Genomic DNA, 565,103 nt, shown 5'->3' on the forward strand with positions numbered 1-565,103 from the left:
GTATATAAAGTAATTAAAATGGGTTCCTGCTCTGCAACATTAAAGTGATGAACACATCAATGCATCAATAATTATGATACAATAATAAATTACATTTTAATTTTGAAATGGGCCATTCTACATACTTTTGGTATGCCTACTTTCAGTAAAGTTATTGCTAATACTTTTGTACTTTTACTCGCAACAGAGTATCCTAATTCTACCCTGTAATACTGCTACTGTTACTTGGGTAAAATATATGAGTACTTAGTCAACCACTGCACAAACGTGGTTAATTGAAAAGTCCGTTTTTCCGACCGCCCATGAAGGAAGCACAAACTCCTGATCCGCCTCGCAAGCTTTGGGGACTTTTCCTCTGAGTTTCCGCTGAAGCGACAGGGACAGATGTGTGTGTGTGTGTGTGTGTGATGGGATGAGGTGAACAACAGCGGAGAAACATGTGAAGACAGCGGGAGTTACGATCCACACAAATCCTCTTTCCTTAGTAAAGAATAAGGAAAACATGGCGAACACAACTTCTCAACAACATGAGACTCTTCACACTGTAAGTCCCGCTCCGGCTCACCACGCTCAGATCCTGGAAAATCCTCTCCAGGTGAGTTTGTTTTACTCTCACACTGTTTGGTCAGGTGGAGGAAAGTTCACTCACAGTAAGACTTTAATGGTAAAGTGAGACAGTTGTGTTCCTACAACAGATTCTAGCTGATTATTTAAGAAGATGTGGAACTTCATGCATAATATTGATAAAACCAAGAATGTGTTAATTTCTCTTAACTTTTAATTTGAAGAGACTTTTTTCCAGCCAGGTTAAGTCACTTCTTCTAAGGTGTAAATGAATATAATAAGAGATATGCATCTATTGGCCTAGGAGCTCAATTTTGCCATTTAAACAAAATTGTATCTTATTGTAATGCTTCCAAAAATATTCAAATGAAATGAATGCAGTCCATTATAGTTTTATCCGTCTTCATCTTCCAAAATGTCACTGGACAAGGCCAGTATTATTCCCCATATCTACTGTAGATCAGTTATTTCTTCTGCTCACTGTATCTGTGATGATGCACGATGATTCGCTAATAACACAATTATTCCAATAATTAAATTATTTCCAATATTGGCTATAATAACACCTGACTTGACAGACTGTGTCAAAGCATTAATTTGAATTTAGCAGAGGCTGATAAATACATATCAGTCGACCGATATTATCGGCCTGATATTGTTCTGTCACAGAAAATCAATCTATATTGTTAGCAGCCTATGTTGTGTGATATGTACCTATATAAAATCTTTTTTAACAGAACGTAAAGCTGATTGTTTTTATTCGTCAGCTTCATAGTCCATATCTTTGACCCTTATTCTTAATTCAGTTTAAGTACTGTTTATAGTTGTCCATGTATTTTGCCCTATTTGTGCTTTTTATTTATCATTATTTATAATCATTAAAAATATAGTTCAGATATTCACAGTTTCAGTGCCCTGATCTCATTTTGGGAAATAACTTTTATTGTTAAACTGTAAAACATCCTGCCTCCATTACACATCTTTGTCACGCTTTAAAGGAATCATTGAAAGAATATGTCTTAATGTTTATATTCTATATTCTGTATATTTTATTCTACTTAAAAACATTGGCTGTTATATCAATATCAGAATTATTTTTTACTCTCTGATATTGGTATCAGCTTTGGCTCCAAAAATCCAACATTAGTCAGGCCCAAAATATATATTTAAAAATATAAAATATACTTAAGCCTAAATGAACATTTGAAGAGTCTGAAGTGTTGTTTGTTTTTGTTTTCATAATGATGTCAGTTAGATTTGGTTCAATCAGAGCTGTGGAATATTAAATTATCCATCTTTCTTCAGGTGTCCAGAAATTAGAGGTTATATGAACTTCTTTTTAAAATAGAAAAATGTTAAATTATCGAGGATCTTCTCTGTATCGGCGAGAAGCCGGTAATTATTGATTATCGACTGAAAAAATATCATCCATCTTTGTGTGATATAAATCATGCTGAACCAGTTCCAGCTGTTCAGCCTCACTGCAACACTGCAGAGATAAGAGCTGTGAGGTTTTTTAACTTTCAGGTACTTCCTGTAACCTCTGTTTGGAGCAGGAAGTCACATGCTAATGTCCGAGAGCAGATTCAGTTAAAGTCTAAAAAAAAAAAAAAATCTTGGAAGTCAGAATTTAACCTCAGCCTCCAAAGCTCTTTGCATAATGAGCACTCAGTGTGGATGAGGGAGCCAGGCAGCAGAGATCTATCGGTGTTGGCACCTGTCAGGACTATTTTCTAAAGTGATCAGGACTAAATCATCGTGTTGAAAGGTCTTTTCTCTCTTTTGAACTTTTAACTTTGTGAGTGGGCTCTCCTGACTCTGCGCATTAAGCTGAGTATGTGTACGTCTGTGTGTATGGTAATATAAAGTCCCTCTCTTCCACTGTGTGTGTGTTTGCCCGTGTCCTGTTATGTGTGTGTCCGTCCTCTGCCCTCCTACTCTTCTGCAGACACACATTCTCCTCGTGCTCATCTTCCCCTGTCAGTGTGTTTCTCTCTTTCTGCCATGTTTCCTCTGTGTGACATTACCAACGGGGGGCAGAGACAGAGAGACAGAGAGGAACAGAGGAGGAGTGAGAGGCGTGAGTAATGAGTAATGGCTCATGGGTGGGTTGGTGAGAGAATAGATCTACTGTAAGAGTCCTGAACAGCTGGCTAATGGTCCCAGCTCCCCCTCTGTCCATTGCTGCCCACCATCTCAGAGAACATCCCGGCGTCCAGGGGACAATATCGGTCTGTCTCGCGCTTCGGCCGCCTCCCAGAGAGGAAAATGTTTGCAGTGGCGCGACTGAAAATGTTGATGTTTCAGGAGCGCGCTGAGGTTTTGAGAGATTGTCCCTCCTTGAAATGAGAACAGAAATCATCCACATTTCCCCAAGAGATGACTGGTACTGGTGTTGCACTCTGCTGGTTGAAACGTCTCTAAATGTGTCTGATTTTCTTTAGTTTTTTTTTTAGTTTCTTGCTGTTGTTGTTGCTGATGTGTTAAAGGGAAAGTTCAGGCTTTTTTAAGTGTGGTTATATGTATTAATTATCCATAGTCAGTGTATTAGCAACAGTAGATGCAGTTGGCACACCTCTGGTTTGGAGAAGCAGCAGGAGTACTGGTGTAGGAAGCTAATGTACAGCTGTGGACAGGGTCAGTAACAAAATGTATTTTAGCCTCCTAAAAAAGGCCCACCTATCAGTTTAATTGTACGCTATATTTAGAATATTTCAACTGCTTTACCTTGTTGCCTTTTCTGATAGAAATCTGCAACTTTACAAGACAAATATCACTTAAGGGATGAAACAAATACAACTCTTAGTATCACCATTTCAATTTGTAATTGTTGTTAAACTGTGTTTGATTACAGTGCTTTAAAAAAAAACTGTCCAGCATATACCCATCAATCCATTCAACATGGCATCTTTTATTTTAATGCACATTTGATCAGATTTCCACAGGTTTACATAAAGTATTGGGTATGTTACTATTTTAATGTTTATGCAAACATGGTAACTGTGATACCATGTTTGCATATTTGCTCAATATAGATGAATCCAGCGACCGCTTTGTGTGTTCTGACATCTTGCAGCGTCAGCATTTCTGCGGTGGCATGTCGTGTCCGTTACCCCCAGTGTCTGCTGTTTGTGTCTAGAAGGGAACCCCAAATCTGAGGGACTCTTGCAATATTTTTCATGTTTTCGGTTCACTCTCACACATCTCACAGGTCTGGGGTTCCTTTCTAGTGACCGTGTCTGCTGTTGCCTGCTGACGGTGACAGTGTGGATGTTAAACAGCGGCCCTGTTTTTTTTAACGCAGTAGTTAGATATTGGTTGTGACAAGATCCAGAAATGGATAATGTTAAAGTAATTTATATCAAAAATATGTATGAATTCACATTTTTCATCAGGCATTGAAGATTTTCAGGAACAAGTTTCCTTTCTGTTAATATTTTTCATCCACTATGAGACATGGTGGTCCTCTGTACACTCAGTGGATCTCTGTACAGTCTCTGGTATCAGACAGCGACACTCTTCATGAAGTAAGGCTTTGTGTATTTTGCATTCCGTTTTTTCCAAAGTTGAAATTTGACACGACTGTTGGAGCCGCCAAACTGCACAGGTTCTTCACGGCATCCTAGACATTGCTGTTAAAAGTACCATTACAAAAAAACAGTAGAAAATTGTAAACTTCTTATGTCAGCTCACATTCATTCCCGCTCATACTGTAGGGAGACCCCACTGCAGCAATGGCAGCTTGTTAACTGCTGGTAAGTCATCAGATTCGTCAAAAATGATATGAAATATTCCTCCTTCAGTGCCTTGATTGGTTAATTTGTTTGTTACTGTGTGACTGCTGCTTTTTAAAGGGTTAGTTCTGATTCACCGAAGTCACACAATAACACAAACAAAATAACTGATCAAGGCACCTGTAGACCAGCAACTCCTGTGTTCTGCGAGGTGAAATGACTGTTCTTGCCAAAGGAGTTTGGTTGCTTTGGAGAGAGAAATATTTTGCTTATTTTATGGCAGTTTCCCCTCAGAAAAGGCTGTCTGAAGGCGAGGTAAAGAGGAAACATAAATATTCCAAAAACATTCTGAATACATCGTACACTAATGTGAATTAAACTTTTGATTTCATGTCATATTACGTTGGCAATTGTAATTGTTTAACAAGGAAGACAACAATTCCCATGATCCCATGGTACTTCACAATGTAGGTCTTTTGTGATTGTTTTACTATTAGAGGGGCCCCTAGTGGCAGAATTTACATGTTGTGCATTTAAACTGATATTGATATTTTTTATGTGGCTTAAATGCATTTTGCTGCTGACCCTGTCCACAGCAGTATATTGCTTATTTTCCTACACTGGTGCTGCTGCTGCTTCCTCAAACTGATGGCGTGCTGACCGCCATCTACTGCAGTAAATACACTGACTAGAATAGATAGATAGATAACTACCTTGTGCAGAATTTGCATCAAGAGCCTGTGTACTAATAAAGACTACACTCCTGTTTCCACAGGAGGTGAAGAAGGTGAGTGATGGAGGACTCGACCACTAAAAATAACTGTTTAGCAGAAAAACCTCTGCGACAGACTTGGCCACATCACCGTGTTGAGTTCATATTTCGTCTTTGCCACTGGCTCCATGTAATCTCTGCTGACCCCGCTGATAGTACTCAGTATGCCATCATCAAGCCAAAATAAATATCTTGTACATTATATATATGAAAATTTAATGGGCATTTTTCCATATAATTTGCAAAGTGCTCCTAGGGCAATACATCACTTCATTTTAAAGACACCGTTGTTCCTCCTCTTAACCCCACTAAGTGTAGAGTTCTTAGAAAAGCAAAATTGTGAGTATAATGTTCATCCTGTCTAAGACCTTTGTATTATTGGATGTACATTAAGTCTTGCTTTTTCTGATAAAGGAAAAACGTATGACTAAAAAGAATTATAATAATAATAAAAAAAAAAAACTGTAGGGCTACAGAGATGCCCTGGTCTACAAATCTTCAGATGTAAGAAAAACGATCATTCTCAGTAATCATCAATCATATCACAAGGGCTGCAATTAATGATTATTTTCATCATCGATTAATTGGCTGATTATTTTCCCAATAATCAATTAGTTGTTTGGTCAATTAAAGGTCAGAAAATGGTGAAAATTTTTGATCACATTGACATTTTTTTTCTTAAAATATTACTCAAACCAATTAGATGAATTAGTTATCAAAATAATCAGGGATTAATTTGATAATCGATTCATCATAGCAAGAAGTGACAAAGGCAGTCTGTGGGGGAGTCACTGAGATTTTTGTCATCATGTTCTTATCACTTACATTTACATATTTTCATATCCTCAGCAGAAATATAAATACAGAACTTTTGTTTTTGCTCCCATTTTTCACATGAAGTAAAAAATCTTGTGTTCTCTGCACACAAAAGGTTTATTTCTCTCAAATTTTGTTCACAATCTTGTTTGTTAGTGAGCACAATTAAAAAGGACACTAGAACAATGACACTGAACTATGACTAGTTCACAGAGGCTACAGATACCATGGTTTTTCCCCAGGAGGGCAAAGTCATGGCCCACCCTACTCTTTCTCTGATTGGCTTACCCTGATACTCTTACCATAACCCTAACCAATCACTCCTCATGCCTAAACCTAACCAACCCAACCAATGAAGGCAATGGGTACCAGCCAATCAGAAGCAGAGTAGGGTCTTGACTTTGCCCTGCTATCTGTAGCTGTACGTGAAATAGCCATAATTCAGTGTCTAATATGTCTTTTTCAAGATCAAACTGCACTTTTTAGGGTGTCCTTTTTGTGTGACCAGTCCAAGGCTGTTTAATTATCATCTCTATATGCCACACCTGTCAGGGGGAGGGATTATTTTGGCAAAGAAGTGGTCACTAACATGGATTTGAACAAATTATTTAGGAGAAATAAATATTTTGTGTGAAAAGAAGAAGTCTTTTATTTCAACTCATGAAAAATGTGAGAAAAAACAAATGCGTACATTCATATTTTTGTTGAGATTATAATCTAACATAGAAACTGCCCAAAAAAAGTTAGGATATCAGCAGTATGTGATCTCTCTCCATCCTTCTCTCACTGCCGTTGTGTCTCTGAGCTTACACTTCTGTACCCACCACCTCTGAGCAGAAAGTGGAGGGCTTCATCCACAGATCAGCCCATCCCGGGGAGGGACAGATCCCCATTGTCAGTGGACACAAAGGGCTGTGCTGTCTATCTGTCTGTCTCTCCATGTGTCAGTGTCCTGGTGAGGAGGAGGAGGATCAGTGCTGTCAGTCCCTCCGTCAGCTTCAAGGCCCAGTCAGCTTCAGTATAGATTCAAGCAGGAGATTCAGACGTGCTGTTCGCAGCGAAACATGCAGATAGGTTTGAGTTTCAACCTTGCTTTGTGCAAGTACACACTTTTGAAAAATTGCTTGTCACAGGAGTGCATGTGTGTGGCATTACATATGCCTGTGTGAGGATGATGAATGTCCTGACAAGGTTGGATGGATTACAGTATGAATATAGATAAGGTTTAAGGTAAAACATAAAGCCCATAGATATACAGAAATAAAGTTATACACTGAACACTATTTTAAGGTGTGCGTAAAAGAAAAGGGAGTTTTTTTTTTCTAAACACATTATTCATGTTAGGAAATAGTTTCTGAAAATATGTAAAATGGACCATTAAGCTGTTGTGTGCGATTTCTGTGCTCAGGCTTTTTTGGACAGACCTGAAACATGGCTCTTCGTAATGCAGAGAAAGTAGTTCCTACATGAAACTGCTCACAGCAACAATCTGTGGATTATCTTGAGTAACCAGGTCATGATTTTTTGAAAGAGATACTGGGTTTGAATTTTTTAAATGTATTTTTGGGTGCTTTGAGCACTTGTGCCATTGATCTCCATTATTTTTGGAGAGAAGACAGACATCTGTACAGCTGATATCTCCAAAACAGTACTAGGCAAGCAACTAACGATTATTTTCATTATTGATCATTCTGTGGATTATTTTCTTGATTAATAGTTTATTAAGCGATTAGTAGTCTGGTCTGTAAAATGTCAGAAAATGGTGAAAATTTTTGATCACTGTTTGCCAAAGGTCAAGGTGACGTCTTCAAATTTCTTGTTATGTCCAAAACACAAAGATAGTTTACTGTCATAAAAAAGACTACAGAAGCCAGAAAATATTCACATTTGATAAACTGAAATTGAATTTGGACATTTTTCTTGGACAGAGTGTCCATGTTTCACGTTGTAGTGGTGTTTGACACTAAGACAGTGGAGCAGACACTCCACCAGTGTTTCAGAGCAGGGAGAACTGCCTGTATTTTCATGATTTTGAGGACTTTAATCATTCTAATTTAGCTGGATGATGACAAACTCAGAACACACACCTATTGTTGCCTTACACAAACTTAAAGTTTTGCATGCCTTATGTAAAGTTTGACCACACTTCCAGAGAGAAATTACTAGAAACTCAAACTGACTTTATCTCTGACATTTATATAATTGAATTTACACACTGACTGCAATTTCATTTAAAAGATACACACGTACAGTAATTCCACCACAAAACAGACAGAAAAACTGAGTCCCTGATTGTGTCCCGATGATGAATGTGCTCTTGCAGTTCTCAGAGTTTCTGCTGACTTTTGTGTTTATTAGTACTGATATTCAAACTTGCTCGACTGCTGCAGTTGGGCCGCATTTTGAGTTTGTGTCATCGTGACTTTTAAGTGCCGAGCAAAAGAACACGGGGATCTTTCTTTTCATGGTTTCCTTGATCAATACCAGTGTGTCAGGTTAAATAATCCAGTTACCTTATCTAATTCTCACAGTTCTTTTTAAGACTACGGAAGCAGCATTTACAACTAACCATGCTGTCTGAAGTCTGTATCATTTTGTTTGGAAAGTTCTCAGGTGATGTTTTGTGCAACTAAATCACACCTCTGGAACACATTAATTACATTTTGACAAAGCTAAAAGGAAGCTGCAGTACAATCAGTTCCCTCATGTGACTGATTGAATTCTCTTGCTGGTGTGCTTAAAGGGATAGTTCAGAGTATGTGAAGATAGTTGATAGTCTACCTAAAGTAGATGGCTGTTGGCACACCTCAGTTTGGAGAAGCAGAGGAGGCATGGAAGCTGAGGAATGAACTGCTGTGGACAGGGTCAGCAGCAAAAAGGTATTTTAACCACATAAAAAGGCTCACCTAAAGAAATCTCTCAGTTTGAGTGTATGCTATATTTAGAATATTTTCAGCTCTTTTCTTTGCTGTAGGACATCCTTTTCTGATGGGAAACTGTCATTAGAAAAGCCAAATATCACTCTTTTTGAACCAACCAAACTCCATAGGCGAAATCAGTAATCTTACCTTTTCAGAACACAGGAGTTGCTGGGTTAGCACTGCCTTAATCTGTTAGTGTGTTTGTTATTGAGTGACTTCTGTGTTTTAAAAGCTTAGTTCAGATTCACCAAAGTTGCAAAATAACTTAAACAAGTTAACTGATGGAGGCAAGGGTAAACCAGCAACTCCTGTGCAATATGCAATATGTTATGACCCCCAAGTTTGGGCTAGTGGATGAGGGGTGTAACAGTAAACAAATGTACCCGGGTGAAAAAGGAATAAGAGAAAAGTGAGACAAAAATGTAAACAAAGGTTCTTTTATTGCCAAATTAATTAGCCTGCCTCTGCAGGACTAGACTGCAGATTTGCAGATCCCGGTCTATTAGCTTTTAACACCCAGGCCCTGATTGCAGAGTGGCTGCACCTGCTGCCAATCACTGCAGCTCGCAAGGGGGAGGAGGGGCAGAACCTGGGCAGAGGAGAGCTCAGCAGCACATACTCACTGTGGCACGTAACACAATATTTCTTTGTTCATAAGAGCAATTTCCTGTCAGAAAAGGCTGTCTGACCTCTAAGTAAAAAGGTGAGAATATTCTTAATATAGTGTACATTTAAACTGATATTGATTTATATATTTTAGTGGACCTTTTTTAAGTGACTAACACACTTTTGTTGCTGATCCTGTCCACAGCACTTTAGCTTTCGTGCTGGTGCCCCTCTCTCCTGTGAAGTGGGGCATATTGACAAGGGCTGTTTCAATACCAATACTAGTACTGGCCTGAAACAACCCTACAATTATAGATTAAATTAAAGACACACACACACGCGCATGACACAACAATGTTAATGGAAAAGTCCACCCTAGAACAACTTAATATCTGTCCAAACATAGATGCAGTGGAAGAAGTAAGTACAAGTCCTGCATTCAAATTCATTGTGTAAAAGTATCAAAGGTAAAAGTGATTATAATGCTGAATGGCTCCAGTCCTTTCAGAAGGTTGAATTATTATGTTTTATTTCTTTTTTCATCATTTTTAATTTGATAGAGACCTTGACATGCAGAAGAAAAGCATCAGGATTAGAATTTGGTCATCATTTATCACAGACAGATATGCAGGCACAGTTTATCACACAGGGAGTTATCTAAGTGCTGGTGCCCCCTTGTACTGTGAACAAAAAGGAGACTGTTTTTTTTAAAAAGCACTAATCTGTCCTGAGAGTAACAAGAATGTTTCATCCAGTCTTTTTTCACTTGTAGATTTCTGTAGAGGAGGAAGGGTGTAAGTCATCTTTTCAGAGCATAGATAGTTGACAGTATCCATTCCAGTCATCAAGAATTATGGACTATGGACACCCACTTCAGCACCACCACCACCCACCCATCCTTAAGTCAGTTATTTCAAAACACGGAGAAAAAAGTTCTTTCAGACTAGACTGTGAGAGTTGTATTGCTCCTTTTACCAACAAAACGAGGAGAGGAAAAATGCTCTCCAATGAATAAGAGATTAGAGAAAAATAAATCAAAGATTGATTGCAAGGAATTAAATCATGCCATCAAATCATGAGTGAACAAATATGTTTACTCTCCATCCATCAAATTCAATCTTGAGGGCTACATTAATCAAAGTATTGGTCTAATTATATGCAGTTGGGGCAGTGAAGCAGAGTTTTTTAATCTAGTGAAGTGAATGTGCTCAGGTTACTAAAAAGTAAAGTTTTATTTACTGGTCTGCGTAACTTCTCACCTATGCCACGTTCAGGTTTGCCCACTTCAACATTGCCTCTCTGCTCCATTCGTCTTCTTCCCTCTGTACTTTGCATTTTTTTCCATTTCTGGTCAGGCATTTTGACTTAAAGGTAGAATTAAAATACATATTTTTCCTCTGGCTTGCTTGTGGTTTTGTGCTATTTATCCATCTAGATAGCTGTTGTGTAATTTGCCAAGTTTTGGAGATATCAGATATGTCGAGTTTTGGGAGAACTGGAGAGAAGGCAGACATCTCTACAGCCGATATCTCCAAAACTCTGCAACTCACACCTATATACAGTAGATGGATAAAGCATACAAGTAAGAGGAAAAATGTGAATTTTTGATTTGAGGGAGAGCTGGCAAGAGTTTTTGGACTGTGCCATTTTCGCTATAACAGCAGGAGGTGGGGCATCAGATGGGAAGTTGACATGTGTATTACTGATAATAATAAATGTATTTATCATGTAAATACATTTACATTGTATTGTCAGTGATTTCACACTCTGCAGTCAGTGCTGGTTATTCAGAGAGGAGACAGAATCAGTGGGCTGGTTTCTTTATTAAAGCAGAGCTAGAGGTGATTAAGCAGTTCCTCCTCCATGGAGAGGTTAGATGACTATGTCGCCCAATTATATCCACACTTCTCCTCCTCCTATAGACTTGTATCTAATTGGGCAGTATCTGGGACCCAGACTGATCCCGATGGCTGCGAGTAAAAACTGTTACCCAGTGCCTATGTCAGTGAACCCCCATGGACCTTTTCATATTAGATACTGTCAGGCCCGCCATTAGAGGGGGTAAAAGGGAACAGATGACCATGGCCCCATGGGGACAATACAAAGGCTGACTGACTTAAGTTAATAAGATCATCCATGAGAAGACTGGCCATTTTGTATGTAGTTATTCTTTATGTCTACCACTGGGTTGGATTCTTCTTGGGATCCTTGAAATGAGCCTGTGTTTACATTTTCCCAATGCAAAGTTACAGTGACAAGCATGTTAGCCAGTTAAAAAGAAGCAGGAGGAGATTTCTCTGTAGATAATTTTATTTTTGATTTGTGGTTATTAAGGTGGAAACTACATCTTTTGTCCAGTGGGGGCTCCAAAATCAACAAAATATAACCTTTAATATTCTGTAAGCTGATCATATGTTTTGCTTGAAAAAAACTGAAAAGCAACTGGGAACTAACACTATCAAATAGACAGATAGAAAATGGAAATCCTCATGTAAAGTACAAGTACCTCAAAATTGTACCACACTTGAGTAAATGTTACTTTCTACTGTTGCATAGATGAAACAGCCTTGAAATATTTCCCATGCAGCTGCTGTACGGTGACGTTTAACAGCAGAAAACTGTTCAGCTTTGTAAAACATCAATAGTAGTCTGAAGTGGTAAACACAGAGTAGAGTGCAGCGCAGGGAGCTCTGTGGTGTGAAGTCTCTTGCTTTCCTTGAGTAAAGTGTGTAATGTTTGCTAAGTAAGCTGACAAGCCAAAGGCACTCCCAGTGTACCGGCCTCGCCTGCCTCCACCACTTTGTTTGCTCTTCCTGTCACAGGAAAACTCTCTCTCTTTATCTCTCTCTCCAGCTTCCTCTCTCTCTCTCTCTCTCTCTCTCTCTCTCTCTCTCACATACACACACACACATACACACCCTGGTGTGGATTTGTCTCCCTCAGTGGGTAGAGTATTAGGCTCCTGCTGTCTGACTGAGGTGCATGATTCCTGTTGTGATTCACCGCCCAAACTGCAAATGCATGCGTCCTCTCCTCCACCAACACCGAGACAACAAACCAGCAAAACAAGAATAATTCACTGCAATCAGATTGAATTCTCTTACTGTCGTGTTCAGGTTATTTGAAGTGGGCTTGTATGTGGTATACTTATAGTCAGTGTCGTACTGACAGTAGATGGCTGGCGGCAGGTCTCCAGTTTGGAGAAGTGAGGGTACCAGTAGCACTGCAGTAGAACTGCTGTGGACAGTGTCAGCAGCATGTGCATGTTAGCCACCAGGGCTGCAACTAACGATTATTTTCATAGTCGATTAATCTGACGATTTTTTTCTTGATTTTCCGATTAGTTGTTTGGTCTATAAAATGTCAGGAGATGGTGAAAAATGTCAATCAGTGTTTCCCAAAACCCAAGATGACGTCCTCAAATGTCTTGTTTTGTCCATTACTCAAAGATATTTAGATCAGTGTCATAGAGGAGAGGTAAAGGGTAAAGGCAAATAATCAAACAGTCTGGTAAGTTCAGAATATCACATCATTTTACTGTAATGCAGCCTTTAAAACCAAGAAGAGAAAACACATATGCCACATCACGATATAACAATATCCAAAATAAGACAATATCTAGCCTCATGTCATAATATTGATATTATATCGATATATTGCCCAGCTGTAGTTTGAGTGCACTGTATATTTAGAATATTTTCTCCTCTTTACTTTGCTGTCAGATAGTCTTTTCTGATGAGAAATCATTAAGCCAAATATTGCTCCCTAACCAAACTCCATAGGTGAAATCAGTAATTTTACATCACAGAAAACAGGAGTTTGCTGGTCTACTGCTGCCTTGATTTGTTAGTTTGCTTGTGTTGTTGTGTGACCTCAGTGATTCACAAGGATACTTTGGAATTAAAGAGGCCATACAAGAACAGAAACAAACTAACTGATCAGGGCAGTGGTAGACCAGCAGCTAGCATGTTCTGCGAAGTAAAATGTCTAATTTTTCCTGTGGAGTTTGGTCGTTTTGGAGACAGCAATATTTGTTTTTTATAATGTTGGTTTGGCAAAGTAAAGCAGTGAAAATATTCTAAATAAAACATGCACTTAAACTGACAGATTTATTTTAGCTGGACCCTTTTTAAAAGGCTACAATACATTTTGCTGCTGACTCTGACCACAGCAGTTCATTGCTTAGCTTCTAAGATGGTCTCCCTCCCCACTTTTCTTGACTAGGAGTATGCCGACCCTCTATTTTAAGTAATAAGCTGACTATCAGTAAGTACCTCATACAACCCCACATCAAATAATCCGAAGTATCCCTTTAATCTAATGTAAAGGTGAGATGAATCCATCCTCACACTTCAAATTGCTACATCTCCCGTGTGAAGTCTGTGGAATAAACTTTCCTCAGGCTGTACATCCACCGGGTTGTACTCTTAACACACAGTCTCTCCCTCACACACACACACACACACTCACAGTCAAACACCTCGCTGTGCCCCCTGGCCCCTCTCAGTATCCACCCGCAGCCTCCTGATGGGCTCAGTGAGAGCGAAGCAGTGGGCCACTTACACTTTGTCCTGTGAAGCTTGACAAGGTTATTGATCTTGGTTTAGTGAACGGAGCACAGCTGGCCTGATGGATGACGCCGTCTGTCTGATCATGAATTACCGCCGAGCCGCAGTCATCTCTTATACAGTCAGCCCACCACACTGTCTGCCTCTCTGTCTGTCTGTCTGTCTGCTTCAACACTGGAGGATGGAGCCTATCACTGCACGCCCACACACACAAACACACAATTTTTACCTTGATGTGATATCAGTCCCCCAGGAATCTCATCATCGAGCCGCCCATCTGCTCCCCACCTCCTCCTCCTAAATCCTGTTTACCTCTCATACACTGCAATCATCGCACACATATATGGACAAACACATACACACACACACTGGAGTCTAAATCCTGTTTACCTCTGGTGTGGTATCATCCTTGCTGTAGGTGCGTTACAGGTCAGTGGACTCATCAGACTAAGTGTCAAGGTGAGTGTGGCGCAGAGGGTGGAGGAGATGGATGCAGGCTGTGAGACAGAGGAGTTAGGCTGGAGTGTGTGTGGTGGGTTTGAATTTAAAACCATCCAGAAATCCACTTGGCTTAAATTCTTTATCAGGCCGGTGAGGAGATGATGAGTTGTGTTATGCAATAAAGAGGGTACAACACAAGTGGTATTACTTTAAAGTGGGCTGCTGGGTGGAATTATGTTGTGTGATGATCAGATGAGTCCATAGTAATTGAAAAGGGGCTGTAGGTTTTAAGGAAAAGAACAGCTAAGTCTCATTTCTCTTCCTGACTATGTGCTTAGAAGTGAAGAGGAGACTTTTGGCTTTCTTTTCCTGAAGTGCACAGAATACAGATCCTGTGGCAGTTGATGTGAATGTATTACATGAATCATTGCATCATTAAACATTCATCTACAGGATACTGTGACAGTTCATTCCTGTCAAGATTGTTTGTGCACTCAAAGAGCCATACAAGTGTGCCACACAAGATTACTCTAACGTCAGAAAATACCTGATGGTTTGTAAAATAAATAGTACATTGGAGCACAGTTCTGCAGCTGGGATGTGACATCTTTGATGTTCACCCTCAGACCTGCACTTCACCCACACTGTTCCAAACTCAGATTTTACCACCGGAGGATGATACCCTGTTATATTGCTGGTGTCATTAAAAGAAAGGTTACTAAACTGTGCTCTGTGAAGTGTACCATCATCATTTTGTCTGGCATTCCTCTGTGTGCTTCACTTTATTCTCTGAAGCTGGCAGAAAGATCAGAGAGGTACGGCTCCTGACTGGGCTTTGGTCTTTGCTTAATGACTTTAAGAATAAGCTCTAACGACAGCTCCTTCCCCTCAGTGGCGCGTGCGGAAAGCTGTTTCATATTTTCACTGTGGATGTCTAATAATGTGCTCTGACAGAGCGATAGACGACCCCTGGATTGTGTGATGGTGATCAGCTGTTGTGTTTGGAGACCAGAGGAATTAATTTACACTTCATTCATCCTGGAAGCCTTTGCCTACAGTGCTGTTATCCCCTTTGTCAACAATATCAGGTGGATATTATTGACAATAGCTGACTGCCTGTCTTGTCCCACAGAATGGACCACTAAAGCTCTCCTTTTCTGTCTTTGTTTCTTCCTATACCGTCCTCCCTCCCGCTCATTCTCCAGCTCACTTGCATTGCCTCTTATTTCTTTGTTTTACCTTCCATTCCTGCACTGTATACCCCCTGCCTCTCTCCTCCCCACCCTCCATCTCACTCGTAATGCTCTTTCAAGGGATAAATACTTGGATGTGCTTGGCTGCTGTTACTTCTTTTACAGTGATTGAGTTTCTTTCTTTAGGTTTTCATCATTCGCATTCCACCCCCGCTGCTCGCTTTCATTTCTTTGTAAACTTTGTCCGCCCACAGCCACCGGTATGTTTATGACCTAAAATTAAATTTCCTTTTGGCAATAATTTTCCAAGCATATGGGGGGAAAGTAGCCTGGAGAATTCTTGAAACACTCAAAGCCGATGGATCCTGTTTCTTCTTCCATCACTTAAAACAGCAATTATGCATTCCTGCTGAGATTTGGCTACAAAAGGGTGCCAATTTTATCTTTTCCTGGTGTAAGCAGGAGCTCATAATATTGTTTAAGTTTGAAAACACATAAAAAAATCTGAAAAAGTCTCATCATGCAAGGCGTATATTGGGGGGGGGGGCTTCATTTCACAAGAGCTGTACATGCTTTTTCACTCTGCTAAGGGCATGGCTCCAGGGAAGGCAATGTTGTGAGTCAGGCTACCAGTTTGGTCCAGACTGAAATATCTTAACTGCTACTGGATGGATTGCCATGGAAACAAATGTCATTCATGGTCTCCAGAGGATGAAGCCCTACTGACTTTGGTGATCCAGTAACTTTCCAAAGAGAACTCTCGTCCAGTCAGAATCGTAATTTGATTGATGACAAATTACTGCAAAATTATTGACAGTCCCATCAGCCTCAGCTGTACTTTGTGTGTAGTCAAGTCTGAACCAACCCTTCATTTCGTGGGCTTAGTTTAAAGCCTTGAGCATTATCGAGTTACAAGGCCATCTTGCTTTTTTGCAGCTAGAACATGCACATTACTGACAAGAGTGTGGAGCTGGTGGGTGACATCCTGCAACTTGGGTAGTGCCTGGTTTTGGCTCATCCGTTCAGCAGGAAGCCTGCCAGGCCTCAAAGTTTCTTGTATTAAAGCTTAACAGTCATGAAAATATGTGTCTGCAAACATTTTAGGTGAGAAACAGGCAATGAAGTGACCAAATATTAATCCATATTTGCCCCCTGCTGGCCATTAGAAAGAATGCAGGTTGAAGGCACCTCAAAACATTGCTAGGATACATATTCCACTGTCTTACTGATTGGTAGGTAGTCATTTCTAATTTGCAGCAAAATTATGGAGGATCAAAGATCAAGAAAATACTTTTTCATCTCACAGTGAGGTAAGAAAATTACTAGAGCTGTCCAACCAGTGGAAGAAAATGCTTACTGCTGAACAGTCCAATTTAATAACAAATATGAAGCAGTCAACTTGGAGAGAAATAGGAAAAGACATAAATGGTTGTTCAGATAAATTGGATTTTACCATTGAACTAGTAAACACAGTATCCCCAGACTCCCTTAAAAAATTGTGCAATTGTGAGAGATGTTGATTGAGGAGAAACTTAATTAACTTTGTGAAACGCTGTCTAGGACATTTTCTTTTATTACTTGGGCCTTTTCCTAAATTCTGCAAATTTAATTTGTATGTGTGATGTTATGGCTGACTGAATTAAAAATTTCACACAGTTATATTCAATAACATGTTGCTTTGAGTGTTCATGGCACAAAATACAAAATACCATCCATATATCTGTATAAATCAGCTTAGATTTTGACTTTACGCCTGCTACTGACATAGCGTAAGATTAAGACCTGATTTTAGCAGAAGACTAGGCTTAAGTCTAGATTGTGCAACCACCATAAGTTATGGTGTCTTAAGAGTCTTAAGGCTGGCAGTAGCTCAGTCTGTAAGGACTTGTCTTGGCGACTGTAGGACTAAAATAAGAACAGAGTGGACTGTTCACTGGAAAGGTGCCAGTTTCACTTCCTGGGTACGAAGGCTGCACAGTTAATCGAAATTGCAATATGGCTTTCTGCAGTTTTTAAGTCGCTGGAGGTGCAATACATGTTAAAGGCAAAACGTGTGTCAAAAACTTATAAATTAATGAATGTCATGAGGCAAAGATTAGGGTTTAATCCCTGGAAACGGGATTCCCAGGAAATCTAATCAAGACCACTTCCTGTTTCCTTGCAAATACAATGATGGGAAACAGAAAAAAAGTTTTATTTATTTATCATTTTATTTAAACATGCAGCAGATCTGTGTGTGTTCATGCTGTGTGCCAGTAAAACACAACACAGCCTATTAATTAACACAAAGCACTGTGATTGAAAAGCACATGTATGCTCTGAGTCTGGCAGAGATGTCCTGTCCTACACATCAGATTCTACAGACTTAAAAAAAAGTCTTCATTTAGTGCAGATTCCTGCAAAAAAATCACTCCATAGTAATTTTAACATTTTTCAATCAAAATAAGAATAATGTAAAATCTCTAATAAAACAAAACATACCGTAATTGCAATATCAGTCAAAATATTTGCAATTAGATATTTCTACAAAATCGTTCAGCCCTACCACTACCACCTATCATTCTACCACCTCGCCCACAAAATTGCATGTGCGTTGCATTTGTGTGTGTGTAAAATAATTAACAGTAGAGGGAAAAACTGAATTCCCCACAGCAGGGACTAATAAAGGATATTCTTCTTAAGACCAGGTGTAAGTGTTTTTGTTGGTGAACTGGCATTATACCATCGTCACTGTGAGAACATTAGCATGCTAACCTTAGTGTTAAGCTGTGCCTAAGTAAAGCCTCACAGAGCCACTAACATGGCTGTAGACTCTTCCTTGTTTGCCTAATTTTCTGCTGTGACGCAGTCTTTTCCACATTACCAGCTTCTCCCAACAATAACCTTTTTCACAGCAGACGTTTTGACATTAAATAGCAGACTTAGCAGAGGTGTTACTAATGATACCAATTCAGGTTCCATTCCATTCAGGTTAAACAGATTCAGAGTGCTTCTATTGTGGATGTTGGCTCACTGAAAAGATCCTGCTACACTAAATGGAATGGTACCTTCATTAGCATCATTGGTAACATCTACTATTTCATATCAATACAGCTGCATGAAAAAGGTCTACCAATGCTACATTGTCCAAGTTCTATTCCTTAAACCTTTAATGCGTGTCATGACCAGGGTGTTTGTGTGTCTCAAGGTGTGTACCAACCTGCATTCAGCCCTCTGTGAGGTGTCATATATCGTGGGAGAGTTAGGAGGGTGAGGGAGCATTTGAGCTTTTGTGTGCGTTAAATATCTGTTTGTGTTTGTGTGTGTTTCTTTGTACTGCATGTGAGTGTGTGAGAGTCGAAAGTTTGATATTATGAAACCCTTGAAGCCTCTGTTGTACAGGAACACACACGCACATTGCCTTTGAACAGAGCACCAATGGAACAACGCTGTCTGTGGTCGTCATGGAAATGACAGATGTGACAGCTGGAGGGGAGACTTGCGGGGAGTATTATGGGCTGTTTGGATTTGTTGTGTGACAAGTAGAGCGTCACCTAATCTTGTACCTGTTTACTGTTTGTTCCCACAGACCTATCTCGTGGGAATCATAATCTCCATATGTGGGAATGTCCTCATCAGCATTTCACTCAACATACAGGTAGGACGCACTGGAATCCAGCTGTACAGCAGACGCAGCAGGCACTTAATGCCTGTAAAGACTCATTTTTACACTCTCTAAGTACTGTCAGACTGCTTTTTCCTGTCAGTTCTCTCTCTCTTTAGCAGACTCTCTACATGCTCATCAGGATTTTAGTGAATGAACACCTAGGCACTGACTGTGTGATCGGCTGACATTTTCACAGCAGGCTTTGTGCAGCAGACAGCAGAAGTGGATTTGTGTTTCATGCTGTTGAAGCCTGTTTGAATTAGAACTCACAGTATCGCTGGGCGAAATAGCTTAAAAATAAGTTCTCAGTGTTTTTTGGCTATTCCACAATATCCATTTTCTCTAAAATAACATACTTCTGCATAATTCTCAAATAGTGCAAACATATGATGATGTGTAAAATTTGATGCATTGCTGTACAACAAATTACCCAACAATATATCAATGAATGTGCACAACCTCATCTACAGCAGTAAAATGCAACATACACATTAATGCATCAGCACCAAAAACATTAGATATAATAGTAAAGGGACCAAGAACCATTTTAATACACAAGGAAAAATGCTGCGTTTACTTTTGACACATTTACTAAATTTTGCTATAATACTGACACACTTTTAAATGAACACACCAGGTGGTTTGTTTCACAGAAAGCTGTCCTTAGAGGCTGCTTGGAAAAGGGCAGGGAATTAAAAAAAAAACATGAAACATCTGTCTATCACGTCAAACCTATGTTAAGTTCAACCATTCAGATCAACTAAACATGTGATGTAGTAAGAGAGGGCTGAGGAGGAAACACAACAAGAAAATGTGTGTATAAAAAGCACTCTCAGGAATACCAAAGTCATATTTGATTCAAAAAAGGCAGCAAACAAGAAAAATGTTAAAGAATGACTAATAGATGTCTCACTGTCGTCACACCTAAAACCACACCTGTAGCTGCCTGTAGTCCCTCCTAGGATGCTGACCGGTTGCATCACTTTTGGTGCAGACAAAACAGATTGAACTTGAAGCCTGGTAAGATGTATTCTTGTGTGATCTTGGGAATCGAGCTGCCTCGCAAGGTAAACATACTTTTACCCTTGTAAAGATTAGAATGTAGAACTTTTACTAATGGTGGAGTATTTTAATATTGAGTTTTAGTATTGATCTGATCGACACACTTGGCTGGCTTGAACTTACTTGCAGCTGCAAGTAAGCCCTATATATTTACTATGTATTTACTATATATTCACAGAAATTAATGTTTAAACAAAATAAATGAACTGATTGATATTGTGAATAGCAATACATTTGTCCAGTTAAGCAATCAAACAGCAACATTTTGCACTTTGTGTTTGGATCTGATTATAACACTAATTATGTGAGTTTATAATACATCCCTGATGCCTTATCGCCACTATTTCAAGTGAAGTGTTAGCCATTGTTTTTCAGCTGCATGCTGTTAAATAATCAATCCAGAGAGGAAATGTAATTCATTAACTACAAGCACACACCATCTACAGCCTCTACCACACTGAGAGGCTTCAGAGGCTGAGGTATAAAAACATTGCCTGTCTAAAAATCTTTTTTTTTTCCAGTGTGTGATATAGAAAATTCTAAAATAATGTTTGTTGCTTAATTAAGCTCTGTTGAATGCAAAAACCCAGCAGAAACTGGGGTGTTTGTGGCAGCAGCAGGAAGTGTAAGACAGATTGAGAGGGTGTGACAGCTTCAACTAAATGTGAAAAGTGCTGCAGAGGGCTGATAACTGTTGTTTATTAGTCAGTGTAAGCTTGCATAGATAGAATTGTTAATGATTATGAAGTATACATTTGCGTTTGCCTTGTACAGCTTCCCACCTCATTGATTTGCTTAATTGGTGTCATGGCTCTTCTGAGATGAATTGCTAATCAGCAGAGTGTGTTATGCTTTAGTTTTGTGAGCATCTGTAATTCTGTATTATCTCTTAAAGGGACGGTTCACACCCAAAATCAAAGCTGCAGATTTTTCCTCTTACCTGTAATAGTGGTCGACTGATACCAATATCTACAGACAAGGAAAGCCAATAGCCAATATACAATCCCAATATCAAAACAAATAAAAGTCATCTATAATTCAGTTGTACATTGCAGTCTAATATACATGGTTATCTTTGACAGAAAGCTGTCATTTTAGACATGACTGGTATTTAATACTATCCAGTAAAGGTTTTAGATTAGATTTGTTGTATAATCGGCCAACTGATTAATTGGTCTATCGCTAACCTGCAATGCTATTTATCCATCTAGATAGTTTTCGTGTGAGCGGAGGAGGTTTGGAGATATCGGTCGTAGAGATATCTGCCTTCTTTCCAATGTAAAGGAACTAGATTACACTCAGGTTGTGGTGCTCAAAGTGGCAAAAATTACGTTACAAGAAAAAAGGAACAGCAATGTCTCTCCAGAAATCATGACCTGGTTACTCAAGATACTATGCAGTCTTTACTGTGAGCAGTTTCATGTAGGAACTAGGGCTGCCCCCAGCTAAAGATTTTTGTGAGGTCGGGCCATTAGCCAACTACTTGTCGCATGTTAAAGATTAAATGAATTATTTAAATATATATGTTTTGGAGCATCAGAAAATGCTTTGAGATCCAGGGCTGAAAGAGTGTGTTCTAAGTAACATTATAACGCTGTGCTACATTACAGAGTAATGCTAGCAACAATGCTAACAGTCTTGTTCAAAAACAGTTCATGAAAGAAAAAAAATCTATATCGGGTCTCAGACTCTTGGAGCCACTGATGGTGTTGTCATCTCATATGGAGGCTTCAACTTTCAGGTGCTGCAAAGAAAGTGCAATATTTCTGGAAATGCACTTTTTGTTTTCATTGCATATTTTCATCATTCATGCAAAAACAAAAAAAAAAACAAAAAATACAAACAGCAGTTTCTGTACATTTGTACAAACTCTGTTTTTCTGTTCCTTCAGATTGGTCACTAATATCCCTGATGAAAATGCCTTAGTGTTGTGGGTTTTGTCTGTACTATCATCAAACATCACAAAGTATGTGGTGAAAACTTTAACCGATCATTCTTTTCTGTATATAGAATATCACTAAGTTGCAACATGCAATTGTGTTTTCATTTAATTAGTATTCATCTGAAGGGGTAGTTTAAATTGCTTTGAAACAACAATAAAAAAATAATTAAAATATGTATACATATTATATTTTTGACATCATCCCAGGCTGCCAGTGTGAGGCCCTTGCTTTATATAGTGGACAGTGTATAATTACACATTAACTTTACAAACTCGGTTCTCTCCCCCTTCATGACTCTCCTGTCCCTGAACCCACCATGTCTTTGTCGTCCCTGAAGTCAGAGTCCTGGTTGGAACCACTGTAAATCACCTCTGTAGTGTATTCCCTGTCATCAAACTGGCCTCAGTTATTTTTAATGTTTGCATCTCGTGCTATAATGATGAGCACAAGCCTCTCTTACATGAGTAGAGGCACGCTTCCTTCTGCATTGTGATACGGTTGGCAGGTGTAGTTTGATAGACAGAAAATAGTTCCGGCATGAAACTGCTCACTGTAAAGGGCTGTCTAGTTCCAATTTAGTGGAGAGATATCTCCAAAACTCTGCAACTCGGAAAAAAAAAATCTAGATGGACACATAACACTATGGGTAAGAGCAAAACTAAGTTATATTGATTTTAGACTGAATTGTCCCTTAAAAGTGTACCTTATTTTCCAGGTGTTTTGTATTTGGCTGTGTATGGCTGTAAAGTTGGTGTGTTGTGTGGTGTATGTTTGAGTTTGTCTTGTGCAGCTCTCCAGTTATTGGACCTACTTAATCTGACTGAAGCCCCGGGCTCCTGTTCCCTCTCCTCCTCACAGAAATATGCCCACGTCCGTCAGGCTCAGCGTGGCTCTAAGCCCTACTACACCTCCGCCATGTGGTGGTGCGGTGTGGTTCTCATGGGTATCGGGGAGCTGGGGAACTTTGCCGCCTATGGCTTTGCCCCAGCATCGCTCATAGCCCCGCTGGGCTGTGTGTCTGTCATAGGTAAGTGTGACCTTTTTTCCCTTCATACATCATCCATGCATGAAGGCAGGCAGGAGAAAAGGTTGCTTCCTCTGGGAATAACAGGAATCATTGGCATGTGAAGGCTGTTGTTTGGCTTCTGATCTTGTCATAAACAGGCCTTTCATGCTCAACACTTGCATTACTGTGTGTGCTGAAAGTCTGACAGGTTTTACTTTTGTGTGACATCTGAAAAATGTATTTTCAGCACAGAATGGGAGCTATAGTACAGTATAGATAGAAATTTCCATACAAAGTGTTTTTATACAGTCACTCCAAGAAATAACACAGCATTGTTCCAGTTTCAAACTTTCAGTTTTACATCAAAAACAGATGGATGCATGTGGACAGTTTGTCAACAGTCCATCTCAGTGTTACTGAAAAGTTTTTCTGAATATAATGTTGTCACGATATTTTGAATCCAATCCGGACAAGTACCACACCAATATGGATCCATCTACCATTTACTGGAAAATTGGACAAGAAAGGAAGGATTTAGCCAAAGATGTCAAACTTGGCAGTGAAAAGAGCAGCTGACGAGATATCTCATCATTGGTGCGGGAACTTTAAAGTCTAGGGGGTTTTACTTACAAGCATCTGATACTAGCCCTAACCTGGAGTTTGTTGAGGAGAGAAAACTAGTTAGATGTATCCTTAATATTTTTGTTTTTGCCTATTTCTCAAGAGGCAAAACATTATTGCAAGCTCTTCCACTGTCGCCATGTTTGCCATTATCAGAAACTTTTGACTCTTCTTCTTCGGGGCAACTTTTGACTTTCTTTCAAGGTTGAATCTGTATTCCTTAACATCCGTGCCAATGTATGTAAAGTATGTGGGCAGTGACGGTCGTCACTTAAACATGACAGTCACTTAAATGATGTCATTTAAAAACTATGTATGTGTCTATTTTCATATGTAAAGGGAGCATAAATGAGCCTTGAGTACAGCAGTGGCCTCAGTTTGATACCAACCTGCATCCCTTTGCTCGGGTTGCCCCCCCCCCACTCTCTCTGTCTATTTCCTGTCAGATCTTCAGCTGTACTGTTGAATATATGCATATACATATATATATATATATATATATATATATATATATATATATATATATATATTCTTCCAACTACAAAAGCAGTTTATTAGCTACATGATTTTATTCAATTGCCAGTTGGCCACCACCAACTGCACATAATCTCCCTTTAGCTTATTAATGTGTAGCACCACAGCAAAGTGTAATTATTCCTTATTTATTCATTATTGTGTGGGCCATAAATATTTAAACCCAGCAAGAGTTTTCTAAGTAGGCTAATTTCACATTAAGACACACAGAATTGTGGGCTAGAGAATGTCATACAATGACTTCTATCACCAGGAGCTCACTTTTTACGTTGTTGGTTTGTTTTTTAAAAAAATATATACGGCAGTGAAATGTCAGGATGGTGTGAAGGTAATGCACAGGTATAGGAATACATAGGAAGGCAAGATATTATATATTCTTGCTGTATGTCTATGGGATCAGAATTATGTTATTTCATTCCACAAACACTCAGAAAATGAGTCAAGATAGCCTAATATTTCTCTTACATAACTTCAGACTTCATCAAACACATAAAAAGACATTTATTAGTTTCTGCCTCTGTGAAATTTGGAAATAGAAAGCAAAATTCCCCCAAAGTATATCTTTGAACTATCTCTTTGACCCAATTACACACATTTAGACTCTTGTATTTTATCTCATTTTGTAATATTTTTTCATATCTGTTCACCTCACCTCCCACTTTGAAAACCTCTACTCTAAAACCTTCTAGAACTGAGAGTTTTTGCTTGATGTTGAGAGTGCTGAGTGTTGACATCCAAAAGCGTGAAACTGTGACACTGCTCTGGTGTATCTCTACTCTCATATGTTTTAAATATCAGTGTGTATCCTGATATGTAGATGTGCACAAAACAAATGTTAACAGCACCTTGTTCAGCTAACAGGCCGTGAAAATGAACTGCATTAATGATGTTGTGTAACTGCAGTAGTAGTAGTTTTCCACCCTGTGTATCACGACTACACATCTACCTACACTGGCAAGGCTGATAGGTCCTCACCTCATTCAGTGGAGTCTCTCACGCTTACAAACATGTGCTTTAAAAAGAAACTCAACTGTTGCTTGATGGCGCTGCTTTGAGAATAAATTAAGTCCAGGACCTTATGATCACGGCGGGTCAGTGTGGAGGTGCACATCATATTTTTGTCAGTCCTTCCAAATCCTAGTATATACCCAGCTGGACCCAGGAGGTGAATATGTACATTTCCACCCTTCACATTTTATGGCTGATTCAGGAAGTCCAATTACCCCTGACATTATAAATCCAGCATCCCACTCCAGAAATGATCATTTTTACAGCCCGCGGTGTGAGCTGAAGCTGTCATGAGCCGAGCCGGATTCATTAGCCAATCAAAACAAAGCCAGCCCGGTTGCTACAGCTGGCAGCCTGCTCAGTGCAAACACTCTAAACACAGGTTAAATATTGAACAGGTTCACTTCTTCCCTCCCGCCACTCATCACTCACCACGCTGGAGGTGGTAGTGAGTCATGGATATTAATGACAGCTATTAGCCTGACGCTTCAAACGATTTTCCTATAGTCACGTCTAGCAAGTGGATGAATGGTTTAAATAAAGCAGTGAACCAAACCACAAATCTTGTTAAGAAGGCTGCACCTCTTGTTCATTGTAGTTTTGCATAGTGTTGTATTTGCTTCAGTGAGCAATTACTTTATAAAATGTTTTTACCAGAATAACAGCACTAAAGTACTGTACTACTACTGAGAGCTGTGACCTCAGAATGCTTTGTCAACTGTGTGTAAAAGCTGACATGATGATGACTCAGTTTGAAGCCACAGGTATTAAAGGGGTAGTTCACCTTATTTGAAGTGGGGTTGTATGAGGTAGTCAGCGTATTACCTGCAGCAGATGGAGGTCAGCACACCTTCGGTTTGGAGGAGCAGCAAGAGGACCAGCAGTGAAGCTAAGCAATGAACTGCTGTGGACACGGTCAGCAGGAAAAAAAAAAAAAAAAACACTTAAAGGGACAGTTCATAAACAGACCATGTTGTGAGCAGTTTCATGTTGGGACTGTTTTCTCTCCGGAAGAAAGTAGTTCCAGTAGATTCTACTGCAGGAAGCTGAGCAGCATTTCGTCCCATTATATTGGCGAGAAGGTAGACACCTCTATGGCCGATATCTCCAAAACTCCATCTAGATGGATAAATAACACTGGCCCCTTAAAAAAAAGGTCCATCTAAAGCAGCGTTTTCCAAACTTTTTTTCCTGAGGATCCACTTTTTAAAAGTCACATATCATCTCGACCTCAATCACAATAAGCCAGTAAATAAATAAATTTTGGGAAGAGTGCATTTGTGCATTTCTGACCATTTTTACTGCCATTTCCACATCCATGCTTTATTGAAAATGTTAACTTGTGTTAAAACTTAAGTGAGAAATAAAGGCATTTAGGCTGAGTTAACAGGATATCTCATCATTTTTATTTCCTCTAATCAGGAAAACAACATACGACATTTTAGCCTGCTTCATAAATTAGACAAAATGTGCATTTAGACAGAATTAACAAGCTCTTGTTTTTTCCTCTCATCAGTAAAATAATATACACATTTTAAATGCTTTATAAAAGTTTTTTTTTTTTGTTTATTCTGAGACCCAAATAAAATCTAGTCTAGTGACCCACCTCTGGAGCCTTGACTGAATAATATTAGTTTAAGTGTGCACTATATTTAGAAAATTTTCAGCTCTTTACCTTGCTGTAAGAGAGACTTTTCCAATGGGAAAAAGCTGTTATATTAGCCAAATTATCTGTCACTCGCTCAACCAGACTCCCATTGCGAAATCAGAGTTGTTGGTCTGCCACTGCTTCAATCGATGGATCACGGATTTGTGTTATTATGTGACTTTGGTGAATCCGAATTAACATTTTAAAGCACAGACGTTACTCAATAACACACACTAACTAACCAATTGAGCCAGCAGCTCTCACATTCTGCAAGGTAAAATGACTGATTTTGCCAATGGAGTCTGGTTGAGTGAGAGTGAGTGATATTCAGCTTATATAACAGCAGTTCCCCAGCAAAAAAAAACACTGTCTGATGACAAGGGAAAGTGTTGAGAATATTCTAATTATAACTTGCACTTAAGATTATATAGATTTTTTTAATGGTCCTTTTTCGAAGTGGGTAAAATCTGTTTTTTGGTGCTGGTACCCCTGTCTGCTTCTCCAAACTGAGGGCAGGTCGACCAACATCCACTGTAGCTAATACACCAATTATCCTCACTATACCTCAGACAAGCCCACTTCAAATCATCCAAACTATCCCTTCAACGATTTCTGTGCTCATTTCCATTTTACTATCATTATTATCCCTATAAAAAGCAGCAGTTGTTACCCACTGGTGTTGCATGGGAGTGTGCATGAATAATATGCAGCTGAAGTGTCTTGAAAGAGCGTCCTGAAGAATTAATGAAGCCACAGATGAAGAGGTGAAAGGGGTGGGGGGGTGGGGGGTGTCTGCAGCCGTGACACGCTCTGTCCTCCTCACGGCTAACAAGTGGAGCGGTGGGAAAATGTGCAGGTTGCTGTCTGCCATCGTGACTCCACCGCTCACCTCCTGCTGACTCACTGTACGCAAATGAGCACACACACACACAAATGCGTGCATAACTGTAGTGATGTGTAAGATCACCCTGGTCTAGAGGATTTTTTTGACCAGCTTCTTAGGCCAACACACATACACACACTCACCACTCCTGCTGCGCTGTTGTGCCTGTTTTCCAAGAGCTGTGTGAAGGCTCAGAGGGGGGGGCAGACAGCAGGGGGCCTTGGGTGAGTAAACAAGAGGGAGGCAAGTGGGTGGAGGAGAGGAGAGAAGGAGGGTGGGTGCTGAGAGGAGAAGATGGTGAGGTGGAAGGAAGAAGAGGAGAGAATAAGGATCTGAATGAAATAAGACAACAGGCACAGACTGAGTGGGAAGCAGAGGCAGAGGAGGAAAAGGGACGAGATGGGGAGAGCTGATGATGGTGCTGTCATCCGCCTGTCCCTGCATGTCACACTGCCACTCTGACGCTCCACGGAGAGCAATTACCACTGTCCCCATCCACAGAGCCCAGCAGTCTCTATTAGGAATGACAGCAGCATCCCAGATGCTGTTGTATGTAGCTGAGCATCGGCTCCTTCCGTCAGATACCATGTCATCACATGCAAAAGAGGAGGAAGGCTGGCGTGGTGGAAATAAACAGAAACCTGATTTGCGCACTGCATCAGCATCGCTCACAGCTGTCAGACCTGCAGCACTGAAGCATCGATGAAGATGTGTTGTTCAGCACTGAGTGAAGCAGTCTGATTTCATAACTCCAAAAGATCTTTGGATTTAATGAGAAAGAAAAGTTACTTTTTGCAAAGTTTAGGACTTTTCATAATTTAGAACTTTTCATAATTTCATGTTTGTTATTTTGATAATATTGACAACACTTAATAATATAATTATACTTATAAATAATTATAATAACTATCATTAATAAATGGTAAATTATTAGGTAATTAAACTTTAGAGGAATTATTTTATTGCTAAAATAAAGTCTAAAATTAAACAAAACAACAACAACAACAAAAAACACAGAATCTTGGGTATTGAGACATGGAAAGACTCCCACTCAGCCTGCAAGAAAACTGTTGTCTTTCTGCAAGAAAGCCTTTGTCTTGTGACTGCAGTCAAACAGTATCTTCAACTCAGACAAGATTGTGGATGGTTTAGTCCAATCTAATTGCAGCTCATTTGTAAACAGCAACAATGGTTGGTCCCGCCTAAATTAATTAACCCTTAACTGGTTTTATTTGAGACCTTTAAGTTGACAATTGACGAATGTTATTGGGTGAACAGGGTTTTGAGAGTACTCAGTGACTACACCACTATACAGTAGTCATGACTGCCTTACTACACAGTATGTATTAACTATTTGAAGTTTTATTAACATTAGTGACAACCTTACAGTAGGGGTTGCCAAACTTTTCCCCTGAACAGCATTAGCTTATGGCCCAGGCCCCCAATTTTGTAAGGTACCTTTAAAAACGCATTGATACTATTACAATGAATATGGGACAAAAAACTTCTGAAAATATGTCTTGACTTAATAGTAATAATTAATATAATAATACTAATAATAATATAATATTTATATTTTCTAATAATAACAAAATAATTATAAACAATAATAATAATAATATCTGATTTTGTTTTTAATGAATGAATGATTTTTTTTTCCCCTTTATCTTCCGCTCCAGTTTAAGGCCCCCCTGGTGCCTCCTGCCATCCCCCACTTTTGAAAATCAAAGCTTAACAATAAACATCCAGATAATGTTTATAGTCAACACATTCCTACTTCAAACTCATCAAATGTGGCAGCTAACTAACAATAAGAAATATACAACACCGGGGTAGATTTTCAAAATAAAGACACAAAACTACTTGGGTAATAAAACTCTCTTGGGTAGGTTTATGTTAATATTATAATTAGGGTACTTGTGTAAGTACCCATGTAAGTTCACGTTTGTAAGTTATGTGCACAAGTACGAATAGTTTTATAATCATCAGTTGCAACTTTAAAATAGCTGTTCAAATAATATTTTATGGATTGTTACCAAACTAATTATTAACCGTTAACAAAGTGTCACAAATATCTGGTCAAACTCTCTCTGTAATTCTTAAAGGTTTACAAATGATCTGATAATCATTTAAATACTGAATAAAGTATATAAAATATTATAATGTGTCCTACAATAAAGGGGATACTAATTTAAATAGAATGTGAGAGAGTGTTTATTATCAGCTGTGATACATGTATAATTTATAAACTAATTATTTTATATTACACAAACTAAGGAGAAAATAATAAAATATAGAATTACTGATAATTAGTAAACACAAATAATCTATAATTTCATTGTTTATTAAAGGCAAAATATGCAAGATTCTCCCCCCAAAAAACAATGCATAAACTCATACAAAAATAATCTCTTATCATCACCCATGAATCACAAGAAGTGTGTAGCAGTGCCTGCATCAATTTACTATTTGTTAATAATGGTTTTTATATTGCGTTACCCTAACACAACATTACAAAAGTTCTCTGCAGCATATACAGTCTATTATAACATTTGTCTTTTATTGAAGATTTTCTGAAAGCTCACATGACAGGAGAGCTTTTAAATGTCACTATTTTGTGTCATGTGTGACAGTGTCGACATACAATATGTACAATGTGGCAACAGTTCAGACATTTGAGCGTCTCTGTGAGGTGACAGCACAACTTTCACTGCTTTCATCCATTCATGTCACATCCGTGTGGTGAAAGAATGTTTGACACGGTGTGTATTCCCACAGGGAGGTACCCATCACTACACATCTGAGAGAGCGAAAGCACATGTAGAGAAGCAGGACTGATCTGATACACACACACACACACACACACACACACACACACACACACACACACACACACACACACACACACCTCCACAAACACATCGGAGCAGTGACAAAAGCACGTGTACCCCAGAGGTTCCTGTTGCCACATTTTTCATTTTATCAAGCCGTGTGAATCTCACTTTGTATGGAGTTGCTATGGTTACTTGTTAGATCCAGCTGGTCCCAGAGGCAATGAAGGAGTCCTAAATGTGTATGTGAACATGCTCGCAGTATGAAATATTTAACTACCGACTGTTTCATCAGAATACCAACGAGAGTCTTTATAAACTTCCAATTTGACAGTATTGTCCCCGAGGCATCGTACGCGTCCATGCCTTCTTTCACTGGACGTTTCCTCTGAAAGACGTTCGATCAGCTCCGGCTTGTTTACACTCACAGCCTCTGAGGGGAGTTCAGGGGGGATTTTGCTTTAATTCAACTTGAATTTTTAGGGTTTTTTTGTTTATATGAAAGCTTTTCATGGCTGGGGTTTATTAATTTTGCATAAAAACTGCTATTGTGCTCTGTAGTCAGTGTTTAAAGGGACAGTTCACTCCAAAATCAAAAATACATAAACACAAGCACAATTTCCCCTGGCCTGTACTATGCTAGATTTCTTTGGTGTGAGTTGCAGAGATTGGAGATATCAGCTGTAGAGATGTCTGCTTTCTCTCCCATATAAAGGGACTAAATAGCTCTGAAAACCAGTGTCTCTTTCTAGAAATCATGACCCAGTTGCTCAAGATAATCACCAGTCCTTGTTGTGAGTGAGTTGTGTTTCATATAGGAACTGCTTTCTTACTGGCCAAAAAGAAAGTGTATTCTTAAGTAGTTCCAGTAGATTGTACCGCACTTTGGGCTCTGGGAAATGAATCACCTCAATCGCTGATTAATCAATAATGAAGATAATCATTAGTTGCAGGTCCGGTATACATGTTCTCAAGAGAAACCACAATAAATAAATAATTATCAAATGATATCTTTGTTGTAATTGAGTGTGGTAGAGATCAGGTTTGTACACAGAATAATTTGGTGAATGAAGGCCAATGTTTTGACATTCCCAAGTATTTTAAAGTCTGTGTTAAAGTCTTTTCCTTCAGCATTTTCTCTAATTTGAAACTCAAGTCCACATGATTTACCTTTGAACTTTAGAATCAACCGGAACTACTTTGTGTCCTCTGGAACAAAAGTAGTTCCTACATGAAGCTGCTCTTATCCTGGTTTTACGCTGGTTTTGAATTTTTCAAATGTATTTTTTTTAGGGCTTTGGGCATCACAAGCTGAGTGCCATCTAGTCCCCTTATATCGGACAGAAGGTAGACATCTCCACAACTCTGCAAATAAAAGAATAAAAAAAAGGATGGATAAACAGCAATACAGGCCAGGGGGAATTTATGTATTTTTGATTTTGTGGTGAACTCTGTCCCTTTAACATCCATGTTTGGAACCTGTCCATCGTGCCACAGCACCGCAGTAATCCCATGCATGACATGCTGCGTGTCTCCAACATATTGAGCTGTTTATGCTCTGTGGCTAATCTCCTTATGATGGTGGCACAGCCTGCACACACACTGTCTGTCTGTCTGTGTTTCAGCATTTTACAGTAATTTCTCTGTTTAGTTCGTCTGTTTGTGTGTCTGTGTGTCTGTGTGCCATCACCTCCATGCCCGTCTGACTGCCTGGCGGTTGCTCGCTGCAAACATGTCCAAAATCTCCCAGCAAGCACAGCTGCCACAGCTGGCTCTGCTGGAACATTAGTGCAATACACTCTTAGAAATAAGGGTTCCAAAAGGGTTCTTCCTGAAGGGCTGAAGTTCTACCCAGAACTACTTGCTTCTGAAGTACCTTGATGAACTCTTTTGTCAAGGTTCTTTGTACCATAATATAACAGGGTTCTCGGTATAACCTCCTGGGCGGGTTCTTGATAAAACCCTTGGAATATAAAAGTGTTCTCTACCTCAGTTGGGTCTTGATGAAACCCAGGGAATATAAAGAGGTTCTCTGCAGAAACCCCTGATGAGTTCTTGTTAGCACCCCTAGAGGGTGAAAAGAGTTTGGATAGAACACCTAGAGAAGGTTTTGGAGGGAATCATAGAAGGGTTCTATGTAGAGCCTCTCATGGGAAACTCTGGATAAAACCTTTTACAAATGGTTCCAGATATAACCCTTAGTCTTGGATTCTAGTGAGAACTCTCTGAAAGGGTCCCAAGTGGAACCAAAAAGGGTTCTTTTGCAGGGAGAAGTCGAAGAACCCTTTATGCTTCTAGTTGGAACCTTTATTTCTCAGAATGTACAGTATATAACAACATAATGACAGAACAGGATGTAAAATGAGGCCCTCAGTGTTGGTGTGAAGTGTTGAGGACCTCCAGCAGTGTGTTATGTAAACTGAGCTGGTCATTGTGTCAGGCTGCTGTCACTTTCATGTCCATTTGTCTCCCTGTCAGTCTGTCCACTGCCTGTTTGTCTTTGTTTTTGTGTCTCGGGCAGTTAGTCGGCCTGTGTGGCCATCCATCTGTGTATCTGCTTGTTTATCTGCATGTCTGTGTGTTGGCATGCAAGTCTGCCTGCCTCGCTATCCGTCTCTATGATAGCCAAATGCTGCATGTTTATTCGTCTCCCTCAGTTCGCTGCACATCCCAGGGAAACATTAAGAAGACTAATCTGAGGCTGAGCTCATGTGAGACTGATTGCTTTTCACCATTGCAGTTTTTGACAATGATATTGATGAATGGCTCCATGAAGAATGTGGCGTGGAATAGCATCTTGCTGCAATTTGATGCCGGTGTTATGAAGTCCTAATGAGCTCCATTTATCTAAGCAAGCTGACAGATTTTATCAGGCTGATCAATATAAACATGTCAAGCACTGTGTGTGTATATCATATGTACATGTATCTATTTATGTGGCCTGATATAGAAGGGGAGACCGGGAAGTGTTGTAACCCTGGGCTAGTTGTAACATCACCAAAGAACATCTCACCAAAGAAGTGGCATGTCACTTTTTTTTTACAAATAGTTTTTGCCTAGTGCTCATTGTATTGTAGACACAATGGTTTGACCTAAAGTAGAATCTTCTCTGGTTTAATTTGATGCTTTGCATTCGTGCAACCTTCAAGATCACAGACTAAAACAGTTAGCTATGTAATAGCTGCGTGGGGTGGGGACAGTTGTAACAGTTTCATAATGTGATAAAAATTGTGTGCAGGGAAACTGGGCACAAAATGAAGTGTGGGTCAAATGCGTGCTTTGTCAGCTCTGGGCCCATAAACCCTACACACATTGGGCAACCGTTGGCATTTGCCACAACTGTAACAGTTCACACTGCGGTGACAAAGCAGTGTATTCCTGCAGAATGACAGTTTACTGCAACATAATTACATTATTGGACTTCATTGAAGCTTACTGTCATAAGCATAGCATAGCTCCATTAAGGAACAGGACAGTGCGTTAGTTTGTGTAGTGTACAAGTGAACGAGAGCGACTATCGATGCTGCTCATAGCGGAGCAGAAACTTAAACTTAGCAGAAAGTTGTTGATCTGGCAGTAAATGTACAGTTCAGGTTACAGTGTGTCAATTAATAAATGCTGCAGCTTCTCAACACCAAGAAAAGTCTTGTCTGTTGTTTCCCAGCTGCTGATGAGGTTAGCCCTGAAGTGAGCTGAGCGGAACAGGATAATGTTAAGTTCATGCTAACGCTAGCATTGTACCGTCACAACAAAGGAGACATCCTGTGTCATTGTATCCCTTTCAGAAACTTTGTAGTCCAGCCTTGAAATGGTCAAATAAATCCCTAATGATAAATCCAATCTACTTTACAATCTATGACTGTAAAGCACTTTGTTCTACATTTCTTTTTGTATGAAAAGTGCTATATAAATAGTTATTATTATTATTGTTGTTGTTGTTGTTGTTGTTGTTGTTATTATTATTATTATCATTAATAATAATAATAATAAATCAATAAAAACACCCAGTATCTTCTGTAGGTGTTTGTTAATATTTACGTCTTGAAAACAGTTGTTGTTGTTATTGTTAGCTACACTTCACTACATTTCATAAATCAGATAGTGTGAGTCTTAATTCAGCAAATTACTTCACCTTGTTACATCTATCCCTGTGGAGTGCAGGGGTAGGTTGCAATAGTGGAACTCTTTTTATTTGACATAAAATCACATAATCTGTGATTGTGTAGTAGACATCCAATTTATTTGTAGTCGACAAATATGGGTACTGCATATCAACATTTGAGAGACCTAGCACAAAAAAAAAATAAATCACTGATTGGCCTTTTCCACCAACATGGAACCAGCCACATTACAGTCCAAGCACCTAATTTTTAAACGTTCTGAGCATTTCTACCAAAAATAAACTGGTTCAGAACCTGAAAACATTATTTCCAGCTGGAACCAAAAAAATGACAGGGTTTCCTCGAGAACCAAAGTGGGCCCTTCATTGATGACATCCTCAGTGCTTTTCACACTACATATTCTTAGTCCAGGGCTTAGGATAGCCTTGGATTAATAGTTAAACCTGGTTTAACTGCTCTATTTCACAGATACATTGTCAGCCCAAAATTAAGCTAAACCCACGGCTGTACAATTCATATTGCACGTCGTCTACTATCCCTAGGTTAGTAGAATGTTTAGCCCCATTCCATACTGGCACCTCTTTGCCCTGGGTTAAGTGGATTTTCAGGGGATAACCCCACAAAGTCAGGGCAAATGCTGCTCCAGAGCAGGGCCAGCAAGGCCTACACTAAATGTGCCAGGATTGTGCCAGCATGAAAGGTTTTTTTTTTTTAGCCAACGGCTACCAGCGCCCTTAGCTTGGGGTGCAATGCAGTGTGAAAAGCCCTCTTGATTTGAATGGCTCAACTCAAAAGTGGTTCATTAGATAGCACCAAGGAACCAGTTGAAGAACCAGTGCTTATTTGGTGGAAAAGGGCCCTGAGTTATTGATGCTCAAATAAAAAGTGGTACTACCTTCCCGGATCTCCCCTACTGATCTCACTGTGTGTGCATGTGTGCAGTTTGTGTGTACATACAACATATACAGTATGAGAAATTACAGTGCTATTTCTGCATTGTGCTGCACAGTAAAGCTGATTACTCCTCATGTAATTACAATATGCATGTATACAGCCAGCAGTGTATTCTGTTTGCAATAATATTGATGTAATTGGTATTTTTATGAAGTCAATATTCAATCAAGTATATGACCTTGCTTGTGATTAAACTGACTTGTTGCATCATAAAATAAATCACTCCAGAATATGAGGTTACCAAAAATGGCTGAACACCAATTATGTTTTTTATTGTCAAGGGACGAGCATTGATTGTAATGTGTTTGTGATCAACAACAGAGAACAAGTTGTTTTCAATCTACAATTTAAATCATCTGGTGTCTGGGCTGTGTTAAATTGCTTTTTAAAAAACATACAGTGTTCGAGTTCAGGCAATATTCTACTTGACTGAATAGCAAGTGCATCATGTTTTATTAGCAGTTAAACTAACAGGGATATATTTTCTCTTCCTCAGCCAGCGCTGTCATATCTGTGGTTTTCCTCAAGGAGACGGTGCGTGCCTCTGACATTGTTGGTAAGCACAAATACTTGCAGATATAGATGTGTTTGACTTAAGAAGAAACATCTTGTCCAGATATATCAAAGCGATTTCACAGATTATCTCAGTTTGAAAAACATCCTGTATCAGAGGAAACATATTTTAGTTTGACTGAGATAGAAATCAGCCTAAGTGCTGCCAGCAGAGAGAAAAAGTACAATCTATTCATCAGACCTATCCTATTTTATTGTTTTATAAAAAGCTATTGTTTGTCATGGCAAATTGCAGCTCCTGCTGTTAACTGACATGATTGTGATGGTCGTCACAATGACGATCATTACAGCTGCTAGATTGGAAATTAATATCAGCGCTACACAGCCCTGCATATTGTTGCTTTACTGGATAAATCATGAGCAATTTTTTGCCAGCTTCACTATTGTCTTGTAATTGCTGAGTGACTTTATCAGCCACATGTTTGAAACATTTAATTGCATGAATGTTTTATTTACAGAGGGGGAAATCACTGAGAGCAAGCTGTTTTTCAGCACTGCACCATTTACAAAGGGTTGTAAAAACCAACAGCAGATCTAAGATGTAAAGGATGATACTTAAAGGTGCAATATAGGATATTAAGCCTCACAGGGCCGGGTATCAAACTTTCATATTTTTATGGCACATTGCTTTGATCCTATCAAATGTCTTGTCATTTGATACCAAATTTTGGTGCCTAAGATGAAAATCTCATCAGCATCAGTGAGCCATTATACACAGGATAAACTCTTCACAGATAATAAGTGAGCTTTGTGCTGCTTGTTAGCTTGTTGGTGTAGCTAACATTAGCTCATCAGTGAGTCTGTTCAGCATGTTGTCTCCGGTTTGTCACCTCCTCGCCACCACTGGGATGGACAGCCTTGAGCCGAGACAGAGAGCGTTTCTGATGGCTAAGAGGGTGTTGTTGTGCTCTGTAGCACTTAGAAAGCAAGCGGTCTCACTCACACTATTTCCAAGTACCACATGAACACAGTATTTCTCTTCTTTGGATCAGCGACCTTTAATTTCAAGAGCCATTTTTGTCCAAAAAAACCCAAAACAAATCTGTCAGCAGCCAAAATTATTAGATTCTCGATTTTCTTTATATAATTACTTTACGCCAACAACAAAAAATTAAAAAAAAATAAATAAATAACCGTTCATTTTCATGTAGTTTTGTTGTCAAAGCCAAAGGGAGCCACTGCAGAGGGACAAAAGAGCGACAGACTACTGCATGTTATTAATATTCCAACTGACAATTAGTAGTAATCCTGTACAGATATTTCATCAGTGTCTTCATTTTAGTCCATTATCCAGGTTGAGTCAAGTTGCTCCAACTGCTTCCAGGCCTTTGAACAGCTTCTTCCTTTGAAGTGAGCAACTGCACCGTAATAAGATAAGATAAGATAACATTATTCCTTTATTAGTCTCATAAGGAGGAAATTTACAGTGTTACAGAAGCAAAGTGGAAAGCAAAAGTATAAAGAAACATCAATAAAAATATATAAAAATAAAATGTAAAAATTTAAGCGGAAAGTAAGAGGAAATATAAAAAATATGAATAATTTAAACAGAGGAAATATAAAAAATAAAAACAGGAACACTATATACAGGGGAAATATGAGAAACTGCAACTGAGCTGTTCAGTTTACACCATTGCACACAGGGACTATTCATATTGCACATAAAATGATGATAATACACCTGATTATTGCACAATGAATTTAAAATTCACCTGAGTGAAATATTAATATTGCACGCTGAATGATAATACATGATAATACATTTAAACTAAAAATTAAAAATTCACCTGCCTGAAATGTTGCACAGTATGAAGTGATATTACACCTGAATAAGTACTAAAATTGTGTAAAGTAATTTTCTTTTTGTTAAAATGGATGTTACAAAATTGGTATAGAAAAAAGCATTGGTCAAGAACTGATAAGAGTAATGTCATCCCAAGCACAGTATCGCGTGCTGCATGCATGTTAGTGCATGTGAGCATACAGGTGAGTCCTAATCTTTCCTCCGTGCATCCTTTTCTAACATGACAGCCTGATCACAAACTTTCTCATATTACAGTTAAACAGTTCACTGTGATATGTTTCTGATTTTTAAAAGAGAAATAGGCCATTTATTGGGCAAGTAAAGCACACACCTGTTTTGGTCTGAGATGCTGGTGCTTTACTGCGACCTCTAGTTGTTGTAAATGTTGTATATTGCGGCTTTAAAAATAAGAAAAGAAGATGAAAACTAAAAATGACAGTTACATTCTGGTTGTGGTAACCTTACAATGGATAAGATAGATTGTGATTTTGCCAAGTGCAAAAGGACTGTGCAGGTGAGCTGGAGTCAATGGATCTGTCAAACCAGTATAAAAGACCTTTCCACTACAGTCTCACCACTCTCTGCTCTCTTTCTGTCACAGGTGGCACTCTGGCAATAACAGGGACGTATCTCTTGGTGACCTTCGCTCCCCACACGTCCACACACATCACAGCCCATCTGGTCCAGTACTATGCCATCAGCTGGCACTTCCTGCTTTACCTTGTATGTAAAACCCTTTAAAACTCTCCTGTCTGAGCCCAGTAATACATGTGTAAGCATGTTTTTGGTGAACTGGCCTACCAGCCTACTGTCTGTATGTCCAAACTGATTTGGGGTCCTCAATGTTTTTCAGGAAAAGGACCCTTTAGCTATTAGAGAGACAGTGCAGGGGACCCCTTGCTACATTGCACTTAATATTTTCATGTTTTCTCTCATTTACATTAGTGCTTACCCATAGCTGCTAAGCTCACTAGTAGTTGTTGCATGGCTAAGGTTAGGTGCATTAGCCTCACCCTCTGTATTTTTGTAGGTGGTTTCTGAGGCAGAAGGTATATCAGAAAGTACAAAACAATCCATTGTGGCTCACTTAAATCTATAATATGTAATATTTCCACCTCTATATATGCATTATCCCAAAAGTTTCCAACAATGTTCAAATGTAGAAAAATCCACAATTTATTCAATGTAATGGTGCTTTTCCTGCTACAACACATCACAAAACAACACAACACAACACAACGCAACACAATATTAACATAACATGATTTCTGCCTGAGTCACGGCAGATGTGTGTGGTTGTTTAAAAGTGCAAACAGCAACTCCCATGATGCCACACAACTTCACAATCAATCATCAAACTACATTTTATGTTATTCTTTAATGTGAGACCCCATAGCGATGCAATTTAAATATTGTGTGTTTATTGTGAGTGTCTGTACACTTGGGATAATGATACAGCTAACTGGTAAATATGTTTCACCAGTACGTAAGTTATGGATAGATGCTGTGTAGTGATTTAGAGTATAAACAAGTTTGTTTGTTTGTTTGTTTGTATGCATAGGGTGATGTTATTATGTATTTTCATGCACATTTTAACTGAAAAAAAAAAAAAATCAAAAGAAATTAGGAAACAGTAATGTAGCAGCCCTCCTGCAGTAATTCTGAGGATCCCAAAAAGGGTCACAGACCTCCTGTTGAAGACCCAGGCTTTATGTTGTGTGCTTTTAGCAGCAGACTACTGCAGTGTTCTTAAACATGTTACTATATAGCAGCTGGTATTATTTTCTCCCAACCTATAACCTCCTTGTTGAGAGGAGCATGAGGAGGACCAGGGGCTGATTAAAGTATTAATTTTTTATTAATCCTCTGTCACAGTCAAAGTACAGTTGATGAACAGTCTGACCTCTGGAGATGATGTAATTAATCCTTACAGAAAGAGCTCATATGGATGAGCTCAGTCCTCTGTACGGCTGTTCAGTCCTTTAAAACTAAGATTGTCTGTTTTTGCACTCAGTGCTAAAAAATAGTGCCCCCACCTCATGGTCTGCGAGTGCATTAACACTCACCCATGTCCTCTCCTATTCCAATTTCGCTTCAGGCAAGGATGGCATAAACATAGCTGTTACCATAGCGACTGGTACAGAGCTGAAATAAAGTGTTTTTCTCAAAACCTACTCATCACAAAAAATGTAAATGTTAGCTCAAAATGTTAACACGAGTCTCGGCTGAAAACACCTCAGATGTTTTTAAAGGAGGATTTGTGCAGGAGAAGGTCACATCCTGCTGCTTTTCCATTGATCCCAGCACTCCCATGATAGCAGCAGGCAGAGAGAGGGAGCTTCTGCGTTTTCCACCTTTCAGGTTAAACTTCTCTTGTAGAAACACGCTGCTTTGTGTAATTCAAGAGTGAGGAGTGAAGAGAAGCACTATTTTGTGCAAGTGAGGTGTGACACCTTTGATCTGTTGTTCAGGGAACTACTAGTGAACGTCTTTAACACATCTGAAGATCTGCAGCCTACTGCGTTTCTTATCTGTAGTTTTCATTTTACACTGTATTTACTTCTACTAACCATCATACAAAATCACCCCAAATAAAGTAATCTTATATTAAGTTATAATCTGCTTAAAGTATTGTACACTAATAAACATACATAATGCTTTATAACAATAATCATAACACATACACTACATTATAAGGCCAAGTGTCATAATACCTCATAACTCGGATCACAGTGTATTGTAATTCTCATGAGGCCTGTAAAGATGACGCAGTTTATCCTGTTGTTATTTAGGTTGGCTTAACAGCATGGTATGCATTATTAGCGCAAATCTTTTAGTTAATTTACGATTAATCATTAATTAATTAAGTAATTTGGTGCAGTAATGCAAAGTGTAACATTATCTGTGGATCTCAGATCACTGCCCAGCAGGCAATGTTATGGTCTGAGCACGCTAGCTGCTACGAGCTCATAATTACACAACGTTGAAAATGAAGTCGCGATTGTATCATTACCTGGCGACAAGGATCTGAACAAAATATGACAGCAACAAAGCTAATGCAGTGTGCTGCATTATAAATGTTCATAAAGCAACATGAAAAACCCAACATCGAACCAACTACTCTTTCTGTAGTTGCTTCAAATGAGCTTTAATGTTGAGACGGTTTCTCTTGACTGTCCCTCAATATTACAACTTTAGTACAACATCGCCCAGCTTGTGGTAGAGGCCACACCAGACACTTAACATGCAAACACCAAACTCAATAGGTTAACCTTTGAAATAAACAATAAAACATCACAAAACATGGTAACACTTACAACCTCAGAGTTTTAAGTTGGGTCACAAGCAGCCATTATCGACTCATCCTTGAACTGATACTGGAACTTTTTGAATTTTTGAAGCATTGATTCATTCATTTAACACACGTTGAAAGAAAAAAAGCTGTTTTGACATGTTTTGTGATGTTTTAGTGTTTATTTCATAGGTTAACCTTTTGCACTTGGCATGAACATAGCATTGTTTTTAAATATAATCTTTTTATGTTGCATTATAATCACTGTTTTAATTCATTATAATCATTTTAAGTAAGTTAGCTTTGGCTGTTATGAAAAGAAATTAATTTCCCTATTAATATAACTCTAACCTTAACTATGGTTAATGGTTATGGTTAACTATGGTGTTTCTCACTGAAGAAAAGGACACTGTTAATCAAATATGCCATACATTTCAGGGCTGTACCGCATAGTTTGAAACTTCATTGATAATTCATTCATTCATTTGAATTCTAAATCAACATGTGACATTCAACTTTTTTTGTATGTCAGTTCTTTCTGATATTTTCAGACAGGTAAAGATGGGCTACTTTATTATCATAACAGAGACAGATAAGAGACAAATCACAAGAAATAACCCTGCTGAGAGTTGTTTATGGTTGTACTAACTTCTCTGTCCTCTGTTCTTTGTCATCATGAGGGAACAGTTAAGAATTAGAAAATGTCAGCAACGTTAGCGCAAATTAACATCACACAAATAGCCAGGTGCTTATCGGAATTTCATTGCTGACAAATCAGGAACTGGTACCAGTTTAGTACTAGGGCTTCAACTAATGATTATTTTAACCAACGATAAATTTGTTGATTATTTTCTTGATTAATCGATTATTAACTGATTAGTGTTTTGGTCCATAAAATGTCAGAAAATGGAAAAAATGCTGATCACTGTTTTCTAAAGCCCAAGTTGACATCCTCTAATGTCTTGTTATGTCCAGAACACAAAGACATTAAGATTACTCTCATAAGAGGACAAAAGACACCAGAAAATATTTACATTTGAAAAGCTGAAATCAGAGATTTTTTACATTACGATTAACTGATTACCAAAATAGTTGTCAATTAATTCAATAATTGATAAAAAATCGAATTGTTGCAGCTTTATTTAGTACTGACTCTCAATATCTATCCCTCCTGATTATGTCAGTAAGTGAATAGCAATAATGACAAATTATAATGCTTGAGTCATTATAAAATGCTTTATAATGTGTTGTTGTTATATAGCATGTAAATATTGATGAGTCCCTATAATTGCAGTGCTACACACAGATTATAATGCTTTATAAGTATGCTTATATCCTTCCATGAAGTGTATAATCAACTGTGAACAGTCACAGAGGTGTTGATTCAACTTATTATTTTTGTCTCCATATTATCGCACCAAATCTCTCCCCAAAATCCTGAATATTCTCTTTACTGTGTGCAGAACAACTGATTATCTGCACATAATCCATTAAAGCAAGCAGAGATGAATCTACAAGGATAACAGCTAGCAGCTCATCAGGGGTGCTAGCCAGTGGTGTAAACAGTGACTGTGTGCCCGCCCCGGCTCGCAGTGCCATCATTATTCACTGCACAGCATCGCTCTCCACCATATTCCACATTCCTCTCTTGAGTCTAGTCTTCTGTGTGTGTGTGAACCAATGCAAACACACTCCGAGAAGACAAAAGCAGCCGCCGGATGGAAAACAAGAGATACTTGGAAATCACAGATGGATGGATGGATGGACAGATGTTTTCAAATTGAGATAGTCTTGCTGCCTCTGGCTGTGGTGATTGATGGTGTGGAAAAGGCTATGCTGTTGTCCATTTCTGGCAGTGTGTTGTGAATACTCATCAACCTCCAACAGTATGGGATTAACTGTAGGTGGTGATTAATCAGAGGAAAATGAAATATCTATCACTGTCTCCTCATTATTTCCAGAGGTCATATTATTATCAAATGATTTCATCTCAGAGGACTGTTCAGCACTCTCGGTGTCGTTCCCAGGGTGCGTAGCGTTAAATGGTATTTCTTGCAAATGACCCTGGTCTTTCCAAAAAGAATAATGAAATCTTGAGATAAGCCCTCTATTAAACATTTAGAGAGACACAGGGATGATTTTGAGAGACATTTAAAGGTCAGCTTGCCCTTTTTTTCCCCCGTCAGTTCTACTTTTGTACTCCTTTCTTCTCCATCCATTAGAGCTATGTGGTGTTATATCAGAGGTCCTTGAACACTTGAATGCTGTTGCACTTACCAGGACAGCCCTGGGCCCTTCTCATTAAAGTCCAGCAATTCATTTCATTTTTCTGCCATGGTCATTTGTTTCAATTAAAGCGCACTGCTCACTGCCTGCATGCAGCACTCTGTAATACAGATAAAATGGTCGGTAAAAGTACAATTTGAGCGCAAGTCCAGATTTTAATTTTCTGTGCAGCGTTTGAGGGAATGGAATATGCATTAACGATTTGTGTCTCTCATGCATGCTCTCTCTCTTTCGACAGTTCATAGAGATCATCGTCTTTTGCATCCTGCTCTATCTGTACAAGAGGAAGAATGTGAAGCACATTGTCATTGTGATGCTGCTGGTGGCCCTTCTCGGTATGAACAAATGGAAGCTGCCCGATCGAGGGCAGAGGTTGTGGATTAAGCAGTTTTAGGTAGTCAGCGGTTGCTTTGTTGCCTGGCTACCAAAAATGGACCCATGCTCTCTTATCGTTTCAGTTAAGAGCTGGGTTGCACTTTATTTTACAATACACTAATGAGATGTAACATGCTGTGCTTTGTATCAAATTAGATAAAGACTTTATTTGACAGTATTAGACCCTTTATTAGACCCTTATTAGACTTTCATAGAGGGTAAACTAAAGTGTATTGTTTCTCACTGTCAGCCACAGACAAAATATTTCTCTACCTCTAAAATTTTGGCATTTATGGTTCATGTATTGTTTTTAAATGGGGACGTAGCAGATTTGTGATTGCACTTTAGTTTGCAGTACAGTTCTGTTATGTGTCCCAAATTACTATCTAATATCATCTAATAAAGGTCTAATAGTGGGAAACAGTGCACTTAAGTTTACCGTGCACTTCTGTTCTGTATATTTTGTAATGTGTCCCAAATGACCCTCTAATAAAGTCTAATAAAGGTCTTACAGTGGGAAACAGTACACTTAAGTTTATAGTACAGTTCTCCTGTGTTGTGTTCCAAATTACTGCTTAAGTAAGTTTAATAAGGATCTAATAGTAGGAAACAATACACTTTGGTTTACAGTACAGTTTAATGTGTCCCAAATTACCCTCTAATGAAGTCTAATAAGGGTCTAATAGTGGGAAACAATACACTTTAGTTTACAGTACAGTTCTGTTGTAATGTGTCCCAAATGACCCTCTAATAAATTCTAATATGGTCTAATAAAGAATATATTATTTCTAGTTTTTGTCTAATTACATACACAGTATGGCTTGCTCTGTCTTATTAGCGGACTATAAAATAAAGTGCGATCAAGAGCTGAGTAGAGCATGACTGAAGAAAATAATTTACCAAAAACTCACTAGGAGGCAATTAACCACCTCCACAAATCAGCATGAGCCAATGAAGAAGTTCTTTATTGCTTCAAGTTGTACTAAACTAAATGAAGCTGAAGTGAGCTGTCTGTCTGCCCGTCTGTCTTTCTGTCTGTCTCTCTGTGTTGCTGCAGCCTCTCTGACAGTCATCTCAGTGAAAGCTGTGTCAGGGATGATCACAGAGTCAATAAAAGGCCAGCTGCAGTTCATCTACCCCATCTTCTACGTCATGCTTGTCGTCATGGTCGCCTCCTGCGGCTTCCAGATCAAGTTAGTCAAGGTTTTCTCTCCCTGCTTCTGTGTACTTTTGGTTTTTTTTTTTTCCTCTCTCTTTCTGCCTCTTTTTTTATTGCTTGAATCCCCAATGCTCGCCGCAGGCTAGATGCAATTTTGGCTTTCCAGTTCCTGAACAAACTGGGGAAAATAAGATATTGGACATGGTGACATTGTACCCACTGTACAGTATTATGATGGATGAATAGGCCGCTGCATGTTGTCTCTGTAACCAGGGTCATACTCACTGAACCTCTCGCATCTTCTTCTCTCTCCACAGATTTCTCAATCAGGCAATGAAAATGTTTGATGCCACAGAGGTGGTTCCCATCAACTTTGTGTTTTTCACAGCAAGTGCTATTGTTGCAGGTATGTCACTCTCTGTGGATTAAGTTTTACTCAGAGCTCTCTGTTTTCCTGTTGAAACGATAAGACAAGTTCTGTATTGTTTTTTTTATTGTTAAAGACCAAAACCAACAATGGATCGATCTGATACTTTTATTTCCAGTAGTCTGACATAACCTATTATGTGCTCTGTTGTCAAAAAATAGTTAAAAACACATAACTGAGCCATTCTGTTGTACTGGAAGGAATGTTCCTTTATTATAGCCACTGTAGATTTTGACTCATTTACTGAGCCTTTTTAATAAGAACAAGAGTCTTCAATCATGTGAGCAACCTTGTCTGGTAGGGATGTATTTGTGACACGAAAGTACCACACAGCAGCTACACAAGAGACCTCTTCAAATATTTAATAACACGACCTGAAAGTTATAAGGAAGCTGAACAAAACAAGTAGTATCATTTGATCATAGTATTTCTATAAAATAGGCTATTTTTTACACTTATTAGCACATATCTACATTGTAATTGTACTCATGTTTGCTTTTGTATTAAATGTATTATTGATCTGTCTATCTGTTTTCCCTATAAATTACCATTATTTTGAAAAATAGACATTTTAAAAAAAAACTGTATTTTATTTTTTTTTTTAAGTATCTGTAACAAGTTGGGTATCATTGATCCCAATTGTCTGGATTCAACTTTGAGCTAAATGCTATCTAGGGCTGCAACTAATGATTATTTTCATAGTCAATTAATCGGTCGATTATTTTCTTATTTCAGCAATTAATAATTGTTTGCATATAAAATGTCAGAAAATGGCAAAAACATGTTGATCACTGTTTCCCAAAGCCAAAGATGACGTCCTCCTGTTTTGCTCACAAACCAAAAATATTCAGTTTACTATTAGAGAGAAGTAAAGACACCAGAGACTATGTACATTTAAGAAGCTGAAATCAGAGAATTTAGGCTGAATCAATCAATTAATTTATCGATTAATCATTGGAGCTCTAATGCTATCATCAGCGTGCTAACATGCCTACTGTTACGGCTGGCTCAACACCAAACACAATAATGGACACAACAGCAGGAAAGAAGTTTATTGAATTAAAGTTTATTTAAATAAGTGGATAAACTGAAAAGAAAAACAGACACCTAGCACCACAAAGGTGCTGCTGCAGCTGGGTGGACAGAGAGAGAACTGAACAAAAGGGCCGTCCTAAATATCCTCAGCCCCCCTAGTCAGCACAGGTGTGTGTCAATCAGGTGATCAACCTAGAGGGCTCAACAACAGGATCAACAGGAAACACCAAAATACACAGGACGTAAACACTGACTGTAACACTCCCCCCATAAAGATGGCACTTAACTGTGACATTAATACACTTGTGACAGGGCATCAGCTACAACATTTTCTCAGCCCTTTTTATGTCAGTGTAAGACTTCAATATATTAACATGACAAACACGAGACTTACGCTTCCTGCCTGGAGTACAAATGACATAATCTGTGTCACTCAGCATCCTCTCAACCACATAAGGCCCAGCAAACCTGGCATGTAACACTGACCCAGGTATTGGCAAAAGAGCCAGTGTTGAGTGCCCAGGCTGAAAAGAGCGCTGCACTGCAATTTAATCAAAGTGTTGTTTCATTTTAGACAGTTTTCCATTGCCTGTTTAGCTATGTTGTATGCATGATGGAGACTCTCGAAAAGAACTCACATAGTCGGGCACATTGACATTAGGTGGGGAATCTGACATTAGCTGTCCCCGCAACAGTTTCAATGGCCCTCTCACCATGTGGCCAAACACCAACTCAGCTGGGCTAAACCCCAATGACTCTTGCACTGTCATGGACTGCAAAATAACAAAAACGGAATGCCCTCATCCCACCCTGGACCATGTTCAAGGCAGTGCATGCGTAACATAGACTGTCTGGTGGAAACTCTCAAGAGCTCCTTGGCTGTCAGGATGATAAGCACTAGAAACTTGATGCTTCACAGCCAGAACATCTAGCATCTGGCTGAAAACCTTGGACATGAAGTCGATCCCTTGATCCGTTTGAATAACTTTCAGCAAGCCAAAAGTAGTGCAAACTTTCACAAGCTCCCTGACTACTGCCTTAGCCTTAAGAGAGCGCAGAGGTATGGCCTCAGGGTAGCAAATGGTGGCACACATGATGGTCAAAAGGTATTGATGACCAGATTTTGACTTTGGTAGGGCCCTACACAATCTACAACAAGCCTTTCAAAGGGCTCTCTTATTATAGGAATGGGCTGTAGGGGCGCTGGAGGAATCACCTGGTTAGGTTTGCTAACTGACATACATGGCAAATGCAACAATACTCTGCGACAGCAGCCTTTAAACCAGGCCAAAAAAAGTGCTTAAATATTCGATTATAAGTTTTGGTAACCCCTAAATGAACAGACATAGCATTATCATGAGCTAAGTTCAGTATCTGCAAGCGGTAAACAGAGGGAACAGGTAAGTGGCACTTCACTCAGACCCAGGAGAAGCAGTCCACTTACGCATAAGCACATCACCTTCCATATAGAAACCGACAGGAACAGACAACAAAAACTTTCTTTGGCTTAACAGCTGCAAAACACTTACCCAAAGAAGGATCAGCCCTCTGCGACGTTGCTAGCTCTACCCTACCTAGCTGTAGCAGAAACACCGGGGTTACACAATGTCAAATCAACAACTTTGGAGGCAGTGGCTAAGTTATCCTTGCCACTTTCACTGTCAGGCTTGACTGCATCAACAGCAACCAGCTCTGGCTCAGATCTATCGGGAGGATCAGCCATAAATGTTTCAGAGAGGTTGACGAAGTCAGCTTTTTGAGATTGGGCACAAGTCGATACAGTACAAGCAGGGTAAATAGGAGTTTGCAGTGTTCTGTCACCAGGGTCAGGCTGTTCAGAAGGCACAGGATTTTCTGGAGGGAACACCTTTCTGCCTGCAAGGTTGTTGCCCAGAATGAGGCTAACCCCCTCAACTGGAAGGCAGGGACGCAAACCCACTGACATAAACCCTGTGACCAAACCATACTTTAAATACACAGTATGCAGGGGTGCCTGGAGATAAGACATTTCACACCCGCGTATCAATGCATCACCACCAAGGAAAGTCTCTTCAGACAAAGGTAACACTCCTTGTAGGAGTATGGCCTTGGATGCACCAGTATCGCACAAAATGCAAATTGGTACAGCAGGATCAGATTCAGACAGTGCTACGAAGCCAGCAATGATAAATGGTCCAAAGCCTGAGGGTTCCAAACCATCTGAACAGCATTGCGGTTGCTTAGAGTCAACAGCAGGGAGCGAATGAAGCACAGACCCAATTAACGCCACAGGTTTGGGTTTCTGCTTCTTACTTAAAGCAGGACAGTCAGCTACAATACGGCCTGGCTTCTTGCAATAGAAACAAATCCTATCTGTTCACTTAAATAAGTGGAAACCACCTCTGGAACACAAGTTTTTATCTCTTCCAGAATAATCAGTTGCCATAACTGCTCTTTTGTCTCCATTTTTTGAGAGGCGCACCAACGGTCAAATACAATTTCTTTTTGCCTGGCAAATTCCACATAGGTTTGCTTTTCACCTTTAGAGTAGCTATGAAAACGCTGTCTATAAGCCTCTGGTACCAGTTCATAGGCACATAATATAGCGGCTTTAACAGTATCATAGTCTGTACTTTTATCAAAAGTTAATGAAGAGTTCACTTCCTGAGTTTTACTAACAAGAGCAGCAATGTCCAGTTGTGCTCTGGCCACTCCAATGTGGTTGCCACTCGTACAAAATGTGTATTTTTCAACATCTTTCTCATTGAAAGGAGGGACCACATTTACATTTTAACCCACATCGAATTTGGAACTACGAGGGGCAACTGGATTATCAGTAGCTCTACTTCCTGATTGAGCTTTTAACTCCATCTCATGTGCAAGTTTTTCATGGTCCAGCTCAAGCTGCCTGAGCTGCTGCCTTTCCTTTGCCTCAATCTCTACTTCTACCTGTCTCAACTGCAGCTTTAACTCTAGCTCCTTCACGCTTAAAGTTTTCTCCTCTGTAGCTTCATGCTCACTCTGTTGCAACTCACCCTCTTCCTGGTCTCCCTCAGAGGATGCAAATGTCTGCTAATCCGGCAACTCAAGTTTTTCACACACAACACCCTGCTCAATCAGACCAGCAATAATTTTTGTACGCAATTCCTCTTTTCTTAAATTGCCTTGAACACCAATATCATAGTGTTCTGCTACCGAACAATCTTTTTTTGTGCAATGTAGGAGTTGCTGAGCATCAAGGTCTTTAACAAACCTATCCAGCTCAAATGCCATGATGGCACACAAAAATGGACACTACTACTGCTCAATGAGCAACCAGACAGTAGCACACACTGACACAAAACTCTGGCCCAATAACCGTAAAATGGCACCCACAAATGTCTCCACTGAGACTCTAACCTGACAAAGGGGCTCCCAAAAGCTGTACGAATAGTGACTACAAACCGCAAACTTTAAAAAAAACTGTCACACACTAAAGTACTCCCTGTACAAAATACCCCTCTAAAGCACCACACAATGTGTAGACTGCAAAAGCAGAGCTACACAATAAACAACTCAAAAGTGAGTACAATCCACAATGGCTGCTAAATTAGTAGTCACACACAAAAGGTACAAGGGTTAATCAACTGAAACGGCTTTATTTTGAATGCCCAACACTAAACCCCAAATATCTAACTACATGGTGTTCACACACAAAGCAGGCCTCAGAGGTCATCATGGGAAGACACATGCTACTCTGAAGGCAGGATTTTGACAGATCTAATCTCCTGGTCTAGAACTAACCCAGTTCCCTTTCTACTTGTGGAGGTTACTACCTTACTTTACCTCAGTATCTTGTAGTAGTGATGCACCCGGACACGCCAGGGGCCACCCCAGGGCTATCACACAAAATAATAAAGTGGTACTGGTCTCTCCAGCACCTGCCGGCTCACTCAACTGGGAGAGTTCAAAAACTACCTCATGTGGCTGCGCATAGATGACCTCACTACTGAAACTAAAGGACTAGGTTTGAAATCCTGGATGAGCCCCCATTATTATGTTACGGCTGGCTCAACACTGAACATAATAATGGACACGACACCAGGAAAGAAGTTTACTGCATTAAAGTTTATTGAAATAAGTAGATAAACTGAAAAGAAAAACAGACACCTAGCACCACAAAGGTCCTGCTGTACCTGGGTGGAGAGAGAGAGAACTGAACAAAAGGGCCGCCCTAAATAACTCCCTAAGCTCCCTAGTCAGCACAGGTGTGTGTCAATCAGGTGATCAACTTAGAGGCATCAACAACACGATCAACAGGAAACACCTAAATTCACAGGATGTAAACACTGAATGTAACACTACTATAATACTTTTATCATGCTGATGTTTAGCAGGTATAATGTTAACCATCTTTATTAGACATGCTAACATTTGCTAATTAACACAAACACAAACACATCTGATATTTGGTCAGTGTTATTGTTAACATGTAGTCTGGACTGACCAGTGGTCTGATATTGATATTCTAGAGCCAAGTATGATAAGTGTGATAAAAAATTAAAAAAAAAACTAGTTGCAAATTGGTCATTTCAGAATAAATTTGTAATCATTTCACAGAAGCTGTCTTAAGGGAATTGTTTAATTTAGTGCTAAAATGTTTAATAATTACATTTCAAATCAATTAATTCCACTAGAATAAGTAAGAGTCTTGTAGTTTGGTCACCGTAACATGCAAAAATGCAGGTAGACAGGCCGACAGATCAATGTACAGTACAGGCCAAAAGTTTGGACACACCTTCTCATTCAATGCGTTTTCTTTATTTTCATGGCTATTTACATTGTAGGTTCTCACTGAAGGCATCAAAACTATGAATAATCAGAGCAAAGGGTGGCTGTTTTGAAGAAACTAGAATATAAAACATGTCTTCAGTTATTTCACCTTTTTTTGTTAAGTACATAACTCCACATGTGTTCATTCATAGTTTTGATGACTTCAGTGAGAATCTGCAATGTAAATAGCCATGAAAATAAAGAAAACGCATTGAATGAGAAGGTGTGTCCAAATTTTGGCCTGTACTGTATGTAGAATAATGTAACCAATAATAAATGAATAAGGAATGAAAATATAATTAAAATAACCCTCTTTCTGGAACCCCTATAATTTGTGTCAAATTCCCAGGAAAAATTCTATGAGATTATAAGAAAATTATTCTTAAATTATGGAACCATAAGATTAGGATTATTGTCCTCGGTTTGAAGTAGGGCTGCACAATTAATTGCAATATTATCAAAATTGCAATGTGGTCAAGTGCAATATCCAAAGTGCAGAACTAGAACCAAATTGCAGTTTTTTGAAAAAGGAGAAAACAGCATTATAATGAGGTACTGCAGTGCTACAGAGATGCCCTGATCTAAAAATCTTGTTCTTCAGATGAAAGAAAACATGCTTTTTTAGGACAGACTCTAACACTAACAATTCATTCATCATTTATCATTCCCACTAATCATATCGGATATTGCAATTGCAATTTCAGTCGAATCTGACTTTTTTTACTATATGGTGCAGCCCTAGTTTGATCTAGTGGTTTGAGTGCCACAAACACCATGGGGAAATCAAAAATTACTTTGAGACTAATGTATTGTTGTTTTTGGCTTTTTGATTTCATTTGTCGTCAGTAAGAAAAATCAGCCTCATCCTCTAAAGGCTGTATGGAGGATGTTTATTCATCGCAACTATAATTCAGCTCTGTTCAGTAAGAAACACACTTTTGCTGATAAAGATGTGCTCCGAAGTTCACTGCAGTAGTTGGAGTCGATTCATGAACACATTGTAGCATAATACACAGTCAAGACGGTGATTCACTCCTGTATCTGTGAAGCACTTAGGAGTCCTTGTTCAGCAAAAGCCCTGCAGTATTTATAGCAAGTGTGTTCTGCCAGGTCAGGTCTTTATTATCCTGTCAGTAATAGTGTTCTTTGTTCAGTCTAAAAAATCAAGAAAGTCTTGGGGGAGAAAATACAGCCTAAAATGTTTTATGATTCAAACCAATTTTTGACAATGGACCTTAGATTACTAAATCCATTTTCTTGTTTGTTATTCTTCTTGTGGATAAATCGCTGCTGCTGGTGTCGTGACGTCATTTCAAGCTATTTCCAGTGCCGCTTCAGTGGAGTGTTAAGAGCAGAAAATGTTCCAGCAGTCCAAAACATCCACAGTATACATCAGCTTCTGGTGTCAGTCTGATAGAACAGGAGAACATCAGCCTCTTTCCACCATTTCACACTGATGTCCCACAATCGGACTGAGGAGACATCCGTCATAGAGAAGGCAGAGCCGCAAGGCGTGCGGTGATTTAAGTTACTCTCACCTTCTCTGAGAATCTCCTGCTTTCTTATTGCTCTTGGTATTACTATTGTTTTCTCCACCTACACATATAACCCACAATTGACTGCATAGAACAACAAATTGCTGATGTATTATATCTGGCAGTGAAAAACATCCGGGGGTGGACTTCTCCTTAAAGATTAGCTTTGTTCCACACTGAAGAAAATGATTGCTTTGGTCCTAAACTGGTGGTGGTCACATCAGAAGGACTAATACTGGATACTGGGCGATGCAGATAACAGTATGAGGGAGGGAAAAAAATTCAGGTATTGATATATATCGGCCGATATCGTAACAATCCTTCAAATGTGCCCATCACCTGTGACAAAGATATGTAATGGAGGCAGGATATTTTACAAACTTAGTTGTCCAAAATGACATCAGGGCGCTGAAACAAAAACTTTCTCAGGTATTTTTAGGCAAGATGTGTGTCAAAATTAGGGCCACACAATTAATCACAATCACAATAAAATCGCAATATGGCTAAGTACAATATTCAAATCGCAGAACCAGAACCAAATCTCATTTTTTTGAAAAAGGAAAAATGTATGAGGAACCAGCTTTATAATGAAGTACTGTAGTGCTGCAGAGATGACCTGGACTAAAAATCTTGTTCTCCACATGAAAGAAAACATGTTTGTTTGGTTCACACCTCAATAAATATCACTTCACCATGATTAAATTTTTTTTTTTCAGTGAACATGAAAATTGTAATGCAAAACTGATCATTACCACATTGTCTCACATATTGCAATCACAATTTCAGTCAAAACAATCGCAATATAACCATTTTAAAATACCATTCCATTTTAAATTAAGTATTATCACACTACAGAGATGCCCTGCCTTGCACATTATGTTCTACAGACTTAAGGAAACGTTATGATCCCCACAAAGATCATGTTTTTCAGAGAAAATGAGAATAATGATGTAAAGATGATCCTTCCTAATATTGCAATATCAAAAAAAGGTCTTATATTAAATTAGATTCTGATTAATATCGGATGGGCTCCCCAGTAAGGGCGACGAAGGCAAAGCAGCACAGCTTCACTGATTTTTTTAATTCAGTTTCCTCTGGAATATTTCCTCTGTTCTGTCAGATACAGTTTGTAGTTTTGCTGCAGTGACTTAGCTGCTGCATGGAAATGAAACAGAGCAGCTCCCCTCTCTCTGATCATTAAGTAAATTGTTAAAGGAAACACTCATACATCAATACAAGACACAAGAAAGAAATCACCTGGAAAGCTCGTGCTGCTCAGCATCATTTTTAAGATAATAGCCTACAGGGACGAGTAGAAATGCGGGTGCAGGTCCCTAAATTAGAGAAAATATTAAATTTGAGTGGGTGGCGGGTTTGGATGAACTCAGAGCCCATCTACACACACTAATATATGGCAATACCGATATAGACTGATATATCTGTCCGGCTCTACAGTGAAGTGTGCTGTTGTTTACCAATGTTTATCCACTTTTTGGATACTTGGTTACTCTGTCATCCTGAACATTTTCTGTGTTGCTTCTCATCATCAGTTAATAATATAAGCCTCTTCTGTCCTCGTCTCAGTGTAATGTGTGTTGAGGATTTGCACAGCTCTGTTTCACAAACACATCACTTGATATAATCTACAGTCTGTTATTCTGTGAGAAGCGAACTGCATTTTAATGGGCCCTTTCATTCTGCAGGGATTGTATTTTACCAGGAATTTGAAGGCTTGGCTTTACTCAACATTTTTATGTTTCTTTTCGGGTAAGTATTGAATAACACTTCAGTAATTGGCTTAAAATGTGATATTTACTGTAAGACGGCATCATTTCTCCCTGAAACTCTTTTCCAGCTGTCTGCTGTCATTCCTCGGAGTTTTCCTGATCGCCCGAAACAGACCAAAAATAAAGCAACAAGATCGCAATTTTATTGCAATGGACAGGATTCCTGGTGAGTTTTTAATCAGCTCTACTCACAGTACCGTGTGTTAATATGTGCTGACCCGTTTGAGTACGGTGTATTGATTAGCCAGCAGTGACCACATGAATCTGCTGGCAGTGACCCTGGATCTGTCCGGCTGCTTGTGTCTGCAGCCCTGGCAGCAGGGTCCATCTAATGAGCTGTGCTGTCCGTGTTCACAGGGAGGAGGCACACAGACAAAGTGCAGCCGGAGGCAAAGACTCCGACATACGGCTCGCTGGCAGCCAAGCTCATGTGCAACAGAGCTGGCCAAACAGACGATTCATAGGACCTGCTCCATCTGTTGGGACTGTGGTTTCGTGTGTGCGTGCTTCTTCCTGGGTACTTCTGTAATATCTCTATTTATAGACAGAAATGGTAGACTTCAATTCAAACCAGAGCCAGAACCTGAGCAGCAGAATTGGTGGCCATATTGGTCTTTTACACAAAAATGGCAAGTTTTGTTTTGAATGTCAAAAAAATCCTTTTGAGTTAACAAATTTCCAACAGGAATGATTGAAAAATTTACTCTAAATGTGATGAAAAACTTCAGGACTTAGCAACAAAGTTGAATTTTAAGGAGCAATTCACCCTAAAATCAAAAATCTGCATTTTTTTTCACTGGCCTGTAGTGATGTTTATCCATCTAGATAGTTTTGGTGTGACTTGCAGAGTTATGGAGATACAAATTCAAGCACTTTAATTTATATGTATATATGCTCAAAATGATTAGGCCCAATTTCACTATTTCATGTGTTATAAGCAAAAAAAATGATGGAAATGTTTGAAAATATGCTACCTGTCTGTACGAAATCTCGGCATCCATTTCGATATAAAACATTCACTAGACAAATAAATTTGATTTCAATAAAATTTCTAATTTTGATTTAAAGAAAAACTTTTTAAAGGCAAAAGAAATTAAGACTCTCTCTGCCTTATTTTATCTTTTATGTAACTATTTAGACTATTCAGTCAGAGAACTGTTTATTATGAAAATCAATTACAATTTCAGGCACTTTTTCCAAAATCCAGGAACTTTTCAAACTGTTAAAACATTTAAAAATCAATCAAGTGTTTTTAAGGATCCTAGCACCATGCTTGTGATGCTGAAAGACCCAATAAATACATTTGAAAAATTCTAAACTAGTGTCTCTTTCCAGAATCATGATCCATTTACTCAGGATAATTCACAGTCCTCGTTGTGAGCAGTTTGTTGTAGGAACTACTTTTCTTGTGGAGAATCTACTAGAACTACTTTCTTTCTACTAGAGAGAAAGTATCTCAAAGTCTGTGGATTATCTTTAGTAACCAGGTCATGATTTTTGGAAAGAGACACTGATATAGAATTTTTCAAATGTAATTTTTGGTGCTGTGAACGCTGCAAGACAAGTGACATTTAGTCCCATCATACTGGAGGGAAGGCAGACATCTCGAAGGTCCATATCTCCAAAACTCTGCCACTCATGCCAAAATAATCTAGATTGATAAACAGCACTAGAGGTTAGTGGGGGAAATATGTATTCTTGATTTTGAGGTGAACTGTCCCTTTAAATAAAGCTCCAGGAGGCCACTGTGACAAATGCCTTCAAATATAACATCTGTATTATGTTAATCAATTGAATAAATTGGTGTATGTGTGATCCGTTGTCAATAAACAAGGATAAAATCTCATGTTTGAGCAGTCGCTTTGAAGTCATACAGCAAAAAAAGTGCACTACTGCCCTCTAATGGTGGGGGAGGCTCACAGACGATCAGAGGACTGTCCGTGTGTCGAGTGAAGCTGGAGTGAAGTGAACGAAGTGCTTAATTTGAAATGACAGAGGAGTAGTTCAGTAGTAGTTATATAAACCTTCCCTCGTGGCTGATCAGTCGAAGCTGCTCATATTGTGTGACAGCTTTTAATTTGTGTGAAACAACTTGAGCGTGCATCACTCTGAAGACCGTTTCCATGGAGTTGTAATATCTAAAAAAGCACTAATGCACAGCCCGCCCGCCTATATTTACCTCAAATAAACTGCAGACTGCATGCTCAACTGCTACCAAACTTTAGTGTTGCCAGGCAACAAAACTCTTATCTGCCACCTACACATTATGGGATGTGTGGGAAACCAGTGTTCATGCCAGTGTAACTATAAAAAGAATGCATGTAAGTAAAATATCAGTTTATCAGTTGTTCAATGCATCTGCTTATAAGAGCCATAATGTGTATTTCAGTGTTGGAGGTTAAATTAGTACTTGTGTGATCTGACGCTGCAGAAGGTGACAGTAATTACCCACAGATGGCAGATTCTGTCAAGTGCAGTATGGGTATTTTATTAGCTTATGTTCAAACAAAACCTTTTCAATGCAGTGGCATATTTAAACAGAAACTGACACTTTTCTCAACTTCAAACCCATTAATTTGACTTTTTAAAAATCATAGAATGCCACCAGCATAAATACTCAGTGTCATTAACATGGAGCTAATTCCAAATGAATTCTTTTTAGAAACTCAGTGATAAAAGGCTGAACTAATCTCAAACTAAAACCAAGGCTTTCATCCAGTTACAGTATTTAAGTGTTCCCTTTGAGGAGCACAAAGGCACCAAAATGGAAACTAATGTGAACACAACCGACTGGAACAATGAGGCTGTCTCCTCCCAGAGTAAAATATACACAACTAAGGTTGTTTCTTTTCAACAGCAACACCAGGTAGCTTGTAGTCAAGCCCCATGCATGACATTAAAGGGATAGTTTGGATTATTTGAAGTGTGGTTGAATGAGGCACTTATCCATAGTCAGTGTATTACCTACAGTAGGTGCAGGTCGGCACATCCCTAGGAAACAGCTGAGCAATGTCTTGCTATGGACAGGCTCAGCAGCAACATTTAAGCCACCTAAAGCTGCTACAAGTAGTTTTTAAATGGTCTTATTTTAATACTGATGCCTCAATAAGACCTACATAAGCAAATGAGACCATCAGCAGCTATTTCTGTAAGGTTAGTTTTTATGGCTGCCATCAGGTCAGATTCTCCCTGAAATCAGATAAAACGCCTGTTTACAGTTTCCCCAGATGTCACAGTGAGTACCACGTTAGCCAGTTGTCATCAGGAGCCTCTAAAATCAACAAAATTTAAAAAGTTCTTTTGTAGTAGCTTAAAAGTTTCTCTTTAATAAAAAAAAAAATCAGTACCAGTTTAAGTGTATGCTGTTTTTGAATATTTTTAATGCTTTATAAAAGCCAAATATAGCTCTCTCCAAACCAACCAAACTTCATAGGCGAAATTAGTCATTTTAACTCGCATCACAGGACGAAGCAGTCTACTGCTGCTTCAGTCTGCTTGTTATTGTGTGACTTTGGTGAATCAGAACTGTTCTATTAAGTTGCAAAATAATACAAATAACCTACAAGACTGAGGCAGCAGTAGACCAGGAACTCCTGTGTTCTGCAAGGTAAAATTACTGATTTTGTAAGTGGAGTTTGGTAATTTAAGAGAGAAAGGTATTTGGCTTATGTAGCAGCAGTTTTAAGTTGGAAAAGACAAGCAGCAAGGTAAAGCTGTGAAAATATTCTAAATATAGCTTAAACCGATTTTTTTTTTATTTAAAGTTGCAAAAACACATTTTGCACTCCTCTCTGTTTCCGGAACTGAGGGCGTGCCGATCTCCATCTACTGTAGGTATCATCTACTGACTATAGCTATGTACTTGAAAACAACCCTTCATCAAATAATCCAAACTATCTCTTTAAGTCCTCAAACAACACTGTAGGGTAGATAATGGCACAGTCCTAGGAAGTAACTATCAAGGCACAGCGATCACTTGAGTGAATGAAGCATCATGCAGCTAGGTGACATATAGTTTCAGGCCTCTGCAAGTCATGCTGATTTTTCTCCATTTACCAAGAATTCAGTGTTTTTGGTAGCTTAGTTCTGCATAGATGAATGAATCAGACCTCTATGTTGATTTTTGTAAAGCGGTAGTGTAGGGAGGTGGGGTTGCGCAGCAGCAGCATTCCTCTGTGCTCCATCGGCTGGTTGACAAGAGTGTTAAGGAGGCCTGTGACGCTGACAAACCCCAGAGCCTCTCCACAGCCCACAGACAGGGAGAAGTCACCCTGAGTGACCCAGCCTAGAATCACCCGGGAGCAGTGGGAGGTGACGCTGGGCAGAGGGTCCGGCCACAACCCGAAGATGAGGTCCGAGGAAGATTTGGTCTCTTCAGGTGTGACGAGGTTTGGCTCAGAAGCAGAGGGAGGGTCTGACTCTTTGCCGTCAGTCGGGGTTACAGACGACGCAGCAGCTTTCTTCAAGTCCTTCTTTCTGCGTTTGATTCTGCTTTTAAAGTGGTCTCTGTGCGGGGGCTCTTGGGGGCCGCTGCTGCCGGGCCCTTTCTTCAGCAGCTGCAGGTCCTCTGTGGTCGGAACACACACCATGGTGTGGAGCTCTGGCTTGCCTTTGGACAGCAGCGACAGACGTACCCACACCAGACTCATCCCGTGTGCTGTGAGAAACGATGCTGCAGCTGAATGGTCGAGAGGCGGCACCTCACCGACACGACACCACCGCTGACCTTTAGATGTCGTCGGTTTGCACCAACCGGAGAGCAGCCTGAGAGACTTTCTGTTCCTGGGGAATAGAAAAACAACCAATATCCATTTATAACCCAAATTCCAAAAAAGATGGCATGTAAAATTGACATAAATAAAAATATAATGCAAAGATTTGCAAAAAAAAACCTTTTTGACATATATTCAATTGAATACAAAACAAATAAAGATATTTAATGTTTAAACTGATTTACTTTGTTTTATGTAAATATACACTCACTCTGAATGCAATGCCTGCAACATGTTCCAAAAAAGTTTGGACAGGAACATGTTTACAACTGTGATAGATCACCTTTTTTTCCCCCCAACAACACTCGGTAAGCATTTGGGAACTGAGAACAGTGCAACTCTTCCATTTTTGCTTGATAAAATCAGGTGCTCGGGGTCTCTGTTGTTGTATTTTGCACCACACATTTTAAATTGGAGACAGGTCTAGACTGCAGGTAGGTCAGTCTAGTACCTGAACTCTTTCACTATGAAGCCACACTGTTGAAACACATGCAGAATGTGTCTTGGCGTTGTCTTGCTGAAATAAGCAGGGACGTCTCTGAGAAAGACGTCATCTGGATGGCAGCATATGTTGCTCCCACACACCCATTACCATCAAAGATGCTGTGTTTTTGAAGTTAGCACTGGTAACAATATACACAGTCCTTTTCCTCTTTAGCTCAGAGGTCAAGATGTCCATGATTTCCAGAATCAACTGAAATGTGGACTCATCAGAACACAGCACACTTTTCCCCTTTGCGTCAGTCCATCTCAGATGAGCTCGAGCCCAGAGACGTCTACAGTGTTTCTGGATGTTGATGTCTTTCTCTTTGCATGGTAGAGTCTTAACCTGCATTTGTAGATGCAGTGACAAACTGTGTTTACTGACAACAGTTGTCCAAAGTGTTCCTGAGTCCATGTAGTGTCCTTTATAGAATTATGTAGGTATTTAATGCAGTGCTGCATGAGGGGTCAAAGGTCACAAACATTTATTGTTGGTTTTCCTCCTTGCCCCTTATATACAGAGATGTCTCTGGGTTCTTTGAATCTTTTAATATTATGGATTGTTGATGGTGAAATCTCTAAATTTCTGCAGTTTTGTGTTGAGAAACATTGTTTTTAAACTGTTGGTGAGTGGTGAAAAAGTGGTGAACCTCACTCCATCCATGCTTGTGAACAACTGAGCCTTTCAAGGATGCCCTTTTAATACCAATCATGATACTGTCACCTGTTACCAATTAACCTGTTAACCTTTTGCACGTTCCAAACAAGTGTTTTTGAGCATTCCATGACTTTCCCAGTCTTTTGTTGCCCCTGCTCCAACATGTTGCAGGCATCAGATTCAGAATCAGTGTATATTTACAAGTATGAACATGAAATGTCTTGTCTTCGTACTGTTTTCAATTGAATACAAGTTGAAAAGTATTATCAAATCATAGCATTCTGTTTTTATTTATGTTTTACACAGCATCCCAAGTTTTTTGGAATCTGGATTGTATAACAGACAGATCGGATTGATAATCAAAAGGGAAAGTTGCATTTTCATTGGCTCCATTAAGCACCCTGAGAGACATAGAATTTGGTCAAAGAGCATTTTTTAATTCCTAATGCTGAAAACAAAAAGGCAGCCAATGGACACTGAAAATCAATCCAATTTTTTTCTCATAAAGTCCGTCATTACTCAGAGCTCATGTGATGGTTTTATGAGGATAGATGCAACTCTTCCCCTCTACTAATCTCTGTGATGTATTGCAGCAATTTGAGGCTGGATGTACTTTGGGTATTCTCATCAGGGACATTATGATGAAAGGGAGGTAGACGGGAGAAGCACCATGCATCAAGGCTGTCAAAAGCAGCGCCACAGTCTCTTAATAAAAAATAGGAAAGTGATGATTTGAGCCTGAAGCTCCAAAAAAATAAAAAGCTGCGCACAGTTCTGCCCAAGGGACCTTTAAAAGTCAACTCCATTAATATTGTTAGAAGTGTGATTTAGCTGTGCAGGATCCTTGGACTAAATCTACAGTGGGTGTGTGTTTTGAGTCAATACTGAGTTTATTTTCACAATAAGACAAAGAAAGGATAAAAGTGAATAAATCACAAACATAAAGGAAGTAAAGAAACGTTTACCTCAGTACGGTGACGCAGCTCGGAGGCTTCGTTACACTGATATCTCTATGTGATGTCATCTCCTCCTCCATCACTGTGTCAGCCTCTGTTGCGGTTTGGGTCTGGCTGTCTCCTTTCCTCTCCTCTCCTCCTTCCCTCGTGATAAGCTCCCACTCCTCGGCCAGCTGTTGCCATGGGCAACGGAACGGTGCCAGACAGCCATGTTTAATGTAATTGGTCCTTTTGGCGGGCGGACGCCTACAGGAGAGGTCAGAGGGTCAAACCCTTGTCAAACTGTTGGGGCAACCCTGCCAATTTATGTAAAAAATCATGACTGCTGAGCGGCAGAGAGTAGGGGGAGAGCTGCATGCAGCCTCATTACCATCTCATCTGCATGGTGGGAAAAGATGTGCATAATGGAAATTAACTGGGGTCAGAGCTGCGGAGTGCTTTCCTCTATCAAAACCTCTAATCCACTGACATTCTCACCACTTACTTAGGCTGCAGGCAAGTGAATATTATCTTTTCCTCGCAGATGATTGTACAGTCATACAGTACTCAGTAAACAGACCACTACAAAGCATCCTCAGCTCTAACATAATATCATTATCACCTTACTTTGTTTAGATAACAGAATACACTTTCCCCTCACTGTTTACAGCAGAAATATGTAATATTTTTAAAGAATAAAATCATAAAATGACCTAAAATGATATGTCAGAGATTAAAGAGGCATGCTACATTGAAATACTGGCTTTTCTAAAAACAATGTTAGAATCAGCATGTTCCCCTTTTTCTATTCTGGTGCGGAACAGCCATTTTTGTTTTGGTCTGTGTGATTTCACACACTGCCGTTTCAGGTTTATTCACTTTAGTCGGAGCTAAAATTAATACAGAATGTTTGCAGAATGAGTTTGTGTCCGTTTATGAGTCATAAGGAATCATTAATCTTTTAGAGGGAGTAAATGTTTTTAACGGTTAAGTTGAGCAAAATGTTAATGGAGTGTGGAGTGTAGTAAGGCAGGCAGTCACTGAACTCAAACTCAGAGTCTGTCTTTCCAGGATAACCACCTTAGAGTTACATTGACAAACAACTGACACAGTTATTAAAAGCTGATCAGTTTGTGTAGGATTTGTCGTTACTCATCATTTTCATAGTATAAGCTTGTGTACATCTTGTGCTCGTGTAGGTACAGGACTCAATTATACTCCCAAATTGACACATACTCACATGCACAGGAGGTCAGTGTCCCTGCAACCTATAGGCAACCTGCCTGGGCTTCTAGTCTGGGGATGACAACTTGCTCTCAAGTTTCAGATTTGGACTGCAGTACCCATTTCTGAATGCCAGTGAGTTTCAGTTACACCTTTAAAATGGTCCAGTGTGTAAGATTTACAAGGATTCATTGAAAGAATATGGCAGAAAGGAAATATAATATTCATGAGTATGTTTTCATATTGTGTAATAATCACCTGAAAATAAGAATTACTGTTTTCATTAAATTAGAATGAGCTGTTTTTGCATGAGTTTTGTTGTCACATAATTTAATAATTTCAGATTGTTAGATTAGAACGTAATCTATTAACCAGTTTAAATTTAAGAATGAAATGATCATTCACTGATCACCCAGTCACCTGTAAAAATAGCTACACTACACTATTGTGATCATCTAAATCAGGATCTCATAGTTTTGGTGATCGAGAGCCAATTTAGGGGCCAGCAAATGATTGAGGGCCGCACAGGAAGATGTGTGAACTTGTCGTAGGATTTGTGATTAGTCTCATTAATGGTGACGTTACAGATAACTTGAGGATTGGATTCACCTGTGTGCACAATAAGACATATCACTGCATCTGTCCCCTGAGGTCTGACGAAGAAAGAGTTGATCCATTTTTCCTGACACCTCTTTTACTTGTCAAACACAGAGTGACTTTTTTCTGAATTGGCTTTTCCATCTCATTTTCATATTAAACTGCAAAGTTGCTCACTGAAATACAGCACTGGCCTTGATGACAGAGAGGAATCCCTGCGACACTTGTGAGGTGCTACAAGTTGCCAGGCAACCAGTAGTGACAGATGCTTATCAGGGGGGTCACAGTTTGACGTAGTAGCAGAGTACTGTATTGACTGTAGGCTATTGAAAGTGAATGCACTGAAATGGAATGATAAAAATATAATGCATGCCTTTCATGTCATGTCGGGGGCTGCACCACTGGCCCTCACGCCGTACTTTGGGAAACCCAGATGTAATGAATGGATCTGAAAACTTCCCACGGACCCCCTGGCTGAGTGCCACAGACTCTATTTGAGACCACAGCACTACAAAGTATCTTCAGTTCTGACACGGTATCTTTATCATTTGACTTTGTGCTTATTTAACTGACAACAGTTTCTCACACAGTTTAAAGGGTCATTTCAAGTTTGCCAGTGGTTGATTAAAATATATTGTTGAAACTTGTCCATCAGCACAATGGAGCTTCTATATTTGGGCCAAGTTTTTAAGATTCTGTTTTCTATCAGCAGGCTGACATACGAGTTAGAAGCCAAAATAATTTTACAAGACACACAAAAGCTTTGGCAGCAGAATATGTCCCCACTGAAAACAGTCCTCGCCATGTTACTGATAATAATAATAATAATAATCACACGCAGCATGAATGTTTCTTTCTTTCTTTCTTTTTTTTCAGCTGACCTTTTGAACTTGTTCAGGAGCTTGGCCTCCTGCTCCTCCTGAAAACGAACGCCCGCAGGGCAGTCTGGGTAATCGTGGGGGAAGTGTGGGGCTCCTTTATTCTGAGAGTGCTTCAGGCTCGTGTTCAGGCCTCCAATGCGGACTCCTCTGTACACCTGGCAGAAGGAGAAACAAGGTAGAAAAGAGTAAACACTGGATATATAAACCAGACCTGAGGGCTTCTAGCCTGCCTTTAAATTTCAAGGTACATTTAATATTTTCACACTTCTTGTCCAAACAAAATGGAACTGCCCCAAAACAAGGACGAGGCAGCCAAATAATGAAAACATCTTTCACAGAGCTTTCCAGACTGACATCTACTGTATTATACACTGTGTACATTCAGCTGCACAGCACTTTAAGTGGAAATCTACTAATTTTTAGTTTGAATAAAACCTAAGTAACAATAATAACAAAGTGCTTTACAAAGTTCAGACAGACAAAGCAAGATCAGAATACCCAGAAGGCAACGTAACAAAAGAAAGAAAAGAAAGGCAAACAGTGAGGCCAAATAAAAGCAAGACAAAATAAAGATAAAAATTAAAACACAAAGCAAAAGACAGAATGATTGAAGAGATAAGAATAAAAACAAGAAAAAAAACACATCAAGGCAATAAAACAAAAGATGACATACAATCATGATCACAATCAAATCAAGTCTATAAAAAGTGGTTTTAAAAAGTGATTTAAAAGATGTCATTGATGCTGCAGCTTTATCTCCTCAGTCAGGTTGTTCTGAAGTCGAGGGGCCCTGATGGCAAAAGCACGGTCACCATCAGATTTAAGCCTCAACTTTGGAACAGCCAGGAGGGCCCTGCCCGAGGATCTAAGGCTGCAAACTGGCTCATATGGGATCAACATTTCCACTATGTAACTTAGAGCCACACCCACACTGGCTTTAAAAATGATCAGTAAAATCTCAAAATCTATTCTGAGAAAACAGGGAGCCAATGGAGGGAAGCCAGGATTGGGGTGATGTTAAAACAGAAAGAACCTAGCTGCTGCTGCTGCTTTTTGAAGCAGTTGGAGGCAGGAGAGAGACTCTTGGTTTATGCTAAAAAGGAGGAGTTACAGTAGCTGACTCTGGAGAAGATGTGTGCCAGAGCATCGTTTTAATTCTGGAAATGGTTTGTAAATGGCGGAAGCAGGACTGGATAACTTTTTTTTTAACTTATATTTTATTGAAATTTTCCTTCTACAATTACATTGTCAGGGCCCAACATACATACATCATCAAGCAATTATCCTTATGTCAATGTCTTTTTTGTCCAGCGGTGGTGATGGTGTCCTCTTCTTGTGTTCTATAATCAGTCCATTTTTCATTAAATTGTGCCTCTTGTAATCTCAATTTATGTGTAAGTTTCTCCATTACAAGTATCTCTTCCACACTGCACATCCACTGCTCCTCTGTCAGTGGTTCCACTTTATACCATAATCTTGTAATTGCATTTTTACTTGCTGATAACAGTACTTTAACAAGGTACTCATCCTCTTTTGTATTGTGTCTTGTGTCAGATTTCCCAAGTAGAGTATCTTGCATGTTTTGGGTATCTTGTATCTTATCCCAGTATCCTTTTATCTTTTGGCAAGACCAATATGTGTGTATGATCTACATCCATGTGACCACATGATCTCCAACATGGTTGTTGGTTAAACATCAGTTCCTTCCTAATCTTTGGAGTTATAAAAAGTCTGATCATATTTTTCCAGTTGAATTCTCTCCAAATCCTAGAGCTAGTGGACGTGCACTGCATTTTACAAATATTAAACCATTCTTCCTCAATTATTTGTTCCTTCAGCTCCTTTTCCCATTTTTCTATATGACAGCAAACTTCTATATAGAGCTGAGACTACTCTGCAATTTTCCCCCTCATAAGCTTTCCGGAATACCTCAATAACTTCATTGTCTGTGTCAGTTTTTTTATCTCCTTCTCATAATAATCCCTCATTTGTAAATACCGATATCGTTCGTGTTCATCTAATCCAATTTTATCCCTTAACTTTTCAAAACTCTGCAGCTTACCCCGTTCGACCACTGTGCATATTGCTGTGATGCCTTTTTTCACCCAACCTTGAACCCTTTATCATTCATACAAGGTACAAACCCACAATCAAATGGATAACTTTTTTGATGTGTGTTTCGAAGCGGAGATCTGAATCAAGTATTACTGGCAGTGGATGTGACGTTAATGGACATTGGACCACAGCCAGTCTCACTGAGACCGATGGAGTTTGGGGGACTGAGCAATAGAATTTCTAATTTTTAGTTGTTGAGTTGAAGGAAATTTGCCATCTAACAGTTGATATAATTGAGACAGCCTGTCTGTCTGTGTAGCAATGAAGAGAAACTTACGCTGGACAATTTGGACAAGTGGGTGCATACTAATAAAAAAATACAGTTGGGGGGCGGCTGTTTAGCTCAGTTGGTAGAGCTTCCGCCTCATGTATGGAGGCTGTCAGTCCACTGCAGCGGCCATTGGTTCGACTCCCGCCTGTCGCCCCTTGCTGCGTGTCATCCCCGCTTGCTGCGTGTCATCCCCCCTCTCTTCACCCCCCTTTCCTGTCTACTCTTCAGCTATACTATCAAATAAAGGCAAGAAAAGGCCCAAAACATAACTTGAAAAATAAAGAAATAAAATACAGTTGGACTTTAAATTGAATCTTGTACTGCACCACAGGTAATGTGAGATGTAGATGATGTGCGTATGTGTGTATATTCTTTCTCAAAAGTTATCTAAATGCAGCATCCAGGTTTGACATGTTCAATTATAGTGGCATGGTCTACTCTACGGTGTCAAAAGCTGCACTTAAGTCTAACTGAATTAAAATTGCACTTTTTCCCCTGTCGGCTGCTAAAAGGTTGTTATTGGTTACCATTAGGAGGGAAACGTCTCTGCTAAGTAAAGCTCTGCACGTGACTGAAACTTCTCAAAGCTGTTATTACGACCCTTACAAGGCAAAAAGTGGGTTTAAACCACTTTTCTAAAACTTAATAAAAAAAAAAATAAAAGCTTAGAAATAGGCCTACAATTGTTAAGAGGAGAAGGATGAAGGTTTGATTTATTTAAAAGAGGCTGGACCACAGTAAGTTTACCTTTCGCTAATTAGTAATAACAAAAAAATACTGGGACCAATTCTGTTAGAAATTGAACTGGAATAATATTAAATCTGCACGTAGTTGATTTCATACGGAAAATTATTTCAGATAAAAAACGACAAGTTAAAAAATTCTGGAACAATGCTGTGAATGCCCCTAGTAGCAAGTAAAACACTGTGTGGGGTAGTTTGTTGCCTTTTTATAGGCTTTATCACTCTGTCTGTCTTTCTGTAGGCAATGTGTATTAATGTGTAAAACAGCCAGTATTAGAATATGTGAAATGCTGCTGTTTCAACACCACATTTAGTAGTTACTTACTAGTACCACTATCGAGAAAATAAAACTATTCCAAACCTGTCAGAAATGAAAAGATAATATAGTTAAATTGAATCACAGTCCAGGCGACCTACCAGTGGGACCCAGAAGGCCATGCCCCATCCTTTAGGTAACAGCAGGTCCCATCCAGCACCCCAGGAGCTCATCTCATGTCCCACCTGCTTGCCAGGCTGATGAACCAGCAGGATGGGGATGCGGCCCTGCAAGGGAGTGGGACTCAGCCTGGAACCCGGCACCAGCACCTCACTTCTCATACGGTTCAATTCCTGTAGGCAACACGCAGTTAATACATGCGGTAGGAGCAACATCTAATATTGTACTCAAATTTGTGAAACAGATGTTAATGATGTACATGAAAAGTGTTAAGATGGCAAATAAAGTGCATATACTGCCAGCAAAAGTAAATAAGGCTTACTGAAAATTAGGAGTAAGAAAGTGATGAGGTACCTGCTGTGATATCTTGTTATCAGTGACGTTGTCCCGGACAGACTTCTCCCACAGGTAACTCTGACAGCAGTGTTCAGGAACTCCTCGCAACATCAGCTCCTTCCTCTTCTCCTCGTCCACCTCTGAAACAAACACACGGCACGCTCTTGCATGACCGCCATCACTACTGTCAGGAGAGACCTATGAAGCTCTCTACGTCTGATTTATAACCCAAAACCTGAATGAATGGTTGATTGAGCGCTGATTAATAAAACGTGTTCAGCTGTGGAAGCAGGAACAGGCTGCAACAGTCGCTCATTTACATATGACACACCTTCATTTATGCAGGTGTGGAGAATCTGAGCCTGAGTGGATACTTTTGTGCAGCAAAATTTGCATGATGCAATACAGAACGGAACACGGCAAACCAGCTGTCAGTCACGTTTACTAGCTTTCACAACAGGAAGTCATGTTGTTAAATCTTTAACAATGTTTGCCATATATGACATTTCACATTTTAAATGGGGTTAAAAACGATGGTTTGTCACACAGTATTACATTTTCAACCAAGCAGTCGATCAAAAGAAAAAAGCAGCCAACTGTTTTGATCATCAGTGAATTGCTTCAGTCAAGCAACATCTGCTGCAGAATGTCTTTGGGTTTTGGACTCTGGGAAATTGTGATGAGCATTTTTCACATTTTCTTTTTAAATAATCAGCAGATTAATCAATAATGATGTTTTTATTTTAAAGTCTGTACTCAAGTATTTTTTGTCAACATCAAGTCCAACTGATATACAGTATCAAACTTTACAATCAGTTGAGTGATAACACAATGATGGACCTACAGATGTAAAAAAGATTTGAGAAAAAAAAAAGACTTCTCTTATTTATTAAGGCGTCAGTCTAAAGAGTGGGTTCACATTACTTAGCAAAAAATAATGAAAGCAGACTTATGTTAAGCCTACAAATCATCCTGCTGCCTGTTCCAGATTTACTCTAAAAAGTTTTAGTGCAGTGGTTCTCAAACTTTTTTCAGTAATGTATCCCCTTTGAAACATTTTTTCCCCTTGACGAGCACCACGCATTTTAGGTAGAAAAAAACATGATTATATAAATACAGCGCTGCACCATCAATGTCAGCTTATCGAGGTAAATCCCATTAAGGCACATTCTTGCTGATACTGAAGGGATTTTGTTGGCTCCGTTTTCACTTCTGTCACTGTGTTTTCAGCCTGTACTGCTGCTACGTTTCAACCACAAATTCTTTTTCTTGATATTCATCTGTGCTTCAAAACTGAAACTGTTTGTTTTCTTCTTCTGTGAGGTTTTTACAGCAGTTGGCCATTTTCAGCAGTTAACACTTTGTATTGAAAAATAGGAATATTTAATATTAATGTTGTTTAATTAAACTTACATTGACATTTTTATTTAACATATAGTATAGATAATTTAGGAATTATGCATGATTGAAATTTTAACATTTAAAGAAAAATTGCACATACCCCTTGCAATACTCCGAAGTACACAGAGGGCTCTTTTACCCCCATTTGAGAAGCACAGGTTTACTGTAAAACGACATGTTCCAGGGTTTCCTCTGCAACATTAACAAGTAAACTCAGTAAACTTGATTTCTGAAGGACTGTAACTGTAACAAATGTGGAGAATTTAAGAGGGGCAGTTCACCCAAAATCAAAAATTCATATTTTTGTAAAACTCTGCAATTCACCAAAATAATATCTAGCTGGATAAAAAGCACTGCAGGCCAGGGGGAAAACATGTATTTTTGATTTTGAGCTTAACTGTCCCTTTACATAAACCCAAGAGTCAAAATATCTGAGGTTAACGTGGCTGTAACACCATTCAGTCTGGGTAAAATCATACACTCAAGCCTCAATGAATGTCAGCAACTGTGCAGCTCTGTTAAAAAAATCTACTGTGAATAACTCTCATGAAAGGAGCGACACCTTCTGCTGGTTTTCCTCTAATTGTGAGAAACACTGTGAGGAGGAGACGTGTTGTGATTACATGTCACAGTCGTGAAGAATAATCCTGGTTCTTTGAAAGTCAGGCCTTATTATTCTGCCTGTCATGGCTGCTAATGCTGATAAAGCTGCTTTAAATACTAATGCAAAATATCTTATGGTTGTTTACAGCTGATTTTCAATTTATAAATGTAAGATTGTAGGTGCAGGCGGTTCATAGGCTTGCTGATTATATTACTTGTTCACCACCCAAACAGTCTAAGCGTGTCAGTACTTAGTTGGATAGCAGATGCTACAATAATAAAGTGAAAGTGAAAGTGACAGCTCTGCACAGTAGCAGCAGCAGAGTAAGAGCTCAGATTTCAAACATAACACCGTAGACTAATCACAGGCTGACAACTGGAAATCAGCTAGAGGAGCAATTATACAGACCCCAAGCATCACCAAACAGTGACACAGACATAAAACCAGACCTGGGCATTGTACGGCCCGTGGGCCGAATCCGACCCGCATGATGGTTCTATCCGGCCCGCGGTGTCGAAGACAAACCACACCATTTTACTTAGGAGACTAAAGAGACGAATGAAATGATCCAAATGCGCTTTTATTTTGAAATGCTTGTACGGTACGAGTGCGCTTCCATCTGTCACAATTGATTGAGGTGAGCATTTTGTTCATGGAACGCAGTTGGAGGAGGAAAACACTGGAGTCACCAAATGAGCACTAAAGAGCATGAGGTTGATGCTGAATGTCGAGTGTTTAATACGTCATGGACTGTTAAGTACTTTTTTTTTTGTTTGTTTGTTCTGTGTGTACAAAACAGTATTATTTTGTCATGTTATTTGAATTTGGCACTGAGAATCCACAGTGGATTATTCAAAAACACACTAATGTTCTCATCTGAAAACAGTAATTTGTGCTTTTTTTTGGTATATTTTATATCTGGCTGTTATGCAGCTAACACTTCTTGTCAAAGATCAAACAGGTATACAGGATGGGTTGTGTCCACAGCATCCCTGGTGTGCTGCTTTAGATTACCTGTACAGTATTTTCAAAGACTCCTGCATAATTTAATGTTCTTAATAAGATGCTGTTTGGAATGATTTTCAATATAATAAATGCTGAAGACTAAGAATAAGTGTACAGTATGTTTTGTATATTTAATCTTAGCAATAAAATTGAGGTACAGTGTGACAAACATTTGTGCGGCCCCTGGCAACAATCAGGGCTTCTCATGTGGCCCCTTAGGAAGAATAATTGCCCACCCTTGCATAAAACAGTACTCTGTTGTTCAGTATATTACCATGAAGCTGTTAGCTGGTGCCAATTTAACAAAGCTAAGGCTAGCGCGGCTAAATCAAGCTAGCCTTGACAAGGAAGAAATTACAACCAGCGTGTAATTAACATTAGCATCACTTTACAACTCGTCTGTGGATATCAGCTACATTCGTTGGAGTCAGTGTGGGGGATGTTTGATAAACCTGCCAACTTGAAATTTAATAATGAACTAAACTTTTTAGGATTGTTTTGCTCAAAGTAAGTGGAAGATCTAGAGAACATTACAGATCAAAGTGCTCTAATGTTATAGATACTGAATGTCAAACAATATCTTTTCTTGTAAGATATCTGGTGTAACAAGTGTTGTTACAAGTAGAGCTAAAACAATTTGTCAATCATTAAATTAATCATCTTAGGCTCTGGGAAACACTGACTTTTTCACCATTTTCTGACATTTTAAAATAATAATCAACCAATTAAATTGACCATGAAAATAATCTTTAATCGCAACCCTAATCCCTGGTGGTCAAATACGTTTAAATGCCCTCAATATCAGTGGAGCAAAGGACAAGCAAAGCAAACAGAGACATGTGTGAGCACTGACATGACATCAGCCAATTAGAATGATTAAATTATAACTCAAATGCCATTTTCTTTGTATTGTTTTGACTGGCTTTCCTTTGGAATCATGTTATTGTAAACAGAAATATGCACACTTATAAAAACTCTACAGTGAAGGATTGATAGCATGATAGTAAAAAACTAGAAACGTCAAGGTCCTGGTTGAAATCAACCCTTCATCCTATCAGTATGTCTACATACTGAGTGAATCAGCTGTTGTCAGTCGCTGAGGGTGCGTTTGGAGTACAGGGTCCTGCCAGGATTCGAACCTGGAACATCTGCATGGCCAGGCAGAGGCCCCCCGGAGCACAGAACCAGATGTGTACTCTCTATAACAACCTCAGGACTGGAAACAACAGACTGATTCTGTGCTCAGCTGTAGATGTGTCTTATTTATTTGCCAGGTTTATGCTAGTATTTGTGAAAAGGAATATTATGTGATATGATAGTTACTGGTTGATTCAGGCTTGGGGAAATAATCTCTGATTTACATGCCCTTTTAAACCTTTGTATCTGTAACAGCCAACACTCCTCCACTGTCTGTCTGGTAGGTCAGATTTTACCTTGTGCCTGCTTTACACAGGGTAAAGCTTTAACCTTCTTTGTTGGTAAAGTCAGCCTGGGGTCATCTACAGTCAGACCCAGCACTGTGCCTGAGGGCAGCTCTCCAGTCGAATAGATGCCTGGATGAATTACACAGTCAAAGTTAGACATGTACATTCAGCCTGCAACAGATGGCAAAAAAGAAAAACAATGATAATCTGATTCACACTGAGAATAAACTAACAATAGACCTTTCAGAATGTGATAGACATCAGCTTGTTGTTGATGCAGTTTCATCTTGCTCTCATCTTTGCAGTGTTCAGGCCACCAGAGAGAAAAGGGCTGGGATTTGTTTATTTCCTTAAAAGCAAAAAGAACTCAACTGAAACAGTTCTTCAATGTAAAAATTCAAATATATTTCAGAGGCAAATTGCTTTTTGTAATTCTTACATCACAGTCTGTAGCAGCTTCCAAAGTTTCTGCCAGAACAGAATGGGACTGTGGTCCAATCAGGCGATAGCGGACAATCTCCAGTGTGAGATCACTGCAAGAGATCCACAGTGAAATACAAGAAAATTAAAAATGAAATAATTCCCATCACCATCTGGAGTGAAAAATATTTATCCAAGCCAAATTTTACTCAGTCTGCATTTCAACGAAATACAAAACCACACTCACTTTATAACTATTCCAGTTGAGCTGGACTTCCAGGTAACCGGGGTGGTGGGAGATCTGGTTCCATCTCCCAGGATCTTCTTGGCTGAAGGTCCACTGGAATCCTTAGAGCTTCGCTTTCTCTTGGTTCCAGTTACCTGCTTGGGCTCAGGGGTCTTTTCAGGCTCAGGGGTCTTTTCAGGCTGAATGGTCTTTTCAGGCTCAATGGTCTTTTCAGGCTCAATGGTCTTTTCAGGCTCAGGGGTCTTTTCAGGCTCAGGGGTCTTTTCAGGCTCAGGGGTCTTTTCAGGCTCAGGCTCTGGTTCCAGGGTGGGAACAACCTCAGCAGGTGCCACCACTGGAACAGCTGGGGGAACCACAGCCTCACAACACTGGCACACAATTTGCAACTCAGGAAGAAGGTCCTGCAGGGAGCAAAGAGTTAACAGGCTGGCCAAGTTTACTACAAATAAATCTTTCAACACAAAATTAAAGGTCCAGTGTGTAAGATTTACAATGATTTATTAGCAGAAATGGAGTACAATATTCATAAGTATGTTTTAATTTGTGTATAATCACCTGAAAATAAGAATCGTGTTTTTGTTACCTTAGAGTGAGCAGTTAAGATCTACAGAGGGTGCATGTCCTCTTCCATGGAGGCCGCAATACTTCTTGAGTAGCCAAGAAAGGACAAACCAAATCGCCTAGAGCTAGGGGAGGACACCACTAGATGCCACTAAATCCTACACACTGGTCCTTTCATGTACTTTTTTGTCAGCAAACTAAATGTTAATATTTTCAATTTTCATAATACAAATGGGTTTAAACTCTCTGTACCTTTTTAATGGTGGGATGAGCCCAAATCCACAGCTGCCTGTGGGTTGAGCCCTGTGTACGGGGTCTCCAGAGGAAGGTGACTGGGCCCAGGGGCTGCGAAGGGTACTGTCCTGCTCTGTAGACCACCACACTTCCCTGTCTTTGCCCTGACAGACTCAGCGCTGCAGCAAATGTAGGACCTGGAAACATTCACCACATGCGTATTACTGACAATGTAGGAACAGAGAGTTGACCTGCTAATCTTATCAGATTGTGTGTCTCTTAAAAGTGATGATTCAGACTTTTTAGGTGGTATTGTGAGAGATACTAATCGATAGTCAGTGTATTACCTACAGTTGGTAGCCGTCGGCATGTCCCGTGTGTGGAGAAGTACAGAAGAGTACCGGTGTCGAAAGCTAAGCAATGTTCTGCTATGGACAGTGTCAGCAGCAAAACACATTCTCGCCATCTAAAAAATCTCTCTCAGTGGAAGTATGTACTACAGTTAGAATATTTCCACCTCTTTACCTTTGCTGTCAGACGCCATTACATGAGCCAAATATAACTCTCTCCAAAGACACCAGATTCCTTAAGCAAACACAGTCATTTTACTTGGCAGAAGATGGGAATGGCTTGTCCATTGCTGCCTAAATTGGTTCATTAGTTTATGTAATTTGTGAGTTTGGTGAATCCAGATTTTAGGTGGTTAACCATAATACACAGCAATACCTTCCTTATGTTCTTACACCGGTACTCCTGCTGCTTCTCCATACCATCTACTGTAGGCAGTACACTGACTATGAATAAGAACCTCATATAACCCCATTTTAAAACGTTTGAACTATCCCTTTAACAGTACGTATGTCAAGTAAGTATTTCTTGCACTTGCACAAGACTAAATGTATGTATTTGTGGGTGGGGCGTTTTCTCACCGGCCTCTTTGTTGGCGAGCTGTGACAGAGAAGCCAGCAGCTTGTCTTCGTCTCCCTGTAGCTCTATGCAGCAGTAGTAAGAAAGGTCCTGAGTTGATAAAAACCAAAGAGGTCATGCTTATTTTACTAGAAGTGAAATCTCCTTAATTACTAATTGTTTATCAAAAACACAACACACATTCCAGTGCTGTGATGTTTACCTGCAGCAGACAGTGGTTGCTCATTGCTCTGTAACAACCCCGGTAGCATTTATATGTGGGTCTGTCCCCGAGGCAGTAGCCCCACTTTTTAACCATGTGGAAACGCTTGGCATGCCAGATGTGCGTTTCCAGCCACATGTTTTTCCTCTGCCGGCGGTTAAACTCCAGCAGCAGGTTTCCGTGCCGCCGCCGGGCCTTGCGGCTCTTGCTCTTTGTCTGTTCCTTTTTCTTCTTTGCGCCAGCCTGGAGGCTCTTCTCCCGCTGGAGGAGGAAGGGAAAAGAAATGTCACTGAACATGTCAGAGGTACTCAGAGAAGGAGAGAGTTAAATCTGATACTTGATAGAGGCCTCCAGGTGTTGCGTGGGACATTAAGATGCTAAAAGGAAATATTCTGGACTTTACCATTCTGTTGGCCACATCTCTCAGTCTGCGAGGGAGCCTCTTGGTGTTGTGGCTCATGGCCCGTCTCCTCATGTGTTTGGGAAGAGCTCCAAACACGTGGCAGCTGCCTGTTGTCTTGGTGACGGCTTTCAGCATTGCCCTCACCTCTGCCGCCCGGGCCCTGGCAAAAGCACCAGCTGAAAAGGAATGGAGTGAGATGGGTTTAGGCACTGACTTAAACTGGACTAACATTTTCTTAAAAGGACAGCAGACATCACATGAAAGCAATGAATCCAAAAATATAATCTGTAATAAATTCTATGACCTACAGGGTAATAAATAAGAGAAGATGCATTTCAATATATATTAAGATTTCTCGCTGAACAATAACACGGCGTAGCGAGGTCATTATGCAATCCTTTTACACAAAAAATAATTCACAGTTGGGAGCTCAATGTGAAGAAACAGGACAATGTCTGTACCAGTGATGTACTTTGGCATCTCCCTGGTGTATCCGCCACCATCTTTCTGGTGTCCACGGACCCATCCACACCGTTGCTGAGGGTTCTTTGGCCTTTCTATGGACGGAGGGACGTCAGATGGAGCATCACAAGCACCTCCACCTTCAGGGAAAGATCATTATTTAGTTATTTCATTCAAGGTAAAAATGAGAATGTGTCCAAGGCAGGCCAAACAAGGTAACAGTCCTGGGGCCACCGAGCCTCAGGGGTTATTCTCTCTATCGCAATTTAAACTTTAAACTGATAAAAAAATTGTATGCTAACAAAACATAATAAAAAACAAAAATGGTAAAGGTTTGGGCAATATGATCATATATACTGAACAGCTGTAGAAATGTGTCCACCAATAGAGATTTGGCAATACCATTTCCACTGCAGGAGCTATTCTCACATAATCTTAAGCAATTATCAAGTGATCTCATCTAGCTGCCTCGCAAGGTAATGTGATTTGGGCAGCAGGACTGCTGCTTACCACGTTCTCATGTGATGTGACGTGAGAGTGACTATGGAGGTAATGCACCTCAAAGCTGTTTTGCCAACGGCCCCAGAAGACAAGAGTGATAAGAAAACAAGGAGGAGTGAGTGAAAATGTACATACAGAGAAGTTGGCATCCCTACCAGGCTGATGTTTATTCACACCTTAAAACTTTCAACACTTGAAATTATTGTTCTCAATTAGAACCTGAAAGCTTCCATTTCCAATGAATGTTACTTTAACCATTTTGAATCTTGTTTTAAAAAGATCCCAAAAAATAAGAAAATAATCAAATGTGATGAAGTATATGCAGCATGGTTATTTAACATTTTCCTAACTGAGTTTCGAGAGCAATTACTGTATCATGACATATACTGTTACCTTGTACCGTATTAGAAGATTTTAGCTTAGCTAAAAGCTGGTCCATGCTTAGTAAAGGATCTTAAAGGTGGAAATCATGTTAAGAGGTGCTATGTTTTAAAATCTAGATTTAAGAACCTCAATATTCCTGTTGATAATATGCTCACGCAGGCTTCACATTCCAAATGAATTGGTATTTCAGATTATTTCAAGGGAATTGATACAGATTCAAAAATAGGTCTGCACACCAGAAACTGCTCCTTTAGGACATTTAATGTATTGGGAACCAGCCCTTCATCAGACATAATGAAGACATGATCATCACATGGGGTGATACAATTGAATGTCTAAAGGAGCAGTTTCTGGTGTTCGGATGTATTTTTGAATTTTTGTATTTGTTCTTCTGCCCAGCACCCAGTACTCATCGTTTTCGGATGTGTGTGCTGTTTTTTTCAGCTGATACAGAGTCAACCTTGGGTGGAGTAGTTTTACAGTGTAGGAGCCCACAGCTCAGCATAACGAGTTCACTGGACCCTGAATGTGGCTCATGAGTCATGACATTATTAATCCCTTTAGATCAACACTTTCCTTGTGTTCCCCATCTCCGTACGACAGTTTTGGATAAACTGAAGACAGGAGAATTGTATGTATTTAGTGTTGTGTTTGTTCATGATAATTAAATCACAGAGTCATGCAGGCAGAGACAGAGAAATGATGCAGGCTGAAATGTGCTGACCCTCTGAGACGCTGACCACGCAGCAGCAAGAGGAGATGAAGCAAAGGATGTAAAGGAGATTGAAGAGCGAAATACAGCATCACAGGAACACATGCAGACTCATACTGAACCCTGACAGATGAAGTGAGAAGGAATAGTACCGGTGGTCTCCGGGGTATCTCCTCCATTCTGTGTGCTGCTGGATGGATACTGCACACTGACGGGCTGGTTCCTCATCTTCTTCCCCCTCATCTTCACCTTAGCTGCAGACATGTTCTACACAAAACAAAAAGAAGACACATTTAGGACTCAAGCTGTCAGTCTACCTGCCTGCTAAACAAACAGCTGGCACTCCAAACACCTACAGGACTTACTGCTAACGTTAGCCAGCTAGCTACGTCACTCCATGTAAAGTTGGGGTATTGGTTTAATTAACAAAAACACAATACACTGTATCTTTAAAATTAAGTTCTGAATGGTTACATGACATACATTCAGCTCTATATTCCCCAGTATGCTCGTATGTCTGACACTTTGTTCAAAATGTAACTACGCGTTGTCTATTCATCCAGTTAGCTTTAGTTACCATGTGAGTTTTCCTCGCGCTGGTTGACGTGATGTTTGCTTCCGGATATGTGGTGTTCATGGGATTTGTAGTGTATCTGCGCAACTAAACCTTATAATGCCAAACAACGAAATTTCTCATTATAGCTGTCGTCTTTTCTCACCACCGGTCGTGATTTGAATATGCAATATTTCTCTTTACCCGCACTCATACAAAAACAAAAAACAAAACGGAAAAATAAACCTTTTCGCGCCTCTACAACATCATTTACGGTAAGGCAGCTCTCGTTACGTCAGCCAGTGGTCTTTCAACCATTCGTGCTACTTGCTCACTGCTCTCTGTCACAGCACTTGTGTTATTCACTTGTTTTGACTATATACTGAGTAAAATGTCTGCATTGATCAGGAGGATTATCAGCACAACTAAAGCTCCTGCTGCTATCGGCCCGTACAGGTGAGAAGCTCTCAGAGCTTTTTCAGACCATCAGGTTGAAAGCTCACGTGGTGCCAAGCAAAATAACATTTATAGGTCACATAAGACTGTTGGTAAGGTGTTAAGAGAGTTAAGGTTATTGATGTTTCCTCAATATAATCATAGAGTTGTGTTTAATTGCACTGTCTTACAGTAGTTGTGCTCGGGGGTGGAGCAGTAGTCAGTGTGTGAGATGTGTTTGGGGGAAAAGTCCAAGTTTTTTGGAGCTGGATTGCACTTTAGTCTTAGTTTACAGTTTAAACTGTTAACAGCAAACTTTGCTCATAATTTTGTTCAGTGTCCTTCAATGCAGCTGTCTTCTTATCATGTTTACGATGACTTTTGGGGCTGCAACTAACAGTTATTGCCGTCGTTGAAAAATCAGTTGGATTATTTTCTTGATTTGTTTGGTGAAAAATATCAATCAGTGTTTTCCTCAGCCTAAGATGACGTTTTGTTTTACTCACACCCTAAAGACATTCAGATTACTGTCACAAAGATAAGAAACCAGAAAATATACACATTTAATTTAGACTGTTTTTCTTGAAAACATGACTCAAACATTCAATCAATTAACAATTGACTTTGCACTAGGGCTGCAACTACAGGATTATTTTCATAGTAATCAAAATCGGTTGATTATTTTCTCAGTCGATCGATTAATAGTTGTTTGCCTATAAAATGTCAACGATCAATGTTTCCCAAAGCCCCAGATGAAATCCTCAAATGTTGTGTTTTGCTCACAGCCCAAAAATATTCAGTTTACTGTCATAGAAGAGTAAAGAAACCAGGAAATACATTTAAGAAGCTGAAATCATTTTAAAAAAAATGTAATTTAATAATTGATTAATAATTGATTAATCATTACAGGTTAATGGACTTTAAGGGACAAAAAGGTAAGTTGTCTAAATCTACTAGGGTTGCATGAGAAGTATCAGGACCGATAAATGATCAGCCAATACTGACCTATCCAGTTGTATCAGTCTAAATCGGTACAGACGTATATTAATCCATAAATACAGGCTATACAAATATCTGATTTGACAGATGGTCAAAGGATTTCATTTAAATTGTTAGGAAATATGATCTAAAATAATATTTGTGAAGTTGATCAACTTTACTAGGGAAACTGACTGATTTGGTTAATAATTATAAAAAAAAGATATATATAGCTTTGGTTCAGTCAGAGCTGTGGAATATTAAATTACCCATCTTTTGCTTATACCATCTGAATCTTTCTCACCCTCAGGCGTGAATAAACTATAGGTTTTATGAACTTCTTTTCAAAATACAGAATTGTGAATTTATCAGTATCTATCAGCCATGAGAAGCAAGTAATTATCGGACAAGAAAAAATCTCTTTTTTCTATGCAACACAGGTATGTATGCCAGCCAAATAATTAATTATCTTTTAAATTCCTCCTCTTAACACCTTGTGTAAACAGGTGTGAAACCACATGAATTCTGGGAGTTAATAGGAGAGAAACAGGAGGTACAGTCATTTAAACTAGTGATCATATAAAGTACAAAGCTGCACACAAATACAAAGACTTCTACCCAGATTTCTGCGTTATTAGTGGAATTTATATCAAAATGTCTGTATTTACTGTCTGCTCTGCTGCACAGAACACAGGACAAGAGGATTTGATTTAATGTCATGTTTTTTGTGTCTTCCAGCCAAGCAGTGTTGGTAGATCGGACCATGTACATCTCAGGACAGCTGGGGATGGATCCTGCCAGTGGACAGTTGGTGGAAGGAGGCGTTCAGGCTCAAACCAGACAGGTGACTCAGCATAAAACACTCGCCATCATTTATCCATTCATAAACCAGCAGCGCTGCAACACTGGAAACTAACCAAGATATAATTCAAGTTGTTTGCTGTGAAAATGAGGATAATTCAGTTGTGCCACTTAATTATGTTAACTAAGGTAATCTGTCTCTTATATGCATATACAAATGCAGTATGTAATTTTATTTTTTAATTGAAAGTAAATTAATTTGAACCTTTATTTAGTAGCTTTCTCTTATGTCATTTCAATCTTATTTTCTATTACCTTGTCTCAGAATGGAGCAAATCAAAATAAAAGATAAGAGAACAGAGAACTTACATTTGGAACGTTTTTTTCTCCACAGGCTCTGATAAATATGGGTGAAATCCTTAAAGCTGCTGGATGTGGTTGTGAAAATGGTGAGGAAAACTACTGATTACAATTACTTAATTGATTACTGGATCCAATATTCAGCATTTTTAAAAATATCCCAATCTGTAAATGGATTTAAAAATGCATTACTTTGGCTCTGATTTCATCTACATTCTGTGGTCTCACTCGATGTAATAGCCATAAACCATACCATCTGATTGGATTGTACAGTATTACGATGGTAAACAGGGAAGCTGCATTTTTGGATTAAAAAAACACTATAACCATCTCTCAACCAATTTCACTGAGTCATGTTATATTCAGTCTATGCCTGGTCTAAAGTTGCAGCAGCGTTGACAATGGCAGCAATGGGCCAAAGCAGTCAATGTGATGTCTACATATAATATGTCTATGAGTCAGTCACCCACAGAGTGAAGCGTTCGGCACAGCAGCAGATATTTCTGAAGTCCTAAACATCACACTCCTCTATGCTGAAGTAGCAAATACTACTTCTTAGATTTTTCAGTCAAGTTTAATAAATTCTGCTGCACTTTTTGTATTAAAATAATCTTGAAAAGTTCATATATACTTAAAGGAATTTCAGCAAAGTTTTGTGTTGGAGTTTGTGTTTATTTTTATTTCAAATATACATTGGTTCCACATATCAGTTATCGATTTTCTTGATTAATAATCGGTATCTGTATCAGCCTTGAAGAAAAAAACATTGATTTTCTGAATTCTGTCATCACAAACCTAAAGACATTCTGTCATTGTTTCCTGCAGTCGTCAAAACCACAGTGCTCTTAGCAGACATGAACGACTTCAACAGCGTCAACGAGGTTTACAAGCAGTGTGAGTATCATTCATTCACTCGTCAGCAGGACTTTTTAAATGCAATTTGTTGCTCAACCCTTCCCCCTCAAAAGCATTAATGAATGTAGCGTAATAAGTTCCTATTACCTGTCATAACAAAGGTCCTTAACAGTGATGAGCTGATTCAATCCATTAGCCTAAACTATCATGTCAATGCTAAACTATTAGCTTAACCTTGAGCAACATGCTGTAGAGAGAGTAATATAGATGACATTTATTTGGATTTTAAATATTTGAATAGAACTAACCAATCATTAGTGCTGCTAAACATTCTGTGTGAAAAAGTTTTTTAAAAAGTTTGAACATGGTGTATTTTTTGATGGCTGGGTGAAGCAAAGTGTATCCATTAAAAGGTAGAAATACATTAAAGGTTATTATTAACATCTTAAGATGGGAAAGAAACAGTATTGGATTGCTATTGGTATGATCAGACACTCAAGGTTACATTATGAAAATCAGTATTAGACATGAAAAAGTTGTACTGAGCCATTTCTCATTCTTAAAGTCTTAAAAAAAAAAATTAGAATCTGATTTTTTTTTTGCTTTTAAATATCTTAAAATGTCTCAAATTTGGCAGATGTCAAAAATTGATTGAATTAAAAAGTTACAATACTTACTGCTGCTATGAAGTTACATTAACTTTACTTTAACTTGGGTAAATTTTTCTTGAACATGTTGTTACAGCTACAAAAGGAAACTAGCCACTATTGCAAACTGTGCTCGTACTTTTTTGTCTGTATAGACATGAAATAGATCTTAAATTGCACTTGTAGTGATCTTAAAAAATCTGAAATTTTGTTGGAACTTGTTGAAACCCTGTAACAGGTCTTCTTGTGGCTAATAAGGTTCATCACTTGCATCGTGCAATGCAGATGTTGCCACCAGGTGTCACTACAGTCCAGGAAACCTGCTTTAACCAGGTGTACAAACCAGCTGCTGCATCAGTGATGTTTCATCTGGTTGGATTGAAGCAGACTGATCATTGCTTTTGTGCAAACTGTCCTCAGAGTTCAAAGGATTAATTGGTTTCCTGTTTTGAGAGCTCATCATATTCATCCACTGTGAACACCCCTACATAGAATCAGTCAATCTCGCCACTACATTTGTCTGGCACGTCTTTAAGATAATTGTTATCCTGGAATTTGCATCTTCATGTTGTAAATATGCAAAGGAGGATCCAGAGTAAGTCGACTCAGAGGTATGAAACAAATGTTCAGAGACACAGCTGACGTTTCGCTGAGTCACTTTAAGCAGAGTGAAACCTGAGCTGCTGCTGCTGCTGCCAGTGGATTACACTTCAAACTTAAATGTCAGACAACATGCCACATCTGATGGTCCGCAAACAGCCAAGAAATCCTGCAACTCTTATGACAAAGCCTGCATTACCAACCCACAAATATTCATTATAGAGTATGACTTTGATCCACATGCACCATATTCATTTCAGTGTCATTTGATCTGCTCTACACTGTGATGCTCTTGGGTAAGAAGAAGGAAAGAAATAAACAGTTATTGGAACTCATAAGGGCTGCAACTAATAATAATTTTCATAGTGGATTAATTGGGCAATTATTTTCTTGATTAATGTCAATATATGTTTTCCAGAGCTTAAGAAGACATCCTCAAATGTCTCGTTTTACTCAAAACACAAAGATTTTCTTTTTGCTGTCAGAGAGGAGTAAAGAAACCAAAGAAATATCCACATTTAAGAAGCTGAAATCAGATTTTTTTTTTTTTTTTACTTTCTCTTAAAAAATGAATCAAACCAATAAATTGATTATCAAAGTATTCGGTGATTAATTTAATAATTGATGTTGCACCTCTGGAACTGTGACCTTCCTCAGAACAAGTATCACAGTTTTCATTTATTCAGGGTAATTAGACTTCTGCTCAGGTTGAGGGAGGGCGGAGCTATATTCTACTTATGTGATGTCACCAAACTTCTCAAACCAATAAGAATGAAAGAGATCCAACTTCTTCTGCCCCAACAGGTTCCACAACACTAAAAGGAGGATGTTAAGACATTTAAGTCTGCTCACAGTCTTGTAAGGAGCTGTAATCAAGCTGTGCAGGGCCTTTAAAGGAACAGTGCATAAGATTTTTGGGCAGAATATGGCAGGAATGGAATATAATCATAAGTACGGTTTCATGAGTAGAATCACCTCAAAATATGACTCATTGTGCTTTCATTACCTTATAATGAGCTGTGTGTATCTACAGAGGGAGTGGAATCCACCATGTTTCTTGTTTCTAGCCCAGAACAGACAAACTCTAGATTCAGCACTTTGCATTTTGCAAGTTTGCTGTTAGTCGCCACTAAATCCCACACACTGGTCCTTTAAGCACTTCTTGCTGTGTCTTTTTGCACTACATTTCCCAGAGATCTCTTGTCTATTGTGTGTCCAATAATGTGGTTGTGAGAGATTTTCTACTGTTTTCTACTCTACCCTAAAACAAGTACAAGTATACAGTATATAATAAGGGTGTGTATTGGTATCTGTCCAATACTAGTCACAAAGACTGTATTCCAATATAATCTATTAGCCTAAACTAGCATCTTAACTAAACTTTGAGCAGCCTGCTGTAGAGAGAGATGTGTCACAGTAGCACAGATGAGCAGCATGTGTCACATGGACAGAAGCCAGAACATGAGTGAGGCCTGTCAGCAGCCTGTCATCATGTCAGCTGTGTGCATGTATTTTAAGCTCAAGGAAGAAAAAACAAAACAGCTGAGTGTAATTCATGCAACTTATTTAAATGTCATTTTGTTCATCACAACCCAGTTCACAACAAGCCTGATTAATAAATCTTGGAAGAGTTAATTTGGGTATTATTGAACTGTTACCACCATTTCCACATCACCATATATTATCTTGATGCACATTTAATACTTTACACAAAAAAATGAATTAATTTAGGCTGAGTTAACAGTCCATCTCAATCTTTTATATCCTCATCAAGAAAACAAACCTTAAAAAAAAGTTGAGAGAATTCAAAACTTCAAGGAAACTTGCTTCAATGACTTTACTTAACTTTTGAAATACAAATTTTTGGGGGGTTCTAAAATTCAAAGGTTTCAACTTTCTAAAGAAGCAAAGTAAGTTATCTCAAAACATTAGCTGGTAAAACTTGTTTAAAACTTAAGAGTTTGAGTTGGTCTCAAAACTCAAAAATCTTTCGAAGTAAGCTGCCTTGAAATTGTGAATTTTCTCAGCTTTTTTGTTTTTACAGTATTGGAAAATCTAGTCTATTTCACAAATGAGAAAAAATAAGGACATATGGGTGAAATGAACAGGCTCTTGTTTTTTTCCTCTCATCAGTAAAACTAAAAACTTTTAAATGTTTAATAGAAGATGTACTGCAGTGATAAATCAGTCTAAAACAATCCCAAAGACTGTTTTAGATCATTCTGTTAAGCCAAGTGCATCCATACACATGTATTACTGGTTGTTCAAGAGAGACAAAAAGACCATATTGAATTGGTGTTGGTAGATGCTCCAGGTTATGGTATTGGACATGAAAAAGTTGTATGCTGTCCTCATCATGCTCATCAGTAAAACAGAAACTTTGAAATCTTTTGCCAATTAAAGTTAACAAAGAAAAAGCAAAATGCTTCCCAGATATTCAGTATTTTTGATGTTTGCATACTGTTGTTCACCCCGCTAAGAGGATTTTCCTTAATGAACACCTACCTGACTCTCAGCATTAGGAGCAAGAAATACAAAAGCTTGGGTTTAGTAACAAAAGATGCTATGACGTGTCTCAGCAGGGAAAGCTCAGCTGTAACTAATAACACTAACGAATGCTTGTGCAGGCTGACGGGACAAAGGAGCAGAGACACTAATTAGTGTTATTAGTTCCACCTGTGCTTTTCTTGCTGCGACAGTCAAAGTATCTGTAATAAACAAGTCTTAGTTTATATCAGTCAGTGGCATAAAGTAGCAAAATGAACATTTCATTATATCATCTTGCCTCGTGTTTTAATGATTAAAGTTACACAATTGTCTGTGTCAGGTTGTAGTTTTCACTCATGATTTTTACACGTACCAGTTGCCAAAGCTCAGACATGTGTCTGTGTTATTTAATATAATTAAATATGTGTGTTGGTGACATTGTCCTTTTGAATGTGTTGTTTTCTCTCCAGTCTTCAGCACCAACTACCCAGCCAGAGCTGCCTACCAGGTCGCTGCTCTTCCCAGAGTGAGTATTCAATGAAGACTTGTTTTCTTTTCTACTAAAGCGTATTACTGCCACACAAGACAAAGAAAAACATACCAGTATCATCTTTAACATGAAAAGAAACAGCATACAAACTTATCATGTCATAAGAACCTTTTCTTGTTAGAATGTTTTTATGTGAAATGTTTAATGTTATATTGTGTAAAGCCCAACCGATATAGTGGTTATTGGTCAACTAATATTATCAGATCTATATCAGTCTATATCAGTATCAGTATGTTGTCTGATATGCACCGTTTTTGTTTTGTTTTTTTAACACAACATAATGCAGATTGTTTTTATTTCTTTTATTCAGCTTTATAGGAAGCATCCTGTGTATATTTGATCCCTTTTCTTATTTAAGGTTGAATTAATACATATATTTTGCTCTATTTGTGTTTATTCATTTATAGTTATTTATAATTATTAAAAACACCAGTGAAAGTTAACTGTTGTGCCCTGATATCATTTTGTCAATTTATGTTCATGTATATATTCTATATTATGTATACTGTATAAAGAATATCAGCCAATATATCAATATTTAATGTTTTTTTACTCCCTAATATTAGTATCAGCCCCCAAGAATCCAGTATCAGTTGTGTCCTAATGACATATTAGCTTTATGTTATAACATAAAACATTTTATGCTGTTATGTATAAGTTGTAATATATACTGTAAGTTATCACATCATAACATGAAACTCCTCATGTTATAAAAAGACAGTATTGTTATATAAGAAAAGCATGTGATATATGACATAATATGTCATTAATTATGGAAACATATTTTGTTAAAATATGAAAAACACCTTGTTAGAATAATAAACTTTGTAAATGTTCTAACATTAAACTGATCTGTTTCTGTCTGTGGTGTGGCAGCAGCACACTGACATGTTTCCACTGATTCTGTCCTGGATTTAAACTGAAATCTGTATCACATGTTCTCTCTCTGTAGGGGGGACTGGTTGAGATTGAAGCAGTTGCTGTATTGGGCCCTCTGACCGACGCTCTCTAACAAGTACATCTGTCAATCAATAAAAACTGGAAACCCCACAATCACTGCAAAATAGACAGTACGTGCCTTTGTTACAGCCAGGAATATCTAAAAAACCTTCCTAAGTAGCACTAATCATTTCATTCACAGATGATTCATATTTTGTAGGGCATTAAGTGATTCAGTGCTGTCATGGATGTGTCATGGGTCAGCTGGCAGACTAACAGCACTTAGGCTCAGCACTGTAGACTTTCTCCTCTCATTAACATTGATGAGACGTGTTTGGCGACAGCACAGCATTTTCAATTCCGTCTGCTCACATTTCACTCACAATAGCTGTCAAGTATCTAAGCTTGTTTGCTCTTATTGAATTACTCTACCAGCCACATTGTCAGTAGCCTTACAAAGGCTGGTGTATCCTCTCTCAGTTTGTCAGATGATCAAATATAACTCAATAATAAATGTTTTTAATTTGCTTAAATGGTGATTTGTTTCCTTGATATCAACAAAACAATATGTAAATGATCTCTTTGGGATGTGTGCTTCTTCATCTTCTTTTTCAGTGATTGGTTCTATACTGGACATGTGCTGATGCCTGCAGGGTTGGACAGGATGGAAAAACATTTATACATGAGGACAGTATGGCTCATGTCCCAGATCATGGCTGAAAATAGATTATAGATCACAGCAGTCCTGCTCTAAACAATGTTCTAATGATTTTGGGTTTATACTACAAGCATATTGTTTCATTCATTTGACTTAAAATTAAACTCTAAAGAAAAATAGGCCTCTCTCTCACTGTAGACATCTTAAAAAAGATTCAGCTCTGGAGCCAAGTTTGTATAAGAAGGACAGGTCAGCACATGCTGTGGAAGGCTGGACATCCATTACCTGTCTAGTGTATTTGTTGTGTATGTTTTAAAGTTTCTAATCATTTTTGGGCCATCCTCCATGATAGCTGCCTCATGCATTGGCCTGTCCTTGTCTGCCAAGAAGAATACTTTTTTTTTTTTTAAGTCATTGCATTTTCTATGTATACATGGTATTTTTCTCAACATGAAACATATGGTGAGTGCCATATAACACAGTGCCATTTCATTAAAAACAAAAAAGCATGTATTAGTGAGTAAAACTTTATTCTGTACACTAGGTTAGCAGAATCATAGACAAAGTTCAGAAAAATGAATATATTACAGAGAAAGAAACAGATGAAAAAAGAAAAGACATCAAACATCAAAACAAATGTTTGTTCCCACAACATCCATCACATCTTACACAACTGAAACTAAAGATAATTTAAAAATCATGTCCACTATGTGACCTCTTATTGTGCTACACATGTATGTAATGCACTCAAACCAAAACCAATGTGCTTGTGACATCAGCGTTGCCAGGCCTTTAAATTTATGGGTGGAAACGCCTTTAATTTTCAGGAAGAGAACTTGCCAGCTGCAGTACAGCTGCACAAAATGGCTTCATGGAACAGCAAGATGACTTATCAGTACTCAGATCATCTGCATCCTCAACCTGGCAATGATTCATTGTGTCATTACTAAATTTTTTGCACATCATCAGCATGCATATTTTTTCTTCCTTACATAAAAAAAAAAAGAAGATTTTTCCATGGAAACCAATAAAACGTTTTTTTTAAGAAATATGGATTTGACTTACAGTAGTGTTTATCAGTATTACACTGTACACTCTGTTACTCAACACTTAGTACTGTCATTCCTATTAATTAAATGAACCTTATTAGAAAGGCTGCAATTAAATAATGTGTAAACACCAAACAAGAATGTGGATTTATGGCAGAATGTAAATGTGATCCTTTAAAATCAGTTTTATAGAGGTGATAAAATTTGGTGTTTCTGTCAACGGAGGCTCTTTGCATAATTTTATTCACAGTTGTGTTTGGCTTGTATTCCTCAGAAGCAGCTATTTTAAAGGGTAGTTCTGGTATTTTTAAACCTGGGTCCTACTTTGGGCTCTAAATGACAAAAACCACAAGGCAATTTAGAATTGGTCCACTAGATCGCCTCAATCAGCAGCTGCAAAAACGGGCTGCACAGTGCAATGGCTGCGACATAATCCTAAATGTGCTTGTTTTTGCCACTAACAGGCTCAGATTGTTATTCAAAGTGTCTGACAACGTTATGGAAAGGATCGCAATAGAGGCAGACCATTTTGTTAAAAAGCAAGATCCTTTTTGTTTAACCAAAAGTAGCCCTTAAATCTCTGGTTCAAAGCCACCAGACTCCATTGACAAAAACAGTAATTTTACCTTACAGAACAGTGAGTTGCTGGTCTACTGTTGCCTGCAACAGTTAGTTTGGTTGTGCTGTTGTGTGACTTTGGTGTTTTAAATGGTTAGTTTGAAGGTTTAGTTTAAAATACAAAAGTCACACAATCACTCAAACTTGCCGATAGAGGCAGCAGCAGACCACCAACTCCTGTCTTGTTTTTACCGTTTTTGTCAATGAAGTCTGGTGGCTTTGAACAGAGTGATTTAACAGCTCTCTGCTTAAACAAAAATGATCTTACTCTTCAACACATAACAATCTGAACCTGTCAGGGTAAAAAAAGAATGTGGACATCTTTGACAGGTGCATTTGCCCCAAAGGATTACATTGCAGCCTTTACAGCCCCCAAAATAGGCCCCAGGTTTAAAAATACCAGAATTACTCTTTAAGTAGTCAAGGATTTCCTTTGCAAGCATCCTTCCCTAGTCCATCGCACCGCCACGAGAGTTCACAGATTTCACAGAATATTGCACCCTCTTGTCTCATCCAACCCATCCTAATTGTTTTCTTTGCATAGGCCTGCATGTAGAGTTTGTGGCTCCAGGCACGAAAGGTCTCAGTAGAAAAACTTAGTTTATATTTACAAATGTAGGAAAAATCCTGATCTTTCCTTAATGACATGTTATTAAGGCACCATGCATATTAATGTATATGGTGTACAGTTTGGTGAGCGCTGATGAGACAATACTGAAAATGTGTTTGTTTGTTGTCCTCTTTTTTTGTCCAGTTGCCTTACACAAGGGTAGCTTTGGGTTTCTTGTTATTTTGGTGAATCTCTTCTGTCTGAAATAAGATGAAAAATAGAGTGAGACATCTGGCAAACAACGCCACTATTCATATACTGTGTTTTAAGAATATATACAGTCTGTAAAGTTAAACTTAAGGTAAGCGAGTACTCAGCTGAAAAGAACATCCAGTGCAGATAATGTACTTTTTATTAGTATTAGTAGAGTAAAATGTGTCTGTCTGTTCTTGGAAATGCTTAAACAGGAAGCAGGTAGTGTTGGCCAGAGGGTGTTGATTTAATCCTGTAATAGATTGATTGATTGATTGATTGATTGATTGATTGATCAGAGGTTGCTATAAAGTTTTGTTTTTTATAAAAGTTGGCATATTTATTGGTTATTAGAAATCACAAGAATAACAAGAAATCACACCTATTATAGAATAGGTTTTTATAAACTTGAATGAATAAACTTCAATGAAACAGTGAACACACCACATGCAGTAGTAGCTGTGAGGATCTCCCCTATTGACACATTTTACTATGATGGTACTTGCACTGTACATTATCCATACCAGATACTAGTTTCAGCCTAGTACTTGCTCTTACTCCTTGATTCCACTGGCAATGTCATGTACACAACAATCCAGCCTCCATACAGTGTTTCAGAAGCACTCAGATTTGCTCAGATTGAGTTCATTCTTAATTGATTTTTGCGCTTCTACCACGGGTAAGTAAGCTATCTAGTTAAATAGTTTATTTTCTGTATGTTTTTAGGATTTGGAGTCTGCACAGTCTTTTATTTTGAAAACGGACCAGATTCTCAATGCCATAACCACGTCAGTCTTCTTGCCTGCCATGTGTTTTCTGTTGAGAAGATCAGAGGGATGCTTCTGATACGTGCTGCAGTTCTTCTGGTGGAATCACAAGCATGGTCTAGAACGACAACTGAGTAACTAGAACACGACACAGCCTTGCCCAGTGGAATCAAGCAGTTATTCTTATGATTAAAAAATATTGATCTGAAGCTCAATTCTGTAAACAATAAAAAGTAAAAAATTAATATAGCAACTTCTGATCCACACATATCAATTGAGCTTAAATGAACAATTTTCAGTTGGTTCTGCCTGCTTCTGGTTTAAGCCCCACCCTCTTTCCTATTTAAGATGCACCCTGTCTAAGTACGGATATGGATACAGATAATTTAGTTGGTTGAACAGATACAGATGATGGTTTACTCATTCATCCCTACACTGGATACTGAGTAGTGTGTGCTGTTTGCATTAGGCTAAAGTGTGGTTTGTGGTTGTGCTCTTACCATCTCAATCCTCCTTTTTGGCTTTCTCACTCTCCGTATCCTGAGAGGCCTCAGCTGCAGACACCACTGCACACACACACACAATGAGAAGAAATCGATACATGACATTTTCATTCAATACAAGCCACACTGTAGTCTTTCTTTCATGCTGAGAGCCATTTGAGCTTGTTTCACGTACAGCTTTACCATCACCAAACTAAAGACACGACTGCTGTCAAAACGCACCACAGAGGAGAAGTGAAGCGTGAGCATTCCTTCTTAACCACATCTGGTTCTGCTGAACTGGTTTACTACTGTACTTCATTACCTGGCTTCTGAACACACACACAAAAAAACACACACACACGGTATACTGAGCCTCATAAAAGTTATGCAATATGTCTTCCACACCAGACCGGTATTTTACACGTGCTGCCTGGAGGGGCGTCTCTGCCTTAAAAGTACAGCGTGTTCTCTGAGAGTTAGGAGTGGGGTGCAGGGCAGGCTGGACTGAAAACCACCAGCTCTGCCCCTCACGCAAGGCAACTGACCACAGGAGGTGCTGTGCATTTAATGAGTTAATATACAGAATGCACTTGAGAGTTAGTTTTTTAGAGTTAGTTTTGAAGTAATTTCTTTCCCAATATAGTTAATAACAATTGTACACAGCGTATACTTTAGCTATCTCATGGTTATTAACCTGAAAAGCTGTGTACTTTGTAATGAAAAGGTGTAAAATTCTACATCTTGTGTCCAAACATGTAAAACAGTGTTGCTGTGTCTGTACATTCTTAAAATGCAGCCCATTATTTTGGGTGTTTTTTGAGGTTTTTCTAGCATCCTGTAGCTTAAGAGTAGTGTTGTTTACATATTAAAATCTGAACATAAAAAATTTGGTCAATGTTTTAGCATTAAAATGCTATTTACTGAACATTTACTTGACTCCAGACTTACTGCCACTATGTCAGAGTACCATTACAGATCACTACATAGAAGCACTGACTGGATAAAAAGTGGATTTTTGATGACAATCTATGTGCATTTTGCTCCGGACTGCTTTTTCAACAAGGGCCGGCTAGTAATGGTTCAAGCTCAAGGATGGATTGATAACATGGCTTTGTACATTATCCTGTTGAACATGGCGGCTAATTCCCACAGACTGGGGCAAAGTTGGACAAATGTTGTAATATTGAGGGACAGTAAAAAAAAAATGTGTGAATGTTAAGCGGAATTTGAAGCCAACTAAATAATGAGATAAGTAGGTTGGACGCAGGTAACTTTTTGGTTTTTGTGCTAGTTTACCACAGTGCTACGTTAGCTAAACTAATGTTAGCTGTGTTGTTATATGGTTCTACTCTGTGATCCTTTCCAGCATGTGTTTGTGGGTTTGTGTTGCTGATGTATAGACATGCCATGGAGGTAACAATGTAGCTATGTGTGAAAAAGATTTGAACAAACTGCAGGAATTCTTTTTTTTTTTTTTGTAGTGGCCCTTTAAAAACATTAGCTTCAGTACTGAATGAACAAATAGCCTACTACAACATACAAACATACAAATTAAATCGAATAGATGCAATAAAAGTGTAAAAGTGAATGAGGATCTGACTACAACAGAGTAATCACATTTACGCATGATGACTGGAATCCAGGCTTGTAGAGCTTTTACATTGTCTTATGTAATTCGAAGCAGCAGGGCATGATTATTCTGTAGTCACTGCACAATAGAGTACAATGAGTGAGAACTGCGTGACTGGAGCCGTTGTGCTGACAACATGCTCCCGCTATAATCGACACACTCGAGACAAGCCTTCATTTCTCACTGGGAGAGTGTGTGGCTGTTTTCTGTTTCTCACACTGTGTTATCTGTTCAGCCAACAATATCCTGTTCATCTTGTCAGCTCCAGCTAATCACACAGACAGGAACGTATGTGAAGAACTGTTTATTACGAGAACGGTTGAATAGTTTACTAAGAGTTTGGTGTTGCTAACCATGTGTGTTGGATACCCGCTCAGTTACAAACAGCACCTTCGAGGGGGTGATATTGTAAAAGTGTCTTTGAGGAAAACAGCCTTAGTTTGGCCATATGTGAAACACGAAGATGGATTGACTGGTGTGACTGGTGAAGGACCATTAATTGTTTACCCAGTCTTCTTATCTCAGAGTCTCCATCTCAGCTCTTTCTGCTTGTTTGCACATGCTTGGTGCCTAATGCATGTTTGCATAGATTCCCCAGCTATTTCAGCCAGTGGCAATGCAGCTGAACTGTTTGGAGGGCTGACAGTTTTTGGGTGGAGGTCAGTCTGTCAGAATTCATCGATCATGCCTTATCAAGCAGGTTAAACATGGTATGATGCCTTCAAGTCAAAATTAGCATGACAGGTTGGCCAGTAAACCAACGAGCCGTCAAACCTGTTGCACTCCTACAAGACAACCTCTCTTTCACATTGGCATCCATCATCCACTGGAATCCTATTGTCATCTTTTGGTCATTAATACTTATACCGGGAGGAAATGTGATTGTGCCACGTTGCAGTGTGTCAATGGTCACATGTAAATCTGCTTTAAATAGCTACATACTTACTGTTGTGGGAATCTATTCATCTTCGCTAAGGTCCTCCTCTGAACAGCAACTCACCAATCATTAACCTCCATAACTAGGCACTGCAGGCTTGTCAAACTTTGCATGTCTAAACATGTAGAAGTGGTGAGCAGAGGGCACTAAGAGGAGCGATACTCAGAGTCTCATAAGTTTGGAGGATGGCTTATTTTTTTATTGTCTTTCAAAAACGTAAAACACAAGAGCAAATGGAACAGATAAAACTTTGTCTTTATCTGCGCTAACGTAAGCTGTAAACGTTTGCATGTCCAGCTAGCTAGCTTACTCCCTGTGCTAACACAGCCACATTTGCGTTAGATACCACTGATTTGCCAACCTCATGGCTTATTTTCAGGGGTTAACATTGGGATTGTTAAGTCGGGTGGTGCGGAGGAGGGTACAAGCTGGTGCACTGGCCTAACCAAAGTGGGCCACCAATGACGCACCTCTTTCTAGCTTGCTGGGTTAGCTTAGCTCTTATTCCAGTTTTCTTCCTGAGATGATCACAGTCCAGCTGCTCTGGCTGCCATCTCAAGGTGGGTTGCACTTAATCTAACGTTTGCACTTCCTTTTGCAGCATTAACAATTTCTGTCATTTATCATATGCAAATACATGTTGTATCATCTGACCAGTGTTTGCTGAGGTGTAGCTGTAGCCTCATTCTTTTAGGGACGTTACATCATGTGCACAGCTGCTGAAAACTTAACATATTTAAGATCCTTTTACAGAGTTCTTGTTTTAAAATGTGTCAGATGGAAACATTAAAAAGTCTTAGTAGCATAGCAACAGTAACTATGATGGTCAGGGTTTAGCAAAGAGTTAATTACTAACAAAATAAGATCAAGACCAATATGGGGGTGTTAGTCGGAGAGTTTCATACCTGCAGGTGCTGAGGGTGCTGCAGAGTCTGCTGGGGTGGACTCAACCACAGGAACCTCTGCTGGGGCTGCTTCTGTAACCGCTGGTGTAGATGCTGGAACTGCTGCCTCTTGGACTGGCTCAGCAGCAGCCGGTGCAGCTTCTGGAGCTGGAGCAGGGGTGGCGGTTGTTGTTGGGGCAGTCTCAGCAGGGGCCGCAGGAGGTGCTGTTGCCTCCTCAACAGCTGGCTGAGGTTCAGCTTGAGCCTCAGCTGTGGCTGAAGATAATGGCAGCATTGCTGGGATAGTTGCTACAGCAATCTTTGTATCTATAATAGACTCTGCTGCCACTACAGGTGCTGAGGATTCAGCTGGTGCTGAAGCCACCTCTGGTACTACAACTGGGGCAGCTTCAGCTGCTGAGGCAGTAACTGGTGCAGCATTGTCACTTGGAGCTGGTGCCTCTGCAGCAACTTCCACAGGAGTCTCCACTGGAGCCTCCACATTGGCAGCCACAGGAGTCTCCACAGGGGCAGCCACAGGAGTCTCCACAGGGGCAGCCACAGGAGTCTCCACTGGAGTCTCCACTGGAGCCTCCACAGGGGCAGCCACAGGAGTCTCCACTGGAGCCTCCACAGGGGCAGCCACAGGAGTCTCCACAGGTGCCTCCACAGGGGCAGCCACAGGTGCAGCCACTTCAGCAGGGGCCTCAGCTGCGACAGCTGCTGCCTCTTCCACAACTGCTGGGGCCTCTGCTGGCTCAGATACGACAGGTTCAACAGCAGGGGCAGTGACTTCAGGAGAGGCCTCAGCTGGTACAGCTGTCACCTCCTCAACAACAGGAGCAGGGGCCTCTGCCTGCACAGCTACAACAGATTCAGCAGCAGGGGCCTCCTCTGTAACCTCAACAGGAGCAGCCTCTGCCACTACAGTTTCCACAGGTGTAGCTTCCTCCACAACGGTTGGTGCCTCCACTGCTGCTACAGCAGGCTCAGGTTCAGGAGCAGCTTCAGCTGGAGGAGCAGCAGCCTCTGGAGCAGCAGCCTCTGGAGGGGCAACAGGTTCTGGCTGCAGCTCAGGAACTGCCAGGAGGTCCTCCCCAGAGCCAAGGTCCTCCTGCGCCTCCAGGGCTACCAACACGGCCTCCGCTTCATCATCGACTCCTGGTTGAAGATCGTCTGGTAAGGCCGTCTGCACAGGCAGCTGCATCTGGTCTTCGATGGTTTGTGCATCTTCTGCAATGATGCCGTTTCTGACTGCTGACAATACAGGAGGACAAAAGAGAAGCTTGATTAGGATCTACAACTCACAGGCATGTGACACTTATCAGTCGTTTCAGCTTGCGGTGGCCTGTTAATCTGTAAGTGGTAAACCAGTGACTCCTGTGTTATGTAAAGTTAAATTGCTCTTTTTGGCGATGGAGCCTGGTTACCTCGGACAGAGCAATGTTTGACTCATACAAAGGTTTCCTGTTGGAAAAGGCTGTCTGATGGCAAGGCAAAGTGGTGAAAGTACTCTAAATATAGTGTACACTTAGTCTGATTTTGATGTCTTTAGGTGAGCCTTTTTTAGGTGGCTAAAATTCAGTTTACTGCTGACCTTATCCACAGCAGTACATTGCTTAGCCTCCTACACCAGGACTCCTGCTGCCTCTATAAACTGGTGGTGTGTCACCCTCCATATACTGTAGGTAACACACTGATTATGGGTAAGAACCTCATACAACCCCACTTCAAAAAACCCAAACTCCCTCTTTAACTCAAAAGGCAGGAGATAGGAAATAAGGCAATAAAGCACACAGGAAGTGTGCTGGAGAAAACATCCTTTCATTTCCGCAGTTGAAAATATGATTCATTGAGGCCTGTGTTTGGCTAAACCCCCGAGGACACGCAAGCCACTCTCAGGGGAAATAAAATACATGTGACAATGTCTTTGCTTGCCTTTGGGGAGACACCCTGCCTTTCTTCTCATTCCCTGACCCATGCTCTCATAACTGTGGATGTGAACAAACAAGCTATCAGCCCTTGGGTGTAATATACAATAGATCAGGAACAATAGAACTCTAATGTCAGGAACTGCAACGCATGTCTCAGTTACAGGAATCACAACAGACTAATAGAAGATGTCCAAATGTCTTTCATCAGTTTCCCCACAACAGTATTCAGAGGTGGTAAAAATACACACATTCAGTACCCAAGTACAAGTAGATACTTATGTAACAAGGCTGGTAAAAGCAGAAGTACTGTTTTAACTTCTTTACTCAAGTAAAAGTGAAAAGTACAGGCTCTGAAATGTACTCAGTATATAAAAGTGAGAAGTCTTTTTTACCATCTGTTTCTGTGCAAAGCCAACTGAACCTCACCTTTTCATCCGTCGTTTGTCTGTCTTATCTTGTTATGTAGTTTTGGTCTTATTATGTTTTTAAACTTAGTTTTCATTTTTGTTACATGTTTTTCATGTTTTTAGTTTTTTGTCTTGTAACGTTTTATGTCTTCTTTTCTTGTTATTTTTTGACGTTGTTTTGCGACTTTTTTGTCTTGTTACAACTTTCATGTTTTTTTCATCTTATTACATCGTCTTTGTCTCATTATGTCTTTTTTGTCTTGCTACATGTGTAACATGTTTTTCATCTTATGTTGTCTTGCTGTCTTTTTTTGTGTTACATGCTTTTTGTCTTGTTATCCTTTTGTGTTGTTGAGTATTTTCTGTTTTGTCTTTCATCTTTTTACATTGTTTTTTGTCTTGTAATATAAATTTTCATCTTGTTACGTCTTTTGTGTTATTTAATGTTTTTTTGTCTAGGTACATCTTTTACCTTTTTTTGGTCTTATCACATCTTTGTCATCTTGTTAAGTTGTTTCATCTGAATGTTTTTTTTCTTTTTTGTGTTTGTTGTGTTATGTTGTTTTTGTCTTGTGACATCTTTTATTTTGTTTTTTTTTTTTGTCTTGTTGCATCTTTTATGTTGTTTTTCATCTTTTATGTCTTGTTACGTCATTTTTCGCCTTGTTATGTCTGGTTATGTCTGTTGTGCATGATATGCACTGAAGGATACACCAAGGAATTGTCTTTTTTATGCATTGTCCCATCCATCTAGGTCAATAATTCCCCTCAAAATACACTGAAACTAAAGCATCAAGCTCGTTTTGAAAATGTAAAGAGTAGAAAGTACAGATATTTGTGTTCAAATGTATAGACTAAAAATAAAAATTTGCCGGAAAAATAAATACTCAAGTAAAGTACACATACCTGAAAAACAACAACAAGTATTTATTTAATTAAGTACTTAGTTACTTTCCACCTCTGACTGTATTTCACTTTGCAAAAGCACTTTGTTCACAAACCAGAAGCTGAATGGGTGGATAGTTTGGACGCTGCAGCTTCCTGATTTTACTTGTCTGTCAGAAGTGGTAAAAAGAGCTGAGAGTGATGGGTGGAAGGGAATGTGACGGCCTGGCAACTCGAATGAAAATGAGCCAGAGGAAGGACCCAGAACACGCAAAAGTGTTTATGCGAGTGACAGATTTCTAAAATGAGCGTCGAATTGTAAAACTTTTTTTTAGACGGGCATTTTCACAACCTTAACAACATATAATGGTTTTTAACTTTTTTGGCGCTTTCCTTTTATAGATTTCAATTATGTTTTCCATCAGGCTCCACTTCTTCTAGCAGAAATCCACCTCAAACACAAACTCTAACAGAATACAGAGCTGTTGTCTGCGCAGGCGGCCAGGACTGTTGAGAAATGTGAATGTGTGTTTGGGTCGAGGCAGAGACAGCCTCTCCAGGCATGGATGACTCGTGTGTCAACATGATTTAGCAGCCAGAGATGACAGAGATCCCAGTCAAAACAGTGCCACGGCTGGCCAAGAGCACAGAATGAGAGCGAGGGGGGGGTCACAGACAGGGGGCCCGGACAGGGGATGGGACCAGTGGTGGCTTGGATGGCATACAGCTGGTGCATTAGACAGACAGCACACTGTATGATTTAAACCTCCACCCATTCAGCCACATTTAGAGAAGGCTGCCTGGGCAAAGAGCACAATAACTGGTTTTCTTGTTAGGGTGATGTAAGAGCCTGGAAAGAGAGCAGAGCTTCTCCAGGTGACTGTAGCTGGTTGGCTGGAAGGACAATACCCCGACACAAACATCACAGTGACATAGTGGAAGATGGAAATGCTGTGCATGAATACAGAGGAACTGTGTCAGCTATAATTACTACAAAATACTTTGCTTTGGTCATTTGTCTGCTTTCTTAAAAAACTATTGGCCATATCTTTTTTTACATCAAAGTATTGACCCTTACCAAGTCCCGCCCCTTTTTGGTTTGAGCTTCAATAACAGTTAACCAGTTGAACCTCAGTCAACTTTCTCCTTTCCTGTTTCCTGTACTTAAATAGGCCTGTAATACATGTTCTGTTGAAAGGAAAACAACATTTTGAAGATAGTTAAAGATGTTGCTGGGTGACCTGTGTGTATAATAACATCTTAAGTTGGTTTATGTTTGCAAAATGTCTGATTAAAATGTAAAAACAAAACATCGGATATTATGTTAGCAAAACGCTAGCTAACGAGCTAGCTAGCTAATGACTGATGTAAGTTAACTAGCCAGTTAGCTTGCATTTCGCTAATATTACCTATCAGATGTAACCATAAACATATAATATGTAGACATGACATCTACTGCTTTGACCCATTGGTGCAATATGAGGCATTCTTGATGCATATGGATGCATATATGTACACATTGTTAAAAGCAAGTATATCTCCAGCCTAACCATTGATATAGATTAGCTAGCTAGTTAGCTAGAGTTTTGTTAACATTAGCTATCAGATCTTTTGTTTTTATTAGACATTTTGCTAACATTAGTTAACTCAGGGTCTGTGTAAAGCAATAATAAATATGGGTTCTGAGTTTGTCCTGCCACAGAAACATTTTGTTCATGAGTCGGTTTGCAGGCTTATAGAGTGTTTGAGGACTATGGCTCTGGTGAGTCATCAAGCCATATTTCAGGTCTGCCCAAAAAATCCTGAACAACAGTCTTACTCCAATTCACAATTCAATATTACATAGTTCTAAGTGTTCTCAGCTTGTCATGTGTAATGTGTATAGAAGTAAAACTTAATTTTTCTTTGCACAGACTTTAAGATGTAAGTATACACACACCCACACACACACACACACAGACACACACACACACAAACACACACACACACACACACACACACACACACACACACACACACACACACACACACACACATCTTTTAAATATCTTGAAAATTTGGTTCTCTTTTCAAGACAGACAAGTCTAGGAACAGGAAAGGAGAAAGTTCCTCTGGGCATCAGATGTGTTCAACTGTGATTGGAGCACAGAGCAAAAAGGGGTGGCAATTAATGAGGGTCAATTAACTTGACTTAAGCAATGGCATGCACAAAGGAACACTTTAACTAACAAGGGCAGTGACTGTCATGTCATGTGTAGGCCTATGTGGGGAGAGGCAGTGAGTACACACTGTACATGCTGCCGTGCCTGGCATGACATACCCATGTGTCAGTAGGCTGGAGCCATGAATGGACAATCATGATCTGTGTCAGGCATCTTGGTGGGCGTATGCACAGGCTCAAACACAGAGTCCATATGCAAAGCCAAACAAACCTTGGAGCATGACTACATGCCTAGATGCTACACTGGGCTTTGCTGTCCCATGCAGAGGAATTTCACGGTAGCCTGAAAACATGTGGGGCATCAATCTCCTTCAAGCCCCTCCTCTTGCTCCTTTGCAATCCTGTACCCATTGTGTGAGCTGTGAATTCCTGGAGTGAGTTTCAAACACTCCTTTATCATGTACACACAGATGGCAATCTAGGTGAATTACTTTGAAAGCATGAAGAAAATCATTTGCTCACATCACTTTGATCTTGGTGAAAAAAATGCTCTTTTGCATGTGTAAACAATACCTAAAGTCACAAATCAGATTACATGCACAGTAGGAGAAAACAGGTTGGGTTGCAACTCTCACCCCAGGCTGTGGATAGACTGGAAAACACTCCCAGCTGGCTTCCACACAGTGCCACTGTAGGAGTTGTATGTAATCTAGATTCATCTACATGTAAACACTCATGGAATGAGGTCCAAATCAAACAGGATCACACAAATCAGATTTCTTGTTTCATCAATAGGTCTTGCAGTCCAGTTTACAGTTTTTGTCAACACACTTTCAAATGGACATCAAGCTGGAGATGTCTGACTAAAAATAAATGCCAAGCACTTTGAGGGAAAGTGGATGAACATGAATAATTCTCTACATGAGGTCCTGCATGCTGTGCAGAAGAGGAGAGTGAGAAAGCACACGGTGTACCAGACCAGCAGACACACACCCCTCAGCAAAACACACTCAGTGGAAGGAACTGAGAGCAACTACATCCAATTGTAAATCTACAAATCATATTTCAAGTTTAAAAAACACACAAAAACACAGATAAAGGACACTTTAACAACTCTACATATTTGATAAATACTTACCCACTGTGTCTCCATTGCTCTCCTCTGGCTTTGTACCTGGTCTTTTCTCCTGATCAACAGTCTGTGCACTGGATGAGGAGCACCCCATGTTTGAGAAAAAGAGTTGAGATAATGACTAAAAAAAAAAAGACTTGGAACTTATTGCAGAAGCAAAGACAAGTCCACACTGCTCTCTGCTAGCAAAGACAGAGGCTGTCTGGCAGTGAAAGCATGGACAGCTACAGCTCTTCAGTTCCTAAGAGTAGCTGGGCACCATTATCTCTCCCCCAGTCTCTTTGTGTGTTTCTGCATGGCCTGCTGCCCTCTTGGCCCAATTCTGTTGTGAGAGTGCAGCTAAGCAGTGCAGCCACTACTGCCGAGAGTTCCCTGACTGCCTCCTGCTCACAGGCAACACTATTCATACAGCAGGAGGAAGAGGAGGAGGCAAACATGTGCTTCAAGTGAGTGTCCTCCCCCTTTAGAGGAGTGTCCCTGCTGGAAGAGAGCCACCACCTGCTGGTTATGTGTAGGGTAACACATGCATGTTCAATGGAGCCTATGTAGGTCAGTAATGGGCTTAAGTTTGAGGTACTAGAATTTTACGTGTGTCCTTTATTCTCAGGCATTTTCTACTTAAACTCCACTATCTGACAGTTTCAGTCACTTTAAAAATTAAGATTTTTTTTTTTTTTTTTGCACAAAAACATAATATAATATACTCAACAGTATATGTTAAGAATATAATTTGATATATTGTCGCTGTCCTGTAAAAACACTTTTAAAACATTTTTAGATAAAACTGAAGGAGGCAGTGCACCGTTATGAACTGAGATGCTTTTCCTATTTCTTAAGCCAAACAAACTATTTCCAAAGACACTGGATCATCTGGAAAATTCTTCATCACAAAGCTGAAAACATGGCTGTTTCTCTTGGAGATAAGTGGTTGAATTGGACACAGACGATATATAATATAATATACAAATGATTAACCAATTAGTTGATTGATAGAAAATTAAGTGTCAATTATTTTGATAATTGTTTAAGTCCTTTTTCATGTAAAAAAAATTTCCTGCTCCAGAGATGTGAAGATTTGAGTGGAGCCAGACAGATATATAAGTTAGCCAATATTATCAGCCCAATATTTGCCACATCTGTCTACACTGGTATCTGTATGTTGTCCAGTATGCTCTGATATGAAAATTTCTCTTTGTCTTTTTTTGTTTGTTTGTTATTTGTGTTTTTTATTTATAGTTGTTTATAATTATTAAAAATTCCAATGACATTTGATGTTATTCTGCAATTTATATATAAATATTCTTTATAGCTTTTAAAACAAAGATACAAAGTACTTCATAACAGCAAAATAAAAACAGAATCCAAGAAAATCACAATAAAATAAAATAACAATGAAATATAGAAAGTATGGAATATTGGCAGATATATCGGTATCAGATTTTTTTTTACTTCAGTCCCAAACTCCAGTACCAGTCAGGCTCTACTTTAGAGATTTGGACTGTTGGTTGAACAAAACAAGCATTGTGAAGGTGTCACTTTGGGGGGTCGCTGTAACAGTGTTTCTCACTATTTTCATAGTTTATACAAACCAAACAATCAATCCAGAAAAATAATCAGAAAATAATCAGCAGATTAATCTGAAATGATCCCATACAAAACTGTTCAAAATGAGCTTTTCGAAATGAGCTGCACCTCAACCACATACAACAGTAAAATCCTGCTTTTATGATAAGTCAGAATCATCTAATGATATATATAATCTGACAACCATTTTACTGCACTGAGAACTTTTACTTTTAACACTTAAATACTTAAGTACATTTTCCTTTTTATAATTTTCAATGCAGGACTTTTACTTGTAACATAGTATTTTTACAGTGTGGTATTAGGATTTACTTATGTGAAGGATCTGGATATTTCCTCCAGCACTGTGTATTTCTCTCATAGAAAGTATGGAGTTTGGATATTACTGACTGAACAGGTTGAATTAATTTTTGTGTCTGTTGTGACAAATAGATATGAACTTTAGATTATGTTTTATCATGAAGCCTGATAAAAAGAAATAAAACATGTAAAGTGTAAAATGTTTATTTGTAATTTTACTGTACAAAGGTATTCATTTGATTTAGCATTATATAAAGAACATTACAGACAAAAATACATTGTGTTGTATACAAAAGTGTATAAATATCTTCAGTAGAAAGCGTTGTATTTGCATATGTGTCAGTGTAGCTTGCAGAGCAGGATTAAGGTGATCCTGTGAATGCCACACTGCAGGTTAGAGGGGGTGTGGTGAGACAGTCTCCGGCTTTTATTTGAGCACAAGTTGATTCTCAAGTGTCTCCAGCTTCTTTGACATGGCTTCAAGTAGGCATGTTGAGGAAAGGTGCAAGCGCAAATGAGAACACAACCTATAAAGTTTGGACTTTTTTTTTGTTTGTTTTTTGCATAGACCAGAGTCTTAATTTACAGGAGAACTTACAGAACTTACTCACAAAACAAAAATGTTCTAACTATTTATTGTTCTTTGAATTCTGTTTTAAGTTCTTCAGAGTAAAGTAATAAAAATTGAGACATCTACAGTTAATGTTAATATAGTACCTTCACTTTAGTACTTACTCAACTGCTGTACTTAAGTACAATTATGAGGTACTTAACATATATATTATATCAGTCCACTGATATTATCAGGCCGATAATGGATTGGCAAAGCTATATCAGACTACATCGGCATCCATTTATATGTTGTCTTGTTGTCTGATATATTTAAATCCAGTATCGATTGGACTCTACTTTATACTGTATTTCTACTCCACTACATTTTGGAGGCAAATATACTTTTTATTCCACCACACTTATCTGACATTGTTTGGCTTTAGTTACTAGTTATATTGCAGATGATTTAGATCATTAATACAAAATATAAATGAATTAATAAATTATGACACTGGTTCCCAGCCTGGGGTTCAGGCTGCCCCCTAGGGTGGCACCAGAGATCACAGGAGGTCCCCAAAACTTTGTCTGCTCTGACATTGTCAAAATTAGATGTGTACACGTTAATTTAATCACAATTTATACAAAAAATATTTAAAAGATATGTATATAGAATGAGTACTTTTACTTTTGGTGCTTTAACTATATTTGATTTTGCTAATACTTTTGTTAATAGTTTTGTAGTTTTTGAATGAAAGCATTTACTTGTAACAGAGTATTTTCACACTGCAGTATTGTTTACTTTACTGAAGTAAATTATCTAAATATTTTATATTGATGGAAGCCATGATGAAATATTTCTTCCATCACTGTGAACAGTGTGTTCCCTTCTGCCCTCTATTGTGTTTGTTGTCTGGTCAGACAGGTATAGAAACCTCCCCCTTTGTCTCTCTGTCAGTCAGTCAGTCATCTCTGTGTGTTCACTGATAATTACTGTAAGTCAATGCAGGATTTGAACCTCTGTTCATAGGAAGCTATAGAGCTTTTGTCTTTTTAAATGTGTCGCTTGGTTCCTCACAACATTCAGAGCAGTCAGAATTAAGATTTTCTGATACAATTGTTTCTAATAATCACAATACAAAAGATGGTGGTGTTTACCAGCGTCAGACCTCTGATTATTATAACTTATATTGAAATGTTTCTCTAAGAAAATATGCTTTATGACATAGTAGGTAGCAATTTATATTACAGTTTAGTAATAATATAGTAATAGTGGCATAATGGTTTGATATTAAAAAGGTAATAATAATAATAATAATAATAATAATAATAATAATAATAATAATACAATGGGCATATCTGGGTAATATTAGACTGAAATATATGAAACAGGTTTGAATTAATCTAATATTACTATGAAGCTACATACAAGTAGGAGCAGGTAATTTGCCATTTTGTAGCGGAGAGGAGAGAGACTTAGAAAGTGAAATAAGAGATTGAATAGCATCAGCAAGAACAAGTGTCAGTGTGTGTGTATCACTCTCTGTAGCTCTCACAAACAGAGAGCAGGGGAAAGAGACAGATAATGCGACGTAACTGTTGGTCGCTACGTATTTATATAGTCCTGACCTCAAAACCTACACACTGAAGTTATTGGCTGGGGGACAGAAATATCCCAAACACAACAAAACATGAGAAAATACACGAAAGTACAAGCAGTGGGTAGTGTCTCTGCAGCTACTGACACCACCACACACTTCTGTGTATGTAAGTGATGATTGAGAGTGACACGTATATATAAGTCTATACATTGTTTTTAAGGAAAATGCTGAATATTATGCCTTTAATTATCACCTCTTTGTTATCAAACTATTACCACTATTACCATGGTATTACCAAACTGTAATGTAAAGTGCTGCTGACCTAGTAATTCTTAGTTGCATACTGGGTTATTTTCCAGTGTTGTTCAAGGTTGGTTCAAGGAATGTGCTGTCTGACACATCAATCATTTTTTGGCCACACTTTTTGCAGCACAGTCTGCCCTGGAAAACAGTTCTTGTTCAACCCCCTAGCCTGGAAACTGTACAGAGTCTGTACATATTATGTTTTTCCTATCCTGGTCATGAACAGGTAAACACAGAGGTTTTGTATGTAGCTGTCTAGTCATAGAATTGCAGAGGCACATCTGCTCAAGATTACAAAAATAATTAAAAGAAAACATTAAATGCTGTTCTAACTGTGGAGTCAGTCTGTCAGAGACAGTCTCAGAAAAAGGATATTATTCTGAGCCAGGTTCTTCAGCTTCTCAGTGACCTGGTTTTGAAACATTATCACGTTCTCACACTGGCACATGGTTTCATCAGATGGTTTGTCTGTGGGGAGAGAACACATGAGATGAGAAGATCTACCTGTCCTTAGATCTGTTTATTTTTTCTTACCTTCCCTATTCTATCCTTTTCCTCACCCTATCTGCTCTGATCTCTCCCTGCAGGTTTCCCTCTGCCTGTCTCTGTCTGTAGAGACTGTAGTCGATGTGTGTGGGATACAGTTAGGAGTGCACGTGATTGCAGAGCAAAAACAGCCGATATTGTGATACGTTTTTGCACCGAGTTGCTGACTAAAACAATGTATAAGAGTTGCTGGAATCTGTGATGATCATCGCAGCAGCAGGTGGCAGTGATGCACCATTTTAATAGAAGAGAGTGTTTGCAGGACTGAACTACAGATGAAACATCACTGAACAATGCTATTAGTAATCGGACATCCTTGTATATTTTAACTACAAACATCTTAAATGGAAAATTCACCACTTTTTATGTGGATGTCCAGTCAGTGTTGATGGTACATGTAGACAAATGAAGCAATACATTTATTGTGTGTGCTAGGCCTGGGTATCATTTTAAAAAAATACAATACCAGTATACCAGTACCCTTGAAGTGATACTGATACACACTGACACATCTTGGTAGGGATGTACCTAAATACGTTATTCGGGAAAGCACAAATAATGCAATGAAAGCAAGATAGACAGAAGACAGAGACAAGAAGTCCAAGCTGAAATAGCCTGTAGCTCACCAGCGACATCACTGTTACATCACTGGTGCAGGAAGAACAACAGATTTTGCAGCAGGAGAACTCAGCTTCTCTCTCAGTATGGCTCACACTGAGGGATTGATTGCTTCAGTTGACTACATTATCTTCAACACTGACAGAACATATGCATAAAAAGTGATACATTTTCCATTTCACAGATATTGATTGGTGGGTTTAAAGCTTCTTGTCAAGTTAAGTACCTTTACATATCATCCTGGACTTGAGCTTTTTTGTAATTTCTCCCATGTCCTCAAAACCTTTGGCGTAATAAAGGTGCTTCACATCAGGCTCTGAGGCTATTTCTCTCAGCTCCTGTTCAATGGCTTTGCCGACGCCCAGAGCATATATTGTGATCCCTGAAAATAACACATAACAACATAATGACAGGATTAGAAAGAGCTGAGTTTGATTAAAAACTGAAGTGCATCTTAGTGACAAGGCGAGACAATCTGTGTACCAGAGTCCTTCGCTTTATTAGCCCACTCTGACACATCATCCTGTGATCTTCCATCAGTGAACACGATGCTGACACGAGGGATGTTCGGCCTGGCTCCCTCTTTAGCTGAAAAGCTGGATTCAAACATGTGACGTAAGGCCGATCCCGTCATGGAGCCTCTGCCCATGTACTGCACGCGGGTCAGGGCCTGTTTGATGCCCTGCGCCGTGCTGTACTGGCCCAGGGTGAACTCTGAGCGTACCCTGGTGGAGTACTGAATGAGGCCGACGTGTGTGCCCGTCCTGGAAATGTCCAGCGAGTCCACGATGCCATTCACAAACTGCTTGACCAGCTCGAAGTTGGCAGGGCCCAGACTCTTAGAGCCGTCGATTACAAACACCAGATCCATGACTCCATCGCCACACTCCGGCTCTGTCAGAGACAAAGACAGCAAAGACATGTTCTGTGTGCTTTTACTTAAATTCTGAGGGAGAGGGTCTATATCAAAGGAAGCTGAGATCATACTTTTGCAGCTCTTCCCATCTTCAGCCAAAATAAATCCCTCAAAACACCTGCAGATGTAGGAGTCAGCAGTGGTGACACACTGGTGTTCACAGCCGTGCTCCACCGTCTGACACAGATCCACACCTGTGAGTTTCATCAGAGAGAAACCAGGATTAGTGTGATGTTACTGAGGTGTAAGAGAAATGTGAAAATAATTAAATATTCTGGTGAGTCTGATCTGAACTAGTCTCACTTGTGTTTATGACTTAAGAACAGATGGAAAAAAAAAAGGATTTTGCAGGATATTTAATTTTTTTTTTTTTTTTTTCGCTTGGCAGTAGGTTTTGTGGGTATCGTTTTTCTACATTACTCCTCTAAAGTTTTAGCAGGTTATTTTTTTGGTCAGGATTATGTCTTTGGTTTGGTAAAGTGTTTTAAATGGAGATGCCCCCAAACATTTTTTTCCCTTCCTGATACTGATTCCTATACTTCAACTTACAAGTAACGATCTGACTCTGAAATGTCAGAGTTCAGTCCACTCAGTAGAGTCTGCTTTGTTTTCCCCACAATCCCAAAATAGTTCAGTCCAATCCTGTTCACAATCACCAAAGAAAGATAATAAAAACTCAAAAACTCAGCTGTTTTACCATGGGTCCCCACAAACCAAATCAGGAAATAAAGACTGAAATAACAGTGTCTGTACTTAACATAACAGAATATATACACAAAGTACTCACTCCAGAGACTTTCTGCTACAGTAACACACTTTAAAGTGTGATCTGATACTGAGATAAAGCTGATGTTTCCTTCCTCCATGCAACATATAATTTGGCAAACGGGACACTGGGAAGTAGCAGGGTCCTGTTTTGGGGCTGATACATTACATCCTATCGTGCACAGACTTGTGTACTCACCAGTGCCTGATGTTACATTTTAGGCAGTAATGGAAGCATGTACCAATATTGCAATGTAAAAATAAAACAGTTGAGAAAACTCGAAATTTCAAGGCAATAGAGTGCAATAGATTTTTGAGTCTTGAGCCAAACTCTTAAGCTTCCCCTTAAGATTTGAAAAAGTTTTACCAACTGCTGATCTTTTGTTGAGATAATTTACTTTTCCTCTTTAGATAAACTTACAGCTTTGAATTTAGAAACTCAAAACACTGTATTTAAAAAATGTTGAGTAAATTCATTGAGGTGAAAGTAAATGTTCACTGTTCACTGTGACCAATTTTTAATTTTTTAAGCTTCTTAAACTGAAAGATTCAGGTTTATCCAAAGAAGTAAATTATTACAACTACAGTTTATAGGTCAGCAAAACTTTTTAAAGTTTATTTCAAAACTTAAGAGTTTGAGTTGGCTCAAAATTGCAGTGCATTGCCTTGAAGTCTACAATTTCTTTTAGAGTGTGGTATCAAAACAATCCTAATTTTATCCATCCATACATGCATTGTTCATAACCGATTATCTTGATGGGTTGCGGGGGGCTGGAGTCTATCCCAGCTAACACTGGGCGAGAGGCGGGGTTCACCCTGGACAAGTCGCCATGTTCATCGCAGGGCTGACACATAGATACGGATAACCACTCACACTCACATTCACACCCATGGACAATTTAGAGTCACCAATTAACCTATTATGCTACCCGCAGTACCCGGAGAGAACCATGAGGAGAACATGAGGAGAATATGCACAGGGAGGCCCTGTCCCAGCCACAAACTCCCCAGCCCCCCAGCCAGCTGAGGGATTTGTACTCAGAGCCTTCTTGCTGTGAGGTACCACCCTAATTTTAATCAGCTCCAAAAATCAGCAGCCAAAGGAAACACATGACAGTTATGTTACATGACTAACACACAATATACAGTATGATCCTTGTGTTTAAAAAACATGGAGAAATTAAAACTTTAGCCTCTTGTGGCTGAAATGAATATTACAACAACAAACACTGACATGATCGTGTTGCTGCTTCACAGATAAATAAAATAAAAATAAGATTATCCTTGCAAAAGCTTTTCTTTCTATTCTGAACTCATTATCGCTCATGTATTTTTAATGTCATTGTAACTGTAAACCCTCTGTCTTCATCATCATCATTATTATTAGACTAATAACTATCTGAGGACAAGAACGCTGCATGGTGACAAAATGAAACACAGCATGGCCTTAATCCTGGAGAAGGGAAAAACAGAGAACTTTGAGTGAGCGCTGGGATTAACACTGCTCTCACAACTGGTTCAAAATTCATTCAGAATTATGTAACATATAAATACCAGAACAGAGGACAGAAACGGTCAGAGAAACTCTGAAAACATGATGGATTATATCCTGAATTTGTTCACTTTGACTCACACAAATATCAGTTCTGTCTTTTCATAGTTTATGTTTTTAGTTTCCTTTTTCTATTTTCTTTTGTTTTTCATATTATCTGTATTTTATTTATCACTCACTTCTTTACAACCCGTACTTTTGATCCTTGAGCTGCTGTAACAAGTGAATTTCCCCGGAGTAGAATCAATAAACTTATCGTGTAATGTCTTGTCTTGTCTTGTCTTGTCTTGTTGTGTCGTGTCGTGTCGTGTCATGTCATGTCATGTCATGTCATGTTGTGTCGTGTCATGTCTTGTCTTGTCTTGTCTTGTCTTGTCTTGGCTTGGTTTAGCTTAGCTTATCTTAGCTTATTTTAGCTTAGCTTAGCTTAGCTTAGTTTAGCCTTAGGTTAGCTTTAAACTGTCAAATATGGGATTAAGACTATATTAAAGTCAAGTTTCTTCACCTATCTACAGTTTAATATGAATTGAAATTAAAATTTGAATAGAACAATATGAATAACAAGCCTGGAATCACATTCATTAAAAAGTAACTAGACTCACTGCTACAAAGCTTAAATAATTACTTTATGTTATTCATTCTAAGTCAATATCTCATGAAATGAATGTGTTTAAATGTCCACATCATCTTCTTTGGCTGCAGGTCACTAAACGCTGATGACGACGAATGAGCTTGGACTCACTTTGACATGTCTTTCCATCAGGTCTGAGTGTGAATCCTCCTCTGCATTTGCACACACATGAATGGTCCGTGTTCATAAACTCCTGCTCACAGCCGTGTTTCCCATCAGCACAGTGGTCTGTCTCTGCAGCAGATAGTCAGGGAAAATTACTGAGAAAATGAAACAACTCTTAACTGCTGTCCGGTCCGACCCATTGAGAGTATTTATCACCAGCTGTGATTACAGTAATACAGGATCAAGTTTCTTCTTGTGCTACAATTGGACTGTTGGATTGTTGGACTCCATCCCAAAGACAATTTGTCCAGACAGTTCTGTAGCTTTACTGAAAAACAGGCTCAAGTATATCCACAGTTATTAATGTATAGAACATTACACATGACGAAAATCAATAAAACATCATTCTGAGTGAAATGTTCATAAGAGGAAAAAAGCATTGTAAACTTACTCTTGCATGTTTTCCCATCAGGCCTGAGTGTGAAGCCTTTCCAACATTTACAAACACAGGCGTCCCCTGTGTTCATAGACTCCTGTTCACATCCGTGGGTGCCGTCAGCACAGTGATCGATCTCTGCAGGAAACAACAGGTTTATCAGGTTTGGCAGGATTAAGGAGTAAATTAATTAGAAAACTGTGGAGATTTTAGTTAGATCATATCAAATTTACTGACTACATTTACTGTATGATCCTGTGTTCTGCATACTGTTTTATTGTATCGGGGAGCACAAATCTAACTCCGGGCAGCTAAATAGTCTTTGGGCCTATATCTAAACATAACAACATCTGAAGTCTTTCAAGAGTCTTTCCGAGACTTATCAGGATCAGGTTTCTTCTTGCACACATGAACAGTGTAACATCATATTGTTGCTCCACTCCACAAGAAGATTTGTAAAGACAATTCTATCGAGATCTCTGTATTACACACATTGTAAATCAATGACACGTAGTTGTAGCTTAGTCTCTAAGGCTTGGGAACTGAAGGGTTGCCAGTTCAAGTCCCACATGGACCAAAGTACGGAGTGCTCACCTCCTGGGCACTGCTGAGGTGCCCTTGGGCAAGGCGCTGAACCCCTAACTGCTTGGGGCACCTGACTATATGTATGTGCAGCCCCCTTGCTCTCTCAGATGCATATCTATATGTCCTGTTTGTGCATGTGTGTGTATTTTGGGCCTGTGTATGTATGTACAAAAATTACAACAGAGTGAAAAGAATGTCATTTCCCCTCTGGGATTAATAAAGTATGCCTTCTTCTTAAAAGACCATTGTGTAGAATTTAGTGGCATCTAGCAGTGACTTTTGCAAAATTGCCATCACATCGTCTCACTCTCTCCTTCCTAGTTTGAAGAATGTCTATGGTGGCTGCGAAACTGCAACAAAATGCGAAAGGTGTTATCTAGTGCCTTTCGCTCTAGATAATGCCTGTAGAAACATGGACGAGAACCCTCTGAAAAATAAATGGCTCATTCTGAGGCAGTGGTTCTCAAACTTTTTTCAATGATATACCCACTTTGAAATATATTTTCCCCCTGACCAGTGCAAAACATTTTTGGTAGAAAGAAAAGGCCTGTACAATACAGCGTTAACTGTTTTCGGCAGTCAATGCTTGCACGGACAATATGAATCTCACATACCCCCTGCAGTAATCCAAAGTACCCCTAGGGGCACTGTTTTTCCCATCTGAGAAACATTGATTGAAGGTAAAAACAACACAACAGTGTTTATTTTCAGGTGATTAAACACGAATGATAAACATACTTATAAATATATTCCATTTCTGTCATATTCTGACAATAAACCCCTGTAAATCTTACGCACCGGGCCTTTAAAGTTTCCCCCCTGCTCTAAAAGTGAAAATATGAAATGATAACATGAAATAAAGCATCAGACACTTACTCTTGCATGTTTTCCCGTCAGGCCTGAGTGTGAAGCCTTTCCTGCATTTACACACACAGGAGTCTTCTGTGTTCATAGACTCCTGTTCACACCCGTGGGTGCCGTCAGCACAGTGATCAATCTCTGGGTGACATAAACAGTACAGAGCAGAGATTGAAGCATTGCTAACCAGAGCTGGTTAGTAATATATTACTGTAATTGTATTACTTTACCCAGAAGTATGTAGAATAAGGGATTACAATGTCCAAAACATATATATTCATAATAACTAGTAATGTAAGTAATTACGTTTGATACCAAGTAATAAGTTAAGTAATGTTATTACATTTTAAAGGAGTAATGCGGAAAAAGTAACATATTACACTTCCTGAGTAACTTGCCCAACACTGATCTGCAGATATAATGGGCTTGTTCTAAAGCAACAAAAACACAATGATTCATATTTTCAGGTGATTATAAACTAATAAAAACATACTTATAAATATTCTATTCCATTTCTGTGAAATCTTACACACTGGGCTTTCAAAGGTTTTTCCTGCTCTAAAAGTTTTTTAAAAAATCTAGAATTTCTTTTTTGAAAGTATAGCAAGGTAATAGGAAAAAAAGCTTACTTTTGCATGTTTTCCCATCAGGCCTGAGTGTGAAGCCTTTTCTGCACTTACACACACAGGCGCCATCTGTGTTCATGAAGTCCTGTTCACACCCGTGGGTGCCGTCAGCACAGTGATCGATCTCTGGGTGACACAAACAGTACAGAGCAGAGATTGAAGCATTGCTAACAGTATCAACGGATTACCATTTATAACTGTAAAGACACTAATCGGTGTCTGTTAAAGAAAGCCTAATGTAGCCTGAAATCATCTGGTCATGTTGTTATAAAGTGGCTGTGTGATTTTACCTGGTCACCACCTGATAAAAGTACTTACTGCTGCAGGTTTTGCCATCTGGATTGAGGACGTAGCCTTTCTTACACCTGCAGATGTAGGACTGTGGAACGCTGACACAGTCGTGCTCACAGCCATGATTCCCCAGGTCACAGTAGTCTATTTCTGAGGACCACGAAGCTCCTATTAATGCAGTAGTAGCCTTCTTCTTCTCACACTATAATAGAGATGCTACTGCTGTCTTTAACATTACATCTTCTTCTACTGTAGCTGTAATAACCAAGATATCTATTAATGGTTATCACTACATTTTCTCTGTCTGCCTTTCAGATCAACACATACTTACTACAAGAGTATAAGAACAAACACTCAGACATTTGACAAAAGACAAAAGCCATAATTCATTCATCAAAAATCAAACTTCACTCTCAGACAGACTCTGGTGAAGGTGCAGATGTGTGATCCCATTACAGGAAAGATCCATCAGTCATTCTTGTTTTGATTCGGTGGTACTGTGACGCTGTGGATACACCTCCACACTTCAGCAGCTGCTCTGGTGATTGAAAAAGCACACTTCCTCCAGGAAATCTCCCCCACTTTACTTTCTGTTAACGTCCGCCAGAGGAGCAGAGAGGATGTTCTCCCACAGTGGGTGGAAGGACATCACTGGCAGGAGGAAGGGTGCTGGCTCTCATTTGGAAGCGAGGTCCAGCAGAATTACAGTAGCCTGTAACATTTTCAGCCATCCTGCTTTCCCCAAGGTTTTCCTTTATCCATTAAGAATAAACAGCATAGAGCATTCTAAAAAGATGATGGTAATAATTTAAGTCACATGACTCACTGATGGCAAAAGGAAACAAAAGAACACACACTCAGACACCACCGAGACATGAAATCATTAAGTTGTGTAGAGAAAGACATTGAGTACTGGAGAACAGTTGTGTTTTGGGCTTCTATTAAAGGGACAGTTCACCCCTAAATCAAGAATATATTGTTTTCTTTGGCCTATAGTGGAATTTATCCGTCTAGATAGTTTTGGTGTGAGTTGCCAGGTTTTGGAGATAACAGCTGGAAATATGTCTGTCTTCCTGCATATTTTCTGCATATTTTTTTTAAACATTTTTTTAACATGGGTTACCAATAAGGCTACCAGCAGGGAACCTGTTGGGGGGTTACTTACTAGAAATCTGTAAGGAATGTTCCAGAAGTGTTAGTTGGGCAAGGTGTGCACTATCTTGTCCCATTATATTAGACAGGAGGCAGACATCTCAGCAGCAGGTATCTCTAAAACTCTGCAATGGATGGATGGATGGATGGATAAATAGCACTACAGACCAGGAGAAAAACATGTATTTTTGATTTTGGGGGTAAATTGTTCCTTTAAAGCTCACATTGGTCTGTGTGAAGTGAAAAAAAAGTTAAAAAGAAAAAATAAAAAAAAGAAAGAAAGAGGTTAATGTCACCAGTGAGAAAGAAAGAAAAGAAGAGCCCCTGCTAAAATAAGAAACATATTATTACTGTTGCATGTCTTCAGGTCTATGTTGAGCTGATATCCTGGACGGCAGCGGCACTCATAGCCATCAGGTATGTTGGTACAGATGTGCTGACAGCCGTGATCCACCACAGCACACATATCCTCAGCTACAGGGTGACAACAGGAAGAGAAATCCAGTCAGCTACAGAGGAGTCTGTGGAATTAAATCTAAAATATATGTGGGGGGGTTTTGGCCACTGACATATTATTCAGCACTTTTTAAGTGGCTAATTTGTTAGCAAATATTGCCTTGAGTTGTTTCTGAGTGGCCTTTGTGTTCACCTGATGAATATAAGTCCAATATTCATTTTGTTTCTAATTAATTTAAACTCCCAAGGGAACAATCTGACTCTTCAGCTGTTAAATGCTCAGCTATGTTCACCAGCTAGTCATTAACTACATATGTCTGCTGTTTGTTGCTGAGTAGGTAGTGTACTGGGGAATTTTAGAGCTTTTCCCAAAAACTTACCTGCCTGCTGAAGCAGAAAGTGATACTGAGAGCAATCAGAGTGACCCAAAACAGAAAGGCGTTCACCTTGTTGACTGCAACATTGTCGTGTTGTCTGTGAGAAAATGACGCTGCTTTGTGTGGTTGCACTTGGCAACAAAGAGGCATAAAAAGTGTGCAAATGTAAAAAAAAAAAAAAAAAAAAAGACTGTGACTGATCATCTTTTCTATTTTTAAAAAGAGTAGATGAGATGAGTAAAAAAAAGAGTGCCTTCACCTTTACACGTCTTGCCATCAGGGTTGAGGGTGAAGCCTTTCCTGCACTTGCACCTGTATGAGGCAGGGCTGCTCACACAGATGTGCTGGCACTGATGGTCCACCACCTCACACATCTCTGAACCTGACACATACACGCACACACACCGACACAGATGCTCAAACACAGGGTGCAAACACACATGCATAAATAAATGAGGTGGGACGTCGAAAGGAAAGTAGACAGGATTCATCACCTCCACACAGTTTGGTCTGGAACACTGAGATGAGAGTTTCTATCTGGCTGAAGTTGGCCACCAGGTGCACATGCTCAGAGTGAGGCTCGCTCCCGATGGTCTTCAGAGTGTCCATGTCCACCCTGCCCACGCCGATAGCAAAGATCTGGATGCCGTCCTGCCTCGCCTGAGCCGCCACCTCCTCCACCGTGTCCTGAGGCCGGCCGTCAGTCACTATCATGGCGATTCGTGGGATGTGCAGATTTGCTGGTCGTGCTCCTTCTTCCTCAGTGAACGATGTCTCCATGGTGTACTGGATGGCCAGACCGGTCATCGTCCCCGTGGCGAGGTGCTCCATGTTCCGCACCGCCTGCTCCACCTCAGCCTTAGTTTTGTAGGTGTTGAGGGAGAACTCAGGCTGAACCACGCTGCCATACTGGAGGAGACCGACCCGAGTGGCACTGGGGCCGATCTCCAGGAACTGAAGCAGGTTGATGATGAAGGTCTTGACCTTCTCATAGTCGTGGGGGCGGATGCTTCTGGAGCTGTCGATGACAAAGACGAAATCCAGTGGGACGGCTCTACAAGGGCTCTCTGAGACCAAAGACACAGAGGTGTGCGATCAGGAAAACATCAGTTTGGCTAAAATAAAAATAAATAAACTAGATTTCAAGAGCTCTTTGTAAGTTAGATAGAAAGAGACAAAAGTGCAGCTGGCAAAATGCACATTTTGGTCACCACTGGTCACTCACCCACTGCTTTGGTCTGGACAGTTGTCTCATTTCGCCCTCTGGCTGCGATGGGCCTGGGACGGCGTCTGTCCACTCGAACTGCATTACAGCACAACAGGCAGAAAAGGCCGAGGGCCAGAGACCTCATTCTGACAAGACCTGACAACTGCAGCGTTTACAGAGAGAGGAAGCACTCCCACAATGCACTGCAAGCAGAGTGCCAGCCTGCATGGAAGAGTGAAGACAGAGAGACAGAGAGAGGAAAAAAGGCAAGACATTTTTAAAAATTTTAGCCTGCACCTGGATCTAAATCTAAATTTAAATATACACAATGAGAGACGATCCTGTTTATTGGCTGTCAGACTAACCACCAGTGATTTACGGCAGTTGAATGTCTCATGTTGTTAGATCTACACCTCACTGTAAAATAATAATACATTTTGCAGGATTGCAATTTGTGATGTCTGCACTGGTAATCTAAATTAGGCTGAAATCAGAGATTAAAGCTTAAGGCAATTCATGCCAAGCAGCCTGCACCCACATGAGTTTGCCAGTCAAAAGATATGGCATGTCAAAAAAGGAAATGAATACCCTTTTTTGGAATTTGGGATCAAATTTGTGGGAGAAATGTTACTAAAAACTGCTTTGCAAATATTCAAACTCCTCTGGAGTTCTTCATTTCTGATGTGAACACCATCACAGAAGCGTGTCATTGGATGAGTAATTTCATTGGTTAAATTTTTTTTTCCTGTTTTGGTGACTGGTGAACTGGTTGTGTGTTCACAACCAAAATGTGGACTGGCAGGGGACAAAACCTGGACAGATGATGAAATGAGAAATGTTAAATTGTTTAATATCTGCTGTCTTACAAGACGTTCACACACATGGTCCTCTAAAGTCTTATGACATATGCTCCCCAAATCAGCATGAACATGAACAGAACCTGACGGTGCTCTATGACGAACCATAACTAAGTAGAAATTTGTTGACTTTTTACCCGTTGAATTTATGACTGATAATCAAACAAAATTTCCCGACATATAAGTTGCGTTTACAACTTAGTTCTCTTGAGTTTTTTTTTTAAAGTTGTATGAAAAACATCAGATAAATTATTATTTATCAAAAGTTTAATGCTTTTAAGTTGAAAAAAACAATAATTTGTCTACCCAAGCAATCCAGAAAAAATAATTTTCAAGGTTGATGAATAAAAATATGATGCGCTTTACTTTTGGCCACATGTCGACACTGTCAGCACCTTAAATTCTATTTCTTATTTCCATGGTCTAACCTCATGCCAAATGTCACTGAAATCCACTGAAATCAGAATCAAATACTTTATTAATTTATAAATATAATAAACAGTTAATGACTCACTTGCTGTATATTATCCTGTTTATTATATGGCTATTTAATAAAAAACAATAATCTGACACAAAATATAGATTTAAAAATGATTGTATTGATTTAAAAAACGGTTTTATTGCTTCTGCTGAGTCTCCTGGAGTCAATGATCACTGCTGTGTCCATAGCAATGGTCTGTTAGTCATAGCAGTCGTCTGCTATTCAGAAATAACAGACAGCAGAATACTGTAATTGACCAATCAGAATCGAGAATTCAAAAAAGCTGTGTAATAATAAAAAGAAAAATCTAAAATAGAAAAATAAGAAAAATGATTCTGCCAACTAAAAAAACAAAACTATGTAGGCTGACTCTGGGTCAGTAAGGTGACCAGTGAGATGCTGCATATAAGTTAATGATGAGGAGGATATAAATAGGGGGAACTTTCACCTCCTGCATATCTGACCTCCTCAGCTTCACATTTCACATTTTAGTGTGTAATGCACACAGCACTGCATAGTTTTTGTAGATAGAGGATAAAACACATTTCAAATGGCAAAATCTGACTGTAAATTTAACATATTTACTCATAAATTTATGACAGGATTCCTTTTTTTTGGATTTGCTATCTAACCATGTCGGCTACACAAGTGTCAAGTTTTCCCATCTGCCCTCATATGAGGTTGACAAAACTCCATTATATGAAGAAGCTTCTGGATGTTTTGCTGCACAGGTGGTTTAAAGTGATTTAAGAGAGGCTGAAAAGTACCACAGACTGTTTCTCTATCCAGTCCCCAGGAGAGCCATTATTAACCTGTCGTATTCAGACTGCAGCCTCCACTCCTGTCTGAACCCTGTCTGAGAAACAGCAGATACATCCATGTTCACAAACACAGTGATGTGGCATTGGGAACACAGAACATGCCTGAGCTCTCAGGCAGCATGTAAGCTTGTTAGAATTCAATGATTTCTTAATGGAGTTCTGAGCAGGGTGATGACACTGACTCAGGTCTCAGTCTGTTCACAGATGAACTGTCCCACACAGACATGTATACGGTAGCAGCTGACCTGAGACCTGCTGGGGTCACATATCCATGTTGCAGAGCTGTCGACCTCTGACCTCACATCTGTTTGATGTCTCTCTGCTGCAGGTCTGATAGTCTTTACTTCATCGACTATCAATCAGTAAAATAAATGTATAATCGATTTGAGTGCTGTAGATCTTTGTACTTTAGCACAGCACCAAGCTTAAAGGGACAGTTCACCCAAAAAATCAAAAATTTATATTTTTCCTCATACCTATAGAGATATTTTTCCACCTAGAGTGTTTTGGTGACAAGTCTACCTTCTCTGGAATATAATATAACTAGATGACACTTTGCTTGTGTTGCTCAAAGAGCCCTAAATAAACATTTGAAAAGGTCAACAGCAATGTTTCTTGCCAGAAATCATGATTTGCTTTCATGTAGGAACTATTTTCTTTCTACTGTAAAGAGAAAGTAGTTCCTCATCAACTAGCCAGGGGAAAAATAAGTATTTTTAAATTTTGGGTGAACTCTCCCTTTAAATATATCTCACTTTCCATAGCGCTGGTCTTCACTGTCATGTATGATTCATTTAATATGTACATCATTTAGAAAAAAACATTAAGTTAAATGAAATGATACATCAGTGTCAAAGAAAGCTTGAAAACACGTAATTATCCTTTACATTTTCTTTTAAATATGACTTGTTATAATGATTTCATAAATATTGTGTCACTGAAATGGTGGGATTCCCTCTCACATTTCCTCATGAATGAAAGCCAAGGCTGCGTGTTTACTATGAAACAAAAACAGCATGTACCTGGCTGTGTGTTATGGGACCTGATCTCTGTTTTGCGCATTTTCCGTCTTTGATGGTTTTTCATGATGCAGGTGATGGAAACTAAGATGATGTCTTCAGTAAATACAGAATACAGGTGGCAGCTGGTGAATCCTCTTTTAAAAAACCTCAAGAAAACATATTAAGTCCACTAAAATAAGATACACAAAGTAGAGCCTGCGGTGCACCATTAGGTAAACATGCTATCAAGACATTAAATCAAATTCTACTTACCCTGTTATCAAAAGCAACGATTCCTCAACTCCTGCAATCAAAGTTTCTCTATAAATCCCACCACTGACTGAACAAAGGAGTTCCAGCAGAGAGAAGTTGCTCCAGACTGTAAACATGCATATATCCCAGGCAGGCAGTCCTGTCCCAGTCTTTTTCTATCTGTCCAGCCACTTGAAGTGCTCTGCCCCTCACTCCATCCACTGTCTCTGTTTATTCCCACTCTGACTCCAACCACAGAGACGCCTCCTGTTCACCTCCTGTAAAACACTAACTCTGCTGGGACAGTTTTAGTGTGTAAACATCTCATATTATGATCTAGGCTGAGTGCTCAGGCTCCATAGTTTGTTCTACAATAAAAAATAAAAAAATAAAAGTTTAAGTTGATTCAAACAGCAGTTATGCTTTCAAATTAAGGGACACTGAAGTAATAAAATTCAGAGATTTGAGGAGTGTGTGTGTGTGTGTGTGTGTGTGTGTGTGTGTGTGTGTGTGTGTGTGTGTGTGTGTGTGTGTGTGTGTGATTGTTATAGCTTTGCATTATTCAGTAGCCTTTTTTTTTTTTCTTTTTTAATTTGCTTTAGTTTTTAGAGTGGGTTTGGTTGTTTCAGTTTAGGTTTTATCAGGGATTTAAAAATATATTGAATAACACGATATTGCAATAAGAAAATCTTTCTATACTGTATGGGACTATAACAATATCTACTGTGATATTATTTTTATTTTAGTTTATATAAGGACTGCTGCTGACTGCTGCATTGTCACTGCCAAAAAAAAAGATGCCATTTGTTCACACATGTTCACGTCATGGTTGGCTACCATTATTTTCCCATAAATGTGTTTTTTAAAGGGTTTAAATATGCTGTTCACTCTAGGAGCAGTTTATGTTTATGGTTTATGTGTCTGAATCATTCCAACATTTTAGTGACGTATGATGGAAAAGGTTCCAGCAATTTAACGTTGTATAGACTCTTGTTAAAAGGTTAGCCAAAGCAAATGCAGTAAAATGTCTGATTTATCTGTCAGTCCTTGCATTAAATTCAGTGAATAAGTTTATAAGTCAGTTAATTTGAATATTAAGAATCTCAAAGAACGATGAGTTGCAGACCTTTTAAATGTTTGTTCATTTTATCTGATAAACACCATAATTATTAGTATTTGTTCATTAATCGGCCCCCGTCCTCCAGTCATTTTGCTGAAGTGGCCCCCGGGCAAAGCAAGTTGAGTATCCTGGGTTAAAGTCTTTCCTCCAAGAGGAAACACTGTTGATTTATATTGTGTCCTGCAGTCTAACAGGTCACAGCCACAGTCAAAGAGCTGTATTGTAATTTTACAAGTGATGCTTGGATGAACTCCCCACATCCTCATTGAGCAGCAGTTTATGGAAAGACCTCGTAAGCAGAGTCACCATGATTCCACCCACTGTGGGGTTACCTGCCTGCCTGCCTGCCACACAATGAGCACTTTTATACACACTCACCTCTCACTCAGAGTTTCCAGGGGCACATCTGCCCGAGCAGAAACAATCAAAAAAATCAAAGTTAACTAAAACTAAACAATAAATTAAAATTAGGTGTGAAAAAAACATTTTAGTTAAATCAAATAAAACCTAGACTTGACTGAAACAATATTATGTACTTACAAAATTAAATAAATAAAATAAAACTACACAAGAAATGTCTTTGGTTTCAGTCTTCATCAGTTTGGTCAAATTTGCCAACAATATGCATGAGAAGGCACTGGTGCATTGCTTGTTAAGACTGTAAAAAAATAAACTGAAAAAGAATTGTTTCAACTTTAAAAAGTTGGTGTCTGGGCTGCCTTAAAATTTTAAGTTGAATGAATTTGTAAAGACCAGTTGAAGTAATTTTGTAACGATTCAAAACAAATAAAACTTTTCTAACCAAATGAACTTGATAATTAATAAAGTTGTATATGAGAAAATAAGCTGAACCAACAACTTTTCAGTCACACTGACAAACATTTATAGCATTTAACACTTATTATAATTAATTATCTTTTAATTAAGTAATCTTCATCATGGTTCAGTGTTTTCATTATTATAAGCAACCATGACTTATGTTGAGTGGTAGAAAGTGCGTTAGAGACACAAGCAGGTATTATGTTTTCTTTAAATGATAAAAAAAAGAGGGGTCTTAGGAAAACTCTGAAATGATGCATGCTGGGAAGTCTGCCAACATGTCAGTCATGTTTCATTAGAAACTTAATTTAATGAGTTGAATAAACTCTGTACTGTACATTCATTAAACTCAACAGAAGTCAAGACTTCAAGTTAGAATAACTCATCTATCAGTTCTGAAGTGTTCTGAAAATAAAAAAATATATATATAAGTTAATATATATAAAAATATTAAGTTTAATTAACTTGAGTAAATAAACTTTTATTTTTATGTTAAGTTAATGAGAGAAGATTAGTTGATTCCACAAACTTCCTATATATATTTTTTATAGTGACATGACTGAGTCAGTTACCTTCACAAAGTGTTGTGTCTGAACATCTTGCCCACTATTATAATAAAAACTAATCTAAAACTAAACATTTTTAAATAAAAAACTAATCAGACTAATCAGAAATGAGGAAACACACTGCAAAATAATAATAACTCAAGCCTGTACTTCAAAATAAAACACAAACATCTGTCGGTGAAATTAGATTTTAATAGACAAATAAATGTCACATCTTTATTTTTCATCCAGCAGCAGTCCTCGGGTTTGACTTTTGTGTCCTCACAGAACATTTTGGGTTGTCCAGGGAGCAGCTGGCCAATAACTGCATCTGGTGAAACAGACTTGTATGTTTACACAAACCACACTGTCAAAAAAAAAAAAAAAAAAAAAAAAGAAAGAAATGAAAAGTTGAGAAGACTCAAAAAAAAAAAAACACAGCCACCAGCTGCTAAGCCTTTTTGACTTGACTCAACTAAGGGCTAATTTGTTGGATCTTATGTTTGTCAAACTTTACATCACTATTCAGATCTACTCATGTCTCTAAGCTAAGAAAACATCATAAAATCATCAAACAGTCACATTTGATGAACTGGAAACTGTGTGTACTTACAGATTGAAAACATATGTCAACAGCACTGCATAAAAAATACTTACAAACTTTGTCTTTGACTTATACTGTATATGCAAATCAAATAAGAACACACAATTTACAGTTCACGAAATGTAATAATTCAAGTATTCTGAACTTAAGAAAATGAGTAGATCTGAATAATAATTTTGACAACCTTAAGACAGAACTCTGAGTGAACTTGTTAATCCAAATTTAACATAATAAATTAGCTGAATATGAAATCGGCTTTGCAGCTGATTGCTTTACAATTTAAATTTTTCTCAACTGTTTTCTTTTTTACAGTGTAGAAGCTCCCATTGGCGTAACTGAAAAAACACAACCAGGGTCTGTTTTTATCGAGCTCCTGGACATAGAGGGTCATTGCACCACATTCCCTCGACCAACTCGTTCACAAAGACTTCAAAGAGCAGACTGATTCCAGATCAGTGCTACTTTTGCGCTGTCAAAATAGATAAATAGCAGCCCGAGACATTTTCTCATCAATCAGTAGAAACACACAGTTACATTTAAAAGTCATAAAGCTCAACACTCCTGATGTTTAGAACATGAGACAGTTCTGTCTGCAGGTGAGTAAAACAGTAACAGAGGGTGATGACATGTTGGATATACACCAGGTTGCTCTTTGATCATGTCAGAATACAGGCAGACGCTTTTCTTTGGGACAACTTCCAGTCAAGGTGACGCTTCACACTTGGATCAATAAAGGGCACCCCATCAGAGAGAAAGTTATGAATAAAGGCAATCCAACCCTGATCACGAGCAGAGACGAGACAAACAGAACACACACGGTGATGACTCTTCACTCAGTACTGTGGGCAATAAGATCGTCACTTTTGCGTTTGTGCATAAGTTAAACATGTCTATCAAAGGCTGGACACATAAAATACTATTACAGCTACATTACACAGTAAGTAGAATCAATAAAAATATATAGAATCATCTATCAAACTCCCTAGTGCCTTAATACAGCCAGGTTCAAATGCATAAAAATGCACATCATATCTGGAAATACACAGAAACAGATACATGGAGTTACAGTATCAATAATATAAATAAATAAATAAGAGGATGGGATGAGAGGTCACGGTGGTGGTAGAGGTGTGTGCATATGTGTGTGTGAGATGATATGTGTCAGTGCATGCATGGCTGTACTGTAATGTGTGTTTGTGTGTGTGTGCGTGTGTGTGTGTAGCAACAATATATCCATGAATATACTGTACACTGGAGAGGCAGTGTGGTGCATAAATTTCGCTGGGGTCTTTAACAACAGCAGGGTCCAGTCAGCAGGGTGCTGGGTAATGCGTTTATGCTGTAGCGGTGGTGTAAGGGGGAGGAGCCTGCTTTGGAGGGATGCTGACGCTGTCGTCATACGGAGGCAGCAGCACCTGGAGATAGAGAGGAGAGGAGAAACAGGATCTGGTTGGTGCGAGTTGTTCTATCACCTGATGTAGCAACAGAGCAGGTGCAATCAAATGCTTCCTAGGTCCCGCCCCTTTTCACTCTGTGCTCCATTGACAGTTGAGAAACCTTGGCCAAGCTTCTCCGTTACTGTTTCCTGTACAAATTTATTTCCCCCCAGGAAAGTGAGGTCATGACCCGCCCTAATCTCACTCTGATTGGCTAGAACTCCAAAAGGGTTCTTCTTGAAGGGCTGAGGTTTTATCAAGAACCAGTTGCTTCTGAAGAACCTTTTTTGGACTTCATCAGTCCATCCTGGGCCTTCTTGTACTCAGAGGTGTGCAAAAACGTCATTCAGCAATTTATTCACTTACAGTGATGGTGAAGCAAAGCTTAGACTGTGGAGTCAGAAGTGACTCAACACTCTGGTTTTGCTGTTGACACCACGACTAACAGACTTGTAGAATCTCTCAATGGTTCAGCTGAGCTCATATACAACAACAGCATGTGTCTGACCTGTGTCCAACATGTTTTAAACAATGAGTCACTGAGGGGTTCAGTCCACACACACAGACTCAGTCTCTCCTTTGTGAAGGTGAACCATTCTGATCTTTAAAGGATGACATGGACATCAAGTAATCAATAACCCTTAACAGCCTCTATGTACTTATGACTAGATCCTCCTACATGGATCAATACCACTTCAACTCTAGTGGCTTGTAATTGACAGAAATGGCAAACACATTTTCAAATCAGGCTTTTGAAGGTAAAGACCCAACAGAATTTTCTGGTGGAGTGGATATACAGCTGTTCATAATATTGTAACTACTATAGCTTCTTTATCATTTACTTTTCTTAACTTCAGAGTGACTTTTTATTGGTCCTCCTTCAGTTCTAGTGCTCATGTTGGAAAGCTGAAAATGCAATTTGATATTTAGAAATATCAGCATAGAATTAACAGCATCTAAAGGGAGCATTATTTTAGACAGTTGTGAACACCCATGCTTTTTAAGGGTTTCTCATTGTTGCTCCTTTATTGCCATATAATGCACCTGACTATGACTGTGACTGTGTGGGTTTGAGAGACGTTTATGTGCGTCCAGGAATTCAGCTCATATGGAACACATTAGCTGACCTATGACCTAACCACTGTATAACTGATGTACAGACACGCAAGCTGCTAACCACCAGCCACAGACCTGTCTGTGGTCTGTGGGGAGCTTTAATTGAATGTGTCTGGTTCTAATTGAAAAAACATATCTACAGAGGTGAGGCTAATGTGAGGAAATAAAGGGGCAGGCTGCTGTTTTTCTGGCACTTTTCACTAATGATGTCAGTGAGTTGGTGAGTGGCCTCCTGTGTTTCTCTTTACAGCTCAGGTGTTTTAACCATCAGGACATCACACAGTGTGTAAAGCTGTCGAGTGTGTTGGACTGTTTCAGATTGTGTGGAATGTTTCAGTCGGAGGAGCAGCACAGGCTTCTCAAAATACCTGTGAAACCCAACATACGGCGAGGTCAGTAAAGGAGCGAGCTACTGACAGCTCATTTTCTCACAGCTTTACGGTTACGCATTTGGTGACAGTCAAAACAGCTCATTAGTGTTTCTGAAGCCTTATTTTTCTTCTCCCTGCTGTCAAAGCATAGCTAGTTATAACCAGAGGTGGGGAATATATACTCTTTTCTTTACTCAACTTGAGTAAAATAGACTGTGGTAAAAGTAGAAGCACTGACTGAACTTCTTTATACAAGTTAAAAAGTGAAAAATTAGAGACTTTAAAATGTACTCAAAGTTTGAAAGTAAAAAGTCACCCTCTGATGAACATTTTTACTGGCTGCAAAGTTAGCTATTAATTTACCCCTTCAGGAATTTTGGCATCCAATTCCATTGCTACGCAGATGACAACCAGCTCTACCTTTCCACCAAGCCTACTTCCACTCTCCCACCCACCTCCCTTTCTGACTGCTTACTGAAAATTAAATCTTGGTTCTCAGACAACTTTCTCAAACTCAACAACAATAAAACTGAGGTACTCCTTGTTGGCAATAAATCCATTCTGGCCAAACCTAACAGTTTCTCCCTTACCACTGACAATTCTGCAGTCCTTTCTTCCCCTCAGGTTAAGAATCTGGGTGTCATCCTTGACAGCACACTCTCCTGCGTAGCACACATGAACCATGTTACATGGTCTGCATACTTCCATCTATTCAATATCAACTGTCTTCGCCCATCGCTCTCACCTCACAGCACTGCCATTCTTGTTCACTCCCTGGTTACATCCTGTCTTGATTATTGTAGTTCCATCCTCTCTGGTCTTGTCCACACAAATGCCTCCATAAACTTCAATTTGTCCAGAATTCAGCTGCCTGAATTATTACCTGACCTCCCTCCACAGAGCACATCACTCCTGTCCTTCAGCAGCTTCACTGGCTCCCTGTCAAACACCACATCGTCTCCTTCATATTCACACTCCCTCCTGCACTCTCACATCCTCTTCGCTATCCAACTCCATCTGCCTGCTTGTCTACCATGGGAGCCAGAGCTTTCAGCTGCTCTGCCCGTCGCCTCTAGAACTCTCTCCCACAAGAAATTTGCAGTATTGACTCTCTTTCCACCTTCAAATCCCGTCTTAAAACGCACCTTTTTAAACTGGCATACTCTGATTCTGCCTCATTTGAGTTTTGTATAATGTGTATTTTGCTTGTTGTTTTTGTGAGCCCTGGACATTTATTGTCTTACTCGTTTTAATCTGTGATTGTTTGGTGTCCTTGAGTGCCTTGAAAGGAGCCTTTAAATAAAATGCATTATTATTTATTATTATTGTTATTATTTGTGTTCAAATGTAGGGTACAGTGTACAGTACAGATACCTTTAACTCTACTGAGGTACAATAATGCCAGTACTGTACAGTAGTCAGTCACTTCCCATCTCTGATTCTAATAAGTGTGTGGGCAGCGTGGCTGCAGTGGTCAGAAGGCCAGAGGCAACAGGACACTGACAGGAGCCCCAGAAACACCCAGACACAGCTACTTACTTACTGTACTACTGCTGAGCCTCAGCCACTGTCATAATGACTTTGCCAGCGTGGAGCCTCATCTCTCTGTTCAGGTCTGTTCATTCATCCGTGCTCGCCTGCTGTGTAAAAGTAGCTGCTACGACAGCCCAACTTTATACTTCCTTCCTCCCCCAACATGATGACTTTACAGCTGCCAGACTGGCCCGAGCAGAACAAACCTACGCAGACCATGAAAATGTGACATGTGGTCTGGATCGAGTGAGGAAATCATTTTTCCACGGGAGCTGATTTGTTGCCTTTGGATGTGGAAGAAGCAGAAAATCAAGATTAAATGTTTTTATGTTAAATCTCTAGATGATAATGTAGACATAAAGGATAGTTTAATGGACTATGAATATGGTAACATATAGCACACACTGATCTTTTTTTTTTCTCATGTATTCCACTTCGTTTTATTAACATCTGCTGAGTTGTAAATCACTTGGTTTGCTGGTCAAACATTTTAATCTGTTGTGGAAATATTTCTCTTACAGTTAACACTTACAAATGTTATTTGTTCAGCTGCACACTGCATGTGAGGCATGTCTGTATTATTAGGCTTGAAGTGAGAGTGTTCAGACGATTGTTCAGCTTTGCACAAAAATGTTTGTAACAACTCATTGGAAAATGTGATTAACATTCACACAGGTGGTCTGACAGACACAAAAATACTTTTTTTTTCTACTGGCTTTGTGTAACTGCAGGGCAACTTTTGAGAAAACTGAAGAGCCAACCGGAGCATAGACGCAGCTCTGTGTCAAAACTCCATTTTCTGTTTCACAGATAAGGAGATATTCATTTTGTTTGTTTTTGTTATTATCAACAAATGCAATAAAAACACCAAAACCTACAACATTTGACTCTACTACCAAGTCTGATGTAACTTCTTGTTCTGTGTCACAGAGCTCCATTGTTGTCCAAAATCTATTCTGAGTTCCCATTAAGTCAAAATGGATGTTTCATGTGTTTATATCACATATGTGTTGATCTATACGGCACAAATATTCAGTTAACTGCTAGAGAGGAGCAAAGAAACAAAAAATATTCACATATAAAAAGCTGAAATCACTCAAAACAATTAATCAATTATCAAAATACATGCAGATTAATTCAATAGTTGAATAATGTTTGATCGTTGCAGCTGTAAGTGTTCTATGTTCATTGTTAGATTTAACAGTTTGTCCAGCTGTTCGGTCCTTTGTTGTGCGCAATTTATTCATTGATTGATTGATTTAAAGACAAAAACACTGAAATTTCCACCCAGTGAAGCATTTTTTTTCCTACCAATAATCACCATTTTTACTAAATCTGTAATTACTGTAATCTGATTATGTCTTATTTATCTGTAACTGTAATGGAATACAGTTACCTTTTTTTATATCAAGATTACATTATCCCGTTACATGTTCAAGGGCTAGCTAGGAAACACACAGCCGTTTCACAGGAACTTTAAAATCATAAGTGAGCCACAGAGTTGCACTGGGTGACTTGTTTCTTCATTGCCATGAACACACACTCTAGTTTATTTGGATTCAATCCCACACACACTGTCCTGCTGCCCTTAACTCTCAGTAGGGAACTAAATGTGTCTTAATCCATAGCTAAAAATAGTCCCAGACAAAACACTCTTTACTCATGTTTCAGTTTGTCTGTGAAAAACTACAGCTCCCAGGAGTTTTAGAAAACTACTACACCTTCTCAAAAACAAATGTTACAGTTTTTAAAAATTTGATTCACATTGTTTCACCAAGAACCAAAGAGCGTGGTGTCAGCACCACAGAGAGGCAGAGTGATGAAGAGAGTACTGAGAGACAGACTAACACTCAAGTCTTATGTTGGAATATATGCATCATGACTGACTGTGTAATCAGGGATGACTTACTGTGGTGTCGTTGGTTGTGACATAGAGCAAGATTTCAGAAGAACCCCGGCCGCTCACGTATCTGTAGCAGTTCCACACACATGCAATCAGGTAGGCCTGAGATCAGACAGACAGAGAACAAAAACAGATCAGAGGTTTCAACTGCCTAATGTCAATATCATGTATTATTCAACAAAATCAGAGATACTACTTAGGGTTATGGGACATAATAAATGATTTGGTTAATGAGTCTGAGTAAACATATTTGTCTTCACATGACAACACACATGTTGGTGTGGTTGTTGGTTGTTAGAGACGATCGTGAGACGGCTCTGTGGATGTCAATGTTGGTCTGTCCATCACTTTGGTCAAGACTCAAAACATCTTAACAGCTGTTTAATGGATTGGCATGAAATTCTGTTTAGACCATTACTTAACACTTTTGTCATCAGTATTGTCAGACATTCTCATCAGCCCCAGCAGTATTTTGAGCTAACAGCATGCTAAAACGCTAAACTAAGTTTAGCGTAAACTGAGATTTAGCTGCCTCAATCGGTTGATTGATTTGTTTGTGTTATCGTGTATTTCCGCCAGTTTACCTTGCCATCAGTCAGCCTTTTACGACATGAACCTGCTGATATATAAGCCAAATATCGCTGTCTCCAGAGCAGCCAGACTCCTTAATCATAAACAGACATAAACAGACTCACAGAACACAGGAGTTGCTGGACTACTTTGTTGAATCCATTCCACAGTCACACAATAACACAAACAAACTAACAGATCAAGGCAGCAGTAAACCAGCAACTCCTGTGTTCTGGAGGCTAAAATGACTGTTTTTGTCAAAGGAGTCTGGTTGCTTTGGACAGAGTGGTATTTGGCTTGTAAGTGGCAGTTTCCCATTGAAAAATCCTGTCTGACAGCATGGTTAAAGCAGTAAAAATATTCTAAATATACAGTGGCAAGAAAAAGTATGTGAACCTTTTGGAATTTCATGGTTTTCTGTATTAATTTGTCATAAAATGTGATCTGATTGTCATCTAAGTCAACTCCAGGTATGCTAACACCTGACTCCAATTAGCTTTTTTGAGGTCATTAACTCAAGAATTCACATACTTTTTCCACTAGCACTATGAGATTTTTATGGTTGTTCTCAATAAAGACACGAAAGACCAGATTTTTTTTGTGTTATTATTTTAGGCACTTTATATTTGTCAATGCACTTGACTTAGATGATGATCAGAACATATTTTATGACAAATTAATGCAGAAAACCATGAAATTCCAAAAGGTTCACATACTATTTATTGCCACTGTAGCTTACACTTAAAATTATATATTTTTTTAGGTGGCTAAAATACATTTTGCTGATGAACCTGTCCACAGCAGTGCACTGCTTAGCTTCCTATACCAGTACTTCTACAAACTGGAGGTGTGCCAACAGCATTGATTGTAAGTAATACACTATGACTGACTGTGGATAAGTACCTCATACAACCCAAAACTATCCCTTTGAGGCACCAGTGTGCCAGGAACATCTCACAGAGTTAGCTGGCTGTAGACTCTTAGTCTTGTAGTTTCAAGAAAAATAGTTGTCCTTATAACTATGCGAGGTACGCGCCAAGGTGTTCCAAAATATAATTGGGTTATCTCATCTCCAGAGAAACTGCAGTGTAAGTGTAACATTTCTGTCATGTGTTTCCTGCACACAGACAGACACAGATGGCACAATAACATGCACATCAAGTCTCATAGTGCGCAAGAGACAGTAATAAAAGTGTGTCATCCAAATAAACTTTAACACGGAAGAAAGCGCACATAAACCACAGATAATAATCCATTCACTCACCTGTTGAATTCAGTCTGTTTACAGGTTCTATCTGAGGATTATATACATCACTTGAGAGCAGCAAAACAAGTTCCTGTTGTTCTCTGTCATCCAGGAATCATCTGGCTCTCAGCAGGCAGCCTGCTACTGGAACTCCTCAGCCAAACACAACACCATCTGCTACAGCCATCCGCTCGCACAAACCAGAGCCAGACTGAGCTCTCCAACTTCTATAGTAACCCAATTAAGAAGCTACCTTAATGCTCTGACAGCTAGGTTATTTCGACAGCCCCCGCAGGAATATGCAGAGATCCATTTGCAGCAGCAGAGATCACTCAATTTAGCTCCCAGGCCACTGCACATGATTCTGACAGCATGATAATGATGCTGATGGTGCAAAGCAAATTATTCCATCAGTCACACAGACAAACAGATTCTGAGTGTACTGCACTGGGTTTCCAACTCCAAAATTCCTTTATCTATGGCAGTCTAAACTATTGTTACAGCAGTTATCAACTGCTGCTGTCAAGTATAGCAGTTTGTTTTAAAATCTCAGATTTAACGTCAGTTATTACAGAATTAAAAATGTTTTTGGTTATTGGCAGAACTGAATCATAACCACAACCCATCTGACAGATTCACTGCATCTTCTGTAGCTTCGTAATACAAACAAACAAGACTGACTGGGCCACACCAACAAAGGTTAAATTAATCTAAAATTAGTTGTCATCAGAGTTTAGCAAGACTAGCTTGAAAATAAGTACATTTAAATATAACCAGAGCTCTGTTGCACAATTAAAATCTAATCTCTGCTCAGTAAATTCAAGTCTATTGATGTGAACCAAATTTGAATAGTGTTTAATCGATTTAGAGATGCTTACTTACCCAAATTAAATATATAAGTACACTTTTGAAAAGTGTTACTTTGTTAGCTAACTAGCTACAAAGTTAACAAAATTTTGTATTGTTTGCTAGTTGGCAAAGTTAGCAAAACGTTATTCTGTTCACTAGCTAGCTAAGAAGTTAAAAAATTGTTTGCTATCTAGCTAAAAAGTTAACACAATTACATTAAGTTATTTAGGCACTCATTTAGACTGATGACAGTATCAATTAAATCAAAGCACTGGACAAATCAAAACTTAGACCTGATCATCATCTGGGAGCCATGATGTTAAGATAAGTGAAAACTTTGACCTGCTGGTGGCACTAAACCAGAAGTCAGGGGATCACCAAAGTCATTCGCGTTCATCATCTGAGTACCATTAATATCTGTACATCATGACCATCATGGCATCCAATAGTTGTTGAGATATTTCAGTCTGGCCCGTGTGGTGGATTGACTGACATTGCCGTCCCCAGAGCCAAGCTGCATGGCTAAAAATACACAAGTGATTGACAAGTAATCTGTCACTGTGATATTAAACCTGTCCAGTAATGTGGGAAAGCCAACAGCAACAAACCAGACAAAGTGTTAGCAGATCCACATTTTATCAGCCTGTTTCACAGCAGACATGTTGACATGTCACAGTAGGAAAACCACACGAGTAAATAATCAAAGTACTGACGACTGAATTCCATTTAGCTGCTTTGGTTTCAGGGTATTGTGCACGCTGGTTCCTTTTCACACTGTCACCGTTTACTGGAACAGTTGAATCATTAATGTTAACTGACAGATGTCAAACATTTACTGGTTCCAACTTCTTAAATGTGAGGATTTGCTGCTTTTCTTTGTCATTTATGGCAGTTTGGACAGTTGGTTGGACAAAAGGAGACATTTTAAGATGTCACTTTGGGCTCTGGAAAATTGTGATGAGCATTTTTTTAACACATTTTTGACATTTTATTGACTAAATTAATCATGAAAATAATCTGTAGATTAATCAAAAGTGGAAAATAATCAAGGCTGCCCTATATTTAATGATTTTCTCAATATAATAAGTCAACAATGTCTGCTGTGAGATTCATGATCTTGCCAAAAACCTTCAAAGACATTCCATCCAGCTCCCATAAAAAATACACAAAACATAAAACATTTTTAACAACATAGCAATATTTTTTGATATATATTTTGGAGTCTACATTCCTCAGAGATGGTGAAAACTAAAAATCTATTTCCACTCCACTTAACATATCACACAGTCGCATCTGGGCAGAAAGTTATATAAAAAGCCCAAGACAGTGTAACCAGGTTGCATAATACATCTTTTCTGTCATGAGAAAATGTGTCGTGCTGCTAATATAAGCCTGGCATGCCTGCAAAGTGCTGCTACACATGTAAATTGGGGTGAGAAAATCTTTACCTTGAAGCCGAGGATACAGCCAATGAAGAGCAGAACGATGAGGACCAAGCACACGTTACTGAGAGCAGCGATCTCCTCTTTGTAGGGGAAGTTATCAGGCTGCATAGGAGTCAGAGGAACAGAAGCAGCAGTGAGTTCACTTGAGGTGAAAGGAGCAGCAGTCATTAGACAGTAGAGGCAGCTGTGGCTGTACATCGATGATACAGGAAGTAGTCAAATGCTTACAGAAACCCATGTGAACCATAAAGAGGTCAATATCCTGCTGTTAGACACCACTGACTTCACCTTTAAGAGGAAAACTCTGGAGGTTTCTTACCAGCTGCTGCAGGTAATCCTGTATTGTGTTTGGGTAAACCACGATGCTGACAGCGACCAGGGTGTTGAGAGCAAAGTCAAATATTTGGTAGCAGAAAAATGGGATGATCCAGGCAGCACGCAGCTGAAACACAGATATATATTTTAGGGATTTAGGATAGGCAGATGTATTTTAGCAGAGAATCAAGCTGAGCTCTTTACCCAACGCTGTGGACATAAATCAGAGCTGGAACTGGGTCGCAGGGAGATTACGGTGTGTTTAAGGTAATAATAATGTTTGAAAGAATTCAGAAATAGATGTGTAAATGTGTACAGCAGCAGACTGGTAACATAAATCACTTTTCAAACAGTTTGAAAATAAGACTGTCATAACATAGTTATAACCATGTCATGACACCTCTCATGACCATGAGGGGGTCTTTATGAATGCTTATGACTTAACTGTTGTTATTAAGTGTCATTCGGTCAGTTATGTCATCTTTAATGCAAAGTTGACATTGTTTGAGATATCTTTGTTGTGACAACTTGACATTAACCAAGCCAATAATGCCTTTGTTATAACAACTTGACATAACCAAACTAATGACGTCTTTGTTATTACAACATGTCATAATCAAGCCAATGATGTCTTTGTTATGACAGCTTGACGTAACAAGACAATAATGTTTGTGTTATGACAGCTTGACATTATCAGACTTTAAGAAACTGTTGTCCAGCATCAAAACCAGCCATGTGTGAGAGTATAATGTAATGTCAAAACATAAAGCTAAATGGTGTCTTAAAGTTAGATAATGTCAAGTTGTAATAACAAAGACATTATTGGCTTGATTAATGTCAAGTTGTCATAACAGACATCTCAACTAATGTCAACTTTGCATTAAAAACGATGTAATTGACCAAACGACACTTAATGACAACAGTTAAGTCATTAACAGGTGTCATGACATGACATGATTATGACAGTGTAATGACAGTCTTATGCACACCCCTGACTGAGTGAGTGTTAATTAATGTGTAAAAGCACAACACTTTTAGTTGTAATCAGCAGCACTGTGTGGGTTTAACAGAATAAAAATGTAATGAATCATCAGTTTACCTTGTATGCACCATATGTTGCCATTCCACATATGAGTATCATCAGCAGAGAGATGGCTGAGGCGATGCACATGTCTGCAGCAGACAGAGAGTGGGAGTTAAAAGTCAGTCATGGTCAGTAGAGGGTCAGTTTAGTTGAGGCACATTCAATTCCAAATCAAATTCTGAAAAATGTTCACAACATCATGTTCAGCTGATCTGGGGGATATAAATTCTGTGCAGAAGATAAATGACGAGCTGCATCTGTCAACCAGACGAGGAATTAACCTTTACTCTGTCATTCGCTCCATGTGAGCCTGACCTCGCATCAACTCAACGTAACATAACAAATCACTCTGTTACATAAGGACAGCACCGACTGAGCAAAACCAAAATACAGTGCATGTGGAACTAGTGGAGAATTCTGTGAATGCAACATCTCTGTCCTGTGACCCATTAAAATGCCATGTACATCTATTATCAACTGACAATGAATATTTTCTAGCTCTGAGTCACAGGCTGAATACCATTTGCTCATAAATGGACTTGTGAAAGCACACAGAGAGGCAGGATGCTGCTTCTTCCTCACAGTCTCATTTAGCTGAATATCAACAGAGCAGACAGAATCAGACCTTTGGAAAATCAAACACCAATTACTCAGACAATAGAGGAAACAGCACCGGGCCTGAAATGTCAAATAACAAGCTGAGATAGTTTTAACCCTGCAGTAACTGAGGGTTTGGGCACCTGGAGGCAGTGAACACAACACTGATATACAGCATAGATAGACCATTTTCACAGCAGCCATTTTGACATGAAATAGTAGGACAAACATGGGTGTTACCAATGATACTAATAAACCTTCCTAAGTCCTGCCCCTTTTCACTATGTGCTCCAATAACAGTTGGGTAAGTTTGGCACTTTCTCTTTCCAGTTTCCTGTACTTAGATATGCTATGTGCTCCTTTCATCTATGCTGAAAAGAAGGCCATATTTTAAGATGGTGACAGGATGTTGCGTGGGGACCTGTAAAAGTGACTGCTTTCCAATGGAACTCGTGAACTCGTGGTTACAACATCAGAAGTCGTGTTCATGACTCGTGAACTTGGGACATTCAGAATATGTACACTAACGAGGCTGTGATAGGATAATATCAGCATAACCAGTCCTCTCTCCACAGCACTCAACACTGGAGAAAGGTCTGGCTCCATGCATACACATTCTGCTACATGGGAAAAAACATCCTGCCTTGTTTGCATTTCTTTACACCAATCACAAACGTCTTGGGCGGTGCTAAGCACAGGATGCAGCAATGGTGCTGCTGCAAAATAGTGCAGAGGGGGAACTTGTTTTGGTGGGACATTTGCATATCAGGATGTGAATTCTGGCATTAAAATGACTACATGACTATAAGAGAAAAGATAATGGTTTGTTGTTTCCCAGGGACTTTGAAAACAAAGATAGCAGACACTGTGATGTCGCTTGAAGCAAGCAGCCAATGGTAGGACTTACACCAGCAGTGTGCAGCCAGCGAGTCAGACAGACAAAATGCTAGCCAACTAGCTAGCTAATCTACATAAATCTTTAACTAGCTAGAAAGAAAACAGGAAAGGAGAAAGTAGACCGACATTCTGATGGACAGCATGCACAACGAGCAAAACAGGTCAGGACACAGGAACAGAGTCAGAATGCTGCTGTTTTGCATGTTGGCTCACTGGAGAGGCTCTGCTAAATGAAATGGGATGGGACCTTGATTAGTATCACTGGTAACACCTGTCTTTATCTATTACCTCATATCAATATGGCTGCTGGTCAGCTTCCACCTGTTAAATTGGTATGGCGAATGTGTTAACAAAAAGTTGCCTATACTTGCATCCAGCAGATATGGAGCAAAGTTCACATTCATTTGGAGTCATGTGTCTGGCTATCTGGTCCACTCTTCATTCTCCTTTTAGCACTGTTTTTGGTTTCCACAAACTTCTCACAAAAATGTCTGTCTCTTTTGATGCTGAACAGTTCACCAGCTAGTCACTAACTTTGTCTGTCTGTCATTTGGTGCTGGAGGTGTAGCATACAGAGGGATTTTTAGAGCTGTTTCACTCTAAACAACAAAATGAGAGCGTTGAGAGATTACCCTAGCTTAGCTTAGTATACAGATTGGAAGCAGGGGGAAACAGCTGGCTTGGCTCTGTTTTAAGAAAACAAAATCTGTCTACCAACTCCTCTAAAGCTCACTAATGAACACATTAAATCTCATTTGTTTAATCTGGACACAAAACAAATGTAAATAAAACAATAATTTGGAGTTTTACGGGGAGTTGCAGCATGTGGAGTAACTATTTCCTGGCAAACAGGAACTTTTAATTTGTTAGCTTTAGAGGAGTTGGGTGGGGTATTTTGGAGTATTTTGGAGAGACACTAGCTGTAAGCCACTGCTTTTAGTCTTCATGTTAGCAAATAAACCAAATACAGGTGTTACCAATCATATTAATTTGGTCCCGTTCCATTTAGTGTAGTAGAGCCTTTCCAGTGAGCCAACACACACATGGCGTCACTGTGACTCTGTTTGACCTGGATGGAATGGAACCTAAATTAGTATCATTTGTAACACCTGTGTTTACCCGACTATTTCATGTCAAAATAGCTGCAAAGAAAAAGGTCTATTCCATCTAATCTTCTCATCTAACTCTGAGCAAGACAGCAAATAAACATATTCCCTAAAATATCATACTCAGTTTTGCAAATGCATCGACAATAAAACAGCAGAATAATATGATAAAATAGCAGAGCGCTGTTTATTGCCTGGTGGCTTATTTTTGTCTGTCTAACAGCTTAATGTCCTGCTATGAAGAGTTGATGCCCTAACTGGCTGCTGTACAAGCTTTGATGCTGTTTTTGAATTATATTTTTGAGCCAATGCACCAAAAATAATGACTAGTGTCTCTTTCAACAGAGCACAGTAGGCTATCGAACACATGCTGAGTTATTTGGCTGGAAAAATGTAGAATCACTTTTAGTTCATTATCAGATTCATTATTCAGTGGCATTAGCAGCATATTTCAAACCAATATGGAGCGGCAGAAGTTTAAAAATTCCAAAACCACACAAAAACTGTCTCTACAGCTTGTTGTTCAGGACTAAAATAAGTGAGCAACATTACAGCGTTCTTCTTCCTGCAAGCAGAAGTCATTTTTCAGGCTCCTGGTGCAGGGGTGGCAGGCAGTGGCTGGCCGAGCCTGCAGTCATGGATCATGGGACACCCTAATCCCCTGGAACTGGGACAATACAGTCATTCCCAATCAGAGGCTACCAGCAGCGTGCGTGCTGTGGTCCACCTCCAGACTGTTCCAGTGTGCACCTGCTCTGTTAAGAAGGCTTTTCAAACGCTCAGCACAGATGGACATTAGGCTCGCGTGTCTGTGGTTTCAGGCGTTTGATTTAAAACGGAGCGCTGCCCGTCGTCTACACAAATGTGTGAGGTCCCTGTAATAACACGATAAATCATTCTATTAGTCACCTGACAACCCTATTGAGCCTATCACCCCGCCAAGCACAGATTAAGTCATCTGTCACAGTCAATTGCAGGAGATTTAGTCTCAGGTGGAACCGAAACACTACAGAGGACAGAGGAGTTTCATACAGGATGCAAACGGGCTGTTACCCTGAACAAATCTAATTATATGAACAAAAACTGCCAAGATATTGGAATGAGGACCTGAACAATACTGGACTTTTGGGACCTTTGTCGATAACAATATTAGGGAATGGATATGTTAATGATTAATCATTATTATATTAATCAATGTTAAGAATTTAACCAATTAATGAATAATCCAGAAGTGGTGGTAATTGTGCCTCATTTGACAGAGGCATTGTTGAATAAGAAAACTTGAGAAAAAAAAATTAAAATGAGGGGGAAAAAGTGCATTTTGTATCATACAAATTTTTAATGTTGACTCTATTACAAACATTTTCAACTATTGGTTTAGGAAAATGCACAAAATTTACAATTTGAAAAAATTCAGCTATCAATATATCTGCTGATATTGCAATGATCCTAAAATGGGCTTGAAACACTAAACTTTTACTGGAATTTTTTACTAACTGTAAATAACTACACCGTAAAAATGAAAAAGTTAAGAAAACTCAAAATTTCAAGGTAACTTACTACAACAGATCTTGTAGCTCTTAGGTTTAGAAAAAAATCTACCAACTACTAATCTTTTGTTGACATAATTTTACCTTTCTTCTTTAGATGAACTCAAATATTTGAGTTTTAGAAACCCCCACAACTGTATTTCAGAAATTATTGAGTAAACTCATTGAAGTGAAAGTGAATAATTGTTAATATTTTAATATTGCACAAATAATGACAGATATGGTTCACAGCTCACTGTGACCACTTTTTGAAATACATTTTTTGAGTTTCTAAAAATTAAAGATTCAAGCTTATCTGAGGAAGAAAAGTAAGTGATCTCAACAAAAGATTACAGTTTAGCAGGTTTTTTTTTTAGTTTATTTCAAAACTTAAAGATTTTGACTCAAAATCCATTAATGTCTCACAGTAAGCGGCCTTCAAATTTTGAGTTGTCTCAACATTTTAATACATTGTTTGAAAAAACACATGCAGAAAAAAAGCAAAAAAAATTAAGAAGAAATATACATAAAATGCTGCCTGTAAAAGTAATTGAACCAAAACCAATCTGTATTATTTTCTGTCAAAAAAAGTTTTCTGTCTTATTGGCACATATCAGACAACATGTACAGCCATAGTTATATATATCTGTGCTCGGCCAACATCAGCCGATAACATCGTCCAACCGGTACATTTGTCTGGCTCTAATTGGAATACAAAAATCCAAAACAATTCATATGATAGTGGTGTTGTGAGACTGAACTGATGGAACATTTACAGTATGGCCAACTGGGCCAGCTGGGCTACTTACTGGCGTCATCCATGACATCCAGGTCATTAGCCAACTCGGCACTGGTCAGGTGGTACTGCTCAGGATCACTGAGCGCTGTGAGCAGGATGAGTAACACCACGGCATTGATGAGCTTAGGGAGAGAGGACATATGGGCAGATAAAGGCAACAATATGGACAGACAGACGGAGGGTAATTTGGGCAGGAGACAGTGGAACAGGTGGAACTTAAAAGGACAGATGCTGAAGGTATTCTAACAATCTGACTCCCAAAAGAAACCCCAAAATTAAAACCATATATCCTAGAAAAAGTGCAGCTGAGTCAAATCACATATGTTCAGTGACAGCTGTACGTGCAGACACATACATAAGCCTTTGTTTGGGTCTGGCCGGCGCAGCTCATTATGCAGATGACTCATACATCCCCATTGATCAGGTGAATGTAATGGAAAATTCTCTGCAGTCAATAGACAGCCTGACACAAAACCTGCTACCTGAAGAGGCCAAGTGCTAATTTATTCATAGGGAGCAGAGAGGATTTTTCCACATGTGGTGTTTGGTTTTGGTTAACCCCCTCCTGCACAGTCAGTTTTTAACAGAGTGATGCATTCAAGGGCAGATATTCCACAGGTAAAGAATTTAATAGCACAAAAAGAGGATAGGTTTTTCATGTTCTAATGTAATCAAAGCTTTTTTTAAAAGCCCAAATTATGAGTTATTTCATGTTCCTGAAATCTTACCAGTCATAACTATCAAATGTAGAGGTTAAACCAACCTAAAAGCCAGTGATTAATGCCCATTTTATCTACACAACCCTCCTTTATAGGCCTTTTCAAGTCACATATACCTCAGTATACATATTTATACTGTATAATAGTACAACAAATACATAATTTAAAGTTTGCTGCCATTAAGAATTAAGAATTTGTAACATAATGATAATATAATAATAAATAACATAACAATGGAATACAGTGTAACAACCCAGCATATTGATCAACCCTGCATACAGCATGAAGGCTCTCTGATGAGGTCATATTTTCCCACACATATGTTCTGGATGTGTACATGGGTGCAGTGAGTGACAGACGATAGGCGGTGCTCACCATGTACCAGACCCCCAGGATGATGGTTCCTGTGCGGACATGGCAGCACAGACAGCAGCTTGTGGAGTACCAGCGGTCCCACGGGGAGATCATCATCTTGTCTTCTTTTATCACAACCGCTCGAGCATTTAAGAGTCGGAGTCGGTGTTTGTGGAGGAAACGGAGCCCGCTGTCCTGTCAACGACCGCCGAGCAGAGCCGAGCCGAGCCGAGCCGAGGTGAGCGTCCGTTCCGTCCTCACTGAGGAATGACGAACACGATCCCGCTGCCTCTGACCTGTCCGTTACTTATCACCGTGAGCAGATTAACGGAACGGAGCGGCGAGAGTCAAGATAGCGTCAGGGTAGAACAGTATTTCCGGTTTCAAAATAAAACCCCGATAATGAATTTGCGTTGACTTTTTTTTTTTAGTATGATGTATAATAACATTTTAAGGAAAATGTTTTGGATTTTCGGCTCTCTTAATTATTATCTAAACTACATTTTTGCGCATTATCTCCAGTATAGATCTTTTTCACAACAACCACTCTGACATGAAATAGTGGGATAAACACAGGTGTTGCCAGTGACACTAATTGGCTGCTATTGTGTATGCTGGCTCACTGGAAAGGCTCTGCTACATTAGATGAAATAGGACCTCAAGCGCACAATATGTAGCCTGAATTCTGCTGCTAGGGGTCTCTCACATTAAAACAGTGAAAAAAAAGCATAGTTTGATGATGCCATGAATTAGCATTAGCATGGGTAACGTTAAAGTTTTATTTAGGTTGCCTTTAGTCACTTGCACCAACGTTCTTCCTCATTCTCTGACGTATCCCAATGTTTCCCAATGAAAATATCTATTTTTTTTTTTTTTATTTTATTTTATCTTCCTTGACATTTGTTACAGCAACTAGCTAGCAACACACTGTTACCTTGAAGAAATTAGTTAGCTACTTATATGTTTGAACATTGTTTGAAACATTTTGGATATGTAAGTAAATAACAAGATATACAACATACAGCCAACATTTTTAGATATTTTAATGCAGTTAAATATCTATCATGGCATAACACCTGTGTCCACCGAACTGTTTCATGTCAGTATGACTGCTGTGAAAAATAGTTTATTGCATCACTCTGCCACCATTTTTTCCATTGAAGTTCAAGTGTGTACGATTTATGAGGAATATAATATTCATAGGTATGTTTTAATTAATGAATAATCACATGAAAATAAGAAGCGTTGTGTTTTCATTACCTTACAATGAACCCTACAAAGGTAAAAAGGTCCTCTTCCATGGAGGCTGCCATGTTGCACTGCATAGTTTCTACAGTAGCCCAGAGTGGACAAACCAAACACTGGCACCCAATATTATGAACAGCTGTATATCCACTCCACCAGCCATTTCTATTGGATCTTCACCTTCAAAAGCCTGATTCTTTTCTATCATGGTTTGGAAATGCCTCTTTGTTGTTTCTGTCAATTACAAGCCACTAGAGTTGAAGTGGTATTGATCCATGTAGGAGGATCTAGTCATAAGTACATAGAGGCTGTTAAGGGTTATTGATTACTTGATGTCCATGTCATCCTTTAAAGATCAGAATGGTTCACCTTCACAAAGGAGAGACTGAGTCTGTGTGTGTGGACTGAACCCCTCAGTGACTCATTGTTTAAAACATGTTGGACACAGGTCAGACACATGCTGTTGTTGTATATGAGCTCAGCTGAACCATTGAGAGAATCTACAAGTCTGTTAGTTGTGGTGTCAACAGCAAAACCAGAGTGTTGAGTCACTTCTGACTCCACAGTCTGAGCTTTGCTTCACCATCACTGTAAGTGAATAAATTGCTGAATGATGTTTTTCATATTTCTGCCTTTGGGAGTGAACCATTTTAAAAACGTGCTGTCAGTTTATCATTTTCTTTGCTCACAGTGGGACTTTTAAGGTCCAGACAGTAAGGTTTACAGATATTTATTACCAGAATAACAAATAAATGGAATATCGCCTGAAATTAAAAATCATGTTTTTGTTACCTCAGAATGAGCTGTTTTATATCTACAGAGGGAACAGGTCCTCTTCCATGAAGTCCATCATGTTGCACCACCATGTTTCTACAGCAGCCCAGAATGGCTAAACCAAACTCTGGCTCTACAGGCAAGTTTTGTGGCCACCTTAGGGTCTTCAACATGCTTGGAAGGGGAAGGTGTAACGAAGTGTTGGCAGTCTGCAAGCTCACCACTAGATCCACATAATCAATATAATTATTTAGTCTAAAAAAATGCCCATCACAATTTACAAGAACGCAAGGTGACAACTTAAGTTTGCTTGTTTTGTTTAATCAGTGGTTCAAAAACTGTTTTGACTGTAAGAATTACTAAATTTGGTAATTAATTCCGAAAAAAGTTGCAGATTAATGTTCATCCAATCAGCTATTTGATCAATCAACTAATTGACTCAGCTGTATGTTACACATGTTGGATAAAAATTATTTTGACAGATGTACAAATAGCATTTACATGGAAAAGTGAGTGGTGTAACAGAAGTTTGGTTTGATGGGACTACTAAAACACAGATCAGTTTCAGATAATTACTGACAGTCATATTACCTAGTTTTATACAGTACTCATCAGGTTAAATGTAAAATGGCCAGCTTGGCCAGCCTCATCCTACATATATATTTAACATGCAAGGACTGCTGGGGTCAACAATTATAGTGAAAATATCACTATATTTCTTTCTTATAACATTAGTCAAGTAATTAATGTCATCTGAAGAGACCAGACCTTTATTATTGTAGTAAAATTAGTCAGTTTGCACATTGTGTAATGTCTGCTTGGTTGCAGTCACTTTGACTCCCCAGGACCCCAACACATTCCTAGTTTTAAAAAGCACAAATTAAAACAGAAAATTAATCAGCAACAATTTAGTTGAAGAAGTCATGAAAACTTGGGATAGAATTAAGCACCAGTGAGATCTGACAAAAAGTATATCTCTGGGGCCTGTGGGTGCCCTGATCAGTAGGATTAAGGTTAAAGTTTGAGGTCATCTGTGTTGGAAATGAAAGTTGCAAAAACAGTAAGAGTTAAGATTATAAACATGAGGAAATGCTTATTTCTTTATGTCAGAGTTGTTCTCAGGAATTTGAGACGTCTCAACTATCTGCCTGGAAAACAGTTTGACGCTAGGCCATTATTTTGAAAAAAAATCTCCCTGCTTCCTGTTTAACTCTGGTCAGCTTGATATAGGTGGATAAGGGCATTACCTAGTCCTGTTGATGATAAACACCAGAGTGTGTCAGACTAGATAGGATCAAATCCGATGATGTAACTTGTCATTTCCAGAAAGTTACACAGGAAGCTTAAAATAAGTGTTGTGAGTGTAGAAATTACAGGTCCTGTGTTTTATCAGTATTATGGTCCTGTTAAACTCTGAACTACTTCTTGGGCATTTCAGTCTCCCCCAGTATCCCCCATCATTTAGTACAAATGTCAAACACTCATACTGTGTATACAGTTCTGTTGTGTTGTAGGCTGTGTATTTATAATCTAAAGGTTAGCCTGCAGGCCTGAGGCTTCAACATGGCAGCTCATGAATGTAATTTGCCAATTATTCCTCTCTGAGTAACAGCACAGATGACCACACTCATCATCATCCATAAAGACGCCCCAAATATAGAAAAACTGGCCTTTATTTAGTCTTTTTACATATGGCTTTAGCTTTTCTTTTATTACAAACAGGTTTTACAAAAGGTTCTGAAGACTTTCGAATCAACCACAGGTGGAAAATCATGATGATGTCGATGGCGCTGCAAATGGTACATCTATGATGATCAGAGGCTCCCGCGCGGCTCTGGCCACAAAGCAGTCACAGATAGTAAAAACAGCAAGGAAACAGTTGTCTCGAAAAACACCGCAGCACAACATCAGACGAAGGACAAACCAGATGGACCGATTGAAATGTCAGAGTCACAGGTAAGAATGCGAAAATACAGAGCGGACATGATTCCCTTTTCTGCACCCTGGTGATGCTCATGTCTCAGTTAAGTCACATGTGTTTTACACCCTGTAGAGCCAAAAACCGTGAGATAAATGTTTGATTTCTCCGCTCTTTTCACCCAGCAGCGCTCGCTCACTGTACCATCACGGCTCACAAATGTAGTAGCAAAATAAAAGACTGCAAAAAGCAAAAGGCCAGTTCATCATTATGGCCCAGTGTTATGTGACCTGATGTGTGTTGACTGATTTCATCCTCTACACAGTTTAATCTCCAGTCGTTAGCCACCACAACATCAAATTTCTAAACATGATCAGTATTTTCTACATGTCTAATTACTACAATACAGCTCTTCCAATCAGTTATTTGATTCAGTGGAATTAGAAGACAGAATCAGGAGTATCAAATGCATACTTAAAAATCATTAACACCGCATTACATTAGATTGCACTGCATCTAGGTTCAGTTTTCAGTGATCCATCAGGCTGACACTCGATGAGTAGAAAAGTTGTTTCAATTTTCCAGACAGGTTTTTAAGGTTTAAGTCCATCATAAAGACCTTAGGTCAAAGTTCTTGTCACAAAAAGGTGTTGCATAAACAGGATATCAAGTCTTTTTGCATACAGAGGTCTGCAGACTGGATTCCGTCTCATGTCTCTCTCCTCGCCTTCTTCTTCTTCGCCGGCTTGGGAGCTTGACTCTCCTCAGGTTTTTCTGCGGAAATGCAAAAAAAAAGAAAAAAAAAGGGAGATTAGTCACAAATTCTAATGTGTGATTCACATGTTTTTTTTTTCTTTACTAAACAGACTGTTTCACGTCAGGAGGATCACGCGTTTGGTTCACTAGTGAGAACAGATTTCATCAACTTCTGTTCTCAGCATTGTTTTTCACAAGTGTCAATCTGATAGGATGGCTCACGGAGATGCTCAGAGAAGGATGACAGGGACGACGAGGACAACAAATGTGCATGAAATGAGCACAGATTCCTGATTTTACCAAAGTATAATAAAAATGCTTCTGGTTCAGTAAAAATCAAATCACAGCATCAACTCCGATTCCTCAGGTTTAAATTTAAAAAATGTGTTTTTTCTGTAAATTCACGACTGTGTGAATTACAGCTACAATTTAGTCATTATATCCACATTACTGCTGATTATCAAACACTTCATGGTGCTAATACTTTGTGAAAGCACCAACAGTCATCCCTATGGTACTGTCACAACATCAATAAATATCAATATTCAGGTGTTTGATTTTGTCCAAAATCACCACAATATTGCTACAATAAAATAATCATGTTTGCACTGTTTGAGAATTTATGATCAGCTATTTTATAGAAAATGGGTATATTGAGATATATGATTGTATATTGCAGAATAGCCCAAAAACAGAGACACTGTTTTAAGCCATAACGCCTCTCATCTGTCATTAGAAGTATTAACATTTTGTCTGCCACCATGCTGCACTGAGTTCAACTTATGTTCAAAGTTCAGCAGCAGAAATCCCTTTGCACTTTTGCGTTACTTTCCAGACATGACAAAAAGCTCCGCTGACATCAGGCAGAATAAATCTCCCCCTCAGTCCTTTGTCCTAAAAAATCAGAAGAGTTTCATGGCAGTTTTGTTATTTTTTTTACATACATAACCATGACTGTTGTTGGTGACTGGCTGTGAACAAAACTATACAAATAGAGAATTTTTTTTTCTAGATCTGGGTACAAAAATGATCGAATGCAGGAATCATTTCATTGGAGAAGTTTTGATACTACTTAGTACTGGCTTATTTCAGTCGATACCTTAAAGCTAACAAGTACCAATACCCAGCCCTACATATATATAGTATACACTGTATATAGAGAGATCCGAGGCTATGAAATATCTAGGGCATGTAGTGCTGTCTCTGGGTAATCTGACACAAACTATGGAGGACAGATTACTGACAGTCTTACTAGGAGCAAGACAGAAAGCTGTTCCAATCTGCCATAGTAATAAGTAGACCATCAACACACAAACAGTAGTTAGACAGTGTTAAAGATGGCTTATATGGAAAAACATTTGCAGAAGTCAAAAGTTCAATTAAAAAAAAGAGACAAGATTGTATAAATATATGTCAGATTATAGAGATTTTAAAAATTGCATCACACTGTTTTTCCTAAAATCTGTTATTGCATTCACCATATGAAAAGCTGAACAAATTTAAGTAGAAAAAAAGAACACTGGTTGGAAAGAGCTTTTAAAAATGACAGACCTGACATCTGGAAATAATCATTCTCAGGCCTCCGTCACTTCCTCCACCTCCATAAATCACTAACCCACACAGATATCTAGCAACATGGATGGCGTCACCATTGTAGCATCTTATTACATTTGCAGTAAATTATTCAAAATTTAAGTAATACATTTTCTTTGGCTGACAGGACTGGAAAAAACAAAACAAATAAACAAAATAAATAAGTTAACCCAACTATTTTTTATTAAAATTGCAATATTAGTCAAATAAGTCTGATTGAGACATTCCCTGTAGATCACTGGTTCCTAACCTGGGGGCACAGGGGGTCCCCCTGGCTTGGTCTGCTGTTAAGGTATGAAAATTAGATTTGTACATGTTAACCAAAATCAGATTTTAGAGAAAAGTCTGCATCCAAAACTATTTAAAAAGATTCATTGTTTGACCTCACTTGGAATACTTAGTAAGCCGCGCCTCTGTGACTTCTCACGCTCTGTGATTATGATTAATTATTTGTCTTTTGGTAAGGATGAGTATAAACATAAAGCTTATATATATAAAGCTTATATATATATAAATATATAAATATATAAAGCTTATACTAGAAAAGAGACATTTACCAAGGGTGAAGGCTCTAAAAATGGAAACAACTGTAAATGATGTCATTTTTTCCTAAACTTCAGAATGCCATGGCCCAGTTTGAAATGTGAAAATCTCCCGCAGCCCACCAAAATCACAACGGTGATCATCAGACAAGACTAATCTTACCAAAGACAAGATATAAGAAACGTTCCGAGGTTAATGTCACAGGTCACCAAACATGGTGTAGCACCTGTTAAGCTACGTCAGACATCTGAAGAATAAATCATATAAATCCCATAGCTTTGCTTCATTTATTTGGGTTTGGGAACACTGCTGTAGATGATTCTGCCCTACCCTCAGGATGTGTATTACCTTCAGAACAGCTAACAGCTAACATGCTTACTTTGTTGTGTTGGAGCAGAAAGGTTGTTCTGCTTGGCAGTGGGCTCACCATCAGTTGGCTTCTGTGGCACTTGTGTGACAGGGGGTTTCTGGGATATGTTGTCCTTCACTGGTTGCTCCACTCTGGCCTGTAAGAGAAGGGAAGTGTGATTAATCTTGATCATCTCAGCATTAATTGACATTATGACATGGATTATTCACACCCTGTGGACTTGCCACTGTTAACATGTAATGGTAACATTTGAGACGATGCGTTCTTGTTGCAGGTATTAGCACCACTGACCTCGACAGCAGCTGCTTTGACAGGCTGGACGGCAGTGGTATTCTCCTGAACAGGTGGCTGCTTCTTCGCCGAGGCTGCAGGTGCCGCCTCCTTCTCTGGCTCCTCGCCCTGCGCACGACACAAGCCAAGTTTACACCAAACCGTGCAGGGAATTCAAAGACAACTTTAGAAAAGCCTGAAATATGAATGAGTTGATCACACGGGCCAAGAAAACAAACAAGTTTCCTCAAAGTCAAACTGAGAAAAAACATCAACCAGAGAAAGTATTTCATAATAATACGTAGTATTTAGCAGTATTAGCAGACTGATTTATATATTCCAGATATTACAAGTTACCTGGCCAGCTGCCTCCTCAGCAGCCTTCTTCTTCTTCTTTTTCTTCTTTTTCGTTTTAGCTGCTCCGTCAGCAGCAGTCTCTCCCTTGTCCTTCTCATCCTCCTCATCATCCTGACAAACACAGATAAAACATGTTTCGGAAACAAGTGACCATGTTCAAAATAAAAATATAGGGCCAAATAATGCATTGAAAGTCTAAACATTTCAGATTTCATTATTTGTTAAGGATTATTAATAGTGGTGTTATTTGCAGCTATGAAAATGAAAAGAATATGTGGGCTGAGAAAAAAGTGAGCCCACCAAACCTCTGTGGTGCCCTTTGTTTTACTCCTTTTAAACTCTGTTTATACACATCTTTTTTATACCACCTTGTGTTTCTGTTATATCTTGTTTTCAAGCCTTTTACATCTTATGTACAGCACTTTGAATGGCCTTGCTGTTAAAAGGTGCTATAACAAATCCATTTACCCTGCCCTCTCCTCCTCTCTGCTTGAGGCTAGAGGCTACTTTAGCTGCCATTAACATACTTCACCCTAATCTCCAACTGAACGGTCAGCTGTAGAGTTGCATTTTGAGTAATGTAGGTCCCAATGTAGAAGGTATGGAATTAGAAAGTTCATCCGTTTTGCTGAGTCGATTATGATACTGTCCATCGTGAAGCTGACAGTGTAATGTTATGTCAGAGTATTGGAGCAACTAAGTGCAGGGTTCAAAGAGCTTACTCTGGTACCATCTGGTGGTGGTACCAAGAACAGCACCGACAGACAGCGACACATGTCACTATATTTACATGTAAATTAATTGTGATAACAATGTAATAATTGTGATAACAATTCAATTGTGTCATACGTGATATTAATCCCACCTGATTCTCATTCTATGACAAGCCAAAATGAGTGTTTAACATGGTGTTTACATATATCAGCAAATTAAATGTAAGACTTAAATGCCAATTTAAAGCCAATTCTGCAATAAACTAAACCTCAAATGTGAAAAATGTAGGTGTACTCTTGTGGGTAAATGCATGTATTGTCAGTTCAAAATTATGAACTGAACAAAATGACAATATTTGGTCAAATTAAAGACCATTTGTACTAACATGTTTATTAGTGTGAAACAAACATATTTATCCTAAATAATAATAACAATAATAATCACTACAAATGTCCTTCAGCCTGAGTCTGAAATGAAGTTATATGAAAGTAGAATTCCAAGATTCTATACTGAAAGGTTCGGTTTTATAGTTTATACATCATCATGTCTCGGTGTCTGTTCTCATAATGAATCAAATCAACTTCCTTTGTGCAGACTGAAGGGACAATCTTTTACGCCACATCTTTTCCCCAAATATTAGTGGTGTTGGAGAATTATTCACTTGGCAGTAATTCCTATGCATTTAGCCAATATTTTTCATTGTGTTTATAATCTTAATAGGAGATGTGTGAGGCAGAAGCACTTGAAGAAAGGGTTAAAATTAGGCAGAAAATAAACGTCCTTAACTCCTTCAGGCCATCCAGACATATGCTACAGTGGTCACCACAGGACAGCATTAGTGAAAACCAATATCAAAAACCCAGGAGGATATCAGCTGCATTTGATTTCAACTCTTGTTGATTTCTCCAAAGATTTCAGGTACAGACATTTTGTGCTTGAAGAGAATTTTACCATGCTTCAATAAATAAACACTAAACATGTTCCCAAAGAGAATTTAAGACCATTTAATACTTTTTAGGGTCCAGTAGCAACCCTGGTTTGAGTATAGTCTGAATCAAATCAGTCTGGAGAAGAGACAATAACAGAACACACCTGTGTGGGTGTCCCTATGGGTGTGCAGGGGATTGTAATATTCTTGAATAAAGAACAAAAGCACAACAGAGGCTGTAGATGTATTCATTGTGTTGAGTGACTATAAGGAGCGCAGGGCCACAGTCAGGAACCAGGACAGTCGCCCGGGGGCCTGCACCCAGAGGACTCCTCAGTTACTGGGTTGTTATTTTTATAACGCCCAGGTAACTCTCTTAATACTGAGTTTTGTCTGACGCCCGGTCATACTTACAGCTGCTCCGATCAGCAGATTGACCTTGGCGGGCTCAGGGAGGGGCTGCTCCTGAGCGGGAGGGGGCTCAGGTGTGGGCTCTTCATAATTGCCCCAGATTTCAGAGGGGGGGTTCCAGTCAGAGCTGGGGTCGACCGAGCCACCGTCTGAGAAATGCAGAGACGATCAGAAAATAGTTACAAGTGTAAAGGAGCATTACAACTATGAAGTTAACTAGAGCAGTATATGAAAGTATTATATCGTCCTTACTGAGTCCAGACCACTCGTCGTCCACAGGCTGGCTGAGCCAGTGCAGCTCCCTCACAGGCTGCGGCTCTGCAAACACACAAGAACAGGAAGTCAAGCTGCCATCCACGAGGGAGGCTGTGGAGAACTATGCCAACCTAGAGATGTGAGCCAGTCTGAACCTGCACCTGTCACCTCATCAGGTTATACTACAGTTTTCTTACCAGCAGTAGCAGCACTCAGTCCAGCCAAAGACACCAGATTTCTGTCCGCTGTGGCCATCTCCGGCTCAATCATAGTCCACGACTCTGAAACACACACACTATGATGTCATTCTGTTCCCTGACACTGTGCAGGCATGTTTTGATTTTTCATAAAGCAATTCTGTAGCTCCATATTTACAGAATAATTAAATCTTTTCCCCTCTCTGCTTAGCTGTAAGGTCTTGCTTTTGACATGATGTCAATAAGTTCTGACCAAATTAAACTGACTAACTTCAGAACATTACCAGCTAAGTTCATCTAAAAAAAAAAAAAACTTGGTTAAATATTCAACAGACTCAAATGAACATTTCGGCATTTGCAAGTTTTCCATGATATCATTCAAGAATCAGATGCTTTAGACACAAAGCACAATTTTCATACACAAAGCATTCAAATTTCCAGCTTCTTAAATGTGAATATTTTCTTCTCTGACTGTAAACTGGTTATCTTTGGGTTGTGGACAAAACAAGACATTTGAGGACATCATTTTGTGCTTTGGGAAACACTGATCAACCTTTTACCATTTTCTGATATTTTACAGGCAAACAACTATTAATCGATTAATTGACAATGAGAATAATCAGCCCTTGAAACCTGTATACCTCACTGTGTGGAGCTGATTGGGCTCATTCCTGATGTTCAAGGTAACATGAGGCTCCCATTACACCTCACTTCTGATCTTTTAAGTAGGTATTTGCTGGAAAAACAGTCCCACCACTTAGAGCCATTTTGTAGCTACTCTAAAGCTTTTGATTTACCCAGCTGTCTTTGAATTTTAGATCATTGGATATGAAGAGCCTTGAAGTGAGCTTGTTTCATCGGTCCTTTGAACCTGGGATAAGAAGACACTTGTTTTTGAATTGGCCTCTGACCTTTTATATGACAGTGACTATCAAACTGACTTTAATGTGGATGAGTCACATCTGCCAATATCTGATCTGTTTATTAAAGCTGATATTAGCATCAATACAAACCCAGCTTATCAATCAGAGAACCACTACCTCTGAAAGTACAGCTGATGCAGAGATTATCAGACATTAACTGAGGGCTGTACTACAAAGCGAGGTTAACGGATTAGTGAGGTATGTTGAGTCTCAAGTCAGAGTTTTTGGTGTCAGGTGGCTCTCTTTAAAACTGCCTAGATCACCATGGAGACTTGTGCTGAACTCTGAACATAACCTGCTCCCAACCAGGTTATGTTCAGTTTCAGATTAAATTGGCTGTCAAAGTGTCACTCTTTCACCGATTCCTTCCCTGATGATGATCTTTATGCATTTCTAAACTGAGAGAAGACGTTATACATGCAATGTTGCTGAACCATACATTCATAAATTCACCTGATAAAACCGTATTACGGCAGCACAAACCGTGTGCAATGCATTTTCACGGGGACCTCCGTTTGGTGATGCAGTCTTTTTTCCTGTTTGCTTCAGGTCATATTAAGACTTAAAATTTTACACAGCAGATCATCCACACACTAAAATAATAGCAAAGCAGCTACAGACACTTTGATTTTATGCTTGATCCTGATTTGGTGCCAAGTCCACTTTATACTGTCGATATTACAGCTCAGAACAACGCTTAGAAAACTGATTAGTCCATCCTATTTATCACAGAAAATATTCTATCATTAACTTTCATTTTACTTTGTTTAGGCCAAAAAAATTAAAAAAAAGATTTCTATGACTCCTTTATGACAGGACAGCGTGAGACCGACAGCATCATGTTTAAATCTACTCTTTAAACTTTAATTGCTTTATGTGTAGCTGTCACTTTAGAAATAAACAGCAGCATTAAGAGCTCATTAAGTTGTCATTTTCTGCCAGCATTCCTTTCATCTTATTTGCAGCAACAGTGTTGTTTTTTGCTGTAATAAGTTCTCCTTAGTTCTACTTTATAACAATCTCTTCATCTTTACTGAAGTGGGCCACTTGCATCCGGAAGAAGAGTCCCACCTTTTTATGTGAAGGCACACAGAGCCCGAAGAAGAAAGCCTTAGTTAACAAATATAGTTGATAACCACCGTTGTGATACCCGTTATCTCCGACTGGGGTTTTAGGTTTTGTCAAGCAGCTCATGCAAAGAAAGACTGGCTGTGTTGAGTTTACTTTGTAGTATAGACCTCTGCTTCATTAAATGCTATGAAGTAGTAGAGGGAAAACATTTTTACCATCAATGTCTCTCCACAGTGTTGCTGGTTCTCTGGTGGTCCAGGGGCCCGTCTTTGGAACGACGCTGTGAGCAGGAACCTTCACAGCCATGTCAGTGACAGCAGCTGCCACCACCGGAGCTGCCACCTCGCTGTTGTTCACTAACACCAAGAGAGAAACACTTGATACTCAGCCAGGATAAACACACATCAGTCCGACGACACGTCACGTGAACTTTTGCTCTATTAAAGATTCTGCACAGCTGAGATATCAGTGCTCGAGGTGTCTTTCTGAACTGGTGAAGCGTTTAGTGCTGATAATTACCTTGAGGCATGACAGCCTCGACCTTCTCTGCCTTCGCTTTCGTGGCTTCTCCTGAAAAGACAGAATTAAAAAGGTCAATAAATGTCAAGTGCACCATCCATGAGAGCCTATTAATGAAGGAGCCCACACAGATAAGCACTCCAGCTACAACACCGCAGGGAGAACTCTCTCAAGACTCAAATCAATTCCCCTAAAGCCTCTATTAATAGTCCGTCCTGTCAACAAGAGACCGACCAAAAGCAACAACAGCCTATACAGGGCAACAGACAGAACTAAAACCCTCTCTAGGTGCCATATTAGGCTGTTTATCCAAGGTCGCCTGGACGTTTTGTGCTTTGTTTCAGTGTAAACAAGTATATACATAGTTTTAAGAGATACCTTTTTTCTTCTTCTGGTGGGCAGTGGGCGCAGGGGCTGCAGCGGCCTTGGGCTGCTCCGGGGGAGTGCTCACGGGCGTGTCCCCTCCTCCAGGACTGGCTGAGCCATCGCTGGAACTCTTGTCCTTCTTGCGCTGCTCACGCTTCTCCTTGTTGCTGACCTTGGTCTCCCACGTGCCTGAAAAAAAGTGTCATTGAGTGCAGAATGGATTTAGTTGCAACATACTGTATGGTTTCATTATGGGATTAGTGTGGAAACATGGCATGGATTAGGCAGGATGAAGGAGTAGATGCAAAGATTGTTCAATTGTACGCCAAATATGTTGTGCTGAGAAGAAAAATGTATGGCAGGTCCCACTCTGACACAACAGCAAGTCAGGTTTAAAATCAAGTTGTTTTTCATTTTAAAAACAGAACAGAGGTTTGTCATTCCCCCTGTGGTGTAGTGGCCTGGTTACTGAAAATTGGGCCTTAATAAGAAACAAAAATAAATGAAAACAGACCTCCTCAAATACATGACACCAGGGTTTTCCCTGCCTGAATCAAAGGCAGGCAGTCTTTGTAAAAATTTCCACAAAAACAAAGGAACTATTTTACCTTTTAACATCAATTACTGTGATGCTTTTACACCAAAAGCATGGATGCTACACATGGCACTTCAGGGGAAGAGACACTAAAACCAATACCATCAGCCCAATACTGATATATCACAGCTTTATCAGTATGTTGTCTGATGTGAGTTTATACAACTTTTTACACAACATAATGCACATAGTTTTTATTTATTTTCTATCTTTTCTTGATTCAAGTTTGTTCTGCTCATGTTTTTTAACTTAACAGTTATTTAATAGCAAAAATACCAGCAACACTTTACTCTGTGATCTGATATGCTAGTGTGTCCATATTGGAACTGTTTTTTAACTCCTTAATATCGATATTGGCCCCAAAATCCATTATCAGTCTGGCCCTAATTGATGCCTTCACAATTTCTGAAAGGTAATCAGTGAATTAACTCACAGAGGTAGATGGGATGTTATGCTGGAGGTTAGGAAGGAGGCACTCAACACAGCTAGAAATATTATATAAATGCGCAATTTTTATGCTTTTTACTATGCCTTCTATGGTGATGAAATATCATTAATGTATAATGAGACCCATGGGGACAGGATAGGTAGCAATCAAAGGTGAAGTGTGCTTGGTGTAGCTGTACTGTGTCCTGAACTGTCTTAGTCATATTAGTAAGGCTGAATTGTGATTAAATGTTAAGTAATAAATTAATTATGAGGAAAATGTACTTTTTTATTATTTTCCAGTGTATTGTTTACCTCTTTATCAATGCCTTGATGTAGTAGTATGTTATGCGATAGAGTTTATTTGCTGATGTACACCTGCAAATCTTGTGGAAAATGTAATAAAAACTTGGTAAAAGTAGATGGGACGTTATACGGAAGCTCAGTACTTTACTTTTAGAGTCCTTATACTTGACAAGATCATTTTAGGAAGCAGAAAATGTATTTTCTCAAAAATTCATTCCAGATCCAGCAACATCTTCCTACTCAGTTTCACACTATGGTATTGAGAGAAGAGTTAGCTCCCCTCCCCTCCAGGCCCTCACTCTTAATCACAGGTGGTTCACTTAGGGACTGTCAATAATTTGCTCTTTAAATGACATAAAAACAATGTTGTATTCAATGCTATATTCAATAATGTTGAACTGACATGCCAATATTAGCAAAGAATAGGATTAAAAACTATTCTTGTTGCCATCTTGTAACACATTTTTTCACCAGCTTCTTCTATGTCATGTGACCCTGTGTCTCCAAATCAATACTGAATTGTATGACTACACTGAACAAACAGGACACGCCTCTCTTTATTGGATTTTAAGCCTTCTTTTTGGTGAAGAACTTTTTTGATAGCTTCCATCTCATGTGACCATCTGTTCACTGGTCACAGTGAAAAAGCTCTTTTCTTTCATCACTCTTGTCTTCACTTTTTTAAAAATCAGGCTCTGTGTCCTTTTGTCCCTTCCTGTCCGTTTCTTTGTCTGTCTTCAAGTTGGTAAGCAAAAAGTGAAATTGTGACATTTTTTTTCACTTAAGTGCACAGCACTCTAACATGTGTGCGTAAACTTTCTAGCCTTTACCACTTTTGACTCCAGGGAAAACCCTGGATTCCATATCCAGCTATCACTTTGATCAAAAGAAAAACCTTCATGATGATGTGATTCATAATAGTTCACCTTCTTCTGGTTCTTTGCCATCTGCAGTCACTGTCTTGGTCTCCTTCACAGCCTGTTTGGCCTTCTTCTTGGCCTTCTTTGCCTGCAAGAAGATAAATAAAAGGCATGAGGGAGAAAAATAAAGCCCCCAAAAAAAAGAAAGAAAAAAAAGTCAGTCTGTGTGGGGGTGTGATTTGGGGTGGGGTGGGGGGGACTAATGGAGCACATATGATTTCATGTCCAAGAAGAGCAACTGGGCAAGCAAGCTGAATGGACACTCAATCAAATGAGCATACTCAAGCCACGTCTATTTATAAGTGAAAGTACATCCACTGTCCAAGACTTCCTAAATCTGTGACATGTCCTTTTTGTACATGCTATTTCCATCATTTGGTCTATGAACAACTACATCTTCTGACTCCAGCACCTTTAGGACCACAGTTTGTGTCACTTTGTGGCATTCAGAGTGTGGAATCAGATGAAAGCCAGGAGGAGCCACCCTCAGGGATTTTGCTGCATCTGCAAGTTAAAAACTGAAACCTAACACTGGCAGCTGGTGTGGTTGCATCACTGCAGGGTGACAGCAAGAAAACGTGGTGATTTCTCAACTACTTTTCATTAGAGCTGCAACAATTAATCAAATAATCAGTTATTAATCATTCATTAAATTAATTGGAAACTACTTTAAGAATCCATTAATCAATTTTAGTTATTTTTTAAAGAAAAAAAGTCAAAATTCTCTGATTCCAGCTTCTTAATTGGGAATATTTTCTGCTTTCTTTGCTGCTCTATAACAATAGTTTGTATATCTTTGGTTTGTGGACAAAACACGACATCTGAGGAAAGCATCTTGCACTTCGAGAAAAAAACATGATCAACACCATTTTCTGACTATTTAATTCATCAATCAAAAAAAAAAAAAAGACCAATTAATCAGAAATGAAAATAATCATTAATTGCATTCCTACTTTTCACTGAAGAGGACCCCCAGAAATAATTATGACTGACAAGCACATCCATCATATTGGCCAAATCAAGATGTTCAGGTCACATCATGTTGTAGTGTGTTTGTGTGTGTTATAATATGTGTTATTACCTCGACAGCCTTCTCAGCCTTGACTTCTGGTGGGGGTGGCTGGTGATGTGGCACTATCTCTTCAGACACTATGGCTTCTTCCTGGGGTTCAGCAACAGCTCTCCCATTGGACTGAGCTTTCTAAAGGACACGTGTGAAGACAAAAATGTAAAGGGACATAACAGTTTTCAGCCATTTCCTCTCAATGTATTAATATGTCCCACCATTCAAGGCTAGCACAGTCGGGTTGGCATAGCCTGCAGCTAGCTGTGGTTTTAGCCCTGACATGAGACTGAACTGTCACTGAGGTGTTAGCTTGACAGTTAAGCTAGCTCTGATAAGGGTCCCGGCTATGAAGCTAGTGAGGGGTGTAGACTGGCTTCATTCATACCTTTTCTGACTTCTTCTTCTTTTTCTTCGGCTCCTCCGTCTTGACAGGTTTACTGACCCCTCGCTTTACTTCAATGCCGTCGTCCGCGGGGCTCAAGGCGGGTCGTTTCTTAAAGAGAGCCCGGCAGGCTGAGGCCCACAGAGCGACCATCAGCACCAGCCCGGTACATGCCGCTAAGAGGATCACCCATGGCGGAATAAGCTCAGGCTTCAGTCCCAAATCCACGCCGAGCTCGGAGCGCAGCAGCCCCAGGCCTCTGGACAAGAGTTCATTCAGACGGTTCGTAAGCAGCTTGACCTGCTGCGAGGCCGCGTCCTGCCACTGCTCCATCACTATTGTTTTTCACACAACAGACCGATTAGTCACGCTTTGCTTGCCGCTGTTAGCCGCGCTAGCCTGCAGTGCTAGCTAAAAATAACGGAACGACTTCGACATGATGGAAGACAATAAATGCATCCCCTCCTCCGCCAGCAACATCGGCCTAGCCAAACAGCCAGCTAGCTAGCTTACCTAAATCCGGTAAAAGCTGTGGTGACAAACTGCTAACTAGCCACCAAGCTAGCTGATATCATCGTAAGATAATATGCCTCCGTTAGCTGACCACCACAATGCATCCACTGTGACCGCGAGAAGCAGGTTCACCTCATATGGCTCCGTTTTGACTGGAGAGGCGTTGCCTTCAATGCCGCTCGTACACTGAAGTTATAACTTTGTACATCGCGAGAGTATATTTTAATGTCAGTGGTCTGTAATAAAAGTCCAATCAAGTACATTTAAACGAAATCAATGTTATTGTTATTTTGAAAACAACATATTTACTATGTGTTTTAAGTAATGGACCGAGGAGGATGCTTGTGCTCAAGACATAGCATTGCCTGAGCCTATAATGTTATTTAACATCGTTTGTTGTATTGTATTTGCCATCAGTTGTTAAGAAGGTGCCTTAGCCCCCGTAAACAGCGAATGGTGTCTCTGGTGCCATGTAATCACTTTTCCATTCCACTATACAGCATAACATTAAATTCCTTTTTTGACAACATCAATTGAAGGCAACACAAACGGGCCGTGACAGCTCCGATAAATTGGGCGGGGCTACGATTTCTCCCGTGTTGATTGGCCAAAACCGTCGGTTTAAAAAAATTAACAGTCCAAGTACAAAAACCTTTGATTGTCATTAGTGCCTTTTGTGAAATGTTTCATGTTTTTTTCTGATAGTGCATATTTTACTTTAAAATTTTGTTTATATAATCCAAATACGCAAAAACTGTGGAGGACCCCAAGTGTCACACAAGTAGCACTAAAACATTTCATTAATAATTAATTTACAATAAAAAAAAAAAAGGATTTAATACATTTGTTTACAATTTAATAACCTATAAATCGACTAAATAACGTTATTTAACATGTAGTGCAAAGCAGTGTGTGAAAAGACCAGTGTGTAGGATTTAGTAGCATTTAGCAGTGAGCTTGCAGATTGCAAACACCTCGTGTCACTCTTCCCTTTGAAGCATGAGAACCTACGCTGGCTGCAAAACTCATACAAAAAGCCATAACTAGAGCCAGTGCTTGGTTTGCCTGTTCTGGGTAACTTTGAACCACTGTGGTGCAACATGGTGGCGTCCGTGGAAAGGCTCATTCTGAGGTAATGAAAACAGGATTCTTATTTTTAGGTAATTATACACTAATGACAACACACTTATGAACAGTAAATAGTCTTTTCAGGTGTGTAACAGGTGAACACTTTGTCACACTACTGCAACACTGATTCTCCACTACTCTTAACATAAAGCACTGAAAAAACAAGGCTAGACAACTTATTTGCATCCAAGTTTATTTTGAAATTCCCTACTCCCCCTGTACAAGAAAAAGAGGACTTTCCACAAAGGCAGCAGTGAACTGTCAGTGATAGTACTTTTCTAGGGAAGGAAAAAACTTATAATCACAGTGTGTCTTCTTTTCTTCTTTTAAATACTTCTACTGCTGTCATCTTTGGCTGGGTTTCGGCAGACAGCCTTCTGTCAAACCACATTCCTGGGAAGCAAAGGTTGAAGCCAATAGAGCAGGGCTGTGGGCTTTACATTTTACAGTGCCAATGCAGGAATGTTCTGGACTGTATACCTCTTCTTCATCAACACAAAAGAAAAAACAATAAAAATTGAAATAAAAATAACAAGCTGTTTGTGTTCACAACACAAACAAATATTACCGCCTGGGGAGATAGCGACAGTATGTCGAATTTCATAAAATTGTATAGACAAAAAATAAATCTACAAAAATGGAGCTAGGTAAATATTACACAACAGTAAACATGTTTTTCTTTTTTTCCTTTTTTTAAACTCTTTTCTGTCGAACCTCTACACAAAACCAAAATTCTTGGTCTTAATGGCTAGCAGGAGTTTCTGTTTGAGTATCTGTTTTGAAGAATAGAGTGGCACGTAGAGACGTGAGATGCAGGTGTTGGCTGTGGGGAGGTGCTGGTCGTCTGGAGGCCGGATGGTGATGGAGGGCATCGGCTGGAAGCCCTCCTCGCTGGCTGGCAGAGAAGGGCTGGAGGTCCAGAAGTACACCTGAGGAGAAGGAAAATCATGACTCAGAATTTACATTTAGCTTTGACTTATTTCTTGATGTTCAAGTGTAGAGCTGCGACGATTAATCAATTATTAATCGACTACTAAAGTAATCAGCAACTATTTTGATAATTGATTTATCATTTGAGTCTTTTTTTTTTAAGATAAAATGTCCAAATTCTCTGACTCTAATTTCTTGAATGTGAATATTTTCTGGTCTGTTAAGTCCTCTATGACAGCAAAGAGAATATCTTAGGACCTGTCCTTGGGCTTTGGGACAAACTTTTTTACCCTTTTCTGATGTCTTATGGACCAAACAACTAATGAATAAATCATGAAAATAATCAACAGATTAATTGATTATGAAAACAATAATTAGTTGCAGCCTTACAGTCCAAGTGTTTGGGTATTGGGAATGAACAGGAAACAAAACTGACAACAAGAGAGGCTTTGAACAAATGCTATTCTTGAATACGTCCTTGCTTGCTGGTGTTCACTGTTACCGGTCACATAAAATCACTAAATGTCTTACAATTAAATTACAGACTAAAGGTTCGTCTCAACAGGATGTAACTCCGTCACTTAAGTTATCCTTCAATCAAACAGAAACATGTTATTCAAATGATGTAGCTCTGTACAAGCCCATGCTCCAGCTCCATCCCATGCATGTTACTGTATCTTACAAAGGATGTTTGTGGGTAGATTTTACTTGCATATACACAGAAATCAAGTTGTAGCTCACAGGAAGAGTTTTAATTAAGTTACATGCCTAATCTTTAGCATGCACAATAAATGTATGCCGTGATACAGAGGGTAAAGGAGAGAAAACACAAACAAGAATAAAGAATGAAAAGAGAGAAACAAAACTGAGAACTGAAACTTCACTGACCAACAACTAAACTCTCCTGTATTGCTCTTAGTTTTACCATTTTGACTGCAAAGCTACAACAGGTGCACCCACTGCAAACTGTCGTCAGGGTCTTGTGTGAGGTGGTTGTGCAATAACATGTTTTCAGTATAACAGAACAGGCTTAAAAGGGTAAAAGTCTTAACGAGACTTGGATTATCTTGACGTGGGGTTGTACAAGGCAGCAGAAGTACTGGTGTAGGAAGCTAAGCAATGTACTGCTGTGGACAGGGACAGCAAAGTCCATCTACAGATATCACCATCAGTTTAAGTGTACGCTACATTCAGAATATTTTCACCATTTCACCTTGTCATCTGAAAGTCTTTTCCAACTGTAAACGGCTGTTATATAAGCCAGATATTGCTCTCTCCAAAGCTACCTCACAGAACACAGGAGTTGCAATTGCTGGCTGCCTCAGTCTTTTAGTTTGTTGTCATTATGTTGGAAACAGAGCAATACTTGAATTATATAACTGATTGACTGAATTATATATGCACACTTACCAGATCTTGCCTCTCAGTCATGCTCATCTTCTCCACAATGGACCAAAACCAGCGTTTAAACTGCAGTAGTTTATCTGCATTTTCCCCTGTTGGACGAAACACAAGTCTTTGCTTAATATGTTACAGCAAAAAATGTCCAACTATAAATCTTTCATTTCTGAGTTAATGCAAGAATCAGAGAATCAGACACAGAAAGCAGAAAAGATCCAGACAGAGCAGCTTACCAGATTCATCATTGAAGGAGGTGAAGCTAATGAGCATCTGGACATTGACTTCTCCACAGCCGTTGACCAGCAGCCTAAAGTCCTCGGCCGTCAGATCCTCCAGGGCGTTTTTAGGGAGGACATCCAGCAAACCCTTCCTCATCGCCTACAAGAAACAGAGACACATCATAATTGAAGTGAATATACATTTTAGGGACTGACAAAACATCTGTTTGTGTTCTAAAAAAATGAGACACTTTGAGATGAAGTTTGGTGAATGTTGAATATCTGAGTAATCACAGCTAATTAAGAGGGAGTGACTTTTTTTAACTTACATGTAGAGGCTGCTCAGCCACCACCAGCATTCTGTGCTCAGCATACTTCCTCACATACTCATACACATTGAGAGGAGTTACTGGCATGTTGACCCCACCAGACAGAAGCTCCACCTGAACCAGAAGAGAGTAAGGCATCAACAAACACTTATGGCAAACATATTTCAGAGCACATATTTTTATACATCTTTAAACTATGTGGTATTTAAAGTATTAGGATTCTGCTTGTGATTCCAAAAATATACACAACTGAAAACAGGCACAGTCAAATGTCATTCTTTAAATTTTCTCTATGGCAGAAACTGGTATCAACACTCACAAGCTACTAATTTGGTATTGATTCCTTTAAAAAGAAATCAATAAAAAAAAAGATTTTTGATTAGATTTGTTTGGTATCGCCCATCCCCACACTGCTGCTGTATTTAAAAATTAAGTTATAAATTTCCAGCGAAATACAGTGTTACATGTACCAAGGAGCCTTGTGCTAGTCTGGTTTCTAAGCTGTGCTTTTAGCCACATGCTCAGGTCATTGCACCTCCTTTGCTTTTTTTTAAATGCAGTTCTGTTGTTAGTCTGAACGACACAACTAAGCTATGAAGTTTTAGCACTTAGTGTTTCAATCTGCATTCTGTGACAGTGACAGTGAAGTTCTTTTACCTGTCCGGCCCCTTCCTCTTTGCAGAGGTCGATGGCGAAGGCCAGGTCCATGGCAGCGAATACTGCGTCTGCTTCTCCGGCCTGAGAGTGGCGGATCAGCTGCCGCAGGCTCTCATACATGACCGGGTCAAAGAATGCAAAGTCATGCCAGTTTACCTGAAGGAGCAAGGATGATGCATAGATTTAGCTACTTTATTCTGAAAAGCATCAACAACATGTGGTAGGGTCTTACTGTGGGTGCAAAAATATATCACACACAACTTAATGCCTCTTACCTTCCTCCCAAGCAGCACTTTGATGACATGTCTGTTCAACGTGATTGGACAGAGTTCATTCTGAAGCAGACATAACCCCAGTATTCTGTAGAGAAAACACAACATTTAATTTACTATCTCCCGTGTTTGAATCAAGTTGTTATTTGACTGCACTAACTGAACAGAATTCTCATCATATGTGCCACTTTATTACCTGCCGATGTTACGGAAGCAGTTGAGTCTGGCTTCTGTGTTCTTGCCGGGCCGAGGGGAGTAGAAGCCTCGTTTGCCGGGCTGGTAGAAGAGCGGAGCGTTGTCGTCCCCGTCATCAGGGTCGTCCAGCTCCATGTCAACAACGCTGCGGGTTGAGCCGTGACGCTTACGGTTCTCCTGCTGCTACAACCACACAAAAAAGGAGAGGGAGTGTTATGTTTGGCAAGAATGGTTGTTTAGAAGGTATGTATTGTATAGAAACATTTTAAGTCTATGGGAGAGAAATATTAATTAGTATGCCAAACCAGGCCTGATGTTTCACTATTACATCCTTAACAGAAAAGTTGACACATTAGGACAATATGGGACGGAAACAGAAGTTGCATTTACTTGTGCTTTCTCTGGAGCCTCCAGGAAACCCAGATCCAGAATGCTGTCAGCACCATTTTCCCTGGAGGAGACAGAAACAGGGGTTATAATTAGTTTACATGCAAGAAAATTCAGTGACAATTACATTTTTGGATAATCCATAGTATACTTGTACAACACTTGAGAGCAGGATGATTTGTGTTCCACTGTGGTGAACAGAGCTGATAATGGTCATTGTGTTTAGCAACTGTGTTGGTATGACTGTGCAGGTTTAGAGTTGAATCCGGGGAAGTGGGATTCACGGGAATGTTCATCTAAAGTATTCCTCATTGCACAGTAAATATATAATATTCTTAAAATATATTCATCAGCTGTGTGCACGCTGGTGGAACACACTGCAAGCTTTAATTAATAAAAGTGAATTCATTTCTGACTGCGGTTACTATGGTAACTTAAGGGCTCTACCATCTATAACAAACTAAAACAACACAATTTCTGAAACCAGCTTGGTGTGGAAATACTTTAAAAGGCTAAACAATGAGGATGCACAGTATGTGCTCTGTAAACGAGACTGAAGTTAAATGAGTAGTTTGCAACCACATTTAGGATCTCAGACAAAATTCCCAGTTTAAGTCCGTGCAGGAATGCAAGATTCAGACTTTATCCAAACACTTTTGTGCAAAATATTGGCAGAGACGATGAATTAAATTTCCTCAGTAGGATATGGCAAAATGTGCCTCTGTAAGAGCAGCACTGAAGACAGACGGACAAAAACTCCCCAAGAATCCACTTGAAATTTCACACCAAGTGAGGGACAGCTTTTTAAGAGCTTTGATTTTTAACTTTTATCACTGACTTTATTAGACCGACTATGTCTAAAATTGTGGCGTGAGCTTTCTGAATCCTAGAATATGGAATCCAACTCAGATCAACAGAATGAATCTGAAAACACCAAATAACTCGCTTTAATTAATTTTTTTTTGTTTAGACAATAAAGAATTGTAAAATATCACTTCCATGAGTCTGTTCAAATAGACAGTAACAGATCACAGACTATGAACTTAGCATTTCATTCTTGCAGCTGTAGCCAAGTTCAAGCTGCATGCACAGTTTATATTATGTTCATTCACATTTTAATTTTCATAACGCTGTTCTTCTGTATCAATTATTATTAATACCACTACATAACAAAAGCGGTCAGATTTGGAAACCATATTTCTCCTTGTTGCATGTGGTATTGCCTGAATATGATGCATTTGACTGTAGCGGTTATAAAACAAGTGCATTTTCCAGGATAGGGGGCTTCTGTTCCTGGAAAAGACAATGTCTCATTTTCAGGAAATTTATGAATCCCTAGTGAGGTTATGATACCTTCCATGTGCAATGAGAAGCTCCATGGCCTCCTCCACTCTGGCTCGGAGAGAATCCTCACTAGCCAGTAGCAGCAGCAGCTGGGCAGGGGACAACTCCAGCAACATGCCTGTGATTTTACTGGCAAACGCCTGAGGAGACAAACACACAGCTGGTCTGAGCATGGAGACGGAAACCATCAACTGTTCCAGTTAGACAGAATGGCAGCCATACATATAGTTACATAGGAAAGTATTAAGAATGTTACAAATTTGTTGGGGCTTGTTGATGACGTAGTAAAGGTCATGTGCTCTCTAAAATAAATGGATTTCAAGGTTTCTAGATCTTTTCCAAAGTTGAAATGAAGTACCTTTCAAGGTGCATTTTCAAGCTTTTCCATCACCTTACAGCTGTGGCAAATGGAATAATTATATATACACACTGTATACACTCAAAATGATTAGGCCCTATTTCATTTCTTAATCAGATCAAATCAGATGTTATTGTGCTGTAAAAACTAAATTATGCTTATCGACAGAATTCTACAAGGGGTGACCGTTTTATGTTTTAAAACATGCCTGTAAGTGTCATTCTATACAACCTGGCTGTGCCAATGTAAAACAATCATTTCAACAATCACCTGATGAATAACTTGGATAATAATCATTTTAATTTTTTTCTTAATTTTCCATTTTCCACCAGCCAACAATTGAAACAGCAAACTCCCAGCAAGTTGTCTGTTGGGTTGTGGCAAGCAAGGCTCAAGTGGAGTCCTCTTCATTTTGCACAAAAGGCAAAAGCAATTAGACTCTCTGGCTTATTTTAGTTCTTTATCTAAAAAGTGAACTATTTAGTCAGATAGCTACTTATTATGAACAAATTACAATTTCAAGCACTTTTAAACCATGAAATACAACATTAAAATGTATTTCCAAGGATTTCCAGCACCTGTAAGAACCCTTGATTTTTCCTTATTTTTTTGTTTGAAAATGCAAATCTGTCATAATATAATATGATGACCTGTTTTTCAACAGATAAAAATCAGTTTCGTTAACACAGAGCTTTGACAGATGTAGATGATTTGTTACCGGTTGCATTGCATGAACGCGTGGGTAGAGCCTTTCACCCAGGGCTTGTCTGTGTGCGGGCAGGGGGTCGGGCTCATCACTGGGGTTTCCCTCTGATGAAGGTCTGAAAGGCCTGGTGTCTATGGACAGCTGCCTCCGTGAGTCTCTGCAGAACACAAACACACACATTGGTCTCACACTGCACAAACTTTTTTTGTCCATCACAAAAGAGAAATATATGTTTTAAGCTGTAGTCTACCTGTCTCGATCTCTCCGAGATCCTGCTCGAAGCCCTCCACTTCTCCTTTCTCTTTCCCGATCTCTGTTTCTCAAGCGCTGCATGAGATCTACAGACACACACAAACACACACATTGAAGAAAAACGAGTTCACCTTTGATTGTAATTTTTTGAAGTAAAAGAATCTCTAAACTCATGAGATAACTGCTTTAAACATCACAGAGGTACCACTGAATGTGACATTGAAATCAAGTTGATGAATACAGTGTAGTTTCTATGTATTGTCATACTTGAATTGTAATCGTGATGACACGTACTGCTGGCCTGCATGCCCTTGCTAACACTCTGAACGCAATCCAGATTGGGCAGCTTGTCGTTGGAGAGGAGGGCCAGGGCGATGGCCGTGTAAAAACTGCGGGCCACACCACTGCCCTCGCCCGGCTCATCTTTGAAGGTGACCTTCACCCGGTGCACGGCCATGGGTGTGGTTGTGCAGCGTCTGCCAAAGTGCGTGTTCAGCTGACGCATGGTCTGCTGTATTAACTGGTCTCGGTCCCGATCCACCTCCAGGGCTAGGTCGCGAGACTGCAAGTTCCTCAGTTTCTCCATCTCCCGACGGAACTTTGATTCCTTCACTTCAAAACCGCCTAGCTCTGTGAGGATCTAATATAAACAACAAAACAAACAAAACCATTAGGAATATACTCTCTGACATCTAGACCACCAAAACCCTAAAATATTTTGGATATCAGCTTTAAACTGAGCTGGTTGACATTAGGGTTGGGTCTGTTTCTGGTTTTGCCAGTCCAGTCTGGTGTACAATAAAAGGACAATTGGCTTCAAAATAAAAAAAATGCATATTTTTCCTCTTGCCTGTAGCACTATTTGTTCATTCAGTTTTGGTCCAACTTGCAGACTTTTGGAGATATCGGCTGTATAGATGTCTGCCTTTGCTCCAGTATAATGGGACTGCATGGCACTTGGCTTGTGGTGCTTAGAGCACCAAAAAACATACATTTGAAAAATTCAAAACCTGTGTCTTTCCAAAAATCATGACTGGGTTACTCAAGATAATCCACAGATCTTGTCAGGAGTTTCATGTAGGAACTAGTTTCTTCTGCAGTGGACTCTACCAGAACTACTTTACTTTCTACTAGAAAGAAAACAGTTCCTACAGTCCCACATTCCTACATTATATTGGACAGAAGGTATTTTTGACTTTGAGAGGAACTGTCCCTTTAACAAAGATCAATGCAGGAGCCAAGAATTTATAAACACTAACGCAAAATACAGTTGGGGTCATGAAACACAACAGCAACCACAGTCTTAGTTAAATGTCTATGAACAGCGCACAAGGGCACTTTTTTTTATGTGTTATAAGACATAGTGATGTGCCTTAGATATGTTAATGGTATGTGGATGTAAAATGTAAGAAGCAGGTCAGAGGTCTCAGATTTTGATTTAAGATTGTTTGTCATGTAGGAAGTGTACCTTTGTTTCTTTTGCTCTCACTGTATCATGGAATTTGCCCTGATTTGTCTATTTTGCTATTTGGAGTGTCTTGTAATCCCATGTGGGCTGGGCATCTTTTGGAGCATGACACTTTGAAAATGTTAAAAGTAAGGTAATTTATGTTTCAAATTAAAAGCCCTCTAGTGTTTCAGCGGACAGAACCCCTTCATTTTAAGTCTTTTGTTGTGTACTGTTTTCAGGAACCTGCACATTCAATAAACAGCAAAAGAGAGAACTACACAGAGGTCATATATTCCTTATTGAACCTTACTGCAAAATCCATTAACCTATTTCCAAGCAAAAAATGGGAAAACGTAAAGGCAACTGCTACTTTTACTTTACTAATTTAAATGTATATTGAGATAAAACTGTACCGATCCAGGCTCAGCTCCGACATCCTCCATGAAGACACGACCAAAGAGCTCCAGTGACAGACGCCAGCGGCCTAGCAGCATGTCATGTGAGATCATCATCCCCATGAAACTACAGTGAGGTCTGAGCAAACAAAGGAGAAAGGGGAACAACATTGACACCTGCATACTTCAAACATCTAGTACCAACACAACAAATCACACTTAATTTTGGTACCTGAATGAAGGCAGAGGAGGTCCGTCGCTCTCAGTGAGGCCGATCTCAGCGAGCAGGCTGCTCTTTAGCTGGGCGGCGAGGTCATGGGGTGACGGGCCTGGTTTTGAAGCCTCCAGCTCCTGCTCTGCTAGCGACTGGTTCCCAGTGCTCCGCTGGCCAGTTTCCATACTCATCACATTCTTCAGGTTGGCTGAGTAAGACATCTTAGTGGGCAGGATCTGTGTTAGTGGGGTTCAGAGGAGTCGTTTAGTTCTGTGAGCAGATGTTGATGATGACAGTGTGATGATGAAAGAATGGAAATATGGAAATGAGACACAGAACACAGGCTGTGTTCCAATATCCACACTCAAATTTCAGTGTAAGCAAAAAGACTACCCAAAACATCCATTGTTTCCTGCTGTCTATTATTTCCAGCGCTCTCAAAATGGAAATAATGAGGAGGAAATCATGAATCCTGGATAGTTTTTACAGATTTCTATTTCAAAGTAAATTTCCTTCAACATTCCAGTAGTATTTGTTCTGTGTGGATATTAGAATACAGCTGCCAGCGTGTTTGTCCAGTGAAGAGGGGTGGTATACCTGAGAGGGGGAGGGTAGAGAGGAGCCCATGTTTACCTCCAGGCAGTTCCTGTCCATGCTTGCCTCAGCCAGGCCTTTGGTTGCCATGTAGGAGGAAGAGTACAAGCCCTGGGAGGGACGGCCGAACAGATCCTCCTTCCTGGCATTAGGCTGTTACAGAAGAATCACAATTAAGTTGAAGCCAGAGATGTAGTTTGGCCGTTAGTAATAATGTGTTAACAGTTAGGTCAGTCGAGCAGATGGCTGTATGCTCAGTCTAATGTGCTGAAGCAGTGTTCTGTGATGTGATAATAATCCTGAATCCCTGAAGCCAAGTCCCAAGTCCTAAACTTTGTGTTTTTAGTCCTGAACAAATCATAATGCACTCTTGACCAAATGTAAGGTCATTTTAACAACAGACAAAAAGTCAAAAGCCTCCGTCTGTAATTTATTTTACCTACATGTCCTGCATTCTGAAATTTGTTTTTTGTTGACTACCTTGTAGTTTGAGTATACAAAATTATCTTTGGTATCTTTTTTTCTAACTGGAGCTCAGTAATGTGACATCAGTTCTGTTGGTTCTCTCCTGCAACTTGACTGGATGCTGTCGGACTGGCTCAAAACAAAGTAGATCTGGGGAATTACGTGTCAACTTGCTGAGATTAAACAGAATTTACGTTGAGGGGAAATTAACTGATTTATGGATTGACAATTTTTAAATAGCCGACTTTTTAAATCTCTGGGCTTGAGAGAAGGTATCAAGTATTTTAAAGTCAAGGCTGAAGTTCAAGTGAAGTCACAAGTCACTTGTGTTGAAGTCGAGTTGCAATGCTTTTTTGGGAGTCTAATGTCATCAAATCTGTGACATGAGTCTGACTTGAGTCCAAGTTGTGTGACTTGAATTCACAGTTCTACTATTAAATATAAGTAGACTGTGGAAAATGCATCCCTTACCTTCCTGAACATTCACTGTGTCAGGAAAATCCTGAGAATCACACAAAGACACTGAGCAGTAACTCTGACCTGCAAGAGATGGGGCTGGTCTGCCAGTGGAATGGCCTCAGCCAGGGGAACATCGAAGGGGTTGGGTGGGATGCAGCCCAGGAAGGTCATGGAGTCAGAGCGCCGGAAGAAGGGGTGGTTCTGACCAGTTTCTGCTGGAACTGGGTCCTCATCCTTGTCCTGCAGAGTTGAACCTGGGTAGAAGCAGAAATAAATCAACTGTCAGCAAACACATTATAAATGACCAAGCAGACCTTTGATATTTATCACACACTGAGTGGTATTAAATATTAAGTTATTTGGCTTACTCTGATTGGTGTCCTCATCGTTCTCATGTTCTGAATCCTCATTGTCCAAACCCAGTTCAAGAATCTCTCGATTCCTACAAATAAAAGTGGATAAAAAATAACATTTAATACAAACAACCATAGTTCTTCCCACATCAATGAGCAAGACAAACAAAATAATATGAAAACAGGGTTTTGTTCCAGTGGCCATCACATGCACCTCTATACAGATATTTCAGTTGTATGGTAACAAACTGACCACAAATTCGACAAATAACAACTGCAAAACATACTGGACATTGTGAGATTTTCCCTCTTCTTAGTCATAACCAAACACAATTATGCTGCAGCTGAAGTAAGCTCAGTTTTTGAATATAAAGACAGCTTTTACCTCTTTCTATCCATCTGTGGGGTGTCTAAAGTGGTCTGCTGGTTCATGGCTTTAATCCAGTAGATGAGAGCCTGGAAAACGTAGGCCACATGTTTCAGTGAACACACATCCAACACGGGAAGCACATCAGAGTGCTCATCGTTGTGGGAGCGCATCAGTGACAAGGCGTAGTTCAGGAAGTCGCCCCGCGCCGACATCATGCCCTGGCGAGCAGTCAGTAGGGTAGCTGCTCTCCTGAAACAAATACAAAACACATACAAAGCAAGTGAGAAATACTTCAATAGGACATACTTCAAAAGTGTGGACCAAACTATTATGTGCAACAGCTGGACTGAATTTAGATCGTTTCAAGGATATTCACTGAGCCTTCCTGATTTTTTTTCTGTGTCTGTCTCAGGTGTTCTTTTTAAATTTTGTGTATGTCAAGACTTCAAAGTTGCACTTTAAAGACTATTTTATCACCAAGTGTTGCACGGTATACCAAAATCTGAAATCTTTTTGTTAAAAACAGTTGAGGAGTAGACTTTCCCAACATTCTGTAGTTATTGTAGGTTAATATTTGTGTGCTCACACAGAAAGATGAGTAAATTCACACCTCATGCAGGCACTGAGAGTGTGTGAATCTGTTCAGTTTAGTCCAGTAAAAATGGCGCACACACACGCCCACTGAAAATTTAGGGAACATTGCCCATAGTAAACATAATGCTACTAAAAAAGTGATTAGGTTGCTGGAGTAAGGTTTTGTTTTATTATTTTTGGAACTTTTCATAGAATAATCCATGGGCATTGTGCAGGTCTTTAACCCTTTCCCCACCATTGATGAGATATCTCATCAATTGCCATTTTCACTGCGAGGTAGTAGGGAACAGTGTGAGGCATAATCTGACAAAATTGTTACTTGAAGAAGACGAGAACCACTGGAACTGAGCAGCAGAAGACTGTATTATCTAGCTTGAAAACAGTGATGCTCAGCTGCAGATCTGCAGCTCAGAGTGCATCATGACCCTGCCACAGAGCAGGGCTGCTCACGCTGCAGCCCCTGGGAGTCATTCAATCAACCTTTATTTAGTCTTGAGGAATCATTAAAGGAGTGCCCTCATTTACAATGACATAGACAGCACAGTTTGAACAGGAAAATACAACAAGAAAACAAGACAAAATATATAAATATATTTAATAAACAATGAATAAAAATAACAGACAACACAAACCACTAATAAACATGGTTTTAAATTGACCTATGGGTACAAGTGCATTCAGTTTTAATGTCTGTTGTTAAGTGTTTCAGGAGTGTGCAGCACAAAAACTAAAAGTTTTTCCAAAATGGGACTTGAAGAGTCATTATCCAACACACTCAGCTGATTGGCTATTGGACCAGTGTAATTAGGAAGTGATATATGATGGTATTTTTCCAATCATGGCTTTGTAAATAAATAGAAACCAATGTCTGTCACATCTTGCTGTTAATGATGTCCACCCAACCTTTTCATACAGGATGCAATGATGAGTGTTGCTTTAGTATCAAGTATCATGATTGGCATTTGTGTCAAATTCAAAATGTTGGTACCGTGACAACACTTAATACCCAACAGTAATCCACTGATCAAATGTGAAAAAGAATTACAAAAACTGGGATTGTGAATGTCTTTCAGTGTATTTTGTTTTACCTGCGTCCTTCCATGGCGCGAAGGCTGGCCTCCTCCCGTGCCGTCATGCGTTCCCTGCGAGCAGAGTGCTGAGAGGCGTGGAGCGGGTGACTGGGGTGACCCGGGTCTCCAGCAGATGACAGGGCTGAACCATATCGCAACTGAGCCTCGGTGGAATCCATGATGGACACCATCCAATTCCAGGTGGGAATCAGCTTCTCTTCAACATAGTTCTGGTTCAGCACATGACAAACATTTACCACCACATCATGGTAGTCTTTTTTTCTCAAAATGTTTTTAGTGATTACTTTAAAAAAATAATAATAGAAGAGTAATGAATATATTGTTTATTCATTCAGAAACCAGTGTCTTGGTGAAGAAGTGGAGTCTTTCGTATTTTTGACACCACACGATGGAAGTGTGTCTTTACCTGCAGGTTGACTGCATCCTGGTAGGTGAGCTTTACAGCAGCAGGATACTGGGAGTAGACTAGATGATTGTACTTGGGAATCAGACTCATGAGGTCTGAGATCTGCCTGATGACGATGCTGTAAGCCCGGGCCAAGCTACTGGCAGATGTCAGGTAGCTGCTGGAGTTGCTGGCCTCTAGAGCCGCTGCTGCTGCAGCAGCACTAGAGCTGATCGCGCTGGAGCGACGGAGGTTGGTCGGGTCAATGTATATCAGGCCTGTGGAGCTCGCTGTTAAAATGACACAGATCAGAACAGGTAGAATTAGTAGTACAAAGTACAGAATGACATAAAACATTCAGACCAACAACAAAAAAAATCAACTACGACTATACAGGAGAAACAAAAAACAAACACTAAAAAATATGAAAGTCAGGATGAGCAAGGTCAATGTTGTAAAACAAAGTGATTTATAAAATTCTCAAAAACCACTGATCGCTACAAGAAATCCAACAAACAGACAAAACTCCACTGACCAGCTGGTGTTGAGGAGCTGGAGGGAGCACTGCCAGTGGCCCTCTGGCTGGGGGTGTTTCTGACAGCCCACTGCATGGAGCGAGGAGCCTGGGCTGCGCTATTGGCGTGGGAAGCGCTGGTCGTCCTTTCCAGCGGCTCGTCCAGCAGGAACGTCTCCTGGTCAACGTCGTCGCTCTGGCTGCTGCTGCTGTCAGAGTCGCTGGAGTCGTTGGACTGGGAGTCGTCCTCTGAAAAGAAGGCAGGGACACTGCTGGCACCTTCAGAGGGGAGGAGGACAATAAGGGATGAGGAAAAAGATAAAGGAGACATGTTTAATGGCTTGTGTTTTCATCTCAACTCCCTTTTCTTTTGTCTTTCACATCAGATGTATCCAAGCAGGAGTGCGGGTTAGTGAATCACACCACTACAAGGCCAAACAACACTAATATGACAGTGAAAACACTGAGGCTTCAAGTCAAAACAACAGCTGCACCCTCTGTTGATCAAATTATGCTAAATGACATATGACTTAATTTCTTTTTCAATCTGCATTTTTTAAAATTATTGGAAATGTCATTACAGGGATAGTTTGGATTATCTGTTTTCGGGTTGTACAAGATTCCAATCGATAGTCAGTGTATTACCTACAGCAGATGGAGCCCGGCACGCCCCCAGTTTGGGGAAGCAGAGATGAGCTCCAGCAGGGAAGCCAAGCAAGTTCTTCCACTAGGTGTCTCTCACATTACAAGAAATACAAAAGATGTAGTATGATAACATCTGAAGTAGCGTGGAATCATTGGAGTTGTTGTTTTCATTGTTTAACAACCACTAATGCAAATGAAAATCTACTGTATCTGACATGACAGACAGGAATCATGTTCACGGAGGAGATAATGTATTAAGTTATTTTTACATTATATTTAATCACGTCTGCAGACTTCCTTCTTTACTTTTTAATATAGCTGAAGTGTCCCATGTTTTCCCAGAAGTGTCAAGAAACTAGAAGTTAGCACTAAATGCTGAGAAATCCATAATATATTCAAGGTATAACTACTGTTCAAAACATTTGGGATAATGTAGGCAAGCAACTCAAAATATAAAAGAGTTCAGGCATTTTTGGAGTTTTTAATGCAGAATTATTACATACGCATTATAGCTTTAAGTGTATGCTACATTTAGGATATTTTCACAGCTTTTCCTTTCCATAACAACAGGAAACTGCTGTTATACAAGTGAAAAATCCTTCTCATCTAGATTCCATTTGCACCCATTACCTCACAGACCACAGGAGTTGCTGCCTCCATCATTTGGGTTTTTGTGTGTGACTTAAGTGAATCTGAACTAACCTTTTAACACACTGAAAAGTCACAAAATAACAAACTAACATATCACGGCAGCTGTAGACCAGCAGCTCCCATATTCCATGAGGTAAAGTTACTGGCTTTGCCAGTGGTGTGTGGTTGGAGAGCGATACTAGGCTTATATGGCAACCGTTTCCTATCAGAAAAGGCTGCCTGATGGCAAAATAAAACAGTGAAAATATTCTAAGTTAGAACTTTTTTTTTAGGTGCCTTGAATAAGTTTTGTTGCTGATCCGGTCCACAGCAGTACATTGCTTTGCTTACATGCAGATACTCCTCTCCGTTTCCCCTAACTAGGGGTGAGCTGACCCAACTACCTCATACAACCCCATATCAAATAATCTTAACAGTACGTCTCAATTGTACTGCATATTCTACGTGGAAATGAAACATCACCATTAGTAAGTAAACGACATTTCAGATAACCAGGGAAAAAAAACACCACACCATTTGGGAAAGCTACGAGTTGATTAGTTTGTTATTTTGGTGAAAGAACAACAAGACTGCACTTGTGATGAGGGATAGGATTAGTTCAAAATGACAAACACAGTAACAGTGAAATGTGAGAAAGGGACGAACTGAAGGAACTCTCAGCAGGAAACTGTGTATGCACTTTGCAAATTCACTCTTGCCCTGACATCTGTATATGCATTGAAGTAAAGAGGAGCTCATACCAAAAATAGGAAATGCCAAGGACACCCTACTGCCTGCAAATGAAATACATTGGGTATTCAGCCAGGGACCATTTTGTCTGCTGTATCATTAGCTCTCCAAACACAAATCCTCACAATCCAAACTGCTGACTGTCAAGCACTAATGACTTTGTGAAGACTGAATTAGTCTGTAATTCACGGTAAAAAAAAAAAAAATACACCACAGTGCAGCAAGACAGAAATGCAATTTCTCTTTAGTAAGCAGTCGGAGACTTACAAAAATTTGGAAAGAATTCAGTTTGAGGAGGTCATGACAGGTGACCACATTTCCACAAAAAACTCAAAAAAGGAACAGTACTTAGAAAATTAAAGAGGATGTTTTATGAAGTAAAAGAAAATCTAAACTCAAAGATTAAAAACAGCTGGTGACCAACCTGCTTCAGAGCCAGCGGTGGCTGCAGTGACGACACTCCTGCGGCCACTTGCATTATCCTGATTGCTGTGGTTACTTTCACTGTCACTCTCTGTCTCGGCTGCAGCCAGCAGATCCAGCTCCATGTCACTTCCTGAAAGCAGAAACGAAGACAAACAGATGCTTCACTCCCTGTTTGCTGGGGGTTCAGATTCAAGTAATTAATTATGAACAACTTCAGCGTCACCACTCCTGTAAAATGAGCCTTAAATGCCTATTCCAGGTAAACCCAAAGTAAACAGAAAGTTGTTACTGAACCATCTGGAGTGCATGGTTTTGATCTCTTTTGAACATTAGTACTCTGAAGTCCCCCCCTCCCCACCACCACCAGTCTGAATCACTGTTCAGTGCTACCAGCAATGAGTAATTGAAGTTTGAACACACCAAAATAGAAGGTTTTTGTTTCTGCCTGAATACTTTTTGCATAGCTGGGACTTATTAGCTAGAAAACACAGTGGGTCCACAGTGGGACCACAGCATTTAGCTTCACCCAGTTCCAAGTTCAAATCCAAGCCTAATCCCAGAGAAAAATCCCAGAAGCTGCAATTTTTTCATAAAGGTAAAATGTATCCCAAATTATAAGTACTGTGGTGCTGCAGCGATAACCTGGCCTACAAATCTTGCTCTTCAGATGTAGGAAAACATGATTGTTTGGTATAGAATAAAAATGGTGATGCAAAAGTAATCATTCCCAGTAATTGTGAATCACATTGCAATCTGTCTCTCACCATCCTCGTCGTGCTCATCGTGCTGCCCTTCTGCCTCAGCATTTTCCTCTCCCTGTTCCTCTTGGTCGTCGTGATGGTCTTCCTCACCTGCGACGCCCTCTACAACTTCAACCTAAAGGACAAAAACAACAGATCCTAAGTGAGAAAATAGCTATTCTGATTCTCACCAAAAACTTAACAGTAACAGGACTAAACCAAACGAAAAATAGAAATTTAAGTATTCATCCGAACTCTGAAATCTGGCAGTGTAAGTAACAGTATGGGCTCTAGATGGCGTCATGCATTCTTTGAAACTCATCACCAACATGCACGGATTCAGTTGTGTGCAAAGTTCATTATGGCCTTAATGATTTTATAATGAGGCTCCCCACCTCTTCCACATCTGCTGATACGATGTCATCCTGCTCCTCATCTCTTCCTCTGACAGGCTGAGACTGGCTGCTGCGCCGAGGCTGGGGGTTCCTGATGATATAAGATGCAGCTGTCTGGCTGGAGCTGGAAAAAAATGAAGCACAAGGCTTGAAGTCATTATCTATATTATCTAGTGAAGAAGAAAAATCAGCCCTCTTGTTTTCCTTTTGGTTTCTTCTCTTCAACTAAAAACTTAGTGGATGATTTGACAGTTTGAAGTGTTCACATCATATTACTTTGGCACATTCACTTCGGGCTCTTACCCCAATCACTGACACAATTAAAGCACATTTTTCAACTCAGTGAAAATAAATTGTGACAAACACAACAATAAAAGCACTTAAAACCAACTGACCTGCTGGACTGGTCCGGTGAGGGTCTCGGAGGCAAAGGTTCAACGGAGAAGAGCTCCTCACTGCCCTGAACGGCATCGATGCTGGTGCTGGCCAAAGTGAATGGAGCAGTGGGTCTCGCTATGCCCATTCGCACCGGAACAATCAGTGACTCAGCCACGTTACACAGCTCCTCCACAGCATAGGGTAGCAGAGCCTGGAAAACTCGCCGACACTTCCCGATGGGTTGGGGGATGAAGTTGCTATGAGAAGGAAATTGAGAAAATCAGTTTTATTGTGAATTCAATGAATGTGTGGGCCCACTGTGGGCTAAAATTGAGCTGAAAATTACACTTAATCCTTACAGCCTTTGTCTAAAACTTTCCTAAAACCCATTAATGCTGTGTGGTCTTACTTTTTCTTCTTGGATGAGGCCATCTCCACGCTGAGGATGACAAACACCCGGGCAACAGAGCGGAGGAACCTCCTGGTAACATTGACAGCCTCTTCTCTCCGGCCAGGAGTGTACTTGTTCTGCAGTTCCTTTACTAGTGTGCCTAGTAAGGTGTCTATGAACTAATAATAATAATGATAAAAAAAAACATACACATTTATGACCAAATTACTTCCAAGTGGAAAAGTGTGTCAACAGCAATAAAAATGGAGGAAAATGTGGTAATAAATGCTTATAAATGTCTAAAAATCTAATAATAAAATGTTAATTATGCTGTTATTTACACTTAAAAAGTCTTAACATTAATATTAACAAGCACCTTATTACCAATTAATTCATACTTATTAGAAGAACCTTAATATAAAGTGTTACTGAAAATCCATTTCAGCTGGTAATATTTAGGTGGTATCATGCGTTTTGTGTGAAAGTTGTGTGCACACTCAGATTTGGTGTTTAATGAATAGAGAAGCTGAGGAAGAGATTATGCTATTCTTGATGAATGGCATCAGAGAGGAAGGAGACAGACTAAGAGGACTTACAGTGATGTCAGGAGCACACTTGACAATGAGGCAGTGGGTGAAACAGTCAAGGCGAATGGTGCCACTCTGCTGATTCAAGTAGACCTGCTCTTCAGGCAGGAGGTGAGCAATTCTGCTGCTGGCACTAAGTCTACGACACACAAGAAATACAGAACTCAAAATTCAATCTGCATACATCACTGTGTAAAGGTGACTGGAATCATACTTTTAAGTGAAAAGTAAGATGAGGCTTTACATCTTGACACATTTGGATAATACAATAACAGCATCAATACCAATTTGCAGTATAGTATAGTAAAAGTATATTGGATTGGTGCATAATAAGCAAAAAAACTGCTCATATCGAAGTCAGTGGTTAATCTCACATAACTTTCAGTTTTTGAGAACCACAAACTAAGTATCGCCTTACGATCTCCAATTACCAACCACACTGTAATAATAGGAGTGCTGTCTTGCTGTGAAACTCACGGGTCTTTATTCTCCTGAGAACCAAACATGATCATAGACTTGAGGGCGTTCCAGTCCTGCAGGACCCTCTCCAGAGCCAGCTGAGCAAAGCGGGGAGGTTCTAGGTCGTGGTCTGGCATGTCAGAGTCTGAGAGAGAGAGAAAAAGGAGAACAATGTTTTCATACAACAAACACCTTGAAGGAATACAGTCTTAAAAAAAGATGCAGCACAGATCACAGTTAATATTGAAAGAAGACAGCAGAAGAATAATGTCATATGATAATGTAAAACTTGTAAACTGTTAGACTGCACTGAAAGGTGGGCAATATGTGAGAATGGTGCTGAAAGTACCTTCAGCATTAGCTGCTTTGCGGTTCCTGTCTTCTCTGATGCGTGGTGGTCTGTACTGACAGTGCTCAACACTCTGTCTGGCAACAGTCTGCACCAGGAACAGTAATATATGCTCTCCCCTGCAGATGGAAACAAAACTCTGTTAGAAATGTCACTTTCCTCACTTGCATGCTATAAAATATCTTCTGTGTACAGTATTATACAAAAATGATACAATTGAGCTGATTTATTCTCAAATGTTTTTTTTTTCTATTATAAAATACAAAAGAAATAGCACTACTGTTTAGAGGAGATGGTATATGTTTGTACAGAGAGCAGGGGTCTTACCTGCTGTTTGGTGTCGTGACCAGGTTTGTGGTTGTCAGTAACCTGTAGAGCAGATCCAGGCGAGCTGCCTTCTGGCCGGCGATCAGTGTTTTACACTTACATTTCTCCCAACAGTCACAGTATGCTGTGGGGGAGGTCCTCTTCAGCCTGGATGAGAACAGAAGCACATTTATTATCATACGAAGGACAGAGCATGAAATACGAGTGATAAGAAGCAATGCTAATAAAGACTGACATCTTTACAAAGATTAAAAAGGGCCAAACTCAAATCTAGGACTCACTTGCAGTCATGTCCTTTGTGACACACCCTGGCACACTCTGTGCAGCAGCAGAGGGACTCGAGCAGACCACAGGTCCGACACTCAAAGATATCCTAAATATAAAGTCATTGTGATCAGTGTGCCAGCTTTCAACTGAACATTTTCAGCTTAACAAGTCTCCAGAATTAGAGACGCTTATTGAGTTATCAATTGCGTAATTGTCTTTTAAACATTAAAATTTCAATCATTAATAGACACAGAAGAATGTTGCTTGAGAGTGGTCTAAAACAATGGTTGGTGCTTTCCTCTAAGTATCAGTGTCATTCTCATCCTTTCAGACTGACCTGGTTAATGTGTTCAGCTCCAGTCCAGGTGAAACTGCAGGTGTCATTACAGCAGAGGACATAGAGGGGCGAATCGTCTGGGTTGGTCCCCGAGGGGCAAATCATTTCCATGAACACAGAATCTGCATCCTCCTTCTCTGTGATGCCCGGGTCGCCCACTGTGTTCAAGACATTGGAGGATAAAAAGGGAAATATGGAAACTGAGGACTGCCAGTTACAGCGTGTAGTTAGCCGTTGTAAGCAGGGCAGCAAAATAGGTCAGGATTCACATAACTCGTGGATAAACTCCAATGTTCCAGCTGTTACCTAACCACTTAAAATTACATCAGATTCACAGTAAGTGTGCCTTTTTCTCAGAATGTATTCACAAAAGTAGAGGATGGTCATGCAAACTTTATTTCTTTCTCTCCCCCCATTCTCTTTGTCAGGGCCACCCAATCCAATAATACCCATTAGCCAAAAATATTGTATAAATGTTTATTCAAGCACACCATAAAGAGATGTGTCACAAGTAACACATAAGTGCAGCATGTGTCACATAAACAGGAGCTAGAACGTGACCCCATGAGACCCGTCAGCAGCCTGTTATCATGTCGGCTGTGTGGACTTACATTAAGCTCAAGGAAGAAGAAAGCAAAATTGCAGAGTGCAATTTATGCAGTTTATTTAAATTTAATTTCCAATGTGGGAATGGTGCTGACCAATCAAAAATGCTGCTAAAAGATTAATTGATTTAACTGTGTGGTCTAAAAACCACAAGAAATTAAGTTTACTAGAGGAGTAAAGACACCAGAAAAGATTTACATTCAAGACGCTGGAATCAATGAATTTTGACTTTTTTTACTTTAAAAAAATTACTCAAACCGATTAATCGATTATGAAAATGGCTGGCAATTAATTTAATAATGCACGAATCAATTAATCATTGCAGCTCTACATATAAGCATGTAGAAAGCAACATCTATTTAAGCTGTTCTTTGTTCAATCTGCTTTCTCCAGTCTATCATCCATTCGCTATGTTTTACACAAGTACATCATGTTGGCTTGTAACATGATGTCTAACAGTTCATTGTTAAAAACAAGCTAAAATGAAAGCTGCCTGTATGTAGTCTTACTGTTCAACACAGTTTATCTTAAAATTTGGCAAATTCTTGTTAACTGGCTGAGACAAATCAGCCCCTCCTCCCTCTACCAGCTGTACTAGAAGGCAGTGAATCACATCAGCAGAGGGAAGAGGACAGAGGACACAAGGAATGACTGATACTGACTGATGTCTGCATTCTTCATAAACTTCACTCAATATTTTGATGTCAGTGATATGGTTTATTTACATTCTTTATTTATAGGTATCCAATAAAATATAGAGTTAAAATAGTGACTTTACTGTTGTAAACATTTGCTGATCTTGAAACATTTAAAATATTCAGTTAAAATCCAGTTTAAATTCTTTTTTTAAATGATCAATTTGGATAAAGCAACTACTTAGCAATGAAAAAGAACAAATAAAAGTATTGTTTGAGTACCAGATCAGTAAGGAATATAGGTAAGAGTAGAAGTATTATAAAATCCTAACCACAGCCATCCCCACACACAGTCTCCCTTCAAGTGCCAAAACTAACTTTGAACAGAGAGCAGAGAGATGACTTATTAACTTACCCTTAGCCATTTTCTGAGCAGCCTCCAGCACAGTGATGGCTGCTGGGTAAGCTCTCCCACTGACTGCCAGCATAAATGGGGTCATTCCACGGGCATCCCTGTCAAACAACAAAATGTATGAGCACTTTGGAGGGACAAATCAGCACATAAACAAAGTACAGTGAATAAATCAGGACAATCTAATGTACAAGAAAATGCATTTGTCTTGTATACAGTAAAAATCATACTTGGCAGAGAGCAGCTCCCGCAGGTGTGGCCTTAGAACAACACTGTCACACATCAGCTTTAGGATGAGGTGGGCGTTGGCCTTCCTGTCTTTAGATTCAACCACAGATGACTCAGTGGATGGCCCTGCTCATATGGAGAGGATGATCCATTAGATGACAGACACAAGATGTTTAAATACACAAGACATACAGCAAATTACAGTGATGCCACAGAGATTTGGTACTCTGAGAGGTACCAGAATGTCTTATTCGCCCCCGAAGACTTTTTGGAATGATTTATCAATTCTCTAATCACACACTTGCCACCATTTTTGTTCTGTCATAATTTTAAGCTGTGTAAAAAGAGCAATTAAATTTTAACATGTCCCAAACTAATTTCTCTATAATTAAGATGGGATGTACCTGGTATGGTGGAGGTGCTCGGTCCCTGGCTGGTCCCAGTGGAGGCCGTGGTGAGTGAACCCACAGCCGGTGCTAGAATGAAGTCAATGTCACCATCTGTTGAGAAAATAAAAAAATACAGTTCTGCAATATTCCTAGATTTCACTTAAGTTTAGAGTCACTTCAGTGCCACCACTGAGGTTGAATTCATGATTAACACAGACTTTGCCTACCTTAACAATGTGCATTCCTTTTAAATCTTTCCAATAAATACTTTTACTGAATGAAACATATTGAGAAATGATGGATCAGTAATGATTTACATTTTCATTGTTATGATATGAAAGAATGTGTCAAGTAACACATTCTCAACCCAGATAACATGTCAAGGTTTGCTTACTTGTCACTGGAATTTTTACAGACAGAAGAAATATCCTTCAGCAACATCTGTTACAGTATTATGAAACTGTTTAGGAAAAAGACTAAAACATTGACTTAAACTACTAAAACACTGATTAAAATTAGACTAAATTTAAAGCTAGCTCCACTGACTAAATTGTGACTAAAACAAAAGACTAAAATGTGACTTTGACTAACAATAACTTTCAGTAAGCAATTAAAACTAAAACTAAATTTAAAAATCTTGTTTTAAAACATTAGAATTAGAAAAATAAACACAAAGGACGGTGGAGACGGTGGACTGAACTGTGGCAAAAATAGATAAAGGAGTAACTTTTGAGCTGGAATACCTTGAAGCCACACCAAGCCATACCTTGAAGTGGTCTCATTTAAATTCATGTTTTTTTTTGTCACAGTGACACTGTCAGTCTGAAAGACAAAGATAATCCTAATTATACACTGTTGCAAAGATGCACTGACCAGGGTCCATGGGTGGGGGGTCAGGGACCCAACTTGGTGGAGCAATGGGTGGTGAGACAGGGTCTTGGTGGTCGCTGGAGGACGGGCCAGACTCGTGACGTCCGAGGCCTGCTGCTCTTAGAGACCTCCGCATCATCTCCCTCAGGCGAAGCCTGGTGACGAGACAAAAAAGATAAACATACCAGTGAAATTAATCAACAATGTTGTTTTTGTTTTCATATTACTAGAAAAGCAGTTCACTGAAATTGGCTGCAACGTGGATCCTTACTTATAGTGAGCCTTTTATACTCCAAATTACATTTTCTGTGCAGAGTATTTTTCCTTATATATTCTGCACAGCACAAGAACAGTGTAACTAGTTATTTACCCTCTGCTACTGGAGGAGCCAGTCCTATTCCCAGAACTGTTGCTTGAAACCACAGAGATGGCGTTGGCAATCGCCTCCACAGCAGACAGACGCTCTGCAAATGTGTTTCTCTCAGACCTTTCAGCTTCTGAAATTGAACAACATTGTCACTTAGCACGCAGAAGAGTCTCCTGAGAAAGCAGGCAAGTAAATTGTTACAGTTGAGCAAACTCAAAACCACAGAGAGAAAAGGTGATTTTCTACTCCATTTCTTCCATTTTTTAATAAAGATGGCAAAATCTAAAACTTAAAGACCTTGGGGAGAAAATGCAACTGTACCAAGCAAATAACTAATAACTACTTTTCAGATGAAATTTAAATAGCAACTATTTATTATGATGCTGATGCTAAAAAGAGACTTAAACACCAGCTTACCTTCCTCCTCTTTGGTTTCCTTGTTACTAACAGGGAAGCAGACAGAGACAGCAGCATGGAGGATGTTGCGGTTTCCATCACAGCGATGATCAAGAAGTGCTCCGAGGGCCTGGCTGCCCTGATCCAACAGGAAAGCCTGCTCGAGGTTCACCAGGTACTGCCGACACGCCTCATAGTCGCAACGCAGGACATGTTGCATCAGTGTCTGTTTCTGAAAGACACAAAGAAGATGCTTGCAAATTAGACAGCATTGTTTTTTGGACTGATTTCTGGATAGAAAAATAAAACATGTAGAAACATGAGATCTACTTGTTCATTCTTTAGTGTTTTTTACATTTAAATAATATGGTCATGTTTACCTCAACAGCCATAATAATAATAGCAGCTTTCTTTTTAATTGTGGAGTTGGAGGGGAGATTGGCCAGAGAGTGTACCCCCATTCCCAGGCTGTTTATAGGTGGCAGGTCCAACCAATCAGGATCTCGAATTCCACCCATGCAATCTTTGGCCATAGGGTAGATTGTGCCATTTCCATCTCGGAGGATGATGGGAGATTCCTGGAGGAAAAATAATTTTAACATTCAAGATTTGTATATTGCAAGGCTCTCTCCAGCAACTGCAAAAAGATGTCACCTATTTGGGAGATGATCTCACCTGTCCTGCTGTGAAGATAGCGACATTGCGCTCACTCTGCCCTAGGAAGGCCAGGTTGCTCGTGGGAAAGTTATTCTCCTGTTCAGCTTTGCCTGTGGCCAGGTCAAAGATACAGTACCTCACCCAGTTCCCAGTTTTCAGCACTGCATGGACTCCTGGAAGACAGAGAGATATTTACCAGTGGGAAACTACAGACACAAAACAAATATATTGACAGAGTATGTTAACTATACATTCACTGACATATAGAAACAAAAACCCACCTTTGGAGTCAACATTCACAGCCAGAATCTCTGCCTTTTCTGGGATACACAGCTTTTTAGGTGTGCGCTGAAAACAATCAGGAACTTTAGGAGTCCCACCAGTTTTGACCACCTGTCAGAAATAAATTGAAGGAGACAAAAAAAAAAGTAATAATGTGAGTGTCACAAGGATAGATCCTCTCACATGCAGATATATAAATTCTGAACTCCAAATACTGAGATGAGCAACATCAGATCAATTTAAGGATGCTCCTAACAGGATTTCTGGGGCCAATCACCAATTGCCGGAGGCATTATCGGCCAACACAGATCACATTGTGTAGCTGAAGCCTTCTATTAATTATGTAGCATTATCTATTCATTTAAATATTCTTAACATTGGATACTGAAGTATAAAACACTTTCATTTTGTCTTGAGGACCTGTTATACAAAAATATGGCTGAGTTTGCTGGTAATTTCATAAGATTTTTTCAACAGAATTATTCAAATCTGCTAGTGTAGAAACAAATTGGATATTATTATGATTTCAACATCTAATCATTCAAAATGCTGTAGTGAAAAAAAAGTAATGGCAGATGTATGCCTATGTATTTCAACACAGAAAAATGGGGGGAGGATTAGGAACCTTCGAGTTTTAAACAACATTTAAGGACATTCCGGGATAGACTGTATGTGGTGCAACTGAATGCACCATGAAGTCCTTGTCTGTGCAGAGGACAGAAGCCAGTGTGCCCATAAATGACACTAAAATAAAGTAGAGATTCTCTGCATCATTTATTACATGACAATTCTGATCCACCAGTATGGCGGACAGCCTTCTGCAATCTACTTGCCAAACAGAAAATCTCACGTGTAATTTGTTGTTTGGCAGCTGTAATTTCAGACCCTAGGTTATCAGCCGATAATGCTTGGTGGTCAATTGATTGGAGCACGTTTAGATCAATTTCATTCTGTACCTGCAGTTCATCTATTCTGAGGAGCCTACAGTCCTGCAGCAGTGATGAAGGATCTGAGTCAGTGGGGGCAGCAGCAGTCTGGTTGCTCATGCTGCTTGATGTCCCTGGAAACTTCACAGCAACATACGCACCGTCCACTTTGAGCACCTGGGATAAGATATGAAGGTCATAAGTTGTGAACCTGAGATGTCCTAATGTCAAAACTAGGGATGTTCCTGGCAACATCCCTGTGGATTAAACACAAAATTTAATTCAGACTAGTCAACTGGACTAAGAGTAAGAAAACACTCAGAGAGCAGATAAAATACAGTACAGTTAATTAATTGATAGTGTTAAACACTGTCTGAAAAAAAAATCTGTGTATTAAGAGCCATTTGAAGCCATTAATGAAAGTCTACAATCGCCAAATTGTACCTTAAATGCTGCTGAAATGTGTGACACTTTATGCTGTGCGATACAAAACATTGCACATTAACCCTCAAAACATGACAACTCACTAAATGCTTCACCTTTTCAGACTGAAGAGGATCACAGTGTCTGCATGTAAATGACCCAGAGCTGTCATTAGCTGCCAGTCTGCTACACAATGTGGCTAATGTTAGCAGTACTAACAGCAGTAGCTGCTCTGCTTGCAGGTTAACGTCCGTGTCTATGCTTAATGTGGTAACATGTTGCTCCAGTCGAGTGATTAAATACCACTTTATTCGGTCAAAGTCTAAATTCAACGTTATTTCCATTTTCTAGATTAAAAATACTGCCAAACCACACTGGTTTTACGAGCTGTCATCTGTCCGACTTTGGTGATAAAAACATCTGGGGTTGCCTGGGCCATCGCAGCATATGCACTTATGGTGCACGGTGAGAAGGGCTGCTAGTGGCAGACAGCTGCATAACACCTTAAAGGCAACAGTTCACTGGCACTGTGTATGAATAAAATATTGATAAATAGTTTAACTGACTAGTATTTCTAGTGCTAACTAGCGAGGGTGTGGGTGGGCGCTGGACTTTTATCCTCTTTTCTAGTGCTGACTAGCGAGGGTGGCAACGTTTAATCGTGTAGTCGACTAATCACGCACATGATTAGTAGCAGGAACATCTACATTACTTATTACTGAAAGACACTGGATGATATAAATTTTCAAACTTTAATCCATGCATTTCCAGATTTCAGATGTACTCACCTTTCCCACAGGGACATTTTTAACATCCTCCACAAACACCACCTCCCTGAGGGGCCACTGCTCTTCATTCACCTTCTCCTCCTCTTTGGGGGCTGGAGTAGAACGCCTTCGCTCTACAAGTAGCAGGACATACTAACTTTTAGTCTTCTCATCAGAGAATATTCAGACACTTAATTATTATTTACATCTAGGAATTTCAAATGGTCCAACACTCCTGTGTAGGAAACTAAAAATATACTGCTGACAGGTGAAAAAACTTTAGTGTGGACTAAGGAAAACTAATTATCAAAAAGCTCGCTGTATGGTTCATATGATAAGAGGATATAAAAAGGTAACCAAATACACCACAGTATATACTGTGAGCTGGCCAAACTTCCTTCACAGGGAAACAGGCAGAAGAAAAAAGCTTGCTGATAAAAGCCTGCGCACCATCTGTTTCAAAGTCAAAGGACTAATGAGAGCACAGAGTGAGGAAGAAATTGGTTCTGTGCCTGGGAGATACAGAGGAAAGTCAAGACTTGAGTGCTGTTTAGAGTGTTAGAGGTTAAGAGGGAGAAATATCGAGAGAGGAGCTGACATACTGTAGGGCAGTGAGGCACTGCTAGCAATGGAAGAGGTATCACTGCAGGTAGACGCTGGGGAGGGAGGAGGACCCATCTCAGTCTTCACCAGCTCTGGCTTGCTTTCCGTCCTGAGGGCAAGACAAGACAGTGAGATGAATTTTACTTTGGGGTTTATGATATCTAGTGAGGCTACCACTGTAATCAGAAGGGCTGAAGTGTTAGTCCTCCACTATTTTTCTACACAAAATGACACTGACTTGATTTCCTGGGTCTTAGTGGTCTTCTCCATGTTCTTGAGGCTTTCTGGTGAGCGCAGCTGGAATCTGCAACTGTCGTTCATGTTCCAGACTGACTCCAACAGGACGCCTACTTTGGGAATCCCAGCACTGACAGAAAAGGCCACTGCACCGGCATGATAGAGGGGGTTATTCCTCAAGCACACCTAAGGAAGGAACCGGTACATGTTTTTATTTATGCTAACTGCAAGATTTATATTGAGGTCATGCCAAAACTTAACAAGAAAATGCCTAAAGACAAACCTCTGGAAAAGTCTAACCAGAGGTGGAGTTCAGTCCACCTCTGTCATACAAGATAATAAAAATAAATAATAAAAAATTAATTACTTGTGTTCCCACGGTGATGTTAGGTATTGAGGAGATGCCAGCGCTGGACTTTGGCTTTTTGTTCTTGGCTCTGGCCTTTTCAAGCATCTTCTTCCGTTGACTAAAAGGCACAACACCCCTGCAGACAGATGCAAAAGCAGTCAGGAGTCAAAACTTGACTGACATTCATACTTTTCCATGACATATAGCATTCTCATTTTGAAATGGCAAAGCCATCAATTTAAATGTCAGGTCTTAGGGAGGATTCTTATTGCTTGCTACAGGTCCCCATTTCATATTTTGGAACAAGACTGCAGATACAAACAGTTACTACAGCTGAATCGTCTTTGAATTGAGGGCTGTTCTGTGGAAAGTGTATGTAAATTTCCACAGGACTCCAATTCAGTAGTTAAACATTGTTCTGTTTTACATAATATATGTAATACACACACACCAATAACAAAGTGAAAGAGACTTATCAGGATAACAATGTTTTGGTGACATTCAGGAGCCAATGTTTGTGTTAAAAACAAAGGATTATAATTCCAGTGAATGTAGTTTCATAAGAAAACAATTTTCTCCTCACCACCAGTAGAGGCTATTCTCCAGCTGTGCACACGTGTAGAGAGCACAGCAGTGCAGTGACACCATACGTTCCCCCTGCAGCTCAGGGAAAGCCTGAGCACTGTGTTCCAACTTAGAGGCCACAGTGCTCAGTGTGTCGTCCACCCAGGTTGCCACCTACACCACATAGACACACACACACACAAGTTAACGAACAATTAGACATTAAATAATTAAGTGTAATCCAACTATACAAACATTTATTTTCTTAATCACAACCTTATGGTTACAAAACTTATCCTTTAGTCAGTGCTGCGAATGAACAAAGCCGAGCACACGTTCTTGTCAGGAGGAACAATGATAATCTACCTTGTTGGTTTCTGTAGCTACGGTGGCTCTGATGCTATTGGCAGACAACAAGGTGATCTTCTCATTGGCCAGGCCCAGGAAGGACACACGTGGGTGATGAATGGAAGGATTCTGATGGCACAAATAACAGAACATTTAGAGGTGTACCACAAGTGCTTGCTAGCCATTAAGTTTGCTACAATAACAAACAGATGTATGTTGTATTTCAGTAAAAAAACATATATAGCAGGGATGTAACAATATATTGTATTTGGAGATAAAGCAAGTAAAAATGATCTGAATACCACGCTGTCCTGTGACAATATCTATTGTGAGATTACATGGCTATATTATCTTATTTTTTTTTACTTTTATTCTATTTTATAAATAGACTGGCTGCATTGTTTTTGTTTAGCAATTGCACATACACAATTTAAACTTTTTTGCACAGCTTAGGACATGGCTGGCTATTTTTATTTTAGTAAAAGGAGGAAAGCAGAAGCACTTTAAGTTAAAACAAACACAGTTTTAAGTTAATTTAATATTTTTGAGTTTTCAGTATTGTTACATCCATAATATACAGTATAGTTTTTTGATAATTCTATTCTTTTTAGTTGAATTCTCCACCTGTGGATTCCTGTAGGGTTCAGGTTCACTCCACTTCCACTGATAAAGTTCTCCTTTGGAACTGACAGCCACCAGCTCTGAGAACATGGCTCCAATGCTCACAAACTTCACACCATCCTGGAAAGAGATTAGACATCTCAGTAAATCAGAAAAAGAAAAAACTAAAAGTCCAATGAGCTGAATTTGCTAGAGAACTCCAATCAACTAGTAGACATAAGGAAATAAATAAATCAGAACTCAGAATTATATTTCTTTGTTTTCAGAGTCATGAAATCAACAGCTCTGTTTGTGCTCCCTCCTACCTTGTCAGGCCACCACTGGAGCTCCTCTCCCAAGGAGACAGGGCTCTGGACAGGGATGCTCTTCTTGTCCAAACTGGGCTCTCCCTCACGGCTGGTGGAGCCTCGCTCGGTGTCGAACGAGGCCCCGTCCAGCCACCGGCGCTCGCGTAACCTCAATACAGACTCACGCTCACGCAACAGCTCTGAGTCACGCTCTAAGGGAAGAAGGAGAACTGGTATGCAATAAGGTCACACCAGTGGGATAGAAGTAAGCCACTCTCTGGGAAAGACCCGTCAACATAGTTTTAAGAATAGAGAGAGAAAGATAGATTCTTTAGAATCACTGTAATGCTAATCAAAATTGCAGTACTGAAGATTGAGTGGGAGTCTAAATTAAAACTGGTGGGTGAGTCAGTTCGCGCTCATATGTTAAAGTGCGAGGTAGAAGAGGAAGTGGATAGACAGAAAGAAAGCATGCAGATGGGCTAAAAGTGGGCTAGGTAGGTTTTTAGAATAGACTGCCTTAAAGGGTCCCTGTTAAGACAGGTGGGCCTAGCGGGCCTTTCTCAGAGAGCTGACAGTATGTACTACAGCCATGCAGCATACAACACCAAACATTTATAGCCTGGAACACCAAACACCCATATGGAGTCACAGGAGTGCCATAAAAAAGGAAAGGAAATCTGGAAAAATAAAGAGAAAAAAAAGAAAATACGGAGGATTTTTTTTTCTATATTAAGTAATTTATTCATTTTTATCCCTCTATTTTTCATTATTCTTTTCCCCATTGATTTTGCTTGATGCTTGAGGGACTAAACTGTCAATCAGCTGGCTTGGGGCAGGTCTTCCTGCCCAGGTTTACAATGTATTCAGATGGGGTAGTGTTTACATGATGAGCCTAACATCCTCTTATGATACGTTCACATCAAAAACTAGAAGTTTAACGTTAGCTCAAAATTCACAATGTTTTGTTCATGACTTCCATGTCATAATTATGAGTTTTATTTGAACACAACATCAGTCGATTCATGTGCTTATTCGAGCATCTAACAAAAGCAATAGAGACAAGCAAAATCAATAGGGAAAATAAGGAACAATAAAGGAGAAAAAATAAAAACATCATTTAATAATAAATAACTTAAAATATACAGAAAAATAATTTATATGCATAATTTATATGCAACTAACTATATCTATATAAACAAATACACATCAATAAAAAGTCAAATAAATGTGAAAATAAATGTAAATGTTTACAGCATTCATATTTTGTTATTTGCCTTAATATTTTAATTTTTTTTCTTTTAATTTTATTTATTAATCTTTATTTTTCCACATTTATTTTCTTTTACAGATGGTTTCTTTTTTATGACACTCATATGACTCCATACATCCATATTACAAATCAAGCTTAACAGACTGAAGAGGAAATTTCCCCAGCAAAAAACCTAAAACCTTTTCATTTTTTACATTAATTGTATAAATTGTATAAAACCTACAGATCAAGTAAGTAGACGTTTAGCAAAGAGGAATATATTTCTCCTCTTATAACAATGTCTTTTTTTTTTTTTTTACATTAACCCTACAAATAACTGTTTTGATTGTTAGAGTAACTCTGTCTTATTCAAATCTTAAGCCACTGGCAAAAAAAAAACTGTCATGCTTTACAAACTTGTCTACTGTGTTGTCTTTTCTTTAATCAGCTAATAAAGCTTCATCCCCACAAACAAAAGCCGTCACCAGTGTTGCCACCAAAGCCTCTCCAGCACCCTGCCTTCCCTTTACTAGTCAGAGGTGAGTTGTTGAGTTACCTCTGGAGGATCCCAGGCGAGACAGCGAGGAGCGTCTAAAAGAGGGGTAGCCAAAGTAGCTGATGTCCTCAGAGAACATGGCATCAGCATCAATAATCACGCTGGGGTGAGCAGAGTGAATGTCTGCATCCAACAGGGACATCAGGTCCTCTGCAAGAGACAAAGGCACAAAAAGATGCAAGATTTAAGACAAATGAGAAAAAAGTCTCTTCTTGTTATGAATTTGCTAAACACTGTCTAGATAATTACAGTGATCATAATTAAATCATTTGAATTCTATATTACTCTGTGATACTATTTGTACTATGAGCTTTCAATATTAAATAGTGATGTAGTTTGTTAATTTAATTTAATAATTTTCATCTAGCAAGCACTTGCTGCATGCCTCAAACTGTACAGAAATGTCAATGTTTCAGATAAAGACGACTGTAAATCAGACCCTTTGTATACAGTGTGGAGTGACAATCACCAATAAAAACACAACTAACTTGAAGTGACATCTCCAGACAAGTCATCCCAAAATTCACGCAAAGGTAAACACACTTAAAAGGATAATACATGGACCATTTTTCACTAAACATGAAATATAATACAAGCTAAAAGAAAACACTGCTGTCCTGTACTGATTACAGAAGTCAATCACCCAACATCAATATATTTAGTCAACTACACTAGACTAAAACTAAATGGCATTTTAGTAAAAAAAATAAAAATTCTGAGTAAAACCAAATCAAAATGCACAATGACATTACTTTATGTAAGCCATTGTCATCTCTGCCCCCATTTTCTGTTTTTATTCATTTATTTTTGACAAACCTCCAGGGAGGTAGGACTCGCTGGCCGTGTCATCTCCATCATCTCCATCTTCATCATCTCGGCTCAGCAGGTTGTTGACAGCAAGGTTGACATCCAGGTTAGTCCTCTGGAGTTCCCTAATAATCACACTCCTGGACTTCCCCTGAAGGACTACCTGGGCCTGGGGGGGGGGGGGGGGGCAGACAGACTTTATTGATACTCAAGTAAATACGCACTGTCCACTATAGATTAATTAACATTTGTACCTTTGTTTCAGTAAGGAAAAGGTTGCAACAAGAACAATTTCATGAAGACAAGATTTTTTTTTTTACCTGAGTAATGAGCTCTTCAGGGATGACAGAAGCTGGTATGACGGGCTGAGGCTGGCTACCTAACAGGCCCGAGCCGCGATCCCTTCCTGTGCGGATCACTCTGGTCTGTCGACGAGAATCGCGAGCTGCTGTTGATGACCTGCCCGACGTGCCTCCACCTCCTCCTCCGCCTCCGCTCCCTCCTCCTCCGCTGCTGCCGCCTCCTGCTCCGCCTCCCCCTGCTCCGCCTCCGCTTCCACCTCCACCGCTGCCTCCATTTACACCGGAGCTCCAGCGACTCCTGTTACATACAGTGCAAGGCCATGGTCAGACACGACTGCCAAAAAACACCATCTGACTAACAGAGCAGACTCAGAACACACGCACACATCTGGGTAACGAAGGGATTCAGCTGCTGTGACAGCAGAGAAAAGCCAGCTTGTATCAGCAGCATTTACAGGAGGGAAGAAATTAACTGGGGGAATTTTTTCCTAATTTAATCAAGAACTGTAAGAGAAAGAGCTTTGATAGAATGTACATTAACATTTTTGATATTGAAACTTTTTTCCCCAGTTCAACATTGAAAGGGTGCAGGTTTTGAGGCTTATTTTGCAGCTTGGATTATTCAGTAGGGCTGCAACTAAGGATTTTTTTCATTATAAATTAATCTGTTGATCATTTTCTTGCTTATTCAGTTTGGTCCATAAAATGACAGTAAACAAAGAAAAATGCAAGATCACTGTTTCCCCAGAGCCCAAGGTGAAGTCTTCAAAATCTTGTTTTTTCCCAGAACACAAGGACATTCAGTCTAACATCAAAGAAAATCAAAAAAACCAGAAAATATTCAAATTTGAAAAGCTGAAATCAGGAAATTTGGACATTTTTTTCTTAAAAAATGGCTCAAAACGATTATCAAAGTAGTTGCCAATTAATAACAGTTGACAACTAATAAATTAATCAACTAATTAATGCAGCTCTACTATTCAATTCTGCACAACCACAATATCAGGACACACAGCAATTATATTATGAGGAGGAAACTGGTTCTCCTGTGGTCAACAATAACAAAAGCACTAAGAAAAGACTGCACAAATTTAGCCAAGTCAATGAATATAGCCAAGCTTTTTGATGCATGTCGTTTGATGGACACATTTAACCATTACAGCATCCTAAAGTTCTCTTTCAGAATGAAGAACCCCTGTGAGGAACAATACACCCCTACCCCGTTGCAGCAGCGTCAGTGCCATGCTCTAAACACACTGAGCTTTTCACAGGACCGTTTTGTCTCTGTCAACCCTGCCAGAACTTACCCAAGGGTGTTGCCTGCCAGTCTGCCAAGTGTGTCAGAGCCAGACAGGAACCAGGGCGGATCACTAGTCCTGCCTGGCCTGGAGCTCCTTCCTGTCCCTGAACCACTGCTCAACTTTGAACTGGAAACAAAAGATGGGAGATCAGTTACAAACCTACAAAAGTCCCACACAGGACACACTGTTTTTATTACCTGGGTTAACAGAAACTAAATTCACCCCAGGTATTTCTTAAATTATACCTGTTGGTTCAGGATTATTTTCTATTAATATTATACTGTGAAATGGGAGGGGGGTATTTTGGAGACTAGCATGGCAACACCCTTGGGAATCAGAATTGGCTGCAACTCGTTCCTCCTTCAAGACTTTCCTTTTTATAAAGGTTCTTGGGGTTTTGGGGCTGCGACTGCTTTCTCCTATTTCAGGATTTCTCATAAAGGAATTCCTTCTAATTTTAACTAAAAGTAGTTTTCTTAACAGATGTGTTTTAAGTAGACAGTTTGTATAAATGGTGTTGTGACATTCTGACTATTTTGCCAATGTTTCATATAACAGAGACTACAGAAACTGAAGTTAATACTTTCCAACAAAATAATACAATCACATAAAGTACCATACTATAACGAAGGGCAAAGGAACACAGAAACAGGGATTCAAATTATTCAAATACAATACAGAAACAGCAAATTCACAACAGTCAAAAAGCTGACACAATCCATGTTGCAATCTAAAATCACAGATGATATTAGGCCATCATCATTAAACTGACAAACCTGCATAAGACAACCTGCCATACTGTTTTCTGTAGGCTTTCTCAGCAACCCACAATGGTGCTGACTGAAAAGCTATTAAAATTTGAAACCATCTCATCTTCTTTTGCACATCCTGCAGCAGGGAACAAAACATGTGTTCTGCAGAAAAGTTGGAGAGGGGGAGCTCCTCAGCCTTTAACAGCCTGATTCACATGCATATTTAGCAGCTCGAGGGGCCTTGAAAGCTCTGAAATCACTGTTGGATGTTGTTCTGCTGGCAGGGTATCGACAACTATCAATGAGACATTCACCAAAAATACATGCTCACAGCCAACACGAAACAGGGCAGCTAGTAAAAAAAGTGTTTTTATTAAGTAGCACGCACTTGCACAGCCATAAAGGCGACTGGCTTTCAGAAAGTTACACAAGCAATTTTGAGACCGTTTTGCTGTCAGTTATTCAGTGTCAAGATTAGAATAAAGGCAGAAGTAGTTTTTGTATTGGCAAAACAAATAAGTTCCTGGAATACACATAACCCTGGGGGGAGGGGACTCTCTGAAAAGCAACTCTAAGAATCACTGAATACATATCATAATCTGAAGCACAACAGCAAAGCATCCGCCAGTCCAGCAGCTGACTTTTTTGGAATAGCCCTAACCTGTGATGTACTAAGATATGTTTCACTCCTGATAGATGGAAATCTTTGTAGCAAAGAGCCAGAGTATTATTCTAGAAGTGAAACCATGTCCAAATGCTTCATACGCAGCCAAAAAGGGCACATGTGCCGAATTCAAATCACAGCAACCACCATCAGTAAGCCTGAGCATGCTCAGTGCATCTTGTGCTAGACATCTCCACAAGCAATCTGCTTTCCAAATCAGTGCCAAAGCTAAAACAGTTTCCGGGACAGATCCCATCATAAAGAGGTCTCTCACCCATCGCTGCCATCCGGTTTGCTGAGCTCCAGGCGATCAGGCTGCACAGCAAAGCTGATTCTACACACGCGTCCATCCTAAAAGAGATGCATTCATGGATTTTAGTGCCACGTTTCACAAAACTCCTAAAGACAGAAAATTTCTAACACTGAACGAAATTTAGCAAATTAGGAATTGACATTGTTACCCACATCACAAAGTCAACAGTCAGCAACCTTTTGCCTTTATACCTGAGTCTATATGCAAATTATTGCTGCATGACTGAAGATTTCATTTTTGTTTTAACCCCATCAAACCCCGGGTCATTAAATTACACATTAAGATTAACACAATACCCTATGTGATGTCAGTGAATGCACAAATGTAATGCAAAGAAAAGCAACAAATGACTCTGTGCTACGGCTTTACAATATGGTTTTTAAAAAAAATCATGCTACAATCATTTTGACAAACAGTGTCATTGCCATATGATTAACAATTACTGGGAATTATCTTTTTGAGTCACAATTTCCATATTCCCTGAAAAAAAAAATTAACATCATGATGATGTGACATTTGCTGGGGTCTGCACTGAACAAACATTTCTTACATCTGGAGAATAAGATCTGTAGCTCAGGGCCTCTCTACAGCTCTACATACTTCATCATAATGCTGTTTTGTCACACATTCTATCTTTGGAAAAAATCTGCAGCTTCTGCAATTGAAAAATTTTGCACTTGGTCACACTGCGATTTTGTTAATATTTTGATTAACTGTGCAGCCCCGCTCCACACGCCTCCTGAACACACTTCCTCCTGCATGACCAGTTTGCTGACATTTCCATCAAAGCTCAAATAAACAACCTAAGGTCAATTACTACATGGCTCTTCAGTGTGTCTAAAGCCCTGCTCAAATTGGGTTATCCTAATTGGGGTGGTGACCTGTACATAAACAACAAAACCAATCTATTAAATCCAGTCCACAGTGTCTGCACAACTAGAAAGTAAAACAGAGGAAAAATCAGTAGTGTTTTATAGTACAGTCAGAGATCATCTGATAATGGTCCTCCATTATTGTGAACTGTTTTTGGTGGGCAACAAATGGTAAACATACATTGCAGATCCCAGAGTATTTGATTAATGCAGATAGTGTAGTGTGTTACAACATTACCTCAAGGAGAAATCCGGCATGGTTTGGACCGACGACACACTGTTTTAGGGTGGCCTGCTCCAGCAGACTAAGGTGTGGATGACTGCATTGGAAAAGAAAAAAAAAGTACAAATCAAATGAGCCAATATACTGGATACGAAACACGAGTTTCAAGCAATTGATTAAATTAAGCAAAACACACAACAGTTAAAATGTTGACACAGACTCACCTGTTATAGCTGTATTTGTTGAGTTTTTCTGAGACTTCACGGAGCCTGACAAAAACATAAAGACTACATTAATACATGTAAAACCTGTTTAGAGATCAACATTAAAACATGAACCACTGATTACACATCAGTCCCAAACACAGCCAATTTAGGTGAATTTCAAATGGCTTTATCTCATTAGCATCTTTTAAAGTCATCTAATAAAAGAATATAATCCCAGGACATTTAGCATGTTTCACTCATACACATACTGAAAAACAATTGTCAGACTAATATGAGGCAAATCAGGAGCAGAGCATCTGCCCCACCTTACTGTGAACAAATCTATACTGAGCATTAATGATGCTATTGTTGACATGAATTGGTGACAAGATGACAATGATATACAAGTTTGGATTGTTTTGCTTGTAATATCAGTTGTGACACATAGTTGCTTGCTTGCTGCTGATGCTGAACATGTCAACTAACATCTGTGTCAGGATTTCAGAGTACAGGTCACAGCTCTGAGTGTGTGGTGATGATGATGATGATGATGATAATGGCCATCAGTGATAACACTTTCAATTTTCTGAATCAGTTTGGTGTTTCAAACAACTTGAGCAAATTGCAATGACCATGAGCCTCAGTGGTAAATGCTAAGGAGAAAACACCAGTCAGTGAGGTGAATCAGAATTATAGCACGTTGAAAACACATTGCATGAAGAATCAAGTTGCTGCAGTGATCCAAAAATAATCCAGAATTCAGAAGTGGATAACAAACACTCCAGAGTTATACAAAGATCTTCACAATAACAAAATGTTATGCTCAGCCACTGGATGTTTCTCACTACAATGTTCCTTGCCATTTTATCAATCAACCAATTGTTGTTTCTTTTGTTTTTCTAGGACAGTGTCTCATTTTTGTACTGATGGAATCAACCCAGACTGTTTCATGCCCATCCATGCCATTGATGTAGTCTGTCTGCCAATGACCACTTAACGTTGTCTAGCAGAAAAAATGAGTAGGACTTTCACTTCTGAAACCCCTACTACGACTTGGCAATATGGACAAAATCGAATGTTACAGCTGTTCTGATACCATTTTTTCCTTCCCAATACTGATGCACGAACTTTGCTTGGGCAATGTTGACTACCAATCAGCTAGCAGGAAAAAACCCTTTGTGTCTTCACCATCCTGGGGCAAAAATGCATTAATGACACTGCTGGAAAGTCGCAGGGTCCTGATTCAGGGTTCATAAATTCTAAGGTATCAGATTGGTGCATAAACTTGCATATTTGCCAAGACCGATACCTGCATTTTAGTCAGTATTAAAAGCCGAAACCCTATCAAATATCACTTTTTGTTACGTTTTGGCTTTCACAAAACATTAATATAATGAGCTTTCTGATAAATAATCATGAGCAATGTGGACATAATGACTAAGAGGGTAAAGCCAAATAATAGAACAGCTACAACAGCCAAGTGAGTTCAGAAAATTAGATCACTTTACTGGGATGCAGCCCTTAAAACCAGGAAGAGAAATACTTCTGCCAAATTACGATGTAAAGTAGATGATCTAGTCTGATATTATGAAAGCTATATAACAATATATTTCCCAGCCCTACCTGCTACACAAAGTATCTTCTCCCATCTCATTCCTGTCAAGTGTCAAGCCTGCCACTCCAGTCTAACAATGTCTGAAATACTAATTAATATGTAACAAGATCTGTACATTGAAGAATTGCTGTGAACTTCAAATACAATCTGCTCCATCACTTTTACAGGCAATCAGTCTTGGTTTTTAACTGCCTTTGCTATGGCAGTTTATTGGAAATCTAGGGAGCAAACAATGAAGATGGTCATTAAACATTTTCTTCCTGAAGAAAAACATTTTGGACAATCTCATTTAGGACAACTGTTGGTTTATTATGCCATGTAACCCATCGACACCTGACATTCTCAAGAGACTGCTGTTATCTGATTATTCTTAACCACATATGTGGTCTGAGATGCATTGTATCCACATATTTGTCTTCTGTCTTGTCAAGAAACATACATCAACTGTCAACGCCTCCCACTTCAGCCTGTGCTGTCATCTTGAATATAGAGAAAACTGTTCTCTCACACGTGGTCATTACACACAGCTATACAAGTACTGAGGCACATACAAGGCTAGGTATTGTTACTCGACATCTTTAAGCTATCTATGTATATAACCCTGTACAGAGTAGTATCAAAACTTCTACAGTAAAATGATACCTGCATTAATTTTGTACCCAGCTCTAGGAAAAAAAAACAACCATTATATTTATATGTTTTTGCTTGAAGCCAATCACTGCAAGCCATACAGTCAGCAGTGTGGTGAAGTCAGGCACAGTGTATTTGATTGAGTTGGCAGTTCAGCATGACAAGATGCCACCAAAATGTCCAAAAGTATGGACACGCCTGTGGTATCTGATAAAAAAAATAAATAGGTGAATTGTGTAAGGATTATTTCAGGAACGCGTCCATTCACATGATGGGTGATATCTGTATCATTTTAAGGGTAATGCTATTGTAATTTTTAAAATAATACAAGGGCTGCACAATATGGTAAAAAAAAGTCATTCTGCAATTATTTTTAACCAAAATTGCGATAGGAAATAAGATTAATGGGACTTATTATTTTGGCATTGCTATTGGCATTTTTACTAAGGAAAAACTACTAAAATCATGTTACTGGGGTCTATTCCAAACAAAAGTTTCTGTTGATCTGGAGAACAAGATTATTAGGCCAGTACACCTTTGCAGCACCACAGTACTTCATTATAATGCTGTTTTCCCATTAATTTTTCCTTTAAAAAAATTAATAATCATGATTTGGTTCTAGTTCTGTATTTTGGATATTCACTTGGCCATAGAGCAATTTGTATAATATTGTGATTAATTGTGCAGCCCGACACAATTCCCAGCCCTTGGCACATGTGACAAATGACCTAGCTCAAAATAACAAGAAAGGACATAAACAAATGCCAATTGGCATTTTGGTTTGGAAAGCAATCATATTCTTATGTGATGCCAGAAAACTCAGGAGTAAGTGTAAATAACTGGCACACAAATAGAAAAAGTAGAAATCTCCTCACAATCCAGAAGCACATTAAATGCCCATGCATCAATCCAAACACTACAGGAAGGTAAGAGAAAGTGACTCACAAAGCAGCCAGGTCAGTCATTCACTAACCTACCAGTCAAACAAATGGCACCACTCTAGCACAGACGCAAAGTCTACTTGCCTAAATGAGTCATTTAAAACAGTGTCACTAAAGCATAGCAAAAACATTAACCATCCATCTCACTACAGGGGAATTCTATTTGCACTGTGCTAAACTAATGTTTCTAGGCAGACCTCAGTTAGGTCAAACAAACCACTGGCATTTGGTTGAGGAAATCTGACCGGATGTTCATGCCAGGCAAGCACTTCTAATGAGCCAAGCTGGACCAAGCCTTTTTATTTCAGATAGACGCACTTATCTGCTTTGACAACTGCAAGTTCCTTCATGGGGAAGAGAGAGGAGGGGGCCTCCCAGCAGCACATGGTGACTGTAGCATGCAATGGCATGCATGCCTGGGGATGAAACAGCCATGACCTCTTTAAGGAACTGATGGTCCATACCACCAAGATGTTTGCGTGGCTTTTTCTATAAGAAGCCTAACCAACAAAGAAAACTCAGCTTTCCTGTCAGTCAGATTAAAGCTGACCCCCTCCCCGGAATTTGATGTACACTAACCTGAAAAAGGCGTTCAAAAACTCTGAGCCTATATCCAGTTCCTAATCTCAAGGTCATTCTAAAAACACTTCTCAACCTCTTTGTGTTTAAGTAGAACAGCTCATTAATCAGTTCAATCTCAATGGATGATATAAATAGGTTTATCATAAATCACATGTTCTGCTAAAATACAGGTCACACCAAATGTCCTGGACCTCTATTACAACCACTTCTGGCTAACGATCTCTTCAAGTTGGAGATTTCCTGAAGAAACCCCATTGACGACAGTGTGATGCATATCAGCAGCATGTCACTGCTAATGATATTGTGTGCAACTGAATTAACTGTGTATGTGTGGGGCTAGGCTTGGGCGATATCTCTTTTTTCATGCCTTCCTGACATTTCACTAAAGTATATCACTGTATTTATAGGAAAAAACAAACTGTTAAAAGCTGGTGACACAAGTTATTATAGACATATGACATTGTCCAGCTCAATGCATTGTGCTTACAAGTCAAATAACCTTTTTAGACAAGTCTTGATGGGTGTAACTTATTAAAATTTTTAAAAATATGTAGGAAACAAGTGCACTAATTCCACTGATTCTTGCTAAAGGACACAATGACACTTGTTGCCATGGATAACAGGACTTCATTTGGCTGAATGGAGATGATTTACAGATGTTTCGTGTGAATAATAAAATGCTTCTGTAGTTGTAAGACATAATCTCAAAAAAAAAAAATTATATGTGGCAATCTTTTATTGATTCCACATCTAGTCATATTTAATTCTTAGCTAAGAGACCCCAGCTACAGACCAAAAATGACCAACCAATTATTTCTTTTCTACCTAACCCTACCAAATAATTGGCTAAGTTCCCTATTATAATGAGGTCATTTTTATTGCATCTATTTCATTTAGATTTTTATTTTCCAACAATAAAACAGCAGTTCAGCAACTTCTATGTTTCAGATAATTTTATTTGCAATGAATGAATGTACTGAAAACCATAGCTTTGAGATTTCTAAATACCATGGTATACCATAATACCTTGATACCCCCAAGCCTAGCTGTGGCCATTTGGTCTCTGGGTGAACAGTGAAAATAAATACAATATATGATCATGTTAACACTGAAGAATCCAGCATCTTTCCTACACATTTTATAAGCCCTGAACCGTCCCCTTATTAAAGTAGATAACAGGATTAATGTGTATGCAATGATGCTAACTGTGTTTCACTGCATATTTTAGATATTTGTCTCAGTGCGCAATGTTATAACCAGACAAATTATGTGCTCATTTCCGGCAATGTTAGCAAGCAAATTGTGTCACTGAACTTTCAAAAACAGCCCTAGACAAAAGACGTCGAAACACAAATATTTGGCTTTGTCAAGAGCGTGGTAGCGATTTCGCTTGCTAGCATTAGCAGCTAGCTTTCAGATAGTTGACGTTAGCTGCTTCATTGATCATGATAATCAACCAGACGCCCACAAAACAAACACTGACATATGTCAAAAGAGTCAATATGGAATTTATGGACGAAAACTCCTATATTTTCGACAGCGTTGCGTTTTACGACCTTTATTTCCCTCTCTTTTCCCCATCCCCCAACCCGCATTGTCTATCTCAACTTTGACTGTGAGCCAATCCTTCCAGAGCACCGAGGAAACAGCCTGCTAACGTTAGTTAGCTCTCCGTGCGGTAGCCAGTTAACGGGCTAGCTAGCATCTGTGTTAGCACTGTTTAGGTAGCAATAGGCTAACGAGGATTGTACAAGATGCCGGGCCTTGTTTCAACCCTGGGGGGTCATTTAAATTATTAAAACCCGAATACATACGTATGACAATGTCAACAGCGTTCGCAAATACAGCCTCTTATAATATATACCGTCCTCCGCAAACATGTATTGATTTAAATTCCTCTTTTCCCCGGGCCGCAACAAAATACCTGTCATTGAGCTGATCCTCGGTCCCGGGCAACGGGTGAACCACGAAGTGTATAGATGTCATGGGGCCAATCCAAAATCACACACAGGCGTGTGAAAGATGTGGAAACTGTTATTCTTTCGATTACTGTATGTATGTGGATTCATAGGAATCGTTTAATGGCGAAAAACCTCGAGTTTAGATCCCAGCCTCCTCACCCACATGCCGCCATCTTAACTCTAGCAAGCTTCTTCTCTGTGTGTTGATTAGTGCACATGCACGCGCTCCGCTGGTTGGACCCCGAGCACAAACAGGAAATGTGTTCAATTGGACGGGATTGGCCTCAAGAAGAAAGGCAAGGAGACTGAAATCCAAAATACTACACTTTCACACTCCAAAGTCTTTGTTCTCAGCGATGCATCTTTGTTTAGTGGCATTTTCAAGCACCTGCAGTCATTCGCAGGTTTGTTACTGTACTACAAAGGCCAAAGAAAGGGTTAAGATAGGTTACCTAAGACAATGCAAAAAGGCTGCAGTACAATACAGAAAGATAAGACAATAGGATTTCCAATGTCTGATTGATCATTCAGGAGTCTAAAGACTGAAGAAAAACTACAAATAATCTGTCTTTTGTGTTACAAATTAGCTAGCACAGTAGATAACTCCAATATGCCTATTTTACCAGTCAAAACTTGAAATAAAATGTACCAATTATAGTATTGTTATGTGCATCTTTGTTAGCAGTGGTGGAACAAGTATTAATTAAATGTAGTAGTAAGACCACACTGAAAATACTTCAGTAGGCCTACAAATAAAAGTCCTACATTCAAAACCTCACTTAAAGGATAAATCTGTAATATATCAATCATAAAATGATCATGATATGCTATCAGACATCAAGGAAACATGTTAAGTTGACATACTCGCTTCTCTGACATCAACCCTGCAGCCGCAGTGTCTTCCTTTGAAATGTCTATTCTGGGCCGGATTAATGGTATTTGTGTGTCCTTTTCACATTAATTAGAGTTCAAATTAATGCTGAATGTTTGCTGAATGAGTAAATGTCTGTTAATGAGTTGTAAGAAATCATTAATAATGTTTTAGAAGGAGTAGATGTTTGTAACAGTTAATAGAATCTGCCAGGCAGTGAGATAGGCAGTCACTGAACTCCATCTACAGAGTGTGTATTTTCAGGGCAGTGGGCTTTTGTTTTCAGAATTACAGACTTAACTTCACATTTACCAATAAATGACATTATAAATAGCTGATCAACTAACAATAACTAACTTGTCCTCGCTTGTTATCGTCAAATTACAATGTTGTGCTTGTCTTGCACTCCTGCAGTCTGCCTGCAGTGACATTATAAATAGCTGATCAACTAACAATAACTAACTTGTCCTCGCTTGTTATCGTCAAATTACAATGTTGTGCTTGTCTTGCACTCCTGCAGTCTGCCTGCAGTCTGCCTGAGCGTCCTCGAGTCTGGGGAAGAGGGGGGAGGGGGGAGGGGGGCAACTTGTTTCATCCATAGACTGTATGTTCAATAGGATTTCAACCTATTTAATATGCAGTCTGTGGCTCCAACTCACTATTTGGACTGCAGTATTCATTTTTGGACATGTGAATGCTCCTTTAAGTAAAAGTACTATAAGCAAGATGTACATAAAGGAGCAGTGTATAGGAGTTGGTGGCATCCAGTGAGGTTGTAGCTTGTGACCAACTGAATACTGCTTGCCTCACCCATATTGGCCTTTGGCCAAAAAGATCAAGATTGACCTGTAAACAAATGCATGTAAACTTACTCCACATATATCATTAACCTTTAAATTCCACATGACTAATTGAAATCAGTTATAGTGCTTTTTATTCAGAAAAAACACAGCTTCCCCTGTCTACATGCATTTGTTTACCAGTGAGTCCTGACCTTTTCATTATGGTGGCAACACTGATGTATGATCCAAAGGTCAAACTAGCATCTATGTATATATGCCAATTGAAAAACCTATGGTGGCTGCGAAAAATGAAAAAAGACCCTATCCAGAGCCAATGTTTGGTTTGTCCCGTAGACTGTATATATAAAAGTGAAGCCAAAGCATCTTGATCTCCCCCTGGTGGCTGGCTGCAGCACAGGTCATAAAATCCTGATGTGGGACATGGGCCAAACTAAAACAATGTGTTCAGTCATTTTAGGTACTTCTTATCATGCTGATGTTTGTTCAAGTGTTATTTTTTCTGATCACTTTGGTTTTAATTAGACATAAAAAGGGAACTTGAAAGCCCGGCTCCAACCTTGATCACTGCTGTGCAGACTCTGGCTCCAAATGATGTCATCAGAGCAAGATGGCAGCGCTCGCGTCAGGAATATTTGGCTTCAGTTTCACTTTTATGTATGTCAATAGTTTGTCCATCCTGGGTTCCTGAGCGTGGGGATTCAACATGGTGACCTCCATGAAAAAGGACCCGAAGCCTCTGTAGATATAAAAGTCTCATTCTAAGGTAATGAACATACATCAGTTATTATTTTCGGGTGATTTAACATTAATGAAAACATAAAATATTATATTCAATTTCTTCCACATTCTGGCATTAGATTCCACTAAATCTTACACACTGGACCTTAAACATATGGAAAGTAAAAGTTTTCACTGTGCAGTAAAATGGTCCCTGTGAGTGTTTTACTATTATGTCTGATGTTTGTGGATTGATATTACTGCAGCATTAATGTGTATGTTGTATTTTACTGCTGTAGATGTTTATGATTGAGCTCATCTTAACTAATTTATATGCTGCTGGCTAGTTTAATCTCCAGCAGTGCACCATATTCTATAAAACATATGTTTGTAGCATTTCTGTCCTGTGAGAACAATCTCTAAAAAGTCAACTTTTCATGAGAAAAACAGTGCTGTTTCAGCAACAATGCATTCCAGCTGATCCAAGAGAGTTTTTAGAGTTTATTTAGCTTAAGAAATCAGAGAATTTTCTCAACCCACACACTTGGAACACTTCATCCTTCAATTGATCACAAACATTCAAAATCAGTTCATTTGGAGATACATGGTTTTCAGTGGACGGTAAGGGGATGAAAGACCTTAATCTGAAAAGTTACTAAAGCTGTTGGACTAATGTGGTGTGTACAAAGTACAAAATTTGCCTCTGAAATGACATGGAGTAGAAAGTTGCATAAAGTTAAGTACAAGTGTCTTGGATTTGTGCTTAAGTAGAGTACATGATTAAATTTACTTACTTATTTATGAATAAATTGAATCACAAAGAAGATTATTTGTTTATGATTATTTGTATGGAACAATATTCTCTTATCAAAGAGAATATTGTTCCATTCAGAATAATCTTGCAAGATATTTAAAGTCAAAAAGGGCCAGACTTTTATATTTCCTGTCTGACCTGTAGTTAAGTAGCTAAGTAGCTTAGTAATTTAGTTGTTTTTACAATTGGAGAATAAAGACTATGTACAACATGAAAAACATTGTAATATAGATAAGTACCTTGTTGTTTCAATAAACAAATGTTATATTTAACATATTTTTTCATACAGCGTGCCTCTCCCGAATCCCCTGTGCTTAAACTGTGGAATTAAAACTTTATAATACAATAAGTGTCTCTGTGCTTAATGATTTGGTGTATAGGATTTAGCGCCAGCTAATGGTGAGCTTGCAGGTTGCAAAACTCTTGCTTCACCCTCCCCTTCCAAGCGTATAGGAGAAACGACAGTGTCCACAGAACATAAGAAAAATGCAAAAGGTTATAGAGCTAGTGTTTGGTTTGTACGTTAAAGGCTGCTGTGGAAACGTGGCAGTTCAGCATGGTGGCCTCTGTAGAGGAGGACGTGCTCCCTATATAGATATCAATGGCTCATTCTAAGGTAACTTAAACCGAACTATTCTTATTTCAGGTGATTGTACACTAATGGGAACATACTTATTAATATTATATTCTTTTTTCATCCATTTCTGCCTTATTGTGCCAATAAACCCTGTAAATCTTACACACTGGACCTCCAACAACAGACATAATCAATGAATGAGTTAATTAGCCTCTCTCTCATTTGAAGAAATTATTTATTTATACTGTTTTCCTGTAGTGCTGTTTATCCATCTAGATAGTTCTGGTGTAGAGTTGCAGAGTTTTGGAGATATCCACTATAGAGATGTCTGCCTTTTCAGCTTGTGGTGTTCAAAGCACCAAAAAAAACAATATCTCTTTCCAGAAAACATGACCCAGATACTCAAGATAATCCACAGAATTTGTTGTGAGCTGTTTCATGTAGGAACTACTTTCTTTCAAGAAGAAAAGAAAGTAGTTCCAGTAAATTCTACCACAAAATGACACGAAGCTGCTCACAACAAGGACTGTGGATTATCTTGAGTAAAAGGGACACTGGTTTAGAATTTTTCAAATGTATTTTTTGGTGCTTCAAAGACCACAAGCCGCGTGCCATTTAGTCCCATTATGCTGGAGAGAAGGCAGACATCTCTGGCTGATATCCCGATAAGTCTGCAACTCACACCAAAACTATCTAAATGGATTAACAGCTCCAAGGGGAAAAATATGTATTTTTGATTTTGTCATGAAGTGTCACTTTAAAGGGCTGGATTCAGCCCACAGGCCACCAGTCTATATGTCTATATGTCATGACATATGCAAACATATTTTTTGCTAAAAGAAGTGAGTATACAATAACCACCAATCTGTGACCAACCAAGACTTAACATTATGTCACTACATCTTAAGGGATCAGTGTGATTATACTTGGCATATTATCAGCATCACTCAGGGAATGGAAAAAAATCATGTGGGACCCTCAATTTAACTCTGCTATTATTACACTAGAATTATATTTAAAACTGAACCAACTCTGATCTGAGCTCTATAAAGGGAAGAGAACTGGGAATCTGTTCATGTTGGGCTCCCTCCCATGGAAAACTTTGTAATATCCCCTCATCATCTAAACCCTATGAAATCCGGGAAATGACTTAAGCAGCAGTGGAGCAAGCATGCTCAGAAATGAAAAGAAGACAAGAGGCAGAGAATTTTAGGCTCAAGGTTAACCTTCTGTAAATCTGACAAAAGCAAAATCGACTTTGAGCAGTGCTTATTTCTTGGCTGGTGCCCGGGATGGAAGAGGGGGAACTGACCTAGATATGGAAGACATTAAGGAGAGGAGGGGGGCAGGGGAAATCATCAAATAGCATGGATCAAAGATGGCGTGCGGTTGCTCAAATAACTGATAATCCAGAAAGAGTTTTTATTGGCTGAATACTTGATACATGTCTTAAGAAGTCAAAATCAAAAGGATATGTTGCTAATCTGTCTAATCTACAATCTAATCCAATAAAAGCCTTTGTCGTTTTACACCAGCAGGTGGCAGGATTTACCTTCCATAATGAGATCAGAGTTAGTCACACTAAACCAGAGCTTATGTGTCCCTCTCCTGCACTGTTACACAGTGTATTTGCGATACACTGGACTTGTACATATGGACATATATTTGTACATATGGACATATATTTGTCAAATATTTCTTTATTAAAACAAGCTATTAAGGAAATGTCCTCAACAACTGGAAGTGAAACTGACTTACAGAAGGATGTCAAGACGATGTGAAATGAAGCATGACACATGAACATTTTCCCTGCTCTGGGTCAGCTTCCTCATTGATCTGTCATACATCCTTATTATATTATACCATACCATACCATTCACACTATACCATATATTATACATGATGCTATACCATATTACATAACACTGTTACTTCGCTATTTGTCCATTGCAGCCCTGCTGTCATCGCTGGTAGTTTACACTGACTACTACTGAGTTGCACTCAGTCACCTTGGGCTTACTGCACCTTACCTCATACAACTTTAATAGACAGTACTATTTTTATACCAATTATACTGTTTACTGTCTCGCACTGTTGCTCTGCCCTGCACTGTGCTGTGTCCTTTACACTATTGTGCAAATATTGTACATATCATATATATATGTGTACTGTTTGTCATGTATGTTGCACCAAGACAGAGATAATCGGCATCAGCTGATGCCAGTGCTCACGAGGCCATAAAGCAAAAAAATTTCTTGCAAGTGTTGCTGCTGTGGTACGATGTCAGCGCTCCCTCATGTGAGACTTGGGAATGTGGTGAAAAAGTTAGTTTGGTGCCCTATACTAGCACTCATACATCCTGCAAATTGCCTTTGCCTAAATGTCCTGAGCCACCATTGCCCTGTCTAAACGTTAAAGGGATAGTTTGGATGATTTGAAGTGGGTTTGTATGAGGTAGTTATTGATAGTCAGTGTAATACCTGCAGTACAGTAGATGGCGGTCGACATACCTCCAGTTTGGAGAAGCAGAGAGGACTACCAGCACAAAAGCTAAGCAATGTGCTGCTGTGGACATGAGTTGGAAGTAAAACATACTTTATCCACTTAAAATAGTGTACACAATATTCAGAATATTTTCACTACTTTATCTTGCAGTAAAACAGCCTTTTCCGATGAGAAACCACCGTTATACAAGCCAAATATCGCTCTCTCCAAACCAGCCAGATTCCACAGGTGAAATCAGTCACTTTTACCTCACAGAACACGTGAGTTGCTTGTCTAACGCTTCCTTGATCGGTTAGTTAGTTTGTGTGATTGTGTGACAGCTGTTGTCCAGCAACTTTGATGCTCAGCAAGATAAAATGACTAATTTTGCCAGTGAAGTCTGGTTGAGCAAAAAAGAGCTATATTTAGCCTGAATAACAGCAGTAGTGTTAATGTTATGTTGTATAGAATAATGCGATTGAATAGCGATGTGTCTGTATTCTATTGTACCCTGCTTTCCCTTAAATACTATTCACTTTCTGCATAACTCAATATATTTTTTATATTTCAGTGACATCTCAAACAACATGTTACTGATGGAATTATACATGAATTTTCTTTGTTCTAAAATTGGAAATTAGCGACTAACATAAATTGCATTTTTATTTGATCTTATTCTTTCTGCTACAAATGCCACATGTCACGTAACCATCAGAGGCAAATGTTAAGGATTTATTTCTCTGTGTTTACTCAGTTCAGCGCAGAGGTTAATGAAGCCAGTTCCAATGCCCTGCTAAACCTTTTTCAAGAGTCAAGTCAAACAAAACCTCAGAACTATTTTTAGGTATCGGGCACTGGGTTATCAAATGACCTCTGGTGTTGTTAAATATGGGTACAAAGAGTCAGAGACAGGAAAGTGCACTGTCATCAGAGTGAGGTTAGTCGGTTTACAGTTTTAAAAAACAAGTAAATTCAAGCAGAAAACACTACTTTAATTAAAATAGACCTTCGATATGCTAAAAGGAACAATAGATTCAACTTTTGAGCTATTATGAAACTGAATTCTCCTCTTGGAAAAACCAAGTGAGGCCCAAAGTTAAACCATCACCACTGATAACTTACTGGACCACCTTCCACGTTCATTCAAAGATCAGTGGAGCAGCACCGGCTCCTGTCAGTCAGGCCACAACCAGGAGTATAAGTGAGGTAACATGATCACTAGCTGCAGAGTAAGACTTTAAAATAACTTCTCTTAGTGCCGTCTGTGGAGGCATATCTTTACAACTCAAGGGGGTAATTCTGCCTGTTAACACTGGGTCAGTCCAGGCTTCAGGCACAAACCCTCTGCTCTGAACACCCAGCCACAGATGCTGCTGCACGGCTTAAAGGGCATTATGCTGGCCTACATGCACATGAGGAATAAAGAGAAGTAATGAGCTATTCCACTGTCTTCTAAATGACAAACATCCTTTTCTGTAACAGCAAAAGTGAACAAATAGTCCTTGTAGTTTCTCTTGCCATTCAAACCACTTAAAAATTGGCTGATAATATAGTTATAAGATGCTATAACATCTGGAGCAATTCTGCCACTTCATTGTAATAAAATCCATTTGTCGATTGCACAATAGCACAAGGATGTAGTAAAGTTCTGCTCAAATGAAGAGCATGGCCATTGTAACTAGTTCACACCGGCCAAGAATCTGGGTCTCCATTGCATCATGCTTATAAAACCAGGGCAACCTGATTGGCCGGAGACCAGTAACATGGTGCTGGACCCATGAAAATTGCGTTCTTCTGTGCCATGACTGCTCACTCTGCTGCTTCAGGAGCTTGATAATCCTATTGAGACAGATAAAAAACCCAACCATGCTGGACCACAAACATTAATTGGTCATTTGCAATTTCCTAATTTTGTTTTACACAACGCTATAAAAGACAATTCTACAATTTAAGTATAACGTGTTTTAGTTAAAGGACCAATATGTTGGATTTAGTGGCATTCAGTGGTGAGCTTGCAGACTGCAAACATCTCATCTCATTCTCCCCCTCCATGGAGTCTGTATCTACTTTGGTTTGTCTATTCTGGGGTCTTGTAGAAGCATGGCTGTTCAATATGGCAGACTCCATGGAAGAGGACCCACACCCGCGACCCAAACTTTTTGTGGTGTAGGCACACCTGTAATCATATCCATGAAAAATATCCCCTATAACAAACCTAACCAGAGATGGCAAAGCATAACCTACCAGCCAATCAGAGACAGAGTTCCTGGAGTACAGTTAGGGGAATAAAAGTTAGCCATCAATCAGTCAAGGCTTTTGATGTCTTACTAATAATTTCCACCTTTTGGTAACTGAGCAAACATCAAAAACTGGAACTTGCTTTGAAGGAAGGTTTTTAAAGGTACTTTTTAAGGTGCAGAACACTAATGAAAACTGCTTATAGCCTACTTATATTTATGAATGTTATACTTATGAAAGAGAAAGAAATTCCATTTCTTCAATGTTCTGCCAATAACTCCCTGTAGATCTTACACACTATAACTTTAGACCAATACAAATCAATATGCTTATAAGGACAATGACAGTAACTTTGTTTAATGTGAAAGGCGTTGCTAGTTGTGATAAGTAATTGTTTCATCTCTGAAGTTGCTGGTCAGCTCAGCCTTTTAGTCGGCTTTGGATCATTGATCATTAAATGCTAATGCTAACTCTAAATGCTAATGTTGAAAGGCCATATTACAGCTAAACAGCCAGTAAAATGTATTTCTGAAAACATTTACCCAAGAAATAGGCAATGTAGTAACCCTTAACCCTTAAGTTTCATGAGGCTCTGTTGGAACATGGACACAAAGTGGAAGCTTACTTTTCTTGTATTACAGCTAAACTATACACTAAAATTTGCTCCATATTTGATCAGCTCTGCCTTGTGTGTTGCACTGGACGGTTTCACTGAGAATGACTTGTCAATCACAAGGTTCCTACACCCTAAAACATAACCCTGCTTTATTGTTTATTTTACTCTAAATGGGACCATAATTTACAAAATAACAATTTTCCTGCATTGAAGAAGCCCTGAAACTAGTGATTGAGACCATAAACTCATTAGGAAATGGTTTACTGAGGTCATAAATCAATTAAGAAGGATAGCCATTTTGCCATATGCGTACATGCAATTGGACTTTTTTTTTTAACCCTCCCCCTGCTGGCCATTAGAAAGAATGCAGGTTTAACAGCAGTCTGAATTTTGCTGAAGTTCTGTCTTCACTAGAGCCAAAGCAGGTTGAAATTTGAATGTTTCATTATCAAAGTACATCAGTTAAAGGGCCACTCCAACCATTTAGTGTTGCACCTCTGTAAAGTTGGGGGATTTACAAGAGACAAAAGAATGGTCAGAATCAGTATAGCCGAAGCTAGTCTCAAGTATGAGTCAAGCTTTAAAAATGCTAGATCTGGGGCAATGACATCATCAGGGTTTTTCTCAGAATTTAGGAAGTTCCCAGCAGAGCCACTGAAGACACAATGACCACAACTGTTCCCACAGGCCAATGCTCTCTCCATGATGAGTAACCTGACTTAATGTGCGGAATTGGTGGAGTGCCTCTTCAATTGCTGCAATAAAGCAAATCATGTATTAGTCAATTCAACGCTCACACACATAGCAAAGAAATATAAACAAATCCTTGAAATTAAAAGTTTAATAAAGATGCACAAAAAGTAATAGAAAATGAAACAGAAAAATACAATATATTAAGTGTATTCTGTATATTTGCTAAATACATAAAACATGAAAAACTGTGTGACAATACAAGTTATAGCCAGCTATAGATACAGCAGGCATAGAAAATGTTTGATAATAATAACTTACATTATAAAAGACAATTTAATGTAACAATACAGTTGAATTATGATGGTAATATTGTATTTTGAACTGTGAACTAGTTGTACTTTTATAAAACACTTCAAACTGGGTTATCCTCCATTAAGAAAAAGTAAAAGCACAACAGTTTCCCAAAAATATTTATTTTGTATTGTTACAATTTAGTTTAAATTATGTTTCTGATGTGGACATAATGATTACAGCACATCTTGTCATTAAAAAGCTGTATTACACATTACTCACACTTTACAAGACACATTAAAATTGAACACACTTCTTCCCACGGGTCAATTTAAAACTATGATTAGAAAATATTCTGTTCTTGAATGTAACTGTTTGCAAATGAGGACACTCCCTCATTGATTCCTCAAGAATAAATTAAGGCAGAATGAATGAATGAATAAATGAAAGAATGTTGAATAGTAGATGAATTGTGTGTGTATTGTGAGAGGAGGCGCCTCCAGAAGATAGCAGACCAAAAGTGTGAACAACTGAACTAAGGTTGCTGGAAGCTGGAATCATATGGAGAGCTGTCCAATGTGAGCGAAAGAAATAAATCTGAATAATTTCTTTATGCACTAAGACTCTTTTCTATTCCAGCAACTCATTCCTGGATATGCTTTTGAGGAACACCCCACAGTGCCAGACTCAGTCAAACTGTTGTGTGTCTGCATGTGTATTTGTCCATTGTGTGTCCACAGTCGGTCTTTTGTTCTGGTTCTCTGTGCTGTGCAGGAAGGTCTAGACAGCTGACACTTACCTAATCCACAGGGCTATCTGTCTGCCTCAGGCCATCTCCTGTTGGCTCACCTCTTCCCCCCACAAAGGACGAGAAGCCTGCTAATGGGAACAGCAGCCGCATTAAAAAGAAAGAAAAAGTTCTCGTGAGGTCAGCTCAACTTTGAGAACTTTGTCATTTGAAACTAGTTCAAGCCTCTAAAGGAAGAAAATGAGTCCCAATCACATAAACACATTTATGTAGGCTGTTTACTTCACTAACAAATTCACGTTTTCAAAATCATGAATAATGAGCACTTTTCTCTGTTCTGAAACGTTGGTGGCGTGTTCGCTCCACTGTCTGAGTCAAACACCAGTACGACCTGACAACAACCTGTAATCACATGGACACTGTCAAGAAGCTTTTTTGGACATTTCCAGACATGTTTAGCCACCAGAGCCAGAGGATGCTTTTTTTGTTCTATGCCAGGCTGTTGGAACTGAAGTGAGCTGCAGTGAACTGCTGGGCTGATTTGGACTGAAGGTACGCTCGTAACTGACCGTTATGAGGGGGAGGCGGTAGCAGTGTTGGGGGACCATGGCTCCAGCATGTCACCAAGACATATTTCAGGTCCACCCAAAAAGTCCTGAACACAGAAATCATGGACAGCAATTTAGTGCCACAATTCAGTACTTAATAGTTCAGTGTTTTCAGTAACTGTGTTCTAACATGTATGATGTATTTAGAGGAAAAACTCCCTTTTTCATTTACACAGAATGTAAATCTTAAATAATCTATTGTTTTAAGTCCCTCAAAATATATATTCATTTTGCTGCCTGCAGGAGACATCTAATATGTTTTACAGTCATAACTTTCAAACCAATGCATAATATTGTCAAGAGCCAATACATTTCTATTTCATCACTTACAATGGAAGCTTATTGCTGCCAGGCCAGAAAAACAAGTCAGATCAGTATCATGTTATAAACTGGATAGTTTCTTGCAAGATTTTATTGACATTATAACATGATATTTTCATGTTATAACAACACACAAACTTAACATGTTATAACAAGAAACTTTTTTGTCATAATGATACACTTCCTATTTTGCTATAACATGACACATTTCATGTTACAAATGAACTGTTTTAATGTGACATTTAGAGATAGAAATTATCACGTTACCATGTCATACAGTAATGAAACATTTCATCTTTTAACTAAATAAATATTGTTTTAACAAGAAAATTTGAAAATGCGATAACTTGTTATAACAAGACATTATAAAAATCTAAGTTACCACATTATAATCTGAAACCTTTTATTAGATAACAATAAGTTATCATGTTATACAGTAATTAAATGTAATAATAAAAAATATATATGTAATATAATAACAAGAAAATTCTCTTGTTGTAACCTTTTGAATTTGTATAAATATATTCTGTCATATTATAACAAAGTCATGTTATAACATTAAACATTTTATTTTATATTGTAACAAGTTAGTATAAAAATGTTATCATGTTATATGTCATTACTTATAAAGTGATGTTATAACAATATAAGTTATCACGTTATACAGTGAAACTTTTTACAATGAGTTATCATGTTAACATGATATTTTTCTCGTTATAACAAAATAAATAGTACACTATTTTAACGAGAAAGGTTTCTTGACAAGTCTGTATGTCATGATACTGTAAAAATGTCATGTTATGACATTGTGATAGGCTACTGATCCAGTTCTCTTTTTGGCAGCAATATGCTTCCTTAAATTACACACCAAACCTGAAGAGAAAATTTGTCCTGCCTGCACTCCAGATTTGCATAAAAAAAATGAATGTAGTACTTTTGTGAAAATGCTTAAATACTGAAATATAACACTTTATTATAATGCAAAAATAGGACATTAAATCTGGGGTGGTCTATACTTAGAACCTGCTAATTGATACATACAAAGCTGTTTATCAACGTCAACTCTCCAACATTTGATTAGTCAGAGGAGGTGTGTGTCTGCTCTGGACGATGAACAGAGTGACTCATCCAAGTTGGCGTGTGTGTGTGTGTGTGTGTGTTTGAGGGTTGGGGTGGCGGAGGGGTGTCACCAGGAATGTTTTTCACACGCCCATGCTGTTGTGTACCACGCTGCCACCACGGAGCCGTCAGCTCCCGATCACGCGCCGGGTCTCCCTCCCATTGGTCGACGCCCAACACACCTTTGCGTCCCATTGGGCGAGACGTTAAAGGCCGCGTCCCACTTCCCCCCCCACCGTGTTTGAAACAATGAATGGGAACTGACGGGAAAACTGGGAAACATACAATTCTCGGTTTCAGGTGTAAACGGAAGGCAAGAACTCGGCATATAAACCTGAAGCTCCTGAACGCACCACTCAGACTCACACAACAATATGTAAGTAGTTTTATTTACAACGTCACAGCCTATGTTCCATTGTATATGACATTTATTTGTTTCTGATAATGACGTGTAGCCTAATTTATCTAAATTATACGGGGACGTAATTTTGTATACAACATTATGGAAATAATGTAATGGCACTGTTTGTTTTATTGGTAGTGATGGTTATCAAGCCATGTTATGACAGCTTATAACTAGGTCATAGTTCATTTCTGTACCAACAGCTTCACCAGAAGTATGTCTGTAGCGTGTCTGTGAGTGTGTGTGTGTATGTGTGTGTGTGCTGGACAGTACGGGGAGGGGTTGTGTGTCTGTTTGTGTAAGCAGCACAGTTGGTGATTTTGTCCCTCAGGAAAGTAGGTGAAAGGGGAGCAGGGGGCTGAAGAGCAGCAACTGATCATGCTCCCTTCACATGCTCCTTTTCATCTTCTGCATATGTTGATGAATGTCAAAATCAATCAGTCAATGGCTGATTGTATTCAAAGCCTTATTACCAGCTGGTCAATCAATGCAAAGTTCACTACATTGTGTCATACTATATATTATTATGTACATTTATGATCCAAATCAAATGAAAGAACAATCTGTAGTGTTGTCTTATACATCTTATTTTTGGGTCTTTTTTCAGAGTTGCAGCATGGAAGTTGAGGAGCTCTACTCAGACATGCAGGGTGAGATCAAGCCTGCTCCTTTGGGTGCAGGTGACATGGAGGCTGTGGAGGCTCTGATGTCCATGACTAATCATTGGAAGACCCAGAGCTTCAGGTTGAGACACTCCAGACCCCTGACTCCGTCTTCAGACTGCTCAGAGGATGACTCTGCCCACATAGGGTCTACTGTGCTACAAGAATCTCCCATGGTAAGTGATCCTTAGTTGTCAAATTAAAGGGATAGTTCAGATTTTTTTGAAGTGGGGTTATGTGAGGTACTTATCAATGGTCAGTTTATTACTGATAGTAAATGACTAGATAGTAGTTGACACACCCCAATTTGGAGAAGCAGCAGGAGTACTGGTGTAGGAAACTAAGCAATGGACAGAGTCAGCAGTAAAATGTATTTTAGCCATGTAAAAAAAAACAACAATTTATTGAAGTATACACAACAAAGAACATTTTCACAATTTTACCTTGCCATCAGACAGCCTTTTCCAGCTTCAGACTGCTGTAATATAAGCCAAATAGCACTTTCTTCTAACCAATCAGACTCTATTGGCGAAATCAGTCATTTTACCTCACAGAACACAAGAGTTTCTGGTCTACCATTGGCTCAGTCAATTTGTGTTATTGTATGACTTTGGTGTCTTTAAAAGCTTGATGCTGACCCACCAGTCACACAATAACACATACTAACTGATTGAGGCAGCAGTAGACGAGCAACTCCCCTGTTGTGCAGCTAAAATTACTGTTTTTATCAAAGGAGTCTGGTTGCTTTGGAGAGAGGGATATTTGGGCTATATAACACCTTTTATGTAACAGTCTCCAGTCGGAAAAGCCTGTTTTACAGCAAAGTAAAGCAGTTAAAAATAGTCTAAATATAGCACTATCTGTCATGATATCAGATTTTCACTACACGATTATCTTGGCCAAAATAATTCATGTTAACAATTTGGAACAAAAATTTTGGAAAAAAAATAGTGCTATCAGTCAAATTCTTCTTAAACATTTTTGTTTCTTTTCTTTTTTTTTTAGAAAATTAATTACACTCAAAATACAAGTGTAGAGAAGCAGAGAGAGAGTCTGTAACCTTAACTGTACAAAAGCATACAAAATGTAAAATGTGCAATTACACTAAAAAGGTAGTGAAAAGGTGTGTATGTGGAGAGAGAGACAAAGTGACAACAGAAGAAATCTGAAATTTTTAAGAACATACATTATGTTTTTAAGAGGTTGAATGAATGAATACCATGGTTATCATCATACTAGGGCTGCACAATTGATTGAAATTTTATCAAAACAGCAACATAGCTTTATGCAATGTTCAAATCACAGGAGGTGCAATATTTGTTAAAGGCAAAATGTGTGTCAAAAAAGTTTTAAATTAATGAAAATTGTGAGGCAGAGACATCCTGTCCTACAAAACTAAACTCATTCATTCAAATTCGTCATTTGGTGCAAATTCCTGTGAAAAGTCACACCAAATGTAAAAATGTAAATATTATGCTCCTCTCTGATTCCCCCAACTTGGGGCGGGTCAACCGATATTTTCTGTAGGTAATACACTGACTATGCTTGTCTGTGCTCTGCTGTTTGCATTCAGTTGCACACTTGTACATACTTGAATGTAACGCCTCCTTTCTTTTCAGTGTATGACACCACCATACAGTCCACCCTACTTTGAGGTTACCCATCCACCCTCAGCAGCACCTTTATATCAGCCTGCAGCAGCTGGGAGTCAAAGCTTGCAGCCAACAGAAGAGATGCATCTGCACACACACACTGCTGCCTCTCAGCAGCGGTTCCAGTGCACCAGTGTGATTCGCCACACTTCAGACGGACAGTGTAGCCCCTCTAACGCAAAAAACAGACTCACTCAAATTCATAAGAAAGACTCTAAAACTGATCTGAGGTCTGAAGATCAGCTGAACGATAGAGACGCTGAGGGGAATATAGTGACACAGACTGTCTCTAATCCAGCCACGCAACACAAACCTGTCGCTGTGACTCTGCCAAATGTGGTTGAAGCCAGACAGACCCAGATGAGCCTGGATGATAAATCAAATACACCTCAGACTGTGTCCTCTGGTGGCCCTGGTGTCTCTCCTACGCATGTCTACTGCCAGATTCTTCCTGTCTCATCTGCTTCTACCAGTGCTGTACAAACTGTCACAGCCTCTGAGAGCCAGAAGCAACAGCTACTACATATCCCATCAGCACTGAGCGCTGGGCACACACCACAGCACAGACAACAACAGACACTACCACAACCACAGACCCAAACGGCGTCTCCCGCTCAGGTCTTCCTCCTTGGGGGTCAGGTGGCAAAAGGCCCCGTAATGTTCCTCGTCCCGCAGCCAGCTGTCCCCACGCTCTACGTCCAGCCAGCGTTGGTGACCCCTGGTGGCAGCAGGCTACCTGCCATCGCCCCGGCGCCTGGCCATGCTGTGCTGGAGCAGAGACAAAGCCCGCTGCAGCCTGAAGTGTCCCGCGTACGCAGTCATGTTTGTCCCCGAGAGGACTGCAACAAGACCTACTTCAAGAGCTCCCACCTCAAGGCACACATGAGGACACACACAGGTAAGACACACCTAAAAAAGTCTATGCATTTTAATTATACAACACTTTTCTAAATACAGTTTACAAAGTAGGATCTGAATGATAGTGGATTTTTGAGGCACGAATTGATATGAGTCACAAATTCAGCAGTGTTCACTATGCATACGCTTGTATAACATCCAAAATGGCATCATGGCACTGAAATAGAATATAACAGATATAGCTGTAATATGCCAATATCAGGCCGATAATATCGACTGACCAATATATCTGTCACAAATTAACCAAAGTCTCTGGATTTTAATTATAGGTCACTTTTCTTGATACATTTTACAAAGTAGAGCCTGACTGATACTGACTTCTTGGGGCAGATGCCGATACTAATATTGATGTGTTTGCCCATATTCTATTATATATTAGAGTATGAACCATGTATTATCTATATGTATTGATATTGATATATATGTTATCTAATTCATGCCTATATAACAACTTTTTTTAACAGAACACAATGCAGTTTTTTTTTTGTTAGCTTTATCGGCAGCACTTTATGTGTATCCTTCTTGTTAATTCATGTTTAATATATTAATATATTATATTTTACTCTATTTGTGTTTTTAAATTATGCCAGTGGAAATTTAATGTTTCACTGCCCTGATATCATTTTGGACAAAAAAATTATTTGTTAAGGGGTCATTGCGAAAATATCTGTTTATGTACATATTCTATATCCTGTATATTGCATTCCTTATAAAAGATAACGGTTGCTACATAGATATCAGAATTGTTTACACCCTAATATCAGTATCAGTATTAGCCCCCAAAACCAGTTTTGGTCGCGCCCTAATTTCTATATTTATATAAACGCATTCATAGACTGTTTCACTCCCTATTATCGGAATCGTTATTGGCCCCAAAAATCCAATATCACTTGGACCCTAATATATGGATATTTACATGCGTTACATATATATACAAAAAGGTTTCTTACCGGCACACATCGGACAACATAAAGGCTGATACCAATATACACCGATATAGCTGTAATAGGCCAATATTAGGCCTATAATATTGGCTGACCGATATATCTGTCTGTTTATATTACAAAGCAATCAGAAGTCAGAATCTTTATGTAAAATGATGGCACACGTAATCTTACTCCAGTCATTAACAGCATCCACCCTCTGTCTCCCAACAGGTGAGAAGCCCTTCAAATGCAAGTGGGAGGGCTGTGAGAGGCGATTCGCTCGCTCCGATGAGCTGTCTCGCCACCGACGTACCCACACGGGGGAGAAAAAGTTCGCCTGTCCCATGTGCCTCAGTCGCTTCATGCGAAGTGACCACCTGGCCAAGCACGCCCGAAGACACCTAGCAGCAGCGAGGAAGACGCCCTGCTGGACTTTAGGGCTCACCCAGCCTGCTGACCCCCCTGCTGCCACAACACTTACACCTTCAACAAACTCTCTGTGAGACATCCTGACGAGACACCAAAGAGAAAACTGTGAAACTGTGAAACTGAATGTGAGGCTCAAACAGCGCACAGAGGATTGTGTTTCTGATTTTTACACGTCACCTGACCATTCGTAACATTTGCACAACACTGCTGAACTGTAAATTAATTATGTAAAGTCTTTGCTGCTTCGTTGTTCCTCTGTGATAATAGTTGAATATAAATGAGGTAATGAGACTGTTTACATTTAACTTCAAACCACTGTATCACCTTAAAGGAACACTTCACCCTAAAATAAAAAATACTTATTTTTCTTCCATTTATCCAGCTGGGAGATATCGCTCGTAGAGATGTCTGTTCTCTCAGATATAATGGAACTTCCTACAGTTTCATGCAGAACTTCTTAAGAAAGAAAGTAGTTCCTGCATGGAAACTGCTCACAACAAGTCTGTGGATTATCTTGAGTAACTGGGTCATAATATTTGTAAAGAGATATCAGTGTCATCCAGTTCTATATTTCTAAAACTCTGCAAATCATACGAAAAGTATCAGGAAAAATAAGTATTTTTGATTTTGGTGCTGAACTGTCCCTTCAACCTGTGCAATTACACTGAAAATATCTGTAGATTCTCTTCTGTAAGCAGTATTTACTCTTACAAATGAATACTAAATGTTTACTTTTCAGTGATATCTGACCAAAGAATGTTCAATATTGTTCTTTTGTGCCATACAAGAATCTATTTGTTGTAAAACATTTTTGCACAATGCTGTTTCCATGCAGGGAAAATAGAATCTCTATTAAACTTGACTACATGCATTCTCTTTTAGAGGTTTTGTAGGTGTGTGTAGATCTCCTTTCTTGAAGTGTTTGTCCTGTTTTACACACAATGATCAATAGTTCCTATATGATTTTGATCAGACATTCAGCTCCTCAAACCAAATCCACTTTAAACTGTTATCAGTTCAATTTAACTTTATTCCAGACACATGTCCATATCAATATAAACAATAGAATATGAGGACATCAATATAGAAATACAATCACTGCAGTTCATTCATCCACAATCATTAAAACACGTACAAACGTTTGTGCCGATGTTTCCAAAAGCAACAGGAGTACTTAGTGTAGGCTCAGTTAGGCAGCATCTCCAGGAAGTTGTGATGTTGTTCACGCAGAATCAATCAATCCTTGTGAATTCTGCACAACCTTGCAATCAGACTTTCCCGCAAATTTGACCCATTGATGTTGCTTCCTGCGAGTTCTACCAATCACAGCAATCTTCATACATGTACATTCCAATGATCCAACTCAAAGTTTTATTATTTACTTTTTTGCATTTATACTATTTTATTTTTTTTCAGAGGTACTGAAAAGAACACAACATTTATCATTGTTACTGATATCTATCAATGCTCTGTACTGTTTTGACTGAGTTTGAGCTCCAAAAAGATTTTGTTGCTTTGTGGAGTGAACACTCTTCAGAGTACAAATAAAGTATATTTTGTTAGAACTTTTGTAATCCAGAGGCTTTCTGTTGAGATTACCTACAATGAATGAATTATACAAAAAAAAAAAAGAGAAAAAAAAGTGCATTTGAATCCCAAACACAGCCCGTGAAATCCTGGAGGAACTGGTTAAGGCCATTACATTTTTTGAATCAGCTAATCTGAATTATATAAAAATTCATATATTCATATAAAAATTCCTCAAACTACATAAAAGGTGGGAACATTAGTAGTCATAACCACATGACTTGCACTCATCCATCTCAGGAGCTTGAGCGAGATTCTTAATACATCATTAAAGCTTTGTCATTTTTGCTTTTCTTGAACTGCACCACAAGTGGGCTGTATAGTGTGGAATACAGGAGTCTCTAAAAGGGCTGTTTCAACATCATCATCACATAGATCATCCGTGATGTCACCCAAATATCTTTTTTGTTCACCATATTTTGTATAGTCTGTCATGAAGATGACCCTCCTTGGTTTTAGCAATCATGAGATCACTCCAGACTCCAGACTCGTTATAAGTCTGCACTGCAACGATTATAAAGAGACAGGATGACTAAATCATCAACATGCATCAGATAGTCAGTACAACTGTCCCCCACCAGAAGTCAGGGGTTTTCAGTATCAGTGGGCCTCCCATCAGACAGTTTGAAAGCTTAAAAAAGGCACCTCTCTTAGTTTACATGCTTAGTTTCACTCATTGGGTTCATGGTTGTGATGATTGTTATTTGACTTAAGAGACACTCAATAATTGAGGCAAGATAACCTAACATTGCTGTTTTATATAACTTCATACTACACCAAACACATCAAAACACTCTGTATTAAGTTTCTGACTCTGGGAAAGTGGAATAAAACAGTAAATTTTTCAATCTCTGAACTAAATCACATGCATTTAGACTATTCTCTGTGATCTCTTTTTGATAAATAATGTAAGAATTTCTCACTTCTTCACAGAACCCCCCCATGCAGATGCCTGGCTGATTTCAGAAACCTCTGGACTAAGTCTTCATGTTAGGACACCCCTTAGGTAAATCTGTGCGATAGCAGCAGGGCTTCCCAAATAAAATATGAACAATCTAATGATAATAAAACACAGACACAGTGATTCACAGTCCAGTCAATGAGGTTTTTATTACTCTTCATGTTGACAAGCACAGATACACGTTTTTAATTCATCATGCTTTTAGACACAGAGGGGGAGATCACTTCAAAGATATGACACACACTTTGCAAGTATACCTCCAGAGTCAGGAAATAATATTCTTTCAACAGTCAGAAATGTTGAAAAAATATTTTTAAACAAATTCAATAGAAATATTGATAGAAATAGCAAAAAAGTAAGGGTTCTAGCATTATAAATGTTTTTTTTTTTCAAAAAAGACCCCACTCCAAGTCTGCTGATTCGTTATCCATCAACACTTCCATTGTTCCATCTGCAGCACATGCTGTGTAATAAACCTGCTCTGCTATGTCGCGGTATAGCAGCTACCTGCTGGTCCAAGCAAGCTCCTCAGCGCTGTAGAAAAACACTGAAACACCAGATTACTGGTGAAGACCGAGACGTTCGCTTCCCCATCAACACCAGAGCAGACTGCACTCATCATTGTGACACTGTGCATTGACCACACTGGCTTTATTTACTGCAACAGACAGTAAACGCACTTCCATATGCAAGTTTCCACTTAACAAACACTGAGAAGGACAACAGATTTTAAATGTAATGATGAAATCAAAACCACACAAAATAAAACTATACAACCAATTAAATCATAAATACACATCTTATAGCAAAGCAGCCTACAACATGTCAGAAGTGTGTTTCTGTTTAAATACACTGCTTCACTCAGGGATACATATCTTACTTTACAAGACTGGCAACAGCAATGGAGATATAGATAATACATCTGTCAAATAGAATCATTTAAAATCATTATATGTCTACTGTATGAGTGTAAACTGTAGTGCCATGGGATGGCCAAAGCAAAGGAAAGAGTGCATCGGTCTTGTTGGAGTCATCCATTTTGTTGCATATGAATTAACATCTACTAGGGTTGTTCCAGGTCTAATCATTTTAATAAACTTTACATCAGGGTGTGAGATGACTTCAGTCTGGTCCCAGCAAATTCAATCACCATCTGCACAGTCAGTTCAGTTCATCCCAGTGGAATGTAGGCCAGAGGAAGCTAGCAGCAGAAACCAAAAAAAAAAAGACGGAAGATAAAAATCTTCCCGGTCGCTAAGCTGGGACAGACAGAGCAGCCTCTGTTTGGCAGGAATTGAGGAAATAAGGAACCAATGAGAAGTTCTTCAGTGTAGCCTCGTGGGTAACACCGGTGTCCTGCATCTCAAACCTGGAGGAGGAAAATGAACAGGAGTCAAGGACAGAATTCCCAACGTTTCTTTCAATCTGTGAACTTTTCAACACACCAAGATGCTTACCAGTCTCTAGAGGAGATGACATAGTAGACGGGAGGTGGTGGTGAGTCGGTGGCGGTGCCGAGTGGCTGACCCAGACTGTAGGCTCCTGCTTGGCTGAACATGAGCCAGTCTCCGATGTTGAGCTCAGGCAGCAGGCAGTGCTCCACTACCTGGTCCAGGTCGTCCCCAGAGGGACCCCACAGGCTGCTGCTGAACACTGGAGCATCCAGGGACGTGTTCTGCTAACATACACACACACATACAGCAGATCATTTATTTAGTCATCCAATGATAAGACCTGCAAATCTTATTTAACTGGATTCAGCTTGGGTTTAGGATCTTGCTAATTAGGATGTGATGTCGGACTAGTTTAATGAAAGAAAAATTAAACGTGTAGACTTTTTACTTTTTGTTTAATTAAAGGCCAATTATGGAATGGAACTACCTATCGAATGTTTAAATACTCTTTCAAGTAAATACATATATTGTCAGATAAAAATTTTTAACAAAGCAGGATGACAGTAAGTGGTTGAGATAAAGGGCATTTATCTGATTTAGATCCCTGTATTATTATAGTGGTTCTCTGTTTTAGAGTTTATAAATGAATTTTAAATAAATAGGTTAACATTATTATGTCTCATTTAGCCTGCAGACAGTCTGTTGTCATTATGAATCTCTTAGCTTCCTCATGTAGATCAGACTGAGTCCCTTTTTACAGCCTTTCTTGTGCCCAAATACTGGTGGAGAAGGATAGCTATTTACCTGCTAATGTTTCCTACACACTGTTTAGTTCCTTGTACTTATATTCTGAATCAGGATAAAGGATTAAATTACAGAGAAAGTAAACCAGCCAAGGTGTTCACAGTTTAAATACTAGCAAGCCCTCACACCATCCAGACAGAAACTATGGTGGTAATGAGGTCATAAAGTTTGTGAACATGAGTAGAAAAAAAAAAATAACAGGCATTTGAATTCAACTCTTGTTGATTTCTCCGAAGCCCAAATGTAGAGGCATTTTGCACTTGAATTTTAGACCTTTCCTTAAATAAATATTTAAGAGCTTCTCAAACAGAATTTTAAGCTATCAAGATTAGCTGTGATATATCTTGACCTGTAGAGAATCTTTGAGACTGACCTTGTGAACAGATGGAGCAGCGATCAGTGTTTCAGAGAGTTTGCTGGCAAATGATCCGTACACTCCCTCGTTCATGTAGTACTGGAACTCTGGCTCATCGTTAGGAGATGGATCATCTGTCCAAGGAGATGGTGGACAACATATATTAGAGGAGAATTTTAAAACTTTGATACTGTTTCGTTTCATATTACAGTTTTTGTGAATAAGCCCTAACATCTTCATGAATATATACTTTAAGTGAGTATCTGATCGTCACTGACCGTGTGCCTGGTCCTGACAGTCACGTGCCACCACCTCCTTGGAGATGACATTCACTGCCAGAGTGAAAGCAGAGGACACGAAGAAGGAGCCAGGCTCTGCAATGATCGAAACTCCAGTAGAAGGAGGGAAGTACAGGTCCACCATAGACATGACTGCACTATTGATCTGTAGAAAAGATGTTATGGGTTGAAAGTTATCGCCAAATGCATATCATGACACATTTCTCCAGCAGTGTTGTTTATATGGGTAAAAACCATATAGATGGATACTAACCAGTTCCAGCTGAGTCTCAGAGCCACTGAAGCCGCCTCCAATGTCTAGAATTTTCATGTTGAAGCCAACTTCCTCCTGAGGAAGACACAGGTTTGTAAATGTGTAACCATAACACAAACGACTACAGAGTGAAGTGAGTCTCTCTAACTTCTAACCTCATGGGTAACTTCTGTGTTTTCTACACAGAATCCTATGCTCTCCCTCGTGCTCCCTCAATACTGCACCAATTTCAAAAATCTCTGTCCCATTTAGTCACTTTGACAAAAGCATGGGAACATAGGATCCAGGTTGGAAAAAAACACACCAAAGCTACCCTTTAAATGTGCAACTAGAAACAGCATTATTTAACACTACTTACTCCCATATCAAAGACGCAACGGGCATCAGATATGGCATGAACATACACCTGATCATCCTCACAAGAGCTGGAAATGTGAGACCTGTGAGGGGACAAGGAAAAAGAGGCGGTTAATGGTCAAACATTGACACCTTCACAATGAGATCAAACTTAATACGGAAGCAGGTTGGATTAAATTTGCATTAAATTGTGCATTTCTGCAGGCCTCACCTGACTCCAACCACCTGCACACCTAAGTCCTTTGCCCTCTCCAGCAGATGCCTGCAGTCCTTGAGGGAGCAGCCAAATGTCATGCTCATCTCATCGTCCTGGCTGGATGCTTCTGTTGAAACCTGTAGCAGCAGCCTGAAATAAAGAAAAAACCTTGTTTACAGGTTTGCAGGATTAAAAAAAACAGGCGAGTTAAATACAAACAGTTCACAACTAAAGTGAGCTGAAAAGCTGGCACATTAAATCACAAAATGCCTGTAGCTGAGACCACATGACTCACATAAAGTCTCTTACTACTGGCAATCCTAATATGCCAGAAGATGGGGAACAACATTACTGTATTTCAAGTGAAATCCCCTGAGATGGATGACTCATAATGACTCGTAAAAAGTGGCACTATTGCACAAATCCAATTACTTGACAATGTTGTAATAGCAGCTTTCAAGGCACATGATCACTGGCGCTAATGCTTAGCAAGCACTCACTTGGCATTGGGGTGGCAGCGAGAAATCTTGCGTAGCTCCGCTTCATTATCACACACCAAGAGGTCAATGCTGTTCTTAGCAGCATATTTAATCTGGGACACTTGTTTGCAAACACCGCTGTAGATGATGTCTTCAGAGGGGATGCCATGGCTCTGTACCAGCTCGAGCTCAGACTGAAACACAAAGAGACAAAGAACAGTATAACATTAAAATATTGCATGTGAAATGGAAAGAAATAGAAATGGCATTGGGGAAGGGACTAACAGTTAATAATTTAGTTGGAGACCCCTCAATAACTAATCACCTCTCAGACACCAACAACCCATGGATAATTGGCTCACTGACAGCATGGAATGAAGTAATCAAAAGACACCAATTGACGAAAGGAACCGAAATGTTTAAATGGTTTGCATATGATCCAGAATTTATGCCAAATAACTATGACACAAGTTTCAAAAACTGGACGAAAAATGGACTTACAGCATACTGCACTCTTAGATCAGAATGGAGTTTTCAGCTTCCAGGACCTTAAAGAAAACTTTGGTCTACAAAATCAAGATCTCTTTAGATATTTACAAATCCGGGATTTTATGGGCAAGAAATTTCCAAGGGATGCTATTTCAGGGAAGGATGAAATTCTTGACATTTTTCTAAGAGCCTACAAGAACACTACTCTTCAGAAAATAATATCCAAATTATACTCAGCCCTCCAAAACCTTAAAAGGGATGATACTTTGGATATCAAGGCAAGATGGGAAGCAGAGGGAGGCTTTATAGTCTCACAAGAAGAGTGGGACAGGATTTGCAGACAGCAGTGGTCAGTAACAAGCTCCCCCTCCTGGAGGGAATTCAGCTGGAAGAACGTGACTCGATTCTTTCGTACTTGTAACGAAGGGCACTTCGTTACGGTGGACAGATGACTTTGGTCTCGGGAATATGGCACAATGTGGGTCAGAATTAATTGCACTTTCTAGCAAACAGTGAAACTATGCATAATTATAATGGCACTTGGCACTTTGTCAGCGATATTTGCACTATATTAGCAGAATTGGCACAGAATAATGTAATTTGCACATTGCATAGTTGCACGTTTGGTAGCATATTTATTGCTCTATTTATTGGTATTATTGTCATTTTGAACCATGAGTGATTGTTGTGTTTTCTGGCAGATGCGGCGATCGATACGCGGCGCTACCTGAAAGAGCGGAGTGATATTAGGCTCCGACAGTATCGTGCATCGGTTTGTTTTGGTTGACGAATAACAATTATATTTCTGTGCTGAGTTCTGTGCAGCAATACAGATGTGCTAATATTAGGACCAAGTGCGTGCACTAGTGCATAAGTTTAAACATTGTTTGCATTGTGTCTTACTTACCTGTCTTCCTTATGTCCGCTCCAGGGTGCACGGCCAAAAGGGTTCCCCCGGCTACAAGGGGCACATTAAACGTTCCGGGAGGGAACCAAGGAGGGAGATAAGGGGAGGGGGGTTTGAAAATGGATTGTATTTGTAAATATTTATTAATATTAATTAGGCTTGGGTGTTTGTTAATCGATTAAACAGCATTTAATGGGATTTTGTATATATTTTGAATTTGCCACTGTTTGCATATGGTTCAGGTACATTTGCACAGCAAAAGGATTTTTGATAGCCCCTGCTGATGGTATCTTCCAATCAGGTCTACCAGGGATGCAGTATTTAAGGCGCCAGTTCCCATCTAGCTGTGTTGCTGGTTAGACCTCACTTGGGTTGCTGTGATTCCATCAGTGATGCTGTAAATTGTCAATAAACACCAGATGCTTGGGATCCTCAACCTCCTTTGTCATCATTACTGCAACGCCAGCCGCTAATGGTCGTCTTAACAAGTGGTGTCAGAAAGTAGGGGCTCACGCGGCAGTAACATGATGACTCGACATGGGAAGAAAAATGAACAAGAGGAGCCAGATGAGGGTGCTTGCTCATCAGCCGGCTCAGGCGCCGTGGCGGAGGCCAAAGCTGAAGATAAGCTGGAGGAGCTAGCAGGTCTGGTGAAATCTCTCATTCGGTCCCAGGCAGTGAGAGATCAGCAAATGGAGAAAGAATCCTCGCGTCAAGAACAGCGATGGAGACGCGTGCAGCATCAATTTTCACAAATACAGCAGCAAGTAAACATGATGAGAGAAGAACAGGGACAGGAGCCAGATGCACAGGAGGAGGGCCAGCTCCCAAGAAGGGACAATCATGAGGATGATACTGATGATGGTGGTGATGATGATGATGATGGTGACGATGATGATCCAGGTGAGATGACCAGCCAGATGAGTCGTGGGTTCAGACCACACAGGGAACCCCTTGCCCATAGGGAACCCAAATTACTGCCATTATCTGCAGAAGATGACATTGAGCACTTTTTGACCACATTTGAAAGAATGGCCCATGTCTGCCGCTGGCCCAAAGATGGATGGGCTGTGCGTCTGGTTCCCCTGCTCACGGGTAAAGCTCGTAATGCATATGTTCTGATGGACATAAAAGACTCTGAAGACTATGATAAGGTTAAAGCAGCAATTTTGGCAAAGTATGAAATTACACCAGATACCTACCGAAGGCGGTTCCGGTCCTTGAAGATTGAGCCAGGGGAGACTCCACGTGAGCTGTATGTTCGTCTGAAGGACCTGTTTTCTAAATGGGTCAAGCCAGATAAGTCGACGGTAAAAGAGATATCAGAGACTATTATCCTCGAACAGTTCCTGAGAATGGTCCACCCAGAGCTGGAGGTTTGGATTAGAGAACATGACCCCGAGACAGCAGAGGAGGCAGCTCGCCTGGCGGAGGTCTTCACGTCAGCCAGAAAAGGGAGCCGCAGCGTCACCTTCAGCTGGGAGAACCACCAAGTCTATTCAAGTAAGTCCACTGGGGGTGAACAGGGGTCTGGTCGGCCACAGAGTAGGAGTTTCTCTAGCAGTTTTTCTAAGCAGGTTACTTCCCAGGCCCCAAGCCATGCTAAGAAACCCCTACCTAGATCCTCCAAGGAGGTTAGATGCTACCATTGTAATGCTTTAGGTCATACTAAGCCGTTTTGTCCAGCCCTTAACCATACTAAACCATCACTCCTGTGTTCAGCCCCGAGGCCAGCTAAGGTAGAAGCAGTGAGAGAAGCAGGCCGTACAGCGCCAGTTCTGATAAATGGGCAGCGTGAGGTGGCTTTGCTTGATTCTGCATGCTTTCAGACAGTGGTTTTGGACAGTTTGGTGCCCAGGGAAAAGTGGAGTGAGGACAGGTCAAGGATAAGCTGTATTCATGGGGATGAGCATGTTTATCCCACAGCGGAGGTCTATTTGACAGTGGGGGGCCAAACTTTTCTGCTGTCGGTAGCATTAGCGTCAGCTTTGCCATATCCAGTCATTTTGGGTAATGATGTCCCGACACTCTTTGACCTGATGCACCAGACGGTTTCTAAGGCTGACGTAGATGGCAGGGAGTTGCCAGGTGAAATTGAGTTGAATTCAGTCACACTGCCAGTAAAACCCTGTAACGTCACCACAAGAGCGCAGAGTGCGGAGGGAGGCCTCAGGGAGTTGCCTTTTTTTGGGGTAGAATGGGAGGCAGGGACAGTAAAACCGCACAAGTCAAGAGCGCAGAGAAGGAGGGAAAAGTGGTTGGGTTCTCACAGGGAAGGGACAGAACACATATCTAAACCACATGAGCAGCTGGATTTTGATTTTCCCCCTAATTTAGGGTCATTGCAGAAACAGGATTCAACACTGAAGCAGTGGTTTGAAAAGGTGATAGAAGTGGAGGGGGTTAAGCAAAGTAATTCAAGCTGTCTAGATGATGCCACTTATGTTGTGAGGGACGGCCTTCTGTATCAGCGAAAGGGACAGTCTGAGGCCTTAGCACTGCCACAACAGTTTAGGGACAAAGTTATGGAGTTGGGTCATTCGATTCCATGGGCGGGCCACATGGCCTTCCAAAAGACGCTAAACAGGATCGGGAGCCGTTTTGTTTGGCCAGGGATGTACACGCAGGTCTTTCAGTTCTGTAGTTCTTGTGAAACATGTCAACTTACCTCAACAAAGGGAGTAGCACGTGCACAACTACAGCCTTTGCCCATTATAGACACACCCTTTGAGAGAATAGGCATGGACATAGTGGGACCATTAGAGAAAAGTTCTTCAGGACACCGTTATATATTAGTTGTATGTGATTACGCAACCCGCTATCCTGAAGCCTTCCCCCTCAGGTCGATTAAAGCCAGACAGGTAGCGGATTGCCTCTTACAGCTTTTTTCCAGGGTAGGCATACCTAAGGAGGTCCTAACAGACTGTGGGACAAACTTTTTGTCTAAACTGTTGCAGCAGGTTTATCAAGTGTTAGGAGTTAAGGGTATTAAGACCACCCCTTACCACCCCCAGACGGACGGGCTAGTGGAGCGCCACAACCAGACACTAAAAAATATGTTGCGCAAGTTTGTCTCCCAGACAGGTGCTGATTGGGACAGGTGGTTGTCGTACCTGCTGTTTGCCTACCGTGAAGTCCCACAAGTGTCAACAGGGTTTTCCCCGTTTGAACTGTTGTATGGCCGCCAAGTGAGAGGGCCACTGGACCTTCTAAGGGACTACTGGGAGAGTCCGAAGCCAGGAGGGGAAAATGTGGTGGCATACGTAGTCAAAATGAGGGAGAAACTGGAGGAGATGACAGCACTGGCGCATGAAAACATGAGGTCTGCTCAAGGAAGCCAGAAAGCTTGGTATGATCGACGGGCCAGAGAGAGGGTCTTCAGTCCAGGCCAAAAGGTGCTGCTACTTCTGCCGACCAGTGAGAGCAAGTTGCTGACCAAATGGCATGGACCCTATGAAGTCAGCAAACGAGTAGGTAAAGTCACATATGAACTGTATATGCCAGATAGGCTTAAAAAGTACCAGACTTTCCATGTTAACCTCCTCAAAGAGTTCCAGATTCGTCCAGAGCCGGTGTGCCAGCAGCTGTTGGTCCGGGCTGTGCAGGATGAGGACACTAATGAGAAGTTCTTTCCAACAATCACCACCATGGCAGAGCCCCTGAGAGTGGACCTGACACATTTGTCTCTGACCCAGCAGGCGGAGGTTGAACCCCTGCTTGATCCGGACCTTTTCAGGGAGACACCGGGATTCACCTCGTTGGTCCAGCATAAGATTCGCCTCACAAAGGATGCTCCAGTCCGACAGAAGAGCTACAGGATCCCAGAGCGGCTGATCCCTGTGCTGCAGAAAGAAATCAAACTGATGTTGGAGCTGGGAATAATCGAGGTGTCCTGTAGCGAGTGGTGCAGTCCTATTGTGCTCGTTCCGAAGAAGGATGGATCACTCAGATTTTGCATAGATTTCAGGTATCTGAATGCAGTGTCCCATTTTGATCCATACCCAATGCCTCGTATTGATGACTTGGTGGAGAGGGTGGGCAGAGCCCGCTACATCACTACGTTGGACCTGAGCAAAGGCTACTGGCAGGTAGCCTTGGCACCTGAGGCCAAGGAACTGACAGCTTTTAGGACTCCATTTGGTATGTATCAGTTCAGGGTCATGCCATTTGGCCTCCAGGGGGCACCAGCCACATTCCAGAGGTTGATGGATTCTGTGCTGAGGGATGTTTCTGACTTCTCTGCTGCCTATTTGGATGATGTGGTGATTTTCAGCCAATCCTGGGAGGAGCATATGGTCCATCTGCAACAGGTCCTACAGCGAATTAGGGCAGCTGGCCTTACCATCAACCCTTGCAAGTGCGCTGTTGCCCAGAGGGAAGTGGAATACCTGGGTTACATCATTGGTTTTGGAGAAATTAAGCCACAGCTGGGGAAGATAGAGGCAATCCGTTCTTTCCCTGTTCCTACCACTAAGAGGAAGCTGAAAGGCTTCCTGGGTCTGGTGGGCTGGTACCGGAAGTTTGTTCCTCACTTCGCAGACAGAGCTGTGGTACTGAATGACCTGACCAAAGCCTCAGCTCCCAACAAGGTGCAGTGGACTGATGAATGTGACAGAGCCTTTAGGGACCTCAAGGATGCCGTCTGCACTCATTCAGTTCTCCACAGTCCAGATTTTGAGAAGCCGTTCACCCTCCAAACGGATGCTTCTGGAGTGGGCCTGGGAGCAGTGCTGCTGCAGGACGTGGATGGAGAGAGGAGACCTGTCGTGTTCTTGAGTCGGAAGTTGCTGGACAGGGAGATGAGATACTCGACGGTGGAGAAGGAGTGCTTAGCGATGAAGTGGGCCATCGATACCCTCCGATACTACCTACTGGGACGACACTTCTTCCTGGAAACAGATCACCGGGCTCTACAGTGGCTGCATCGCATGAGAGATGCTAACATGCGCGTCGCTGGATGGTACCTTGCCCTGCAGCCATATGACTTTACAGTTCAGTACAGGTCAGGGAAGTCCAATGTGGTGGCGGACTGTTTGTCCAGGATACCTGAGGAGTGAGGTACTGTTCTCCTTTGGGAGAGGGGGGGGGAAATGTAACGAAGGGCACTTCGTTACGGTGGACAGATGACTTTGGTCTCGGGAATATGGCACAATGTGGGTCAGAATTAATTGCACTTTCTAGCAAACAGTGAAACTATGCATAATTATAATGGCACTTGGCACTTTGTCAGCGATATTTGCACTATATTAGCAGAATTGGCACAGAATAATGTAATTTGCACATTGCATAGTTGCACGTTTGGTAGCATATTTATTGCTCTATTTATTGGTATTATTGTCATTTTGAACCATGAGTGATTGTTGTGTTTTCTGGCAGATGCGGCGATCGATACGCGGCGCTACCTGAAAGAGCGGAGTGATATTAGGCTCCGACAGTATCGTGCATCGGTTTGTTTTGGTTGACGAATAACAATTATATTTCTGTGCTGAGTTCTGTGCAGCAATACAGATGTGCTAATATTAGGACCAAGTGCGTGCACTAGTGCATAAGTTTAAACATTGTTTGCATTGTGTCTTACTTACCTGTCTTCCTTATGTCCGCTCCAGGGTGCACGGCCAAAAGGGTTCCCCCGGCTACAAGGGGCACATTAAACGTTCCGGGAGGGAACCAAGGAGGGAGATAAGGGGAGGGGGGTTTGAAAATGGATTGTATTTGTAAATATTTATTAATATTAATTAGGCTTGGGTGTTTGTTAATCGATTAAACAGCATTTAATGGGATTTTGTATATATTTTGAATTTGCCACTGTTTGCATATGGTTCAGGTACATTTGCACAGCAAAAGGATTTTTGATAGCCCCTGCTGATGGTATCTTCCAATCAGGTCTACCAGGGATGCAGTATTTAAGGCGCCAGTTCCCATCTAGCTGTGTTGCTGGTTAGACCTCACTTGGGTTGCTGTGATTCCATCAGTGATGCTGTAAATTGTCAATAAACACCAGATGCTTGGGATCCTCAACCTCCTTTGTCATCATTACTGCAACGCCAGCCGCTAATGGTCGTCTTAACAGTACTCCAGCACAAAAGACCAACTATTCGACTCAAACTGCCTGCTGGAGGTCCTGCAGAAACACATTAGCAAACCACTTTCATATTTTTTGGAGCTGTCCCTCTGTGACTCCATTTTGGAGAGAGATTCTTGGGGTCCTGGAGGCTGTTTTTAAAAGGAAAATGTTCTTAAACTTTAAAGTCATGTATTTTTGTGATCTAGACGGACTTGAATATACAAAACGGGATAAATATCTTTTGAGGGTGTTGATAGTGGGATGCAAAAAGGCTTTTGCTCAGGATGTTTTACCAACTCAAAATGTTGGTATTTGACGTCCAGATGTGTGGCTCAGACAAATCCTACTGACTCTACCTTTTAGCATCCTCAAAATTCTGAGTGAAAATTAACATTCATAACAATCTATTCGACCCACTAACTTAGTTAAAAAAAAAAAAGCAGCTCAATTTGCTGTTCTGACCAGTGGTTCCCAACCTTTTTTTTAAAGTCTCCCTTAGTTGCGTCTTAAAAAAAAAAAAGCTGAGCCTCTGTCAGTCTGCATGAACATGTACCAAAAGAATCAGTGATTAATTCGTTCAATATTAGTTAAAATAGTTTAGAACCTTTACATTTGTTAAATGCCTCTTTTCTAGTATACAGTTCACATTTTTTCTTTCAACAATCCAACAGAGTAGCTTATACACACTCAACCTGACCAAAATAATAAGAATGATGATTCATCATCACAGAGCTGAGAGATCAGAAGCCTACTGTTTTTGAGTGAAGACAAAAAATGTATGTTTTAAAACAGTTTTGTGAACAGACTTCCGTATAAATTGTGATCTTAGTTAGCATGTGAAAATGTAATGTTGACAACTTCAGAGCAGACAAAGTCTTGTGACAGGTTGGGAAAGAGTGTGTAGGTGTGGCAGATCATGTTTTGACTGACAGCAGCAAAATGTATTTTAGCCACCTAAAAAAGGAGCTTAAATGAGCACTATAATTAGAATATTTTCACTGCTTTACTTTGTTGTCAGAGAGCCCTTTTTTGGGGGGTGTGGTAGAAACAGTAATTTTACCTCACAGAACACAGGAGTTAGTGGTCTCCCACTCAGTTAGTTTGTCTGTGTTATTGTGTGACTTTGGTGTTTTGCATGTTAGTTTGGATCCAAACTGACTGAGTGGGTTTCTGGAGACTTTAAAAGGTTGGCACTGAGGTACACTGACCACTTGGTGGTGCCTCTAAATCTATTCTAGAGCTTGTGTTGTGTAATGATAACCCATATAAATCTAGTAGTAGTTGCTCTGGTCGGGAAAGGGGTAGTGTATTACTGGACAGATAATTGGGGTAAACTCATTTAAAAATACTTGTTAACTGAGCAATTTTATGCTCACTATGCAGGACTGTGCAGTCTAAACATAGCACACAGCAGCTGTGATTCTTTTCTGTGGCGAAACGTGAACTGTGATCTAACATGTTCGTGAGAGAGTACCTTGTTGGTGCAAATGAATCCAGTGCCGAGGGCAGCGAGAACTTCAATAACAGCTGGACTGCTGTTGCATCTGACGGGATAGTAGGGTCGAATTTGGGCCATGTGAGTTCGCCAGCGAACATGCTGCCTCATTATAACTCCCAGGTCTGCTACAAAGAATGCATTCTTCTCAGACTGAGGAAGGAGGAGACATACATGCAGATGAGTCAGAGAAAATACACACTGCTAGCTTTGGCAAAAGCAAAATGCAATGCAGTGCAGCACAACAACACAAATTACTGTCTTTGAGACAATTCAAAGACAGTAAGAAATTTCTAGGTTTATAGGTATATGGTACATGTATGTTGTTGCAGTGAGCCCTTACCAGAGTTTGCTCATAAATGTAATTGTCAATCACATCACAGAGGGCCGTGCCTCCCTCCAACAGGCCAACAGAATACTGTGGTTCATCAGCGATTCCTTTCATCCTCTCAACCGTTTTCTTCTAATCCGACAGGCATAAAGAATGTGGCTAGTCCAAAGTGGTCTTGCTCGCTCCCTCTCAAGCCCCTGGGGTCCTAGACTTATGCAACAAACTGTACAAGAAAAGGAGAAATGTTAGCACAAGACAAATTCAAGAGGCAGAACAATTCAATCATATTTGGATAATGCATAATTCATTGACGTTGTCCAACTCTTTTCTAGTTTATTCAGTAGCTGGAACCTAAACCTTTCGGATGAGATCCCCAATCAAACAAGTCATTTTTCAGTGACCATCCAATCAGAGCACAGAGCAGGTTCCACGTTACAGCAGGATAGCATTGTGGAAGAGACCTATTCTTCTGAAAAGCCGCTGTGAAAACACAGAGTCTGGGGCACAGGGTTCATTTACTTTACCATCAATTACTCCCAACAATCGCCATGAATCCCTGAGCTGGTGACCCGTAAAGCTTCTTTTTGATGGCATTAAACAAGGTACAATACTGGCGGCGTTGGTGTCACAACTTTACTTTCAATAATGTTGCACAATACATCAGAGAGGCACAGCAGTCTGGACTGGACCAGATGTGACATGGCTGTAGTTTTGGGAGGTTAAACAGAGACCAACATTGTGCCTAGAAAGCCTGTTGACAACGAGGACAGGACCAGGGCTTCTGCTCCATCAAAGTGCAGTTACTGACAAACTTGTACAAAGGAAGTTAAATCCCCGGATGATCAAGACACTGACACAACTCAGGGGCAACATTTGTCCACATGTAGTCTAGGCCTTCTGCCCAAACGTTTGAGTCAACCTTACACAAACTGCAACATAAACAAACTCAATGGATTTTGTGTTCTCAGAATGTTCTGAATGAGAGAAATAAAAATGTTTTAAAGAATCGCAGAGAGAAAATCTGACAAATGTTTTTAGCTCTGAAACATTTCCTCCCTGTGTTATAAAACAAAATTCCAAGTGATGGTTAAAGGGTGTTTAACCATATCCTGGTACCACCTTTTTGCTTCCTATAATAACTTAAATCAACATCACCACATAAATATATTTGTATACAAGGCAACATAAATTGGCACTAATACATCTAAAAGTTGTCACAGATCAGCATAAATTTTAAACAAAATTACTTAAATATCACTTAAAATAGCACTTTACAAAATATCTGTAACCAAAATTTGCCAGAATGGTATTATTCAACTTAAGTGTTGGTAATGATGAACACTGATTTAAGCATGTTAGCATGTAAGTAAAACTTGTTTTCATTCCAAAGACACTGCAGGAAACAAACCCATGAGGTCATTTTGACCCACTTCTGCATCTAAATGTGAAGAATTTCCTTTTGCACATTCATCGTGCTGCATCCACCTCCCATGTCTCAAGTAAAACACAGTTTCTGGTTGATTGTTGTCCTTTTTGACATCGGCAACAATGGAGAATTGTGTCATAATTTTTCAATACCTTCCCCAACATGGATTTCCTAAGACTTTTGATAGGTCACAACTGACATAATTATCAGACTAGAACAGTTGAAAAAGTTTCTGTTGTAATTTGTGGGGGTTCATGCCAGTACTAATGAGACCACAAACTACATTTTCCTTTCTACATGATGCAAACATCTTTTTCAATGTACTTCACAAAAAAAAAAAAAATGACATTTGGTGAGTCAGCACTGTTGATCGTTTTTATTGTAATAGTGATGTCTGTTAGATTTGGTATGGTGAAAGCTCTGGAATATTAATCTTTCACCTTTGCTCACTACATCTTACCCTCGCATGTGCATAACCTACAGACTATATCAAGTTCTTTTTTAACATATAATAATGTGAAAATATTGGTGATCTTATTGGTTCTTGGCCATGAGAAGCAGGTAATTATCAGTTATCTGTATTGACTAAAATAAATAAATAAATGGATTTTTAAAAAATTCATATCATGCGTCCCTGCCTTTCCAGTGTTGGCTTATCATTCCCTCAAACTTTTTTAAGTCTCATCAGTTATACATGAAATATTGTGCATGAATAAATGACAGACAGTTATATATACAAAAAAATTATTAAACCCTCTGCAAGAACATGAGTTGAAAAAGGTTGTGAGATTGCTCAAGCATGTAATCTCTTTACAGATCAACTAAGACTTTATGTAATGCTCAACTATGTCACTCATAACATTTTCCTTTTAGAAAGAAGTTAATATGTTTTATTCACATGACAAAGCACAATGAAGTACATAGAAAACTTGCAGCAGGACTGATATCTATAACCAAATGAGCCTCTTTTATTGCCACTAAACGAGGACAAGAGAACAACTACTGCACATAAAAGCAGTCCAGAGCACCACGTCCTGTTATTTTAATAGAAGTACTGAAAATAGATCTGAAATGCACGATCTAAAATAACTAGAGACTGTTTGTGATTCATCTGGAGCATGCAGCTTGTTACTACATCCTTTTTTATTCTTTCTGTCAAAGGTTTTGGTTAAGCAGCTTGTCACAGTGCATTAATAAACAATGATACTTGTCCATTCAAACACACATGGTTTTATTTGCACACGCCTCTATACAAACTTATTATTATAACATATTAATTATGTGTTAATTCTTCAATTTACACCTAATTTACTCACATGGATGAGTCCTGGGGTGAACTCGTCCACTATCAGCTAGGATCCCAAGGTGGCTCGGCGTTGAAGTCAAATGGCTCTCGGTATAGAGCTGCCCCTAGATCCTCTGGATAGTTGTTATACACCTGCAAAGGGAAATTTAAGGACAAAGCACATAGGAATCAGTGTCTGACAGAGAGACAACTCTGGCAAGGGTAGCAACTGCTCCCCCACTGACACCTGCTCCAGTCTACATTAACATGTATGCAGTGATTATTTATGGTTTAATTTCTATGTGATAGTTATCTTCTGAAACATCTGTTAATGAACGAAATGTTATCCACCGCTAGTTTGGAACATGGTCATTAAAAAAAAAAAAACAGTAACTGACGCAAGCATGACCAGCAGTTTTGAATGGCAATATTTACAGGTTCGTGTCCAGGGAACGCCAGACCCGCGAAAGACCTCGCGAGACTGTCATTCTAATACAAACCATGATCTTTACCTCAGTCTACCTAGTAGTGGTTTCTTTTCGTAGACTTTACCCACAGCGTTGTCACATTACAAAACACAACTGGTATGAGTAATGTGCACAATGAATAATAACGTATGCAAATCTCGCGAGAGTTTCGCAAATCAAGGGTTCCCTTCAAGACACGAGCAATTCACATTGTTGAATCCAAGTAACACCTGCAAACAATATTTTCATACTCTTGCTCGGCGTTATTAGCCAAACACCTAGCTGTCTACTAGCAGTTCAAAACCTTATTAAACATACCCACATCTACAGCTACAGTTGCTATCGTAACGGATTGTTTAACGTTCACTGGTAACGTTAGCATAAGGTAGTAGTGTTAGCTACCTAGCAACATACAATGCAAATATTACTTAACATAAATAAACTGCTCATTTTTCTGTAATAATTCTGCCAACTATTACTTTATCTTCCATCTCGTACAGCTAGCATTTACTGCTTGTCGACAAACTAACGCTACGTTGCCCGCTTCATTTAACAACATGCTACGTAGCAAGCTAAAAACGCGGTTAGCTAACATGACGTTACTTACGTCTGCTGAAAACCCAAAAGAGGGGACAGAACGCTTTTTCTTTTTAGGCGGAATTTTTAAAGAGTGGTGGGGTTACAAAAAGAGAAAATGATGACTGCCATGGACGTGGAGGATTGAGTCGAGTTATTGTCGATGAGAGCTAGCTGGTACAGATCATTTGTAACGACCGAGCGGAAGACAGCAGTGGAGGTCGAGTGTGCTAAGCGGTGAGACAGACGGACAGACAGCAGCATCAAGTGCTCCGAAATTAACAGGGAAATATCCGGTTATATTTTCAAAATAAAATACATGTTGACGACTATATTGTAACGTTTTTGAGTAATGCAAAACACTAATGTGGAAAGAAAGCCATAATAAAAGAAAAAATGATCTAATAAATGTATTTTACAGGGAATTCATTCGTATTTAAAAAATCAATAATAGGTTTACAAATTATATTTTTATATTTTAGGTATACATGTTTTCCGGTCTGCTTTAAGTGTGGGGAGTTTGATAAATTTCACATGGGCGGAGTTTAGAGCTGTCAAAACCAAACCAAAGACAAAAACCTCAGTTTTACAACACTAAGACATGTGGAATATTTATTACCAAAGCCATAAATTACTACAATAATTAATCACAACCCTGACTTGCAACGATAATCGTAATAATAATTTTAACAGCAGCAAAAACAATAACAACAATAATAATAATGTACTTTTGCAATAATTTTTAAGCATTAAATATTACACAAATAATGAAAGGTTTTATTTTATAAAAGCAGATTTCTAATAATTCATATTTTTACTTTTAGTCTTCTTTTTCTGTCTTTAATTACTTTAACTTCCTGTTATTTTTTAATAGAGAGGGTTTTTCATGATTGTAGCTGTATTACCAGTGTGACAATAAACAACTTGAATCTCAGTGAATGTATTTTCAGCAGTAAAATCAAAGCTTAGTTGACTACAGCTATAAAATCTAACCTCTATGTTGTATGTCAGTCAAATGTCAAATTTTCCAAGAATTACCTGTGTTATGTCTTCATTGTGTTCCCCATGTCCTTGTAATAAGGACAAAATACTGTCCAACAAAGTTTGCTGAATTCTCTGTAATTATTTTCTGCAGCCAGAATCAACACATGCAAAGTGTCAGTCCTGTGAGTAATAAGCAGATGGATGCATGTCCAAGTTCAAGCTCAAACTGGATCCTCCTGTCCCTTTGCCTTTGTTGTTGTGACTTTGAGAAGTTGTGGCTGCCTCTGAAAAAGCAGGGTCTGGGGCAGTGTTTTTTTCCAAGGAGATAAATTTGCATGTCTCCCTCCTCGACACTCGGGGAGGAGGGTGCCAAGGAAATCTCAGCTACTGTTAGCTAAACAGAAGGGAAGTGTTTTCTCTGGAGCTTGTTTTTTTTTTGGACTCCAAGACTGACATCATCTTTGTCTTGGGAAACACAGTCCTGAGCATAAAATCCCCAACTCAAATGTTCATGTGTGCAAGCATAGTGTCAAAACAAAGAAAACACCTATGTCCCAGACAAGAATTCAGTTTCAAACAATTTTAAAATGTGTTAAAAGTCTTCAAAATCTGAAACCAACAATACCTGCAGATTACATAGGTATAAAATGTGCTATTATAATCATCTTTGTTTAAAAATCTCTTTTTGAAATTAAAATGTTTGCACTTTAAAATTGTGTCTCAGATTTTTAGCAACTTCATAAAATTTTTACAAAAACATGATTGAATCAGGCATAAAAACCGTTAGCTATACACTAAGGAGGAAGGTAGGAACGCTGCTCAAGCACTGGTGCACAATTTTTTGACAAATTTTTGCCCTTCTAATTGAAAGCTAAATAGTAGTAGTAGTTTAAAATGTGTATTTTGATTAGCATTAAGAGAACTCTGAGACACTTTAAAAAATAAAATCTGCACGCTACAAATATTCTGCACTCTGTAAGACATCAAGATGATAACTCCATCTGAGTTGATGTCTACTTTTAATAAAAAATGAAATCATTAGGAGATTGGCCTGTTACAAGGTTTAATAGCCAGCAGTTTGGTTTTTAAAACATATTTTTCAGTAAAACTCTCAAGAATGAATGAGTAATATTTGCAAATTATATCAATAGAATATCTTTTTTTTTTTTTTTTAAATATTATTACTGGCTATCTATGAAAATGTGAGTTCATCTTTGAGTTTGTCTTTCTTGTAATGATCCACTTGTGTCTGCATCCTGGAGTCAAAGTCCATTTTCAGCAGTGTCTTTGCAGTCTTTGATCAGTCAGTGTTTTTAAGAAATGTTACAGAGTGACAGGGACTTGTAGTTCAGTCTTTTATTAACTAAAAAAATACACCAAAATATGTGTCCTTTGAATATGCATTAGAATATTTATGTTCTTGCATCTAAATTCTGTAGAATGTTTGGCTTTTTTGGATTCATGAAACATTTTTTATCACCCAGTGCTGTTTGAACAAAGCAAAGTCAACCATCCTGATTGTCCCACATCATCTAACAGTGTATTATGTGTTTTTTATTACCAACTAACCACAACAGTTATAAACTCCCATTACTGAGAAATTCCTCAGAGTGTTAGATGAGCTTTGAGCACCCCTCAGGGAGAAATAAACAATAGCAGCATTTGTTTCACTAATAAAACTACTGCTCGGAGTCCATTGTGAGGGCTGCAGAGGCAATGTCTTTCCCTCGGACCGCAACACAAAAGCTGTTCCGTGTTTTGTGCCTGTTTTCTCCGACACTAAGCGAGACCATGTATATATAAGTCTAATCACGCATAGCATCTAAAGTGGCTTCCAGTAAAGCACAATGTTTGATTTCCATTGTTTGGATCATAATGGCCATCGCAGCCACTGGGTATGCGACAGCGAGACATGTGTACCACCCACTGTGAGGGCAAATACTCCAGTGGCTGCATTGTGCAGCAGGAATTTCTTATTTGCAAACATTGCAAACAGATGACATCAATGCACAGATTTAGAACGAGCCAGCATAGATTAACCCTGACTGAGCAACAGTCTGCAGTCTGGAGAGGAATAAACAACATATTCCAACAATGAAAGGATAGAATTAAACAGCAGATTCTACAAAATTGATTACACTCTTTGTTTTTAAGCATCAAATTAATGTTTCAAGTAAAAATTAATATACGTAAACACAATCAATCAGATAAGACATGTATATCTCTATAATGTCTCTGCATATTTGGCCCACAGCAGCCAAAATTGTATGAGGGGTTTTGAGTTTTACTCTTCAGTTATGCTGGAAAATATATTTTAAAAGATCAAATTCATCAACTCAGTCAGGTTTTCCATGTGATGGAGGTGACAAAGTTTTACTTCTTTTTTTTCTTTTCACAGAATAGTCTTAGTGAGCAGCCCGTTCATTTTTAAAAAAAAAAAACTGCTAAGAGTTCTCTTAATGCTGATCAAAATGCACATTTTTAAACCATAATTCTTATTTAACTTTGATTTAGAAGGGCTCGATATGTTATCGAGACACATCTGATTGCAATAATATTTTAAAATTTGTCAAAAAATAGAAAGTTTAACAGTGTTTTAGCAGTAGTCCCGCCTTTTTTTTTAAACCAGGAAGTGAGACTGGGGTCCTTAGGGTATATCTAAGCCTTTTTATGCCTGATTAGATAATTTTTTTGCAAAAATCTGATGGAGTTGATGGAAATCTGGGACACAACTTTAAATGCACAATATGTCAATTCTGCTGCAATGGCTCTTTCTCACATTAAATCAAAGTCGTGAAGCAGAGTGGAATCATGGGAGTTGTTGTATTCACTTTTAAACAACCATTATAGCTGATGAAACTCTATCTGACATTATTCAAGCAGCATGGGGAAGGAAATATGAAAGTTTGATTCATCTTACATTTAGCTGCGTGCGCCGACTTCCTGTATCCTGTGTTTTCATGGAATTTATAGCAAGTATTAACTAGCTAGCAATGGCTACCAGGAAATGCACCATTGACTTGAATGAGTTACAGATGCCTCTGCATTTGGACATTGCTGTAAACATTTGGAATAATTTAAAGTTCACAACTCAACAAAATATAGAACATACGTCTAGTGGTTTTGCACATTTTATTGCAGAAATGTTCCATATTAGCTTTAAAGAACCGAAATTTTCATATAAAATCTATTTCAAAACAAAGATGATTATCATAATACAGTTTTATATGTTATCAGTGGGTACTGTTAGTTTGAAGAGTTTTAACACATCTGAAATTGTGAATTCTTGTCTGGGACGAGGATGTTTTCTGGCACAGAGCAATTTTAGAAATTTAAAAAATGAAAGCAAACCAAAACATTTTATAAATTACATATATTTCATATATATGTACATCCTTGACTTTTCACCAAAATATTGGAATTAGACTGCTGGTATTAATATTTTTTTAGTAGGACATGATTTGTCCAAATTCTCAAGAATGGGTGATAAATATAAATTACTATAATAATAACACAATCAGTCAGATAAAACATCTGTTCGTCTAGAGTATCTCTGCATATCTTAATAACATTAATATATTTACTCATGCATGGACGTGAGTGACTGGTTAAACCCACCATGAATTGGTGTTATGCAACAGGCTCTAGTGTTGTAAGTCTTGTCAAGTCACTCAGCAGCTCTTTCTGCCAAAGAATGCTGCTAAGTAAAAGGAGCTCCTGGCAAACTTTTCCTCACACTGATCTGAATGCTAAACAGGGAAGTTATAAAGAAACCGGCTGCAGGAATAAAACAAATATGCAAAAGTAACCTCAATATTAGTGAATTTTCTTTTCTGACAGTTACGACAGCTACACAGATATTTGTGAATATTGGATGCAACACACCCAAACATTAACTGAAAATTTTTGGTATTTGCCACCTCTGAGGGACTGTCTTTATCTGCGGACTTTCCCGGGACATGTCATTTTTAACAATGGTATCAATGTTGCAGAGAGACACAGCGAGATATACCATGATGGTCAAACAATAACACAGTCTAAAAAATGATGCACATTTCACCCTTGTTTCCTCTCTGCCAAGATAGATGGCAGAAGAAGTTATTCAAGTAATTCATAACTCTGTCATAACTCTGTCAGTAAATGAGATCATTATATGTGCTCTACTGTAAAAGTACATTGTTTCAGAGAAAATCCAGGAAGGCCACATAAAGTAATCTGAAAATAGACACTTAATTTCATTGTGTTTTTGTCTTATGACTTGTTGGATATTTTGCAAGTGTGTGTGTGTGCGTGTGTGTGTGTGTGTGTATGCACTTACTTATCCTACATGCTGTGTTTGCCACATGTGTGTATTTGAGCATCAGGGGTAAGTAACTAATTACAAATACTCAAATTACTGTTACTGAGCCATTTAAAGGGGGAGTATTTGAACTTTTACAGGTACTTCATATTTGAGTGGCATTTTTTCAAACCTGTTATTTTACTTGAACCTAAGTGTGCATTACTTTTTGGAATCTGTTTAGAATAGCTGATTTTTGACTTTCACTTTCGGGTTGTCAGTGCTTACATTTCGGAAAGAAGACTCAACAACCTGTGATTGGCCAGAGAATTTTCTAAAGCCTGGAAACAGAACTGAGAGGAGGATCATAAGTTTAGTTTTCTCTCTGACCGCTTGAATTACATAAACCGCACACCCCACCTTTAATATGGATTTTTGGAACCAGCAGGATAAATGGGCCAATGAAAACCGTGATGCATGGATGAAAAAAAAAGCTGCAGCAAGTAGCAGTGACCACTGAGCAGAACAGTGCAGGAGCTGGGAGCAATTTAGATTTAATATTTGGAGAAACTTCTTTCGACTGAATGCTGCTGTTGTTAATGCATTAAACCAATGATTCCAAAAGTGTGGGCTGCAGCTCACTGATGGGCCATGAAGGCCCTGCAGAGGTCATGAGAAAAAAAAAAACATTAAGTTGAAATTGTATGAGTGTGAAATTACCATAATATGTTCATGATTATAAAAAAAAAAAAAAAAAGAAAAGTAATCAACAATTAAAACAAAGCCATGGAGGTTACGTTACGTGTTATTTTTTATTTATCTGACCTAGCTTAACAAGTGTTACACCATATTTGGTGACATTCTTATGTTTGGGAATGGCTGCATTAAACATCAACAATTAAAAAGTAACTACACTATAAAAAAATCACACAGGAATTCAGCAAATAAACAAATAAAGTTATCGTTAACCTAACGTAAATATACAAGTTGTATTTATTCAAGTTAATTGAATTTAAAATGTATTTTCAGAACACTTTCGAACTTATAAACACAAGTTTTTCCAACTTGAAGTCTTTTGACTTGAAATGAGGCGTTGAATGAATACTGTACAGAGTTCAGGTGACTCATTAAATTCAATTTCTAAAGAAACATCATCCATATAATCGCAGCCTTCCCAGCATGCATTGTTTGAGAGTTGATGGTAATGATGGTTAGTTTTGAATTCAGACTCAAGTCACTTACACTTACAAGTTAATACATTTTAATAGATGTTTAATGTTACACATGTTTGTCAGTGTGGCTGAAGAGTTGTTGGTTCAACCTAAAATTTTTAGGTTGAACAAGTTTTCTCAAGTACAACTGAATTAATATCAAATTTATTTGACAAGAAAATCATTACAAAATTATTTAATTAACTTAAGATCTTAAGCCAGCGTGGACACTAACATTATTAAGTTAAAACAATTTAACTTTTATTTTTACAGTGAAATACACAGTTTTTGAAAAAATAAAACTTTTCTCAAGTATTTCTAACACCAGTAGTTTTACTACTACCAGTAGTTGAGTAATGTAACAGATACTGTACTTGTATACAGATTTTGAGCACTCTTTCCACCACTGCTGAGCCAAGTAGGTCACTCTTAGTCCAAGTGAAGTAAGTAAGATTAAACAGGTGAGGTGCATAGTGAGACGCTGTATACAAAGCTGTTGGAGACCTTAATCCTGGAAGGCATGATTAAGCCAACAACAAACTTGTGCTGTGGTTCATTTTTGTGGTAGGCCACTAAAATCAGGCAGCAGTTTCAAAAAAAAGGAGGAAGAAGAGAGGTGACAGCACTTCCCTACATTGGTTGAACAAATGGAAATAGAACAAACCATTTTGCATGGAGGAGAATTGAATGAATTAAGCAGGTGTTCTGTGGTCTGGTGGTACTACAGCGCACACTTCTGTACCTCCTGTCCTGGTCTGTGCACAACCCTGTGATGCCATTTTGTAATATTTCCATGCTTTCAGTTTCTTCTCCGTAGCATTTAGCAAGAGCTTAGCATGGGAATTTTGAGAAATACCGTCTCTTCTGTGTATTCTTTACCAGAGTGAAGATGTGTGACGTTCGAATAAATACTGCAAAAGTTCCCTCTTGGATGCCCTTGTGGTAGATAAAACTTTTGGCACACTGGTGTCCCACCATATACAGCTGGTGCCCCCTTCTTTTTTTTCTGCCCCTGCCCCTCAGACAGTCCACCACTGCAGGGTGGCGATACATGGCAACATGGGCGTTAGAAACTTGTGCAGAATGCATTCTGGTACATGTGGGCACTGCAGCCACAAGGAATTTACTGCTTCAGTTGGCTACATTTGCCATCAACACTGACTGAAAAAGTGGTGAATTGTCCCTTTAACACTTCCAGGCCTTAGTCAATAACCATAAACACAACTCTGAGACAAAATGTGCGTGACAAACTGTGATAGTTGTCTCCAGAGAGCGATGGGAGTCCTTGCAGGGACACAGTGTGAATGGTGTGCGTGAGAGTTGATGGCATTAAGTGTGCAAACAGTTATTTATCCAGTTATTCAGTGCTATTTATTGCTAAAAAAAAAAAACACTTTTCTCTCTTATTGAACATGAAGAGACCGTGCAGCAGGCTCTCAGCGGTAGCCTGCATGCTGCAGACAGACTGATTATGGCGTGTGTGTGTGTGTGTGTCCTGATAACATCCCGGCAGACTGGCCTCTAGCCAGCCATGGGCAAGCTCACCCTGCCGTTTGATGTCGAGGGTTGGCTCCAGGCAGACCAAGCATTGTGTCCCAAACAATGAACCCCAGACCCACTGAACTATAAACATGTCCCTTTGGGGGGCGTTTTCCTCAGATTCTGTGCAGGAGACACCCAAAGTCAGGAAACCTGACCCGACTTTTCCAAATTTAGTAACTCCAAAGCCTCAAATGCTGCTGACTTGGCATCCAAGATTGAATGTCTGCTTCTCTAAAATACGGTAATAATGCACCTGGAATGTTGCCTGACGTTCAGGTCAGGGGTGGAGTTCTTATCACATCTTATAATTCCGGAAATTTAGTTAAATTCATATCACAAATGGAAAAATGTTGTCTCACCAAAGTATATTTTTGTTAAACTGACTGCAGGCTTTGGGAGGAACCAAGTACATGTAATGGGATTACGTAATTAGGATACAGTTGCAGAAAAAGAAATGTAATCAGATTACAGATACATTTAGTAAAAATGGGGATTATTAGCAGAATTTTAAAATGCATTTTGAAATAGAGAATAATGCACTACCATGCATATGCACACATTACAACACTTCATGAGTCTCAAAACTTTACCCTACTCCCCAGAATAAGATCATGGCAGTTTACTTTGAATGTTAGTTTGAATGTGAAATGCAAATAGAATACTTAACAAAGTTAAATTAAAAATGTGCATGATTACTGCTATTAATCTAAACATGCATTTGCACATGACTAAAGAAGAAATAGCTGGAACCTAACAAGGAACAAGGAATTAAACCATATTTGGTCTTGAAGTAATCTAAAAGTAACGATAAATAATCAAGTAAGGTTATTTTAATATTATGACACTTGGATTAAGTTACTGACTGTATTTTTTTTAAGTAATTACTGACTGTAGTATGTACAGCAACCCTCCCACCCCTGATTGTCTGTGACATAGAAATGCCACCCCCATTATTCTAAGTCTTAAGTATTAAGAGCTATGCATTGTTGCGTAACATTTATGCAATCCTTACATGATTACTTTAAGAACAGTGTGGCCTGCTTGTTGAGACCCTCCTCTGTCTGGAAGACCTGACCCTCTGTTGCACTGGTTCCCAACCTGGGGGCCCGAACTTCACTGGACACCAAAGCCTCGTGAGGGATTGCAGGGACCTCTCAGTTTTGAAGGTGCAGTGTGTAAGACGTATGGGGATTTATTGGTATATGTATTATTATATATTATGTATTATATTATATATTATTGGAATATGTCAGAAATGGATTATAATATTCATATGTGTGTGTTCATAAGCATATGATCACCTGAAAATAAGAATCACTGTGTTTTTGTTACCTTAGAATGAGCCTCTTCTGCTGAGGTTTTCCTACAGTAGCCCAGAACAGACAAACCAAACTCTGGCTCTAGATATGGCCTGTTGCATTTTGTTCAAGTTTTTTGGCCACTGTAGGGTCTCTTACTAAGAGTGAGAGAGGCAACATATTTGCAATCTGCAAGGACACTGCTTGACCACTAAATCCTGGCTTTTTAAAGGGTGTAAGAAGACTTGAAAATAATACAATATAAGATAGATATGGGGCAGTCCATCAACTCACTTGACATTTGGTAGAGCATGCGTCCCATGAACTGAGGCTGGTTCAATTACAGCTAGCAGCTCTCTGCTGCATTTCATTTCCCCTCTCTCTCTACCCCTTTCAATTTTCAGTGTATAGTAAAGGTGAAAAAAGCCCCCAAAGTATATATAGAAAAAATACAATAGAAAAATACTGTATATCTCAGCATTTCATTAATTTATGTAAATAAAACTAAATGAAATTGCTATTTTTAAAGTTTAGGTTCTTATTTAAATTATAAATCCACAAATCTCAGAGGCACAATGTGAAGACCTGATCACAACCTATATTCACAGACCCTTTACTCTCTGCTAAACATCCTCATCTTGCATTACCAAAGTGCACAGCTAAAACAACCAAAGAGCTAATAGAGTGATGTCCAGGCTTCAGACAGACAAAAAAAACTAAATTTGTCATAAAAAAGCCTATAAGCACATATGATTGTTTAAAAAAAAAACCAAAACATAATAATAAATCATCCAGACAGAAATAGATGAGTTTTACAGCAGCAATTTTGACTTTCTACCCTATTATTTCATATAAATATTGCTGGTGTGATGAAGGTCTATTATATAAAAAATATTCAGAAAATATCAGGAAAACTCGTCTCTGATGAAATTGGATGTGAAATACTTAGTTCAAAAATGTGAACACAATCTTCCTACAATTATTGTGTTAATTGCTTTTGGTAATTATACATTTATCACTTGTTCTGTACTGTTACAAATACCCATAAAACATGTACCTGAGCATCAAACTCCCTCAAAAGTTGCAGTTCCCTGGCCTGCCTGCAGTACCGCCTGTCCACCAGCGGTGGTCGCTGCTGAGTCTCCTGAGTGAGCAGCAGAGTGAGAGGCCTTCCTGTTCCTCTCAGGTCAGCTGACTCTGATGCTGCTGTCAGGAGACCTCACCAACTGTGCTGAATGGCAACTATGAATACTATCAAGGCGTAGAAACGCTACTTACAGCTGTATTTTTCCACTGTTAACGGACTCGTTTTGTATTTACAGGTGAGTGAAACTGATAAACAACAGAAATGTCCACCTGTGTTGTTGTTGTGAGCAAAGCTAAGTGGCTAACGTTAGCTAGCTAATCCCTCCTGCCTGACCTTAACCATCTTTCTTCTTTTGCCAGCTTCGGTTTCTATACAGAAATGTTTAATTCTTATTTATGGTTGTGAAAGCAGTCAGAGAATGAAGAAATGTAGTGTTAGCATCAGCCTGTGTTGGACTTGAACACTGAATGAGCTCCTGTTAGTGTAGCATCATTTTATTAGCTCGCTCAGTAGTAAACAGTCAGGACATTTCATTAGCTTACAACAGCACTAGCAGTTTTTTGTGGCTAAAATATAGCTAAAGTCAGGAAGTATAGTCATTCCTAATGATAGAGAGACAGACTTAGCGTTTTATTAACTGTTGATCTGAATTATAACGCAGCACAGATTAGTCTAATTCCAGTTCTCCTCTTAGTTTTTTCTAGCTTCACCAGTACTGTGACCATGACAGAGTTTTGGTTGATCTCTGCACCTGGAGAGAAGACCTGCCAGCAAACATGGGACAAAATGATGGCAGCTACCACACGCACCAACAACTTGTCTGCCAACCACAAATTCAACATCCCAGACCTGAAGGTTAGCATGGATTCACAGTCTCAAACTTCTTCTCCCATGCTGCAGTGCAGAGAAGGGATGGATGATGGGAATTATGGCTCTTTGAAGGGAGCCGGATCTCATGGTTCTGTGTCTTTATGAGAGCTGTTCAAAGGAACAATAGAGCTGTTCAAATAACAAGTCAATCTAGGGCTGCAACATCTTTAAATTGGAAGAACATTGTGAAAGATCCCACTTTCTTAAAGTCCATGATTAAGTCTTAAATCATGTTTGTCAGTCCAAAATCCAAAGAGATTCAGTTTAATATTATAATAAACATGGAAAAGCAGTACATTTCCATATTTGAGAAGTTGAAAATTTACTTAAACAATTAATTGCCTATCAAAATAATTTAATACTTAAATTTTTTTAAGTTTTGACCCAGTTGGTCAAATGAGTTGTTAGATTTTTTAGCCCAGCGTAGCATTTTATTTGTCCTGGACAAGCAGATAATCCTTATTGTTGAGCCCTGACATGTTGTCAGATATTTTATTTTACAGAATATAATGCAGATTTTTTTTTATATTTTGGGGGTTTATAGGCAGCATTTTATGTATATTTGATTTCTTTTCTTAATCATCATCTTCATTTATAGTTTAATAATTGTAATCATCAAACATACCAGTGAGAGTTTAACATTTCATTGCCCTGATTTCATTTTGGATTTTATATAGATGTATATGTATATAAAGAATATCATCCGATATATTGATGTTGGAATTTTTTTACTCCCTACTATCGATATCATCATCTGCCTCAAAAACTGTCAGGCTGTAATCAAAGTAATAATTTCTCATGCAAAAGGCCCATACTACAGCCACCTCCTGGCTGTAAGCCCTCCCCGCCTGCTTAACCTGATGGTATGATCTTTGTCTGTCATCACACGTGATTGGTCTCATGCACACACACTGACTCACTGTTAAGTCAGTGCATGGATGGAGTGCACGTAGCTGGCAAGCATTGTGCCAAAAACATCATCCTGTTGTTCTGTCTTATATTAATGTACATAAAAAGAAACGAGTCATAGAAAACATCGCTCAGACTGAAGCCAAAGAAGCCGGCTCATAGAGCTGACCCGTTCATGACTGACACATCACTCGTACAGAGCCAGTACCTTGTGGTAATCTAATCTATAGATAATTAGCTGAATGTGGACATCATTTTCTGTCTTGCACAATCCAGAATTATTTTTCATCTATTTAAAACAGCCTCACGTGGTGGTTTTACATGTAAAAGCAGATTCATATGACAGTCACTCACCTGTATATCCACTGTCAAGAATAAGCTGATTGTGTGTGTGGGAAGCAGCCTCTGCACAGATCCGTTGCGTGCATGTTGAAGCGTTGGTTTGGTGAAGTTTTCATCCACAGAGCAGAATCAGCTCGTCTGGTTCGGCTCCTCGCTGGGCTGAAGGTGAAGTAACCCCGCTGACCTTGCTGCCACATGGGGCTGTAATGCTCTCCTGGAACTGTTAGCGACGCATGAACGAGTCTGGACAAAGAGGCGCCGTCCTAAGCACATAGGGCCCCCTGGATGTCACTGTAGGCGGACTGGACCCCAGATGTCACTGTTTAAACACAACCCTGCTGACCCCACTTAAAAACCACCCAAATCTCAGGACTGATGAGTCAAAAGTCATAATGTGCTGATGTGAGACTTTTTGCTTTTTGTGTTCATAAACAGGTGGGGACACTAGATGTCTTGGTCGGGCTGTCGGATGAACTGGCCAAGTTAGACTCCTTTGTTGAAAGGTATGCTACCTGCTGTATTCTGGCTTGTTTTGAACATTGCTTTAATGACTGGTTAAATTGTTATTTTATAGGGCTCTCATAATAATGTTGGATAAAGTCTGTATTTTAAAGGGACAGTTCACCCCAAAATCAAAAATGCATCTGCATTTTCCAACCTATTTCACTATTTATCCATCTAGATCAGGGGTGTCAAACTTTTAGTTGTAGGCCACACTGCGGCTGCACAATTAATTTAATTATTTAATTTAATCTTTATCGAATTTGCAGTTTTGCTTTCTGCAATTTCAAATAGCTGGAGGCGCAATAATATATTTAGAAACACATCTTCGTGTGGCACAGATGCAAAAAAAATCACGCCATAGTCAGTTTAACAGGCTATTCCATAAAAATAAGGATAATGATGTAAAAATGATCATACTTGTAATATCGCAAATCATATCACAATTGCACTATCAGTCAAAATAATAGCAATTAGATATTTTTTCTAAATCGTTCAGCCCTGAGCCACACACAGTCCAGGTTGATCTCAAGAAGGCCAGACCAGTAAATCCATTGCATAATAACCTAGGAAATAAAACAATGATGATATATATCGTCACAAGACTTTTCATCAATAGCAATAATAAAATTGTTCAGTAAGATGTTCAGTAGTTTTACATGAAAGCATAAAATGCAAACCACCATGAAAGCACCTAACGAAATTGCCCTTGCTCATAAACAGCCTATTTTATCCCGTGGTAATGGAGTGTTAGAGTCACACACAAGCAGCCAATCATTTAACAGGTGTGTTGCTCAGTTACACCACTGACACAAGACACAACAACAGAAACAGCGTGGAGTGAGAAAATGAGTGCTGACGGTTAGGAATTTGTTAATAAATAATTAAAAAAGCTTGTCAGTATGGCTGTTGTTTTTAAAAGTCTATTACCTGTGTGCCATGATAAGTGATTAAACTCCATGTGAGGCAATTAAATTCAAAATGAAGTGATTAAATTCATGTTTTTGTCTCCTAGCCTTTGAAAAAAAGAACAGTTCATTAAAAATGATCTGTAATTATCTATATTAGTTGAAATGAAACATATATCATGATACATTTTTCAGCGATGTTGCACAGCCCTATGACATCCTATAAATAACAACACAGGTTTCCCCCTTATTTTTAGCAAAAAAAAAAATGTCTGAAAATGTTGACAATGACTGAACCATCCATTTACAAAACAGATGGTGAACAGCTTGAGATGTCTTCAGAAAAATAAGTGCAGTTTCAACAGTCTCAGTTTTTCCACTTTCAGTCAGTCTGCTGTCGTGACATGAGCATCACAATAGAGATCACAGTGGATCCACAGACACACAAAACATGTATGCATTTTGGAACTGAACAACAATGTAGTGTTTTATAACAGCTTGTTGAGATCTAGAAATTCTTTTAATTTTTCAGACATTTCCCCTGCTGTGTAGTGATTCTGGCTACACCAACACCAACTAATGTGGAAGATATTATGCAGTTGGTGGGTGTAGTTTGGTAGAAAGAAAGTAGTTCCTACATGAAACTGCTCACAACAGGGTCTGTGGATTATCTTGAGTAACCAGGTCATGATTTCTAGAAAGAAACATTACTGTTGAGTTTTTTCAAATGTATCTTCCTGTTGTGGGAGTAATAAAACAATATCTTATCTTATCTTAAATCATCTTCTCTCATCTTTCTGGTGCATTGAGCACTGTAAGCCATCTCACGCCAAAACTATCTAGATGGATGAATAGTGCCACAGGGCAGAGGAAAAATATGTATTTTTGATTTTTTGGGCAAATGGTCTCTTAAAGGGCATGAAAAAAACTTGTGCAGCACTTGTGACCCCCTGATGCAGCCAGTTCACCATTCCCTAATCCCTTCCCTTCCCTTGTAACAATGAGGAATTTCACAGGGGCTTGAGGCTAGCGGGCCTCGCAGGCTAAACTTATCCATTTACAGTTGGGTGACACACCAGCCGCTCTTTCTTTAGTCATATTTATACCCGATGACTTATGTGCCGCAGGTTTGTTTGAGTGTCATTTATAGTCTTTTGGAAATATTGACATCCAAAACTCACACACAGACATTACTGCCTGCTTCCTCTGCAGACATTCCCAAGACTGTGAGAAAGACCAGGCTTGCAACTCGGTTTCACTTGTCTGACTACAGCCTGTCATTAATCTAGTTCCTTTTGTGAAGTTTCCATCCAGCATATCTGGAAAAAAAACTTGCATTACTGAATTCTTCAAAATTGGACTAATTTTTATTCAGATTAATCTCCACTGGGTGGAGCATTTATGACCGTATGCTCAAGGACCTCTCATGGCTGTGATGATTCACAATTTTTGAAAAACCTTAAAAAATGTTATTGACTGCTCTGTTTTAAGGCTCGTTTGTGGCCCCTTCACGTTCAAAAATAAATTTGTCCATTTCCAGGGACGTAACTGTCCCCACCAACATACTTCCATTCATCCTTTACACTGGCATGAATGTTCAGCAGTACGTCCACTGCAGGGTGCCAATCAGAGTCAAAAGTTAACATGAAGAAAAAGAAGAAGAGGAGTCAGCAGTTTCTGGATGAATGGTGATTTTTTTTAACCCGCTAATTGACGACGGACGTCATTTCCAACTTTTTTGGATTTTTAAAATGTATTTATCATGTCCTGTGATTGTCTTGCTTACAACTACCATGTTGCTGTCCCATTTTGTCCCTTCAGAAAACTGAAATGAATAAAAAGTACAGACAAAAGGCTCAGTCTGTATTTGTGTCTGTATCTAAGATTTAGCATAAATGAGCCTTTATCAAGCCTTTAACTTTCAACAACTGCTAGGCTAAAAACAAGGCTTACCTGCTCTGTTGCAGGACACATTTTGGCCTTTGTCGTAGCTCAAAAACTGACATCCATCGAAACATTTTGTTTCATGTTAAACCATCTGCACTTTAATTCCATACCTAATATGTTATGATCCATGAAAGTTAGGCACAATATGAGATGATTAAATCCCTGTTTTGTTAGCTTTGTCAACATTTCCATAAACTGTCTGTTGCCATACTGCCAGACTTCAAGGTCTGATAGTAAACAAATCAGAGATGAAGACTTCACTACAAAACCTTAATTCTGATTTTCATGAAGTTTGTTTAACCTGAGAAAATGAACATGATAGTCGTTTTTTTAATCAGCTCTATACCAAAATATTATCCTGAATAGACACAACCTCCACTGGGACATGCAGGCTCTTACTTATTTATAGCTTTTGTGATTTAGCACAATCCTGGCCCATTCCAAAGTGGGCTAACTACAGCTTTACCCTAGGGCTTCCTGGCCCTGATCCGGAGCAGGGTTAACCCTGAGTTTGCAGGCCCCTGAAAATTGACTAAACCCAAGGCTTTAAAGTGCCAGTGTGAAATGGGCCACGGAACATTTGTAAGTGTTCACATCAGTTGGTGCACCAACAGTCATGTAACCCTGGACTAGAAGAAGTATAGTGTGAATTCTGTAGCCCTGTGGTCAGCTTAACCCTGGCCTAACATTATGTGTGTGAAAAGGGGCTATATTAGCCCAAGGTTCACTCTTAGCCCAGGGTTAAGACTAGCCTTGGGCTAAGAATATACAGCGTTAAAAGCCCTTTATACAGTTAGGTGAAACCAGGATGCTTGGCCACAAAATCTTTACACTAAAATTGAGACTATACTGTACAAAGATAGACAAAACCTTTGCATCTAGTTAAGAAATTAAACTATACTATACAAAAATACTTGAAAACAATTATGATGGAATTGCAGTAGGTGCCTCACCATCTGTTGCCTGTCAGATCTGCACCCTACTGAGTGACCTTTTCTCATTTAGATATGGATTATTATTTTGTTGTCCTTTGTAATTGTCTGCACAATAAAAATGTTGTATAGTCAAAATAAAATCCGAGTGGCAGATATATTTTCTTATGAACTTTCTGAGCAGGAGGTGTGACTTGGCTCTCAGTCTCTCTCTGGCTTTTCTACTGTAGACACAGTCCTGCTTTGATGTGCTGCTGAACAGTGTGGTTAAAAATCCTGAACTCTGCAAGTCTTCCATACCTTGACAAGAGCATGTGAAAGTTTTTGATGTGTGTGTGTGTATGTTTGTGTCAAATTTGGGGCATGAGGTTGTGGTGGTCGTGTGAGTGTGTGTTTTACACTGGCTCTGTGCATGCGGTTTGTGTTGTGCGGGATGTGTTTTGATGTCTCCCGCCTGTTCACAGCGTGGTGAAGAAGGTTGCTCAGTACATGGCCGACGTGCTGGAGGACAGCCGAGACAAAGTACAGGAGAACCTGCTGGCCAACGGAGGTACAACACAGTGTGTCCTGATTATTTTAGAAGCAAAAAGAGCTGTGATTTTGAAGTGAGATAATGCAAAGTGAGGTCAACTGGTCACTAATGATAATAACAACTTTAGTCACAGTGATGTTCAAAGTATTCTTTGCATTCTGACGGATTATCCACATGATTTGAACCAAAGAACATATTTTCTCACTTTCCTCTTGTAGCGTCTAAAGACCCAGTTTAATTCACACAGGCCACAGGTTGAGGCATCTCCTCAAAGACACATTTAAGAGGTTCTGCAGCAATATGTTTTTCTAGCATATATCAGTGTCCAGATTACTCCGGATAATCTACAGAGTCACTCTCATAGGGACTCTCATTTTCACAGGGACTATTTCTTTAGTATAATGTAGCTCTAATGATTGCTGCACAGTCAGATCTGTGGATTATCTAACTTGAACAAGATCTCTAGAAGGCGATGTTGCTGCTGAATTGAGAAAAAAGTCTTTGTAGAATGTTTTGAACACAAACTAAATGTCACTCACATTCCTTGTATCTGGGGAGGATAAGGGTATATTAGAATCTGTGCAAATAAAAAGGATCTTTTTAGCATGTATCTGAAATAACTGTCATAAAACTGTTGGATAGGGATTTTCCTGACAGGTCTTTTCCTGTCTTTTTTTCCAGTTGATCTTGTCACCTACATCACAAGATTTCAGTGGGACATGGCAAAATATCCCATCAAACAGTCCCTGAAAAACATCTCTGAAATCATCTCAAAGGTATGTCTCGCAGTTAGATTGGAAGAAATATGTAAATTGTGTACAGATATTATTTATTATTTAATATGCAGTGCTAAGGCTCTAACTCTGTCTGTGTGGGATTTTATTTCCCACTGGGCCCATCCAGCCTTTGTGAACCTTTTCTACTCTGTGTAGAAGCGTGTCTTAAAGGGAAATTCTGGTATTTTTAAACTTTGGCCCAATTTTTATATCTTTTGTTGTCTAACTAACAGGTACAAAGGTTTTGGAATTGTTGCAGTGGTAGGCATCCTTTCCATGATGTTGTCAGATACGTAGAAAAACTATCTGAGCCTGTTTGTGGTGAAAACAATCACTTTTAGTGGACATACTTTGATAGGCACATTTACTCCCAAGGATTACATTGCAGTCATTGCAGCCCATTTTGCAGCTGCCATCTGAGGCAATCTACTGGACAAAAAAAGAATAGGACCCAGATTCAAAAATACCAGAATTATCCTTTAAAGGAAATGTTATTCTGTATTTTATTACATGGCTTTGTAAAAAAATGTAATTATATAATATTTCTGAATGGCTATGGGTACAGGTCTGATCATAGACTTGAGGTGCAATAAAATCATTTTTAAATCAATAAAATAATTTAATAGTTTGTGTAAATTGTTGTTTTTTTAGTAGCTGTGTAATAAGCAGGATAATGACAGATCCCAATGTGAAGCAGAGAGGTTTTGATTCATTTTATTATTTTGCAATATTGACCTCTTCACTGTACATCATCTCTTACTTGTTTGTCAGTCCTAAATAAATTCAACCATGTTTTTCATCTTTTACAGCAAGTAACCCAGATTGACAACGACTTGAAGACCAGAGCGTCAGCTTATAACAACCTGAAGGGAAACCTGCAGAACTTGGAAAGGAAGAATGCGTGAGTAATACACAACCCAACACTACGTTTAGGCTCAAGAATTTTTCACAGGACGTTCTCTAGCTAACCAGGACAAACACAAAGTCACAAAACCCAAAATGTATCTTTCCCCGCATTTTCAACTTTCAACAAAGTGCCTTTTCACAAAATATATTAACTTCTTTCCACTTCTCATCAGTTGACTGGATATCTCTGTGTTTATACCAGGCAGTTCTAAAATTTTTGTGTGTCAGCATGAATATGTCAGCATGATCTGAAAAGTTACTGCGACTCTGAAACGCTGCGTCAACACCGGGCACCTTCTCTGTGTCATGTCTGTTATTATAACATCGCTCTGTGCCACCAGGGGGAGCCTGCTGACCAGGAGCCTGGCTGACATCGTCAAGAAAGAAGACTTTGTGCTTGATTCAGAGTACCTCATCACTTTGCTGGTAGTTGTACCAAAGTGAGTGTTCTTCTCTAGTGTGGCAAGCATGTCTGGAGGCAAAAAACTGAATTACAAAAATAAATGAGTTGCTACCTCAGTATCTCCTCATTCTTTGTTCTTTCAGGACGGCGTACGCTGACTGGCAGAAAACATATGAAACGCTGGCTGAGATGGTGGTGCCTCGATCTTCAAAGTTAGTGATGTCATCACGGCAAATAAAATGTTAAACGAAACACATTTTGTCACAGAGAAAACAACAATTATCTGTATTTTTAGTGGGTAATTTGTTACCCTGTTTTATCAGTGTCATGACAGCAGTATGACCAGTCCCTGTCTTTATTTCCAGTCTGCTATTTGAAGACCATGACAGTGGGCTGTTCAGTGTCACTCTGTTTGTGAAAGCCATTGATGACTTCAAGCACAAAGCCAGAGAGAACAAGTAAGTTTCAAACACAAAACCAGAGGGGTGAAAAAATTTCTACAAGAGAAGATGAGCTGATTTCAAAGATAAGCAGGCTGCTAGGCAAATATAAATAGCTTGAAATAAATATATATCAATTAGACAGTGCTACATTGATCTCAGGTCTGTATCGTAGGCTGATTTTCACACAGTGTCTTTATCCAAACAGAAATACTCATCATTAAACGAAGCGGATTTCTGCCCTCTATTTTTTATTTGTAGGTTCATAGTGAGAGACTTCCAGTACAATGAAGAGGAGATGAAGGCAGACAAAGAGGAGATGACACGGCTCTCCACAGATAAGAAGAAGCAGTTTGTAAGTGATGGAAGTCAAAAGAACTTTCTGCTTAAACTGGCTCATGGATGCAGTTCCACACTGGGTAGTTTAATCTGTTCAACAGGGTTGCACAATGTGGGAAAGCATGGAGTTTGATTTTAGTAATTTCCAGGTCTGGATAAGCATGGAAAAAAAGACAGTGTGGAAAAATATTTATTTCCAAACACAGCCTCTATTTTGTTTTCTAAAAGATAAAATAGAATTTCTTAATATTGGTCATACGAGCAGAGTGTTTTTCTTAGCGCTTGCAGCAGGCATCAACACAGCCAAAATGTTTACCGCTGCGTGAGACAGTGCAGGCCACGACGAACTCGATGTCACTGAAAGCAAGGCAAGAAGTGTGGTGTGTGACTGAGTGTGCACTCCTACTCAGAGACAGACATCCATGACCAAAGTAGTTCTGAGGAAACTTCTTAGCACCACAAATAACCAAATATGAATCTTGTCTAAACATTACGAATTATGCAGTGATGCAGTTATCAGGAAAGTAAACAGACTATCTTTTCTGCAGAAGGACGCCAGACCTTTATGGCTCATGACACCAGCCTTTCCAGCAAGGCTGCACAAAATTATTTATCTTCTGTCAACTCATTTTTGGTTCTTATTTATAATAGAGACAAAAATAATGAGGTGGAAAAATAATAAATCTTGTATTTAATATGTTAAGGCAACATAATATGAGTATTTGTAGCACTGGTTCATATTATCTGCATTATATGAAACCATATCTTATATTTGATATTTATCTGTTTACACACATATATATTTATACATATATATACATAGTCTGATAAATCTATGTCTGTAAAAGTATGGAATTTCAAAAGGGAAAATGTTTACCCTGTTTCAAAGAACCACACAAGTGGTTTGTCATCCTGTGGCTCATTACCTACAGCAACTTAATTCCTGCCTGAGATCAGTAATCCATTACAGTGAGGATGTACTCGCTTTATTTTACAACAAAGTTACTTTTATTTGTCAAAATTACCTTTTGTCATATAGTAATAGGGTCAGTTTCAAAGTTTTTTTCAAGTGGACACAACACCTCAGAACTGATAGTTTAAAGCTAAAAAATTATCACAATCCTATTAGGTGAGCAGTATTTTTATCAGGATATAAATTAAGTTTTTCTTGAATTATGAAGGTTGTTTTTTTCTGACTGGATTATAAAAATGTTATGATTACGACCAAATAAAAAGCCTGGAGCAGTTGTAAATCTCAGTGCTGTGCAGTAGTCAGAAGATGCTGAGCACACACAAATCCACTGCAGTGTAAAATCTTTCTTAACAGTGTGGTCACATAATGTGGACTTGTCGAGGACAGAGAGCCAAACGTAGCTCTACTTTTCTCTTTAAGAACTGTCAGCCAAATGTGGTTTGACGTTTTATCACATTGATTGCAAATGCGTTCTTCCCCTGTTTCATCTGTAACAGATAGACAACCCTAATCTGCATCTGTTCTCTGCAGGGCCCGCTGGTCCGGTGGCTCAAAGTGAACTTCAGTGAAGCCTTCATCGCGTGGATCCACATCAAAGCACTGCGGGTCTTTGTGGAGTCTGTTTTAAGGTACTGTGATCAGACAGTTTTAATACCACTGTTAATATTAACTCTGAATAAGATGGAGTATATTTTGACATCACTCGCTTCCTTTTCATTGGCAGAGATTTTTGCTGAGTGTGTTTGTGTGACGTGTTCCTGCAGATACGGGCTGCCGGTGAACTTTCAGGCCATGCTCCTGCAGCCAAACAAGAAGACCATGAAGAAACTGAGGGAGGTGCTCAATGATCTGTACAAACATCTGGACAGCAGTGCAGCAGCAATCATTGATGTGAGTGCTGTGATTATAATATATAAAGGCTCTTACTGCTGTACTCACTGCAAGGTCAGAGCATCAAGAAAAACACATCTTGAAGCAGCACACCAGTAGACATGTGATGCTATGAAAACTAGCAATTGTTTTAAAAGAAAATGTTCCATGTTAGTCCACTACAAAAGAGGATACTAACTACTAATGCCAACAACTGAATATGCTGCATGTCCTCAATTCACGCTACACAGCTGAAGTGTGGATTTGTGAAACGACTTGGACTTCAACACCAAACTTTACTTGAGCTTGAGCCTTTTGACTTGAAAATACTTGATACCTCCCCCACAGGCTGAATATTAAGCAGTCTGATATTTAAAAGGTGTGAAACTATGAATCATTTAATTTCCCTTCATTTCCTTTTTCATTTCCTGTTTTGCCGTCTGACAGCATCCAATCAAGTTGCAGGAGAGAACGATGAAGAACTAACATTACATCACTGAGCTGCAGTTGGAAAAAATGATACCAAAGATAGTTTTGTTTGCGTACAAAAACTGTGCAGTGGTTAACTAAAAGTGTTGCAAAGAGTTGCGGTATGCAAAATGTGCGAATCGAACAATACAGATGGAGTCCCAACAACTTTGGACTTTTTGCAACATCAGAAGTTGCACAATGAACAGTGCAAATTCTGTATAAAATGAGTTATCTTAATTTGGGATTCACCAATGGAGTCTCTGTCTCCTCCATCACTGTGTCAGAGAATAACAGGTGCTCCCTCTCATGGCCATAGCTGGTTACCGCAAATAACTACAAGGGTGTAATCCTGTTATTATACAGTCTATGATGTGTATTTGTAACTGAGTATCAAATAACTGATGTTTCTTATATTATTATTAGATTTATTATTATATATTGCTGTATTTATTGATATCACAGTCTTATAAAAGTGTTGTGTAAGTTTAAATGATAAGAAAACTGAGCCCTAAAGATTTGCTGCAACAACACTGGAAAAATTAAGACAATGGAAATTTGTTTCAGCTTAAATAAAAAGTTAGTGTCCTAGCTGCCTTAAAATTTTAAGTTGATTGAATTTGAAAAGACAAGTTTTGTAATGATGTGCTTGAGAAAATATGTTAAATAAGCTCAAGATATTAAGTTGAACAAACAACTCTTCATCAAAGAAGATTATAAACAAATTTGATTTTCATTCACATTGTTTCAGTTTGAGAAGTGTGTTCATTGCATGCTGGGAAATCTGCTAATATGCTGATCATGTTTAGAAACTTAATTTAATGAGTTGACTGAACTTAAAGCACGGTGCATTCATTCAACTCATCAGTCTGAAAAAATAAATACTAGAAATTTGAAGTTTAATTATCTAACTAAATAAGACTTGTATATTTACAGTAAATTGATGAGAAAAGATTATTTGATTCAATTTAATTCCTGCATGTTTTTTCTCAGCTGTTTTAACATTATGTTGATTTCATTTTCAGTCTGCGATGGACATCCCAGGGCTGAACCTGAGCCAGCAGGAGTATTATCCTTACGTCTACTACAAGATCGACTGCAACCTGTTGGAATTTAAAGTTTAACACTTCCCCCATTTTCTCTTTACGTTGAGTGTTGATCACATTTGTTTTTTCCTGGTACAACCTGCCCCAAAACCCCTCCACCTCCTCCTCCTCCTTCTGTCCCCACTGTCTGTCTCCTCACTGTCCTCTCCTCCATCAGCTGCTTGAATGACAACGCTGCATGTTCATTCCTTGTGGTGAAAACGGCTCATCAGCACGCTTCGACCACTTTTACAACCAAGGGACAAAAAAAGACTTTTAAATATTGTTTGTGTTTACACTTTGTTTTTCTTCTGGAGCCTCACAGATAATGAGCTTTTTTTTGATGTGAAATTGATAAAGAAATCATGTTGGAGAGTTGTGTATTTACTGTGTCATTCCACATGTGTTGGTGTGTATTGGATAGCTACATCTTTTGCATCTGTGTTTACATATGGGTAATGTTATCACTGTACCCATGGCAACCAGATCTGGTATGTGTTTCTGAGACTGTGGGGTCGTCCTTGCTGACATTGTGCAACAAAGATGTTAAATGAGTGTGTGTTGTTGTCTCATGTTGTGTATATTTGCTGTCAAAAGAGATCTGTATCAGAGTATTGTGTAAGCCATTGATTGAGTAAATATGATTGATGAATAAATCAAATCAAATGTGTATGAGTTTGAGAATTGGTTAAATCATAAACACTGTATGCAGTGCACCTTGGTTGCACCAACAAGGGTTCATTTCATTAAATCATGGTTCAACTTTATGTTGCACCAAATTCCTTAATTAGTTTAAGAAAGTTTATATTTAAACATCTTTTAAAATCTCACTTTTTACTCTGAACCTACATTAAATTAAATTCTGCTTTGCCAAGCTCATACTGGAGGAGGTTTAACCTTTAAAATGGCTTTTTCTTTTTTTAGATGAATTAAAGTGAAGGCACAGCCCAACTAAGTTTTATGATGTGTCAATTATTTTTCTCACTCCAGTTGATCATTTGGGCCAAAGGTTTTTCTCAAAGGAGGAGAAGAGAGACAAATTTTTACTTTTTAGCTCTCTATCAAACAATGCAACATTAAGGAACTCAGAGCAGCCAAAAGTTAGTGGACATTCAGTGCCTCTGTGTGTGCAGTAAAGACAGAGATCCTCTGTGCAGCCTTGTGATGGCTCTTGATCATATGCAGAGCTGCAGGCAATTTGAAGGAAAGTTCCTCGTAAAGCAGAAATCATTTCACATGGCTGTAAGGAAATACTTGAGTTTCATCATAGAGGGCAGCTAGAGATACCAACAGCCAGCAGGGGGCACCAAACACACACTTTAGATGAGGAGGGAGCGCTGGATGTGTTTGGAAATCTTGTATCACACTTAAAGTGCACTTTTACATTAGTAAAACTATCAGAAATACAAAGTGGTCTGTCAGTGTTATTATTATTATTAAGCAGTCCTTTTATGTTATGTTATGTTATGTTTATGTAGCTGGTTGAGGTTGAGCCAGTTTACTGCTTCACATAATGGTAAAAAGCTACACAGCTTTTTTTTTTTTTTATAACCTGATCTTATGTTTTTTTGCATCAAAATCTGAAGAGTAACTTGGATTCTCACTTTGTCTGTGGAACAGGAGCAGGATCATTTCACCTTGGCCAAAATTTTTCACGAAAAAAAAAAAGATTCTGAGGTATTAAAGTTACTTTTTAGATATACAGTATTTTTCATCTGTTGTTTAAAGTATAGATGACTGCAAATTTAAACTTACATCAATTTTACCTCATTGGTTAAAAATAAATATGATCAAACTATGTTAATGCAGGTGTTGCTGGCTAGCATGCAAGATTTTTATCATGGCTGCAAAAACAGGGTGACTGTTACGATTTCCCCCAAGTCACATGGCCCAACATAAGCACTAAACATATTCCACTAAATTTAATTGTAAAATTACTTTAAACACAATTCAAATAATTAAAATCTATGACCACTAAAATACACTTTCTTTTCTTTAAATACATAGGATGTTACATCCAAAGGAACTTATGTCCTGCAAAAAAATCTCATACCTCACCGATAATGTGATTACTTTGACATATGCTTGTATTTGAGATACAGTGGCTTAATGTGACTTACTTTGTATTAGAACTGTCCCATACCAAGGGTGCAATTGTAACACTCTGACTTAAATCAAATATTATAGTGAAAATATATCATTTGTATTAATAATTAGTGCACATATATATCTTCCTTAAATCAAAAGATGATTAATGTAATGAGTGCTGACGTTAGGCCCCTTCTGCTGCGACCAATTAGACCTGAATTCAGAAAAAATGAACTGTAGTCTGTGTTTAGATGCAAATTATCTTTGGATCCCATCAGAACTGTGCCATGAATTACACGTTTGTCAATTTAAAACAATTTAGAAGTCAAAAACAGTCTCAGTTTGTCAGAGGTTTGCCGAGATAAGATGATATAAGATAAGATGAGATTTACTTGATTAATGCAGTAAGTTCCCAGCCTGTATAAAAAGGCCCAATGCTGTTGCATTGTTCTGTCCCTTGTGTGTGAAGGCATTACATTCTGCTGCAGTCTTCTGCAGCTACAGAGAAGCAGCCTGCCGAACGGTGAGTACTCAGAGCAAAGACAATGAAAGGCTGTGAAAATGGTCAGAAGAAGATGCACAAATTGTACTAAAAGTTTGCAGTAAAAAGTAATTTAATGAAGCAATGATATGATGGAACAAAGATCTATGTAGGACAATCCCACATTAGACACAAACATCACTCAGGTATTTATAATCTGCATGATTACAAGTCAATCTATTGGATCAATCAGTGCAGCAACTGGGTAATACTGTCTGGTACTCTGATACTACTAATCCAGTATGAAATAATATATAAAAATATAGGAGGAGTGTAAAAAGAATATCACACCAAAACATGTTGAATGTAAATCACAAAAACTCACTAAATACAAAATCCAAGAAGGACACAATTATCACAGAAGCTATTACACAGAAAAATTATGAATTGAAATTAATAATATGTGGTAAAAAAAAAAAAAGTACACACTACAGTGGCAATGGGACAAAATTACCATTAATGCCAGCAAGAAAACAGATTAGGTAAAAGGTTCTGTAGACGGGCAGATCAGAGCCTGTCCAGTGAGCCAACATGCAGCAGCCTGATTCTGTCTGACCTGAATGGAACTGAACCTTACTTAGTATCATTGGGAACACCTGTGTTTATCCTACTACCTGATGTTAAAATGGCTGCTGTGAAAAAGGTCAATTGTCCCGCCGTTACAACTAGACAGCGAGAGAAATCAATCCCAGTTTGTGCAGCCTGCTCTGTTCTAATTACAGGACTCATCAATAAGTGAACACACCTGTATGGATGGAGCCCGGCTGTGTGTGTTTTAATATCTCAGCATTTACTAAACTGAGGACATGGTGTAAAAACATGAACAAGACAAGAACATAAATCACAACATTTTTACTATTTCAAGTCAAATGCAGAGGTTTTAATTTGCTGCCATAAAGGATTACAAGATGGCCTCAAGTATTTTTGTCTTTCAAATATTTATGTTGCAGTCTGTGCAAAAGAGGAAGAGCATGGGCAAAAAGTTTCTACACTCAACTTTTGAATAAAGAATGTTGACTTTAAATAACTGACTGTAAATAAGAGAATCAGTTGCCAAAATGTTTTAAGTTTTGAGGGATATTATTCTAAGTCATAGTAAGTCAATGTTTTTTGAGTTAAGGGTAATTAAGAGAGTTAATAAAGAGACAAATAATAATAATACTGAGTTTACTGAACATGAAAGATTCTTTTAATTTAAAGTTGTGTTAACTTTGTGCAATGAGAGGAGCAAATTAAAACTCTGGGTTGCATTTACTGAAAATTCTGCACTGTGTGCAATTATTGTTTGACTGTTTTTATTATGTTAGGCACCTGCATTTACTGTAGTCTGTATTGCACTTTAAATTTTATTTATTGCGTCTGCTTGTTATTTGTCGGACTACAGATGGAAATTAGCGTCTCGCTAAATCCAGTGCAACCATGTTTCCATTTCTTGTAAATGATCAATGTTATTGCACGCTGTCTTTTTATAAATCAAATCAACTAAACGTTTCTCAACCCTGGTCCTCAGAGACCCCTGCCCTGCATGTTTTAGAGGTGTGTTGAAGCAGGGAAACATCTAAAACACACAGGGCAGGGGTCCCTGAGGACCAGGGTACTACACTTGGAAATGGCTGAATCAATAATCATAATTTAACTGTATGTAAGCTCTGATAAGCTCCAGCTTTTGAGCTCATAAAGTCAAAAGAATTGTGGTAAGTAATTGCCTCAGTTTTTTGAGTGCTGCTAAAATCTTCATGGTTACACTGTAACAAACCACGTCCATTGAAATTGTACTTTGTTGGTGTTAATTCCCTCACAAAATTTGTGATTCATCAAATGACTTCAAACAACTAACAGTGGATCTGATGAGTATAGGCTCCTCTTGGGAACTGGCTGCTGTGCCTGGCTGGTAATCCAGCTCTGACTGCAGTCAAACATATTTGAATAAACAGAGTTTTAAAAAGGAAAAGAAAGTGGGTGTGGAGGTCAATGGACCATCCCTTCATACCTGAGATTATCATGTTGTTTATCTGTATTTACTGAGCCAAGAACAGTGTTGTGTGTTGTTAGAGATGAGAACCAAACATTCATTTCAGACACGTCGATTTTTTTTAATGATTAACTTACAATTTACAGCATTTTTAGGAAAGACGATATTTCCTCTACATTGCATTTAAATGCATTTCTCAAAAGCAATGGACATTTAGTGTGTGTGTGTGTATGTGTGTGTGTGTGTGTGTGTGTGTGTGTGAGAGAGAGAGAGAGAGAGAGAGAGAGAGAGAGAGAGAGATCATGTGATGAAGGAGTGAGCCTGTTCGCTGGGTTGTGATGTGAGACACACACACACACACACACACACACGGTGAAGGCAGTAATCACACAACAACCTCAACAACAACACACCGTCTCATGACCGCTGTTGCTGCCGAAACCTGAACGAGGCGTCGGGGGTCGAGCTGGGAAACAACCACCGGTATACTGGTGCTGGTGCTGCCCGCTTACTGCTGTTGGTGCCCCGGGGAGCAGAAGGGGAGGGAAGCATCAATGCCTCCAGGTCCCCTCTCACACATCGGCCTGGACCTGTTCTCATCATCGGGCCTCCTGCGCTGAGATAATGAAAGGATGGCCGAGCAGCGATGCGGGGACCACGGACGGCTGACGGATGCTGCCGCCGCCGCCGCAGCAGCAGCAGCGCCTCACCGGGATGAGCAGCAGCATCGCGGCGCGATGAGTTCAACGGAGGAAGCTGGAGCGGAGTGTCTGTCTCTGGGGGAGATACTGAGGCTTTATAACCAGCCCATCAATGAGGAGCAGGCTTGGGCGGTGTGTTACCAGTGCTGCAGGACGCTGGCGAAGGCGCACCGGGACAGGAGGCGCTCCTCCTCCGCCTCCGCCTGCGCCGCCGGAGCATCGTCAGCGGCGGCTCCGATGAGGATCTCCGGCCCTGGGGATGTTAGGATACAGAAGGACGGATCTGTGAGGGTGGAACACCAGGGCTGTGAAGGTAAAACATTATTCAAGAATGAGTGCGCCTAAAGCTAGTCCAATCTAGGCCAGGCCATCACTTCCATTTCAAATAATGGGGCTGAGGTGTTGTGATTGTCCTTATGTAAAAGATTTGAATTCTACGAAGGCAAAGTAGACTAAAAATCACACCAACGCGTGTGTATAATCACCAGCATGGGAGTATTTTAGTGGTACCACAGAGTAATAATGTCACTATGAATAACATGTGAAGGCCTATGTTTACAGCTGCACATGTGGATGGTGTTTTTACTGATCAGCTGATTGATTTGCTCCTAATCTGCAGCAGGATAACAACAGTCAGAGAGTTCAGGCTCCATTACACATGACCATAAACAAAGAAATACCATCAGAGACCCCTGCTGCTAGTGTTTTCACTGATTTTCACTATTTCCTCCTCACTGAAGGCACGTGTGTGTGCGCATCATGTGGTCTCATGTCTTATTAAAAAGCCTCTCAGCCTGTTTGCCACCTCATATCAGATCAGTGTGTTCATTCTGCTCCATCTGATTAGAGCATGTGATTACAGGCTGAAATGTGCAGGGCCACTGATGGGATCAAGGTGTTGATGCCCATTATGCGTGAGTTGGAAAAGAGGTCATGGAGTGATGGTTAAACCCCTCACACAGCTTGTATTATGGCTGAACAATTCATCAAAACATTATTGACATCACGTTATAGCCAAGTGCAATATCACAGTTTACGGTTGTGAATTGGCAAAAGTCTGACAATATGATGCATATCATGACACAGGGGTTGCTCTAATACCATTATTGGAAAATGCCTCTGATACAGTCTAAATTGCAACTTTGGGCATCAGTGAGTGCACAAATCTGTGCACGATCTGATACCACGTAATGATTTAGCCCCGAAATGGGACACTACTGGGAAGTAGCAGGGTCCCGTACACCAAATTATGTGGTCAGTGGAGTCATTTTTGGAGGAGCATGTGGTAAGCAGAAGGTCTTTGGAGTCTGTGACAGGAGGAGGATTAGATGGTGGATTTTGTATTTCCCAGTTAAGGTTTTTCCAGGAATTCCTGGTGTTTTAGTAGAGTTAAGGCAGACACTGCTAACCTGACTAAACTACTGACTGACTGACAATTTGTACTGTGGGTAGCTGGTTTAGTGTATATTGTACATAATCTATGTTATTCTGCAATTTACAGATGTTGTTAGAATTTATTCTGAACTTTGGGCTGGAAATGAGTTTGGATTGAACTGGACTCTATATTATATAAAGATATCATATACAGAACACACCATGGTATGATTAAATCTGAGTTTAAAGTTTACTTTTTATGTAATAAATAGATAACAAAACTTCTATCTTAAAATGAACTACTGCTACAGATCTTTACATGTATCATGATGCAGTATCCCAAAACGTAATATTGCGATACTCAAGTGTATCGATATTTTCTTAGACCTCAATCCAAATTGCAGGAGTGGCAATTTTTTTTTAAAAAAAGGCAACATATTTGTCACAACACATGGTTGTAAATGAAGCTCTATGGTGCCACAGAGCTGGAGCTGTCGTGGCTTACATATCCTGTTCTCCAGAGGCAAGGGAACATGCTTGTTTGGTATAGACCTCAGCAAACATCATCATCATCATCATCATCATCATTATTTATATGTATATATATATATGTATATATATGGATGTGGTATAATTGCTGGCATATTAACTCTTTGTAAAACATGAATAGCCTACATACAGCAAGTCAGTGCTGTAGAACATGACTTCGCAATCCTGGGCAAAGAAATACATGAGCTGCTGGGAGGTAGTAGCGTCCTATTTCGGTGGTATTGCATCGCTGCATAGACTCGCATGCTCACAGATACCAGTACCAGCATTTTTGGAGCGGTATCGGAGGCATTATTAGTATCGTTATTAGAGCAACCCTAAGTTCAGTCCCACCTTGCTTTAGCATGTCCCTGTTCTCATGGTCTCCATACCTGTGACATGGGAAACATTATTGATTACAGCTAGAATTAATGAGCTTCTATGAAAATAAAGAATTACAGTCCTGCTGATATTAGGACTGGGCGATATACTAATAAATATCTAGATATTTTTAGGCTATTCCAAGATACACAACATTGTACTATAAATACATACAATTCTCATATATTGCTGGTAGTGGATGATCTTATAGAATTTGATGCATTGCACTAGATTTAACTACCTAACTATATAAAGTAGGGCTGGGCAGTATGGACAAAAAATCAAATATCACTATTTTTGACCAAATACCTTGATATTGATACTGTAACAATATTGTAGGGATAACTATTGGTGCTTTCATAAAATACTGACACAATGAGACTTTTTATAGAACAGTCATAAATAATGTGGATGTAATGACTTTGTGGGTAAAGAAAAGCCAGAACAGTCTGGTAAGTTTAGAAAATTGCATCTCTTTATTGCAATATAGCCTTTAAAACCAGGAAAAGCCAACACTTATTAACTATATAATATCCAAAATCGATATCTAGTCTTGTAGCATGATATGCATATATTGTCCAGTTGTAGGTTCACTCCAGTACCTTGTATCAGCAGGCCTTTGTTCCCATGATTCTCATACCTTTGACATGGGAACTCTTGTTGATTACTGCTATAATTAATGTGCTGCTATAAAAACGAAATGTTACAGTCCTGCTGGTGTGACTGTTTCTGTTGCCAAGCTGAAAATATCCCAGAAATTGAGAGGAGACAGTGCTGGCAGCGAAGCGTGCCAAATTAAAAAATCACTGCAATATTCTGGAGATATCTCTTGAGGGATTTAAACTGTTTCTGTGGGACTTTGCAGCTCTTTTATAGCGACTTTATAGCCCTTAATGGTTACGTGTGTCTCACCTGGGAGAGAGCTCTAGTGTTCCTGTGATGTTTATCTCGTATCTCGAGTTACTAATCTTTTTTAACGAGGGATTAACCAGGATTGAAACCAAAACAAAGCAGATGACACCGCATGCCATGTGATGTGTGTGTCGCTACAGTCGATGGGTGTGTCCCTGAACGATAACACACATTTAAACCCAACATTACACAGTGTCATCAGACCGAGGCCTGGCATGTCCATCGTCCTCTGTAATCACATTAGCTGAGACAATGAAGTACATCACAGAGTGCAGGGCAGACTGTTTGAATGCCTGTCTATCTGTTTATTTATCTGTGTCTGTAATGGACGATACCTGAGGGATGTGCTCTTAACTCAACATACACACACAACACAGAACACTGCTGAGTCAATGTTACAGCCTTGGATTCAATAAATGCACCGAATGCTTCGTCTAATCAACTTTGAGGAGTGAATCTGAGAGGCACAGCTGCGATGATGATGCTGCTGGTTGTGGCCTGTAGCTCTATATGCTTAGAATGAATGGGCTATTTTTAGGAGCGTGGAAGCAACCATCTGAGAGGGGAGTCCAGGCTGTCCTGCCTCTGTTGCTCATGCAATGCCACATCATGCAAAATGCATTAAGAATATTTTTGACCATTGCAGCTTAGTTTCTTTTGTGGCATTTGTGTTTGCAGTACACGTAGATGATATGTTTTGGTTTTTTTAAATATTGCTTCAGTAAAATCAGTGCTGCTGTTTCACAGATTACAATCTTACTGTTTCTGTCACATCCAACAACAAATGTGCACAATATTATACACACCAGGGCTGAAGGATGTGCTAAAACAAATTATATTGCGATTATTTTTGACAGATATTGCAAATATAACTTATGAATTATTGCATTTCATTTTCACTGAAGAAATCTAAAAATTATGATGATAATGATGATGATGATGTGATTTTTGCTGGAGTCTGTACCAAGGCTGGGTATCAGTACTCAATACCTTAGAGGTACTGTCAATCAATATCAAAACTCAGTATCAAGTCATATGGAAATGTCTCTAGTCAAACAATACTTCCATTCAATCCTTTTAGTACCCAGATAGGGCTGCAACTAATGACGATTTTCATTATCAATTAATCTGTTGATTATTTTCTTGAATAATCAGTTAGTTTTTAAGTCCTCAGATGTCTTGTTTTGCCCCAAACCAAAAGACATTCAGTTTACTGTTATAAAGAAGTAAAGAAATTGGAATATATTACATCTAAGAAGCTAAATTCAGAGAATTTAGACTTTTTTTTCTAAAAAAAAATATCAAAATGATTAACTGATTATCAAAATCATAGGTGATTAATTTAATAATCTCTTCATAATTGAGCTCTATATCCATATCTAGGAAAAAAAATATTATTTATATAGCTTTGCCAATCACAGCAAGGATTGAAAAAGGCATCGGATGAAGTACTCCATTGGTATCGGTATTACTTTATGGATACTGATAGTGGTGCTGGTATCATAATTTCTTAAATGATACTCAAGCATGTTCCCTTACATCAGGATAATATGATTTGTAGGCCGGGGAATCTCTGCAGCACCACAGAGCTTCATCTACGATTGTATGTTGTGACACATTTGATCTTTATCAAAAAAAGATGCAGCCTCTGCAGTCTGTATATTGAACTTGGTCGTGTTGTGATTTCAATCACATTTTGATTGATCAGCCCTAATACAGACATTGTCTTGTCATGAAGTACACAGATAAGCTGAGATGTATTATCCTATACAGATTTCTGTCCTTGAATCAGGCGCAACATGGGGATATGAAGATAAATATTATCCAGGATATAGTGAGATAAATGCTGCAGTCAGAGCTGCTTCTCAGTACCAGTACCTGTACTTTTTTGTTTGATGTACCCACATAGCAGCCACAATGTTCCAAGTGTGTTCATTTGAGTTGATTTTAAACTGGATGTTATTTCATTTTATTGGTGATATAAAAGTGGACATTGTAATAATATTTTTTCATACAAATGAATTGTCAGTGTTATTGTATAGTGTTTGTATTTGTACTACTACTAAGCTGGATATTTCAATCATTTATCTGTTACTTTTAGCTTGCTATTTCAACTGCTCATCCATTACATTGAGCCTAATTTTAGCTAAATATTTAAAATGAGCATTTTACAGAGGGAGCAGGCCCTCTTCCATAGAGTCCGCCATGTTGCCCTACCATGTTTCTACAGTAGGCTAGAAATTAAAACCAAATATTGACTCTAGATAGGGCCTTTCATGTGTTTTCCAGGTATGGTAGGTTCTCCTACATGCTTGGAAGGGGAGGGTGAGATGAGATGTTTGCAATCTCACTGCTACGCCACTAAATCCTACACAACGGTCCTTTAAGCATTAATCCATTACTTTTAGCTTTTTACAATTTATCCAATACCTTTAGCTACCTAATTCAGTTACTTATCAATTACCTTTAAATAACTATTTAATGGTACTCTGAACAGATTTGCATGTATTAGTCGCTTTGTATTGACAATGTTTGAACGGACTGTAACATAACTCAAGAAACAAGACCCTCTCTGACTTTCTTGGATGCTTATAACAGCGTAGGGCTGCACAATTAATCAGAGTCGCAATAAAATCACAATATGGCCAAGTGCACTATCCAAATCTGATCCAGAGTCAAATTGCATTTTTTTTGACAAAGGAAAAATGTGTGAGAAGACAGCATTATAACGAGGTACTGTAATGCCGTAGAGATGTCCTGGACTAAAAATCTTGTTCTCCAGATGACAGGAAACATGTTATTTCAGTGAACATGAAAATTATAATGCTGTATAATCCTGTAACAGCTGGGATTGATTTCAAAGTTAAAGACTTGAAATGTTTTTCCAGGGAAATCCAAAAGTTGTGACTTTTATGAGTATTACCGAGTATCTTGCCTCACTGCAGATCTCCTGCAGTGTGCAACACTAGCGCCCGCCACAACAGGCTTGTTTTAACTTCACTTACCTAGTCTACCAACATGTCGCCTGTCAATCACGTTCAGTTTTACATAGGATATTTCATGTCACTGTTTCGGCTGATGCCCAGGACAACACTTAACTATCCTTCTCCATCTGTATCTATCCATCTCTGTCTTTATTTGTTTGGCTTATTCATTACTTTTATCCAATGTTGTCTGATTTCTTGGAAAGCACAACACAATATTTGGGCTAATTATTAAATCTAGAAGTTATTTCTACTTCTCAAAATAGATGAACTACCTCACAATCTCTCCATGAGCCCACTCACAAATGCATAAGTACCCCTGGTTGTGACTCACTGCTGTATAGGCCCTTCCAAGTCATTTCGGGAGTGCTTTGCAAGTGTTTTGATTAGTGTACCCACACAAATGGTTTCAGTTTTCAGGGTAATGTACTGCTCTAATTTCCATTTTTTATCTGTGCTGTTCAATACCGGCTCTCTGTCCCTGATGCACAACTTTGATCAGACAAACTCATTCACCTAAATAATGAGATAAATCTTGAAGAAACACTCGTCTGCTGAAGGGACTTCAAGCTAAATCCAGACAAGGTTAGTGTTAGACCCTGCTGTCACTCAAAACCACGTCCACCTGGCATTCTTTTATTCAGCAGTTTATCTGGGGCACCTGACACTTTGTATTAGATCTGGATACATCATGAAAGCAGGACACTTTAAAAGGACAGTTCACCCCTAAATCAAAAATACACATTTTTTCTCCTGGCCTGTGGTGCTGTTTATCTATCTAGAATTTTTTGGTGTGAGTTGCAGAGTTTTGGAGATATCAGCTATAGAGATGTCAGTCCATGTCAGTGACTGTTTCTGGGATTGTTGCAGCCTAAAATGCCTGATGTCACGGCAGCTTTTCTAAACACTTGAAATGCATGTTGCAATGTTTTTAGGCATTTTTTGCAACAAATTGTGTGAGCAGCTTTACCAAAAAGGTTCAGGATTACAAAAACTCTAGATGACTAAGTGCACCTGGTGGGTATACCACAAAGGAAAAATATCTTTTTGGAGCAAGCAAAAAATGATAAAATATAAAAGTGCATAGAGCACTGATAAATGTCATGACTAGTAGAACTCACGGGAAGCTATGATGATTAGTCAGATTTGCAGAAAAGTTGCAGAGTTTGAACAAAATTGCAAGGCTGCACTGAATTTGTGTGAATTGTTGCGATGGCAACATCACATCTTCCTGGAGGGCTCTTCCTCAAATATAATGGGACTAAATGGCACTGGGTTTGTGGTGCTCAAAGCACCAAGACGATACATTTGAAATTTTTTTTTTAAACTTTCTTTTTATTGATTTTTTCCAATAGCAAAAACAGAACAAACATATAAATATACACACAACAAAGGTACAATAGACATGGTCATCCATAGCAAAATACAATGACATGTTAACAACGGGCTGGCAGACACCAGGCTGATGAATCATGTCTAGGGGCTAAGGCATCCATAGTTCTCCAGTCTCTCTCGGTCCACAGTGGCTCATGACCCAGGGGAAAAATACAGTAATAATAATAAAAATAAAAACAATCAAATAAAATAAAACTACAGATTTTTTCCACACAGAGTATGCAATTACCTCTCATCTATGTAATTCCTCCATTTTTTCCAGTATTGGTCACCTTTTTCAGTATTGTATCTCAGGGAAAATGTTAACCTTTCCATGTTATAGATTTCTATAACTCCTGTCCAGTCTGAAATTGTTGGACACTCCTTGTTCAGCCATTTCCTGGTTATTGCCTTTTTGCTACTAGCCAATAATATTTGTAATAGATATCTGTCTTGTTTATTTATCTCAGTTGGTATATTTCCCAAATATACAACACCGAAACTGACATCTGGCTGCAAATTGATTATTGAATTGATTGCTGCTATAACGTTTTCCCAATAAGGTGAAATTATGGGACATTCCCAGAATATGTGAAAATGGCCAGCTGACACATTACCACACCCTCTCCAACATCGTCCCTGAGCTGGGTTATTGGTCTGTAAACTTTTAATTCTGGGAGTTATAAAGAAACTTAGGGTATTTTTCCAAGTGAATTCCCTCCACAGATCTGAGCTAGAAGTAGTGGACATTGTCTTGCAAATATTTAACCAATCATCTTCAGATATCTGTATGTTAGCTTCTTTTTCCCACCTTGATTTAATATACATTGTGGAGAAACCTCTGTCCTTCTGTAAAGCTAAATAAATCCTGGAGATCAGTTTTCTGCTCAAATTTCCTTTATAGGCTTTAGCAAATATCTCTGTCAGGTTCATTCCTTCTTCTCCAATTGTTTTGATGTTTAGGGGTGAACTGTCCTTTTAAAGAACCTTGGTAAATATTTTTGTGTGATGCCTATGCTATACTACACTTTGATAAATCGATTTCATTTCATGCTGGTACCTCCCCCAGTGTTATAGTATCATTAAGAAAGCACATTCAATTATCTGCACACACACACACAGACACACACACACACACTCACAGACACACATCACAATGCTTACTCTTCTTCTCCGTACAGCAGCAGTGTGGCATTCAAACCTGCTGATGCAAGTTACGGTCATGAGATGATGTCAGAGCTGTTGTGGCGTTGCATTACTGCGCGCTACAATACAAAACAGCCGTTTGTTCAGCGGGTCATCTGTTATCAGGCTGTCTGTTGGTGAAGTAAAAGCTGTAGCCTGCAGGCACATTAAAGTGGGTCTACTTCTTGAAGGAGTGCAGTCATGGCTTCTTGGGAGGAGTTTTCTCATCATCACTCACATGCTACTTAAACCATGAAGGTAATTAAAAATGAAACAGAGCTTTTATTAAAAGTGGTCGGGATTGCATAATAATAACTAGTGCTCAGGGACCTTTCGTTGAAATTGGTTTAATGAGGGAGAGAATACATGAGCATGGATACGTAAGTTAGTGTTAGAGTAAAGTGCTAGAATAAAGTGCGGGATTCAAAAGATGATACAAATCCCTACAGTTAAATTTCCAGCTTTTCCTTTAAACCTGCACTAGGAACATGAGTATTTAAAAGATAAGGCTGTGATGTTCTGTATTTTTCTTACAGTCTATTAAATTCCATGAACTAAAACCAACCAGGGCTCTGGACAGACTTTTTTCATGACCATCCTGGAACCATCCTGAAAAACAAGTTTAACGGCCCCGAAGTGACCGTAAATCTGATTAGTTTTTGGTGCCATAATAAAACACAATCAAAATGTCAGGGATGTAATATCATTTATTTATATATTTTGAGCTAACTGCCATTTTTTATTGTGCTATATTTGCAATCTGCTATCTCATCTCACACAATACACGTCACCAACACTAACATCACTGACCCCTGTAATGTTGTCTAACCTGAATCGTTTCATCCAGCTTTTATCAACCGTGCAGCAAAAGAACAAGCAAGACCCATTGTTTGTGACTACATTCCAGTATTAAACACACAGGCATCGTAGCTTCAGCGGCTAACGTTAGCTTGTGAAGGGACAAGTCATAATGTCACATAGGCAACTTGGTGTCTTTCAAATTATGCATATCTCTACAGCTGAATACTTAAGCAGTTTTATGACAAGCTGTAAGTTTCTTAACTTGTTAAGTTATCTTTTAAATTGACAAACATCATCTGTGTAATCTGTGGAACAATCGAAACGGGATCTTTGTTCATATTTTTTCCGAAGTAAGGTCCCATGCTGGTCCACCGGAAGGGGAGGACTTCACCTTGATGCTCATGTTCCCCTCAGTCCTGTTGTGTTTGGCTCTGTTAGCTATTAGATAAGCTGTAAGCTCTATTTAGCTTTGTTAGCCGTTAGCTTTATTAGCTCTACTAGCTGTTAGCCCTTTTAGCTGTGAGGTCTATTAGCTTTATTAGCTCTTAGTTTTATTAGCTCTTTTAGCTGTAAGCTAAGCTCTGTTAGCCCAACACACCCTGCTGCCCATCTCTCCTGCAGATTTGAACATGGATTAGTTTTTCACAAGGCAGCATTATCAGGGAAAAAATTGGGTGCATCCTCCGTTGATACCAGGTTTACTGATTCCATTCGGAACGTCCAAACCAATCACAGAATCACTCACACGGACAGGGTAGGGCCCGGCTAAAGTTGACTGTTTGTAGCTAGGCAGTGGTGGTAACTACAGTAACAGCATGAGAGGATGTGCTCTGATAGCAGTGGTTGCATACATACATATCATCTCAGAAGCCTCCTGGAGACGATTTCCGTTTATCCCAGACACATTTTATACCATCCATGGGATGATGGGACGTTGTTAGTTTCGAGCCCCGCCAACAATCAATTGATCCTACTGGCATGTACATTGTCCAAAAACTATTAATAGAAATGCATCAGTGAGCCACACTGTTACACAATTATTTTGAGTCAGTCCTACATTTACCATCCTCCCTTCTGGAGATACTCAATGTTGTTGGTTTTGTTCTTTTCTTGGGATTTATTGACAAATAAAAAATAGAATAAAATCGTATTTATGCTTCAGTTCATGTTATCATTTGTGGAAATGTTCTGTTGCTGATAAGTTGATTTTTGGAAAAACATCTTAAAAAAAAATACAACTACTACTTTGGGTAGGTTGATGAATCCATCTTCAAATTTTATCTGATAAATGTTATTATTTTTTATTTATTAGCTGTCATTTTACAAAAGTGGTCCCCGGGCAAACAAGTTAAGTGTCCCTGCCATAAGCTATTTGTGATTTTGTCTCATTATAAGTGTCTTTATTCCTTCCTGCAGCTTTTGAGTTCTCTTTATACTGTCTGTTCATAGATTCTGTCCAGTGATTACAGTGGACAATGTACATTTTACATGATATTTATTTGATATTTAGACACTGAACCATAAGTAATGCATGAGCTCTGATATTAATGAACAAAAGCATGATCACATGCACTCAACCTCTGTCAGCTGCACATACTGTACAGCATTTTGCACTGAAATGAAGAATGTTATGTATGCCATGTGTATATAAGATGCTTACATCTGCTTCTTATAACAAGACTGCTTTCTTGTTTCCCTGCAGGTAAATACAGCCCTTGCACAACAACAGAGGTGAGTAACTGCACTGCAGTTCTCTTGTAGTTCTTGTATTTCATCATCACATGCTTGCAGAGGTTCGAACAATATTATGGGGACATATTTACTCATGCACAGTATCAAAGTCTGTTTTTGATTTGCAACCCAGTTGCTGGATGGTAAAAAATAAACAATGTAGATGTTTAAAATAAGTATTTTAGTCACCTTAGTGGATTAGTCTGGGTGCAAGTAGTTTTGAAATACAGATTACAGGCTGTGTGTGGAAAGGTACCCGTCAGTCAATTATATGAAAGCCAATACGTGGTTGTACACAGAGAGACAACCTAATGGCAGGCTTAACCACAATCACAGCATTATTTCCTTTTTAAATATTTACCCTGCTCTGCTGGTTACATTAGCTAGTTAGAGTAAAAGAGGGGCCGGCCAGTCACAACATTAGAGATTGCATTAAGATTAGAGTGGGCACTTTTCAGGATTATTTCAAGTGCAACCAGTGTCAGCTAGTGCTGTGGTTGAAACTGTCATAAGCCATGGGTGTGTGATGTGTTAATTCTCATGCCTGCAATGCAGCTGCTGCAGCTCCACTGCTGCTTAAACTAATACCTTTAATAAATAAAACTACAGCAATTCAAGTGCATTTTTATCATTAGGCAATTTGTTTCACTGTAAGCTTTAAACTCAGTATTACACATATAAATTCAAGGCAAAAAAATCATCATGCAGGTGTTGATGGTTGATGCTAACATGTTACTGTCATTGGACCAGTGGACAGAGGGTAATACCTTGAAGAAATAGTTTCATATTTCTCTCTTGGCTGAGAGCTGATGAAAAGAGATAAAAAAAGATTAAAAGATCAACACCACTCATGTAAGTATATGATGTATCAAGCTCAAGTCAGAGAGCAATAAGCTTAGCTTAGCATTAGGTCTGTCAACAAGGGGAAACAGCTAGTCTGGTTTCTTCAAAAATGAGTTCCTCTAAAGCTCGCTAAAATTGTTTTTACAGCAAGTAGTGGGTTTTTAAAAATCCCAAAAATAGGTGATTGACTTCTTTCCCATTCGTTTGGGAAGTTTGCCTTAAGTTTTTTTCCTGATGTATCATCTTCGACATCAAGAACACACCACAAAGCCGAGACTCAACTCATGACTGTGCTGAAGACCAGAGTTTTAAAAGTGTCTGTGTTCAGCTCTCAGTACTTTTGCAGCTTCTGACTGAATCTCTGTGGTTTGAAGTTTAGTTTCTGTTTGTACATTTAGGTATCTGTTTTATTTTACTGTCTCATGTTCACTGTCAGCTGTGTGTCTGAAGCCTTGTTAAGTTACTACTGATGAAAATCCAATATTTCATTGTTTTTGTGCTTCACAATAAAAAATATAAATTTCAGGGGACTTTTATTGTGAAGAATTTACAGTAAATGAAAGAAAAGTGTGTCATCACTACAAAAACACACCTTCAAATGGGTGGCCCTGTTGTCGTGGAGAGGAATATCTCTGCTGAGCTGTATCGAGTCAAACTGAGTCAAGCCAAAACAGCACATAGGATGGAAAAGGGGCAAAAGAGTTGCATGGGTTACAGACAGAGGCAACAAACCTTCATTGCCTCTGCCAGAAAAGGGTTGAAAAGTTGCGCGTTTACCCTGGTGTCATGTTTCCATCACTGCTGATCAGAGCTTGAGTTGATAAATACCCATGATTACTGCAGAGGCATTTGACCTGGGAATGAATACTGTTTGTACTTTTTCCCTCTGAAAGCAAAAGCCAAATGTAAATGGGTGCTAGTCAGTTTTTTGTCAAGTGTAACATGCATCATTGCATGATACATGTTACTACTATTACAAGTCATGCTTGTCTGTTTGTGGCAAGATTAAACAAATGAGATATATAGTGTTAGAGCTTTTGAAATGCTTGTTTATTAACTCTGGAAAGAACCAGGCTAACGTTATGACCTGCTTACAGTCTTTATGCTAAGCTACGCTAATCATCTCCGACCTAGTGTCATATTTAACAAATGCTGGCTCCACACTACCGGAGTTCAAGCCGATTTCTCAGATTTAGCACGAAGAAATCTGGACCTCAAGTTGGTGATGATGTTTGGCCCAGATTGTCCAGCAGTGTGAGGGGTTTACAGATCATCAGGACTGCCATGATCATTTCAAACATGTTTGATATTTATGATAATTATGTCAGTACAGAGGAGAAAGAGAGGTGTTGCCAAGCAAGGGTAAACTCTAGCCCTTGCTGCTAACATTAGCTTGCATACGACTTAGAGCAGATAACAAAACTATTAAAATCTCACCTCCAAGCTGTGTTGACTGCGTCTCCCCAAATATTACTATGGCAAGTTGCTCCACTACATCCATCTTTATTGGTTACATCTGCTTCCACATGAAATTATGCAAGATCACATTCTTCATGATATCATGTGAGATCGTACACAGATAATCTTGATAATATATTATATGGTCTGTCATGTGCCATTATTTTCAAATCTTGTAGTGTGTGGGTGTTTGAGATCAGACACAAGACTATCTCTGAAGTTTATCCGATGTGTGTGGTTCCTAACAAATTTTGAAATCTGTTAGGATTTTAAAACTCCCGTAGTGTGGGGCCAGCCTTATAGACATCAGAGATGTATATTCTAATCTAAGTCTCTGCTAAAAAGTGAATATGCGTAATTGTTCAACTATTCTCTTACTAATTTTTGTTAGCTGCTAGTTGTACATTTTACAACAAGATATAAGACAAACGCTGTCAGTATGAAAGACCACTTGCTGGCCTCATGTGTCCAGTCTGTCTTCTGTCAGCTTGTGTCTTCGCTCAGTCATTTTCTCCACTCTAACACCCAGAGGCTCCCTGCTGGCTCCCCTGATTGACTGGTTAGAGATGTCACCCAGCAACGCCTCCTGTTTGATGACTGTTCGGGGAGCAGTTTCAGACCTAATTAAAGGGCTACGTAAAAATCATCCCTCCTCCACACACACACTCTCTGTGCTATCATCAGCTGCTGTTAATTGCTGTGATAATAGCTTGTGGAAATAGGTCTTACAGTACAGAGGGATTAGGTCTTGTGCGTTTGCCTTTCAGGAATATTTTGCTGCATGTTGTTGATGGAATAATTTCAGCCTGCAGAGAACTCTTTGACTAGTGGAATTCAAGGCTGATAAATGAATTTGGTCTGAATATTTTGTGTATGTTAGGTTGCACATTGACTCGGGAGTTCTTCCCAGTTCATTAGAGACAATGTGCAGGGGTTTTGAAGGGGCTCTGGAGCTAGATTGCTGCGTAATAGAGCTGAGAAAACAGATGGACAGCAAATAACTTGAGCACACACACTCAGTTCCCCCGTAGGAGCAGAGAATGGGAAACTGCATAGACAAATCCCTGCTAAGCAGCTTTGCACTAGAAATGAGTTCTCACAATACAGTGTGTTACACACTGGCTGACAAAACTACTGGCAAGTTGCTGGAGCTGCTTGATGCTTGACGGCATTAAATCCTGCAGCAGAGGCGCTCTGCTGCCATACAGTGTGGAATCAGCCCAAAGCGGGATGAACAGGAACACATGTGTAGTCAATGCTGACACACATTATCTGCACATGGCTTCAAACAGCGTGAACTCTAGCAAATGATGTGTCTGTGAATGTCAGATGATGCTGTTTTCCTCAGAGTCAGTGAGCCAAGTTCTGAGCACAGCGGGGTGCAGCATAATGCTCTTCTTGTACAATAATTGCTGCGGCTAAATTCACTGGAAAATTGCTAATTTTTGTTTGCAGTTTTGCATGCTAACTCTCAAATGTGACAATTGTTTTATTTAGATACACATTGCCTCCTTTTTACATGCTAGCTTTTGCAAGGAATTTGCTGGTGGCCCCTGCAGCCATACTAGCTCGACCCTCCTGGTCCCGTGATGCAGTGTAACGTCAGAAATTTGGGGATTATGCCTGGTCACATTCCCCTCTGTCAAAGTTTAACTGTGCATGCACCGTTCTCTCTTCATGTCTGAGCTTTGAAGTCTGAGAAGGGATTAGAGTTTAATGTCACATTCAGTGTTGAACATAAACAGAAAATTCAGTCAGGAGTTTGAAAGTGTGTGGCAGGAATAGGATAGTATGCTTATGTCTTCCACACATGCACATGGAAAAAGAGAAATAGCACATCCTGCATTCTTGAGAATTGAGACAAAACTGTATTTAAACGTTTTTTTGATTTTTACTTTTCAATTATGATGGAAAATATATTTTAAAAGATCAGACTCTTGGCTATAAGCCAATCTCCTCCTCATTATTTTGCTTGTTTTTTTTAACGTTGACGTCAGCTCCATCAAATGGAAAATCTGATGGAGTTGACATCTTACAGAGTTGACAAAATATGACAATGTTAATCAAAATACACATTTTAAAAACATAATTCTTATTTAGCTTTGATTTAGAAGGGCTACAGAGTTGACGTAATGGTGGAAATGCATCTGATAGCAAATTACTTCATGAATTTGTCAAAAAAATAGAAAGTTTACCAGTGCTTGACCAGTTTTCTTGCCTTTTTTAAACCAGGCGGTGAGTCAGGGATCTTTAGGATAAAGATAATCTTGTTTATGCCTGATTAAATCATGTTTTAGTAAAAATCTGACAGAGCTGAAGGAAATATTGGACACAACTTTAATGGGCCAACGTACTACATTCAGAGCTATTTTAACAACAAACAAAGATGATTATAATAGCAGATTTGTATGCCTATTTAATTAGTAGGTTTTGTTAGTTTTAGGTTCTGAACGCTTTTAACACATTTTTAAATTCTTCGAAGTTGTGTATTCTTGCCTGGGACAAAGGTGTTTCTGGAGAAGAATAAATTTTCACCAAAAAAATGAAATTAGAGTGTTGCTATTAATAATTATTTAAGTTTTTATGGTAGGACATTATTTGTCCCAATTCTCAAGAATGACAAGAGCTGCATAGAAGAGCGATAAAAACAAACATCAAAGGTGTAAAAATCTATGTGCTGCAGTTCAAGTGCTCTCTCTGTTCTGTATGTGAAGTTATGTGGGTTCCGCGATGTCTCAGTCATATGACAGTCAGAGGTCAAAGTCAGGCGCAGGAGTCTGAGAAAGGAATCTCCTCAGCGTTTGTTGGTGCCTTTGGGGAATAACTCACGCTTCTATCTGCGTCACGATGAATCGACATGCAGTATGACGCCTGTTTCTTATCATCATGGGAATATCTTTATATAAACAGGTTCAACAAGTGTACTGTCTGTCTTCATTATCCAGTCAGTTGTGTTCAACTTAAGACTAATGTAACTGGTTATGAACTGGACCAATTGATTCTGCCACTATGTAATCACATTAGGAGGTTTGTTAGATGACGAGTTAAGTATTCTGCATTCCTTTGTGTGGTTCCTCCAGTTATATGAAACCTTATTCAATGTGTCCAATCTGGAGGATGGCCCTGACAGATATTTGGATGGATTTGATACAATACAGCCTAGATTTTCAAATTAGAGTACCTCTGGATGTACTTGAGCTCCCTCTAGTGGTACACCAAGGCATCTACTAAAATAAAAAAAAAAAAGAAATCAGTCAAAATACCATAAAATTTCCAATAAAAATAAACTATGAGGTCACTGAAATGTAATTTAAAATAGGTTTTATTTTTCCTGTAAAAATGTAGTTTCATTGTCAGTTTTAATTAACTGTCCATAGCAGAGTACATGAACATTGGTTGGCTGGATTGGTTGGCAGATATTATGACAGTCCTAGGGAAGCAAGGAAGAATATTACTTTAGCTTCATTGCTTAGTGTTAAACAATTAAAAAGTCAAACTGTGCTAGTACTACATTCTGCTGTGGTGCTCTTTGGGCCCACCACAAAATATTTGGTGTGACTGGACTAAAATGCCCATTGAATGCCTAAATCTTCAGCTAGTGCCACCAGCAGGTCACATGTTTTATTTATCCAATGAAACATATCAACATTGTAGAATGTATAATAGATGGTGTACAGAGCCACTGTGATGTCACCCCTGGACTACTGTTTTGAAGCCTTGATTTTGGCATTACGGCTGTCACTGTCTTGGTGTTTTGGAACCAGAAATGACTTTGGACATTAGGGTAGAGCTGGATAAGTGGTCATATAGCCCAGAGCTGGAGAGAGAAGTTTGGACAATGCTAACACATACACAGGGTTAACTGACGGTGTGATCGTATGAAGCACAGACCTGCAGAAACAGATATTAGTATTAGCTCGCATGCTAACCACTTACATTATGGCAACTGATGCAATATGCAAGACATACATGTTTTGGAAGCTAACTCACTAGCTAGCTAGCTTAGGATCAACTAGTTTAGAGTCAACATCTGTCTGTCTGTGGTTGTAGATGGATTGCATGAATAAAACACTTTTTGGAAAGCTTTTATTGCAGTTACAGTAATGTAACAAGTTACTGCCAACCAGAGTAACTTTGTAACTGAGTAACTGTCTCTCCACTGTTACACTGTGTGTGTGTGGAGTCTATGGACAGAAGCACACAGAGCAAAGGAGAGAGATGGATTACATTAATATATTACTCTATTTGGGAAGCATTTATTGCAGTTACAGTTGCTGTCAACCTTAGCAACTTGTCTATCCTCTGCTGTGTGTGTGTGTGTGTGTTTGGAGCCCATGGATGAGCATACACAGAGCAGAGAGGAAGTGAAATATCTCACAGGAGTGATCATTTTAACCCAAACCACGATCTTTCCCACATCCTAACCAAGGGTTTTTGTCCCTAAACCTACCCACATCTTAACCGCAGCTTTGTCATATTAATAAACATGATTAATTTGTGCAACATGCACAATTAAGACACATGGTGTACAGTTGAATCCACCAGAACCACTTTCATTTTACAGGAAAGGAAGTAGTTCCTACATGAAACTACTCACAGCAAGGTCTGTGGATAATCTTGAGTAACCAGGTCATGATTTTTGGAAAGAGACTCTGGTTATCTCCAAAATTCTGCAATTCACACCGAAAAAATCTAGATGGATAAATAGCACCACAGGCCAGAGGAAAAACATGTAGTTTTGATTTTGGGCTGAACTGTCCCTTTAAAAGGACACTAATCAAGCTCATTTCCTGTTTAATTTCACTGCCATGACCTAATTATTGTAAACCTGCTAATGAGGAAATATAAATGTTCTAATAATCCTCACATTGTTTTACAATCCTTTAATTCTGAGCAGTTTGTGCTGATTCTGGTAATCCTCTGCTGGTTGGCTAACCTGTGATAGATGGAAGGTTAGATCTCATAGATCACACTTAGCATTTAATTAGCACAACTGGCTGTGGTGTTTGGTCCGTGGGAATCACACAAAGCTACATAAACTAAGGCTAATTTGATTCAGAGCCTTTAACAGCTGGCGTCTTTGTGAGAGTCAGCTAAAAATGCAGTGAAGACCGTAACGTCCCTTTGGCAGGTCCCAGTGTACCAGTTTACTGCCAGCCTCCTCGCCACGCGTGATCCAGTGTGATGGCAGCAGTGTTATCGCAGGCTTTTCTCTCAGCGTCATTCACTCATGGAATTTGCTCTCAATAAATTTGCGACATTTTCCAAAGCTCGATTTCATTTTGTGTGGACTATTGATAACTAGTGCTGAAATGATGAGTTGACTAACTGATTAATCAAGGACACAGAAAACAAACCAATTGAAATTTAGATGGATCGATCAATCTAATCTTTTCAGTCAGTCATTTGGCACATTTGATTAGATTTTTCTCTTAAATATAATGTTTAATAGAATATTATAGCTTTTCAAATGTTGTTGGACATAAAAAGAAAAAGAAACGTTAAGGAACAGTTCAAGATTTTGGATCTTTTTTTTTTTTGCAGAGATTAGAAGATCGATACCACTCTGATATCTATGTCATCAATCTATAGCTGGAGCCAGTCTTGTCATCACTATGGGTTGCCAGGCAACCAGCAGAGACTTCAGGACGAAATAGCTTGGCACATAATGTAAATCCATATTTTTTTTTTTTATTTTAGTTTTTTGTACAGATTTAACGTACAGGATACAACATGCTTGTTGTTATGGTTGCAATGTGGACAAAACACAGATTTAATGGTTTGAAGAATTGAGGTGATTTATTGAAGAGGCTAGTGGGGAAATAGAGGTGGAATGAGAGGGGAGATAGCTGGGACCGGCTGGGCAGGGTGCTGGCTGGAGGTAGCAGGCTGCTTGGTAGCTGGCCGGTGAGCTGGCAGGCAGATGAGTGATGATACGATGATGTGGGGATGAATAAGAGAAGAGCTGAGGTTGATATACAGCAGAGGTGATTAGCTGATTGATGGCAGGTGAGGCAGGTTGAAAAGGGATCCAGGAGGCAGGAGAGTGAGGGACAGGAACAGGAGAGAGAGACACATCTTGAACAATACTTGGGCATGGCCTTAGCAGAGGCGCTGGTCGACACATTTTGTTACCTTCAGACAGAGCCAGCTTAGCTGTTTTAATTTTGACCCCACAGTTGACAAGCCATCTGCAAGCAACCGCAGGATGGCAAGCAACTGCAACAACCACTATGTTCAGTGTGTTTTAAATAAATCAATTCATGCCTAAGAAAATTAGAAAAGCAATACAATATATAATAGGGCAGGTAATGGTTCAAGCACAAGGATGGATCAACACCGGCTGTTTGTGATCCAACTTCAAATGTTTGCATATTAAACAGCTAAAGGCTCAATTATGATGATAAGTCAAACAATTTATTTTAAGAGGTCACTTGTTGATCAAGTGTTGTAAAGATATTGATTAGATGAGCTTTGTAGTTTAGTTTAGTCTTTCTTAGAAAGTAGTTTCTGAAAAGGCTCACCCTCCCTAATGGTCAGTTATGAATGTCCCTTAAGTGACTCTCTCAGTCCAAATCAGCCCAGCACTTCACTTAAAGGGATAAATCAACCAAAAATGAAAATTCAGCCATTATCTACTCACCCTCATGCTGATTGAAGGTCGGGTTTAGTTTTTCAGTCCACAAAACACTGCTGGAGTTTCACAGGAAACAGCGTTAAATATACTTAGTGAGTTTTTTAATCATTAAAATTTGGCTGGGTGGTTAATTCAAACTCAGAGTACATGTTTATTAGTGCTTTACATCAGCTTTGAATAATTTCCTCTGAACCTCTGCACAGTCTCATACAGTTGTAAATACATGGCAGCAGACACTTGGTCATATAAACCCAGAGGGTCCTCTTACATCATTTGTAATGTACCACTCTGGGACAAAGGTTACATGTTATACTTAGGTACTCTTGTCAGCATAAAGCCTCTGTTGTCACATCATATCTGGTTGGTGTCCACCTGAGGTCATATATTACTGTTGCGTCTGAAATCTGTAGTGAAATTCAACCTTGACACCTGGACATAACTTTCAGGTGTCCCTTTATGAATTACTGCAGTTTGTTATGTAATTGTCCCTCAGGATAATAGCAGACATGTAGGTGGATGGTAGATGGATATTGGCTGTAGGTCAGAGAGAGGGGCCTTGAATGTGACATAGTGCTGTCTGTTAGGAGACAGCACTATGTCAGTTAAAGCCAGCAGGCAGGTAACTGAAGAGAATTACGACTGCATCGTGGGAGAACCATCATCACATATTTATCCTTTGCCATCACGTTATCAGCAAGACATTCTTAGAAAGAAAGATGCTCTGTTTGGGTTCTGGTAGAACCTTTTATAAAGTTAGTGCTTGGAAGCCATTCAGAGAGTTCTACCTATAAACCAACATAAAGAGTTATGCCTAGAATCATCTGTGAAAGGTTCCACCCAGAACCCCCCTATGAGAAGTTCTACAGGTTCTACAGTTTTTTGGTATAATGGTTCCACCCAGAACCCTCTCTGGGGGTTCTTTCCAGGACCAGTCCACAGGGTGTAACAAGATCCCATCCAGGGGGTTCTTATGATAACATTTTTATATACCTAGGGTTTTATCTAGAACACAGTCAGGGGGTTCTTTCAATAATACTTCTGTATTCCAAGGGTTTTACCTAGAATCTACCAAGGGCTTCAACCAAGAACACTTTTGTTTTCCAAAGGTTTTATCTAGAACATAGTAAGGGGATTCTATGGATAACCATTTCATATTACAAGGGCTTTAACTAGAAGACAGTCAAGATGTTCTTGGGGAACCTTTTTATATTCCAAAGGTTTTCATCTAGAACCCACCCAGGGGTTCTACCAAAAACCCTTTTGTGTTCCAAGAGTTTTATCTAGAATGTAGTAATGTGATTCTATTGAGAACCTTTTTATATTCCAAGGGTTTTAACTAGGAGACAATCAGGGGGTTTTATCTGGGACCCTTTTATATTCCAAAGGTTTTAATTAGAACACAGTCCGGGTGTTCTGCCGAGAACCTTTTTGTATTCTGAGGCTTTTATCTACAACCCACCAAGGGGATTCTACGGAGAACTTTTTGATATTCCAAAGGTTTTAACTAGAACACAGTCAGGCTGTTCTTTGGGAACTTTTTATATTCCAAAGGTTTTCATCTAGAACTCACCTAGGGGTTCTACCAAGAGCCCTTTTGTATTCCAAGGTTATTATCTAGAACATAGTCAAGGGATTCTATCAAGAACCTTTTTATATTCCTTTTACCTTGAACCAATCTTATCTAGGGAGTTCTACTGAGAACCATTTTATGGTACAAAAAAGCCTTCATGAAAGAGTTCTTCAAGGATTTCAGCAATCCTTTAAGAAAGGGTTCTCTGGATGAAAAGGGTTCTTAATGCGATCATTAGTCTTACAAAGAACCCTTGACAAAGCTTTTTTTCTTCAAAAAAGGATTCTTCTGAATCTCAGCCCTTCAAGAAGAATCCTTTTGGAACCCTTGTTTCTAAGAGTGTATGAATAGTGTGAGAAATCAAATAAAATAAGGATTAAATATGTATCTCTGTTTCAACAAGATTTGGCTGTAAACCCAGTCTGTCTCATGAGGCCACTAATGAAGAGTTCAGGTGAGGTTATGAGGACAACACAGATGAAGTGGCTTCAGGAAACAATGTAAAAACATTCCCCTGTGCGTCACATTGGTTTTTATTTTGGCCCTTTGGCTGGTTCGCCTGCTCTCCGTGACAGGAATGCTGATATTTAAGCCGAGCTGTTTGATGTTGTTCTCGCCCGTGATGATGGCCACTGCTGCACTCTGCATCACCGGCAAATCTCCTCTGGTTGACATCTTCATCCTCTTCTCTCTTTGTTTTTCCCCTTTTTCCTTCTCTCCTCCCCTTCCTCCCTTCCATCCCATCATTCTGCTCGGTCGCCTGTGAGCCTGGGAACCAGTCGCAGAGATTTCTGAGTGGACTGAGACATGTTTGCTGTAGCTGGCTTCATGTTCAGGCGCCTCACAGTCACAGGGAGAGTTCTCATTTCCTGCAATCAGTCACAGTTTGCAGTTAATAATTTGTGAAGAATGTGTAAGGAATGACTCCTTCAGGCTCATTCAGACTTGATTGACAGCATAAACAAGATTCTGTCTAACACTGATATGATGACGGGGTAAACTGAAGTGTGCACAATGTGAGACTGTGACAAGGGAAAACCATCACTACTGTTTCTATCTGCAGAATAATTACTAGGATATTGAAAAGGTAAGATTCAAACTTAGACATCCTACAAATATAATTTCATGTTATATTTATATTTCATTTATATTATAGTATTGAAGAAGCATATGGTGAGCTCTAACAGTCGCAGTTCGCCGCTGTTAGCCTCCCAATCTAGCCTTTAATCTCCATGAAATTGAAAGTTTAATTTGCAGCTGCTTCTCCTGTCAGATAAAAAACAAAAACACTAATCAGTCAACTTCATCAGTCCAGTGAATAAAGGGAAAGTGAAAATATTGGAAAAATCTTCTTCCTTTTAAGTGAATCTTTTTTTGCAGATCAGATACTGTTCATGTTTTTGACTGAATTCTTGAAGACGTGGATTTTAGATAAGATAAGAAACCGAAGCCTGAAAATCCACATACTTGCCACATAAAAGCATTAGCTGCTGGGCAGAGCAGAACAATCCAAATCTGTCACTTTTTCTACAACAGGATCAGGCTGAGCATCTCTGAGTCATAGCCTGAGGTTACAGCAGGTCCCTGGGGGAGTGTGTGTTCGTGTGTGTGTGTGTGTGTGTGTGTGTGTGTGTGTGTGTGTGTGTGTGTGTGTGTGTGTGTGTGTGCCTGCCTGCCTGCACGGTTTCATATATCATTGAGTGTGGATCCGGGTGGAGCTTAGACAAAGAGGTGGCATTCAACCTCCTCCCCTGAGGAAACCCAGCTCTGATGGGGGAGAGGATGGGGACAGACAGATCTTTCATATGACTCCTCCCCCCTACGTGAATGTCCATTGATCTGCCCTTGATCTTCATGTCTGCACCTCTCTGATCCGCTCACTGACTCCCATCATCTCATTCACAGCTTCTTTTTCCCGTCGTCTGTCTCCTGATCCTCCTCTGTCTCAGTCCTTCCTGCATCATTCCCCATTTTTTCAGTTTCTTTCCTCTCAGTGGTTTATGTGCTGTCTCGCTCTGTCTCAGTCTTTTCTCAGTGCTCAGGGCTGCAGAATAATCCCCTTTGTGATTTCCCACTCTTGTCTTTTGTCTTGGCTTTGGCATTGCTGTCTTTATCCACCATGACTCTCCAATTCCAGGCCAGATTGAGTGCTATACTGAAGCATAGCATCTCCTGAGCACCAACCACTGGAGCACAAATAATATTATGTGTTTTAACTTTTAACATCCCCATATATTTTATCTTACTGCCAAACATTTTAATAAAACAAATTACTGTTTTTAGGTTAAAAATGCATTATTTTCACCATCCAGGAAGTTTTCCTTATAGTGATGTTTGTAGCAAATGAGCGAGGGTTGCAAATTGTGTGCCAATGTAACATTAATGATCAATTAGTTGATTTATCATAACAAAAAATGCAAAAAAAAAATGGTGCATTCCCTCCACAGCAATTTATTGCATATTCTGTGGCAGCAATGCATAGTCTATGAGACATATTAAGACATAATAGAGGACTATATATTAAACACATATAATTGAGTATCAGATATCATGTAGTGTGCTCTTATAAAAATAGTTTCTGCTGCATTTGTACCTTATTTGAGTGTAGAACAACTGAATTTTATGTCATTAATCAATCTTGACATGAACATTAACTTGCAATGTTGAAATATGACTTAATCATTATTATAAACATTTAGTAATTCTTTTTTTTGCCAAATTTATATTATATTATTGTTAAAAGAATAGATTGTATTACAGTGAAAATTAATAAGGTTTGGCTTGTCGATGTGTTCAAGTGCAGGTGGAAACATCAAACTTTTAAGACCTGAGAGAGGCTAATGTGTGATGCCACCAAACTTTTGTTTTCCCCAAGTCCATGTGTGCTTATTGTTTGTCTTCTGGGTTTGAGTTCTTGATCACACAGATGTGATAAAATGAGATGTTGTTACTCGGCTGAATCCTTCATCCTGGATCTAAAAACAATAGTATGGTTTCATAAAGCAGTTTTCAGAAGCTTGGCTAAATCTGCATTCATTTATGTATTGTTGTGTTTGAATAATTATCCCTGTGGTTACAGCATGAAAGCAGTGAAAAGGTATTTAGTAAAAGCTGAGCTCATACAAAGATGACCATATAAAGCTAATCAATACTTTTATTAGAGAAATAGGTCTATAAAAAAGATGTGATTCATGCTTGACTGTGCAGTTCCCCTCAGCTCGACAGAGCTTTTTTTTTTTTTTAAAAAAAACATCTTTCAGCTCATTGTTTTAATTGTATGGCCTGAACTTCAGTCTCACTTTCACTGCTATGATCTGCATTTTTTCCAGTACAGCAAGCCACTGTTTTCAGCAGAAAGATAAACTGACTATTTGCTACATGCCCATCATCCATAGACTGTATGATAAATAGTGGGTGAAGGCCACCTTTCAAACCTACAGGTGTGAGAATTTAATTCTAGAAATTTGTTTTTTTACTTCAGTCCTGGATGAATCTCACACAACAAACAAGTAGCAGATGACCTTGTAAATATCTCGGCCCACGCTTCGGAATCCCATCATCCTTTAAAAGACTGAGATGGGGACACGTATGACGTGATGATGGTGTTTTCCTTCATGCATCAGTTAATCACAAGATCTACTACCAGTAATCTGCTTCCAGCGTCAGCCTGTCAAATGCCAGTGAGCGTGTATATTTACGTGTGTGTGAATGGCGGAGGGAGCTCTCTCTCATCTGGGGTCGAGTCATGAGGTCACCATATTACAGCTGTTCAGCTCAGGCCTGGCACACACAAGAGGATCATATTGCATAACAAAGACAGAAGTCCATATTTGTTTTTATTATGTGGCAGAAGAACAACAGAATGATGTAGAAAACACAACAAATGATGCATTATTTTAAATGATTTTGTCATTTGCTTAATATTCTTGCATCCATCATCAGATACCGGTTAATAAACTAGATTTGACTTAAAATGTGTGCAACCTATGTGATTGTGAGTCATCAATGTATAAGATCCATAGATGGAACTAACATAGTGCTCATAGATGCAATCATGCAGATAATCGTATTAAAATAACTGTAATGCAAATGTGGTACAGTATGTACAAGAGCGAGTGCAGATCATGTGATTTTACATCCTGGTTGTCTCTCAGGTGATCGAGTCTCTGGGGATCATGATCTACAAGGCCCTGGATTACGGGCTGAAGGAGAACGAGGAGCGGGAGCTCAGCCCTCCTCTGGAGCAACTCATCGACCTCATGACCAACATGGCCGAGGCCGAGAAGGACGCCTGCCCCGACGAAGGCTACGAGGCCACAGAGGAAGAGGACGAGGCAGACGATGACCCTGACAACATCTCCAGTGTTCATGGCTACAGAGACATCCTCAAGGTTGGTGCAGTAGCTGAGCAACTGACTGTGGATTATCAAACGTGTTATTTTAATTTGTCTCCATATTGTCAAAGACAACTAATTTTAATGCAGCTGTTATGTGTTTAAATGTTAATTTGTAAAAGGTTTAAGTTACTGATCAGGTTGTTGATTAACTACTACACTGTAAAAAAAAATTAGTTGAGACAACTTAAAATTTCGAGATAACGTACTACAATGGATTTTTGAGTTTTGAGCCTGAGCATTTACCTCTCTTTGGATAAGCCAGAAGTTGAATGTTAAAAACAAACAAAAAAAAAAATCAAAAATTGGGCACAGTGAGCTGTGAAACTGATTTATCTTTTTTTAGTGCCTGAAAAATTTAATAGTTTTAGTTAAAAATGTAAAAATATTGAACATTTTCTTTCACTTCAATGTGAGGCTGCCAGCCTCACCCTCGCCAGGAGTCATGCATCTCCGCTGTCCGATGGAGCACAGAGTCACTGTGTCAGTCCTCACATGGCCTCACACTGTTTACATAATGACCACAGGCCAAGTTACACACACACACACACACACACACACACACACACACACACACTGGGCTCCAAGAAGATGTGTGTGAGCAGTGTGGCAGTCTGGCGGGGCTGACAGCGAGCTAGCTGTCGGCTCCGATTCTCGTCTCTGTGTTTTTCACCCTAAGACTGTCCACTCTATGTGCTCCTTCAGCTTACCTTTTGTCCTACTGTACTCATCATTGCTGACACAGAAAACACTATTTACTGTTTTTAACTCAGTGCCACATTTATTCACTTAATGTAACTGTTTGCAGTGCACTTGTACTGATCCTGGATACAGCATGTCCTATTATTCCTGCTCGTGTGTGAGGACGTGGGCAGGATAAAGCTTATTGTCTGACATTTTCTGCGTTTAGTGAAACTGTCTCTAACTGGAATGCCGTCTGGACAAATGGACGCCAAGAGCATGCCAAGCAATGGCCCAGCGTACCTTCTGTTCCTCTGAGAGAGACAAGGACATTCTGTCATCACTGTTGTTCAGCAGCATGGCTCACCTCAGGCATAGTTGTCTGAATTCACCAGGCAATAACAGTTGTTTACAAAAGTCTGCAAATGTTTTTTTGAGGTACAGTTTTTATGCGATGTCCTTCAGATCCTTTATCCAGGCTTCATGGTTGGACATCACCCAGTTCATATTGCAGATGTGCAGGGCAGACTTGGCAAAGTGCAGATATAGTGTAGGTGTTGACAAGATCAAAACAGATCCCTGAGATCAGAAAAAGGTTTGTTTTGTTGTTGGTGCAGACAGAAAACTGGGAGTAAAAATTAAGAACCAGATACAGTCAATTTGTTTCTGAAAGGTCAAAACTGTCATGTAGACGGCTGCACAACTGACCCTTCCAGAGTCCCGCCCCTCTTTGCTCTTTGCTCCTGTAACAGTTCTCCTTTCCTGTTTCCTGTATTTCCCATGTGCTCGACTCATCTGTGTTGAAAAGAAATCCAAATTCTGACGATGGTTAAAAGTTCATGAGGCGTTCATGAGGGACCTGTAAAAGATATACATGTACAATATATATAGTAGCAAAACTCTAACTAGCTGATTGATGATGAGATCCAAATTGCAGAATCTGCAAAGGGAAATTGTGTGAGAAAACAGCATTACAATGAAGTAATGTAGTACTGCAGAGATGTCCTGACCTATAAATATCATTCTCCAGATTTAAGAAAACATGTTTGTTTGGTACAGACCCCAACAAATGTCACATCATCATGATTTAAACTTTTTTCTCCCAATAAATAAATAAATAAATAAATAAATAAATAAATAAATAAAATTGCAAAAATGCAAAAATGATCATTCCCATTAATTGCAAATCTGTCAAAATAATCCTAATATGACATTTTTTTTTTACCATATTATTCATCTGTAGTTAATCGACAGAAAATTAATCGCAAACATTTTGATAATCAATAAAGCCTTTGAATACTTTCCAGGAAAATTCCTTGAGCACAGCTTCTGAAATGTTATTTTACATCTGTAATTTGAATTTCTTTGGGTATAAACAACAAATCAGAATTCCATGACATTTTATAGACCAAGTAATTCAGTAATTTATCCAGGAAATAACTGGCAGATTAACTGATAATGAAAAGAAACATGACATGCTGTTCTGACTCCCCTTTGCCTTGTCCCGTCTCTCAGGCAGTCCTTGATTATGCAAGTCTTGGCGTGTCCTCAGTTGACCAACACTTGTTTTGTAGCATTGTTGCCTAACAAAACCAGCATGCAAATCATCATCATACTTTTAGAAAGTAGATGAGCACTGAGGACACCCAACATGGCTGCCAGAGGGTGCTTTACATAACCTGAAATCCCCTTGTTGAGTATGTGATAGTAATACCGAAATAACATGGCTGGTAACATCCACTGGTTAAAAAACATATTGTATTGCACTTTGTGAAATTTTCTCAGTAATTTCCCTGTCATGTTTTCCTTGTGTACTAAAAGTGTCTCTGCTTCTGGTCTCCCTTGTAGCTGTGCACGTCTCATCTGCCCAGCCTATCAGACGCCCCCAGTCACTACCAGGCAGTGTGTCGGGCTCTGTACACAGAAACCAGGGAGCTGCGCACTTTCCTGGAGAAGATCAAGAGTGCCAAAGAGGTGGGTCCTCCTCCTCCTCCTCCTCCTCCTCATCATCATCATCATCATCTTGGCTGTGGGCTCATCCTGCTCTTTTTTTCTATACACATTAATTGTAGTAAAAGCCATCAGACCTGTGTTTTAGTTACGCATTACAGAGGAGAACATGAGGAACATGAGGTTGAGTATGGCGAATGCTTAAACCCTTGCTTAATAACAGCAGTCTCATTCAAAGACACTCCCTCTGCTCTCCTCTAATGAAAGGTTACAGGATGATCACTGACCTTTACATCAGGGACATAAAGAGGCGTCACACTAGAAAATTTAGCACCGTGACCTTACACCCCCTCCACACACCTTCTAATTAACATGACTCTCACTCTCGGTGGGCGCCATGGACAGTGTTGGCAGGGGTCACGTTAGTATTGTGAAAGTGATGGTTCATATGGTGACAGTCGTTCATATGCAAAGACAAATAACTGCACATCAGACACACACAAACACACACACACACACACACACAAACATAGGCTACAGTGTTTGGTGATTCTGCTTATGTTAACCAAATAGTAGTTATACAGTGTTAAACAATAGTGAAAATAGTAGGTACAACTTAACGTAAAGGAACAATATGTAGCAATTACACACACAAAAATGAGAATAGCAGTCTAAATAGCTACTTGGAGCCATAGACTGTATATTAAATAGGTTTAAATTCTGTTAAATGTATCATCTATGGTTGAAGCAAGTATTTTCCCCCTGCCCTCACATTTCCAGTCTCAAGGAGAACTCTGCAGGCTGCAGGAACACTGCAGGAGTGCAGGATGCATGCAACATCGCTAACTGACAGTATCAAACAAGGACAAGTCCTCCACTGTAAGCTGATCAGCTTATATAAGCCCGTTTTCCTGAAAACAAAAGTCCACTGTTTAACCATTATAAACATCTACGCCTTCGACATTTCTTACGACTCACAAACAGACACGTCATTTGGTGAACATTCGGCATAAATTTTTTGTCTAAATGATGTGAAACGGGCAAAAAAACATTAATTCTGGCACGGAATAGAAATTTCAAAGGAGGACACCACAGCTGTGGTGTTGATGAATATATTACAGATTTCTCCTTTTTTTCTTCTTCTTCTCCTGTGTTGCATCAACAAACATTAATTTAATCTAAGACAAGTTCTAACCCGAGTTTAGGAAAACTACTTTTAAAATAAGTAAATCTTTAAAATTAAGCAGAGCTCTGTTGCACAATTAAAAACTAATCTTCATTTATTACCCAAGTTTATAGATGTAAATATGTTTATGGTTTAAATTTAAACTGTTTTAATATTGATCCAGTATTAAAGTTTTTTGCAACATTATTTAAAGTTAAATCATGATTTAATCTGGTTTAAAAATGAATCCTTGTTGGTGCAGCCTAAGCCTTTAAAGAAGACAGTCAGGCTGTGGTTGTATGATGTCAGTGTTTTTTTCTGCTTCTGTGTATAAAAGGTTCACATGAGGAAACCAACAGAGCATAAACATCATATCCAAGTGAGCCATCTTGCATATTTCAGTAATAAACCATTGCTTCTGCGGGGAAGGCCTGATGTGTAGCATGTAATAGGCATGGACTCTTCAGAGACACACAGAGACATGGAGACAGAGGGCGGTCAGACAGCCGTGTTTCCTGTGTGACAGAGCAGAGGCGCTCAGCTGATGAAGAAAGGCATCCGTGGTAATGACTGAGGATAAAGAGATGAATGGACACATCAGTGCACACAGCCTATATTCCTGAAGCTATGACATAACACACAATAACTCTGACTAACAGCCGCATCTTTTTATGCATCACTCATTGAGCATAACATGTAAAAATAACCTGACACGTGTCACGTGTAAACTGTTTACACCAAATGTGCATCCATTCATTTTATGCTAAATATCTGATCTGTGCATAAAATATCACACAGACAAAAAAGTCCAATTCTAATTGGCTGCAAGCAAAACCATACAAATAGCCATTCTTTCTTGATTTGGGTACACATGGACTGAATACACGTACCGTTTGACTGGATATGTTTTGATTCTACTTGGTACTGGGTTGTTCTGTTCAATGAGGGTAGAATGGTATTGAGTACTAATACAAAGCCCTAATTTGTAGGGATGTAAATCCCAAGTTTCATCATGATACAGTATTATGTAGATTTTTAACAACAATAGAGTATTTTCTGACACCATAAAATCTGCCACAAAACAATTTTGATTCAAATCAATTCAGTTCAAGGGCCTGTGATTAATATGAAAAGATATCATATACCCAACTAACACAGTTAGTTAGAGATGAGGTTTGCACCCCTTTCTTTTCTCCTTTTGGTCTTAAAAAACCCAACACAGATATAATTAAAATTAATTATAACTACTAAAGTTTACTTGAACTTTGCTCAGCTAACACACAGAAAGCATGCTAACAACAGGAACATTTAACAAAAGTATAAAACTGCTCTCTGTCTGACTTATTAACAAAACAATTGATTTTTGCTAGTCACCATTATTAACCTAAGCCTATGGCATTTTACATTGCATAAATTAGCCTAGTGGCTAGTGGACCTCTCCTCTAAGTTACTCATAGCTCAACAGTTATTAGCCTATTTATATTTTTCTTGCTCACCTAAAAGTTAGTGAGTTTGCACCAAAAAATCTTACAGATTTTTTTTAAATGACGTTTTTGAAGGTGTTTTTAATGATAATATTTTTGTGATAATATTAATTTGCATTTTGAGGTAATTTAGGTTACATAGCTTATTTAGCCTTTGCCTGCTTGTTATTGTCTGTCTAGTGCAGTGCTTCCCAAACTTTTTCTGGCATGCCCCCCTTCAGAAACCAAAAACAGTTTACACTCCCCCACATCCCACAATTATTGTCAATCATTAACAATAATTGGTAACTGATAAAAAAAAAGATTTGAAATGAATCAGTAAACTCTTGATTGTTTATTTCCCCTGCATAAATCGTATAACTTTTACTTTATATCACTCTATATTTCTCCCCTGGTCACCCCCCCACAGTGACTCTGCCAACCCTCTCAAAAATAAACACTGGAGTAAAAAAAGACTGAATCTGTACTTTTTACAGTTTTCTGGGATGAAAGTGGTCAAACTTGACAATAGTGAGTACAAGGACAAAGAAGCAGCTATCAGCAGCTTTCATACAAACTGGCCAAGTGTACGTCACTAGTGTTGTAATATCCAAACAGTGTGATGCAGCCGTGCAGTGTGTGGATGACAGGCCGTGCTCTCACACACTGCCACCTGACAGGTTGAAGTGGGTCACTGTGAAGATGGACTGACATGTTTGTTGTTGTCACATGTAGATGATAATATCTGCAGACATGCTGACTCTCATTCTGCCAAAAATGCTGAGTTCAGGTTCTCACTGCTTATAGTCAGACAGGCATGATTCATGTGGGTCCTATTCTCTACTCGCACGCTGTAGTGTGACGTATCTGTTTTACGAGCTGCACATCAGTTCACTTCCTGTCAGTGTTACCTTCACTTACAACATTAGAGATTTTTCATCCTTAAGTTTGTTACTTCAGTTTTCACAGGTAGCTGATACATGTTGTAGCAATATTTACCCTTTGGTTTTGTATAAAATGTTTTTGAACATTTTGATAATCAAGTCTTTGTCTTAGATAACCGTTAGCAACATTAACAAGCCAGCTAGCAGCTCATCATCATTCAAACTTGACTGAAACAAAATAAACCAAATATCCTGGCTTGTCTTTCCACTGCTCCAACAATCACCACTGCTGGTTTGGTCAAACTACACACTTAATTCGCTGCATTAGTTGTTAAAATAGATTCTATAAGGATTTATACATATGAAATACATGTAATTTATGAAAATTTAGGTTTCCTTTAACTTGCTCTTTGCAAGAAACACCCTTGTCCCAGACACGAATTCACAACTTCAAACAATTAAAAAATGTATTAAAAGTCTTCAAATTCTAAAACTAACAATACCTAGTGATAATTATAATCATCTTTGTTTTAGAATCAATTTTTAGCAAAAATGTTGGCCCTTTAAAGTTGTGTTCCAGATTTCCATCAACTCCATCAGATTTGTACAAAAACATGTTTTAATCAGGCATAAAAAGGGTTAGCTATATCCTGAGGACTGGGGCGGGAACACTACTCAAGCACTGGCAAACTTTCTATTTTTAGACAAATTCCTGAAATAATATTTCTATCAGATGTGTCTCAACCATAACATGTCAACTCTGTAGTCCTTCTAAATCAAAGCTAAATAAGAATTATAGTTTCAAAATGTGTATTTTGATCAGCATTAAGAGAACTCTGAGACACTTTAAAAAAAATAACATGGCTGCTCACTATGACTATGCTGTGAAATGAACAAATGTAACATTTTGTCAACTCTGTAAGACATCGGAGATGGAGGTTGGCCTGTTACAAGGTTTAATAGCCAAGAGTTTGATCTTTTAAAATATATTTTCCAGCATAATTGAATTGTAAAAATCAAATTTCCCTCAAAATACAGTTTTATCCCAGTTCTCAAGAATGCATGATATAAGTCACACTACATTGTACAGTGTGCAGTTTTATTGGTCGGTGGATCTGTGATGTTATATGTTTCTAATTTGTCGGATTAATGCTCCTTCAGTGTATTGCTGGTCTGCTGTCTGTTGAAGCTCAGGTGTCTTTATTGAAGCCAAGGCCTGGCAGGTGATTTTTAATTATTTAGCTCAGTGTTGAAGTCAGCAGGGCTGCACAGTTAGTCTGCATCACAATCATCGCTTTCTTCTTAATGAAAAGACTTGACAATTGGCTCGGAGAAAATGAACATGAGCTCATAATATAATAATTTAGTCACAGGCGCATTATTGGCTCATTTTTGGTTCACATGGAGGCTGTTCCTTGTTGCTGAACAGGTCTCTATTTTCTATTCTTCAACTCATTCATTAAGATCAAATGCAGGAGTCATTTTGGGCTTTGTGTCTCCTCAGGAGCATTTTGGAGCTCAGCTGTGGGTTGGAACACTTCCCGTGAGGAGTGGTGTGTTTATGTGTGTGTGTGTGTGTGTGTGTGTGTGTGTGTGTGTGTGTGTGTGTGTGTGTGTGTGTGTGTGTTCCACCTCAGGGTTCCTTCCTGCTCTGCACTACCGCTGCTGCCCTTTCAGTGTGTGTAATGCATCTGAATGAATAGAGGGGATTTGGTCAGTTACATAACTCTCTGTTAGCAGAGAGGACTTATTGCAGGGTGGAGAAAGCTGAGAAAGAAGCTTAAAAAAAGAGGAAATTTGGGGATTGCGGGCAGCCTTTTTTAGCATAGAAAGTAAGGAAGTAAACAATCATCACTGTTTATCATTTTCCACAGCACTGCGTGTAACACAGGTACACAATTCTTGCACATAATTTTAAAGAAACCACTTGGACAAAAATTTAAAATGATGTAACTTGTTAATCATCTACCCTTCAAGATGACTTTAGCTACAGTACAGGAGAATACTGAATGGAATAAGATCATTAGGGACGTTATTCTCCTTTCTTCCTCAAACTAGTGGTGTGGCCTTGTTGATGTCAGTCTGTCTGTCCAACAACAATTGGTGGGATTGCCATTCATGATAGCAAGACTAATGACTCCTGACTTTATTTCTAACATTGAGGTGACAGTTGTGATTTTGAGTGAAATTCCTGGTCTCCACAAGATGAATTGTAAATACTTGTGGATTTGCAGATTTTTCATCTAACACCATCATCAGCGCAAAATTTCTGTTGATCCAATGTTTTGGTTTATCACCAAATACCTGCAGAATATGGGCTCAACATTGCCCAAAACCTGGGGGAGGATTTATCATTTTTCTGTAGCTGAAGATGGAAATGGCTAAGGAGTGAGTCATCGTCCTTCATCACCATCTCTGTTGGGAGTTGTACATGTGCAGTACTGGTTTGGCACACATGAGCATTTCAATTATGCTAGAAATCTTAGAGTTTAGTTGGGTGGTGCTACATAAACTATGTGTTGCGCAGTTTGCTGAAAGTTTGAGAGCAAGGCAGATTTTTCATTTTTCAGTTATGTTGAGTTTCCAAAAAAAGTGTGGCTGGAGTGCCATCACAAGAGCCAACAGCATCTCACTTGCATGGCATCTAAGAGGGTGATGGACACGTCCACCCCCGGTGCTTTGCTGGTGTTTGTATAAAACATCAACTCTGAGGCCGGTCAAGTAATCGCAAAACTGAGTACCACACTGTATCACTGTATCACGTTCAAAAGACATGCAGCCATTCACTGCGTACACCAGTGCGATATCTCTGCAACAGAAGAACAGGATTGGGTGTGCAGTAGCACACCCAGGGTGCAACATTCTAAACATTTTTGTCCACTAACCAAATGGCGAGAATGTTCAAATTTTATTAGTTACCAAATAATATGGAAATGAATAAATTTTGCTGGTGGTTAGTCCTGAGTCTATGTATGGATACTGAATTTAAAAAAAGTCTGAAGAAAATAGAGAATTCAACGGTTGTGACTGCATTATCACTGTGAGCATGTTAGCAGTCTGATGTTAGCACCACTATCTAAGTACAGCCTCACAGAGCTGCTAACATGACTCCCTGTCTTCTTATTCTCCTTTAGTGAAGTAGCAAATGTGCTTTAATGCTTGTGAAAGAAATTGTACCTGTGTCCATGTCTGATCCATCATTCTTGTTCATGTAGTTTAGTTCTCTGTTTAATGTATGTCTTAAAATGCAATAAATGCAAGGAGGAAATTATAAAATTTTGGTCAGCAAAAAGCTTGATTTAAATCTAATTGCACGTGTGACCTTACTTCAGCGTCATCATCAAAAAATATGGAGGAGTTAACAGTTGTGACGCCACATGGTGAAGTGGTGAGTGTGAGGGAAGGTCATTAACACCAGTATGAGTGTGTGTGTGTGACTGTATGATGATTGCATATTCATGCATTCAAAGATGAGTGTTAGCAGGATGTGTGGGTGTGATTTTCCCTGTCTGTTAAAGTATATGAGTCTGTGCTTATGTTTATCTGTGCTTCTGCCTGTGTGTCCTGTGTGATACTGTATATGTGTATGTGTGACGCCCAGGAGTCAGATGGGCTCTGAGCAGCCCTCCTGCCCCCCACTCGCCAGCCTGTATGGCGGAGCCGTGCCGACCCACAGCGGGATCTATCTTTATCCGACCACCACTACCAGCCATGGCTGCCAAAGAGTCGCTTTGTCTCTCCACAAAGACGCCTCCTGCTGCTGGAGGCTCACACAGAAGCAGCTGAATTAGCGGTGATTCACAGGAGCAACTCTGCCTCCTATTTGCTCATGGATAAGTGCTTCTTGTCAGCTGTTGAGAGCTAAAAACGAATAATAAAGAGAGCAGGATTACTGACTGGAAAAAATGAGCTTGTAGATGCAGTTGGTAATTGCTCTAATTATTCATGTGGACTTGCAGCAGTAGGACTGTTAGTTTTGTCCACACAAGGGTTTGCGTGAATGTTATAATTAAAATGCCGTCCCCATCATGTGCAGACAACACTGCTGAACCAAAGCTTTTGAAATGGAAATACGTGGCTTTGATGTGATTTCATGACGAGCCACTCATACCAATGAGATAATGGTGTTTAAGAGCAAGTGAACTGATCTCTTCATTCTCTTCACTGGGTAGATTAGCAGTGTTTTAATTTGATGGGCTGTTATAAGCCATTAAGCACTTGAGCGTTAGCTTGTGACACTGATGTACTGTATGTACTGTAAGCATCAGAGGTGGCAAAAGTACATGCAGTCTGAAATATATAAAAGTAAAATGTCGCCCTCTGAACATTTCTATCATCTGTTTCTGTACAAAGCTAACTGAACCTCACCTTTTCTCCGCAATCAAGTCTCCCTCTCTGATTTTCTCGTATTGATTCATTTTCTATAGCATTTTCTATATTTTTTGCGTGTTTTTTGTCTTGTTATGTCTTTTATGCCTTTTTTGTCTTCCTATCTATCCCATTACATCTTTTATGTTGTTTTCTTTGTCTCGTTATATTCGATCTTGTTACGTCTTTTTGTCTTGTTACGTATTTTACATATTTTTTTGTTGTGTTAGGTCTTTTTTGTTTTATGTCATTTTTCATTTTGTTACATAATTTTTTATCTTATGTCTCTCTCGTCGTGTTACATATTTTACTTTGTTCTTCATCTTATTATGTTTGATCTTGTCACATCTTTTTTCGTCTTGTTACATCATTTTTGATCTTGTAATGTCCCTTTCATCTCATTACGTCTTTTATGTTGTTTTTGTGTCTTGTTACTTCATCTTGGTATGTCTTTTTCGTCTTGTTACTTATTTTACATTTTTCATTGTGTTACATCCTTTTTTATGTCACTTTTCATGTTATGTCTTTTTCATCTTGTTACATATTTTATGATGTTCTTCATCTTGTTTTCATTTGTTATGTAATTTTTCATGTTTTTTAAATGTGTGTTGGGAATCACATACACAAATGAACACATCAAGGAATCATTTTTTTGATGTTATTGTTATTGTTCCAGCCAGTCAGGCAGAAATCAGTCTTGATATTGAGAAGGCAGCGTGCAATGATGCCAAATAAAAATAATCACTAATTCCTCTCAAATTGATTAAAACTAGCAGTAACTTAAGTAACAAACCTGTTTTGAAAATGTAAGGAGTAGAAGGTACAGATATTTCTGTTCAAATACAGGCAGTAAAAGTAAAGAGTTGTCAGAAAAATAAACACTCAAGTAAAGTACAGATACCTGAAAAATCCAGCTAATGCAGAGTTACAGTGCAGCACATTGCTTTATGTTGTGCATTATGTTATGTAACTGTTACACTGAGTCAGTCGAGGCAGCTGCTTCCTGGCAGGCTGTTGGTGAATTCTGATTTCCCTGGTGGGTTGAGGTCTTAACTCTCAGAGTCAGCAGGACTCCCGTGATGGTCTTATCAAAAACTCTGTGACGTGACAAGAACTGTCTCACCACCATATTAACCAGAGGGAACATATTTTCTGTCTGTCTTCTGCTTTAAAATGGTCACACACACCCTATCTCCCTCTTGCGCACTTTCTATTACACACACACACACTGGTGTTGTCCTCTGTTGAACTTTGCCAGCAGCAGCAGAGGAATGCAGGTTAGCTCCTTGTTTACCACAGATAGGCTGTCAGTCAGGCTGCCAGTGTTTTACAACCCACTAATGGTTGTGCAGGTTCACACAGGTGTCAGGATGGAGGAGCTGGGCTTACTGTTCACCCATGATAACAACGGACAATATCTGGTCCATGTCTTTCTTTTTACTTTCACATAAAAAAATAATTTGTGATAAGGTCTTTCTGAGGGAAATATTTTGCTCTGGACTAGGGCTGTTGTCACGAAATTCAAACTTTGATACAATACTGGTATAAAACAATGGTACTTGATACCTCTTGCAAGAACCACGGCAAGGAGAAATAAAGTTCTAGACAAACAAAACATTTTTAGTGGCACCATTCTTGTTAAGAAACAGTGCTGATGTGATGATGGTGACTAGTGGTGCGACACGTTAAAAGCGCCTGTTAGCTGTCTGGAAGTGTTAAATTGAAACTGAATGGCATCCTGTACGTATAAAAACCCTAAAACATTTTTCTTATACTCTTTTCTTATTCCTTGGACAAGGTTAGGGTTATGGTTAGCTGGAGGGACAGCTCTGGTTTTGTTGCTCCACACATTCCTCTTGATTCCTCTTCTTTTACATTTAAACTCTGTTACTCTTTCTTTCCTCCAGAACCTCCGTAAGATGGAGGAGGAGTCAACAGAGGAGCCTGGCCGAGACCTGAACGAGCTACAGAATGCTGACTGGGTATGCAAATACACTCCTGACCTCTGACCTCCACTCTCAATTGATCATTTCATCTGATCAAAGGATACAGAGGGGAACTCACACCCCCTTTTGGTTTCACATTAAAGATAATCCATAATGCATGTCCACATAAAGAATTCTTTATGAATGCATGTTACACTCTAAATAGGCAGTGATTAAAGAACTTCTCAGGAACCATGTTGAGATGGATAGAACCGCTCCCCTTGATGAACCCTCCTTATTCTGTGTGCACAGAGAGGTCAGAGCACAGAAGATCGCTATTGTCTAAATAAATTCACGTTTAAAGGGTCGTGGTATTTTCTGCTTCCCCTTTCCCATGCTGCCATCTGCTTCCTCCGTCAGGCTCGATTCTGGGTTCAGGTGATGAGGGACCTGCGCGAGGGAGTCAAGCTGAAGAAGGTGCAGGAGCGTCAGTACAACCCTCTGCCCATCGAGTACCAGCTCACTCCCTATGAGATGCTCATGGACGACATCAGGTCCAAACGCTACAAACTGCGCAAAGTCATGGTCAGTGTCCAGTTTGGACAACACATAGCTGTTAAATCTACAAGCCTGCCTCCTGCTGGCTGCACTTCTGCTGCCCTGCTCTTCTGGTCTCATGGGAAATTGCTTGAAAAGGCTTACAACACTGTTGTGTTAGAATTGGAAGCTGCTCTTTTGGATACCAGTCTCTTTCATTCATTAGGTGATATGAAGGATGTGCAGGAATTTTATTTTGACACTTTTGAGGCAAAATATTTTACCTCAATGCAAATGTTTTGGATTAATCCCATGCATTTTTCACTTTTTTTTTGACATTTTGCAGACTAAAACATTGATCACTTAACTTCAGAAGCTCTGAGGGAACAAAATCTGGTGACCCATATCCATTTTCTAATTTAATTTTCAATTAAAAAAAGGTTTGGTGAAGATTTTTTTTTTCTCTTGTGTTGAGAAAGAGAGATGGAAAAGGAAACTTTGAAAAATGGTCTTGGCAAAGCTTCTTTTTAACATGACAAAACCTTTTCTTTTTCACCACCAAAACAATAAGAAACAATAATAAAAACACAGGAGAGAAAACAATGTAGATCAGGCTTAGAAAGTGGATCAAGAGCTTCCACAATTAACCTCCAAAAAGAATTATAAGTGACAGACTAACTGATAATGAAAATAATCATTAATTGCAGCCCTAGCTGGTAGCTCTGTTTATTGTTTTACACCTTATTAGACTTAATCTTTTCTGTACCTCAGAATGCAAATTTAATACAAAATTATTCATAAACTTCAGTAAATAACTATAGGAAAAAAAAAAAAAAGTAGGATTTGTGAGCTAGATTCACATGCTTATAAACTAGTAAAGGACTCAAGCCATATTTGTTTTGTGCCTGTTGTGTATTTGACCCCTGTGCTGCTGTTTCAGGTAAATGGAGACATCCCACCGAGGTTAAAGAAGAGCGCTCATGAAGTTATCCTGGAGTTCATCAGGTCCAGACCACCTCTCAACCCTGTAAGTACAACTTAAGATCAGGGACTTAAATATCACAACCCTTTTGCGAGAAACCTTTAGATTGGATGGAGTGGATCAGCAAGAGTGAAGCAGTGCATCAGAGAAAAAAAACATTTTCTGACTGCTTCAAAGCACAAATAAACATGCCCACTCCTCGACACAAGGCCGAATTTTGAATGCATACAGTCGAAGATCCTCAGTCTGCTCTGCCTGTGTGTGTGTGTAAAACTCTCTCTCTGCAGCTCTCACATACAGAGAGCCAGGAAAAGAAACAGAGAATACCATGTAACTATCAGTGGCTATGTAGAATTCCAATCTCAAAATCTGCTTGCTGTATTGTCTGCCAAACTGGCTGAAGCCCAGAAGCATCCTGAGCACAGCGAGCCAGGAGAAAATAAGGAAATACAGGCAGAGGACAGGATCTCTGCAGATACAGACACCACCACAAACTTCTAGTGGGTCATACCTGATGATTTAAAGGGATTATGTTTATATGAGTCTATGTAGTTTTTGTTTTTTAGGAAATGCATGTGGTACCTTTAGCACGATCATATAAAAAGTGCAAGAATTTTGGATTTAGATGTAGTATTTTAAAAAGTCTGTATGAAAATCCAGTTCAGCTTCTCTGTAAAATATGATGTAGGCAGCTCTCTAATTAAAGTTTCCCTGCACTGTGAATTCAGTGAAACGCTGCGTTCATCACTTCTCTGTTGATATAAATCTCACTGCAGAACTATAGCAGGCGCTGCTTCAGCAGGAAGCTGAACTGTGGGTAACGAGGTGAACAGTGGAGGAGGTGAAACGAAGAGGTGGTGACGAACAGGCTGGCTGTTTGTTTGTGTCACTTGTACTCCACTCTGCTTCCTCTCTGTCATTATCTATATTTTATCCATCATCCACCTGTTCTAGGTGTCAGCTCGTAAGCTGAAGCCACAGACTCAGCCTCCTCCAACCCTGCATGAGCGGATCCTGGAGGAAATCAAAGCTGAGAGGAAACTTCGACCGGTGTCGCCTGGTGAGGTCCGCAGGGGAATGCTGGGTAAGAAATCTCACAGCTTCTTTGTCTCTGGTCTTGTTATTTTTATACTTTTGTTGCGCACACACATTGTTGTGCACATGAAAACATACTTCAGTCTGAATTAAAATGTATTTTTTAAGCTGAAGTATGGAGCTGATGTTTGCACCTGCTGGGCATCATGTGCAATCGACTAAATTCAGTTCCTTTAATTCTTTTTACACTTTACTACACTATGATTTGTGCCTCTGCTCAGCTGATGCTGCCCAACTTTTCATATTTGTGTTGCAACTAATGTCTATTATTGTTTTGTTGAACAAACTGCAATATAGAGGAAGTTGTTACATGAATAATAATGCTAAGTGTCTGCAATTCCATTAACACTAACAACACTAAAACCACTACTGCACTCTTAGAAATAAAGGTGCTAACTAGAACCACAAAGGGTTATTTGGCTTGTCCCCACAGGAGAACCCTTTTTGGTTCCTGGTAGAACCTTATATAAAAGTTCCACCCGGAACCCTTTCAGAGAGTTCTACCCTACACAGGGTTATACCTACAATCGTTTGTGAAAGGGTCCACCCAGAAGCCCCTATGTGAGGATCTAAAGGAGAACCCTTCTATTGTACAATGGATCCACCAAGAACCCTCTCTAGGGGCTCTATCCAGAACCTTTCTACTTTCCAAGGGTCCGAACAAGAAGCCAACCAGGGGGTCTGTTGAAAACCCTTTCATATTCCAATGGTATCTTCTAGAACCCACCCAGTTGGGTCTGCCAACAAACCTCTTATATTCCAAGGGTTTCATTTAGAACCCATCCACAGGGTTCTGTATAAAACCCTTCTATATTACAAGGGTTTTATCTGGACCCAACCCAAGAGGTTCTACCAGAACCTTTTTATATTGTTAGTACAAAGAAACTTCGACCAAAGAGTTCAAAGATTTCAACAATCCTTAAAGAACTCTTTCTTCCAAAGAGGGTTTTTTGAATGAAAAGGGTTCTTAATGGAATACTTAGTCTTACAAAGAAACCTTGATTAACTTTTTCTTCAAAAGCAAATGGTTCTGGGTAGAACCTCAGCCCTTCAGCAGGAACCCTTTTGGAACCCTTATTTCTAAGAGTGTGTTTCTCAGTGTCGGTAATCTCTCACCATTGGCTGAGGCTTATTTGAAATCCTATTATGAAAGTGGTTATACTTCAGTGAAGTAAAATTAGACAATAAGCATGTTACACTCCTGCATTTCTTGCCAAATACAAGCAGATTACAGCCTTTAACATTTAACAGTAAGTCTTGCCTTAGTTTACCTGCTAACCTCAAGCAATAACATGACATGACTGTTTCTCCTTGCAGTAATTCGGCCACTTAGCATGTCTTTCAGTTTTGATGCGTCAGGTAAAGTCTACCTCGCTGCTTACCTGGCTTTTATTTTGATCTCTTTCTGCTTCCCACCATGTTGTGGCTGCTCATCTGCTCTCCCGGCCCGCACACACATCAGGCACGCCGCATCAGCACACCGCACACACATTTCATGTCATGCTTCGGTGGTTGGTGATCGTTCGCTGTGGTCTGTGGAAGTGAAAACATGGTGATGAGAGACACTGGTCAGTACGAGGACGGAGATGAGTGACAAATTGACCGGCAGACTGGACGCACAAGATTTTGTGGTCAGTGGAGAGAGCTGAGGAGTATTTTTTCGAGGGAGTTTGGGGTTTTAGCAACTGTCACATGGTGAATGTTTGCACTCAGGTGGTACTGCAGTTACATTGGGCAGCATAAAAAGAATTTTTATTTCAAATTTGAAATATATATCAGCACACATTTCTGTTTAGGATGATGATAAGCACACAAATAGGATTAGAAATTGTATTTATTATCAAAATAACTATAATTTCAGATATGATAGACTGGTTGCACAGTTTCTAGGGCTGCTCCCGACTAAAGATTTTCCTGGTCGACCAGCAGTCGTCAGTTTGAGCCAGTAGTCGAGTAGTTGTCGCATATTTATGATATTAATTTGATTTAAATATATATTTTTGGAGCATGAAGCAAACCACCTGTTAAATGCTCATGACTAAAAGGATAATGACTCTGAACAACCAGTAGGAGACTGGGCGCTTTGTTAATTTATTTGAACACAGTATTACCTCACACAACTTGTGGATTTAATCAACACCGTCGACAACCTGTACAATCTTACTTCCTGAACCTGCTGTGTCTTCATTGTCTCCCGAGTCCAGTTAGAGCCACTGTACTGTTAAATCCTGTATCCCTGTCAACTGGCTGCCATTGCTCTCAGAGTCTATATCCCACAGGGCTGCTAATTGAGCTAACTTGAGGTGTTTTTTCTGCATCTGATGAATAAATAAAAACTTGTTAAACTAAGACTCTTGGCTCCGACCAAAGGTTAAGTTGACTATTACGGGGCAGCCTTAACAGTTTCCCACCAACACAAACTTGAGACTGAACCTACTGGAAAAAAACGAGCAATCTGCAGCAATTCAAAGATCCCTGTCTTTTGACTGGATGTTTTATCTGTAGCGAAATCCAAGCTGCATCAAGAGGCTCAAGGGATGTGGTAGACAGTGTTGTTTTTGTTGTTTTTGCCCTTCCATTTGAATCTTCTTCCTCTTCTTTGTAGCTTATAGTTAAAGAGGGAATCGGAACTTCCCATTAGCATCTGGCTGCCGCTGTCCCAAAGGAAAGATTAAACTCAGCTCTGGCTGATTGGAACAGATCACATCGCCTCACACCAGATTGGGATATTTAAAGGGCTCGTGGTGCTATGAGTGCCAGTGTTTACATGCTGAATTAATGGCCAGTAACACTTTAAATGATGTAACATTATCCAATGTCATGTACAAAGTCAGAAGGAAATGAAAGTCTGAAGGAGGAGTTGTGAAATGTCTCAGTGCACTTTAAATCTTTCTTCAGAGGACATCATTCAGTGTTCTTATCCTACTGAATGAGAACCGTCTACAGCACATACAGTCCATCTTATCAACAGCTTCTGTGAAACAAATGGACAGAGCTTTATCACTCCCGAAGTGTTCCTGCTGATCTCTAAACACTCAGGAAATGTCTCACCTTTGCTAAAGAGATCATCTGTCAAATATACTGCTGTAACGTGAATCTGAAGCAGAAGGGTGTGCAGCCAGCCGTCTAATCAAGGAGTGAAAAGGAGCAGCTGTACGACTTGCTGCCACCTCTGTGTCTTCAGGAATCATCAACGTCCCACAAAAGAGTCTTTCATTTACCTCGGTGACTTTGCAGAATTTAATCAGGGCGCAGATGGATCGGTGTGCAGCCTCATGCTCTGTCGGCACAGTGCTGGACGCTCACTAAACTGAGTTATGCTCTCTCAGCAGCGACATGTGTTTACCTTTAAATGCCAATTTAATGAGACAGTTTTGATTAAGGAAATGCTGCTGAAGCAGGAGAATCAGAATAATGCTGTGCTCCACTTTCCCTCCAACTGAAGCCGGCGTCTCTCATCCCACCACAAGCTTTATCACCTCAGGTTCACTCATTCATGCTGTCTGATGATCTGTCTGTATAATGTGTCATTCTCATACAGAGTGAGCAGTTTGATTCTCACTTTACTGTATATTTCAGGGGGAGATGGTACTGACACTTTAATGAACATGATTAATCAGGGACAAGAAAATACTTCTTCAAGGAGAAATCCATTTCACAGGACATAAACACTGTTGTTAGACAACTCTTGGTGATGTATCGTGCACTTCTGCGTCCATTTTATTTTGTTTGATGGTGGAGTTTTTTTCATTCTCCATAACTGCAAAATGGAGATGGTGTTGCCTTAAAGGTATGTTTATAATGCATCAACAATTTATGGAATGGCTCCACATTTTGGAAAATAATCTTGCTTGACAAGAGTTAGATGAAAAGATCAATAGACATCTCTCATTCATGTGTTATAAATATGACGTTAGAGGCAGGAGATGGTTAGCTTAGCTTAGCATAAAGACTGGAAGTAGAGCAAAACAGTGAGCCTGGCTCTGTCAAACCTTACATAATCTCATTGTTATCAAAAATAAGATTTTAATCAATGAATCCAATGATTACTTTTTCAATTCGTTGATTAGTTTCACAGCTAATTATTCTAATTGAATTATTATTATTTTTTGTTACTTGATTAAAAAAATTGATGACTTTACCCAAAATGAAAATCAAAAACTTGTCTCATTTGTATTTCAATGTTTTATTTAATCATCAGTCTGAAAAAGAAACGCATTAGAATAATGATAATGATGTCATATTTAAAAATTAGTCTCACTTTCGCTCTATTTAATAAACCATATTAGTCTGATTTCTAGTCAGAAAAAATATTGGACCTTAAATTCAAAGGGATTGTTGTGACACAGATTCATTTAATTAGTGTATTTAAACCCTTTCCCTGAATTGAAGAATCAGTATTTTACTTAAGCACTTGACTAAATACTTTAATACTTTCTATTTATTTCCTTACTCCTGTAATACACAGTTAAGATGGTCACTGGTGAATATATTTTTGCATCAGCATGAGGAAAGGAAAATAACTGAACTGATTTACACACTGTAACAACATCTGTAATGTTAGTTTAACAGAAAATATATAAAAAAGAAAATCACTTTGAAGTGACTACTAACAGAATTAACAGAATCAGATAATTGCTTGGGTGGGGATAGATACTGTCTTCATAAAGAACTCCAGTGCTTTCACTTCAGGCACTGGTGCATAGCAGTTGCAGCCAACTGCCGAGATGAAGTTTAGCAGAGTTTACAGAGCACCACATCTGTCTAAAATACTCCCACACTTCACATGATTGTGGGTGGGATTTTTTGGTCACAGCTTGTTCTCTGGGGGAATGCACGCTTTGGCCAGATGCAGCCATTATGACATACTGACACACGTCATGCAAATGTGCATATTTCCATAATCAGTTATGTTAATTAGATCAACAAATTGTCCCAATCTTAAACCAAACTGTTTCATGTCTGGGTGCAGTGACTTCCTGCAGTCTCTAGTTATCTATTTGCCAAGAAATACTTATAAGACTTAACTCCCAATCAACTAAACCATACAACAAGTTGATTGACTGAGATTTACACATGCAGATAGGTGAATTTTTATGCTTCTCTCTGCTTCCAGTCTTTATGCTATGCTAAGCTAAGCCAATCGCCCCCTGGCCCAAGCTTCATCCAACGCACAGACATGAGAATGGTAATGATCTACCCATCTAATTTTCTGACTAAGGACATTTCCCCAAATTTTAAATGACTCCCCTAAAAAGATTTCTTAGCTAAAACTATGAATGCCAAATGTTACTTTTTTATGTCAGTTTCTTATAGAATCAAAGGGAAAGGACTCCTTTGCCAATATTTTGTCCCCAAAAGAGAATTTCACCATCAACATTAGCCAAAGACAAAAATGCAAAAGGACATGTAGAAATCTGACAAATCTGTGTGGCTGCAGTATAACACATTTATACCCCACAGCTGAAAAATCACACTTTAAAGCTATTTATATGTTCGTGTAGCCACCTTTGAGAAAGTAAATTATCCACATTCAACCACACAATAATGCAATGACTGCAGTAATCCTCATGTGTTATTGCACTCTAACTGCACAGACATACCAAATGGTGGAATGTTCTTATAGCTATCCTAATGAAGGAGGTGTTCCCTTTTAGGTTTTGGCAAAACTCGCAGTATGCCACAGGATTTGTTCCGTGCTGGACTAGGTAAAGTATGAGTGCTGCTGTGGTTTTGCTTGAAAGGCCTTGTCTACCCTTAACCTAAAGGCCTTGTCTGTCTGCCTCCCTGGCTATGAGCTAATATCTCCTCTATATGAATATTTGAATACTGAGGCCTGGCCAAGACGTGGGTAGAGTGTACAGTTATGGCTGAGTCAGTCAAGGTGGTGATTTAGTCTCAGACAGCTCTAGTCCAGCAGCAGAAACCATGAGCTCACGTGGATGCTTTTCCCAGCAACAAGGGAAAAGACTGAAGGAGAAAAGAGAGATGTGTCAGGGCTTCCAGAGATCCTATCAGCTGCTGCTCTCTATCTATCTTTTGCAGCAGTCTTCTGTCTCCTCTTCTCACACTCCCTCCCTCTAAACCTTCTTTTAAACCCCCCCCCCCCCCCCCCCCCCACCCCCACCCCAAACCCACCACCCCCTTAGAAACCACAGCTAGAGTGAGGCAGCCTGGTTAGTGGTTGGTTATCGTGGATTGTTTTTTATCTCATGACATAGCGGCTCCTCTCTCAGTGCAGAACGACCTTGTTAGTCAGTCGGGGATGTTTGGTTTCAAGGATGCAGCTCCCCCAAAAATATTCCATGGAGGCTGCCAGGAGACAGCATCCCATTTTAGAAGTTCAGAGGTTAAATATTTCATGAAAGAGGCATCCATGCTCTGTGTATAACACCAGCCTGCTCCCCTGTCTCCCCACAGACCAACTTAACTCACCCTTCCTGACCACTTCGGGATGGATCTCAAACCTCAATCCTCTGTATAGAGTCACTGCATCCTTTCACCATCAAACATCCCATTTGAAAACACTCTGTTTCTCCTTATTTTGGAGGGCAAAACAGTCAATAGGGATGAGAAGAATAACACAGGATGCAAGGAATCATATAAGGAAGTGTTTTGAGATTCATCTCAAGTGTTTCTCCTTCTTTTGTCTGAATGACTCTCTCTTGTGTGTGGCTCTGTGCAGATGAGTTTAGTCCCTACATGGGCAGGAGGGCGTCCAGCTCTCTGTCTCTGACCAACGGATCAGCGTCACCCAGGGTCGAACCCTCCGGATCTCAGTCCGCACCTCAGAGGAAGAGGCTCCTGAAGGCTCCCAGCCTGGCCGAGCTGGACAGCTCCGACTCTGATGTCAGTATGAGTTTGGGGTGCAAATTACATCTGGCGCCTGTGGAGCACATAATGATTGTACATTTCATTCACTCAGGATGAAATTGTTGGGCGCAGATCGGCCAGCAGTTCCAGTGTGGCTACGTCTTTGATGGATGATACATCCCCAGAGTCTGCGCTGGGAAAGAAAAGTGAGTCAGGAAGTTTTTCTACATCTCTGTCAGCTCCTGTCAGCTCTGTCGCCTCCTCAACTAAAGCATTCACTGACACTGATCGATGAGTTTTAGGACTTTATTTAGACAATCTGTAGCACATGGTCTGAAGTGCATGGCGCATGTGCATTTAGGGTGTGTCCAACTACACTCTGCTGTTTAAACGGTGTATAATCTGGGTGCAAAGTAAGACGCGAAGTGTTTGTATTTGGTCTCTTTATTAATCATAGGTGTGTTTTGGGCACAGCATGAAGGAAACCAATCATACTGTCATCTGCCATTCCCTTTAAGAGCCAGGTGAACCTGCCTGTGGCACATTACTATTTTAAATGATGGATTCAGCAGGTTGGAGAAGCGAACAGAGACGCTAAAATGACCCACATGTAGTGATGGAGGCACTGTGGTTAACTCACTGGTCAGGTGGGCCATAGAAAACCTTGAAAGAAAACACTCATATAACAATACAACACAATCACCTGGAAAGCCCAAGCTGCGCAACATCATTTAAAAGATGGTTTATGATCCACATTCAGTTTTGTTCCATGCTTGCATTATTGTCACTGCAGCACATATTGTTAATATTCAAGCAGCAAAACTAGCAACTCTTATAAACTGTATAGGACAGAGGAAACTCTTAAGAGGAAACAGAGGAAATACGGGTTTTTTTTTAGACAGCTCTGATGGAAGTGAACTTTGACTGTGTGAGACCTTTTGGATGTGTAGAAGAACACAGGACATTATTGAGCAGATCCTGGCGATCGGAGAAAAGAACGGAGAAAATAGCAATGACAGCTGCACTGTGTGCTGCTTTGTGCCAGGCAGAAGTTAGAGCCTTTAATCTCACAGCATCACCAGCCATGTTTTCCTGAGATTTTACTTTTTTGTTGCTGTTCTTGTTCTTGAGCCCTGAGTGAACCCAATCATCTTGCCAGTTAAGCTGCCTCTTTTTTCTTTCTGTTACCTGTCTTTTCCCCCATGAACAACAGCTCCCCCCATGTTCCTGCCCATCTCCTCCACACCTCAGCCAGAGAGGCGTCAGACCCCCCAGAGGAGACACTCCATCGAGAAGGAGACCCCGACCAATGTCCGACAGTTCCAGCCACCCTCCAAACAGAGCTCCAAGTCTCTAGTGAGTCAGATATCTTTTCAGATCCTGTACATACCTGTTTATAAGAGCAGTAACAATTGACCCTTCACTAAGTCCCGCCCTCCTTAGCACAAGAACCACCAAGGGGTCATTTTGACTCCTACTGGCATTTTCAAATGCATATAACTCTGTTCAAATAGAATTGATTTATTGATTATCTAGTGAAATGTACCTATAGCCGCTGAGGGGTCATTTTTCTGCAAATGCCCACATCATCCTCTTCAAATTCCCCACATGAGTTTGCTTTTGTGTATTATGTTTCTGAAAGGACACAAAAAAGACACCATCCTGCAAACTCATGAGACAAAAAGTATCACTCTTCTTAGAGCCCCATGCATACCGCTTTAACATGTAGATATATCCAAATCTTTACAGGCCTGCAGTGCTGACTTATAGTTGCTAATCTATGATTGGACAGTTGCTGTTCAGAGCAGGGACTTAGTGAAGGGTCAATAAACAAATAACAAATAGTATATTAGAGCATATTACTGTGGGCTATCTGGGGACAGTGTAGCCTGGAAAAGGTTCAAGCCAGCCCTGACCACAGATTCTGTCCAGTAACTTAATAAAGAAGACAAAAAACATGGAGAAATGGGTGATGTGGGAGGCAAGGCGAGCATCAGGATCCTTACAGAGAGGCAAATGAGAAGTAACTGAAAGGAAACACTCACTGTCATCTCTCTTATCCTTTTATTGTGCATGACATGTGTCTTCCTGGATTTCTTTCCTCTTCTTTTTTCTGTCACTAAATCCTCTGTGTGTGCTCACATTATCTCCTGGTGTAACTTCTTCAAACGGTAAAAACCCTTCTCTTCCTCCCCACCCACACACACATTCACCTTCTCTCGTTCAGGTTGGGATGATAGCCTCAAAACGTCCCTGGATCCCCACCCTCCTCCTCCTCCTCCTCCGCCCTTCTCCCTCCACTCTCCACACTTTGCGGAGCTCCTACCCTGTCGAGGCGTTTGCGTTGGGGTTGATGAAGGCAGTTTTTGCTCTGTGCAGGAGCATTTACATCAGAGGAAGAGAGTCGGCCAAGGTTTGCCAGTCTCCCCCAATACATCCTGGCATAATAACATAATGTAGCTACCCATCCTCTCCTAATGCTTCCTGCTTCACTAGAGGTCATTCACCTATAGTGCTGTCTGCTGCCATTATAGACTGAGGACAAACTGTTAGTTAACTGAGCTAGTGAGCAATATCATTTATTTAATAATAATTCATTCAGTGCTTTGGATCATATTTTAACAAATCGGTAGCAAATAGGTAGCTGCAGCTGAAATTCATCTAAATCTGCTCTAGTGTTGAACAAATCATTTGTGTGCTAGTGGTGGGATGCATTTACAATAAAATGTCACATTTTGACCTCTGTGTTTTGGTTTGACACCACGCAGAAACATGTGTTATTAACCACCCAGCCAAAGTTGAATTTGAATTAAAACTTTATTTTATAAAAATTTTCTTTAAAATAATTGCTAAGTCTATATAGCTAGGTCTCAAAATCATGAAAAAATTAGCAGTTTTGTCTGCTCTAAAACGCTGGGGGCGTGTCCACTCCGCTGTCTCAGTGTCACCGGTACGGCCTGAAAAAGACCTGAAACATGGACGCTCTGTCTAGCAGCTTTGTTGGACATGTCTAGACATGTTTCAGCCACTAGAGCCAGAGGACAGTGACAGGATGGTATTTTTTTTCTTCCTCTGTGTCGGGTTGTTGGAACTGAAGTGAGCTGAAGTGAACTGCTGGGCTGATTTGGACTGAGAGTCACTGAAGGTATGTTTGTAACTGACCATTAGGGGGGGTGAGGGCAGGGGGAGGTGGTGTTGTTCATGGGGCTAATTATAGTGTTGGGGGACCATGGCTCAGGCACGTCACCGAGCCATGATTCGGGTCTGCCTCAAAAATTCTGAACACAGTAATCATGAACAACAGTTTAACGGTTTAACTCCACAATTAAGTACGAAATAGTTCTCAGTCATTTTTTCAGCAACTATTCTCTGACATACAATATGTTTAGAAAGAAAAGACCCCATTTCTTTTACAAAGTCTTTAAAAAATTCTGTTTGCAATTTTCTGATGCTTTCTCCCCTCATTGTCTCTGGTTCGGTTATAAGACAGCATACTGTTAGGAGTCATGAGATCAGCAGGAGTTACAGCTGATTAACTTTTACTACAGCAGTCAGTCAGTGACTCATGATGTCTGGCTGTTAAAAAAGCCTTTCAACAGGATGCCAAGGCCGCCAAACAAACAAACCAATAAAATTAATGCTTTTTCAACCCGATGTGAAACAAAGGAGTGGGAGTACAATGGCGGCACTGTGATGAAAACCCATAAAACACCTCACAAACTGTGTTGTTTTAGTTTGCTTGTGTTTGAAATTCATGAGTGGGGAGGTGAAATAAAGTCAGTATATGGATGCAGTAAAAGCTTTATTAAATATCTGCATCTAGAAGGGCTTGTTTATGACATTTTGCATCTATTTATTTAGACAACAAAACTGATATTGAGCACATGTTGACTGTTAAGTAAGTAAGAAATGGGGTAACACTTACAAAGTGTGTGCATAAGACTGACATGGCACGGTCATAACCATGATATGACACCTGTTATGAAGGGGGTATTAAGGAGCTTTTATTAGTGTTCATGACTGGTGTCATTCTATAAATTATGTAATTTTTAATGCAAAGTTGGGGTTAAGGTTCCGTTGTCAACTTTGCATTAAAATTATATAATTGACTGAGTGATATTTTCTGGCTATGTGCTTAATTGTATAAATATAAATCATATTTACAAGATAGAGATTACTTTGTGTTAACTGGTAATTATTTATCTGAGAAAACAAAAATGATGTGGAGTTACTCAAGGGTCCATTCCGGACCTCTTCTATTCAACATTTACATGCTCCCTATTGCTCAGATTATGTAATATTACACATGTACTCATGCACTTATGCAAATGACACACAATGCTACAGCGTCACCACATGACTACAGTTCCTCACATTTGCTGAATAACTGCACTGAACAAATAAATGAGTAAATGTGCAATTTTTCTACAACCGAACACAGAAAAGGATATTGTTTTTTGGCGCAAAGAACAATGACCGAAGGCCAAAACTGATGGTGCTTCCCTTTAAAATGAAGCCCTGGAAAATTCAAAGTACATTAAAGGTACTGTATGCAACATTCACCACCACTAGGGGTCACAGTAGACCACCAGCATCTCAGACCAAAACAAATACTTTGTTTAGATCAAACTGTCAAACAAGGCAGTGTTGATGAAATATGGATCAAGATTCTGTTAACACCTAAGATGTCTTCAGAAATGTATTTCAGTGTACTGCTTGGCTGTAATATGAGAAAGTTACTCACCAGGCTGCCATATTGAAAATGGACACACAGGTTACTAATATGTATGCGTGACCGGCCCAAATAAACAGAGAAGCTCAGATAACAACACACACAGAAGAAGTGTGACTTTCTTCTTTGCTCAGGATGCCATTACTCTCTTATATCTTTACATAGCAAATAGTTGTTTTGGACTGCTAATGAGGCTGAATGTTCTATATTGCATCTTCAAACCAATTGCAAAATTTCTCCAAAAGTATTTGTATATTGTGTCAGTTACCAATTCATGCCATTATAAAAACCAAGGCACGGTTCTTCCCCCAGGGATAGTCCATCAAATAAAAAAAAAAAATCTATGCAATTGTGGCTTTAATTTGTTATCTTATCCTTTATTCATATTAAATTAAGATGTTTTGACAGCATTTGTGTCAAGTTTACTCTGAAAAAGAACTACAGTTAAAGCTGCAAGCAGCACTGAACTGGCCCTCACTCCACTGCGCTCATCAGGGTGTGCTGTGGTCATGACCCCGTCGCCTGAGGCCAACTGGTCAAAAAGGCTCTGAATTTTCATATGTTTTGAACACTGCACGAAGGAGTTTGATGTCACTTCCTGTGGTGCCTCACACCTTCTAATTGTATGCAAAATTCCAGTATATCAAGTGTAGATCCCACTGTGAAAATTTCATGTAAATCATGTGATGATTGTCCCAGAAAGCTTACTTCCTGTTGCCAGTAGGTGGCGCTATTACTAAGACCATCATGAAATATTGGCATGTAGATGTGTTCAGGCGGAGAATCTTATCAGACATTTAGTTTGGTGCGGATTGGATAGCAATTTCCTTTTTTAACGAAGTCTTTTAGTAACCTTTGATCACAAACTAGTCTAGATGGCACACACCAATTTTGAAGTCAACCTGATTAATTCCGTAGGAGGAGTTCCTTAAAATACAATGCATGGAAAATGACAAAATCGACCACTTAATTCAAAATGGCCGACTTCCTGTTGGGTTTAGGCTATGGGTCTGAGAGACTTTTTTGTGCATCTGGGCATGATAGGTGGATGTACTGATATTTGTGAGTGTCAGTGAAACGTGCCGTTGAGGCTGCAGTTTAGGGGGTGTGGCCAAGCCATTTTGCAACACTCACCAACAAAAACTGTATCACACGTAAATTTCCACTGTGATTGCAGGCCGGTGCTCAGGCCCTCGTAATAAGACAATAAATCAATCTATAGGGATATAGAATATAGATACAGAATTACAGACTATATGAAATTGGAGGGGAAAAAAGCTCTTCATGCAATCCTGGCCCAGTTTGTGAGGATCTGTACTGCCCTGCACTGCTGCTGGAATCATGTCCTCCCATCACTCCAGTTGTTTCCGCATCATGAGCCCTCTCTGAATCTGCCTTTCTCTTCAGTGAACAATGACCCAAATGGAGTCTGGACCCACACAGGCTGCTCTGAAAGGTGCAGACGGATGGCTGTTGGTGTCCTGAATAATAAATACTGAGGCCTGTGTGTTTTGGACTTGCTGTTGTCAGAGACACTCACAGCTCTGTGTGTGTGTGTTTGTGTGTGTGTGTGTGTGTGTGTGTGTGTGTGTGTGTGTGTGTGTGTTTGTGTGTGTGTGTGTGTGTGTGTGTGTGTGTTGTTGCAGGAGGAGTTCTGTTTCCCTGTGGAGTGCCTGTCTCTGACTGTGGAGGAGGTGATGCACATCAGACAGGTGCTGGTCAAAGCAGAGCTGGAGAAGTTCCAGCAGTACAAAGAAATCTACAACGCCATGAAGAAGGGAAAGGTAGCTCCTTTTATGACACATGCACTCCCAGCTATACCCTTTATGAATGAGTAGGCCTGTATCTTTCTTGACTTGACCATGAATTCCAACAGATTACATTTAGTCAAATAATTTCATGTTTGCATTAATTTTTTTCTCCTTCTAATATTATCATTATTTTTTTTAATGCAGCTTTGCTTCTGTTGTCGAACCAAAAGGTTTTCCTTCTTCACCTGGTCCTACATCTGCCAGTTTTGCAAAAAGTAAAACATCTTATATGATTATCTTAATGTTTTGCTTTTTAAATGAAAATCAATAAGAAGGAAGTGTGACTGTTCATTCATTTCTTCCTCTGTTTTCCATCTTATTTCTCCTCGCAGGCCTGTGTGTTCACAGTGCTGCAAAAAGGTAAGTCAAAGACAATAAATCGATCAGCCAATCAGCCGCCTGTGCAGCATGAAATCCTTCCTCCATTTGTTCCGATCTGTAGGCTGACAATAATTTTGGTGCCGAATTCAAAGCACATAGGGCAGAGTGGGGTAAAGTGAGCCAGATTTTATTTGTTGCCATCTAGGCAAAGAAAAATGAGGCAGAAGTACAATGAAAACATTAGTTTTATTTCAGGATGTCTCTTGTCAAAAGGACACTGAAAATAAGACTTTAAAAAAAGCCAGCACGGCTAGCTAAGTCACAGTCACAACAGTTAGCAATTACTTTATTGAGTGGAGGCAGAGCAGCCAGAGGACATCAGAGGGAAAACCAGAACATTTTCTCCATAAAATATAATCCAGTTTCACCAAAATCAGTGACATAGTTGTTGGTGTGTAAAGCAGTATGTACTTCTTGAGACCCACCTGCCCAAAAGTTAGACAGTGTGAGAACAGCCATAACGTGGCTGAGTGTAGAAATTAACTTTAAAAAGTCAGTGTAGTGTGATTTTGAAACTGTTGTTTTGAGGTAGAATAGATCCATAATGTTGCTGTAATATTCAGAATCTTTTAATATTTTCCATTGATGAAAGACTTTTAAACATTTCTGCTAAATGAGGGTAATCATCCAAATTAAAGGGTCAGCCAGTGTTGTTTTGAGGAACAAAAAACCAAAACAAAACACAAAAAAAAACCTAATAAATGTATGTTGATGAAGAAAAGGCAAACTAGTTGTAAAATACTTTGCCACATAGCCACCATTTTTGAAAAAATGACTGTTTTAGCATTTTAAGCTACTGTTTAGCTAAATGATTCACAATGGCAACAAGGCAACTCACCAGTTATGTATAATACACATTTTATACTTTGACAAATTTGCTTTGATATAACAGTTATTGTACCTGAAAACTTGCTTTGACAAGCCAAAAAGCCTGAGGTGTAAATAGATACTCCTCCCATGTGCTTGCTATTGCTATTTATATATTTTTTGTTTACATCTTGATTTTTATCTTTTAATGTGTGGAGGTGGGAGTAGGGAGGAGTGGGTGGACTGATATGCATTGTACTGTAAAATCAAATTTGAAAACCTTGGAAAGAAACAAGGGCTGGGTCAACATACCCACTGGTTCATCTTATCCCATTCTCCCCTACTATTAAAGTTAAAGATTTGCTCAAATCATCTGTGTGTCTAGCTTCAGATTCACATTATTGCCATTATATTGTATGAGTGATGCTTTCACATGTCTTGTTTTGTGTCTGTTGCATATGTTCCAGGATGCATACTGAAGTAGTTTAGTTCAAGTCTGAAACCTGAGCACCTAACCTTTGAGCTGTGAAGCAAGGACATGAAGTTTTATAAAAGAATATAAGCCTAAATTTTTCATCAGTATTGTTTCTCAGTAATCATTATGCTCCTTCTTATTAACATTGATGTCTTGTCTAACAGATGCGGCTGCCGTCCAAACCTTACTCCAGCTTGCCCATCTACTCCATCGGCTCGACCAACACTCTCCCCAGGGAGAGGCTAAGTGCCATGGCTGCTGTAGGACAAGGACTCTCTGTGGCCGGCGGGCCGGGCCTGTCAGCAGTGGGAGGGGCCACGGCGACCCCCACTTTGAAAGAAGCGACAACAGGAGCATCTAAAGGAGCTGGAAAATCGTCTGGAGCAGCAGCTGCTGCTAAATCTGAGAAATCCTCCAGTAGCCCACAGCGCCACGGCATTCAGAAGACCATGTCAAAGTAAGAGCTACAAATACAATAATTCAGTCTGTTCAGAGTACATGTAATGTCCTGATACAATACAAATTCTCCTGAGAGTTTGTATAATATTGGTACATTTGCTTGAAACACAAACTGTACAAGAGGTGACAGAACACACACTAAAAGACATTAATGCTGCAGATCCTAAAACATACCAAAGACAACAAAAACAAAAAAAACACATTTGCTCACAATCATAAAATGCAGAACTATTAAGACAAAAAACAGAGGACTAAAAGGCCTTCAGTCATAGTGTTTGGCGCATGTAACCAGTGTGTATCTGTAGACTACAGTGCACTGTCACTGTGACATCTAGTGGCTGAAAAGAACTATGATCAACACCAGTACAGGACATACTGAGAAGTGAATTTAAAAAGCTTTTATTCTTTTTTTTCTAACCTATTGGTTAGTGTCACCACTGCAAAGTGGCAACAATTAATACTCACTATGCACACAAGGAAATAAATGTAGTCTCCACAGACTAAACTGTAGCTTATGCACATTTGCTTGCATGGAAAATGCATGCTTGTAATGTGCTTGCATGCTTGATATTAATGTTAGCAATTTAGCACATAATATTTACTCATGACCATGTTGTCAAATAACAAGCAAGCAAGTATATTTATACAAGACATTTTGTGCACCAGGGCAATGCAGTGTGCTTCACATCAGAGGTTACACTAAACTGATTTTTTATGAACAATATGGCTGTCAATATTACAGGAATCCAGCTATATAGACCAACCACCAGGCATAGGTTTTAAATGGCCGTAAATTAAGTTAATTTATTTGTCCTGTCCTCATCTAACAAACAGAGGATATGACTATATCTAACAAAAATAAAAGCTGAATGCTAAAACTCAGTGCTGTGGATAATCTCGCCAGATGTGCCATTTAATACAATTCTTGCAAGTCACTGTTAATTCATCTCTATGTGCAGCGTGCAGCAAACAGTTTAGATACATACAATGGTAATTAAAATGACAACCAGTGAAAGATTAGATTATTGTTTGTACTTGTTAAGTATTTGCACACTTCTGGATTAGGAGTGCATTTTGTGTGTAAGTGTTTTGTCTATAGGGCTCTGGGTATATTTGTTGGGTACTTTCACATGGTTTCTTAAAATTTGGGGATGATTTTGGCTGGGCATAATCTTTATCAGCCAGTTCAGTTAAAAGGGGTTGTACCATTAAAATTACCAAAAAAAGAAAAACTCAATCCCATTGGAAGAGATGGGCAGTATTTCAATTAAATGTATTTAAAGCGCATATTAATTACTGAATTACTGACTAGTGTTTTGTAGCTTGTATTTAGCTGTGCAGAAAAAAATAAGATGTAATTTGAAACAAAATATGTATTTAAAATACTTAAAATACATGAATTAATTTGTCATTTTATTTTCAAAAAAAGACACATTTTTATCCCTGTGTTTAGAGTTAGAGTAAAAAAATGTATAACTATTAGCTTAATCGCAGTCTTTGGCTGAATGTCAGTGAATCCGAACAAACTCTTTAAACACTATAAAGTCACACAATAACCCAAACAAACCAAGGCAGTGGTCAGCCAACAACTCCTGAGGTAAAATTACTGTTTTTGTGAAAGTACTCTGGTTGTTTGCTTATATAACAGTGGTTCCCCATCAGGAAAGGCTGTTTGATGGCAAAGTAAAGCGGTGAAAACATTCTAAATATTAGGTAAACTTAAAATGATATTGATTTTTCAGGTGGCTAAAATATTTTTAAGGTTGCTAAAATATGTTTTCCTGCTTTACGTTGCCTCACTTCCTACACTGGGACATGGTGGCATGCAGACGACCATCTACTATAGGTAATACACTGACTGTAGAAAAGTACTTTCTGGTACCTTATATAACCCCACTTAAAAATTATCCAAACTACTACTAAAGGCCAAAATACCTCAACAGATCAGTGAGAAAATATGTTTTTTTGGAATTAGAGTGGAGTGACCCTTGCTTATGACCACATATACTGGATAGTTTGAACAATAAGTCAAACTAAACTAAACTGTCATAACAAAATGTTAAAACGTGTTCTTTGACCCTGCTGATGCCGAGCCGTCCTCCTGTTTCTGCTCCATGCAGGTTTTCGAAGCACGGCTCCTTAAAGTCTCATGAAGAACTGGAGCTTCCCCCGGAGCTGACGGAGGACTGGGCCACCATGGAGGTGTGCGTGGACTGCAAGAAGTTCATCACTGACATTATCGCCTCCAGCAAGCACAGCCTGTCACTGGCCACCAAGAGGGCTCGCCTAAAACGCAAGACCCAGTCCTTCTACTTGTCTTCCCCTAAAGGAAGGGAGGAGTACCGGCCCTCTGAACGAACAATCAATGAGATCTAAGACTCTTTATTTCTCTCTCTCTGGCTGCTTCAAGCTCCAATGGCACAATTATAGACTCAACACTGGATATGATCTTACTGTACTCGTATACGTCAGTCAGAAAAAGCTGTCAGAGTGGCTGATATGAAGCCCGGTGGTGGACAGTGTGGTATTTGTGGCTGTGTCCTGATCATCCTGTACAGCTCCTTCAGACAACAGCATACTATAGATCTGCTGATGTGTTTTTTGAACCATATCATAGATGATCCTTTAATCTCTGGCCACAGTGTTTGAGTAGAGAGACGAGAACTGCTGTGATGACAATGGCAATGCCTCAAAGCGGAATGACTTCCCTCCCCTCTGAAGGCACAACAGCGTGGTCCAACCCAACTCACACTCAAATCAATAAGCACAAGGACTGATGTGTGTTTGACTTCCTCAGGCACCGGCACTGCAGAAGACTGAAGGACTGCGGAGAGATCGGGTGGTAAACTGAGAGTGACACTCAAGGAAATATGGAATATTGAACTGTACATTTTGTATGGCTTTTAATTTCGTTTTTTTTTTACATATGTGTGTACAGTAAATGATTGTTCGATGAAAAGTCACTGTCCATTTTTAATTTGCAGTTTTATTTTGCTGAAAGCTCTCTTTTTTTGCTGAGGAAGCAGGGGATAAGTCTTTGTCTCCTCATGTTTCTTTTGGCATCACATTTAAACCTCTTCCATTTTTATGCAGATTTAGTGCCAAATATTAACTCCTTTCTAATCTGTATGTCACCCAAAGAAAAGTCATTTTCCCTGATGTATGTTTGCAGCCATCTTGCAGCAAAATGATGTAACAAATTGGGCCGACCCCCTGCTGGTATCAAATCTCTCTGAAATTAAAGGCGCACTATGCAGCATTTTCCTAAACAAGAAACAATTATTCATATGGACATAATCCCTTTAAATCATCATTTATGACTGACTAGAAGTGTGCGGTGGTGGCTGTATCTGCAGAGACTCTGCCTTCTGTCTGTCTGTATTTTCTTGTATTTTGCTGTACTCTGAACATTTCTGGGCTTCAGTTTGTAGTGTGTAGCACCCAGCCAATACAGTGTGCAGAATTTAGAGGACAGGACTAGGGCTGGGTATTGTTCAAATATTTTCAATACCAGTTCCTGGCCTATACTTTTTTTGATAATAATTTTATGAAATCCATTTCAACACAAAGAAAATTACATTACACATTGTGTTGCAGGAGGAAGCTGATTAAAGACCTGATAGCAGCTGTGGAAACTGTTTACTCTGTAAACTTTACTCAACCTGGATAACTGGATGAAAATGAAGAAACAATGGAATGTCTGTACAGTATGGGAGTGTGTAAAAAATTATAAATAGCTGGAACAAAAATAAAAAACAGTAGTTTGTGGTACTGGGAAATAGTGACAGAGTGAGATCTCTTACTTTCTCTGTGCTAAAGAGCAGCTAGCCCAGGTCTGTAAGCAGAAATGCTCCATCTTGGCTGCATGTTGATAACAAGCATCCCAAAGTTCTTTTAGTTATCCATGCAGAAATGTAGCTGGTGGTTGGTGCTATAAAAGTATTGAAGTTTGGTACCCAGCCCTAGATGGGACTCTATAAAACTGTCTCTCTGTCTCTCCTTTGCTCTCTGTCTGAGTGAGCCACAGAAAGATATATACATACAGACACACACACAGGCAGAGCAGACTGAGGATCACTTTAGCTGTATTCACAGAAAATCCACCATTGTGTGGAGGTGTGCTATACAAGGTAACTGCTGTGAAACAATCAGAAAATATGGTTTTATTTCTCTGATTCACTGCTTTGTTCATGCTAATGCCGCTCGCTCTCTTAACTCATTCTCTATGACTCTCTCCCTCTCGTTAATTGAGAGGAGGCGGAGGGGCCAACTCTGAATGGTGCGTTTACACATAATGCTGCATATTCTACCTTTAAATGTACAAGACTAAATTAGCTTGCATTAGATTTCAATGCTCAGTCAATTAAACGCACGCAATTAAAAAGTAGTATAGTCTACATTTCCCATGATGCCCACTTCAAACCAATGAGCAGAGCACATACGATACAAAACACACAGAAAACACTCATGCACTCATGTTCGACCCCATTTTTTTTTCTAGTGTGTAGCAGATTGAAAAAAAAGATGTGTAGAGCCTTTAAGCACATTTCTTAACCATACATTCAGTTTGTTCATTTGCAACTTTTTTTTTTTTTAAATTAAATCACTCAGATATGCACAGAAGCAGGTACAAAAACATTACCTGTACTACAATTTGTAGGATTTTTCAGACTTGCCTTTTAATAATTTACAGGAAATATCGGCATATTTTTAAATACCTATAAATAAATGCGGTGATAAATATATAGTATGTATTACCTCTTTCACTTTTCTTTACATTAAGTTCCTGACTTGTATTTGTATTGTGTAAACATTCGTCATGATAAAACGCATCATGTTCATGTTTTTGTACAGATGTACACCTCAATAAACCCAGTTCACTGTACATGCAGGAAAAAAATAACAACATACCGTCTTGTTGTTCAGCACATACTGTTAAGTCTTTATGCCTTTATGATTTCCCTCAATCATTCAGAGTCTCATTAGCAGGAAAAAAAAACCTGACTTATGGCCTGGATGTCTATTTGATTCTTCATCACATTCCTCATCTTCCTCCTTAAGATGTTTCTGCCTTAAGAATTGCCTTTTATCATGACACTTATATGTTGAACAGTCATCTACTGTAACTGTACATACTTTGTTTGTAATGGTTTGTTTGTAGATCAGCTCTGTGTTGCCTCGATGGTATCCTGACAGTGAGACTGCTGTAGATCTGTGTCTCTGAGAGGGAAACTATCCCAGTACAGTGTGTGTTTGGGGAAGGAGTGGGAAGTCCACATAAAAAACCTCACAGCGTGACAGCAACATGCATGTACTACGGTGTAGCTTGTACCTTCAGTCTGTATTACCTTCAAGCTGTAACTCCTTGCCAAGAGTGCAACAAATGATGACTACAACAATAAACTGTAATGCAATACCTGATCAAAGTATCTTCTTTGTCTTGTATTTAAAAATGTGCAAAAACACATTGTTTTTTTGCTTCAGAATGCCACAACCTGACACCCAGGAGTGATCTTAAAGAAAATTCAAATCTACCAGGTACTTGAGACCTCTTCAATGATGATGGTGTCCAAAAGTAATCTAATGGAGAACCTCGCAGGCTGTCATTGAACTCATATTTCTTTACACTGAATGGAGGATTCATATTAGATCGGGTGTCGATTGCATCTATGTTTTACAACCAATACAACCTGGACTAGCGATTGTACAGCTCAGTACATAAAAATGTACAATTTATATGCATTTTCTTTCCACTGAATGGAAGATAAGTAGGTTGGGTGCACTTGTGCAAGCAACTTCAAAATATGAAGACACAACACATACAAAGCTTGCAGGAGTTTAGCAAATCTAAGGTTATTATCATCATCTAGAGACAACCCAGTGAAACAAACTTCAGCTCAACACAGCTCAAGAGATGAGTGTTTTCAAATCCCATTTCCACACCTCAGACTGCCTAAGATAACTGAGAAAATATGAGTGTTGTTTTGATATTTTCGTTGTTTCTTTGTTTTGGTAATGAGTAATGCAAAGCCATCCTCCATACCAGTTGGTGGTGGTAATGCAGAAATTCAACTGCCAATAAACCTAAAAGAAGAACGCAACACTGGAAGCAAATATACTACTTGAATGGATGTATACAGAAAACCTGGATACTGCAGGATACTGTAACAGCAGTGCCCACTTAGTGCAGCTTGCTAGCAGGAAATAGAAATAGACTGAACTCAGCCTTACACTGCTAGTTGGAGTAACTTCAATAGAGAACAAACCGTATTTTTCACGGATCCAAAGTGTCTAAATGTACAGATAGAGTGGTCTGAATCAACTATGTGCTGTTCCTCAAATATTTGAAAACATTATCACCTCCTGCTGCCATACAAAGCTAAAGAAATTAACTTTTTAACAAAAAAGTATTGTTGATTTTTGAACAGAATTTGAGTGTGAACAAATGTTCACACATTATTGTGGAGCAGCCAAGTTTGCCCTTTGAGCTAACCTTGCTAAAGACAGATCAAAAGTGTGAAACAATATTTTCTTTGCCAACACTAGATATCAAAAAATGTACCTAAACTTCTTTCTTACTCATGTACTGTATATTAGCACAAAGTTCACTGATGAATATATTACAATAATCAGAGATGTGTGTAACTTTGATTCTGTACAGTCTCAGATGATCTGTTCAGTAGTGAGAATGTTTCTCTAGCAGAAGGAGACTCTCCCTCCTGCAGAGAACACAGAGACACTGAGGAAAAAGACCAAACTCCAAATCCAGGGTAAAGTGGTTCAGTGAATGTGGTGTTGAAGGTGTGGAGGTGGATCAGTGTGTCAGAGGAGACGCTGTAGAAGGACAGAGTGCCAGCAGGGTAGTCCACATACACTGCTACTCTGTTAGAGAGAGAGGAGGAAATTAATTTTGCGCTCTTATTGTGGCTGACAGAGTAACGGCCATCATTATAGCAGTTCAGAATCCAGGACTGATCATTCCATCCAAACCAGCAGTCTTCATTCTTTCCTTTCCTGTCGATTCCTCTGTAACTCACTGATATTTTGACCTCTTTTCTCCACTCGACCTCCCAGTAACAGCGACCGGTCAGAGCATCTCTACAGAGCACCTGAGGCCAATTGTCAAATCTGTCTGGATGATCAGGGTACGACTGATCCTCCTCCACGTGTGTCACCCTCCTGTTGTTTTCAGACAATTTCAGATTTCTATTTATGGTGTTCATGTCGAGCATGAGCTCACAGGAATCTGATGGAGAGAAAAAAAAGACAGCTGCAGTTATGAATTTATCATCTGATTTATTGACAGTTTGATGACATTGCAGATGTAATGTCACATTTTGATGATGGTTGAATATGTGCTGCTTTGTTTTCATGAATGAGATTAAAAACACACTTACACTTCTTCAGACTTGGTGTCAACCACTGGACTCCACCAGGTTCCACCCTAAAAGTAGAAGGGGGGTCAGACCAGCACATCCTCTTTCAGCATGCAAATATGGACATTACATTGCTCTGACAAACATACACAATATGTGCATCGGGTCTGCTTCTTCCTACTCTTCACCTCTGCCACTTTCCTCATACACTTAGCAGGCAGTAGATGGCTTTGCTCTCATTTTATTTTATTTTGGTTCTATTTTGGTGCAACAACAAACATTAACAAGGGACATATCAAGTGTTCTTTTCCTTTAATTATCCATGTTGGAATTGAATTAATGATCTTATATTTTTGAGGGAATTCATTAAGACTATTTTAAACAACTGGAAGAGAAGTAGGTACCTGGTTGAGATACATGAACAAAGCATCTGCACACAAATATGTCTACTGAACGGGAATTTCGTTTTTTGTTTGTTTGTTTGTTTGGTTGGCTCTAGGGATAGCGCAAATAGCAGTGGTCATGAAATCTTTCCTGAAACCCAGGTTGTATTGTGTACCACAATATATTCTTAACTTTATTTTCTATTATTATTATCACTTGAGGTTTTTTTTATATTGAATATTGCATTCTATATAGGTATTTTTGGTATTTTACTGTTATTATTATGTGGGTTTTATTTTCCATCTTCTTTTCCATTAATGATGACATTTTATCCCTGTTGTTTTGTTTTTTTTTCATGTGAAGCACATGGTCCATGGAATTTCTTAGTTCTAAGGAAACTGGGCTGCATTTCATGTATGCAAAGTGGTAGAAACAAATCATGTTAGCAGACACAACACAACACAGGTTTAACCACTAATGTAAATGTAAATTTTGGAGGGAAAATGCCTTTTTATAACTAGATGCATTGCTAGAATTAGGGCTTTCACAGTATCAGATTTGTACATAATAGTCATCCTGGCAAAATTAAATCATGATCAGTTAAATTCATTGTTTATTGTACATTTTGTCTCTTTTTTGGCAAATGATTTACACTCATAATATGAGCACAGAGAAGTGGAGAGAGAGTCTATAACCATAACTGTATAAAAGCGTACAAAAAGTGCAATTACATGTGATGGACTGTGAGAAGTATGTGTGTGTCTGTATGTTATGCTTAAACATATTCTACGCACTCAGTTTAAGCACATAGAATATATTAAAATGGCACTTGATTATTTACATTATATTATCATATTATTAACGTGATATCACTATAAATAAAAATAAAACCAGCGGGTATCCAACCTGGTACAGGTCTCTATCTGGAGATATTCTCCTGCACAAATATCATGAAGATTTATGTTCTGAGAAAAGGAATCAAAGCTTCCTACATGTGGGATTATTCATCTAACACTCATTACAGCTATTAGCCAAAGAGACAGAAGATGTCTCCAGCTCTTCCTCCTCTATCGGACTGACTCTGGCTGCAAGCAGGCCTCTTCCTACCTGAGAATGTCCAGTCTACACTGCGGATCCTCCAATCGAGCAGAAAGCAGCTTTGTCCCTGAGTCTCCCGGATGATTGTATCTCAGGTCCAGCTCTCTCAGATGGGAGGGGTTGGAGCTCAGAGCTGAGGCCAGAGGAGCACAGCCTTCCTCTGTGATCAGACAGCCTGACAGACTGTGGATATCATTTTGTAAACATAATAAACATACAGAACTTGGAGTTGATTTAAATTGGCTACTTCTTCTTGGAGATAAAACATATTAATAACTTTGGAATTTAGCAACTAATGGTTGCAATTAAGAGAGTGGAATATTATTCCAAACATCCTCCAACCTATGTTCTGTTCATAGCTATTTATGTTCCATAAGGTCACAATACCCAATGAACAACTCAGCTATTGATTATAGTTTTGTAAAAATCTGGCACAATGTATTAATGAATCCTGACCTGAGAGATTCCAGTGCACAGTATGGACTCTCCAGTCCAACAGACAGCTGTTTCACTCCTGAATCCTGCAGGTTGTTGTCACTCAGGTCCAGCTCTCTCAGATTGGAGGACTGAGAGCTGATAACTGAGGACAAAGCTTTGGAGCTTCTCTCTGAGAGGTTACAGCCACTCAGTCTGGAGAGACATCGGTAAACACAGCAGTAAGAAGTCATGTTTTTTTTTTTCCTCTGGCTGAAAGATAGAAAAGAATTTTAATATGAATAAATTCCACTTACAGAGCTTTCTTGGAGGCTTTGACCACAGGCAGCAGCCTCAGAAGAGCCTCTTCTGAAGCAGAGAATTTCTTAAGGTCAAACACGTCCAGATCTTTTTCTGATGACAGCAGAATGAAGACCAGAGTTGACCACTGAGCAGGAGAGAGTTTATCAGTGGAGAGACTTCCTGATCTCAGGGACTGTTGGATCTGCTCCACTAGAGAACGATCATTTAGTTCATTCAAACAGTGAAACAGGTTGATGCTTTTCTCTGCAGAGGGCATCTCTTCGATTTTATTCTTGATGTACTCGATTGTTACCTCATTGGTTTTTGGACTGCTTCCTGTCTGTGTCAGCAGGCCTTGTAAAAGAGTCTGATTGGTCTGCAGTGAAAGTCCCAGCAGAAAGCGGAGGAACAAGTCCAAGTGTCCATTTGGACTTTGTAAGGCCTTGTCCACAGCACACTGGTAGAAGTGTGTTGCTGCAAATCCATCTTTTCTTGATTTTGACTTCTGGCAGGTTGACTGTTCTTCTGACAGAAGATTGACACCAGAGTTGATGAATGTCAAATGGACATGAAGAGCAGCCAGAAACTCCTGAACACTCAGATGGACGAAGCAGAACACATTGACCTGGTACAGCCCTCTCTCCTCTTTACAGATCTGTGTGAACACTCCTGAGTACACTGAGGCTGCTCTGATATCGATGCCACACTCTGTCAGGTCTGATTCATAGAAGATCAGGTTTCCTTTCTGCAGCTGATCAAAGGCCAGTTTTCCCAGAGACACAATCATCTTCCTGTTCTCTGGATTCCACTGTGGATCTGTCTCACATCCTCCGTCATATTTAACATTCTTCAGTTTGGACTGAACCACCAGGAAGTGGATGTACATCTCGGTGAGGGTCTTGGGCAGCTCTCCTCCCTCTCTGGTCTTCAATACATCATCCAGAACTGTAGCAGTGATCCAGCAGAAGACTGGGATGTGACACATGATGTGGAGGATTCGTGAAGTCTTGATGTGGGAGATGATCCTACTGGTCTGCTCCTCATCTCTGAATCTCTTCCTGAAGTATTCTTCCCTCTGTGGCCCAGTGAACCCTCTCACCTCTGTCAACACGTCAACACACTCAGGAGGGATCTGATTGGCTGCTGCAGGTCGTGTTGTTATCCAGAGGCGAGCAGAGGGAAGCATTTTCCCCCTGATGAGGTTTGTCAGCAGCACATCCACTGAGGTGGACTCTTTAATATCAGTCACAATCTCATTGTTGTGGAAGTCCAGAGGAAGTCGACACTCATCCAGACCATCAAAGATGAACACAACCTGGAACTCTTCAAACCTGCAGATTCCTGCTTCTTTGGTTTCAGTAAAGAAGTGATGGACAAGTCCCACCAAGCTGAACTTATTCTCTTTCACAACATTCAGCTCTCTGAAAGTGAATGGAAATGTGAACTGTATGTCCTGGTTGCTTTTGTCTTCAGCCCAGTCCAGAGTGAACTTTTGTGTTAAGACTGTTTTCCCAATGCCAGCCACTCCCTTTGTCATCACTGTTCTGATTGGTTTATCTCTTCCAGGTAAAGGTTTAAAGATGTCTTCGTGTCTGATTGTTGCTTCTGGTCTCTTTGGTTTCCTAGAAGCTATTTCAATCTGTCTGACCTCATGTTCATCATTGACCTCTCCAGTCCCTCCCTCTGTGATGTAGAGCTCTGTGTAGATCTGATTCAGAAGGCTTGGGTTTCCTGCTTTGGCAATCCCCTCAAACACACACTGGAACTTCCTCTTAAGGTTAGATTTAAGGTTACCTGGAACAGGATGTCCTAAGTGAACACACAAAAAATAAATAAATAAATAAATATGTGATTTATAAAGAAAGAATGGATACATAAATATATTTCCCTCCACCTCTTGAGACATTAGCAAATGTCCCATTTATACAGCATGTTAAATCTTTAGAGGAATCCTCTTACTTCTCTGCAGACAGTCGGCGAGCTCCTCCTGACCCATTCTCCTCATAAAGTGCTGTGTGATCTTCAGAAATGCCTCTCTGCTGCTCGTCCTCTGCTCTTCGTCCTCTCTGTCCATCACTTTCTTATCCATGATCTGAAGCTCTGAGAATTCTGGGTTATTTGAACTCAGGACCCTCTGGAACATCTTCAGCTCATCCTTCACAAATCTGATGATATTCTCCTCCAGCATCTGGAACAGAAAATTGTAGGAATGACATGGAACCAAACATCAGATCCATGTTGGACAGACTGACAACCCACTGGTCCAAAGGTGCTGCATTCATTATTTTGAACAAAAGAGATGTAAAAGTACTTATTATATATTTACCATAAATATTGAGTCCAGGCTTGTTTGATGCTGCTGGGCAGAGCTCTCCTGGTCCACTCTGTAGGGGAATCAAGAATTATCTCATATTATATTTGTCTGAGATAAACACAAAGTAAAGGTCTTGTGAGCTAAAGTATTGATTACAACATTGGGAATCAGATGATTTCCCTTGACATGACAGTTTTGATTGTATTGCTGTAAGTCAACAACCCAGTCTGCATTTTTGTGCTGTTTTCAGTTTTCGTTGTTGGTTCACCAGCTTCATTTAGTCCCTCAGGCTCTGAATGACCCTTAAAATACTGTCAACAGCAACACACAGCCCATCTGTATAAAACAAACTTGGTGTGATTTCACCTATAACCTCTTTGGCTAGGTTCAAACAATTTGCTTGTTGTTTTGTCCTGCCATCCAGCAGAACTGTTGTCCACCACTGAAAACAACTTTGCTTAAAGGCACTCCAGAGTGGCAAAATGTGAAAAAACAAAAAAAAGTTGTATTATGCTCTATCATGCTGTAAGCAATTCAAGATTGTCCACACAGACATAACTGAGTGCATCTGTCAGCAGCATCAATAAGAAACCATCTGTGTGTTTCCTTGAACTCTCTAATTATGGTTAATTCTGTGTTTTAAAGCAGCTGATTATAATCCAGCTGTTACTGACATATTTCTATGTCTATGAGGCCTTTGTTAGCAACCAACATCTGTTAGCCTCAAATGATGCTGAAAATAAATATACAGGTTTTAAAAAAATCTCTGGATAATTAACTGTTAAAACATGAATCAGTAATATGTTAATGCTCTTAACAGCTTACCTCTTTGCAGCAGTGGGTTGTTGTCCTTTGGAATCAATGTCACGACTATTTGAGCGGTCACTCTTGAAAGACACACAGCTGAGCTCATGATCAGATCCAGGTTCAGATTCAGCAGAGGCTGGTTTCTCATAGATCCTGTTAGACAGACAAAGAACACCAAGGATGGAAATTCATTTTTTAGGCTTCGCGCTGTAGAAAGTTGCAGCTATTCGCAAGGAAGCGATGAACAAGCTGGTGCTGATTTTGTTAACAAAAACTCTGATGAAATATTTTACTCAGTGACTAAGGAGGAGGCATGACATCATTAAATACTAATGGTGACTACATTAACATGTAATATTGTTAACAACAAAAGATGAGACTCAAATGTAGTTTAAAAAAATAAAAACTATCAAAATATCTCTATTTTCATTGACAAAAAAAGAGACAAAATATTATGGACTGTTTTTTTTTTGTTTTGTTGTTTTTTTTTCAATGCAGCAGTTCCATTTTGTTTGTTGTATGCGCCACATACAATCACATAATGATTTAATATACAGTATATGGCTCAACTCACTATTTGGACCACGGTACTTGTTTTTGGACGCACAATTGCTAAACAATGCTCCTTTAACAAAATGCTATATTACGCCATCTAGTAAGGCGGTAATATTACATTGCGTAGGCTGTGTTGCAGATCATATAAGGTAAAATCTTATGTGAAATAAGTTTGGCTGAAATGAAAAATTATCGTTTTTGACTAGACTGGTTGACTAAGATGTTTAATATGATGTGATAACTACAAAAGACAACAGTTAAAATTGTAGAAAATAGCTTAGATAGTTAGAGTTTGACTAACACAAGACTAAAATGCCCAGAGTTTTAGTCAAATAAAACTTGAATATAAAAAACAAACAAAAAAGTAAGGTTTAAAAAAATATTAAAATATGATAAAAACTAACATTTGATACAGGACTAAGACCTGTTAAAAACAATAACTGCAACTCATCAAACAACATGTTAAACTGAAGTGAAGGGTTGAAGACTGGTTATACTGGGCAGCTTCAGATGTGAGATAATAAATTTAAGTGAAGAACAAATGCTGAAAATCAGCGTGCTGGTTTAATAAAACTTCTCTGGATAAATGACAGTTAAAACACAATTTTATGAAGTTTAACATTATTAACATCATACCTCTTTGCAGCAGAGGGTTGTTGACCTTTAAAATGAATGCTGCGATCATGTGACCAGTCACTTTTGCAGGACACACAGCTGGATTCAGGTTCAGATTTAGGTGCAGGTCCAGGAGAGTCTGGTGCGTGCCGTTTCCCTGGTCTTTAACACAACACACACAGCACGTTGAGTGTGAATAATGACAGTGAAGGGATTTGAGTGGACAAAGGACAATTGGAGAGTTAGAGATCCTCTTCTTACCTCTGAGTTTTGGTCTGGCTGTGATGTTCTCCACACAGAGTGGTTTTAGAGAGAGGGACACCCTCCTCTCCGTCCTCACCCGGATCCATAGCAGAGACCGCACCTTCACAGCAACACAACAGCATAGTGAGAGAGCTGCACTCATTTATTACAACAAGCTTAACATCAGGAATTTTAGTTCAGAGACATGATTCTCATTCCTCTCAATAACATGACACAACATTCAGAGTTAACAGAAACAAACATTGATATATATTTTATATGTATTAAAGATATATAAGGATTGTCAAATTGTTGCAGTACAAATTTGGATTTTGAATAACGGCAATATATTTTTCATAATCCCAAAACTTGTTAGCCTGGCATCGCCAAACTTATTCTCAAATGTAGATTGTGGCATAATCTCAAAATGACTTTTAAGCGTTTCACAGCACCCAAAATGTATTTGTTACAAACAAAACACTTCATCTAATACCACTATTAGTTTTTACACTGTTTAAATTTGACATAATTACCACATAATTTCAAGTCACAAACTTTAAAAAAGCAACTGCAACATGAAATTTGATAAAGCTGTCATTAATTGTAATAGTTGTGAAAAATATATCACTGTATCAACACATTAGTTATCTGTAATAATCTTAAAGAGTCCTCCGGGAATGAGTTTGAATTTTTGCACCTCCAGTTCCTTCAATCTTGAGGTCAATGGGTTTTTTGAATTAGTTCTTGGTTAGATGCCTGATATAAGTTTCTGTGGCTAACGCACACTTAAGAGATTTTCATGTTTTGTTCTACAATATGTGACCGGGGAGGGGGGGTGTCCGACCCAAACCCCAGACTACATGAACCCGACAACGCCACTCTGGGAATTTCAGCCAGAGAATATACACTCAACAGGTTCAGACATCAGTTCTTAGATGAAAATGAGGAGCAGAGATGTGTGTTTCAAGTTCAATCTGGAATAATTTATCAAAAATCAAAAGCAATTACTTGTTGTATTGGGTCCCTGTTAAAAAGGAGCAGACTTATTTAAAAAATAGAAATTTCTTTATTACAAAATTAAACTCTAAAATGGTTGGAAGGGGGCGTATTACCAGTGCAGGGAAGGAAGGGTGCCAACCCACAGGTTGGGGTAAGTGAGGGGGAGGGTCAGGGTGCTTCACAACCACCACCAGTGTGTCATATAACTGCTCCCACTCGCACTGCAAGACAGAGGCACACAAGGTTAACACAGCACATCAAAATGGCATGCAGTCTAAAGACCAATACTCACACTCACTATTAAAAAATGGCACAGATTTGAAACAGCAGTACATGCAAGGAGGAAGGAACTGGAGGAAAAAGTGAGCCCTCCACCCAATCAGTCAGCCTGCTACCAGCACAAGACCCAGCAACACAAAGCTTTTTGGCAGTTGGTTTAGCACGGAGATAAAAATAAGAAAAACCTTGTTCAGCACCAAATAAGATACACAACCAGATAAATTTACAAACAAAAAAATAAAAAGGAAAAAAAACTAAATAACAAACAAACAAAATCAAGTGCAAAATACAGCAAAGTAATCACTAATAATTCTAAGAAAATGATATATTAAACAACTATTGGACAAAAACACAGTGGCAACAAGGCTCCTCCTAATAGAAACAAAAAAAAACACAATATTAACTACAGATTGCTACAGTGGCCAAAATAGGCTCTTAGGAGCTATGCTGCATTACCTCGGGCAAACAGAATGGAGCTAAATTCTCTGGAAGTCATCGCCAGGTTACCTCGTTCCTATTACAAAGAGGACGTCTACATCAGGGGTGTCAAACTCATTTTGGTTCAGGGGCCACATACAGCTCGATTTGATCTCAAGTGGGTTGAACCAGTAAAATTAAAGCATAATCTATCGATTATTCTGGCGATTAATAAAGTAATCAGATAAGAAATATTGCATGTTCTGCACTTTTTCTATTACATTACTTTTGTTTTATTTAAGAAAAATGGTAATATACAAAAGAGAAAATAAGACAGGTCTATTAAATGAACAACTATAAATTACTAAAGTAAAAATACTCAGTAATTTTACTTTTAATGTAGATTTGCTTTTACTGTTTTTACTTTACTTTTTTTCCAAGCACAAAGGTAAAAGTAAAGGTAGTAATGTCTGCAGAAACCACAGACAGAAGAGTGAACTAACTCTTTTAACTGAAACAGTCACCAGAATGTTTTGTTCACATGTCAAAATCACAACATTTTTCTTCTGGAGCAGGACAGACGCTCCCAGACCCCCAGAGGACAGGGGACAGAGGACAGAGGACAGGGGACTGGTTTACCAACATGACACCTTTTTCTCCTCTTATGAGTTTGCAGGTCTGTATTTAGTCATCAAAAAATAAAGATAAAAGCATTAAAGCACAACAACAGGAATAAAAAAGTTTGATTTTTCAAAAAAGGAAACAATAACATGCAAAATATTTAAATTGTAATTAAGTAAAAAAAATACCAATGTAAAAATACCTAAATAAATAATGTGAGTATTTTTTCCATCACAGCAGGTCAGTGATCAGTGTTTCAGTGACTCTCTGTGACTCAGTGAATAGTTTTATTTACTTTATTAACTTTGGCACCATGACATGATTTTCTATTTTTGGAGCTGAGACCTTTTTCGGTCGTGTCTAGAAGGTAACTCGAGATTTGTTTTGTTGTTTGAGATGTGTTTGTTATTTCTACTAAAATAATCAAACTTGCGCGATCTTTCGCGGGTCTAAGGTTCCCTTCTAGACACGACCCTCTCTGTCTCTGTCAAACTAATGACAGCAGACTGTCTGTAAACAGCACAATGTTACACTCTGCAGTGTTTCACACAAAGACTTTATTTGTGTGGACACCCAGGTTTGGTTTGTCCTCCTCTCCTCCCTCACCTGTTCACTCTGCTGTGAGAAGGTCTGAAAGTTTCTCACAGAGAAACACAGACTCTCCTGTTTTACGTATAGGCCTCCTTATACAATTGTATAAATGCATCTGGTTGGTGTCGATGTCATTAACCATCACGTTAGTTTCGACTGCTGTAATAACCTCCGTCATTAACTACAGTCTCCTCCACACGCAGCTTCTCTGCAATCGGTCCGTTTCCCAGAGCCTTCGTAGCGCTACGTGCGTCCTAAGTTGTATTTTAAGGTCTCCCTTAAGGTTGTCCCAACTGTGGGAAACAGCCCGTAACCTTAAAGTAGACCTTAAAATACAACTTAAGACGCACGTAGCGCTTCCTGACCAGCGCTGGAAAGACTAGAAAAGTTGCGCCAGTTAAAATAGAAGCGTCCCGTCAAATTTTAAAATCTCTTAATGATTTATTGGTTATAGGTCCGGGTCCGTATAGAACGGCGTGTTGGTCCGGACTCGGACCGCGATCCGCCTGTTAGGGATCCCTGCCCTATTCAGTAAACATGCAGATAGAGCGATACCGAAGCATACCTCAGTCTGAAGTTCACCCTTCACAGCGGTAACGAAGTCGGGAAATGGCAAGACAGCGTTCACCTGGCTGACTAATACTCCTTTTAAGGGGAGGCTAAATTAGAAACAGCTGTTGTCTGTTTACTTCCTGTCTACGACTAGGATTATGTACTAAAGTGTCGTTACTGTACGGTAAAATAGTTAGCTCGCTCTGTGTTAAAGTAGCCCTGACTTTCTGAGTGGACGCGGAGCATTAACCGTAAGTTTCATAATACGGGCGCACTGAAAATGTTCGTTCGGCTGGCTTGACCAAGCGACGACAAAAGACGGCTCACCTGACCGCAGTCAAATTCAGATTAATATTAAAAATAAACTACCTGTTTCCACTGATAGTACACCACCTCAGAGTGGCTCTCACACAATTTCAGGGAAGTCTGATGTAGAATTTCAAAATTAAAGCCCTGAGAAAAGGCCAATATTTTCACTATTATTACCTAAATTCAGATTGGGTAATAATAGTGAAAATATTGGCCTTTTCTCTAATATTGGCTTATAAGGAAAGATTTGTCTGGATCCACAGAATTCAGGAGTGGTGTTTGTGAGACTTATGGTTCAGAAATCACAGTCAAAATCTAAAGTGTGTTGTTATAGCACCACCATCTGGCCCAATTGCCCAAATTTACTTCTGTTTTCGTTTTTGTGTACTTTATTTGGTTGTTTCTGGTTACTTTTTACTTTTTGGTATTACAGTACATGCATTAAGAGCTGCAATGATCGATCAATCAATTGATTATTAAATTAGTGACCAACTATTAAGTTTGATTCATAAAGTATACTGATACTAAAAAAAAAACTTGCTTAAATAGGTTTGTAGAAGAAAACTTTGAACTATCATAGCTTTGATTGGTAGATATTAAATGAACTTAACAGCACCTGCCTTACAATCAGTGATTGCCTGTTATATAATGGCAGTACAAATGATATAGGAACAAAAACAATTCATGTCAGCAATGTCAAAAGTAATAACACATATGTAATAAAACACAGTCAGTCAGGGTCTTGGGACACCTAGGGGTCTGTGAAAAGTTTTCAGATTCATTAATTACAAATATCATGATATAAAAATAGGCCTATTTATATTTTTTTTTCATGTTTCCCAGTTAAACAAACAATATCTTAATTTAAAAATCTAAAATGGTTACTTGATTATGTTCTAATTGAAAAATCGGTTATTGTTGTTTATATGTTTCTTGGGTCTCTTTTTTTTTATTGTATAGTATTTAAACTAATTAGAATTCAAATTTTATTTTATGTATGCACCAAGAGTGAAACTCACTATCTTGATGTGGATGCATGTATGTTATAGGTCTTCTGTGTTGGCATGGTGCAAGTATTTATAACATGTTTAATATCTTTCTAATGCATTTTTCTTGTGTTGTTCTTATACATAACCAAACAAGCTAAAAAAATTTTTTTGAAAAAGGCTACGTCAAATTATTCCCAGATATATTCATGAGGGGGGACGGATATTTTCTATTTTATAAGGGCAGAAACCTACTGGCCCACTGCACTGCACACTTTCCAGCGCGCGTTCCCGCGGAGCTCGTGCACTTCCCGGCAGGCAGACAGTCTACGCCCCGGATGTGACGCAGAAAAGATATGTAAAGTTACTTTTTTCTTACATTAAAAGGTGATTAATTTACAATCATTTTATAAACAAGTATGCGTCCATCGTACAGTATATCTGGTAAAAAATGTCCGTCAATTTTTTTGTTGTAAAAAAATATTTGTTGCCATTTTTACACTGGGCGGGAGTTCAAAGGTTACCAACAAAATGGCGGAGCACGCTAAAGCCGCGGTCACAATGCAGTGAGCAGTCGGACAGGGAGGATATACCTGCATGTTTTGATGCACCGTAACTACAGCAGTCTTTACATGGACCTGTTTTTTGTACACAATACCGACTGATAGTCATGGCCGACTTATATTTATGGTCACATCCACTGTGGGTACAGTAAAACACTGTACAGCAGCCTCCGGGGGCTACAAACCGAAGATAAAGCTCTTGTTACGGAGAGTACAGTACAGTGCTGGTTGCAGCATCCAACACTCGTTATTACTGTTAAAAAATAACGTTTTCGTTGGTGTTGCGGTACTGAGTTTTTTGAAATCTGACAAATGCATGAGTTTATATCTTGAACATCTGAACAACAGGGCTAAGAAGGAAACCTCACGGAGCAGCAGTGTTTTGGCATGTTGAAACTTCTGACAGGACACAACAACAAGAAGCAAGGATGAACAGGAAGAAGGATAAAGGATTCGAGAGTCCGCGCCCTTTTAAATTATAAGTATTTTTTGTATAATTTGTTATTATTAGCTTGAAATTAATCAAATGGTGTACTGACATAGATGGTAGTAACGCTAAAGGAAAGTTAACTATAGGTTAAAATGAGTATGACTTGCTTGAGTGCATAAAGTAACGTTACTTCAAGTACTAACAGTTTGAAAGATGTCTGCTTATGTAATGAGAGAGTATGCGTGGAAAATTATTAGGACCAGTGTGATGAAAAAAACACCCTGTAAGTGAGAAACCCTCCAAATAATGAGTTAGTGTGTCAAAATAACGTGCTAGTATCTCAAAATAATTACTTAGTGTTTCACAATAATGAGAATCGTCCTCAAAATAATGACTTATTCATTGTTTTGAAATATTCACTAATTATTTTGATACTATACCATTATTTTGAAAAAGTTTCTCATTACAGTATTATTGTAGGGGTGTAAGAAAATATCTGCATTTGAGTATCGCAATATAATGTTTTGCGATACTGTATTGATTCTCAAAAACACTGTATATCGATATGTGTTAATTTTGTGTTGTGTCTAAACCCTGACTGCTGGACAGCAGTTTTGATGTCTGTCTTTTTGCATAAAAAGGAAACTTTTTACTCAGGTTATATGTATACGGTAGAGTGTCTTTATACTATGGCAGTTTTCCTACAATTAGATTGCAAAAAAACCCAATATCATCTTGCTTACAGTATTGCAATATATTGAATTGTAACCCCTGTATCATGATAGGTGTTGCAATGCCAAATTCTTGTTAATATGCAGCCATAATTATTATAACCTACAGGATGTTTTTTGTCATCCCATTGCTGAAATGGGCTTCTGTACATATGTATTTAGTTAAGTTGATAGCTAAGATTTACCACTTATATTGACGTTGTTATTTTGTCATTGCTTTTACGACCCACCAGGTGGTGTGCATCAACAATATCAACTTTCAGAGGAAGTCTGTCATTGTGAGTACAGCAGTTACAGTATAACAATACATACATGTAACAGCTCTCCTAATACTAAACCAATGTCATATCCTTATTCTGTCTTCAAATTCCCATTAACTTCCATGAAGTGGTCACTAGTTTTCCTGGGATTCATATTAATTATTGCACTCCTCACAATATGGTAGACATTAAGTGATACCTGCTTGGTAATGGTGTTTTTTTGTTGACTTGATTTTTCATCACCCTCATTGAATCAGGGCAAAATGCTAATTGCATTAAAAATAATTACTTTTATTACAGTCTAATGATTCAGTGTACTGTATTATTATATGTGTAAATCTGTCATATCCATCTTGTTGTGGTTTGAGTTGCCAAGTTTTGGATATCAACCATAGAGATGTCTGCCTTCTCTCTTATGTATTGGAACTAGATGGCACCAGACTTTGTTATGAACAGTTTCATGTAGGAACTGCTTTCTTTTAATATTAGAAAGAAACTGGACCAGTGCACTGTTCTTATCTTTGATGCACATATTAGTGGAATATGGAGTTCATGAAATCAGCCCTTGGTGTTCAATTGGATCTGTCAAGTCAATACGGTGTACCTTCTAGCAAACATTAGCTAGTTTTAAGGTTGCATAAAAGGCTGGAAACATAATAAGGTAATGAACAGTTGTGTTTTTGCTTAAAAATCATCCTGTCTCATCATCTCCATGGCATCAAACCCAAGTCAAGTCAAATTAATGCTTAAACAATAACTTAATATTGAGTTCTCTCTCTAGTCCTTGTTCATCAGTTTTTTTTTTTTTTTTTACCATCAAAATCTTTTAAGGGTAGAAAAAAGACGGAGACAGCAGAAATTTTTAGAATTGATATTAGAAAATTTGGCAACTCAAAACAAAACAATCTTGATGTATAAATATCATTACAGGTCAGAGGAAAAAATTGTATTTTTGATTTTGGGGTGAACTGACCCTTCAAGCTACAGTCCATTTTCACCAACTTCTTCTTCTCTTCTGCATCCCTCAGGGCTATGTTGAGCTGACTATTTTCCCTACAGTGGTCAACCTGAACAGGATCAAGCTTAACAGCAAACAGTGCCGCATCTACAGAGTCCGAGTCAACGAACTCGAAGCTCCATTCATTTACAATGACCCCACGCTGGAGGTGTGCCACCATGAGTCCAAGCAGTGAGTATATCAGTGCTCTGTCCTCATCTTGGATGCACATAATGTATTCTGGAGTTAATGAAATCAACCTATTGTGTTGCGTAAGATCTGTCAAATGGACACAGTGCACTTGCTAGCAAACGATGTTGCGATCGCAGCAGTTCATGCAAATTCAATCAATCTCTGTGAATTCTGCACAACCTTGCAATTTTGCCTAATCACTGCAACTTTTCTGCCAATTTAACAAATCATGGCAGTTCCCCATGCAGATGTCCTACATGTACGTATGTATATATTTTTGTATTTTGTCAAAGGTACTGAAAAGAACACAAAGTTTGTCATTGTTATTGCCAGTTATAAATGCTCCGTGCTCTTGTATATTTTATGGTTTTGACCCTGCTGTTTTTGAGTTATTGCTCCAAAAAGATTTTGTTTCCTTGTGGAATACCCCCTCAGGGGCACTTCTTCATAACGCACATTTAGAGATTTGTCCCCGCAATTTCATTGCAAAAACTGCCCAAAAACATTGCAATTTGCATTATAATCTTTTAGAAAAGCTGAAAGTACGTGTTTTAGGCTGTAACAATTCCCCCCAAAGCCTGTGATATCCCGAAAGTACTGGAAAACATAAAATAATAAACAGCACCGAAAATTCTTATTATTTCTGCCTCATCAGCTCCAAGGCATCTACTCCAAATCAAGCCAAATTAATGCTTGGATAACTATGAATATTGAACCTCTTCATTTATTTTTCTTGTTAGTGAGATTTTCTACCATTCAAATCTCCCAACAACTTTCAAAATACTTGCAACTGTAAATCTAATGTGTAGTTGATATGATAAAAAAGGCTGTGAGACACTATACATTTGTAAGCTGTCAGAGATGAATCTGTACTATTTCCACTAGGACTTTTCTTCCATGAATAGCTGTGGTTGCATCCGGACATTTTTGCTTTGTTGCAAATCAGTGATATATTGTATTTACAGAATTTTTGCAAATATGAGATAGTTTTTCTTGATTTATCAAGCATTTAATTGAATGGATTAGCAAAAAAAAAAAACCCAACATAATCATCTGATTATTTTCTCTGTAAAGGTCTTCTCAGTTTCCAAAAATTGGACAGACTCACAGTTGAGTCAAAGATCAATCTTTGTTGAATTTTGGACCATAACTTACATAAATCTGCATAAAATAATGTTATAGATATCCTGTTTAAGAGATTAATTTTGAGAAAATTGAAAACATGTCAGATGCTGATGGTGAGGTGTGGGGTAAGAAATTCATATTTGGATGTCTCTGTTTTTCTCTGTATTAATCTCCTCACATTTTGGCACCTGTAGCAGTCTATCATTTCAGCAGGGCTGGGAATATTATCGTCAGTATCACTGCATAGTGGCAATATGATAATTTTGTGTAAATGTTTGATTTGTGTGTTTGTGAACGTAGGAGGAACCTCAACTATTTCTCCAGTGCCTACACAGCAGCAGTTAGTGCTGTGGACCCTGATGCAGGACATGGGGAGCTGGTCATCAAAGTTCCCTCTGAACTCTGGAAACAAGGAGACGGTAAGACTGTGACAAAAAGGCCAGTGACAATTAGAAAGGCACACAAAATCATTTGATCATTTAGTGTGTTGACTAACATAAACTACTATTAATTTTACCAGGCTGGTTAATTGAAAGATGAAATCTCATACTCAAAATTTCTTGCCTCATAGCTTGAATATACTGTAAATGGTCACATGAGGTTGATTAGCCAGTTTCCTTAGAATAAGTGAAACATTTTCTTCTCTTGTATTGGTGACAGAAATGGAACTGTAAGCCCATGACTGACACACCGATGTTTCTGTATTTTGTCTCCAGATTTGAAAGTTTTAAAGGTGTACATTGAATTTTCTCTGGACCAGCCAAAAGGAGGTCTCCACTTTGTTGTTCCTGATGTGGAAGGCAGCATGGCGGAGAGAGGAGCTCACGTCTTCTCCTTTGGATACCAGAACTCCACCAGGTCTAGAAACATCCACTGACCCTCATAGTCAAATAAAAGCACACCCTTCAATTCCACAACCAGATAGAATACATAAAATAAAACTTGAAATCAATTCATCCTGTGTATTGCCTTGTGCATCACTCTATTTCCTGGCATGCCATCGAAGCTATACTTAAATTAACAGTTTAAAAGTTCCATGTGACATTACACAAATTAGCTGTAGGTCTTGGCAATATATTGATGTTATGTTGATGTTATATGAGATTAGATATTTTGTTAGATTTTGGATATTGTTGTATTGTTATATGTTTTATATAAGTGTTTCTTTTCCTGGTTTTAAAGGCTGCATTACAGTATAGTGATGTGAGTTTCTGAACGTACCAGACTGTTTTAGCTGGTAAAGCCCGTGATAGTTCCTGTTGGTGTGCTCATGTCTGTGTACATGCTCAAAGCTCATTAGATCATGTCTTCCCTCAGATTCTGGTTCCCCTGTGTAGACTCCTACTCGGAGCTCTGTACGTGGAAGCTGGAATTCACCGTAGATGCCTCCATGGTGGCGGTGTCTTGCGGCGATCTGGTGGAGACTGTCTACACTCATGATATGAGGAAGAAGACTTTCCACTACGTCCTCCCCATCCCCACTGCGGCCCCCAATATCTCCCTGGCTGTGGGGCCCTTTGAAATCCTCGTAGATCCCTACATGCATGAGGTGGGTTTAAATGATGATTTTTCTGCATGAGGTCTGGGATGCTGGGAGGAAGAGCCCTATATCACTATTTTTGATGTCTTAATTAATTATTTTGTGATTTGTTTTTCTGAAACATAGTGAGCACATCACCACTTAGGCTTTTTGGTGAATGTTTACTCAAAGAGAATAGAGGGATAGTGCTCTATAAATACTTAAAAACATCTAAATTAGACCAACTACCTATATTTTATGTTTGCAAAAAAACAAATATCAATGTTATGTTGTGTACGGATGCCAGGATGTTGTGCGGATTGCGTTGACACCTACCTGGGATCCTAGCCAGAATACCTCCAGATGTAGTCAGGCAGATCTTTATGAGGATAACATGTCATAAAGATTGCCAAACATTCTCTGATTCCAGCTTCTCAAATGATTGGATGTTTTCAGTCTCTGTTTGGGGAAGGCAAAATAAAGATCTTGATGACATTTTGGTGCTGGGAATTTTGATGGGCAATTTGCACCATTTTTGTCAGACATTTATCAGTTCTGAATATAATTGTTAGTTGCAACCCTAAAATGAGAGCCCCCTACACTGACACCATGACTGATGCACCAGCAATGCAGGCAGCACTCTCATAAATGACTAGTCTGACGTTCACTGATACAAAGTGACCAGGTCAGTGCTGCCGACCCACTGGTCAGTCAGTCAGAAATGTGTAGAGGAGAAAATCTTATGTTTTATCTTAACAAAAATCATCATGAGATCGATCAAACAGTTAACTGACTAACAGGCCTGTTTAACATAGTAGTAATTTGTTCATCCTTGTATTTTCTACTAATAACCACTAGATGTCCCTAAACACAAGGTGGCAGTATTAAAGGTCAGATTTCCTTTCCTATAAAGGTCCTTTCAAAATTATAAAGCAGCACAAATATAAATAGCACTACTTAAGTAACGGAACAAATACAAAAATACATTTTTATTGTTGTATAAATTGAATATCCTTTGAACTTTTAGCCCTTTTCAGTTGTTCTTTTTGACATTTTGAAATATGCTGAATTACCATCTCTAACATTGCGCTTTGTCCCGTTTCCTCAGGTGACCCATTTCTGCCTGCCACAGCTACTGCCGCTGCTCAAACACTCCATGTCTTACCTACATGAGATTTTTGAGTTCTATGAGGAGATCCTGACGTGCCGCTACCCTTACTCTTGTTTTAAGACTGTGTTTGTGGACGAGGCCTACGTGCAAGTGTCCACCTATGCTTCCATGAGCATCTTCAGGTAAACATGAGATAGAACAGTGTTTCTCAACCTTGGTCCTCAAGTACCCCTGCCCTGCTTTTTTTAGATGTTTCCCTGCTCCAACACACCTGATTCAAATGATCAGGTTGTTGTCAGGCTTCTGCAGAGGCTTGACGACGAGCTGATCGCTAACTCATCGTTGTTGCAGATTGTAGTCTGGTCATACTGTATATACACTGTATTTATCTATCTGTCTTTGCCTCTGTTTTTCAGTACTAACCTGCTCCACAGCGCCATGATCATAGACCAGACCCCGCAGACACGCCGCTGTCTGGCCCAGGCCCTGGCTCAACAGTTCTTTGGCTGTTTCATTTCAAGGATGTCATGGTAAGACTCAGCGCAGTGCTACTGTCAAGTCTCAGACAGCAAGTCTAAGGATTCTTTTACACCTGTAGTTTGGCTCATTTGATCCAGGCTAAAGGAAAAAAAATATATAGTTATCTCTGCCAGGTTATGCAATGGGTCATGCATGTGACCAGCGGGGCTGGAGTTTGTCTGCAGCTAAGGTCACATACTATTAGACCCATCAGCATGAACTTTTTTGTCAACATTTATGGCCAGTGGTGACAGTTCCAGTGATTCACAATTTTTGAAAAATTTATATAAAACCTATAACTAACCTGCACCTACCTCTGACTCCTCACTCCTTCTAACCAGCTGGTAGGGGCTGAAAGTCATCAACAACTGCTGAAACAAGGCTTACCTACTAGCAGTGTTGAGGAGTAAGTAGTTATATGTAAATTAGAAAATAAATGTGATTAAATTAATTAAATTACAGTTCCTAATCAAAATGCTGGTGATTACAAAGGGGTTACGTCCAAATATTGTTTTCAGGTTGAATGGCAGAGACCTGCACTTGTCAAATGTATTTATTTATTTATTCATCCAGTAGCAGTAGTTGTGTTAAGTCTTGTTGAATTTTACTTGGTTATAAGTAACTTTGAATCTAGTTTAGAAATTGGCTTTACAAACAGAAAAAGAATCGCCATCGATAATAGTTGAACTCATTCATATAAACTAAAACCCGATAAGCTGGAGGTCCAAAGACACCAAAACTCAGCTAAATTTCCCTTTTTCTTCAGAGGCCTCTATGTCTACGTAGCTGTTGCTGTTTTATTGTGGATTTCTGTATAATATGTTGTACTTGTTGTGTTTTAATATGTTGTGATTAACTGCTACCAGGCCAGGTCTCTTGTAAATGAGATTTTCAATCTCAACAGGGCTTCCTGGTTAAATAAAGGTAATATAAATAAATATAAAAGTGAAGGTTTATTATATGTGTAGATTACATGCAAGCGTTGTTTCAACAGCATTCTAATGAGAATATTTCATTTTTGAAATCTGTTGTTTTAAATTGGGAGCAGGCCTATTAAATAACTATAATAATATATGAAATATTCTATCTGTGATGCAGATGTCCAATCAGCTTTCACTTTTCTTAAGTGCAACAAACCAGTTAGGTGTGGAAGCAGGATATGTCACACAGGCAGATGTGCCATTTGGAGCTCATTTCCTTATTTTCTAATCAGTGTCAGTCAAAAGAGGCTCTGCACTAAATGAATGTATTTTTTCTGCATCTGCCACGAATCAAACTTGAAAATAATAACTGTTTTAAAAAAAACAACCTAAAGTTAGTTAGATCAGTAAAAACAAAAATAACAGTGGTTTCCAATTTGCCAAAGTGACATGGGCATTTATTGACAAGCTAATGTCTTTAACTTCAGTGCGTGTTGTTAGACAAGTCTTTTGTTGGCCACCTTTGAAGGAGACCATTTGCTTTTAGACATGATGTGTCACCATTCATAGTATTTTGCAACTTTCAGTAACTTTGATTAAGCTCATAGGCCAGATTTGTATGTAATGGAAAAGTACTGTCATTATTGTTTGGAGCCATTCTCACAGAATGTACAAACCACGTTTGATGGAGCCCAACAGTTCTCTCCATTGCGTTCTGGTCTTCTTTAGAAGTGTGGTAACATTTAACCCTCAGACCTTTTCATTTAAGTCCAGTGATGAGAGATTTACAACAGAACTAAGCTGTTTTGTCAGTGCTAGGAGTCAGAAGTCGGGCCAGCGCTGGCCCTGCATTCACCAACGTGATGGATCGCTGTGTTACTGCTTGGCAACTTGGCCAGTGTGGTCAGAGTGTGTGAGAGATTGAGGGAGGGCTTGCTTGTCTTTAGAGGCCCATGAGTAGGACTTTGACACTCTCTTGAGCTGCATCTCCTCTCATCTCCTCTCCTCTCTTCGCTGACCTCTAAACACACATCAGATGTGGGGCCTTGGTCTGCTGATGTTGTCGAGCTGGCGGGTGTTGTGTAAGAAAAGAGCTCAGGAAAGTCAGATCTCTTTGATTTTAGCAAAGCATGGCACTGCCTGCTAGCAATTAATCAGAGTGGGGGTTAACTGGGGCCTGTAATTGAAAACAGGCCCCTCGCAGTAGCCTGTCAGACATATACAAGAGAAGGCAGAGGAAAAGGAGAAAGTGCATCTTTCAAAATCTTTAAAAACTGTATTGACAAATAGTGAAGTTGGTCATGAGCTTTAGAGAAACAAGACCCTGGATTACTGTTTTATTTCTGCCTCATGTATCCATCTAACAGAACCAGTTTTTCCTCGTAATAAATGTCTGCTGACATGACCAATAGATGATGATAGACTGGACCTATAGAATCTGAAGGTTTTGTTGTCTTTTTTCTGTGTTTTGGGGTATTTAGCAATTTTCCAAGCCCCAAGTTTGGGCTCAACAAAGGTTTCTTTCCTCTGGGAGGTTGCGATCATGAAAGAAAGGAAATTCAGAGCTTATCAATTATATGATTCATAGAGGATTAAGGCTAAGAGCAGATCAAATCTTTGGAGGAAAATTCTTTTCTCCATAATGTCGATCATCATAGATATACAGATGAAATCATCATAACTACATAAGCCAGACTGGATTCAGTTCAGCCTCAAGCGGTGAAACCACCAAAGTTGAATCAGCGTATTGTGTCCCTGTTTTTACAAGCTAATAAATCCAGTCTGATAGATTTATGAGAGATATGTTTGCCATGCCAGCTTTCCTCCTAGAAATACAGCACTAGTGTGGCCTTAAATGCTTTAAAAAAGATTTCCATTTTCAAAGAGCTTAAACCGGTGGGGCCACCGGGGATTGAAAAGGTCAAACTAAAAAGGATGTCATCATCAAACTCTGTTTGAAGGTATTCAGTCTCACAACTGCCCTCCCCTGCCTTAAACCTCACACCAAAATACTCAGGGTTTGACATTAAAACATGTTCTGATGCTCCATGGCCACAAAATGTTGTGTTGTATGTGTGTGTGGCCAGTTTCCTGAACTAAGATAAGATATTCAGATAAGATATTCCTTTATTAGTCCCACAGTGGGGAAATGTTCAGTGTTACAGCAGCAAAGTGTATAGCAAAAATAGTAAAATTAACAGCAAAAAGAGACAATAAATAGCAGCAAGCAATATAAACAGGGAAATATAACTGGGAAAATATATAACATAGGAAATGGTAACAGCAAATATACATTATTTACAAATTTACACCATGGCACAGGGGGATTATGGATATTGCACATTGAATTAGGAATTTTGGTACAGATATTGCACACTGGATGATAATACACCTGGTTGGAGTATTGATATTGCACATAGGAACACACAGTTGAAGTACATTATAGTGCAGTCAGTTTGTAAGACTCGGTGTGTGTGTGGTCTACTGAGAGCACTGCTGGTTGTAAAGTCTGACAGCTGCAGGGAGGAAGGACCTGCGATAACGTTCCTTCACACACTTTGGGTGAAGCTGGTAAAACCAGCTCATTTTTCATTAGAAACAATATTGTAAGGAAACACCACATCACAATTCATTCACAAGTGTTAGAGTTAAAGAAGGCTGTGTTAAATTTCCTTTTTTGTATTGTATTTACATAAACTTACATCTGGGCCACCAAAAATGTACATGGGGTGCCAAATTTGGGGGCTTGGTAGCCCATGGGGCCAGAGCTTAAAAATATAAACTCTATTCCTGCTACTGGAGAAAGAAGAGGAACGATGAGCAGTGTGAATTATTCTTGCCCGATATATAAATGACTACACACTTACTGGTTGTCATAAATCACTTACTAAAAAGAGGCTCTGTAAAGTGTGAATGAGGTCTGAAGTTAAGTCATTTAAAAATCTGAGTTAACATCAGTTCATTTGTTACTTTTCATTCTGAATGATTCCTCGACAGTTTGGACGTTTACTATAAACCATGAAGGGAATTAACTTAGTCCTGATGAATTCATTAATATTTCATAATGATTTTTATTTTGTAAGGTTTGGCTGCAGTGACATGGTGTGTTTTTACTTCTAAAGGGCTGATGAGTGGGTGCTGAAGGGAATCTCAGGCTACATCTATGGCCTCTACCTAAAGAAGACCTTTGGAGTCAATGAGTACCGGCACTGGATCAAAGAGGTAACAGTCTTTGCTTCAACTGTCACAACCATTGATTATACTGTGTATTAAGCTCCTCAAATTTAAAGCCAAAACACAAGAATCACCCCCTGCCTGGCCAAAAATGATTGCTGTAATTTTAGTAGTTTTTATCACACTGATGTTTGTTCAAGTGTTCATTTTTTCTGATTAGTTTGTTTGGTTTTAATTAGTTATTTCATGTCATGATTGACAGCTAAGGTCTGCTCATGATTGAGTCAGCCTAGTAAATGGGAGGGGCCTCGATACCGTGGGTCCAACCCTGATCACTACTGCACAGATTCTGGCTCCAAATGACATCATCAGTGCAAGAATATTTTGGTACTTTGGCTTGATTTTTGTACAGTGGGAGGAAGTGGAGAGTCCATCTTTATTTACAGTCAGATGTTTAAATAGTTGCTTCACACATAAAATATTGACCTTTACTGTAATGTAATGTAGCACCACTGATCATTTTTGTTGAACCATAATAAGCCAAATACTTCATTAAAAAAAAGTCCTATGATATCCTCATGTAAGTTTGTTTTTTCTCAGGAAAATCTATCTTAAGTGAACGCTAAAGGTAAACTGAAGTAGTCCACAGTGATGGGTTGTTCTCAAAATCAGTGGCACCAAGTTCACTTTCAGATGATTACAGCTGGAACATGATGTTACTTGGTTAATCCCTTACTTAACAGAAAAATGATTTACAGCCAAGTTAATAATCAATTAATGATTTCAGTCATTTGTAAGTAAAACTAGTCTAAATTTCCAGACATTCTTTGGTTCGAGTTTCTTTCCTGTTTTTCTTGGTTTATGTATATTTAATCACCATGGGTTCACACAAGTTGTGAGGGGTATCTTTTACTGTTTCTTGGTGTTTCATTCAGGGTTGTACCCCACGTTTTTCAGTTTGGCTGTTCAATATGAATACTTGTCTATTTGTTCCTCTTTTTTCAGTGCAGCACCACACTGAACTCCTGCATCAGCCTACATGAGTCTCATGTTTAAGCCAGTCTCACTTTTTAACTTTGTCCTGCTTATAGTTCAGTTATAAAATCCCAGCTGAAAGGTCAGTCACAGTAAACAACAGTAGATGATGTGTTACTGTCGTCTGGTTCAAATGCCAACTTTGCTGACATCACTGCAGTAGTGAGTGTCGCAGCAGCCAACAGACTTGGAGTTGCACTGCCCTACCTCATGTTGTCTGGCAGCATAACACTGCTGTCTGCTTCCATCACAGTTAGTTTTGTGGTTTGCGGTCATTTAGAAACTTGGTTTGTAAAGTTTACAGCCTGCTAATGATTGGGGCGCAGTCCTAATTTTATTAGAGCTGCAAAAGTAAGTAAATTGATTGACATAAAATTAATTGATTACTATTTTGACAACCAATTCAGCTTAAAATAATTTTTGCTGCTTTTCTTGTTGGATAAAACAAGTATAATCTTGGGCTTTGTGAAATTATAGCAGGAATCTTTCACTATTTAACATTTTAAAGACAAGAGGATTACTTGGGAAAATAATCAGCAGATTAATTTGATAATGAAAACAATAGTTATTTGCAGACCTACCTGTAAATCATGTGCAATGAGATCCAAAAAGAAGGGAAGTGTATATATAAAACTGAATTTAAATGTTTACATTTTTTCTTGATATTTTATAATTTATTTTAAATGTTATTCTGTCGTTTCCAGGAATTGGACAAGATTGTGGAATATGAACTAAAGATGGGAGGGGTTCTGTTGCACCCGACTTTCAGTGGAGGCAAAGAGAAGGACAAGTAATACATTCAATTTCAGTCTGACTCCCTTTGAATCAATAAGTTTTCATATTTGGAGTGTATGTAAGAAGTACTTTTCTGGATCATAATTGCATGATGTTCTGACCAAGTGTTTTTCTCTTCAGTCCAACTCCCCACCTTCACTTCTCCATCAAGCACCCCCACACTCTGTCCTGGGAGTACTACAAGATGTTCCAGTGTAAGGCCCACCTGGTGATGAGGCTGATAGAGAACAGGATCAGCATGGAGTTCATGCTGCAGGTTAACTAGTGTTTTCTTGTCTTCTGGCCTTAGTGATTGTCAAAACTGGTTAGAGTTTACATCATAACATAAACTGGTTTAATCTTCATTTGAATTCTTTGTTTTCTGCCATCTCTTGTGCTCTGTAGGTTTTCAATAAACTTCTGAGCCTGGCTAGCACAGCCTCATCCCAGAAGTACCAGAGTCAAATGTGGAGTCAGATGCTTCTGTCTACTCATGCCTTCCTTAAGTCCATCTCCAATGTCTCTGGCAAAGACATAGGCCCCCTCATCAAACAATGGGTGTATCCTTTTGCCTATAATTGATTCTCTTTCTGTGATTATTAATGAACTGGTTACACTGTACGACCTTACACAGTTGAAAGCAATAGAGGTTAAATGCTAACTCATGTCAGACATGAAGTCATCTTTCAAAACAAAAGCTCTTGGAAGTTTTTTTGCAGTCTTGTGGCTCAATTACACTGACTTTGGAACTGCTTCAGCTTATGTCATAAGAAATGGAAACACCTGTGTGAACTCTAACTAAAAGTACCAATTTGTAAAGCTGAAAAGGGAGAATTTTGGCCAGTTCATCATTTACTCTCTTATTGAACAGAAACTTAGTACAGCATTATAAAGCATCATTATAATATTAGTAGTAACTGACCACTATCTTTAGCTGAACCCTTCTTTCTAAATGTTAGAAATGTTTTCCCCAACTGTTCTGCATCTGTTTCTAGTCTTAACCTTTCATACTCAGAGACCAGAGTGCTGTGGTGAAATTCTTTGGCAGTTTTGCCTTCAACAGGAAGAGGAATGTGCTCGAGCTGGAGATCCGTCAGGACTACACATCATCTGGAACTCAGAAATATGTGGTGAGCACTGAGATACAGCGTGTTGCACAGCAGACTGAGTGTGCTGTCTGACCAGATGAAAGGCCATTTGTACAAGTTGGTTGTTTTGTTTTGTTTTGTTTAAGCGATGCATAGGTTCAAATGAGAATTCTTGATTATAATCGAGGTTTACAGCTAACTGCAAACCTAGTCTGCATGTCAGATATTTCTTATACTATCACTCAGAGAATGGATTAGTTCATTCAAAATCAGTGACCATTTTTAGTTTGATTTGTGTATTTACCAAGGATTTATTTACAGTGCAGAGCAACAGAGAAACAATTGAAATTCCTCTCTGTAATCTTCCATGCCAGGTACCAAATATGACACAAACATTACTGTCCTTCCTGAAACAGTCCAGGGGATCTTTTCTGTTTTAAAACAAAAAAGCTATTACTTACTTAGTTGAATTGATCTGGTTAGGGATTCTGTTTCTGAATGGGACTCAAAGTATTATAATTTGTAAAGTCCAGATGAAACAGCATTTTGAGAATATCTAGCTTCCAAATTGTGTTGAATTTCTTAGTGAAACAGGCAGGTGGGACATAACAGACATCTCGATTGGCCAGTATTACAGGCCTGATATTAATCTATCACAGCTATATAGGTCTATATCGTATAAGTGTATGTTGCCACATGCTACAATGCAAAACATAGTGCAGATTTTGTTGTCTGTCTGTTTTGATTGATGGTCAGTTTGTCTGTTGATCAACCTATTGATCTACTGACATACCTATCGACCTACCTACCACCATGTTTGTATATATATCTATGAGCTTTGGTCCCTAACATTCAGTCTCTGAAGGTTGATTGATAGGTGCATATCATGATATTATATATTGATTGGTCCAATTTTGATGTAAGAGTACAAAGAAATTAAATTTTGGGGGGCATTATATTGATCTAAATCTATTCTAAAAGGGTTAAAAGGGCAATTTGTATTTCATCTTGACTTTAAATATTACTTTAGTTATCAGAAAAACAATTGTCTGTTTCCCTGTAGGGTCCCATCAAGGTGACAGTGCAGGAGCTGGATGGATCCTTCAACCACACGCTGCAGATTGAAGAGAACAGCCTCAAACATGACATCCCCTGTCACTCCAAGAGCAGACGGTATGTACTACAGCAGAACACATTTCCTCTTTCATTCTCTCATGGTTAATCATTATTGTATTTTGCACACTTAATATTTATACTGTTAAAATATTCCTATGTTAATGTGTGTTACAAATGAGAGTTTCTCCAGTGAATGTCCATTACGACAGTCTCATATGTATGGTTAACAAATCACTGATTGTTCTGCTGCTTTCTTTTCCCAGAAACAAGAAAAAGAAGATCCCTCTGATGAATGGAGAGGAAGTTGACATGGATTTATCAGCCATGGAGTAAGACATGACTGCTGTCACTTCTGACATATTTTCTAGGAATTTAGTTATTGTCCTGTATCTTTATATTATTACATTACACTATTACATAATAGTTTTTCCTGGTGTTAAAGCTGCATTACACACAACTTACTTTGTGGCTGAAATTAGCAGAGCCTCTGCCTGCTCAGCCTTCACATCCACATGATCCATGTCACCAACACCTTGTTAAGGTAAAGTGTTGTGTTTAAAAGCACTGATAGGTGTCTGGAAACCAGCTTCTGTAGCTACGAAGAGATGTCTGCATGAGTTGAACTGAGGTACTTTACTGTTTTTCCCCTCACTGTGTTCATCTCCTCTTCCATCTGCAGTGCTGACTCTCCTCTCCTCTGGATCCGGATTGACCCAGACATGTCCATCTTGAGGAAGGTTGAATTTGAGCAGTCTGACTTCATGTGGCAGTATCAGCTGCGCTATGAGCGGGATGTAGTCGCACAGGTGAGTTAAAGGCAGTTCTCTACACTGACATTTGTTTTTGAACACTTGAAAACTATCTTGTCATTTTATACATCCACATTGACCAGTAAGATAAAAACAGAAATCAAGCAAAGTACAGGTGCCTTAAAATTGTACTTGGGTAAAATACTTGAGTACATGTACTTACATTCCACCACTTGACTTTATCTCTCTGTTAGGAGGAGGCCATCTCAGCATTGGAAAAGTTCCCAACTCCTGCCTCCAGACTTGCTCTGACAGACATCCTGGAGCAAGAACAGTGTTTCTACAAAGTCCGCATGCAGGCCTGCTTCTGTTTGGCCAAGGTATGTACTTGTGTGTATTTGTATTTCAGCAAAACTGAAGCATAATGTTTTTGAACAGTGATTTTGACAAAACAAAGAGCCATGTTTGTAACAAAATCCAGTGAACAATGACCTTGGGTGTCACTTAATCTTGATTCAAACATATGACTTTGACATGATAGAAAAATGTACGAGTATTACATATTTGGCTTTTATGATATGATACAACTTCATTGTCAGTGTACCCTGAAAGTCATTTTTCATACATGGGCAACTCCTTTCAGAAAAAATACACACAGATTAAACATACAGTATAAATACAACACGTGACACTTGCACAATGTACAAAAACACAACAAACAGTCAAGATAAATCTACAGTGCATATCATGTTATATCCTTTAGATATAGACTTACGTATTAAAGAATCCTCCAGCCTGCTGTGTTTAAATGTATGGATTTGCCAAGTATGTATGACACAACTGTGACTGCACCTGATGGCAAGTTTTCCAAAACATTCACTAGACCAGAACTTTTTCTGGCAGCCCCCCTTGAGAAGCTGAGAAAAGCTCATTCTCCCACCCCACAATTATCATCAGTCATTAACAATACTTGCGAAAGCAACTGATGAAAAATGAATCAAGTTGAATTTTAGTGTAATAAAGGCTAGCATGATAACATCAACAAACTCTTGTTTGTTTATTTCCCCTGACATAAATGATATTCATTTAGCTTTGGTGATCCACACCACCCTTGCAGTAGCTCTGTGCCCCCCCCCCCCGCCCTCCGGTTTGGGAATCACTGCTGTAAACTGCCATGAGTTCTGCAGTGGCTGATTTACAAATGGTGCTGACGACTCAGATTTTCAAAAGTTGCAACCACCTCCTCCCCCAGGCCTTCAAAATAAATATGCAACATGTCATCATGGCCTGATGTTTGTTTCTTGGAATGTAAACTTCTCTCAGCTCCTCATGACCTCTGATCACTATGATTATGAGTAAACTGACAGTGGACTCTAAACGAAACACCTCTGTTTTGTTGTTTTTACATGTCAGATCTGAGAATATACGTGACCCTAATGTCCACCAAAACAGATGATCCCAAGGATTAACGCTGTGGTTCCATATGGCCAAGGGCTGGTGTTTGTCTTGGTTCTTTACTACTCATCAAGTGTGTCAGAGGTCACAGAAATGTGGTTTAGGTGGCCTGTGGAGGAGGACACTTAAGTGAGAAAACACTAGTCATGTTGAGACTGGTTTTCACCTTCACTGGTTTAATTTGCTAGAGAGACTGAAATTGTCCTCTCCATTCACTCCATCTCATCTCTACTGTTGTTATTATGGTAAAAATTTAAGTTTTTACAAAATCTTTAGTTCCAACAATATTGTGTAAAAGGCTACAGAATGAGAACAACATATAGCTCCCCGCCAGCAAGGCCACCCACCAGTTTAACCCTGGCTGCGCTTAAGCTCACTTGACTGAATAATCCTATTCTGTGGCTGCAGGAAATTCTCGATTCTCTGCATTCGGTCCATTCAAACTTTAACCTCAGTGGATTTCCGCCATTCAGCCTCCACCTGAACCAATATTTTCACTACATGATAAACTGAGTGGAGGTTGAAATGGCAGCACTTCACTTTTTTTCATTAAGTTGCTGTGTTTGGCAACAGAACCCCCAACAGACTCCATCGTAATGGCCTTTGGTATATACTACCCACGCAGATTGACATAAAAGCTCACACACACGCTCTGACACACACAAACACATGCACTCGCAGACGCACATACCCACACTGACCACAAAGTGAAAAATATGGCTGACTCGAACCCTCAGATGGATTTGGCTATTTTATTATTGGTTGGGATGACATTTACTTGCTTGTTATTGGTAGAATGTGGGAAGGAAGAAGGAACAGCCTGGGGCCGAAAACTGGGGGAGGGGGAGAGCATAAAAACTGACAAATGCATGCACATGTTGAGAACTGACACACAAAAAATACATATATGTTCATGAATGCGTGCACACACACATACAAAAACATCCTGGCGTGCATGCCCCTCTTTATTTATCCTACCAAATGGCAACATCCTGTGTCAGTGACCCCTAGCCCCATATTACCACATTAACATAAATTCCCCAATATCCTGTTGGAACCCAAACACCACTGGAGCCACTGGTCTTCATACCTGTGGAAACCTCATGTGCCACTCGTGTGTACATTTGCTTTCCACTTTGTTGTTCAGTTCTCACCACAAAAATTAGACCGGACAGAAAGAACATTGTTATACAAGTTAGAACATTCTTGACTTCTCATTTGTCTGCCATGCAGTGTTTCTCAGGTAACTACCAGAGCCTGCGAGAGTGCAGCTTATACATTCCACATGCTTTGCAGAAATCTTGAGTATTTAATTTTGCTGTTATTTGACTGTGTTGACAGCAGATGGAGGACAGCTGACAGATGCTTTCCTCCACATGTGGGAACTTGAACAGAACAGAACTGACTAAAGCAGCATTTCCCAAACTTCGGGTCAAGGTCCAAAATAGGTCACAGACCTGTTTCTGTAGGGTCGCCAATTTGTAGAGTAAAATGCATACTGCATTTCTTCAGATTTTGACAGGCAGCTTTAAATGACAAACAGAGGCAGCTATTGGTGACAGTCACCCTTCAGCAATATTCAACACAGGGAACAACAACATTTAAACACAGTAGCAAAGTACAGCTAGAGTCCAGAAATGAACAGCCAACTCATAAATGGTTAAAACTATAAATCAATACAAAAGTGACTGCCAACATAAACCACCATGTTATGTACAGACACATTATAAACACTAACAATAAGTTATTTGCATCCTGGAACATAAAACAGGTGCAGACTTAGTCAAGGCACGGTGGGAAATGGGGCCGTCATTACAATATTATTTTGTGAAGCTTTGTTTTGATCCGCTCATGATTGCCCTGTTGAAGTTACTGCAATGTGCTGTTACAGGGACAGTTTGGGTTATTTGAAGTTGGGTTAGAAGAAGCAGTTTGTAAGTGATGGACCAGAAAAGAATTTTCTGCCTGAACTTGCTTGCTGATACAGTTTCATGCACGGCAGTTTAAAGGGATAGCTCGGATTACTTGAAGACAGGTTATGTGTCCATAGTCAGTCTGTATGATTATTGCTGTGGTGTCCTTTTATAATGAAATAAATACATATATATTTAGTATTTTTGGTTTGTTTTGTTCTTTGCCAGTTTATGAATGTGGATATTTTCAGAATTCATTATGTATTCTTCTAAGTTTGGGTCCCAAGAGACACCAGATTTCTCTTTCAGGTCTCTAGCTGAAAACGTTTGGAAACCCTTGCTCAGAAGCATAACTGCTGTGTTCTTTTCTCATGTGTGCATGTAAACCTTGCAGATAGCCAACGCCATGGTGAGCACGTGGCAGGGCCCGCCAGCCATGAAGTCCCTTTTTACCCGAATGTTCTGCTGTAAGAGCTGCCCCAACATTGTCAAGACCAATAACTTCATCAATTTCCAGAGTTACTTCCTACAAAAGGTACATCAAACAAACAGAATACACTGGCAGGCACACACAGTTATACACACACTAGTTCTCACTCAGCACTCTCTTGACAGAATGGAGAAAGAAACTTGAACTCTGAATCAAGGTCATGTGTTAGTCTTGCATGTAGAGCTCCACAGATAAATCAGCACTGCCCTTATATCAGGCTGATTTGAGTTGATGCCTAATCAGTTAGAAGAAACTTTAATACAGAAATACCATAAATGTTTTAAGATTTGTGTGGTAGTTACCAGTTTTATTTAGCAGAGAGCCCTGACAAGTTCATTTTTATCTGTAAAATGTCCCTTTCAGGACATATTTTGGGCACAATTGTTGGGCCAGTGATGCACTTAAGCACATTGTCAAATTGAGCTATCAAATTGTGTCTCTCCATCCTAATCATGTTTTGTCTTTGATTTTCATGTCAGACGATGCCTGTTGCCATGGCATTACTCAGAGATGTCCAGAACCTCTGTCCCAAAGATGTCCTCAACTTCATCCTTGACCTCATCAAGTATAACGACAACCGTAAAAACAAAGTAAAGACACACATAACTCTTAAAGACTTAATCAGTTATGACTATTGCCAAAACATAGCACATACATAGTATTTTTCATTTTCAGGTTATTTCCTGTAATCATGAACATTAATGGTTAAAAGACCTCCTTTGGCATATAAAAAACCTAAATCATAACTTTTTTTTTGTTATTTTACAGATGCCTGCCAACAATAAATCTGATCTACATCCACAAATATTAATTTCTCCTTATTTTCCTTTTCTCTTTCCTCTTCTCCTTCCCCTCTTTTCTGTCCTCAGTTTTCGGACAACTACTACCGAGCAGAACTGATTGAAGCACTGACCAACTCTCTGACCCCGGCCATCAGCATCAACAATGAGGTGCGGACGGTAGACAATTTGAATGCTGACGTCCGTCTCATCCTGGAGGAGATCACACGATTCCTCAACATGGAGAAACTGCTGCCGAGCTTCAGAAACACCATCACTGTCAGGTTAGGAGCATAGTGTGTGTGTGCCTGTATCTGTTTCTAAAATATGTCTCTCTCCTGGCAGCTCTTCATTGTAGTTTTACACAATGAAATAATTCAAAATGTTGGTGTATTGTTTCCTTTTTCTATGTAGTTTCCACCTAATCAGATCATGTTCACATAGTAATCTTATCTCTAACCCCAAGCAGCCACTAATTCTTATAAGACGATTACCTAAAGAGTACTTGTCATGGATTATACCACAATAATTGGACAGCAAATTACGGAAACACATTTTCACAGGATACAAGACCTGTTTTGTAAGATACTGATGTACATAAGAGAGCTTAACTGGTCTTGTCCCTAAGTTTAGCCTTTGCTTAAAATGTCAAAAAATAAGAATGAAGATTGGTCTTCCATACAACACAAATAATGTAGTAATATTTGAAAGAGTGAAGATTGAAATAAGTGGATGAAATGCTTCTTTTTTAATTTATCCTCTAGCCAGGCTGACCTAGATGTTGATGTCTAAAATTCCAGGCCAGGAGTTGCATTCATTTCACACACAATTGGAGTATCTCTCATTGTTTCATTTCCTTTTTTTCCCTTTCTTCAGTTGTCTGAGAGCGATTCGTCAGCTTCAGAAGAACGGTCACATTCCCAGTGACGCGTCACTCTTCAAGTCCTACGCTGAGTATGGACATTTTGTAGATGTTCGCATTGCTGCACTGGAGGCTCTGGTGGACTATACTAGAGGTAGGACTTTTATCACAAGTATGGTTTTTGGGATTATTAGTATTCTTGTGAAGCTCATTGATCCAGCTCACAGAAATCAGCTGATGTCTTCGTCACAGATGTCTGTGTTTGGGAAATTAAGGGAAGTTAAGGTCAATATATCCATCTGTCTGTGTATTTATAGGATGTGTATAATATACTTACTTCTCCAAGTCTTACTTTAAAATGCCCAGTTTTTAGTTTAAGCAGATTTTAGCAATCACTGCACATTTTATAATTAGAAAAAATATATACTAATTATGTAGAAAATTGCATTTAAATGTTTGTTAAAAGAAACATTTTTTGCCGCAGCTCTGTTTTTATGTTGAGACATCACTATCTCAGGATGTCTTTCATAGTGCAGGGGTTGACAGTAACAGTTGACAGGTTTCCATTGGCAAACATATTGAGAAATTTGCAACCAATTCTCAGCCTTTGGTGGCCCTCAGTGGCAACCACTTTTTAAGATGAATGAAGAACATGACAACAGCTGCACTGCTGGTATTTTGTATATCAGGAATTGGTAAACTTTATTTAAATTCTGTAAAGTACAATAAATATATCAGCTATAATACAAACCATAATACCATAATAAAACTTGTAAACATTAATGTGAAATTTTCATTATTAAGCTGACGTGTAACTACACAGTATCTTAAATACTTAAAATATAAGCTGACTAAAAATTATAAACTATATTTTGAGTTTTGGCAACCAAAAGTTGATGCCTGGTTGTCAGGCTGGCAACCACTTTTCAGAAATAGTGTTGAGCCTACATGTTCTCTCATGTGTGCATGCTTTTTTAATTTTTTTGTTTATTGTCCTGCAGTCGAAAGAAGTTCAGCAGAGCTGCAGTGGCTGCTCAACATGGTCCAGAATGACCCAGCTCATTATGTCAGGTCAGCTAAAAGCTAGCAGCTTGTTTTGTATCTCATTACATCTCGTATAAATGTGTGTTCAGTTCTGTCATACTACATTACATGTTTACATTTCCACGAAACAGCAATGCAGCAATTGTCATCTTCTTGTTTGTTTCCTAATCAGACACAAGATCTTGAGTATGCTCTGTAAGAATCCACCTTTCACCAAGACAACAGACTCACCTCTCTGTAATGAAGCTCTGGTTGACCAGCTCTGGAAGCTGATGAACTCAGGTGAGACTCACACACACATCCAGGCATGTTGTTGTCACTAGCTGCATTTACATGGACCCTAGTGTTCCATTGATAATCACAATAAAAATGCCCAATCAGAATAAAAACACCACCTCGATCGGAAGAGACTCACCTAATCCTGCCTGACTGGAAGGAATTTTCTGATAGAACCATTTGTTAGACTGTATATTAGGTAGACTAGAATCTTTTGAGCAAGCAGAACCACTTTATACATGTCAAAAAGTTCAAGGTTTCTGCCAGTGTATAGCAAGACAAGAGGGAATTTTTAATTGTGTAGGATTTGTATGTTAGTGAGGGTGCGGTCGAAACAGAGTGAGAGCATGTGTGTGCCTTTATAGCCATGAACATAGCAGTACAGTGTGTGTCTAGTTTCATCGGTGAATAAATGCTACAACCCTCAACACCCAAGCCAAGTTCCTGTATCTTGTTTGCTGATGAAGGGGTTAGCGCTGAAGTTAGCAATAACTTATGGTCGGCCAGCTATTCTTAATGTCGTGACAAGCTGCTCCTCCAAGTTTTGCTCAGCAAATTTCAGTTTTCATCATCTTTTTTTTCATTTTTCCTTGCAAAAACTTGCCAGATTCAGCTGTGTCTAGAGTACATTTTCAGCCAGTTAAAAAGGAAATGGACAGCATGTCTGTCCCTAATGTGTTATTACCTACTGAATTGTCTTTTAGAGCTAAACCCCATCTTTGTGCTGACATACTCACATTACTCATTTATGATCTGTAAGAATTGCTCAACTCTGACGCTGCGCAGCTGTCTTATCAATTAAAGAAACATATAAATGAATACTGGATTTAAAATGCATTAAATGATTAATAGGTTTTGGCTGGCTGCTCTTTGGTTTTTTTACTCAAGAACAAATTGCAGCTTAGTTTTCCCTCTCCTCTCATGTTGTAGGATCTAACCACAAATGGCCTGATCCAACCACAAGCAGGGGAAATACTCTGTTGTGATTTCAATTAGGACATGTTCAGTTTTTCTTGCCAGAACTGCTTTCATAATACTTCACTCACTAACACATTGCAGGCAACATAACCAAGAAAACATTTTACTCACCAACATATTTTCTTTTTGGAATTTGACTTTTGGTTTCATCTGCCGCAAAGTTCATTTAATCCATTTAAGCCAGTAGGTTTTCTCCCTGTAGAGGAGGCACTGCAGAGACCTGAGTATGTTTGTAAGTAACATTCAAATGTTGTTGTTGTTAGACATATATTACTGTTTGTCAAAGCTAGCAGTTCCTATTTACCATGGCACTGAAAAACTCCAAATCACAATATCTTTCACAACAGGAGCCATTCTCATTTTACCAGTTCAGTTCTGGTTACGCTGTGGCTTCAGACTTCTGAGGAGATATTTCACAACCTACTGGTGCTGTCAGAATGCTTTCAAAGACCAAAGTACTAAGACTCCTTCCAGATGCTGTTGTGTTGTGGACTCCATTAAAAGTATTTTTTTAAACAACTTTTAAAGCATTTAAAGTTCCCAGCAGCACAGTTGGCTTCTTCACTGTGACATGGACAGGGCTCCTCTTTGAGCTGACAGTCAGTAATTCAGTCAAGGTGGTGTCCAAGGCTCAAAACTAGTTTACCATCACCACTGGTTTACTAAGCATGATATTATCAGTGGGTTTAAGGACATCCTGTTCACTTTGAATGGTATCTTTTCTCAGTGGTGTTCAGGAGACAGATAGCCTGTATATACCTGGTATTAATATGTGTCTCAGGTGATCTTATCAGCCCTACAGTAATAGTCCAATGACCACTTGTGATCAGATCCTGCTTCCCCAGTCTATATGCAAATAAAAACATAGCTACATAGTTTCCTTTTGCAAAGACTAAATGTGTTGTTTTTTTAACTGGCAACCCAACTGTAGTAGCCAACACGCTGGGACAAACAGACACAACGTTTTTTGGAAAGAAAAGAAAAGAGATAAAGAAATAAATAAGTTATAATGTAAAACATTTGCTGAATTTACAAGAAGGCCTAAATAATTAAGAATTTATCATAGACAGCATTTCACAAAGTATATTAAGTTTTTCCCACCTCAACAACTAGCAAAATTGGCAGGTAGACACACTTTAGTACAGCAATGTTTTACACAGAAATTAATATTAATGGATAGCATTTAATGCTGAATTTATAAACAGGCATGAATGAATAAGAATTTGTTGTAGCTGGTTTGCAAAGTTTATCAAGTTCTCCTCAGTTAATCACCCTCAAAATTGCAAACTTTTTCAAGGGAGGCTGGGGATTTTGCAGTTACTAGTTCAGTGGTGAAAATCAGTTGAAACAGACAATGTATTCACAAACATCTGCCGCTTATCACGGCAGGTAAGAGAGCCCAAACACATTATTTGTATTACAGTGAACCAAATGGAAATCAGACACCTGTTTCGTGTGGACTTGCGGGACACTTACAATGTGGTCCAGGACACATTGTGCACACACTGCTGAAAGAATGTGGCCATATGCAGCCCAGACCACCTCTGTATGTGGTCCAAGTGATCAGATCTCAATGTGTCCTCAGTGCTTCTTGGGTGCATTCACACCTGTACTTAGAGTTGTCCACTTGTTAACACATGTTAATAACAGGACCAGAGAGCCTCACAGAACGAGGATATAGTCAGTCATGGTACCTTTCACTTCGAGTTATCAGTTAACCCATTTTGTAATCTGACATCTGTGATCATCTGACTGATATAAAGAGGTCATAACAGATTGCTTTCTTTCTTTCAGACGAACAAAGGCAGAAACAATTTAGTTTCCACTTCCACATGTGTTTGACTGGACAGACTTCTATCAGACCGCTAAATCAGTCACCTGTCAGCTGTTGCACAACTCACTGACAGTTTGAACGTTTCTGTAATCCTCTGTTATTCGCTACAATCGATCCCATGGGGTTTTGAATTAACTTTAAAGGAATCACCAGTCAAAGGGTTTGTTCTGACCTAAATTATTGTTTTCATTTGGGTAATGCAACACTTGTGTGGTTTAAATCAGCTGGTTTCCAGATTTGTACTTTTCTCTGCTCTAATAGGAAAAAAAAGGGACAAACCTTTAAGCTTTGGTACAGTTCATCATGTGGAGAAGTGTAATTTGACTTTGAATTTTTGCTGTTTTATGTTCCATATCATTCAGAATTTTACTGCTTCTCTGCCCTTTTACTTCTAAGTTGTGTTCTTCTTTTCTCAGTGGAAATGTTAGCCACACAGTCCTGGCTTACCTCCAGGTTCACTTGCTTACTTCCAAACATGTGGCTGTGCATTAAGTTCTTGTGTTTATTCCATAAAATGTAAAAAAGCGTGACTTCTTTAAAGGTACTTCAAGGAATTTCTAACTGGTTATAAAACAGTCTCAACTTATTACTGATGCCTCTATATGATCTACATAAGTTACTGAGACCATCGGTGAGAAGATTGTCTGTTTCTCCGTAGTTATGGCCTGCCACTGTGTCTGATTCTCCTTAAAAGCAGACCGTGTTAACATTTTTACAGGCAAAATTATGGTGAGTAGTATGATAGCCAGTTAACAAGAAGCAGGAGGGGATTTTTATTTACATAATTTTATTTTTGACGTTATATTTTGTGGTTATTATGGTGGAAACACTGCCACTTTTGTCCAAAGGGGCCTCCAAAATCAACACAATATGGAATTTCCTTGTAGTAGCTTGAAATACCTTGTTTTGTGCTCCCAACAGACCAGAAAATATATTCAATTTACAGTGATGTAAAACAGACAGAAGCAGCAAGTCTGCAAATTTGAGAGTCTGGAGATAATCTGGCATTTGTATTTGATAAAAGACTTGACAATTTATCAATTCCCCTGTTTCAAAGTTTGCTCAATTGCTCATCCTCATTTTAATTGTTATCATTTTAAGCAGACACCATGCTCTGTAAAAACCTACTTCCTCCAGCACTTCAACACCCTGCAGCGTGGTGACAACTGTGCCCAGAGGCATTGTGTTTTCAGATTGTCAGTCTGTCCATCCCCTTCTCATGAATGTGATATTTTGGCAACGTCTTTAGGGATTTTATTTTAAATGGCATAAATATCCACTTGGACTAAAGGATGAACAGATTAGTGATCAAAGGTCACTCACATCGCAAAAAACATTTTTGGCCATAACTCAAGAATTCATATGCTAATGATGAGACCATTTCACACAAATGTCTAGTAGGATACAATGATGAAGTAATGACATTTTATTATCAGAAAGATCAAATCAAAGTCAACTTTACTGTGACATCAAAATGTTTTGCAACAACACTTTTCTGGCCAGTATTCAACACCATACCTAAGTAACAGAGGGAGAGATTGTGACCACATTTCATATTTGGTCGGATACTGAATTTGTGACACAAATATTGGGTACCCATCATGCAACTGTGATGATTGTTTAGATCTTTAGTGCTGTAGCTGGGTAGAAGATGTGTGTGAAGCAACTGCATTTTAGATTTTGTAGCTTTTTGCAGCACCATCCATATTTGAAGCATGGTAGTCCACCACAAGATCAATGGTTTTGCTGATAGTGAGCTTCTGGTGATTGTCGTAGCACCATGTGATGAAGCTCTCTATCAGTCTTCTGTGCTTTACTGTAAAAATAGTGTAAGTGTAGAAAGACTGTTTGTTCTATTTTTACAAGAGATCATGTGTGTCAATATGGTGATAACTTTCAGTTCATCAAATAATACACTTAAAGATCATGCAATGCAACAAAGAAAAAAGAAAGTGTGTGTTCTGAGATTTTACGCCACAAAAATGTGTTACTGACCTTCTAGCCAAATTTGAATGATTAAAAAAATCACAAAGTATTTAAAATTAGGTCTCAAAATCATGAAAAAATTTGCAGTTTTTGCTGCTCTGAAACACTGGGGTGTCTCAGTGTCAAATAGCACTATGACCTGAAAATGACCTGAAACATGGACACTCCCTCTAGCTGCTGTATTGGACATGTCCAGACATTCTTGAACCACCAGAGCCAGAGGATGGTGACAGGATGGTTTTTTTTGTTTCTTCTGTTGGGTTGTTGGAACTGAAGTGAACTGCTGGGCTGACTTGAACTGAGAGAGTCGCTGAAAGTATGTTCATAACTGACAGTTAGCGAGGGGGAGGCGGTGTTGTTTGTGTGTCTGTTCCTGAGACTTACATAGTGTTGAGGGCCCGTGGCTCTGCCACGTCACCAAGCCATGTTTCACGTCTGCCCAAAAAATCCTGAACACAGAAATCATGAACAACAGTGTAGTGATCCAAACTCCACAAATCAGTACTACGTAGTTCTCAGTCTTTTCACATATTCAGCAACTACTTTCTAACAGGGATACATCATCATCATCATCAACATACATCCCACAATAAGAACTAACAACCATATGTATCAGGAACAGTAGAGGGAGTACAGAAGTACTACATTCTTCATGGAAGTAATTGCACTAGATTGGGTGGCTGAGTGTGTCCTTCAGATGAAATATTTTACCCTCTATCTTTTTCCTTCTTAATTATCTGGTTGTTTCTCCCAGTCATGCACTGAAAAAAAGGCTAAGGTCTACTTTTTGGTGCTGTGCCTCCACCTTATACGCACATGCCTCTGCCCTCCATTGTGTCCTCAGGTTTCATCATTTCTCTCCCTTCCAGGGGGTCCTATGTGCCTTTCAGCCAGCTAGGCAGGCCATAACGGTTCAGTCTGCCAATCCAAATACACACCACCTCCAAACCCAAATACAAGTATACTGTATGTGCACCATTCCATCTTCCTGAAGACCATTTGGGCTGTCAGTGCAACATGTTATTTCATTTATTGATTTACAAGCTTGACAGATGAAGCAAAATATCGATGACCATTATTCCGAGTGAACTCCTGTTTGTCGGTCAGTCTGTGTGGGTGGCTGCTGGACAGCTGGACTGTGCTGCCAGTTTAAATACAGAGTGACCAGAGTGTGGTAACCTGAAATACTATGTTATGAAAATGTGTTGGTTGTTTTACTCCTCTCCCCCCATAATCCACAGCCCCCCACGTGTTAAACACACACACACTCACACAGGATGATGTTTCACTGGCTGAAGGTCAGTGCTGTAAGAGCTTTCTGCTGCTGTTAGAGTCATTTAATTCAACCGTCTTCTAAAGCCACAGTCCACCCCTCATGTAAGGCGCCTCACATTCGGATTGTCAGCTTCAGCAATATCTGGTGTTGAATTCATTCCAACTCTCAACACACTGCTACTCAAATGACTCATATATTGATGCATTTGGCTCTCATGTCATTGAGGGCTGATTATCTTGTATTTACTTGTGCTCACATTGTCTCTGAGGGAATGTCAAATAAACGTGTGGTTGAAGAACATGCAGCTCAGGATTAATGGTTGGGGTTTACTCTGAAAAAAGTAGTCCATGCCACAAACTGAAGGTAAAAGTGTTGATAGCTTTTCCGAATGGTAACGCTGAAATATGGATTGAGAAGCCTGCTGTCATGGAGAGCGCCAAGATTAGCACTGCACAATTAATCGCAATAAAATCGCAATATTGCAGAACCAGAACCAGCAATTTTTTGAAAAAAGAAAAATGTTTGCGAAAAACAGCATTATAATGAGGTACTGTAGTGCTGCAGAGATGATCTGGCCTAAAAAATCTTGTTCTTCAGATGAAAGAAAACATGTTTGTTTGATACAGACCTTAATAAATATCATATTGTCATGATTTGAATAGTTTCTTTTTTAGTGAACATGAAAATTGCAATGCAAAACTGATCATTTCCACTAATCGTATCGCACTTTCAGTCAAAGTAATTACATTACGATTTTTTTTCAAAATTGTGCAGCCTTAGCCAAAATGTGATAATCATTAGGGATGTACGATAATGTTGACTCGACAGCCGCACACATCGGCTGATAAAGGCTTGAAAGTGAAAGTGCAATCTCTGTGCAAAAAAGGCTGTTCTCATTAATTATGATCCTCTCACTTGTTTTACATCTTTTCTTCCTTTTGTCTGCATCCTCTGAGATAAATGATCAGTTACAAAGTGACACAGTGAGCATGAGCAGTACCTCACCTGATCTAAGCAGCTGTGCCTTTTCTCAGGTACCTCCCATGATTGGAGGCTGCGTTGTGATGCTGTGAACCTCTACTACACGTTGTTTGGTTTGACCCGGCCCTCCTGCCTGCCCCTGCCAGAACTGGGCCTCGTTCTCAACCTGAAGGAGAAAAAAGCTGTCCTAAACCCCACCATCAAGCCTGAGATGGGGGTCGGCGCCGTAATGGACACGCCTGCCAGTATCGGCATCCATGGTGTCGGCATGAGCTACGCAGCTGTAAGTGGTGTGAGGTCATTTACTTGTCAGGACAGGTACTTCAGGGCAGAGCTTCTCAATTTTTCAGTCCTTACAAGATAAAGAATGCATCAGGGACCCCTTCATGTATGTCTCTTGGAATAGTTCAACTTAGTCTATTTTTCACACTTCTGTAGTCTTGGTTATGTCAACACAGCACAAGAAATTTATTAGAAAGATATTGGACATGTATTAAAAACATTTGCACCGTCTCAACACAGAATACCCATAAAATAAAACAGCTGACATCAGTTCAGTCGGCTGCAAGTAACCATCAGTAAATATCAAAGGCAAATGAAGAGAAAAGTGATATTTTGAAGTGCATTTCAGAAAGTACACAGATACATATACATACATACATACATATATCAAGCAAACTGTCAAACTCTTACCGGTTGATTCCACCAAGCATGGCACGTCTGCGCCACAGTTCTGCTCCGTCTTCCATACTGCTGCAAGCCCCACCACCAGTGTTTCACAGGTGTTTCAGCAGTGGAGTGTTTTGCCCACCTGATTATGTTTACTTGCTCAGATTTTGTTGATTAGGTCCTCTTTCTTTGCTCTTTGTGCTTCTACCATGGATAAGCATGCTACATGGTTAAATAGTTTATTTTCTGTCTCTTTATGGTCATGAGTCTGCACAGGGTCTTTTATTTTGAAAGTTAACCAGATTGATTGATCTGCTCTGTGCTAATTGACACGACATTCGTCAAAAATGGACTTGCCGCATATTTGAAATGGAGCGTAGAGCTGCTTCTGGGACACACCGAGGTGCTGCTGGTGGAATCACAAGCATTGTGTAGAGTGGCTACGATTAGCTCTGGCTGATGTGGCGCAGCTGTAACACGACACAGCCACGCCCAGTGAAATTTAGCCATTGGTGATTACACAAAATAGATAAAACGCAATTTTGCGGGCTTCGTTGCCTCATTGGCAAGACACAGCAGGCATATAAGAAATTCTGGCTGTTCCTTACTTTTGTTTTTTGATTTATGTCATTTGGCAGTCTGCCACGAACCCTTGGGGCTACCTGGACCTCACAATGAGGACTACTGATTGCACTAAATTTTTTATTTCATAATGGGTCATATTCATATTTTGACCATGAATTGTGTTGTTTCAGCCAACAAACACATTATTATGCTACATCCTGCACTGGAGTTCCTTGGAGTTCCTTTGGTTTCTTTGCCAGTGATGATGTAATCAGTGAGCTGCTTGGTGGTCTTTATTCACTTTTCTTTTAATGTTTTTGATTTAGTATTGCCACATTTAAGTTTTCAGATGGCACACACTGATAGCAACTACGTCATAAAAATGGTGTTATCATCGGTTTGGATCTATGTAATTATGGGCAATGTATTGGTGCCAATGGTGTTTGGCTGTGCCTCATTCCCATTGCATCACCACTGCTCCCGGAATCACTGGAAAGAGCGCAGTTCTCACTGTTCTCTGTGTACAAACATAACTCTGACAACTGATTGAATGTGTATTGTCCTAACTACAGTGCAGTCTACTGACATCTAGGAAGCTGCTGCCAAGCTCTTACTTTCTTTATTCATTCTTATTCCATTATTCTGCTCAAAAAGAACTGCTGTCAGTGCTTTCATATACACATTTTGGCAAACTCACAGTATTATTAACATTCCGTTAATCTAGAGAAGAATAAATTTACCATACTACTACATATTTAAGCTTCTTTTGTTGTGTCTGCCAGGTGGATGAGGAGCCAGATCCTATCTCATTAGGGGTGTGTGGGGTGGGTCAGCCCCCTCAGGGCCTGAAGAGGAAGGCTGAGACCCCGCTGGGCTCCCCTCCAGAGCCAGGACAGGTCCTGCAGCAACAGGAGGATGATGGAAGAGGAGGGCGCTACAAGATCAGGGTGACTGACTACTCTGGCATGGCTGTTGAGCTCAGTGTTTTATGTCTACACTCCTGTTGTGCTTCTCCTTCTACTGTCCTGCTCTTCTCAAAGTCTTTTATTCTCTGTTTGATTGAGTTTTATTCAGGCTAATAATGTATAGACTTCTCTTTTCTACAATGAGTCAAAGATAGTTATGCTGTTTTACTGATGTTCTGATTTGTAGTTCAACACAATGGAGGATGAAGATATTGACATGGAGACTGTTCATGATAGTCAGGCCTTCATTCACCATCATCTAAATCTGTTAGAGAGACCCTCTACACCAGGTAAGCACTTACACACACGCACAATATTTCTTACATCTTTTCAAAAAAGAAACAGAAATACCCAAAACCTGGTTACACCTATACACTTGTCTTTTTAGGTAAAGAGCCGTCATCGGTCGAACCGTCCATGCTCTCCATGCCTGCCACACCAGTGCCGTCCTTTTCCAAAGACACCACCTCTATGTCCTCCAAGCACGGCGGCGAACATGGCCACCACCATCACCACCACCACCACGAGCACAAGAAGAAGAAGAAGAAGCACAAGCACAAACACAAGCATAAGCACAAACACGAAAGCAAGGACAAGGAGAAGGACAGAGAGAGGGACAACTCACACGCCTACAGCAACAGCCCGGCCAGCGGCAGATCCATGCGCTCGCCGTCTCTGTCTGACTGAAACATCTGGAGGGGAGTCTGGTTTCCAGTTGTTTCAGTCAGGGCTAACCAGATACATTCATATTGCAGTTGTAAGGTTGTGTCCCTGTGAGTGTGGGGACAAAATGGAAAGCAAAACATGTTTAGTTGATCTAAAAATTCATGACTCAGAAGTATTAAACGGAAGCCAAGAACAGCCAGACTTATAAAGATTTTTTAATGCCATTATCTCCAGATCACAAGTTAATTAAATAATCTTGTTTTCTTGCAATAATGGGTTAATTTATCTTATCTTATCTTATGAGAAAACAAAAGGTTGTTTCCTCTCATAAATAATGTTTGTTAGAGGTCAGCGTCATGCCAGTGTAACAGTTGTGTACTCTCTCTTGTGTTGCTTGATGAATCAGGCACAAGTGTCACGTTTGGACCATTTATTCTCTTAACAAAACTAATATTAGGTCTGTTACTTCAGATTTAAGCTCAGAATGTTAAATCAAGGAGTACCCATGTTGATCAGTGCATCAGACTTAACTTTAATCAGGGGCCAACACAGGCAGAAACTGCAGTGTGTCTTTCTGTAACATCCATCCTCGTCATTTAAGGAGACAACAAGCCGAGTGCAGAGCACTTCAGGGATCATTTTCTCATGATAATTATCTTGTTAGCTCAAAAAAACAGTCTTTTCTCTTCTCGACATAATTAAGTAAACTAATTATTTAGCTATCTCGGGATAACAAAGCTCGTTTTCTTGAGATGACTTGACAAATTAACCCCTTATGAGCTATGTTATCTTGAGATAACAACTTAAGTAATCAAAGTCATGAGGTAAGGAGCTTTATCTTGAGATAGCAAAATACTTAACCCATTATCACATAAAAACAAACTTTATCTCGAGATAAGTAGTAACTAACCTGTTACGCAAAAAACAAGCTTTGTTATCTTGAGATAATTATGTAATTAACCCATTATCACAAGAAAATAGGCTTTGTTATGAGGTAACAAAATCATCTTTCACATCATGAGAAAAAGAACTTTATTTTAAGATAACAAGGTAATTAACCTGTTATTACAAGGAAATGAGCTTTGTTATCTCAAGAAAAAAATAATCCACCTGTTGTCACATGGAAATGAGTTTTGTTATTTCACGATGTTGAAATGCTTAAGTCGTTTAACGGTATTGAAAAATATTTGCAAGTATGGCCGTTCCTTGCTTCCATAGTGTTATAATACAGGGAGACATTAGGACAAAAGGATGCTGTTCAGATGTTGCAGTCCTAATGGCAGCACTGAATTCCTCTGCAGAAACAGTGGTGGATGTTGGAGATGGAGAGAGGAAACATGGAATCCTTCACTGAGGTTGCGATGTCGTTAGGGTGAACCCTCCAGAGGCGTCCTTGTGTCCTCCCACCACACAGACGCACACGGCCTGTGGGACTGTGTGGACTTTTAACACCGCTTCCAAGCTGTCTGAGGCATGCAACCACATACACCTCTCTCCACAAACAGGAAAATACAGTCTTAGCCAACCTCATTCACTTCCACCCTCCTGCATGGACACCACTCTGGTGTCCCTCATCCCCACAGCTCAATCCCAACATTCAGTAAGCCGCTTCTGAGGGGAAACTTGATTGATCGTGGTGTGGATTTACCCATTCTGTCTGGACTGAGCCTCCGGTGTCTTTAACATCCTGCTAATGACATTCCCCTGTTTGCTTACAGATGAAAATTAAGCAGAGGAATTTCACTGTGCTGTACAATTGAAACTTGAGTAATACTGTGTGTTTTTTAATACTTTTTTTTTTGTTTCCCAACTGTCATCATTGATTAAAGATGCTTTTGTATTCATGGATGTTTTCACTAGATTGAATCCAGCTCCACAAAGGCATTTATGGCTGGGTTTATCCTGGCACTGCTTCTCAGGCTTGATTAGGTGGTTTTAAACAATGAAGAGAACATGCAGAATCCTATTTCCTCCATTTAGATAACCATAGAAGTCTCGGAAGTATGATTCAAAGTGTTTAAAAAAATGGTTTTATTATTTAATCTGCCTGAATCCATCTTGTCTCGCTTAAATAAGACCATAAAAGACAAATAAAGCCTCAATATTCATGTCAAGAATCTTGACATTGGTTAAATAGTCACTGTCAGCTTTTAATCCCATGTAGTACTCGTGCATTATTCTGGGAACCCTCGTCTCTGAAGTGTTGTGAGTTCCCTTGTTACAAACAGTTGATGAAGTGTGCGGTTAGACACAATAATCTACTGAAAACTACAAGACAATAGTGGTTTCATAAATGTACTGTAGTTACAAACCAGTCATGACGGAAATACAGAAGAAAAGAGTTAAACCATTAAAAGAAGAATTTACAAACGGAATTCAGGTTCCAAATGGAAAAGGAACCTGAATTTTACATTTTCTGTGTTGTAATTTTTAAGATTTGTTGATTTAATCATTTTTTAAATAAATTCAGTAAAATTGTCTCTCATTCATATTTGTGTAGAAACTAAAGTGTATAAATGCCTTTTTGCAAAATTGGTCTTAGGAACTTTTGAGTTACATTGAGGACATTGGATGTTTTTATGCCTCTGCGACGGCCGAGGTTTGAGACATTACATTTTCAAATCATCCCATTGTTCTGTACATATCGATAAGAACACCTTGAGGGGACTTCTTCAAACTCAGCACAGATGTCCTCTTGGACTGAAGGATAAACAGATTAGAATTACTTTTCATTAAATTCCTTAAAAGTTTTCACTTCATACATTATATTATTTGAGTATTGTATGATAATTCTCTTTATCAGTCACTCATTCTTGACAATTCGGACAAAACCGTGTTTGATTTTCACTCTTCAATTATGCTGGAAAATATATTTTAAAATATCAAACTCTTTGCTATTAAAACCGTTTAACAGGCCAACCTCCTAGTGATTAAATGTTTTATTACATATAGATGTGAACTACATCAAAATATGCATTTTTAAATCATAATTCTTATTTAGTGTTGATTTAGAAGGCCTGCGAAGTTGACATATAGTTGAAACACATCTGATAATATTATTTAACAAACAAAAACAAAAATCAACAACAACAACAACACAAACCTGGTGGAGTTGACAGAAGCTTTGGACTCAACTACACTAAAACATGATTATAATCGCACATTTTTAAACCTATGTTATCAGTTAGGTACTGTTGTAGATTTTTAACACATTTTTAAGTTGTTTGACGTTGTGTTTTCCGGCGCAGAACAAGTTTGGACATTATGGAAATTTTCATCAAAAACTTAAAAAATTAGAGTGTGATTTGTCCCATTTCTCAAGAATGGGTGATACAACAAATTTGCAAGTTTAATGCAATACATAATTCCTAAGGTCAATACATGAACAATTGGAGACAATAAATTAGGGCAAGTAAGTGTCTTGCACTCTGTATCCTTGGCTGATCCGCAGTTCTTTGACTTAACACACAAACAAGCCTCCTCTGGACATGAGCCTTCACCTCCTTCCATTCCTGATACTGAACCATCATAATACATATTAAAATGGGAAAGTGACTGATCTGTGGAGCTGGTATTCTACTCCTGACACAAACTCCCCGCTGCGTTCCTTTTATATTCATCTTTCTCCCCCCTGTAAAAATCGTGGCGGAGAATAAAAGCTCTCCTCCCACCCAACACCAATAAGAATCCGGTCCGCTCCTCTCAGTCACCTCCCCCCCTCTCCCTCCTCCTCCTGTTCTCTCCAACGGTCCTCCTCTCTGGTGGTCCTCCGGTGTCAGAGTCAGCATCACTCACTCTCAGACCTACAGCACAGGACTGCGCTCGGCCCGCCAGAGGAACATGTTGCTGCTCAAACTGGTACGGTAAGAGTCCGCGTCTGCACCTCTGAGCTGTAGATCATTTCAGAATATAAACACCGCTGTGCGTAATTGCGCGCGTAATTACGCATTTAACCGTGTGTGTTTTGGTAGTTCGGTTATTCCTTGAGGCTGCAAGGACATTTTCCTGGTTTTCTTAGCTTTTTTTTGATTACCCTCCTCCTCTCCCCTCCTTCTTTCCTGCTGTTAAGCATTTGCAGAACAATTGATGATTCATTTCCAAGTGGCGAACGATTCGTCAAATTATCAAAGGCGATTGTTATGCGGATGCGGGTGGTCCCCTTTTTATTTTGAACTGGGCACCGCACCGGGCTTGACAGGTCATCGAGAAAACACAGTCAGCAAGTCAGCATGACCAGTCCCATTAAAAGAAGAGCGCTATGAATCTGTGTTTTGTTCCTCTTGCTGTGACTCTTTATTTTCCTAAATACAGCAAACTTTTGGAGAACAAGACCAGACAGTTTGAAGCATTTTGCAGTAATGACACAGAAAATGTAACATTAGGTTCACTGTTAATAGCTCAAGGACCCGGCAGTCTTTTAAAGGGACAATTCACCCCCAAATTAAAAAAGACATACTTTTTTCCCTCACCTGTAGTCAGTGGTAGAATGTAACTAATTGACATTTACTCAAGTAGGCTACTGTACTTAAGTAACAGTGAAGCACTTGTAGTTTACTCCATTTTTTCCCTCTACACTCCACTACATCATTGAAGCCAATATAATACTTATTACTCCATTTATGATTATTATACAAATTTATAGAAAATACTAGTCTAATAAATTATTGATTTTTTTTAGTATAAAATAGTTCCATCTTTTCTAGCTGCAATTTTAACCTGATGCTTACATATGAATGCATCATTAATTATAATTTAGTGATATATATTATTCTAAAATCGGATATTCTGCATGAGTGCTTTTACTTTTGGTATGTATATGTATATTTCTGACACCAATACTTACATACTTTTACCCAAGAAAGATTTTGAATGCAAGATTTTTCCTTATTAAAGAATATATACTTATACATACATACATGTACATCCACCAGATTAGAAGATAGTTTTGATGTGAGCTGCAGAGTTTTGGCTGTAGAGATGTCTGTCTTCTCTCAGATATAACAGGAATAAATGACACTTGGATTGTGGTCTGCAAAGCAAATAAAAAACATCTGACAAAAGGAAGCATGCATCTGTGGATGAAAGGCTTGTGCTTGTGACAGCGCACGGTGTAAACATTAGTGGTGTTCTCCATGTCCGAGTTGTAACATCTCATTGATGATCTCACACTTCCCTCTGCACGCTGACATCGTTGGTGGGCGTATTCGGTAGAAAGATGCGAAACACTGATGTTGACTTTTTCAAATGTATTTTTTGGTGCTTTGAGCACCACAAGCTGAGTGCAACCTCATTCCATTATTCTGGAAAGAAGGCAGACATCTCTATGGCTGATACCTCTAAAACTCTGCAACTCACACTAAAACTATTTAGATGGAAAAACAGAACAATGGGTAAGGAGGAAAATTTGTATTTTTGATCCTGATTTTGTTGTTTCTCTGTCCTTATCAGCTCTCTAATGGATGTTAAACCTCATGACCTTTGACCCATGACCCTGTGCAGTTATATAAATGATCCTTCTAATGTCAGATGTGTTCTTGTTGTTGACTCAGTGTGTTTGGATCCTGTCAGTCCTGTGTGGCACTGATGTGTGTTGGGGATTTGTGTACGACCGTCCCAGACGCTCAGGAGAGGACGGGACTTCAGCCAGGACAGAGTGTGAGTACGCTGAAAACATCTTTGAACTGCTTGACCCGGAGCTGGCAAACATTCATACAACTGAGAGGTGGCCTTGAAAAAACAAGGCCCAGAATCCCTCCCACCTTCAGGTTGGACACTCTGTAACTGAACTTCACCTCTGACCTCCTTGCAGATAGTAGGCATGAGACAAGAATGAGCCAAGTGTTGCACTGACAAGAGTAAGCAGTGGGGTTAGACTGCATTGAGACAAGTGTTAGAAGAATACCTGAAAATCCATTTATTTCTTAGCTGTGACTTTTCTGTGCTCTCATTCTGTCCCATTAGTGTCCCTCATGTATTCAAATCCAGACAATCAAATTTTGGTACTATGCTATCCTCCCATGCCCTTCTAAAAATGGTTCCACATTACCTGACGCAGGTTTCTGCATGATGATGCAGAAACATATCAACTCCCTAGGGTTGTGGAATGGGAGAGCATCAGCGCTCTAACCGCTTTTTGCTAACAGCTGAGTGGGAGTGAAAATCTGGGAAAAACACTGATGGAGTTACCATCTAATAATCTTTACATTATTTCATACAATATGTGGGTCATTCCCCTTTAATGCAAAGAAATGTGTGCTTGAAACTCCTCCTCACAGGTTCCATGTGTCTGAGCTGTTTAACTAAAGTGATTTTCCCTTTGCTGTAAAATCACTGTAATATTGTAATAATTTACAGAGCTGTGAAGAAGCATAACTATCCAGCAAGCTGTGAAAATAAGCAGAAAATGGTTTTTTTTCTGTTTCCAACCCTGTTAATTATCTTGTAACTCTTTGGATTTTTTATAGTGGAGCTGCAACCAAAGATTTAATTTAATATTGATTAATCTGCAGATTATTTTCTTGATTCACCAACTAAACATGCGGTCTATGAAATGTCAACAAATAGTGAAGACCACCTGTCCCACTTTCCCAGAGTCCAAGGTGACATCATCTTCAAATTAGGGCTGGACATTATATCAATATTAAGTCAATATCATGGTATGAAACTATATGTTATTGTCAGTTTCTTTATGTCATGATATAGCATGAGTATGGTCTTTTCCTGGTTTTAAAGCTACAGCTGACAAATGATGTTTAGTCATATTTGTGCAAACTGTCTACATCCTGAAAGTAGCACATAAGTGAAAAAATCTGGTTCATCTGGTTCCTTGTTGTGCTCCTGATGGCATTTGGAAGAATCTGCATTGCCTGAATGAAAACAACCAATCAGAGTCAGCTTCAAACTCAAAAAAATTGTGCAATGGCATCCTCCACCCCCTGAAAGAAACTAAATACATTATTTTTGTTATTTACCTAATTTACGTGTACTGGTTTTGTTTTAGCTCAGTGTGAGAGCTGTTACTGTGTTTGCTGACATTTCCCTTTGTGCTTTCTCTCCTTTGCTCTGTGTGATTACAGCTATGGGCTCCTCACACACACACACACACACACACACACACACACACACACACACACACACACACACACACACAGAGAGAGAGAGAGAGCAGAACAGAACAGAGACAGGTGAAGTCTTTACATTACTGTAAGTACAACAGAAGCTTCCCAACAAGTGTCATTTAAGAAAAGACAGACAGAATGTCGACCCCAAACCAGTGAAGCCACAACTAGCCAGCTTGAGTTAACTTCCAAAGACATGTGTTTAGCATATTGCCCCAGTTCCTGCTGCTGGTTTGGGTTTAAAGCTGGCTCTGATTTGTAGTCTTTGCCCAGGCACAGTGGATTCTTGCAAATGCCATATTATCTGTCTCATGCACTGCTGTCAGGATGTAGTGACAGTTTCAGCAAATGTGACAAAAAGATGTTTTTATAGAAGTTATCAACTGTAGCTTTAAAGTAAAGAATTGTGGTGTAATTCTGAACTAACCAGACTGTTAGAGCTGTTCTGTTACTTGTCCCGTGATGTGTGGTGTTGTCATCTTTCATAGTTTTATATCAATTAGCAATTAATGGATCATGAAAATATCTGTTGCATCCTTGAATGTTGTTTTGTGCTGCAAAATGAACAAGAACAATGCAAAGGTGCATTAAGTTTATGTGAAACTGTCTCAGAACCATGTTAACAACACACATGTGTTCAGTAAAGCAAACCCAAGAAAAAGTCACACACTTTCATTTAGTTGCCAAAGTGTCTGAGCGCCAGCCATGTGAAGTGTGTTTTGGACCTGCGCTCATGTATCTTGGCCAAGTGTAGGTAGGACATGCCTAAAGCTCCACTCCTGGTCCAACACACACACACAAAAACATCTTTAGTGCTTCTTTTCAGAGCTGAGTAAATCTTGAATCTATGTGAGATTCAACTGCAATCAGTCACCCCAGCGTCAGCCGGAGCGACACACGCCCAAACCCCGGCTGTCTGCAGGATCGCTCCTCCAAACATGAACAACATGCAATTAGATGAGGAGCAACTTTCCACATCAGCGGCTCCGCAGGAATTTCTGCTGCTCAGTTTATTTGCTGGGTTATTTTCTATATGAAGTGTCTGCCAGCGCATATGAAATGAGTGAGCAGCAGTGTGTGGAGGAGGGGGGTTACAACGGATCACTGTGACCCTCGTTGGGCAGCGTGTGCGTTTTTTTGAAGAAAGAGAGAGAGAGAGAGTGTGTTTGTGTTGCTTTACCTTGGGTCAACATTAAGAGCATTGGAGCTCATTTTTTCTCACTTTTTGCTTCCCTGGGCTGTAGGTTGTCATAGCAACAGGCCACGGCTGCAGTGCTTTCTCCAGAGTTTGGTTGCGGTTTATTTTGCTACAAATCCTGCACGAGACAAAATTTACAAATGAATGTTTGTGCACGCCATGAGTGTGAATTTGCCAGAAAATGAATACACACTGAACAAATTTTCTTCAAAGCTTCATTCACCAAAGGTTTTCAGCTATGGACCCTTTATCAAGGTGGTATCTGAAGATATTTAAAGTTTCTTTAAGGTCCATTAGTCATGATGGTGACAAAAAAATCACCACAAATCCAAAAGAAGATTGCAGTCATCTTATCAACATAGTTTTATTTGCAGAATACAAATTTTACTCTAAAATCAAGATAGTCAACATTACAAGTAGGGCTGAGTGATTTTTAAAAAATATCTAATTGTGATTATTTTGATTGGTATTGCAGCAATATTAATGATGATTTTTACATGAGAATTCCTATTTTGATTAAACATGTTAAAATGAATATGATGTGATTTTTTATTTACAGGAACCTGATTTACAATCTGATTTGTAGGACAGAACGTCTCCACAATGTTGACAAATTTTGACTTTCACAAATATTGCACCTCCTGCGATTTGAAAATTGCAGAAAGCCAGATTGTGATTTTGATAAATTTGTAATTAATTTTGCAGCTGTAATTCCAAGCAAGTTTTTGATTTGTTTTCCCAAAATATAATTCTAGGCAAACAAGTTGAAGCTCCATTTTTTTAAATTACAAAATGAAATAGCAAGTACTATGCTCTTTCAACCTGCTTCAAAACACAGTGTCCTCAAATTTCCTCCATCTCTGAATGTCGTATCTAAATGCTAACCCCAAATTCACAAAACTCTTGCACACGTGCACTTGATTCAGCGAAAAGTCAGGTGACGGAGTAAGAGCAGCAGAGTCTGCATGGTGGAGGAGGTTCTGGTGGACAAGTTAATGAGTTAATGTTGACTTTTATTTTCAGACTTTTAAACTCATTTTTTTCAGTTAAAAAAAACAAATCAGTTCTCAGTTGCAGTTTGGTTAGGTTTAAAGTCTGTGTAAGGAAAAATTGACTATTTTGCCCCCCAGCATTTCAGAGTAAAGGAAACTGCTTATTTTCAGGATTTTGAGACTTAATTTTATATACTTAGTGATTTTTAATCAGATTATTTGAAGTGGACTGTATGTATTACCTGCAGTAGATGGCAGCTGGTACACCTCCAGTTTAGAGAAGCAGCAGGAGTACTGCTGTAGGAAGCTAATGCCTTGGTCACACTGCATCACTTTCAAAGATGTCACATCACTGTGCCAGTCACACTACATAACCTTCTGTCTTGTAATTGTGAGTCTTGAAATTTGTGTGTTATTGTGTGGCTTTGATGAGTACAAACCAACCCTATAAAAAGCCAAAGTCACATCAGACAGCCTTTTTCCAACAGGAAACTGCTGTTATATAAACCAAATATTGCTCTCTCCAAAGCCACCAGACTGCTTTCACAAAAACAATAATTTTACCTCACAGAACACAGAGTTGTTGGTCTAATGCTGCCTCGATTGGTTAGTCTGTTTGTGTTATTGTGTGACTAATGTGTTTTAAAGGATTAGTTCAGATTCAATGAAGTCATATGTTACTATTTTTGTGAAAGTAGTCTGGTTGCTTTGGAGGGAGCAATACTTGGCTTATATAACGGCAGTTTCATGTTGGAAAAGGCCGTCTCATGGCAAGTTTAAGCGGTGAAAATAATCTAAATATAGCGTACATGTAAACTGCTATTTTTTTAGGTGGATAAAATATGTGTTGCTGTTGACCCTGTCCACAGCAGGGCATTACTTAACATCCTACACCGGTACTCCTGCTGCTTCTCCAAACAGGGAGTGTGTTGACTAGATAAGTACCTCATACAACCTCATTTAAAAAATCCCAAACTATCCTTTTAAATATGATTCTTATAATTCTAAAAAAAATCTGTTTTTGAAAATAAATGTGCTACCTAACGCATTTAACAGGGCTTGAAGTGGACAATTTAAAAATTGAAAATGCCACAATCCCTTTTTAGGAACAACTTAACACATGTGCTCCTGTTAGTTGACACAAAAAGACATCCACAGTTTTCACCTTTGACCTGAAGTCCACACCCACTGTGACAGAGCAGCAGTGAGTCTTCTAGGAAAGTGTGTACTGATGCTGTACCATTCTGAGTCCACGCTGCTCTGCCAACTCGCTGGGCAGCATAAATAATTTAAAGTGTAACACCTCAGTTCCCTCACATAGAGTACGTATACACACACACACACACACACACACACACACACACACATATGTCCACACAGGAACACACAAACGTGTGCTGAAAAGCTCCTGTTGGCATCCTCCGGTCTTCTCTGTGACTGAGGTTGTTTTTTCGCGGGTTAGTGGACAAGGAGCGAGTTGTTCAGACTGTAGCAGTAAGTTCACTCTGTCTCCCTCTCAGATCTGCAGGATGTCTTCAGTTAAACCAGGAGCTTCTCACACTGCATGCTGGGATCCAAACCGGTCCACCGTCCTCTGGGTCCTTCATGAAAAGAGCGTTATGTGTTGTAGAGAACCTGAGTGTCCCCATAGTCAGATAGAGTTACCACAGGAGAGGATTTAAAGTTTACTGATGCTGAATTTGACACTTAGCTTGAAGACCTTCGATCACAGTTATTATTACTTATTCTCAAGAAAAAAAATAATCACAGTAATTTTTAGTTAGCCAATCACATTATTTGTTCTTATGTCTCTTTTATGTTTCTTTTATTTTGTCTGTCTGTCTGTTTCATTATTGTAAACACAGTATCTCAAGAACGCCTGGATGGAGTTTCTTCAAATTTGGCACAAACATCCACTTGGACGCAAGAATGAACTTATTAGAACTTTTTGTTTGATATGGACGCCACTCTGCTCACACATGTGCTGCATCAGCGGGGAATCTTTTTTGTTTTTTGCACAGTTTTCAGAGTGTTTGGACAGTGTTTGGAGGCATTAAAGTGCAAAGCTGTGCAGAGCTGCTTCATCCAACAGCAGGAAATACAAGCAACATAAAAGTGTCTCTTTCGAAATACTCACTGTATCTCTGTGTCTTCGGTCCTCAGCTCGCTCTGCGTCTCACTATGTGCCGACCTCGGGCTCCTGCAGGAACAGGTGCTTTGAGCTGGTCGAGCTGGAGCCACCAAACTGTCGCTGTGACAACCTGTGTAAGACCTACAACGGCTGCTGCTCGGACTTCGATCAGCTCTGCCTCAGGACAGGTACTCCGTCCTCCTCCCTTCCTCTCTGCTAATTAGTTTGTTTCTTTCTATGCAGCTTTTTATCCCCTCTGTCTGTCTTAGTACTTTTATCTCTACAGCAAAATTTGGCTGATGAAACAAGACTTTAGACACACCAAACATTGATTTGGTGTCATTATGTGTCCTGCTATTTCTGAATTATTTTTAAAAAAGAATTATGATTTAAAGTCATGCACACCATTTAATGTATTCCTAGAGCAGAGTAGTACAGAAAAAACAGGAATAGACATATTGCTGTGATTTAGAAAAACATAAATGTCTGCCAGATTCTTGGGAGTGTGTTTGATCGAGGTTATTCCTGATGGTGCAGGTCAGGTTGATGAGGCCAAATAAAACAGTCTTAGATTTTTTTGTCATTAAACTGCAGGAAATCCTGGGACATCCGGCGTTTAATATCCATCAGGTGGTCGTCAGGTTTTTTTTTTCCCCAACAAAACAGGAAATCGGCCGTGTAATGCGACTTTTATGTGTTGCCACTACTCGGCAGTTTGTGTGTGTGAGAGAGAGAGCAAAGATAGGGCGCTCTTGACTTGAAGACTTGAAGAGGAAGCAGAAAAACACATCATGTCAATAGATCCTTAGATAAGTTTCTTTCAGTCGTGGAAAAGTAAAGTATAAAAATAAAGTATATTTAGGTTCTGAGTAATTTACTTGAATATTTCCATCTTGTGGCAGAAACACATCGCCCGCTGAGGCGCCGCAAAGTGCTAAGATGTGTCAATTCTGGAGCAAGCAGCAGCCTGGCAGAAAAAAACAGAAGCACATTTTTCATCACTGATTAACTCGTCATTCTGCTCCTCTGCTTTCTAATCATACATATGATCTTATCTTATAGAATACCTCATGAATTTACAGCTTTTTTGTGTTCCCGGATATTGAAACAACTGATAAGTATGGGGAATAAGTACAAAATTAAAAAAATATATATAACTACAAACAGCACTGACACTATTTCTAATATATGTATATATATATATATATATATATATATATATATATATGTATATATATCTTGTCATTTTTCATCATATGCAAGGAAACTCCATGAGAACAGGAGAAAGAGAGGCGAGAAATGTAAAGAGATGGAAATCATGGGATGGATATGTCATCATTTATCAGAATGAATCCTTATATCACACATAACCTATCATTTATATGATTTATAGTAGATTTACCTTTGTGTTGTCAGGACAGATTTGCTCATGCCACAGCGTGCTTTGTGTGTTCAGCCCAGTTTATTAACATGGGCGCTGAATGGAAGTAGGTAGCACCTTGGAGTGCTTCAGTATGTATTCATAAGTGGTGTAGATAGAGGTGATATACATCATTTGAAAGCTTAAAACATGTTAATTTGAGATGCAGCTCAGCAGTCTGTTTCCTTTAGTCATAAATCTGTAATAAATTTTGTTTTCTTTAAGCACTATTCACATTTTGAGTTTAGAGTGGTTTTTCACACCGCTCCATCAGGCTAAGTCAATGGCAATGCTAATGGAAGCTGACAACAAGAAGGCAGAATATGGCGTCTGCCACTTGTCACTGCAAGTCAAGCGTGACGCACTGCAAACAGAAGTTGAACTAGCCTCAACTTTTCTCAATGCTTGCCGACAATGCAGCTGACCACATTTGGCAATTGTGTAGCTGTATTACCAGTAATGTGAACATACTATAAGGGGGCTTTCACACTAGCCCAGTCCTGGCCTGTTCTAAAGTGGGCTAACCCTAACTTTAGCCTAGGGCTAGTTGGCCCTGCTCTAGAGCAGGCTTAGCCCTGAGTTTGCAGGGTTATCACCTGAAAATTGACTAAACCCGGGGCTAAAAACTACTAGTGTGAAACAGGGCTAAAAGAGCGGAGAAGTCACAGAACATTCTAAAATGTTCACATCAGTTGATGGACCAATTGACGCTGGGCTAGTACAAGTACAGTGATAATCACATAGCCCTGTGCTGAGCTTAACCCTGGCCCAACAATATGTGTGTGAAAAGGTGCTATATCAGCCCAAGATGAACTCTTAGCAAAGGGTTAAGGATAGCCCAGGGCTAAGAATACACAGTGTGACAACCCTGGGCTAGTAGAAGTGCAGTGTGAATCATATTACCATGTGCTTTGCTTAACCCCAGCTTTACAATGTGTGTGTGGGGTCTAAGTTAACCATTGAGCCAAAGTCTCGTTATTTTGTATTTTTTGAGCCCTTTAATCAAGACTTACAAAAATCTAGATATCATTTTTAAGCCTGATTGTCCAGCTGCACACTTTAATTGTATGAGCTGGCAACGAGCCATGGTCTTTATGCGATTTCTTACTTGTTATGTAAGCGGTGCTGCTTGTTTGTTGCTGTTTCTTCCTGTCCACGTGTTGCCTTCTCTCTCACTGCCTGTCAACATCCCCCCCTGCTACTTCCAGTGTTGGTGGTCTGATTTGATGTTCTCTCCTTCAGCCTGGTGGTCTTTGGTTCACCACTGCCTCACCGCTCTAACCCTCCCCGTGCCTCAAAATCATGATATACTGGCTAATACTCAGTTCTTTACCCTGACTGTGTCAAACCCTACTTTAAGCTATAGCTGTCATCTGGTGTTCCCATCTTGAGAATTTATGTTTGTCCCAAACTGTGGAGTGCTCAGCTGTAAAGCAGCAGCCAAACCACTGTTCCATTAATATATCAGCTTTCATTTCTCACTGCTTGCGGTTTTCAGATTTGGTTTTGGAGTCTACAGCTTTTACACCCTGCTGGTTTGTATATGAACATCTTGTATTCTTTGATCTGAAGCCCCTGCTGTGTTCCTGTATACAGAGGGCGGTTATGAGTGCAGTAAAGATCGGTGTGGGGAGACTCGAAATGAACAACATGCCTGCCACTGCTCCGATGACTGTCTGGCCAGAGGAGACTGTTGTACCAACTACAAGACACTGTGTAGAGGTTTGCAACTTTGAATGTCCTCAAAAATATGTTTTTCTTCTTTTTCCTGCAGTTGAATGAGCTTTACTGTACAGAACGACTTGCAGAGTCTGACAGTAGATGGATGTTTTCGCATTCATCTGCTGAAAGTAGAAAGTTTCTATGTGCTCACTGAAAATCCCATTTTTATATAGATACAAATTAATATTCCAAGTAAAGCAATTTGTACACGTTAAAACAGTGGTTTTCCAACTGGGGTCTCTGTCTCTCACTGCCTCCTCTGATCATGTTCTTTCAGGAGACACTTCATGGCTGCAGGATGAGTGTGAGGAGATCAAGACAGCTGAATGTCCTGCTGGGTACGTTCTCATCTGAACAGATCAATCAATCAAATGTCTTTCATCAAAAGCCATGGTGTAGGCATTCTCTCATTTCACCAATGGGCAGTTTGTTTCCTCTTTAAAACCATTTTTAAATCTTATATCTTTGTGATATTTGTGTGTGTGCAGGTTTGTGCGACCTCCACTCATCATGCTGTCAGTGGATGGATTTCGAGCTTCTTATGTGAAGAGAGGAAACACTGTCATACCCAACATCGAGAGACTAAGTAAGACCTGGATGGGGCTGTGAGAGAGATTTGGTTTAGCTATATGATCTGATCTCTGCATTCTTCCTTGGGCAAGAGGGAAGACTATGTTGATGTGATGATTTATGGCGTCATGGGCATCAGTAGGAAATCAACAATTGATTGGTGTTATTATTAGGTGTCAGTGTTGTACTGGTTTTCTTTTCTCTGTTTTCCTTTTCAGGAACATGTGGAACCCATGCTCCGTACATGAGGCCTGTTTACCCCTCCAAAACTTTCCCCAACCTCTACTCACTGGCTACGGTAGGTCACAGACACATTGGTGTTGTCATCCACAGGTTGTTGGTTGTCAGAACATCTGATATCTTTGACTTGGAATAACAAAAAGGACGCATGACCTGTTTTTGTCACCAGTGTAGGATAGGGTAGACGGTAAGGCAGAGGATAGAGGGTGCAGGGTAGGGTAGAGGGTAGAGAGTACAGGGTGGGGTCGGGTAGAGAGTACAAGGTAGGGTAGGGTAGAGGGTAGGTTAGGATGAGGTAGAGGGCACAGGGCAGGGTAGAGGGAAGTAGAGCATACTGGGTATGGTAGGGTACAGGTTAGGGTAGGGTAAAAGGTATGGTAGAATAAGGACTGAGGGCAGGGTAAAATGTCAATATACAGTCCACCACTGGAAATGAGATGCAGAGAAAAAAAAGACCGATCAAGTTATTAAGTGGTAAATATTACTGTCTTACGCATAATCTCAACTTGAATCTCTCTCAGGGTCTCTACCCAGAGTCTCATGGTATTGTTGGCAACTCCATGTATGACCCAGTGTTTGATGCCACCTTCACCCTGAGAGGCAAAGAGAAACTCAACCATCGCTGGTGGGGAGGACAGCCAGTAAGTACTGTCTCTTCTCTTCTCTTCTCTTCTCTTCTCTTCTCTTCTCTTCTCTTCTCTTCTCTTCTCTTCTCTGGCTTTGAACGTTAGTGTTTTTTAAAATCATCTGATGGGTTACAGATCAGAGGCCAACAAAGGCAGGAAATACTTTTCTTTTGAAGCCAACTACAGTAGAAATGGCAGGAGGCTGATCCAACAAACCAAGTCTGATAGACTTTATTATCCAGTGATCACCAACAGATGTTAATATGGGATTATGAAACTTGGGGTTGGGGTGGGGTCACTTTTAGTTCTTGTAAGGCCAAAGCTTTAACATCAAATAGTCAGGCAGTCTTCAGAACTTTAGGTTGTATGATTTTACTTAAAGAGCGAAACTGCGCATGGATTTCATTTGTTGCCAAACTGAGCAAATAGAATACTGAGTTGAAAAGACTTGACAAACAGCAACAAAACCACCCTCCTGTATTTTTTTTTTGTATCAATTGGAATAACAGGAATTGGTCTGTGCCCATACACCCACACACAGTGGGATATCCTTCTTGCCGCAATGTACTGTATTGTACTGCACTGTACTGTGCACCATGACCTTGGTTTTCTCGTGCTCATGTTTTTGTTTGTGTCCAGGGTAACACTCCAGTAGTATCCTACTAAACTATGTCAGCCTGATAAGATAATAAGACTGTACTGTTTGTCTCCTAGATCTGGATCACGGCGCAAAAACAGGGAGTGAAGGCTGCCACCTTCTTCTGGCCTGTGTAAGTCTACATTTGCAGCTTTCAGCTTCAAAATATTTCCCTGAATATACTTCACAGTTCACAGTTGGTGCTCTGCATAAGACCAGCCTTCACAAATCAATAGTTCCTTTTATTTTTTTAATACTTTAGTAGTATTATTTTCTTTGTTATTGATGTATTTTTCTATTTAATTAAAACTTCCTAATAATATGACAATGTAGAATTTATTTGTACAGAAAATCTACAGAAAATACCTCCACACCCAAAAGAGATATTCAACATCCCAAATCCTCAATTTGAAAACTATATATATTATTGTATCCAACAGATTTTATGTATGCATTTCAATGCATACAAACATATGACCGCGACTAAACAACAAAAAAGTAAAATATATCTATATATCTACTCCACACAAACAGTGTTTGTGTAACAGTGCTTCACGCTTTTTTCAGAGTACCTCAATTGAGAAGATTTTTCAATCTGGTAACACTTTTTATAAATACTCATACAGCACTCAAACATATTATAATGCTCATGCATATTTATAATGCTTTATAACTAAATCATAACACCGTATAAATGCCAATATTCAATGATATCTCTTTAATTACTTCACTTAAAGCACCCAGTGACCACTTAGAGTAACTTATAACCACAGACAAAAAATGTCAGTGACCAGTAATTATGAGGTATTATGATACCTGCACTTATAAGTCATTATAAAATACTTCATAATCTGTTATAATTATTGTTTTAAAGCATTATGAATATGTATGAGTGCTTAAAACTATAATTATACAACACTATAAGAATATTAATGTTTTGTAAGTATGTTTATGATGCATTATAGACATGAGCAGTGTTACCATTTATTCTTTAGGGACTGTATGAAAATTATTTTTTGGTGGGAGGGGTTCAGAAAAGGGGGATGGTTATAGATTTTTCTTTTTATTGAAGGAAGGGTTGTAAAAAACATTTTGGGGGCTGGAGCCAGATCTCCTATCATACAGCAGCTTCCTTCTGTCTCTTTCCACTGCATATTAGCAGAAAGCAAAAGTGCAGTAAATGTATTAACACATCATGTACATGTATCATATAAAGTGACAGGGAGAGGTCATTTTTCAAAGAAAATATTAATACTGCTGGAGAAGGTCTTGCTTTTGACAAAAGTGAATCAAAATATTAAACCTCCCTCCCTATGGCAATCATTTTGGTACAGTCCTTTAATTGTCCTCATAATCAAACCTCACTTGCTGCCTTTTGCAGGCAGCTCAGATGTCAGCTTCATTTCACCGACAGTCACACCAACATGAGCTCAGTGTCTTGCTCATGGAAATCACAGCTGTGCAATAACAGCCTCTCCTCGCTGCATCACCCCCGTCTCTTGAGACGGCATGATTTTAAGCTTCTGATGCAGTTATAGTACACTACATCTAAACTGTGTTTTCTTTGGTCTGAGCTGTTCTGGAATAGTTTCCTTTGGCATTTTAATATTTGTTCATGTTGCCCTGATAAGCGAATCACAGATTGTAAACAAAACTCACAGGGGGTCATCTGTAGCTTGTTTAATATACTGAATGTACTACTTGTTATGATTTTTCTACTCTGGCACCAGGTAGGAAACCAAACCATAAACTGACAAAAATGATCACTGTGACCTATATTGATATTGGAGGCTTTACAAGAGTAATGTCTGCCAATCAGATGGCAACATCAGTGTCTTCATACCTGTACCTATGCTGATTTGGATACTAATTGAAGTGCACTGCAGGTTACTTGTAGCCGGGGAACCAGAAGAATCTGTGAGCTCATGTTTCATTTGCTCTGGCAGATATTCCTGAACACGCTCCCGTTCAGACAGATTTCCACCTGTCCTGACTCTTTTCAGTCAGTCAGAACCTTCTAATTAATATGAGGTGTGTTTGATATGATAACTGACAGAGAAGCGTTACCAGTCCAAAATTGCAAAGTCACATGTCTGAAATCAGACTCTGAAACTAGGCAGTGCTGATCGAATATGAATCAAGCTTCTGTTACTGCACTGGCTGTTTCATCCTGAAATGTTTTCAGAAACACATTTTGGTGAGCTGTAATTTGAGAAGGTTTGTCACCAGGCCACCATTTTTTCCCTGTGTGAAAACAGACCAAGCACTGACCCAACTTGCATACTTAACTCAGTGCTACGTTGCAAGTTTGATTATGGGATCATTTTGGAACCATTTGTAGTTACTTGCATTACTCACACAAGTGTGTTCATTCACCCCAAACAGGCAGTCGTAAGCTAATGAGCAACATGCTAACAGCCGTTCGTAACACGTTCATGACATTACTTTAAAATACATTTCTCCTCCGGTCTGCAGACAACATGGACAAAAGGACTAATTAGATTACAGTAAACACTCGAGCAAGTCGCCTCCTGTGTGCGTCTCTGCTGCAGACAGGTTGAGAAGTGAGAGTGAGGATAAATCCACTTTTTAATCCCAAAAGTTAAAAAAAACGGGTGAACGGGTCTGTGACTCCTCCATGGGTCACTGCTACTGACAGGTTGAGAAGCAAGAGTGAAGATAAATCCACTTTTTAATCCCAAGAGTTTGAAAGATAAACTCTGAGCTCTCCTCCTGCCAGTAAAAGAATCTGCATTGGAGCAAAATCAGTGTGATGCTGGTGTTTCTTCCTCCAGAAGCTCCGGTCTGTCCCCGGCTTTCCTTTTCAGAACTCCCCAGCTTTAAGCAGCTCTCTTTTGGGTGTTTGCCTCAGCTGCACCCCAGTCCTCTCCACATAACATTCAGTAGAAGCCCTGCAATAGACGCATATTTTTTGCTCAAGATGAATAGTTTCAATTCGCACAAATACATAAGAAAGTGTTTGTGTCGTATCATTTGCATTGCCTGGCATGAATAATGCAAATTCCGCGTTTATTTGTGTCCTTACATTAACTTTGTATGTACTCTACTCACACAAAAAATTCTATTTGCTTTCTACATGAAAACACATAGGTCTATCCATTTGCATCCAGGCACATTTTGGTCTGCACCTGTTATTAATGGCCTTAGAAAATTGAAAATGAACTGTGAGATTCCAGACTAATTTGTCTAACTAATTAGTCTGATGATGCCAGGCTAGGTTACTTGGAGTCTGGTCAAGGTACAGAGAAGTTCCCCTTGTGCCCATGTGACATTGCTCTTATCCAAAACAAACAGAACTAAATAGTAAAGGTCAGTGTTAATTTGCCTTAAGGACTGCAGATGCATTATCCTTAACTGATAATTTAGGGACTGTAAATGATTTGGTGTTGAAAATCATCAGAACATGCCCGCTCATGTTCCTGCTGCTCACTCAGGCTGCGGCGCTAAACCTGCAGCCTGTGGAACACAAAGCAGCCCACATCTATCAGCACAGAGAAGGCTTTGATGGAGTGGGAGGCAGATCTCAGCAGAGGGATGGCGTTGGGCCTGTTTTTATAGCAATTTGTGCAAATGGGCCTGTTTACATTATGCAGGATTCCTCTGTGGACCGGGGTCGCAGACGTACCACTCTGGAGAACCATGGGGGCCAGAGTGTGGTTTTCAGTGCTTTTCTTGCACTTGGCAATGACAGAGGTGTGTGAGAAAATATGGAGAAAGAGACAGTACAAGGACAGATGCTAATATTCTTAGACATTGTCCCCACAGGCCAACAAGCCCCTAAATTTGGTGGCCAAAGTACATTTTTTGTAGCTTAGCATCATCAGACTAATTCTCAGATGTGAAACAGTTGGGGACGTCTTAGTTCATTTTTGATTTCCATGGGGCATTATCAACTTGCACTGGTCAATATGCCTCTGGAGTACAACAAACGATCAGAGCAACAAAATGTGTGATGTAGTGGTGTTTGGTCCATTTCCAAGCATGGCATCAATGGCGGTCGCCTGCATTCTCCTGTTACAACTAAAAAGTGCACTAACTGAAATATGTGTCTGAAAACATCTGAAGCGAGACATAGACTATACAGTAACAGAATCTTGATTCAGCGCAGCCTAGTTTGACAGTTCAATCTGAGTTTTGTGAGCCTGAGGCATTGTAGTGGACAGACCTGCTGACTGAATGCAATTGGATAGACCTACAAACAATCAGAGGCAGTGCAGAGCAGGGACACATGTGACTTTTCAAATCTGGGCCGATGACGCTCCTCTGTCAGTCATTGTATAAAACCCACCCCATTTTTAATAAATGGTTGTGATTGGCCCAACTGGATCCAAGGCTGGTGGAATTCTGCAGGATTAATGTCAATTCCTTAGACGCTAGAGTGAAAGTCTGCGCTGACATTCCTGAGAAATACTTTTAATACACCCACACAGGTCGAAGGTTGATATTGGTATTTGCATATATGTTGTCCAAACTTGTTTACAGAAAAAATTTGCAGATTTTTGTCAAATTTACTTATTTAGTTTTTTTTTTCAGTTTAATAGGCAGCATTTTATGTATGTTTTATCATTTTTCCTAATTCATTCATATTTGTGTTTTTTACATTTATATTAAGGTCCATGTAAAAGAAAAAGGGAATTTTTCTTCTTAACATAAGCCAGTGATGTGCTAGAGCCATGGTCCCCCAACACTATATAAGCTCCACAAACTGACACACAAGTGACACCGCCTCCCCCTCCCCTCACCCTCCCTAACTGACTGTTAGGGAGGATGAGGGGAGGGGGAACGTACCTTCAGTGACTCTGTCAGTCCAAATCAACCCAGCAGTTCACTTCAGCTCACTTCAGTTCCAACAACCCGACACAGAAGAAAAAAATACCATCCTGTCACCGTCCTCTGGCTCTGGTGGCTCAAACATGTCTGGACATGTCCACTAAAGCTGCTAGACATAGTGTCCATGTTTCAGGTTATAGTGGTGTTTGACACTGAGACAGCGGAGTGGCCATGCCTTCAGCGTTTCAGAGCAGAGATAACTGCTCATTTGTTCATAATTTCAAGACTTAATCTTATAAACACTTATTGTTGCTTTATTGTATGCATAATTTTGGAATCCATCTGGTATCGATGTATTGGTTCTGACATCCCTAATATACATAAATAAAGAATATTGACTGATATATAGATATCAGAATTTAACTCCCTAATATTGGCATCGGCCCCAAAAGTCCAATATTGGTTGTGCTCTAGATACAACACAGTACATAGTTTAGTGTCACAGTACCACTGCGGGATTGGCATGGTAATGGGGACCAGGGGCTGTTGTTGAATGGCTGACTGGTTGAAGGTCTGTGTCAGGTTCAGCTTTCTGTGAGGTCCCTTCCCCCGAAACCACAAGCAAAGAACATGGAGGACAGGAAGAAGACAGGCGAGGAAAAAAAGTGAGAGTATATAAAACAGAACATTTAACTGAAAGTGTGAACGTAGACCAAAGTACAGACAGGGAGCAAAAAGTGGAGAGAGAGAGAGAAGCCTGCTGTCAAGTGTTAACACAGTGTAACCGCACCTTCTTGTTCCTCCATGCTGCCCCCCACTGCCTCATACATCAAGCCCCGTTCCGGGCCTCGGTCCTGGGCTTGATGGTTGACAGCTGTGGACTGTATGACAGCCAGCAGCATGGTTGGTGGCCTCATCACTACACAGGCAGCATAAAGACTGCCTTTGACGTTTAACACTCAGGAGGCTTTAAATTTGTTCTACTAAAACCCTCAACTTTATGAGGCTCTTTGAGAGTTAAAGGACCAGTTTGGCGTTTTAATGGTTTAATGGTTCAAAAAGGGGACAGCGGACCAGAATCTGAGTCTATTATTGTAACTCAGTCTTAAGTCGTTGCCTTGTTTCTCACTTGCAGCTATGGTTTTCAGATGTTAACCATCTTCGTCATTTTGTGTATGTGTATTTGCGTTCCAGTGCCATCCCACTGGAGAGGCGGATACTGACCATGCTGCAGTGGCTCCATCTTCCTGAAGGGGAGAGGTGACATCAGTTTTTCCTTGTTTGTCTGCTTTACATTGTCTTTCATCTTAATCTGTTCACAACTTAGCAAAAGTGGGAACAGAGCAGTTTTACCATATCTGATTAAATGGGGAATCTGTAATAAAGTTCCTGTAATAAATGAGAAAATGACCATGATATGTCATCAGAGATCAAGGAAACATACTAAGTTGAAATACTCACTGCTATGCCAACAACACTCTGGCTGTGGCGTCCCACTTTTCTTTTCTGGACCTGTTTCACATCAATTAGAGTTCAAATTAATACCAAATATTCGCAGAATAAGTGTCTGTTTGTGAGAAATCATTAATAATCATTTAAAAAGAATAAAATAATAAGAAAATAAATGCAGCTTCCCCCTGCGTTGCAGAAAAACAAATTATTGAGTCAATATTTCTGTCAGTTTTAGACCATGGCGATGTCATTTATAGGCATGCTGCCTCCTCTACACTTAAATCCTTAGATTCAGTTTATCACTGTGCTCTACGCTTCATTACTGGTGATGCTTATGGTACTCACCATTGCATCCTGAATGAGAAGGCTGGCTGGTCTTCCCTGTCAGAGAGATGAAACAGACATTAGTACCTATTCATTTATAAAGCCCTTATTGGTAAATTACCACTTTATATTTCATCTCTCCTTGTCCTGTCAGTCAGCACTTACAAAACTCGGTGTTATGATGGTCTCACACTTCATGTACCCAAAGTCTGGAATAGGCTGCAGAGTACCTTAAAAAAAACAAAGTCTTGTTAGTTTCCTGCAATATAAAAATATTATTTTAATTTACTATTATTTCCTGTTTAATATAGCATCTATAGCTCCAACTCACTATTTTGACAGCAGTACTCATATTCCATGTGCAATTGTTACATATTGCTCCTTTAAGTAGCTGTTGGGAGTTAATAATATTTCAATCCAGTACCACCCCTGGATGTTCAGAATTAATATGAGAGTGTATTCATTGAGTGTGTTCATTCCCAGTTTGTTTGAGTGCGACACCTTTACATTATTAACATCATTCCTCATTTGAGCTGAAAATCCTGAAATAAAGCTCTCATTAAAAGCAGACCTGTTCTATTCCAAGTGTCAAAAATGAAATTAGGAAGTGCCCTGGTAGTCAAATGGTTAAGGTGCATAACTGTAATGCCCCTTTTGTTGCGTGTCCTATCCCCTTTATCTCCTGTCTGCCACTTAACTATCATCTATAAATTAAAGGGATAGTTTGGATGCCTTGAAGTGAGGTTGTATGAGGTACTTATCCATAGTGAGTGTGTTACCTACAGTAGATGGTGTTTCACTGTAAAACATAGTAAAGTGATTAGTAATTATTACAATCGTTGCAACTACCACAAACACATCTCTAATGTGATGTGTGTCTTGTTTCAGGCCCTACGTTTATGCCATGCACTCTGAACAACCAGACACATATGGACACAAAATGGGGCCCATGAGCACAGAAGTGAGTACCATCTGCATCTATACATGTGCATACATTTGTCCGTGTGTGTGTGTATGTGTGTGTGTGTGTGTGTTGTGTATAGACTTTGGTTCCTGTTGTGTGTTTCAGTTGAACAACCCTCTGAGGGTGATAGACAGAATTGTTGGCCAACTGATGGACGGACTTAAACAGATGAAATTGCACCGCTGTGTCAACATCATCCTGGTGGGGGATCATGGTACAGACACACACACACACACACACACACACACACACACACACACACACACACACACACACACACACCAGTACAAACACACTCAATGTTCCTGTGCCCTCCCATTTTGTTGTTTCTCTCTAAAAACAACAAAAAATAATTTGAATGGCCCTAAAAACTTTCTTTGATCACAAAGCGTAATTCTGTACTTTATCAGTGAATTGTATGAACTGTAGTTCATACAATTCACTGATTAAGTAATTATTTTGAAATACTGCGTTATTATTTTCAGAAAGTTTATTATTTTGAGACACTAACTCAAGATATGGGGCAATAGTTACATCTTACATTTTCCTTCATAACTTACAGACAACTTGAAATATGCAAGTCATTGTTTGACATGAGAAACATATATTCGTTATAGGTTTCACTAGCCAGTCACACACACTTTCACTAACCCTCCTGTGTGTTGTCAGGTATGGAAGAGGCCCACTGTGATCGCACAGAGTTCCTCAGTAACTACATGACCAACATTGATGACATCATCCTCATCCCCGGGTCTCTAGGCAGAATACGCTCGAGATACCCCAACAATCCTAAATGTGAGAGACCAAGAGAAAAGCTCATAATTGACTTTTTTTCATCATTGACTTTTTGCTGAGATACTTCATCCTCTATTTGTTTCTGTTTTTTAAAATGTTTTTTGTTAATATTCACAGGCATTCTATTATTATTATTATTATTATTATTATTACTATTATTCAGGCCCTCTTATTCATGCAGACCTTTAACTTTTTACCTTCATCATCAAACATGACACAATCATTTGTTGGCAAGAAAAAAAAAAGCTTCTGGTCTGGTCACTGGTACCATGTACAGTACTTACTCTACAATGGTTACACACTGTAGCCATGGTACAACTTAGCCTTATTTTTTGTTGTTTCTGTAAATTATACATTTTGTTCAGACATAATGCCTACATTCATTTGCAATTATTTGCAACAGTTTTCCCTTCCCTGACCATTGTTCTTTTTTCAGATGATCCCAAGGCTGTTGTTGCAAATCTAACAGTAAGTATTGATGATGAAAAATACTTGTGTGAACTTAAAAAGAACTGATGGTGAATTTTCTAAAACTTAAGAAGAAGAAGAAGAAGAAGAAGAAGAAGAAGAAGAGAATTATACTATTGAAGTACAAAAAAGGTTGGGACCTGCAATACTGGGTGTTGATCTGTCTTCTTCTTTGTTCCAGTGTAAGAGGGTAGACCAGCACTTTAAGCCGTACCTGAAGCAGCAACTGCCCAAGAGACTGCACTATGCCAACAACCGACGCATTGAAGAGATTCACCTGCTGGTGGAGAGGAAGTGGCATGTTGCCAGGTACAGTAGCTGCCCATAAAACAATGCCATAGTCAACTGACAAAGTGACAGACATTGCTCTGTCATTGCTGATGAAATGATTATAAAAAGAAGCATAAGCTTTGTTCTTGTGTGTTTGTGTTAAGATAATGATGGAAAACTACAGTAAGATGACAACCCGCAAATAATCAAATATAGGGTACCAGCTGTATTGTACAATGAAATCAAGAAAAGTACCTGGTTTCAAATGCATGTGTGGAACTGAGCTGAGCTGTATCATGTAGTCGAAACAGAGCATTACACTCTTGTCCTTGCTGTACCTTGGACAACAAACCAGTGGATATACAGGTAGAGAATACAGAGTTTTAAATTGTGTAAACATTTTTTCATAAAAACTCTCCATGTACCAATCAGACGCCAACTGATGGCAATTATGACAGAAAATAACATTACATTTAATTCCTCGTTAAGACAAGTAGTGACACAAGTTTGAGTTTACTGTAAATAAGTAAATAAATCCAAACCAGTTGACTAGGTGAGATAGAAGAGTTCTAACTAATTTATTTCCAGTTTGTTGCTGCATCTGCAAATAGGACCGTCCTCTAATGTTCAGTACAGTCGGTGTCGATGTGGCGTTTTCAGCCCACCCATCAGTGAGCCTTTTTACTGCACATCTTGATTTACTTAAAAACACATTTTATGTCCACATGGGCCACTATCAACGCATCATTAACACATGAAGTGCTGAAAAGTTTTAAGACGTGCTTTCCCGAGCCTTACTCATGTATAAAAAAACCCACCTTTCTCAACAGTGCAGCTGCTGACACGTTAATGACACGCTAAAATCAACTCTGACAGCGTTTGATGTAAAGCACCGACACGTCTCACTGCAGTGATTCAGTGACAAAGTAAACCATGAAGTCATCAGGAGTGAAAGTGAAAACAAACCACCTCAGCTAACCATGCTGTGTGTTGCATGAGTGTGAGTGTGTGTGGACGTGGACATATTACTCATGTTGTGGAGACCTAGATCTGTTTTCACACTGATGTTGTGGGGACCAGCCTTCATCATGGGGACACAATGACAGTCCCTATAATGTAAATCATCAAATTTTAGTGTGAAGATTTGGGTTTGGGTTAGGCTAAGTTTAGGTTTAGGTTATGGTAAGGGTTAGGGTTAAACAAGTAGTCATTATGGTGACTGAGTGTGTGAGTGTGTGTGTCAACGTGTATTACTCATGTTGTGGGGACATCTGCATTTACACTGAAATTGTTAGGACCAGCCTACCTTATGGGGACCACATGCAAGCCCCTATAATGTAAATCATTCAATTTTCGGGTAAAGGTCAGGAATAGGCTAAGTTTAGGTTTGGGTTATGGTTAGGGTTAGGCAAGTAGTCATTATGGGTGGGGTTAGGGTAAGTCTACAGGAAATGAATGTAAGTCGATGTAATGTCCTCTGAAGTGATGGAAACATGACTGTGCCTGTGTGTGTGTACATGTTCATGTCAGTAACACTCTCCTTGCATAGAGCTGTCATGCTGTTTTGGTTGGTGAACCGTGGGAGAGCTACATGCTTTCTCAGTACACACACACACACACACACACACACACACACACACACACACACACACACACACACGCATGCAGGGCTGCTAAATGAAAGAGATCTTTGAGGTTTCTGTGCAGCTCAGATAGACAGACAGGCTAATCGTTGGCACTGGAGCTGTGAGCTGTGAGTGCCGGAGAGTTAACACTCATACACACTCACACACACACATACGCAGGCATATATACATTAGTCAGTGTCTGCGTAAATCTCAAACCAACTAACTGTTCACACCAAATGAAACACTGAGTTTGTCTCATTTCCCCGTCAGCTAGTGATTTACATTTTTAACATGCTTGTGGCTTCACCCCCCTAGACACGCACATACACACTTACACACACACACACATATTAAGGTGTATAACTGGAAGCAGTGTTTTAATGGACACTTAATAAGAAGTGGCTGTTTTTCAATTAGAGGACTGTGGCTTGAGTTGTGTGAAGGAGTGGTTGTCCCGGGCTGAGGGCTGAAGGAGGTGAATACTGACGACACACTGCACTTCAGCTGTATAGAACACCAGAGTTTAACCCTTTAAACTTGTGTGGACTGATGGGATCCTGCATCTGGTTTCTCTAAACCATCCACATATTTCACACATACAGTATAAGATTGATTAAGGTAGTCTTTTGTGAAACTCTTGTTGGTTTTTTGAATTAGGTGCTAAGTGACATTTGTGGCACGAACCCAGAGATCACTGTAGGGTCGGTATGTCAGTTAGAAAAACCCATATTGTTTTGTGTTCTTTCTTCCTCTTCTACCTTTTTCTTTTGCAGCCACTTTGACCCCACATCACAAACATTTGATGCTTGTAATGCACGCATGTAGTAGAATAACTAACCCTAGAAGATGTTATGTTTTGATGGACAAACCTAGAAGAATCAAGGTAAATCAAGGTAACTCTAGTAAACAAGGTAAATCTAATAAACAAATGGTTATGAGCATTAACTATATAGGAATAGATAATTTATTGAAAAATATTATCTTAGTTTCTAGTAAGTACATAATTAAACTTGGGCTGTTTCCATTATAAACCTTAGATAACTATAGTTGTACCTTTAATTGATGGGTAATAGAGGAGTTGTTTCCAAGAATTGGTTGCCTACGTTCCTTGGAAATACGCAATTTTATGAATTATTACCGACATAATTGGTACATAGGTTTTTTTTTCAGTATTTCAGTTGTTGTTTCTAAGTGTTTACCCACTTATTTAAAATGTGGTAGTTACCCAACAAAATGCTGTAATTTAACCAAATATTTACCAAGTAGATATATGGTAATTATGAGACAGTAAAATGAAGGGTTACACATGTTTTAGGTGCCAGTCATCCTGAACAGTTTGTTCATAGGTCCCCTGTGGTCTAGCTTGCAAAATGTTTGTTTTTTAAGCAACTTTTTAAAAAAAATGTTCTTTGTCATTCTCCTTATTGATTTGTCTGATTTGATCACAGTTTGTTATGGATGATGGATGGGTGCCCATCTGTGGGAACTGGCAAAAGAAAGTAAAAGTATATAATATGTTAGCTTGTAGCTCAGATTATGATTGACCTTTGCTGGGTCATTTGACACAATATTCTGAACATCCCCACTAGGTTTATACTAAATGATTAAAGCAGGAAGAACAGCATTGATGTGAAATATTTTCCCATAGACATAAAGATAGCTTAAACAAGTTGGCAGGCACTGGTCTGTTGCACTCACCAAGGTCTGGTACTATTTATTGCAAAAAAAACTCACTGATGATGCTGCTGGAAGTGCCAGTTGTTTGCACGAAAAACTACTTGGCATAAGGTGTCGAGAACAAGCAAATGTAAAAGCTTTGATGAAGAGCATTTTAGCTGAACCACTATCAGAATATACCTGTACCAGACAGCAGAGAGGCCAAGTCATTCTTTTGCAATTCACAAATAAGTCTCAAGTCTTTGCACTCAATCCAAAGTCAAGTCCCAAATCCTAAACTCTCGACTTAACTGTTTTTGTGCAACTTCAAATGTCAAATGAAGTTGGAAGTTTTACCATCTGTACCGCATATTATCAGTGAGACAGCAAAATTCAATATCAGCCCAATATTAAGACAAAAAGATGAGTGAAGTGACGTTACACATGAAGCAATAAATGACAGTGACCTATAAAGGTGACAAAAACAAAACTGGCAAAAAAAACACACACTGCACCAAATAGGTCACTGTTGCTGTGACAAAATTTACATGCAATTCATCAGTTTTAGTTTTTGTGACCGTTTGAAGGAATATCTGTTTTTGAGCTGTCTAATGCTGGTGGGGAGCATATTTCAAGCTGAAGAACCTCTATAAAGAACAGTTCTCATCATAGAATTTGTTTGTGGACTTTGCACTACCAGAAGACCAGTACTCACTTGACATGTGACACTTGTCACATACCTACTTATATGCAATCATACTTAAACACAATACGCATATATATGTAATATATGAGTCATTATATTATTAATTAATTTTTATTGTATTCATTACAGGAAGGTTCCTGAAGGGAGGAGGCACTGTGGCTTCTCTGGTGATCATGGATATGACAATAAGATCAACAGCATGCAGGTAGTCTTGATCATCTACAGTAGAATAAAGAAGTCATCTGGCTGGCTTTTAATGTACTGTGTAGCAACATAGTTTATACTATCATTTTATATACTACTTTAGTGGACTGTTGGATAAAGTAGTGGTTTAATAGCTATAATAGTAGTGTTCATAATAGTATTGATGTTGGACAAATATATTAAATCTTTAACCTTTTATTTATTGTACCATCAACTTTCACTTTCAGACTATTTTCTTGGGGTATGGACCTACATTTAAATACAGGACCAAAGTTCCAGCCTTTGAAAACATTGAGCTTTACAACGTCATGTGTGGTGAGGCTGATTTTTGTGTCCTTCTCATGTGCATGTTGACTAGACACAACGTAAGTGATATATCATGTGTAACTACTTGCATTTCTTCTTTTCACTAAAATCAAACAAGCTTTCTCTCACCCTCAGATCTTCTGGGTCTGAAACCAGCTCCCAATAATGGAACTCATGGCAGTCTGAACCACCTGCTCAGAGTTCCCCCCTACAGACCCACCATGCCAGAGGAGGTTTCCAGGCCGGCAGCCTCTGGTCTTGTTCCTGCAGGAGCAGACGACCTGGGCTGCAGTTGCGACGACAAGGTCAGCCATGATGACTCAGTGGCAGACCTGGAACCAGCTTTCTGTAGACTGCAGAAACGAATATTTGTCTGTAGGAGATTGGTTTGTCTGTCAGCTCACCTAGATTAGTGGTAACAACAGTGACACCAATGTTATCCTGGTCTTCATCACCTGCCCTGGTTCTCTGTGCACACTTCAACATAAATGAGGTTGGGTGATGGCAGATACGCTCAGCCTGTCCTCACCAGAAAAACGGGCATATAGGTCATCTTTTAAAGCAGTTCCGACCCACATTTACTTTGATTGTAAGTTCGCGACCTCTTGTGGCAGCATATGTTTGGGGCACAGTGGGACAGAATGGATGGATGAGTCAAAGAAACACCAAACTTTGACCCAGGAGACTGGGGCTCAAGTCCTCAAGTCAACATTGACTTTGGATTTCACTTGGCTTATTTTTACGTTGCGTTGCGTTGCGTTGCGTTACCAAGTAGTTTTGGTAACTAAACCTAATCAAACTGCTGCCATTTAATAAAGTTAACCATATGTTTAACATTGTGAGTCATGCCTCACGACTTGCAGAGCGTACTTAATGTGTCATTAAGATGTCATTACAACAACAAAATACCTTTTAATAAACTAAAATGATCCTTTCAAGGACAGGTCCATTCTTAGTTATTTATTTTGAGGTTTGTAGCTTTCTAGTAGTGTCTCTTATGTATTCAAATCCGAAAAATCTAATTTTGGTCAAAGTGCGTATGTTTTACCTGATGTAAGTTCCTCCCTGATGACGTTGTCATCCCCTGGATGAGGGAAGGCAGGACATTAGCACTCTAGCCTGTTAATGCTACAGATAAAGTTGTGAACACAATTTGTATTTTACAACATAGCTCGTCTCCTTATATCTCCAGTCTGCCAGCGAGTCCTTTCTTTGTTTCCACAGGACAGATGAGCCCATGACTGCACACTAAAACTTGCACCTGACAGCCTGACAGCTTTCACTCTGAATCTGATAAGATTTCATTGCATTAGATTTAGCAGTATAAATCTACAGCTTATATCATGAAGGACAGTTTCCATAAAAAAGTCAGCCTTCTTAGTTAGGACAATGTAATAAAGTGTAGTATTAATTAGCACTGAAGCTAATGGTGATTGATACATGGATACTTTTGGTATCTATTGTATGTTTAAATCACTTGTAGGTAAACTGATCAACAAGCCAGTCTCCAAAAATGTTTTACTTTAATGTGCATGGATAACTTTTTCAGTCTATGCAACAAGGCAGTTTTGCTCAGTTTTGCTTTGTTTATATATATATATATACATATATGTATGTGTGTGTGTGTGTATATATATATATACATGGTAAAATGCATCTGACATAAAACATTGGTAAAACTGCCAGTCCGCATGTTCTCAGCAGCAACAGTTTCCTGTATAACATGACTTCCAGGGTTACTCCTTATGTTTCCACTTACTCTTCTGTAATCACAGTTAAGTAAGACATATAGAACACTGAATTAAACCCCAGGCCAAATTAGACCTTTACAAAGTTCATCAAAATTCAACTATCCTGACTGTGTTGCTGATTAGAGGCACTCCACTTACATAATCTTGACTGTGTTTCACCATGAGACTATTTAACATGTGAAGCATATATTTTACAGTACATTTGTTACACCAGACATGGCTAAAAGCTCACTTCCGCCTGTAGTCCCTGAATTAGAAAATTGGCATTTTGTTATACTTTATATTACAGATATGAGGGAGCCATAAGGAACTACCCACTTGAGCAAGAGGATCATTTCTCTGTTCAGTCCAAAGACTTTGGATTGAGAGATGAAACATGAGGATCATTTGATTTATCTTACTGCTCATGTGACCTGTAGACTTTTTGGCTGCTAAAAGTGACTTGAATTGTAATCAGTCATTACTGCCTGCTCTGAAGAATATTCAGTCATCATCATTTTTGTTAAATTATGCCATTTGTGTTAATTTCCAGGAGTTCACACTGGAACTGATCTGAACTCCTGTGTGTGGGAAGCTGAAAAATTCAGCAGAGAAAGCAAACTAATTCAAATACTCCTCATGTGGTCAAGATGATAGAATCTTTCCTGAGCTTGTGTCTGTTGTACTTCAGGTACAAGTGGTCTCGACTGGATCTCTGATGCAGTCTTACAGGGATTACTAAAACCCACGTCTGTCAAGCTTTCCATTCTGATGATGAGGCAGATTTCATCTTGAAATTGGCAGTATTTTTTGGAACACAGGGCCTTTGATTCTACAGAAAAGCAGGCTGATCATTTCTAGATGATGTCCATGGATTTTGTTGTCAAATTATGAAAGTGTAGCTAGCTAATGTAAGCTAATGCTAATGTTTAAACTCCCTGAGTCAAATGAAAAGTCAGTCTCCAGTTGGCTTTTTCCTTTTCCTTCCTGTGTACATGATATAATGCTACAGGGGTAAGATTGCGTATATGCTTTATTGTTCATATTTTCAAAGAGAAAGCTTCACTTTAAATAATAGTACTAACCATGAGTTTGGCAAATGCAGTGGCATCTAAGACAAGTTTGACTGAAGGTTTCTGTAGGTAGTAAGCTAGGTAACCACACATACTAATCAAGTATCGCCCCATGCCACTGCTTAAATGCATAGACGAATCCAAAGCTTGACAGGCGTGTGGTGTTACAGAGTTACTGTTACTAAGCTATTATTGGACAGTTGCTGTTTAGTGGGGACGTTCAGTGACATTTAAATTATTTTAAGAATTCTTCCTTTCCCTTTGTTCCCAGCAGCATTCATCAAATTGATGTTTTCAAATGTTGGAAATCTTCTCTACCCAAACATGGCACAGCAAGTTCTGGTTTGCCTTTGCAGTGCAGTTAAACTTGTAAACTTGTAAAACGAATAATCTGCATGGACCTGCAGTACAATCCATGATTATTTGTTCATATGTGTGTATGTCTGTGAGTTTTTTAAACCAACCCATTTGACTTGAAAAAATGTATCTAATTACCTGATTTCTTCTGTTTAGCTTCTGTGAAAACTGAAATAACCTTGTTGATTCTTTTCTTTCTGCTGCAGAGCTGGAGTCAACTCACCTTCAATTCAGTCAGTTCATTTCAAGAAAATCTGTACTTCATTTATGAACGAAAAGTCTTTTTCATCAATCACATTTGACAACCTTCTCAGTCTTGACACTGTCAGTATATTCGTCTTGAATTGCTTGGATTGGACATGAGTTGGACCCAGCCCTCCTCTGCGACATGTCACTTTATCTTCACTGTGTTTGTGATTCCCATGTAGATCTCTGGCAAGAGATTGTTTCAATCTCCGATCTTTTTGCAGTTGCGTGTAAAAAGTAGGGGCCAGAGAGGTTTGAAAGTGACCCTTGTACGAGGCTATAACCTGGAGTCACTGTGGCTCTGTCTCTTACAGAACAAAGTGGAGGAGCTAAACCAGCGACTGAGGCAAGCTATGGATGGTCAGTGTCTCACTGAATGTGACCTGTGTTTTATGCAGTATATCAGCATCAGATAATGTAGTAATAATAAAAGTAAAAGTATAAAAGTAATAATCAAAGTTAAATAACACCTTATGAGTCAGCCATATTTAATCTTGCTGTGCATTCACTCTGGCCCTGAAAGGCAAATGACAAAATAGATTCTGTTAATCTATTTTCTAAGTGTGATGTAAATTGTTTTCTCTCCTGTGTTTATGACTGAGAACAACTGGAAAAGGTTTTTGCCAGGAAAATGTTCTGTATGCCTTAATTTTTTTTTTTTATCTGTGAATAAGGTAAAAAAAAGTTTTGCCAGGATCATTTTTTGTTTGATATTGTAGTGCTCATTTCAGCCACTAGAGGTCTAAACACAGGAATGCATGGAGAAATTAAAGCTCATTGATTGTTGTAGTCCTTGTTAGATGCTTGTGGCTGAAAACAAACACTTTAGTCGTATGTCAGCCGTTCAGCTAGTTACACCCAGCCCGCTATTCTGACTATAAAAAGTGACAGAGCTTCTGTTGAGATTTTGCTATTTACACCCCAGGTGCAAATAGCATCATTGACTGTGAACACATGGGTACTTGTCTCTGCCATGCTAGGTTTTATACACCAAAACTTTTAGGAACCAAATCTACTTGGTTAGGATTAGATCATGATTTGTCTTTTCTGGGTGGGTGTAAATGGCTACATTAGCTATTCCACCCCAGGTATAAAACGCATTGTTGGCTTACACCTGGGTGCTAATAGAACCCGACAGATTTTTCCTTTACTTGTTTCCACAAACAAAAAAAGTAAATTAGAAAAATCTGACAAAACATTTTTTGTCACCTTGCAAAACATTTGTTCCAACCTGTTTCACAGATTAAAAAAAAAATATTTAGCAACCTTAAACAATACTTTTTTTTTCATCTGGTCAAACGTTATGAACACAGGAAAAAACTATTTAGATCACTCCTCAGGGCTGCCATATGTATGTAGATTTGTTTTTTCATGGTAATTTGGTACATGTAACCTTTACACATTAAAGTTGTCAGATGCAGTGAATCATTCACCATGTAAAACTACATCATGATCCTGTGATGCATCTTGCTGCATTGTCATGGATCATAGCAGTTTATTCACTTAAGTGTGAACTGCAGTGTTCTGTAAAGGTGGTCCTGTTACACACCTCCTCTGTCCCTCTTTGCTCTCTCAGACAGCAGGAACCTGCCGCACGGTCGACCTGCTGTTCTCTTCCGCACCAAATACTCCATCCTCCACCACAGTGACTACATCAGCGGCTACAGTGAGGCTCTCTCTATGCCTCTCTGGACGTCGTACACTGTCAGCAGACAGGTACTCTTCATCCTCCGCTCTTTACCCTGTTTCACCCTTATTAAGATTTCCTTCACTGGTTTTTCAAATCCAGAAATATTTGTAGTTTGTTTTCTACTTGTTATATGCAACATATGAGACAATGATGACTTGGAAAAGCACATGACAAGTTGTGATTGCTTTTTGAACTTTGTGTGCTTCACACGCCCTCTACTGGCAAGAGTAGAATTGGACTTCCTCCCTTATTTTCCACCCTTCTCACCGATCATGTACGTTGTGTGTGTCCTCTGTGTGTGTGTGTGGTCCTGCAGGTAGAAGTGTCTCCTCTGCCTGAAGCCCTGTCCAACTGTGTGAGACCTGATTCCAGAGTCCCTCCAGCCTACAGTCAGTCTTGTACCAGCTACAGAGCAGACAAACAGATCAGCTACGGCTTCCTCTACCCACCACGTAAGTTTATCACCACAGGTTAAAGGGATAGTTCTTTTTTTTTTTTTTCTTTGCCTTGATTGATTAGTTTGGTTGTGTTACTGTGTGACTTTGGAGTTTAAAAGGTTAGTTCATATTCACACAATAACACAAACTAACAAATTGAGGCAGAAGTAGACCAGCAGCTCCTGTGTTCTGTTATATAAAATTTCTGTTTTCACCAAAGGAGTCCGGTTTATTTTTGAGATAGTGATATTTGGCTCATATGACAGCAGTTTTCTGTTGGAAAAGGTTGTCTGATGGCAGGGTAAAGCAGGTTGCAGGTAAAGCAAATATTATAAATATAGCAAACACTTAAACATTTTTCTGCTGACCCTGTCCACAGCAGTACATCGCTCAGCTTACATGCTGCTACTATTTGGGGATCAGATAAATTCACAATTTTGGCTCTAATGATTGTAATGGGTTTTTATTGTTATACATTTTTAGACTAAATGATCGATCTGTGCATTGAGAAAAGTCTAAAGTGTTTCAAATGTATGCAGAAAAAATAATCAACCCAAATCTTTGATTTGATTAGAGGCACTCCACTTATTATTTGATAAAAACAAACTGGACAACTCATATTGGGTGTCTTGTGCCAGAAAACTGTTTCTTACAGCCCGGCTCTTATTTTCATAGTTTTACCCATCATCTAGCTATAGTAATATTACTTACACAGCTGTAATAATCATGTTTCTTTTTGTCCATATTGACAGAATTATCCTCAACCATGGATAAAAAATATGATGCTGTCCTCATCACCAACACTGTCCCCATGTATCCTGCATTCAAGAGTAAGATACCTGTTGATACTTTGTGTGTTATGGTTTTGACTGTTTTTCCTGAACAGAAACTAAGCCTCATCAGTGCTGATAGTTTCACTGATTGTTCACTGCTTATTTCATCCCATCAAATCCTTCTCTGTTTGTCTCTGTGTCCTCACCTCTCTCTCAGGAATATGGGGTTACTTCCAGAGAGCTCTGGTGAAGAAATATGCCACTGAGAGAAACGGGGTGAACGTGCTCATTGGACCCATATTTGACTACGACTACGATGGTGTCAGAGACTCAGCTGAGAAGATCAGAGAGTAAGAACACTTAACGTTTTTATGTTTTAATTTGTGGTGGTGAAGGATTCGGTCGTTATGACGTTATGCACAACATAGAGGTCTCAACACATGAACAACCACCTACAAAGAATTAGAAAATAATTAATGTGTTTCTTCTCCTCCTGATCAAATTTAAGATAATGCTTTACCAAAGAAATGATGAAAAAAAAGAATCCTAATGAAAAAAGTAAAAAAATAAAGAAAAATTGTCTTGCCCAGGGAGAGTTGTAATATTCCAAGAAAAACTCTAAGATAAATTAAATTTCCAAGATTAAAGATTTAAATTTGTTAGATTTTTTTCTCATTAATTTCTCAGAATATTACCCCGTCCCTGGCTCTGTAATTGTTATCTTTTCGCCTCTAGTGGCCCTAAAATGGCGTCAGAAAAGAAAGGTTTGCGTTAGAAAAGTTTGTTCATTTGATACAGATAAAACCAGTAAAATTCAATTCTTCTGTCTGACCTTTACTTCAGGTATGTCAGTGGGACGATACCCATCCCCACACATTACTTTGTGGTCCTGACCAGCTGCTTAGACTTCACACAGGCTGCAGACTCGTGTAGCGGCCCCCTCAGCAGCGCTGCCTTCATCCTGCCACACAGACCCACCAACGACGAGACCTGCAAAGTAAGAAACATTACATCTCTAAATGCTTTGTCACATTTTAAAGGGTAAATTCAGTATTTTTCAAACCTATTTTCCCATATTTTTTCCATATATCTAAGTGACCATACATACTGTATATACTGTATATATATATATATATATATATATATATATATATATATATATATAATCCTATGTATTGCAAACTCTGTCTTAAGTTGTGTCCATCCTGGGTGAGGGATCTCTCTTCTGTAACTCTCTCTGGGGTTTCTTTAACTTTTTCTCCCTGTTCAAAGGTTTTTTGGGGGAGTAGGGGGAAATAGCGTGTACATTTTTGCATCTAACTTGGTGAATTAAGGGTTAATTCAATCAAACCAAAGTTTATGATTGTTGGAGCAGAGGAAAGATAAGCCAAGATGTTTTTGCTGAGTTTTATTTTGTTTCTGTTGAATTTGAATGAATCGTGTTTTACAATGGTAAAATGACTTCTTCTGTAAATAGTCTGGTGGGTGTAGTGAGAGAGAATTAATCACCTGTTTCTGGTGAAACAAAACAAATCTTACTTTTTAGAAATCATCTAACTGTGCAAGGATCCTTTCCATAATGTTGTCAGACACTAAGAATAACAATCTCAGCTTGTCAGTTCCAAAAACAAGCACTTTTAGTAGACATACTTTAACCGTGTGCAATTGCCTCAAAGGATTACATTGTAGCCCATGACAGCTGCAGTAGTCTCACTCAGCATTGGTCTCATTTCAAAATTGTCACTTAGACATTAGTCACATGGGAAAATAGAGTTCAGGTTGAAAAATACCACAGAAACCTTTTGCACATCACTCTGACCACACACCTTTTGGATTCTTCAGTCAGAAATGAAAATTTCAAATGTTACCTTAACTAGTCACAATGAACGTAGCGTTCCTCCAAACTGTTTGTGCAGCGACATCTAATTATGCAGCTGATTGCACGTTCAGAAGAGATTTAATAGTAAAAAAACAAACACATATTTGACAAACAACAGTATCCACAAACACCATGCAGTGTCTCCATCGCTGGGTTGCCAGATACAGTCAGTGGTGAGTCCCAAACCTGGCATCCTCACTGTGAAACAAACACAGCAATAATTAGTGAGATGTAGAGGTGTTCACTTTGGATGAAGTCAGGCTAGCTGTTTCCCCATTTACTCAGGCTTTATGCTAAGCTAGGCTAACCACATCTTTACTCTAGCTGTGTACTTAACACACAGACTAATATTGATTACTACAACTACAATGTTGACATATTCCTTCAAAGCCAAATCTCTTCAGAGTTAAAGGGGATGCAGAGTTTTAGATTCTTCAGAGGAGGAGAGAAACCCTCATGCTAATCCTTCTGCTTCTTACTGTCTTCCCTGCAGAGCACAGAGGATGAGTCTCGCTGGGTGGAGGACCTGATGAGGATGCACACAGCTCGAGTCAGAGACGTAGAGATCCTCACAGGCCTGGACCTTTATCGCAGAACCACCCGGAGCTACGCTGAAATCCTCTCGCTCAAGACCTACATGCACACCTATGAGAGCGAGATATGATCTCTGCTGGCTCTGTTGACACTGTGTTACTGACCTTCTTCAACCGTGGTGGATGTATGTGGTACAAGGAAGAGATGTGGTTATCTCTATTACACTGACTTACACCAGCTGGAGCTCTCGCTGGAAGCTACGGCTGCTCTGCAGCTGCTCTGCAGCATCCATGTTGGGCTCCGTCACTGAGCATCTGGTTTATTATTATTCATTTCATCCATCTGTTGAGATGCAGCTTTAACACCACTGAGCTACTGGCTGTGCTAACGTCCACTTCACTTTATTCTGTTCAGCGGCAGGAAAGCAAAACATTTCCTCTGCTCTGTGTTACTGTTTCATGATCAGCACTCAGATTTATTGAAATTACATCAAACTGAAGGAAACCTACAGATCAAGAACAACAGGATTATTCTGATATTTTAAACACAGTGCTTAGTTTGTCTTATTTAAGGGTGCAGTTTTCAGAAGAAAAAATATATATCAAGGGTTTAAATCAAATCTATACTAGTAACTTTTTGTCAGAATGTGTACATATCAGAGAGGCCATTAACTGTCATCATCAGCCCTGTAAAATTTCTAATGTCCCTTTTTGATCAATATAATGGTTTACTAGAATTTTTCTCCCCGACAGTATGGCCTGATTTTGTATTTTTAGGCAATATGATTAAGGCAGAAGCTCTAAGCACCAAGGTGACAGTAGCCAACGATGCTATTTGCACCTGGGTTGGAGTAGCCAATGTAGCTATTTACACCCCCATGATCTTTTCCTAAACCTAACCAAGTAGTTTTGGTGTCTAAACCTGAGCAAAGTGCAAATGAAAAGTAAAAAGTGTTTCATTCAGGACAAAGTCTGGACTCCTGAGTGAAAGTCCCTTTTTGAACCATTTGTCCACCACAACCTCCTTGCTATGTGAGCCTTGTGGCTCTTTGTAACTAAACTCATCGGCTGGGTGTAAATAGCTGAATAGTCACACAGACTGTTCTCACATGGGTGCAAATAGACACTCCGTTTGGGGCAGAGGTAATATAGCTTTATTGGTTTAAATGCCATTGTTATTAACACCCAGGGGTTAGTAGTAGCCAGGTGTATGCTATTTGCACCTGGTTCAGAATAGGCAATGTGGCTATTTACACCCAAATGTATATAGCTTAGCATGGCAGAGATAAGCACCCAGATGTCCATAGCTAACAATGCTATTTGCACCTAGGATATAAATAGCTAACCAAATGTGGCTATTTACACCTGCTTGAGAGGGGCAGATCATTTAGTTTTTCAAAACCTGACCAAGTATTTTGTTGTCTAAACCGAACCAAACTCAACTGAAAACGGACAATAATAAGTCAAAAATGTAAAAATTAAAAGTCAACCCTGACTTCTAGTTTCACACAGAACTCAAAGCCCAGTCTCCCAGGGGAGAGTCTTGTATTTAATCCATTAATCCACATCCATAGCAACTGTATGACTATTTTTATCCAGGTGCAAATAGAATGAAACTGCATAATGGTAGCACAATATAAACTAAAACAATGCAGGACTGATTTGTTGATTGTGTATTTGAGTGGTGCACATACAAGATAAATTAGCTTTCAATGTAAGCTTATTGCCAAAGTTGTCTGACACATCAAACCAGGGATTTTTGGGGTCTTCCATAAAATCATTTACAGACGGTACCCTTGATAACCAACCTTTTCTTCAGAATAATGCATAAAAACACGATTTTCTAGAAAACAATATCCTATATGTGTAAAGATGATGTGTTTTAAAGATGTAAAAAAAATAATAAATTGCACTACAAGCTTGCCAACAGAATCAGCCCCAGACAAAACTTTCACTTCACAATTAAGGCAGGTTTGTTAAAGTGAGTGCATATTTTCAGTTTCCATATTGACCCACTCTGTTTCATGTGTTCAGTGATTAAGATGAAATTGCCTTTATTTTTTTCAATGAAATGATAATGCAATGTTGTGTGTGTACAGTGTGTGTGTATGCTGAATTCAAAATATTTTCTGTTTGTGTTGACCTTGACCTTGTGTGTTTTGTGATATTGACTTGTTTTTTTTTTTGTTCTGTGCTATGATGATGATTTATTAATGTTTTCTATGAAACATTTACCACCTGTGAGACTGATCTATTTATGCTTTACGTAAATGTCATCATAATAAACAAGTGTTTTTATTAAAAGAAGCGTGGTGCGCTGCATGCCGAGATTGTCATAATCATAATAAATAGTGGATGTAGCCTCTGATGTCAGCCATAGGTTTCTGAAAGGCCATTTTGAAGCTTAAGTTCATTCAGGAACTGGATCACTCTTCTCCTCTCAGTGTGTGAGCAATCTCTCTCTCTTCCTCTCCGACCGGAGTGTCTGTGTAAGTGTGAACAGTTTGTGCCCAGCGATTGGCCCATCCAGCTTGATTGCTGCCACAGGATTGGCCAGGGGAAGAAGCCTACTTGAACCTGCACACTCTCCGAAAGTACCAGCTCTTTTTGTAGTTTGTTTGACGTGTGAGCAGAAAGCCTCCTATGAAAGCTTTGTGGAGGTTTTTGTTGTACTCTGTAACTTCACTTGCAGTATTTATAGGTACCAGCTGTTACTGACTTTAACACAACTCCATCAATGTTACAGTCTGTAGGAGGGAAAAGCCTTCTTATTTTGAACAACCCTTTTCTCCTGTTTTTTTTCTTGATTTAGGAATTAGGTTGCTCATTTATTTCTATATTGTTTTTGTTACAGGAAAATTCGGGTTAATTTAGAAAGCTTTTATTTGTTGTTTTAGGCATTATTCTCCCTCTGAGCCAAAATAAAGCTGCTACTTTGAATTACTTGAATGGGGGAGCAACACATCGTGTTATGTCAAGGCTTCCTCTAGACCAGGGCATAACATGATTCGGGGGCTCCTCTGTCCTTCCTTTCATCGTTCATGTTTGTGTCGGGTAAGTTTGTTTTCTTCCTCATTTTCTCTACATGTTGGTTGGCAGTTTTTTCTTTTGGGGGGTTGGCACGATGGGGTCTAATCACCAAAGACATCAAAAGACTCCACGTTTTTTATCCCGTGCACATAGATATTTTTCATACACTCAGGAAGAAGTCTCTCCTGATTGACTGTTACAGAGTACAATCTGATCATAAAACTGAGCAATAATCTAGATGTTTCAGGGAAGCTGGAGTGAAAATTTCTGCATAAATCTGATGTGATTTTGTTTCAAAATGGCCTTATTACCAACAAACGGACAAACTACATCGTTCCTTTTTAATTTTGACCTAGGCTACTTAAAGTAACTACAGGGTACATCTGAACATTTACTTCAGAACAAAGGTCCAGGGGACAGTGGATTGACATGGACACTGCCAGCCTCTGTCTCAGCTGTCAGTCACCTGACCAGGAAACTTAATTACTGTTCTCCAGGAGTGGAGTCACTGCATCACATTTTCTTGCACACTGATCTACCATAGTGGGTGCTTTATCACGTTTTACCTAACTAAGGCCATCCAAGAGGGAGATCACCTGATCTAAAATGAATTCATTTATTAACCTATGAAACAACAAACCAGTCAAACAATGGGATTGTGGGAAAAGAAATATATAAAATAGTGCTAATTAACAATAATATTTACTTAAAAATATGTGTAGGTGGTGTAAACAAATGTAATATTCTGATCAACACTGCAGCACAGTAACATAATATAAATCCCACAGCTCAAAGTGGTACTTATAACAGTAAAAATGTCTTTGAGTTAAAGAAACTTCAAAACACACAAAATGATAATTTTCAAAATATTTATTTGATTTAAGAAGTCAAACATTGTCATGTTTCTGAATTGTACATGAATTATATATCTAAGATTATAATATTGTCAGATAACATTTAATTATCTAATATATATAAAAAGAAATATTTCAAATGTTTCTCTTATATGTATTATATTGTACTATTCTAGAGATAAACAGTATATAAACAGTTCTTACACTATACACGGGGCCTACATGTACATGTATTATACACCATGACTATTATTTTAGCATAGCTATTTTACTTGAGTATAGCTCAGTTATTTTAGTGTCGTAATATTCTTTTAGTGTAGCTGGATTATTTTACTTGACCTATATTTTTTAGGTGCTATTTTATTTAAGTATAGTTATATTAATCTATTACAGTAATATTCTCTTAGTGTAGTTAAATTATTTTTTGTAGTGTTCTTTTAGTGTAGCTATATTATCTTAATATTTTGGTCGAGCTGTTCTGTTTTACTAAAGTTATATTAATTAGTATAGCTATATTATTTTTATTTTAATTTTAATTTTAGAATAGTTATATCTTAGTTTAATTATTTTTGTATAGTTATATTACTATATTTATTTATTTTATTTTAGTATACTTATTCTGTTTTAGTGTACCTATTTTACTTTGAGTAATCATTAATTAGTGTATTAATATTATTTTAGTGCAGTTATTTTAGTTTAGTTAAGCTGTTTTATTTCAGTAGTTACATTATTTAGTGTTGTATATTATTAATTAATTAATATTTTGTTAGTGTTGATATATTCTTTTAGTCTAGCTATTTTAGTGTAGTTAAATTATTTTAGTTTAGCTATATTATTTTACTGCAGTAATACTGTTTTAGTGTATTGCAGTCCTCTGTGCTGGTCGGGCCGTGGTGCTCCTCATCATCTCAGCTGCTGGGTGAAGACGGTGGTGTCAGGGGTGGAGGGGTGAGGTCTTGTGGTTCTACTCACTGGGTGTTCAGGCTTTGGTGCCTGGAAGCAGATAGGGTGCTGAGTGTGGTCCTCTGTGGTGATGACTGGTCCACTCTGGGATGACTGGTTGGAAGATGCCCCCCCCCCCCTCAGCTGCTCCAGGAAAACCAAAAAGACAGAGGAGTTAATCCTGCCCTGTGACACAGAAAAACAAGCCATGAGTACATCTGTCAACTGTACAACCTCTGTATTGTTGGCAGCCATATTGTTGAACTTATATTATAAACATAAAGTTAACTTTAGCTTATCAACACTTCAATGTTGTCACTTCTTCTGGGGACGTTGATAAAAAAGATAGATGGAGTAGGCGTGGGCGATAAAACAACAGTGATATACAGTGTATATACTGTATATCAGCTATAGACTAGTATCAGATTTGCATTTGTTTTTTTGGTCTTGTAAGTTTCAGATGGTGATGGACTCAGACATCTCAGGAGGAAGTTGTCTAAAGAAATGTTGCTGAGGAGAAGGATGTCCACTTATATGCTGCCACCAAGGGGAAGAAGATGAATGGATGAATGGATGGATGGATGACCTCCTTAGCCTCCTCCTCCATGCTTTTGAGTACACAAACATGTCATCAGTCACGACCTTCATGACTACATTAAACTTTACTTTTCAGCTGTATCGCCCAGGTCTATTTGCAGCTCTGTCACATAATGCATGAGCATTAGGGTGGTGATTGCAGGAATCTAACTTGTATCTTTGCACAATTTCACTCAGCATGGGATCGAAGTGTTTTCTCAACAGGAGAACGACTTGCTGGTGGCTCTTCTAGGCTGAAAAGATTTAGCATCAGACTGCATGCTGATGCTCCGATGACACTGTAGCTCTCTGCCTTTCTAAGTGGTCAATCTGTTTGGCTGTATAAAAGCTGTTTAATCACTCTATCCTCTTCCCAGCAAGAGAAAAAGTCTGTGTCCGCTCGGCTAGTGGCAAATTGTATAAAATAAACAACCTTAAAATTAACACTGAGTGAGACACTTGCAGACTTGACATTAAGTATTAACTCACCTTTGTTTGGTTTAACCACCGACACCTTGAAGAAGAAAAATACCTAACAGTATGACAGAGTAAGATTAGTGTCAGTGTTATGTGTGGTATCCTAGTCACTGAAACATGTTAACCTTCTAAGAATACTTACCTGTTGATATTTACCTGTAAGTAACATGGATAACACCAATCTGTTAAGAAAAATGCTACGTTTACTTACCTCGTTTAATACTGTTGTGGATTAACGATATCTGTAACTCAGATTCAGATTTAAATTACTTTATTGTCCATTAATTCACATTACATGGAAATTTGTCTTTGACAAATTTGTGTGCTCTGACATATGCGGAGAATACAGACCATACACAACAATACAATCAATACATCAGGTCACATTAGACAAATAAACTGAGTGGCAGTGATACAAGTGCTTCCACTGACATTTAAGCATTCATAAACACCACAACAATATAAATGGGCAGTATGCATACACAGCAGTAATAAATAAATAAATGCATATGATAAAAATAAAACAGAGGCAGGTACATTCAAAGAAGCTTATTTAAACAAGTGATTATTGAGGATGGTCACAGGAGCTGAAACGAACATTACTAACAGTATTAAAACACTTTCCATTTTCCTCCATTCTGTTCCTCTGTTTTCCTTACTTTCTATCTTGGTCTTTTTTCATGTTTCTATCCCTTCTTTGCCAGTTTGTCCTCATCCTTAGACTCAAGGGTTCCAGCCTTTTCCCCCAAGATTTTTCCTTTTTTTTCTTGGGATTTGTATTTTGCTTGTTCTGTTGGCTTCATTCGCTTTTGGGCTGTTTTGACCTGTGCCTGCAATCACTCTGTAAGCCTTTTGTATTTTGACTTTGAATTTTGTATTTGAGTCATCAAATCATCTGAACTGCATCAGCTCTGCATATTGGTTCTGCCTTCTTGTTTTTGCTATGCTGCTTGACACATACTATGACAGTCTGAGCTGTTAAATGTGTGAAATCAAAAATTCAAACACTTACTGTTGTCATTAATTGTAATTAACTTACCTCTTTTATCGTCATCTACAGATAAGTTTTTAAACAAAACACAAAGCAACCATGGTGTCTTACTGTCATGCCATGAACACAGAATGGATGATCAGCACAACAAAAATCTCCAATTTAAACTATATATTTGTGTTATATATATGCAATGTTTCAAGCTCCAGGCTCTTCCAGATCATATGTGGGATTAATGATGATCAGATTAACAGATGGTTTCTGGCAAAAGCAGACCTAACACTTGTCAATTGCTCTAGCAGCAGAAACTACAAAGAAAAATGTCCAGCATCTGCAAAATACGGCCACAATAATGAAATGCTTCAATGCAAACAAAGGCTCACAGGAGGCATGTACATTCAAAGTAGCAACAAGAGAGTATTACTGGTGCAAAAGAACCAAGCATACTGCAGCAGACTAGTACAAACAGTGTCTGTTAGAAGGAATCCTCTATGTGACAGAGTGACATAGTGCTGACTAGGTTGGAGGAGACTGGTTTTAAGAAGGAATAAGTGCACCTTCCTGCAAGAGAAAGTAGAATATCTGGACTATAGGGTAGATGCACAGGGGCTTCAACCTGTGGATAAGAAAGTGAAAGCCATCATGGAGGCTCCTAGTCCCACAAATGTCAGTGACCTTATGTCGTATTTAGCATTGCTAAACTACTACAACAAGTTTCTTCCCAACCTCGAAACCCTGTTGGCTCCAAGCACGGACTCCTATGACAAGGTGTGTGCTGGACTTGGCAAAAGAAATCAGACACTGTATCCGTGACAAGCTGGAACAAGACTTGGTGACCTTTATGGACCCTGATGGAGGCTCTGTGGGCCCTTGGATGACAGAGAGGAGCCACCTTTAAGTGCGCCACTGGATCCACAGCCCGCTTCTCGTATGATATGTATGGATGCTGTGGATGTTAAGTTCTTTGTGAAGATAAAACTTTTGGGTTTCCATTCAGGTATATCCTGTTGTATTTTGTAAGAGTCCCCCCTTGTGTGTCTTTGTTTACTTCACTTATTATTGTCACTGTTTTCTTTCCCATCTTTGTTGAATTGTTTCACCTGTTTCTGATTAGCCTTCCTGTGTATTTTGTGCACTTCCTCCTTTCTTTGCTGGCTGGTCTTCATCGTTAAAGTCAAGTGTTTCAGTGGCAGTTTTGGATTCCAGACTTGTGCTTGCATTCCTCCCACAAGCCTTTTATATTTTGTCTTTGTATATTTTTTTGAGTCATTAAATCAGATGAACTGCACCAGTGCGTCCTCCTTTCTGCATTTTGAGGCCATTTGATATGCAGTATCTATCAGGTGGAAGCCAGCACAACACTGAAGTTTGTTCAGATGTATTTATTATCTTCAATAGTTTGATTGAAAGATAGATTAGAACGTAAAAGCAAATTGACAATTGAAAAGCTGTTCAAAATCACCTTCTTTAAAACGTTATTGGTTGAAGCCTCCTTACAACTTGAATGCTTTATTAGAGGACAGAAGGGCTGTTGGGCTAAGGGCATGTACACACTATTAGGGGTGGTTAATCTGTCTGATTTCCAAATCCGATTCGATAACGATTATTGAGGTCCCAATTCGATTACCAACTGATTTTCGATTATTAACGATTCTTGATTAGCAATTATTGATTTTCCATTTGACAACAGTAACCCAAAATACACCACAAAGTTATTGCACCATTAAAAAAAACAGTCAGTTGCTGAATTACTTAACTCTTTTATTGAGTAGGGGTGCAACGGATAAAAAAACTCACGGTTCGGATCAGAACAACTCAAAGCACTTACTGTGTAGTGTAGTTTTAACTTCAGAATTATTTGTTTTAACTTGGAAAAACTCATTGTAGCTTTACTAGCTTATAGACTACAAGCTTAAAAGAAATGTTGGCAGGTGTGCATTAAAGTATATAGTCAACTTTATGTTGATTTGGTGGAATGACGGGCTTCAGGCGGTCGTCTTTAACCCACCCAGCCTCCCCTGGATGAAAGCGGGAAATGTGAGCCCTCAAGTTGCTCGTATTGCTGCAGTACTTCAGTTTAGTGTGGCAATGTCAAAGGACGGTGTGCGTTCTATTGACATGTTTAGAGCTCCTGCCATGAAAACCAAAATGAATCCACACGCTCGCTTTGAGCCCAGATGGAGCTGGGTGGATTGGTTGGTTGCTCGTTGCTGGTTGTTCCTCATCCATTTTACACACCTGCTCGTATGGCTCACTCACTCCGGCTGCTGCACGCACTTGCGAACTGGAACAGGGCATGCTCGTGAGACGTTCAACTTCAAAATAAAATAATGCAAAAAATAATCGATTTTTGAAAATTTAATAATCGATCCGTAACATAATCGTGATTAATCAATAATCGATTTTACTCACCACCCCTAGTAATAAGCTGCTACAACTTCTCTTTGTGTATTTAATCTTCACCAAAACAGGTATACAAATGGCTGATCTAACTTTATCTCTGGATGTAGCTAAGTTCATAAATGATATGATTCAGAAGTCTTATAACCCAACCTGACTGTTAACATTTCACCAGGCGTTTACTGGCAAGATTGTAGGCTGTTTTAAATGCTGTGTTACAGAGTTTGGGGAACCCTGGAACCACTTTTATTAGGTCGTGTCTGGAAGGTCGTGTCGTCCCTTCATTGTGATGTTAAAATGATCACTCTGGCAAGATCTTCCGCGGTTCTGGGGTTCCCTTCAAGACTCAACTATCAGTGACTGTCTCCTCTACATCTGCGGTCTCTTCTGCCTGCGTCGTCACATTCAGTTGTTATCTCATTGGTTGCGCTTTGAAAAGTCAGCGGCAAACGAGGTCAAGGTTCAAATATTTTGAACTTTGAGAGCAGCGGTCAGCAGCAGATCTGATATTGAAAATAAATTGGCTTCACAAATCAATCGTGGCAAAGACCTAAAAAACTTTTCTTTCCTCAAGATAAATGCCATCAATAGACCTTTCTCACAGTGGGCAATTCCATTTAGGTGTCTATGAGCCACATCTGACAAGTCAAACTGTCCACTGTGAGAGACGTTCAGCCACACCGAAGCTCAGTGTTTAATCACCGTGGCCTCACACAGCAGTGGTCAGGGTTGGACTCCCAGCCTCAATCTGTGCTGTATGGAGTTTCTATACTCCACCGTGTTGGTGTGGGTTTTCTCCGGGTGCTCCGGTTTTCTCCCATAACAACAACAACAACAAAAAAATATATATATAAAAAAATGAAATAAATAAAATTCAACATTTTAAAAAAAAACAACATGTTTCTTGTATGTTGTGTTTTAAATAGTGATAAATACTAAGCTCAAGTTGACTCTAAAAAGAAATGTTGGCAGGTGTGCATTAAAACTGACAAAGCCCTGGGCTGAGCATGCTGCTCATTAGCTGAACTCTTTTTAAGATTCTTTGTCTGATAATTCCATTTTATGGCAACTTTTTCCCACAGGAGTTTCCAACACTGAGTCAAGGTCTCACCGACAGAACATGCACGTGCAGCTGCACTAGTACACCAGTAGGACAGCCAACAGGAACACTCGTTTGAGAAGACCTGTGATTGGTTTAAATCTACCGTCACGGGTCAGATTCTCTAAAGCAGGGGTCCCTAACTGGTGGACCGTGGTCCGAGTCCGGACCCACACGCCATCCTATATGGACCCAGACCTATAACCAATAAATTATTAAGAGATTTTAAACTTTGACGGGACGCTTCTATTTTAACTGCCGCGACTTTTCTAGTCTTTCCAGCGCTGGTTTAGCTGATCAGGAAACACACAGACCAACTGCAGAGAAGCTGCGTGTGGAGGAGACTGTTGTTAATGACAAAGTTTATTACAACAGAAACTAACGTGATGGTTAATGAGATCGACACTAACCAGATGCTCTTATAAAATAAAACAACTGTATAAGGAGGCCTATACGTAAAACAGGAGAGTCTGTGTTTCTCTGTGAGAAACTTTCAGATCTTCTCACAGCAGAGTGAACAGGTGAGGGAGGAGAGGAGGGCAGACTGATCACTAATCAATCACTGATACAGTTGTCCAGACTGATTAAAAAGAAAAAATGCCAAAATTGGTGACAAACCAAACCTGTGTCCACACAAATAAAGTCTTTGTGTGAAACACTGCAGAGTGAAACACCGTGCTGTTTACAGACAGTCTGCTGTCTGTAGTTTGACACAGAGACAGAGAGGGTCGTGTCTAGAAGGGAACCCTAGATCTGCGAAAGATCGTGCAAGTTTGATTATTTTAGTAGAAATAACGAACACAAATCTCGCGAGAGTTGTGCAAATAAAGAGTTACCTTTTAGACACGACCGAAAAAGGTGCACAGCTCCAAAAATAGAAAATCATGTCATGGTGCCAAAGTTTTTAATGTGGCGGGCTGCCATAAATAAAACACTATTCACTGAACCACAGAGACTCACTGAAACACTGATCACTGACCTACTGTGATGGAAAAAATACCCACATCCTTTTTTTTTACTTAATTACAATTTAAATATTTTGCATGTTATTGTTTCCTTTTTTGAAAAATCAACATTTTTATTGCTGTTGTTGTACTTTAATGGTATTTTTATCGTTATTTTTTGATGACTAAATACAGACCTGCAAACTCATAAGAGGAGAAAAAGGTGTCATGTTGGTAAACCAGTCCCCTGTCCTCTGTCCTCTGTCCCCTGTCCTCTGGGGGTCTGGGAGCGTCTGTCCTGCTCCAGAAGAAAAATGTTGTGATTTTAACATGTGAACAAAACATTCTGGTGACTGTTTCAGTTAAAAGAGTTAGTTCACTCTTCTGTTTGTGGTTTCTGCAGACATTACTACCTTTACTTTTACCTTTGTGCTAAAGTAAAGTGAATACAGTAAAAGTGAATCTACATTAAAAGTAAAGTTACTTTACTGAGTATTTTTACTTTAGTAATTTATAGTTGTTCATTTAATAGACCTGTCTCATTTTCTGTTTTGTATATTACCATTTTTCTTAACTAAAACAAAAGTAATGTAATAGAAAAAAATGCAGAACACGCAATATTTCTTATCTGATTACTTGATTAATCGGCAGAATAATCAATAGATTATGCTTTAATTTTACTGGTTCGACCCACTTGAGATCAAATTGGGCTGTATGTGGCCCCTGAACCAAAATGGGTTTGACACCCTGAAAAGTGTCGTAGTTGTCGTAGTTGTACATTGTAGACGTTGATACAACTACGACACTACTTCAGTATATATCACTTTCATAACACGTTAGACATTATGATGTTCTGGACCTTTGCTTTAGGAAATTTTCTCTAACTGGACCTCTTTGAATTTTAGTTGAATACCCCTGATCTTAGCCATTGAAACCTGTTACCTTTCTCAAAAAACTTACCTTGTTATATACTTGTAAGTAATATGGATGAGAAAAAATATACTATATTTACTTACCTTGTAGAATAATGTATCTGTTATTAACAAATGTTCCAGTAGGAGGCTTGTTGCCATGTCGTAGCAAAAAGTCCAGTTAAGTTTTTAAATGTTTCAGGTGTTACAGACATTCAGTTCTTGAAGTTCTTGAAGATACAACATTTTGGTTTGGGCTTTCTGTTCAGTTATTCTCCATTTTATTTTGTATGTCTTCCCTGTCTTTGTCTTTTGTCTGTTTTTGTGTTGTGGGTGTGTCAATGGGTGAAAGAGAGACACATCAGACAGTGCTTTGGATTAAAGCACTACATGAATTCCAGGTCATTTAGATGTTTTTCCTAATCCTTTAGTAGGGCATCAGTCCTAATAAGAGTTAACAAGATCTGCTTTCCGAGAGAGATTCTCCAGGAGTTTTCTTTCCACAGTTTGGGTTTGTAGCACGTCAACAGGTTAACTCGCCAAAATCCAAGTGAAAAGGGGACATTTAGACCATCTGCGGGCCCTTATTTACTATACCTATATGTTGCCTGCAACAACTTTTAGTGGGGACAGCACAGATAGACAAATATATTTAACGTTTAAAAATAATAACATTTGGTAAATATATTTTCATTTTATTCAGACGCGTATTCTCAATTTTTCAGTAACTTGTTTGCAAGTATTTGTTTTAAGATAAGATCAACCATTAATTCTATTAAAATTTGCAAGTTACAGCAAGAGTCAAAAACAGGGGTAGAAAAATCATTTAAAATACAAATAAAATAGAAAATAAAATAAAATAAGCTATGTACACTATATACACTTTTAATTTGTACAGATATATGGATAATTGTTCGAGATAATTACACATACTCTAATACACAGACAATGAGTATCATAATATTTAAGTTAAACATATTTGCACAGTATACAGCATAATAAAAAAAAAAATATAGCATAATACTATTTTGATATTATAATATGGTTGTAATATGTATATATTATTACATATATAATCTCCATTCAGTAGAGCTGTTATGTAGCAGCATGAAAAAAAAAAAAGATTTTTTTTTCTTACATCAGGACAAAGAATTACATTGTAAACCTACAACCAACTCCGATGGTACAGTGAGAGAGAGAGTGAAGGGAGACTAGACTGACGAACAGATGATATCAGTCCTATTTTTGTCTCCATGGTGGTGTAGCTGTAATCATCTCCTGACCGTCTCCTTCAGAACCTGATTCATACATCTTGATAAAACACACATGATCACTGTAGACTGGAGCCAGAGTAGTTGTGCAGAATTGTGCAAACCATCTTCTCTATTGTTACTGGACCTTTTGGTGGGCTCAGTGGATCCTGATTAACTACAAAACCATCAACATTATGGATTTAAACACTCATTTGTGTTTCTTTTTTCATAACTCTAACCAATCATGACTCTTTAACTGTTATGCTTTGTAAAAACTGGGATCTTAAGTGGAGCCCGACCATAACGGTTAGTCACTTATTATTGGCCTGATATTTGCCAATCCCAACTATATCAGTCTATATCAGCATCAGCACACATGTTAACCAATATGCACTGTTCTGATTTTATTTATTTATTTATTTATTTTAAAAGAGAGCATAATACAAATATTTTTATTTGTTAGATTTACGGGAAGAATTTTATGTAAATTTGATCATTTTTCTTAATTCAGGTTTAATATATTTTGCTTTATTTGTGTACATGAAAGTTTAGTGTTTCAGTGATCTGATGTCCCTGTAAGGTGCAGGGAAGAACTTCATAGGTGTTGAAAGCTTTATATCTCTTTATTTGTTTATTACTGTATTAAAAACTTAACTTTGGGGAAAGGGGAATGGGAACAAAGGAGGTTGAGAGTCTCTTGAGTGTGATTCGCGCACTTCCACCGCTCCGCTTTGTCCACGAGGGGCCTCCTCCTCCTCCAGGACTCACTCATGCCGTGTCTGGAGAAGTGTGTCACTCAGCAGGTGGAGGTGATTCTCCTCATTAAACTAACAACAGGTGCAACAGTCCCTGCTATTGTTGAACTGTAAAATATCCTGTCATTCATTACATATCTTTGTCTCAAGTGTCAACCACTTTTGAGGATCATTGCAAAAAAAAATGTGTGTTTATGTATTTAGTCTACATTCTGTATAAAGAATTTGATTTTTTTTATTCGTCAACATCGGTATTGGCATTGGCCCCAAATGTGTGAACTTCACAACAGAGTTTTCTTCATGTCGGGGGGTTGTAGTCCTGGGTATACAGCATGAAGACAGATCAATTTGCCAGTCTATTGGGGGAGATTGTGTTGAATGCTGAGCTGAAATCAACAAACAGCGGGCAGCAGAGATGGCATCCTGTTCTGATCTGTTGGTTCTGAATGCAGACTGGTGAGGTTCCAGGCTGGCAGGGATGTTCTTTATGTGCTGATCAGGTTTCTCAGGGCACATCATCAGTATTGATGTGAGTGCCACACCTGTAGTCCACTTTGCATTGGTCTGAACAACACCCCCTAGCTGCTCTAACATCACTGTAAACCACAGCCTCTCAGGGTTTATTGCTTTAGTAGGCAGTTTGCTAAAATCACTGTAATCCACCGCCCTTGTGGAGCTTATTGCTTTAATGGCAGGGTGCACTAAATGCAGTAAAGGTCACATGATAAAAGACTTGAAAACTACTGGCTTCATCTGGAATAATACATCTTATAAAGTTATCTTTGTTTTTTATGTAAAATCTTCTGAAAAGTAACTGATAACTAAACTTGTCAAATGAATTTAGTATAGTAAAAATAGAAAATAGCAAGTACAAGTACCTTAAATTTATACAAGTACTTGAGTAAATGTACATTGGATCATTTATCCTTTGTATGTGGAATCAATACACTGATCTCATATTTATTTTCCTTCTTTTTCTTCTCATTATTATAGTTACTATTATATTCTCTCTGTTTGTGTTTCAGTGGTAAGTGGTAAGAGACAATCAGCTGCAGTACCACCAGCACACCATCAGAGGGAAAGGTGGCATCATGTTTCCACTGTGTGACTGTGAGGGACAGTCTGTACATGAGTAATTTCATGTTTTATTCACTTCTTTCCTCTTAAGAAACTGTTTTGAAATTTGGTCTGTCAGCATGAGGACACTGTTCCCTTCTTTCCTTCCCTCACTCCCTCACTCAGACCTAGTGTCAGTGGTGATTTTTGGCAGCACCCTTTGTGCAAGAAAATATATGCCAGCATTGCAATTTCAAAGCTATACATAGAAAAGAAAGTTATTATTGAATCTTTTTATTTGAAAATTGGAGGTAATATAACTCTATAGACTATATGTTTTTCCAGGACAGTTCTTAAAATTAGTATCTTGTAGTGGTAAAATATATGCTGAACTATATTCTATTCCTTATAGTCAGTTCTCAGTTCTCATGATTTGTCAGACACCAATTGGTTAGTTGTCCTTGAACACACAGCTGCTTCTTCGGAAGAACAACACCTGATATCACGAGCACATCCTGGCCGTTTTGATAAGCACTTCATAATCATCCTCTCTCAATCCTTCTTTGTTTTCCTTATTCCATAAGACAGAGGTACATTTGTGATTCTTTGTCAGTTCCTTTTACACTCTGTGTGACTGTGTACTGATCCTTTGCAAAGCTCCATTAAAACACCACAAAGACAATCTTGGTCTTCGTGCCTGTTTTCATTTTCAGATTTTCCACCACAATTTGGTGTCAGAAGTGGGATCGCTCGTCTGAGGGTTTCTGGACTCAGGGTCGACGGTGGCAGTGCACACCCTGAGGAGATACTCCCTTCAGCCTCAACCTCCCCACAAAGACGGGTGAGAAGGAGGGCCTGAGACCTGAGACCAGACTCACCCAGTGCTGCGATTCAACAATCCTGATTGGTGAGAATCTGAAAATTGATTTAATTGATTTTTAGGGAAAAAAAGGGGAAAAAAGGTCACTAAGTATGTCAGATTATTGGGGTTGAGTTTGGACAGAGGTTTTGGTCTACCAGGTCAGATGTGGAAGCCTGACCATTTTTAACCAAGGTTTAGTAGAAACCTGGAGGTGCACTGACGAGTCCACCTTAAAAGAGTTTATTAAGACCACAATACTGTGTGGGAAAAATTATCAGAGGATAATTATTGTATTGTGTGAAGTAAGACTCTGAGTTTACTAAGACCACAATAGTGTATGGAAAAATTATTACGGGGTAATAATTATATTGTGTGAAGTAAGACTCCAAAAAAACGCGCGTAAGAGTAGATCCTCTGTACTAATGACTCTGATTTCTGATTATCTTGTGACAAAAAGACAATAAAAAAAGGTTGAGAGAATTTAACAAAAACACCAATGCATTGAAATCAATTATATTCTTTTGTGCATACTAATCCTGATCAGTTCTGATACTTTCATATTGGATTGTGGAAATTAGTTGAGGATAAAACTTCTAACTTTCTTCTTCTTCTAATTTTTTTTTTGTCGTTATTCTTCAATTTACCAAAAATGAGTGCTTTTAACAGCAAAAATCAAACCAACTAAATAAAAATAAATAAATACACAGGATAATGTGGATTCATCTGCTCCAAACATAATTTCATTACATGAAAGTGAACTATGGTGATCCATTAGTAAGAGTAAGAGTAAGTTCACAGCAGATTGGAGAGCATGTAGTTTATGGAAGAACGAAGCACAAAGGAGGGACAGAAAAATACAGGCAGGGACAGACACAAACTCATCTGTGTCTCAGTGTGTCAAAGATGCAGGATTCCAACCTCGACTGTGTGCCGCCGCCGAGGAGACGCCGTAACACCGATGGTTGGACCACAGCCAGGGGCACCACCATCATAAAATACTGACCTCCCTTCATCTACTGGCCTCCCTCCATCTCCTGTTCCCCTCATCTAATCTGATACATCTGATCTACAACAACTTCTGAATGGGGACATCAAACAGCAAACAACAGCAAAAGGTCAACAGGGCGACCTTGCCTCTCCTTCCCACACCAAGTCTGGTCTGAAGTTCAGAAAATATTCAAATCCATTCATCTCCCTATCACCAGTGAGATCCAACATGGGGAAAATGTACACAAAGCTCTGAATCTCCCTGTGATGGAGACAGCAGAGGCTGATGGACATCCCATCTTGATCCACAGACCATGGACTACGGAGGACATTAAACTCACCTCCCATCACCATCAGATGGAGGTGTAAAGTTTGCCACTGAACTGACTGTGTTTTGACATTTCACAAATGGTGAAACAGACATGTGTAACATGGGACAAAAGGACACGCTGTGCATGCTGAAAACTCTTCAAAGCGAGAGAGAAAGAAAAAAAGGAGAAAGATCTAAATATGGCAACACTATGTTCCAAGGACGTTCTGTGGAGGTCTACGTACAGCTGATCCAGATGTTTGTTTCCATTGTGGCAAAAGAGGACATTGAGCCAAACACTGCCCAAAGACTGATCCAACTCAAAAGATGATTGACTCGCGGCAGCCGCTCAGGAGGGGGAGGAATCAGCATCTTTAACTTTGACCTCACTGACGCACGATGAGAGACAACCTACACATCAGACTGGTGATTGCACGCACACACACACACACATACATTGATTGATGATTCCATTGCTCAGCTAGAAGAAAAGCAGAAAACAGCAAATACACAGCTAATAGGCACATACGCTAAATATTCAGTTGATGTCTATGCAAATATGCCCACACACACACTCTTTGTACATAGCAAAAGTGTAACATTCCTTGTTGATTCTGGTGCAACACACTCAGTTATTAAAGCTGACACTTTTCCAACATCTCCAGAGATGAGCGGAAGATACGTGAGATCTATAGGGGCATCAGGTGACTCAGTTCTGGAGAAATACACAACTCCACTATCATGTAGTGATAATGTTACAGGCAAATTTAAACACTCATTTTTGCTATCAAATTGTTGCCTGATAAACTTGATGAGGAGAGATGTAATTTGTATTTTGGGTATTTGTCTTATTTTCACACCAGAAGGGATCAATGTTGCTCAAAGACGTGAACTGGGTCTCTCTGACAATCACATATTTGTGACATAAAGCCCTGACACACTGCCTTATGTGTATGAATGGAAGCTCTGCACATCAGCTGTGACTCCCGTACCTACTGCTCTCATTGACAAAGCACACACACTCACACACAACACAGAGACAGACTACATGAAATCACATGACTTACACTGCACTGCACACACATATGAAGGAAAAGATGCAGTTTGAAAAACGATGGTTCAGAGAAGGTTGTCTGTGTGTGAAAAGCTAACGTTAAGTTGTATGTTTTGGAACAAACACAGAAGTGCTGTCTCAGTAATTTTACCAAACCTGACAAAACCAAAGCAGAATGATGAATTTTCACCATATTTCCTTTTCAGTGGTTCAGATTTTGACTCTGTTTGACATTCCTGGTTCATACCCACACTTGTCACTTGCCAAACACAGGAAAGAAAGGTGGCAAGATTTGGGTCTGTGGGTAAAAGAATGTGTCAATGCAGGATTATGGAGGTCTACATCTGACCCATATATTCAATATAATCCTATTTTGAAGGTTTAACGACAAAAATGCACCTTTGTTGTTCACACACTCAGATCTGTTCAACTGGTACCAGACACACAACACATATCTGCCTATTTACATACAACATGTGACATCACAAACAACCCAGCCTTACAGGAAGTCCCTAAGACTCTGTGGGCCCAAGGCAAACATGATGTTGGTCTAATCAAAGGCATGCAACCAATTGTGATAACACCAAAATCTGATTTCAGGCCCTGTCAGCCACAATATCCACTTCAGAAAGAGGCTGTCGACGGGATTACACCAGTTTTTAACGCTTTATTAAAGGCAGGTGTAATTATTCCCTGTGAAAATTCTCCTGTGCGCACACCAATTTTCCCGGTAAAAAAAAAAAAAAAAATCATGGATGAAAATCAACCAGAAGAATGGCATTTCATGCAAGACTTGCAAAGCATAAACGATGCTGTCCAACAACGAGCTCCAAATGTTCCTATTCCATATACCATTCTTTCTCAAGTACCACCAGGAATGAAAGGGTTTTCAGTAGTTGATTTGGCAAATGCATTTTTCAGTGTTCCGGTTCATCCAGACAGTCAGTTTTGGTTTGAATTTTCTTTCAATGACAAAAACTACACATTCACACGATTATGCCAAGGTACCTACCAATTACAACAATGCACTGAAAGAAAGTTTGAGCTCATTACAACTATCACCAGGAAGTGCACTACTACAGTATGTTGATGATTTGATGATTTGCGCTCCAACTCACTCTCAATGTGAAAAAGACACAGTGACACTGTTGAAACATTTGGCTAAAGAAGATCATAAAGCTAGCTTGTCAAAACTGCAGTTTGTCCAACAAGTGACATTTTTGGGTCATGTGATCACATCTGAGGGCAAATCCCTCTCCCAAAAAAGAGTAAAAGCATGTCTTGTCAAGTCATGTCTTTCCTAGGAATGTGCTCCTATTGCAGATCCTTCATTCCCAATTATGCTGTCCTCGAGGCGCCCCTAAGCGCAATCGCACACGGGCGAGGCCTACAAGCACATAGTAAAGTGACATGGACTGCTGATGCAGGATAAACATTTGTTGACTTAAAACTTGTCCTTCTGAAGACTCTGACGACTCCAACTCCTGGATTACCATATCCAAACCGACCTTTTACTCAGACTGTAGACAAAGAGTGTTCAGTGTTACTGCAGGACCACGGAGACAGACAGAGACCTGTAGCCTACTTTTCAGCTAAACGTGATACTTTAGCTACAGGAATTCCTACTTTTTAAGGTGACTGTAAAACTAAGTCTGATTGTTCCACATGTTGTTTCATTGATTTTGCTTTAGCAGAAAACATCTTTCAGCAGCAAGATTGCTCTTTTATAACACTGTTCTATTTAAAATGCGTAATATCACTGTGAAGAGATACAATGTTCTTAACCCTGCAACTCTTTTCCTCACAGAAGGTGATGGAGGAGAACACAACTGTTTTCTTACAATAACTTGTGCTTAAGTATTCATTTCACCATGTAATTTGCTTAGTTACTTTCAAAATGACAGTTGAGTACTGAGTACTATTTGAATTAATTGAATTTAATTAATATCCAAACCTTTCATCTGCAATTTTGTAGCCAATTAGGTGATCTGATCACAGACAAGCCAATGAAAGGACAAACAACTGAAAAACAAAACAAAATGGTGTGGCAGCAACGGTTAAGGGTGTTAATGATTAATCATTAGTCATTTAATTGCCATTTAGAATTTACCCAATTAGAAATATATTCATTGATGATTAATCAATATTCATGGAAGTAACTAAACCTCATTTGATATTGTTTTGTCTGTGTGTTGAATAAGGAAACTTAAACTTTGACTTAAAAAGAAAAAAAAAAAGAAAATTAGAAAATAAATGGTGTTATGTATCTCATAAATTATCAATGATTAATCAGTTAAAGCTTTCAACTATTGGTTCTGGAAAATGCACAAAATTTGCAACCCTAGTTTGGAGAGGTGACAGTGACATCAGTGGTTGAAAGTAACTAATACGCTAGTAGTTTTTCGGACAAATACTATGTACTTTTATTGAAGTATATTTCTAATGCCAGTACTTTTACTTGTAATAGAGTAATGTTTTAGCAGTCTAACAGTACTTGTACTTGAATACAGATTTTTAGTACCCTTTCCACCATTGGTGGTAACTGCACATGATACACTCACTGACAAATCACTTCCTGCTTCACTGTCTGCACAAGCAGCAGAGCTCACAGCTCTCATAGAAGCATGTAATCTAGCAACAGACAAAACAGTGAATATCTACACAGACAGTAGATATGTTTTTGGCTTTATGCATGATTTTGGTACAATTTGAAAACAGAGAAATTTTCAAATATCATCTGGTGCACATATAGCACATCACACTCTTGTTTTACAACTGCTGGATGCTGTTCTGCTCCCAAAACAGGTTGCTGTGTGTAAATGTCATGCTCACACTAACAATGACCAAGTTTCACAGGAGAACACCAGAGGAGAAGCAGCTGCCAAGAATGAACTATGTCTGAATTTCTTTCTGTATGATAACCCTAACACACCCTCCACTCCTACAGCTGTTTTATCTAACATTCACAAGCAGGTGAAGGAAGTGCTACCAGCTCCAGCCACAGGACCTCTTCATGACCTGCAGCCTGGTGACTGGGTAGTGGTGAGAGACCTGAGACAAAAGACCTGGTGCTCGAAGCAATGGACGGGTCCATTCCAGGGGCTGCTGACCACACAGACAGCAGTAAAGTTTGCCGAAAGAGTCACCTGGATCCATGCCAGCCACTGCAAAAGGGTCCCACCTCCACCAGAGGCACCTATATCACGCGTCATCACATCGCGAGGAAGAGAAGTAGAGGTGACAGTATTGGCATACTGTCCAACAGATTCCAGCCAAGTGGCGTGCTGAGTGAATCTCAGTGTCACCATCGCGGGACCAGCGATGGAACCCGAATGACAACCATGGCACCCCCTCAGACACCCTGGATGGTGTGGCCTGCGAGATGCCACAATTACATGCTCCTGATTGGCTCCCACCTTACGATGCTGACGACATCCCTGATCCTGCTGACGACCTGGATTTTGTCACTGTGGCGTAAACACATATATCTTTTCTGCCTATGTTGCTTGCACTTATCATATAGGATGCTTCCATCCACAAAAACAACATCTTGCCTTCTTCAGGAGTGATATTTTATGAAGTAATTAAATCATCATTGAGGTAACATTGCTGATGTTTTTTTTTGTTTTTTCTCTTTTTCTCTTTCCTTCACTCTCTCATGCTTTCTTATTATGTAACCATATGTAAGGTTTGTTATTAAAGGTGCAGGTGTGATTTTTTATGTGTATATGTATATAATCTTTTGTAATCTTCCTTGACATGAGTGATCACGTATGATCAAAAGGGGGGATTGTAGTGGTAAAATATATGCTGAACTATATTCTATTCCTTATAGTCAGTTCTCAGTTCTCATGATTTGTCAGACACCAATTGGTTAGTTGTCCTTGAACACACAGCTGCTTCTTCGGAAGAACAACACCTGATATCACGAGCACATCCTGACCGTTTTGATAAGCACTTCATAATCATCCTCTCTCAATCCTTCTTTGTTTTCCTTATTCCATAAGACAGAGGTACATTTGTGATTCTTTGTCAGTTCCTTTTACACTCTGTGTGACTGTGTACTGATCCTTTGCAAAGCTCCATTAAAACACCACAAAGACAATCTTGGTCTTCGTGCCTGTTTTCATTTTTAGATTTTCCACCACAATCTCTACAAATGTTATCTATTACTAGCAGTGATAACACAGTATTAACCACATATACTCTCTCCACATACTGTATATTATCATGAGAGATGTCACACAAAAGTTTCCTCTGTATCTAACCCAAAGATTTAATACCATGTTTACGTACATAGATTCAAATTTTTTTCTGAAATTCAATAAACTAAATATACATGTAGTGTAAGTATGAGGCGCTGGGTAACTTACAGTATGTTACCATTGCAGCAGGGGCTTTTTTCACCAGCAGTGTGAAGGATTTTCTGTTTCACTAACTGTAGTGAAGGGACATTCCTGCAGAAGAGAGGAGAGAGCAGGTTTAGATCTGGAGTAGCTGAATCTCTTTGATTCAAGCACAAATCTATGAAGAAACAGGGTATCATACACCAGAAAATATCCAAAGAAGAGGACAACCATTAGTCAGTCCTCAAGACTATGAATCCTGGAAAACAATACTTCACTAAAGTGAGAAATTATGCCCCGATTTTAAACAATAAAGAACTCCCAGGAATCTACTGTCACCGAAAATGCCGGAGCCTCTCTCACCATGAGGAGAGACTGAAAAGGAAAGTCAAGGAAAGCTTTACTGTTGGTGAGAATACTTGTACAATAAAAGGGGCAAGTAAAAGATCTTCATCAGAAGCAAAGATGTATTATAAAATCAACATTTTCTGTAATAAGGTGAAGTTTCTGAAGGCCTCCAAGTCATTGTCAGTAATGATTGTCTTGGTTTTGACAAAAGCTTAAGATTGTTTTGATTTGGGGGTGGGGAAATATTTTCTGATGTATTGAATTTAATATGGAATTTATAAAAAAGTAATGAGTAATTTGAATTCTTGAATACAAATTAATGTGATAATATGTGTCTAAAGTTTTATTCACTTTTCCAAAATAAACAAGATAAATATTTTTCTAAAAATAAAATGTTTCACTCAACTGAAATTGGGCACTGTGCTGCGACTGCAACCAATGATGTAGTGTTATCATTGTGACAAATTTCAATGCTGAGGGATCACTGATGACAAAATTTCACTATGTTGAATACGTTGTACTTTGGATTGGGTATTTTTCAGAAATGTTTGTTTTAGCATAGTGTTGTAAAATTCATGACAGCACACATAAAGCTCCAGTAGTTCAATAGATAGATATGTGCAGCAAAAGTCCGTGGTCAGACTCAAACCATTACAGTTCATCGTCAGCCTCGTAAAGACTGGGACACAAAAAAAGCCCACTTTAGTTGATAGTGCAAATGTATATCAAACAAGGATAAAATTACACAGAATTATATGGGGAAGTGAGAATACAAGTAACTCCAAAACAAGCAACACTTCAACTGAAAATTGTGAAATTTAAAAAAACACCCTATGGCTATGTCAAAATATGTATGTTGTACATAATTTTATTGTTCCATAAAGGTAGAAAAGTCATGGGAGTGGCAGAATAAATAAATAAATGAGATGTGGAGATACATAAAAGAATAAATAAATGTGGGAATATAAAAAGGTAACAAAATATAAAATAAAAATTCTAAAGGATTTTCATTTATTTCCACATTTATTTGTTCATTTTTTTTCTGTTTTGTCTATTTCTGCACACAAGCAGGACTTGCAATAGGAAAAACAAAAGCAACAAGGAAAACCCTCAAAAACAAAACAAATCATAAAAATGAAGAAAGATGTAAAACACACAGAAAAAGTAATTTCCATGCAAAAATGAATAAATATTTAAAAAATATATACAGAATTGAGCAAATAAATGTGAAAATAAATGAAAATGCTTACAATTTTTCTTTTATATTTTATTTCTTTCCACATATTTTATTTACCTTTTTATTCTTTTATTAATTTCTCTTTATATTACCACATTAATTATTTTATTACCTACATACTTATTATTTCTTAAGCTTTCCTGTGTTACAATTATACTTTTATATTTTGCTATTTGTTTTTATAGTTTACTTGTTTATCCTTTTATTAATTCCTCTTGATATTTACACATTTATTACGGCATTCTTATACCCCACAGAAAAAAACTTGAGATATTCCCACATTTCCGTGGGGACGTGAATGCAGCATGTAGCTTGTGAAATCGAGGAGAGATGTGACGTATCGTTACTGAGTACTTTCATTTCCTCCAGTAAAAACATCCAGCGGGCTGTTTTATGTCGGTCAGACAGTAAATGTAATGTACAGAAAGTAACCCTATGCGCACATGTGACACTGAATAACAGTCACTCCTCTTTTCACATTCGTCTTTTATTTGGAAGTGCAGCGCTTTGGTGTGGACGCAACAATATGGTAAGGAATCATTTGTCATTATGCAGCTTTGTATGTTTGTTATGGAGCACAGTTAGCTTTTATCAGCATACAGAACAAACACAGCTGATGTAGCCGACGGTCATGACGCAACACGTTAACGTTTATTACTTTTAGTTCACCTGAATTTCCCGCCAGTAAAGTTTCTAGTGCTGAATTAAGAGAGAGGGGAATTGATTGGCTTCGATAGTTGATAGTTAACTGTAACATAGCTGGTGTATGAATAATAATAGTGTTACTAACTGGCTCTTCTTCAGTGGGGTGTGTCTTGTAAACAATAGGAACCATGAAAAGATTAAGAATCAGCTGTGGTACAAAAGGAAGAAATATGTACAAATATCGCTATTTAACTAGCTAGAGTAAGATATTTGTAGCATTGATTTGTCAAAGTGACAGCTGTTCATCAAAGGAAGTTCCTCTTTTTCTGCATTTATTGTATGTTGGAGGAACTTTATTACAAGGATGAGCCCATTGAGATGAACCATCCAATTTTCAAGGGGGTCCTTCTGACAAACATGTCGAAAACACGGGACAGAAAGCAAAACAGCACAGACACTGGCACAGACAGAAGCTTGGCCGAGCCTCTCCCACACACACAGATTCCCCTAAAACGCCCCAGTTTACAGTAACCTGTATTCACCCTCATTCAAAGCTGTGTACACATCTTAACATGCACCCAGTGGTGGAAAGAATGCTGAAAATACTGTTAGATCACTAAAATATTATTCAGTAAACATACTGGTGTTAGAAAAATACTTAAGTGAAAGTACAAAGTAGTCATCTAAAAAACACTTAATCAAAGGGTTTCTCTTCCCTCTCATCTTTATTCTGAGTCTCTCCCAACTCCTTCTCTGTTCTGCTTAGTGGTCACAGTCACCTCTCCAAATTTTGTGCATTTGATAGTGCTCACAATGTGTTAATCATTAATAATTTATCATTTTTAAAACTGTAATTGTTTTCTTTTTTTTTGTTTTGTTTTTTGTCACTTGAAATATAAGTTTCCTTTTTCAGCAAATGATTCTGCCAGGCAAAATGGTGTCGACTGAGGTGCAGTGGCTGCCATTTCTAGACAATTGATTAAAAAGCCATGAACAATAAATCATTAACTCCACTCCAAATCTGAGCTCCTGCAGGGTTTAGCTTTTTGTCTGTATGTCCTGGATTTCATTGGGCTCTTTGCGATTAGATGGCCTTATTGACTACAAAAATGCAAATGAAAGGTTTGGATATTAATTCAAATTGTACTCAGTACTCAATCATGATTTTAAAGGTAACTAAGTAGATTACATAGTGTAATGCATAATTAAGTACAAGTAAAAGTACAGACTTGAAAGTGTACTCAGAAGTACAAGTAACCCCAAAAATTATTTTGTTACAGTAATCTATTTGTTAGAGTATAATAGGACGCAAGAGCAGTTTGTTTGAAAATAAGTCAAAAGAGATGCCTTAAAGAACTGAAAGGAGGTAATAGATGTGTGTAAAATGGGCAGGTTGGTCCAATCAGATGGAGCTTTAAATTTAAAAGCAACAGTTTCTTTAGAAATACTAGCAACGAAGAAAAAAGAATATGCGTTAGATAATTGATATTCAACAGGGGGGTTGGGACCCCTAAGGAGCTGTCAGAGTTATTGCAGAGGGTCCCCCAAGCCCCCCGAAACTTGTCAACTTTCATAGAAATTGTTTGGGAAATTCTGCAACACTGTTTTCCAGGCAGGAGTCAAACTAGCAGTCACTGCAGAGGACTGATAGCCTCAGTACATGGGACACACACGCTACCAACTGAGCAATAGGGGCACCCCTGGAATTATTATTTTTTTTTAAGTAAGAGAGATAGTTAAAGAAAATGCACTTAAAAATAATTTGCAACTAGTAAAAAGGTCATTTAGCTTTAGGTGTTAACCAAGTTAGCAATTCATACATAAAACAGTGATGTATCTTTAAGGACACCTCAGAATAAATGTGACTGAACTACACTGAGATGATGAAAATTTGTTTCTGAGGTATTCTGATACTTGCATAATCCAGTACCGGTAACATTACTGTGAAATAATTCTTTTCCTGACTTGTAGGGTGAAACAATTGATAGAGCGATGTGATATTCTTTTATTTCCTTTATCATGGAGTCAGTATATGTTGACAGGACTATACATTCTTTCCTCAGACACAGGTCATGTACAACCCCAACACCACAAGACTTGGGACGCTATGCAAAGGAGGCTTACTGCAACTGTGGATGTTTAAATTTGGCACCATAGAGAGTGAAGTGAGATCATCTTTTGCTTAACCGGCTCACAATACACTGTACCTCTTTTTATCCCACAGAGCTGAGTGTTCTGCAGTAAATATGGGTCAGACAGAAGAAGCCGAGCTGTCATGCATGAACATCCTCACCTACCACAGAGAGCTGCTGGTGTCCAGGTTGAAGAGTATTCAGTGCATCCTGGACAACCTGTTGGCCTCTGAATTCCTCTGTGAAGAAGATGTCGAGATTGTACAGCGGACTGTCACCAAGACAGATCAGGTAGAAAAATCCAAGACATCTGTTAAAAAAGACATTCTCATTCCTCAGAAAAAAAATGAAATATGTGTTTTATCAAGTTGGTAAAAATATAACCATCTTTCTTTCCTGTGATTATTTTCCAGGTGCGCAAAATCTTGGAGCTGGTCCAGTGCAAAGGGGAGGAAGCCTGTGAATACTTAATTTACATCATCTATAAAGTAGGTGATGCATACATAGACCTCCAGCCATGGTTGAAAGAGATCAACTACAACCCAAGTGATGACGTAGCAGTGATAAAAGTGGTTAACACAGATCCCAGTAAGTATCACTAACACTGTTTTATGCTGCTCTTATAATGCTCTTTGTTATGCTTCATAGATTTCTGTTTTTCTGCCCATATGTTGAGCCTTGCTCCTTTAGACTGTTGTGAGATGTAAAACACCAGTCATAGTCATCCGTCATCACAACATTACTCAGTTTGTGGTTTGCTAACAATGCTATGTGATTTAGACAATGATAGAATTGTTAGAGATTGCAAAATGCTTGGAAATACACTGAAGTCCCTCACATGGGTCCAGCATTACATGTGGATATCATGTGATTTATAAAGTACCCCCGATGTATAAATCTGAAATTTACTCAAACTTACTGACAGGATATGATGTCAGTGCTCTTCGTACCATCAGTATTTCAGAAGTGGAATGTCTCTTCTTGGCAGTCACATTAATAATACAGTTTAGAGTTGTTTTGCCAACTCTCTGCATGTGTTACAAGCATAAACAACTTTACTGCTAACCCTCTCTGTCATTTTAACTAATCTTAAACATCAACATTAGAGTTGCTCCAGTACATATTCTAGTATCTGAAAATGCATCTGATACAGCCTAAAATGTGGTGTCAGCTATTGGCAAGTATCTGAGTCTATGCACTGATCTGATGCTGGGTCATGTAGGCCCCGAAATGAGACCCTACTTCTTCCCAGCATTGTCCTGTATGACAAATTGTATGATAAGTGGAGGACAGAAATGCTGCTGCTCGTGTAGTTATGGACTGACTTATTGCCCATGGGTACTGTGTTTACATGGTGGTGTTATTGACTTGCAAAAACAGACGCTGTTATTTCAAGACTTGTTTCTAGAGTTGGTTTATTTTTTGGGGTTCCATGGTAAAAACCCAGAGCAGACTGTTTGAGCTGTCTTTCTTTTAAGAGTGTGAACTGGATTGGATTGAACAGCTTTGGGGTTTTGGGAAAACCAAAAAGGACCCTGAAAAGAGTGGATTTTTTTTTAAGGCACTGAAATCGGATTGATATGCACAGTTCAGGTGTCAGAATCTGGTATTGCGAAGGAAAAAATGGCATCAGAACTAGGCCTGTGCGGTATACCGGTTCATACCGAAAACCGGTCTTTATTTTTGTTATGTTATTTTTCATATACCGTTTTACCAGTGAATAGCCCAAACAACGTCCGGAACATGCGTGGCAGGAAAGTGTTTCAGCGGGAACCCATTTCACTGCTACACACCAACACCACAGGTGTGCTTGCTTGAGCGTGTGCTCTAGGGATGTTCCCTGTCAATTAAACGCAAAATTTAATTTAGACTAGTCTAACACTAAGAAAACACTCAGAAAGCAGTTAAAATTTAGCAAAATTTATTAATCTATAATGTTAATCACTGTCTGAAAAAATAGTGTGTGTATTAAAAGCCATTTGAAGCTGTCAGTCACAGTCTGCAATTGCCAAATCGTACTTTAAATGCTGCTGAGATGCGCGCTACTTTGCACTGTGCAATACAAGCCTCATTAATGTACAAACATGACAACAACTCACTAAACGGTTCACCTTTTCAGACTGAAGAGGGTCACAGTGTCTGCAGGTAAAGGACCCAGAGCTAACATCAGCTGCCAGCCTGACACACAGTGTGGCTAACGTTAGCAGCTAGTAGTAACAGCAGCAGCTCCGCCTGCAGGTTTATGTCTGTGTCTGTGCTTAATGTGGTCATGTTTCTCCAGTCAAGTGAATATACATCAGCTTATTCTGTCACAGTCTACATTCATCTGTCCGACTTTGCTGATGTAAACATTAGGGGTGGTGAAAAAAATCGATTATTAATTAATCGCGATTATATTATGGACGAGTATGAATCGATTATTAAATTTTCAAAAATCTATTTTTTTTTTGCATTACTTTATTTTGCAAAAATGTTATCCCACGGTCAATGGAAGTTGAACGTCACGTGAGCGCGCCCAGTTCCAATTTGCAAGTGCGTGCAGCAGCCAGAGCGACTGAGCCGTATGAGCAGGTGTGTAAAATGGACGAGAAACAACCAGCAACGAGCAACCAACACGCAACCAACTAGGGCTGCAACGGATCGCAGTTGATCCGTGTCCCGTACAGATCGCCCTGTGTGATCTGCGGACCACATGTGAGCATCGTAGTTTTACTGTCACTGTTACTTTTGTATAAGTTATAATACCTGACATTTCAATGCAGTGTTGCAGTGAAAAGAGGACAGATGCTGCTGTGTGCAGCTCATCTCTGTGAAGAGCAACTGATTTAAAAGCCATCACATCGCCTTGAGTGAAATCCAGACCATAACTTTTTTCACTGATGTAACTATGCTATCACCAAAGAAACAGATCATAAAACTGTGATATTTATTGAAACTTTGGTGATATCAGCTGTCTTAACTTCTACACAGCTCCTCTCTGCTCACTGCTGCAGCTCTGTCTCACCACGTCGGTGACACAGTGTGTCTGCTGATTGATTGATCATGACTTCTAACCAATCAGATGTGCTGTAGGCGGGACATTGAGCCAGACTACAGAGCATAGTTGTGTATTATACTGTACAGTGTATAATGATCTAATATATGTGTAGTGTATACATAGTACAGCACTGTAAAAGTTTGAATTGTTTAATATTATTACCATTATCATTACTATTATCATTATTATTACATTACATAACTATGGTGATAATTTCAGACAGACAAAGATCAAAGACAAGTGCATTTTTAAAATAATTTAACCCTAATCCCACCACTTTTTTCTTTTTTGCACTGCACAGGAAGTGCTTTGAGTTGTTACTTGATAAGAGTAATTCAGCAAGTGACTGTTTTTTTAATGGTGCAAAAACTTTGTGGTGTATTTTGGGTTACTGTTGTCAAATGGAAAATTGCTAATCGCTAATCGAGAATCGTTAATAATAGAAAATCAGTTGGTAATTGAATCGGGACCTCAATAATCGTAATCGAATCGCATCGGGAAATCAGACGGATTGACCACCCCTAGTAAACATCTGGTGTTGCCACGGCAATCGGTTCATACGCGCTGGGCGAGAGGGGCTGCTGTCTGACAGAGCCGCAGCCCCGACTAGTGGCGTGCGACTGCATAAAATCAACAGATAACAAGAAGCAAAAGATAACTGACATTGTGCATGAATGAAAGATTGATAAATATTTTAAATATTTTATTTTAAAACATTTTAAACTACTAGTATTTCTGGTGCGGACTAGTGTGTCATTAGAAGAAAATGTGGGTAAAAACACTGTCACATGAAAAAAAAAAAAAAATACTGTCAAATTCTGTGAAACTGATGAACAAATGTGATACGAAAATTTTGTCATACCGCCCAGCCCTAATCAGAACATCTTTAGACAATTTGACCAATGTCACAGCATATATAACAACAATAACTGAACTTTCAATTTGCATTGGACTAATATTAACACAGGACCTCTGTGTTTGGGAATCATGGTAGGTAATTTGCGGTGCAGTGTTTACTTTACAAGTTATGGCCATGGCAGATTCACACAAACTTAAGATCACACATGACCTCCACAATTAAACATCTACGTCATACATCTTAAAAGAGGTCCCCATGTAATACTAGTCCCATGTGAATAGGGCTTTAGTCACCAGTTTATTAGGTGCACCTAATTCACTGTCTGTGTCCTCTAAGTCAGCAGGTATTGTGAGAAACTGAGGGATGATATGAGCCGCGACACCTGCTTCATCATGTCATACGGCCAGAGAGAGGAGACTCGTCTGGAGGAGCTGTACACTGACACAATGATGGAACTGTTGAATAACTGCAATGACAGTCTGGGCTTCTTGGAGAGTTTGGACCAGCTCCTAGGAGACCATGCAGTCTTCAACCCCCAAGGTGAGATAATATATGTGATGGGGGATGCCGGTGTGGGAAAGTCCATTCTTCTGCAGAAGCTCCAGAACCTTTGGGCCAAAAAAGAGCTCCAGACAGACACCATCTTCCTCTTTAAGTTCCGCTGTCGGATGTTCAGCGTCCTCAAAGACACGGAAAAGATCTCCCTCAGAGACCTTTTGTTCAAATACAGCTGCTACCCAGATCATGATCCAGACAACGAGGTGTTTGATTACATCCTGCGCTTCCCTGAGAAGGTTCTTTTTACTTTTGATGGCTATGATGAGATTCAGGAGGATCTAGAAAAGACAGATGTACCAGAAGTGGTGTCACCAGAAGACAAGGCACACCCCCTCCAGCTGCTCATCAGTCTGCTCTGTGGGAAACTACTCAAGGGCTCCCAGAAGGTTCTGACGGCACGGACAGGGACCGAGATCCAGAGTAATGTGATCAGAAAGAAAGTGGCTCTGCGGGGGTTCTCCCCTGCCCATCTGAAGACCTACATCAACCTGCACTTTAAGGAGCAGGAACATCGAGAGCTGGTGTCAGTTCAGCTGGATGCTAGCCCCCACCTCTGTGGCCTGTGCTCCACCCCACTGTTCTGCTGGATCGTATTCAAGAGCTTTAGATACCTGCATACCATGCATGATAGTTTCCACCTGCCCGAAACCAGCATCACGCTCACCGGTATCTTCCTCCTGCTGTCTGAGGTGTTCCTCACCCGCTCAGTCTCACCTGCACCATCCCTGTTGAAGAAAAGCACTCGATGTGCCTCGGAGACCTTCAAAGGGGGGCTTAGGCCTCTCGCAGCATTTGCCAAACTAGCTCTTCAGGGTATGGAGAAAGGTAGCTTCATCTGCAGCCAGGAGGAGATCACCACGTGTGGCCTGACAGAGGACGACCTGCCCCTGGGCTTTCTTAGAGCCGTCACTGAGTGTGATGGCAGTGGAACTCCTGCTACGTTTGAATTCCTCCATATCACCCTACAGTCTTTCTTGGCGGCGTTTGCTCTCGTGCTGGATGAGCAGACCACTGCCAGCTCCATCCTCAAGTTCTTCACAGAGTGCAGCAGGAAAAAACACTCTTCCTGTCTGCCTTTTAATTCCTGTATCAGTCGCTCTGCAAAGCCCAGTGAAAAGAAGCCGTTTGCAACTAATGAACACCTTCAGTTCACCAATCTGTTCTTGTGTGGACTGCTGTCCAAGGCTCACAGCGGCCTGATGGAGCATCTTGTATCTCGTAGTTTATTAAAGAAAAAACGAGCCTTATTAAAGTCCTACCTTTCCACCAGCGTTAAGTCCCACCTCCATGGCTTGCCCACCCACAGCAGTGACGAGGGTGACAAGGTCCATGTGCTGCCCAACTTCCTCTGGATGCTGAGGTGCATCTTTGAGACAGGCAGCAATAACATCGCTCAGATGACAGCCAAAGGCATCACAGCTGGCTTCATCAAGCTGGGTTACTGTAACGTGTTCTCAGGTGACTGCACTGCCCTGAACTTTGTGCTGCAGCACCGTAAGAAGCACCTCGGGCTCGACATGGATAACAACAACATCAGTGACTATGGGGTGATGCAGCTGAAGCCTTCCTTTAGTAAAATGACAATAGTAAGGTAAGTGTAAGTATAAACATGATTTTACCTACCTTCTAATCCCTATTGAATTATATTCAGACGATTTTTAACACTAACCACACTGCTTATCCTCAGATTGTGTGTTAACCAACTGTCTGACAGCAGCATTGAGGTTCTTGCAGAGGAGCTGTGTAAGCACAAAGTTGTGGAAGTCTTGGGGTGAGTACACATGTCAAGTGTTTCAGAATGCTGAATGCTAAATAGTCTGCATTCCACCCATTCTCCAGATGAGACTGATTGTTGACTCAAGTAAAAGTACCAATGTAACAATCTAAGAATACTCTGTTACAGTTTCAGATTTCAAAATCAAGTATCAAAGTAAAAGTGTTAAAAGTAAAAGTACTTCCCTTGCCATTAAATACCCCCTGTGGCTGAAATGGTATCAGTATATATGAGCAGGATTTTACTGTTGTAGTCAAGTTAGAGGTATAACTTTACCGCTTACTACTTTAAATGTAGTTAAGTCTGGGAGTTCCCAGCCTAAGGGAGGGGGACATGAAGTAGAGTGGAAGTGCTGCTGGGTCTTTCTGTTGGTCACAATACTGGTGCTCTTTGGATACTTAAGGTAAAAATGTAAGGCTCCTTCAAAAATACCAAGGCACACTGTAAAGTTTTATGAAATTAAAATGTCTTTATTTTACATGGCAAAAAGAGTTTAAAAAAAATGACCAACATGTATCGACCAACACAGGTCTTCATCAGGGTCAGACAGGAGTAACTTGCACACTTATGCTGTGTTACACTAATGAGTTGAGTGGGAGGGTAGTTCCCTGTCAAGGCCCACACCCACTGGCCAGACACCAAGTGTATCGGAGAGAGAAAATGGGGGTGGGGAACAAAAGGAAAAGAGGAAAAAAGAAAAAAGCAGAACTAAAGAAGAGAAATAAAATAAAATAAGATAAAGGAAAACACAAAAAAAGTAAATAAATAAAATAAAAATAAATAAATTAAAAAGAAAAAATCTAAAACAAAAGAATAACATAAATGAAAAAAGAAAGAAAAATTGGAAAAAATAATAATAAAAGAAAAAATAGGAAAAAAAATGGAACAAAGGAGAAAATTAGAAAATGAACTGGGGAGAGATGGGAATGGAAGGAAGTGAGTGAAAGAAAAGGGAAATGAAAGTTGGAGTTAATCCAAATAATTAAAAAAGAGATAAATGTAATGTGGCTGTCAAATCTAGGGGAGGGGGACCTCTAAATGGTCACAAGATAAATCCAAAGGGGATGTGAGAGGATTAAGGTGGGGGGAAAAAAGAGGGGAAAAAAAGGCAGAATTTCTTCTATTATGTTAATTTGATGGACTTTGGGAAATGTGTCTTTGAAACCACTAACACATAGACATCTGAAACGTGACAAGAAGCCCCATCTCAACTCTGTTCTTTGTTATTAGTTACAAGCTAAAAATGTTGGGAACCACTTGTATTTTATCAGATATCACCTGCTTTTCATTTTAAGTAACTGTTGATGTGAAATGTAGTAGAGTAAAAACTACCATAGTTCTGTCTAAAGCATAGTGTCGTAGAAGCTTAAAGTAGCATTAAATGGAAATGCTTGTGCATAGTATCTCAAAATTGTACTTTAACTTTAGTTCCACAAAGTGCTTCGAGAGGCAAAGTAAGGCAGGACATCAGAAAAGAGGCTAAAAAGCAGGAAGCAGAATGTAAAAATAAATACGATAAAAGGTACATATGACAATATAAATAAAAAACATAAAAGTAATTAAATAAAGGAATAAGAAGAAATATAAAATAAAATAATAAAGCAAAAAAAAATAGAGGAAAAAATATATAAAAATGAAACAATAGAGGCAATGAAAAGCAATGCAAACAGTAAAAAGACAACATCACATAAAACCAGGTCTATAAAATGGATGCTGTGAAGTGGCTCACAAGAGGTCAATATTTAAACTATATAACTTGGGGTCAGACCCTGACGGGCTTTGATTAGTGCTCAGTAAAATCATAAAAAGTAACTGTAAAATGAACAGGGAGCCAGTGGAGGGGGTGATGTGATATTTTACTTTAAGTAATGTTTTTGCCCTCAGGCTGTACAACAATAACATCACAGATGTTGGAGCCAAGCTTGTTGCTCAGATCATTGAGGAATGCCCAAAGCTGCGAGTTGTCAAGTATGTTTCTAACTTGTAAAATGAGAATATTGGGATAATTTTGTAATTGTATCATGGCCTTATGTTCATTAACATTACCTTGTCCTCAGGATTGGTAAAAACAAGATCTCTGCAGTTGGTGGGAAGTGTTTGGCCAGCGCAATCCAGAAGAGCACCTCTATATTTGATGTGGGGTAAGATGTCACTGCTATAAAATTATTCAGCTGTACTCATGAAAGCAGAGACTGGAGAGGCCAGGGAGGATCAGTGGAGGAAGGTTTCATATAGAATTAACACATTGTTTTAGCACCCATCTAAAATGTGACAATTGAACCCATATTTCATACAACTTTGATGTTTTTCCTTGCAGAATGTGGGGGAACACTATCGGCGATGAGGGAGCAGAGGCGTTCGCAGAAGCTTTGAGGCACCACCCAAGACTTACCAACCTCAGGTGAGACGGCAGCTACAAAGCCTGCAAACACAATAAAAATCGACTTACTCATTGATTAAATGGAGTCATTTCTGTGTGTGTGTTCTAGTCTCTCAGCCAATGGCATCACATCTAAAGGCGGGAAGTGCCTTGCAGAAGCACTGAAAGAAAACAGCGTCCTCAGGATATTCTGGTAGGCAGCTCACTCAGTTTTAAGCCAACTGTTTTTTGCTGTTCTGCTCTCTGTACAGAAGTCCGTGTCTCTTTGCTGTTGTAGGTTAGTGCAGAATGAGATGACTGATGATGCGGCTCTACACTTGGCTGAGTTGGTCCAAGCGAACACAGGCTTAAGCCACCTCTGGTAAGGAAAACACACGTGATGTCATCACGTACGAGACCTGCTGAAAACCCTGGTCAGACATTGATTGTGAGATGCTCGCCTGCTTCGTGTTTGTCTGCAGGTTAATCAACAACCAGTTCACTGTGGATGGAATCAAACACCTGGCTGAGGCCCTGACTCACAACACAGCACTCAAAGAGATATGGTGAGGATCAGATTCATGTTTAAAGGTTGCATGTAAGACTTTTAAAGGCCCTATAAAATGTCTTGGGATGTCTCCTGTCTTGTTGAAACAGGATGTTCAGGCTGATCATACCACACTGATGTCTCATGTCTTAATTGGAACAGAGTATTGTTGTTTATATACCTAATATATGTTTTATTTCGGTTTGATTTATATTATTAGTTAGAATAGCTCAAATTATAATGTCAGTTATTAGCATGGCTAAATACCATAAGCTGTCTCTTGTATGAAAGAATCTGAGAAATGAATTCTGTCTTTTAAAAAGGTTATCATAAGGTTATCACCGACTTCACTGTGCATATTGTGTTTTGCCAAGTGATAATGCAGCTGGTTGTGCAGGCTATATTAACTGGAATTTATTAACTAGATCATCTTAACTCAGGGGATCATGGATACACACTGATCTGGTTAATTTGCAATCTAACGGCCACAAAGTTGCTCTGCTGTGACACACTGCCTCTGATGAAAAGAGATATTTATTTTAATCTTTTACACAAAAATATGTGATGTTTACCTGTTGTAAAGCCACACAGCTGAGAAAAAACAAGAGAAAAAAACAAATAGAGCAGGCACAAAAATACAGATGAGCTGTGATCAGTTAGCAGATGATTATAATGGACACACTCTGCTGTAGGCAAAAATCATTTAAGTCAGTGGCAACAGCATTAACTTGTAGTCCTTATCCAGGAGAGTCCAACAATGACATTTTTTGACACTGGCTAGGTCAGTCAAGTGTCAAGAAACTACTGGCTACCAGCAAACAAAATTTCTGCTGGCCTTGATTAAAATATCACACACAATTTCACTCTGTATCACTCTTTCCATATATGTGGATAGAGATAGGAGGTCAGACAGACACCAGCAGAGCAGAACAAACACTATGTTTGGAAAATTATTTCAATGAAATTATTTTTCCTTGTTTTTTGAGCACTGGCCTAATCAGGCAACTGGCTGATTATACTTACTGATCCTGGTCCACGGGGCAGTCCTTATTAGAGACCTGCACAGGATAAAAAATACAGCCCGGCCTGCAGTGCTTCACTCCTGAGCCCCGCCCCCACCGACACCAATATCACTTCAAGCTCTCCCTGATACACACTGATGGACGCTCTCCATGAATCAGGGACTCCGATGCACCTCTCTGTCTCATGTATGAAAACGAAAAACAGTAAATAAAGATGGGCGACACGTCTTCACTTCCTCCCACTGTACAAAACTAAAGCCAAAATTCCCCAGATACAAGCGCACCCATCTTGTGTTCATCAGAAAAATGAACACCTGATCAAACATCAGCACGTTAACAGCTACGTAAAAACACAGAAACCATCTTTGGGAAAAAAATTGATATTTTAGTCTGGCCCATATCTAATCTCTTAAAATTGGGAGGCAGAATTTATGACTGAGATGCTTTCGCCTCACTTTTGGGCATCTGTGGTTCTGTCTATTTCTAATATGTCTTAAGAGTTCTCTAAGAGGTACATTGTCCATTACAGAGTGGCGTAAGTGCGCAGTAGAGAATATGGCCAAGTGACGTGATCCAGCAGCAAATAAATATAGATTTATGCCGTCCTGTCTTTACACTGCACAAGATCCCCCGTTTGTAAAGGTAATTAAATCAAAAATCTTTTAGTATGAAGCTGTTCTTGAATTATTAAGAACTTTTAGGACCCCCCACCATAGACGTATACTCACCGCGCTCCGTCCCTGATCCACCGGTCAACGCGCTTTACGTGTGATGGTAACCGTGGCCTTGATGTTTAAATGAGTTCAGTTGAGGCATTTTAAGCTGACAACAAAAAGTGGCACAAAAACACAAGCTGAATTATGTGACTCCTAAAAGACAATTTGGATCTGAATTAAAACTATAGTGCTGTGTGGGGGATTGGAAAGCCCAAGTGGTTAATGTTTGAATTTCTTTATGAATTACACAATACAGAGTAAAACCCTTCACAGCATCAAGAACATTTCCCTGTATTCTCCTGAGCACGTTTTAAATGTGAGATTGTGTGATCGTGTCTGATCCTGTTCCTCCAGTGTGAAAGGAAACCGGCTCTCCGAAGAGGAAGAGAGACAGTTTGTGGCAGAGAAAAGGCTTCGGTTCCACTGACTGGGCACCAATATGAGGCGTGTGCGTGTGCTGAGTAACGTCTGTATGGCAGAAAACATGTATGTGTGTACATGTACTGTATTATGTCACCTGTGGACACAAAGTCACACTATGATGTCTGGCATTTTTACACAAAAGAAAAACTGCATGTCATGTTTCTTGTAGGAGGTGTTTACCTGAGGTTGTGACAAATGTTTGACAGTTTTACATGCCTGTTAGGAAAAAGGGAAGTGGAAGCAGTGATGAACAAGAAGTAATGACTTCCCTTTTTATTAACCTTTGTATAGACTCTTTTACATGAATATATAATAACTTTATTTATTATTTGACTGTTACTCAAGGTGCTGTTACTTTTCTACATGTGATGTATTCAGAGTGAGTGAAAGAAGACAGCACTGTTATAATGTTTACTGTTTGTGTATTAGCTCTTTGTACAGATACTCTGTAACAACGGAGTGCTGCAGGAATGAGCCCTAAAACCAGGAAATGAGTTAGCATATCTGCATCTCCGGTTCCCTCGTCCTAAAGTCAGTGGGTTTTAGGTTGGATGCTTGAAATAAGGTCTGTGGTTAACACACGCTTAAAGGTATAGTTCACATTATTTGAAGTGCGGTTGTGTGAGGTACTTAACCATGGTCAGTGTGTTACCTACAGTAGATGGCGGTCAGCACGCCTCCAGTTTGGAGAAGCAGCAGTACTGGTGTAGGAAGCTAACCAATGCACAGCTGTGGACAGAATCAGCAGAAAATCACTCTTAGGCATCTTTCAAAACAAGTCCACATAAAAAATTTAAATCAGCTTAAGTGCACACTATGTTTAGAATATTTTTGCTTTGCACTACCTTGCTGTTTAACAGCCTTTCCTAACAGAAAACAGCCATTATAAAAAACAGATACAGCTCTTTCTGGTTTAACCGGACTCCTTTGGCAAAAACATTTTAGTAATTTTACCTTGCAGGATACCAGAATTGCTGGTCTACCACTGCCTCACTCAGTTTGTGATTTCTGTGAATTCAAACTAACCTTTTAAAAACCCAAAGTCATAATAACAGAAACAAACTACCAGATGGAGGCGGCAGTAGACCAGCAGCTCCTGTGTTTTGTGAGGTAAAATGACATATTGACATGACATATTTTGCTTGTGTAACAGCAGTTTGGCCCTGGGAAAGGCAGTCTGACGGTAAATGGACCTGTTTTTAGGTGGCTAAAATAAGAATTGCTACTGACCCTGTCCACAGCAGTACATTGCTTAGCTTCCTGAATGGATATTTCTGTCTGCCTCTCCAAACTGGGGGGCGTGTCCGACATGACCCCACAGGTTATGTTCCACAATATACAGTATACATCAGTAAATACCCCACTGGTGAATTTTGGCTTTTATGCATCTTCAAAAAGGTGTGTCCTAACAAGTGTCTAAATGAGACTACAGAGGACATTAAAGGTTATCATGACTGACTCATTTCATGGTAATGATGTGACTGAGGTGTAGTTTGTTTATAGCTCTTTAGCTCTTTACCTCTGGTGATTGCATTTAAGCTTCAGAAGTCATAAAAGTGGTGTTCATTTGTGAAGATTGTATCATAAACGTGTGTTTTCCACAGAACCTGTTGTCTGCACTAATCCAGAGTCCAATGGAAAATTCCCTGAAGCTTTTCATTCCGAAAGTATGTCATCCCTGCAGCACTCAGTTGGATCCCAATAAGAATATATTCTGTTACATGACATCAGTGTCTGAATTTCCACTGATTGACTCTGGACAGTGCTGCTGGTGAGAAGGCTGATGTCCTCTGGCGATTGAGGACACTTAACTGCACAAACAAGACATGGAGCTTAATTCAAAAAAGAAAACTTCCGTATACATTCACAGCTTACATTTCAACTTGTCAAAACAGTAAACTCATAAAATGAAGAATGGGCTGTGTTCCATTAAAGCGCTCCAGTACTCTGCTGTATGACAGTGAGTCAGCATGGACCATACTGACACACCTAAATGGAAGGAAGCCATCATTGCAAATCACACCTGCACGTCTCTCCTGTGATATTTCAGAATGTCTGTGACCTATTTTTCTTTCTCAGTAAAATATGTGAAGTGCCTCCCTGGTTAATGTGAACTATCAGCCCTCAGTCACTGAACATCAGCTACCTTTTAAGGGGCACTTGAGGTTTATTATTACACTTCTTTAAAGAAAGGGCACGGACACAAATTATATTACTAAAGTTCAAAATTTGAAGCAGCAGATGTAGAGCACCCTGATGAGTACTAGTATAGATGAAGCTCCAAAAACACTGGATAACACATTTCCTATAATGCTTAACAGCGTCTTTCATTAGAACCTCTCTGTCTTGTAAATGGCCACCAGGAGACCCAGTAGTAGAGGTGGGAAGATGAAACTGAAGCTCCAAAGCTTGTCTCACTCCTGTGCAGCACACTATTTCAGTGCTGGAGCTCGTGTGGAATGAAGAATATCTAGTTAATGGTAACGTCCAAACCTTCAAATGCCACTGGTGCTTCAGAAAGTATTTCAGTCAGTTTGAGAGTTTTTCAAGTTTAACAGCAGAACTATGTGGTTTGCAAATTAGTGGGATAACAAGAGACAATCAGTGAGAAATGTGGTGATGTACATTAGAAAGACATTATTATAAGAACATTTGCTTGTGATACCAAGTAATGATGTAATGAAAGTATCAGGCTAATTTAATGAATATCCAGGGTTAAGAGATGTAAATCAAATTTTTCTTGCCCCCATGCAAACATCTATAAAATCTATAAAATAGTAAAATATGTCCAAGGTGATGTCTTTAAATGACTTGTTTTGTCAGTCTACAGCCTAAAGATATTCAATTTAATATGGTAATAAAGAATAAAAGCAAGAAATGTCCATATTTGAGAGAAACAAAAATTTCTGCCATTTTGCACAGAAAAATTACTTTAAAAGATTAATGAATTATCAGAACCGTTAGTGTAATTGTTTTTTTTTTCTACTTGCAAGTGAGTTGCCAGATTTACTTGCCCATCATGGCCCTGGGTCAGTGGGCAGTCCTGATTGCTGAGACCTGATATCATACTCACATATGAAATATCACATAAATATCAACTGAGTTTAAAAACTTGAGCCCTCGGTGGCACTCAGACCAAATCAGCGTACACCAAAAAGGTACATTAATGTTTCATGTCAGCATAAGTATTTTTGTATCTCTGCTTTTTGAATTGTATCACATTGCTCAATAACATTTATATTTAATGCTGTGATTCTGAACAAAAATAAACAGATTTCATAACAAGCAGGCTTCTGGGACTTTTACTTAAAACATATGAGACTAAAGGTAGTAATGTCATAGATATGCGGTGGTGTTTTACAGGTTTTACAGGTCACCATACGGAACTGTGTTTGAAGCCCCAAAGATTCATAAGGCATCATTCAGCCATCATTACTGAGCAACAGAGGTATGAAATGAAATGTACTCAAAGTACAAAAGGAAAAAGTCGCCTGAAGGACACTTCTAAAAAGCTGTTTCTGTGCAAGGTTCAGTGAGCCTCACCTTTTCTCCACAGCTGAGTCTCCCTCTGTCTGTTTGGCCTTGTTATACCTTTTATGTTGTTTTCATCTTTTACATCTTCTGTTATTTTTGTCCTGTTATGTCCTTTTGGTTGTTTTGCCTTGTTACACCTTTTATATTGTGTTTTTTGTCTGGGCAGGTCTTGCAATGTCTTTTACATTGTTTTCGTCTTGTTACATCTTTTATGTTGTGCACTTTTCTTTGGATTTATTTTTGGTCCCAAGTACCAGGTGCAGGAAAAGGCACATCAGCACTCTGTTGATCTTCATGTTCCAGCTCACCTAAAGGTTGGACAGGCTAAAACCGGACAGTGAATGATTTGGATTCCTTTGTGGCAGTCTGGGCAGTGGGAGGGGTCCTGTGGTCTGTGGGGAAAGAGGAGAAATGTTGCTCTCCTTTTGATTTGTCAAGAGTGTTGTTTTAGGGTTATTATGTGTTTGTTTTGTGTGGTTTTATTGTTTATTTTCTAATTATGGGAATATGAGCTTTCTTTGAGAGTTTCCTTAATTGTCTAATAAGGTATCTTTTATGTTGTTTTTCATCTTGCTATGTTTTTTCATTGTTTTCGTCTTGTTCCTTCCTTTACATATTTTCATCTTAAGTTTGTTGTGAGTGATATGTGCTGATGGATACACCGTGGAATTGTCTTTTCTATGTGTTATTTAGATTGAAATCAGTCTTGATGTTGGGAAGGCAGTGTGCAGTGATGTAAAATATAAATAATCAGTAATTCCCCTAAAATAAAGTAGCAGGCTTATTTGGAAAATGTAAGGGTAAGGAGCAGAAAGTACAGATATTTGTATGAATACTCAAGTAAAGTACAGATAACTGAAAAATCTGACTACAGTAAAAAAGTATTTGTACTTTGTTACTTCATACCTACAAAAGTAATGTTCCTAACTAAACTTTGACTGAGCTCCATGTTTGACAGATTTGTATTGTGAAAAAGAAGTAGAAGAGGACACTGTTGAGGCTGATTAGACGGCTGGATTTTTACTCAAAAATTTGGATTAGCTTCAAACACAAAATAACATGGCATAAAAATGCAAGTACAAGAGAATGATTGGTATCCAAAGGACTCACTCTCATTTGCTTTTTGTACATAGTTTTACAGAAAAGAAATATTTTGTTTGTTATGATTTGTTACATATTGAACATCATCACACATTCTGTTACATTTCATTAGGTAAGGTTTGTTGGGGCTCAGAACTGGCGAGAAATAAATTATGAAAATGCTAAAAAGTGCTCGACTGATTCTAAAGTAGCTCATATAAGGCTTATCTTAGGACTGCATCCTCAGTGACTCGCACACTCCCAGTATGATTCACAGAGTGGACGCACAACTCTCCCAAACCTGAGCCACTACACCTCTGTTTTCCTGTGAAATCACCGTGCCATCACACAGTCTACAGGGGACTTCCCACCATGTGTGCAAACAGGGGAAGCCCCGACCACATGTGATGTATCTGCAGAATGATGTGCAACACTTTTGTGTCAACACACAGAAGAATCTGATCACGTCCACTCAGTGTTCACTCATATGGCAGCGTAGTGCTGCCACACCAGAAAAAGACAAACATCAGTATCAAGTTATAATGTGAAAACTTTGTTACAATAAGATGGTTTCTGATATATAATACGACATACAGACTTGTTATAACAAAAAATGTTGTTATAACAATAGACTGTTTATCTTGTTATAATGTGAAATGTTTTACTTAACTCACTTAATGTGATATATTGTTGGTGTGATTATTTATATTGTTATAACATGATACTTATGTTGTTATAACAATAATGTATCACTTATAACTTGAGACATTTTATGTTATAACAAGAGCATTTTCTTTCTCTAACAGTATAAGTGATCACATTGTAACATGATAATAACTAATATTGTTACGTCACATTATTATCACGTTATTACATGGCTTTGTTAAATACTTGATTCTGATTGGTCAATAACAGCATTCTAAGGTCTGTTATTTCTATATGCATCAGACCAGCAATACATCACCCAGCCTGAGTCAGCAAGGCCACGCCCCCTTCAGCAAGAAAACTTGTGGTTTCATTTAATGGCAGAGATGGCAAATGCCGAAAAGATGCTTTGTAGCAGGATGTAAAATAAATAAAAACACAAATCCACCATGATCTCTGGTTCCTGGAGAGGAAAGGATCCCAAAAACAGAACAGTTGAGGATGTCTGAGCCTCCAGAGAACGTTAAGTGTTCCTACTGATGGAGAGCTAACGTTAGCTTGAGTGTGAGGTTGCTGGAGTTCAGTCGTAACGTAACAGTACAACCGTGTCACACTGTTGTCTCTGACTAAATCTGAGCCTCGCTTAGATCAACAGTTGACTATAGACAGGTTTAGTTATTTACAGACAGGTCAGTCAATATTATCAGTGTCTGGTCACTGTTGGTTTATTGATCCACTTGGAAAGTTGAAGACTGAAGGAACGTGACGGCTGACTGATTAACCTTCATTTATTAAAACATAAAAACCTTCTGCTTTAGGCAAGGTCACAAAATAATTATTAGACAGTTTTTTTTTAAATAAAAGTTTGTCAAAACTGTAATTTAAAAACATAAAATTACATTGTTGTGCATGGGATTTTGTGGTTTTCTATTCTCCGACAGGGGGTGTGGCCTGACAAGTACCCGTATGTGTTAGTCTGATGTATAGCAGACCGTTACTATGTGCAGAGGTCTGATCACATGGTGCGTTCAAATGGGGTTGTGTTTACCATGTCATTTGAACGCCCCCCCTCATGACGCTCTATTCACAACTTGACACTGCAATGGACTCTGGAGGAGAAATAAAATATTTTTTTAATCCCTAAAATCATTTCTAATTAATATTTTGTATCAAATTATTGATTTTGTGGTAACCATGTAATAAAGGCATAATGTACAGTGAGCAGATCATTATTAAGAAATAAACTATTAATATTTACTGTAATATAACAATACAAGTTTATTATGATGTGGTAATGATACATTATCTTTTTCTGTCATGGAAGCAATAAGCTGCCGTACACCCAGTCTGGACAGGGACAGAAATATTGTAAATGCTCTGACAACTTCTAAACCGTTTCTATGATGAGTCCATGTCCACTGAGGACGTCCATGTGACGTGGCTGAAAGCTTCAGAGACACCAGGAAAATGGACAGGGAATTAGAACCAAAATGTTCTTACACCACAGAATCTAGCATCTCTAAAATTCACCTCTCTGGTTATGGGTTAATTTTTCCTCCATACCATTTAATTATTTATTTTTTATCATACACGTAAAGGTTTTTGTCTTTCCTCCTTTGCTACTGTAGGTGGATGAGTCATGGTGCTGCTGCAGGCAGCTGTTAAAAAACTATAAAACAATCAAAAAGCACGAGGACAGATAACTGAAGGTCAACATCATATCTATTAAGGCCAGATCCGTTGCACTTTTCCTCTAAAATTCACAGACAGTTAAACAAAAGAAAAGACGTCACTAGTCAGTGTCAGACCTGCTCACAGAAATGTTTTTTAAATGATGATAAATAACGATTGTTTGCAGATTAAAGTGAGAGATGAAGGTACAGTATGAGCCCTGTGAGAAGTCCATCAATCAGCCAAGTGTTCAGACTATTGCTACAAGCAGAGAACAACATGAGGACTACATGACTCTGTAGCTCCACCCTGTGGTGGACTGACAGTATTACAGGCTCAGCTAATCTCTGTGTGGCTGTTGGGGGGGGGGGGTGGATCCCAAAACTCCAAAGTTCACCCAGTTTTTCCTCCACTGAACCAAAAACAGATCCCACACTGAAATCCCACGCAGACAATGACATGACTTGAAAAAATTAAAAAAACATTTAAAGTAGAAATGTACAAACAGGTTGAAGTTATTTAAAGGGATAGTCTAGTATTTTTGTATTGCACTTACATTAAGTTGGAGGACAGATTAAAAAAAAAAAAAGATAAGATGGTCCACGTGAGAACTTGAAGCTCCAGTCAAGGTAAAACAAAAACACTGCATCATAACAGGGAGAGCACAGGAGGGTCTTTGATTTTATTTCTCATCCTGAATTTAGATTTTATTTCAGTTTCACTTAATGAGATTTATTGTAAAACCATAATTTCATCAAAAAGACGTAAACAAATTCAGATTTATTTTGACAAAATACTGTGGTGTCCACTCGTACTGTTATAACTGTCTATTTCACAGCTCTTTGTTTGAAATTAAACTCTGACTGTGACATAAGTGTAATGTCTTGAGATATACTGGTGAGGGTTTTGCTATTATACAAGTCAATAATTTTCAAATAAATAATTTTCTCACAGTTCCTAATACAACTTGACAGCATCTGTCATGATGCTACATTCCTAGGGGTGGGAAAGAACATCTCTCTCTCAAAAAAAAAAAAAAAAATCATGTTGAGTGCTGGACTGGAGCAGAGTAACAGGCCGACGTTTCAGAACTACAGAAATCTGCATGTCATGTCAACTGGATGCAGCTGAAACTAAACATGAAAGTGACTCATACTTCACTTGAAAGTCTTCACTTTCATAGTTTACTATTAACTGTCTGCAGCAGGAGTGACTGACAGCAGGAGAGATGTGGAGGGAGAGGAGGAGAGGAGGAGAAGTGGATTCAGGATTCAGCAGGTGACTTATTCCTCTTCTGTAGTTGGAAAATCAGCTGCTCTGTTGGTTGGTTGTACAACATGAATCTGAGTGATATTTATTATATACTCTAATTTAAATATTCATGATTTGACTGATTTCTGATGGAGCATGATTCGATGCCTCCAACACGTTCAGAATTGAAGCATTACAATAATGCTATTTTTTGTCCAAAAATAAAGCTCCCAGTTTATTTTTGCTTCCATGCTCCTACCAGGAGGCAGCTTTAAAGACACACAGAGAGGGGTGGAGACAGCAAAGGAAAGTGGAGGCCATATGGGACACTTCATCTCACATTAGCAACATTTTTCAATGACAACGTCATCATGTCCTCATTAAGAGCCTCCACATGAAGCAGGTTTACACAAGATTGCTTTTAAAGTTTAAAGTGAAGCAGCTTGTTTGTTTTCCAGTATAAAAATAGTCTTCAGGGTGGTGGGATGAGCACTGGGTTCTGAGACATGGAGAAAAAAATGGTTCCATTGGAGCTTGGGGATCCACGCTGTGATTTCACTGATGAGTTCATTTTCTCTGGTTGATGATGAACTCATCAGTGAAATCGACTTTTATAGTTTTGAAAAAGTCTGTACACTCTAACTGCTCCGTGGTAGAGGTCTTCAGGCAAACCTGACCCCATGAACACCCAACAAACAGCTCCAGTCATCCCAGTGTCCCTTCATGCTGGGTCTGTGTACAGGAAAGTGCTTGATGAAGATTTGACTGAAGTTACCAGGACCCGATGCCAGTCTGCTGTCATATTGTGGACCAATCAACAGCCAAGCCAATTAATAACATCCAGCATGAAACCATGGAGTTTTAGCACGACAAAGTGTCACCTGGGGACCAAAAGTTGCTTGTTGCTTCTAATGTTACAGTAAAGGATCACTGTGCTCACATTAGTTTACCTGGTGCTATTAAAAAAGCTAAATCTGTAGTTCCAGCTGACAGTAAACTGGTTTGCTCTTAGAGTAAAAAAACAGTCTTGTGGGGAGCACTGGAGGCTGAGTAACACAAACAAGAAAATAAAACGCACAAGCGTCTCAGCTGTTTACTTCCTCAGTGTGCAGGGTCCGTGTATCTTTTGGGCATTTGAGTTTCTTTATAGAAATGGGCACTGAAAAAAGAAAAAAAAAAAAAGGATTTTTGCTCTAAAAAGGTGAATCTGACACTGCACTTTCAATTTTCTACTCAGTTTAAAAATAGAAATTGAAAAAAATGCTATTTGATTGTAAAATTTAACTCATATGATTTGTGTGACCCAGAAGTTGTGATGCCAACCTCCGGTACGATCTAATAAGAAGAAGTACAGTTTCTGTGGTATCATAGCGAGTGATTCCACTGTGCGTCCTCTCTCTGCCCTGCGCTGCAGATGTGGTAACTTGAGTTTCCTGCTGAATGTTGCTTCAGCTCAGACAGTCAAGAAAATGTTCTTGTTACAATGACAAACAACGGTAACGTTTCAATTTCCAAGTCTCATAATTACATGGTAAATAGGTGGTAATTACCAAGTAATATATTTGAAATTAATTAGAACTTACTAAACACATACAACTAAAGTCCTAATGTCCTTTTCAAGCACGCATGGTAATTACCATTTCACATACCCTTTTAATTTTCTTTGAAATTAACAGAAAATTTACCCCAAACTTCATGGTAAATGTGAGATAATTATCAAGTATCCCAATTTATTGAAAATTAATTCACTTCTAAAAAGACAAATGGTAATTACCTCCTACATGCATGAAAATGATACTTGTGAATTATCACTTACTTACCATGAAACCTGGGGGTAATTTGGGGGTAAACTCAGAGACATTTCAGATATGCTGCTTTGTAATTACCACCAACTACATGTAATCAGTACTTTCTAATTATCACATACTTAACCATGAAATCTGGGGGTAATTTCTAAGAAATTTCAAATATATTACTTGGTAATTACCACCTACTTACCATGAAATATGGGACCTGGGAATTGAAACATGACACAAGCAGCATTACTGCAGGTTCAGGCTGGTAAGTGAGAATCATTCACAGGACTGGGGACAGGTTTTTGTACCTGAAGACCTCTACTCCATGGATTATGATAAAAAGCACTGATGTTTGTGTGTGTTTGAATATATTCACAGTTGATTGGCACCATTTTTGCAGCAGCGTCACTTCTGCTAATGTCCAAGCTGCTCGTGCAGTCAGATATTCCTGCCGTCCTGTCTCTGTGTCTGACTCTGGCTCGTGTCTCCTGGACTGGTAGAATGGCAGTTGTGGTGAGATGGTCCTGCGGGTCCGTCCAATCGATCCAGCTGGCTCTGCTGACAGTCTGGACTCGTCTGTCCCGCCCTGCTGTGGCTGGGCGTCACAACAACAAGGCACTGGTAGACACTGATGCTGAAGGAGGAGGAGGTGGGCAGAGTGAGAGGGGGAGGGATAATCCACACAGAGTCCCCTACACCCCGCCCCCACCTCCAGGACCACGTCCACCTCCTCCAGTGTCCTGGTGTACAATCAGCTGACATCTGCTGTCCAATGGCCACTCAGGAAGGAGAGCGCCGCCCGTCATGATGTCCTGTGTGGCTCTGAGCGTCGGGGCTGGAGAGGATGTGAGGTGGAGGTCAGTCCGTCCAGTCGGAGACTGTGGATGTGCAACTCAAACAAAAACACAAAAGTCTGTTTCCCTGAAGATTGCTTAAATGAGATTTGGCACACTGTGGTACTACATTATTGGGTGGGTGGAGGTGAGGGTGGGGTTAAAATGATCACAGTGGTCACAGTGTCCAGCAGTCTCCCTGGATCCACAGTTCATTCTGTAGATCACTCTCATGGTGGAGTACCTGCCATCAAACAGCCAACAGAGAACATTCAAAAAACAATTGACAAACGTAGAGCTAGAAGAGTGCAAGATCACCGCAAGGCAAAAGATGATGAAGCACCTACTGCAATGCTACCTCAACTGCCAGACGTAAAGATTTGTTTTTAATGAAGTGTTTTTGTTTAGTATTAGTCAGCTTTCTTCAAAAATCATTTAAGGTACAATAAATATGTGTCACATCACAGAAACACCCTATCAAATTTAAATGATTAAAAAAAAAAAAGATTGCTAATCATGAAAAAATGAGCAGTTTTCTCTGCTCTGAAACTCTGGGGGTGTGTCCACTCCACTGTCTCAGTGTGAAACATCACTATGACCTGAAAATGACCTGAAACATAGACGCTCCATCTAACAGCTTTATTGGACATGTCCAGACTTGTTTGAGCCACCAGTCACTGAAGGTGTCTTCATAACTGACCGTTGGTGAGGCTGAGGTGGTGTTGTGTGTGTCTTGGTTCGTGGGGCTTATATAGTTTTGGAGGAACATTGGCTCTGGCACATCACCGAGCCATGTTTCAGGTCTGCCCCAGAAATACTGACCACAGAAATCGTGGTCAATATTTCTGGGGCAGTACTGTATAGTTTTCAGTTGTTTCACATTTTCAGCAACTATGTTCTAACATGTCTAATGTGTTCAGAAGAAAACCTCCCTTTTTCCTTTCCATGGATTTTAAACATTGTTATTAAATTAGTACATTACAAGTGACCAGGCAGCTTTTCAACATTTTAATAGACATAGACGTCTATGTTTTTGGAGAGACTCACAAAAGCTGAAATTTTGAGTACTTTACACGCAATGCTGCTTATTCATAAGACAGAACCTGCATGTCCCAGTGGAAGTTATGTCTATTCAGAAGGTTCATGTTTTGGCCTAGAGCTGATTAAATCAGCCCCAATAACTGAATTTAATTCCAACAAATAACCACTGTCATGCTCAGTGGCTCAGGTTTATATCAAACCAGATTTCATGAAAATCCATTTAGAATTAAGTGAGTTACAGACGATTTTGGAGTGAAGTCTGCATGTTTACTTACAGACCTTGAATGCTCCAATATGGCGACTGAGCAGACAGCAGCAACCAATGAGGTTCAGTCGAGATGGCTGGGATTTACTAATCTAATATTGTGCCTAATTTAGGGGATCATAACTTATTGTGGATGAAATTAATCTGCATATACTCTGGTTTAAGATAAGAAATTTTTCGATGGATGTCAATCTTTGAGCCACGAAAAAGGCAAAAATGTGGCGTGTAATAACCTAAACCTTGTTTTTAAGCCTAGCAGTTGTTGATGACTTACGGCCCCTAACAGCAGCTTGAAATGAGTGAGCAGTCAGCAGTCAGTAAAAAACAGAGCAGTCAATAAAATAGGTTTTTCAAAAATTGCAAATCACGACAACCACGAGGTTTCCTTGAGCATATAGGCATGAATGTGCACAAAACATTTTAGGCTGATGGGTCCAGTAACATGCAAGCTTAACTGTGGATAAGCTCAAGCCCTGTTAGCCACTTGCACACACACACACACAACCCGTTGCATGATAACAAAAATCCTACAATTTCTATGAAGAAAACAATCCATCACCTGGGATGTTTGGGAACACTTTACCTGTGCAAAAAAAGCTTTAATCTGATGGATGCTCTGGACATGATCTGTTCACTTCAAACCACTCATCAATACAGCTGGAAAAAAGGAAGAGGAGATGAGTGACAGGAGAGTGTGAAACAGAATAATCAGAATACAGTACACAAGTGCTCAAAAAATCCTCAGAATGTTTGTTCTGTTGGATCTGGTGAGACCTAGTGGTGAAGGCTGGTCACATCACATGTTGTGGCAAACAAATACAAAAATACAAACTTTTAAGATTCTTGCCACAGCTTAATGTTAAAGGGACAGTTCTCCCCAAAACCAAAGGTCCAGTTTTCTCTTTACCTGTAGTTTTATTTATCCATCTAGATAGTTTTGATGTGAGTTGCAGAGTTTTGGTGAAATCGGCTGTAGAGATGTCTGCCTTCTCTCCAATACAATGGGACTGGATGGTACTGGACTTAAGGTGCTCAACGTGCCAAAAAAGAATCAACAGCAATGTCTCTTTCCAGGAACCATGACCTGGTTACCCTTTGTTGTGAGCAGTTCCAGGTAGGCATTATTTTCTTTCTACTGAATTACACCCACCAACCGCATGATCACGCTAGTTAGCTTAGTGGTGCTAATGTTACAGCTCAGCAGAGTAGGACCCCATTAATGTCTATATTCCCTGCTGTCTCAAGCACAAGCATCTCATCCATGAGTGCATGCCTCCTTCCACAGTAATATGTTTGGCATTTGGTAGAAAGAAAGTAGTTCCTACATGAAACTGCTCACAATAAGGTCTGTGGATTATCTGGAGTAACCAGGTCATGCTTTCAGGAAAGAGACATTGCTGTTGATTTTTTCAGACATATTTCTTGGCGCTTTGAGCACCACAGGCTGAGTGCTCACACACAAAAAAACCTTGATGCTACAGGCCAGATGAACAATAGGTATTTTGCATTTTTGGGTGAGCTTTCCCTTTAAAAAAAGATAAGCTCAGTCAAATCATGTGGACATAAAGTTACAGTCTGTTTAGTGGAAACTTCTCTCTTTGTTTGATCCCCTGGCAGCGTTTCTGTGCTGAGCTGCGTTGGAGGGAAAGAAACACAAAAAAGACTTTTGCACTAAAACGAACTCTAGAGGAAGCCCACTTGATTTGTCTTCCTCAGCCAACTGAAGCTTCACATGAACTTCAGATAAACTTGGAATGTATTTTCTCACAGAACGAGGAGGACTGTGGGTTTTGTCCTCCATCACTTTAATCACAAGTATTTTGTGAAGGGAATACGGAGTATAAACAGGAGGTATGATTACAGCAACCAAAACCTGCTTCAGTGTTCATATGGGCATCTGACTATTGTTTAAAGAGAGACTTGAAAAAAAATTTGAATCTATTATTTAAAGACTTAGTTTAGGTTTTTTTAAAGTGAGGTTGTATGAGGTACTTATCCATAGTCAGTGCTTTACCTACAGTAGGTGGTGGCTACAAGATATTTTGCTGCCATGTCCACACCAGTGAATTGTTTAGCTTCCAGCGGTACACCTGCTGCTTCTACAAACTGGCAGCGTGTTTACTACCATCTACTGTGGACAAGCCATTGAATACAATTCCACTTTAAAAGAAACCCAGAACTATCCCTTTAAGCAACAAATATCCATGTTGACTCTTGGAAAACAGAAGTCCAGCAATACTAGCCTAGTCATGTTGGGGATGAGTTCTTCTAACCAAACGCCACAAATGTGGTCTGAGAGATACTCAGGTCCAAACACAACACAGCTGTGTTTTTCACAAACCTTCAACCCACAAAGTGTTCAAACAATGTTTGTGTAACCAGAACTACACCTGTGCATTAACATAATTCTGCCATGTTTGTCGTGATGTAGATGTAAGCATTTTTATTTCAATACTGGAGAAATAATGCTTAAGTATAGAGGTAAAGAAATAAAATGATGCAGCATTTTCTTGAACAGAGCTTCATACCCTTTATGGTAGATGCAGAGGCAGGGCAGGCGAGCGATGGTGTCTCCCTGTACCAGCTCTTCCAGGCAGATTGCACATTCTCCTGCATCCTTAGTCAGGACGTCCTCTGTAAGACGACAGACAACATCACAACACGGGCTTTAGTTAGGATTACAGGCCCCTTCATAACAACACACTTCAACAAAGGGACAATCTCTGCTGTTAAAATGATGCTACTTATCAAAATGAACATTAGTCCAGCACGTCAGTTTGCAGATATACTGTACAGGACAGATATTGTTTTTTTTTTTACAAGACTAAAATTCTAAACGAGTGGCCCTAAAAGGCTACATTTGTTTTTTGTCTTAAAAAACTTTATCATACTTCAGTTTTATTTGTGTCAATTTATTAATTCTGTATTTGCAATATTTTACTGCTTAAAATGTAACTTTTACACAATTTACAGTCAATTTACAATTTACAGTCATCTTTGATTGTGAAGTTTAGTGTTTCTATAAAATTTTCTGCCACTTACTTATGTTTTTATTCAAACATTTTATTTATTAACCAAATTTTTAGGGTTATTTTTGTTTTGTTTTTTCTAAAAATCAATGCATGGATAGTGTTGTCTGTATCTGCAGAGATGCTACCCTCTGCCTCCATGTCATTATTTTCTCATTATTTCGCTGTGCTTGCGACATTTTACTAAACCAAAATATCGGTATTTGACATCCTGTGAATGAGACTCAACAATCAACTATCTTTCTGTTGTGTTTAGGAACAGCTCAGACAAATCCTACTGAGTCTACCTTTAAATGATAATATTTGCCTTGAGGATGGAGGTTGGGGAAAGTCCAAGAGGTCATTCAAATCAAAAACATTTACTGTATGCAGCAGTTCATTGGAATCTTTCCACTAGATTATGATGTCTTGTGTGTAAAGTTCACATTTTGTCCTGGAGGTGGTGCTGGGGGGAAGCTCATGTGGTGACAGTCCACAGGCAGATTCATGGTAGTCTGGACAGTTGTCAACGTACAGAACGTTGCAATAAATAAAACTAATCACTCTGTAGATCAGTGGGCACTGAGCCCATCATAACAGAGCCACATAACCACACACAAGTCTGACACACATGTTCAACCACCATATATTTAACACTCAGAGAACCAAAACTTTACTACTCAACATACACACATTGCTGAATATCTGAAATCAAAGTCAGATTTGATCTAATACTGGCCCATAAGATGATACATAACAGTCTGGCAAATTAAGATAAGACTTTACTGATCTCCTGAGGGAAGTTCATGTTACACCAGCATTAGAGACACAAAATACAAGAGTTATTTTTATGGAATAAATACAAATAAAATAAATGCAGGGGATGCCATTAAAAAAACTATGTGAAATATATATTATATTATTTTGCTTGTTCATAATGTTGGTATAGACGTATAATATATGCTAAATATGAGTAATATACATATATAGATGCAAGTATTTAATGTTATATAATATTTGTGTGCAGTATATGTATTGAACAACCATTACACACTAATAATACAGCACTCTGAAATATATATAATGGAAATAGAAAATACTAACAGAAAAACATTCCAAAAATACAGTAGTAACAGCATTAATACAGCATAGTATATATAATGTATTAATGAGATAAAGCAACATGCATGTGTTACATATGTCACTACTTCCCTGTGAATGGTAAACACACATGCACATAGGAAGACAAGGTGCAGTTGTGTTGTTTCTAACTGTATATCATAGAAAATACAGTATGTCTCCAGCACTACCTTCTTGTTTACATCATTTATACATGCTCAAGTTGTAAGTTTGGTATTTCCAAAAGATCACTGAAGGCAGCATTACTGTGTTAGCTCACTTTACATATTTTCATATCAGTGTTACTACTATCCATTCATCAGTCTGGGAAGAACAGCCACCAGGAAGACTCTACCTCTGATGACCCCTGCACACAGTCTGCATGTTAACAGTGTGTGTGTGTATACACACAAAGCAGTATTCATCTTTTCCTATTATGCATAGCATTGGTCCAGGTCTAAAGTGGAAGACAGCGTGCGCACCATTAAACCCATCACCTGCAGCAAAACACACAGAGTCATTAGGACTGGCCTTATGTAACAGTGGATTAACCCACATAGGCCTGGAAAAGCCAGTTATTATGGGCTGCAGCACATGGCATCCAGCTCAGCTGAGGGGGAAACGTCTGCAGTGTACTGACAGAGCCGGTCAGTCAGTCGTTCACAGACAGGCAGACAGACAGAGATGATAATAATAATACTGATGTCTGGTGCAGATATTTGCTTTGTTAAAAATATTTGATTTAGATGCTGAGCACACCCCATCAGTACACACAGGAAGACAGAGCGAGACAGGAGGTTTTATTTGTCTATTTGTGTGTTCACAATGCATTTGGTAGCCTATTACAGGATCTTGTGATGCACACTGGCCAAAAAAGACTTTTCCCAATTCACAATCATTGCAGAAGTGATGGATGTATCGGGGAAATGTTAGCATGGATCCCACAACATTTCTTTACATGACCCGCCCTCCTCTGCCTGATTGGCTTACCCTGATATTCTTACCCTAACCCTACCCAATCTAACTCCTCATGCTTAAAGCAAACAACCCAACCAATGAATGTAAGTAGGGCGGCTCATGTCAAGAAAAGCAGTGAGATCCATAATAACACTTCCCTGACACATCACTTCTGCAATGATTGTGAACATTGTGAAAACACAACAGGGAAGGACAGTGACAAGTGCAGCTAAGTTAAGTTATCATTCAGCTTTTTGCCAATCATATTGTTTCCTTGCCTTACTACAGGAAATTTTCCAATGCCTGGCAGTCACAATGTGGTTAGCCTAGCTTAGCATTAAGACATTTTTGTCCACAGATCTATCTTTCTTTGTGCACTGAAAGCGAACACTGACAGTCAGAATTTTAGGCATATGATTTGTTGGTTGTACGCTCCTAAATATGATAGATGTAGTGGACACAGTGATGCAGGCTTTGTTTGTAGCTGTAAGTTATTGTACAAGGTTGCATAGAGGGCCTTGCACAGTAACTTACAGTTCACCACTAGGCTTGCCACAGCAGGTGTTACATAGTTACCAGCATACACGATTACTTACCCACTGCCCCACTATTGTTTTCTCCTTTTGTTAATAGGAAAAATGAATATCAGTGCCCACATAAAACAAAAAGAATTACACAAGTAGACTGTAAAAGCATGTTATCAGTGCTTAGTCAGACAACGGACGCTAAAGTTTAGGGATGTCATGATACTAGACATTTAGTAGCCACTACCAGTACTAGTGAATTTCCAAGATACTCAGTGCCTAATTTGAGACCACAAGTAAGAGACAAAAGTGAGAATAAAATTAATTTCGTTGTTGTTTTTCTTTGCCACCTGAAATAAAAACTCCTCTGAGCTTCTAGGAAAAAGACTGATTTGTGGCAGGCTCAGTAAATCTCCCCCTCACTGTCAGGAGAGCAGGTTGTCATGCAAAAGTGATTTCTGCTCAGACGTCACTGATCACTCTAACCAACCGACCTTCTGAGCATTTGTTTTGTTTAAAGTAAGTCAAGATTTGACATTAAGGATCAAAGTAAGCACTCTCACATTATAGATATTGGGCATCACTGCGCACATTTTCTCTTGGAATTGGTAACACCGGTGTGGTCAAGAGTTTATCCCTTTTCATCAACTTTATTAATGTCAGCCAGTCAGTATCTGCTACCTTTGATGTGATTGGGGTTCATGGCCATTGGCTCTACTGTACTTTGTATTGTATTTTGTCATTTGATTGTTTAACAGTTACTATTATTTAAAAAGCCTAATGTGCAACAAGAGTTCCCTCCTGTTTCTGCCTTAAAGAGCTGCTAAACCTTGAAGACTGTAGTTTTACTGAGGAGTTTTACTGTCCCATGATCGTGTAAAGGCTTTTTAAGATGCTAGAATTGCTTTGTGTAATAAAAGTCAACTGTACACTAAATATTGTCAAAGACTATCATGTATATGTGCATCTGGAGTTAAAATATTGATATTGGTTCCTTTATAAAACCATTTTGGCAACCCTGAACCCTGAAGCCAGACAATGACAGTTAAAAAGATGTCTTGCTGAACTTTGACCTCTTTAATGACCCCAGTGGGAAGGATCAGGGATCATGGATGAGGAGGAGCTTTTACTGCAGTGGGCTGACCTCTGAGCTGGAGTTTCTCTGTCTAGAATGTTTACTAGAATGAACAACGTTGCTCTGACAGTGTCATCAGTCCGTTTCACAGCAGGTTGTAAATCAGAAACAAGGTCATGAAAAAGCTAAGGCAGGATACACACAGACAGGGGGAGCTGTGATGTTATGCACACATGACAGCTGCTGCGTGTGTGTGTGTCATGAACCAGTGGTAGATATATTTAGGGACCAGAGGTAAACGGTAACTCAAGGCCAAACCACAAGTCGTATTGACATGACGTCCGGGGAATTTTCACCTGTATCATTTCCTGTTTCTGTTGTTCTGGTTTCCAGCAGTAGCCAATCATCATTGAGTTATGTCAGCCCTTTGAATGATGTCTTAAGTGGCAAAAACATTTATTTACTGTATCTGTTCTAACAAATTACAATGACAGTTTATATTTGACTAACATGAGATTACATTTAGCAAGACAGAACATTACTCTTGCTTGGAAATCATTAGAATATTCATATACTGTATTGCACATTCTGGTGTGTGTGTGTGTGTGTGTGTGTGTGTGTGTGTTGAAGTAGGGGGCTGTCCTTGGATGGCTAAAAGCAAACAACTGAGAGTAACATAAACACGCTGATTATAGACCTTCAGGGTCATATGAGTCTGTGTGTGCGTGTGTACGTGTATGTGTGCGTGTTAAACAATGAGGCAGATAGTAGGAAGGCCTGAGCGGCTCATTATTTTATTAGACTGGCCACAAACACCACAGAGCAGCTGTGATGCCACACACAAACATTCACACAGGTTAAACAGTTAACAAGAGCTATTGACTTGTTGGCTGCACACTGAATTAATGGGGGCAGCTCCCTATATTGGGCACACTGTATTTTTTACAAGCTTCCAAATACTGTTTCAAAACTATAATGTTCAATCCAACCATGCATACATACATCCGTCCACATATCCAGGGTTGTGTCATGGTAGCAGCAGGTTAAACAGGTTATTATGGACATCCCTCTCCCCTGGAATGCAGTGCTTTCCAGCTCCTCCTTGGGGATCCCAAGGCATTTCCAGGCCTCACGGGAAGCTTTGCTCTGCTTTTACTTCCTTGCTCTGAATGATTGTAGGTCAAACTAAGCACATCCACATCATTTTGGACTGCACCCCTTGGAAATCGAAAATGAACCCTGAGTGGACCCTATGAAGACTAGCAACCGCTTTGCTGAAACTAATGGGTATCTGAATGAAGAATAAAGAACAAAGGCAATGCCAAACTAGTATACTGAAAACAATTTTCTGTGTTTTGGTGACCTTTATGCTTATTCAGGGTTGAGTTGCGGTGGCAGCAGGCTAAAGAGGGTATTCCAATGGTTTCCAGCTCCTCCTGGGGGAATCTGAGGCGTTCCCAGGCCATGTGGGATATGTAATGCCTCCAGCAAGTTCTGGGTCTATCCCAGGGTCTCCTCCCAGTTGGACATGTCTGGAAAACTTCCAATGGAAGGTGCCAAGGGAGAATCCAAATCAGATGCCTGAATATCCTCAGTTGGCTTCTTTCGACGTGAAGGAGCAGCTGCTCTACTCTGAGTTCCCTCCAGACGTCCGAGGTCCTCATCTCTAAGGCTGAGCCAAGCCGTCCTAGGAGACTTATTTAGGTCACTTGTATCTGTGATCTCTGTTCTTTTGGTCACTACCCAAAGCTCAAGACCAAAGGTGAGGCTTAGAACGTCGGTACTATGAATGTAGAACTGGTTAATCAAAAGCTTACCCCAGATGCTGCACAACTGACTGCAAACCACCCCTTTGCATGCAGAAGGCCACAGTCTGATGATGCCAACAGAACCGCATCGTCTGCAAAAAGCAAAGACGCAATTCTGAGGTTCCCAAACTGGACGCTCTCCTCACCTCTGCTGCACCTTTCCATGAATATCACAATCTGAGACAAGGGGTGACCCTGGTGGGGTCCAACACCAAATGGAAACTCATTCGAGTAGTAAGTTGATCAGCTTTGTGAATGTCTAACTGGGACAGTCTGACTGAAATTGATTTGATGTGATGAGCTAGAGGGATGAACTATCACTCTGCTGGGGTTATGGGTACTACAGAAATGGTCAGTCCTCTTGCAATTATACAGTAATGTTATAGCTTGGAGCTTCTTCCCTCACAAATGATCTTTGGCAGAGTACAGACAGTGGCCACAGAGAGCACTCTAACCAGACAACAGACAAGTTTCATTTTGACATTTCATCAAGTTACTCATAGAATTAATGTAATTAGCTAAAGCTGAACAAGAGCTGAACAAAATGATTAGAATTCTTCCTCTTCCTCCAAGATCATCTGACCCACATTTCATGCAATCTGGCCAGTTGCTGAGATAGCGGTCAGCCTTGCCACAAGTGGGGCAAAAAGACTCCAGGACTCAAGAGTGATGGAAAAAGTTCTATGGAGTTCATGTATGGAAGCTAAGTAAGAGGGTTCACTACAGATGTGACCTGATGCTCACATACACTACTCTTAAAACAAGCAAGTTTCGTGACCACAGTCAAGATTTTAAATCTATCAGACAATCTATTAAGAAAGTGCAGAGTCTCAAAGACAGTGTGAGTTGTTTTTCCACCGTCTTTAGTCCTCTACTGACTGGTGCTCTCCATACTGTAGGGAACCGATCAGACCATGATCATCATATGACTGACAGACAGGAAGACAGAGAGGAATTTGTGCCTACTGAACAGGAAGTCAGCTTACTCAAAGAGGAACTCAGTTGTCCCCCCAAAAACATTCAGATGAAAAGGAAATGTAGAGGAAAGTGTTGTGTATTTACATTCAGAGCACAGAGCATGCTACAGAGAGAAATGACTTGTGAAATAATACATATAAAACACTTTCTCAATCACAGGCATGACATGAACACACCAGAGATGCAGTTGTCTGCTATACTGTGTTCATCTTCCTTGATGGTTTCCAGTCATGAAAAAGGTTACACCGCTGTCATGTTTCTATACAGACATGCGGAGTAGAAGTAGGTCATCCATGCTGAGAAGGAAACAGGGGATGAGGTGATTAGTGATGAATGATCTTAAAACAGAAAGAATCCCAGCAAGTGTCATCCGATTCAAACCAGAGCCAGAAATTTTCCTTGCGATGGACTTGCTTTTTACTAGGGCTTTACTGAATAGTTCGAAGCCTGGTTCAGAACGCTGGCATTCAAATTCTAAATCAACATCTGAAAGCTGCACAGCCTTTTTTGCATATCTATTCACTCTGTTTAAACACCATATTTCTTCATAGCTGAAAATAAAGATGGGACTACTTCATGAATGACACAAATTAAAATAAAGAGAATTATTCTCTACCATGTTTGTTATCATTTTTTTTTATATAGTCACACACACACGCACACACAGGAGACTAGAGAGGCCACGGTGGAGAAGTGGCGGTAACGTTTTACGTAACGAATTACGACAACAACTTGAGTAAAAGTCACATAAGGTAAAGTTGTTTTACGCAACCACATCATACTTGTTAAAGTCTGTGTAAAGGAAAAAGGGAGTTTTTCCTCTCAACACATAATACATGTTAGAAGAAAGCTGCTGAAAACGTGAAAAGACGGAGAACTACATTGGTACTGAATGGAGTGGAGTTTGACCATCAAATTGTTGTTCACAATTTCTCTGTTTAGCATTTTTTTGGCTGGCCCTTGAAATATGGCCCATTGAAATTCAGAACACACATTTATTGTTGCTTTATATGATTTTTAAACTAATAGCTAAGTCGTGGAAATTGTCAAGATATTATTGTCATTGAGGCAAAACCCCCATACAGCGTCTTTTTCTGACACCCAGGCACATCGCAGCGCTTTTCTTCCAGAGAAAATTCCAAAATGGACACAAACCCTCTACTCATTTAGCGCAATGAATTACTTCATTCTAATTGAGGATTTTGTTTTAAGATTTTTTTAGGGTGATGATGTCATAAAACATGACAACAAACCTTCAATAATGTATTCAAAAACCTCAATGGCAGCTTCAAATGTAAAAATATTTATTTTATTTTATTTTTTTTAACAGATGTGGTAGTATTCCCCAACACCTGTAAACACACTGATATGTAAAAGTGGAGTTCCCCTTTAAAACCTGACCTTTAGAGTGAGAAAGGCTCCACTCCAACTTCAAACTGAAAACATTGCTGATTACTTTGAGTGTGTTTACTAAGACTGATAAAGCCAGACAAATACATGTGCGAGGCCACAATTATATCTAGTTAATCATAGATATATCTGTATCAATGTATACATCGATTAATAACTAACAAGAATTTTTAGTGCAGAGTTTCCATATATTAGCTTGTGTATTAGACTGAATTGCCATTTTTGTGTCACTTTGCTGAAATCCGGTTCATGTCAGCAGTTTTCTCTTTATTTTGAGGTGGTTTATTTTTGACAGGGAAGCTGTGGAAGTGGTTGTCTGGAGCAGCTAACTTAATGTTCCTCATGCCAAACAAAAATTTCTGGCTTGTTATATCTTGAAGTCAACTTACAACGACTTCATTGATCTCATCCACATTTGTCGCCATTTTGGTTGGCTCTAGGACAGAAAGTTAATCTCCCCATTTGTAATTCCACCTACACAGCTCGGCTCAGTTGTTTTTCCAACCGGGGAGACAGCCATCAGCACAACACCAGAACTATTTGAAATGTTGAATGCAGAAAATTTGGGTCCCATCCAGACTTCCTGTGTTCGGAAGTTTTTTGGAAGCTTGTCTCATCTTTCTCTCCCTCCCCTCTCCCACTCCCCTCGCCTCGTCTCCGCACCTCTTCCTCCTAATCTGTCCCTCTCTGAGTTCTCCTGTCCTCTTCCATCCCTATACTTGGTCCATGTCAATTTTCTGTCTATTGAAGTAAACAAAGAATGGCTGTGTTTTCTAAAATAAAAGCCAGGTCTCAGATAATGGCCGGGGGCACTGTCACCACAAATGAATAAAAACCAAGTACAAAAACAAGGTGGATAAACTGTCATATAATGTGCATTGTGGAATGTTTTGTATTGTGGGATCTTTTGACTGTGGTGGAAAAGATTTTGCCTGCCTCACTGAACATCAATGAATATGACAATTGTAATGCAAAACTGTTCATTTCCACTGCTCATATCAACTATCACAATTTCAGTCAAAACAATCGCAATGGCTTTTTTTTTTTTACCAAATTGTGCAATTTTGGGGGTGGCAGAAACAAGCCACTGATGTAACTGAGCATCTTGGGTTTGACTAACTAACCTTTAAGAACATAATAAGTGGGACATGGAGACTTAGTGCAATATCCAGCAGCAACATTTTCTCTTCTTTATTTTCTCTTCCACATGTCAAAAACAGAATTTCAACCCTACTTTAAGCACAGCGTTGAGTGTCGATTTTGAGCGGTGCAGCACACAAAGGGCAGTGTATCAAAAAATCCAGCACAGGGCACGTTTATTGCTGACTATGTGTGGGCACCTTCAAAAATGGTTCACCAAGTACTGTGATAAAGAGTATTTACTGAGGGGACATTTACAGTTGAAATATAATCTTGTCAGTAGGGTGGGGTGACGGACGATGCCGTTCATCCATTGACACATTGACATTGAACACTCTTCCATCGTAACATCTTGATTTAAAAGCCTCCTGTATTTGAAGTAGCGTGTCCCCTCAGAGTTGTATGGCAGGAGTTTATGGTGAAGTTCTGTTTTTGACATGTGAAGGAGAAAATAAAAAGCTGCTACTGCTGGAAATGAGTATGTTAGGTGAGAGTTGAATAGTTATTTGATTAAATGTTACCACTGTAACTTTTAAAAGCCATCTGTATTTGAGGTAGTGGGTCCTCTCAGAGTTACCATTGAGTTGTTCCCCAAGTTCAATTTCTGACATGTGGGAGACAAAATACAAAGAAGCTGCTGCTGCTGTTGACTGCACTACATCACCATGTCCCATTTATTATTTCTTATTAAACACAACTAAGTTGCAGACATGTGGCACAGAAACAAAGGCCCGTTTAAAACCAGCAAGGATATCATTGTTCCTCGCAATGTTTCACTGTGGACATTGTCATATGCCAATTTGGTAGATAACCCTACCCAACCCTAGTTCAAAGTTCAAATTACTTTAACTTGACCTTGGTTGCTGCTGACCTTTCAAAGTACAACTGATGTGATAACAGCTGTGTGTGACAACATACCTAAAATACACAATAAATTCAATTTTAAGTCAACTGAATTATCCTAATAGAGAAATTTGAGTGGACATGGTGCACTGTGAAACAGGGGAGGTACAGAGTGATGGGAGAAAAATTCATACTCTTCAAAGTTTCCAAAACCCTATAACACAAACATGCAAATATCTTGCCAGGAAAGGTAATGAGTGACGTCACCAGGTTCATAAACAGGCATATAGTTTACAAATTATGATAAATCCAATGCTAAAGTTAACTTAGCTGTTTATGTACAATGTCATTTACCTGCACTGCATTTTTCCCCTGCAAGCTTCTGCAATATGCTCTGCAGCTTACCTTGTGGTGAGGGAAGAGCAAATTTCTTATCATGTGAAGGCAGCTTAAGAGATTTGAATCAAAAATGTCATGCTTTTACACTAAAAGACAAACATTGGCTGAATGCTCAAATATCAGTATCAGTATCAGGCTCAGACGTGTGCTATAAAAAGCAGTGGCAGACTAAGGGGCCATATACTTTTATCATGTTACATGTCTGACCGGAGATTCATTCTGCAGGTGTGGGACGATCTGACTCAGCACTCTGTAAAATCTGCAATAAAACCTGATTGTATCATACTGGTTGTAACTTCAATGCAGGGATTTTTAAAATTGCCTTAACAAAACTGATACACCAGCCCACATTTGTAGGCTGGATCTCAGGAGCAAAGGCCAGAGGGGTTTATAGAGGAAACAACAACAAGAAAACGAAATAGATAACACTTGTCCCCCAGTCACATTAACCACGGTTGTGGTGCCATTAAATCTATAACAGTGAATCAGATCATTGATAAATAAAAGAAGAAGCTGCCCTCAGGCAGCCACAGTGTTAGTCTACAGTTTTGGAAATATTACAGAAGATTACACAAGATTTCACAGGGAAGCAGACTGCAAACAGAGGATCATGTTACATAACCAGAGAGCTGTGATTGTCTAGTTTCAGGAGATGGTTAGTCATTTCTTAATGCAACAGTGATGATCATCTCTAGGATAATTATAAGCCTGTTGGGGGGTGTCCTTATTAGCACATAATGTCCTGCATATTTTCTTTTTGTGAAATTGTCTTATTCCCCTATTAGTTTTTAATTCTTTCAGTGTGACAGCACTGCAGCTTTTGTTTTGCACACCCACACAATACAGTCATATTGTATATAATTATACATTGTACTTAGTTTTTGTTTGGATACAGAACTTTCAGTTATTTAACATACTGTTTATTTATTTATATTATGGTTTCATTTCCTTACTGATTATTCTGCAGCTGCATAGCTGTCTCACATGCTGACCCGGCTTACATGCCCTTACATTCTTTATATTATATTTGTAGGTTGTGTCCTACCGTTATATGTCACTCTGGGTTTGGTTAAGCACAAGACCAGGTGAAGATCCATCTCATCCGAGGACACAAACTTGGAGCACACAGGGCACTTGAAGCCTGCAAGAAACAAAGAACACAAACAAAGAAGTTCATTTTTTCCTTCTCTTTTTGTTTTAGCACTGCATCTGTGGTCACTTGTCAGTTTGTGCAGCACTGCAAAGGCAACACTCTTCTTTCTCTGGTTAGCCTCAGTAACTATTGACTCCAACTAGTTCTTGTATTTATTGCAAATATACAAATAAGATACATACAGTACCACATCACTATTCATCTAAGGAAGCCCTGCCAGACACCTCTATTCACAGTAATTAATAATATATGCACTGGTTTGCAATTTTGTTAAATCGGCTGTGATAATAGGAAAACAGTCATTTTTTTAGAGAATAAGCCTGATTGTCATTTAAGTTCTAATCATTAAAATTTTCATTATACCATAGCCCATTTTTGACACTATTTATGGTTGGCATTTGTCCAGTGATAGCTTTTACTGTATTTCCATTCTGTGAGCAGTTCTCTTTATAGTCATTTTCATTGTTAGAGGCAGAGTCTGCCACTCCTGCACAGGAATCTAATCACATACACTGTGTTTCAATTAATTCATTTTCAAATTTACATTATTCAAACTTCAGCCTTAACTTTCTTTTTTAATCGCAGTACTGTGGTTGAGCAGTAAGACAAAAACAACACGGGCAGGTAGTGTGCAGTGGGTTTATCAGATGTTGTTTAATAAAAAAAAAACTGCTTCCTGTTCCTGCTGAAATAAGGCTGATGAGAGTGACACTGGCAGGCTGGAAGCAGAGGTGGGTGATCGGACAAATACATCTGCTGTCTGTGATTGGCTGAGTCCATTATTGGTTGGGTTTCTGGATGATTTTTGTCATTTTATCTTAATTCAGTGGTCTGCCTCGAGTGAGAGCTGCTGCTCAGCTACAGACTCTCGTTCAGCAGGGGAAACCAGTAGTATTCACACAAAGAGGCACTGAGAAAACATCTGCCAGAATATTTTCACATCTAACAGGGGAAAGACTGACCAAGAATGGTTTCATTTTGTTTCTGTTGAGTTTGAATGAGCTCTGTTTTAAGATGATTTAACAAGGCAATTAAGCTCATCTTAGCTCGGTAAAAGAGAGATACTTGAAGCCAGAAGGCTTAAGATACAGTTAGTTTTTTTTCTGTTTAATAGGGAAATAAGATGCAAAATATTTCCATTACCATTTTGTGAGTTTATTTTGTTTATTTATAAGACTAAAAAAAACTAAGAGAACTTGTGAAATGCAGCAAACTTGCTGATCAGTTGGAAAACTTTAACAAAACTTTGCTCAACCCTACTGGAAAACCAGAATGATAAGATGAGAGATGCTAAAATGTTCTGTAGATAATAATTCTGTCTACAAGTGACTTCTTCCACAGTACATTAACAAATTGACACATTGTTAAAATTAAAAAAAAATCTTAGTGGAATTACAAGGATTCTGTCTTCACCTTCGACAGTTTCCACCATTTTGGCAATTCTTTCCTGATTTGTTGACATATTTGGTCAGAAAAAAATAAAGCCACTGCCACTGAAAAATATATCAGAAACAATAAGCAGATGTTACTTTCTGGCTATAAGTTCATTCACTGTGCCTTCATATCAATCAGAGATCATGTATATAAGCAGATTTATTTATGAAAAGGTCACTATGATTATTTTAGTGATGATTCAAACATTATCCTCCCTAAATGTTTCCAGTTGCAGTGCTGGTTGTAATCATCCCTTTGTTTCAATTTCTATCACAATTATCTCGTCACAATCTCAGACACGACCGCAAATCCTGAAGTTTCCACTGACATCATCACTGTGCCCTTTGTTACAGATTACCTTCATAGCAACCCTCATCTATCATCCAGCAGCTGTTAGCATACAACCCTGCAGCAGGGGGCATAATGTCACACATCACTGACAGGTGACACACAGGAGACACAGGAGTGTAAATGTGTTTACTTTCTACAATAGTAAAATCTGTCCGCATGCTATAATACAGACGAGATAAATAGATTAGCATGGCCCGAAGCAGCCGGTCCACTGCTTCTCTGACCTATTTAAGTGAATCACAACACGCACATGCACATCTATCAAGCTCTCCTGGCCATCTGCTGACAATTAGAAATGTGTAGTGTAGATGTATTTATTAAAGAGAGGGATGAAGACGAATCCCAGCTCTGCACAACTCCAAAGTCATTCTGAAAAATGCAGAAAACCAAGCTCAGCACTACCTGTGCAGCGTGATGACTCATGCAGTAAACTGTATGGCATGCTCTCTCCAGGAAATTAAATTGCTGTGTGTATGTCCTCGTGCCTGTCGGTCAGTCATGTTTGCTCTTGGTAGCATTAACATTCTGGCCTCTTTAAATATATTTCTCCAAAAATCATTCACATAGGTTGGAATATGTAAGCAAGCAGTAAATAACAAGTGTTATTTATAACCCTGGAGCAATGTGTATGTTTCCATTACCTCTCTTATTTTTTTTTGCCCAACAGCAAACTGCTGCTGTGTTGGGATTCATACCCACAGAATCAATGAAAACGAATAATGAATTAAGATAACAAAGTAGCATGATGTGAAACATCTGCTGCTTTGAGGTTCCTCAAGGAACTGAAAGCTGTGAAGCCCCCCCCCCCCCCCCCCAAAAAAAAAAAAACACTGAAGAAAGGTGAAGAAGTGTTTGGATGATGAGGTAATTAAAACATTTTCTTTCTCTTCATGCAAACAGTTGTTTGAGGATTGGGAATGTTAAAAGTCATTATTGTTATGCTTAAAGAATAGGGATAAAACATGTCAATGGACAAAAGGTCCTTTCACATACTTGCTTGAAGTGTGCCTCTTTTCTAACCATTTTTAGTTTCAGTAAGAAGAGGAAGAACAGAAGAGGAAGAGCCATATGTGTGAAACTGTTGTCATAAGAAAACCTCAAAACTTGTTAGTGAGGGTAGACGCTAATATCTTTAAGCACTTGCCCCTACGGGCCACCAAATCCCTTCATTGGGTATATTTTTGGTGGCCCAAATGTAAACTTATGTAAAAGCAAGTTGAGGCTAGTTGAAGAAACTGGTGGCACACACTAACCTGACACACCAGATGGTTTGTTATGCAGAACCATTTAGGAAGTCATCCGTAGAAACTGGAAAAGGCCAGGCACTTTCAAAAAACACTTGGTGGGTGATAGGACGAAGCATCTGTCTATCACATCCAACATGGGCTAACTTCAACCAATCAGATCAATCTTTGCCGAAGCCAGTCAGAGGATGAGCAAGCACATCTCTTCCATGGAAAAAAGCCTTCAGTGTCATTCTTGGTACTTCTTTCAAAGACTGCTATCACAGTATTTACACTAACCTCTGTTTCATAGTCCACATTTGTGTTTCTGGTTCTTTTGTAAGGGCGATGTTAGCAGTTTGAGTGGGCTTAGTAAATCCAGACTTCAGTAACCCCGACGTATCAGTAGCCAGTTGGTAACAAGTGCTGTTCACTGTTTTTATAGAATGTTTAATTTAAAATGCACAAAAAAAGAATCTTAATGTTTGCTTGTGTTTTGGTGAGGGCTCACAGTGATGGAATAAAACTTGGTGGCCACAGGAAGCCAACTACATGGAATATTTAGTGGCCACAGAGACACTTTTTGTGGCCATTGACCATGGTTAATAATTACCCATGGTTAGTATTGTTATTTTAGATACTTTTTGAATTTTCTGCAAGCATGGTTAACTTCCTTTAGTTCCTGAAAACTGAGAAAACTGAGTCACTTCTCATGCTACAATGGGCAGTATCATTATACATTATATAAACATTGTTCACCTTCCACAGTTACATTGTAGTGGTGGAGAGGCTTGTACTTCTCAAAGACCCTGACAACTGGGTCGGTGTGAGCTTGGTCTCAGATAAATGACAACACATTGGCCCACCAGGCTAAGAGCTTAGCATGTTTCCTGCATAACAAAGTCTACTGTAGAAGTCTATGCAAGCAGGAGGAGCAGCACGAGACACCTCTCTTCCAGTAAACAACTGTTATAGAAACTAAAAAGAGCTGTCTAACAAGCACTGGGCTGAGAGCAGATTCTCATCACTCCAACTCATCTCTCAAATGACTGCATGCTCACCCCTGTTGAAAGCCTGCTGGGAGCCAGGATACAAACGAGAATCTACATGAGAACCTAGCCATGAGTCCAAACCAGAATGATTTTACAGACATGGGAGCTCTCAGCGAGATGATCAAATACCACCTTGATATCCTGGGAATAAGTGAATGTCAGTGAAGTGGCCATGGTAAAGTGACAAGACATGGAACTGCTCTTATTGAGCTCCTTCAGACAGAAGAAAGCCCAGAAGACCTGAAATGACCTGGCACAGAACGAGCTAGACAAGATGGACTTAAGATGGGTTCAGGCTCAACATCTTGCCAGGGATAGGGATCAATGGAGGGAACTCCTGTGGCCTTATTTGCCACAGGGCATGAACAGAATTAGGTGAGTAAGCCAGGCCAAATAAACAGTGAGTATGTTGTTCACCACAAGTGAATGGCATAGGATCAGTTTGTAACATAATATAAAAATCTGAACAGAAATTTTGCCCCTCATATCAACCCACACTGCAAACACATTGTGTAGGAACAGATGCATCGTCTGCTAGTCTGCTGTGCAATAATTTATGGTATGGCCCTTGTTTTTTACCCTTACACAGGGATTTGGCATGTCTTCATTCATAGCAATGTCAGACTATAGAAAATCGATCGGTATAGGGCTGCAATGATTAATTGAGTATTTAATTAATCACCAACTATTTTGATAATCAATTAATCGAATTGAGTCATTCCAGGAAACTAGGTCAGCATTCTCTGATTTCAGCTTCTTATATGTATTTTCTGGTTCTTTAGGTTGTGGAGAAAAAAACAAGACATTTGAAGATGCAACCTCAGGCATTGGGAAAAACTGATATTTTTCACCATTTATGACATTTTAATACAAAAAACTATTAGTTAATTGAGAAAATAACCAGCTGATTAATCAACTATGAAATTATCTTTAGTTGCATCCCTAGATTAGTACATGGATCAATGACATCAGTCCGATATCCAATGAATGTATTAAGTCAGGATATGCATCTGATACCAATATAAGATCAGATCGGTCCCAAATCTGCTTAGAACCTGCTGGAATTCTTTTTACTTTTAGAGGCTCCATCACAAATCAACAGTCCCTGGAGGGTTTCTGAAAATCACTTCTTTTATCTCTGCTGACAAAGACCGATGTTAAAGTTCCACTGAAAGACCTGCAAGCAAGCCAATAGCTGCTTGGCCACAGCTTAAAAACTTTAAGCACTGTTAACTAGAATTCTTCACAGTTTTGACTGAATAAGCACCATATCACTGGTCCCCATCCAATCTGCTGTTTGGAGAGAATCCCAAGGTACCGTGTTCATTATCCACTGTCCTTAACTCAGCTCTCCTCTGGCCCCTGAATCAGCACATCCTGGACTCCATGCTATTAAATGCGATTTATGAATCATCATTTTATCGATCAGTTCACTGATCATCAACAAGCCTGGCTGCGTCACACCCCTGTAGCTCAGTTTATCACACGCAAACACAAAGCCCTTTAAGCATATGCATGAACATAGGCAAGGCACTTAGAATCACTTCAATTCTCACTTTAGTTTTTACAAAGGCAGGCAAATTCTCAAGTTGAAAATTGCCTGGGATAAGGAGTAGGTAGGTCTTTCAGAGGGCAGACATCAATCAGGGCCGACTAAATTACCTCCTCTTTCTCTTTCTGCAGCGCTCTTCTCTGCTATGTGTACTGGGAAATGAGGGCTAAAGAGGCAACTGAGGTTTTTGTCCAGGAAAAACAGAGTCACGACAGGACAAAAAAAGCTCTCAATATGAATATTCTTAGGTAGTTCCAATGAATTATTATTTTGGCTTTCTGACCCTGATTTTATCCATGTTTTATTCTGTGCACCATCGATTAAATTAAAGATAAGGTTTTCCTCTAAATGAAGCCTTTGCTCTGTATAGTGTTGGATTCCACTAGCTACTTCCATTTTAGATCAGGATCCTTCATGATCTGCCTTTAAAAAGAGATCAGTATCATGCTACAGTACATATTCTATCAGTTGCAGTTCTATGACTCATACACACATTCAAAATTGTTTTCTCAGCCAACACTGTGGAAAATTGTGATATATTTTTGGCATATTTGCTCTATTTTATTAGCAAAGGACTGTCCACAAGGCATTCAGGTAACAGGATTCTCATTGTTGCCAGCACTGACTTGTGGTTTGTTTGGTTTAAATGAAACTGTTGATCACCAGTGGCAGCTTCTATTAGCTGTTGGTAATCAACACGTTGGGCCCTATTTTCCTGTCAATGCAACGACCAGCGCAAGCAGCGCTCTGAGCGTCTGGTGTTTCCCTCACATTGAAATTCACTTATCCTGTCTGTGTGTTATTTTGGCAGTTAATCAGTGATGAAAAGATTTTGTTACAGCCCCAATCGCATTCTCAGTTGTAGCTACATGTTGTGAACATTAATGAGTCAGTCAGTCAAAACTGTCATCTCTGCTTTTTTGGCCAACAAATTTGAAACTAGCCCCAACTGAATTATAAGTTACGACACTTAGAAAACTTAAAAGCTGAGTCTAAATAGATTTGACACAGGATTCAAACTATTAAGTCAATTATATACTGGAATCAGATTCAATAAACTATCATAGAACCTCATCCTTAGGTCAGTGTCAGAGATCCAGGCAGAAAGCAGGGAGGCAACAGAGCTGAGTCGATGCCGGAGGCATCTGAGGGTCATCCCATTGATAGCAGAGCAGTAAAACAGTTGCCCTGTATAATTCATATTACTAGCACCTGTGCTCCGAGGGACTTGGAGAGGGTAAGAAAGGAAGTGGAGTGAAAATAGAATAGGAGGGAGAGGGGGGGCTGAATAAATGTGCTTTCAGTTGTTGGGAAAATGGGTTTAGGTAGGGTAAATGATGAGAGGCCTTCTGTCTGTCAGGCTAATGTAACACTGGCTGCTACCTGCGTCAGTCAGGGTGTCTCTCCATCTCTCAGTAAACGTTAGCATCACACACACATACACACACACATGCACACAGAGCACCAGCAGGCAGCAGTGAAAAGACCAAAATATCCGACTCAGGTCCAAGTAAGGTCATTTAGAAAATAATACCTTCCATTACAATCCATCCAACACTGTCACCTCAAAAATGACCAAAAAAAACTGACAACAAATGACTAACATTATGACCTTCACAAAAATTTTGTATTACATCATATTGTAAAAGTGTTCTTGTTATTGTAGCCGACTGGACCCTTAATTTTAAGGCACTTTTGTTACCACTTAGAACAAGATGAGGTTTAGGACAATACAAGGTCGCACAAGAAACAATCAACTCCCAGATACAGTGCTTGAGTAAAAGTTAGAGTCATAAATTGTAAGCAAGAGTCAACACTTTGGTCAGCCAGAGACCAAAGATATTCAGGTAACAGATGTACAGGAGTAAAGAAACCAGAAAATGTTCACATTTTAAAAGCTAAAATTAAAGAATTTTGAATTTTCTTCTTAAAAAAATAATGAAAGTGATTAATTGTTTGTGATTAATTTAATAATTGATTAAATGATTGATTGTTGCAGTTCTAGTTAGAACAATTTGTTGTTTTAGAGGGTATTACATGCTGTTGCCAGTTCTTGGTAAACAGCATTCGGCTGCTGTGACTGAGCACGGCTTCCTGTTGTGCTGTCTACTGTTGTTGCTGTTAGCAGCCTGCACAGAAGACTATACTAAAACCGACCAGACCTGGCGTCCCACGCTCTAGCTGGAGATGCTTCACAGAAGAGCTAGATGGACTGATTAATTTTGTGAAGACAGAAATATGCCTGCAACTCATAACTCCCCCTACAACCAAAACTGTAGTATTTATGACAACTTTATACAGAGCCAGACTAGCTGTTTCCCCGTATGTCCTGTCAACTGAGGAGTGACGAGGACTGATGATTTGAATATTCGACTATCAGGGGACAACCATAGTTGCGTCAATGCATCCTTAACGCACAGTCATAGTGAAGATCAGTCTTAGAGATGAGGCAAATAAGCATTGTTACTGAACTGTTCTTTTCAAAATAAATACCAAAAATTAAAAAGTACAAAAAACTCCAGTTTTGATTATTTTAAACCCACTATGTAAAGAGTTTTAAAATTTCTGGCTCCTGAGCCCTCAGTTGTAGTACCAAAACAGCTGAAAGCAACACATGGACTACATTTTTCTACATATACAACAGTATTCCATCAGAATAAAGTGAAAGATATTATAACCACCTAAAACTTCTACTGGCTTTAGGGTGGTTTCCACTGTTTTCACTTCCACAATTGTGGTCAGTGCAAGTGACAGTAAAGGTTCCACCAGGTGGTGTGTGCTGTTAATCATCTGCCATCTGAGACTCAGCAGATGGACAACAGTTAAGAAAAACAGCAAGGGGGGTTTGAAAAAAAAAAAACAGTTGGCTGGCAAACAAACTGAAGGCTTTAAGTGCCTGCTGACTGGCTCTTTATGCTGTACATGTGGACGGGGCATGGCTGTATGAGTGTTGCCACAACAGGCATTGAATACACTCACACACAGTAAACCTAGCCAAGGTAGTGTGGAAAATACCCTACCCACAGTGGTTTTAGTATGACTGTGTGTGTGGTAGGTCTGGTCTTATCAGCAGGAGGGCTGGAACACAATCAAACGGATGAAGGCAGCTGATTGTATGATAATCATAAACTGTGAGAGGTCGTGTGGATCGTAAATCATAATTCTTCATAGCAGTACTGTACTCTCATAAACACCATCACTCTCTCTCTCACATATATTGTATACCATCATATGATTTATAGTAGTGTACGTGGAGCCCAACTTAATATTTTTCATGACTGTCAGCACAACTTTTAAAGCAAGAAGGATAAATGTAGTATAAAGAGCAAGAAATTCCGCAAAGGGAGGACTCAGTAACACAGGACTTTCACACAGGAGACAAGGGTTCAGTCATGTGAGAACGACAGTCAATGATTGTTTTAAGGAAGTAGTCATTTCCACCCACACCACTGTATTTTCCTGAACCTATCCAAGTAGGTTTTGTGCCTGAACCTTCACAAGAGTTTGAAAGTGTACTATTGCTGACTCGACTGCAGAATGAGACGATGGAGTTATCCTAAATTAGTTTGAAAGTCTTTCATAGTATCATGAAAATTCATTTCCATTTACACAAATTTAATAAATTCAATTTCCTGACTGTTTCACAAACTGCTGTGAGACTGTTTAGATGCATGCGACACAACAGAGCTGTTTTCTGTTGGTAAACAGAAAGCTCCGCCCACAAAAGTTTACCAACAGAAAAGGGCTTTTGTGGGCCAAGCTAAGGTGGACCGGAGCTTAGGTGGAGGCAAAACAACTCCCTAAAAATGTTAGCTAACACTAGCTTCCAAGTACTGTTAAATAGTTTCTTAAAGTTCATGTAAAGCAACGACAAATATGTGTTCTGAGTTTGTCACACCACAGAAACATGTAATTAATCATCCGGCCAAATTTGAATGATTGAAAAAATTACAAAGTACATAAAGTTAGGTCTCAAAATCATGAAAAAATGAGCAGGTTTCTCAGCTCTGAAATGCTGGGGGTGTGTCCGCTCCGCTGTCTCAGTGTCAAAGACCACTACGACCTGAAAACAACCTGAAACTTGAGCAGTCTGCCTAGCAGCTTTATTGGACATTACCAGACATGTCTGAGTCACAACAAGCAGAGGACAGTGACAGGACAGGATGGTATTTTTTTCTTCTGTGTCACAATGATGGAACTGAAGTGAGCTGAAGTGAACTGCTGGGCTGATTTGGACTGAGAGAGTCCTTGAAGGTACGTTTGTAACCGTTCATGTGTCAGTTAGTGGGGCTTGCACAGCGCTGGGGGAACAATGGCTCCAGGTATGCAACACAACTTCAATTTTGAGCCCTCACAAGTTAAATTCTAGCATCAAACAACACTGCAAGTTGACATTTTTTTATGTGGTCTAATACTCTGAGTTGATTCATGTTTCAGTTTTTTTTTTGTTTTCGTCCAGCTAACGCTACGACGTAATAATGACATTGGCATTAAGAGGGTCTACATATGTATGAGAAAGAATTGGATGGCAGTGGAGGGGAAGATACTTTGAAAATGTAGCTAGTTAGTTACTTAGCTAAAGTAGAAGCTACTAAGAACAAGAAATGTAAAGCTGCACTAAATATTTGTATATTACAAATAGAGCAAGTAATAATTTGTGTTAATTATCCCCTGAATCTGAAACGATAATGTTTTTTTGTTCCACGTGTCTTGTCAGGAAAGTGGGTCAAAAATTTACTTGCCCAAAGTTGATTTTTATTTGCCTTTACTGGCTTATTTATTAGCAGTTTTGAAATAACAGCAAAGACTAAAGTTAATTGTCATGGTTAATTTAGGACTGCAATGTTTAAAAAAAATATCTGAAAAACTATGATGGAAATTTTTCACTATTTTCTCCAACATGGGAAAATAGTCCAACGTGATGTCTTTGTCAGTCCATTACCGAAGATATTCAGTTTAATATGATATAAAAGAAAAGCAGGCATCTCCATATTTGAGAGGCTGAAAATGGCATTTTCTGTCATTTTCACATGAAATATTCCTTTAATGATTAATCAACAAGCAATACTTTAGTTCTTTTTCACCACTTGTAAGTGAGTCGCTATACTTACTAGCCAAAAATGGCATTTTATTTGCCCCAAATAAAGGCAAGGCATGCCCCGTTTCAGTCTTTCACCTTTTAGTTTCGGTGCTCTAATCGACCTTGTTTTCAGCAGAAGCAGGCAGCTATTTTCAGGGGAAAAGCTCTGAAAACCCACTGCACACCACCTGTTCAACACCAAACATCAAACAGACACAGAGTGTATCTGGTGAACATAGTGGAACACTGAGCAGCTAAAGAGACCAAAGCAGAGCTGAAAGGAGAGTAAATGTTGGACTTACATTTGTCAGGAGGCCAGAAACAGAACTCAGAGTGAATGCTAATGTTTGTCTGCATCTGCTGGATGTGTAAATAAGCTACTGTTTGCTAACATGTCAGTCATAACAATGTGATTAGGGGATAATATGTTAATTTTGTGTATACTGCTTATTCTGTTGCCCCCAGGTGGCAAAAGATAAATAAATTATTGCACTAAACACTCATTACACCACAAAACAAATGAATCTGATTGTCAGACACTCAACTCTGCAGTGTAGTTCCATACACTTCATTAATAATTGAATATGCCACAGAATTATATTACATCATAATCAAGTTGACTTTCAGATTCACTTTTCTTTCTATATGAGCTTTCCCTCTCTCTCTATCAGTCTGTTAATAGACCATGTCGGTTCTGTTAGAATAGGATGCCTGTATTGGGTAGAGAGTGTGAGACCTGCACCTGACCAGCTCCCACCTAACTCCCTCCCCCGACTCTGCTCACACCTGTCTGCTAGTTTAGATCAGGTGACAAAAAGGTGGTTCTAAGCTTTGCAGGAGTGGACAGAGGTGGGTTTCAAAAACTGGATCCGTGCAGGAATCTGGTCAAGAGCTCTATGCTTCAAACTAACTAAGCATCAATTTTGCATGTGCAGGGCTCCATGCATGGTCAACTTTCAAAATAAAGGAATGAAAACTGTGTTTAGGCAACAAAACTACTTGGTTAGATTTAGGAAAAGATCATGGTTTGAATTCAAATAAGCACCTTAGTCATGTAAGTTCAGATATTGTAATGTACGTCTATGTTGACCTCAGGCTTCACACTGGACATGAACCTCAGTCTCCTGGATGAAATTCCTGAAAACATAATGGGGTGGTGCCACCAGAAATGACACCAGAGGAAGCATAGTGGAACTGACAAAGGTGCCGTATTTGATGCACTGGGAGTGAAAACAGGCTGCTCACAAGTCTACAGAGATGTCAGTGTCTTTATATAGGTCTATTAATTATACACTGAGGAGTAAGAAGCTGCTAACGTCAGTGACTCAGGGCTTGGTCAGACCAACAGGAAACAGTCAGAAAAAGAAACAGTGAAGTACACTCACACAGAACTTTCATGTAGAGTTCAACATTGTCTGCCCCGACCAACCACAAACAGCCCTGACAGCACTGACCTTTGAAGAAACCAAGAGAACCAAAGTCCAAATCTATCATGTTAACTGAGTCACATGACCTGCAAATATTCACAACTGCACCAAGTTGTTCCACAAAGACATGGATTGAATTTTCCTCTGTCAAAAATAGATAGCTCAGTTGGTGGGGCGTGTTGAGGCTGTCCGTCTTCTGCAGCGGCTGCCGGTTCGATTCCCACCTGCAGCTTCATGTCATCCCCCCTCTCTCTCCCACTTTCCTGTCATGTCTTCAGCTATCCTATCTAAATAAAGGCAAAAAGCCCAAAAAATAATCTTTAAAAAAAGAAAAAAAAAGTATTTTTGCCTGAGCTGCAGCTGCTAAGCCTTGAAGGGACAGTTCACACCAAAATCAAAAACGGATATTTGTAGAAGTGCTATTTATCCATCTAGATTTATTTGGTGTGAGTTGCAGAGTTTTGGCAATATTGGCCGTAGAGATGTCTGCCTTTTCTCCAGGACCAAATGGCACTCAGCTTGTGGTGCTCAAGCACCAAAAGATACATCTGAAAAATCCTAAACCAGTGTCTCTTTCTAAAAGTCATGACCTGGTTAAACCACAGACCTTGTTGTGAGCAGTTTCATGTAGGAACTACTTTATTTCTGAAGTAAAATCTACCAGAATCTATTGGAGCTACTTTCCAAGAGAGAGAGAAAGTAGTTCCTACATGAAAAAGCTCACAACAGGATCTGTGGGTTCTCTTAAGTAACCAGGTCATGATTTTTGTAAGAAGACACTGGTTTTGAATTTTTAAAATTTGGACCCATTATACTGGAGAGAAGGCAGACACCACTACAACTGATATCTCCAGAACTATCTTAATGGGTAAGAGGTAAGAGGGAAAAATACGTATTTTTGATTTTGGGGTGAACTGTCTCTTTAAGTTATTTTTTTACATTATTCTCACTTTCTGTGGAAAAAAAATTAAAATTATTGTGGTGTGATTTTTGCAAGGTCTGTACCAAAAAAAAAAAAAGTGTTCTTAAGTCTGTAGAATATGATGTGAAGGCCAAGACATCTCTGCAGCACTAAAATGGTATGTTGACACACACTTGGACTTTAACAAATATTGCACCACCTGCAATTTGAAAATTCCAGGAGGACATACTGTGAGTTCGATACAACTTCTGTTAATTGTTCAGCACTACTACTACAGCCTTAAAACATTCTTTGATAGCTGTTCTTTTACCTTGCCTTCCAGTTTTGCCGTTTGGAACAGCTATATTGACTTTTTATTTCCACGGTAGTTGGACAACACACTGTGCAAACCAGTTCTAGCATAACTCCGCCTTTAAGGCTTCCCACAAACCTTTCCAACATCAAATTGAGTGCATCAGGTTTGATGATTTTTCAAACTTCCCAAAACAGACAATCAAATCCACTTTACACGGTGCCTTAAGGTGTGAAAATATGCTCTAACTTACAAAAGAGGCGAATCCAACCCAAAGCTTCAAAACATCTCTTTAGAAGCCCGCGGGTGACGTCACAGCTGCTACATCCCTGCCGTGAGACACCAGCACACGTTTGCTGCTGTATTCAAATGAAGGGACTCAGCACAGAGATTAGGAGAGCAGGTTAGGTAGCGACAGGCTTATCTCATCAAGAAAGATTTCAGCTAACCTGGACTGACCACTCAGACACTAACAACACCATGGCTCAGTTGTGTCCTGCATGACACAATATTATTGTTCTCAGTATGAGGGAGTGCAGTTGTTAATGAATAATGATATCAACAGTAGAAATCTGACAGACGGTGCTCTGTCTCCTCACTAGTCTCTTTGACAGCTCCAATCAGGCTTTAGCTCTGTGCAGAAAACAGACGAGCAACAAATCCATCCTCGCTGTGAAGATGGACTCTATCAGCCAGCTTCTTTGAACAGTCTCGTGGAGCAGAGACTGCCTCCTGCTGATTTTCATCAAAAGGAATAAAATAATGCAGCTACTGTGGGGGGAAAAATACACAAAAACTAAATTACCAAATGGTTTGTCTACAGCCCCCTTTGTCAGTTAAGGCATACAATTGTCACAGCTTGATCTCATGGGACATCCAAACAGAAATGCAATCTGATTGTCACTGTTTGTAGGAAAACGTGGAAGGTGGAACTTCCACCATGGGGGCTTTGCAGAGGACACCTTCAGATCCAAAACCCCTTTTTAACTGTACAACATGACTAAACCCTGTAGTAACATGTGAAATACACATATTCCTGTATTATTACACACCTATACAGATTCAATGTATAGTTATCTGAAAAAAATAATTGTCACACCTCTCCAAACCAATACAAGACATATATATGCAGTATTGGGCTGCACTACTAATACACAGTGTATTATCAGGTATTATTATTGTTTGAGCTAAGGCCAGTTCACACCATAGACTGTATATACAAATGGACGGCACGTCTCCCATTTCCTCCTGCAGTACAAAAAAAGATATCTTGCAAAATATCTTGGTTACAAGCACTGCCATCTTGCACTGATGACATCTGGAGTTCACACAGTATTGATCAGGGTTGGAACCGTGGTATCAAGGTCCCGCCCATACACCTGGCCAACTCAATCACAGGCAAGGTTCAGCTGTCAATTATGACGTGACACCCCCTTCACTTCAAAACTTCACAAACACTGTAACAATGCAACTGTATGGGTTGTAGCTGCAGTGGTAGTGGCAACACACAGTAATTGTGAGCAAAATCATACAAATAATCATTTTTCCTAGGATTGAACTTTAAAAGTTTCATACTACTTGATAATGTGTTATTTTGGTGATACCTTAATGATATCAAGTACCAATACCCAGCCATAATCACACACACTGCTTGTGTTTGTGAAATACTGTATTTCCAGAAGCTTGGTATTATAGTGGCACAGCTGGTTGCTCAACTGCTATAAAGCTGGAGATGCACTTGCTGTTACATTACAGGTTTACAATTGTGATCATTTCTGAGGACGTGAACAACCATCACTCCAAATGGATGCAGGATACACAGGAAGCCATGATGCATATGCAAATGCATAGTTAAAAGCAAGTAAAGGCACTTGAAGCAATAAAACAGTTATTAAAGAGGGGAAATAAAGTTCTCTGAGCTCACACAGTTCATTCAAAACATATATTTGTACCATCGACTCATGCCTTAATTCTGTCCTGCTGCTCTTTTGAGGAACAGTTAATACTCAGAGGTGCTTCATGAAAAGTGAACAGTGCAACACAGCTAATAGCTTAATTTAGTCAGCACTGTCAGGACACTGAGGTATTTGTCAGCAGCATGAACATGTAGGTCAAGTGGCAAAGTGAAGATCAATCACATGTGGCTTGTGAAATGCTGTTCTAAGTGCTGGAAGCTTGGTTTCACAGTGACTACTTGCAAGGCTAGTTGGTAGCTGAAGAGCTAATGCACTAGCTAGCTGGAAACAAGCTAGTGCCATTCAGACATAATAACCCTCCAAGCTAGCTGGCTGCTGGCGAGCTCTGTCTGACAATAAATGAACACAGTTTGTTCAAGAGACATACTTGTACCACCCACTGCTGTCTCATAACTGTCTGCATTGTGAAGCAGTGTATACTGCAGCAGAGCAGGGCTGTTTAAAGGTATATGATGAGGCATAGCTAACAAGAGTACAATAGCTTCCTCTATCCCTGCATTTACCCTGCTCCTGCAAGCAAATTCTGAGTTCAGAAGATTACATCATGTTCCTGTAATACAGACTTTAAAACCAGGAAAAGAACACTTGTGCCATACAACAATATCCAAAATCTAAGACAATATCCAGTCTTGCATCACAATATCGATATAATGCCAAGCCCTGTCACTGGACCATAATTCACAACTGAGCTATACAAGGTCATAGAGGTGTCATTCTGTTCTCACATGGCCAGAAACACAGTGGAAACCATGATGGCTCTGCTCCTTTTGAAGTTTTCATCAGGCAGACCACTGTCAGAAAAGTCAGTGGTAGTGTGAGAAATCTTCACTGCAGCAACAAGTTAAGTATTATTGATACTGACGCTGATGGTGACTTCATGGCATGTGTATATGTTATTTGTTTAGGAATAATTTAACATGATTTACACCAAATCATTATGAATGTTAAATTAGCTGACAGGAAGTAAACCTGCAGTGTCACCAGTCACAAGGGAAGTCATTGAGGGAATGAGGGTATTCCCATATTACAACCTAACAAAAACACTTTTAGTGCATTTGACAAATTTTTAAACTGGTCACACTTAGTACCTAGTATTTGTTGATGTGGTTTGTTGTGGCAGCTAACCATCAGTCTGAGGTGAGTATTCCACGAGAGCAGACAGCTGGGACTGTTTAACCACGGGTCAAACAGGGACAAATGCTGCATGCTGTTGACAGTCTGACCTTCATGTAGCCTAATAATCTACCTGTTTATGTTGTGTAGTTGTGAAGTATCAGTCCTAGAAAGACACTGTAGCATTCCTTTTGTAGTGCAGTGGAATGCAGCAGGCTATGAAGGTGGGTTTTTAGCCTCACCTTGGAGTGGGGCTGATACACACAGAATTAGTAAGATGTCATTTGTTTCAATCAAGGCAGTTCTAGAACAATTTTACTCGAGGGGGGGCAGACAGGGGCAAGTTGTCAGAGGGGCACATTTAACCCAGGTAATAATAGTACATGAAGTATTAGCGTACAAAAACAACATAAGATACATATTTTGGCAAATTAGCAGCATAACAAGCAGGCACTTTAGCTACTAGCAGTCCCAGATGCAATGTATCCATAGATGTACAGAAAACAATCATTGAATTACTTTGATATTGATGAAAACTTAAACACATGATGATTCTCAGGCTAGTTCTGGAGTTATAAGGAGCATATTTTCCCTTTGTTTTGTACGTGGATTTATGGACACTGCATCACTCTGCAGAAAGGGGTTAAAGAAGACAGTTTGTCCTCTAAAACTGGTGCACGAAAGTCTTCATTTTTTTTAGGACACTCATATGCCACTAGGACTAAAGTGGGGTACCATTAACTACTTCACCATCTCTGCATCACTCCATTATACCAAGAATAACAATGAATAGGAAAGCATGTCAGAGGTAATTTTGTAGTTCTGGGAGCCATAATAGTGGGGGTGCTAAATATGAAAGGTTTGTTTTGAGGGTGGTTCTAGAGGAAGAGTGTGGGGTTTTGAAATTCAAAAGGGTGTATCATTCCAGACAAATGAATATGCCCAGCAAATATCATGAAAGTCTGCCTGTTAGATAATGTAGTGTTATGAGCAGGGTAATAACACTAAAGGTCTGACTGTCACATTGTGCTTCCATCCATGGCTTTTGGCAATCATAGCATTGTACAGCAGGTACTGTATGGACTGGATAGCAGTTTGCTGCAAATTAAATGCATATTACAGCTGGTGTTGCTATTGTTGTAGAGAGACATTTACAGAATACACTTCAGTGAATCTCTGTGCAACATTTGACTGATTTATTAAACTTTTGACCCAGCTATAATTACTATTTTGCACGGAACAAGGAACTAAGGTCCTTGAATCCAATTTCTCGGTCTGGGCCCAGACTTTTCTGAGCACATCCATGAAAAAAGTTTGCTACAGTTAAGAGCTGTATCCATTTGGTAAAACCAGACTGCTGAGCTGTTATCAGACTCAGGGATAGCTGTATCCATTCAAATCACACACTGACAACAGGAAAGCATTTCTATCATGAGCTTACAGATTAGAGTCTAGCAGGGAGGGAAATCCTACAAACAACCCAAACAGAATGGTCACAGACTTTGGACTGTGACATTATCTTCCTGTGCACACAGACTGCACATCCAGGAAACGAAGCCAGGACATAACCTTTAAGTCTATGATTAGGTTTGATTTGTGGATTTAAAGACATCCAGAGGACAAATCACTAATCACAGTGTACAGTGAGTTTACCAGACATTTTTCACTGAAAACAGCTGCCTGCTGCATCTGGAAACAAGGGTGAGGAGAGAGATAAGACTCAATTTACAGTAAGTTGCAGGCAAAATAAACAAAACTATCAGCTGAAAGACACAAGAGCATTTGAGGAGAAATACACACTGTGATACATTTTAATGGGCTTTTCACCAAGTGTGGCATAAAATCAATGCAAAGATGAGAAAGGGTGCAAATTCTCCCAAATGTTTCACCTTGAGTGAAAAACTGACACTTGTGCAGAATCCTTTGTTTCCATCCTAGTGCTTCCCTGAGGTCATGTTCTTAGTATCATTTCCAGAGGGTCTGGGAGTTTTGCCAAACTTCCAAAGGGGAGTTTACATTCTATAGTTTGAAAAACTTGCCCACATCGGGTATTTCATTGGTTAGACCTCATTAGGGTTGGGTACCTACACATCCAGCACCTACCAAACCGAATCACAATGGTGCCTCATGTCTGAGCTGTTGATTTAAGTAGTTGTCCTTTGGTGTAGCCCTTACAGACACATCACCACATCATCCCTCATGACATAAGCCCTCCATAAGCTAGTAGCTACTGTAAACATAGTTAAAATGCAGATGATCTAAAGTATGGCTGTATTTCACTCGAAATGATTTTAACTGCAGGCAAGATGTGCAGCAAAGTATGTGTAAAGAGAGGAAACATCTGCCGACACAAAGGGACACACTTGACAGCAGAGAGACGCACTGTGCTTAGGTAGGATATGAATACCAAGTCAAAATGTATGTTGCTGTTATTAGTGCTGTTGCTGTTAAGTGTTAAAATAGTGTATTTCAGTTTGGTTTTACTTACACGTAAAATTGTTAGGTATATTTAAGTGTTTTATATATATATTTAAGTAAACTTTTACCTGTATATTGTTCGAATTCAAGTTCAAATTTTAAGTACTGGTTGACTAATAAATAAATAAAGGCTTCAGTGTTTGTTCAATCTTAAGTTTCACTCATGGTTGCAGCCTGGAGGAAGACAACAGAAAGAATGAGTTCCTAAAGACCTCCAGATTAGAGATCAGAGTGAGAGGTTGAGCTGCCAAAACACACATTTCATGTATGAAATTTGCTAGTTAGCTTGCTTTTGGCTAACATCTGTATAGTTGGGACATTATCTGTTTGAGGCAAATATACATAAGCTAAATTAAAGCCGAAATCCAGAAAGCATAAAAAAAACCTTATAGTTTGTGTAAAGCAACAATGGCGCTAATCCACCTTCGCTCTAAGATGGAGAGAGGATGGATTTTTTTTCCTCTGTGTCCGGTTGTGAAGTGAGCTGAAGTGAACTGCTGGGCTGATTTGGACTGAGAGTCACTGAATGTTCATAACTGACCGTCACTGACCGACCGAGGGTGAGGTGTTGGGGGACCATGACTCTGGAATGTCACAGAGCCATGTTTCAGGTCAGCCTTTTCACGTTTTAAGCAATTATTATTTAATAATTTCTAATATTTTTAAGATGCTTACTATATATATATATATATATATATATATATATATATATATATATATATATATATATATATATATATATATATATATATACATATATATATAAAAATTATATAAGACCCTAAATTACTTAGCTAGAGGCCTATTGTTGATTCGGGTTTCCAGGGGCTTTAAATTAACTTGACAACCACTACACCACAAACATTATCTCCCTCCCACACACACATCCACACACATCCATCCACCCACACACAGAGTGAAATACAGGCCATGTTACACCATTCATCAGGGTGTTGCACAGAATTGATTTGGTGCAGTTTAAACTTAATCTGTATATTTCTCACAGCACAGGCATCGTGCTCCGTCAGCGTTCAGCACACTTGAGTGAACAGGCTGACCGTTCAGTTGGTTGTTGGGTTGAACGTTACAAAGCTGCTTGGCTGTATTTTTATCAGACTGTTGAGGCTGTTAAATCTCGAGGCATCTTTAAATTAAGATCCACCATTAACACAGAGAACACCACACCACCTGCTAACACAGCCTTCAGACACTTGTGTATGTGTGTATGTGTGTGTTTTTTTTTTCTATGGATTCAACCATGCACCATTATAGAGAAAGGAAACTTAACGGGTTGAGTTAATCATTAGGCACCTGTCTGCTGACTCACACTCACGTTACCAAACTGTGTGTGCACAAACTGCCACATGTGTATGTACTGTGCATGCATGTGTGTTTGTTTTAGTAAATACACTCACTTACATCAACATTAATACGAATGACCTACCTCTGTTTTTTTAAGTCCTTGATTAAATCCTATGATAAAATAAACAGTAAGACTAAAGGGACTGTGTTATGATGAACATCTCATGGTTTCTCACTTACAAGATGCACAAGTGTAATGTCATGATAACTTAGTTATGACATTTTTATTATGCAGAAATTGCGATTTGCAATACGATTAGTCTGAATGATAATTTTTGCATTATAATTCTCATTTTTACTGAAAAAAAAAACCCTACTAAAATCGTGATTGTGTGATATTTGTTATGAGCTGTACAAATAAGTACAATAAATAAGTTTTCTTTAAGAGTTTTACGCCAGGGAATTTCTATAGAACTACAATATGTCTTTAGAATGCTGTTTTCTGACACAATTTTCCTTTTTCAAAAAACTGCAATTTGGCTCTGGGATCTGGAATGTTGTATTTGGCTATATTGCATTTTTGGTAATACTGCAGCTCTAACCTGTCTTAGCCTGTCAGGTCTGGCTGGCTACCATGACACATGGAACTGCATTGGGAAACAACAGCTAGTAGCAATTATAATGCTAACAAGACTACACACAAAGCTAGGTCCCATGTCAGGGCTAATAAATTCCATGACAGTGGATTGTGTATAGACTCACATACTTGCTGATACCTGATCCAGCATTTTAGGCTGTATCGGAGGTATTTCCACTGCGGTATATTCTGGTACAATATCAGTATCTCAACAAACTTCACAATGTTAAATATATATTGCATGAAATTCCTGCTGTTTGACTGCTACACAAGTTCATTATGTCAGTCATGTCAGCATACAAAAAAATCCTGTCAAAATCCCTCAGAATAGGGGCGCCCCTATAGCTCAGTTGGTAGAGCGTGCGCCCCATGTACTGAGGCTGTTAGTCCTCTGCAGCAGCCGCCGGTTCAACTTCTACCTGCAGCCCGTTTCCTGCGTGTCATCCTGTCTCTCTCTACCACCTTTTCTGTCATATCCTCAGCTGTCACTATCAAAAAAGCAAAAGCCCAAAAAATAATCTTAAAAAATCCCTCAGAATATACCGGATACTAGATATAAACTGAGCCAGTTACCAGTGCTAAAACAACACTTTTAAAATGGTTGTCATTATGACACCTGGCATCTCGCGTTTTATATCTATACGCACCATCACCAGGCCAGAGACACCCACACTGATGTACTTGTCATCGTGTCAAACAGGTAGTCAAGCACAGTACAGCCCTCTGTTTTCAAGTGTATCCCATGTGTCGCCAGATGCTTCCCCCCTTTATGCATTATTATTTTAGACTTTTTGGAGTCCCGCCTGCTGCGGGAATCCTTTGGAATGAAATACAATAATGCTGCAGTTTATGTGTAATATATTTCTTTTAAAAGCAGTTCATTGATGTCATGTGTTGGCATTGGGTTACCACGGTTACCAGTCTCCAACTGGCAAGGAAGTTGTGTTGAACAATATACAGAGTCCAGGTTATGTGTGTAGTGCATGGTATGTGATTTTGGACATAATGTAATAATAATTACAGAATGTAAAGTTGACTAGGCACGCCTGGTGATACATCTGTAACATCAACACCAGAGGGCAACTATTTTAATAGATAGCTCGGGCATGTGGCACTGTAATCTGCACTGTGATTCAGTCTGGTTGGTGATGGTCATATAGGAACTGGTGCCATATTGGCACCAAGTTTTGTTACCCAACCCTGCTCACAAAATACTGTGTAAATACAAATTTCAGTATTAAGATAAAACAACTTGGAACACTGATCTCAAGCCCGAGTCCCTCTGTGTTGTTTTCTAACCCCTTGAGTGCACATCAGACAAGTGTCTCGAAACCTATCCACAATCACTATAATAAGTGAGTATTTGGGCTGGATAAGAAAAGATGGACACATGGAAAGATGATAAATCAAACAATGAAAATATGTGCCTTGTATTTCCTCTCTCTGTGTATATGTGTAATTGTAAGTACATTTTGACTATTGATAGATGTTATGAATTTCTTTATTTTGGGACCTGGCATTTTATTACCATAGCACACAGAACATCATGTAAACAATGATTATTGGTGGCTCAGTAAAAGCTGATGACATTGGTATCATAAATGATATTTGATTCACTCAGGATCTGATCAATGTTAATATGACTGCCTGTATATTATTTACTCTGCTGGAAAGTGTCCAACCTGACTGCAGCTTTTTGTCACTTCTCCCGGCTGCAGCCACCTGCTCTCATCCACTTTCCAAGCGAGGCACGATTCATCTCAAACAAGCCTATTGTCTTCCTCAAATGCTAATCTTTCCTGTGAGCGAACGTCTCCTACAGTTTGAGTCAGTTTAACAAGAAATTATGAGGCACAGAACAACCAAAGAGCCAATAAAACTGAATCTCCGTTCTATTTGAGACACTTCTTCTCACCTGCAGGACTGATTGGGGATAATTGGGCATCTAAAAACAGCCTTGCCCTCTCAGTGTGTGATGAAGAGAGCTGGGACTGACCTGTGGATGCTGCTTTAGAGACTGTAATGGCATCAAAGCAGTTGATTGAGTCACTTGATCAGTGAACGTTCAGTGATCAGATGACTTCAGTCACTGCAGCTGTCACGGTTGATCAATGAAATCAACTAGAAGATGTTCACAAGGCTCACGTTGTTTAACCTCACTGTGTTTGGCTCAACTCGACATATGTCTGACATATGACAGTCACACGCAACACATGCATCTGTGTAGGCATGTAAAGCTGAATTTCTATGTGCTAACACAGAGGTTTTTAAAGTGGGAAGTGGGCCTATGCTGGGGGACTCAGGTCATGCTCAGTTAAAGGAAGTGAAAAAATATTACATTAGTTATGACATTAGCTATCAATATATCACAAACAATATTCTAGATGTGTGTGATTAGGTTAAAGACAATTCAGAGATACAGTATTGGGAAATTGTACTGTTTTTCCCCAGAGTTAGACACAAGCAAATGCCTTTGGACAGACCTTTGTTATGTATTTGATGTGGTGTGAAATTGTATCAAACAGCAATATTAGCCGATTTTCGCTCAATTTCTGTGTCTATGGGATCAAATAACAATCATGATCTCACAGGAAGGTGAAGCAATTAGACAAATATATTGCCCATGAATGATAGTCTGAATCTATTGCCGGTTGGGTTTTATGGTTGACTTTTGGGCTTATATTTGTCAATTTATTTTGCTACAGTAATGGTCTGCAGAGTGACAGCAGCTGCTCTGCGCCACGCTCTCATCCAGCGGTACAGTACACACCCACTCAGCCAGACCATGAGTGCGCTGAGCGAGGTGAGGAGTGAGAGGAAAACAGCCTGCAGAGTCAGACTCTGCAGGCTTTTCATGCAGTGAATTAAGGATTCAGTTCAACCAAGCCAGAGTTGGTGATTGATGGAATAGTGTACAGACTAAGTAAGACGGTTTAGGTGAGTTTTACATGTCTTTCTGTTGTGCCTGAATGAAGTGTGTTTAACAAAGACTTAACGAGCCAGTGAAGCTTGTCTTGGTTCAGTAAATGAGAAAAATTGAAATTCAGAAGGTGAACTATTGTATTTATCTGTAAAAGGGAAAACTGGTATGAGAATAAAGAAGATATCACCAATCAATGATGGATGGTCTGACGATAATTGGTTTGAAAATTTTCACATATCGCCCAACCCTATCTTGTAGACATCCAGGAATTGCGTGAAGCTAAGCAAGTAAACTAAGGGGGATGCCTTTATCCACTTTGAAAACCCCTGTACTAATGTTTTGTGTTTAATTCAACAAATGCACCCTATTTTTTCCCTCTGATGTCTTTGCTTTTATCATGGCCCTTGTCTGGTGTTGGGGTGATGGGGAAACTGACCTTGTGGGATAATTACTTCATTTTATTTCAATTCTGTATTTTCTCCTGTAGACTACTCTGTGTTTGAGAAAAATATCAATAAATAAACTGTTAAAAAAAACCCTGTTTGGCTCAATTCACACATGTGAGTCATCCTCCTCACACATGAATGCCATTAAACCCAGCAGGAGACACTCACTCACTGGCCAGCAGCTCAGTCAGTGTCTTTGTACGTTATATCAACACAGCTCTGCTTCTTTGTGGGTCTGATTATTGAACCTCAGTCCTTTAAGAGTTTCGATCAACTTGAAAAAGTGGGATTAAAGACCTTTGTCATATTCTTAGGCTTGTTAATGTATTTTTAATCAGATATTCCAAGTTCTAAAGTTTTTAAACTTTTGGTTGTGTTGTGGGCAGCACGGTTGTGCAGTGGTTAGCACTGCCGCCTCACAGCAAGAAGGTCCTGAGTTCGATCCCCCGGCTTGCTGGGGCAGGGCCTTTCTGTGCCGAGTTTGCATGTTCTCCCCGTGTCTGCGTGGGTTCTCTCCAGGTTCTCCAGCTTCCTCCCACAGTCCAAAGACATGCATGCTAGGTTAATTGGTGACTCTAAATTGCCCGTAGGTGTGAATGTGAGTGTGAGTGGTTGTCTGTCTATGTGTCAGCCCTGTGATGCCGACTTGTCCAGGGTGAACCCCGCCTCTCACCCAATGTCAGCTGGGATAGGCTCCAGCAGCCCGCGACCCTTACGGAATAAGCGGTTACAGAAAATGGATGGATAGATGGTTGTGTTGTGCATGAAGAAGTTAGTTCAAAACTGACAATGGTCAGCTCAGTCTCCAACACAAGCTCTCATGATCACATTACCAGTAACACAGCTACAAAACGACCAAAGGTGGCCAGCTGTGTCGTCTCAGAGTCACCAGTGAAGTGCTGCTTTAGCACTTGTGTGTAGAGATGTAGAGAGAAATAAAACTGGAAACTGGCTAATGGAAAGAATAAGACTCCCAGTGACAAGGCCTCAACTTTTTTTCAGCACTCCAATAGACCTTTTTACAACCAATGTCATCGAAAAGCTGCGTATGCATTTTGGCAATAGAAGTGTAGTCTCCCTGAGTCATTTAGATGAGTTATCCAGCCGCAAATGTTGACCTTATCAGCACCATCAGAATCAGAATCATCAGAATCCATATTCCATTGGTTGACTTATTGGTTGTACAGAATTTTTACAAGATCATGGCTGCTTCAGAGCAATTAGTGGCGTCTATGGCTGTAAGCTATTAAACATTGACTGGACTGAGGATGTGATCAAAACTGCTTGTATTTGCAGCACCCATGGACAGGCTGTTTTGGTCCGCCATACTCCCGTTGCCAAACTGTACACACAGCTTGCTTGTTGTTTACAAACTACTAAAGACTCTAGAGAGAAGCAAAGTCATACTTCTTCTGGTGGACCCCCCATGGGACGTACTTCCAAAAAATGATGAACTGTAGTCTTTGGCGAGAGACAAATAATTTTTTGATCCCATTTGAACTGCTCCTTGAATTACAGATGTAATACATAATTTTACAGGACAAGAAAGTCACAACTTGTGTTATGTTTGTTGTAATTCAGATTAGGTTTATGTGAAACTGCTCAGTAAACTAAAACTCACGTCTCCAACACCAATACCTCTGTGCCTTGCAACGTTATCATACCTTAAGTGATTTATCCAGTGACTCCTGGTGCTTTTATCAGCTGTGAAGAGATAGAACGAGTAAGATCTGCTGTAGTCTTTCTAATGAAGTATGTATCATCACAATGTGATATTTAAACATTTTTACGACAAATGATCAATCAAAAAATAATTTGTCTCTCACCATAGACTACAGTTTATATTTTTTCTGCGGCTAATCCCAAGTTGTAGCACCGCATGCCTGAACACACTGCGACAAGTGTCAGACCTCAGGTTTTTGGCTTCAGGACACTGGCTTCAATTGAAAATGACTTGTAGACTGATGCTTTGTTGCTGGTAATCTAAACATACTGTAACAGCAAAAAGCAACGTCTTCAAGTTGTTTGTTTTGTCCAGACAAACAGTCTAAAAACCCAAAGTATTCAATATATAATGTAAGACAGAAAAGCATCTGGCTTAAACCAGAAAATGTTTTCTTTACAAATGACAAAAAGTTAATCAGATATGACAGAGCTTTAGAGAGAGCTGTAGAGCGATAGTTATCACTGAGGACACTGAGGTTACGCCCTGAGTATTAATTCTGAGAATCTGAAGGTTTAGCAGCCTGTGGGAGTAGGAACATTTGAAAGAAACATGCTAACAGCAGCCTGCAGAACAGAAACACCACTGACACCAATGCAAGCAAGTGTCATGGGTTTGCCAGTCTGGGTTTATAAGAAAGGAATACATGGGGAATGAAGACTAGGGTTGGGCTGATGGACAATGCCATCATCCATCGCTGACAGTCATTAGCCACTGATCCCACTACCATTAATACATCGTGTATATATTTGAGCTAGTGTGTCCCCTCAGAGTTGCTGTTGGGACAGTTGCTGGCATTTTTGACATGTGGGAGAGAAAGTTACATTGGTTACGTTGGTGTCTTTTCTGTGAACTGCTGTTTTTCTTTCAGTCATGCCGTTGATATATGTACTATTGTTTTCCCAGCTTAGCTTCCTCAGTACAGCTAGCTGACTTTGTTTCAGTGTATCTGCATGTGGTGCAGAGAGGAAGACCCCTTTAAACCCAGCATAAAGGTTTATGTCACGCTGTCTTTGTTAAAATAATAACAATATGGTCTTTTTTGTGTAACATTCAGCCCCAGTGAATATCTTCTTGGCTGATTCCACTATTTTCAGGCTCAGTATATTTAAGTTGGACTATTTTTAAGACAATATATAAATCAAGACTTAAGTATTTCCTCTTCAACGCAGAAACAGCTTTAAGAGACTTTTTGAGAGATTTTGGGAAATAAAATTGACAGAAAATACAATTAAATTGTTTACTAAACGAGTAAATATAATAAATGCAAATAAGTTAAACACTGTATACATTATACAAACAATTTTGGTGTTAGATCTTGTTTCCTAACATGGGGTGGGGTGGACTTGGCAATCTAAAATCCTAGCTACATCCCTGCTCTTGTTCTTATTTTCCCCATTAATGACCATATTAGGGCTGCAGCTAAACTATTATTTTCATTATCAATTAATCAATTAGCTGTTTGGCCTATAAGACATCAAATAATGGTGAAAAAATGTTTATCATCATTTCAACATTCAACATTCAAAGGTTTTGTTTTGTCCAGGACCCAAATATATTCAGTTTACTGTCATAGAGGAGTCAAGAAACCAGAATATTTTCACATTTTTGACTTTTTTTAATTAAAAAGTGTCTCATAATGATTAATCAATTAATTGTTGCAGCTCTAGACCAGATGCAGCCTCTCAAAAGACCAAATAAGTGTTTTCTGCTGTCATATGACACCATCTTCGGATGACATCATTTGGAGTACCACTCCAGAGTTCTGTTTCTGAACACAGTGCTCTCTCTGCTGTTTGACATCACTTGTTTATCAAGTATTAAGTATGCGAAATATTTGGATAGAGTACAGATCTCTTACAAATTGAAGACAAATTTTATTTACACGTGATCACTAACATTTTGGTAACACTGGCCCCCATCATCAGCCCTGCTGTAAACATCATGTGTCAGTGTCACTACAGTTCACTGAGTCACTGATCTGTGTCAACACCACACAGCGGCTCTGTGTGCCCTCTTACCTCCGAACAGATGAGGCGAGAGGTGTGCTGGTAGTGATCCTATCAGCAGCCGGGGTCCTTCATGCCCTCCGCCTGATCGCTCCCTGTCCGCCGCCTCCTCCGGGCTGCTGCCGGCGGACTCCGGGGAGCTGTAGGCTCCGCTGCTGTTCGGAATGTTGATGCCGGATTGTGGTCTGGCGGTCCCGGAGCCTCCGGAGCCCCCCACAGACCTGGCCCTGGCCCCGAGGTGCTGGCTGGTGCTGGACGTGGCTCCAGAGGCTCCGGACGTACCGTAGGCATGGTACCTCACCCCCCCGGCGGCAGTCCTGCTAACGTTACTGCCGTTACTATTGGACGTGCTGGAGGGCAGGTCCGAGCCGGAGTAGGCTCTGGTCCGTCCATTAGCAGCTGGATTAGCAGTCGGGCTGCTCTGCTTTGCCCCCATGTTAACCTCCACTGAGTCGGCTGTGAAATATTAAAGAGGCGCTCTGTGAGCCACTGCGGGACAGTGCGCCAGATTTACGCCTGAGGCAGAGAGGCTTTACCGGACAGACAAGAGAAGAGAAGCAGAACTAACTCCGTGTCACTATTATCCTACCGACATGAAGGAAATGCAAGTTAGTGAAAAGTTGAAGCGGCCGTCCGTGACAAGAGCTGAAGACGTGTGTAAAAGTTTAGAAGCCGTCACCATTGTGTTCCGTCAGTAACAGTTGTGGTCGTGCTGCAGGTAACGTGGACCCGTCCTCACCGCGGAGCCGCTGTGCTCCGGCCGCTGGTTCCTCCTCACCGTCCGCTCCGCCATGGCTCCCGAGCAGCGTGAAGGAGCGAAGAGCCGGGCTCCTCACACCTCCCTGCCTCACGACACATTGCTCAAAAGAAGGAAGTGATGGAGGAGAAAGCCCTGCACTAAACCGTTTTATCAGTGGCTGCAAGGAGACTCGGTGCGCAGGCTAGCTGGCAAGCTAGCTGAGCTCACCAGTGCTTCCGCTGAGGAGTTTCAAAATAAAACCATTGCGGTGTTTGATAGGGGGCATTGACAGTTACTCTTATTTCTTTTTGCAAACTAAGAGAGGTGCTAATTATGTTTTTTTTTTGTTTTGGTTTTTTTTTTTTTTTAACTTTGAGAGGCGCTAATGGAACAGAATCTTAATTAGCATGATTGGTAACACCTGGGTTTACCTTACTGTCGTTGTTGCCAGATTGGGCTATTTTCTGCCCAGTTGGGATATTTTTGTTTGCATTGTGCAGGGTATCTGAATTTAGGCAGGTGGACAGAATCTGGGCTGGTCTTTAAATGTATAATATGCGACATTTTCTCCAATCTACAGACTCCAACATAATCCCTTTCAATCATCACTTATGACCCACTAGACATATGTGAAGATAGATGTATCTGCAGAGACCTGGCCACCTGCCTGTATTTTAATTTTTGTCATTATTTTGCGATGCTCAGGATGCTTTACTGAAAAAAAAAAATTGGTATTTGATGTCCTGGTGTCTTTCTGGTGCGTTTACGAACAACTCGGAGAAAATTCTACTGAGTCTACCTTTAAATATATTACAAATGATGGTATATTAAAAAATATATTCATAACTTATATCCCTTAATTGTGCAAACACATCCAGCCACTCAGCACAACATATAGTATGATTTTTATCTATTCTGCTGAGTGGAGATCTGTGGCAATCAAATCTATATATTTTTTCTGTTTGGTATTTTGATAGCATCAGATTGCATGTGCTCCTTTCTCTCCCTCTTCATGTGTGTGTGTTGGGGGGATACACTTAAACCTGGCATACTATTAAGGCTTGTTGCAGTTGACCAGGTCAGATAAAACTTATTTTTGTTGTTTGAGCTGTCCCTTTGACGGTTTTAATTATGTCATACTGAAAAATTGTTATGAACCCCAAAATGATTGCTTTTTGGTGGGTTCTGAGCAATTATTGGGCTGGAAAACATCAAACCAACTTGGCAACATTACTTACTGTGTCATATCAGTACGGGTCATGCACTCAGATTGTGATAATTTCTCATTATGTATATATTGGACTACTTTTGGAAAATAGTTTTACAATCTGGGATGTTATTTGCTGGGGGGTTTGGGGGGATTTCCCCCCTCTGGTTTATATATCCCTCCCTCTACTGAATTATCTTTTTATTTTATCCCTGCTGGGGACAAAATGTATCCCTCCCTCATAGTGATTCATGTCACTTCACCAATGGACCAAAATACCTGATATAAAAATATTTTCAAAATATATAATAGTTTATTTTAAAATATCTAACTAAAGTGCTGCAGTGTGAGAACAGTCTGTAGCATGAACAATGAAAATGAAAAATGGACTTCCACTGTCAATAGAACAGCTTTTCCTCTGTCCCTGCCTGGAGATTTGCAGCGATGAAAGAGGGCTGACATGCTGCAGATGAGCCCTCCACAGGAAATCAGAAAAAGAAAACTTCACTCAGCCATCAAAGCAGTTTGTTTTCTTAGTCTGACAAGGAGGCATATCTGTAGCCCAGCCATTCCCAAGCTTAAAAATACCAAGGCCCAGTTTGAAATCTGAACCCCCCCGACCCTTTAATCACAACTCTGATCAACACACGAGATTAATCGTACAAATGACCAGATATGAGATATGTTCCCGTGTTAATGTGACTGGTCACCAAACACGGTGTAACACCTGTTAAACTAGGTCAATTAATGTTGACTGACACATAATTTAAATCCCATGGATTTATTTTATTAGTTAGTTAGTAATCTTTCTAAAATTAATCATAAATATTCTATGGTCATTTCCTCTGAGGGGCCAACTGCAGGGCCTTCATGTTACTGAAAAGGACATGTACTGTAAATCTGGCTAAATATGTTCCCAAAACATTCCCCTCTCTGATTCTTTGACAAATCACACCCTGCTCATTATGAAAATGTTAACATGCTGATTTTAAGCAGGTACATGATCATTTACTTAACTTAGCTAATACTGGCTAATTAGCATTAAAGGATAAGTTCATCCCAAAATAAAAGAAAACAAAACAAAACAAAAATAAAAGAAATTTCCCATGGCCTGTCATGGTATTTATCTACCCAGATTTATTTGGTGTGAGTTGCAAAGTTTTAAAGATGTCTGCCTTTTCTCCAATATAATAGAACTAAATGGCATTCGGCACAACAAAATAAAAAATATAAATAAATAAATACATCTGAAAAATTCAAATTCAGTGTCCCTTTCCAAAAATCATGACCCAGTTACTCAGGATAATACGCAGACCTTGTTGTGAGTGGTTTTCATGTTTGAACTACTTTCTTGAAAGAAAGTAGGAACTACTTTCTTGAAAGGTCTGTGGATTATCTTGAGTGACTTTTGATTTTGGGGTGAACTGTCCTTTTAAACATAAAATAGAATTTAATAGATATTCTAATGCAGTTGAGCAGGAAAGCAACCAATATTTCCACACATTGAGCCGGATTTCTGAAGTGGCTCAAAGAAAATTTGTCAGCGCTCTCTGGTGGACAGTGCTGGTAATAGCAACAGTATTTCTAAATGACCTCAAATACACCTCTGGCATTTCTGCTCTCCGGTAGTTATTTGCACCATCATCTAGGCACATACAACATATCTGTGATAAGCTGAAGCTGACTGATACATCAGTCAGACTAATATCTGCGGACTTGTAACCTACATTAGATCATTTATCACAGTAATGATCATGACTGCTTTTATTGTTGTCCATTTTACTCGTCTTTCTCATATCATAGCAATGCACTAAATAAAATTGTGAGCAATTATGTCAAGTGTACATCATCCTTAATCTAGTAACAAACAGATCTCTACCACTACATTAAGTGACAGTATAAGTTAAACTTGTGATGAACGGCCTTTATGAAATATTTGCACACTCTAGCTTACAAATAATCTAAAGAAACATAAAGGTGACTTTAAAAAAATCAAGACACTCAGATGAAGGTCAAGCTGGTCCGGGCCTGGATCTGCTTCTTTGTCCAAACAGTAGATATCAGTATTTACAGTCTGTGTGGCACGTCACTGCACACAACTTTCATTTAACTGCACAGAAACTTAAAGGCATACTTTGCTCAAGACTGAAAGCACATTTATATTTAGTAAATGTGCATGTCTGCACACTGTTTCCATAGGGACAATTTTCTTATACTGTAGGTAACTGTAACTGTAGGTCTGTGCTGTGAAAGACATTTGTATCACATGTGTTTTCACGTCATTACGTAACATTTCCACTCAATAGAACTCAACACTTTATCAAGTGCAACAGTGTTTGTTCTGTGCAACCCAGTCTTTAATATCACCTTCCAGAACGGAAGTTATGCTCTTATTTTGAAACCCACGGGGATTACTGTTGGTCTGATGGCGTATAAACATGAAAACTTGATCAGCTGTGAACCTTCACGTCGGGTGACGTCAGCATCAGCGCACGAACGTCAATAACAACCAAAAGAGTCTCACGGTTCATTTATGGTCTTCCTCCTCAACTCCTCATTCTGTTTAAAGTATCAAACAACGTGCAGCAAGTTCTGTGATATGAGTACACTGTCTTTTAGTTTGGTTTTCATTTTACCTTCAACCCAGAATTTACATTAGTCTTTTGTATTTTTTTCCTGTTGTTGGAATCTGCTGCAGAATGATTTTAACTCACAAACTGACTATCCAGCAGAATGTAAATTATTGCTGGAGGAAACTAGAGGAAGCATTCTGGTGCCTGCAGATGTTGGGATATGAAGCTCCATATTAGATATTTTACTCTGAAAACCATCCATCTGATTATGTGATTTAACTTCCTCTCTGAAATGTCCACTACTTTAAAACTGTGCAGTTTAACAACTTGAGTTTCTTATTAGGGTTTACATGTGCAGTTTCAGAATTTTATATTCAAGTTGCTGATGTATTTAGTTCTAAAAATTCAATGCAAAACTATCACAGGATTAAGACCACATTAAAGGAATAGTTCACCCAGAAATGAAAAGTCAGTCATTATCTACTCACCCTCATGTTTAGGTTTTTTTTAGTCCACAAAACACTGCTGGACAATGGAAGTGAGTGTGGACCAGTTTTCAAATGTAAAAAAACAAAAAAAAACAAAAAACAAAAAAACAGAATATGCCTCCATCTAAAGCCCCAACATGCCAAGTTGATTAAAAAGTTATTTACACCACATGTTTATCCTGAATCTTCACTGTAGATCCTTAGCTTGGAGTCACAGGCACATGTACACTGTCTGAACTGGGTGTGTGTTGTGACAGTGTGTAAACAGCATGTCAGGACTCCAGTTGTTTTTCTGTTTGAAAACTGGTCACCACTCACTTCCATTGTTTGGGAGATCCTGCAACACTGTTTTCCTGTGAAACTCTAGCAGTGTTTTGCAGATTAACAAAATAAACCCAACCTATCTACCTTTCATTTCTGAGTGAACTACCCCTTTAAGAAAAAAAAAAATGAGCAGAGGGAGATTTTAATGCTGCTTTGAGATTAAAGTCAAACTTTCAGTACTCGTGCCAGAAAGGAAAAAGAAAAATTACAGAGGATGATTTTTGCACCGAGAATAAAAGTGAAATAGTATTTCAACTTTTGGCAATTTGACTTTATTGCCAAATGCTAAATAAACCTTTCTCCTCTTATTTTGTCACCTGGCCCTGATACTCTGCCCTACAAAACAGAAGAAAAATTTAAATTTAATTCAGACGCTGTCCGACTGTGTTGGTCATGTGATTCAGGAAAGAATACTGAGTTGAGTGCCTGGTTTATTTTGCATCATCAGATAATGATTTCACAGTAAATTATTTGTATTTAAATTTCAACATTAAGTACATAGTAGGGGTGAAATTCCATAAGATTTTAATTTGCTTAAAAAAAAAAAAAAACAAAAAAACCAAAACATCAGCCTCTTAATTTTTTAACTAATGAAAATTAAGTTCTTAAAATGCTTACAAAGATCCAGAACCAACACTGCTAAAGCTGTGACAGATATTTTTCTTGCACATGCAACAGGGAGCGGAAATCTGACTGGGAGTGAAATCTTGGCACAACACCCAGACACATAACACTGGAAATAGTTCCCAGATGCAAGCAGAGAAAGATGGCACGCTGTGACACTCCGTACACCATCCACTACATTAAAAAAAAAAAAAAGAAAAAAAGGACAAGTCAGAGAGAAGCAGCTTGTGTTTACAGGAAACAACAGGACAGCAGGTCCCCTGACAGAAATACTGTTCACTCCCACAGAGCAGAACATACAGCTCACCTCAGCTTCCAGATTCCACCTGGATACAGTGTTTGTGATGCATCTGCAGAGGTGGAAAGGAACTAAGTACAAATATTTCACATAGCACTCTGGAAATCTGTGACAGTTGGTAATGACCTTTATTAATAAACAGGCAAAATGGGAACTTAGCCAGGTGAAGAAACACAGGTAACTGTGTGTGGGCTCTGAGCCCGAAGAACAAACTGAGTCTCTGGGTTTCAGGTTCGTCCTCAAACGGACCCAAACAGTTCCATTCACTTGCTGGCAGAAATGACAGAGACGGGCTTACAGGAAGAGAGGTTGACGAGGTGAGGAGTCCAGAACCAGAAGAGCATGCCGATGAAGCAGCAGAGAAGACTAAGGACAAGCAGCAGGGAAGTCAGGACCAGGTGAGCAGACAGAAACCAAAGATGCTGAGACAGAAGTCATGGTCAGGGAGAAAAGGCTGGAGAGTTTACTGGGAGACAGGCGATGCAGGCAGGTCAGAGGCAGACAGGTAAGGAGTGCTGGAACATCTCACATTTGTGCTGAAGAACAATCTGGAAAAGAGTGAAAGTCCTGGAGAGGCTTATATACTGGGCTGATTGTGGATGAGCTGCAGCTGAGCTTGCAGGTGAGTGGAGGTGAGCTGATGAGGTGGGAGTGGCTGACAGAGGCAGGGACGGTGGAAAACTACTGAGGCAGAGGGACAGGAGGGAAACTGGGAGAATGGAGCTGTGACACATTATACTCAAGTAGATTTTTCAGGTATCTGTACTTTACTTGAATATTTATTTTTCCGACAACTTTTTCTTTTACTCCCATTTGAACAGAAATATCTGTGTTAAGTTCTTTTATTAATCAAGCACATCTCAGAGCCTTTTTCACTTTACCTTGACTAAAGAAGTTGAATTAGTACTTCTACTTCTTGTTTTTAGACAAGTAATTGTACTACTTGAGTAAAGAAAGTGTGTCCTTTTGTAACCTCTGCTGAATTGAGGAATCAAACACTTGAGAACGCTACTTGTCATTGGGTCTTTGGTTGGCGGTTGACTTTTGGTTTTTCTTTCAGTAAATTCACTGTGGTCAGTCTGCAGAAGACGTCAGTGGTCCTCTGAGGGTTTCTCATGGCTCTGACCACACAATGACTTTCTGTCAACAACAGCAGGCGCAGTCACACAGCAGTGTTCACAGAGCCGGTGTGGAAGGTGAGTGGTTTTCTCACCCTCGACTGCGTTAATCCTTCTAATCTCCTCTGTCTGGAAATAGCTCGGGTTACCTGACATCCATCAGCACTGACAGACTGACAGGGAGGACGGAGGCTCACACAAAAAACACTATTAGCTTTAATTGCTCGTGTTTATTTGAATGAACTGTCAGTGTGGTAGTCGCCCATTCTTAGGACAAATCATGTCGTACCAAAAAAACCCTTTTTATATATACATATTATTATATGCAATTTATGAAATGTTTTGGTTTGCTTTCATTTTTTTTATTTCTAAACTTGCTCTGTGTCAGAAAACAGCCTTGTCCCGACAAGAATTCACAACACCAAACAATTTAAAAATGTGCTAAAAGCCTGCAAAATCTAAAACTAACAATACCAACTGGTAACATAGGTCTAAAATGTGCTATTACAATCAAATTTGTTTTAAAATCATTTTTTTATTAAAACAGTGGCCTTTTAAAGTCGTTTTTCTGTCAGATTTTTACAAAAAATGATTTAATCATGCACGAAAAGGGTTACCCTAAAGGCCCCAACATATGATCAGTGGTAAAAACTCTCTTCAGGGTTCTACAGACTCTATAAGGCAACATTAAAAACAGACTATGATCTCTCTAGTAAACGTAATGCACAGAAAAATGTGAACAATCAGGTCAGGCTATAAGATTTGTGAATCATATAGTTTATGTGAATCATTTAGTTTATAAGCTCAGCCATTTGTATACCAGGCAGACAGGATGTAGTGGTTGTAGGTCTGTGCTTTGCCCCTCTGCATCCTACTCACGGTGAGGCCGGGACAAATTTCTTATCACGTGAAGGCCCCTTAAGGACTCTTGTCTCACTTCCTGTTTTAAAAAAAAGTCAGGAATACTGCTGAAGCACTGGTAAACTTTCTATTTTTCTTAATTGAAATAGAAACATTCAGAATTCGAATTTCTCTAAAACAACTTGGTAGTACTCGCCAGATATTTTCTACACAAATATGAATTTTTAAAGGACCAGTGTGTAATAATTACAGGAATTTATGTACATCAATGAGATATATTATATATAAGTATGTTATTTATTATTATCAATCAACATAAACTCATAATCTATATGTTCCCGTTACTTTAGAAATAGCCATTTATAGTTACATACTGTCGGGTCGACTTACGGAGATCATCATCCTGCGCCGTCTACGGCAGCGCAGAGCGGACAAACTGCACTAACAGTGAGTCTTGGGAAGCCCATGGCGACCTTACGTAGACGTCGCAGCGTAAACACAGAAGTAGACGGGGAGGATAGACGCGGGTGATTGCTGGCAGACCATTTAGCATTGTGAACCTTGACTGGCACAGTTTTGACAAATGGAGGATCATACATACACTGTACCAGAACAAAAAGCAGCGGACAGTGAATCCCCGTCATCCAAGAAGCAGAGACGCAAAGAAAGTAAACGCAAGCATGACAGGAAACGGCAAAAACACAAATCAACATCGGCATAGCGTTTACACGATGGAAATCGCTGATGGAGGACAAACGTTTTCACAGTGACGCCGAGTTTGCCTGTTTTCTGCTGGACAGGTAATTCATCCTACACACATAATTGTAGTTTGTTGTGAGACGGTGTCGGGGTAAATCCTCTTAGTTGCAATCTAAGGTTTGAACGTTAGATGTCACTGGAAATCACACACTTTTCCTTTAAAAACCACCTGGCGCTTCACCATATTTTTGAAGGAGTTGTGTCTTTATTGTGATTCACTGAAACTGAAACTGATGAAATCGAGGAAAGCCCTACTATTGTGTGAATATTTTATAGGGGTGTATCGACTCACTCAAGCATCAGATGCATCAGGACTTAATTTGTTATTTGTATGAGTGCATCGGTTCAGGCGGCCTCTATCAGAAAATATCAATGCAGCACAAGCGTATCAATACATCTTATTAGGACATGCATGTTTCATTTCTGGCATCAATAAACTGCTGCTGTAACTTTCCTCTGTTTTCTCTCTCCTCCTGCCTCTGCCTGCACTGCTCTCACTGGATGCCTGCTGATGCGATTACACAAAACAAGCGCTCCCCTCTCCCTCTCCTGTGTCTCCTCTTCATTTCCTCAAAACAAACGGTGAAAGAACTGACGTCACACCGTGTTTCACCACCGAACTTTCATAATGTGCAAGTGTAGAATAAGTTTGGGTTTTATAAGAAAGATGAGAAACTCTGCTGCAAATCATTTATACAAAACAAATCAGACTACAGAGCCATGAGTCTCCCAACCAACAGAGACGTCATGTCACTGTGAGAGCAGGTGAAACAGAGCATCACTGTTCCTCCACACCCCACTTCCTCTACACAGTCAGATTCAATCACAACCACAGAACTCTACATATGAAACAGAGCAGCAGATCATCATACTGCAACAAAACATTTTAAACAGCTTTGAAGTTTGTTCAAAAATTCTCATTTACACATGAGATTCATAATAAGATGTTTACACCTCTGTAACGTCTCCTTCTCTCTGTCTCTACTGTCAATGGATTTAATAAAGCTATCAGGATTTATTCTTGCAACCAATAGTACCCTACAAATATAGCATTAAAAGAATCAAAATGAAAAGATTCACACATTGCATCTTATCGTATTGTAAGATGTATCATATCATTGAACATGTATCAAGATACATATTGAATCAGTCTCAGTCAGTGAGATACACACCCCTATTTCATTTTAATTTGTTTGAGACACTTTATTTTTTGATTTCCTCATTTTCTGTAATTATGTTATATCTGTACTTGTGCATTTGGATTGTATTTACTCAGCCCAAACCTGTATTTTTCTTGGAAGTTATTATGCTTGTAAAATCTGTATTCTGCTATAAAGAATAAAAAAAATTTTTTTTTTTTGATAACTTCATTAAATAATAGTGTTATCAGATGTGTCTCAACCATAACATGCCAACTCTGTAGCCCTTCTAAATCAAAGCTAAATATGAATTATGGTACAAAAAATGTGCATTTTGATTAGCATCAAGAGAACTTAGTGCAACTTTTAAAAAGTAAAGTTGCTGTTCACTATGATTATGCTGTGAAATGAAAAAAATGTAACATTTTGTCAGCTCTCTAAGACATGAACTCTGTTGACTTCTGCATTTAATAAAAAATGTCATCACTAGGAGGTTGGCCTGTTAGAAGGTTTAATAGGCAAGAGTTTGATCTTTTAAAATATATTTTCAAGTCATTTTTAGTTTTAGCCATTTTCAGTTGATGCCCTTGTATTTATATATGACAATATTAATATGAAACACCTTCACAGTTGTAGTTTCATTGCTGAGTAGTGTCTCTCTGCATGTACACATGATGTAATGCAGCTGTTAACAGAGACCACTTCAAACTTCTCTCTCAACTCTTACATTTCAAAAATAAATCAAAATCATGTAAATAAAATAAAACCTCTCTACTTTGACCTTCCACCTGTGGCAACGTCTGGGATCTGTGCCTGGAGGCCTGCAACTGGAGCTGAGATGAATTTAGAATAGAGACCCCATAAAATGTCGTAGTGCCACAGTTCCATGCAGTATACTATCCATTTATATCGTTGTTAAGCACAAAATCTATTAAACTTCAACCACAAAAACTCATGTGAGCATTAAGCTTGGATAGATCGATACCCACTATAACAAATACTTGTGCTAAACTGAATGCTTAAAGCAGGAGCCTTCAGTCACAACTTGGCAACAGAACAAGCAGTAAACATAACACTGATGTGTTATGGTGTTATAAAGATGGAGATGGTGGATGTGTTAACAGATAGTTTCCTGTACACACATCAAACAGACATGGTGACATGCCCTAGCCTGGAGGGGATCATGCGATCGCTTCTGCATATGCAACGACCCCGGAGCTTGTCCGCAGTTAATCTTGCATACTACTGGACCAATCAGCCTATTTTTTTTGTACACATTAATGACTGTATGCTGAAGGACCTCTGTGATTAACAATCTTTTTAGAACCTTAAAAAACCTTTTTTTTTCCTTTTGTGCTGATACCAGCTGTGGCCACAGGCATGATGCTGCATCGCCCCATTCGTCTTAACATCATATCTCAAGAACGCCTTGAGGGAATTTCTTCAACTTTGGTGCAAAGTTTCACTTGGACTCGAGGAAGAACTGATTAAATTTTGGCCGTCAAAGATCAAGGTCACAATCAGTAAACACTAGGGGTGTGTATCTCACTGACTGAGACCGATTCGGTACGTATCTTGATACATGATCAATGATACAATATGTCTTATAAATCTTTAAATGGCCAACGATTTGGTTCAATACAATTCAGCTCTGTCATGATACAATACGATACGATGCAATACAAGACAACGCAGTGTGTCAGTCTTTACATTTTGATTCAATTAATGCTACATTTGTAGAGTGCTGTTACACTATCTCACAAAAGTGAGTACACCCCTCACATTTCTGCAAATATTTAATTATATCTTTTCATGGGACAACACTGAAGAAATGACACTTTGATACAATGTAGTCAGTTTACAGCTTGTATAACAGTGTAAATTTACTGTCCCCTCAAAATAACTCAACACACAGCCATTAATGTCTAAACTGCTGGCAACAAAAGTGAGTACACCCCTAGGTGAAAATGTCCAAATTGGGCCCAAAGTGTCAATATTTTGTGTGGCCACCATTATTTTCCAGCACTGCCTTAACCTTCTTGGGCGTGGAGTTCACCAGAGCTTCACAGGTTGCCACTGGAATCCTCTTCCACTCCTCCATGATGACATCACGGGGCTGGTGGATGTTAGAGACCTTGCGCTCCTCCACCGTCCATTTGAAGATGCCCCACAGATGCTCAATAGGGTTTAGGTCTGGAGACATGCTTGGCCAGTCCATCACCTTTACCCTCAGCTTCTTTAGCAAGGCAGTGGTCGTGTTTGGTGTTGTTAACATGTTGGAATACTGCCCTGCGGCCCAGTTTCCGAAGGGAGGGGATCATGCTCTGCTTCAGTACGTCACGGTACATGTTGGCATTCCTGGTTCTCTCAATGAACTGTAGCTCCCCAGTGCCGGCAGCACTCATGCAGCCCCAGACCATGACACAACACCATGCTTGACTGTAGGCAAGACACACTTGTCTTTGTACTCCTCACCTGTTGCCACCACACACGCTTGACACCATCTGAACCAAATAAGTTTATCTTGGTCTCATCAGACCACAGGACATGGTTCCAGTAATCCATGTCCTTAGTGTGCTTGTCTTTAGCAAACTGTTTGTGGGCTTTCATGTGCATCATCTTTAGAAGAGGCTTCCTTCTGGGACGACAGCCATGCAGACCAATATGATGCAGTGTGTGGTGTATGGTCTGAGCACTGACAGGCTGACCCCCCACCCCTTCAACCTCTGCAGCAATGCTGGCAGCACTCATACATCTATTTTCCAAAGACAACCTCTGGATATGACGCTGAGCACGTGCACTCATCTTCTTTGATTGACCATGGTGAGGCCTGTTCTGAGTGGAACCTGTCCTGTTAAACCTCTGTATGTTCTTGGCCACCGTGCTGCAGCTCAGTTTCAGGGTGTTACCAATCTTCTTATAGCCTAGGTCATCTTTATGTAGAGCAACAATTCTTTTTTTCAGATCCTCAGAGAGTTCTTCGCCATGAGGTGCCATGTTGTACTTCCAGTGACCAGTATGAGAGAGTGTGAGCGCAACACCAAACACACACCAAATTGCAAATGTGATGATGATTGGCTGGGTGGGCAGATCATGCCCTGCTCACGCTGTCTCACTGCACGCTCTGACTGCTAAACACAACAAGACAGCGACAATGGCGTCGAGCCCGGGACGTTCAAAGGTAGCGTTCTCAAACTGGAAGTACCAGCATTACTTCTTGCTCATTGAAGTTAAAGGCAAGAATGTTTATGTAACATGCATGTTATGTCCAGGAAAAAAGACTTTATCCACGTCTGCTTCAAGCAACTCGAACCTTATGAAGCACCTCACATCAACACATGCTAACACGACACTTGTTGCTGCTGCTGCTCCTGCTGCTAACCCAACCCCAAGCCCAAATGCAGCCAGCGAGGGAGACGGAGCCACTCTGTTAAAACAAGCAACGCTCGATTTTTCGGGTCAGCAACAGGTGACCAAAGCCGAGCTGAACACACTGATTGCCAGGTACACTGTTGAAAACATGTTACCCCTGTCCACTGTGGAGTCTCAGGCATTCAGAGCTATCATTGGTAAAATACCAATATGAGGAGGAGGAAGGGGGGTTGCCCCATGCCGAAACACTTTTGCTAAATTCATAGACAGTGAATACGAAAAAATGAATATTGAGCTTAAAAAGTCATTTGAGGAACTGGAGTACATTTCAACCACAGCAGACATCTGGACGGCCCACAATAGAAGTTTCATGAGTGTGACAGCACATTGGATCAATCCAAATAACATGGAAAGAGAAAGCAGCTCTTGCCTGCAGACGGGTTAAAGGGCATCATACTCATGAGGCCATTGCAGCTGAGCTTGACAATATACACTCAACATATGGGATAACACACAAAATCACAGCAACAGTGACTGATAATGGCTGTAATTTTGTTAAAGCATTTAAGAGGTACCAGCCACAGGAGAGTGATTCTGAAGACGATGAAGATGAGGTGGCATTATTCAGACATTAATGATGCTCTACATACAACTGATGATAATGATGGTGATGTTGTGATCACTTTGCCCCCCCACAAAATATGTGCATCACACACGCTAAACCTGATTTCGTGCACAGATATTGACAGGTGGCTGCTGTCAAACCCTGCAACAAAGGCTATTTACAGAAGTGCTACTGCCAAATGCACAGCCCTCTGGAGCAAGACTAGTCGATCAACTTTGGCTGCTGAAACAGTTGATGTGTTGGTGTCAAAAAAGCTGCTTGTACCTTGTACAACACGATGGAATTCCTTCTATGATGCCCTGGCTCGAATCTCTGAAATATCCATGGTAGACCTCAACACCATCTCCTCCAAATCAGGACTGACAGCGATAACAGAAAGGGAACACCAGTTTTTAAAGGAGTACTGTACTGCGATGAAGCCCCTTACAGTTGCCTTGGATATACTCCAGGGAGAAGACAACTGTTTTTATGGTACACTCCTACCAACAATAGAGACATTAATACTGAGGACAGAAGCCCTTACAAGTGGCCTGCAAATACTGAGGGATCTTCCTGACGCCATAGTCACAGTAAGAACTTTAATTGAATATTTTATTATTTATTAAATGAGCATTGCTGTAGTACTCACAATAATAAATACTACTACTACTACTACTACTAATAATAATAATAATAATAATAATAATAATAATAATGATAATAACACTGATTTGTATGGATACATACATTTAATGTGATTATTCTTATCGTTTCAGGCTATCAAAACCAGATTTGCTGATGTCCTGGGAAATGAAGAGGCTATACTTGCTGCCGTAACTCTTCCAAAATTCAAACTTCGCTGGCTGCGGTCACAGGAGTTAAAGGATAAGGCTAAGGCAAGTTTGCTGGCAGAGTGCTGGAAAGTTGTCCTCGAAGAACCACAGCCAGGTACCAGCACATCTTCACACCACACAGATTCAGCCAAAGAGAACGATTTCTTTTCCTTTGAGGAGGTTGAGGAGGACACCTCCTCTTCAGCAGAAAACCAGGTGGCAGACTATTTTAGATCTTCAGCACAAAACTTAAGCTCTCTGTGTGGATTTTCTCTCATCAAGAAAATTTCACTACGTTACAATGCTGCTACTCCATCTAGTGCACCTGTAGAGAGACTGTTCAGTCAGGGCAAACTTGTCTTCTCTCCGAAGAGGAACAGAATGTTTGACAAAAGATTCGAAAAGCTTCTCCTCCTACGTTACAACCACTGGTTTAGTCATTAGATGAGAGGAGTATTTTAGTATAGATTAATGTATTGTTCATTTTTGCTGAGAACGAACAACATTTTAATCTACATAGAGAGGGATAGTGTTTATTGTGCAATAATATACAGGTACAGAGATTTGCACTACTTAATGGCCAGGTCTTCCTTTCTTTCTTTTTACCCAAGTTTACATTTGTGTGTCTTAGTTTTACACTTGATTGTAAAGTGTGTGAATAACTGAATATTATTTATTTTCAATATTTAATTTTTATTACTTTACTTAATATTTAAGAGTTGGATATTGCTCTGTTTATTGTGCAGTATTATACAGATACAGAGAATTGCACTAATTAAAGGCCAGATTTTCCTTTGTTTCTTATTACCCAAGTTTGCATTTTTGGGTACTGGGTTTTGTACTTGATTGCAAAGTGTGTGAACATTATTTATTTGCAATATTTAACTTTGTTACTGTACTGAATATTTGAGAGGTTGCATAGTGCTCTGTTTAATGTGCAATGGTATACAGGTACAGAGATTTGCACTACTTAAATGCCAAATTATCCTTTGTGTCTTTTTACCCAAGTTTACATTTTTGGGTATTGGGTTTTGTACTTGAATTATTTTCAATATTTAATATTGTTACTTTAAGGAATATTTAAGGATAGTGTTCTGTTTATTGTGCAGTAGGCCTAATATACAGTTATAGAGATTTGCACTACTTAATGGCCAGAAGTTTACATTTGTGTTTTCTTAACAGGCTGCAATCTATTTAGTTCAAATAAATACCAAATGCTCTAAAATACTGTATATAGTGTTTTTATTCTTCAATCAGTTGATATAAACATCTTTGACGTTAAAGATGTTATAGAATGTAATATCGTATAGAACATGAAAAGTAACGTCACAATTACTTTGCTGAGTAACTAATTACTCTGACAATGAGGTAACTGAGTTACTAACTCAATTACTTTTTGGGAGAAGTAATTTGTAACTATAACTAATTAGTTTTTTAAAGTAAGATGACCAACACTGGAGAAGAGTCACATGACACTGGGGAGGGAAAATGGCTAATTGGGCCCAATTCTGACATTTTCACCTAGGGGTGTACTCACTTTTGTTGCCAGCGGTTTAGACATTAATGGCTGTGTGTTGAGTTATTTTGAGGGGACAGTAAATTTACTATTATACAAGCTGTACACTGACTACTTTACATTGTATCAAAGTGTCATTTCTTCAGTGTTGTCCCATGAAAAGATATAATTAAATATTTGCAGAAATGTGAGGGGCGTACTCACTTTTGTGAGATATTGTAGTTGCAAAAAAAAAAAAAAAATCCTGATGGTTTTACTAAATATTGTAACAGTAGAGACAGAGAGAAGGAGACATTACAGTGGTGTTAACATCTTATTATGAGTCTCATGTAAATGAGATCCTGTAGCCTAAATGAGAATCTGTGAACAAACTTTAAAACTGTTTAAAATATCAGTATTTCTGCAGTAAGATGATGTGCTGCTCTGTTTCATATGAAGAGTGCTGTGGTTTTGATCAGTGTGGAGGAACAGTGAAGTGTTACCTGCTCTCACAGTGACATGACGTCTCTGTGGGTCAGACTTGTGACTCTGTTCTCTGCTGTCTGACATGTTTTGCATAAATGATTTGCAGCAGCGTTTCTCATCTTTCTTATAAAACCCAAACTTATTCTATACTTGCACGTTATGAAAGTTTGATGGTGAGACACAGTACAATGTTGCTCCTGTCGCTGTTTTCATCACTGTCTGTTTTGAAGAGGAGAAGAGGAGACACAAGAGAAGGAGGAGGGAGCGTTTGTTTTTGTGAGCGGGACAGCTGGGGTCCAGCGAGAGCGGTGCAGACAGAGACAGGAGAGAGAAGACGGAGGAAAGTTAACAGTAGCAGCTCCCTGATGCCAAAAATGAAACGTATGCACATCCTAATGAGATGTATTGATACGCAAGTGATGCATCGATTTGTTTCCGATTCATGTTCCCTCTTTACCAATACAGGCCGTCTGAAGCGATGCACTCATATCTTACACATTAACGTCCAAAGCATCGGATGCATGAGTGAATCATTACACCCCTAGTAAACCCTTATTTGGCTGTAACTCAAGAATTCACATTCACATAATTATGACAAAATCTCATACAAAAATCTGTTATAATACTTGCAGTGCTGGAAAGTAACTACATGAATGTAACTATACACGTACTCTAATTAAATTACAAAATAAATGTAATTACAAAATAAATGTAAATGTAATATTACTTTTAATCATGTGCAATATTAGTTTTTCATTAATATCTTATTCAGTATTCTGTTTACCTTTCAGTGTAGTTTCCTATACTACTTTTTCTATCTTAGCTTACTTTTGTACTTATCTTACTTCTATTGTTATTCTGTTATTCATTTACTTCTTATACATTTTATATTTAACTTATATTTGATGTTCTATTGTTGTTATTGTTATGTTACTGTCATTTTGGAGCAACCTGACTGAAAATTTTCCTTCAACATTAATAAAGTTATAATGTTATGTCATTTGTTATTTGCCATTTTGTTATGTTGTGTTGTTACTTGTTATGCTATTTGTTATGTTATGTTATATTATTTATTTTATGTTATGCTATACTATGTTATGTTATCTTAATTCCAGTAACTGAGAAGAGAATATGTAATTACATACAAATATACTTTTCCGGTTGCCTGGTGGAGAAATGCACTCTACTGAGTGATCTCCTCTACTTTGGAATTGTGTCCAGTATTCTGTCTCCTTTTAACTCTGATTTGCTCTACATATAACTTTTGAGAATCATATCTAGCAATATCAATATCTGGAGCTGATAAATATGCTGCTGTTTTCACCAGGTAGTCTCGAACTGTGTCTGTGTGCTGAGCAGGTCATGAACAGGGGCTTTATAAAAGCTTGGTGAAAGCAGCTGTCTTCATCAGAGATGAGAACAGTATGAATACTTTCTTAGAAATCATATTACTGCAGTACTATGGATTTGTATGGAAGCCCTGAGAGACAAGTCAGAAAAAGATTCTTGTGATCAGTTTTCTAAGTTCGATCTTACAGGCTTGAAGTTTTAGCTGGTGTATTTTTTGTGTGTATGTTTGTATGTGTGTTTAGAGTGTGTGGAGAAATTGGATTCACTTGGAAGAAAACATAGGGTGGTGCTGCGCCCTTGTGGCCAAAATCAGTATCACAACAACAAACACTTTTTGAAAAAAAAAAAAAAAAAAAAAAAAAATCACCTGACAAAGCTTTCTTTCATCTGATTTCTCAGACTTTAACTAAGAAACTTTTCACACTAACAGTGTGGTCCAGACTGAAATATCTCAACAAAGGGTTACAATGACCTGCAAAACATGACATTCCCATCAACATCGCCTGACTATTTTGTTCAGTGCTTATTAGTTTAATAAATATATCTTAACATGCTATATTAAACTGGTGAACAATCATCTGATGGTAAAATCAACAGTGACACTGTTGCACACAGCAGAGCAGTAATTGTAATAAGGAGAATCTCAGCTGATCTGCACTATTCAGTTTAAGAAATCTCTCCAAGTGTGTAAATCATTAATTTGATTTGTTTTGTGCATTTTAGCATGATTCTAGTTTGATGATTCTGTTCTTTTTGATTCTCTATATATTTTTAAATAAAACTGTTATGTCTCACTTACTGTAATTCTGATAAGTTAAAGGAGTAATATGTTGTTATTGCGCATGCAAAAATGATTACAGCAATGCAAATAGTGAGACTGAATATTAAACAGGTTGAAATCTGCTTTCATATAAGATCTATGGTTGACAGGTTGTTTCTCCTCCCTCTGAGTCTGGGGAAGCTCATGTTGGCTGCAGGAACACTGAGGGAGGACAGTTCAAGTGCAACGTTGTAAATTGACAATAACAAGTGAGGATGAGTCCTCAACTGTAAGTTGATCAGCTGTTTATAACTGTCAGTTGTCCGTGAAAACAAAGCAATATGTTAATATCAAGCAATATGTTGTAATTGCACATCCAAAAATGAGTACAACAGTCTATCGTGAGTTGAAGCCACGGACTGTATATTAAAAAGGTTGAAATCTTATTCAATATGCAATCTATGGTTGAAGCGAGCTGTTTCCCCCTGCACCCCCTCCTCCCCAGACTTGAGGAAGGTCAGGCAGGCAGCAGGAACACTGCACGAGTGCAAGATGAGCACAACATTATAATTACACAAAAAAATATACACAAAAAAATATGACAAGTCCTAAGCTTTAAGTTGATCAGCTGTTTATAACTGTCAGTTGTCTGTCAGTGTAAAGTTCAGCCTGTTATCCTGAAAACAAAAGCACACTGCCCTGAAAATACACACTCTGGAGTTTGAGTTCAGTGACTGTCTCCATTAACATTTTGCTCAGTTTAACAGTTTGAAACATTTGCCCCTTGTACGAGATTATTAATGATTTCTTACGACTCATAAACAAACATTTACTCATTCAGCAAAAAATTGGCAATAATTTGAACTCTAACCAATGTAAATTTTGCAAACAAAAACAGTTATTCTGGACTGCAGGGTCGTTGTCATAGAAGTGAATGTCAACTAAACATGTTTCCTTAATTTTTGATGACATATCTTGGTCATTTTATGATTTATTACTGGAAATATATTACCGATTTCTCCTGCAGTACGTATTTTAAAGTCATTAGTGTTATTATCTTTACAAAAATGTGTCATAACAGTAGTTTTTAAATACATTACTTGCATCAGTACTGAAGTCAAAAATTGTTGCCAGATGCTGTACATACGCAGCTTTATACTGCACACATAGTATGTTTATTTTTACTGATGTTCAAGCAGATAATAGGCATTTGGCAAAGTAGAATTAAGCTGTCAGGGAGACTTTAAACAACTAGTATTTTATCATTTGGAAGGATGTGGAGTCAGGTCTTTTTGAATCCTGAGTCAGCCTGAGTCACAGCACATTACATCAGTCAGATTTCCACCATGTAAGAGCAGAGCACTGCTCACCCCTGCTGGCTAATAGAAAACAATACACCCTTTAAAACAAAAAACACTATAGATAATTCCAGTGTTGGGGAAACTAATTTAAAGTTTACCAAACTACCAGCTACTACACAATTTAAAGTATTTAAACTACATTCAACTATTAAAAAAAAAACTTAGATTGTCAAACTAAAACTACATTCAAAAATTAGTTCAACTTCATCCAAACTATGTCACGGGATATGATCACAGTGGTGGGGGGATTTCCCCCTCTCTGATTTCGATATCCTCCTCTGTGTTCATTCATTTTTTATCCCCAGTTGGGATACATGTTTTCCCTGCTTCTGAATTTCCAAAGTCTAAACTAGCTATTTTAAAAACAAGTGATGGATCGTCCTGAGTGGATGGAGTCATGAGTCAATCAAACTACAGTGGTGATGATGAAAATGAACACAGAAAAATAAAAAGTCATAATATGCATGTACTTAAATTAAAATAATTAAAATGTTGTTTAAAAAATTGTCCCCTCCCTTCTTCTTTTTGTTTCACAGGGTTGGCATCCATCTTAATAATGCCTTGTCCTCCCCTCTGTTTTCTTTTTGTCTTTCTGCACACTGCAGAGAGGTACGACTGACCTGACAGTGAGTAAAGTGTAGGTGTGTTTTATTTAGGGATTATGGACGTTTTAAAGAAATGATAAGGAGGAATTTTGACATGGAATCAGGACCATGCTAAATTTCTCAGGAAACTGTCGAACAATGAGCTCTGGTGTTGTCCCATATTGTATGGCAAAAATGTCATGAGATTAGTATGAATATGTAATGAGTAATTAATTACCTAAACTACATGAGCCAAAGTAGTTAACCACTGAAAAAGCTATTGAGATGTGAATGCAGTTACACTACCACTCAACTAGTGCAAACTGTAATTAAACTCGTGATTAAGTGTAATAAAAGTGAAGCCTAAACAATCCAAAAGAGTAATGTCATATTCCCTCTATGTTTGAAACCACTTCTTCTTACATGGGTGACAGAGAGTTTAGTCAGGAGTCCTACAGGATTCTACTGGAAATGCAAAAAAAATCCCTTAAGATGTATTGAGAAATGTACACAGTGATTAGGGAACCAAACCTTGTAATTAGAAAACATACTGTAGTATTCATATAATACATAAACTAATAATAAAATATATATACAGTATATACAGATATAGACAAGTAGTTCTTTGTCAGTGTGGTCCACAGTTAAAACAGGTACTACATATAGTGCACTATTATCCTTTAATTTCTTTAAATGGTTATTTAAGCACAGTTTTAGAGGTGAGATCCCATCAAATAATTCAGCAGCTGACATGACAAACTGATGGAATGACATGAAATGACTCTGCTTGTGTCAACATGTCCTCATACTGAAATGACAAACAATGCCAATGACCAAAAAGCTGCAAAAAATCACACCTGCCACGCTACGTTAAAAAAAAAGATACATAAGTCGCGTGATGTTAAACATGGTGTAGAACAGCAACGACTAATCGATTAACTGATTGTGAAATGAATCGCCAACAAAAGTCAAAATTCTCTGATCTGTTCTTTTCTCCTGTATGACAGTAAACTGAATATCTTTGAATAACAAAACATTTGAGGACATCATCTTGGACTTGGAAACCCTGAAAAAAAAGACGCGCATCCATAAGTCCAGTGGGACAGGTGGTGGATCATAAATATACCTGAACAGAAAAGGAAACACTGATCAACATTTTTCACCACTTTCTGACATTTTATAGACCAAACAACAACTGATCGATTAATTGAGAAAATAATCGACCAATTATTCAGCTAGGAAAAATAATAGTTAGTTGCAACCCTAATGTGGTAATTGTGAAAATGTCACAGTTTGGTTCGATCTAGGCACAAAAACTACTTGGTTAGGTTCAGGAATAAAGTCCTGATTTGAGTTAAAAGAATAATATGTCACATAAGTACGTTATGTAATTTAAGTCACAAGACATAATGTAACTTCAGTAACTTCAAACTTAACAGTGTCCTGTGTCCATTTGACACATCCACATGCTGTGTTAAATTTAAAACTGAAACATCTGACAGTTTGGTATATTCAGAGGTCCAAACCCAGAATAGACTAAACACGAGCAACATGAGTCTCAAACTTCCCAATACAACCACTCTAGCTCCCCAAACTGTCCCTGCTGCTGCTCCATACCTGAACCGACCTGTTACCCACAATTATCTCGAAGTCAAATCCAGACCCACCTGAACCTTTCATTAAACGCACATACACATTGTGAATGGTGCAGCACTCTGGGACAGCATCTTTAACGGTAATATTTGCACCCCTTTTTTTGTATTTTAGAAACCTGTACTACGGCCAAAAGAGGGAACACGTTCTGTACTTTCTGCTTCTAATTTCTTAAAACTGACTTGATTCTCCTTGTCTCCTCATTTTAGCTCTCCTCTCCTCTGGACTCCAGCCAGCTGTGTCCTCTAACAGATCCAGCCTGAGGATGAAGCTTTAGACAGAAAGCAAACATCCTTCAAGCAGCGGCAGTCAATAATCACACAGATAATACCACAGAGAGCAGAAACACACCCGCTCATCAATGGTACATCCAGTGACTGTGGAGATATTTCCCCAAGGCAACACGTCCAAGTAGAATCTCATGAGCCCATGGAGAAATGTGCATGTTGTACTCCTGCACACCACTAGGTGGCAGTGTTGCTTTAATAAAAATCAGCTCAGACACTTGAGGACAAAAGGGTATTCCTGTCAACAAAACCAAACATCAGCAGCTGTGTCTATGAAGATGTTGACTCAAACAGCAAATACTGGATTTAACACCTCTGATAGTGTTTTATTGAACTCTTAAAGCAGCTGCAGGTGAGTGGAGAATATTCTAAGGTGTTACACAGAACTACTATCAGGTCAACACAATACACACAACACAGAGTAAGCCTTTGTGTTGTGTTAATCTCTGGCTGATAGTGTGACTGTGTGCAGATAACATGGCTATTTCACTCAACAGAAGAATAAAAGCTTGAGTCATACTGATACAAACAACTGCACAACAGGCTTTGCAGCTGAGGTGTGGACCATCACATGACCTGGACTCGAGTCAGACTTGTGTGCAAGTCACATGGATTCCACTAAATGTGCTCTTACAGATATACAAATATAAATATGTAACAATAAAGTGCTACAAATTCTAATTGGAATCTAAGGCATAGCGGCTACAATAGAATATAATAGAAAATGTATTTCATAACCTGATCAACTTTAAGGTTAATAACTGTCCTAGTGTCCCGTTCAGCTCCAGCTGCACTGCTATTCACATGTGACATGCCTCACTCTCTGTAGTACGTATCAAACGCACCCTTCCAATCTGGCGGTCTATTTAAACTGCTAAAACCTCGTATCTCTCCCTCTGCCTGTCAGTGCTGCTGCTGTCTTGCATCAGTATCGCTGCCCCACCAAAAACCCAGCATCCACCTGCAGGCTCCCATGGGCGTTTGAGATATGTTCTTATCACTCCTCAATATCTCTCTATAACATACTCTTAGGGGAGTGATTCGGTCGGAGCCCAGACACCAAACTTTAAAAACTCTGCGGCAATAAACATTTTCGTGAGTTGTCTGAACTGACTGAAATACAGATTTGTGTTGAACAGCAGACCACCTGGAAACTTTTTCCCAGCTTAAAGCTGTATTGTGATATAGAACGGGTTCCCAAATTATACTAACCATCCTGGGATTTCCTGTGGCATGGGTTTCTGTTGTTTGCTATTTTGTTTGTTGTTGTTATGCGGATAATTATGATGATCTGTGGTTGGAAAGTTTGATGTGATATGTAGGCGTGGCATGATGATTGATTAAGGATAGGTGAACAGCTGATCAGGAAGAGTAGATCTACTGTCCTGCAATAAAGACCTGATCATGATGTTAAGAAAGTAAGAAAGATTGTTGATGTACTGACCACTCCTAACATATAAAGTAGGGATGATCCTGGCGACTAATTTCTCTGTTGATTAAATGCAAAATTTAATTCAGACTAGTCGACTAGTCTAACACTAAAAAAATACTCAGAAAGCTGTTAAAATTTAGCACAATTTATTACTTGATAATGTTAAACACTGACCAAAAAAATACTGTGTATTAAGAGTCATTTGACAGTGTTAATCACAGTCTACATATTTTAAATGACACTGAATGTGTTTAACTTTGCGCTGTGCAATAAAAACATTGCACATTAACCTACAAAACATGACAACTCAGTAAATGCTTCATCTTTTCAGACCAAAGAGGATCACAGTGTCTGCAGGTAAAGGACCTGGAGTTGATGTTAGCTGCCAGCCTTACACACAGTGGCTAACGTTAGCAGTGCTAGCAGCAGCAGCTGCTCTGCTTGCAGGTTAATGTCGGTGTCTGTGCTGAATGTGGTCACGTTTCTCCAGTTGAGTGATTATATACCAGTTTATTCTGTCACAGTCTACATTCAACATTATTTCCATTTTCTAGATTAAAACACTAACAAACTACACTGGTTTTTCGAGCTGTCATTTGTCTGACTTTTTTGATACAAACATCTGGGGTTCCATTGGCCACTAGGGCATAGGTGCTCACAGCGGCGTACAGCGAGAGGGGCTGCCGGCTGATGGGGCTGCAGCCCTGACTAGTGGCGTATGGCAGCAGAATACCTTAGAGGCAACAGTTAACTGACACTGTACATGAATAAACTAGCGTTTCTAGTGCTGACTGGCAGTGGGGTGACGTTTAATTAATTTAATAATCAACTAATCGTGCACATCCCTAATATATAATGAAGCGAAGTTGACTGAATTTACTGTATGAGAGCTGTCTGAAAGTGGTAATGTAAAAAGCTGACAAAACTCATCATTTCAACACAACTGCCTTCATAAGAATTTTGAGTTTTGAATCAATCTCACACTGTTTTTGAAGTTTTGAAATAAACTCTTGTTTAGATAAACTTAAATCTTTGAGTTTTAGAACCCCCATGCCCCAATATTTGGTTGCTTCAAAATGCTTGCAAATGAAAATATTAAATTATTAACCATTGCTTGCTTTAACTTCAATGATTTTGGATTTCTAAAACACAAAGACCCAAGTTTATCTAAACAAGAAAAGGAAATTATCTTAACAAAACATTGTTAGTTGGTAATTTTTTTTTTCAAAACTAAAGTTTGACTCAAAGCTGGACTCAAAGTTTATTTCAAACCTATTGAAGTAAGCTTCCTTGTAGTACGTTGTCTTGATTGATAATAACTGTGGCATGAGGGGGGACGAGAACTTTTTTTGTCTTCAGACCAGAGGCATGACAGAAAAAGTTTAGAAACCACTAGTATAGAAAATGAAGTCTTTTCAAAATACAAGCAAGTAAGATAACAATTAAGCAGATGTTTAGGATAAGCTGTAATCACACACAGGTTGACAGATACTGAACCTAAACTAGAATCAATGACCAGTGAAAAGGTTAAAACTGCACAGAAATTAAAAAAAACTATTGAACATCAAATGAAGGGAAAACTGGGATGATTCTTGAAAACTGAAGAATGCAATCATGTGTGGAAAACATCCAAAGCAGGTAAATTTGGCTAAGATCTTTGTTGGCACTGCAAACAAGGACAGGGTTCTTTTTATCACATGGTATGGGTGTGCACTAAAGTTAAAACATGCTGAGGAAATGTTACACAATCCCTGTGTAAGATTATTGCCTGTTCTGTTCCCTGTGATCCAGCATTGTGCCTTTTGAAAGATCCTGCTGAAAGAACTTGGTCCAAACTCAACAAACAAGTTTTAACAACTGGATGGATGACAGCTGAAAGACTGATAGCAACTAACTGGAAGGATGCAGAGCTGAAAGAGAGACTGTGGCTTCAAACATTCCAGGAGATGATTTCCAGTCTTTCTGAACTTTACAGTGAGGAAGACAGGAAAGTTATAATGGACATTTTTCTTAAAATACATACATTACAAGTTAAACAAGTTATTAAACCCTAACTGATGAGGAGCTTCTCATTTCTTAAACAACCATGTCAGAAGACATTTCCTGTGGTCGAGGAAAAGATGTTACTCTGTTTCTGAAGGATCAAATTGTTGACCTGCATCAAGCAAAGAAAACAACTGAGGAGACTGATAAACCACTAAAACTGGGTTAAGAACTGTCCAACACATTATTAAAACCTGGAAGGATAGTGGTGAACCATCATCTTCAAGGAAGAAATGTAGTCGGAAAAAAATCTTGAATGATTGATCAGAGATCATTTAAACATTTGGTGAAATCAAATTAAAAAAGTCAACAGTAGAACTCACAGCTGTGTTTAATGGTGAAAGTAAGAGTGTTTCCACACACTGTGTGAAGAGAACTCAAGGGATTGGGACTAAACATGTGGAGCCTTAAGAAAACCACTTTGCCAGTGTGCTATGGAGCATAAAGATTGGACTGTGGAGTGATGGAACAAGGTCATGTGGTCTGATGAGTCCAGATTTACTCTGTTCCAGAGTGATGGTGGCATCAAGGTAAGAAGAGAGGAGGATGAAATGATGCTCCCATCATGCCTAGTGCCTACAGTACAAGCCTGTGGGGGCAGTGTTATGATCTGGTTCCTTCAGTTGCTCAGGTCGAGGTTCAGCAACGTTATGAACAAAAACAATGATGTCAGCTCACTACCTGAATATACTGAATGATCAGGGTTTTACATCAGTGGATCTTTTCTTCCCTGATGACACGAACATATTCCAAGATGAAAATGTCAGAATTCATCAGACTCAGATTGTCAAAGAGTGGTTCAGGGAGCATGAGACATCATTTTCACACATGGATTGTCCACCACAGAGTCCAGACCTGAACCCCATTGAAAATCTTTGGGATGTGCTGGAGAAGACTTTACACAACGGTTCAACTCTCCCGTCATCAACACAAGATCTTGGTGAAAAATTAATGCAGCTCTGGACAGAAATAAATGTTGTGACATTGCATAAGCTTATTGAAATGATGCCATGGTGAATATGTGCTGAAATCAAAGCCAAAGGCGGTCCAACAAAATATTAGAGTGTGTCACTTTTCTTTCTTTTTTTTGGCCAGGCAGTGTAGGGAAGGATACTATCTAAGTAAAACTGTTAACACGTCTAGCATTTTTATTGATTATCAATATGTTTCTATTTGACTACTTTTGGCCAAGGCCTCCAAAATTCATACTTAGGGACAAGAACTCCCCTAACTACGGGCTCAATATGGATATATCTTGTCAATTTATATAGTTGTTTAGCATTATTGCTATAAGTAATTTACTTCTCAATGAGATATTTTAATCTGGGAACACAATCCTTTCTTTTAACAAGGACTACGGCTGCAGAAAAAACTGCTTTGGTCGCTGGGTTTGCATTTGACTCTTGACAAAGTTGAAACATTGTGTGTCTTGAACATATTTGATGTGTTTGGCCATTTAAAGCATTTGGCCATTTAAAACTATAGGTGTACTTCAAAATGCATGTATCAGACCCTTTCAGGCTTATGGACTTGTTGCTATGACAACAGTTTCACTTAAATTTTAAGCAGCTTGAAAGAACCAGAGAAACCAGACTCCTGTCAAATCGTCAGTATTCTGATCTGAATAACTTGGTCACCCACATGTGAAGAACAGGCCCTGATGTCTGTTGGTGTCTCCTGAATTTGACTCAAGTTGTAAGTTACACATTTGAATGCATTTTTGAACAAAACGAGAAAATCTTTTTACCACTGTACCGTCACACTGTGATGTCGATGTTACCCAGGAAAGCTCACAGGCTCTCTTCTTAGAGAAAATACAGAACACATGAGGAGCATCCTATAAAACAGAACAATATCAGTGTTGTAAGTGATTTACAGTGGCTCAGACCAGGACTCTGACTCTGTGGATGATGAAACACAGCGGCTTCATGCCAGACGCCAAGCAGGAGAAGAGCATGAGTGATGTCAGGCATCAGAGAGCCAGCAGGGAGGAATAATATTTTCTCCTTTCTTGACATTTTGTGAGTTTACTTTGTCCATTTATTGGACTAAAAAACCTCAGAGAGATTGTATAATGATGTAAACTCACTGTTTACACACATCTCCCAGCTGAAACTACATGGGGGAGGCCTGAGATATATGATCATTCTATCGCCTCTTGAGGTACAAAGTGGTATTTATGAGACAGAACAGACTGAAGCTAGCTGGTTAGCATGCTAACTTCAGTTGATATCTCTGCAGTACTAGAGCTGGATGTCTTTGACACAACATCAGAACTTTTATCTTTTTCCCATTCTGTTGATAATGTTAGTTAAATACACAGTATGCAAGTTCTACACTTGGTGTCTGTCTCACATTGAAATAATAACAAAGTATGTAGTCTGATGACATTTGATGCAGCGTGGGATGATGGGAATAATTTTCTTCCCTGTTAAACAATCATCATAGCAGATGAAAATCTGTCTGACGTGACTCAGGCAGAAATCATGTTCATGAACAACATAAGGTATTAAAGTTTTACTCACATTACATTTAGTCACGTTTGCCGACTTCCTTCCTTTAACACTTTAATTTATTTTAATTACTTATTTTCTACAATGATTTTATTTTTGCATTTTTTCATTTGGACTATATCTGCTCAGTCCTGACCTGTATTTTACTTGGAAGTTTTTATGCTTGTAAAAGTTGCATTTTGCAGTTGAAATACTAACGTTTTCCCTTTAATATCTATCTGACATGATTATTTGGATATTGATATACTGATGTCCCCTTTTTTGGAGATTGATACATTTTGTAGTATGATGCACTAGATAATACTGATATGTGTTAGACCTGATTGGTCTATGCATATATGCAGATATTTTTCATGTGTGGGGTGTTACAAAAGAAAAAATGTTTATTGATTTGATGAGTTTCCGGCGCTAATGCTGCACTGATGACACCTGAATTTGTTTCAGGTGTTGATCAATCTCAGCAGTCCTCTGATTGGATGTTTTTTGTAAATGGAGGCATTCACTGTCTTTAAATATATGTAGAAATGTTTGTATGCCGCCAGTATACCTGATGAAGGTCGTTTGGACCGAAACGTCGGATATTCAATAAATCACTAGAAAGCGAGACAGTGTGCGGGAGTCTGCTATCTTATTTCAAATTGAATTTTTCCTCCGCTGTACCTGTCAGACATTTCAGGTGTGCAGAGACCTTCTCAACATTGTTTGAACATTTTTGAGCAGTTGAGAAATAATAAAAAAAAAAAAGTAGCATGCTACATTGAATAAATTACAGATTTCTCTTATCTCAGTTCTCTTGTTTCGAAACATTTGAACTAATGTTAGTATGCAACTCAACAAAATATATAACACATCTAGTGTTTTTAGACATTTTAATGCAGAGATATTACACATTATAGCTTTAAGTTTTGAGCATTTTGGACTTATATTCTGACTTATTGCTCATTTAAATGCACAATATTTTTTAAAAGTATTAAAATTCTGCTGCTAAAAAGATATAGTTTGATGACAGATGAAGTAGCATGGAATCATGGGAATTATTCTCTTCCCTGTTAAACAACCACCACAGCCAATGAAAGTCTGTCTGACATGGCAGAAATCATGTCAATGGACGAGGTAATGTATTTCAGTTTTATTAAAGTTACATTTGGTCATGTTCACCATCGCCCTCCCTCACTCTCTTTTGTATAGATGTGTTTTCCTGGAAGTTTTAGCAACTAGCTAGCAATAACTAGCAGGAAACACACCGTTACCTTGAATAAATTATGGATTTCTCTACATCTGAACATTGTTGGAAACATTTGGGTACACAACTCAACAAAATATACAACATATGTCTAGCATTTTTTTTTTTGCCATTTTAATGCAGAAAAGTTACATATAGCTTTATGTGCTGCTTCATTTGAAACAGCAAAAAGAAAATTGATGATCCTTCTATACCAGATTCATGTAAAACATGAACCATAGCTTCCACTGACATCTCTGTGTGTGTCTGTGTGCTGGTCCTACAGTTCTGTGGTTTCACGTCTCTCACAGGGTCAATGTAAAGTCTGATCATGTGTATCTCCAGTTTACAGCCACATATTATCCGATTACACAAGTGACCAGTGAGTGACCTCGGTAATACACCAACACTGCCTCCATGTGTTCTGACTCCGGCTACACGCCGCTCCGCATTCCAGACAAAAACTTGAAAAGAAGAAAAAAAAGCACTTAATTAATTGCCTGACATATTTTCCATCCTTCTCCCAGCCAATTTAGTGGGAGATGTCAATCAGGTGGATTAGGCTTGTTTTTCTGTTAGCCCCTGTGCTGACAGTGGGAAATGATTAAAAGGGGAGATTATGTGACAGCAAATTTGTGTTGATATCATTAAACTTTCATCATGGACTGGGTTTAAAGCTCTAAATTGCTTATTAACTCAGCTTTTTGTGGCTGTTCGCCTATCAACACTTCAAATGAGCCAGATATCAGAGCAGTTCTCCCCAACCCGCCACAGTCTCTGCTCTTATTCGGCTGTGGAGACATCCTTTGTGCGACTGGGATAAAAACATGGACACACATGCTTGGATTTTCTCCCATTTCACTCCCATTTCTGCTCCTTCTCTGCAGTGAAGCTGTTGTCATACGAATGCCTCAAAACAACCATGGAAATAGTTAATAATAATGAAAAAACATAGAAATATTGTATTGTATCAAATGTATTCAGTATTACCCTAGGTATGTAAAGAAATATAAATATTGCAGGTTTATCCAGTATAAATACTTGTCAGAGAACACCTGACTCATGCATGACTTGTACTCACATGTCATATGTACAATGAAATAGTTTCCCTGAAGCAATATGTTGAAATTGCACATCCAAAAATGAGTACAGCAGTCTAAATTGTGAGTTTGAGCCACATACTGTATATCAAAAAGGTTGAAATCCTATTTAAAATACAATCTATGGTTGAAGCGAGCTGTTTTCCCCCTGCCCCCTCCTCCCCTGACTTGAGGAAGGTCAGGCAGGCTGCAGGAACACTACAGGAGTGCAAGGCAAAACTGTAAGTTGTCTGCTGATGTAAAGTTAAGCCTGTAATCCTGGAGTTGGCATTCAGTGACTACCTGTCAAACTCCATCAGCATTTTGCACAATTTAATCGTTATAAACAACCACTCCTTCTAAAAGATTATTAATGATTTCTTTCAACTTATAAACTTGTAACCTCACTGACCAGATGTTCAGCATTAACTTGATCATCATCTTAGCAACTGTAACAAGGGCTGTCAAGCTTTCTATTCCTCACCATGATGAAGGTGTGCAGGAAGCTCTGAGCAGAGCGATACTTGGCCTTTCATGAGTCTGGATGGTGGCATCTTTTTTGTCACCTCTTAAAAACGGGAAACACAAGAGCACTTGTGTGGGAAATGGATTAGACTCTGTCTTCATCTGCTCTAACATAAGCTGCAAATGTTAGCACGTCTGGCTCACTAATGCTAGCTTACTAGCTGCGGTAACTCCACCTGCAGACAAACTGGTTAGATCCCACTGCATCTGCATTTGTTCTGTGGGGGTTTGAGGAGGAGGATGTGGGCTGATGCAGAATCAAAGTGGGTCGATGACGATGCATCTCACTCTGGCTAGCTGCCTCAGCTGGGTTATCTTAGCACTGGTCCTGTCTCTGTTCTGCAATCATGGTCCAGCTGGGTAACTTGTCTCAAGGTCTGCTGCACTAATCGAGTCCCTGCACTTCCTTTCGCCACAATAGAGTATTTCTGTCATCTATCATGTAGATATACCAGCTGTATTTCATCATATGACCAATGTCTCCTGAGATGTAAACTAGCTTTAATTTTTTAATGTGCAGCTGCTAGCTAATTTTACATGACCACTTTCAGACAGTTCTTGTTTTGAAACATGTCAGATGGAAACATTAAAACGTCAGCAGGAGACTTCTCAGCTAGCTCAAATCGAGTTAGCATTAGCATTAGCTTACACAAGCTGGCTACACTTAGAAAATCTGCTTGAGTCATTATTTTAGCCGACCGTCGTGAGCTAGAAATGAGAATCTACTTTTGTTTACATCTCTAAAGAATCACACTCCCAATTTTGATGTTAAATCTGCCAGTGTTATCACCATAAACTGCACAGGGTTCCTGGCAGAACATTTTATAACGGTTCCACTTGGAACCCTTTCAGTGGATTATACCTAGAACCCAATATAAAGGGTTCAACCTTGAACCATCTGGTGGAAAGATCTCACCCACAGCACCCTGCAAGAGGCTCTACAGAGAACCCTTCTATGGTGTAATCGTTCCATGCAGAACCCTCTCTGGGGTGTTAACATTAACCCACTCACAGGTGTCTGTGGGGAACCTTTTTAACCAGAGATCACCCAGAAGGTTATATTCCAAGCATTTTATCTAGAACATAATCAGGGTGTTCTACTGAGAACCCTTTTATATTTTGGTACAAAGACCCCTTGTCAAAAGGGTTTCTTTCAAAAGAGTTGTTTGGAAGAAAAGGATTGATGAAGGCTTTCTTCAAAAAAGGGGTTCTTCAGAAACAAACTGTTCTGGGTAAAACCTGAGCCCTTCAGGAGGAACCCTTTTATTTTTAAGAGTGTACAACAAAGAGTGAAATCAACATTCCTTTGAACTTGTTTGAAGAACATGACAGCTTTGATGACTGTGATGCAGATGAATAAAGAGAAACTGAAAAGAAAAAGTAGAAACAGCACACAGAGTTAAAGCCTTGTCATTCTTTTCCCCGTGAAAGTCTTGTATCTGTGATATGTGAATTATTTCTTTCTGATGTGAACATAAATCTGTCTCAACATTTACAGATTGACTATAATGTTGGTTGGTTTATCACATCACATCACACTTCACAAAACACATTACATAACACACATACGTTAGAAATTATGATGTTGTTGGTAAATGCCGTGACTTCTAAACCACTCCACTGCTAAAATTAGTGTCGGAGTATATTTTACTGCCCCCTCTGAAACAACAGCTGGCCCCAGTCTGGACCCTGTGGTTTAAATGGGATAGAACCGCCGCCCTTTAATCTTTGATCGTCACCCTGTGCTGAGTTCTATCAAACTCTCATTATAGAAACATTTCTGAATGTTTATCTGACCTGACTCACTGTGTGCTTTCTCTGACTCTTATCTCCTCAGCGTGTCTTCATTCGTTGCTTCACTGTTGCACCATAACCTTTCTGAAGGTCACTGAGCCTCTTGGTCTGTATTACAGATATCACAGCAGAAAACTGTTTTCTTTAGTGATGAAGCAGGCTGTAAAAACTTTACCGCCTCTTGTGGAATATTAAGGATTATAAAATCCAACTGAAATCACAATTAGCCTTTTTGTACATTTTTTAAAATCTATTTTTAATATATTTATATTATTGAAATGAAGAAAAAAGATCTTTGAAGGCATATCATATAAATGCCTCTTTTGTCTTGTGTTTAATTGACAGCTGAGCCAGTGATCTAAAGCCCTACAGGGGCATGGAGGCACAAAGTAGGGCTGTCGTCAGTTATTTTCTTGAACAATCGATTAGTTGTTTGTCAGAAAATGTTGATCATTGTGTCCCAAAGCCCAAGATGACATCCTCAAATGTGTAGGAAGTTAAGATAATAATCAATTAATAATTGATTAACCCATTAAGTGTTGCAGCTCTAAGACAAAGTAAACATATTTCTCCAGGTAACTGTAGCTTACAAGCCAAGGACAGATGTTTTTGCATGTAAAATAAATATTTTGAGGTGTTTAGTGGGCTGTCGTGACTAATGCGCTGATATTTTCTTCAGTTGTTTTGTACAGAAGCCGATAACGGCTGTACTTGCAAATATCTTGAGTTATCTTGAGATCAGAAAGCTTGTTTTCTTATGATAACGGGTTAATTTGTGTCCTTATCTAATGGCACATAATGGCAAGTGGAATATTGAACTCAGCGTGCATAGATGACGTGTTGACAACTGTAGCAACTGATTTAAGATGAAAATGTCTGATAAAGTACCTGTTATTGTTCAACGCATCACACTGTACTTCAGTCTTTCTGTTGAAGTGTCTTTCTGTTAAGGTGGTATCATTATTATGCTTTGTCTGCATGTTTGTTGAAGGTCAACTGGGGTCCATGAGACAGAAATTTCATCAGAGGGAGCTGGCTCTGTGTGGACATCCATATACCCTTGATTTGTTGTGACCGTACAGACCTTTCCATGCAGCTGTTACAGATGGCTGTCTACTGCAAATGGGTGAAGTGCTACAAACAGATGAACTGCAGAGAGCAGTATCTGTGAGGTCCGCAGCTTTCTGTCCTACAGAAATATAATCGAGCCTTTAGAGATAACATTTAGATCAGTCATTGTCATTTAAAGACACTGCAAATTCACAGGGGAGTGCACAAGTGCAACTGTAACAACATGAACTAGAGAAGGCAATTTCTGAAGAAACTGCGAGTGTGAATGCTGGCTGTTGACAAGCTGATGCTAAACCTCAATGCTGCCTTGAATAACATTTGAATGACGTGGAATATTTTAATGTTTGTTAAAAGGTGATGCTAAACTGAATTGCTGTTGAATACCAGTGATGCAGGAATAATGTGGAATATTTCATGTTTGCTGAGAGGCTGAAGCTAAACTGAATTGCTGTTGAATAATACCTGTAATGTAGGAATTATTTTGAATATTTTCATGTTTGTTGAAAGGCTGACGTTCCACTGAATTGCGGCTGAATACCAATAATGTAGGAATGATCCGGAATGTTTGTTGAGAGGTGATGCTAAACTGAATTGCTTCACTCATCTTGAGCTTCCAGTTAAGATACAGTTACTGAATGCATTCACACTCATTTAATCTGTCGTCACCCAAGATAACAAGCTTTGTTATGGTTATTTCATGATAACAGCATTAAAAAAAACAATATTTGCAGTGCAGTATAAGTGCAACTGTTCTCAGTTTCTGTAGATTTTGAGAAAAATTTTAAGTTTAGAATTAGAATTAGAAAATTTAGTTTTACTTTATAAGTAATAATGCAAATTTAATAAAACCTGAATCAACAAGAAAATATGCCATAATCAACTCATTTTCACTATAAGCAAGTAATGCAACCTGAACTGTTAGAATCACATTTTTTACAAAATGTCAGTTCTTTATTTTCTTAGTTTTATTATTATTTTTTTAATGAGCAGAAGATGGGATGTGATTGGTGCAGGGCTGCAGCTAATCATAATTTACATTATAGGTTAAACTGTTAATTCTATTATATTTATTTGTGATTAACAGTTTGGTCGATGAAATCTCAAATTCTGAAAGGCCAAGGAGATGTCTTCAAATGATTCTTTTGTCCAACATCAAGCCCTCCCCAGAACATTCAGTTTACAAGACTGAAAAATGTGAGCTTATTTTTAGGCCAAACGTACTGACTTACTGAGACAAAGATGTGAGTGCAAAATATTTTCAGGAAGAAATCAATAAAAATACAGAATGAAATGTATCCATGTGTCTAGCTGTAAGACAAATATAGTTGCCTGTAGAAAACAGACAGGTTTATTATAATTTAATGACTTGCAGTCACAATAGTGAACATGTACAACATGTATTTATACAAGCTAATTACAGGCAGGATGAAGTTCTACATTGAGCCAATGTAAACAGCCTTTACTTTCATTGATGTAATCCTAACTTGGCTAACTTGCAATTAGCTGTGTATGGGAACACGCAGTGTGTGGCGTGTTCAGCCTGCAGGCCAGGCATCCTACACCCTGGGAATACCTCTTTACCTTTGTTTGCTCTGTCAACACATCATGTCATCATTTACTTAAGACAAGAGTTCCTCAGACAACAGCCGGCTCAGCCTCTGCAGAGAAGATCCCCTGGTGGAGGTTCAGCTTCACCAGCTGGCCTGACACACACACTCACACACACACACACACACACACACACACACACACACACACACACACACACACACACACACACACACACACACACACACACAAGACAAGAGGTGGGAAAGAGCAGAGGTTCATCCTTAGGATGTACACAGAGACAATGTAACACCAGAGACGCGATCGGAAACTGCACTCCTCTTTTTAAAGAGCCCTTATTGTTCTTTGAAACATAAGGATGAGCAACAAAGAGCTTTTGTGACACAGCACCCTGGTGACCATGTTAACATCTCTGGGGTTAACAATGACTCTGAACAACTGATGATCACATTTCTGCATGTGCAACATGACTATTGACGATTTCTGTTGGTTATTTGAAACTAATACTGTTAAAAGCTGTGAGCCGTGTTCCCATCCTAATGTATCACAAATTTGAACTGAATTTCCAAATAAATCAGAAAAAGAAAGTGCAAGTGGATGTTTATTTCCATCCACTAAGATTATGTAATTATAAGAAGTTGGTTCATGAAGATAAGCAGTAGGTGGCGCCAATTCCCCAGGCAAAAAACTTTATACCACTGCAGAAGAAGAGGGCGCAACAAGATGATGTATTTAAAAGAGCGCCAGTTGAATTTCAAATGTGTAAAACAATATAGAAAACAGGATGGAAAGCAGACATATAGTCACTTTCATGTTCAGTTTAGTTTAGTGTAATTAATTTATAAAAGGAAAGCGTGAAATGACATTGATCATTCACATGAAATAACAACTTGGTTGCACCAGATTTAGCAAGATGCTAATTTCTATCTGTAGTTCTACACATAACAAGCAGACGCAGTAAATAAAATGTAAAGTACAATACAAAATATAGTAATTGCAGGTGTCTAACATATTAAAAACAGTAGCTACACACTGCACAATACAAAATACAATATGATATACACAATAACTACCTTATACCCATATATTCTCCTTATGTTTTAATGTGAGGAGGGTTTCATTGGATTTGTGTGGAATGAACATGGATGTATTATAGAGAATGTTGGAGCAGAAACTCCTGATCAGTCATGTGACTTAAATGTTCCCTAAATCAGAACTTATTCAGAAAAAGTGTTTCTATCTCCCAGCAAGTACATTCTGTAAATTCTCCTGTTAGGGGTCTCTCACATTAAAACGATGTATTCCGATGAGGACATGAAGTGGCGTGGGATCATTAAAGTTATTACCTGCACTTTTAAACAACCACCGTAGGTTTGAAAATCTATCTGACATGACACCGGCTCATTGACCTCTTTTCCCACTCTGTCATGTTTGCCATGTTTGGTAGCAACTAGCTAGCAACGGCTAGCAGGAAACACACCATTACCTTGAATAAATTATGATTTTTTCTGTTTGAACTAGGGGTGGGCTGTTATGCTCACTCTGGAGCAGCTCATTTCTGGTGTGAACTCCATTCAAACCAGTCACAGAAGTGTACCACTGTATGTGTCATTTCATTGGTTAAAAAACGTTAATCCTTCTTTTTGGTGATCTAGTAGCATGCTTGATACCAAAATGTGGACAGGCACAGGACAAACCGGGCCTAAATTTTTAAGTTATCTAATAATCGCTGTCTTATGAGATGTTCACAGTCCTCTAAAGTCTGCTGATAAGCACTCCTGATGAAGACCAACAGGAACAGAACCTGATGATTTCCTGATTTCCACCACATGACTTGTGTTTCTGGATTGTTTGATTTTTGTGGACGCAAAATGGACCAGTTGGAAAACTGAAACAATGCATCATCCTTTTCAGTCCCATTCAGGAATTGGACCTTAACCTGCATGCTGGTAAAAAACTCAAACTCAGAATAAAACAAGAAAATGGTGAAGAAGCCAACTGTGTTATTGCCACAGGTGACTGTAGACAGAATTGTAGATTGTTGACTTGAATGTAGGGCTGGGCGATATGGACAAAATCAAATATCACAATATTTTTGACCAAATACATTGATGATATTTAGAGATATTACAACAGTATTGTAGGGATGACTATAGGTGCTTTCACAAAATATTAACACAATGAAATCTTTGATAAATAATAAAGTAAAGTCATAATAAAGTAAAGGCAAATAACACAATCACTAGAACAGTCTAATAAGTTCAGAAAATTACATCCCTTTACTGTAATGCAACCTTTAAAACCAGGACAGTATTACTATATCCAAAATGTAAAGCAATTTCACAATATTGATACTTGAATGCATCCATATTCCAACAATAAAAAAGCCAAATTATAATAAAAACATGTCTTTTTCATGTCTCAGCACACATTAAACAGCGTGTCCCTGAATGCATCATGGATCTGCAGTATAGAAACGGTTGGATGTCATAGCACATCACAGAGATCCAATGAAACTACAGGTTCAGGCTGCAACACAGTTCTGTGTGACAGTTGTGCAACATATAATGGATGCAGTGAGAGCACCTGCTAAAGGCAGTGTAATGTATGTATGTATGTGTGTGTGTGTTTGTGTGTCAGTGATCAGCAAGGGAAGAATGAGCCTTGCCTTCCCTGTGACAGAGACCAGCTGAGGGCAGGAACTCTGCCAAGTGTGCCCCGTCTCATTTGCATGCATGGATGGCATAGTATTAGCATAGTAATAGCGAAAAAAAAAAAAAAAGTGCAGAGAACTAACAGGAGATATTTGGCAGCTGATACTCAGGGCCCAATTACAAGAGTTCGCCTGCATTCTCCTTTACTCAGGGGCTTTCTCATCTCACAGCCCTCTGCTCTGCTCTGCTCGGCACAGTGGGCCTATCTTCAAACTGTCAGCCTGTTTAGAGCTGGAGATTGCTCCGTATGTGTGTGTGTGTGTGTGTGTGTGAGGGAGAGAGAGAGAGAGAGAGAGAGAGAGAGAGAGAGAGAGAGAGAGAGAGAGGAAACAGACCAGCTCTGCACTAATGAGGACAGGGACAGAGACAGCTAGAATCCTCTCTACTGCCTCGCCTCTGCAGCTCTCCCTGCAGGATGGAGGAATGTAAATAAGCTCTCCAGATTCTGACTAAACGGGCAGGCTGAGACCTGGAAGGTGTTCTGGGAAGGAGGCTAAGGTGAACCAGACTTAGTGTGGGAAGCTTGACTTCAGTTAACCTAAACTGTTGATTGGTTTTAACTGTTTTGTATTAATGTTTAAAGTGAACAGTCTAATTAAAGCTGATTTAATCAAAGTGTAACAGACCTGCACAAGATGTGAAGCACAGGTTATCCACTCACACTGAGGAGGACAGGTGTAATGAAGCAAATATGTTCTGCACGCAAACTAATAGACACCTCAAGCTAAACTCATACTGAATCATCATCAGTGAATGAATCTGTAGCTTTTAGTATTTAAGCAGTGTTGTCAGCTCATCTGTAATAAACAACATATGATTTTATCTATTAGATAAACATATCACCAGAATAGGTCGATTGTCAATTATCCCCAAAACGATATATTACCAGTTACTAATTTAACAATATATTACCAGAGGAGAGTACCAGCAGCGACAGGCTTACTGGACCATAAGTACATGTAGGTCATGTGACAGCTCACAAGACATTACACACATGGTCTATGTTGTAAAATGGTTACAGTTTGGTTAGGTTTAGGCGACAAAACTATATGCTTAGTTTTAAGAAAAGACAGTGATTTGGGTTAAAATAAACACATTACAGCGGCACTTGCAAGATACAAGTGACGCGACAGACACTCAAACCTTTAAATAACTCTACTTTTTGTTCCACACAGGACTTAAACCCTGGTCTTCTGAGTGAAAGTTCTGTGCTTTGTTGAGCCGTCAATTCACCACATGTCCTCCAAATGTGGACTTTCTTGCTCCTAATATGTCTCCTGTCATACTTACTATGTCCACTCAGGGGCACCACCTAACAATAAATGGATAGTCAGAATACACTGATTCAGGCATAACATTATGACCACCTGCCTAATGTTGTGTTGGTTCCCCTTTTGCTGCCAAAACAGCCCTGATTCGTTGAGGCATGGACTCCACTAGACCCCTGAAGGTGTGCTGTGGTATCTGGCACCAAGATGTTAGCAGCAGATCCTATAAGTCCTGTAAGTTGTGAGGTGGGGCCTCCATGGATCGGACTTGTTTGTCCAGCACATCTCACAGATGCTTGATTGGATTGAGATCTAGGGAATTTGGAGGCCAAGTCAACATCTCAAACTTGTTGTTGTGCTCCTCAAACCATTTTTTCTTTGTGGCACGGAGCATTATCCTGCTGAAAGAGGCCACAGCCATCAGGGAATACTGTTTCCATGAAAGGGTGTACATGGTCTATAACAATGCTCAGGTAGGTGGTATGTGTCAAAGTAACATCCACATGGATGGCAGGACACAAGGTTTCCCAGCAGAACATTGACCAAAGCTTCACACTGCCTCCGCCGGCTTGCCTTCTTCCCATAGTGCATCCTGGTGCCATGTGTTCCCCAGGTAAGCGACACACATGCACCCGACCATCCACGTGATGTAAAAGAAAACATGATTCATCAGACCAGGCCACCTTCTTCCATTGCTCCGTGGTCCAGTTCTAATGTTCACGTGCCCATTGTTGGTGCAACAAACTGTGATGCACTGTGTATTCTGACACCTTTCTATCAGAACCAGCATTAACTTCTTCAGCAGTTTGAGCAACAGTAGCTCATCTGTTGGATCAGACCACATGGACCAGCCTTCACTCTCCACGTGCATCAATGAGCCTTGACTGCCCATGACCCTGTCGTCGGTTCACCACTGTTCCTTCACTGGACCACTTCTGATAGATACTGACCACTGCAGACCATGAACACCCCACAAGAGCTGCTGTTTTGGAGATGCTCTGACCCAGTCAAAATGTTCACTTGCTGCCTAATATATCCCACCCACTAACAGGCGCCATGATGAAGAGATAATCAGTGTTATTCGCTTCACCGGTCAGTGGTCATAATGTTACACCTGATCAGTGTAAGCTGCTTACACTTTTGACCAAAACACGTTTTTCTGGTGAGGATGGGGCTGGACAGGGGCTGGGAAAAGTCATTTTACAAAAAAAAACAAGCAAACAAAAAAACCCTCAACTCAAAGCCAACAACATCCATATCGTATCACCATATTCACTGCAATGAGAAATGCAATTGCTTAGCGTAAAAAAATAAATTACTTATTTATTAGAATACAGTCAATGGTACAAATAAGACACACAAATTCATTGTGTGAACTTATTATCCAACTAGCTACCCAGATAACTAGCAGCTAACTAGTTTACAGTATAGAGATACTGTGAATGACTTTTGACAAATATTTGTGAAACACTATGTCACAGTTTACAACATTAATCATTAAATTATCTGAATTTTTATCACAATTAAACTGGTTTTATAATACTAGACTTGTTTTAAGTGCGTAGACATTCATCACAGTTTGTTCAACACATACTTAATATAACTCAATAACTCAATATAAAAACACTGAACAGTGCATGTGTATGAATTTAACACTGATTTGTCTGTATTTGTGTCAATCAAGCAAAGTATTGTTGTTAAGGCTGTTGCTAGCCCTTGGAGTTATAAGCAAATGTCATAGGCTATGACCAAGCACCAACCTTTGGGGCTGAAAAATTAAGTCAAGTGCCAAAACTGCAGTTCCTTTAATTGCCACTTGAGGCAGACTCAATACCAACAGGCTCCCATATTAAAACATCCAGTTTTATAGCAGAAGCAAACATGTATGCAGCCTGGTATAAAAAGCTGTTTTGGTCTCTATAGCTAATTTCCACATTCAAGACAACTCTACAGGGGATGAATTTTTTATATAACTCACACTTTCAAAGTAGATTAAGTTATGCATATTCAAGAGCATGACAGATGGGTGCTAGCCATTAGGTAGCCGCTTCATTCAGCTCCCGCGGCCCATTTTTTGACTTGCCAGGAGTTAGCCCAGCTAGGCACTGCAAAGATGGCAATGGCAAGAACCACCGCACTGAGAGCTTCAATACAGCTCTCCAGACGCTCTGTCCACTTGTGGCTGTTTCTGACAGTACCTGTCAGTGTGCTAACAGTTAGCTGTCATGCAGAAGAGAAAGTCAGTCTTTTCTAAAGGTGTCCAGGAGACTCACCCCTTCCTTTGTGAAGTACCTGGCAACAAAAATGCCACGTTGGTGGCAGTCAAGGTATTGAAAGGTGTTCAGTAAGTACATCAAGCATGACAATCACATCTTCTGCCCTACAAACACAGTGTGTCACTGTAATATTGCAATTGTGAGGTTTCATTTGTAACACTGTAACAATGTTACTGCAACATTACACTTACAATGTTACCTTTAGTTACACTGGTGCTATATTGTTACATTATTCTACAGTATTTTTGCTGCAGTATATGTTCGGTCTCCTCTGCATGATGTTCCCTGTACTTCTGATGACATTGCTGCAACGGAGTTAAATGTCACAACATTTCCAAATTGTGATTGAAATGTTGCAACAACATACCGGTCAAGTTTCAAATAATGTGCTGACAATGACGTTCTGGATTTTCACTTGGTAAGGTACTACAACTTCACATGTTGCAAAAGTTAGGTTGCAGCTACATTTCTGCAACAGCTTCATGTATGAGAGCACTACAGTAGCGTAGTCTACTAACTATAGTCACCAAGCCTCTAGGCATGAGGTATTTCATTGATGGGGCACTTTTTTACTGTGAACAGGCCTTAAAGGGACAGTTCACCACAAAATCAAAAATACATTTCTCCCCTCGCCTGTTTATCCATGTAGGGATATTGACCACAAAGATGCCTGCCTTCTTTCCAATATAATGGAAGTAAATGGCCTATGGCTTGTGGTGCTCTGAGCACCTAAAATACATTTGAAAAACCCAACAGCAATCTTTCCTTCCAGAAATAATGAGCCAGTTACTCAAGATAATCCACAGATCTTGTTGTGAGCAGTTTCATCTAAGAACTACTTTTTTTCAGCAGAAAGAAAGTAGTTTGGATAGATTCCAGAGTAGTTCTGGTAGATTCTACTGCAGAGAGAAAGTAGTTCTGACATGAAACTGCAACTGGGTCATGATGAGACACTGGTTTTGAATATTTCAAATGTATTGATCCCCATTATATTGCAGAGAAGGCAGACATCTCTATGGCTGATATCTCGAAAAACTCTGCAACTCACACCAAAAAAATGTTGATGGATAAATAGCACTGCAGGCCAGGGGAAAAATATGTATTTTTGATTTTGGGATAAACTGTCCCTTTAAAAGAGTATTCACTTTGAGAAAAAAAGACTTCATATGGGCTGTATATTTTTCATTTTGAAATGTATTGTCAGTTTTGTGTTGTCTAGTGTTGACATGTTAGTTCGTTTTGGGATAAAAACTGAGCTTGTTGCAGCCTGCTGTGAACCTGCCGCAGACTCTTTAAAGCTTTGATCAGCCTTCTCTGATGATGAGCCTCAACTTCCCTCCCACCTTCAAACTATGTTGTGATGAACCCTTCACCTCACATATTTTAAATCTTGAAACCCAATTCAGACCTGATCTCACGCGACCCTACATCCGTCTCAAACAACACACACCTGCTGGGTAACATGACCTCGCTGAGCCAAAGGCAACACACTGACTGACTAAGTTTGACTTCATCTCCACCAAGCACCCAAATTACTCAAATGAAAGCTCTCCATCTTTCTTTTTTTTTGCACTTGGCTTTACATGTCTCTGGTTGCTGGAGATGGAGGTGTGGCTACATGAGAGGAAAGCCAAAGCAGCACGGTGGTCTCTAGGCTGTGGGGTAATCAGCTCGTCTGGGCCGAGTCACATGCAGCATCTTCTCCGTCTCCATTTGAACAACAAGAAGAGCCCCTGCAGCTCTGCAGAGGAGAAGTAGAATGAGTCACCTGGGATCTCAGTGAAGAACAGAGAGAGAAGCTCCCACAGGACTGCAGGTCAATATCAAAACAGACAACTGCTCCTATTTACACACTATCACCGAAGGCAACATCAAACTGACCTAGAAAGAGAACGCTGGAACAAAAGAGTGGAGAAAAAAAACAAAACATATTGAGTGGTATTCAGACTTACGGCTCTGTTTTAATGAAACTCAGAGCAAGTGCAAAGGCAGGGAAAAGCTTGTGGCACAATTTATGCTCACTATTCTGATGGCCAGGGGCTCGAGTGCAGCTGTGGCTGAAAACAATGTGAGAAAGGAGCTGCTCACCCACTCTGCACCCCTCTGTGACACTTGTCTCCTCCTACTCTGTTAGAATCCGTTCAAACCTGTCCTAGAATATCTGTTTTTTTTAGGATGCCATCTTACATTAAGATCGGTACAGCAAACGCCCTGATAAGCTCTCAGTGTGCAACATGTCTTGATTTAATTTAGTCAGAGCTGTCCACTGCTCGTGTGATTGGAGTCACAGAGGCCAAGATTGGTCTGTGGATGTCAGCAGCTGAAAAATTAAAGGAACGGATCCAGTCATCTAACATGATTTGTAGCATTTGATGGCGTGAAGGACTGAGAGTTTCTTTTCTTTCTTTTCTTTTCCTTCTATTTTCTGACTCTGGTTTTGTCCTGTTGTTATCAAACTGTTGTTTTTTCTGATAATTTCTGTGGCTTGTTTTAATTGTATGCTGTCTATTCCAAATTTTTGAATAAAAAAAATTTGATCACAAAAGAAGAGTATATATTGGTAAAACAGGGTAACACATTTTGATAACAGTGTAACACCTGTACTTTGTGGCTTGTAAACTTTAAATGACTGTATCTTAGGAGGTTATTTAGTCACGCTAGCATAATGGTTCTAAGGATGGAAATGGAAATATCTCAACAAATATTTGATGGAAGATGAAATATAAATGCTACCCAGGGGATGAATCCTAATAATTTTATAGATTCTTCCACTTTTCATATCATCATCATCAGGTCAAAATTTTAATTTGTTGTACACTTAATATTATGATCACAATAAATTCAAAATGAATGACTGCATTTGGGGTTTAGTGCAAATTGTGCTAATGTTAGCAACACTAAATTACGAAGGTCAACATGCTAAAGATTATACCTGCTTTGCATTAGCATGTTAGCACGCTATTTTGAGCACATAAGCATGTTGACAAGTATGTGGCTAAACTGGTTTATTCCACTCGGCACAAAATGTCAGCACCACGGTTTTGATCCATCCTCCACACATCTGCAGCCTGTACCTTCTTCAGTTCAGCAGTGGAGGGTGTAACCTGCCTGATTATATTGACATGCTCACATTTTGTTGATTTGGTCCTCTTTCCTTTCTCTTTGTTTTTCTACCATGGATTAGTACATTATGTAATTAAATATTTTTTTCTCTGTCTGTCTGTCTGTCTTGATGATCGCAGCTCTGCATGGGGACTTTTATTTGGGAAATTGACCGTATTCTCTCTACTCTATCTCCATCGGACTCTGTGCTAATTGATGCAGCATCCATCAAAAATAGACTCGGCGCATATTTGACGCGGAGCAGAGAGCCGCTTCTGGGGGACGCTGAGGTGCTACTGGTTGAATCACAAGCATTGCGTAGAATGGCAGCAATCAGTTCCGGCTGTCGCTGCATGGCGGTAATGCAGCACAGCCGTGCCTGGTGGAATTCAGCTGTAAGGCTCCACAGAGCCACACAGCCTCACAGAGCTGCTAACACAGCTGTAGACTCTTAGTCTCGTTTAGACTGGCAGCCCAAATTCATTTTTTTGACAAATTTTATCCAGACTGATTTTAGTAAATTTGGACAGAAAAAAAAAACAACACAAGAAAAACAATTTTTGCACCAAATAGCTACATTTGGAGGTGGTCTCTAGAATCGGATTTCTACAGATGCATCTCAGTCTGGATCTCTGGATGGCTTTGTGGCTATCGCAATGTGACACACAATGACATCAAATCCAGAGAGTCGGAAGTGCATCACAATGGCTGACCATTGCAATGTACACCTGCCTCCTCTATCACTGAGTTGATTTGGTGTGATGGAGGAGTTCTGCGGTGTGATTTCATAGCATGATTGTTTGGAGGGCGAGATGATGGATCTCCATTTGTCACACTTCTGTGATGGAAAGCCAGTTAACCAGAATACATGGTTACTCACACCTGTGTCATTACAACAGTCTATCTTAAAGGTTTCTGGCTTGTTTGCATTTCTCTAAACCAATCACAACCCCAGGATGCAGTGACACTGCCCCTGCAAAATACTGTTGGGGGATAACTCATTTTGGTGGAACATGTGCACTCAGGGAGGCGATCCCTGACATTTAAATGGCTGCAAATGAAAAGGTAACAGGTAGTGACCAGGTGACTAGGTGCTAACTCATCATTTTAAGCATGTAGGTTGCAGCTCAGAGATTGTTGTTGTTATCCATAGGGACGGGGCCTTTGTAAATGCAGATGGCAGAACTAGTAGTGTACATTTGGTCTCCAGTTCATGTTTGAAAGCATACAGCAATATAAAAATGATGGCCATCATTTGTTACACTACATAAAGACATTTCATCCTCAGGGCACCCCAGCACCTACTGCGTTCAGAAAATGTCTGGTTTTATTTAGAGATTTCTATTTTTGTCACACAACATCTTTGGACACCTGATACCCAGCATGGCCTGTGTTGAATCACTGGTCTTGATCATCTCTGACCACTAAAAAGAGAGTGAAGAAGAGCAAAACTACAAGCCCATAAATATGGTATTTTCCTTTTGCAATCTTTGGAATCTGCAGTGGGAATCTGGCAATAAATACAAAAAATGTTAAAGTCCACTTTTATCTCAATAAACAAAAATGATTTATGAAAAGACGATACCTGTGATAAGCCATTCCCTTCGAAGAGTTTAATATATTGTCCAGTAAATTCCTGCATTCCTTCTTTGGCCTGTCTCACTTGCAAACATGGAAATTACATAAACAATAGGATATTTGGTCTTCCACTGCTGCGTGGAGACTGCTGCATGATTAGGAACAGATCATATTTTATCTCGCGCCGGGCTCTGGCCTCTGAGTGTCACATATGTTCGCAATTAGCTGGGAGACGAAGGTCCGGCTGCGGTCGGCCTGTGGGGAGGGAAATCATGAGTTCATGATCTTTAAGGGATTAAAGCAGCATCTTGGGAGAAGTGTGTGTGCGTGTGTGTGTGTGTGTGAGAGAGAGAGAGAGAGAGAGAGACAAGGGAGATCCCATCTGTTTCTACATCTGAGTGTCTCCTTATTTTCCTGAGGTCTTCCAGGCTATGGTGCACCTCATCACGTCATGCTATGATTCATATCATTGGTTACAACTGCAAAACTATTTTCCATTCTATTGCAATCTATATACGTACATACATACATATTGGTGTAGGTTATAAGGAACATAAAAATTGCAATATATATATGATGCATGCAACATTAATGTAAACGCATGTGAATATTTATAAAGGGCATTTATGAGGTTTATCTGTGTACATTTACAAACTGCACACCACAATATCTGCTGGATCATCATTCACATATTATATGCACACTAAAAACTGACCTTGATTCAGTGTATTTGATACTCTTTTGTGTCCAGTTTGCACAATCTATCAGTGTATCAGATTACTGCTCACATTTTCAAGTTCCAAGTCATTGTTGCTGTTATCTGATTAACTCACTGCAGACGGTAAAACAGTCATATATCCTGGAACTGTATGGAGAAGTGAGTTTACACCACTTTATTTGAGTTTGTACAACATATGTACTCAAACACTTAAAGCAGAAATAGGATCTTAAGGTATTGCTGTACTGCTTGTTTAAGGTGTAATATATACAGTGTGCCTCTGCAGTAACCAAATCTAGCATAGAAAGTGGTCCACAGAAAGTAATCACCAGTTTTACAATTTCCCACAGCTATGAGGCATTTTAGCCTCTTTCAGCTTATTGTTTTGGTTTTTAATGATTTATTTTGTTCAGTCTGACCATTCTCATAAACCAGCAGGAATTGTGCAACTGCTGTGTTCTTTTCCAGCAGCAGACAGCTGTTTTTAGTGAAAAAGCATTGATGAACTCACTACCTGCCCACACCAAACAGCAGACAGACAAATAAATGACTAGCTGGTGAACATAGTGAGGCATTTGACAGCCAGAGAGACAGATATGTATTGGTGAAAACAGAGCTAAAAGAAGAGTAAAAGCTGAAATAAAGATTTTTTTGATTTAACTTCTAATTATGAAGTTAATGCTGTTTGCAAAAGTGTAATGGTTATAGAATAATAGCACCACCACATTTGGACCGGTTCCCCATAAGCCTAGCTATCACCAGTGTCTTTCCTGGGAAAATGAAGACTAATCTAGATTAAATGAATGAACAAATTAACAGTTTTTCTGCTAACACTTTTTTTTTTTTCTAATGTTAAACCCAGATGCCAAGCCCTATTGGTGAGAAACAATAATGCTATCTAAATGATGTTATTCCTATGCAGTGCACATCATTGTAATAGCTTATACCTGTTCCCAAAGTTAGTATAACAATGTGACAATTTTAATGTACTTCTTCAGTGAACATGCATTTTTCTTTTATTTTATTTCCAAAGTGGTGTTTATCATATCTTCACAGAGAAGGTCTTATTCTAGGAAAACCGACAGAAAACAGTGTTATTTTCTGCTTTTAGATAGTGTTTTCTCTGGCACTGGCCTTTGGCAGGTTATGGTTGGACGTAGCAGAGTACAGGAAGGGGGAACATATTGACAGGGAAACAGAATCTGACACAACACCTGTTGCCTTTGGCTCAGCAGCACAACAAAAATACCACTTGAAAACGCTATGGGCTGAAAAGTTTCCACCTTAAGATTGGGCTTTACATTTGTCAGAAACAAAATTTCAAATAAATGTTAATGTTGCTTAATGTCTGCTGGGTGTATAATTGTTTGCGAACACGTTTGTTATATTGACTTTATAAGGTGATAAAATGTCAGTTTTGTGTTTACAGCTTGTTACCCTGCCCCAAAGTGGAAAAAAAAAAATCAAAATGCAGGTTTAATAACAGGTGTTTAGTGGAAGCTAAACCAATCAACAGTTTACTACACAGAAACTCAATGATGCTAACCCCTGAGCCACCGTGCTGTCAGGTCTGTTTTATCATTGGTTTTCTGATACCAGCACACTCAGATTATATGTGCCAACTATCCCGATTTTCCCAGGAGACATTTTTCATTGCCCTCTCCCTATTTCCTCCCCCGGAGCACAATTCTCTTGTATCTCTCCAGATTTCTGCCAATTTTCTTCCAAATTTTCACACCTTTTTTTTTTCCTTTTCGCTATCATAGCCTGTTTCTGACACTGCACAGCATGTATGAGAACAATACACCTGCAAAAGTCCACTGTTTCCTTACAGACAAAAATACAGCTACACCAAACCAGATCCCGAAAAGAATTCCAGTTTCTTATGGAACCTTTAAAGGAAAGGGGTATGCATTTGGTTAAATCTGCCACGTCAATTGTCTTTTAGGGGCAGAAGCAAAACTTAAATGAAAGAAAACTAATGCATACTTGTTTATGCCAGAAATTTACACAAGTTCATTGAAATGATTGTGTATTCTTTCCTGAGAATAGAAATTCAAATTAATGCTGTTGCAGTGTACTTACTTTGTAATTTTCATTCATTAAATTCACCAGAATGCAGGAAATTTCAAGTTTCAGAAACATGAATTTTTTGGTATTGTAATTTTTGAGAGCTCAGGGTTGGCAATGATTTGGCCATGAGCTGAAACTGAGAACACCATATGGGACCCCTAGAGGAAAGTTTTATAACTCATCATGGCAAACCTATGTGGACTGCTTCTAAGGATCCCTTATGTGTTTCTGTCTGGTTATGGTAAAAAATTGGCCAAAGGGTCCCCTTTATTAGTCCATTGGAAGCCTAAATTCTACTCAAGGTTGACATTACTGTGGTTAATAAATTAGATTAATTATATAAACACAGTTATTTTCCTTTGTAAATACAGTACACAAAAAAGCAAAAAACAGAATCCAACAATGAGTTTACTGCTGCCTCAGTCTGTGTGGGCCCTACATGGGTTAGCAGTGGGCTGGGGCCCCATTTGAGTAACTGATTCCCTTTTCCTCTCATACTGCAATTTTCATCCTACAAAATGACCAATTATGAATGCTAAAATGGAGCCCAAATGTGATGCCAAACATGGGTGTATCCCTGATCCTACAGATTAGATTTCCTCATGTCAGGATTTGTATGAATGGCACTACACAAATAACATGAATAATTGCTGTGTTGTTCTTGCTTTACACATGCAACTTGTATTCAAATGGGTATCAAATGCTTGCAAACGGGGGTTTTTGAAAAGCATCCTGCGTAGGTTTGTGACATTGAGAGAGGCTGTGCATTGTTGAGTCAAAACAGATTCAAACTCGACCTCCTTCTCAGCGCGCTCAATGCCAACCAAAGTTGGTTTGTGTTGCAACCCTGCAGGTCCGGAGTAACACAAAGCCAAAGCTGAGAGTGACTCTCAGAAGACTGGAGAAACGCCCTGAAGGGGTGCAGTCATCTGGGATTACTGGGCTGGAGAGTCAGCGCATCATATTTCCATTTCCTTGTCTTTTCCTTCTTACTCCTGTCAAAAGAGAGCTGCTTCAACTGGATGTGCTGAGGCGACTAACTCATATCTGTTTCAGCTCAGTGTCTGAGAACTGAAGTCTCATATGAGAAAAGTTACATTCAGTTGGTTCTTTAGCCATGCTCTTTAGATTGCTCTAAGACTTTCACTTCCAGAGTAATTTAAATCAACTCAAAGGTGCACATAGTTTGAGTGTAAAGGATTTAGACCTTTAAAATCAGCAAAGACACTTGAGAACGTAGAAGTAACAAGAAATTGTTCTTATTCAGTGTGATTCAGTCCTGTCTAACAGAGCAAATTACTGGCAATGGCGATCAAACTTTGGTTTGGGCTTAAACAAAACAAGTGTGAAAATGGTCTTTGATTTTATCCTTCAGTAACTGGCAAAGATCATGACTTAAAGATCTTGTAAAGCAACAGTGAATGTGTTCTGAGTTTGTCACACCACAGACATGTGTTATTAACCACCCAGATGAATTTGAGTGATTAAAAAATCGTGAAGTATATAAAATTAGGCCACAATATCATGAAAAATGAGCATTTTTCTCTGCTCTGTCTCAGTGTCAAACATCACTACAGCCTTAAATCAATCTGGAACATGGACAATTTGTCTAGCAGCTTCATTGGACATGTCCAGAGGTGTTTGAGCCACCAGAGCCAGAGGACAGTGACAGGACAGTATATTTTTTCTTCTGTCACAGATTGTGGAACTGAAGCGAGCTGAAGTGAACTGCTGGGCTGATTTGGACTAAGAGAGTCACTGAAGGGACATTCCTTGAATGTTAGGGATGGTGAGGAGAGGGGGAGGCGGGGTCATTCATGTGTCGGTTCATGGGGGCTTATATAGTGTTGGGGGACCATGGCTCTGACACGTCACCAAGCCATGTTTCAGGTCCACCCATAAAATCCTGAACACAGACATCATGAACCTCATGAATCTCCACAATTCAGCACTACATAGTGTATAATGTCTTAAAAACTCATCTCAAAACTCATTTTGTCCAAAGTTCAGTCTGTCAACCAGTTTAAAGCTAGTAAAAGGACTGTGAGTTGAGTTTTTTTGAACATAATACATCAAACAAGACAACACACTGGATCTTTTAGATGTCGAACTGGCATTGGACCACTTTACAAATTCTTTTCTCTCTGTAGTTAATAAACATGCCCCATTCAAAAAGTCTTGAATCAAAGAAAGATCCAGTCCCTGGTTTACACCTGAACTGTCACATATTTTCAAATTAAAGAACTAAGCCTGGGTACTCGCTAGAAACACCAAACACCCTTCCCACTGGCTTAATTTTAAGCAACTCCGAAACAGATGCACTTCCTCTGTGAGGAAGGCTAAATCCTCACATTATTATTTTGAGTTATTTTTTTATTATTTGAGTAACAAGAACACAACTTCTTACCTATGTATATCAAATTAAACGACCGTGTGCTATTTGATAAAAAGGAGACCATCACAGCTTTCAATCAACATTTTGCCGCAGCAGGTCATCTGTTTGAAACTGTGCACTCATGGACCCCCATGAGCATGGTGCTCATTGCCAACTATCACTATACCAATTATGACTATGCAACTAATAATCTCGTGTTCTCTCATTTCACCTTACTCTCTTTTTCTGCTAGTGAAGTGTTTGAGGCACTTCTGAATATTGATCCTAGGAAATCAATTGGTGAGGATGACTTAGACCCCTTCTTTTTGTGACTGTCCTCTCCTTTAATCAAAAATCAAATAATGCACATATTTAATCTGCCCATGTCTCTCCACTATATAAATGGAAATAAATGGAAATTCAATGTCAATAACAATCATAATGATTGTCTCACACTTCATGTACCCAGTCTGTTCAGAATTTGGTAAAACTGCTTTTGAGTTCCATGCACTGGACACATGGAATAGGCTGCAGAGTACCTTGTTAGTTTCCAGCAATATAAAAATATTATTTTAAACTTTCCCAAAGCAGAGTGTAAAGCAGACTGTTTCTAAGTAACTGTTTCTAAGTGATGATTTTTTCTGTTATTTTCTATGGTCTTAATCTTGTTGGTTAAATACTTATGTTCATGTAACAATTTTATGTGGTCTTATCTGGTTTTATGCTTAAATCCCTAAATACACTATTTATTTGCTGTATTTATTTATTATGACCTGCTATTTAATTGACTGCAATTGTCTATAGATAAATTGTCCAGGAATGTTTTAAATTTGTTCTTATTATATTTTTAAATGTTGTACAATCAGGTCTGAAAATGAGACTCTGTCTCAATGGGACTTACCTAAATAAATTAAATATGAAACATGAATTAAATATTTTCCTGTTTCAATGTACTTTCTTGGAGTCCTTTTGTGATCTGGGTGAAGGTCGTAATCTCTGAACAAAACTAGGGTGTTTCTCTACAGGCTGTAGTGTACACAAGAGAGCAGTTTTAGGAAAACTGGTTTTATGGGACAATGGGACGTTGTAAGACACTTGCCAAAACAGAACATTGGTTGATATTGGATCAGAGGTTGCACTTCCAAGTATGAAGCCATGGCTCTCCACCAGAGAACAAAAATTGTTCCCTCTAGGTTTGGAGTGAGTTACTGCCCCAAGCAACTGAGTTCAAGTTTCTTGGGGTCTTGTTCACAAGTGAGGGCAAATTGGAGTGCAAGATAGACAGACGGATTGGTGTGGCGTCAGCAGTAATGCTGGCATTGTACTGAGGAGATCCCAGATATAAGCTGCTGATATTAGCTTCCCTCATAGTGTGGTTGGGCTCAACCTTAGAGATCAGTTGAGGGTCTTGGACGTCTGGAGGGAGCTCTGAGTAGAGCCACTGCTCCTTTGTGTCAAAAGGAACCAGCTGAGGCAGCTGAGGTGGTTTGGGCATATGATCAAGACGCCTCCAGGTATCTCCAACTACACCCAGAATGTGCTGGAGGGATTATATGTCTTATCTGGCCTGGGAAGGACATGGGCTCTCCCAGAAGGAGCTGGAAAGTGCTGCTGGGAAGAGGGATGTTTCAGCAACCTTGCTTAGCTTACTGTCACCATGACCTAGCCCTGGAATAGCGGAAGAAATGGATATAGACTAAATATGATCAATAACAAGGCTTTTGAAATTTCCTGCTAACGCACAAGCACATGTAAGTTACTGCCAAGATCTTGAAACTTGGGAACACTGCTGGACAGGTTGTAAACAAAGCTCAAGGTTAAGGCCCCTTTACACTACACAATTTTGGGCCATCTTAGACGTAAGTCGACAACTGTGAAATAAATATGGCAAAATCTTTGGTTGTCAATCCAAAACAGTGGCCTTAGTTTTCACTGTGAGAACTGTCAGCTACTAACCTGACAAGCCAGATGGTTTGTTACATAGAACCATCTGGGAAGTCATCCGTAGAAACAGTTTGGAAAAGGGCAGGCACTTTCAAAAAGCATGAACCATCTATGTATCACGTCTAACATGGACTAATCTAAACCAATCAGATCAGCGACTCATATGAGGTAGTAGGAGAGCACTGAGGAGGAAACACAACAACAAGCCACAGTCTGAGATATGTCAGTAGATGATATCATGTCATATGACGTTATCATTTTTGCTAAGAAAATTCACGTATAAAAGGCACTCTGGGTTATCATGTCCTAGGATGGTGACTGGCTGCACCACCTCTGACATGGACACAAATGGATAACTTGAGGCCTGGCAAGATGGATTCTCGCGTTATCTTGTAAATCCAGCTGCCTTGCAACGTAAGTCAACCATTTTACAATTTAGAACTTGACCATTTATAAAAACTGTTTTTGTTCTGAAGAGAAGAGATGTGAAAAAGCATACAT

At 39.2% G+C, this 565,103-nt stretch overlaps 16 protein-coding genes, 1 long non-coding RNA gene and 2 pseudogenes across 32 annotated transcripts; 9 read left to right on the forward strand and 10 right to left on the reverse strand.

The window, feature by feature from the left end:
• The first annotated feature begins 329 nt into the window (after positions 1-329).
• On the forward strand, positions 330-56,782 carry nipal2 (NIPA like domain containing 2). The gene is made up of 11 exons (XM_084725938.1): positions 330-595; positions 19,184-19,252; positions 23,125-23,293; positions 36,369-36,428; positions 38,851-38,972; positions 44,066-44,162; positions 45,260-45,395; positions 45,679-45,767; positions 54,853-54,916; positions 55,005-55,102; positions 55,294-56,782. Exons 1-11 carry the CDS (start codon positions 503-505, stop codon positions 55,398-55,400), a joined length of 1,104 nt encoding a protein of 367 aa, XP_084582064.1. The 5' UTR covers positions 330-502; the 3' UTR covers positions 55,401-56,782.
• Positions 56,783-57,398: 616 nt separating this feature from the next.
• Positions 57,399-78,497, reverse strand: pop1 (POP1 homolog, ribonuclease P/MRP subunit). 2 transcript variants are annotated; one of them, XM_084725936.1, is made up of 16 exons: positions 78,452-78,497; positions 78,027-78,141; positions 76,277-76,417; positions 75,816-75,991; positions 75,413-75,673; positions 75,213-75,300; positions 74,302-74,480; positions 73,489-73,889; positions 73,261-73,354; positions 73,062-73,170; positions 72,831-72,950; positions 68,406-68,527; positions 68,033-68,224; positions 64,487-64,641; positions 61,815-62,051; positions 57,399-59,718 (listed from the first exon to the last, which is right to left on the reverse strand). In XM_084725936.1, the coding sequence occupies exons 1-16, from the start codon at positions 78,452-78,454 to the stop codon at positions 59,040-59,042; spliced, it is 3,072 nt and encodes a 1,023-aa protein (XP_084582062.1). In that variant the 5' UTR covers positions 78,455-78,497; the 3' UTR covers positions 57,399-59,039. The 2 variants fall into 2 exon arrangements, with proteins under 2 accessions (XP_084582062.1, XP_084582063.1); XM_084725937.1 differs by lacking the exon at positions 78,452-78,497 and adding an exon at positions 78,231-78,442.
• A 214-nt stretch (positions 78,498-78,711) lies between these two features.
• On the forward strand, positions 78,712-87,612 carry LOC146320965 (2-iminobutanoate/2-iminopropanoate deaminase-like). The gene is made up of 6 exons (XM_084725939.1): positions 78,712-78,883; positions 80,579-80,684; positions 81,036-81,090; positions 81,827-81,895; positions 86,061-86,116; positions 87,093-87,612. The coding sequence occupies exons 1-6, from the start codon at positions 78,819-78,821 to the stop codon at positions 87,150-87,152; spliced, it is 411 nt and encodes a 136-aa protein (XP_084582065.1). The 5' UTR covers positions 78,712-78,818; the 3' UTR covers positions 87,153-87,612.
• Positions 87,613-88,250: 638 nt separating this feature from the next.
• LOC146320966 (uncharacterized) lies at positions 88,251-101,831 on the reverse strand. 4 transcript variants are annotated; one of them, XM_084725943.1, is made up of 5 exons: positions 101,435-101,831; positions 95,538-96,166; positions 94,931-95,405; positions 91,474-91,539; positions 88,251-90,214 (listed from the first exon to the last, which is right to left on the reverse strand). In XM_084725943.1, the coding sequence occupies exons 1-4, from the start codon at positions 101,520-101,522 to the stop codon at positions 91,478-91,480; spliced, it is 1,254 nt and encodes a 417-aa protein (XP_084582069.1). In that variant the 5' UTR covers positions 101,523-101,831; the 3' UTR covers positions 88,251-90,214; positions 91,474-91,477. The 4 variants fall into 4 exon arrangements, with proteins under 4 accessions (XP_084582069.1, XP_084582068.1, XP_084582067.1 ...); XM_084725942.1 differs by having other exon boundaries at positions 95,502-96,166; XM_084725941.1 differs by having other exon boundaries at positions 94,931-96,163.
• A 1,669-nt stretch (positions 101,832-103,500) lies between these two features.
• Positions 103,501-120,522, reverse strand: LOC146320967 (matrilin-2-like). Of its 5 annotated transcripts, XM_084725949.1 has the most exons (15): positions 120,320-120,522; positions 116,905-117,108; positions 116,174-116,746; positions 115,939-116,061; positions 115,198-115,320; positions 113,722-113,844; positions 113,407-113,529; positions 112,796-112,918; positions 111,350-111,472; positions 110,905-111,027; positions 107,917-108,039; positions 107,413-107,823; positions 107,156-107,311; positions 106,141-106,233; positions 103,501-103,795 (listed from the first exon to the last, which is right to left on the reverse strand). In XM_084725949.1, the coding sequence occupies exons 2-15, from the start codon at positions 117,029-117,031 to the stop codon at positions 103,740-103,742; spliced, it is 2,400 nt and encodes a 799-aa protein (XP_084582075.1). In that variant the 5' UTR covers positions 117,032-117,108; positions 120,320-120,522; the 3' UTR covers positions 103,501-103,739. The 5 variants fall into 5 exon arrangements, with proteins under 5 accessions (XP_084582075.1, XP_084582070.1, XP_084582071.1 ...); XM_084725944.1 differs by lacking the exon at positions 112,796-112,918 and having other exon boundaries at positions 120,320-120,521; XM_084725945.1 differs by lacking the exons at positions 112,796-112,918; positions 113,722-113,844 and having other exon boundaries at positions 120,320-120,521.
• Positions 120,523-122,975: 2,453 nt separating this feature from the next.
• LOC146320968 (lysosomal-associated transmembrane protein 4B-like) lies at positions 122,976-141,717 on the reverse strand. Its single transcript, XM_084725950.1, has 7 exons — positions 141,277-141,717; positions 140,193-140,304; positions 135,270-135,343; positions 134,175-134,297; positions 133,859-133,957; positions 129,752-129,847; positions 122,976-124,801 (listed from the first exon to the last, which is right to left on the reverse strand). Exons 1-7 carry the CDS (start codon positions 141,370-141,372, stop codon positions 124,721-124,723), a joined length of 681 nt encoding a protein of 226 aa, XP_084582076.1. The 5' UTR covers positions 141,373-141,717; the 3' UTR covers positions 122,976-124,720.
• Positions 141,718-144,929: 3,212 nt separating this feature from the next.
• mtdhb (metadherin b) lies at positions 144,930-158,817 on the reverse strand. The gene is made up of 13 exons (XM_084725951.1): positions 158,164-158,817; positions 157,794-157,913; positions 156,719-156,800; positions 154,478-154,654; positions 154,100-154,150; positions 153,796-153,936; positions 151,587-151,670; positions 151,387-151,452; positions 151,138-151,283; positions 149,082-149,192; positions 148,746-148,853; positions 148,464-148,590; positions 144,930-145,966 (listed from the first exon to the last, which is right to left on the reverse strand). Exons 1-13 carry the CDS (start codon positions 158,491-158,493, stop codon positions 145,902-145,904), a joined length of 1,608 nt encoding a protein of 535 aa, XP_084582077.1. The 5' UTR covers positions 158,494-158,817; the 3' UTR covers positions 144,930-145,901.
• Positions 158,818-159,977: 1,160 nt separating this feature from the next.
• ubr5 (ubiquitin protein ligase E3 component n-recognin 5) lies at positions 159,978-203,563 on the reverse strand. Of its 2 annotated transcripts, XM_084725952.1 has the most exons (59): positions 203,323-203,563; positions 197,649-197,693; positions 197,440-197,521; positions 196,291-196,367; positions 194,607-194,726; positions 193,318-193,597; positions 193,007-193,166; positions 192,191-192,340; positions 190,401-190,612; positions 190,099-190,215; positions 189,493-189,603; positions 189,146-189,300; positions 188,581-188,698; positions 188,215-188,399; positions 187,976-188,085; positions 187,395-187,507; positions 186,214-186,360; positions 185,257-185,368; positions 184,994-185,148; positions 184,699-184,896; positions 184,340-184,550; positions 183,926-184,052; positions 183,559-183,710; positions 182,701-182,796; positions 182,299-182,422; positions 182,072-182,169; positions 180,416-180,573; positions 180,093-180,184; positions 179,812-179,958; positions 179,485-179,603; positions 179,154-179,280; positions 178,686-178,815; positions 178,108-178,268; positions 177,716-177,955; positions 177,321-177,444; positions 176,950-177,061; positions 176,184-176,315; positions 175,771-175,803; positions 173,756-174,013; positions 173,242-173,510; positions 172,833-173,044; positions 171,166-171,399; positions 170,796-170,869; positions 170,509-170,681; positions 169,507-169,656; positions 168,928-169,145; positions 168,714-168,834; positions 167,118-167,490; positions 166,849-166,936; positions 166,611-166,755; positions 165,544-165,674; positions 164,194-164,254; positions 163,805-163,986; positions 163,612-163,696; positions 163,337-163,492; positions 162,680-162,793; positions 162,366-162,510; positions 162,142-162,227; positions 159,978-160,730 (listed from the first exon to the last, which is right to left on the reverse strand). In XM_084725952.1, the coding sequence occupies exons 1-59, from the start codon at positions 203,382-203,384 to the stop codon at positions 160,518-160,520; spliced, it is 8,580 nt and encodes a 2,859-aa protein (XP_084582078.1). In that variant the 5' UTR covers positions 203,385-203,563; the 3' UTR covers positions 159,978-160,517. The 2 variants fall into 2 exon arrangements, with proteins under 2 accessions (XP_084582078.1, XP_084582079.1); XM_084725953.1 differs by lacking the exon at positions 175,771-175,803.
• Positions 203,564-216,490: 12,927 nt separating this feature from the next.
• Positions 216,491-222,167, forward strand: LOC146320971 (Krueppel-like factor 10; annotated as a pseudogene). Its single transcript, XR_014771377.1, has 4 exons — positions 216,491-216,635; positions 217,270-217,500; positions 218,944-219,874; positions 221,052-222,167. The product of XR_014771377.1 is annotated as a Krueppel-like factor 10 (transcript).
• A 1,753-nt stretch (positions 222,168-223,920) lies between these two features.
• On the reverse strand, positions 223,921-242,211 carry LOC146320972 (antizyme inhibitor 1-like). 3 transcript variants are annotated; one of them, XM_084725955.1, is made up of 12 exons: positions 242,013-242,211; positions 239,963-240,084; positions 237,233-237,443; positions 236,869-237,042; positions 227,956-228,128; positions 227,471-227,605; positions 227,261-227,342; positions 226,903-226,977; positions 226,629-226,794; positions 226,369-226,484; positions 225,255-225,475; positions 223,921-225,166 (listed from the first exon to the last, which is right to left on the reverse strand). In XM_084725955.1, exons 3-12 carry the CDS (start codon positions 237,332-237,334, stop codon positions 225,052-225,054), a joined length of 1,359 nt encoding a protein of 452 aa, XP_084582081.1. In that variant the 5' UTR covers positions 237,335-237,443; positions 239,963-240,084; positions 242,013-242,211; the 3' UTR covers positions 223,921-225,051. The 3 variants fall into 3 exon arrangements, with proteins under 3 accessions (XP_084582081.1, XP_084582082.1, XP_084582080.1); XM_084725956.1 differs by lacking the exon at positions 242,013-242,211 and adding an exon at positions 241,006-241,223 and having other exon boundaries at positions 225,255-225,472; XM_084725954.1 differs by lacking the exon at positions 242,013-242,211 and adding an exon at positions 241,006-241,223.
• Positions 242,212-251,449: 9,238 nt separating this feature from the next.
• LOC146320973 (V-type proton ATPase subunit C 1-A-like) lies at positions 251,450-265,246 on the forward strand. Its single transcript, XM_084725957.1, has 13 exons — positions 251,450-251,610; positions 252,070-252,230; positions 253,932-253,999; positions 258,249-258,334; positions 258,998-259,092; positions 259,902-259,993; positions 260,340-260,438; positions 260,545-260,613; positions 260,767-260,859; positions 261,103-261,196; positions 262,685-262,782; positions 262,918-263,044; positions 264,517-265,246. Exons 2-13 carry the CDS (start codon positions 252,099-252,101, stop codon positions 264,613-264,615), a joined length of 1,152 nt encoding a protein of 383 aa, XP_084582083.1. The 5' UTR covers positions 251,450-251,610; positions 252,070-252,098; the 3' UTR covers positions 264,616-265,246.
• Positions 265,247-269,527: 4,281 nt separating this feature from the next.
• Positions 269,528-330,255, forward strand: spire1b (spire-type actin nucleation factor 1b). 2 transcript variants are annotated; one of them, XM_084725960.1, is made up of 17 exons: positions 269,528-270,191; positions 281,120-281,148; positions 295,811-296,047; positions 298,580-298,705; positions 308,469-308,543; positions 308,907-309,071; positions 309,964-310,050; positions 310,960-311,089; positions 312,418-312,459; positions 317,786-317,949; positions 318,026-318,119; positions 319,127-319,269; positions 324,292-324,429; positions 324,601-324,671; positions 324,789-324,816; positions 326,284-326,576; positions 328,699-330,255. In XM_084725960.1, the coding sequence occupies exons 1-17, from the start codon at positions 269,810-269,812 to the stop codon at positions 328,952-328,954; spliced, it is 2,460 nt and encodes an 819-aa protein (XP_084582086.1). In that variant the 5' UTR covers positions 269,528-269,809; the 3' UTR covers positions 328,955-330,255. The 2 variants fall into 2 exon arrangements, with proteins under 2 accessions (XP_084582086.1, XP_084582087.1); XM_084725961.1 differs by lacking the exon at positions 312,418-312,459 and having other exon boundaries at positions 269,529-270,191.
• A 5,908-nt stretch (positions 330,256-336,163) lies between these two features.
• LOC146320975 (protein NLRC3-like) lies at positions 336,164-340,803 on the reverse strand. Its single transcript, XM_084725962.1, has 6 exons — positions 340,706-340,803; positions 340,466-340,606; positions 339,293-339,427; positions 338,480-338,537; positions 338,113-338,341; positions 336,164-337,962 (listed from the first exon to the last, which is right to left on the reverse strand). The coding sequence occupies exons 1-6, from the start codon at positions 340,792-340,794 to the stop codon at positions 336,164-336,166; spliced, it is 2,451 nt and encodes an 816-aa protein (XP_084582088.1). The 5' UTR covers positions 340,795-340,803.
• Positions 340,804-341,641: 838 nt separating this feature from the next.
• LOC146320976 (uncharacterized) lies at positions 341,642-344,398 on the reverse strand. The gene is made up of 3 exons (XR_014771378.1): positions 344,160-344,398; positions 342,422-342,479; positions 341,642-341,907 (listed from the first exon to the last, which is right to left on the reverse strand). It is a non-coding gene; the product is annotated as an uncharacterized LOC146320976 (long non-coding RNA).
• Positions 344,399-345,953: 1,555 nt separating this feature from the next.
• taf2 (TAF2 RNA polymerase II, TATA box binding protein (TBP)-associated factor) lies at positions 345,954-378,769 on the forward strand. The gene is made up of 27 exons (XM_084725958.1): positions 345,954-346,482; positions 347,389-347,443; positions 348,454-348,614; positions 350,040-350,158; positions 350,456-350,597; positions 351,057-351,288; positions 352,367-352,551; positions 352,786-352,899; positions 356,931-357,030; positions 358,722-358,807; positions 358,933-359,068; positions 359,197-359,351; positions 359,807-359,921; positions 360,943-361,052; positions 361,259-361,324; positions 361,675-361,801; positions 361,999-362,124; positions 365,507-365,647; positions 366,082-366,192; positions 366,472-366,665; positions 367,258-367,397; positions 368,245-368,314; positions 368,460-368,569; positions 375,672-375,901; positions 377,634-377,798; positions 378,004-378,106; positions 378,205-378,769. Exons 1-27 carry the CDS (start codon positions 346,433-346,435, stop codon positions 378,501-378,503), a joined length of 3,642 nt encoding a protein of 1,213 aa, XP_084582084.1. The 5' UTR covers positions 345,954-346,432; the 3' UTR covers positions 378,504-378,769.
• Positions 378,770-382,256: 3,487 nt separating this feature from the next.
• Positions 382,257-419,548, forward strand: enpp2 (ectonucleotide pyrophosphatase/phosphodiesterase 2). 2 transcript variants are annotated; one of them, XM_084725963.1, is made up of 25 exons: positions 382,257-382,340; positions 384,032-384,137; positions 389,954-390,109; positions 392,938-393,063; positions 393,341-393,401; positions 393,552-393,649; positions 393,852-393,931; positions 394,395-394,514; positions 395,214-395,269; positions 401,122-401,187; positions 402,592-402,664; positions 402,773-402,881; positions 403,337-403,462; positions 403,899-403,930; positions 404,112-404,239; positions 408,320-408,395; positions 408,622-408,709; positions 408,836-409,005; positions 412,331-412,466; positions 413,683-413,822; positions 414,113-414,248; positions 414,986-415,063; positions 415,224-415,356; positions 415,850-416,003; positions 417,379-419,548. In XM_084725963.1, the coding sequence occupies exons 1-25, from the start codon at positions 382,323-382,325 to the stop codon at positions 417,547-417,549; spliced, it is 2,637 nt and encodes an 878-aa protein (XP_084582089.1). In that variant the 5' UTR covers positions 382,257-382,322; the 3' UTR covers positions 417,550-419,548. The 2 variants fall into 2 exon arrangements, with proteins under 2 accessions (XP_084582089.1, XP_084582090.1); XM_084725964.1 differs by having other exon boundaries at positions 412,421-412,466.
• Positions 419,549-436,007: 16,459 nt separating this feature from the next.
• On the forward strand, positions 436,008-437,194 carry LOC146320979 (uncharacterized; annotated as a pseudogene).
• Positions 437,195-442,224: 5,030 nt separating this feature from the next.
• On the forward strand, positions 442,225-457,003 carry nod1 (nucleotide-binding oligomerization domain containing 1). 2 transcript variants are annotated; one of them, XM_084725966.1, is made up of 11 exons: positions 442,225-442,379; positions 444,720-444,918; positions 445,041-445,215; positions 448,860-450,672; positions 450,769-450,852; positions 452,740-452,823; positions 452,913-452,996; positions 453,173-453,256; positions 453,345-453,428; positions 453,513-453,596; positions 453,697-454,508. In XM_084725966.1, exons 2-11 carry the CDS (start codon positions 444,742-444,744, stop codon positions 453,782-453,784), a joined length of 2,757 nt encoding a protein of 918 aa, XP_084582092.1. In that variant the 5' UTR covers positions 442,225-442,379; positions 444,720-444,741; the 3' UTR covers positions 453,785-454,508. The 2 variants fall into 2 exon arrangements, with proteins under 2 accessions (XP_084582092.1, XP_084582093.1); XM_084725967.1 differs by lacking the exon at positions 442,225-442,379 and adding an exon at positions 455,854-457,003 and having other exon boundaries at positions 444,726-444,918; positions 453,697-453,780.
• An 8,459-nt stretch (positions 457,004-465,462) lies between these two features.
• Positions 465,463-511,419, reverse strand: znrf2b (zinc and ring finger 2b). Its single transcript, XM_084725968.1, has 5 exons — positions 510,405-511,419; positions 482,345-482,440; positions 470,567-470,672; positions 468,622-468,695; positions 465,463-466,976 (listed from the first exon to the last, which is right to left on the reverse strand). Exons 1-4 carry the CDS (start codon positions 510,826-510,828, stop codon positions 468,638-468,640), a joined length of 684 nt encoding a protein of 227 aa, XP_084582094.1. The 5' UTR covers positions 510,829-511,419; the 3' UTR covers positions 465,463-466,976; positions 468,622-468,637.
• Positions 511,420-565,103: the final 53,684 nt, after the last annotated feature.

This window comes from Lutjanus erythropterus, chromosome 9, assembly GCF_056507025.1.
Source record: "Lutjanus erythropterus isolate fLutEry1 chromosome 9, fLutEry1.hap2, whole genome shotgun sequence".
NCBI classification, from domain to species: domain Eukaryota; kingdom Metazoa; phylum Chordata; class Actinopteri; order Lutjaniformes; family Lutjanidae; genus Lutjanus; species Lutjanus erythropterus.

Excerpts from the sequence above, each read along its gene's own strand:
- LOC146320966 (XM_084725940.1), bottom strand. The coding sequence starts at position 101,522 with ATGGGGTGCTCCTCATCCAGTGCACAGACTGTTGATCAGGAGAAAAGA. Across the intron at positions 96,167-101,434 it reads GAGCAATGGAGACACAGTGG|CAGTCAGAAACGGCATCATT; the intron begins GTAAGTATTTAT and ends CTGTATTGTCAG. Across the intron at positions 91,540-94,930 it reads AGCACCCTCAGCACCTGCAG|TGGTGTCTGCAGCTGAGGCC; the intron begins GTATGAAACTCT and ends GTGTGTGTGCAG.
- taf2 (XM_084725958.1), top strand. The coding sequence starts at position 346,433 with ATGAACAGGAAGAAGGATAAAGGATTCGAGAGTCCGCGCCCTTTTAAA. Across the intron at positions 358,808-358,932 it reads GGAGGCAAAGAGAAGGACAA|TCCAACTCCCCACCTTCACT; the intron begins GTAATACATTCA and ends TTTTCTCTTCAG. Across the intron at positions 361,053-361,258 it reads TGTCACTCCAAGAGCAGACG|AAACAAGAAAAAGAAGATCC; the intron begins GTATGTACTACA and ends TTCTTTTCCCAG.
- enpp2 (XM_084725963.1), top strand. Across the intron at positions 402,882-403,336 it reads CATCCTGGTGGGGGATCATG|GTATGGAAGAGGCCCACTGT; the intron begins GTACAGACACAC and ends GTGTGTTGTCAG. Across the intron at positions 415,064-415,223 it reads CATGTATCCTGCATTCAAGA|GAATATGGGGTTACTTCCAG; the intron begins GTAAGATACCTG and ends CCTCTCTCTCAG.
- mtdhb (XM_084725951.1), bottom strand. The coding sequence starts at position 158,493 with ATGGAGCAGTGGCAGGACGCGGCCTCGCAGCAGGTCAAGCTGCTTACG. Across the intron at positions 157,914-158,163 it reads AGAAGAAGAAGTCAGAAAAG|AAAGCTCAGTCCAATGGGAG; the intron begins GTATGAATGAAG and ends CGTGTCCTTTAG. Across the intron at positions 145,967-148,463 it reads TTCTGCTCCAACACAACAAA|AAAAACCTGAGGAGAGTCAA; the intron begins GTAAGCATGTTA and ends GCATTTCCGCAG.
- ubr5 (XM_084725952.1), bottom strand. The coding sequence starts at position 203,384 with ATGACATCTATACACTTCGTGGTTCACCCGTTGCCCGGGACCGAGGAT. Across the intron at positions 187,508-187,975 it reads CAGTGCCTCACTGCCCTACA|AGCGAAGGCGTTCTACTCCA; the intron begins GTATGTCAGCTC and ends TGCTACTTGTAG. Across the intron at positions 168,835-168,927 it reads CCTCCTCTGCCTTCATTCAG|ACCTCACTGTAGTTTCATGG; the intron begins GTACCAAAATTA and ends TTGTTTGCTCAG.
- LOC146320975 (XM_084725962.1), bottom strand. The coding sequence starts at position 340,794 with ATGGATCCGGGTGAGGACGGAGAGGAGGGTGTCCCTCTCTCTAAAACC. Across the intron at positions 339,428-340,465 it reads CAACCCTCTGCTGCAAAGAG|GATCTATGAGAAACCAGCCT; the intron begins GTATGATGTTAA and ends TCTGTCTAACAG. Across the intron at positions 338,342-338,479 it reads GCCTGGACTCAATATTTATG|ATGCTGGAGGAGAATATCAT; the intron begins GTAAATATATAA and ends TTTCTGTTCCAG.
- spire1b (XM_084725960.1), top strand. The coding sequence starts at position 269,810 with ATGGCCGAGCAGCGATGCGGGGACCACGGACGGCTGACGGATGCTGCC. Across the intron at positions 309,072-309,963 it reads ACAAACTGCGCAAAGTCATG|GTAAATGGAGACATCCCACC; the intron begins GTCAGTGTCCAG and ends CTGCTGTTTCAG. Across the intron at positions 317,950-318,025 it reads TGGACAGCTCCGACTCTGAT|GATGAAATTGTTGGGCGCAG; the intron begins GTCAGTATGAGT and ends TCATTCACTCAG.
- LOC146320973 (XM_084725957.1), top strand. The coding sequence starts at position 252,099 with ATGACAGAGTTTTGGTTGATCTCTGCACCTGGAGAGAAGACCTGCCAG. Across the intron at positions 254,000-258,248 it reads TTAGACTCCTTTGTTGAAAG|CGTGGTGAAGAAGGTTGCTC; the intron begins GTATGCTACCTG and ends GCCTGTTCACAG. Across the intron at positions 258,335-258,997 it reads GAACCTGCTGGCCAACGGAG|TTGATCTTGTCACCTACATC; the intron begins GTACAACACAGT and ends CTTTTTTTCCAG.
- pop1 (XM_084725936.1), bottom strand. Across the intron at positions 75,992-76,276 it reads GATGCCAAAGTACATCACTG|CTGGTGCTTTTGCCAGGGCC; the intron begins GTACAGACATTG and ends ATTCCTTTTCAG. Across the intron at positions 64,642-68,032 it reads TGGCCTTCTGGGTCCCACTG|GTGTACAGAGGAGTCCGCAT; the intron begins GTAGGTCGCCTG and ends TCCTTCTGCCAG.
- LOC146320972 (XM_084725955.1), bottom strand. The coding sequence starts at position 237,334 with ATGAAAGGAATCGCTGATGAACCACAGTATTCTGTTGGCCTGTTGGAG. Across the intron at positions 227,343-227,470 it reads GTGCAGGTGGTTGGAGTCAG|GTCTCACATTTCCAGCTCTT; the intron begins GTGAGGCCTGCA and ends GTCCCCTCACAG. Across the intron at positions 226,795-226,902 it reads CTGAGACTCAGCTGGAACTG|ATCAATAGTGCAGTCATGTC; the intron begins GTTAGTATCCAT and ends TCTTTTCTACAG.
- LOC146320965 (XM_084725939.1), top strand. The coding sequence starts at position 78,819 with ATGTCTGCATTGATCAGGAGGATTATCAGCACAACTAAAGCTCCTGCT. Across the intron at positions 81,091-81,826 it reads TGGATGTGGTTGTGAAAATG|TCGTCAAAACCACAGTGCTC; the intron begins GTGAGGAAAACT and ends TGTTTCCTGCAG. Across the intron at positions 86,117-87,092 it reads AGGTCGCTGCTCTTCCCAGA|GGGGGACTGGTTGAGATTGA; the intron begins GTGAGTATTCAA and ends CTCTCTCTGTAG.
- znrf2b (XM_084725968.1), bottom strand. The coding sequence starts at position 510,828 with ATGGGGGCAAAGCAGAGCAGCCCGACTGCTAATCCAGCTGCTAATGGA. Across the intron at positions 482,441-510,404 it reads CTCGCCTCATCTGTTCGGAG|GCTTCAAGTGCCCTGTGTGC; the intron begins GTAAGAGGGCAC and ends TGTTTCTTGCAG. Across the intron at positions 470,673-482,344 it reads ACCCAGAGTGACATATAACG|AGGACGTCCTGACTAAGGAT; the intron begins GTAGGACACAAC and ends GTCGTCTTACAG.
- nipal2 (XM_084725938.1), top strand. The coding sequence starts at position 503 with ATGGCGAACACAACTTCTCAACAACATGAGACTCTTCACACTGTAAGT. Across the intron at positions 45,396-45,678 it reads TCCTGCGGCTTCCAGATCAA|ATTTCTCAATCAGGCAATGA; the intron begins GTTAGTCAAGGT and ends CTCTCTCCACAG. Across the intron at positions 45,768-54,852 it reads AGCAAGTGCTATTGTTGCAG|GGATTGTATTTTACCAGGAA; the intron begins GTATGTCACTCT and ends TTCATTCTGCAG.
- nod1 (XM_084725967.1), top strand. The coding sequence starts at position 444,742 with ATGGGTCAGACAGAAGAAGCCGAGCTGTCATGCATGAACATCCTCACC. Across the intron at positions 445,216-448,859 it reads AGTGGTTAACACAGATCCCA|TCAGCAGGTATTGTGAGAAA; the intron begins GTAAGTATCACT and ends GTGTCCTCTAAG. Across the intron at positions 453,429-453,512 it reads AGCGTCCTCAGGATATTCTG|GTTAGTGCAGAATGAGATGA; the intron begins GTAGGCAGCTCA and ends TTGCTGTTGTAG.
- LOC146320967 (XM_084725949.1), bottom strand. The coding sequence starts at position 117,031 with ATGAGGTCTCTGGCCCTCGGCCTTTTCTGCCTGTTGTGCTGTAATGCA. Across the intron at positions 115,321-115,938 it reads TGATGGCAAGACGTGTAAAG|CTGAGGATATGTGTGCTGTG; the intron begins GTGAAGGCACTC and ends GTCACCCTGTAG. Across the intron at positions 106,234-107,155 it reads GTCCAGGATGATATGTAAAG|ACAAACCATCTGATGAAACC; the intron begins GTACTTAACTTG and ends CTCTCCCCACAG.
- LOC146320968 (XM_084725950.1), bottom strand. The coding sequence starts at position 141,372 with ATGATGATCTCCCCGTGGGACCGCTGGTACTCCACAAGCTGCTGTCTG. Across the intron at positions 133,958-134,174 it reads AGGATTACCTGCAGCAGCTG|CCTGATAACTTCCCCTACAA; the intron begins GTAAGAAACCTC and ends ACTCCTATGCAG. Across the intron at positions 129,848-133,858 it reads GCTGTATCCTCGGCTTCAAG|GCCTACCTGATTGCATGTGT; the intron begins GTAAAGATTTTC and ends GTCTGATCTCAG.